General features: G+C 44.2%; 10 protein-coding genes and 1 pseudogene across 21 annotated transcripts in view; 7 read left to right on the top strand and 4 right to left on the bottom strand.

Moving 5' to 3' along the window:
• Positions 1 to 66,750: 66,750 nt before the first annotated feature.
• alx1 (ALX homeobox 1) lies at positions 66,751 to 71,911 on the bottom strand. The gene is made up of 4 exons (XM_071416057.1): positions 71,542 to 71,911; positions 70,517 to 70,818; positions 69,968 to 70,096; positions 66,751 to 68,203 (listed from the first exon to the last, which is right to left on the bottom strand). The coding sequence occupies exons 1-4, from the start codon at positions 71,759 to 71,761 to the stop codon at positions 67,874 to 67,876; spliced, it is 981 nt and encodes a 326-aa protein (XP_071272158.1). The 5' UTR covers positions 71,762 to 71,911; the 3' UTR covers positions 66,751 to 67,873.
• A 15,573-nt stretch (positions 71,912 to 87,484) lies between these two features.
• Positions 87,485 to 139,143, bottom strand: lrriq1 (leucine-rich repeats and IQ motif containing 1). The gene is made up of 28 exons (XM_071416469.1): positions 139,059 to 139,143; positions 138,779 to 138,965; positions 138,495 to 138,597; positions 138,227 to 138,339; positions 138,025 to 138,133; positions 137,655 to 137,875; positions 137,481 to 137,558; positions 136,250 to 137,323; positions 134,377 to 134,529; positions 129,331 to 129,481; positions 127,670 to 127,863; positions 123,999 to 124,126; positions 122,791 to 122,864; positions 121,960 to 122,053; positions 117,223 to 117,408; positions 116,715 to 116,906; positions 115,125 to 115,748; positions 114,574 to 114,757; positions 113,693 to 113,818; positions 112,905 to 113,012; positions 111,995 to 112,128; positions 111,695 to 111,808; positions 111,418 to 111,506; positions 110,524 to 110,625; positions 99,424 to 99,625; positions 98,733 to 98,793; positions 97,993 to 98,113; positions 87,485 to 92,020 (listed from the first exon to the last, which is right to left on the bottom strand). The coding sequence occupies exons 2-28, from the start codon at positions 138,905 to 138,907 to the stop codon at positions 91,887 to 91,889; spliced, it is 4,998 nt and encodes a 1,665-aa protein (XP_071272570.1). The 5' UTR covers positions 138,908 to 138,965; positions 139,059 to 139,143; the 3' UTR covers positions 87,485 to 91,886.
• A 14,001-nt stretch (positions 139,144 to 153,144) lies between these two features.
• Positions 153,145 to 177,740, top strand: slc6a15 (solute carrier family 6 member 15). Its single transcript, XM_071416055.1, has 12 exons — positions 153,145 to 153,305; positions 154,797 to 155,263; positions 160,467 to 160,624; positions 161,276 to 161,402; positions 161,702 to 161,883; positions 170,572 to 170,682; positions 171,934 to 172,175; positions 173,031 to 173,223; positions 173,907 to 174,099; positions 174,590 to 174,749; positions 175,046 to 175,208; positions 176,254 to 177,740. The coding sequence occupies exons 2-12, from the start codon at positions 154,942 to 154,944 to the stop codon at positions 176,611 to 176,613; spliced, it is 2,211 nt and encodes a 736-aa protein (XP_071272156.1). The 5' UTR covers positions 153,145 to 153,305; positions 154,797 to 154,941; the 3' UTR covers positions 176,614 to 177,740.
• A 231-nt stretch (positions 177,741 to 177,971) lies between these two features.
• Positions 177,972 to 286,169, bottom strand: lrrk2 (leucine-rich repeat kinase 2). 7 transcript variants are annotated; one of them, XM_071416047.1, is made up of 50 exons: positions 285,873 to 286,169; positions 285,085 to 285,170; positions 284,645 to 284,754; positions 282,616 to 282,704; positions 280,846 to 280,980; positions 279,447 to 279,581; positions 278,640 to 278,771; positions 278,337 to 278,456; positions 276,700 to 276,863; positions 276,410 to 276,492; positions 276,191 to 276,315; positions 275,822 to 275,951; positions 275,088 to 275,212; positions 274,693 to 274,826; positions 274,284 to 274,428; positions 273,347 to 273,486; positions 273,126 to 273,254; positions 272,796 to 272,975; positions 269,232 to 269,496; positions 268,816 to 269,004; positions 265,954 to 266,069; positions 265,675 to 265,765; positions 265,369 to 265,580; positions 264,942 to 265,192; positions 264,526 to 264,674; positions 264,150 to 264,243; positions 263,808 to 263,997; positions 262,729 to 262,910; positions 259,828 to 260,051; positions 254,538 to 254,665; positions 246,467 to 246,685; positions 246,025 to 246,226; positions 244,155 to 244,243; positions 243,608 to 243,795; positions 243,292 to 243,446; positions 242,545 to 242,691; positions 239,837 to 240,028; positions 238,786 to 238,932; positions 238,521 to 238,633; positions 236,419 to 236,609; positions 235,979 to 236,139; positions 186,281 to 186,552; positions 185,887 to 186,102; positions 183,901 to 184,094; positions 181,075 to 181,338; positions 180,815 to 180,967; positions 180,401 to 180,624; positions 179,848 to 179,916; positions 179,592 to 179,737; positions 177,972 to 178,769 (listed from the first exon to the last, which is right to left on the bottom strand). In XM_071416047.1, the coding sequence occupies exons 1-49, from the start codon at positions 286,009 to 286,011 to the stop codon at positions 179,616 to 179,618; spliced, it is 7,710 nt and encodes a 2,569-aa protein (XP_071272148.1). In that variant the 5' UTR covers positions 286,012 to 286,169; the 3' UTR covers positions 177,972 to 178,769; positions 179,592 to 179,615. The 7 variants fall into 7 exon arrangements, with proteins under 7 accessions (XP_071272148.1, XP_071272152.1, XP_071272151.1 ...); XM_071416051.1 differs by having other exon boundaries at positions 265,675 to 265,747; XM_071416050.1 differs by having other exon boundaries at positions 276,191 to 276,297.
• Positions 286,170 to 287,751: 1,582 nt separating this feature from the next.
• On the top strand, positions 287,752 to 300,332 carry LOC139584340 (proton myo-inositol cotransporter-like). Its single transcript, XM_071416056.1, has 10 exons — positions 287,752 to 288,425; positions 288,723 to 288,882; positions 292,042 to 292,247; positions 296,239 to 296,347; positions 296,683 to 296,846; positions 297,910 to 298,030; positions 298,140 to 298,265; positions 298,417 to 298,535; positions 298,775 to 298,927; positions 299,144 to 300,332. Exons 1-10 carry the CDS (start codon positions 287,900 to 287,902, stop codon positions 299,371 to 299,373), a joined length of 1,914 nt encoding a protein of 637 aa, XP_071272157.1. The 5' UTR covers positions 287,752 to 287,899; the 3' UTR covers positions 299,374 to 300,332.
• Positions 300,333 to 303,463: 3,131 nt separating this feature from the next.
• kif21a (kinesin family member 21A) lies at positions 303,464 to 366,636 on the top strand. 6 transcript variants are annotated; one of them, XM_071416040.1, is made up of 35 exons: positions 303,464 to 303,890; positions 326,092 to 326,314; positions 327,514 to 327,696; positions 328,560 to 328,709; positions 328,857 to 328,988; positions 331,017 to 331,205; positions 331,544 to 331,659; positions 331,911 to 332,106; positions 333,439 to 333,628; positions 333,800 to 333,863; positions 333,959 to 334,156; positions 334,415 to 334,474; positions 334,906 to 334,993; positions 335,103 to 335,217; positions 336,118 to 336,306; positions 339,079 to 339,278; positions 339,510 to 339,617; positions 341,382 to 341,450; positions 341,946 to 342,094; positions 342,292 to 342,436; positions 343,470 to 343,664; positions 343,933 to 344,034; positions 344,336 to 344,501; positions 345,731 to 345,751; positions 346,573 to 346,630; positions 346,723 to 346,777; positions 351,842 to 352,053; positions 352,855 to 352,977; positions 361,588 to 361,724; positions 361,827 to 362,001; positions 362,248 to 362,412; positions 362,707 to 362,824; positions 363,739 to 363,909; positions 364,328 to 364,527; positions 364,622 to 366,636. In XM_071416040.1, exons 1-35 carry the CDS (start codon positions 303,847 to 303,849, stop codon positions 364,713 to 364,715), a joined length of 4,800 nt encoding a protein of 1,599 aa, XP_071272141.1. In that variant the 5' UTR covers positions 303,464 to 303,846; the 3' UTR covers positions 364,716 to 366,636. The 6 variants fall into 6 exon arrangements, with proteins under 6 accessions (XP_071272141.1, XP_071272142.1, XP_071272143.1 ...); XM_071416041.1 differs by lacking the exon at positions 345,731 to 345,751; XM_071416042.1 differs by lacking the exon at positions 334,415 to 334,474 and having other exon boundaries at positions 303,465 to 303,890.
• A 1,963-nt stretch (positions 366,637 to 368,599) lies between these two features.
• On the top strand, positions 368,600 to 441,298 carry LOC139584337 (copine-8-like). Its single transcript, XM_071416046.1, has 20 exons — positions 368,600 to 368,836; positions 381,281 to 381,321; positions 403,813 to 403,859; positions 403,968 to 404,071; positions 409,643 to 409,682; positions 414,981 to 415,057; positions 417,491 to 417,554; positions 423,665 to 423,768; positions 424,704 to 424,808; positions 425,954 to 425,995; positions 426,738 to 426,813; positions 427,686 to 427,742; positions 428,893 to 428,954; positions 429,898 to 429,944; positions 430,224 to 430,405; positions 431,038 to 431,165; positions 435,541 to 435,643; positions 436,625 to 436,682; positions 439,317 to 439,390; positions 439,781 to 441,298. The coding sequence occupies exons 1-20, from the start codon at positions 368,742 to 368,744 to the stop codon at positions 439,985 to 439,987; spliced, it is 1,713 nt and encodes a 570-aa protein (XP_071272147.1). The 5' UTR covers positions 368,600 to 368,741; the 3' UTR covers positions 439,988 to 441,298.
• Positions 441,299 to 455,842: 14,544 nt separating this feature from the next.
• On the bottom strand, positions 455,843 to 464,144 carry LOC139584021 (carboxypeptidase A2-like). Its single transcript, XM_071415562.1, has 11 exons — positions 464,077 to 464,144; positions 463,665 to 463,746; positions 463,402 to 463,536; positions 460,928 to 461,026; positions 460,538 to 460,639; positions 460,174 to 460,275; positions 459,931 to 460,041; positions 456,937 to 457,027; positions 456,452 to 456,651; positions 456,255 to 456,339; positions 455,843 to 456,103 (listed from the first exon to the last, which is right to left on the bottom strand). The coding sequence occupies exons 1-11, from the start codon at positions 464,136 to 464,138 to the stop codon at positions 455,916 to 455,918; spliced, it is 1,257 nt and encodes a 418-aa protein (XP_071271663.1). The 5' UTR covers positions 464,139 to 464,144; the 3' UTR covers positions 455,843 to 455,915.
• A 744-nt stretch (positions 464,145 to 464,888) lies between these two features.
• smc1b (structural maintenance of chromosomes 1B) lies at positions 464,889 to 484,378 on the top strand. The gene is given in 25 exon segments (XM_071416039.1): positions 464,889 to 465,046; positions 465,252 to 465,440; positions 467,043 to 467,155; positions 467,298 to 467,501; positions 469,588 to 469,826; positions 469,914 to 470,172; positions 470,727 to 470,867; positions 471,033 to 471,115; positions 473,452 to 473,659; positions 473,965 to 474,150; positions 474,361 to 474,546; positions 474,746 to 474,892; positions 475,108 to 475,245; positions 475,517 to 475,633; positions 476,407 to 476,513; positions 478,102 to 478,243; positions 478,433 to 478,578; positions 478,787 to 478,940; positions 479,340 to 479,444; positions 479,611 to 479,764; positions 480,813 to 480,967; positions 483,162 to 483,313; positions 483,467 to 483,536; positions 483,626 to 483,736; positions 483,949 to 484,378. Coding segments are annotated over 25 exon segments (3,789 nt in total). The 5' UTR covers positions 464,889 to 464,937; the 3' UTR covers positions 484,123 to 484,378.
• Positions 484,379 to 502,528: 18,150 nt separating this feature from the next.
• On the top strand, positions 502,529 to 509,416 carry LOC139584489 (aldo-keto reductase family 1 member B1-like; annotated as a pseudogene).
• Positions 509,417 to 512,769: 3,353 nt separating this feature from the next.
• LOC139584333 (BLOC-1-related complex subunit 5-like) overlaps positions 512,770 to 517,466 on the top strand; it is a 7,903-nt gene continuing 3,206 nt past the window's right edge. Inside the window, exons 1-2 of the mRNA XM_071416038.1 lie at positions 512,770 to 512,965; positions 513,087 to 513,187. Coding sequence (XP_071272139.1) covers positions 513,130 to 513,187 — 58 coding nt within the window. The 5' untranslated portion in view covers positions 512,770 to 512,965; positions 513,087 to 513,129. The remainder of the gene's footprint in view (positions 512,966 to 513,086; positions 513,188 to 517,466) is intronic.

The following is a 517,466-nucleotide window of genomic DNA, read 5'->3' as shown; positions in this document are numbered from 1 at the left end:
AGATACTGAATGTGAGATCATGTGAGATACTGAATGTGAGATCATGTGAGATACTGAATGTGAGATCATGTGAGATACTGAATGTGAGATCATGTGAGATACTGAATGTGAGACAATGTGAGATACTGAATGTGAGATCATGTGAGATACTGAATGTGAGATCATGTGAGAAACTGAATGTGAGATCATGTGAGATACTGAATGTGAGATCATGTGAGATACTGAATGTGAGATCATGTGAGAAACTGAATGTGAGATGATGTGAGATACTGAATGTGAGATCATGTGAGATACTGAATGTGAGATCATGTGAGATACTGAATGTGAGATCATGTGAGATACTGAATGTGAGACAATGTGAGATACTGAATGTGAGATCATGTGAGATACTGAATGTGAGATCATGTGAGAAACTGAATGTGAGATCATGTGAGATACTGAATGTGAGATCATGTGAGAAACTGAATGTGAGATAATGTGAGATACTGAAGCCGTTAGCGTAGTAACACAACTGGCCTTTGTATGACATATGACATTTGTAAGACGGTATGCAAGGGATTGTAAAATCACCCTTAGGGTACAAACACACTAATCAGACGCCAAAAATATGTACACATTTTAAGTGTGTGAAAGTGACAAAATGGCACTTTACCAATGACTTGACAGGCTGTCTGACTAGAACTGTGTACACTACACCCTTAATCAACTAAGTTTGATGTGATCGTGAACACATACGTCCTGTCACGGAATTACCTTCCTCTTAAATCAAATCAAATTGTATGTGTCACATGCGCCGAATGCAACAGGTGTTGACCTTACCGTGAAATGCTTACTTTCAAGCCCTTAACCAACAATGCAGTTCAAGAAATAGAGTTAAGAAAATATTTACTAAATAAACTAAAGTAAAAAAGTTAATAAAAGTAACACAATTAAATAACAATAACGAGGCTTCATACAGGGGGTACCAGTACCGAGTCAATGTGCGGGGGTACAAGTCAGTCAAGGTCATTTGTACACGTAGGTAGGGGGTAAAGTGACTATGTATAGATAATAAACAGCGAGTAGCAGCAGCGTAAAAACAAAGCTGTTACGGATCCTTTTGGACCTAGACTTGGCGCTCCGGTACCACTTGCCGTGTGGTAGCAGAGAGAACAGTCTATGACTTGGGTGACTGGAGTCTTTGACAATTTTTGGGGCCTTCCTTTGACACCTCCTAGTATATAGGTCCTGGATGGCAGGAAGCTTGGCCCCAGTGATGTACTGGGCCGTACACACTACCCTCTGTAGATCCTTATGGTTGGATGGCGAGCAGTTGCCATACCAGGCGGTGATGCAACAGGTCAGGATGCTCTCGATGGTGCAGCTGTAGAACTTTTTGAGGATCTGAGGACCCATGCCAAATCTTTTCAGTCTCCTGAAGGGGAAAAGGCGTTGTCGTGCCCTCTTCATTACTTTCTTGGTGTGTTTGGACCATGATTGTTTGTTGGGGATGTGGACACTCTCTACCCACTCCACTACAGCCCTGTTGATGTAAATGGGGGTCTGTTCGGCCCTCCTTTTCCTGTAGTCCACAATCATCTCCTTTGTCTTGATCACATTGAGGGAGAGGTTGTTGTCCTGGCACAACACTGCCAGGTCTCTGACCTCCTTATAGGCTGTCTCATCAGTGTCGGTGATCAGGCCTACCACTGTTGTGTTGTCAGCAAACTTAATGATGGTGTTGGAGTCGTGTTTGGCCACGAAGACGTGGGTGAACAGGGAGTACAGGAGGGGACTAAGCACGCACCCCTGTGGGGCCCCAGTGTTGAAGATCAGCATGGCAGATGTGCTGTTACCTACCCTCACCGCCTGGGGGCGGCCCGTCAGGAAGTCCAAGATCCAGTTGCAGAGGGAGGTATTTAGTCCCAGGGTCTCTAGCTTAGAGATAAGCTTTGTGGGTACTATGGTGTTGAACACTGAGCTGTAGTCAATGAACAGCATTCTCAAATAGGTGTTCCTTTTATCCAGGTGGGAAAGGGCAGTGTGGAGTGCGATTGAGAAGCGTCATCTGATGCGTCATCTGTGGATCTGTTGGTACGGTATGAAAATTGGTGTGGGTCTAGGGATTCTGGGATGATGGTGTTGATGTGAGCCATGACCAGCCTGAGGTTATTTACTACTTTACACACATAATCCCACCCAAATGAACATGTAAGACTGACATCAATGCATCAAGAAGAGCAAGAAAACTGCCTTTCTTGCGTTTATTTCAATCAAAATGTAAATTGATGAAGTGTAAACAGAGGCACAAGAACAGAAATTACCATCGCATTATCTTAATAGCTGTGATATCACAAACCCCTCTACTAGTCCCTTATTGAGGCACTGCAGAGCTAGGTCACTCCAGTCATAGACTCTTTAGCAGTGGGCATGTCAGAACACAGCAGATCTATGTCCTGGATGTACACTGTACTAGCTGAATATAATTGCCTAAATAATCAAAGCAGAACCAAGGTGCCATCCACAACAATTATAAATCATATGATTTTCAGATCAAAGAGCCAACTAACAGCCATTGTAAATCAGGTAGGAGCAAGACATCCAGAGAAACTGATGAAGAGAAATGCAACTGATTTATCCAAGTAAATTGTGAATCTCTCGTAATAGAGGTACTGTACAGTATGTGCCTGTGTGTTGGTCTGGCTGCTTGGGGGGGGGGGGTATGCTGACTGGGTAAGGAGTTCTCAGAGGTATCCAGTGCAAGATATAGTGAATGATTAACTTTGGCAGTAGATCTAAATGTTCTGATTTATTTTAGTTTAGACTTCAGTTTCATTTGGGTTTTGAATTTTAGATCTCATGTTACTTAGTAAAAATGGTGTCCTGATCAAGTCCTTGGCATGTTGCCATGCTAACAGAGCCCGGACGAGCACGCACGCACACACACACACACACACACACACACACACACACACACACACACACACACACACACACACACACACACACACACACACACACACACACACACACACACACACACACACACACACACACACACACACACACACACACACACACACTTCAAATAGACTGTTTTATCTTTGCTGCCTCCTGCCTTTAATCACTCTGTAAATAAACAGGGCCACATTCTAGCTCAGACATTAATTATTTTCCTCCTTATTAGTGTTGCTGTTCAATCAGAGGCTGTTTGCTGAGCCACAGGTGTTTCTCTGATACTGCTCTCTCCTCCATCCATTACCCTTTCATTAAGGAAAAGAGGGAGAGAGACTGTGACTCCTTTCAGTAAGAAAGAGGAAAATATTGAAAAAAGAAAGAAAAAAGAGGGAGAAGAAAATAGAGGGTAAACTAGCATACTGCAGAGAGAGGAATGGAGGAAACGAGAGAGGCAGACAGAGGGATAAAAACATGGACGAAGAGGTGTAAAGGGAGAGAAACAGCAAGAGAAAGGGGGGAAGAGTACGGCAGTCATTTTTTAACTTCAAGCATGACCCAAGCATTAAAAACTGGAGTATTTTTCTTTGGTAGGCCTATGTCTGAGCATCTGGTGAATTCTACAAACATCATATAGAAATCATGTGATTCCTTTTCCAACCCCCCCCCCCACACACACACACACACACACGGCCTTACAACCCGCCTGACTATCACTATTAAAACCTACTAGTGCAGCAGAAGGATGACGGGTTTTTGTAGCTAGGTTTCACATTTATTCAAATGTTTCCTTTCATTTGAAAGTTTGTTTCTTAAGTCCTTTGTTGTTGCAATGAATTATTTTTTAATCATATTTTAAATAACTTGCAAAAAATACACTTTATGACACTGTCATGAAGCATAATGACCATCCTGTTTGACTTTACTTTTATTACTCTCATCTTATCTGCGAACATAGACAGGGCTCTAACTCCCCTAGCTCCACAATGAGATAGGGTGCAGGCCAGGCAGCAGGCTGTTAGCCAGCCTGCCAGCTTAATGGAGTCTGCCACTAGCAGAGTCAATGTAGTCAGCTCAGCTATCCCCATTGAGACTGTGGCTATGCCTCGATCTAGGTTGGGCAAAACTAAACATGGCGGTGTTCGCCTTAGCAATCTCACTGGAATAAAGACCTCCTCCATTCTTGCCATTATTGAAAGAGATTGTGATACTTCACATTTCAAAATAGGGCTACTTAATGTTAGATTCCTCACTTCCAAGGCAGTTATAGTCAATGAACTAATCACTGATCATAATCTTGATGTGATTGGCCTGACTGAAACATGGCTTAAGCCTGATGAATTGACTGTGTTAAATGAGGCCTCACCTCCTGGTTACACTAGTGACCATATCCCCCGTGCATCCCGCAAAGGCGGAGGTGTTGCTACCGTTTATGATAGCAAATTTCAATTTACAAAAAAAAAACGAAGTTTTGGTCTTTTGAGCCTCTAGTCATGAAGTCTATGCAGCCTACTCAATCACGTTTTATAGCTACTGTTTACAGGCCTCCTGGGCCGTATACAGCGTTCCTCACTGAGTTCCCTGAATTCCTATCGGACCTTGTAGTCATGGCAGATAATATTCACATTTTTGGTGACTTTAATATTCACATGGAAAAGTCCACAGACCCACTCCAAAAGGCTTTCGGAGCCATCATCGACTCATTGGGTTTTGTCCAACATGTCTCCGGACCTACTCACTGCCACAGTCATACTCTGGACCTAGTTTTGTCCCGTGGAATAAATGTTGTGGATCTTAATGTTTTTCAACATAATCCTGGACTATCGGACCACCATTTTATTACGTTTGCAATCGCAACAAATAATCTGCTTAGACCCCAACCAAAGATCATCAAAAGTCGTGCCATAAATTCTTGGACAACCCAAAGATTCCTAGATGCCCTTCCAGACTCCCTCCGCCTACCCAAGGACGTCAGAGTACAAAAATCAGTTAACCTGTCACGCCCTGACCGTAGAGAGCTTTTTATGTCTCTATTTTGGTTTGGTCAGGGTGTGATTTGGGTGGGCATTCTATGTTCATTTTCTATGTTTTGTATTTCCTTGTGTTTGGCCGGGTGTGGTTCTCAATCAGAGGCAGCTGTCTATCGTTGTCTCTGATTGAGAAACATACTTAGGTAGCTTTTTCCCACATGGTTTTTGTGGGTAGTTGTTTTCGGTTTTTGTGTCTTCAGCAGACAGAACTGTTTCATGTTGTTACATTTTGTTATTTTGTCTGTGTTCAGTTTATTTTAATTTTTTATCATGAACACTTCCCACGCTGCGCTTTGGTCCACACCTTCTTCATACGACGACCGTTACATAACCACCTAACTGAGGAACTCAATTTATCCTTGCGCAATACCCTAGATGCAGTCGCCCCCCTAAAAACAAAAAACATTTGTCATAAGAAACTAGCTCCCTGGCATACAGAAAATACCCGAGCTCTGAAGCAAGCTTCCAGAAAATTGGAACAGAAATGGCGCCACACCAAACTGGAAGTCTTCTAGCTAGCTTGGAAAGACAGTACTGTGCAGTATCGAAGAGCCCTCACTGCTGCTCGATCATCCTATTTTTCCAACTTAATTGAGGAAAATAAGAACAATCCAAAATGTATTTTTGATTCTGTCGCAAAGCTAACTAAAAAGCAGCCTTCCCCAAGAGAGGATGGCTTTCACTTCAGCAGTGATAAATTCATGAACTTCTTTGAGGAAAAGACCCTGATCATTAGAAAGCAAATTACGGACTCTTTAAATCTGCGTATTCCTCCAAAGCTCAGTTGTTTTGAGTCTGCACAACTCTGCCAGGACCCAGGATCAAGGGAGACACTCAAGTGTTTAAGTACTAAATCTCTTGACACAATGATGAAAATAATCATTGCCTCTAAACCTTCAAGCTGCATACTGGACCCTATTCCAACTAAACTACTGAAAGAGCTGCTTTCTGTGCATGGCCCTCCTATGTTGAACATAATAAACGGCTCTCTATCCACCGGATGTGTACCAAACTCACTAAAAGTGGCAGTAATAAAGCCTCTCTTGAAAAAGCCAAACCTTGACCCAGAAAATATAAAAAACTATCGGCCTATATCGAATCTCCCATTCCTCTCAAAAAATGTTGAAAAAGCTGTTGCGCAGCAACTCACTGCCTTCCTGAAGACAAACAATGTATACGAAATGCTTCAGTCTGGTTTTAGACCCCATCATAGCACTGAGACTGCACTTGTGAAGGTGGTAAATGACCTTTTAATGGTGTCAGACCGAGGCTCTGCATCTGTCCTCATGCTCCTAGACCTTAGTGCTGCTTTGATACCATCGATCACCACATTCTTTTGGAGAGATTGGAAACCCAAATTGGTCTACACGGACAAGTTCTGGCCTGGTTTAGATCTTATCTGTCGGAAAGATATCAGTTTTGTGGATGGTTTGTCCTCTGACAAATCAACTGTACATTTCGGTGTTCCTCAAGGTTCCGTTTTGGGACCACTATTGTTTTCACTATATATTTTACCTCTTGGTGATATCATTCAGAAACATAATGTTAACTTTCACTGCTATGCGGATGGCACACAGCTGTACATTTCGATGAAACATGATGAAGCCCCAAAATTGCCCTCACTTGAAGCCTGTGTTTCAGACATAAGGAAGTGGATGGCTGCAAATGTTCTACTTTTAAACTCGGACAAAACAGAGACGCTTGGTCTAGGTCCCAAGAAACAAAGAGATCTTCTGTTAATTCTGACAATTAATCTTGATGGTTATACAATCGTCTCAAATAAAACTGTGAAGGACCTCGGCGTTACTCTGGACCCTGATCTCTCGTTTGACGAACATATCGAGACTGTTTCAAGGACAGCTTTTTTCCATCTACGTAACATTGCAAAAATCAGAAACTTTCTGTCAAAAAATGATACAGAAAAATTAATCCATGCTTTTGTCACTTCTAGGTTAGACTACTGCAATGCTCTACTTTCCGGCTACCCGGATAAAGCACTAAATAAACTTCAGTTAGTGCAAAACACGGCTGCTAGAATCTTGACTAGAACCAAAACATTTGATCATATTACTCCAGTGCTAGCCTTTCTACACTGGCTTCCTGTTAAGGCAAGGGCTGATTTCAAGGTTTTACTGCTAACCTACAAAGCAAACATGGGCTTGCTCCTACCTATCTTTCCGTACATACCTACACGTACGCTACGGTCACAAGACGCAGGCCTCTTAATTGTCCCTAGAATTTCTAAGCAAACAGCTGGAGGCAGGGCTTTCTCCTATAGAGCTCCATTTTTATGGAATGGTCTGCCTACCCATGTGAGAGACGCAGACTCGGTCTCAACCTTTAAGTCTTTACTGAAGACTCATCTCTTCAGTAGGTCATATGATTGAGTGTAGTCTGGCCCAGGAGTGTGAAGGTGAATGGAAAGGCTCTGGAGCAACGAACCACCCTTGCTGTCTCTGCCTGGCCGGTTCCCCTCTCTCCACTGGGATTCTCTGCCTCTAACCCTATTACAGGGGCTGAGTCACTGGCTTACTGGTGCTCTTTCATGCCGTCCCTAGGAGGGGTGCGTCACTTGAGTGGGTTGAGTCACTGACGTGATCTTCCTGTCTGGGTTGGCGCCCCCCCCCCCTTGGGTTGTGCCGTGGCGGAGATTTTTGTGGGCTATACTCGGCCTTGCCTCAGGATGGTAAGTTGGTGGTTGAAGATATCCCTCTAGTGGTGTGGGGGCTGTGATTTGGCAAAGTGGGTGGGGTTATATCCTTCCTGTTTGGCCCTGTCCAAGTGTATCATCCTATGGGGCCACAGTGTCTCCTGACCCCTCCTGTCTCAGCCTCCAGTATTTATGTTGCAGTAGTTTATGTGTCGGGGGGCTAGGGTCAGTTTGTTATATCTGGAGTACTTCTCCTGTCTTATCCGGTGTCCTGTGTGAATTTAAGTATGCTCTCTCTAATTCTCTCTTTCTCTCTTTCTTTCTCTCTCTCGGAGGACCTGGGATTATTATTATTTGACCATGCTGGTCATTTATGAACATTTGAACATCTTGGCCATGTTCTGTTATAATCTCCACCCGGCACAGCCAGAAGAGGACTGGCCACCCCTCATAGCCTGGTTCCTCTCTAGGTTTCTTCTTAGGTGCTGGCCTTTCTAGGGAGTTTTTCCTAGCCACCGTGCTTCTACACCTGCATTGCTTGTTGTTTGGGGTTTTAGGCTGGGTTTCTGTACAGCACTTTGAGATATCAGCTGATGTAAGAAGGGCTTTATAAATACATTTGATTTGATTAAGAAAATACACTTTATAAACACTGTAAAGAAGCATTATGACCATCATAATCAGATATGCCAGATTGGCCTATCACGTACATGCTCTTATGTCAGTCATCAGCCCAAAAATTTGTGTTTTGTCCTGCTCATGAAATCTGCTCCTGCATTCATCCCAGTCATCATCAACAGAGCAATGGGGTAGGTGGGGGGCTCCCGAGTGGCGCGGCGGTCTAAGGCACTGCATCTCAGTGCTAAAGGCATCCCTACAGACCCTGGTTCGATTCCAGGCTGTATCACATCCGGCCGTGATTGGGAGTCCCATATGGTGGCACACATGTGGCCCAGCGTCGTCCGGGTTAGGGTTTGGCCAGGGTAGGCATTCATTGTAAATAAGATAGGGTGGCTGGAGTCTTTGACAATTTGTAGGGCCTTCCTCTGACAGTGCCTTTCTCTGACAGCACCTGATACATGTCACAACAGGTCTAAATATATGTGTCATGACAGTGTTATGACTATATTATGACAAGTTATGTCAGCTGTTATGACATATTAAGACATAGTTATGATTGTGTCATATGACTGTGTCATAATGTGTTATGACGCATACAAAAATATGCACATTTTCTCACCAAAGGTGTTTCCATTAAACTGACTTGTTGTGCAAACTGTGCTTGATGATGTAGTCCACATAAAAATCACTTATGTGGTGAGTTCCCATGTACTGAATAAAAAACTAAAGTGAAATGGGTTTCCATCGCATTTTCAACTCTAACGATGGTTTTGTCACAAAAACTGATGCGATAAATAGAAACTGCCCAATCTGGTTTGGCGTATGCTCTCTAGACAATCATTTGCTGATAAAGTGGACAGGGGATTATATGATGAGATGGATAAGATAATTTTATTTCATCATTGGCAGCCAAGCACCGATCATCATGTCCCCAGCCTACCCTCGATATTTAGCCTATTGGAAACGTGCATGACCACCATGTGAAATTAATCTTAATTTGTTTCATCTGCCTATGAACTGTTAATGCTTTTACACATGGTGGTGGTAGGCCTACAACAAAATATATCTTCGCGTGGCTTCAGGTTTACGTCCATATGATGGTTATTACATGTATATCAATATAAGGCATTTCCACTGCCATTTCTCGCATAATTCATTTTTCAGACACAAAAAGATCCCACCATGTCAAATTAACAAATTCTCTGTAGACATTTATGAAATTGTACCGACATTTCCTGTTTCCATCAGCCCTGTCCTGACCTTTTTTATGCATCAGATAATTTATCTGCATGAAATGGTTGGATGGAAACCTGGTTGGTCTGTCTCTAAGGAGGTAGAAGGCACCAGTTACGAGCTACTCCTCGCATATCCTCTGATCATCTGCTTCGACGTGTCGTCCTGATGAGCTACTTACGTAAACATGGAACTAGTAGCTTTGCCACCTTTCCACACATCATAGGGGCAAACAACCTCCACCCTTCTCCTCTCTTCAGGCAGATCTTCTGGGGATCCCTCCATCCCCGTTCTAATTTTATGGTAGACAGGTTCTGATTAGGTATGTTTTTACAGAAGCAGCTGTGTGTTTTTCTATTACAGCTAATCAGTGCCTGAGCCATGACCCCTATTATGTGAAAGGGTGGTTTGGGTGGTTTGTCATAAAGGGAAGGAAGTTACCACAAGAGTAGAGACTCTTCAGAATGGAAGATATATTACTAAAGTATGATGACACATGTGTGTTAGTGTCCTTCAATAGCGCGTTTTCTTGAATTTCAGTGACGGCCCCGTTTTTTAAAACTTAATTTTTCAATGACGTTAGCGTGTATAAGTGTGAGTTTGCCTCCATTTCAGTGACGCGCACAGCTGTGTCTTTCAGTGACATGTACTGTACCTTGAGACATTCTCAATCTTTCCTTATAAACAGTGATATATACAGTTGAAGTCGGAAGTTTACATACACTTAGGTTGGAATCATTAAAACTCGTTTTTCAACCACTCCACAAATTTCTTGTTAACAAACTATAGTTTTGGCAAGTCGGTTAGGACATCTACTTTGTGCATGACACAAGTCATTTTTTCAACAATTGTTTACAGACAGATTATTTCACATATAATTCACTGTATCACAATTCCAGTGGGTCAGAAGGTTACATACACTAAGTTGACTGTGCTTTTAAACAGCTTGGAAAATTCCAGAAAATGATGTCATGGCTTTAGAAGCTTCTGATAGGCTAATTGACATCACTTGAGTCAATTGGAGGTGTACCTGTGGATGTATTTTAAGGCCTACCTTCAAACTCAGTGCCTCTTTGCTTGACATCATGGGAAAATCAAAAGAAATCAGCCAAGACCTCCACATGTCTGGTTCAAGAATTGTAGACCTCCACATGTCTGGTTCATCCTTGGGAGCAATTTCCAAACGCATGAAGGTACCACGTTCATCTGTACAAACAATAGTACGCAAGTATAAACACCATGGGACCACGCAGCCGTCATACCGCTCAGGAAGGAGACGCGTTCTGTCTCCTAGAGATGAACGTACTTTGGTGCGAAAAGTGCAAAACAATCCCAGTACAACATCAAAGGACCTTGTGAAGATGCTGAAGTAAACAGGTCCAAAAGTATCTATATCCACAGTAAAACGAGTCCTATATCAACATTACCTGAAAGGCCACTCAGCAAATAAGAAGCCATTGCTCCAAAACCGCAAAAAAAAGCCAGACTACGGTTTGCAACTGCACATGGGGACAAAGATCGTACTTTTTGGAGAAATGTCCTCTGGTCTGATGACACAAAAATAGAACTGTTTGGCCATAATGACCATCATTGTGTTTGGAGGAAAAAGGGGGAGGCTTGCAAGCCGAAGAACACCATCCCAACCGTGAAGCACAGGGGTGGAAGCATCATGTTGTGGGGGTGCTTTGCTGCAGGAGGGACTAGTGCACTTCACAAATTAGATGGCATCATGAGGAGGAAAATTATGTGGATATATTGAAGCAACATCTCAAGACATCAGTCAGGAAGTTAAAGCTTGGTCGCAAATGGGTCATCCAAATGGACAATGGGCCCAAGCATACGTTCAAAGATGTTGCAAAATGGCTTAATGACAGCAAAGTCAAGGTATTGGAGTGGCCGTCACAAAGCCCTGACCTCAATCCTATAGAAAATTTGTGGGCAGAACTGAAAAAGCGTGTGCGTGCAAGGAGGCCTACATGTAGTCTAGTAGTTAGAGCATTGGACTAGTAACCGAAAGGTTGCAAGGTCGAATCCCTGAGCTGAAAAGGTAAAAACCTGTTGTTCTGCCCCTGAACAAGGCAGTTAACCCACTGTTCCTAGGCCATCATTGAAAATAAGAATTTGTTCTTATCTGCCTTGCCTAGGTAAAGGTAAAAAAAAAATGACTCAGTTACACCAGCTCTGTCAGGAGGAATGGGCCAAAATTCACCCAACTTATTGTGGGAAGCTTGTGGAAGGCTACCTGAAACGTTTGACCCAAGTTAAACAATTTATAGACAGTGCTACCAAATACTAATTGAGTGTATGTAAACTTCTGACCCACTGTGAATGTGATGAAAGAAATAAAAGCTGAAATAAATAATTCTCTCTACTATTATTCTGACATTTCACATTCTTAAAATAAACTGGTGATCCTAACTGACCTAAGACAGGAATTTTTGCTAGGAATTGTGAGAAACTGAGTTTAATTGTATTTGTTTAAGGTTTATGTAAACTTCCGACTTCAACTTTACATTTGAAAAGTGGAGAGAAGTTACAGAACTGACAGTAGCCTACAGACTGATTGAATGTCCCTGATTTAATTGAAGAAGTATATAAATATGTTCATTTGACAACAATCATCTAAAGGCAAACCCACTTGATGAAAAAAGAATCAGATGCAAAGTGCTCCACTATTGCCAGTTTTATTGTTTCCCAAGTCCCTTTGTGACAGTGTTCTCTGTCACTGTGCGGGGTGTGAAGTAAGAACTACTGAAGACCGGAGTTGTGACGGCCTTAGATCCTCTGCTGGCCTCCTTTGATCGGGAGCTAAAGCCAGTGGTGATGGATAGCTGTGCTGTGTGCTGTGATGAAGCTAGCTGAGCAACAGCAGAGCTAACCTTCATGCACTTCCTCAGATTGTAGAGCTGCACTTTGAAGACCCAAGTCTGATTGTGAGCTTAATATGATTTGGTGCTAATTTCCTGAGAGTCCCTCGCCATGCCGTCGTATCCCACCACCTCTGCCTGAGCCTCCAACCCACCCACAACCCCCTTGTCTTTGAGATTCATGTTGTCGTGGCAACTAGATTCGTGTTCATCTGGTGTTGGCAGTTGTTCTACAGCGCCAGGGTTTGAAAAAAACCTGAGAAATCCCTTCAGGGGAAGGCGGCAATCAGATCTTATCAACTCAACAGTCAGTAGTTGTCATCTGAAATGTCAAATGAAATTAAATCAAATTTTATTGGTCACATTGTGGCGAAATCCTGCACTTAAGTGCGCTGCCACTTTAAGAGCGCATGAGCAGTAGGAAGGAGGAGATAAAAGAGCTCGTTAAGCTCTATTGGAGAGGAGCTATTGATTGGCGCGACAGTTTTTGTTGTGTGCTATGCTGCAGAGGTTTTTTGATTGTCTTCAGCGTATGTGGTTGTACAGTGTTTGGATCAATCCTCGGTGTGATCGCTCGATGACGTGGTTGTTCTCATTTGGGACCACGATGGTTATGGATCAAATGGATTAGTAGCAACATTTGTTGCGAAGCGTTCAACTACAACCCAACATACCATCGGACAGTCAGACCGGATACCTGCAACCTCAAGACCACAGCTAAGCCCTCTCTTGTTCCCTTTCTCTCTTTCTCTTCCCGCTATGGTCCAGTGCTTTACACTGCAACCGACTCTATTTCCTAAGTACATTGAAGTTTCATTGGAGCTGGACTAGTGTGTATATGAACACCACACATTCATACCCTCTGCACTCCTTCCCAGGAAGAAAATACAAACTATTGCAAATCCTCTGTGTGATGACTGGGTTAATTTGTTATTGTATGAAGTTGCTGTTTATTTGCTCTGCCATTATTGTTATATGAGGTATGTTTGGTGGGGTTACCAAGAATTGTGGAAGGACTGTGCTGTGATGTGGGATCTATAGGGTGTGTATTCTCTTTTCTCTCCGCTGGCTATCTGGTCAACAGGCTACACTCTAGGCAGTCTCTTCTGCTGATGTGTGTGGGTCTGGTAGTGGTACTCTCGCTGTTCTATTATTTCCTTCTTTCGGCAGGGTTAATACCTGCCTGGCGCCCGAACAAAATCTTCTTTACCTTTCTCTAATTAATACCGCTACAACATATACATGGTTAGCAGATGTTATTGCGAATGTAGCAAAACGCTTGTGCTTCTAGTTCCGACAGTGCAGCAATATCTAACAAGTAATATCTAACAATTCCAGAGCAAAAACCTAATACACACACATCTAAGTAAATTAATGGAATAAGAATGTATAAATATATGGATGAGCAATGTCAGAGCGGCATAGGGTAAGGTGCAATAGATAGTATAGAATACAGTATATACATATGAGATGAGTAATGCAAGATATGTTAACATTGTTAAAGTGGCATTATTAAAGTGACGAGTGTTCCATTATTAAAGTGGCCAATGATTTCAAGTCTGTATATAGGCAGCAGCCTCTCTGTGCTAGTGACGGCTGTTTAACAGTCTGAGGCCTTGAGATAGAAGCTGTTTTTCAGTCTCTCGGTCCCAGCTTTGATGCACCTGTACTAACCTCGCTTTCTGGATGATAACAGGGTGAAGAGGCAGTAGCTCGGGTGGTTGTTGTCCTTGATGATCTTTTTGGCCTTCCTGTGACATTGGGTGCTGTAGGTGTCCTGGAGGGCAGGTAGTTTTCCCATGAGGATGCATTGTGCAGACCGCACCACCCTCTGGAGAGCCCTGCGGTTGTGGGCGGTGCAGTTGCCGTACCAGGCGGTGATACAGCCCGACAGGATGCTCTCAATTGTGCATCTGTAAAAGTTTGTGAGGGTTTTTGGTGACAAGCCCAATTTTTTCAGCCTGCTGAGGTTGAAGATGCGCTGTTGCGCCTTCTTCACCACACTGTCTGTGTGGGTGGACCATTTCAGTTTGTCAGTGATATGTACGCAGAGGAACTTTAAACTTTTTACCTTCTCCACTGCTGTTTCCTGAAGTCCACGATCATCTACTTTGTTTTGTTGATGTTGAGTGAGAGGCTATTTTTCTGACACCACACTCCGAGACCCTTCACCTCCTCCCTGTAGGCTATCTCTTCGTTGTTGGTAATCAAGCCTACTACTGTTGTGTCGTCTGCAAACTTGATGATTGAGTTGGAGGCGTGCATGGCCATGCAGTCATAGGTGAACAGGGAGTACAGGAGGGGGCTAAGTACACACCCTTGTGGGGCCCCAATGTTGAGGATTAGCGAAGTGGAGATGTTGTTTCCTACCTTCACCATCTGGGGGTGTCCCGTCAGGAAGTCCAGGACCCAGTTGCACAGGGCGGGGTTGAGACCCAGGGCCTCAAGATTAATGATGAGCTTGGAGGGTACTATGGTGTTGAATGCTGAACTATAGTCAATGAACAGCATTCTTACATAGGTATTCCTCTTGTCCAGATGGGATAGGGGAGTGTGCAGTGCGATGGCGATTGCATCGTCTGTGGACCTTTTGGGGAAGTAAGCAAATTGAAGTGGGTCTAGGGTGACAGGTAGGGTGGAGGTGATTTAATCCTTGACTAGTCTCTCAAAGCACTTCATGATGGCAGAAGTGAGTGCTACGGGGCGATGGTCATTTAGTTCAGTTACCTTTGCATTCTTGGGTACAGGAACAATGGTGGCCATCTTGAAGCATGTGGGGACAGCAGACTCGGATAGGGAGAGATTGAATATGTCCGTAAACACACCAGATGTCATACATAAACTTAAAAAGCTACAGTACACTCTTAGAAAAACAGGTGCTATGTAGAACGTAGGAGAACCCTTTGAAGAACCCTTTTGGGTTCCATGTAGAACCCTTTGTACGGAGGGTTCTACATGGAACCCAAACGTTCTACCTGGAACCAAAAAGGGGTCTCCTATGGGGACAGCCAAAGAACCCGTGTGGCTCAGTTGGTAGAGCATGTTACCTGCCACACCAGGGTTTTGGGTTTAATTCCCACGGTTGACCAGTATGAACAAATATAAAAATGTATGTAGTCACTCTGGATTAAAGCGTATGCTAAATGACAACAAAATAAACAATAAATAAATGGTAGTAGTCTAACAAGTGTTAGTGTAGACGTCAAATTGTCTTCAAACTTGAAGTGGCATTCAAATGCTGACTTGCTAGTGAAGACTTTATAATGGGGACAGCATTGACATTTTGATAGGATTTTTTATTTATTTTTTAACAACCCAAAAATGTTGGAAAAGACAACACTGGATTGGACTCTCTCTACTCTGCATGAACCGTGAACATTGGCAGGGCAGTAGATAGTGACGTTGCCATGTAGAGGTCAGTGCATTCCTTTTGTAGAGGTCGTGATAGTCCGTTGCTTCGCATGGTAGTTTAGGGTCTTTTTCCACTGTGCTCCACTTTGTGCTCCGAAGGGGAGTGGTTTCCTGTGCCGTCTACAGTTGATGTTTCCTGTCAGAACTTAGCAGTGAACTTCTGGTGCAGCAGTACGGTGGCCCTGAGGGACAAAGTAGGTTTAAGTTATAGTTGTATGGGAGAGATATGAACTTTACACTATGAATAAGTTCACAATGTAAATGTTAAATGTACTTAGAAAATACATCATTTAACTTCAGTGACCTTACATGGAGACTTACAAGAAACACAGGACATGAATATGAAGTGTTGAAAGCTGTGCACTTTGTTATTGCTGGGAACGAGAAAAACGAGTAGTACTTCTAGTCATTAAACATGATTCATTTAAATTCAAAAGACATTTACAACGCATTGCTTGGCGAGTTATGACCTGGGAACGTTGCCACTGAAACTCAATTAGCTTGACAATACATTTCAAGTTTATTACGTTTCTACTTGTGCCAACTGAGATCTTTGCTGAGTTACATGTTCGAAACATACAATAAATCAATCATGCTGTAAATGTCCCCGTTCCATGCCACCTTCCATGTTCCATGAATGCATATTTCATTGTTATGAAAGTGTTCTGTAGCCCTCAAGAAAGCCTGATTCTTATAGTTAACTTCTCCCAAGTTGTGCTTCCTGAGGTGCTGTCAGGGTTGGCTCTGGCTGAGGGCATGTCTGCGTTAGGGCTGTAGGAGAAACAGGAAGTGTAGGAAGTGCAGTTTTCTCACATGGAAAGTGCTCACTGCTCACAATGGTTTCTAGATGTATGTATCTGGGAGGAGAAGATTTCAATAATATACTTTATCTTTTCAAATAAGTAACCTTGTTAACTCCCACCCGCTCTCCTTACGTATCAGGGTGGACATGCTCTGTCTCACTATATAGAAGATTAATCAGACATATGGAAAATATACACGAGTTGCCCCTTCTGTCTCTGAGTCATTGGATCGTATTAGTTTCTGTCTCCTGTCACAGAACTCTCCAAGCCAAGGCATGTGATTTCACAGAGGTTTACAAAACATTAAGCACACCATCCTAAGGTTGAGTTGCACCCGCTCCTTTTGCAATCAGAACAGCCTTAATTCATTGGGGCATGGACTCTACAAGGTGTCAAAAGCATTCCACAGGATGCTGGCCCATGTTGACTCCGACACTTCCCACAGTTATGTCAAGTAGGCTCGATGTCCTTTGGGTGGTGGACCATTCTTGATACACACAGGAAACTATTGAGTGAGAAAAACCCAGTAGCATTCCAGTTCTTTACACAAACCAGTGCGCCTGCCTTGCACCTACTACCATACCTCGTTCAAAGGCACTTAAATCTTGTCTTGACCATTCAGCCTCTGAATGGCACACATACACAATCCATGTCTCAGTTGTCTCAAGGCTTAAAAATCCTGATTTAACCTGTCTTCTCCCCTTCATCTACACTGATTGAAGTGAATTTAACAAGTGACATCAATAAGGGATCATAGCTTTCACCTGGTCAGTCAATGTCATGGAAAGAGCGGGTGTCCTTAATGTTTTGTACATTCAGTGTATATCATGCATTCTTGTTTTGTGGCAGCTGAATCTATCAAAAATATTTTTAGAAAGCTGAAACAGAGTGAAATAAAAATGTGTGAAACCTCCTGGATCATGTCCACTAGCTCTCCATGGGCTCTGGTCGGGGCCCTCTCCACTGATTGCATATGAACACTTCATGACCTATGGAGAGAAAAAAAAAACAGTAAAACCGCAACATTTTGTCTCAGCCTCATTGCCAAATGTGTAGAATAGCATGGCATTAGCTATACAACTGAAAAAGTTTTTTTTCTGCCCCATGGTAATATGTGTAGAAGTGCAGGAAATTTGCTTTAAAACAGCAACATATTCTCTCAGCCTCATTGTAAAATGTGTAGAATAGTGTGAGATTAGCTATACAACTGCTATTTTTCTCTATGCCCCGTGGCAAAATGAGTTGGATTGTAGGAAGTTAGCTGTTTTCTCAGAAAATAAATCACCTTGTGGGGGGACCCAGCCAAACTGCGGTACACCACTGATCCTGTCATTTTCTCTTGATGTTTATGCTTTATCTAAGGTCTAGTATCCACTTAGCAGTGGCATTAACAATTTAATTTAGACTACTTTTAACAATTAACTGTTTTGTGTGAAAAAGTGTATTTTTAAAGCCAGTCCTCTGTGCACCTCAAGATATTCCCTTGTTCTGATCAGATTTAAACCAATCACATGCTGTAGTACCATGGCCTCCAACTCCCAAGACTGTTACCTATCACTCCTGTATTTCCTTTGACAACCAATCACTCTCAATAATCATCCCCTTCCTCTGTGTGTGGGAAGACTTGAAATGACGATCACAGGCTGAATCAGAAAGGTTTGACAGGAAGTCTTGGTGTCAGGAATGTGACCAACTGAGGTTTGTTGTAATGTACATCACAGTACATTTCCAAGAAGGTACGCAATAATGTTCTCGATGACAGTGGAGTATACAGTATATGGTTATTTTATGATTCAACATTTTGGCCCCCACACATAAAGATGTAGGATCTTAATTTGATCACTCTTTTGTTGCTGAGAATTATCCTGCATAGCAGGAAATGCAAACGTGTAGTGTATTTCAGTTTAAAAAAGGTTTCTAAAGTTTGTCATTTCAATGTATCTCCCCCTACAATAATGTCCATTAATTATAATCCACATAATAATTAGCATTTCCTGTTGCTGTAGGATTATTTTCCTTCTGTAGAAAACTGACTGAAATGAAGATCCTACATCTGTACTGATCTGTCTCTCATTCAAACTGTTTTAGAGACAGAGAACAAAATAATTTTGGAGTGAAGGAAATGTACGCCTTTGTGTTAAATCTCTCATTTTATGACCACCTATTTTAGTCAGGCATTTCCTGAGACAAAGGTTGAGAATTAGCTCAACCGAACACAATGAGAAAGTGCGAAAAAAGCCAGAGGCAAATAACTGGAAAATTCCCCTGAAAGATGTTCTGGACGCAGTGTAGATTATGTTAGGGCTGCATTAGACGTCACTAACGACATAATTAATGCAACTAAACCCCAGGTTCCCATTAGCCTGTCTGTCACATTTAGTCTCTCTATGGAGGGAGGGAAAGAAATATGCGGTAAACATCACCACACACATTTTAATGACCTCACTGTCTGTGTACCTCCTCCCTGTGACTTCATTTTAGAACTCCTGGTGCTAAATCCCTTTCACATTATTTTAAAGAACTCCTACGGACAGTAAACAAACCAATATGGGGTGTAGTTATGAACTGTGATTAAGATGAAGAACACTGGATTATTCACTGAATCCATAGTAAATAGTCATTACTTGACTGTCTTACGTTCTATTGACGTCCTGAGAGGGATGCGCCAAATTAGTCAAGATCTCAATGAAAGTTCACATCAGGTTAACTTTGCAGGTGTGGTAGAATTAGATGTGAGTGTTGTCTTAGAAGTGTTTAATCCTTTTGTACCATTCACTGGCAGGTAAAATCACAGCCATTAACAAGTCTAGTCACAAGTCTGTTGTCATGTGTATGACCTTGTAAAGTAGTATAGACAATTGCTGTTGAATAAACAGATCCGGAAGTCAGGAGAAACCCAACTACAATAGACGAAGCCCACTGTCCAGTAGACGAAGCCCACCCAGGACATAAGACATTAAACAGACTTCTGATGGGAAGACTCCTGACAGCTCTTTAATATCCCAGAGATGTTGCAAACTACAATATTCGAGCTGTCTCACATTATGAGAATTTGAGACAATAAAAGGGTTGACTGTGTAATTTTATAATCATATTTTTTTGTGAGTTTGATATTCAAATAGTTTCTAATAGGTAAATATCTAATGAATAGTTGAATGAGTTTTCAGAGCAGTGTATAAGAGCTTGCTAATAAATGTCCTCCTGGACATCACTATGCACTAATTATGTTTTTTACCTACTCTCTCTATTTTTTCTTATTTACAATCAACCGAGTCCAAATGGCCACTACATTGCACATAAAATAAAACATTTTTGTTGTTTTTTTGTTTCACGTTTCTTTCGTTGTAACATGTTCTTTTCACCCTAAACACATATCTATATTTACAAAAAAAAAAATGTAAATGCTGGTACTCAAGAGGCTATATATGATATACATGTACAGTATATAGTACAAAAAGGCACAAACCCACACATACACACCCTCCATAATCAGAGGAAGCTGGGTTGGATGGTGGCAGCTTTGATTTGAACAGGAAACTCCCTCTATTGTTCTTCCCCAGTAACCCACACCCTCTGTGGTTTCAGAAATGTACAGTGCTTTACCCAACATCAGGCCTCCTGGCATGTATTGCTCCTCTGCTATGGGCACATGTTGCTATGGGTTTCTCTTAAATCAAATCAAATTGTATTCGTCACATGCGCCGAATACAACCGGAGTGGACTTTACCGTGACATGCTTACTTACGAGTACTTACCAAACAATGCAGTGTTAAAAGACATTTTGCAAATACAAAGTAGTAAAACAATAAATTACAATAACAAGGCTATATACAAGGTGTACCGGTACCGAGTCAATGTGCGGGGGTATGAGGTAGTTGAGATAATATGTACATGTAAGTGTTTGTCCTCTAAGACAAAAAACTTGTCTGTATTCAGGTTGTGAAATGCCTGTCGTAGTTTATACATCTCTTTGAATTTGGAAATCAGACATGAGTGTTGTTTCTGCTACTGAATAACAGGGATTGCCGTTAATTAGCAGTTAGTTGCTTTCTGTCATGAAAACGGAGCAGGCTAACGCTAGAAGTGCTAGCCCACCGGTGTTCTTATCCATGGCTGGGCACAAATGCTTTAGGTGTGAGATGATTTCCACACAATCACAAGATGAAGATAAGGTGGAACTGAACAATGGACAGGGATTTGTCTGCCCTCAATGGACCACCATCAAGCACTTAGATCCTTTGTCTGCTGCCCTAAATGGACCACCATCAAGCAGCTTAGATCCTCCGGCTGCACGCTCGGCTGCGAGAAAAGGATAACCTGCTTTCGAAGTACACGACCTTGCTGTAACCCAGGCAAACCAAATCTCAGCTATAAATGCCTCCTATAGTAAAGCTGTCGATGAGTCGGGCGGCATTGATCTGTCCCAATCCAACAGACAGATGTTAAGCTCAACTCCGTGACCAATGGGAGACTGGACACTTACAAGGCGTAGGAAATCGGGAAGACAGACTGGCCACCCTTCATCTATACGAGAAGATCGGATCCAGCTATCAAACAGCTTTAGCCCGCTTGAGATGGACCTACCAGCCCCTGGAGTCAGCACAGATCCTGTGAGCATGCCATCAGACAGTGTTTCTTAATAATGAGCTCAGTATTACCCTGCTCTATGGGCAGCTGTCACGTCCTGACCTTAGAGATACTTTTTTATCTCTGTTTTGGTTGGTCAGGGCGTGAGTTTGGGTGGGCATTCTATGTCTGGTGTTCTATGTTGTCCTTGTGTTGTATTTCTATGTCTAGCCTGATATGGCTCTCAATCCGAGGCAGCTGTCATTCATTGTCTCTGATTGAGAATCATATTTAGGTAGCCTGTTCCCACCTGTGTTTGTGGGTGGTTGTTTCCGGTTGAGTGTTTGTTTTCACCTTTCCGGACTGTTCGTTTGTCATTTTTTTGTTTAGTGTTGCGTATTTATTTAAAGAATATGAACACTTACCACGCTGCACCTTGTTCCTATTCTTCTCCTCCAGACGACAAGCGTTACAGAAGCAAGGTAGTAAAAAATGCATAGTGATGATCAGATAAAGGAACATTAACAATATGTCAGACTGGGGTGAATGTTCACCATCCAACAAGACAACAACCCTAAGCACACAGCCAAGACAATGCATTAGTGGCTTCGGAACAAGTCTCTGATTGTCATTGAGTGGCTCAGCCAGAGTCCGTACTTGAACCCGATTGAACATCTCTGGAGAGACCTGAAAATAGCTGTGCAGCAACCCTCCCCATGCAACATAACAGAGCTTGAGAGGATCTGCAGAGAAGAATGGGAGAAACTCCCCAAATACAGGCATGCCAAGTTGTAGTGTCATACCCAAAAAGACTCTATGCTATAATCGCTGCCAAAGGTGCTTCAACAAAGTACTGAGTAAAGGGTCTGAATACTTATGTAAATGTACTATTTTGTTATTTTATTTGTCATAAATATGCAAGAATTTCTAAAAACCTATTTTTGCTTTGTCATTATGGGGTATTGTGTGTAGATTGATGAGGGAAAAAATCTATTTGTGACTTGTTTCAGGAAACTATGCGCATGTCGCGAGTAACCTTCACCTTACAGGAGATAGTGACCCGCAACATTTCTTTTTTAATCAAAATGCTTTTTCTTGCCGAAATGCCTTCTGGAACATGTGAACTTTTATGTGCCTTAATAAAAAACGTGTATGCCATCTGTAAATAGGAATTAAATTGTTAAATTACGAGTCCAGTTGGTTTAGCCACAGAGAAAAGCAGCAGCCTTCCCGCTATCCATGATCGGCTGAGATAATGAGTGGGCTGGACATGCCGAGAGATGAGTTCGGATTGGTCTGCCATATAGCACGCTTCTGTCTATTTGAGCTGATCAGTATGTGTATGTAATCCTGTCTAACATGGATTTTTTTTAACTGCATAAGTGTTGCTCTCCACTTTCTGGAGGAACGAGTTTTGAAATCAGTGGAATTACAGGGTGATAGCTAAGGAGATGTAGAAAACACCTATCTCCGGATTACATCTTCAAACTAAGGGCAACCATGCCATCTGTGACAGGGAGAAGCGTCCATCCATGATGTATACGGGCAAGATAGTCTAGCTAGCTACATTTTCAGATATTACTCATTTAAAATTTTAACAGAAGGTCGCTTTCATTTCAAGTTAAAGTGTACTGTTAGCTAGCTAGCTAAGCTTAACTGGCTGGCTCGCTAGCTGACGTTGCATGTATGATCTTATTATTCATATCTCAGATCCATTTGCTTTGCTAGTTATAGCCTAATGTTAGCTAATTGAACATTGAACCTGGTTGGTTAGCTACCTGCAGATTTATGCAGGGTAGTAATGTTATGAGTTGGGATTATGGTTCATTGTTTACCTAGCTAGCTAGCTACATGTATTAACAAATTACTCCACCACGCAAGTAACCATTTCAATAGAATGTCACTGCGACAACTGTTGATAGACGTAGCTGGTAAATTCACTCTGGCTATCTACTTCGATTTCACAGGACTCTCATCTGACTGTGCCAGAGCGCAGAATAACTGACACATTTACGAACACTCAACACCCGTTGAATATGGCCGGTGTCAGTAAACGTTGCAGAAAAAACGTACATTGTTGCCAGCAGCACAGTTACAGTCACCAACGCTCTGGATAACATAAAAACAGCCTAACCAGCTCTGCTAGGGCAAGTAAAATGGTCACTGAGCTGTTTTCTCATTTGTGTCTGGAAGTAGCTCGCAAGCTAGCCAACATTAGCCAGTTAGCTTGGGTGCCTGACTGCTGTTGTTAGGACAGAACGCTCGGATCAACCCTTAAAGAGATGGGTGTGGCTAAAGCTTAAGAGGGTGTGAACGATGCTGAATGGGTGTAAACAAAAGAAGAGCTCTCCAGTAGGTTCCAAAATATTCAAAGGCCATTTTCTCAAAAGCGAGGTTACAAGTTTATCAACTTTCAAAGCAGTATTACTTTCCCACTGTTCCTCAAATGCAGTGTATGACACCATTTTGTAGCCCTGTGTCTCTGCTTTTAACTAATGTAAAAATCACAATTTCAAATTTTGCTACATAAAACCAAATCAAGGTGATCTGTCACATTTAATACAATTTAGAATAAGGCTGTAACCTAACAAAATGTTGAAAAAGTCAAGGGGTCTGAATACTTTCCGAAGGCACTGTATGTCAAACAGCTCTCTGTCCTCTTCTATTTAAGTGTTGCATTTGACACTGTTGACCATGTTGTCCTTCTGGTCAAACTGGAGAAGTGGGTTGGCCTCTCCCATCCAGTTCTAAATTGATTTAGGAGTTTTTTGTCACCCTTGGTTGATATAACTCAGAGAAAATAGATGTCACATGTGGCGTTCCACAAGGTAAAATTTTGGTTCCGGTACTGTTCAGTTTATACATGTATATGTTACCCTTTGGCGGTGTTATCAGAAAGGACGGCATTGATTTTCACTGCTACTGCTACGCAGACGAAAAAACTCTAGACCACCTTCACTCCACACAACCTCCACTCCATACAATGCTATCTGACCAAAATTCTATCCTCCTGATTCTTGCTTACAAGCAAAAACTAAAGCAGGAAGTACCAGTGACTCGCAACAGGACCGTTTTGCTAGCACAGAGGAATATACCACCTCAGTCACCGGCTTCATCAATAAGTGCATTGACGACGTCGTCCCCACAATGACAGTACGTACATATCCAAACCAGAAGCCATGGATTACAGGCAACATCTGCACCGAGCTAAAGGTTAGAGCTGCCGCTTTCAAGGAGTGGGACACTAATCCGGATGCTGATAAGAAATCCCGCTATGCCCTCAGATGAACCATCAAACAGGCAAAGTGTCAATACAGGACTAAGATTGAATCCTACAACACTGTCTCTGACACTTGTCGGATGTGGCAGGGCTTGAAAAGTATTACGGACTACAAAGGGAAACCCAGCCGCGAGCTGCGAAGTGACACGAGCCTACCAGACGAGGTAAATGCTTTTTATGCTCGCTTTGAGGCAAGCAACACTGAAGCATGCATGAGAGCACCAGCTGTTCCGGATGACTGTGTGATCACGCTCTCCGTAGCCAATGTGAGCGTTCAACACCATAGTACCTACAAAGCTCATCACTGGGACCCTGGGACTAAACACCTGCCTCTGCAACTGGATCCTGGACTTCCCGACGGGCCACCGCCCAGGTGGAAAGGGTAGGCAACAACACATCTGCTAGGCTGATCCTCAACACAGGGGACCCACAGAGCTCCGTGCTTAGTCCCCTCCTCTACTCCCTGTTGACCCACGACTGCATGGCCAAGCACAACTCCAACACCATCATTAAGTTTGCTGACAATACAATAGTGGTAGGTCTGATCACCGACAACAATGAGACAGCCTATAGGGAGTAGGTCGGAGACCTGGCAGTGTGGTGCCAGGACAACAACTTCTCCCTCAATGTGAGCAAGACAAAGGAGCTGATCGTGGACTATTGGAAAAGGAGGGCCGAACAGACCTCCATTAACATCGACGGGGCTGAAGTTGAGTGGGTCGAGAGATTCAAGTTTCGTGGTGTCCACATCACCAACGAACTATCATGGTCCAAACACACCAGGACAGTTGTGAAGAGGGCACGACAACACCTTTTTCCCCTCAGGAGACTGAAAAGATTTGGCATGGGTCCCCAGATCCTCAAAAAGTTCTACAGCTGTACCATTAAAAGCATCCTGACCGGTTGCATCACTGCCTGGTATGACAACTGCTTGGCATCTGACCGTAAGGCGCTACAGAGGGTAGTGTGTACTGCCGATCACTGGGGCCAAGCTTCCTGACATCCAGGACCTAAATACTAGGCGGTGTCAGAGGAAGGTCCCAAAAAATGCCATAGACTGTTTTCTCTGCTACCGCACGGCAAGCGTTACCGGAGCGCCAAGTCTAGGACCAAAAGGCTCCTTCTACCCCCAAGCCATAAGACTGCTGAACAATTAATCAATGGCCACCCACACCATTTACATTTACCCCCCCCCCCGCTGTACTCGCTGTTTATTTTCTATGCATAGTCACTTTACATATTACCTTAACCAACCTGTACCCCCGCACACTGACTTCCAGTACCCCCTGTATATAGCCTCGTTATTGTTGTGTAATTTCCTTGTGCTACGTTTTGATTTAATTTTTTTACTTTGGTTTATTTAGTAAATACTTTCTTAACTATATTTCTTTAACTGCGTTGTTGGTTAAGGGCTTCTAGGTAAGCATTTCACCTGTTGTATTCGGCACGTGACAAATAAAATTTGATTTGATTTGATCTGACACCAGTTTTAAAGCGTCTGCGGTGGCTGCCTCTGAGTTTTAGAATATATTTTAAGATTCTTATATTGGTATTTAAATCAATCCATGATTGTGCACCCCAATACATGTCAGACATGCTTTTAAGTTATGTACCCAGTAGGTCCCTCAGGTCCTCTGGCACTGGCCTTTTAACTATCCCAAAGCCTAGGACCAAGAGGCATGGAGAGGCAGCCTTTAGTTACTAAGCCCCCAGCCTCTGGAATAGCCTGCCAGAGAACCTGAGGGGGGCCAATACAGTGGACACATTTAAAAGCAATCTTAAAACACACCTTTTTAGCTTTGCTTTTCCTTAGCGTGCTTTTTTAGTCTTTCAGTTTTTATTGTTATTCTTTCGTTTTTTAACCTCTTATGTTTGTAGTAAATATTCCTGTTTTTATTTTCATTGTTTTTTATTAGTTTTTTCCAGTGAAGCACATTGCATTGCATTCCTGTCTGAAATGTGCTATATAAATAAAGCTTGATTTGATTCTCTTCACATAGCTTGGCAGGGAAGATTCATTAGCAAGCACAACACATCCAATAGGTATCCAATAGATACAGAGCTATGCAAAATGGATTTGCGTGCCAACACAGACCTCTGGTTTGTTTACACCACTTTACCTTACTCTTTCCCTCAGCTGACTTCCATCAATTACATTACCAAACTCTTCCTCCCACTCTAACTAAATCTACACCCGGCCCAATCCCAACCCTATGCTTCATCCAAAGGTGGGATGCACTTTGGGAACAATATGACTCATCAATTGCAGAATGCAAGACATTATCTTCACCGGATACTGTTCAGGTTCCAATACAAGCAAAGGAAACACATCAATTTAAAAAGGCAAAAATAAACAAAACCAAACCCAATCCACCCGAGCCCCCCATACGGTGCACTCTGTAAACCCACTTTGATGATAGTTGTGTCTAGAGCACGCTCTGTTCCTAATCTCCTCTACTCTGAAGAGTCTCTGGTGTCTGGTTCAAGGCCGTGGAGCCTAGGGGTGAAATGGGAGGTCTTGTTTTGACACTGTGGGAAGGCTGACTTTGTTCTTACTTATCTCCCTTTTCATTAGAAGTCAACCCCCATACTGCTACAGCTATTACTGCTTCTGCTGCTACTACTGCTACTACTTCTACTGATTCTACTACTACTGCTGCTACTACTACTGTTGCTACTGCTATTACTAATGCTGCTACTACTACTACTGATACTACTAGTACTGCTAAAACTGCTAATTAAATTGTTGCTAGTGGTTGTACTAAAGTATCCTCTAAGTTAATCCTTCACAAGCTGATTTTGTTTCCATTGTGAACCTAGCTAGTCAGTATACAGTGGCTTGCGAAAGTATTCACCCCCCTTGGCATTTTTCATATTTTGTTGCCTTATAACCTGGAATTAAAATAGATTTTTGGGGGGATTGTATCATTTGATTTACACAACATGCCAACATGAAGATGCAAAATATTTTTTATTGTGAAACAAACAAGAAATAAAACAAAAAAACTGAACTTGAGCGTGCATAACTATTCACTGTCACGCCCTGACCTTAGAGATCCTTTTTATGTCTCTATTTTGGTTTGGTCAGGGCGTGAGTTGGGGTGGACATTCTATGTTTTGTGTTTCTATGATTTTCTATTTCTATGTTTTGGCCGGGTATGGTTCTCAATCAGGGACATCTGTCTATCGTTGTCTCTGATTGAGAACCATACTTAGGTAGCTCTTTTTTCCACCTGTGTTTGTGGGAAGTTGACTTTGTTTAGGGCACATAGCCTTTGAGCTTCACGGTTTGTTTTTTGTAGTGTTTATTGTTTTGTTCGGCGTCAATTTGATTTAATAAAGAAGATGTACGCTCACCACGCTGCACCTTGGTCCTCATCTTTCAACACCCGTGACATTCACCCCCCCAAGTCAATACTTTGTAGAGCCACCTTTTGCAGAAATTACAGCTGGGGTCTCTTGGGGTATGTCTCTATAAGCTTGGCACATCTAGCCACTGGGATTTTTGCCCATTCTTCAAGGCAAAACTAATCCAACTCCTTCAAATTGGATGGGTTCTGCTGGTGTACAGCAATCTTAAAGTCTTACTGCTACTGCTGCTGCTACTACTGCTGCTGCTGCTATTACTACTGCTGCTGCTACTGCTACTTCTGCTGCTAATACTACTGCTACCCTTATGAAAAAAGATTGCTGTCAGAGTACAGTATAACTGCAGTACACTTGTAGTATAACTGTAATTAGAATGCAGTATAACTGCAGGAGGCTGCAAATACTGCGTCCTAAATAACACATTATTTTACTGCATTCATTTTGCAGTTTAACTGCAGTTACAGTGTAGTATAACTGCCGTTCAACCCAAGTACACTGCAGTTATTCTGCAATCACTGCGTCCAAAATAACTGCAGCTACTGCACTTTTACTGCAGTTTCAAAATTGCTATCTTTTTTTTGTAACGATATTACAACTGCTACTGCTTCTACTTCTGCTTATGCTGCTACTGCTGACTACATTACAGTGTCTGTGTGAAACTGTTGCCGATTGAAAGACATATACATAAAGTCGCTGTCTTTTCCAAAATAAATATTTTCAAAGATTTGTATCCATTAGCATTTTAGAAGCCGTTGCTAAAATTGAATGTTAGCATACTAGGAGTCTTGGACGACAGAGTCCATTTAAATTGTGCTCTCGTGACAATTTGTAAAGTAATGATGAGCAGTAGTCTATTTAGCCTGCTTTATATCGCTTAACCTCATGCTTTACAATGGCCATCAAATCAAATCAAATTGTATTTGTCACATACACATGGTTAGCAGATGTTAATGCGAGTGTAGCGAAATGCTTATGCTTCTAGTTCCGACAATGCAGTAATAACCAACAAGTAATCTAACCTAACAATTCCACAACTACTACCTTATACACACAAGTGTAAAGGGATAAAGAATATGTACATAAAGATATATGAATGAGTGATGGTACAGAACGGCATAGGCAAGATGCAGTAGATGGTATAGTGTACAGTCTATACATATGAGATGAGTAATGTAGGGTATGTAAACATAAAGTGGCATAGTTTAAAGTGGCTAGTGATACATGTATTACATAAAGATGGCAAGATGCAGTGGATGATATACAGTACAGTATATACATATACATATGAGATAAGTGATGTAGGGTATGTAAACATTATATTAAGTGGCATTGTTTAAAGTGGCTAGTGATACATTTTGACATAATTTCCATCAATTCCCATTATTAAAGTGGCTGGAGTTGAGTCAGTATGTTGGCAGCGGCCACTAAATGTTAGTGATGACTGTTTAACAGTCTGATGGCCTTGAGATAGAAGCTGTTTTTCAGTCTCTCGGGCCCTGCTTTGATGCACCTGTACTGACCTCGCCTTCTGGATGATAGCGGGGTGAACAGGCAGTGGCTCGGGTGGTTGTTGTCCTTGATGATCTTTATGGCCTTCCTGTGACATCGGGTGGTGTAGGTGTCCTGGAGGGCAGGTAGTTTGCCCCCGGTGATGCGTTGTGCAGACCTCACTACCCTCTGGAGAGCCTTACGGTTGTGGGCGGAGCAGTTGCCGTACCAGGCGTGATACAGCCCAACAGGATGCTCTCGATTGTGCATCTGTAGAAGTTTGTCAGTGCTTTTGGTGACAAGCCGAATTTCTTCAGCCTCCTGAGGTTGAAGAGGCGCTGCTGCGCCTTCTTCACAACGCTGTCTATATGGGTGGACCAATTCAGTTTGTCCGTGATGTGTACACCGAGGAACTTAAAACTTTCCACCTTCTCCACTACTGTCGATGTGTCGATGTGGATAGGGGGGTGTTCCCTCTGCTGTTTCCTGAAGTCCACAATCATCTCCTTTGTTTTGTTGACGTTGAGTGTGAGGTTATTTTCCTGACACCACACTCCGAGGGCCCTCACCTCCTACCTGTAGGCCGTCTCGTCGTTGTTGGTAATCAAGCCTACCACTGTAGTGTCGTCCGCAAACTTGATGATTGAGTTGGAGGCGTGCATGGCCACGCAGTCGTGGGTGAACAGGGAGTACAGGAGAGGGCTCAGAACGCACCCTTGTGGGGCCCCAGTGTTGAGGATCAGCGGGGTGGAGATGTTGTTACCTACCCTCACCACCTGGGGGCGGCTCGTCAGGAAGTCCAGGACCCAGTTGCACAGGGCGGGGTCGAGACCCAGGGTCTCGAGCTTGATGACGAGTTTGGAGGGTACTATGGTGTTAAATGCTGAGCTGTAGTCGATGAACAGCTGGCTTGGATCGTGGCTTGGATCGTCTGTCTCATTGGTTTGTCTTCTTTTTTCCCCAGACGACTTTCAATACAGGAAGAGTAGCTGCTGCTTTCGCAACAACTAATGGGTATCCTAACATAATACCCCAAAAAACAAACAAATATATACACTGTGGCAAGATAAGAAACCCTGTTTTCCTGATCCCTCCTATACTGTATCTGAATCCAAGGCCATCCATGTGATTTGCTGTGCAAAGCCGAAGATTACATTTCAGCCCCAGGCTTTGGAGTGGCCAGCCACATGTCTTGGGAGAGTGAGAATTGACTTAGTGGGGAATGGTCTAACAAGTACCCCAGACCGGTTTTCATTGTAATCCTTTTGAATGGCGGTAAGAGGTCAGAAAGCGTAGAGCACATGAAAAGAGGGAAGTATCAGCTTAAGGCTACACGCAGCAGGCATGTGGATCCAACACAAACCTCTCACACACTGAATGTAACTAGAGTGAATATCCTATTGATTTTCAGTTGTTTCTAATGCACATTTGTTTCTAATGCTTTTTAAAACAAAAAAATTGACTTTTATTTGCCAGACATATTGAGCATTAAAACACTTACACGTTGCAACTAGCTCCTTTTTTCAGGGTTTTTGTGCTGTCCACTTCCTGTCAGAAGTAATAAAAACAGTACTTCACTACTCTGTGTGTGCTTTACCCCTCTCTGAATTCTTCAATCAAAGTCAATCAACAAGAGGGATCATCAGGTTCAGGATTAAACATCTGTACTGAATACCACTTAGAAAACCATCTTCCCACTAAAATGTCCTTTCATGCATGAACCAAACATTGCTTTGCACTTAATTAACATAGAACGTGATTTCCCACCCATATTAGATGACTGTGAGATCCCTTTTTAAATTGCTTATGCGCCCCAAGCAAAGTTTGTTTGTTGACAGCTACAACAGCTACCACTGTAATGTGAAAGCCTGATGCAATGGGTCTTTATAACGCACGACTGGCATGCTAAAGTGGTATCCAGGAGCTTATTACTTCCATCTTATTAGTGAACCCAGAAAGCGGATGTAGTTCCTTTAGACCGGGTAAATTCATCTCAAGCAGTGGGATTAGTTAGCCCAGTGTGTCGGGGGTGACAAAACTGTTTTGTTCACTTACTATATTTACCTCCTTCTTCCTCTCTTTTAGAATTGAGGAAGTCTAAGCCAAGAAGCGTAAAATAGAATTGAAATTGTTCTGTGGAACATGAGCTGAATGGCTTCACAGAATGCGCTGTACAATACAAGTATGTTGATGATATCAGTGGTACTTAACTCCAAACCAAACAGACACAGCTGGCATACATGTCTGGACGTATTTTAAGGTGTATTAATCAGCCTGTGGGGAGTTGAATGTAATGTCTCTCATTTAGAACTAATGACTGAGACCTTTAACTACACAAAGCATTGATTGAGTTACTGCTGTTGTCTGTTCTACCAAGAGTGCTGCAATCTGAATCAGTAGCGCAGCTTTACTATCTGTATGGCTGAAGTTCTGGAAGGAGTGCACATACCTGCACAACAACAAGTTATGGTTTTGATCCTCCTACACTCCCAGTAGGTTTCCTATTAAATGTTGGTTTGAAGGTTGTGTAAAACATCCTCACACGGGGCACCATTTGTGCTTCTTGATGCATCAAAAGTTGAAACACATTTTCTGAAAGACAGCAACATGCAGCCTTAGACCCTCCCTATGTTCCTACAATCCTATTTCTCTCATTGATAACCATTGATTTGCCTGCGTTGTTTTACAAATACATTTTTCCAGTTTGGAAGCACTCTGTTTGATCACCCCATTAGGTTTCCAGACCATTACACTCAAATCATACATCCACATCAAAGTTGCATTCATTCAGCTAAACGTAAAAGTGTATTATCCATACACAAGCCTAAACATCTCCAATGCCCACTTTCCTTGCTGCTCTTATAGGTTTAAACAAACGACAAAAATACTAAAAGGGGAAAATACACAGATATATATTATATATCAGTCAACAGATATATATTAACCTAGCTATCAGGCAGAATATTCGTCATATTTTGGTCTGATAAACAAAATTATAGTATAACAATAACTTAAATGTTTTATCTCACGGTAGTTAGCAGGTTCATTTTACAGTCAAAGTCACAGCAATGAGCAGCATCCTTATTGAACGGTATCTCTCTAGACACGTCCTTATATGAGTACATTTGTTTGGGGGACAGAGTTAGAGCAGATGGTGTCTCTATGATTTTATCAGTCGGCTTTGGATGCGATCCTCTCGATGCTCCCAGTTCCTTTTTGATTTAATGAGCACTAAATGTGAGTGACTACCAGCAATAGTACCCTACTACCAGCCAATCAATAAGCACTGTCACCTGTGAGAAATAACACTGATCAACATTCTGACTGGTAAACTTTTCTGACTGGAAACCATTTGTTTCGAGTTCAGTGACAGATAATGGCTATGCATGATTGCACATCTCTATGAATTAGAATGGAGGACATTTTAGGGGATGAATCACTTTTGTTGTGGGATGCGGTAAGCAGATGTAGGAAGTGAGCAGATAAAACGTGGAGATGTGGAGAGCAAGATGTGGAGAGCAAGACTGTTGTGGGTATAAAACAAATGGGTTAGATGAAAAACAAAGAACCGAATTAGATGTAGGATGTATGATCTTAATATGATCACACACAGCAGGAAATGCAAACTCGTAGTGCACAGGTGTCAAACTCATTCCACAGAAGGCCGAGTGGCTGTGGGTTTTCGCTCCTCCCTTGTACTTGATTGATTAACTAAGGTCACTAATTAGTTTTAAAAAACTGCAGACCCTAGGCCCTCCATGGAATTAGTTTTGCACCCGTTGTCGTGTTTTCATGGTTTAAAAAAGCTTTTGAAGTTTGTAATTTACAGAAAAGAATGTCAGTCTTGATTTGCCCTAACTAAAAATGTATCAAAAAAATGACTGAGACCCCTACAAAAATGCCTATTAATTAATTATACAGTATAATCCACACATGAATTCAAATTTCCTGTTGCTGCAGGATTATTTTCCTGCTGTAAGAAACTGGACAAATTAAGATCCTATGTCTGTAGCAGACAGAAGTTGTTGTATACACAAAATAGCTATCTAGAACCTAAAAGGGTTATTTGGCTGTCCCCATAGGAGAACCCTTTGAAGAACCCTTTTCACAGAGGGCTCTACGTGGAACCCAAAGGGTTTTACCTGGAACCAAAAAGGGTTCTCCTGTGGCAGGGGTGTCAAACTCATTCCATGGAGGGCAAAGTGTCTGTCTCCTTTCAATTAAAACCTAGACAACCAGGTGAGGGAAGTTCATAACTAATTACTGACCTTAATTTATCAATCAAGGACAAGTGAGGAGCGAAAACCTGCAGTCACTCTGCCCACCATGGAATGAGTTTGACACATGTCTTATGGGGACAAACGAAGAACCCTTTTTCAACCTTTTTCTCTAAAAGTGTATGATTACAATATTTTAGCTTATGTATGTAGACATTAGCCATTTGTATGCCATTTCTTTTACCCAATATAGCTTATGACAGGTTCTTAATTTCACTGAACATTCACAGTTTTCCCTCACGTGCCTTGATTTGTAATTGTGAGCCTTTTATATCACAACAGGTCATACTGTAGGGTTTGAGTCTTTAGGTAATGCTGTTATTGGGATAAGACATATAGAGAACAACTTGTATAAATGACTCTGTCTGTCTGTGACATGTAACATGATGACACAGTAAATCTGAGGATAGTGCGTCATGTCATCACCACCAGTAGTTGGCCCGCCTCTAACCCCCCTTGTAACCTCTCCACGGCAACAATGGTGTCCGTGACAACCTCTCACTGGGATTCAGGTGTATAATCATCCACTTGCAGAGGTCCTGAGGGCAACACAGCACAATCACTGGATACAGATGGATGACCTGGCTTTCACTGTGACGAGGGTGATGGACTCATGGATGACTTTTCACTATACAGTGGGTGGTTATATAGAATCACGCAAAGAAAGAACGGTTGCTGAGCTGAACCATCTGAAGGTATCAACAACCAGACAAAGAACCGTTAAAGTTAGAGATAGATAGAACCGTTAAAGTTAGAGATAGATAGAAACGTTAAAGTTAGAGATAGATAGAAACGTTAAAGTTAGAGATAGATAGAACCGTTAAAGTTAGAGATAGATAGAAACGTTAAAGTTAGAGATAGATAGAAACGTTAAAATTAGAGATAGATAGAAACGTTAAAGTTAGAGATAGATAGAAACGTTAAAGTTAGAGATAGATAGAAACGTTAAAATTAGAGATAGATAGAAACGTTAAAGTTAGAGATAGATAGAAACGTTAAAGTTAGAGATAGATAGAAACGTTAAAGTTAGAGATAGATAGAAACGTTAAAGTTAGAGATAGATAGAAACGTTAAAGTTAGAGATAGATAGAAACGTTACAGACAGAAGCTTCAATTTAGTTTAGTGTATTGGTAACTCAGCATTAAGACATATTGAATAAATCTGATATAAGACCTTGGAATAAACAACCACAGCCTCCTGGACATACTAACAACCACAGCCTCCTGGACATACTAACAACCACAGCCTCCTGGACATACTAACAACCACAGCCACGTGGACATACTAACAACCACAGCCTCCTGGACATACTAACAACCACAGCCTCCTGGACATACTAACAAACACAGCCTCCTGGACATACTAACAACCACAGCCTCCTGGACATACTAACAACCACAGCCACGTGGACATACTAACAACCACAGCCTCCTGGACATACTAACAACCACTGCCTCCTGGACATACTAACAACCACAGCCTCCTGGACATACTAACAACCACAGCCACGTGGACATACTAACAACCCCCTCGTAGACATATCAACAACCTCCTCATAGACATACTAACAACCCCCTCGTGGACATACTAACAATCCCCTCCCGGACATACAACAACCTCCTCACGGACATACTAACGACACCCCCCCCCCGGACATACAACAACCCCCCCGTGGACATATTAACAACCTCCTCATAGACATACTAACAACCCCCTCCCGGACATACAACAACCCCCCCCCGGACATACTAACAATCTCCTCCCAGACATACCAACAACCCCCCCCCCCCCCGTGGACATATGATGTTGAAAATGAAATGGAGGAAGAGAGATCATCTACTTTATTCTATTAATTAATCTACTCTATGCAGGATATTTTATTTTGAAAACAACAGGTCCTCACTATGACATGTGATTGAAGTCGTGGGACTAATAAAACCTGGGATTAAATTCTAGACCAACGGACCGGAAAATCTAACAGATACAGACAGTAGGTAATACATTAGGTTATAATGACAATCTATGTCTTATTTTGATCATCAAGTTGACTATATTGAATTTTCAGTCAACAGCTGCTCATGAGGGGAGGTCATTGGAAATGTATCTCAGTGAGACACTGTATCCTACTGTCACTGTTATTGATTATTATCTACACAAACCTAGTTAACCCAGCCTCTAATTAACCTAGTTAACCCAGCCTCTAATTAACCTAGTTAACCCAGCCTCTAATTAACCTAGTTAACTCAGCTTCTAATTAACCTAGTTAACCCAGCCTCTAATTAACCTAGTTAACCCAGACTCTAATTAACCTAGTTAACACAGCCTCTAATTAACCTAGTTAACCCAGGTCAACGCACCAGTTCTAAGCGCAATGGTTTCAAGAACCTCTGAAAGCAAACCCAAAGGTCTTGCAATAAAGAGGCTTCCTTCCGCACATATGGATGTACATTTCAGATTTATTGAGCTACGCTAAGACTTAAGTCCAAATAATACCAATACCCACATGTATTACAGTAGCTGCATTGTTTGTGATCCCAAAGAGTGTCCCAGTGCGCAAAACTGGTGGCAATTATGTTATTGTGACGACATTTATCACGTCAGGTTGTACAGTGCATTCGGAAAGTTTTCAGACCCCTTGACATTTTCCACATTTTGTTACTTTACAGCCTTATTCTAAAATTTATTAAATTATATTTTCTCCTCATCAATCTACACAAAATACCCCATAATGACAAAGTGAAAACAGAAATGCCTTATTTACATAAGTATTCAGACCCTTTGTTATGAGACTCGAAATTGAGCTCAGGTGCATCCTGTTTCCCTTAATCATCCTTGAGATGTTTCTACAACTTGACTGGAGTCCACCTGTGGTAAATTCAAATGATTGGACATGATTTGGAAAGGCACACACCTGTCTATATAAGGTCCCACAGTTGACAGTGCATGTCAGAGCAAAAACCAAGCCATAAGGTCAAAGTAATTGTCCGTAGAGCTCCGAGACAGGATTGTGTCAAGGCACAGATCTGGGGAAGGGTACCAAAAATGTCTGCATTATCGAAGGTCCCCAAGAACAGTGGCCTCCATCAATCGTAAATGAAATAAGTTTGGAAGCACCAAGACTCTTCCTAGAGTTGGACGCCCGGCCAAACTGAGCAATCAGGGAGAAGGACCTTGGTCAGGAAAGTAACCAAGAACCCGATGGTCACTCTGACAGTTCTCCAGAGTTCCTCTGTGGAGATGGGAGAACCTTCCAGAAGCACAACCATCTCTGCAGCACTCCACCAATCAGGCTTTTATGGTAGAGTTGCCAGACGGAAGCCACTCCTCAGTAAAAGACACATCACACCCCTCTTGGCGTTTGCCAAAAGGCACCTAAAGGACTCAGGCCATGTTAAAAACAAGATTCTCTGGTCTGATGAAACAAAGATTGAACTAATGGACTGAATGCCAAGCATCACATTTGGAGGAAACCTGGCACCATCCCTACAGTGAAGCATGGTGGTGGCAGCATCATGCTGTGGAGATATTTTTCAGCTGCAGGGACTGGGAGACTAGTCAAAATTGAGGCACAGATGAACAGTGCAAAATACAGAGAGATCATTGATGAAAACCTGCTCCAGAGCGCTCAGGACCCTCAGACTGGTGTGAAGGTTCACCTTCCAACAGGACAATGACCCCAAGCACACAACCAAGACAACTTAGGAGTGGCTTGTAGTTGATTTGAAGTTTAGAAAGGCTTCTGAATTCACAAATCTCCTGTTGCTGCAGGATTATTTTCCTGCTGTAGCAAACTGGCTCAAATTAAGAACCTACACCTTTACTTTGACAAAATCTGCACAAGGGGAGACAAGCTGCCTGGAAACAACAGAGGTTTGGCAAAGGCTCCCTAGTGTGGAAACAACAACAGCCATGTCTCTAGGCTTGAGGTTGAACTACTGGAAGAGGGAGGCCTGCCGCAATAATCAAATACTAATTTCCTACGTAGTTGGGTTGGTGCAATTCAACCTTTTCCAAGGTGTTTAGAGCACTAGGCCCTTAAAATGATCTATTTTGCTAGCGAGACACTGTCCATTTCTAGGGGAGAGCTGCAGCTAGGTTGCAATAATAATTAGGGCCCTGTGCAGCTAGAGATATTGGGTTAATCAAACGACACAGCTGTGTATTAGGCAGAACGTTTTCGCTAATTCCTATGATTATTTGCAGAGAACTAAATGCAGGGAAGGAAACACTTTGCATGATTAAGCCTTAATTTTCAGAGTGTGTGAAGACTAAACAGACATTAATACACACATCTGTCACTACCTCAGTTCTGCCTTTCCAAACCTGTCTGTGTGTGCATCCATGGAACCTGCCCTCCATGTCCTATACCATAAGATCTTTGTTCCTATGTTCTAATGTACATGATGTATGTTTGGCTGTCTTGACCAAAAAAAGTGTTGCGGGCACTAAAAAGCTGTAATACTTGTCTTTAATGCATGCGCAACACAGCACTCTAGCATCTAGCAATAGTTTGCCACAAAAAACTGTACTGGGTTTCAGGGTTTTTCAAAAACAAATGACTTTTTAGTGCCCGCTAATGTACCAATGTTTTGGCTTAGCAAATCATGCTTTCTCAGGTAGTGGCTGTCTCAGTGTCTCATGCAGACAGGGCATATTCATTGGCATTAGTTATTCTAATATAGAAACTCAGGTCTGGATAAATACATTTTAGTCATTTAGCAGACACTCTTATCCAGAGCGACTTACAGTAGTGAGTGCATGCGTTTCATTTGTACTGGTCCCCCCCGTGGGAATCGAACCCACAGCCCTGGCGTTGCAAGTGCCATGCTCTACCAACTTGGTTTCATTTATGATCCTCTGAGATGCATAAGACATGTGATGATAATATGAAGGTCAGCCAAAGTGTTAGTGAAAATAGGCTTCTACTTTTTCTATTTTCTTCCCTTTGACTTCGCATTTGGAAAATTACCCGAATGATTCAAAAGTGGCTCGTAAATTATCTCCATAAATCGTTCATCAGGTTGAGACGTAGGTAGGTAGCGCAACTAGGAGTACCTGCAATGACATTTGCCCTCCAGCAATTCTCAAACCTCCCTGCCATTATAGTGGCATGGAAAACATTCATCTGCACATTGCGCTTTAAAAGAGAGTGATGGCACATGCCATTATTGCACCTGTCAATCTTCTCACAGCCTCAAATGCATATACTGTATGTCCCTACACTGGTCTTCCCTTAACAATTCAATAATTACTTTGAAACCACAACCATTTCCAGGTAGAGGCACGCAACCACTGCTAGGTAGAGTAAAACATTTTTTGGAAGTATCTTGTCAATTCAGTGGCTCAGCCACCCTTATTGACATGTGTACAGTTTATGCTAATACAATTCATTCCGTTGGCTAGTCACAAGCAGCAACTTGTTCTGTGAAGAGGCTTCTTCAGGCGTGATTTGGGAAGGCTGAATGGTAACTGCAAAGCCATGCAGAATGAGAATTTACAAAGGAGGTACAGCCAGGTAATTGCTGGATACTTTGAGCGGTTTAACAAAAGGTTTTCTTCCACAAGGGCCCTTTTCTGCCTACGGGGCCTGTGTGGATTCTGCCTATTGGGACTGTGTGGATTTTGCATATTGGGCCTGTGTGGATTTTGCATATTGGGCCTGTGTGGATTCTGCATATTGGGCCAGTGTGGATTCTGCATATTGGGCCTGTGTGGATTTTGCATATTGGGCCTGTGTGGATTCTGCATATTGGGCCAGTGTGGATTCTGCATATTGGGCCTGTGTGGATTCTGCCTATTGGGCCTGTGTAGATTTTTTTTAACAATCTGCTTAAAACATATTATGTATTCATCCTGTGATTTAGCAGTTGGTTGTTGGCTATGTTAGTTGGTAAATGAGAAAGGGTGAACTTCAATTTAAGGACATCTAATCTTTGACTGCCCAGTTTCATTCTAGTTTTCTGTCACAACATCTCCACACTCCAGCCTGGAACTCCTGCATTCCAGACAATCCCAAAGGTTCGTCAGCCTGAAGTGTTTGCTTATGCCTAATTAAGGTGTTAAATATTACCCTGTTTCGGTTATCTGGACTGTTTGTTGTGTAGATCAGCAGTAGGGGCTTGGATATGCACTGGTTACACTGGGTGCCATGCACCTTTTTTGTAATGCACTTTGTTTTTACTATTGTATGTTTTATATTTGCTATTTTTACTCTGTATGTGTCCTTGGGTATCTTGAAAGGCGCAAATCAAATGTATTATTATTACTATGTCTACCAGGAGTAACAAGTGTTTTAAGATTGTTCCCTATATGTAATTCTGTACCCAATGCTTTTAGAGATTCTTACTTAACTATAACCACAACAAGAACATTTCAAGACTATTTTATTATTTTGTTTGTTGCATAGAAATCCTGAAATTGGACCAGAGCTGCACTCCTGCTGTATCTTTTGTTAACTGAAGGGTACAAGCTAATTGATTCGTTTAAAAAAAATAAAAATCAAACCTCCCCTCCCTTTCGTTCATTTTTTCGCTCAGAACATGAGAAAAGAGAAGGGGCTCCAGCTGCAATGGGAGTCCTTCAAGTGTTTCTACCCACACATACTCCGCGACGAGGGGTCTCCAGTTTCAAGAATAAATCTCTATTTGAAAAGATTGATCAAACGAAGACACAGGCAGAGTTCTGCATAGGCCCGGCTCAATCAGCCAGCCAGGGCTAGGCCTGCTATCTGAATAAATATCAGAGGAGACGTTGGATACGTTTGACCTTTAGCGAGGCGTGCAGTGGCTGAGGGAGGCCTACCTCCTGCTCTCTCCTAGGCATTAACCTTATCTTAGAGATGAATAATAGGCTATTGACTGGCTGCCTTTAGTCGTCCTGTAGGGCTGGGACTGAGGCTAGAGCTATGGCTGGGTCTGCATGGGGCTGGGAATGGGGTTGGAGATATGGCTGGGCCTGCATGGGGCTGGGATTGGGGTTGGAGATATGGCTGGGCCTGCATGGGGCTGGGATTGGGGTTGGAGATATGGCTGGGCCTGCATGGGGCTGGGATTGGGGTTGGAGATATGGCTGGGCCTGCATGGGGCTGGGATTGGGGTTGGAGATATGGCTGGGGCTGCGTGGGGTTGGGTCAGGGGAGTCCCCTGTGTTCACTGTCTGCTGAAGCACTATTTTTCGCAGGCCCATGTCTTCCATTCTCTGGAGTCAGACTCCATAGGTTTGACCCTTTATGGACTAACTCTTTTGACTCATTACATACGCTGCTGTTATGGTTTATTATCTATCCCGTTGCCTAGTCACTTTATCCCTACCTATATGTACAGTACATATCTACCTCAATTACCTCCTACACCTGCACATCAACTCAGTACTGGTACCTGTGTATATAGCCAAGTTATAGATACTCATTGTGTATTTATTTATTGTATTACAATTTCTCTTTGTTTCTCTCTGCATTGGTAGGAAGGGCCCGTAAGTAAGCATTTCACTGTTAGTATAACATTTTATTTTATTTTATTCTCTTTCTCTCATCCCATTGGATTACTGTCAGGTTTCCAAAGAATTGAGTGACCTGTCAGAGAGATATTTTTTTAAATTCAGACTTGACGAAGCTGCCAATCCCAATGCTATGGATGTGGCAATGTTAACTAACAAATGGTTGGATGAAAGGTAACAATTCACTGGGCAAAAACTGCTTGAATCAACGTTGTTTCCACTTCGTTTCAACCCAAAAAAATCTATGTGATGACATTGAATCAACATGGGAAACTGATTGGAGTTGCACAACTTCATTAACGCAAGAGCATTCAGTCTTTTTTTACCCAAGGTGAAATGTTTTGTTGATTTTACGTTGAATTCACATTTGTTGAGAACTCAATGGGAACTGAAAAAACCTGTATCGTGTTACTGGTGACAATGTTGCTAAAGCAACACCCTTTGTACTTTGGCTGTACATCAAACAAAGCAGATTATCTTTTAAGAGCTGTGATTAGCATCTCGTTTGGACCCAAAAAAATCCTGTTAATTCAGTTGGCATTATTATTGTACACTCCCTTTGGTGGTAAGTACCAGAAATTTAAAAATATATATTTTGAACAAGTACTTTTTTAAGTACTTGAAGTCAAAATGGCCATTCTAGATAGTTTAGTACTCAAACCAGTTACCAGTTACCTGGTTAAACAAACAGCTATAAATAGGGCTAGCACAATTATCGTATATGTCACGTTCCTGACCTGTTTTCTGTTGTTTTGTATGTGTTAGTCGGTCAGGGCGTGAGTGTGGGTGGGCATTTCTATGTTATGTGTTTCTATGTTGGTAAATGGGTGACCTGATATGGTTCTCAATTAGAGGCAGGTGGTTTTCATCTCCTCTGATTGAGAACCATATTAAGGTAGGTGGTTTCACATTGTTTGTTTGTGGGTGATTGTCTTCCGTGTCTGTGTCTGCGCACCACACGGGACTGTTTCGGTTGTTCGTTCGTTTGATGTAGTCTGTTCCTGTTCGTGTAGTTATGTAAGTTCCATGTTCAGGTCTGTCTACGTCGTTTTGTTATTTTGTAATTTTCCAAGTGTTTTTCTTGTTCGTCTTCGTCTTTAAATAAATATCATTTATGTCTACATACCTCGCTGCGTGTTGGTCCGACCCATGCTCCTCCTCGTCTGAGGAGGAGAACGAATATGACTGTCGTTACAGTATAATTGTGTTACCTGCAGTTATGTACAATAAACGTGAGGTTAAAAAAATGACCGTCATAATCATCTTAATAAATTAATTTTAGAAAAAGGGGGAATCTAACTTTATATTCAATTAGATATAGTTTACCCAATAGCCATTTCTCATTTTTAAAACCAAGTGGGGGATTGGAAGTGATGCAGACAATTACATTGATGGAAGCTACAATCTATCTGCAATATTAAAGCTGATCTACCCCCCAAAAAAATAAATAATAATAATAATAAAAATCTATACCCACTCATATTGCCAACTACTTTAAGTTTTTTTTTCATTGGCAAGATTAGCAAACTTAGGCATGACATGCCATTAACAAACTCTGAACCTACACATCTATGCATAAATGGCCAAATTATGAAAGACGAGCACTGTCAATTTGAATTCCATAAAGTGAGTGTCGAAGATGTGAAAAAATTATCAACAATGACACCTGGGACTGATCACCTGGGACTGACAATTTCGATAGAAAATTACTTAGAAAATCTAAGCCTACAGGAAAGTGTTTGCCCTTAGGCCTGGAAGGAAGCAAAAGTCATTCTGCTACCCAGGAATGGCAATCACCTGACCAATCAGCCTGCTACCAACCTTTAGTAAACATTTGGGGAAAAATGTGTTTGACCAGATACATTGCTATTTCACAGTAAACAAATTAACAACTGACTTTCAGCGGCCTTATTAGTAAGGGCACTCAATATGTACGACACTTATACAAATGACTGGTGATTGTCTGAAAGAAATTGATAATGAGATTGTGGGGGCTGTTTTGTTAGACTTCAGTACAGCTTTTGACATTATCGATCATAGCCTGCTGCTGAAATGTTTTTGTTACGTTATAGCCTTACTCAAAAATGTGTTAAATAAAATTAATCCTCAGCAATCTATACACAATACCCCATAATGATCAAGCGGAATTTTTTGCAAATTTATACAAAATAAAAAACAGAAATACCTTATTTACATAAGTATTGAGACCCTTTGCTATGAGACTCGAAATTGAGCTCAGGTGCATCCTGTTTCTATTGATCATCCTTGAGATGTTTCTACAACTTGATTGGAGTCCTGTGGTAAATTCAATTGATTGGACATGATTTGGAAAGGCACACACCTGTCTATATAAGGTCCTACAGTTGACAGTGCACGTCCGAGCAAAAACCAAGACATGATGTCGAAGGAATTGTCCGTAGAGCTCCGAGACAGGATTGTGTCGAGGCACAGATCTGGGGAAGGGTAACAAAAAATGTCTGCAGCATTGAAGGTCCCCAAGAACACAGTGGCCTCCATCATTCTTAAATGGAATAAGTTTAGAACCATCAAGACTCTTCCTAGATTTGGACGCCCGGCCAAACTGAGCAATCAGGGGAGAAGGACCTTGGTCAGGGAGGTGACCAAGAACCCGATGGTCACTCTGACAGACCTCTAGAGTTCCTTTGTGGAAATGGGAGAACCTTCCAGAAGGACAACCATCTCTGCAGCACTCCACCAATCAGGCCTTTATGGCAGAGCAGCCAGACGGAAGCAACTCCTCAAAAATGTCTAAAAACATTGTTTATTTTTTTAGCATTATGGGGTATTGTGTTTAGATTGATGAGGGGAAAAAAACTATTTAATACATTTTAGAAAAGGCTGTAACCTAACAAAATATGGGGTCTGAACACTTTACGAAGGCACTGTACATTAAAATTAACAGTAAACATGTCGTACCCCACGAATGACACAGCCACCCCTTGGGCCAATTGACATGTTGTGTGTGACTAACAGATTTCTATGAATTACTGTAGCTCCCACCTTAGGCCAATCAGTGTAATTATGTAAATGCCGGATCTCTATGGCAAGATGCATCATTCACCCATGTTCAGTCAAAATCGGCCCAGTGATGTCTGTGATATCGCGTGTGACTAGTGTATGAACAAGCGGACGGAAGGAGACAGATCCAGTCTCCTTTCCGATTGCATCATGGGGGACAATGAAATGAAAAGATGAATGGCTATATCACCATTCATTCATGTATTTGTCAGCTGCAAACAACAAGCAACTCTGCATTGCTAATGACCATTTATGTGTTGACGTTATTGGATGATATGCCAGGTCCAGAGATTATAGTGCTGTTGGCGAATCCTGATTAGTTGATTTCTGAAGCAATAGACCTACGTAAAAGGAATTCCCCAGAGACTGGGCTCTCCACCTGCCGCTCTGCAATATGGGTAGCATCCCAAATGCCACCCTATTCCCTAAGTAGTGCACTACTTTCGACCATAGCCATATGGGCCCTGGTCAAAAGTAGTGCACTATAGGGACTAGGGGGTCCTTTTGGACATAGACCGGTCTTTCTGTATTCCCCTACAATGGCAGAGACTTTAACCAAGAGAAGGAGAATAAGGTGGAACATAGAACATGTCAATAATGATCCCTTTCCGAAGATCCTGGTGGCGCTGAAGTGTGTGTGTGTGTGTGTGTGTGTGTGTGTGTGCATGCGGGGTACAAAAGGTCTGCAACGTATTGTGTTATCTACACTATAGCGGGGAAGTCTGGCTTATGGCTACTCCATCATTGTCAATTGAAAAGAAAAGCATCTTGTATGATATAGCAATAAAGAACTACAGTTGAAGTCAGAAGTTTACATACACTTAGGTTGGAGTCAGTGAAACTTGTTTTTCAACCACTCACAAATTTCTTGTTACAAACTATAGTTTTGACAATTCGATTAGGACATCCACTTTGTGCATGACACAAGTAATCTTTCCAACAATTGTTTACAGACAGATTAATTAACTTTTAACTGTCACGGCTGTTAACAGAAGACTGTTAACAGAAGACCAAGGTGCGTACATTTTCTTTTATTAGGGAAAAAGACGCCGAACAAAACAATAAACAATACCAAAACAAACCGTGAAGCTTAAGGCAATGTGCCATCAAACAAAGTTAACTTCCCACAAAGACAGGTAGAAAAAAGGGCTACCTAAGTATGGTTCTCAATCAGAGACAACGATAGACAGCTGCCTCTGATTGAGAACCCGGCCAAACACAAAGAAATAGAAAACATAGAAATAAAGAAACTAGAATGCCCACCCTAGTCACACCCTGGCATAACCAAAATAGAGAATTAAAGCCTCTCTATGGCCAGGGTGTGACATTAACTCACTGTATCACAATTCCAGTGGGTCAGAAGTTTACATACACTAAGTGGACTGAGCCTTTAAACAGCTTGGAAAATTCCAGAAAAGTATGTCATGGCTTTAGAAGTTTCTGATAGGGTAATTGACATCATTTGAGTCAATTGGAGGTGTACCTGTGGATGTATTTCAAGACTTACATACAAACGCAGTGCCTCTTTGCTTGACATCATGGGAAAATCAAAAGAAATCAGCCAAGACCTCAGAAAAACAATTGTTGACCTCCACAAGTTTGGTTCATCCTTGGGAGCAATTTCCAAATGCCTGAAGGTACCACGTTCATCTGTACAAACAATAGTACACAAGTATAAACACCATGGGACCACGCAGCCGTCACACCGCACAGGAAGGAGACTCGTTCTGTCTCCTAGAGATGAACGTACTTTGGTGCGAAAAGTGCAAATCAATCCCAGAACAACATCAAAGGACCTTGTGAAGATGCTGAAGGAAACAGGTACAAAACTATCCATATCCACAGTAAAATGAGTCCTATATCGACATAACCTGAAAGGCCGCTCAGCAAGGAAGAAGCCACTGCTCCAAAACCACCATAAAAAAGCCAGACTATGGTTTGCAACTGCAACTACACACGCACGCACGCACACACACACACGCACACACACACACACGCACACACACGCGCACGCACACACACACACACACATACACACACACACACACACACACACACACACACACACACACATACACACTTCAGTGCCACCATCTCTTCACAAAGATCGTACTTTTTGGAGAAATGTCCTCTGGTCTGATGAAACAAAAATAGAACTGTTTGACCATAATGACCATCGTATGTTTGGAGGAAAAAGGGGGAGGCTTGCAAGCCAAAGAACACCATCCCAACCGTGAAGCACGGGGGTGGCAGCATCATGTTGTGGGGGTGCTTTGCTGCAGGAGGGGCTGGTGCACTTCACAAAATAGATTGCATGATGAGGAAAGAAAATTTGGCGGATATATTGAAGCAACATCTCAAGACATCAGTCAGGAAGTTAAAGCTTGGTCCCAAATGGGTCTTCCAAATGGACAATGACCCCAAGCATATTTCCAAAGTTGTGGCAAAATGGCTTAAGGACAACTAAGTCAAGGTATTGGAATGGCCATCACAAAGCCCTGACCTCAATGCTATAGAAAATTTGTGGGCAGAACTGAAAAATCGTGTGCGAGCAAGGAGGCCTACAAACCCGACTCAGTTACACCAGCTCTGTCATGAGGAATGGGCCAAAATTCACCCAACTTATTGTGGGAAGCTTGTTGAAGGCTACCCAAAATAGAGTCCAGAGTCCAATGGCGGCGAACTTTAAACAATTTAAAGGCAATGCCACCAAATACTAATTTAGTGTATGTTAACTTCTGACTTACTGGGAATGTGATGAAAGAAATAAAAGCTGAAATAAATCATTCTCTCTACTATTATTCTGACGTTTCACATTCTTAAAATTAACTGGTGATCCTAACTGACCTAAGACAGGGAATTTTTACTTTGATTAAATGTCAGGAATTGTGACCAACTGAGTTTAAATGTATTTGGCTAAGGTGCATGTAAACTTCTGACTTCAACTGTGTATGGCCCTTCTAGTCAACTGTCATGACAGTCTTCCTCCCCCTTTGTCACACACTATGACAGTCCAAGAACACACAAGTGCTGGAGAGTAGGACCGTTCAGGTTGAAGTGTTTAGACTGCATCACAGCTGGAATAACATTAAATCGGAAGTAAAGATTCTCAAAGTGTCTCTGACTATAAAAGGCCAAAGACTCTGCAACTCTATCCGGTAACATACCACACTTGCTTAGCACACAACATAACATAGGCTTAAAATAGCAAATACTATATAAGCCTCCCTGAAAATGTGTCCAAACTTATGTGGTTGAAATGACTGTTGATTTGGTCCATTGTTTAGAATGGGCTAAATCCTTTATGTCCTGTTGCACTGACATTGTGTCTAATGCTGTTGCAGTAACTTTAGCACCCACCTCCAACTGTAACCTGTAACCACACAATGAGTAAGTTAAATCTTTATGTTATAAGTTACAATACTGATGTATTGTAGGAGGATTTCACAAAGAGGGAGTGTTAGAAAAATACTCTTGCTTTTAGTGTCGTCCACCACCCAAATGTTGCAAGTGTTATGTATAGTTTAATTGACTTGTACATACTTGCCTGTTTGTTCTGAGCTTATTTTAATAGTAGTTTTAGTACTATATGACTCGTATGCTACTTTATAAGAATTTAAAGAATAGTACCACAACCTTGTCTGTGAGATTTTTGCCTGTAAAACGTATGTTTTCTCTTCAGAGTTTTCTATGACACTGTCATCTGCTGGTGAAACACAGAACTTCATCTAGATGATCTTCTTAACCATTTATGTTAACTGTAAATGTACACTACATGGCCAAAAGTATGTGGACACCTGCTCGTCGAACATCTCATTCCAAAATCACGGGCGTTAATATGGAGTTGGTCCCCCCTTTGCTGCTATAACAGCCTCCACTCTTCTTGGAAGGCTTTCCACTAGATGCTGGAATATTGCTGCTGGGACTTCCTTCCATTCAGCCACAAGAGTATTAGTGAGATTGGGCACTGATGTTGGGTGATTAGGCCTGGCTCGAGTCGGCGTTCCAATTCATCCTAAAGGTGTTCAATGGGGTTGAGGTCATGGCTCTGTGCAGGCCAGTCAAGTTCTTCCACACCGATCTCGACAAACCATTTCTGTATGGGCCTCGCATTGTGCACGGTTGCATTGTCATGCTGAGACAAGAAAGGGCCTTCCTCAAAATGTTGCAATAAAGCTGGAAGCATAGAATCGTCTAGAATGTCATTATATGCTGTAGCATATATGCTGTAGCATATTCCCTTCACTGGAAATAAGGGGCCTAGTCGGAACCATGAAAAACAGCCCTAGACCATTATTCCTCCTCCATTAAACTTTACAGTTGGCAATATGCATTCAGGCAGGTAGTGTTGTCCTGGCATCCGCCAAAGCCAGATTCGTTCAACGGACTGCCAGATGGTGAAGTGTGATTCATCACTCCAGGGAACACGTTTCCACTGCTCCAGAGTCCAATGGCGGCGAGCTTTACACTCCAGCCGACGCTTGACATTGCGAATAGTGAACTTAGGCGTGTGTGCGGCTGCTCGGCCATGGAAACCCATTTCATGAAGCTCCCGACGAACAGTTATTGTGCTGACATTGCTTCCAGAGGCAGTTTGGAGTTCAGTAATGAGTGTTGCAACCGAGGACAGACGATTTTTACGTGCTACGTGCTTCAGCACTCGGCGGTCCCATTCTGTGAGCTTGTGCGGTCTATCACTTTGCAGCTGAGCCATTTTTGCTCCTAGACGTTTCCACTTCACAATAGCAGCACTTACAGTTGACCGGGCAGCTCTAGCAGGGCAGAAATTTGACGTACTGACTTGTTGGAAAGGTGGCATTCTATGACGGTGCGACGTTGAAAGCCACTGAGCTCTTCAGTAAGGCCATTCTACTGCCAATGTTTGGTTATTGAGATTGCATGGCTGTGTGCTCAATTTTATACACCTGTCAGCAACGGGTGTGGCTGCAATAGCCAAATCCACTCATTTGAAGGGGTGTCCACATACTTTTGCATATATAAACTCAGCAACAACAAAAAAACGTCCCTTTTTCAGGACCCTGTCTTTCAAAGATAATTTGTAAAAATCCAAATAACTTCCCAGATCTTCATTGTAAATGGTTTAAACACTGTTTCCCATGCTTGTTCAATGAACCATAAACAATTAATGAACATGCAAATGTGAAATGGCCGTTAAGACACTAACAGCTTACAGACGGCAGGCAATTAAGGTCACAATTATGAAAACTTAGGACACTAAAGAGGTCTTTCTACTGACTCTGAAAAACACCAAAAGAAAGATGCCCAGGGTTCCTGCTCATCTGCATGAACGTGCCTTAGGCATGCTGCAAGGAGGCATGAGGACTGCAGATGTGGCCAGGGCAATAAATTGCAATGTCCGTACTGTGAGACGCCTAAGACAGCGCTACAGGGAGACAGGACGGACAACTGATCGTCCTTGCAGTGGCAGACCACGTGTAACAGCACCTGCACAAGATCGGTACATTCGAACATCACACCTGCGGGACAGCTACAGGAATGCAACAACAACTACACCAGGAATGCACAATCCCTCCATCAGTGCTCAGACTGTCCGAGTAGGCTGAGAGAGGCTGGACTGAGGGCTTGTAGGCCTGATGTAAGGCAGGTCCTCACCAGACATGATTGGCAACAACTTCGCCTATGGTCACAAACCCACCTTCCCCATAGCTTGGGCCTTAAGTATTCTTGTACTTCACCAATATTAGGTGTCGGGGTCCTGTCTACAGGCCCCTTGGTTTATTGACTTCTTGCCCGCTATAATCATTTTGTCAATTTTTTGGCACAGCCCCATAGCTTGGACTTTAAAATATTTGTTTGTACTCCACCAAGGCAGGTCCTCACCAGACATGATTGGCAACAACTTCGCCTATGGTCACAAACCCACCTTCCCTGGACCAGACAGGACTGGCAAAAAGTGCTCTTCACTGACGAGTCGCTGTTTTGTCTCAACGGGTGATGGTCGGATTTGCGTTTATCGACGAAGGAATGAGCGTTACACGAGGCCTGTACTGTGGAGCGGGATCGATTTGGAGGTTGAGGGTCCATCATGGTCTGGGGCGGTGTGTCACAGCATCATTGGACAGAGCTTGTTGTCATTGCAGGCAATCTCAACGCTGTGCGTTACAGGGATGACATCCTCCTCCCTCATGTGGTACCCTCCCTGCAGGCTCATCCTGACATGACCCTCCAGCATGACAATGCCACCAGCCATACTGCTCGTTCTGTGCGTGATTTCCTGCAAGACAGGAATGTCAGTGTTTTGCCATGGCCAGCGAAGACCCCGGATCTCAATCCCATTGAGCACGTCTGGGACCTGTTGGATCAGAGGGTGAGGGTTAGGGCCATTCCCCCCAGAAATGTCCGGGAACTTGCAGGTACCTTGGTGGAAGAGTGGGGTAACATCTCACAGCAAGAACTGGCAAATCTGGTGCAGTCCATGAGGACTGCAGTACTTAATGCAGCTGGTGGCCACACCAGATACTGACTGTTACTTTTGATTTTGACCCTCCCCTTTGTTCAGGGACACCAGCTGCATTTCTGTTAGTCACATGTCTTATGTCTCAGTTGTTGAATCTTGTTATGTTCATACAAATATTTACACATGTTAAGTTTGCTGAAAATAGACGCAGTTGACAGTGAGAGTTTAGTGAGTTTGCTGAGTTTAGTGTATATATGTATTGCTATAGAAAATTAAACATTGATAAATAAAGGTGGTTAAATGAGTACTATGGGGGGAAATCATAAGAGAAGATTCATATTAATATTATTATTTATATTATAATAAACATGTAGATTATTTATATTATAATAAACATGTAGATGATTTATCTTACATGGCAGTGTACATTTTTAGATTGCTCCCATCAGATCATGTTGTATTACACGCTGTTAAAAGCTTTTACTATATGGTGCAAACAACAGCACTCAAATCTTATGATACTGTGTTCATTTACGCTGAATATAGGCCTACGTTCCTTGGATGATCACTGCTCATCCAAGGAAGAAAATTTGAATGGTGACTCATTGCCAGTAGATTTAGTGCATTTACAGTGTGCAATTACAGCCAGAAGTCTCAAACTAAAAGGAAAACCCACCCATGCCCAAAACAACAAAAACTCAGACAATGATTCATTTCAAATTTCGACTTAATATGTGGACACACACCAACGCAAGAAGATGCATCATCTTGATATAGGGTTAATATTTTACGTAGATATTTCATTCCATTCGATTTCCACCATTTCAATTCCATCATTCTAATTCCATCATTCTAATTCCATCATTCCAATTCCATCATTCTAATTCCATCATTCCAATTCCATCATTCTAATTCCATCATTCCAATTCCATCATTCTAATTCCATCATTCCAATTCCATCATTCTAATTCCATCATTCCAATTCCATCATTCTAATTCCATCATTCCAATTCCATCATTCCAATTCCATCATTCTAATTCCATCATTCTAATTCCATCATTCCAATTCCGTCATTCCAATTCCGTCATTCCAATTCCGTCATTCCAATTCCGTCATTCTAATTCCGTCATTCTAATTCCGTCATTCTAATTCCGTCATTCTAATTCCGTCATTCTAATTCCATCATTCTAGTTCCATCATTCCAATTCCATCATTCTAATTCCATCATTCTAGTTCCATCATTCCAATTCCATCATTCTAATTCCATCATTCCAATTCCATCATTCTAATTCCATCATTCCAATTCCGTCATTCCAATTCCGTCATTCCAATTCCGTCATTCTAATTCCGTCATTCTAATTCCATCATTCTAGTTCCATCATTCCAATTCCATCATTCTAATTCCATCATTCCAATTCCATCATTCTAATTCCGTCATTCTAATTCCATCATTCCAATTCCATCATTTGAAATCTACCATTCCAAACATATGACAATTTTTCTATGAGCTGTATTTTGTAAGTGGAGGGGTAAGGGACTGGAGGGTGGTAAAATCTCATCCAATGACTCCGTGATCACACCAATAATAACAGCAGAACCATTGTGTTGAAGTGCACGTTGAAGGATGGATTCAACTACTGCTGAGCAGGACCGGGATGGAAGGAGAGACTCAATCACAATCTCATCAAAGCCATAACAGGTGAGAGTTTCACACCTGTAACAAGCCAAGAGGGATATTGAAAAGCTCTACCGCTCATAATGAAAATGTGGTCACACGTACGCATGTGCACAGCCAAGTACGCTCAAAAGCATGCATGCACACACACACACACATACACACACAGAACACCCCCAGACGCGGGCACACGCGCACGAACACCACATACTGTATATACACACCCACTCACACTCACACGCACACGCACACGCACACGCACACGCACACGCACGCGCACACGCACATGCACACGCACACGCACACGCACACGCACACCACAGGGATGCACTGTTCTGCTGAGTGATTTTTTTAATGTCTTTTAAGGGCCAAAGAAAGAGAAAAGCCCTGCTGTCTCAGCTTCAATTCACACATCTCTATCAATTCCCATCTCTCCAGGGAGCTGTCCTGTACACACATCCTATTATGAATCTCCTATTCTCCTGGGCCTGGACACTATTAACTATGATCTACTACCACTACGACTCTATTTACTATCCCCTTAGATTGAATACCCATATCAGACGTCTTACACTATCGTCAAAGTGATAGTGGTGTTACCATGAGATCGCACTTCAACCAAAATACAGAACGATGCCTGTATCTATGTGCTTCTTCTGTATCCAGGCTTTTTGAAAACATCTGTATATCATTGGAGAGCTATACGCTTGAGAATTAAACTAGCTTTTCAAAGAGGTGACTTGCATATTCTCAATTGTACTACTGTGATTAGGAGCCTTGTGATCTGACTAATGACAGTGGACAGTGTTGAGTACCTGTTAACCGCTCGTATCATTTCATCTTCTGCCTTTTAGCTTCTGGATCGAGTAGAGTGAGTAGTCATCACGCCAACGGCCTTCGTCAGAGCTGACGCAGCCAGTGTGACCTGTGCATCAGTCCAGCTGGTGCTCTCGCACCCACTGGCTTTGTGAAAGAGAGAACACAGAGACAAATGCATAGTCCAACGCAGTGGCGACCCGTCATTCAGGGCCCCACATTGTTTGCAAAAAAAATCTAAAGAATAATAAAAACATGTATATATGTATATATATATATATAAATGTATTTTTTGGGGAGGGCTTGCCTGTTTTACATGTTATTTTGGCATTAATACGTGTCACATATCAGTTTGCAAACAATTTAAAAAATATATGTAATTGAGTTTTAATAAAGTTGCATATAAACAGGCAGCTCCAAAATGCAGGTGTTCCAGCCTAGCTCAGTGCTTTCTGTGGTGATGGGGCAGGCCAGCAGAAAATAGGAGCATTGCACCGTGATTGGCTCAGCATTGCACCGTGATCGGCTCAGTGTTCTGTCACTCATGGGGACACTACATCACCCGCCTTTAGTAAGGGAAGACACCAAGAATGTGAGCCCTTTGGGTGCTGCCATAGAGTTACATTAGAAGTGTCCTTCGAAGAAGGCTCAAGGTCATTGAAATTACGATGAAATTACGTCAAATCACGTTATATCTACAGTAGCTTTGGTTGGACTGATCATGTTAACATCATACTTTCAAAATCTTAGCAAGCAGTCATCATCATAAATCAAGTAGACAATCTACTGGCAAATACTTTTTAATCCTTGTCATATGAAGACAAATTAGGAAGAGAAATTATAGATAAAATGTATTGGTGCTCATCGGCCACTGGACATAATCATTACACAACAAGTTGGAAATCGCAAATTCAACAATGAGTTGTTTGGAAGGAATCGGTGACAGTGGCTAACCACAAGCATTGCAACTGGGAAGTCAGACTGGGAAAATAGGTTTTGAACGGTCATCCAACTCGGAATTGTAAACCTTTTTCTTTGACGGCAAAATTTGCCAAAGAAGGACCGCCTCACACAACAATGTGAGTCAAAAAATGTCTTATATGCTTCTGCATAAATGATGTAATATGCCAGGGAGATATGGTCAGCCATATCAGCAATGTATTTTAAAAAGGCAATAAATGAGGCTGAATGAATTGTTTGGCTGCCAGACAGGGCTCTGCTGATAGGCAGGTGTAGCAGTGGTAAGGATTCACTCCATGGTGCTGGAAGGAAAGCTCTGCTGTTGGGACAGCTTTAAGTAGGCCCTAACAGTTTGTGGGCACCGTTTGTCACCGTTATAGTGCAATTAATGTATTGTTTAGTGTTGTGGCTTTGATTTTGCCCCATCAAGATTTACATGCTAAAATCGCCACTGGTCCAATGCAACCTCCAAAGAAAATGGAGAGTTTGCCATTAGTGCAGGCAACAGAGATACAGGTGAAGGATCTTAATTTGATCACCCTGTTGCAGGATAACTTTCCTGCAATGCACATTTAAAATGTGTGGTGTATTTGAGTTTTAAAATCCTTCTAAAGTTTGCAATTTCAACTTTGACATTTCAGACTTGATTTGCCCTAGCAAAGAATCAACCTCTACAAACATGTCCATTAATTATAATCCACATGATAATTCACATTTCCTGTTTACATTTACATTTACATTTAAGTCATTTAGCAGACGCTCTTATCCAGAGCGACTTACAAATTGGAAAGTTCATACATATTCATCCTGGTCCCCCCGTGGGGAATGAACCCACAACCCTGGCGTTGCAAGCGCCATGCTCTACCAACTGAGCCACACGGGACCCGTGTTGCTGCAGGATTATTTTCCTGCTGTAGCAAACTGGCTCAAATTAAGATCCTATATCTATCTGTACAGCATATTGGGCTGCATAGTCAGATAGAGATGTCACTATCGTCACCATCTCAAATTGAACTGTCATCAGCTACGAGTGAGAAGCTATGTAATTTGATAGGGCTGGTGTATTCTTGTTGAGTAACGTGCAGGACTACTAATGAAATAGACCTTATTCCCAGTGATGTTTCCTAGCAGTAGCTTTCCCACCATAATCTGTAAATGTTTTCACCAGCAGATGGCATGATCTACAAGGTTTGATATTTATACAATGAGTTTACACTATAGAGAGCAGTAGTAATGGCGTCTCTTTGTAGGCACTAACGGAGGCTCCCTCCGCCGTGGCTTGTTGGCCGAAGCCTATGAGTAAATGAATAGGGGTTTTGGATAAATGCAGACAATAAGGTTTGTGGAAAACACAGGCTTAGGAGATCTTATACGTTTTGTTTTATGATATAATCTTTCTCAGCTAAAGTTACCTTTGGAAGCATTTATGTAATCAAAACAAGCACATAAAGCACATACAGGCTTCATCATTCATAAAGGTCATGTTAACGACTGATATTATCTCATAGAAGAAAACTTATAAGATCTCCTAAGCCTATGTTACCCTCAGACCTTATTTTCCCAAAACCCCATTTGTTCTCCATTCATTTTTTCCCATAGGAGTGGCTGAACAAAGTGGATGTTTTGGGACTACAAGCTGGCGAGTTCTACAGCATTCACATTCCACTGAGTACTTCCCAGTCTCTCTATTATTTTATAGCTTCTGTCTGTTGCTCAGTTTCAGCTCATTACAGGGTGTTAATATGTGTTTATAGTGTGGAGTATAGTACATTTGCGTGCCTGCCCACGTTTGTAGTAATATAAACATCCTGTAGCCTCCTCCAACCCTGACTGACTGACTGGTGTGAACTCTGACAGCAGAAGTCATAGGGTGCCATCTGGTGGATACAGAGGAAAATGTCTCATCTCAGATTAGTTTAACCAGCTCACAGAACCTTGAGCTAGTCCCATGTTCCTCATTCCTGGTCTTGGAGGACCAATGGTACCGTTTTCACACTTACGGAGCCAAGCCAAGCCATTTGTAGTTATAAATGGTATTTGGTCTTTAAACAGGAAACTCTTTGTACTGTAACACTTCATTCAAAAGACTCAATCATGGCCCACTCTTACTGACAGTTGTGGCTGCTTCGTGTGATGTATTGTTGTCTCAACCTTCTTGCCCTTTGTGCTGTTGTCTGTGCACAATAATGTAAGTGTCATGTTTTGTGCTGCTACCATGTTGTGCTGCTGCCATATTGTGTCACTACCATGTTGTGCTGCTGCCATATTGTGTCACTACCATGTTGTGCTGCTGCCATATTGTGTCACTACCATGTTGTGCTGCTGCCATATTGTGTCACTACCATGTTGTGCTGCTGCCATATTGTGTCACTACCATGTTGTGCTGCTGCCATGTTGTACTGCTACCATGCTATGTTGTTGTCTTAGGTCTCTCTTGTCGTGATGTGGGTTTTGTTCTATATATATTTATTTTTTTAAATCCCAGCCCCTGTCCCCGCAGGAAGCCTTTTGCCTTTTGGTAGGCCTTCATTGTAAATAAGAATTTGTTCTTAACTGAATAAATGAAGGTTAAATATAAATATACAAATATAAATATAAAATGGAGATACATTTCCATTTTTCTTGTTACTACAATGAGAGGTAAACTTTATAATGTAACACTTTATTTGGATAGTCCATCTGTAGATGCGCTACAGACTATGTACAGACTATAAGTAACATTTAAATTAACTAGCCCTAATCTTAACCCTTACCCTAACCCTAGCAGTTGTTTATCAACAGCTAATTTGTTGATAGTATGACTATCTGTACAGCATCTACAGATGGACTATCCAGACTATCCAAATAAAGTGTGATCCTTTATCATACTTTTCTTCCTTCCAGTCCCTATCTCTATCCCTGATGGCAAGCCCACTAGCATACATATGCTTCCATGAATATGTACTGCTATCTGAAATACCTGGAGGTGCAGAGCAAACAGTGTCAGATAGAAGGTCTACAGAGAAGCCCAGCTCCAGTTTGGCTTGGCACACATACTGACAGAGCCATGGAGCATAAACCATTCCCCCCTGTCTGCTTTCATGTGGTGGAGTCATCCATCTTGGAGACATCCCAGCTACACACCACAGTCACTTTTACATTTGAGTAATTTAGCAGATGCTCTTACCAAGAGCAATTAGGGTTAAGTGCCTTGCTCAAGGGCACATCGGCAGATTTTTCACCTAGTCGACTCAGGGATTTGAACCAGCAACCTTCCAGTTACTGGTTGAACGTTCTTAACCACTAGGCTACCTGCCGCCCACAGACACACTCTTGAAGACACATGCACACACATGCGCACACACACGCACATACATGCACACACAGATAGTCAAAAAGCGACTTTAACTTTTAAAAGAAGAGGTCCTATATGTGAACTGGAATATGGACATGAAGCTAGGGTTAAGGTTGAACTGGGATGTGGACATGAAGCTAGGGTTAAGGTTGAACTGGGATGTGGACATGAAGCTAGGGTTAGGGTTGAACTGGGATGTGGACATGAAGCTAGGGTTAGGGTTGAACTGGGATATGGACATGAAGCTAGGGTTAAGGTTGAACTGGGATGTGGACATGAAGCTAGGGTTAAGGTTGAACTGGGATGTGGACATGAAGCTAGGGTTAGGGTTGAACTGGGATATGGACATGAAGCTAGGGTTAGGGTTGAACTGGGATGTGGACATGAAGCTAGGGTTAGGGTTGAACTTTGTTGTCGGAGGCCGAGCAATTGCCGTACCAGGCAGTGATGCAACCAGTCAGGATGCTCTCGATGTTGCAGCTGTAGAACCTTTTGAGGATCTCAGGACCCATGCCAAATCTTTTTAGTTTCCTGAGGGGGAATAGGCTTTGTCGTGCCCTCTTCACGACCGTCTTGGTGTGTTTGGACCATTCTAGTTTGTTGGTGTTGTGGACACCAAGGAACATGAAGCTCTCCACCTGCTCCACTACAGCCCCGTCGATGAGAATGGGGGCGTGCTCGGTCCTCCTTTTCCTGTAGTCCACAATCATCTCCTTAGTCTTGGTTACGTTGAGGGATAGGTTGTTATTCTGGCACCACCCGGCCAGGTCTCTGACCTCCTCCCTATAGGCTGTCTCATCGTTGTCGGTGATCAGGCCTACCACTGTTGTGTCGTCTGCAAACTTAATGATGGTGTTGGAGTCGTGCCTGGCCATGCAGTCATGGGTGAACGGGGAGTACAGGAGGGGACTGAGCACGCACCCCTAAGGGGCTCCAGTGTTGAGGATCAGCGTGGCAGATGTGGTGTTACCTACCCTCACCACCTGGGGGTGGCCCGTCAGGAAGTCCAGGATCCAGTTGCAGAGGGAGGTGTGTAGTACCTGGATCCTTAGCTCAGTGATGAGCTTTGAGGGTACTATGGTGTTGAACGCTGAGCTGTAGTCAATGAATAGCATTCTCACATAAGTGTTCCTTTTGTCCAGGTGGGAAAGGGCAGTGTGGAGTGCAATAGAGATTGCATCATCTGTGGATCTGTTTGGGCGGTATGCAAATTGGAGTGGGTCTAGGGTTTCTGTGATGAACTGGGATGGGAGGTGGATATGAAGCTAGGGTTAGGGTTGAACTGGGATGGGATGGGATGTGGATATGAAGCAAGGGTTAGGAATGAACTGGGATGGGAGGTGGATATGAAGCTAGGGTTAGGGATGAACTGGGATGGGAGGTGGATATGAAGCTAGGGTTATGGTTGAACTGGGATGGGAGGTGGATATGAAGCTAGGGTTAGGGTTGAAGTGGGATGGAATGTGAACATGAAGCTAGGGTTAGGGATGAACCAGGGTGTGGACATAAAGCTATGGCTAGGGTTGAACCAGGATGTGGACATGAAGCTAGGTTTGAATCGTGGTGTGGACATGAAGCTACGGTTAGGGGTAGGTTGTGTTTGAAGCTAGGGTTAGGGTTGAACTGGGGTGTGGACATGAAGCTAAAGTTAGGGTTAGTGGCCATCCCAGTAGCTAACTGTGATAACAGTAGTAATTATTTCCCAGAGACTCATTAGCGAAGGATAAGAAGAGACACAGAACCTAATCTGCCCACCACTCAGCACACTCCACAGGGTTTCCCTCCAGGGGTGATGAAAAGGGCTGGGGAGACACTAAAAGACTGTCCCCTTGGTTGACTCACCAGACCCAATCAGAAGGGGGGCATTAAACCTTGCTCACCCCCTCCCTCCCCCCAAACATAATTAGTGAGCTACAGTGGAGGAGGAACAAGGATAGCCACAGAGCCCAACAGAGCTCCAATTTTCAGTCACTACACTCCAGGTTGAGATGGCTAATGGCCTCCACTCATTCTCCAAAATCCCTTAAACTAACATGCATCTACCCGAGAGGAGAGGCGAGACGTGGACCCCTGTCAATCAACAGCTGATTATCTCCTCCTCTTGCTCCCTTTCCTCCAGGGAATAATGACACTTTGAACAGTGATAGTCCCTGGTCGCTTTCTATTGGAGCATTGAGAAACAATTACACATTGGTAACCACTGGGGGAGAGAGAGAGAGAGAGAGAGAGAGAGAGAGAGAGAGAGAGAGAGAGAGAGAGAGAGAGAGAGAGAGAGAGAGAGAGAGAGAGAGAGAGAGAGAGAGAGAGAGAGAGAGAGAGAGAGAGAGAGAGAGAGAGAGAGAGAGAGAGAGAGAGAGAGAGAGAGAGAGAGAGAGAGAGAGAGATGCAGTGTCTTGAAAGTAACAGGGTTTGATCAGCAGGAACTTACTTACCCATTAAGAACAGTAAATTACACGTTGGTAACCGCTGTCCATCTTCCCAAGTCAATTTCTCATGCAAAGACGTCACAGTTGCGTGTGGCGAGTGTTCTCATTGGGAGTTTATTTCAGCATCTGCAACATTGCTAATCTCACCAGGGATATGTCTCATCTGACTATTCATGAGTCAATTGCTTTTTACCAATGCACGTCCATTGACAAATGACTCAACATGTTTTTCTAATTATAGCTTTACATGTCAGGCATAGGTCTCTCTGTTCATTGTGTCTGTGTGTCTGTGTGTCTGTCTCTAGGGGTCTAATTCAGTACGGGATGAACTTCATGAACATTGGATGGACTGTGTGTTTGCATGTGTGGCTACGTAGCTGTACTATGAGTGTGTGTCTACGCACGCAAACACACTTAACTATAATGGAAAACCTGAGACCATAACTTTAATTCAGTCGTTTCCCTCTGATACTGTGAGAACGTTTGCAACTCTCAACTGACAGCAACTCTAGCAGCACTGAATTTTAAACATAGATGAGTTTGACCCAAAACCTTACATATTAACAATTTCTTCAGAACTATGTGGATTGTTTGCAATTAAAGTTTCATAAACTGGCACAACCTTTCAAATAAAGCCTTTGATACTGATTTCCTACAATCAGGTTTTTGCTTAAAAAATAACTTTGTGTTTTACAGTAACTCATAAAAATACCCTATTCAGTGAGAACTTTTCAACGATTAGGCTTTAGAAATATGACATACGCAGTATTTGTTCACTTGCCTGATGCTTTGAAGAAAATAAAAAAGTAACAGCACACTTCATAAGTCACTCTTCACTGGAGAGACAGTTCAAGGAACTGGCCCATAAATCATAAAGCTGGGATAAAGCTAGGACACACACACACACACACACACACACACACACACACACACACACACACACACACACACACACACACAAGGCTCTATGGCTCTTCTACCGAACATCCATAACTGTCAGCAGCAGACTCCTGTGGCCTCTGACACCACAGGAGTTTGAAAACACCAGGGACCCCAGTGCAGGCTGGGAGTTAGCATGAACGATGGGACACGGCTGAAACGTCTGTCAGTGGAGTGTCGGCCTGATGAAGAGAAAACACACACTTAATGAGTGTGTGGAAGGGAGGTGTGTGTGTGCCCGCACGTTTGTGTGTGTGTGTGTGTGATGTTTAGCGAGAAGTCAGTGGGAATGGGTGTTAGTAATGTTATTGTAGGCCAAAGGCAAATGTTTGGAGTTACAGTGGTAGGAGTGTTAAGCGTTGATTATCAGTCATCTGAATGAAACAGAGGGTGTCTGCAAAGAAACAACGGCTAGTGTGAGAATCTCATGTAAAAGCTAGTTTTCCAGTCAGCATTTCTCTCAAGGCATGACGCTAAAGTACAGAATCCACAAAACAACAGACGGTCCTCAGGACCCTTGGGTGTGTGTGATGTCACACCCTCCCTGTGCACACCAGAGAGGTGATGTCAATGGAAGGGGATGCGGGTCCGGATCTTCCATTGGTCGCAGGGTATTGGACTACATGTAGCCCTGGTTACACACACACACACACACACACACACACACACACACACACACACACACACACACACACACACACACACACACACACACACACACACACACACACACACACACACACACACACACACACACACACACATACAGCGAGAGAGAGAGACACACACACAGAGACACATAGAGAGACACACAGACTCACACACACACACACATATACACACAAACACACACACAGACACACAGACTCAAACACACATACACACACACACACACATCCCGCCCCCCCCACACTCACAAAAACTATCATCCAATATGATGCCTTGCAGACAGTAATCGGACGCCTTTTCTTTCCTATGAGAGGAAAATGGCTACTCCTCCCCTCTTACAGACAGACAGGCCGCAGTAAGAGTCCTATCCTTCCATAATTAGATTTAACAGGCATCCCTCTGCAGTGTGCTGATGGCCTAATTTCAGCAGGCTTCGGCCCACTTTCGCTGGTCAACACTCTCTCCCTGCACTGACGATAGGGGACCTGCTGAAAGGCTTTTGGCCACTGACACAGGCTAACTGGCTGACTCCAGAGCCATTCGAAAGAAAAGCATCCTCTCGCTGAAGTCATGGGACGTTGACTGTTCTGTTATGACACATGATGACATGAACAGGAATTTCGATCAACATTGGCATGTTATTGTTTTTATTCCAACAGACTGTTGCTGGAGGTTAAGCATGGGAAAGTGAGCTTTAAATCTGGGTCACTAGGAAAAGTAGTCTGGAATTTCTGACAATTGTACCTGGCCCAGGATGTAGCACCAGAGTAGATTTATTAGGATCCCCATTAGCCGACGGCTAGTCTAGTCTGCCTAGTCCCCATTAGCCGACGGCTAGTCTAGTCTGCCTAGTCCCCATTAGCCGACGGCTAGTCTAGTCTGCCTAGTCCCCATTAGCCGACGGCTAGTCTAGTCTGCCTAGTCCCCATTAGCCGACGGCTAGTCTAGTCTGCCTAGTCCCCATTAGCCGACGGCTAGTCTAGTCTGCCTAGTCCCCATTAGCCGACGGCTAGTCTAGTCTGCCTAGTCCCCATTAGCCGACGGCTAGTCTAGTCTGCCTAGTCCCCATTAGCAGACGCCAATGGCAACAGCTAGTCTTACTGGAGTCCGACACATAGCGAAAAAGACATTACATACAAAGGACTTTACAATTTACATACATTTAAAAACATGAACATGTAGTGTGTGTGTGCATCAGTTCCACATACATGTCAGTACATAAACACAACAAGTAGGTCACATGGGGGAGAAGCGTTGTGTCGTGAGGTGTTGCTTTATTTATTTTTTGTAACCAGGTTTGATGTTCACTTGCGTATATATAAGATGGAAGGGAGTTCCATGCCCTCATGGCTGTGTATAATACTGTACATTTCCTTGAATTGGTTCTGGACCTGGGGACTGTGAAAAGACCACTGGTGGCATGTCTGGTGGGGTACGTGTGTGTGTCAGTGCTGTGTGTAAGTTGACTATGCAAACAATTTGGAATTTTCAACACATTGATGTTTCATACAAAAACAAGAAGTGACACAGTCAGTCTTTCCTCAACTCTTAGCCAAGAGAGACTGGCATGCATAGTATTAATATTAGCCCTCTGATTACAATGAAAAGCAAGACGTGCCGCTTAGTTCTGGGCCAGCTGCAGCTTAACTATGTATTTCTTTGCAGAACTGTACCATATAACTGGACAATAATCAAGCTAAGATAAAACTAGCGTTGTGGAGGGTGGTGTCAAAAAATCTGAGCATCTCTTTATTACAGAGAGACCTCTCCCCATCTTCACAACCATTGAATCTATTTGTTTTGACCATGACAGTTTACAATCTAAGGTAACACCAAGTTATTTAGTCTCCTCAACTTGTTCAACAGCGACACCATTCATTAGCAGATTCAGCTGAGGTCTAGAATTTAGGGAATGATTTGTACCAAATACAATGTTCTTAGTTTTAGAGATGTTCAGGACCAGTTTAATACTGGCCACCCATTATAAAACAGACTGCAACTCTTTGTTAAGGATTTCAGTGACTTCATTAGCTGTGGTTGCTGATGTGTATATGGTTTAATCATAAGCATACATGGACACACATGCTTTGTTTAATGCCGTGGCAGGTTATTGGTAAAAATAGAAAAGAGAAGGCCTAGAGAGCTGCGAATCCGCAATATAGCAGAGGTTGAAAGGCCATAACAGATACGTTTTCTCAACAACAGGTTACGGTCAATAATATCAAAGGCTGCACTGAAATCTAACAGTACAGCTACCACAATCTTTTTATTATCAATTTCTTTCAACCAATCATCAGTCATTTGTGTTGAGTGCCCTTCTCTATAATCATGCTGGAAGTCTGTTTTTCATTTGTTTACAGAGAATTTCTTTCGTTGTTTTTTTTTTTATGCACGAGTACGATGGCTCACTGTTCGTTGTTGCATTTTCTGCCTAAGTTTGCCCACTTTGCCAATGAAGTAATCATTAAAATATTCGGCAACATCAAATGGTTTTGTAATGAATAAGCCATCTGATTCGTCTAATTTGATATATTTGTCTTTCTACTCCAAAGTTTATATCATTGATCTTGGCTTCATAATACAGTTTCTTATTATTTTTGTCGAGCTTAGTCACATAATTTATCAATTTGCAGTAAACCAGCCAGTCAGCTGTGCAGCCAGACTTATTAGCCACTACTTTTGCCCCCGTCTCTTTCAACCATATAGCTTTTAAATTCCTTATCAATCCATGGAGCCTTAACAGTTCTAACAGTCAGTTTCTTAACAGGTGCATGTTTATCAATAATTGGAAGAAGCAATTTTCTAAATTCATCAAGTGCAGCATCTGGATGCTCCTCGATGGCAATTTGAATGCACAGAGATACCGTGACAAGATCCTGAGGCCCATTGTCGTGCCATTTATCTTCCGCCATCACCTCATGTTTCAGCATGATAATGCACGGCCCCATGTCGCAAGGATCTTCTGTACACAATACCTGGAAGCTGAAAATGTGCCAGTTATTCCATGGCCTGCATACTCACCAGACATGCGAGCGTGTTTGGGATGCTCTGGATCAATGTGTAAAACAGAGTGTTCCAGTTCCAGCCAATATCCAGCAACTTCGCACAGCCATTGAAGAGGAGTGGGACAACATGCCACAGGCCACAATCAACAGCCTGATCAACTCTATGTGAAGGAGATGTGTTGCGCTGCATGAGGCAAATGGTGGTCACACCAGATACTGACTGGTTTTCTGATCCATGCATCTACCTTTTTCTTAAGGTATCTGTGACCAACAGATGAATATCTGTATTCTCAGTCATGTGAAATCCATAGATTATGGCCTAATTTATTTATTTCAATTGACTGATATCTTGAACTGTAACTCAGTAAAACCTTTGAAATTGTTGTGTTTATATTTTTGTTCAATACATTTCAACCACTAGAGGGAGGTGATCTGTAGCTTGGAGTGAGAGAGAGGTACACTCTCCCTAACTGACCTGACTATTTTATCAATCAGGTGAAAATGCCCTCTTGAAAACATTTCATCCACTAAAGCATAAATGGTGCAGCTATAGGAAGCTACACACTTCAGATACCTTCTGTTCAAACTCTGTTTGATGTAGCTGTATGTCTTCCTTTCGACAGGTCAGCCAAGCTCCATCAGTCGCCCCCACTTTCCCCCTCAGTCCACTCCTCCCCCACCTCCCTTCTCAGTCCCCTCCTCCCCCACCTCCCCTCTCAGTGTTCCCCCACCTCCCCCCTCAGTCCTCTCCTCCCTCACCTCCCCCCTCAGACCTCTCCTCCCTCACTTCCCCCCTCCTCCCCTCTCAGACCTCCCCCACAGTCCTCTCCTCCCTCACTTCCCCCCTCAGTACTCTCCTCCCACACCTCCGCCCGTCCTCTCCTCCCTCACTTCCCCCATTAGTCATCACCTCCCTCACCTCCCCACTAGGTCCAATCCTCCCCAGCACGACGAAGATAGGGAGGGAGAGAGGTGCGGTCTTATTAATGGTTTAGGTTAACCTAGCGAGGTCAAACCCATTGGAGCTGGTGATGGATCTAGTCTGTAGGAGCAGGGAGCCTGCCCTGGGATGAGGCAGGGATGACTCCTCCACCCTCTTCCCACACATCTGTCTTTAGCCTGGCCGGCCTGTTTCTGTGATCACAAATACTGTAGGGGGGGGATAAAGCGCAGGAATCAGAGGAATTGGGACATACTGTAGGGGGGATAAACGGAAGAAGTTCATGGGGGAGTAACTGATGGCCATTCAGATACAGTAAAACACATTCTTTCACACATGCACATGTGCGCACACACGCACACTGTCTGTAAGGGGTAGTGGAGGGTGGCCCATTACTGAGAAAGCTTCTTGCCGTGAGCTTGTCTAATACGATATATGTTCTATTGGATGTCTACGGAACATGCTAGATGCATAGATGGATTTTTGTAAGATAAGAATCAGAGTTTAATTAAAAGTAGAGATAATCCGAAGCCAAGAAAATGACATCATTCGCATTATGATATGCGTTGAAATTGACCCAAGAATGAAGCTTCTCATCAAAGGACCCTTGTTTTGACACGTGTCTGTATTTCCTAGATAAAATACTCTGATGCATACTTTTTATTGGCAATAACCAGGAAGTGAAGTAGTGTCCCTAGGAAAACAAAGGCAGTGCAACATCAAAGCATCTGACACAAGTTACGCTTAAATCAAGCATACCGTTCATATGGACAGGTTTTGCACGATGAAAAGCTATCCGCTACAGAACAGACAGTGATCTCAGAGAGAGAGAGAAACACAAAGGGCTGACGTCAGCCCTCAGCAGAGGAGAAAGGCAGAGAACATGCTCCTGTTTCCATGTGGAGGGATAATAGTAATACGTGTGACTATAGGGGGGAGAGGGGGATTAAGTCGGATAATAATATCAACGATTTATATTGTATCTGAAGAGATGTAGTGCCTGAAGTTTTTTTAATGCTAATTCTAATTTCCATGTAGATTATACATATTATACTAGGTACGTCAATAGTTAAATTACAGTATATTACTGTAGTGTAACGCTATGGTTACATCCCTGTAAGGCAGATTATCCCTTGTCTACAATGAGTGACTCATAAACTGTGTGAATACAATAAAACATAATCTATCACAATTTAGGTTTTTATTATCTTTTCATTTGATAATTTTTATAGAAATTATAATTACAAAATGTCTAACTGCTTCCTGTGCTGGGGCTTTGTAGCACAACACAGACACAGCTAATGAGGTTACATAGCTTTACTGCAAGGCACATTGCAGACATGTTAGTACGTCAGTCCATTTCATTTCTGTTCTGCTCTGAAGATCCTGAGCGGCATACAGTAGAAGGTTGGGTTGTTTAGTGACAAAACCAATACGTGCACAACCCTTGGGGCAAAACAAACAAGATTGTTGACAACATAAATATTTAGTCTCCAAATGTTTATTAAAAACATAAATACATTTGCACAATGAGCAGTTGTCTCTCAGATACATTGTTACAGTTGTTGGTTAGCTAGCTAGTGAGTTTTTTGCCATGTTAGCATAGATGTGGCATGAGTCAAAACACCTCAGAACAAGACATGATATCAATAACAAGACAACGAGCTGAAACGAGCCACCTACGATTCCCCTCATAGCAGCTTTTTGTTATTGTTGCTAGCTATCTGACCATCCAGAATCATAACAACACGGCCTTCTACCTCTAAGATGTGCGTGCATCGTTTTAGTGACTGTAGGGCAATGGAATTATAAAGCACAGGGAATTACAATATTCACACTGTCCTCAACTTATAGGACATACTATAGTTGATCTTTAGATGGATTATTTCCTGGACACACAAAGCATGCTTTTTATTTATTTATTTTATTGTATCTTTATTTAACTAGGCAAGTCAGTTAAGAACAAATCATTATTTACAATGACGGCCTACCCCGGCCAAACCCTAACCTGGATGACGCTGGGCCAATTGTGCGCCGCCCTATGGGACTCCCAATCATGGCCGGTTGTGATACAGCCTGGAATCAAACCAGGGTCTGTAGTGACGCCTCTAACACTGAGATGCAGTGCCTTAGACCGCTGCGCCACTCTTAATGGAGTGCTCAAACCGGCTCAGAGTTTTCAAGTCACAGAGGGGTACATTTTCAGCAATGCATTGTTTAACATCGGGTGTTAACCTGAAAGTAAGTTTCATCTGTGTGTTGGTATGTTGTGAACTGAAATGCACTGCTCAACCTCGATGAGCAGACCTTTAAACCTTGAAGCAGTTAATCTCCTCTGACATTTGACTCTTTTGACCAACAGGTTCACAGTTTGTTGAGTCCATGGAGAGGCTTCATGTCTCTCCAGTCTCGGAGACAACCAGTCAGTTATCAGCATCTAGGCCTACATTATTTTGACTTTTGTAGGTCCTCTTCAATCAATCAGTGTCACAGTCAGATTACTGTCAGTCAACATTGGGGGTTATAAACGTGCGCAGTAGTAATGCTAAAGTTAGAGAGGCTGTGAGTCAGTCAGCTGGCTGGACATGCAGAAGAGACATTCACAATCACATGGCCCAGGATATGTTGGCCGCATGTTCCTTAGCCTTCATCCGCAGCACGGCAATGCTGGACGAGCGTCTCTCAAACTCGGGCTTGGTCTCAAATGGGTGTCCGTTGGGCGAGGGCGTGAGGAGGGAGTCGGCCGTGAAGAAGTTGTTGAGGGAGACGTGTCCAAACTGGTTCTGCTGGTTGGGGAAGCCCACATACCCGTGGTCGGCTGCGGAGCGGGGGGAGTGGGAATACGAGGTGACACATGGGGGAGATCCACGGGGGAGCATGCAGGAGGAGACCACAGAGCCACTGGGAGCAGGGCTGGGCCACAGGTTGTTGGAGATCTGTGGACGAAAATAAAACAGATCATTAATTATCTGGTTATTTATTATTCTACCAGAAAAGTTGATTGGTTTTGGCTTTGATTATGAAGTGCTACTGATGTTTAGTATTTTGCCACTGTGAGACCATAGGGAAATGTCAACATTGCGTTGAAGTTATTCTATTCTACAGTATATTGAGGGTATTTTCTTTTTATGAAGTGGTATCAGGCTACTTCAGATAGCCTATAGCCGAAGCTTACATTTCAGATTTCAGGGATGTGATAGAATATCAGGGGGAGAAGGCTTCCAGTCCAGATGTCACAAATTGTATTCCTGATCAACCAGGAAAAATCATATCTGTAAGATCTGAGCCCATCTGGTCACTATACTTACTATTCAGCATTTTCCCGACACGCTTAGACAAAAAAGGTGCTATCTAGAACCCAAAAGGGTTCTACCTGCAACCAAAAAGGGTTCTCCCTGGAACCATAAAGGGTTCTCCTATGGGGACAGCCAAAGAACCTTTTTCAAACCCTTTTTTCTAAGAGTGTACCACTGGGCTGGAACTACAGTAGGCTACTGCCACATGTTGGTTTACAGACAAATTTAGCAAATACTAGAAAGACAATTAATTGTGGTGCTGGTGAAGATTGTGGTCTGGTTTGGTGGTTATAAGTAATGAGGTTTGTTAGCGTTTATATTTTCAACTGGTTGCAAACAAAATGATTTCCCTAAACATAGAGAGCATATCAGATATGACCTCAACCATCTATAAATATAGCAACAATTTTACACAAACTTCACATTTTAAAACCAATCCAGATCATGCTCTTTCATAGAAATGTCCATGTCCAACCCACAAAAACAAATGTAATTCATGTTCCCCCTACAGTATGTACAAGGAAGAAATCATCAACTTTCAAATGGATTTAGTCATGGTCGTAAATCAAACAGTAAGATATTGGGCATGTTTCAATCCACCACTTGGCGTCAGTGCCCTCTATAGTAAGTCATATATCTGGATAAACTATATTAAAGGCGATGGGTTTATTCTAGTGTTTATATGAGAAACATATGAGAGGGAACAAATTCAGGCATTGATTTAGGACAGGACATTGAGAGCCTGGATGTACGCCTTTACATCTTCAAAGCTAATCCTCTTCAACGATGTTAGTCTGTAAGAGTAGTCTATTTACTTCAAACGCGACTAGCGCGTTCTACACCGACGGCGTGACCACACCCCACCTAAGGATTTTGATGGGTCAGACAAAGTTAAACATGTATCGTCATTTACGGGTATGAAGGCTTTATACATTTTATTTTTGAATAACGCGTTCTGGCAGCCCGTTATGGCTTTAACGTTTAATGTTGGCTTTAAAAGAATAGCCTACACAGTCTAGAGAAAAGTAAATATTTTCAGTGAAATCTGAGACGGAATCATTAATTCCAGTGGTTTGCCTAGATACTTTCTAATCAACTTTGGAAATCTTATCTGAAATATGGTGCATGATAAACCGAACCCGCCGTCACAGATGGTCAATCTATCAAGGGTTTGTGGCGGTCAACAGCACTCTCATCTTATTTGTAGTCTAACCTATTCCATTTTGACGCACGACATGCTCCACAAATTATATTAGGTATTTATTAACAATAATTAGGACTTAGTATAGCCTACCAAAACCATATGTTTAATTTCAGATTATATGATTTTACAGAAGATGGAGACAAAAAAAACGATTCAATAGTGACAAATAAATTGTTGTTCTGGTGAAAGAGCAAACTTGCCTGTGAGTAACTGTCTGTTCTTGGCAACACTGATATGTCGTATGTGGCTGCAAAGTGACTTTTTGCCTGTTGAATCTGTCCATAACGTTCTCTTTTTCTCCACTTGGCTCTTCTGTTTTGAAACCACACCTAAAACGGGAACGAGAGATACAAAATATTCCAACGTTGTCAATAAAGAAATTGGTCAACATGTACCTTCTTTTTCAGCGTTGTCTTAACCTATTGCTCTGTTAGATTACACCAAGCCGTCACACAAATATAGAGCCAATAAAGAAATCGAGGATCAATTCTTAATTGACAGTAGTAAATCTTAAAATATGCTAAAAAAATATGGTTAAAAAGCCTAAATGACCTGCATTGCACTACATTAAATAACCTTGGGCCTGCTTATTTTGTACATTCTAAATACATAACAAATTGTTTTAATAGACCTAAAATAAGACCAAAGTGATCTCAGTCAATAGTAGGCTACATGTGATGTTCCCGATTCTGTTCCTAAACAACGTGGCAATAGAACACTGAAGGACAGTGAGAGTAGGCCTACATTACCTGCACTCTGGCCTCGGTTAGTTCCGTCCTCATCGCCAGCTGTTCTCTCACATAAACATCTGGGTAATGAGTTTTCTGAAACACCTTCTCCAACTCCTCCAGCTGTGCGCTCGTGAATGTCGTCCTGTGTCGCCTCTTCTTACTGCTCGATACGTTACTGTCACACTTGTCACCCATTTCGTCCAAATCCGTTTTCTCCTGACACGCCGTTACCGGCGAGGCCCTCAGATTGCAACAGTTGTCGATCGACCTTCCAAGGTCCGCGTGCAAGGTATCTTCCGTTTTCTGGACACCATAATTCGCTATATGAAAGAAAAATAAAATGTATTATTTGTATTATAAATCAATGAATTACGCAGATGTTGCAAAAATATAGGCATATGCCATATTAAGTAATCTATGACAGGTGAGTGAGGCTATAAATAATAGGCCATTGACGAATATATTTACATTTAAGAGATGTTGCATGTTAAATATTTGTTATTTAACCTATATGAGGTGAATGTGAAATATTTTGCAGTACGGTTATATTTCAGTTTGGGGATGTAAAATAATATTCTCAAAACCACAACTTAATAATGTGAGCCTATAAACATACTTCCATTCCTCATATTAAACAGGCAGATTTTAAATATGATCACATCTGCCCATTGCTCTTTCAATGTGTTGCTAGCTTGGCAATATAAAAAATAACTAAATTGCCGCAATTCAATAGTTTATGGATTTAGAGCAATAAGAATCACATAACATTAAAAAAACATGTTTGAGATATGGCACATAAATGTGGAGTTGAGGAAATTACGCACAAGTAGCCTACCATGTTCATTTCTCAGGCACAATTTTGAGAACAAAAAACGTGGGTAACACTTTACTTGCAAGTATAGACTATAATGCATGTACATTTAGTTATAGGCCTAATGCATCGTAACACATCTCATAGCCTACCAATTTCAGCGACAGTTAATTAAAAAATATATTTGGTAGCGTTTAATGCATCGTGAGTGAAAAAGGTTCCAGTAACTAACCGTGTTGGTCTCCGCAAGGCGAGGACCGCTCCATTCGCGAGTGGTGCTCGCTGCTCTGTATCCCGAAGGCCTGCACACACTTGGGCGACGTCTTGCTGTAGTACTGCACACTGTCCAAACTCTCCATAACTTGGTCCAGCGCGCCGCCAGAGCCCATGTAGTAGTCGCTGCCCTTAATCGCTTGACTTTTCAATGCGAATTTATCGTTCATGTATTCCATGATCTCCTTCCCGAGATCTCGTCGCTCACAGAACCTTGTCAACTGACCATAAATAAGTTCTGTCGACGTTCAACAAAATTGAAGAGCTATATCGGCTACCCCGATAACACAATAATTCCCCAAAGCCGTTAATATGTCTTGGCTTGAAGGCACTTTGGTCTCTTTATAACGGGAGGGAGAGGGGGTTCCTTGAAGAAGCCTCCCTCCCCACTTTTGAAAATGGAGCAGTCGGAACTCCTCCCACCCGCACAGTCCAAACCAAACACACTTTAAGTGATTCTAGACCCTAGAATTGGGCTTAATGGAAACAATCAAAATGACTTAAATTTACAACATGTTGAGCCACCCCAAATAAAGTGGGGTAATGATTTATCTAGCCTACTGCAAGTTGAGACTGCACATACAATTTGTTAGAGCGCATGGGAACGGACGTTGGTCTTAGACACTCACTTGATGGTCATTCCAGTTATTGGTTGAAATTATTGCTAATAAACTGAATAACTTTATTATCATGGCAATATATTTAGGAAAATATACAACTTTTATGATATTTTTTAGCCTTCAAAACGATGCTTTTAAATGTCAAATGTTTTTGTTATTTAACTAGGCAAGTCAGTTAAGAACAAATTCTTATTTACAATGACGGCCTACCAAAAGGCAAAAGGCTTCCTGCGTCGACGGCGGCTGGGATTAAAAATAAGAAAAATAAAATAAATATATTAGGACAAAAACACACATCATGACAAAGAGAGACAACACTACACAAAGAGAGACCTAAGACAACAACATAGCAAGGCAGCAACACATGACAACACAGCATGGTAGCAACACAACATGACAAAAACATGGTAGCAACACAACATGGCAGCAGCACAACATGGTAACAGCACAAAACATGGGTACAAACATTAGTGGGCACAGACAACAGCACAAAGGGCAAGAAGGTAGAGACAACAATACATCAGGCAAAGCAGCCACAACTGTCAGTAAGTGTCCATGATTGAGTCTTTGAATGAAGAGATTGAGATTAAACTGTCCAGTTTGAGTGTTTGCTGCAGCTCGTTCCAGTCGCTAGCTGCAGCGAACTGAAAAGACGAGCTAAATGCTATACTTTCTCTACAAAATGGTGAATTATAGGCCGATGCAAATTGCTGGTGGGTCTTTCAGATACATTCTAGAAATTAAGACTGACTTATTTGTGTGTTTTGAAAGACAGTTGTACATGCGCCCAATGTTGTGGTAATTCCTAAGGCCTACTGTATAATAATAATAACAAAAATAATGTGTATTCGATTTGCATTTGTATTGTCACGTTTCATCACATTTGCTGCATTTACGCAGCAAACACATTATGTTTATGCGAGGCTTTTTAATCTATTGAAATGTATTGTTTGGTTAAACATTGGCCTATTGTACATATTACAATCAGATGTATTTTTAAATCTATAGCCTAACACATGAAGCATGCATGCATTATTTATTACACTGTAAGCGCAAGCAATCGTAGTGTAGTTTAAGATGTCACATCAGGCCTCTCTATATGTGCACATTTTTAAAACGGGATTTTAAAAAAGTCGATAATAACGGTGATCCTTATAGGATGATAAGGTGCTACCTGCTTAAAACTCAATGCATTTAGACAAATATAATGCATCATATTTAGTAATAGCTCAAGTTTGCGTGTGCCTCAATTGTGATTCCAGTATTTCAGAGCTAATAGTTATGCAGTTATGACGTGCACAATTATATCACAACAGGACACTTTGGAAAAAATATATTTAACTTCAGGGAAACGAATTCATATGTTTACTGGGATGGTATTTACATGTCAATGGAATCTGTGTGTCGTGTCTCAATGTTCAGCAATGTTAATCGGATTTAGTGAGAATCCATGGAACTTCGAATTGGAGCAATAATAGCCTACTCACTGCAATTCGCACGAAACCATGTGGACAGCATATTTTTGTACGGATCTTTAACAAGCAATGCAATGCCCTGTCCAATTTAGCAGACCAAACAAAGACAACGAAAGTTAGGATACATGTCAGTATGGACAGAGAATGAGATAATTTACCTATTTACTTGTTATAAGACTGCATTCGTGGTATGGTTTTGATAACAACCACATGAGTGAATGTATATGTCAGGAACTATTTTGTGGACAAATGTATAGCCAATACTACTGATTATCATTTTATCCGTATTGAGCAAAAGTGCGTAAAAGTGTGCATCAAAGTGTGCATATGTGTGTGTGTGCGCGCGGGCGTGTGTGATTAATTTTCCGTATATATTCTATAACGATTTGGGGTGATAGGGGCTCAATGCAAACTATTGAACAAAGTCATAAAATAAGGCTATGCATAACCTTGAATTAATTCAATATTGGCTATATTAAAGATACATATAATACATTGACGAGGAAAAGCCTGCAGGAAACCAAACAGTACATATGACCACCGTGCTTAAAAAAACAACAGGAAGACAAGTTCCTCTCCATATAATGACAATAATTATATTGCCAAGAACAGAAAGCATCTTCCCCCTCCGTCCATCTCGTGGGCCTACCACCTGCCATGCAGACCATATTTAGCTACGGTTCGCTATCGGGTCAGTGATAATACCTGGGGTTGGATGGTGCCACTCGAGAAAAAATATAAATAAATATGAGTGCTCTTAAGTAGCAGGGGGGAGTCTTATTGGGCTTCTAAGGTGACCTCGCCATGCGACCTCATGCTGAGGAGAAAATGCGAAAAGTTCGCGGCGGTTTGGTCCGTAGGTGGGCGGTGGACTGAGAACTCCTGCCACAAGCCGCAAGTTCTTGAAAGTGGACATGATGTTGTCATTGCTGCAGGCTTGCCATAACAAAGGGTCGCATCTATTAATGATATATTTTAAACGTGAATTCAAGAACTAGACCCAGGATAAATTATGGTTGCAATGTTGGTTTATCTGTTGCTCAAAATAAAACTACTTTCATGCACCATCATTTATTAATTCCTTCAGAAAATAATCTAAATATCATTATGGTCAAAATTACGAATCGAATCGAGTAAAAAGTCATTGATTAGAAGAACAATTAATCACAAAAACAGCCTTATTGAGCCTTGGTCTGAATAATAATAAACAATTGGAAAGTCATTTAAGACCGTAGCTAGCCAAAGCCACAGTGTGAACTCTAATTTACTGTCAGTGTTTTTGTCACTCATGTTAAAGTCTTAGATATACAGTATTACAGGCGACTCTCAAAATCAAAAAGCAACCAACGTTTATTTTTTGTTGCAGCTTGCCTATACGATTAGCCATTTATATAGAAACCCCTCTCTCCAAATGTTTACAAAATGTTAAAGCAATTGATTAATCCTCAGTGTTTGTTTTTATTGTGTTGGTTTGTCTTTTGTTTCGCATGCTCATGCAGACAGGCATGCCTAGAAACTCAGGCACTGAGTCAGTGTAGAATGTAATCTGGGTTCATGTACACAGGTCTCTACGGCCACTTGTCTAATTCAAATGATAATAAACCACTAGATGAGCTCGCTGAGCTGATCCCAGATGTAGGAGAGATAGCTACTACTAATCAAAATATAAATCTATACATTATTGGAACAAGTTCTCAAAAACGGAAAAATGTGGAAAAATAGAAGAAAATAAAACTATACATTTTTTAAATATTTATAATGTTGACCATTCGTGCTACAATTCAAGTTGACCACACAAGTCAAGGTTAGACTTTCATGCAACACAACAAGGGCATAACTTTGTGTTGAATATTGGGGGGGGGGCGTTCAGGGTCAATGGGTTCTGGTGTCAACATGTGAAAGCAATGCTCCCTCTAATTTGAGCTCGTGCACAGGCGCGCAGCTCCCCAGGGACTGCTGCACAGAAGAAATATCAGCCTGTGCAGAGTAGCACATATTTGAACTTTGCTGAACTTTCTAGTTTTCCCCTTTAGTTAACACTATCAACTTTACCTTCCACTGTGGGAATTAACAATATTAGCCACTTTCAATGCAACATACCGAAACAAAACGAACTATGCAATATTTTTTTTGTAGGCAGAACGTACCAGAGTAGGATTCTATTGCATTGACAGGCATGACTCAGCCCATACTCTACAGACCGGTGCAGCATAACCAATCAGAGCTGCAGTATCCCTATATGCAAATAAAACATTGACATATATGGATCTGTGCCATTCACTTTGAACTGGACTGTGTTTACAGCATGAGTGGTCATGAGTAGATGCACTTGTTTAAGATCAAAGCAAGAGCTGCATGTAGCCACTTGTGCACATTTGTCCATATTCTTTGCTAGTAAGCATTATTAGCCCATTTATAGCTAATTTCTAGTCAGCAATGAGGGAGTGGTTGCTTTCTACAAGAGCACAAAAAGTTTGCATTTCTTGCCATCTTTGAAAAGCAAGTCAGGTAAAGAGCATTTTTTTCTGTCTTAAAGGGGGAGTGTTGTATTTTGAGACAGGCTTGAATAGGCGAAGTAGCCAATAGGCAGAGGGTAGCATCATTTGTCTGTTTCTCTGTAATGATCAAATAGCCACAGTAGCCTACTTGGCCACTGTTATAACTGTAGTGTTCACAGAAAACGCCGCCAATAGTTGCACAGAATTTTCACAACTTCCAAGTTTTCGCTCAGCAGACCTGACATTTGCTCAGTGCCTATTTTTGGGGGAAACATTGGTGAAATGGTTGTTTCTGATTAATTTCGAAGGGAAAATACGTTTAAAAACATGTCCTGATAATTTGGTCAAAATACCCCAATCACAACTGAAACGCCAATATTTTTCTAATTACTTTAAACTGTGTTCTTACTCGTAACAGTTCAGAAAGTCACCACCACACCCCTTCTTTAACTACTTTTAAATTAAAAAACCCATTATTCTACTTGTGTACCCTTTACCACACTTGGCTAGTACATGGTCTTGAATAACTAATTTCTTATACCCAATTCACTTAAAAGGAGTCGAGTCCAGACACTTCTTACTTGGTTACACAATTTAATGTCAGTATTAATTCATAAAAAACTTAAGTGACAGTCAAAACATAACTGTTCAATATGGCTCAAGCAACGGACTTCAAAATAAACCAATCAGTATGGCGTCATGCTCAAGCAACGGACTTAAAACATATAAACAACATATTGTCATTCACCATCAAGAAAAAAGCATACACATTCAGTAACCGGTTGCAACCTTATACAAAGGTGGGCATAGTGGTACAGAAAGGGATCAGATCATCAGTCTGAATTCAGTAAAATGCACTAAATACCTGTTAACGGCTGTCACTGACAGAAACAACATTTGGGCATGTTGTTTGTTTTCCTATCTATGGTATCCATCTTCTCCTGGTGGACACGACAGACGCAAAATAGTTCAATCTGCTTTGGGTGCGTTCGTAAATTCGCTCTGGATATCTACTCCAATTTCAGAGCGCTCTCCTCCTGTGTGCTAGAGCGCAGAATAACTGATTCATTTACGAACTCTCAACACCCTTTGAATATGGCCGTTGTCAGTAAACCTCAACTAAAAGGCGTAATTAAATTGTTGCCAGGAGCACAGTTACAGTCACCAATGCTCTGGATAACATGAAAACAGCCTAACCAGCTCTGCTAGGGCGAGTAAAATAGTCAGAGTGAAGTGTTCTCTAGTTTGTGTGGGGCGGCAGGTTGCCTAGTGGTTAGAGCGTTAGGCCAGTAACCGAAAGTTGCTAGATCGAATCTCCGAGCTGACAAGGTAAAAATATATCGTTCTGCCCCTGAACAACGCAGTTAACTGTTCCTAGGCCGTCATTGTAAATAAACATTTGTTCTAAATCCACTTTAAAAAAGGTTATATTAAAAAAAGCGTAATTAAATTGTTGCCAGCAGCACAGTTACAGAGATTGGAGATATGGATAACAGAGCCTTGTCTGGAAGCCGAGTGCTTGACTGCGGTTGAGGTCAGAACTGTCAAAAATGTACGCTCTGAATTTATGAACAGACAATCTGACAAAGCTCTGAATTTACGAACGCCCAGTGCGTCCTCTGGCACTGCAGATTTAATGTTGTGCGCAGCCACTAAATGAAATCAGAATATAGGCAACAACATTTGTTATAGCTTGGTCTACAGTCAACAAAGCTGAGGAGTTGAACCGATATCTCTGTGCGATGTAAATTGCTGTCCAACGTCCTTTACCAGAATGCCATAACTCAAATTCTTAACTGATCACCTGTTCGTCCTCTCCCTGCCTCAACATGGGCGGTGCTCTCTCTCACTATTGCCTGTATTTGAACCCTGACATAATCATATTACAAACATGATTGGGTTAACTTATTAACATGATGTATACCATGGCATTGTTGAATACTCGTTTCTGATTGACTTGAAATAAATTCTAGAACATGCATTATTTAAGTGATAATGCCCGAGAAGCCGTTTTCGGAGGATATTTTGGCACAGGTGTTGTTCGTCGAGGGCCGGCAAACCGTGCCAATATATCGTCCAAACACCGACATTAGCACTCTTATACAACGGGTTACCAACATATTCAAATAATGATTGACATATTTTCATTAAAGAAGTTATTTTGATTTATTTATTTCATCCTTCCACAAGATATAGTCCCGACACAAATATAGTGTTGCTACCCAAGCCGACTGGTCATTCGTTCTATGGGTTTGGTTGCCGGAGACGCAACCAAACATAGAGTAGCAGCAGCGTAAAAACAAAGGGGGGTCCCGGTGGACATTTGATTAATTGTTCAGCAGTCTTATGGCTTGGGGGTAGAAGCTGTTAAGGAGCCTTTTGGACCTAGATTTGGTGCTCCGGTACCACTAGCCATGGTATGAAAGGGTTATAATCAACTCGTGGCTTTATTCGTTCTCTGGAAAGTAATGCAACTCCATTGAAAGTCAGTTCCACTCCGCTAGCGAGTCGTGGAAGACACCTTCCACATTGTTCATTATTTTCCATAGAATGCATAGCCTCTTGTTGATTATTCCTTACTTAGATTCTGATTTTATTAACTAAATTATTGATTTACTGTCTGGCAATAGGTATAGCTAGTTGGGCTGACGACATAGTACCAGTCTACAGGGCTGGCGTTATGGGCCGGCCCTAAGGGGTCTGGCCCACCCTACCGTCCCTCCTTGCCCGTCCAAATAAAATATTAAACTATAGATTATTTATTTGACCAAGACGCGTGCCGACAGAAAGACGCATCAATCTCAGATAAAGCATCCGAGTGAGCGAAACAGCGCCCCTCTGTCTCCGTATGTGTATACCATGTATCTTATGCTTTCTGGACAAAAGGAGTATGGCATGTCATACCTATCCTGGCCAGACAGCATCAGATCCATGAGCTACATACACTAAGATAGAGGGGTGCTGTTTTGCTCACTAGTTTCAGCAGAGAGGAAGAGGCGAAGCGAGAGGGCTCTCGCTTGCAAAAATCTGTCCTGAATAAGCCCAATGCATTTCTATGGGCATAATATGCAGACCTAACCTTGTCACCTACATTCCTGCCTAGGACAACGACTTGCTTTGTTTGGGAGACAGATGCCTGGTTTCAGCCACTTGCGAATTAGAAAGCAAAGTTGGCGGGTGCACTGTTCGGATGCTGGCTTCCCCTAAAGTAAATTGATGTCTTGCCAAAATTATACAATTACTCCTGTCTAAATAATTAGCTAACGATAGCTCAAGCCAAGACAGAAAGGGAGGCAGACAGGCAGAGTAGAGAGATAGTTTTATTTGTCAGTTTTAGGCCTATGCATTTCACTTAGTTGACGATGGAAGTTATAGGCACACTGCTGCATTGGCCTATAGGAGATCCCATAAAAAAACGGGCCCACCTATAGAAATAAAATGCCCATCCAACTGATTCGTTCTGGTGCCGGCCCTGCCAGTTTATTATTAATTGTAGAGTATAGTTAGATAACTAGCTATTCATTCATTCACTTATTCTTCTGGGGGGGCCCCCTAAATATCTTATGTTCTGCACTTTTCTCCCTTTTGGCATTGGCACCTCCATTAAGGGCACTAGTTACTTTTTCACTAGGGTGAACCCTGACTCATTGAGTGCTGATCTGAACCTGCAGTTGGAAAGGAAAAGATCCAGATACTGTGCTAGCTTAGCTAGCTAGCTAACGTAAGCCTAGCTAAAACAGCCAACCTAGCACTCGGTATAAAACTCCTTTGTTACGCACACCTCTGTGAAGAGGGAACGCAACACCCTGCTACAACTCAACTCCAAGAAGTGAAAGGGGTATGGGACTGTAGGTGCAAAGTAATGATGACAAAGGCATAGTGATACCGTTTACAAGGAATTTATTCCGTCACACGGTAATATGGGGAAAAGGGGCTGGACGGAACCAAAGCAAAGAAAGTAAATGTCAAAGCCCCCTCTCCTACCTTAACTGCCTACCCACCTAACTTAGCACCACCTGGTGCGCTAACCAAAATAAAGGGGTGGGGTGGGGGGTTCGCCCAGGTCTTTCCTGGTGTGCCTAGACAGTGAATATACTACAGGTATATGTATGCCCGTGGGCCTCCTAAGCACTCCCTAGGTGCCTACCCCTTCCCCCCCTGGGAACAAACAAAACAGAATTTGACAAACAATTTCACAATTATCAAAACACTGCGTCCTATTGACACAAAACAGACATAACCAATCAGCTCTCACTCAACCAATACAGGGCACACTAATCATTTCCCTCTGAGAACAACCAACACAGTATATCACCCTCAGCCATCAGCCTCCTCTCTCAGCAATCATCTCTCTCTGCATTATTTTTCTCCTGAACAGAACTGGCTTTTATATAGCTTCAGAAGGAGTCTAATGGGATACAGCTGTAACTTGACGAGGGGGCGGGGTCAGCTCCAATTAGCCATGGAGTCGACCAATCAGCTGCTTGGGGGATTTCAGGAAGCCATCCTGAAACACACACATAACAAACCACAAGACAGAAACTGGGGAACGTAACACGCCCACCACAAAAAATGCAAACATAGTTTGCAATAACAAAAACCATATCGCATCCCCAGTTACTAAACCTGTGATAGCGCGTCTGCAACCACATTCACCGAACCCTTCACATAGGCTATCTGTACATTGTATCCTTGTACAATCAGAGCCCACCGCATAAGGTGGCGGTTCTTATTGTACATTTGCTTTAAGAACACCAAAGGATTATGGTCCGTGAAGACCATTACAGGCAAGGCACTGGAGCCCACATATACCTCAAAGAACTGTAAGGCTAGCAATAAAGCCAGCGTCTCTTGTTCAATTGTGGAGTACCTTGACTGACTTGAGTTGAACTTACGAGAGAAGAAACTGACGGGCCGATCCACTCCATCTTCATCTTCCTGCAAGAGAACCGCACCCACTCACACTATACTAGCGTCTACCTCCAACTTAAAAGGTTTGTCAAAGTTGGGAGCGGCAAGCACTGGGGCACTACAAAGTAGCGCTTTAGCGGACTCAAAAGCATAGTTACAGTCCTTGGGCCACTTAAATGGTACTTTGGAACTAAGCAGATGAAAGGGGAGCTACTTTCGTCGATATATTCTTATAGAACGTACGATAGTACCCTACCATCGCCAGGAATCTGCGCAGCTGGCGGCGAGTCGTGGGAGAAGGAAAAGCAACAATTACTTCCACTTTGCCAGATACACTTGACCTCGTACCACTTGTTTCCCTAAGTCACAGTAGCCTTCCCAAACTCACTTGGCCAAATTGAGGGTTAAAGAAGCATTCTCCAACCGCTGAAACACACTTTTCAAAGTGGAGAGATGATCAGACCAAGTAGACGAATGTATCACCACATCGTCAAGGTAAGCAGTACAATTTGGCACATCTGCAAACACAATGTTAACTAGGCGCTGAAAGGTAGCAGGTGCATTACACATTCCAAAGGGCATCACAGTATATTATACAAAGTTATCAGGCGTAACGAAAGCCAAGATGTCCGAAGCGCGAGAGGTCAGAGGCACCTGCCAATAACCTTTTAGCAAATCTAACTTACTAACATAAGCAGCAGAGCCAATTCTATCAATTCCAGTCATCTAATCGAGGTTGAGGAAAAGAATCAGACTTTGTAACTGCATTTACACGACGATAGTCCGTACATAAGCGAGATGTACCGTCAAGCTTAGGAACAAGAATACATGGGGAACTCTAGGAGCTGTTACTGGGTTTTGCCATGTCATTCTGTAATAAATAAGCTACCTCCCTTTTCTTTGCATTAACCCGGTACGGATGCTGACGTATAGGAACAGCGTTGCCCACATCCACGTCATGTTCCAAGATGGACGTACGACTTGGAACGTCCTGAAACACATTGAGAAAATTGTTTATCAATAGGATAAGATCCTTAGTTTGATCGTTATCCAAATGTTCCATTTGAGAGGGTAACTTCTTCAGAATCTCTGAATTACATAAGCGTTCACACTGCTGTAACGTATGGCGTAACTCCAACCCGTCCTCCTTATCCTCCTCTAGGTCCCAGCCAGGCTTCAGCACCACCGCAGCCACACTGGAGACGGCGGGCTGGACCGGCTTACTTGAGGAGCTGTCTTGAGAGTCAAGTACATAATATGCTTTTAGCATGTTAACATGACACACACGGGAAGAACGCCTTCGATCTGGGGTCTTTATCACATAATTGGTGTCACTGAGTTTCTTTTCCACAAGATATGGTCCAGAAAAACATGCCGACAGAGAGGAGCCAGGGATTGGCAACAAAACTAGAACTTGATCCCCTGGTGCAAAAGAACAGCCAACAGCCTTTTTGTCATAATGCAACTTAATGCGTTTTTGCGAAGAGGAGAGAGACTTTTGGGCTAACGCACATGCGGCGTGCAGTCTCTCCTGCATCTTACTGACATAATCTTACACATTTTTAGGGGCGCTACTGGGTGTAGGAGATAAGATATGCTCCTTCAAAACTTTCAGTGGACCCCGTGGGGTGTGTCCAAACACAAGGTCAGCAGGGCTGAACCCTAAGGACTCTTGTATCGTTTCCCTAATAGCAAATAGGACAAAGGGTACCCCCTCATCACAATCGGTACTGGTATCCATGCAATACTTGCGTAGCATTGCCTTCAGCATTTGATGCCAGCGTTGGAGCCCCTTGACTCTCTGGATGATACGGACTGGAGACCTGATGGGAAATACAGTGTCTTGAACACATTAGAGAACAGCTTTGACATAAAGTTGGATCCCTGATCAGTTTGGATTACTTTAGGGAGTCCAAACGTTATAGTACGGAGAGGAATAGCCTCTGGGTATCGAGTAGCACTGCACATTGTTAATAAGAACTGGTTACCTGACCTGGTTTTCGGCAATGGACCTACACAATCAATTATCACTCTTTCAAACGGTTCTCCCACCACAGGAATCGGGCAGAGCGGCGCTTGAGGAACTGTTTGATTCGCTTTCCCAGTGAGTTGACATACATGACAGGTTTTACAAAAATTGGACCACGTCAGACTTCAAACCTGGCCAGAAAAAATTACGAAGGACTCGGTTATAAGTCTTTGTGATCCCCAAATGTCCGGACCACGCCTGGTCATGGGCGAGTGACAGCACCTGCTGTCGGAACGGTGTAGGAACAACCACTTGACACACTTCACTCCAGTCACTAACGGTGTCATGAGCTGCCCATTTACGCATCAACTCCTGCTTCCATAAAGTAGGCGGTCTCTCGGGTTTTAGCTTCCTCAATGGAAATTACCGAAGTAAAACACTTGCGAAGACTGGTGTCTCCTTTTTGACATTCAATCACCTTCTCGGGGGTGACAGACAAAAGAATGTAATGTAATTGGGGCGTGATTTCGCAGTCCCCTGCCTTCGTTTTTACAGGGGTAAAAACTGTCGGCCTTGCAGAAGGAATACTCGGTGTATTGTCTTCTACCTCAACATTCTCAAAAATAGAACTAGCCAAATCCACCACATCTCCAAGCTTGTGAGATTGTGCCCTCGTTAACACACAAGCAGGAAAAACTTGTGGAAATGCTTGAACCAATTTCTCATCTGCAATTCTGATTTCTGGGTTGTCAACTACCTCTAACACAGGAGTAACGTTACCACCAGCAATATCATTCCCTAGTAGCAATGTGACTCCTTTTACTGGCAGTGTAGACACTACACCAACACGGAAACATCCTGATACCAAGTCTGACACTAAGTGGACCCAGTGTAATGGTACAGGTACTGTTTTTGTCTCTATCCCCTGTAATATGACATGCGAGCCACAATACGTTTCAGGAGACCAGGGTAAAGCATCAGTAATGATTACTGACTGCGCCGCCCTGGTGTCTCGTAAGATTTGAATGGGCTTTTTATCAGTGTCTTCTCCAGTTAAGGAAACACAACCGGCAGAGATAAATAGAGCATAGACAGGATCCGGTTTCTCAAATGCTGAATCAATACCTCGGGCCAACGGACGAGACAAATTTGACTAAACCCAAACTTTTCATTTTTGGGGACGGTGATTGGGACTGTTTCGGTTTATTTTTCAAAACCGGGTAGTCTGCAATCACGTGACCCTTTTGGTGACAGTAAAAACATTAACGGATTTCATGGAAAGGGTTGTCAGAGGAAAAGCGACCTGAACGAGGCACTGATGACGTAATCAGTCTACCTTCAAAACGAGGCGCACCAAAGACAGTCGTGTGTGTCAAAGCGTTCTCATCTGCCAACACTGCTGCCTGGGCCAATGTCGCCACTTTCTGTTCATTTAAATAAACTACAATTCTATCAGGGAGGTTGCTTTTAAAATCCTCCAACAGCATCAACTCCCGAATATCAGCAAAGGTGTTAGCTTTGCTGGCTGAACACCAGTGATTAAACAGAGACTCCTTGTCCCTAGCAAACTCAACAGAAGTACGGTGAGAGGGTTTTTTGTGGTTCCTGAAGCGCTGCCTTTAAGCTTCAGGCACCAACTCATAAGCCCTCAACACGGTAGTTTTAACTGTATCGTAGTGTAAACTGTCTTCCAGGGAGAGAGCAGCTACTACTTCCTGGGCTTTCCCAGACAATTTACATTGTAACAGGAGCGGCCAAACCTCGAGTGGCCAATGCAGCGCAGCAGCCACATGCTCAAACGCTGAGAAATAGGCATCAACTTCCGACTCTCAGAATGGAGGGACTAAAGCGATATCTCTACTTACATCGAAGTGTTTGACACGCTGAACTCTGTCTGAGAAGTAGTTGGTGAACCAGGCGAGGCAGTCATTTGAGAAACCAAGGCTGTTGAGTCTGCCGATAAGAATACGGTGATTGACAGAGTCGAAAGCCTTGGCCAGGTCGATGAATACGGCTGCACAGTATTGTCTTTTATCGTTGGCAGTTATGATATCGTTTAGGACTTTAAGCATGGCTGAGGTGCACCCATGATCAGCTCGGAAACCAGATTGCATAGCGGAGAAGGTACGGTGGGATTCGAAATGGTCAGTGATCTGTTTGTTAACTTGGCAATCAAAGACCTTAGAAAGCCAGGGTAGGATAGATATAGGTCTGTAACAGTTTGGGTCTAGAGTGTCTCCCCCTTTGAAGAGGGGGATGACTGCAGAGGCTTTCCAATCTTTGGGGGTCTCAGACAATATGAAAGAGAGGTTGAACAGGCTAGTAATAGGGGTTGCAACAATTGTGACGGATCATTTTAGAAAGAGAGGGTCCAGATTGTCTAGCCCAGCTGATTTGTAGGGGTCCAGATTTTGCAGCTCTTTCAGAACATCAGCTATCTGGATTTGGGTGAAGGAGAAATGGGGGAGGTTTGGGCAAGTTGCTATGGGGGGTGCAGGGCTGTTGACCGGAGTAGGGATAGCCAGGTGGAAAGCATGACCATCCGTAGAAAAATGCTTATTGAAATTCTCAATTATCGTGGATTTATCGGTGGTGACAGTGTTTCCTAGCCTTAGTGCAGTGGGCAGCTGGGAGGAGGTGATCTTATTCTCCATGGACTTTACAGTGTCCTATAACCTTTTGGAGTTTGTGCTACAGGATGCAAATTTCTGTTTGAAAAAGCTAGCCTTTGCTTTCCTAACTGCCTGTGTATATTGGTTCCTAACTTCCCTGAAAAGTTGCATATCGCGGGGCTATTCGATGCTAATGCAGTACGCCACGGGTTGTTTTTGTGCTGGTCAAGGGCAGTCAGGTCTGGAGTGAACCAAGGGCTATATCTGTTCCTAGTTCTTCTTTTTTTGGGGGGCATGCTTATTTAAGATCGTGAGGAAAGCACTTTTAAAGAATAACCAGGCATCCTCTACTGACAGAATGAGGTCAATATCCTTCCAGGATACCCGGGCCAGGTCGATTAGAAAGGCCTGCTCGCTGAAGTAATTTAGGGAGCGTTTGACAGTGATGAGTGGTGGTCGTTTGACCGCAGACCCATTACGGACGCAGGCAATGAGGCAGTGATCGCTGAGATCCTGGTTGAAGACAGTAGAGGTGTATTTAGAGGGCAGGTTGATATCTATGAGGGTGCCCGTGTTTACAGATTTGGGGTTGTACCTGGTAGGTTAATTGATCATTTGTGTGAGATTGAGGGCATCTAACTTAGATTGTAGGATGGCCGGGGTGTTAAGCATGTCACCTAACAGTACGAGCTCTGAAGATAGATGGGGGGCAATCATATGTGTGTATGCATGTGTCTGTGCCTATGTTTGTGTTACTTCACAGTCCCCGCTGTTCCATAAGGTCTATTTTTACCTGCTTTTTAAATCTGATTCTACTGCTTGCATCAGTTACCTGATGTGGAATAGAGTTCCATGTAGTCATGGCACTATGTAGTACTGTATGCCTCCCCATAATCTGTTCTGTACTTGGGGCCTGTGAAGAGACCTCTGGTGGCATGTCTTGTGGGGTATGCATGGGTGTCTGAGCTGTGTGCTATTATTTGAAACAGACATCTCAGTACCTTCAGCTTGTCAACACCTCTTATGAAAACAAGTAATGATGATGTCAATCTCTTTTCCACTTTGAGCCATGAGATTGACATGCATATTATTCATGTCAGCTCTCCGTGTACTTTTAAGGGCCAGCCTTGCTGCCCTGTTCTGAGCCAACTGCAATTTTCCCAAGTCCCTCTTTGTGGCACCTGACCACACTACTGAACGGTAGTCCAGATGCGACAAAACCAGGGCCTGTTGGACCTGCCTTGTTGATAGTGTTGTTAAGAATGCAGAAAAACGCTTTATTATGGACAGACTTCTCCCCATTTTAGCTAGTTGTATCAATATGTTTTGACCATGACAGTTTACAATCCAGGATAACTCCAAGCAGTTTAGTCACCTCAACTTGCTCAATTTCCACATTATTCATTACAAGATGTAGTTGAGGTTTAGGGTTTAGTGAATGATTTGTCCCAAATACAAGGCTTTTAGTTTAGGAAATATTTAGGACTAACTTATTCCTTGCTACCCATTCTGAAATCAAATCAAATACTTAATCAGTTATCTTCCTCAAATCAAGGGGATGCTGATGCAATCTTTGCAAAAAGGAGAGAATGTGGAGTTAACCGTGACTTAGCATGCCCCGGAGCAGGATTCGTTTCCATAGAAATTTAACTGGCTAAAAGGTGGAGCCACTTTTGTATGACCTGTTATCCCAAGTTGAACTCAAGAGTTGACCAAACTTACCTCACTAACTCCTCAAACCTGCTTTTCATCATGTCCCAGAATCTGTTCCGAAGTACAATTTCAACTGTCCCAAACTGAAGATGAACCATCCCAAATTAAATACTTTGTTTATTTTTATGTTTTGATATGCCAACATGGGTCTACTCTAGGACAGGTCAATCACAATGATTTAAAAGGCTAATAGGAGTACAACTGAAACAGAACAATAGGGCTGTCAACTGAGCCAGAAATTCACATTCAAACATGTGCCCCTAAAAAGGCCAACATTGAAATAATATTCTAATCTATTTAGCATAAATGTACATGTAACTGAATAAAGGAAACACTTGAGTAAATTAGTGATATTAAGTATATTGAAAGGTGGTGCATCCACACAGGTGTGGTTCCTGAGTTAATTAAGCAATTAACATCCCATCATGCTTAGGGTCATGCATAAAAATGCCCAGTTGCCCATTATTTAGATTACCACGGCTAGAAGTGATTTAGATAGAGGGGTCTCAAAGGATCATAGGGTGTGTGTGTCTTAGTCACCAGATCTCAACTCAATTGAACACATATGGGAGACTCTGGAGTGGAGCCTGAGACAGCGGTTTCCACTACCATCAACAAAACATCTCATGGTGTTACATCCCTCCAATAGAGTTCCAGACACTTGTAGAATCTATGTGCATTGAAGCTGTTCTGGCTCGTGGTGCCCAACAACCTATTAAGACACTTTATGTTGGGGTTTCCTTTATTGTGTCAGTTACCTGTAATAAATAATTAGCCTACATCTCACAGTGTAGCCTAGGTGATATGTGTTTACAGCCTCTCATGTCCTAGTAGCCTAGCCAAAATCAGACCATAGACATGTTGAGGGAATTATTTTATAAACAATTCCTTATGCCATTGAAACCAGCATTCTCACATGTTCTAATAAGTGCGCATTGCTGCACTTATAATGTGAAGAAATAATAGTTTAATCAACATTTTAGGCTAAACGTTCTGATCTGTTGCATCAGCCTCATTGCTTTAGAATTTTGGGGGGGGATGTACAATGGTTGTATGAAATTTGTATCTATCGTCCCAGACTGTTTTGAACCGCCACTGTGGTGCAAAGCCACATAAAGCCAGAAGCTGCTTGGCGCTTTACAGTGTGGAATCTTTTTCCCCTCAATCAAATTCATCATAACCTTCATCCTCCCCGCAAGTTGCGCTACTGCAACACAACCCTGCCCAAGCAGAGGCCAGTTATTTGGCTTCTATCTACTCTGCCTAAACCAGAGGAGAACGACTGCCCCCTCTCATTGACACCACGGGAGTTCATGACCGAAGACAATCATTGTACCAGTGCGCTATTGAGTCTTCATATAGGAATTAATGGTGTCACGTGATCGATGGTTTTGTCCACTCATACAGTCATAGGCCTAGATAGACTAGAGAACAAGATAACAACAGTTTGTCATCTGTTATACAAGCGTTTTTCATCATGAATCTTGTTCTGGAGGCTGCCCTGCAGAGTGCTCACTAGCTGGCACAGCCACAAAGTCATAAAATCTGATTTTAAACCTAACCCTAACCTTAACCACACTGCTAACTCTATTGCCTAACCTAAACCTTAAATTAAGACCAAAAAGCACATTTTTGTTTTAATACATTTTTACAATATAGCCAATTTTGACTTTGCAGCTGGCCTAATTAAGGGGAAATCTCTCAGTTCTGCCTCCAGGATAAGACTCATAACAATAAACGTCAACCTACATATCTGGAACAGACAGACTCACATCATGATCTCTTCTCTCTCTCAACCCTCTAATGTTCTTGTCTAAATGACTAATATATGACACACTTATTTTACCACAAATGTGAGCTTGGGGTGATTACGTATAATGAAATCTATTAGGCAAACAAACGGATATAGGACCTGAAGACATTGTGTGCAGCATGGCGTTGAGGAGTGAATTCCTCCACTACTTTATAATGAAAGACAGCATACAGTCAGAATTGAACAACGTCCTGTGAAAGATAATAATGGGAGATAAACCAACTGGGACAGACACACCCAATCCTAGCAACACACGTAAGGGTATTTAGGTGAGTACATCCTGAGCATTATGAAAAGTCCTTCAAATGAGTGGCCTGAAAATGTATTGATATATTAGTCGATGTTCATGTTAATTTAAGCAAAACAACAACTAACATATGGGAAGAGAGTGTTTGGTGGACAGAGTAAACAATAGAACCCTCACCATTCCAAATATTGGCTGATAACACCATGCTATGGGCCAAAAGAGAAAATAATCACCAGGTAAAAGCCCCAGGCTTCTCCCGAGGGGGACAGGAGTTCAATCTCCCCCTGAAGGAGAACAGTGCTCTTGGGTTTCAAACCATAACAGTCCTAATGGGCCGGGCAGGACCACCACCAGCACAACTGGCACTAGTCATGATACAGCACGGGTCCTGTCTGTAGACTAAATTCCTGATGGGCTGAATACAGTCAAAACACAACCAGAGACCAGGGAGAGAAATATGAAAGTGAAGGGAGGATAAAATAAATAGAGGGACAAGCATTTCCTGCCAGGGAGCCACTCTCCTCTCCAGCTCCATCTATTTGTTTTCACATTCATTAACAGATCATTTACAACCAACAGACAAGCGATGAACCTTCAACCCCAGGGTTAGCCGCTTTGGTAAGGCGGTGTTTGTGGTTGGATGGAATCTGAAATCCAAATTCAAATACACAGAACAAGAACCCTTGTAGTGTGGGGATGCAGCTGGTATTAAAAAATAAAAAACACAATTGTAACACCAATGTTTGCGCTTTACTCAAAGCTGCGGCTGCTCTGACAGGCTGTCTGGCAACATCTCTGGATATCCGCAACTCCAGATTTAGTTCAAATCGGGAGACTCTACTGTGTGCTGTATTTACACTGAGTGTACGAAATATTAGGAACACCTTCCCCTTTGCCCTCAGAACAGCCTCAACTCGTCAGGGCATGGACTCTACAAGGTAAGGTGTCGAAAGCGTTCCACAGTGATGCTGGCACATTTTGACTCCAATGCTTCCCACAGTTGTGTCAAGTTGGCTGGATATCCTTTGGGTGGTGGACCATTCATGATACACGCGGGATACTGTTGAGTGTGAAAACCCCGCATCGTTGCAGTTCTTGACACACACCGGTGCGCCTGGCACCTACTACCATACCCCCCGTTCAAAGGCACTTCAATCTTTTGTCTTGCCCATTCAGCCTCTGAATGGCACACCCACAATCCATGTCTCAATTGTCTCAAGGCTTAAAGATCCTTCATTAACCTGACTCCTCCCTTTCATCTACACTGATTGAAGTGGATTTAACAAGTGACAAACCATAACAGTCCTAATGGGCCGGGCAGGACCACCACCAGCACAACTGGCACTAGTCATGATACAGCACTGGTCCTGTCTGTAGACTAAATTCCTGATGGGCTGAATACAGTCAAAACACAACCAGAGACCAGGGAGAGAAATATGAAAGTGAAGGGAGGATAAAAAAAATTCAATAAGGGATCAAAGCTTTCACCTGGATTCACCTATGTCAGGTGTTCCTAATGTTTTGAACACTCAGTGTCTATGATAGTAAAATCAAAAAAGAAACTTGAATTTAATCATTATTTTAGAATCTCAAATGTATTTACCTTGATTATTAACAGCTGAGTAAAAGTGCCACTTCATCAACTTAAGCAAGAAAAAAAAATAAGCAATTTTTTTCTTAGATATGCAACATCTAAGATAAAACACCTTCTGCACATACATTTTAGTAGCTGCTCTTATCCAGAGCGACTTACAGTAGTGAGTTCATAAATTTTCATACTTTTTTTTCATACTGGTCCTCCGTGGGAATCAAACCTACAACCCTGGTGTTGCAAGTGCCATGCTCTACCAACTCAGCCACACGGGACCCAATTCTAAGTTCTATATTTTTTTTAACCAAATACCACAGCAGCAGAGACCGGTCTGGAAAGCTTGTAAAATAAATCTAAATCAAATCAAAATACAAACATCCTAACAATTAGAATAGAAATGTTCTGTTTCTTATTTCCAACCATTGTCTGCATATTAAGCGTGTGATTTGTTGAGCGTTTTGGGACTTCGCTCCATGCGTTCCGGTGTTGGCTGAGGTCGCATTAAGGCAGTGATATCCATGCATAATGACCAGCATGAAAACGCCTGCAGATATTTGGGCTGGGCTTCTCCCATTGCTTTTAATTAATTTTCAGAAGACCCACAGAGGCCGAGCCCGATCTGAGAGCGAAAAGGCAGCTGCAAGGAATTTTAGCATAGGAGATTAATGACAATCAAAACTTTTGGGGGGAGGAAAGTAAAACGTTGCACATCAGAATGAAATGTCAACATAATGCATATACTGTATGGGACTGTCAAAAAGTCACTGTGAACAGAATAATGGTTGTAATGCTTACTGTTTTGGACATACAGTGAATAAAGCTAAACCAGTTTCTTGGTAATTAACACATGTCTTGTTACTTGTGCAGTTTGTCCCTTTTTTTGCCCCCTCCCCAGCCACCACTCATCTGGACAGGGTTATCCCGGAAAGACATGCGCTCCTTTTTAGATGAGGCAGAGGTCACTCTTTGGGGAGAAGGTGCTTCTTTGTCTGCAGAAAAAGAGAAAGACACAAAATAAAAAATCTAACAAAATTGCATGATATATTAGCATAGCACATATCAACATTTCTCAGGATAAAGTATTTATGGCCTGATGCTCTTTGCCTGAAGAAAAATATTGAAACATACCATTTACTGTAGTTTTATACAACGGGTGGGTCTAATCCTGAATGCTGATTGGTTAAAACTGCATTCCAGCTGGTGTCTATTCCACAAGTTACCACCGGCTAAATCTATGACGTTAAAATGCCTATGTACTCTGTTCCATCTGACTGCGTAATCCACTGTCTCATCAGCCCAGCCAGGTACTTTATAAACTTGATCTCCACTATAAAAAGCATCTTGACATTATCTCACATTTCTTTTAGACTAACATTTCGTTTTCAACAGCGGAAATTTGTATAAACCTTGCTGTCTGTCTGTCTCTCCGACATTTACAACATTGTTTCAATATTCAAATCCGATCTCCAAATGTCCAATAGTAATGAACGTGTCGGGAGTCGAATGAAACAGACAGACAGGCAGGCAGCTTTTCTCAGGCAATCGAAATCATTAATCAGCATAATTTTTATGGATATATACAAAGAACTATCAATAGAAAACAGGTGAAATTAAATGAAGTGCAGCTAGTTTGAAGTCTTTCCAGCTTCAGTTTGAAGTGTGTGTTAGCTGCATTGTTGACTAGCTCTCGAACAATGGTATCCTGACGAGAGAGCACATTTTCTATGCCAGGTGAAGTGGCTCACCGTTACCTTATTGTTATGGATGTAAAACAGCTTAAACAAATGCAAATGCGGCTACCTCATTGTTATTCTGGCTGCACTGTTTGACGTTTGACGGACTGTAAATTAGCCATAGTTGGCCAGCTAGCAAGCAAGGGATAATAATGTTGGCTGCCAGTATGGCAATGGAACATTTAGAACGAACGACTGGATACAGAACAAAAAGACTGAATGACTGGGTCACGTCTCTGGCAACGGAACCGATAGAACGAACTACCAGCCGGCTTGGGTAGCAACTCAAGATTTGTGTCGGGAATATATCTTGTGGAAAGATAACATAGTATGAAGAAATTAATAAAAATAACGTTTAATGAAAATAATGTCAATCATTATTTGAATATGTTGGTAACCTGTTGTATAAAAGTGATAATGCCCTCGAAGCCGGTGTTTGGAGGATATATTGGCATAGTTTGCCGGTCCTCGACGAAACAACACCTGTGCCAATATATCCTCCAAACACCAGCGTCTCGGGCATTATCACTTAAATATATTACACTACATGACCAAAAGTATTTGGACACCTGCTTGTTCCAAAATCATTGGCATTAATATGGAGTTGGTCCCCCCTTTGCTGCTATAACAACCTCCACTCTTCTGGGAAGGCTTTCCACTAGATGTTGGAACATTGCTGTGGGGACTCCCATTCATCCACAAGAGCATTATTGAGGTAGGGCACTGATGTTGGGCGATTAGGCCTGGTTCGCATTTGGCGTTCCAATTCATCCCAAAGGTGTTCGATGGAGTTGAGGTCAGGGCTCTGTGAAGGCCAGTCAAGTTCTTCCACACCAATCTCAACAAACATTTTATTAATTTTTTTACCCCCTTTTTCTCCCCAATTATAATCTTGTCTCATCGCTGCAACTCCCCAACGGGCCCGGGAGAGGCGAAGGTCGAATCATGCGTCCTCCAAACATGACCTGCCAAACCACACTTCTTAACACCCGCCCACTTAACCCCCGCCCGCTTAGCCGCACCAATGTGTTGGAGGAAACACCATTTAACTGAGGACCGAAGTCAGCCTGCAGGCACCCGGCCACAAGAAATTGCTAGAGTGCAATGAGCCAAGTAAAGCCCCCCGGCCAAACCCTCCCCTAACCCGGACAACTGTGCGCAGCCCTCTGGTACTCCCGGTCATGGCCCGATATGACACAGCCTGGGTTCGAACCCAGGTCTGTAGTGACGCCTCAAGCACTGTAGTGCCTGACACCTCTGCGCCATTTGGGAGGCCCACAACAAACCATTCCTGTATGGACCTCGCTTTGTGCACAGGGCATTGTCATGCTGAAACAGGAAAGGGCCTTCCCCAAACTATTGCCACAAAGTTGGAAGCACAGAATCGTCTAGAATGTCATTGTATGCTGTAGCGTTAAGACTTCCCTTCGGCTTCCCGAGTGGCGCAGCAGTCTACGGCTCACTACAGACCTGGGTTCGATCCCAGCCTGTGTAGCAGCCGGCCGCGACCGGGACTGACTTCGGGACTGCACACTGACTTCGGTCGCCAGTTGTACGGTGTTTCCTCTGACACATTGGTGCGGCTGGCTTCCGGGTTAAGCGAGCAGTGTGTCAAGAGGCAGTGCGGCTTAGCAGGGTTGTGTTTCGGGGGACGCATGGCTCTCGACCTTCGCCTCTCCCGAGTCCGTACGGGAGTTGCAGCGATGGGTCAAGACTGGAACTACCAATTGGATATCACGAAATTGGGGAGAAAAAGCGGTAGAAAGTACAAAAATAAAATATAATAATAATAATAATAATATTTCCCTTCAATGGAACTAAGAGACCTAGCCCGAACCATGAAACAGCCCCAGACCATTATTACTCCTCCACCAAACTTTACAGTTGGCACTATGCATTCGGGCAGGTAGCGTTCTCCTGGCATCTGTCTGATTCATCCGTCGGACTGCCAGATGGTGAGGCGTGATTCATCACTCCAGAGAATGCGTTTCCACTGCTCAGGAGTCCAATGATGGCGAGCTTTACACCACTCAAGCCGAGCTTGTGTGACCTAACACTTCACGGCTGAGCCGTTGTTGCTCCTAGACGTTTCCACTTCACAATAACATCAATTACAGTTGACCAGGGCAGCTCTAGCAGGGCAGAAATTTTACGAACAGACAGTGGCACCTTTATTGTTCCACAATAAAGTCACTGAGCTCTTCAGTAAGGCCATTCTACTGCCAATGTTTCGCTATGGAGATTGCATGGCTGTGTGCTGGATTTTATACACCTGTCAGCAACAGGTTTGGCTAAAATAGCCGAATCCACTGATTTGATGGAGTGTCCACATACCTTTGTATATATAGTGTACATATAGCGTACATTATAGCAACTACTTTGTATAGCCTAGGCTACCACACTGAAATGCATGGACAGCTCCTCATGCAAAGTGTATGTACTAAACTCTGTTAACAGTCGGCTGTAGGGGAGGCTGTTCCATTTCACCTGGGGATCAAAACTAAGCTCTCCAAACACAAGAACAAAGGGAGCGTGTCTGTGGGCATGATGTGTTCCACGTGTACCGGCCACAGTGAGCCAGACGAGCCCCACACAGGGAGCTCAGCAGTGGGGAGGATCACGAGGAGGTGGTGGGGGGCTGGAGCACAGCACACATTACAGGTACTGACCAGCTCCCAATATCTGCACGGCTGGTGTCCCATATAGTGTATCATAATCTGTATGTCTATTTTTTTATGATTCATTGTAGGGAAAATATAACTCCCTCACACACAATTTTATCTCTACACATTTATTGTCAGTCAAATACCTTTTTGAAGGTACCCTAGCGGATAAGAGCGTTGGAACAGTAACCAATATATCGCTGGTTCAAATCCCAGAGCCGACTAGGTGAAAAAAATCTGTCAATATGCCCTTGAGCAAGGCACTTAACCATAATTTCTCCAGTAAGTCACTTTGGTTAAGAGCTAAATTACTAAAATGTAAATGTAAATGTTTTAAGACTCCCTTTTTATCATTAAACCATACTAAATCTAATATTGAGTATCTGTGGCCACAGCTTATTTCCATCTGAATGGTTTGATCCTTCAACATTTTATTGAAAACACTCAGCCAGCCACGGGGGTCATTTTGTGCTCTTTTGGAGAAACTATTCAGAACTTATGTGTTGAAATGTTGGTTATAAAATATTTATTTATTTGTTTGTTCCGAATCAAAAACAGAGGACAAAACAAATCTTGTCTTTATTAACACACATGTTGGTAATTTAGTTGCTATTTTCAATGGTCATGCTATTAAAAAGTAGGTAAATAAATAAACGGTCGCACATTCCCTCGACCGCTGTGACCAAACAAATCGCTTTCAGTCGTTTTACTCCCATTAGCTTTGAATGGGAACAACATTGAGGCAGTAGATAGGTAAGTTAAGTGGTTTCCTCTGCACAAGTAATGAAAATATTTAGTGGGGCTGAAAACACACTTCATGGCTCCGCCCCAGCGAGCGGTGGGTATCACATTGCAATAGGTTATAGAGTTTTTACATACTCTTTACTGCCATGGCAAGCTAAGTGAACCCCTGACTTTAAAGCTGGACTTTGATATAGTCTCTATACTCCTTCAGAGGCCAATTAAATATTTACATTTTGTTTTCTGATAAATAAGATATTTTTGCTGCTTTAAACTGGCATGGATTCTCCCTGCTTATACACATTTTCAAAAGAGAGCTTCCAGTCTATGGCACTACTGCTTTTCTTTGGTGAGTTACCAGCTAAGAGCTGCACCATTTATCCATTAAATAACTTTTAGATTTTTTGCTAATTAAATGCAGTTTGCCAGTTTATGAAATATCAAATTGGCTTTTGAAAAGTTCAAGACACCAGTCTTACACATACATACATATTTCAATTTACTAAGTGTTGTTTGATCACAGAGCCACACAGAAAGTCTTTCTCTTCACCCCGCTCTAAGTCCTACAACAACGTGCCTTTATCACGCAGCGAGTCACTGCCCTCGTGGATATCATTTAGTAATCATCATCGGAATCTAATTTAGCTTCGTTAGGAAGGAACAGTATTTGTCTTCTTTTTTAGATTCCTGCAGCTTGTTTAATCTGGTCATCTGTTTGTTTCCTGGCTGTGTCTGTCAGAAGCATCTTTGTCACTCAAACTCCTGAGCGGAAGGCTGTCTGACAGAAGGGCCAGTCATTCTTCTCTGAAAATGACTTTTTGCCTGTTTCTTGTCGAGGAGCAGCGCTCTGTCCCCTTCCCGACCCCGACCCAAGCTCCCGATCGACCCGGGGCACTAAGCCGGACCCGTTATCCCTGCTTTGCCACACACACACACATATACACACACACACAACAGATGCATACACACACAACAGATGCATACACACACACAATGCACGCACATTGCACACACACAGACAGAAATAACACACACATGTCATATTATCATAACCTACTATTCATCAGAATTATTGACAGTAGTCTGTTTGCAACGTGTGCTGGCCAGGCAACTCACCCCACCTTAAAGCTACAGTGATTACATTTAGATCATTGAAAAAGTGCTTTTCATTATACAAGACTTGTGTCTTTCTAGATTGGTCCAATGCTCACATGTGCCTGATATCATACCGCCTCTCACAGAGACATATCTCGGCTAGTACTTGACCTCAGCGATTCAATTCTCTCAGGTTTTTCACTCTTACTTTTCAGTGACTTTAAGTGACAGAGAATGTTCTGTCTTTAGTGACATTTCAATGGAGGGCTGAAAAAATATTCCTGCTAACTTACACCTAAAAACCAAATCATGGAATAAGCATTGGAAAGGAACATTTTTGATTTGCTTGCAAAGGACAAATATTCCAATTATGAAATCTTCGGAATATATTAACAAATTGACACATTTAATTATGTATGAAATAGTGGTAAACACACACAAAACGTGTATGTTGAACTAAATGTTTAGTGGTGCGTATATCCAGCAAAAGGTAAAACAAGACAAAGCATTTGGGAAGGTAATAGGTGGGCTAAATAGTAGCTTGGTTGGGGTTAATAACATTTAAACTCATTCAATTCAGGAAATAAACAGAAATTCCAATTCCAAATATTGGTCATTAATATGCATTAAGGAAACTGTGAATTGAAAGTTCAGTTTACTTCCTGAATTGAAATGGAATTGACCCAACTCTGCTAGATAGTGAGTCTGAAGTAAAAACGTAAAACTCACTTAGTTGCTCCATAAAGTTTCTCCGAGCTTGATTGTGTTCTTTGTGAGGCGGGGAAGTTGACGTTCCGCTGGCCCGCGACATTGCGGCCTGGTCTGGACCTTCTCTGTACCCTGCTACAGTCTACAAACACAAACACAAACACAAACACACACACACACACACACACACACACACACACACACACACACACACACACACACACACACACACACACACACACACACACACACACACTGTTCAAATAAGGTCAAACATGACTTTTCTCACGCAACTGGCCCCAACATTTTGAAAACATTCAACAGCTAACTACGCGCTCATGTGCTGAAAGCAGAAAGGCAGTGTGTAGCTGAGGAAAGGGAAAGGGGGTGGTTAATTCAAACTGCACAGGGAGACCTGCGGTTTTCAACTTCAAAGAGCTGACGAGCATCAATATCATTCTCTGTTCTACATAAACCACACTGCACTGACACTGGTATTTCTACAAATCAAATAAAAAAATGGCCATGAGTTGATCAAATTGAAAGTGTCGTTACACTGGAAATAAGCCTTTTGAAAAAGAAACGTTTTAAACTCTACGAACTATGGAGTGAAACTTAAATATGAACTTGAAATGTAAACAATGCATTCTTCCATGGACTTTCTCCGCAACCAAGATACAGACAGAATGAGAGGCAATTACTCAGTGAAAGTGAATCAGTCGTAGGTGGAATGTAACAGCGAGTCAAAATAAATAGCTCACCACGAGCTGCACTCTGCCTCCTTTCAGTATGTCTGGGTCAATCTCTGGGAGGAAACCATCACTGGAGACAGACAGAAAGGTTTCAAAACTCTGCTATTAGTGGTCGCTCTCCAATAGCGTGGTGGTTTCACTCCAACACCTCAGATCTATCACAGCATAAACATCAGATCAGTGGCATTACTGGCTTCCATTTAACTGTTATCATAATCCCAATGTCTTATTTCATATGTTATAGCCCAACCCCCCCCCCCCCCACATCCATTGCATTTGTTGCCGCTTCTACCAGTTATTTTTTCCCCCTGAAAATGCTAGATATTAAAAATGAAATGAAAACGGTCTGTATTCTTGTTTTGTATTTAAATATATTTCCTAAATTATAATTTCTACATAAAGAAGTAATTTAATTGTTTTAAATGTTCTTGGGACATAATGTTCTAAAACAATTAGATTCTAGAACATTAGCCTTTATAATGGGCCAATTCTTTCTGCCACTTCTGTTCATTGTTTATGTAATAAACATGTAATATCCCTTTCATCCCCATCACCTGCATATATATATATATATATATGCATAATCTACAATAATGTAATCTAACCTACTGTCCGTCATTGTTATTCTTCTGTATGTTGAACATGAGTTGCAAACATACAATATCATGTACTGGTGCATATCAGGTCTAGAGAACATCACCTCTCAGGGCGTCTGCTGTCAGAGTGCACAGGCTGGGTGTGGAGCCACTGGTAAGTGCGTTCCTGGTTCACCAGTGTTTGGTCCACTCTCTCTGTTGCGTCCTGGTTCAACAGTATTTGGTCCACCCTCCCTGGTGCTTGCTGGTTTAACCGAGTTTGGTCCAATCTGCCTGTTCCCTCCAGGGCTAGTTCTGCCTGGTGAGCTGCACTTAACAGAAAATATATTTCGGTAAAACATCCCTGGTGACAACAGTTACAAGAAAATCACAGAGCTGCTTCCCTACACAGTCCTGCTGCTACAACGTCAACCAGGTGCAGAGACATCTTTACAAATGATGTGAGGCATAATTTATATAGGAGAGAGAGAGCGATCGTGTTAACACATGCACACCAACACCGTATTCCCTATATAGCGCACTACTTTTGACCAGAGCCCTACGGGCAATACACTACATAGGGAATAGGGTGCCATTTGGAACAGGGCCAAGGATAAATAAACAGAGGGAGCTTGGACTGTGACAAAGATTGACAAGTCGAGCGTTAGGCTAGGTTTTCCTCCCGAGCTGTAAGAGACAGATCAGTGCTTAGCTAAAGCTCACAGCGTTTATGTTGGGGCTTAAGGTAACCATTTGTTTGGAGGGCTCTGGGGGCATTACTATAATACACTCGGAGTTGCTGAATGACGCAACAGCCAGGGGAGGTTGGGGGTCCTTTCATGGTGTGTGTGTCTATGTGTGTATGTGTGTATGCGTGTGTGGTTGTTTGTTCTTGTAAAATTTTATTTGAGCAACGTATCAAATAGAGAAAGCATTCAATGATTTACGAACAACTCTGAAAATCCCATAATAAAGGCCGTAATTCAAAGTAAACATTTGCTCCCCGTTCACGGCCCGCCAACATACTGCCGACATTAATGCTGCCTAAGATGGCCGTGAATTGATAAGGAATTTTGACAGCCCGGTGCTGGAACTAATGATGCATTTATTTAACTCATTTTCATGCTTTCGCCCAGCAGTAAAAAAGGAGAAAAGGTTTCATAGCTGGCAGTCATCAAGGGTTAATTAAGAACCCACTAAAAACGTCAAGTGATGGAAGCTCCCCCGAGGCAGTAAGGCCAGGAGATGGTGTTTCACACTTCCTGGAGCAGAAAGTACAAGTGGCATGTTTTAGTAGAACATAAAAAATACAGTACTAGTGTATGTTTTACATAGTTTTTAATACTGTATTGTCCTACTGTAAACAGTGCCTTTGGAAAGTACCCCTTGACTTTTTCCATATTTTGTTACGTTACAGCCTTATTCTAAAATGTATTTAAAAAAAAAAATAATCCTCATCAATCTACACACAATACCCCATAATGACAAAGCAAAAACAGGTTGGAATTTTTGCAAATTTATAAAAGCAAATAAAAAAATGGAATATCACATTTACTTAAGTATTCAGATCCTTTACTCAGTACATTGTTGAAGCATCTTTGGCAGCGATTACAGCCTCGAGTATTCTTGGGTATGATGCTACAAGCTTGGCACACCCATTCTTCTCTGTAGATCCTCTCAAGCTCTGTCAGGTTGGATGGGGAGCGTTGCCACAAAGCTATTTACAGGTCTCTCCAGAGATGTTTGATCGGGTTCATGTCCGGACTCTGGTTGGGCCACTAAAGGACATTCAGAGACTTGTCCCGAAGCCACTCCTGCGTTGTCTTGGCTGTGTGCTTAGGTTCGTTGTCCTGTTGGAAGGTTTTCATGAAGGATCTCTGTGTCCTTTGCTCTGTTTATCTTTCCCTTGTTCCTGACTAGTCTACCAGTCCCTGCCGCTGAAAAACATCCCTACAGCATGATGCTGCCATCACTATGCTATCACTATATATAGGGATGGTACCAGGTTTCCTCCAGATGTGACACTTGGCATTCAGGCCAAAAAGTTAAATCTTGGATTCATCAGACCAGAGCATCTTGTTTCTCACAGGCTGATAGTCCTTTAGGTGCCATTTGGCAAACTCCAAGTAGACTGTCATGTGCCTTTTACTGAGGAGTGGCTTCCGTCTGGCCCCTCTACCATAAAGGCCTGATTGGTGGAGTGCTGCAGAGATGGTTGTCCTTCCAGAAAGTTCTCCCATCTCCACAGAGAAACTCTAGAGCTCTAGACCATCGGGTTCTTGGTCACCTCCCTAACCAAGGCCCTTCTCCCACGATTGTTCAGTTTGGCCGGGCGGCCAGCCAAACTTCTTCCATTTAAGAACGATGGTGGCCACTGTGTACTTGGGGACCTTCAATGCTGCAGAAATTATTTGGTACCCTTCCCCAGATCCGTGCCTCGACACAATCCTATCTCTACGGACAATTCCTTCGACCTCATGGCTTGGTTTTTGCTCTGACATGCACTGGGGGACCTTATATAGACTTTTATTTTATTTTATTTAACCTTTATTTAACTAGGCAAGACAGATGTGTGCCTTTCCAAATCATGTCTAATCAATTGAATTTACCACACGTGGACTCCAATCAAGTTGTAGAAACATATCAAGGATGATCAATGGAAACAGGATGCAGCTGAGCTCAATATCGAGTCTCATAACAAAGGGTCTGAATACTTATGCAAATAAGGTATTTCTGTTTTGAATTTTTATAAATTTACTCTGTAGATTGATGAGGGAAAAAAATAATATTATACATTTTAGAATAAGGCGTAACGTAACAAAATGTGGAAAAGTGAAGGGTTCTGAGTACTTTCTGAATGCACTGTACTAGTACTCCTTCCACCTTCCCCTCACCCCCAGGCCCAGGCCCATGTCAAAACATAGTGGTACTCCTTCCACCTTCCCCTCACCCCCAGGACCATTGTCAAAACATACTGGTACTCCTTCCACCTTCCCCTCACCCCCAGGCCCATGTCAAAACATACTGGTACTCCTTCCACCTTCCCCTCACCCCCAGGCCCATATCAAAACATAGTGGTACTCCTTCCACCTTCCCCTCACCCCCAGGCCCATGTCAAAACATAGTGGTACTCCTTCCACCTTCCCCTCACCCCCAGGCCCATGTCAAAACATACTGGTACTCCTTCCACCTTCCCCTCACCCCCAGGCCCATGTCAAAACATAGTGGTACTCCTTCCACCTTCCCCTCACCCCCAGGCCCATGTCAAAACATAGTGGTACTCCTTCCACCTTCCCCTCACCCCCAGGCCCATTTCAAAACATACTGGTACTCCTTCCACCTTCCCCTCACCCCCAGGCCCATGTCAAAACATACTGGTACTCCTTCCACCTTCCCCTCACCCCCAGGCCCATGTCAAAACATACTAGTACTCCTTCCACCTTCCCCTAACCCAAGGCCCATGTCAAAACATACTAGTACTCCTTCCACCTTCCCCTCACCCCCAGGCCCATGTCAAAACATACTAGTACTCCTTCCACCTTCCCCTAACCCAAGGCCCATGTCAAAACATACTAGTACTCCTTCCACCTTCCCCTAACCCAAGGCCCATGTCAAAACATACTAGTACTCCTTCCACCTTCCCCTCACCCCCAGGCCCATGTCAAAACATACTAGTACTCCTTCCACCTTCCCCTAACCCAAGGCCCATGTCAAAACATACTAGTACTCCTTCCACCTTCCCCTCACCCCCAGGCCCATGTCAAAACATACTAGTACTCCTTCCACCTTCCCCTCACCCCCAGGCCCATGTCAAAACATACTAGTACTCCGTCCACCTTCCCCCCACCCCCAGGCCCATGCAGTTCCCTGTCCTGATTCAGACATAACCCTCCTTCCACTATCCCCCTCAACCCACCCTCACACCCTGTCCTGTTCCCCTGCTCCAGGACAGGAGGAGTCACGCCTGTTAAGTGGGGCTTTTAAGCACATTATCCAATCTTTCTCTATCGAGGCGAGGGGGGCAAAAGGGAGGCAGGGGGAGCCATGTCTTAAATTATATCTAAGAGAGAATATGCTCATTCAAGGGGGTGCAAGGGGGGCCCGGAACAGTCTGGATGGGGAGGTGGGTGTGGTCAGGGTCACGTCCTGCAGCTACCAAGTCGTAAAGGAGAGGCACGTCGTAGGCACTTTAGAGTAATTCAGAACAAGTTGTGGACGCGGGTGGTGGATGACTGTAATCCCATGGCTCTGGATCCGAAGGTCATGTGTTCAAGCCCAGTTCAATCCTTTTTTTTTCTCACCTATCCCAAACCTTAACCCTTAACTTAAAAACATACCAAATTTGACATTTGGATAAATGGAACGATACTGATCAGAAGGAGCAACCCAGGGTGTCAAAAACCCTTCGAAATTTGACATTTGAAGCAACTTCGAAATTTGACGTTTGGAGAAACATGGCTAAACGTCAGAATCTTTAGTCTAATTGGTAAAACCATGAGATCTTGTTGGTTAAACTAGCCTCATGGGATCTTCATAGAGTTCACCAGAAGCCAATATGAGCTTCTCTCTCTCCCTCCCTTCCCCCTCCCTCTCTGTCCCCCTCCCTCTCTGTCTCCCTCCCTCTCTTTCTAGCGCTGCCTCCTGCCCTGCCCTGTCATGGAGATGACCCTATACGGATATGCCGTTGTGAGTTCCAGCGCCAGACTTAAAGCAGGAGTGGAGGAGAGAAGGAGGAGGTCAGCTTTTATCATAGGGCCTGTCTCCTACTTTCCTTTGCCCAGGGGTCAAGCCTTCACCTCAAGAGAGCAAACCTCACACGGTCACCCAGCGGTCAACAGGCAGGCGGTGCAGGCCACAGACACACGCACACACACACGCAGGCCACAGGCACTATGATAATAACAGTCTTTATTAAGGAAGGTGAGACGGCTGAGCTGGCTCCTGGCTTGCTCCAATTCACGCACTAGCTACATGCTTGCACTATTTCCAGTATAACTTTGCAAATGTAGTATTTTAGTCGTGACATTTTTTTCATGTTTTCCCAATATAATACTATTTTGGATTTAACATTTAAACCCAAATTTGCATTTCCAATTCCCATAAAGTGAAAATGTAGGATATTATATCCGGACATGTAATAACAGTATTTTTTCCCATCGTCCATGTTGTTAGTTCATAGCCGTTCAGAAGGATTCTGGGTAAGTCAAGCATGTAGGAGCCGTTCGCTTGTTTCATTTGTTCAATTGTGTTGTTTATATATTCAGAATGATATTATTGTGATTTGTGAAACTAAAACAACAATCCTTATCACTTACTAAGTCTGTGTTATTTATCCATATGCAACCGTATCAAATCTACAAAGAAAACAAAGAGAGATACAAGTTCAAACTAATAGGTTACTTCCATCTAATTGTTCATTATGAGAGCTTGATGTGAGGACTTCAATCACTGAGGTAACAGTGAGGTACACACCCAATAAACAAGTTACTAAACGATTAGACATGGTTGAAGTAACGTTAAATATGACATTGTTATCTCATAATTTCTGTATAGTTTGAAGTGCAGGTGAATTATTTCAGGATTCCTTCACCCAGATGCTAAATTCAGATGCTAAATTCCCTGTCAAGCGTGTCAGAACTTTGGATAAGCACCGAGCCAACAGGCAGCTATAACCCACACCTCCAGGCCGTCCAAACCCTGACTGCCTATTGCATTGCAACCATATTTCCACTATCGTTCCCAGTATCTTTCCTCCTCCCTGGTCCTGATCATTCATCAAACAGGCTGTACCTTGCAGAGCGCAACACATCAGCTGATAAAGTACAGGGTCAATGACTTGGGGTGCGTCCAAAATGGCACGCTATTCACTATACCAGTGTTTCCGCTGCAGTCATTTATATGTTGCGCTGTGCCACGGCAAAATAATTGCCGCGACAGCAAAAAAATATGGAACAGGAAATAGCGCCTCTGCCGAGGAGCACTGAAGATGCTAGAACAGTCCACATTTACGTTTCCTCTGCAAACAAAACTAGTAATGAATAGAAACATATGACTACCCCATAGTAGAATCGTTTATCTGTTTACCTAGTCGGCTTATTGTGTGTTCTAGCCTATGTGAGAGAAATATTCCCTACGGCACCACTCATGTTAGTAGTGCCATAGGGACGTGCATTCTGACAAGCAGTCAATGCACAACATTCATGTAATATATATTTTTTTAACCTTTATTTAACTAAGCAAGTCAGTTAAGAACAAATTTTTATTTACAATGACAGTGTTAATTTAGAATTTACAATGACAGAACAACAGATTTTTACCTTGTCAGCTCAGGGATTCGATGTAGCAACCTTCCAGTTATTAGTCCAACACTCTAACCACTAGGCTACCTGCCGCCTCATAGAGACATGCATTCTGACAAGCAGTCAATGCACAACATTCATGTTAGGAGTGTCATAGAGAAATGCATTCTGACAAGCAGTCAACGCACAACAATTCTTGTAGTTGCGGGAAAAACAACAGTTTTAATGGCCTTTGTTAAAAAGAGGAGGATTCCAGCTTACCATTCCTAATTTACTTTTTTCTCAACTCCTAAATATGTGTGAACTGCACCATTTTAATTCTTGAGAGTCTAAACTGAGTTGTCTAAGCTGACATATGGAATTGTTTTAAGATGGTCATACCATAAATCATTTAGCTATTTGATAAAAAATGTTAGCACCCATTTAGGTATAAAAAAGATATATACAATATTGAATTTGGCCTTTACTACTATAGCCCATAGAAACGCATTGAATAACACATTCATAAATGGCAAAATAAATAATAAGGAATAAGGTTTTGAAATATCTGTCCTATATCTAGGAGGTATAAGAATGCTCAGGAAATATATATATATTTTTTTACATATATTTAACCCCTTTTTTTGGGTAGGCACAAAACTACCACCATACTTCCATTCATTTTTTAAACCGGTGCCGGATGCCTTCAGACGAGTCCCGTGACACTTGTGGGGCAAAATGGTGAACACCATCATGTTCGTGAGAATCTCCCCTTTCCACAGTGGGGTCACATTAGTTTGTAGCCTAAACAGTTCGGAAGCTACAGACAGAAGTTGGCACATTGACAGTACCGACTTCAGACGAGTCCCGTGGTGCTTGTGGGGAGTCGTAGAGCACCATCGTATTAGTGAGAGTCTCATCATTCCATAGAGTGGTCATAGCTACAGACATTTTCATAAAAATTACATTTTTTGGGATGTCTCATGGTCTGACAAACACGGCTGTAGCTCAGCCACTTTCCACATCAGATGCGGGAAGCCGCCATTGGCGGTTGTAGTGGATTGAGACGCAGCCCATGCAAAAAAACAGATATCTCTAGTTTAAACCCAGATTTTTTTTGTAGGGGCATGGTTAACCACGTTGCTGCTCCGCAATTCACTGTGATTGCATAGGGGAGAGTGGTGCTAAATGTAACAAATCATTTTACCAATATGCTATTGGGCTCATTTATGGAGGTAAACTCAGCAAAAAAAGAAACGTCCCCTCACTGTCAACTGTGTTAACTTTCAGCAAACTTAACATGTGTAAATATTTGTATGAACATAACAAGATTCAACAACTGAGACATAAACTGAACAAGTTCCACAGACATATGAATAACAGAAATTGAATAATGTGTCCCTGAACAAAGGGGGGGTCAAAATCAAAAGTAACAGTCAGTATCTGGTGTGGCCACCAGCTGCATTAAGTACTGCAGTGCATCTCCTCCTCATGGACTGCACCAGATTTGCCACTCTTCCACCAAGGCACCTGCAAGTTCCCGGACATTTCTGGGGGGAATGGCCCTAGCCCTCACCCTCCGATCCAACAGGTCCCAGACGTGCTTAATGGGATTGAGATCCGGGCTCTTCGCTGGCCATGGCAGAACACTGACATTCCTGTCTTGCAGGAAATCACGCACAGAACGAGCAGTATGGCTGGTGGCATTGTCATGCTGGAGGGTCATGTCAGGATGAGCCTGCAGGAAGGGTACCACATGAGGGAGGAGGATGTCTTCCCTGTAACGCACAGCGTTGAGATTGCCTGCAATGACAACAAGCTCAGTCCGATGATGCTGTGACACACCGCCCCAGACCATGACGGACCCTCCACCTCCAAATCGATCGCACTCCAGAGTACAGGCCTTGGTGTAACGCTAATTTCTTCGACGATAAATGCGAATCTGACTATCACCCCTGGTGAGACAAAACCGCGACTCGTCAGTGAAGAGCACTTTTGCCAGTCCTGTCTGGTCCAGCGACGGTGGGTTTGTGTCCATAGGCGACGTTGTTGCCAGTCATGTCTGGTGAGGACCTGCCTTACAACAGGCCTACAAGCCCTCAGTCCAGCCTCTCTCAGCCTATTGTGCACAGTCTGAGAACTGATGGAGGGATTGTGAGTTCCTGGTGTAACTCGGGCAGTTGTTGTTGCCATCCTGTACCTGTCCCGCAGGTGTGATGTTCGGATGTACCGATCCTGTGCAGGTGTTGTTACACGTGGTCTGCCACTGCGAGTACGATCAGCTGTCCGTCCTGTCTCCCTGTAGCGTTGTCTTAGGCTTTTCACAGTATGGACATTGCAATTTATTGCCCTGGCCACATCTGCAGTCCTCATGCTTCCTTGCAGCTTGCCTAAGGCACGTTCACGCAGATAAGCAGGGACACTGGGCATCTTTCTTGTGGTGTTTTTCAGAGTCAGTAGAAAGGCCTCTTTAGTGTCCTAAGTTTTCGTAACTGTGACCTTAATTACCTACCGTATGTAAGCTGTTAGTGTCTTAACAACCTTTCAACAGGTGCATGTTCATTAAATGTTTATGGTTCATTGAACAAGCATGGGAAACAGTGTTTAAACCCTTTACAATGAAGATCTGTGAAGTTATTTGGATTTTTACGAATTATCTTTGAAGGACAGGGTCCTGAAGGACAGGGTTTAGACATTATATTTTAAATGTTGTCAGCATCATTTGATTTTCATACATTTGAGTGGAATGTCCTTTTAAAAACTCACCAGAACTGAGATTCTCAGGCCATCTACAGTATATAACAATTATCCGGGGGGGCAAGCTCACACTGCTACAACATTTTCCAGGGCCCTGGTCAAAAGTCAAAAGTAGTGCACTATATAGGAAATAAAGGGCCGTTTCAAACATAGCCTTGACTCCCCCGTTCCGACCTCCTACCCGTGCCCCTCCGCACCCCATCTCCCCCCTCCCCACCTCCTCATTGGGTTTCTGATCTGACTTAGGGGAACCCTGTAAAAAGCGTAACCCAAACCCACTGGGGTTCTGGACTGGAGCAGCTCCCGCTGCCTTTTTACAGGGGCCTGGGCTGGGCTGTTGGGCGGCTGGAGTAGAGGCGTGCTGGCCGGGGTCTGGCTCTAGGTCAGTGGGGTTTCTGGGTCTCTCTCCATCGGCTGGCTGGCCTGGGCTGGGTTGCCTCCCCTCTCCTCTGCCTCCCCTGATGCTGACCTGTGGAAAGCACCCCCTCAGATCCATCCCCATCCCCAGCTAGCGCCCCGGGCTCAGCCAGCCAGCCCAGCCGGAGCTCCCCGGCAGGGGCTAACGTTTCAGGCTTCGAGTCAAGCCCCTTCTGGAGGTGATTAGCCCCAAACCCATGACAGATTCTTTCCGAGATATCCGACGCGGCGTGTTTATTTTATCCAGGCTCTTTGTGTGGATGTGCTGGACATGAGTAACCCACTTGAAATGGGTATCGGCTTACATACCCGGAGAGAGGGGAGCAGGGCCGGGGAGCTGCCGCAAAGTGTTTCATGAAAGGAGGAGAAAATATTTCCCCTCTCTCTTTTTGGACCTATCTGTATTGTTAAAGTATATTGGCCTGGTCTGTGTGGGCAGATGGTGCATGGAGGGAGAGAGAAGTACATACAGAGTCTAGTCCACCCTGCCACCCCCCCTCCCATCCCCACTAACCACTTTTCTCCATACTTTTTACCAGCACCTTTTCTTCTCAACCCACTCACCACCAACCCACTAACCCCACCCCACCTCAACAAACCCACCCACCTAGCCTCCCTTCCCCAACAAACCAACTCACCCATCTAGCCTCCCTTCCCCAACAAACCAACTCACCCATCTAGCCTCCCTTCCCCAACAAACCAACTCACCCATCTAGCCTCCCTTCCCCAACAAACCAACTCACCCATCTAGCCTCCCTTCCCCAACAAACCAACTCACCCACCTAGCCTCGCTACCTTAACAAACCAACTCACCCACTTAGCCTCCCTTCCCAAACAAACCAACTCACCCACCTAGCCTCGCTACCTTAACAAACCAACTCACCCATCTAGCCTCCCTTCCCCAAAAGAAGGTCCCGTGTGGCTCAGTTGGTAGAGCATGGCGCTTGCAACGCCAGGGTTGTGGGTTCATTCCCCACGGGGGGACCAGGATGAATATGTATGAACTTTCCAATTTGTAAGTCGCTCTGGATAAGAGCGTCTGCTAAATGACTTAAATGTAAATGTAAAAAAGACCAACTCACCCACCTAGCCTTGCTACCATAACAAACCAACTCACCCACTTAGCCTCCCTTCCCCAAAAGACCAACTCACCCTCCTAGCCTCACTACCCCAACAAACCCACCAACCAACTCACCCAAACCAAGAGACTACTACTACCCCCCACAAAACTATTTATGTCTAAGACAAGAGGCCTTCAGTTTGTTCAGTCTGGAACCCCTCAGTGCCCTACCTCCCCAGTACTTAACTCAATTTCACACTTCAAGTCATCTACAAAGCCCTGCTGAAACACAATCATCTTGTTTATCATCCGTCATCCCAAACTACTTCATGTCCCACTATTTACCACCGTTCATGTGCCTTCAATTTGGTCACCGGTCCGTAATCTCTAAGCGTTTCTATTTAATACAGGAAGCAGTCGTACTTACTTCCTCCAGATAGTGAACGTCTCATATTGAAAGCACTAAAACACGCACATACATAAGCATGGCTCTATGAGCTGCAGTATACATTTGTGGGGGATTGAAGTATGCTGCATAAAGTACATTTTGATCCCAAAAAAATACATAAAAATTGTCACCATTTCATTTAAGGTTAATGAGGTAGCCTAAATGCATGGTAAAACACAGTACAGTTGGCTGGGCTAGGTTTGCCTCAGCTCAGTAATGTGATAAGACTATATTACTGTAGTGTCTAGTGTTGTCTGAGTCCTACCTTTAATGTAGTCTCTCCTCTCTGGAGAGGGCTTCTTTGGTGCTTCCATAGGGGCATGCTGGTTGCTATGGTTCCTGAAAAGGGCCAGGCGTACAGTTGGGTCTAGAAGAAAGAGAGAGACAGAGAGAGAGAATGAGAGAGAGAGACAGAATGAGAGAGAAAGAGAGAGAATGAGAGAAAGAGCGAGAGAGAGTCTAACATTAAACCCACAGCATCCAGACAAGAACCTTTGGGTTCTGGATAAACTCACAGCAGAGACCCTTCATGACATGCAGAGAGCCTAACACTATGCATTCACTACTTGGGCAGATCACAGTTGACACAAGCCTGTGTGGCAGACAGAGAGAAAGATAACTGGATCTAGTGCTCTGGTACTGTACAGTCATGCTCTAACAATCCTGATCAACGACCAACCTCACTCTGTCTGTCTACTCTACTTGGACGTGGCACTACTACCGACCCGACGACCGACCAGTGTTTGAGGTGTGGTCACATTTCGGTATAGCCGCGGTAACCCATGCAGAGTAATGAAAACCGTCTCCGGGACGATGGCACGGAGAGAGCATCTGGTTGGTTGGAACTAAGGGAAGGGAAAGTCACCAGTTGGTTTGGTTAATTTCCTGTAAGGGCTCTCTGACTAGGGCCAATAGGAGATGACAGGGCCAGACCTCTGTTACCTCTGCTGTCTGTTACAGCTGATTAACATACACAAGGAGGAAAGGCTCAATGCTGCTAGCGTGGCAATATAGTTAAAAAAATAGAGGAGAAAGGAGAGCCTAGACGAGGTAGGTTCTAGGGGGGTTTGGTTCAGTAGTAGTTGCTCAAGCCAGTTGAACATCAGTAAATAATAAATAGGTTCCAAATTTAAATAAACTTCAACTGATTTATGCAGACCCAATAGTTTTCTCTGCCTCTGCTTCTTAGACTTCATCTTCTGAGCTCTCTTCAGCATCATCAGAGCAGTGTGGCTGTCTCTGAACCCCCTGGGGAGACAATGACACACATGTCACACGCTGAATCTAAAACATCCTCACTACAACACTCACACACTGACAGTCACAAACAGCTTTTGTCCCATTAGGGTACAGCATACAGGACAGAGTTGGGGATTTTGTTCTAAATTTGGCAGAATAGGAACCAAAATATTCCCCCTCTTTGCAACTCTACTTACCACTCCTCCAGAATCTTCTCTGATCTCTCAGAAAGACCATCGAGCCCTGACACAGAAGCAGGAGATCTCTCAGAAAGACCACTGAGCCCTGACGCAGAGACAGGAGATTTAGTTCTGAAATAAATTGGGAGGAAAAAACACACTCTCAATCTTGATCCTATTTGGAAACAATAGTTAATGAAGGCACTTTCATTGGTGATTAGTAAGGAAGCAAGCCTTCACTTGTGGCATCCATGTTGGCTTTGTGAGAACTACCTAGATGAAAATGTGTCGGCCATGACGGCTCAATCAGTTTCCTACCTGCTGATGCTGTCAAGGGAAACTCTATGCTCAGCAGGCTCTGCTCTCTCCCCACCCATCCAGGCCTGCTTGGGCTTCCACAGAAGAACAGGTGGGCTGGTCTGCTGGTTGGCATCTGGAAGATTCAGAGGATGCTGAAATACACAGTCAGAAGAGAGAAGGTTGTTATTATGTACTGTAGCATTATATCAAAAAAGAAACGTGTTCAGGTGTTCTTAATGTTTTGTAATGGTAAAAGGAGTGATAGTCAGCTAATCATGAAGAACAGACTACTGTTGACCCTGGCACTATGGGTGCAAGCCCAGTGCTTCCCCTAATTAACAGGAAATGTGAGGGTCGAACACCTAAAACACAACCTTCCAGAAGTTTGCCGTTTTCTAAATAGTCTAAATGAGAAAAGGAATTACAGAGTGTACATTAAGATCCAGCATTTCCATTCCCAGAAGACCCTAAAGTCAAAGTCACAACTTAAGTAGTCTTAAAAACATTTTAAAAACTCCCTCCTCTCTGTCGAAGTGGTAAATTGTTTAAATAGTTTATCCACCCCTTTGGAGATCACGTTAGCTAGTGTTAAAACATTAAGGCCTGCCTGGCGTGGAGGCAGCTGCCCCCCTTCAGTGAGAGCCAAGCAGAGCGGCTAGGCGCCAAGCAGAGCGGCTAGCTAAGGTGATATAGAGTCCTGCCTGCAATGCTCATCCAAAGCAAAGAGCCAGGGAGAGATATCTAAGGAAAGAAAAAGGGCCCTGGCTCGTGTGAAAAATGACATCTGCTGATGCATAGGGTATTTCAGGCCTCCTAAAAGTAATTGTGTTTTTCAAGGTAATATATTTGAGGATTAATCAGTGAGAGTTGTGGTGGGTCCCGGAGGACTTTTTTCTTTTTTGGGGGTGGGGGTTCAGTGCTGTGTTACCTTTGGACCAAGCAGCTGGTCTGGGAATGGAGGAGAATGAAAGAGGGTTTTGGGAGGTGAATCGTCAGACAGCAGCGAAGTCATCATCCAGTCTCTCTCTAGTGCCATCTATTTACAAGCCAAAGGAGATGAGAATCACCTTTAGCGTGAAACAACAACATTAACAGACTACAGTACTGGACATCAATGTTTTTCTATTCCCTCCAAGGGTTTGGTGGTGAAGTGACTTCTTCAAAGTAAACAGCAGATCATCATGTGATAGAGGTTTTGTTTTGTTTAAATATTTGAGATGAGTGCTTCACGCATCCACGCACGCACGCACACACGCGAACGAACACACACACACACACACACACACACACACACACACACACACACACACACACACACACACACACACACACACACACACACACACACACACACACACACACACACACACACACACACACACACACACACACACACGACATAGACACATTCTCAAGTGGATGGCATTTGAAGAGGACAGAGGGCAAGTGAACTTGTGGATGATGAAAGAATAGCTAAAATGCCATTTATCATGTAGAATCTTCCAGTTTCCCCTGGCCTCAGTATAATGGGCAGTGTTCTTTAATAATCCTAATCCCCAGGGAATAGCCGAGTAGATGAGTGAGAGGAGTAGAGGAAAGGGGAAACGTGCCGGTCTCCATTTTTCTGGGGGGCAAGGTCAACTTGATAGGGGGTTTGAGGTTCAGACCAGTCAACCCAGACAGAGTCAGTCTGTGAAGTTTGTACCTACTGCCTACCTCATCAAAGACAAATTCATCCACGTTCACCTCCTCGAAGGCCTCGTGATCCCCGGGGTTGAAGCCCCGAGCCTGGGCCAGAGCAGCAGCCAGCCTCCTCCTCAGAGTGAAGCCTCTCCAAACCGCCTGGAGGAACGAAGGTACCAGAGGAAGAGCCATGAATCACAGACAAAGTTAAATATTGTGTGTTATCCCATTAGGAAGATAAAACATGTTAACCTCTGTTTAATTGCTGAGTGATCTGCTGTTTGAACTCTATGTGACTTGGGCGCTAGGAGACAAATGGAGCGCCAGCAAGGGTTCTAAATCCTCAGAATTCCCAAAGGGATGACTTCACAAAGTGAGCGGTGCTGGAATCTGGAATCCTCACCGCTCCCACTACTGCAAAAGTCTGGAATTTGATTAATCATTTTATCCCCCCACTGCCAAAGACTCCTCAAGGGCCCATCAAGTACAGAGAGAGAGAGAGGGGAGAGAGGGATGGGAGAGGAGGAGAAAAGGGGAGAGAGAGGAGAGGGGACATTTCAAGAGAAGTGTCAGGTAGAATGTTTGATCCATTGAATCATACGATAACCAAATTAAGCCTCAATATCATATAAGATCTGGACATATGATGTCTTTATTATTAATAAAAAATATATATTCTCAGAAACATGTTACTGGACCTCTATGACAAATGAGAAATTACATTTCTATAAAAACTGATCAACTCAAACTATCTATTTGTGGGATTGATCGAAGCAAGACAACGATTTCTGAGTAGACAGTCATGTATTTCCATAGAACCGGTTGAAAAACCTGTCAGCATGACCAGTCTAATAGTTATGATAAAGAGTTCCAGGAAGTCACTCGCAGCCCAGTTTCCTGTGACCCTGACTTACCTGGATGGCAGTTGCAGCGTAATCTGGTTCCAGACAGCTCTGCTCTGACCCAGTATGGCCGGGTCCTGTGTCTACTCTTCCCCTCTCTCTTCCTCCTTGCCCCTCACCTGGAGGTGGACGCAGCTGGATCCTCTGACGTCCTCTGTGTCCTCTCCAGTGGCGCTGGATCACTACAGCTGCCATGCTGCTCCGAAAAAAGACACAAAAAGAGATACATAATGATATCATACCCTCAATCTCTTTGACCATGGGTGCGTCTGAAATAGCACCCTATTCCCTATGGTACATAGGTTGCCATTTAGGACGCAGAACACACATTTATTTCTGTCCAAACATCTGGCTTGCAGAGACTCCAGAAGAGGAATCCAGCCTGTCTCGAACAAGCTTATATCAAAGATACAGCCCTCTTAATGATGACTGTGTGTCAGAGTGAATATGATGTTCAACATCGATCAACTGGAGGACACTCTAATGATGACAAATGCTCATTGGCAGAAACTAATAAAAGTAGAGAAACTATGAAAGAATTCATGAGTGAGAGAACACTTTACTTTTTGAGGTCCAGCTTGATGTGAGCTTTGGGGAAGGGTGAACTGCTGGGCTTGGCAGTGGCACGGGACGTTTTTTCCTCGGAGAAGGTAGAGCTGGAACTGGTGTAGTTAGCTGGCGTTGCTGGCTTCAACTCGGGCCTATTGGACACAGTCCCTAGACTGCTGAATGATCTGTATGCTGGGGGCTGAGGCTGCTTTTCACTGTTGTCATTGGCTGGGCTGATGAGGGGAACCACATGTGGCCAGGTGTTTGTGTTTCCACAGGACTTATTTTCAGGTTGCTTCCTGTTCATGACACTCGTAACACCACCATGTCTGTCCATACCCTCTACGTCAGACTTTTCGTCAGGGATCCTGCTAACCCTGGCGGTGTCACTCCTGTGACTGTCATCTTGTTTGTCGGTGATGCTGGTGTCTCCATATTCGTGAGCGTATCTGTGCTCCTCAGCCAGCTGTACAGCTTCATCATGGAGCTGGAGGGAGAGCCTCAGAGCATCCAGGGGAGGGAGAGCACCGCTGCGCACACACAAACACATGCACTCGTTCATATGAAGATCACATAAGTAGATTTTGGATGTCGTTCTAGGTTGTGTAACATACATTCCGTCCTCTCTCATACGAGGCCTACGAGATAAGCAATGGCTAACGTAGATACAAATGTCTGATGAATACCTACAAAAACAACAACACCTTTTTCATATTTGATCACCTAGTATCTGCATTGAAAAAATTGCTTACTTTTGGGCTGCAACAGGCTTGCCTTCACAGAGGGTCTATGGGTGTCAGTTCTGTAATCCCATATAATGTCTCTTTCATAGAGGGGATTAAGTTGGTACAAAGCCACCTCAATGGAAACTTAACGAGTCTATTAGCAACGCTTGGATCCGCTTCCCCCAATCTATCTAAGACCCTCAGGGCTACTCATGGCTACTGGGTACACAGTATACGACCATACACGGCCCACTAGCCCGAACAAGCCTTGCCTTCACAATGCCCCTGCTATTCAGCTAGAAGGGGGGTAAAGAGGGTGACAATATAGACAGTGACCTCGATTTCTCCTCCTCGTACCTGCCAGTTCACCACAGGGTCGAGGGGAAGGTGTATAACAGTAAAAGGAAACGGTGAATAGTCAGTAAGGGAGAAAATATACACGGTTTTGTATCTTAAAGTCCCATTTAAGGTTGGATAAATAATAATTTATGCTATTAAACAATGAAGTTGTGAGGGGAAGTCAAATACCTGCTGCCCTGGGGCTACTAGCTACAGCAGTTCAAGCACATGATGGAACTGGAATGATATATTTTAATGGAAACTAACTGGGATTCATTCAGAAAGGTACTTCGACCCCATTTACACTATGTGAAATGAGGACGTCAATGTAACACTGCAGAGATAGGCCTATTTTTGTGTTGAGTCAAATCTGTCAATAGACATAGAAACTTATAGAGAAAGTAAGGACATTTCAGATGAAATACCTTTAATTACTCTCGGCAGTGTTGTAAAACTTTACACAGCAGGGTAAACCCCAGGATGTCTACATAATTTTACCAGCTTTACTAGACAGTCCTGAGCCACAGCCAGACTCTTCACCTCTCTAGACCTTGTCTGGCCCTGGGTCGAGACTTGAGCCAGGGGTTAACTGGCTGCGGTGGTCCCTGCCCTGCCCCCAGAAAGGCCCATTGTCCAACGCCCAGAGGGGGTGCATGGAGCATGGACAGGGGTGGAGAGGAGCGCACTGTGGTCCCACCCGAGCCATGGGACTCCTTGGTCTCACCCATACCACTAGACACCACTGCGTTTCATCTTTTGTGAAACATAATTATGGTGAGGTCAGAAAGATAAGCTGAGGGTTGACCACTGGTCTATATGTTGGTGGTCTGGTCTGTCTAGGGGTGTCCGTTAAGACTAGTGTCCTCAAACTACTTACAAAAACAGCTAAACATTGCCTTTCAGCTTTGGACACCCTGTGTATTAGTTATGCTAATAATACTAATATGCAGGTTAGTTTGTCTGTATGATATTGCTATCCTACAGCATATGTGTAAGCTGAGCTGTCCAGCAGAAAAGCTGACGAGAGTCTGTAGTAAGCTGCATTAACCTGAGTTGTGCTGTGTGGCTGTGCTGCAGTGTGTGGAGCTGCTGGAGCTGTGCCTGACAGAAGGCTAGAAAGCTGTTCTGAGGCAGCAGGGCCGTGACTAGACCAGGACCAGGGAGCGCTGGAGAGGAGCCGACAGGCTGCCCGTCTATGGCCTGTAGACCCGGCACAGCCCTCTGCAGACTGGACCTGTGGAAGATAACATGGTGGGTTAATCAATAAAGATCATGGCTGGATGCTACAGAATACAACACTAGGGTTCATGCTACTTGGTAGCATTTCAAAAAGTAATGTCCTATACTCAAAAAAGTCTACAACTATTTAAGGTGACAATTGCAGTCAGTAAATTTATTTTAAAATACCGGCATGTAACTCCAATGTAAAATAAACACAAGTTTTAGGCCCTGTTATGTAAAGTGCTCTCCATATTCTAAAACACTAAATTGATACATGACCACCTAACACAATTACATATTCAACATTGTTAAAGTAGGAATTGTGAATGATCCTGGATTTGATTTTAACTCAACATGATTATAAAAAATGTAAAGGGTCAACCAATTTTCTGAACTGACAAAGTTCAAATTGAATTGCCCCCAACTCGGATGTCTAAAGTGTACTATGATGTGCCAGTGGATAGCCTCAGCTTGTTGTATCCAATAGTTTGGCAGAGAAGTCCTTAGGCAGAGTAGATACACCTCCTTGAGAGAGCGAACAGGGATAAAATCCTAAAACGAGTTTGACATTTCAGGCCCAGCAGAATCAAAGCCATTTTCCTCCATGCGAAACAAGAAGTTTGGTTAGAGTCTTGATTTTCTCAAAGCAGAAGAATGTGATGACATGTTGAGCTGCAGATGAAAGAGACTTTGAGACTAAAGACTGGGCTTCAGGCTCTGGTTTTCTTTGTTTTTGTTGTTATTTTCCTTTTTTTCTCAACCACTAAAAGAGTGAGTGACTTAAGTTGTATCCAATGTATCCCAAATGGCACCCTATTCCCTATGTAGTGCACTGGTCAAAAGTAGTGCACTACATAGGGAATAGGGTGCCATTTGGGACGCAGACCTTAAGCTGAAGCAGCTGATGGTGGCCTGGCTGTGCTGTGAGGGGGATGGCTGCTGAGCTGTGTGTCTATGGGAGAGAGAGGTAACACCGGCCTGAGGCTAAGGATGTGCAAGCTGAGGAATCCCAAAAAATTTGCCAGCAGAGAAAATGGTCTCCAAAGCAAACTGCATGGCCAAATGTGGTCGATCGATGCCAATGTGAAAATGTAGAAAGAAACACATTAGGAAACGCATACAGTATTACTGAGCCGTGACAATTTACAAATCGAGTAAATTTATACAGTATGAATGTTTTCTGTGATATGACAAATCTTTATCTGTAACTAATCTGTAATTATTAGTCTTTATGAAATGTTTAAATGTGAAAGTGTACTTATAAACAACAACTACTACTAACCTAAAGCAATTTATGTTCACAACAAATGTTTGGTTAGTATTTGCTTCTGGTCATTTTACCACAGGCGCTGTTGCTGTCAATATGAGCCTAAATCCAATACAAAATGTGCCAAAAGGATGGGAGCCTTTAGTTTAGTTTATCAACATCAGGCGTAAATCTGGCTTAAAATATCCTAAAGAATGATGGTGGGGCAAGAACCCGCTGAACTCCCTGTACTGTGCCACAAACATGACTCTAGGTCACTGGTTGTGCAGTCCACTGTCAGAGTAATGGGGTTTTGATGAGCCCCACCTCACCCCTCTCACACTCTCTCTCTCTCACTCACTCTCTCACTCTCTCACACTCACACACACAAACAAGGATTAGATTCCAGCCCTACAGGCTTGTCGTTTGGCCGACCGGACCCTCTTGTAACGAAGCATAACCCATAATAAAGCCTTGATCCTCACATGAGCTCATTGACGTGAGGTGGGCACACACAATGCCTTTCATGGTTAAATGTTTTTGGGTGGAAAAAAACATGCTTTGCAATTACGTGCCACTGGTTATTTGTGTTTAACGTACAAGGTTCAAATTAAAGAACTCAGGAAATTAGCTTAAAATATGTCAGAATGCTGAGCAATTTGACCTGCTTGGCTCATTTGAATAAATGTATTTATTAAGTGGAGTCCAGAGCCGTGGCCATGCAGCTCCTTCTCTCTCTAACAATACAATGTTCCCTCCTGGTCCTAGCTAGGCTCTCTAGCTGCGTCCTTCCCTGCATCATATCCGTCTTTGTCTCTCTCCGGTTTGAACCTAACCCAACCTGGATCTATATATTTCATTTAGTGAAGACTTCCTTGAAAACACAGGCTCTTAAAAGAGGTCTGATTAATCAGGCAGAGTGCTATCTTCTTCCCCTGGCTCAGGGCTGCTGGAAGTGTATTTCTTAGCAATCTCCATTTGGTGCTTTAGTTTAGTCGGTGTTATCGCTGGACTGGGATGAAAGGGCCAGGGGGAGAGTGGGGAAATACAGGGTGCTAATTCCACTGTTGGCATTGGAGGTTAGGTAAAGTTCATTGGGAATATTTATTCTCCATTGAGGCTAACGGTGTGGCACCCCAGGTAATAGAAACCCATATGTCTGGGTGGGTGCTGACTGCCAAAATGTATGAAGATAGAATGCATAATGTGGTGTACAGTACTACTACTGGTTGATTAGAATAAATATTCAGATATACTGTAGAGGTTGAGAAAAAAGAATTGTGTTAATCATGGTTCTTTTAAGTGTTTGCTCAGTGGCACGTTTTTTACATGACTTGGGCGAAGAAAGGGTAGTAGCTCTCCACGGTTCTCCACGGTTAGCCTGAGAAGTGGGCGCAGGTCTCCTACCTGCCCTTGGCCCACTACCTCTTAGCCCCCCCCAAGAAATTTTTGGGGTTTCTTCACGGGCTTCCGTGCTAGCCGCGTACCTTCATAACTCCGGTCTTGCGCTTGATTCTCCGGCTTCCAGCCACGTCTCCTTGCTGCCTCCTCATATCGCCGCCTCTCTGCTCTCGCTGCCTCCAGCTCAGCTTTGGGACGGCGATATTCTCCCGGCTGTGCCCATGGACCTTTTCCGTCCAATATTTCCTCCCAACTCCAATAATCCTGTGTAGCAGGCCACTGCTCGAATTCACGCTGCTTGGTTCTGGTTTGGTGGGTGGTTCTGTAACGGCGTTCCTCCTCCTCTTCATCCGAAGAGGAGGAGCAGGGATTGAACCAAAATGCAGCTTCGTGATATGACATGATTTATTTAAGAAAACACGAAAACACGAACTTCACTTGAAACTAAACAAAACAACAAACGGAGTAGACGAACCTGAACATAAGAACTTACATAACACGAAGAACTCACGAACAGGAAAACGACTACACAAAACGACGAACGAACGAAACAGTCCCGTATGGTGCAAACAAACACAGACACAGGAGAACAACCACCCACGACAAACAAAGTGAAAACACCTACCTTAATATGATTCTCAATCAGAGGAGATGAAAACCACCTGCCTCTAATTGAGAACCATATCAGGTACCCAAAACCAACATAGAAACAGAAAACATAGACTGCCCACCCAAACTCACGTCCTGACCAACTAACACATACAAAAACTAACAGAAAACAGGTCAGGAACGTGACACTACTGGTATTATTAAATCTGTCGTAACAGTTCTTGAGAGATCCAGGCATCATCTTTTAGGCTAATGCTATGACTAGACGGACCTTAAAATGTTTTAGAAAATATTAGTAATTTCACACTTCATAAAAGTTATGCATGGTTTGTCGGTCATAAACTGTTAAGACCACTAATGACCGTGTGTAATGCCGAAATGATGAAATCTAGCTAGACTACCGGTAATTGAAGTTAAGTGCTCTAGCTAGCACACATTTTTCATATCAACTAATTTGGACCCCCCACTCAAATGTACATGAGGAAAATGTTTTGGCGCTGTAAGTGAATGAGCAAATTGACATTGAAAACTTAATAGATTTTTCCATTGAATAAATATTTTGGGAACTACTGACACTCAGTGCTACAGAGGTTGTGCGGTGCGCGGTGCAGATATCGTTGGCACGTTGGCTAATCCAATAGCATTCTCAGATTGCTAGGCTAAACCTGGGATGTGGACAGGAAGCTCTTGTGTTCTGGTGGAATGTTTATTCTACCTTAGTCACCACAGCCAACATCCTCCTCCAGACTGGGCTTACGTTCTGCGACAGGAGGGATGATATGAAATGGCAGTGGCTTGGTATTCCCGTTGGTATGTAACCTAACTTCTCACATCTGCCCCAGCAGGGATATTCCAGAACAAAGCTAGAGAAGTTAATTGTGTCTGTCTGTCTCTCTACACAGCCATTTTAAAACCATTTTAATTACATTTTTCAACTAATCGTTGCAATGTTGATGACTGGGAATGTATTGTATATACCACAGGAGGTTGGTGGCGCGTTAATTGGGGAGAACGGCTCGTGGTAATGACTGGAGAGGAATTAGTGGAATGGTATCAAATACATCAAACACATGGTCTCCAGGTGTTTGATGCCATTCCATTTACTCCGTTACGGCCATTATTATGAGCCGTTCTCCCCTCAGCAGCCTCCACTGTTATGTGCCTGTTATGATGCAGCGTCCAAGTACAGTGTTACCGTATAAGGTGGTGTGTGTATGACAACATTGCTTTCTACCACGGGCATGCAACCCAGGGCTTGTCGCTCATACATATTCACATATTTTGTGTTTCTCATTGGGCTTTCCCTACCTCCACATGGTCTCTTGCTGAAGGGGATTCCCAGTGAGATGGACCTCTCGAAGGAGTGGACATCCCTGCAGACTCTCACACAAGTTCTGCAGCTCTACAACAGTCAGGCAGAGCAGCAAAGGCCTGAGCTTATGGTTTTACATCGCACAGAGGCAGAGCAGCAGAGGCCTGAGCTTATGGTTTTACATCGCACAGAGGCAGAGCAGCAAAGGCCTGAGCTTATGGTTTTACATCGCACAGAGGCAGAGCAGCAGAGGCCTGAGCTTATGGTTTTACATCGCACAGAAGCAGAGCAGCAGAGGCCTGAGCTTATGGTTTTACATCGCACAGAGGCAGAGCAGCAAAGGCCTGAGCTTATGGTTTTACATCGCACAGAGGCAGAGCAGCAGAGGCCCGAGCTTATGGTTTTACATCGCACAGAGGCAGAGCAGCAGAGGCCTGAGCTTATGGTTTTACATCGCACAGAGGCAGAGCAGCAGAGGCCTGAGCTTATGGTTTTCACTGTCTATATATCACTATCGCTGGTGCCTGATCTTGTTATGGAGACTGTATCTTTATCTACTGCTGGATCCCCTGACATTTACTGGATGGAGGTGCATCGCATTCCCCAGATGTGTGACATTATGCATATCATAGACATAGGTATTACCATAGATCCACACTTAAAATGCTCCCTCCCACTCACATAGAGAGGCACAGAGCAGAATAATATGGATGGAATAGCATGAAACTACAGTATGTAAATTACATAACAACATGACAACTGAAATATTTGGATCAAAAGTTTGTGGGACATCAAAAGTTACATTTAAAAAAATAATAAACCATTACCTGAGAGGCAGTTGTCTCTGATGTCCAGCTTCTCCAGTGACACAAAATGACACAGTGATGGCAGATGGGTTATACTGCAAAACACAAATTAAGAAAAGACATGTAATACACTGTAATGGAATACTGTAATTTATACAGTCATTTTAGGTATTATCAACAGTAAAAAAAGAACTTGTTACTTCAGCATACTGTATATTATAGTGCATTTTGGGAAAAGTGCTGTATTTCGAATGGTACTGTAATTCCACCCCACAGAAAACAGTATCTTTGGAGTGCCAAAAACCTTTTGACCATTAGTGGGTGAATGGTATTGCTGTTTCTGTCTCATTAACATATTTTGAGGCGTGCCTTGTAAGAGCCTATATTTGTTGCACCCATGAGTGAGAATGCTGTACCAATTTAACTCCTATGTGGTTATAGTGCCCCGTGACATTTAAAATGTATAGGGGACAGATTTGAGTGGCATCAAGACCTAAAACCTAAATGGTTGAGCATTTTGCCATGTCCTTCAGGTCTGTTTTGCTCTGTAGTCGCTGCCAGTTTGGAAGCCTTTGTTAAGGCCTTTAAGGCCTCTAGATGTGCAAATGATATAAAACACAAAATATTCATTAATGTACTATAATGTGTAAACACTTTACCTAGCCCAATTACAGTAAAATACTGTGAAATGCAAACCCCTCATCTCAATGAATTTCAATCATTCATCAATTTATTAATTCCGATTACGATAGCATTTACTTTTTTACAGTATAATACAGTCAATTTTACAGTATTGTACTGTGTATTATTACAGAGTACTTGCTTTGATACCGTATTTATATTATAGTGTGTGCACTGTAATTTGAAATACCGAAATTTACTCGCCACCGAGCTGCCTGCAAGATACTGTTAAAATCATGGCAACCCCTTCACAGTGTATTTACCAATCATTCAGCAACATTACATTGGTTTTCTTAAATCTTACAAATGTTATCACAAACACTGAATTACTTACATGTAGCTAGTACAATTTAAACTGGCCTAGTCATTGGCATTGGGTACACTGGATTTTAAAAAATCCTTTATTTAACCATAGAAGTCACATTGGGATTTACATATCCTTTTTTTTTTTTTAAGTGAGCCCAGGCCAAGAGAGCAGCATACATATAGTTACACAACACAACATAAAACATAACAATGGCATCAGATGGAATGCCATGTGATGTTACCTGTTTTGGGCCCCAGAGAGGAGCTGCATCAGGGGGAGCCAGCAGGCTGTCAGGCCCTCCAGTGAGGAGATGCTGTTGTCCTCCAGATGGAGCTCCACCAGGAGAACCTGGTTCCTCAGACTGGGTAGCTGGGGGAAAGAGAAAGGGGCAGGAGGGAGGTAGAGAGACCGACAGCGACAGCGAGAGAGATAAGGAGAGAGACACAGCGAGACATAGAGAAAGGTAAAGAAAGAAAGAAAGAAAGAGAGACAGAAAAAGAGAAAGAGAGAGTGATAGAGTGAGTTTACCTACAGTGGCAAGAAAAAGTATGTGAACCCTTTGGAATTACCTGGATTTCTGCATAAATTAGTCATAAAATTTGATCTGATCTTCATCTTAGTCACAACAATAGACAAACACAGTCTGCTTGAACTAATAACACACAAATTATTGTATTTTTCATGTCCATATTGAATACATAATTTAAACGTTCACAGTGTAGGTTGGAAAAAGTATGTGAACCCCTAGGCTAATGACTTTTCCAAAAGATAATTGGAGTCAGGAGTCAGCTAACCTGGAGTCCAATCAATGAGACGAGATTGGAGATGTTGGTTAGAGCTGCCCTGTCCTATAAAAAACACTCACAAAATTTGAGTTTGCTATTCACAAGAAGCATTGCCTGATGTGAACCATGCCTCTAACAAAAGAGATCTCAGAAGACCTAAGATTAAGAATTTATGATTTGCATAAAGCTGGAAAGGGTTACAAAAGTACCTCTAAAAGCCTTGATGTTCATCCGTCCACGGTAAGACAAATTGTCTATAAATGGAGAAAGTTCAGCACTGTTGCTACTTTCCCTAGGAGTGGCTGCCCTGCAAAGATGACTGCAAGAACACAGTGCAGAATGCTCAATGAGGTTAAGAAGAATCCTAGAGTGTCAGCTAAAGACTTACAGAAATCTCTGGAACATGGTAACATCTCTGTTGACGAGTCTACAGTACGTAAAACACTAAACAAGAATGGTGTTCATGGGAGGACACCACGGAAGAAGCCACTGCTGTCCAAAAAAAACATTGGCGCACGTCTGAACACCTGGATGTTCTACAGCTCTTCTGGCAAAATATTCTGTGGACAGATGAAACTACAGTTGAGTTGTTTGGAAGGAACACACAACACTATTGTGGAGAAACAAATGACACAGCACACCAACATCAAAACCTCATCCCAACTGTAAAGTATGGTGGAGGGAGCATCATGGTTTGGGGCTGCTTTGCTGCCTAAGGGCCTGGACAGCTTGCTATCATCAACGGAAAAATGAATTCCCAAGTTTATCAAGACATTTTGCAGGAGAATGTAAGGCTATCTGTCCGCCAATTGAAGCTCAACAGAAGTTGGGTGATGCAACAGGACAACGACCCAAAACACAGAGGTAAATCAACAACAGAATGGCTTCAATAGAAGAAAATACGCCTTCTGGAGTGGCCCAGTCAGAGACCTGACCTCAACCCGATTTAAAATGTGGTGGCATGACCTCGAGAGTGGTTCACACCAGACATCGTAAGAATATTGCTGAACTGAAACAGTTTTGTAAAGATGAATGGTCCAAAATTCCTCCTGACCGTTGTGCAGGTCTGATCCGCAACTACAGAAAACGTTTGGTTGAGGTTATTGCTGCCAAAGGAGGGTCAACCAGTTATTAAATCGAAGGGTTCACATACTTTTCCCACCTACACTGTGAATGTTTACATGGTGTGTTCAGTAAAGACATGAAAACGTATACTTGTTTGTCTGTTATTAGTTTAAGCAGACCGTGTTTGTCTATTGTTGTGACTTAGATGAAGATCAGATCAAATTTTATGACCAATTTATGCAGAAATCCAGATAATTCCAAAGGGTTCACATACTTTTTTTTGCAACAGTAGCTACTGGTGCTGTTGACAGGTACTACTGGTGCTGCTGACAGGTACTACTGGTGCTGCTGACAGGCACTACTGGTTCTGCTGACAGGCACTACTGGTGCTGCAGACAGGTACTATTGGTGCTGTTGACAGGTACTACTGGTGTTGCTGACAGGTACTATTGGTGTTGCTGACAGGTACTACTGGTGTTGCTGACAGGTACTACTGGTGTTGCTGACAGGTACTACTGGTGTTGCTGACAGGTACTACTGGTGTTGCTGACAGGTACTATTGGTGTTGCTGACAGGTACTACTGGTTCTGCTGACAGGTACTACTGGTGTTGCTGACAGGCACTACTGGTGCTGCTGACAGGTACTATTGGTGCTGCAGACAGGTACTATTGGTGCTGTTGACAGGTACTACTGGTTCTGCTGACAGGTACTACTGGTTCTGCTGACAGGTACTATTGGTGCTGTTGACAGGTACTACTGGTTCTGCTGACAGGCACTACTGGTGCTGCTGACAGGTACTATTGGTGCTGCAGACAGGTACTATTGGTGCTGTTGACAGGTACTACTGGTTCTGCTGACAGGTACTACTGGTGCTGCAGACAGGTACTATTGGTGCTGCTGACAGGCACTACTGGTTCTGCTGACAGGTACTATTGGTGTTGCTGACAGGTACTACTGGTGCTGTTGACAGGTACTATTGGTGCTGTTGACAGGTACTACTGGTTCTGCTGACAGGTACTACTGGTGTTGCTGACAGGTACTATTGGTGCTGCAGACAGGTACTATTGGTGCTGCTGACAAGCACTACTGGTGCTGCTGACAGGTACTACTGGTGCTGCTGACAGGTACTACTGGTGCTGCTGACAGGTACTATTGGTGCTGCTGACAAGCACTACTGGTGCTGCTGACAGGTACTACTGGTGCTGCTGACAGGTACTACTGGTGCTGCTGACAGGTACTATTGGTGCTGCTGACAGGCACTACTGGTGCTGCTGTCAGGTACTACTGGTGCTGCTGTCAGGCACTACTGGTGCTGCTGACAGGTACTACTGGTGCTGCTGATAGATATTATTGGTGCTGCTGACAGGTACTACTGGTGCTGCTGACAGGCACTACTGGTGCTGCTGATAGATTCTATTGGTGCTGCTGACAGGCACTACTGGTGCTGCTGATAGATTCTATTGGTGCTGCTGACAGGTACTACTGGTGCTGCTGACAGGTACTATTGGTGCTGCTGATAGATTCTATTGGTGCTGCTGATAGATACAATTGGTGCTGCTGATAGATACAATTGGTGCTGCTGATAGATACAATTGGTGCTGCTGATAGATTCTATTGGTGCTGCTGACAGGTACTACTGGTGCTGCTGATAGATTCTATTGGTGCTGCTGACAGGTACTACTGGTGCTGCTGACAGGTACTACTGGTGCTGCTGACAGATACTACTGGTGCTGATGATAGATACTACTGGTGCTGATGATAGATACTACTGGTGCTGATGATAGATACTACTGGTGCTGATGATAGATACTACTGGTGCTGATGATAGATACTACTGGTGCTGATGATAGATACTACTGGTGCTGATGATAGATACTACTGGTGCTGATGATAGATACTACTGGTGCTGATGATAGATACTACTGGTGCTGATGATAGATGCTGCCGATATTTTTCCTTATAATCCATCATGGAGGATTAATGTCGGTAGCACTTTAATTAGTTTAATCTATTACTTTCCTGGTAGTTAGGCCTACATGGTATACTGACTATTTATTTTACCTCAGTGAGATTGTTTCCTGTCAGGTCCAGTGTGTTGAGCAGAGCACAGTTGTCCAGGCCCTCTACACTGGACAGATGGTTGTGAGACAAGTCCAGGTGTAGCAGCGTGTACACCTCTTTCAGTCCTCTAGTACTGATCAGCTGGTTGTGGTCCAACAATAACTTTTGCAGCCTCTTCAATGGCTCCAGACCACCTTTATAGGAGAAGAAGAAAAATAAAGACAAAGAATTTTCCTTACATTAGTATGTTTCCGTATGTAAAGGAGTAGATAATGTTATGCTTCATTTGCATACCCAAAGAGTTATGGGGTAGAACAAAATCAGATTGTGGAACTGTGAGGGGTTGAAGTAGGATTCATATGAACCAAAGAAGATCTAATTTCAGTGTGTGGCCAAGGTTACCGTTTTAGTAACGTTCAAAGCTAAACTGCCAATAAAAAAGCATTCACGGTCTTCTCAGGCAGTTAATATCTATTCATGACTTGAGGCCTGGCTCCTGGTCTGTTATTCACAGTAACTAAGTCACATTTCAATATATACTGAGCAGGGGATCAAAAGAAGAGGTACACTGCTCCCTAGTGGATAGCAGTGGTTACAACTAGCCATGAAGTATACTGTAACTGTAGAGCAGGCAGGGGTGTGAGTCAAACCACACATCTGGAAGACTGCACAGTCTGTTGATTTCCATCCTTGCCTTTGAATCATTGTCTAATTTAGACCTGGAAAAGACCTGGGGTGCTGATAAAAAAGTTTTCCACACTCTGTATAGGCCATCTATGAGCTCAGTTTACTGATGCGATGGGGACCTGAGCTTAGCTTACCGATGCGATGGGGACCTGAGCTCAGCTTACCGATGCGATGGGGACCTGACCTCAGCTTACCGATGCGGTGGGGACCTGAGCTCAGCTTACTGATGCGGTGGGGACCTGACCTCAGCTTACCGATGCGATGGGGACCTGAGCTCAGCTTACTGATGCGATGGTGACCTGACCTCAGCTTACCGATGCGATGGGGACCTGAGCTCAGCTTACCGATGCGATGGGGACCTGACCTCAGCTTACCGATGCGGTGGGGACCTGACCTCAGCTTACCGATGCGATGGGGACCTGAGCTCAGCTTACCGATGCGATGGGGACCTGACCTCAGCTTACCGATGCGATGGGGACCTGACCTCAGCTTACCGATGCGGTGGGGACCTGACCTCAGCTTACTGATGCGATGGGGACCTGACCTCAGCTTACTGATGCGATGGGGACCTGACCTCAGCTTACTGATGCGGTGGGGACCTGAGCTCAGCTTACTGATGCGGTGGGGACCTGACCTCAGCTTACTGATGCGATGGGGACCTGAGCTCAGCTTACTGATGCGGTGGGGACCTGACCTCAGCTTACTGATGCGATGGGGACCTGACCTCAGCTTACCGATGCGATGGGGACCTGAGCTCAGCTTACCGATGCGATGGGGACCTGACCTCAGCTTACCGATGCGATGGGGACCTGAGCTCAGCTTACTGATGCGGTGGGGACCTGAGCTCAGCTTACTGATGCGGTGGGGACCTGACCTCAGCTTACTGATGCGGTGGGGACCTGACCTCAGCTTACCGATGCGATGGGGACCTGACCTCAGCTTACCGATGCGGTGGGGACCTGAGCTCAGCTTACCGATGCGGGTGATGGAGTTGTGCGAGAGCTCCAGAACGTCTAGATCCACAGCACCAGCCAGACCATGGATGGATGTCAGACGGTTCCGGCCAAGTCGAAGAACTCGGAGGTTAGCCAGATTCTCACAGTCCACAAACGTGATTGAGTTGTCCTATACAGACATGACAATCAAAATATGTCTGAGTTTTCAAATACCAAGGATTTTATACTTTTACATGCTGATTTGTCTCACTGTGAGAGACAGTATGCAGTGTTGTGTGTGTATATAATATAATACTATGTAGCTAAAATATACTATGTAACACATACGCTGAGTGTAGAAAACATTATGAACACCTGCTCTTTCAATGACCAGGTGAATCCAGGTAAAAGCAATGATCCCTTATTGATGTCACTTGTTAAATCCACTACAAATCAGTGTAGATGCAGGGGTGGACACAGGTTAAAGAAGGATTTTTAAGCCTTGAGTCAAATGAGACATAGATTGTGTATGTGTGCCATTCAGAGGGTGAATGGGCAAGACAAAATATTTAAGTGACTTTGAACAGGGTATGGTAGTAGGTGCCAGGTGCACCGGTTTGTGTAAAGAACTGCAATGCTGCTGGGATTTTCACGCTCAACAGTTTCCCGTGTGTATCAAGAATGGTCTGCCACCCAAAGGACATCCAGCCAACTTGTCAGACATATAGATATACAGTTAAAGTCGGAAGTTTACATACACCTTAGCCAAATACATTTAAACTCAGTTTTCACAATTCCTGACAATTAATCCTAGTAGAAAATCCCTGTTTTAGGTCAATTACGATCACCACTTTATTTTAAGAATGTGAAATGTCAGAATAATAGTAGAGAGACACTTGGCACTTGGCACTCAGGCCAAAAAGTTAAATCTTGGTTTCATCAGACCAGAGAATCTTGTTTCTCATGGTCTGAGAGTCCTTTAGGTGCCTTTTGGGAAACTCCAAGCGGGCTGTCATGTGCCTTTTACTGAGTAGTGGCTTCCATCTGGCCATTCTACCATAAAGGCCTGATTTGTGGAGTGCTGCAGAGATGGTTGTCCTTCTGAAAGGTTCTCCCATCTCCACAGAGAAACTCTGGAGCTCTGTCAGAGTGACCATCGGTTTCTTAGTCACCTCCCTGACCAAGGCCATTCTCCCCAGATTGCTCAGTTTGGCCAGGCGGCCAGCTCTAGGAAGAGTCCTGGCGGTTCCAAACTTCTTCCATTTGAGAATGATGGAGGCCACTGTGTTCTTGGGGACATTTTTTGGTACCCTTCCCCAGATCTGTGCCTCGACACAATACTGTCTCTGTGCTCTATGGACAATTCCTTCGACCTCATGGCTTGGTTTTTATATTGACATGCACTGTCAACTGTGGAACCTTATATAGACAGGTGTCTGCTTTTCAAAATCATGTCCAATCAATTGAATTTACCAATCAAGAATTAGAAACATCTCAAGGATGATCAATGGAAACAAGATGCACATGAGCTCAATTTTGAGTCTCATAGCAAAGGGTCTGAAAACGTATGTAAATAAGCTATTTCTGTTTTTTATTTGTAATAAACTTGCAAAAATGACAAAGAATATGTTCTCTCTTTGGCAGGGGGTGTGTAGATTAACGGGGAAGAAAATGTATTTAATACATTTTTAAATAAGTCTGTAACGTAACAAAATGTGGAAAAAGGGAAGCAGTCTGAATACTTTCCTAATGCACTGTATATATATATACAGTTGAAGTCAGAAGTTTACATACACCTTAGTCAAATACATTTAAACTCAGTTTTTCACAATTCCTGACATTTAATCCTAGTAAACATTCCCTGTCTTAGGTCAGTTAGGATCACCACTTTATTTTAAGAATGTGAAATGTCAGAATAATAGTACAGAGAATGATTTATTTCAGCTTTTATTTCTTTCATCACATTCCCAGTGGGTCAGAAGTTTACATACACTCAATTAGTATTTGGTAGCATTGCCTATAAATTGTTTAACTTGGGTCAAACGTTTTGGGTAGCCTTCCACAAGCTTCCCACAATAAGTTGGGTGAATTTTGGCCCATTCCTCCTGACAGCTGGTGTACCTGAATCAGGTTTGTAGGCCTCCTTGCTCGCACACTCTTTTTCAGTTCTGACAACAAATTTTCTATAGGATTGAGGTCTTTGTGATGGCCACTCCAAAACCTTGACTTTGTTGTCCTTAAGCCATTTTGCCACAACTTTGGAAGTATGCTTGGGGTCATTGTTCATTTGGAAGACCCATTTGCGACCAAGCTTCAACTTCCTGACTGATGTCTTGAGATGTTTCTTCAATATATCCACATAATTTTCCTGCCTCATGATGCCATCTAATTTGTGAAGTGCACCAGTCCCTCCTGCAGCAAAGCACCCCCACAACATGATGCTGCCACCCCCGTGCTTCACGGTTGGGATGGTGTTCTTCGGCTTGCAAGCCTCCCCCTTTTTCCTCCAAACATACGATGGTCATTATGGCCCAACAGTTCTATTTTTGTTTCATCAGACCAGAGGACATTTCTACAAAAAGTACGATCTTTGTCCCCATTAATCATTGTACCTAAACTGTATGTACAGTGGGGAGAACAAGTATTTGATACACTGCCGATTTTGCAGGTTTTCCTACTTACAAAGCATGTAGAGGTCTGTCATTTTTATCATAGGTACACTTCAACTGTGAGAGACGGAATCTAAAACAAAAGTCCAGAAAATCACATTGTATGATTTTTAAGTAATTCATTTGCATTTTATTGCATGACATAAGTATTTGATCACCTACCAACCAGTAAGAATTCCGGCTCTCACAGACCTGTTAGTTTTTCTTTAAGAAGCCCTCCTGTTCTCCACTCATTACCTGTATTAACTGCACCTGTTTGAACTCGTTACCTGTATAAAAGACACCTGTCCACACACTCAATCAAACAGACTCCAACCTCTCCACAATGGCCAAGACCAGAGAGCTGTGTAAGGACATCAGGGATAAATTGTAGACCTGTACAAGGCTGGGATGGGCTACAGGACAATAGGCAAGCAGCTTGGTGAGAAGGCAACAACTGTTGGCACAATTATTAGAAAATGGAAGAAGTTCAAGATGACGGTCAATCACCCTCGGTCTGGGGCTCCATGCAAGATCTCACCTCGTGGGGCATCAATGATCATGAGGAATGTGAGGGATCAGCCCAGAACTACACGGCAGGACCTGGTCAATGACCTGAAGAGAGCTGGGACCACAGTCTCAAAGAAAACCATTAGTAACACACTACGCCGTCATGGATTAAAATCCTGCAGCGCACGCAAGGTCCCCCTACTCAAGCCAGCGCATGTCCAGGCCCGTCTGAAGTTTGCCAATGACCATCTGGATGATCCAGAGGAGGAATGGGAGAAGGTCATGTGGTCTGATGAGACAAAAATAGAGCTTTTTGCTCTAAACTCCACTCGCCGTGTTTGGAGGAATAGAAGGATGAGTACAACCCCAAGAACACCATCCCAACCGTGAAGCATGGAGGTGGAAACATCATTCTTTGGGGATGCTTTTCTGCAAAGGGGACAGGACGACTGCACCGTATTGAGGGGAGGATGGATGGGGCCATGTATCGCGAGATCTACACCAACAACCTCCTTCCCTCAGTAAGAGCATTGAAGATGGGTCGTGGCTGGGTCTTCCAGCATGACAACGACCCGAAACACACAGCCAGGGCAACTAAGGAGTGGCTCCGTAAGAAGCATCTCAAGGTCCTGGAGTGGCCTAGCCAGTCTCCAGACCTGAACCCAATAGAAAATCTTTGGAGGGAGCCGAAAGTCCGTATTGCCCAGCGACAGCCCCGAAACCTGAAGGATCTGGAGAAGGTCTGTATGGAGGAGTGGGCCAAAATCCCTGCTGCAGTGTGTGCAAACCTGGTCAAGAACTACAGGAAACGTATGATCTCTGTAATTGCAAACTAAGGTTTCTGTACCAAATATTAAGTTCTGCTTTTCTGATGTATCAAATACTTATGTCATGCAATAAAATGCAAATTAATTACTTAAAAATCATACAATGTGATTTTCTGGATTTTTGTTTTAGATTCCGTCTCTCACAGTTGAAGTGTACCTATGATAAAAATTACAGACCTCTACATGCTTTGTAAGTAGGAAAACCTGCAAAATCATCAGTGTATCAAATACTTGTTCTCCCCACTGTATATGCAGGGCCCAGCTGTAAAAGAGACATTGGTCTCAGTCTGTGTTCCTTGTTGAAATAAAGGTATAATAATAATAATAATGTGCAGTAGTCTGGCTTTTTTATGGCGGTTTTGGAGCAGTGGCTTCTTCCTTGCTGAGCGGCCTTTCAGGTTATGTCGATATAGGACTCGTTTTACTGTGGATATAGTTACTTTTGGACCTGTTTCCTCCAGCATCTTCAGAAGGTCCTTTGCTGTTGTTCTGGGATTGATTTGCACTTTTCGAACCGAAGTACGTTCATCTCTAGGAGACAGAACGCGTCTCCTTCATGAGCGGTATGACGGCTGCGTGGTCTCATGGTGTTTATACTTGCGTACTATTGTTTGTACAGATGAACGTGGCACCTTCAGGCGTTTGGAAATTGCTCCCAAGGATGAACCAGACTTGTGGAGGTCTACAATTTCTTTCTGAGGTCTTGGCTGATTTCTTTTGATTTTCCCATGATGTCAAGCAAAAAGGCACTGAGTTTAAAGGTAGGCCTTGAAATACATCCACAGGTACACCTCCAATTGACTCAAATTCTGTAAATTTGCCTATCAGAAGCTTCTAAAGCCGTGACATCATTTTTGGCAATTTTCCAAGCTGTTTAAAGGCACAGTCAACTTAGTGTATGTAAACTTCTGACCCACTGGAATTGTAATACAGTGAATTATAAGTGAAATAATCTGCCTGTAAACAATTGTTGGGAAAAGTACCTGTTATGCACAAAGTAGATGTCCTATCCGACTTGTACAACATTCCATTGCACCAGATTTGGCTAGATAAACAATTTCTGTACAGCTTACCCCACATGTAAATGGTGGTGTATTTACCTGTACATCGATGTAGCGAAGCTCTGTGCATTGACTGAGGCCCTCCAGGGATTTAAGGCCACAGCGTCTCATGGTGAGGGTCTGCAGTCTGGGGCATTGGGACAAAGTAGAGAGGCTACAGCCAGGGAGATCCTCCAGAACAACTGTGGTCACCTGCATTGGAAGGTAATGCCCAGTCAGTGAAATATTGCTTTTGGTTTTGTTATGGTTGGTTTGTTGGTTATTTGAATGTGTCTGATTGACTGTTTTTCAGATATGGGTCAAATGCATCTAGGTCCAATACTTTCAAATATCCTACTTGTAGTCTAGTATAATACCTTTAGTGTTAAAAGCTAAATCAAGCGCAACTTATTTTTCTGGAAAAACCTTTATGAAATAAAGCAGGGGTAGGCAACTAGATTCAACAAAATTCATACCTTGATTACATTAAGACACAATCGCATATGTGACCAACCGGCTTGATTCTGTCTTATGTAGCAACATATTTTATGGTGTTTTTTACATTGGATAAAAGTGGAGACCCAGAGCTAGAAAATGGTATATCATACACTACAGTTGAGGAACAATGGGAAAGTAATTCTGCTTGGAAAATTGATAAACTTGTAACCTCACTTTTGAGAAAATGTCCGTTGAATATTTTGGTACTTCTTTGTCTACACCCATTCAGCATCGTTCCAAACCCTATTAAGCTTTAGCCCCACCCAGCTTTTTAAGGATTCCCATGTGAGGCCATGTATTAAACAACCAAAGATTTCAAGACTAAAGGCTGGTTTATACTACGGATATGTTCATAAATTCAATATGGAGTGCCAGAGTGTGCTCAGAGTGCGCTCTGGGCGTTCGTAAACTCAGAGCATTGTCAGATTGTCCATTTGTAAATCCAGAGTGTTTTTTGCTCTCGGAGCATTCAGAGTGCACCCTGGACGCTCTGGCCCAGGAGTAGGGTTGATCCGAGCGTTCTGACCTAACAACAGCAGTCAAGCACCAAAGCTAACTGGCTAACGTTGGCTAGCTTGCTAGCTACCTCCAGACACAAATGAGGGAACAGCTCACTCTGACCATTTTACTCGCCCTAGCAGAGCTGGTTAGGCTTTTTTTATGATATCCAGAGCGTTGGTAACTGCAACTGTACTGCTGGCAACAATTTAATTACGCTTTTTTGCCAACCTTTACTGACACCGGCCATATTCAACAGGTGTTGAGCGTTCGTAAATTTGTCCGTTATTCTGCTCTGGCACACTCAGACGAGAGTACTCTGAAACAGTTGTTGCAGTGATGTTCTATTGAAATGGATACTTGCTTACTGGAGTCTTTTGTTAAGTTTTAATACACGCTAAAAAAAATGAAAAGCCGTGTTAGACAGAATTACCCTACACATACTGACCAACTCAAATAGACAGAAGCGAGCTATATGGCAGACCAATCCAAACTCATCTCTCGGCATGTCCAGCCCACTCATTATCTCAGCCAATCATGGCTAACTAGGCTCGTAATTTAACAATTTCATTCATATTTACAAAAGGCATACAAGTTTGTTATTAAGGCACATGAAAGTTCACATGGTCGAGAAGGCATATCTGCATAAAAAAACATTTTGATTAAAATAAAAATTACGTTCAAATGGCTCTCATGTGAAGTAGTGACCCACGACATACGCCTAGTTTCCTGAAACGGGCCACATATATATATATTTTTGATTCCTGGGCATAGTTTGGAACATATTTCCTAACTTAAACAAATGTTTTTCTTAATTCCTAGTGATTTTAGTCAACAACAAAAAAATCACTCGCGAGACTGTTTTGGCCTGCAGGCTGCCTGTTACCGACCCCTGAAATAAAGAGTATCACATTGTAGATCGTATCATGCAGGTTACCTCCTGAGGGGAGTTCCAGGCACCAGACTGAAGGAGTGTTTCTGGGCAGAGGAGGGGTAAACCGCTCCCCTCAGTGGCCCTCCTCGCCCCCCTCCTCCTCTGGGTCCTGACCCCCTGCTGCTGCTTCCTCTTGTTCTGCAGGGAGAGTTTGGACCAGGAAGTGCAGTCCCTCATCCAGGCCAGTCTCCTCTGCTCCGTCTGCTCTGGTAGAGATACACTCATACGCTCAAAGGCAGACTGAGGGGCTGAGGCGCTGGGGTCAATGGGGGGAGAGCTGGCAGTGGGGGAACATTCAGTGGCGGCTGATTTCTCCTCTCTGGCTTTTTCCTCACTCAGGTTTTGACTTTCCTCCTTCACTATTCCTGTCTCCAGCTTTTGCAGGCTCTTTGGTTTCCTCTCATCTGATTCCATCCTAATCTCTTCCTCCTCCTTGCTTTTCCTTTCATTCTCCTTTTCCTCCTCCTCATCCTCCTGTCTTTTTCTCCGCTCCCTCTCCCTTTCTCGCTTATCTTTCTCCTCCCTAATCTGCTCCTCCTTCTCTCTCCTCTTCTTTCTCTTCTCCTCTTCTTTTCTTCTCTTCTCCTCTTCTTTCTTTCTCTTCTCCTCTTCTTCATGCTTCTTTCTCTTCTCCTCCATTTTTCTTCTCTCTCCCTCCTTTCTGTTCTCCTCCTCCTCCCTCTTTCTCCTGTCCTCCTCATCCTGTCTCTCTCTCTCCATACGGACTCGATCCTCTTCTTTGGCTCTCTCATACTCTAAGCTCCTCCTCTTCAGCTCTTGCTCCTCCAACTCTCTCCTTCTGTTTTCCTTTTCCTGCTTCAGCCGCTGCTCCTCCTGTTCCCTCCTCAACCTCTCCTCCCTCCTGCTCCTCTCCTCCTCACACCTCCTTTGTTCCTCTCTTTTGCGGTGGAGCTCGGCCCTGGTCCACCGGCGTGCCAGGACGCCTCTGAGGGCAGCCTGGATAGTGATGGCCGCCCTGCATCGAGACTGGTGGGTCTTCCTCCTCTTTTCCTCCTGCACCTTCTCAAAGGCCCTCCTCTCCTCCTCCATCTGTCTCTGGAGGCTGCTGATCAGCTCCTGGTTCGTGTGGGAGAGTGGAGGAGAGAAGTTAAACCAATAAAAACTGACAAGAAAGATGAGCCCCTTCTGAAAACACTTCCGACGTAGCCCCTCTCCATTGCCAGTGTTTCAGTGTTTGCACATCTAAAAAAAAATGTGATTGAATCTGGCCCACCTGCTGTTTGAGCAACTCTTGTTGAAGCTTCTCTTCTGCCTCTCTTTCTCTCATCTCCTCCATGCCTGTAGGGCGATGCTACAGACAGAAAATGACTTCTTCAATTGGTCACTCTTAGTTACGGAAAACATAGAAACGGGAAATGGGAGAAAGGGATGATATGAACTATCTCACCCTATTTCCCTCTTCTATCTGCCTCAGCTCCTCTTCAAAGTCTCTCTGTCTGCGTTTCCTCCACTCCTCCTTTTCTCTCTGCTCATTCTGCTCCTTCTTTCGCTCCACCTCGTATTCCACAATTCTCCTCTCATCCTCCTCTTTCAACTTACGCTCCAAAGTTTTCAGTTCCAAACTGAGTTGCTTTTCAGACCTTAAATATGCATCACATTCAATATCATCTGTGTCAAACAGAAAGACACAGGTCACAGCTCCATTAGTTTGATGAATATCACCTTTTTTCTTTTCTTTATAGGGCTGGACTAAATGAGGCAAGGGTGACATCTAGTGGGCATATATATCACACACGCACACAGAAATCTACACATACCCTCACTGTTGTGTGGCACTCTGTCTGTAATGTCACTGTCAGATACAGTGTGAGGGCAGGCCTTGTTAGGGATAGTGTTCAACTTCTCATCCTCCATCTCGAACATGACCTAAATCAATCAAACATATTTAGCCTACGTCCCAGCACAAATTACATAACACTAGTACTTTAGTGCACACAAGCCTTATTAAACTAGACTCACTTGTTCTTTTAACTTCACTGGGTCCTCGTGTAGGCCTAAGTCAGAGGCCAGTTCCATTAAAAGGTCTTCAGATCGACTTGAAATGATGGAATACACCTCAGCCGCTCCGGAATCTGAAAACAGACAATGTACAAAGACATTGAGTCACATATACACAACAATAGTATGGCATCATGTAGCCAGCAGCTAGCCTGAATGATGAATAAATGATTCATGCATTTTCTATATTTCTGTAGCCTATACATTATCCAGAGGTCCTCATTCCTACCATCATCTTCATTGTCCTCAAGGATGAGCTTTTCAAACTGACTTGCTCTGTTCTCGGAGGCTTCAAAATATTTGAGCATTGATTCTGGGATTTTATCTGAAACCTGGGGGTATTGAAAGGTGAAAAGTTAGGTTTACATGCATTTGCAACCAGTAGACATTAATTGACAAGTAGTATAAAAACATTGTGCTAACAGTAGGCTAACGTTAGACAATGGAGATTAGGCCTACACACTTAAGTACACAAACTCTCACTTCCAGTTGACTAATAATAAATCAACTCACATCATCTTCATCAGCATGATCTTCATCAGCAGATGAGTAAAAGTCTTCCTGATAAGAATTATCTAATTCAATATCATCAGAGGAGTTGTTGATGCTCAGTTTGCTCAGGTCTTCTTGACTGACATCCATGGTCTAGCTAGCAGCTTCAGGAAACAGAGGCAGACGGGCCGTGTTTCTGTTTCAAACACTGCATGAAAACACGGAGAAGAGATATAAGACATTAAACTTTTTACATTTTATTGTCACGAAATGTTTCTGTTTTAAATAAGAGGTAATTTACCTGTGTTTGTCTGTGTTTTGAATACTTTGCTAACCGGTTTTCTAACCAGGAACGTCAAATCATTCCATCCGCGTCTAAATGGAACTGTGGTCGCTATGGAAACTGAGGAGAACACTACGGAAAACCACTCTGGACAAACGTAACCCTGTAGGGTGTTGCCTTGCCATTTGGCAACATACCATTTCTCTACATTTTATTTACAGATAAAATGGGAAACATTAGTCACCAGTATCTTTGTTTTATTGTTAGGCTACGTCAAATCATAAATTTGTAACTGTACTCAAATGAAAAGAGTGCACACATAATTGCTTTATGCAGGAGGGGGGCCTTGGCGCTTCAGGTCATTTACATGACATGCAACTATTTTCTGTGACTCTCTTCTATGTGCACGGCATAATGTCCAAACATTCCCTTTATGTTTCTAAGAACTTTAGCCTACTACTACAGTAAATCATGTGGGGAAAGTACATTGCAATCATGCAAGATCACAGCAAATGTTATTCTTTGGAATTGAAAAGCCTTGCATGGGCCTCAAGTGCTGTCTTTTTCCACACTCTCTCTCTCTCTCTCTCTCTCTCTCTCTCTCTCTCGCTCTCCAGAGTTGAAGGTACTGTTGTGGCCAACAACACAGACTGTAACCTACTGTACAACAATGACATTTCTGATGACAAAGGAACGGAACCTTTCCCACATGGAAAGTGCAGCGCTTGTAGTCCGTCTCTCTGAGGAGATTCCAGAGCGGCCCTCGCAGGTTTTCCCACACCCATTCCCAGGGGCTCTCAGAACTTCAGAACTTTACAACTTCCGCCACCTTGTTCAGTGTTTCACTGGAGAACATTGTGTCCTCACCTTTTTGTGTTCGGACTCAGAAGTCATTGAGTCTTCTCTCATGACTTGCCAGAATTCAAGGACAACATCAATAGCTAAATGGCGCCTGATGCACCTTATCATGTTACCTCGAAAAACCAACATCAAATTCGATAGATTCTCTCCAAAAACACAATGTGGTCTATACATTGAGTCTACAAAACATTAAGAACACCTTCCTAATATTGAGCTGCACCCCCCCCCCCCCCCCCCTTTTTGCCCTCAGAATAGTCTCAATTCGTCAGGGCATGGACTCTACAAGGTATTGAAAGTGTTCCACAGAGATGTTGTCCCATGTTGACTCCAATGCTTCCCACAGTTGTGTCAAGTTGGCTGGATGTCCTTTGGGTAGTGGACCATTCTTGATACACACAGGAAACTGTTGAGCGTGAAAAAACCCAACAGCATTGCAGTTCTTGACACAAACAGTTGCGCCTGGCACCTACTACCATACCTCGTTCAAAGGCACTTAAATATTTTGTCTTGCCCATTCACCCTCTGAATGGGACACATACACAATCCATGTCTCAATTGTCTCAAGGCTTAGAAATCCTTCTTTAACCTGTCTCCTCACCTTCATCTACACTGATTGAAGTGGATTTAACAAGTGACATCAATAAGGGATCATTGCTTTCACCTGGATTCACCTGGTCAGTCTAGGTCATGGAAAGAGCAGTTGTTCTTATTGTTTTACATACTCAGTGTATGTATATGCAGTCTGAAAGGTCAACAAACAGTGACACTGCCAAACGTGTTTGTATGTTTGTGTGTATACGAGCATTACAAAGGTCATTATGGGTCACGGTACCACTTCAGTCCCAGCATTTGACAGGGAGAGTTTTCAGCGGAGCCCCTGTTGTTGAAGTCAAACTGCCTGCCCCTCTGTTCCATCAGGTCCCCCTAAGAAGCATTGACAAAGTTCAATTGCTCAAAAAGGCCCCATCAGCAAGCCTTGTCCACTCTGATTAGGCCCCGGCGGCGTGTGGCCCTTTGTCAGTAGGCAAGGTGTTCTGACGCTTTTGTCCGGGAGCACAGAACCCAGACAGCAACCAGACAGGCCCAAGCTGCAGATTTACACAACAGATTACAGCAGTCAATGGCGGCTCCGGCCCAAATGGAGTGCTGGTTTGGATAGTTTGGATAGCCACCGTGTGTTTACTCTGTCAAGTGTTTTCTGTTACTGGACTGTAGCTATTATCTGGGCCTCTGGGTCCTGGCCGGGTGCTTCAAGCCTATCGCTTCTGTCTGGGGCTGTGAGGAGAGGGGGCTGCTGAAAGAAATTAAAAACGTGACAACGAAGTTCCCATGTATCTCTGGTACTCCTCATACTGTAAATTAGATTAGACATAGTGTGCAACAAATAAAACATTTATTGGTATCTATCTATTGTATTTGTTGTATAATAGGTAGGTGGCTTAGAGGTTAGAGAGGTAGACCTGTATAGCCACTACGTATAGAGTGTTGCCAGTTTGAATTCCAGTCAAGGCACTGCAACAATAGGAGACAATGAGAGGCTTCTGAAAGTTACTTGGTTGTTTATAGATATTACACTCTTAGAAGAAAGTGTTTGTAAAGGGTTCAGATTTACACAACAGATCCAGAAAATCACATTGTATGATTTTTAAATAATTAATTAGCATTTTATTGCATGACATAAGTATTTGATCACCTACCAACCAGTAAGAATTCCGGCTCTCACAGACCTGTTAGTTTTTCTTTAAGAAGCCCTCCTGTTCTCCACTCATTACCTGTATTAACTGCACCTGTTTGAACTCGTTACCTGTATAAAAGACACCTGTCCACACACTCAATCAAACAGATTCCAACCTCTCCACAATGGCCAAGACCAGAGAGCTGTGTAAGGACATCAGGGATACAATTGTAGACCTGCACAAGGCTGGGATGGGCTACAGGACAATAGGCAAGCAGCTTGGTGAGAAGGAAACAACTGTTGGCGCAATTATTAGAAAATGGAAGAAGTTCAAGATGACGGTCAATCACCCTCGGTCTGGGGCTCCATGCAAGATTTCACCTCGTGGGGCATCAATGATCATGAGGAAGGTGAGGGATCAGCCCAGAACTACACGGCAGGACCTGGTCAATGACCTGAAGAGAGCTGGGACCACAGTCTCAAAGAAAACCATTAGTAACACACTACGCCGTCATGGATTAAAATCCTGCAGCGCACGCAAGGTCCCCCTGCTTAAGCCAGTGCATGTCCAGGCCTGTCTGAAGTTTGCCAATGACCATCTGGATGATCCAGAGGAGGAATGGGAGAAGGTCATGTGGTCTGATGAGACAAAAATAGAGCTTTTTGGTCTAACTCCACTCACCGTGTTTGGAGGAAGAAGAAGTATGAGTACAACCCCAAGAACACCATCCCAACCGTGAAGCATGGAGGTGGAAACATCATTCTTTGGGGATGCTTTTCTGCAAAGGGGACAGGACGACTGCACCGTATTGAGGGGAGGATGGATTTGGCCATGTATCGCGAGATCTTGGCCAACAACCTCCTTCCCTCAGTAAGAGCATTGAAGATGGGTCGTGGCTGGGTCTTCCAGCATGACAACGACACGAAGCACACAGCCATGGCAACTAAGGAGTGGCTCCGTAAGAAGCATCTCAAGGTCCTGGAGTGGCCTAGCCAGTCTCCAGACCTGAACCCAATAGAAAATCTTTGGAGGGAGCTGAACGTCCGTATTGCCCAGCGACAGCCCCGAAACCTGAAGGATCTGGAGAAGATCTGTAGGGAGGAGTGGGCCAAAATCCCTGCTGCAGTGTGTGCAAACCTAGTCAAGAACTACAGGAAACGTATGATCTCTGTAATTGCAAACAAAGGTTTCTGTACCAAATATTAAGTTCTGCTTTTCTGATGTATCAAATACTTATGTCATGCAATAAAATGCAAATTAATTACTTAAAAATCATACAATGTGATTTTCTGGATTTTTGTTTTAGATTCCGTCTCTCATAGTTGAAGTGTACCTATGATAAAAATTACAGACCTCTACATGCTTTGTAAGTAGGAAAACCTGCAAAATCGGCAGTGTATCAAATACTTGTTCTCCCCACTGTATATACTGTACTCTATATCATCTACTGCATCTTGCCATCTTTATGTAATACATGTATCACTAGCCACTTTAAACTATGCCACTTTATGTTTATATACCCTACATTACTCATCTCATATGTATATACTGTACTCTATACCATCTACTGCATCTTGCCTATGCCGTTCTGTACCATCACTCATTCATATATCTTTATGTACATATTCTTTATCCCTTTACACTTGTGTGTATAAGGTAGTAGTTGTGGAATTGTTAGGTTAGATTACTCGTTGGTTATTACTGCATTGTCGGAACTAGAAGCACAAGCATTTCGCTACACTCGCATTAACATCTGCTAACCATGTGTATGTGACAAATAAAATTTGATTTGATTTGTTGGAAGTCGATCAGAATTGGTTATAAAAGTTCAAATCAAAGTTTATTGCAGGTCTTCCCCAATGCCGAGTGCATGTCATGTCCTGGCCAAAAGGGGCTGTGACTAAACTCAATTCAGTACCATAGATCCAACTACACCACCAAAAGCATAGGGAGCTCTGAATAACTCATAACATGGGTTTGAGTGGAAATACACTACAGGAAAATCAGAAGCTGGTAACGGTTCACACGTTCATTTATTTATATCCCAATTTCAGCTTCCATGAACCAAGTTAGCTTTAGCTTAGCAAACAAAATGGAGGGAGGATATCACAAACAGACAATGAAATCAAACAAACAGGTTTCAGTGGAGGGAAATCACTACACAACTTTAGTCATCATTCCATCAAAGTAACACTTAGCGAAACCAACGCTTCCAAAAGCACCTGCACTTGGGCAGCCACACCGCAAACAAAATATAGAAGGGTTATAAAGAGAGGGAAGCCAATCACATGTTTCAATTAATCAATCAGCTAACAAACACTAAATTAGGAGCACCTGGCCCAAAGCATGCACAGTAATTAGGGTATTCGTCACACCTGTGACACATACTGTACACCCAGGAAACTCTTAAGCCTTATTCACTGAACTTCCTAAAAACAAGCCACTTGTCACGCCCTGACCGTAGATTGCTTTGTATGTTTCTATTTTTTGTTTGGTCATGAATGCCGTTACAGAACCACCCACCACCAAAGGACCAAGCAGCGTGGAGAAGAGGACTGGACATGGGAAGAGGCGGACAAGGAAGCCCGAGAGGCAGCCCCAGAAATGTTTTGGGGGGGTGGAACACGGGGAGTGTGGCACACGGGGAGTGTGGCAGAGTCAGGTTGGAGACCTGAGCTCACTCCCCGTGCTTACCGTGGCGTTCATGGGACTGGTCAGGCCCCGGGCTATGGGGTGAAATTGGAGGTGAGCAAAGGAAGCGAAGTCGAGACTGTGAAGGAGTTAATGGGGAGATTGGAGGAGAGAGCAATGAGAGAGCTGCTGTGTTGGTGCATGAGGTACGACATCCGCCCGACGGAGTGTGTCCGCGATTTGATGTCACCTGAGTCAGCTCTCCATATTCGTCCTGAGGTGCGTGCTAGCCGTCTGTAGAAGACTGTGCCAGTCCCACGCACCAGGCCTCCTGTGCGCCTCCCTAGCCCTGCACGTCCTGTGCCAGCTCGGCGCTACAGCTCTCCAATACGTGCTCTGAGCCCGGTGCGCTACATTCCAGCTCCCCGCATCTGCCGGGCTAGGGTGAAGATCCAGCCAGGACGGATGGTGCCAGCCCTGCTCTCCAGACCGCCAGTGCGTCTCCTCGGGCCAGGATATCCTGCGTCGGCTCTGCGCACTGTGTCTCCCGTGTGTCTGCACAGCCCAGTGCGTCCTGTGCCTGCGTCCCGTATGTGCCGGGCTAAAATCACCATCCAGCCAGGACGGGTTGAGCAGGCCCTTAGTTCGAGACCTCCAGTGTGCCTCCACGGCCCGGTCTATCCTGTGCCTCCTCCAGGCTGTCTCTCCGTCTCCTCCCTCCAGGTTCTCCCTCCTGTCCAGAGCTGCCAGAGCCGCCCTCCTGTCCGGAGTTGCCAGAGCCGCCCTCCTTTCCAGAGCCGCCTGTCAGTCCGGAGGCGCCAGAGCCGCCCGTCAGTCCGGAGGCGCCAGAGCAGCCCGTCAGTCCGGAGGCGCCAGAGCCGCCCGTCAGTCCGGAGGCGCCACTCACTCCAGACTCGACCATCAGTCCAGTGGCGTCCTCTAGTCCGGGGTCGGTGGTGAGGGTTCCCGCTCCAGAGGCATTATTAAAGTGGGCCGAGCCAGAAGTGGAGCGGGGTCCACGTCCCTCACCAGAACCGCCACCGCGGAGTAATGCCCACCCAGACCCTCCCCTATAGGTTCAGGTTTTGCGGCCGGAGTCCGCACCATTGGGGGGGGGGGTACTGTCACGCCCTGACCGTAGATTGCTTTGTATGTTTCTATTTTTTGTTTGGTCAGGGTGTGATGTGGGTGGGCATTCTATGTTTGTATGTCTAGGTTTTGTATTTCTATGTTTTGGCCTGGTATGGTTCCCAATCAGAGACAGCTGTCTATCGTTGTCTCTGATTGAGAACCATACTTAGGTAGCCTGTTTTCCCACTGTTAGTTGTGGGTGGTTATTTTCTGTTTAGTGTTTGTATCACCTGTCAGAACTGTTTTGGTTATTCCTTTTGTTATTTTGTATTCAGTGTTCAGTTTCGAATAAATAATATGAACACGTATCACGCTGCACCTTGGTCCTCACCTTCTTCTTCTGAATGCCATTACACCACTTTGATAAAGCTATGCCTTTTTGTAGCAGGTTGAGAGAATTAACATAGCAGGTTAGGAGAATTAGATTGTTAGGAAAAGGGTTAGGGATTGCGAAAATGCTCTCCTAACCTGCTGCAAAAAGTAACTTGTATCGAGATAGCGTGTTTTTAGGGAGTCCCCCTTGTTCACACTGTAGGCCTTAATTCTTGTTTGGTCATGTGACAAGTGTATGTAGACGGGAGAAATATTGTTTTCCAGCTGAGGTTAAACGCTGAAATTGTGGTGGTGAGCATGCGCCCAAATTCCTGAAGTGCCCTGTTAGGGTGAAGGAGACAGAGCTGACCAGAGTAAGGGCTGTCCAACATGTCTCCTATCTGCAATGAGAAGAGTGGAAGAAGGGAGTGACGCTGAAGAAACAAAGGTATTAGGATTGGAGACGTCAGTGAATGTTCCACACCAACAGAGGGATCCTGACATGTTGCATGTTAAGAAGGTGATCTTTGTATTGTTTATGACAGTGGTTATAAACTGCACAAACAGAGAGGAAATCTGAGAAAATAGCAATCGTGAGTGTGGCCGAGCATTTTTTTGGGGCTCAGGGAATCTATAGCAGAGGCATTCCAAGAAATTATTGCGATGAATGTGTGAGTCTATAGTATTTAGTACTTCTTTTCCATGTAAAAATCTAAAAATATATTTATTTGATGGGCGAACTATGATTTATTTATAGATATCACATGATTATTTTGGTACAGTAGTCCACACATTTTCCGCTCTTTGGGATCAATTCAACCAATCACTTAATGTAAGAAAATGTACAGAGAAGACACATGATCAGAAAAGCAATGCAACAGATGTCCCAATTATATGTCCTTCCTCCCAAAGAGTGCACTTCTTCACTTAACTTCGCTGATTTGAAAGACAATGGGTAGTGTAAGACATTATGGTGGAAACTCCCACTAGCCGATGCCTCCACCAATCCAATGCTTTTTTCATGGCCTACAAAGGACTCTATATCATCAGCTGAGGGTAGAAGTACCAAAGTCCTGGATGGACATTGTTATATCCAGCAAAAACACTGTGACGTAAGAAGCGAGACACAACATGATAATTGCAGACACACATAATATACTGTTTCGTACAGTGTTCCTCTGATTGCTGCCTCGACATTGCAGTCACTAAACTATTGTCAAGGTTGACCTGGCTAATGTCATTCTTGTCTAAATGTTAAGTGTGTTCCACTGTTTTATCACAACACGTTTGAACTGCATGTGCCATAGGGAGGCTTGCAACCTGATTGGGCATGCAGAGGGTTAGTGTTCACTAAAGTACAGTAGATACTGGCCAACTCATGAACCAACTATATTGCTCTGGTGACGAGGAGGGGAGGGAGAATGGCTTATGTGTAGGTCTTTTTCCATTCAGAATCCATGTCATATTCAGATTGTGACTTTCAATAAAGTCACACTGTAAAGAATCAAGATTGTGCTTGATGACAGACAGTGCAATGTCAGATAAAATTGTACTGTCTAAGAATAACCCATTCACATGACTCATTCATCCTTGTGAGTTTTTGTCTCAATGAGGTTACACCAGTCAACAAAAGAAGCATGTGGGTTACGACAATGCCATTGTGAAACCCAATGCCTCAACTTTCCAATGGCTTTCGGGTATTCACACTCTTGATGGCCTCACGGCATCAGGTTCCCAGAGTCGGGGTTATCCCATGAAGTATTCAACAGGTAGGCTCACAGCAAACCACCAACTGTGACCCATCCTGTGTTTACCATCACAAGATCTCAACAGATCCGTTCAGAGAAAGGTGGAATGGTGATGTTATAAAGGCATCAGATAAATTGGTAACATTTTACTTAAAGACAACAGGTATGATCCCTCATGATCTTTTATTATGCACTGTAAGACTTGTTAGACCCCTTTTTGATGCATCAACTCTACAAGGTCTCAGTTTGAACACCATGTATTGATACTGCTTATCTGCAGATTGCTACCTCACATCGTTTTAAAACAGGAAACAGAAGATCAAGCACTATTGAAATTGTTGAAAGAACTGGAAGAATTTAGGAAACAATGAATTGGATGAATGAAATAAAAATATGAATGAAATAAAGATGTTCGAAAAAGATAAAACTATAATTCCCCCAAAATGTCACACAAACTAAACAAAACAAAACAAAAATGCCATCAATTTGCTCTAATGGTGAAACATCCATCATTGTATACAGACAGTCACCCTCTCATCCCCTACCCTCAGATTACCCTATGTGACCATTTATGATGTCATCCTTACCTTACCCTTTTGTCATATTATTATTATAAAACGTTTTAACCTTTATTTATTCAGGCGAATCAACTAAGAACAAATTCTTATTTACAATGACGGCTTGGCCAGTGACGACTTGGAATTGCTGTGTAAAAAATTAAATAGCTAAAAAATACATTGAAATCACAGGACAAGACAGACATCACGACACAGAAGGACAGGGACATATGACAAACACAAAAGTCAATGCGGAACAGTTAGAGCACAAGGAGAACAGATATCACAACACAGTGGGGCAGAAATACATGGCAACAACACAACATTTATTAAAAACAGTCAGCATAGATAGTAAACAGTCAGCAATACATTTTGATAGAATTTCAGGCGGGCCTACAGTATCTATAAGAACAACGTAAAGCGTACATGGGAATGTTCATAATTTAATTTAATTTGTTAGAATAACACGTTAGTGTCCATGAATGACGTGATTCGGCAGAGTTACAAGTTAATATCAGTGAGGATGACCATGAATGACATTATTAGATAGGGTAACAAGTACAGGTGTCAGAGAACATTTCTGTGAGGGATTTCTTAAAGGCTCAAAGACCCATTTCTCAAGTTTGAACCTTTCTTGCAGCTTGTGCAGTCAATGGCTTCAGCAAACTGAAAAGGATAGGAGAGTTTGAAGAATATTTAACTGAATGTGACGGGCAGATCCGGTGTTGTAAGTAGAGGAGGAGCTATGTACCAGAAATTGAAGGCAGTTAACAAATGAGTATTTCATCGTTACCTTAGCTGTGCTCGAATGACCCTTTGGGCACTGTCGTCTTTTATACTACTAGTTGACATCACAGTGATTCTGGGATTGTCTCATGAGTGGAGTAACCATCCTGTTCCAAGAACATTATGGTCAGTCTATAACATCACAGTCTGTATGCCTGAAGCACACTCACATGCACGCACGTGCACACATACACAAACACATACACACACACATACACACACACATACACAAATCTTTAAATGTTTCTGACATAACTTGTGTCTGTTTGTGTCGATGTGTGGTTATCAAATTGCACTGTTATGAAAAGAATGACCCTCAGAATGGCATTCTTCTCAGACAGACAGACAGCTGACGTTGCTCTGACTCCAGACAGACAGACAGACAGACAGACAGACAGACAGACAGACAGACAGACAGACAGACAGACAGCTGACGTTGCACTGACTCCAGACAGACAGACAGACAGCCAGCCAGCTGACGTTGCACTGACTCTCATCCCCAGAGGTATATGGCCGTGTCCCAAATCCCAAATGGCACCCTAATTCCTTTATAGTGCACCACTTGTGTTTAAAAGTAGTGCACTAAATAGTGTAATTTGGGTTGCACACTATATCTCTAAAGTGCTAAACACTAACAAATAGTAGAGAAGATAGAGAGTAACAGGCTATGGGGTTGAGTTGGTCAATTGAGAAGATTAATTGAAATATAATTTATAAATATATCCTTAGCTTCCTGAATCGACAAAGTTCAAATTTAAGTCAGACCAGCAAGTCGAGCTGTGGCAGAGGGGGATAGAGGCTAAATGCACTGAGTATGAGTTAAACCCTGGACCACAAACTGAGACGGGAAGCAAGGAGTATATCAATAGAGACAGAATGTTGAAATGAAAAACACACGTTTGAGAAATAATCACACACACAAGCACAATCTAACTCGTTCTCTAGTTCACTGTAGTCCAGTTACACATACAGTGCTCACCCACTCATTCTCTCTAGCTCTCTCCCTAGCTCTCTCCCTAGCTCTCTCTTTCTCCCTAGCTCTCTCCCCAGCTCTCTCTCTCTCTCTAGCTCTCTCTTTCTCCCTAGCTCTCTCCCTAGCTCTCTTTCTCTCTCTAGCTCTCTCTCTCTCTCTCCATAGCTCTCTCTCTCTCCCTAGCTCTCTCTCTCTCTAGCTCTCTCTTTCTCCCTAGCTCTCTCCCTCTCTCTCTCTCTCTCTCTCTCTCTCTAGCTCTCTCTTTCTCCCTAGCTCTCTCCCTAGCTCACTCTCTCCCTAGCTCCCCTCTCTCCCTAGCTCTCTCTCTCCCTAGCTCTCTCTCTCCCTAGCTCTCTCTCTCTCCCTAGCTCTCTCTCTCCCTAGCTCTATCTCTCTCTAGCTCTCTCTTTCTCCCTAGCTCTCTCCATAGCTCTCTCCCTAGCTTTTTCTCTAGCTCTCTCTCTCTCTCTAGCTCTCTCTTTCTCACTACCTCTCTCCATAGCTCTCTCCCTACCTCTCTCCCTAGCTCTCTCTCTCCCTAGCTCTCTCCATAGCTCTCTCCCTAGCTCTCTCTCTCTCCCTAGCTCCCTCTCTCCCTAGCTCTCTCTCTCTCCCTAGCTCTCTCTCTCTTTCCCTAGCTCTCTCTCTTTACCCTTCTCACTCGCTCTACCCTTCTCTCTCTCTACCGCTCTACCCTTCTCACCCTCTCTCTTTCTCACACACATATAGACACACACACATATAGACAGACACACACACACACACACACACACACACACACACACACACACACACACACACACACACACACACACAGACACACACACACACACACACACACACACACACAGAGAGACAGCACCCTGTCTGTTTCAGAGGGCACATGATTGCCACTGTGAGAGAGAGAGAGAGAGAGAGAGAGAGAGAGAGAGAGAGAGAGAGAGAGAGAGAGAGAGAGAGAGAGAGAGAGAGAGAGCTAGAGAGAGAGCTAGAGAGAGAGAGAGAGAGAGAGAGAGAGAGAGAGAGAGAGAGAGAGAGAGAGAGAGAGAGAAGAGAGAGAGAGAGAGAGAGAGAGAGAGAGAGAGAGAGAGAGAGAGAGAGAGAGAGAGAGAGAGAGAGAGAGAGAGAGAGAGAGAGAGCTATTGTATGTCCTTGAGACACCTGACAGTGCATGGTCATCAGAACAGGTGCTGAGGCTACATGGGGACAGGGAGTGAGGCAGGGAGGGAGGTAGGGAGGGAGGGGGTGAGGCAGGGAGGGAGGGAGGGAGGGAGGGAGGGAGGGAGGGAGGGAGGGAGGGAGGGAGGGGAGGGCAGCCTTGGATCTTCCTACCAGGCTCCAACAGACTGATATGTCTAGGTCTACCTCTCAATGGTCGGGAGAGGTCACAGTGACTCAACTTTCGTTAAAAGGTTAGATAGGGGATTAGAGGGTTCAGAACATGTGAAATTAAACAAAAAGTGCAACCTATAATTCAGTGGAAAGACCAAATTAGTGTCAGACAGCAATGCTACAATAGGCCTACAGTAGGATGTCTGTATCACAAACGTAAATACAAATGTTAACGAGCTATAGCATATAGCCTATAATGCCTAGGCTACCTACTATCATGACTGTCATAGGCCTACAAAGCAATAATGACATCATTGAAACAGCTTGCCCAAGTCAAATAGCCTTCCATAATTAACTGGAACTTATTTAGGCAGACCATGTAGACCTACACTCGGGGGCCAGTTTATTAGGTACATCACCCCGTTCACTAAAATGGTTCGTTCCTACACACCCAATGAGTCATGTGGCCGTGGCTTGCTATATAAAGCAAGAAGACTGGCATCGAGCCATTCAGTCACTGTTTGATTGAACGTTAGAATGGGCAATACGAGTGACCTAAGCAAATTTGAGCTTAGTATGATCGTCGGTGCCAGGCGTGCTGGTTCCAGTTTCTCAGAAATGGCCAGCCTCCTGGGCTTTTCACACAAGACGGTGTCTAGGGTTTACCAAGAATGGTACAAAAAACAAAAAACATCCAGTCAGCTGCAGCCCTGTGAGAGTGAAAACAGCTTGTTGATGAGAGAGGTTGATGGAGAATGGCAAGAATCGTGCAAGATAACAGGTGGGCCAGAAACAGGCAAATAATGGTGCAGTACAACAGTGGTGTGAAGGAACGGCATCACAGAACGCACAACTCGTCAGTCCATGCGTCAGTCCATGTCACAGATGGGCTATTGCAGCAGACGACCACACCGATCAGCTAAAAACAAGAAGAAGCGGCTCCAGTGGGCACGCGATTACCAACACTGGACAATTGTGGAGTGGAAAAATATTGGCTGGTTCGACTTTGCGTCATGCTGATGGCAGAGTCAGGATTTGGTGTAAGCAGCATAAGTCCATGGCACCATCCTACCTGGTGTCAACGGTACAGGCTAGTGGTGGTGGTGTAATCGTGCAGGAATGTTTTCCTGGCACACGCTAGGTCCCTTGAAACCAATTGAGCAACGTTTGAATGCCACAGCGTATCTGTACATTGTCGTTGAGCAGGTGAATCCCATGGCTACTATGATTATCTGACCCTGCTGGTCATCTATGAACGTTTGAACATCTTGGCCAGCCAGAAGAGGACTGGCCACCCCTCAGAGCCTGGTTCCTCTCTAGGTTTCTTCCTAGGTTCTGGCCTTTCTAGGGAGTTTTTCCAAGCCACCGTGCTTCTACATCTGCATTGCTTGCTGTTTGGGGTTTAACTCTGGGTTTCTGAAAAGCACTTTGTGACATCGGCGGATGTAAAAAGGGCTTTAGAAATACATTTGATTGATTGATTGATACAGGGGGATCCGACCCGGTACTAGATGGGTGTACCTAATAAACTGGCCACTGAGTGTATTGTAGGCTATAACGGATGGAAATTATGTAACTGATTGATTGCATACCTGGCTACTGTAGTTACATGGTTGTATCTTTTGCAAGGCAAGCAGCACACGAGTTCAGATTGAATTTAGTGGTGATGACTCACAATGCCCTTCACCCTGTGTAGGCTACAATTATTGAATTAAAACATACCTAATTACAAGTTGTAGGTACAATAGGACAATCACAAGTCAGTCCTAATAGATAGGCTACAGTACAGGCACATTCTACCCACACATACCCCCCTTCTAGTGAAGGAGCTAATAAGGGGTTAGTCGTAGTAGAACATACCAAGTGCAAATAGGGGGGATCAGGAAAATTGTAAAACAATTATTTAGTTTATCCTGCGCATTCACGATGGTAATGAATATTATTATACCATCATAAATAATCCGTAGTATACAAAGAGATAAATTGAGCAAAAAGTAATGGGAATTTGGATCAAACATTTCTAAACAAAGCAACCAAGCACCCCTTTTACCGCGCTGGATGTATTTCTAAATCCTAGAAGAGGCGAAGCACTTGTGTCTGTTTCATACAACACCACAGCGGCGATACAGCACCATATACGCAGTAGCCTACAAGTGATGATGTCTGCCCCGTGTATGTGCTTCTGTCACAATTTCATTCCTTGATACGCATCATTCCGAAAAGGACCAACATCCCCATCTTACTGAAGACGACTAAAGGTACATTTCATTTAAAAGGAATAGATGTGTTGGTCTGAATAGGGTGGCAGTGCGCAGGATGTGGCCAGGGAGTGTATGATGAAATACCCCACATGGATGGCACGGAGAGGAGAGATGGGTTGGGCGGGGATTCATTGATGTTCATTCCTAGAACAAATTGTCTCTTGAATACACAATAGCTCACATGGCGCCAGGTTGGTCCATTGCTTTTTCGGCATTTATGCATTTAATCATGCTTTTTTTCTCACACACACATGTATAGCATATTTATTAATAGCTTAATTTAGCCTTTATAGTGGAATGTGCCATACAGTGGCGTATTCAATAAGAACATGGAACTATTTCCTATTCATAATACATGGAAATGCACATGCACATTAATACAGTAGTCAAATGTTATTATAAAGACAACATAAATACCGGTAGGTTTTATCTTTCTGTGTGCTATAGCGTTTATTTGCTGATGAAATATTTGCTGATGAAATTACGCCCATGCTTTTAAAACGAGGCTAATCTGGAAGTGGCCAAAGGAAATCTATTAATCACTTAAACCACTGGTCGGTGAAAGGCAATAGGCTGCTACAATCTGCACCATGGTAACGTTGTTTCATTGTGGTCTAATTTTACGCACAATGTGGAAAACTATGGCCGAATTGTAATCACATTACACCCATCATACTAATACATTTAGGGCTATGTTCTGGGTCGTTTTTATAATTTTTTTCGTTTGTAGGTTTTCTCTGCTCTCACGTTGAGCTGCGATTACAACGAGTGTTTGGGTTCGTATGCAAATTACCTCGTGCTCTGCGTCAATTATTTAGGCGCGCGGATACCTAATCGTCTCCATAGATAGCGAAGTCCTTTCCATGTTTTGGTCATGCGTCAAAGTAACCAATCAATAGACAATGGCATCAATAGAGTTTGGTCACATTTGTCATATGATTTCCTTGTGACAAAAAGTATGATTTGAAAAACTTTAAAAAAAATTAAAAACAGAAATACAAAGAATACTATTGAATCATTATATCGTTTATCCGATATATCACAAGTGTGATCATAGAGCATACAGTATAAAAACGTGGCCTTTTTGTGGCTTCATTGAAATAGAGAACGGAAACGTTTCTTTTTTTACACACAGACAGACACCCCCCTTACTTCCTCCCTCCCTCCCTTTCTCTCAGTAAATACAGAAACCAGCATTGTTTCTATGTGCATCAGAGAGTGGTGATATCACCAATACTCACTCTCGTTCTGCCTTTACTGGAATTATGGATATTATACCCTAGGATTTTGTTTGCTTTCCTTTTGGCGATCGCTGATAATGAAGAAAAGTTCAATATTGTAGCCTAATTTTCATAAAACGGGTCCTGTGTCAACATCTAATAATTATGACAACCTCACTCTGTTTGCCCTGAAATAATGAATATTGAATTTTGAATATGAATACAATATGAATACCCTAAATCATTTATTTTTCTTTCCTGCCCCAAGCTTTTGGTGATAATGAAAAAGTAAACAACTCCATCACACACCTCCAAGACAGTCCACCTTTAAGCCCTCAGAACTACCAGAACGGAACTGCCTCCCGCTACCAGCCCAAAGACATTCTGCCCCACGCCCTGGTCTGCTTTATCAAATGCCCAAAAACAGCAAGGCCGTCAAGAGAGAGCTTGACGACGATGTCACAGAGTCTGTCAGGGACCTGCTATCCAATGAGGACACGTGTGATGATTCCTTCAAGAAGAGCTCGCTGATTGTGGGTGGCGGCGGAGGTGATGGGGAAGGAAAGGACCTTAATGGAGACATGGACGTGGAGGATGGAGGCTCGGACGCAGAGGATGATGCAGCGAGACCAGCCTGGAACAGCAAGCTGCAATACATCCTAGCCCAGGTGGGCTTCTCTGTAGGCCTGGGCAATGTCTGGAGATTCCCCTACCTGTGTCAGAAGAATGGAGGGGGTGAGTGGCTGTTGTGCTTATTGGTTAAGGTATAGAAGTCACCTGCCATTAAGGTTAGGATTTGGGAAGGTTAGCCTGTCCCATTGTGTGTGTGTGTGTGTGTGTGTGTGTGTGTGTGTGTGTGTGTGTGTGTGTGTGTGTGTGTGTGTGTGTGTGTGTGTGTGTGTGTGTGTGTGTGTGTGTGTGTGTGTGTGTGTGTGTGTATGGATGTTAAGTGTGTGAACCTCCTGTTGTGTTGTGGTGCACGTCTGTCAAAACCAGACTGTGACCTTGGTGATCAGAGCTCTCAAGATCAACATCACAGTGGTCACATGACTGTCTGAGTCTGTCTCCATCTCTCCTCTTTCAATAACCTAGTAACAACCACCAAATAACACAATGATAACCATGCTGCAACAAGCAACAATAACAGCACACAATACTAGCAACCCCCCCTAAATAACCCTTATTTTAACCACACAGCAACAACCAATCACAAATCAAATCTGAAGTTTATTGGTTGTGTACACAGATTTGCAGATGTTATACCAGGTGCAGCGAGATGCTTGTGTTTCTAGCTCCACCAGGGCAGTAATACCTAGAAATAAATCAATAAATACACACATAATCCAGAAAAATAAAATAAATAAATCAAAACATATCAGAACGATAAAAAAAATTGTATTTTATTTGTCACACAACTGGTGAAGACTTTATCGCGAACCACTTTCTTACGAGCCCTTCCCAATGAGGCAGAGTTTAAAATAGTAACACAAGAAGAGGAATAAAATCAAATACACAATAATGAAGCTATATACAGGGAGTACCAGTACCAGATCAATGTGGAGCTATATACAGGGAGTACCAGTACCAGATCAATGTGGAGCTATATACAGGGAGTAACAGTACCAGATCAATGTGGAGCTATATACAGGGAGTAACAGTACCAGATCAATGTGGAGCTATATACAGGGAGTACCAGTACCAGATCAATGTGGAGCTATATAGAGGCAGTACCAGTACCAGATCAATGTGGAGCTATATACAGGGAGTACCAGTACCAGATCAATGTGGAGCTATATACAGGGAGTACCAGTACCAGATCAATGTGGAGCTATATACAGGGAGTACCAGGTATTTTATCTAACATTTTGGGCACAAATTTGTTTACATCCCTGTTGGTGAGGATTTATCCTTTGCCAAGATAATCCATCCACCTGACAGGTGTGTTATATAAAGAAGCTGATTAAACAGCATGATCATTACACAGGTGCACCTTGTGCTTTGGACAATAAAAGGCCACTCTAAAATGTGCAGTTTTGTCACACAACACAATGCCACAGATGTCTCAAGTTTTGAGGGAGCGTGCAATTGGCATGCTGACTGCAGGAATGTCGTGTCGTTGTGTGGATGAGCGGTTTGCTGATGTCAAGGTTTTGAACAGAGTGCCCAATGGTGGTGGTGGGTTAATGTTATGGGCAGGCATAAGCTATGGACAACGAACACAATTGCATTTTTTATCGATGTCAATTTGAATGCATAGTGATACCATGCCCATTATCATGCCATTCATCCGCCGCCATCACCACATGTTTCAGCATGATAATACACAGCCCCATGTCGCAAGGATCTGTACACAATTCCTGGAAGCAGAAAATGTTCCAGTTCATCCATGGCCTGAATACTCATCAGACCAGTTCACCCATTGAGCATGTTTGGGATGCTCTGGATCGACGTCTACGACAGCGTGTTCCAGTTCCTGCCAATATCCAGCAACTTCACACAGCCATTGAAGAAGAGTGGGAGAACATTCCACAGGCCACAATCAACAGCCTGATAAACTCTATGCAAAAGGAGATGGGTCGTGCTGCATGAGACAAATGGTGGTCACACCAGATACTGACTGGTTTTCCTTTTTTTAAGGTATCTGTGACCAGCAGATGCATATCTGCATACCCAGTCATGTGAAATCCATAGATTAGGGCCTAATGAATGTATTTCAGCTGACTGATTTCCTGATATGAACTGTAACTCAGTAAAACATTTGAAATGGATGCATGTTGCGTTTATATTGTTGTTCAGTGTATATTAAAATGTCAGGTCTCTATATCTATCATCTACCCTCCCCCCGGAAGAAAGTGATTGCAATACTTGTTTTCTGTTTGCCCAAAAGGCAAACCAGTCAAAAGCAAACATTGTTTTGAAACTGTAGCTTATTGAAAGATGTGATATCCTTATTTCTCATTCACCATCAGTGACTTTAGAGTTGCCAGAATATCAGAATATTTGTGAAAAGCAAAACAGTTAAAGGCTTTGAAGTTTTTATGTAAATAATGTACTGGCTATAGATTTGATTAATCTCTTTCAGTTACTTGGCTCTAGCAGTAAAAACGCAACCACCATGTCCTGTAAACAAAGGTTTTTGTAATCTCTCTCATGTGTCTACCAGTTGTAGTCTCTTTTCTTCTGAGGATGTTCTGATTTCCTGAGAGTATCGTAACAGACACAGACAGATCTTATTTTACAGACCTGTGCTATTATGGGCTGTGTCTTAGTCATTCTCCCTGAAGGTGTCTGTAAAGGACATACAGTTGAAGTCGGAAGTTTACATACACATTAGCCAAATACAATTAAACTCTGTTTTTTTACAATTCCTGACATTTAATCCTAGTAAATATTCCCTGTTTTAGGTCTGTTAGGATCACCACTCTATTTTAAGAATGTGAAAGGTCAGAATAATAGTAGAGAGAATTATTTATTTCAGCTTTTATTTCTTTCAACACATTCCCAGTGGGTCAGAAGTTTACATACACTCAATTAGTATTTGTTAGCATAGCCTTTAAATTGTTTAACTTGGGACAAAGGTTTCGGATAGCCTTCCACAAACTTCCCACAATAATTTGGGTGAATTTTGGCCCATTCTTCCTGACAGAGCTGGTGTAACTGAGTCAGGTTTATAGGCCTCCTTGCTTGCACATGCTTTTTCAGTTCTGCCCACAAATTCTCTATAGGATTGAGGTCAGGGCTTTGTGATGGCCACTCCAATACCTTGACTTTGTTGTCCTTAAGCCATTTTGCCACAACTTTGGAAGTATGCTTGGGATCATTGTCCATTTGGAAGACCCATTTGTGACCAAGCTTTAACTTCCTGACTGATGTCTTGAGATGTTGCTTCAATATATCCACATAATTTTCCTTCCTCATGCCATCTATTTTGTGAAGTGCACCAGTCCCTCCTGCAGCAAAGCACCCCCACAACATGATGCTGCCACCCCCGTGCTTCACGGTTGGGATGGTGTTCTTGGGCTTGCAAGCCTCCCCTTTTTACTCCAAACATAACGATGGTCATTATGGCCAAACAGTTCTATTTTTGTTTCATCAGACCAGAGGACATTTCTCCAAAAAGTACAATCTTTGTCCCCATTTGCAGTTGCAAACCGTAGTCTGGCTTTTTTATGGCGGTTTTGGAGCAGTGGCTTCATCCTTGCTGAGCGGCCTTTCAGGTTATGTCGATATAGGACTCGTTTTACTGTGGATATAGATACTTTTGTACCTGTTTCCTCCAGCATCGTCACAAGGTCCTTTGCTGTTGTTCTGGGATTGATTTGCACTTTTCGCACCAAAGTACGTTCATCTCTAGGAGACAGAACACGTCTCCTTCCTGAGCAGTATGACGGCTGCGTGGTCCCATGGTGTTTATACTTGCGTACTATTGTTTGTACAGATGAATGTGGTACCTTCAGGCTTTTGGAAATTGCTCCCATGGATGAACCAGACTTGTGGAGGTCCACAATGGTTTTTCTGGGGTCTTGGCTGATTTCTTTTGATTTTCCCATGATGTCAAGCAAAGAGGCACTGAGTTTGAAGGTAGGCCTTGAAATGCATCCACAGGTACACCTCCAATTGACTCGAATGATGTCAATTAGCCTATCAGAAGCTTCTAAAGCCGTGACATCATTTTCTGGAATTTTCCAAGCTGTTTAAAAGCACAGTCAACTTAGTGTATGTAACCTTCTGACCCACTGGAATTGTGATACAGTGAATTATAAGTGAAATAATCTGTCTGTAAACAATTGTTGGAATAATTACTTGTGTAATGCACAAAGTAGATGTCCTATCCGACTTGCCAAAACGATAGTTTGTTAACAAGAAATTTGTGGGGTGGTTGAAAAACGAGTTTTAATGACTCCAACCTAAGTGTATCTAAACTTCCGACTTCAACTGTAAAGAATGTCATCATTATGATTCTAGTAGCCACAGATCAATTTGCGTCATCTAAGACCTGAGTATCTTTCCAGATCAGTTTGGGTAATCTGAGACCTGAGTATCTTTCCAGATCAGTTTGGGTAATCTGAGACCTGAGTATCTTTCCAGATCAATTTGGGTAATCTGAGACCTGCGTATCTTTCCAGATCAATTTGGGTAATCTGAGACCTGAGTATCTTTCCAGGTCAGTTTGGGTAATCTGAGACCTGAGTATCTTTCCAGATCAGTTTGGGTAATCTGAGACCTGAGTATCTTTCCAGATCAGTTTGGGTAATCTGAGACCTGAGTATCTTTCCAGATCAGTTTGGGTAATCTGAGACCTGAGTATCTTTCCAGATCAGTTTGGGTAATCTGAGACCTGAGTATCTTTCCAGATCAGTTTGGGTAATCTGAGACCTGAGTATCTTTCCAGATCAGTTTGGGTAATCTGAGACCTGAGTATCTTTCCAGATCAGTTTGGGTAATCTGAGACCTGAGTATCTTTCCAGATCAGTTTGGGTAATCTGAGACCTGAGTATCTTTCCAGATCAGTTTGGGTAATCTGAGACCTGAGTATCTTTCCAGATCAGTTTGGGTAATCTGAAACCTGAGTATCTTTCCAGATCAGTTTGGGTAATCTGAGACCTGAGTATCTTTCCAGATCAGTTTGGGTAATCTGAAACCTGAGTATCTTTCCAGATCAGTTTGGGTAATCTGAGACCTGATTATCTTTCCAGATCAAAATACTTATGTGGCACAACACACTATGATGAGGGAAGTGACTTGATGGCAGGACACACAGAGGCAAAACTGGTGTGGTGGGAAGTCACTACATGGTGTGTGTGTTTGTTTGTGTGTGTAGCTGCGTGTGTGTGTGTGGCTGCGTGCATACGGAGTATGTGTTCGCAACATGCTCATGTTTGTGTATGTTTGTGTGTGACATAGTTCTGACCCTGTGTGTGTTGGTTCTTCTCCACAGGGGCGTACCTGGTTCCCTACCTCATTCTGCTGATTGTGATTGGCATCCCCCTGTTCTTCCTGGAGCTGTCAGTGGGGCAGCGGATCCGCAGGGGCAGCATCGGGGTGTGGAACTACATCAGTCCTCGCCTGGGGGGCATCGGTTTCGCCAGCTGTGTGGTGAGTGAAGTTAGCTTCACCGCTACTAAGACTGTGGGTGTAGCACATGGGCATGTGTGAAACTTACTCCTCAGCCTGTCCCCATTTGCGCCAGAGAATAGCTAGCTTTTCACGTGGTGCCGACTGGTAAGATGCTTCGGGAGGTTGTGTGCTAGCAAAGCAGAGGTCCTGGGTTCTAGTCGACTCAGGAGGAAGCAGTACTCGCTAAGCAAGCAGCGTGACGTCCTTTACATGGTCACCATACACATTTCCTTAGAATAAAGGGGAAAGCACACAGGACTGTTTCTTTCTGCTTCACAAGCGAACACACACACCTTTTCTTTAAACCCATCTACCCTTAGCATCCTTCTATGGTAATGAATTGAAAAATGACAAGACAAGTCTTCTCCATGTCATCTCAGCCAATATAAACCACTTCCATGAGTCATTGTGTCGTTTGGCAGGTGGTACCATGTTAAACTGATTTTGTTGAACTAGTGTGTTGCCTTCGCTTGCTCTGTTAGGGTTGCTAGAAAACTCATTAAGACAAAAGCATTTATAATAAGCACCATATCGATAACGTTTGATTGATTTGAGTGAGTGATGTGCGTTTATAAGGTACTGATGATTTAGATTGTGTGTTTTAAACACTAACCTGTTTCTGTACTGCAGGTGTGTTTCTTTGTGGCCCTCTACTACAACGTGATTATAGGGTGGAGTCTCTTCTACTTCTCCCAGTCCTTCCAGCAGCCTCTGCCATGGCACGAGTGTCCCCTGGTCAAGAACAAAACCACTACGTGTAGGACACACACACACCCTCATCACCCACCACATGCTCACACCTTCACGACACACAAGGCAATAACTACCCTAATGAGTGTCTCTTAACAACTAACATACAAATTCATATAAAGTGTGTAATAAAGCCATGGTGCTTATACCACCCAGTGACAGCAATACAGTAAGCCATTAGCCATACTGTACATTCACAGTAATCCATTATAAAGTGTGTTCTAATGAGTGAGGTGACCACAGAAACTCAACTCCAGGTGCTCTGCACCTGTTTCATCAGTAACATGTTGTCCCTCCTCCCTCCAGACGTAGTGCCTGAGTGTGAGAAGAGCTCGGCCACCACCTACTACTGGTACCGCGAGGCTCTGAACATCTCTGACTCCATCTCTGAGAGCGGAGGCCTCAACTGGAGGATGACCATCTGTCTGCTGGCCGCCTGGTCCATGGTCTGCCTCGCCATGATCAAGGGCATCCAGTCCTCTGGGAAGGTGAGTGAGTGAGTGAGTGAGTGAGTGAGTGAGTGAGTGAGTGAGAGAGAGAGAGAGAGAGAGAGAGAGAGAGAGAGAGAAGATGGGAAATTGACCTAAGTCTGCAAGTAAGACAGAGAGAGCAAGTGAAAGAAGAATAGCTTGCTAGATAGTTACTGTATACCAAGCAGTGGCGGCCGCCGATTAGCTTAATACCCAGGGAGGCAGGGGGTTGGGGAGATATAAAGTTATCTGTGCATTTGAACAACATCATAAATATACCTATTTCACTTTTGCATGTAAAAACAGAATCACCACTGCTGCCACTCTTTTGATTACCAAAAAGTATATTTTTTAGAACAAGCATCACGCAGCCAGCTCCCGAGTGCATTGATGACACAAGCACAAGAAAACACAACAAGCACAGATGCAGCAAGTGAAAACAAATGATCTAACTGGGATAGCTAACTAGCATAACGTCACAAGCGTCATGAGCTCGCCAGTAACTTTAGTTAGACTTGATTGGCATGCGAGCTAGCAAGCTACCGGTATGCTAGCTTGCTGGTAGCAAGTGTCAAAATTGGGCACAGAGACATGTTTTTTTTTGGCCTACCATGACCGCGAGAAGGTTCTAACTAGTGTATGCCTCTGTCCTTCGAACTGTTGATGGATGTGGATGTCTGGTTCAGGTCCCAGGCTCCCAATGACTGTCATGATTCATTTTATTTACAAGTTAATTGCAATTTGCTCTTTAGCACCTGATAGAGCAGACCCAGAAAACCTGGACCTTCATTTCAACACCCCAGAGAGGTCCATTTCCTTTGTGCTGTGAAAATCATGTGCTGGAATCCTGCAATCTCATTGCTGCAGTCTCCCCTAATAGCAAGCAATGTAATAGCTGGCAAAGCAACCCAAGCGCTGGGCGGCAGGCTGAACGCCCAGAGCTGTTGATGTCAGAACAGTAGGTAACTGAACAGTAGTGCTTATTTTGGGGGGTTTAAACATCTAATTGAACGACATCGGCTCAATTACTTGAATTCCATTTATTTATTTGTTTTCTTCTGTGAGCTCCATGTGCAGTTTCTCTAGAGATACATCAGATCAACCCTGAACTGTGCAATGTAGTAGGGAGTTGTAGTTTCCAACAGCCCAATATTCTACATAGTTTAGCGTAGAAAGTGTGGTAATGACCATAATCCATTGCGCACCCACTTAAACTTATCCGGTCTATGCAGAGCAGACACGGAGACTGAGAGAAGAGGGATGGCGCTATTGAGAGGGATAGAAAGCAGTTGCTTCGCAGGCCTGAAAATAAATGATCTAAGTAATTGATAGTTGGTATTCAGCAGTCATAAAAGTATGCCTTATTTACTTTGAAGAACTACTAAAATAGTGTTTTTGTCAGACAGTATAGGCAGCAGCTTTATAGAGATGAGATGATGACTTGGAATTAAATAATAAAGTTATTAATAAAACATTTTATTAAAGTAAAAAAAATTGAATAAATGATGGTTACTAAGTGATAAGCATCAATGGGCAGTCATCATGATGGTTACGTTCAGGTAAATATACTACACCGATATGGGAGATGATGATCAGCGCTGTCACCCTGAGGCTTTTTAAACCGGATGCTGCTTTAATTATTAGTATTATCATTGGACCTTTATTAATTGTTTTATTCAGTGTCGTTACAGCATTCAACCCACATAATGCATAGTGCATTTAATGTCTAAAAATGTTAATCGAAACCAAAATCGGAAACCGTGATTCTTCTTTAATAATCAAACTGAAACCGAACCCTCAAAAAGCACTAATCGCTCAGCACTGCTGAACAGCTAGTATTGAACAAAACATTTTTGAAACAGTAAAATTTACACAAACCTAACCATACTTTTATGGACATTTTAAACATAATCCTTGCATTATCTTTTTTTTGGGGGGGGGGAATCACAAGTGGGGTACCGCCCCTTACACCCTAATGGACAGGCTTTTGATACATGGCCTAGTCGGTTATCTTTGACGGCTCACAGTTCAATGGCTAACTTGTTAGATAGTTACTGTATACCTGATAGAGACCTGGACTAGTCGTTTAGCCATTGACCTGTGAGCTATACTTCTTGTTGAAAGACACAGCCGTTTGGCCTCAGTAATGTCAGTTGTCATAATTACATTGTTAAGGAAATGGCTGTTTAGCAATGATCAACAACCATCTTGACAGAGCTTGAAGATTTTTTTAAATAATTATGTGCAAATATTATACAATCCAGGTGTGCAAAGTAGAGGTCTGTGAGGGACTGATATATTCATCCCACTCCCACGCGCAGCTTTTCATACACACCCGCTGGCTTTCTGTCCGACTGCCACCCGCTGCCGCAAGAACTGGTCCAGAACCCAACTGCAGTCCTGCAATGTTATTTTAGGCGAATGTGACGCAGCTCACTTGCCAGCCATAGTCCCAGCAATTTTGTGCCCTATAGGCAATATCAAAATCCTCCAAAATAGGTTAAATTAACAGAGATTGTCATATGGCTTATTATATTAGGCTATCTGTATTACTGGGCTATATCAGCCAACAGGCTAGACGTAGTTTGAAGAGACTTGCACTTTCTCTTGAGCTACGTTTTATAGCCTACCTTTTCGGAGTGGGACGATTTTCATGCTGAGATAAATATGGGTGATCAATATTTATTTGTAGGCAGTGTAGTAAGATATAGCCTCATCATATTTAGGAAGTACATTTCCTTGAAAAGATAACTGCCCGTGCTTCTTCGTCCATGCATATGATATAGCCTACTCTATTTAATTGAGCCCACACACGCACCTGATCTCGCACATATGGCAACTGAACTTGAAGCAGTGAATGATGAGAGCGGACACTTGCACTTTCTCTTGAGCTACGTTTTGCATATAGGATATACACTACCAGTCAAAGGTTTTAGAACACCTACTCATTCAAGGGTTTTTCTTTATTTTTACTATTTTCAACATTGTAGAATAATAGTGAAGACATCAACACTATGAAATAACACATACAGAATCATGTAGTAACCAAAAAAGTGTTAAACAAATCAAAATATATTTTATATTAGAGATTCAAATAGCCCACTTTGCCTTGATGACAGCTTTGCACACTCTTGACATTCTCTCAACCAGCTTCATGAGGTAGTCACCTGGAATGCATTTCAATTAACAGGTGTCTTGTTAAAAGTTCATTTGTGGAATTTTTTTCCTTCTTAATGCGTTTGAGCCAATCAGTTGTGTTGTGACAAGGTAGGGGTGGTATACAGAAGAAAGACCTTTTTGGTAAAGACCAAGTCCATATTAAGGCAATAACAGGTCAAATAAGCAAAGAGAAATGACAGTCCATCATTACTTTAAGACATGAAGGTCAGTCAATACGGAACATTTCAAGAACTTTGAAAGTTTCTTCAAGTGCAGTCGCAAAAACCATCAAGTGCTATGATGAAACTAGCTCTCACGAGGACCGTCATAGGAAAGGAAGACCCAGAGATACCTCTGCTGCAGAGGATAAATTAATTAGAGTTACCAGCCTCAGAAATTGCACCGCACCCCACCGCAATGATCTCTGTTAGGTTCCGAAGGATTTTTAAAATTATGTTTTATTATGTTACGGGTGCGTCAATAGACTCTTAGGGATTAGAGACTTACCCAGAAATATTCACAGCTGTAATCGCTGCCAAAGGTGATTCTAACATGTACATTCAAACCCTGTACTGACTCAAGATAGTGTTTTACTTTTCATTTATTTTTTACAAATGTTAGAATTTTTCTTCCACTTTAACAGTATTTTGTGTAGATAGTTGACAAAAAAAGACAATTAAATCCATTTGAATCCCACTTTGTAATACAACAAAATATTGAAAAAGTCAAGTGGTGTGAATACTTCCTGAAGGCACTGTACATGAACATTGTCATTCTCTTTAGATTGCTACACAGTTTGGGGTGACTGCTGTTACCATACAAATGTTGTTGGCTGATTTGACTATGATCTGTAGTCTTTTGGGCGAATGTAGATTAGACCTATTACATATCGCTCCAAGGAATGTTTACCAGCAGCAACCTACTAATGTACATATACTGTAAAATACCAATTTTACATCTGTTCTGAATGTATAAGATTACATATAAAATGGCTACCGTGCAGTAGTTGCTCCAGAACATTTGTATCCTTTCAAATCCAATCGAATTTTATTAGTTACATGTGCCGAATACAATAGGTCAAAGACCCCAGCCACCCTAGTCATAGACTGTTCTCTCTGCTACCGCACGGCAAGCAGTACCGGAGCATCAAGTCTAAGTCCAAGAGGCTTCTAAACAGATTCTACCCCCAAGCCATAAGACTCCTGAACATCTAATCAAATGGCTTACAGTGAAATGCTTACTTACGAGCCCCTAACCAACAATGCAGTTTAAAAAAGATAAGAATAAGAAATAAAAGTAACAAGTAATTAAAGAGCAGCAGTAAAATAACAATAGTGAAACTAGATACAGGGGGGTACCGGTATAGAGTCAATGTGCAGGGGCACCGGTTAGTTGAGGTAATATGTACATGTAGGTAGAGTTATTAATGTGACTATGCATAGATGATAACAACATCAGCAATGCAAATAGTCTGGGTAGCCATTTGATTAGATGTTCAGGAGTCTTATGGCTTGGGGGTAGAAGCTGTTAGAAGCCTCTTGGACTTAGACTTGATGCTCCGGTACTGCTTGCCGTGCGGTAGCAGAGAGAACAGTCTATGACTAGGGTGGCTGGGGTCTTTGACAATTTTTAGGGCGTTCCTCTGACACCACCTGGTATAGAGGTCCTGGATGGCAGGAAGCTTGGCCCAAGTGATGTACTGGGCCGTTCGCACTACCCTCTATAGTGCCTTGCGGTCGGAGGCAGTGATGCAAGCAGTCAGGATGCTCTCGATGGTGCAGCTGTAGAACCTTTTGAGGATCTGAGTACCCATGCCAAATCTTTTCAGTCTCCTGAGAGGGAATAAGTTTTGTGCCCTCTTTAGCCAGTAGTTTTGAAAGCGGTGCTCACCAGCCAAAACAGGTCCTTGTTTTTTGTATACTACGTCACCCAATTGTGTATAATATGTTACATCCTGCAATTTAATATAGATTTACAATTTGTACAATATGTTACGAATTTGGTGTGCTTAAAGGAGAAGTAACTTTTAAAAAAAACTACATCTCAATTTTTTATGAAAATGTCATGTTATAGAATAGTCCATACACCTTTTCTATATATGAGTTGCGCAAAAGGGAATATATCATTGCGGATAAAGTTTGGAATGACACAATTTAATGTGTAGAACATCTAAAGACCTGCATCACAATGCTGAGATCTTTTCAGTTTCTAAAACAATGTATTTGGGTGTTTGTGGAGCCTTTGTTCATGTTTTTATGGAGCCCTGATACTACACAACGAGGATGAGGAAGTGATTTGCTGTTTGGGGTAAGTTTCTTAAAAACATGTGAAATCACAAAAAAGGTGTCTGGACCCTTCTTTAACATGCCATTGACGTCAAAAATAGAGATTTGTTTGTAAAAAATAAAATTCTCCTTTAAGATCCCGGACTGCCTCTAACAATGAACAAGTGTGAGGCCCTCTTTGGACCCCACAACAGTCTCGATGGCCTTTTAAGTTGGAGAGAGAGTGAAAATGACTATGAGCTTTCTTTTCCACTCCTAGTGAAGGGACCAGAGCAGGAGAACCTTTGAAGCTTTGCCACACAAAAGAATATTAATGTCCCTCTCGCCCCTCGTTTACAAAAGCCTATTCCTAGGAGTATCCCCACTGGAATCTACATTTTGTTTGAGCTTTCTGTGTGTGGGTATGAGGGTGCAAGAAAGACAGAGGGAGAGAGGGGAGCAGACCGGTTGCCATGGTTTTATGCTCTCTTTCACATGATTGTTAGGAGTGTACTCAAAAAAAAAGAAACTGAGGGAGAAAATAAATAACATTTTGCTGATTGTGTGGTGAAGAGGGAGTGTACTAAATGGCTTATTCATTTTCCACTCAAAATCTACTTTTTGCTCGCATTGTTGACATAAAATGATGTGGAGCTACAAAAGAACGCATCAAAGTAAACACACCGTTATGACAAGTTGGAGTTGCCGTAATGATAGATAGTGATGGAGGAAAAAATATCCATTCAGTTGCATATCGCAAATATTAATTTGGAGGATATTATATCGATACTTTCACTCCCAAGTATCGATTTGTAAAAACATTTATTTTTGTCAGGTAGCGTTAGCTAGCACTAGTCGGCTGTATCTGCGCCAAAACTCCTGTATTTTTCATCCTATAGCTTGTTCTCCAGCTAGTCAACATGTTTTCAGCGCTTTAATTTCCATGACTGATCAAACAAAACTATATTTAACCTTTATTTTGACAGGGAGTCAATGCTGAGACCAATGTCTCTTTTCCAGATGAGCCCTGTTGAGCAAAACAATACAAATCTAAATAAAATACACACATTAAAATACACATTATTAAACACAACAATACACAAAAAGCAAAACACAATCATGACAAACAAACACATTATTCAGTAAAAAGGTCCCCTAACAACCGTCTGCAGTTCCCTACAGGCACCAATTCCTCCCATTTTAAAGTGCATTGGAGACCAATCCACATGTAAAGTGCAAAAAAAACGTAAGGCATATCCAAGGGCTCAAAGGGCCCAGAAGAGTTAGCCATCCCTGAGATCAGGTCTGGTAGCTTGTACGTCTGCAGGTTAAACAATAAAGTAAGGTATGGTGGAAGTGTATGCAGTAGGGCTTTATAAACAAAAACATCTGCAATGCATCGATCTAGTAGACTTCAAAGAGGGCCAGCCTACTTTCTGATACAGAATGCAGTGATGTGTGCTGAACCTATCCCATGGCCCGAAGGGAAATGGAGCTTAAACAGTTACAGCATCAGGTGGTGTAATTTTAACACCTAGTCTAAGCGTAGGCATTCATGTGGTGTGATTTTAAAACCTAGTCTAAGCTTAGGCATTCAGGTGGTGTGATTTTAACACCTAGTCTAAGCGTAGGCATTCAGGTGGTGTAATTTTAACACCTAGTCTAAGCGTAGGCATTCAGGTGGTGTGATTTGAACATCTCGTCTAAGCTTAGGCATTCACAACTGTTTGACCAGCGCAGGATTAAGCTCTATCTGTCCCTCCAGTTGACCTGGTTTCCCCTTTAGAGGCCATCAGGCAGGCAGAGGCCCACCCCTGAACCCAACCCTGCTCATGACTGAACTCCAAACCATTTAAAATCTTAAACTACGCCTCAGAGCCTGTGGGGTGACTCAACCTACCCACCCCGCTCTTCAATCCACCATTCCCTTGTATCCTCCCAGATAATACAGTATATCACCAAGCACAAAGCAAGAAGGCCCCTCCCTCTGTCAGCTTAGTGGGACAGTGGTACAAAAGCTCTTGTGTAGGCCCTCGCCCAGAGGCCGGTCAGCATCCTTCGCCCCATAGCAGTTCAGTAGAGTAGACCTCCCCTGGGATAGGACCTCCTATTGCGTCACTCACTTCAATCACTTGCTTCTTCTTCTGTATTCTTCCACTCACTGTATAGTGGTCCGCAGGGCTGTGTATTTTTCTATGGATTACTGCCACCCCCACAGGTCAGGAGGGGACAACAGAGGCAGCCTCAGAGATCCCTTTAGATAAAGCCCAGAAGAGGTAGCTTCAGAGATTTGTATTTATTATGGATCCCCATTAGCTGTTGCCAAGGCAGCAGCTACTCTTCCTGGGGTCCAGACACATTAAGACACATCACAGAATAAACTAAATAAAACATATCACACCACTACATGTCCACAGCACAACATGTACAATACCACCATACAACAATATTAAAATGTACAATACCACCATACAACAATATTAAAATGTACAATACCACCATACAACAATATTAAAATGTACAATACCACCATACAACAATATTAAAATGTACAATACCACTATACAACAATATTAAAATGTACAATACTACCATACAACAATATTAAAATGTACGTGTGTGTAGAGTGTGTGTGCTGGCGTGTGTGTGAGTATGCGTGTGTGTGTGTGTCTCCACAGTCCGTGTTGTTCAATAAGGTGTAGTTTAAAAAAATGTTTTAATCAAATTTGACTGCTTGCATGAGTTACTTGATGTGGAATAGAGTTCCATGTAGTCATGGCTCTATGTAGTACTGTGCGCCTCCCATAGTCTGTTCTGGACTTGGGGTTTGTGAAGAGACCTCTGGTGTCATGTCTTGTGGGGTAAGCATGGGTGTCTGAGCTGTGTGCTAGTAGTTTAAACAGACATCTCAGTACTTCCAACATGTAAATACCTCTCACAAAGACAAGTAGTGATGGAGTCAATCATTCCTCTACTTTGAGCCAGGAGAGATTGACATCCATGTCATTGATGTTAGCTCTCTGTGTACATTTAAGTGCCAGCCTTGCCCAGAAGATCCCTTTAGATAAAGCCCAGAAGAAGAAGCCTCAGAGATCCCTTTAGATAAAGCCCAGAAGTCATCAGATCAGTGACTCTCTCATTATCTTTAGGTTTATATAGTTATTAACCCCAGAGAAACAGGGTCTGAGACAGATTTGTCAATAAGTAAAGTCTCAATTCAGCCATTCACTTTGTAATGTACGAGTTGCAAGAAGTTTGTTCTTCTGTTGTGGTTGTTTTACAGGTGATGTACTTCAGCTCGTTGTTCCCTTACGTGGTGCTGATCTGTTTCCTGGTTCGGGCTCTGCTCTTGAAAGGCTCTGTGGACGGCATCCGACACATGTTTACCCCCAAGGTACAGTACCCTAACCCCTAAGGTACAATAATGCTGCTTTATAGTTTCACCCAATGTAATGGTGCCTTGTTCACACCCAAATGCTACTGCATACAGCCAACATGCTGCACTACACCGCAGGCAAAGTCAAGACCCAGACTTCTTCAGAGAGTTAGCCTATGCACTTGTTTGATCCAATGCACTTAAAATATTTTTTTTCTCTCACCTTTATTTAACCAGGTAGGCCAGTTGAGAACAAGTTCTCATTTACAACTGCGACCTGGCCAAGATAAAGCAAAGCAGTGCGACAAAAACAACAACACAGAGTTACACATGGGATAAACAAACGTACAGTCAATAACACAATAGAAAAATCTATGTACACTTGTTTGATCCAATGCACTCGTTTGATCCAGTTGTGGATCAATGTTACATTGTTAACTTTACTGAAACAGGAAGGAAAATATATTGACTGAAAATGTGCCATAAATGTAAAAATAGATTTTTACCGGAGCTCAGCTATTCAACAGCAGTGGCCGACAACATTGTTCATTTTACTAAAGAGGAAGGCCATGTTAAATGAAAATGTGTCAGAAATATATATTTTTAAATACAGTAGTCTGTTATAGGTTGGCTACTCATCCGCCGTGGACCAATGGCAACTCAGGCAAAAGGAATAATTTAATTTGAGCTCTGCTGTGGTGGCAGACTTCTCACCATGGTAACAGGAGTCGCTCGGCGCTCCCTGCTTTATGTAACATCCACGACGGTGTGCTCCATTCATTTCACAACAGTCTCATGTGTCTGCTGCTTCTCACACGGCTCACATCTTCCTACTTCAAAGGCCTTCGCTGCGTCTTCTGTGTGCAGGGAAGGAGACATCAAAAGCAGGGTTCATTGTGTGCTGTATAGTGTGTGCCTTGTAACTGTGTTAAGCCTATCACCACACAAAGATGCTGTAGGATATTTCAGGGCAGTGGCATGATGGATATGCTCTCGGTGTGTTGTGTCCTTGTTTAATCTGCCAGTTTTGACAAATTTGACACTTTCAACCATGATTCACATGTCCACTGCTCTGCTCCACTGGTCCAAACAATGGTTTGTCCATTACTAGGAGAGCACAGATTCCTACAATAAATAACGTAGAGTTGTCCTAAAGAGCCAAATGTTGGTCAAATGAATCCACAGCAAGGAGAGATGAGTCCGCAACTCTAGTTGATCTTCCTTTTGTCAGCACCTCACCTAAAATGTCCATTCTTTATTTCCTTCCAGTTGGAGATCATGCTGGAGGCCAAGGTGTGGCGTGAGGCGGCCACACAGGTCTTCTTCGCCCTGGGCCTGGGCTTCGGAGGCGTCATAGCCTTCTCCAGCTACAACAAGCGGGACAACAACTGCCACTTTGACGCAGTGCTGGTCTCCTTCATCAACTTCTTCACCTCTGTGCTGGCCACCCTGGTGGTGTTTGCCGTGCTCGGCTTCAAGGCCAACATTATGAACGGCAAGTGTGTTGCGCTGTAAGTATGGATACGCAATTAAGCTGTCGTCAATTAATCAATTCAAATGTATTTATTATACTGAATATGTGAACACACTTTACAGAAAAGGGGGGAAGGGAAAACATTGTGCCTCAAAGGTAATCTGCCTTTTTGATGCTGACATGAAGTTTGGGAGGGCGGCTCCCCATTTGTAGACCAGCGGATCAATTTAGGAACTCAGTTGTGGTCTCAACTTGCTGTTGAGAGTTACAATAGTACAATATACAAGGTGCAATTTCAAAATGTGGTTGTGCATGAGCAATTTATCTCTTGTTATGTTAGTCACTGACAGTCACTCAATTAGCCCATGTAAGATAAAATGTTTTAGATTTGTTAGTTAGTCTAGCCAGCTATCTAAACTTGTAGTAATCGTGGCCGAATTACCGACAGGGGGCCCCCATTGATTTTGTTAGTCACTCTCACTCAGATATCATATTAAAAACAGCAAACATTTCTCTCCACCACAGGGCAAAATTAGTAGAATTGCTTGAAGTGAGTTCTAAAATTGCAAAAATGGGTCTCTGCTGTCAAGAGAGGGGACACAAAAATATTTTGCTCGCAAGGTGGGGGGGGCCCACCAACAAAATGTCACTTAGGGCCCTCAAAAGGCTAGGGTCAGCTCTGACTGCATGTGTGGGTATGGATTTGGGTATGCAGACCCGCGAGCCACTGCGGCCTCTCATGATAATTTCAGATTTATTGTAACCCCCACCCCAATCAAAGTTACCCATTCCTGGTCTTTAAGATATTAGCAATAAGGCCTAGAATACATTAGCAAAGTCTATGATAGAGTATCCATTTTGATCTGGTCTTATTTAATTTTCTATCTCTCAGGAACACTAAGAAGATAGTGGGTTTGCTGGGGAACGAGATCAGCCGTGATCTGATCCCCCACCACATCAACTTCAGCGCCACTGTGAGCGCTGAGGACTACCAACAGATGACTGACATCATCAGAGGGGTGACGGAAAAGGATTACCAGCTTCTGGGCCTGGGCTCCTGTAGCATCGAGGAAGAGCTCAACAAGGTGAGGGGCCATTGTCTTCCGACAGCTACAGTACATCATTCTATGTGTTGGTCAGTGCAGACGGCCGTCACAACATCCGATGTAAGACAGGGCTCATAGACTGTATAACGGTGATATCATTTCATTTTGTATCTTTTATGATCATAATCACTTAGGTAGCATTCTACTTGAAGAAAACACAAACAGTCATGAAAACTGGTGTCACACATGGTGTCATCACGACAACTGACTTTACACTGTCATGTCTCAAACCAGGATTAGCTACGCCTATCCAATGAACATTCTTCGTCATAACAGTAAAGTGTTACTGAATGCGGTTTCCTACAGACTGTGTTAGACCTATCTCTAGATCTTGTCTACACACTTTGAGACTTCCAGGAAACCGCTTGGTTTAAGTTGCTTCCCCTTCCATTCAACACCGTTTGGTAGACTGCTACTTTAGTGCATTTCTGTTCCCTTGCTGTTACTTGTGTGTTCCAACTCAGTGTGAATAATTGATACGGTATTGACTTAACAGGAAAGCACAGCGTCAGACACAGAGGCCCTGTAGATCTACAACATGGCTCAAGTTAACAATCATGTGACTCCTTGGGGACAAAAGTCTTACTAGAAGTGGATATTACTGACGTAAATCTCATCTTCCTCCTCCTGCTCCCAATCCTCCTGCTCCTCGTCCTCCTCAGGCAGTGCAGGGTACAGGCCTGGCCTTCATCGCCTTTACAGAGGCCATGACCCACTTCCCTGCGTCTCCCTTCTGGTCTGTCATGTTCTTCCTGATGCTGGTTAACCTGGGCCTGGGCAGCATGTTCGGAACCATCGAAGGCATCATCACACCCCTGGTGGACACCTTCAAAGTCCGCAAGGAGTTCCTCACAGGTCAGTCAGAGAGAGGGGATGAAGGAATAGATGGGTAATTATTTCTCATTTCAACTTTGGGTGATTCCTCGTATCTCCTCGTCTCCTTCTCAATCTTATTTGAGAAGGTCCAAGGTCCCTCTCTGACCTTTTTCTTCAGAGGAGAAAAGATTCAAAGAATTGAGGAAAAACAAAAGGGAAAGAGTCTATGTGTCAAAATGTATCCTCAGCTGAACTCTTGATGTGTGTTTGCCATAGTAACAGGTCAATAGTATTACCCAGGTGTATGTGTTATGTCTCTTTGCTCTAATGCTTCTGGCTTAATAATGATGTCATAATACTACCTCTAATGCAGAGCAGATGTCTGGCACCAAAGAGAATGTTTTAGAATTGATACACTTAGTGCAGCAACATGTTGACAAATATTGTGCATGAATTCTGTTAACAAGGATGGCATTTCTCCCCCTTGCACCGTTTCAATAACGTCCATGTTGTCTCCCTCCTGTAACAGTGGGCGTCTGTCTGCTGGCCTTCTTCATCGGCCTGCTGTTCGTCCAGCGCTCTGGGAACTACTGGGTGGCTATGTTCGATGACTATTCTGCCACACTGCCTCTGCTCATAGTGGTCATCCTGGAGAATGTGGCTGTTGCGTGGGTCTATGGGACTGACAAGTATGTACAGTACATATCAAATCATATACAGAATGGCAGTAATCTGTGTTTTTTTCCACTTTAATTTAAAATCCAAAGCTGTCCATCCAAATACAATGGAAAAAACAGTATTTGACTCAGTATTCAGAATGAGTTGAACATGAAAAGTAATTGTGAAATAATACCACTAAACTGTACTTTTATCTCCTATCACCTGTTGAACATAATTGCCAAAGTCAACACAGTCTAAACTGAGTACTATTATGTTTTTTCACCTCCTGTGGTGGTATCCCGTCTCCGTCTCTCCTCCTCCCCAGGTTCTTTGAGGATCTGAAGGACATGCTGGGCTTCACTCCGTTCCGGTTCTACTACTACATGTGGAAGTACGTGACCCCCCTGCTGCTCATCCTGCTGCTGGGCTCCAGTGTGATCCAGCTGGGAATGACTCCACCCAGCTACAGCGCCTGGATCAAGGACCTGGTGAGTTGCCTCTCGACTGGTCTCTCTTTGGTGCAACTGGATAAGGCCAAAACACAGTAGTTCAGTTTAATGGACTATTGTTTCAGTCGATGGGATGTGCAAGATTTTTCTCCACTCCTACCTGGCATATATCTTCTTGTCTCCTTTATCCACACCGATTGTAATATACCTGGAGCAGTCACTCGATATGCGCTTTGCCATGTTATCTTCACCAATAGGAACACTCGATATGTACATTGACATGTTAGCTTCACCAATAGGAACACTCGATATGCACTTTGCCATGTTAGCTTCACCAATAGGAACACTCGATATGCACTTTGCCATGTTATCTTCACCAATAGGAACACTCAATATGTACATTGACATGTTAGCTTCACCAATAGGAACACTCGATATGCACTTTGCCATGTTAGCTTCACCAATAGGAACACTCGATATGCACTTTGCCATGTTATCTTCACCAATAGGAACACTCAATATGTACATTGACATGTTATCTTCACCAATAGGAACACTTGATATGCGCTTTGCCATGTTAACTTCACCAATAGGAACACTCGATATGCACTTTGCCATGTTAGCGTCATAAATACTCCACTGTTGGATTATCAAGATCAGCACAGATGGAGGAGAGGACTATGGGCTGAAGCACGACAGAAATGTAAAGGCAATTTCCTATTGAGCCGACATATGCGGAAACAGTGCCTTTAAATTTCAATCACGCTGTAGGCTGAACTTAACACGATACGGATTGAATAGAGCCCTTAGACTTAATGACAAGACAAGAGGACTTCACACTATTATCACGAGCTCAACTTGCTGTCCCGTGGTTTTAGTGTCAGTATCAGTGTCAATGTTTACCTGTCTGGTATCCTTGGTGACCGGTTGTAACATTCCGGTCGTAGTTGTACTCCGTCTAGTCAGAACCTTGATAAACCTTCCTCCCCTCCAGGACAGTGAGAGGTCTATGAGCTACAATAGTCAACAGTAGTAGTAGTAGTAGTAGTAGTAACCTCTAACCTCCGTCGGTCTCCCCCTCCAGGCCAGTGAGAAATCCCTGAGCTACCCTCCGTGGGGCCTGGCGGTCTGCATCTCCCTGGTGGTAATGGCCATCATGCCCGTGCCCGTGGTGTTCTTCCTCCGCTACTTCAACATCATCGACGAGAACGCCGGCGTCGTCTCCACCATCTCATACAAGAAGGGCTGCATCATCCAGGAGATAGCCAGGCCCGAGGAGGAGGATGACGCCAGCCTCATCCATGCCAAGTCACCCTCGCCCATGCCCGGCAACAGCATCTACCGCAAGCAGAACGGAGGGGTTCCCGATTCCACCCCCAACGGCCGCTATGGTATTGGTTACTTGATGGCCGACATGCCGGACATGCCCGAGTCAGACTTATAGCGTGGTGTTTCTGGTACTCCGCCCTACTGGCTGGCCAACCAATCCCTCTTTTGCGTGCGTTTAGTCGTGGGAATCGTCATCTGCATATTTTTACTCTTATATTTTTACTGTATATTCTTTGCACCCCTTCATGTTGTCCTTTTCCCGTAAAAACTATTAAAAAGGTGTGCACAACGTATACTGTACATACTATCTCCTTTTGTCTTCCCCACCCAGTCTTTCCTTGGCTCAGTCCCAAATGGAACCCCTCAGCCCCGTCCTGAAGCTCTTAGTTGACAAGACAGTACAGTATTGGTGTAAGCAATAAGGTGGACACTCCACCAAGCCTGCTATAGTTGCTCAACAAGGGACTTAGGCTAGGGACAAGTGAAGATCAGGTTCGTGGTTAATTCCATATCAATTCAGTCAATTCAGAAAGTAAACTGTGAAATTAAAAATGTTCTCATAGAGGAAGCGATGTGAATTTTTCAGTTTACTTCCTGAATCACCAAATTGAAATGGAATTGACCCCACCCTGTGAGGGATAGATTTGGGACTGGGCGTGTTGTCTGTCTCTGGAAGATGCGAGTTGAGTGTTGTCCCCCCTGGTCCTGCTGTAGAATGGCTGTGTACATTGTGACCTCACCTCTGACCCAGAGTTCTGAGATTAATAGCAGCGCAGCCTCTTTGGGTGACATACGTGTTGGCAATGATGCAATACGGACCACATTTCTTTAGTGTAAGTACAATATAGTGCAAACAGCAAAAGGATGGCATTGAAACTGAACCCCCCCAACCAAACCCCCCCCAAAAATGTGCCTAAATAACTTATGATATTTGTTTATAGAATACATGGTGGACGTTGTATATTTAAGGTATTCTGTAAATATAAATATTATAAATATTATAAATATATTTAGCCTATCTGAATAGTTTGGATATCAGAACACCTTGTTTTTTGGTAAGAAGTGCTTAAAATCCTTAAAGCTGGTTCCATTTTTTGTTTACTGATGTGCTGTCAATCTATGTAAAGGTTTGACCCCTCTTGATAAACTTGTAAATATTTTTTTCCTCCATGAAATGGCTTCATAACGCAATGTATTTTTTTCCCCTGTTGAGATTAAAGATCAAACTTGGTCCATACCGTGCACCAATGTCTGTGTAGTTCTCACTGTTGGTCTGTCAGGGAAATGTAAACTATGTATTTTGTTTGATGTGATTCACTGAGACTCATGGTGAAGGATACATCAATATGTGGCCTATTTAACGGTGTTGCACTGCCCTCTAGTGTGCATGACAAACATCTTCATATTGTCAGATGACAATCTAAGGACGGGGAGGCAGGCAATATATCAAATATTTACAAAATACAAACATTGTTTAAAAGTCAAACAGAATTTACTGAGATGCAACATCATACATTACAAGTACAACAGTCATAACATGACTTAAAATCTCGCATCTTGACAAAAGACAAGGAATGGGGTCATTTGGTAAACAAACGCATGTATTGAATACATAATCAAATATGGCCCTTGAGAAGTGATAATTTATTTCCTTGGACTTTTTTTCCAGTTGTCTTCAGTTTCATAATGGTGATAACAGGTAAACAACACATTTATAATGAAAACAACACAAATGAAGCATCCCTTTTAGAGTTTTTGCAGTCATACAAACAATTTCTAATAACATTTGGCAGGAGCGTTTCAATTCAAAATACTAAACTGTCTAAAATTAAAATATTCTTTATTCAAAGGCATTTTACTTACTTTTAGGTATTGTAGTATACAGTCAACCCCTGGTCAGTGCTTGCAATAGTTTGGGATGATTATGAAAGTGTGCACTTAACTAGAGCATGCAGATATCCAGACAGCTTTTGAGTTTGGACTAGAGAAGGGAAACGTTAAAGTGCACTTAAACAATGTAACTTAAATTAAGTGCACTCGTGTGGTCTCTTCATGGTCTTTGACACGGTCCGAAGTGCCCTGAGAAGTATGGCTGTCAGACAATGTCAGTTATTGAGATAGTTTTATCTCTGATTTCAGTGAGGTAACGTCTCCCCCTGTACTGGTACTGTATGTGTGTACTGGTACTGTATGTGTGTACTGGTACTGTATGTGTGCAGAGGACACACTACTCCACTGAATCTTCAGAGAAATCCCTTTTCCATGTGTATTCTGTGAACAATGAAAAGTAAATATAGCAGTAATTGGTAACTACTGAAATTGTCTTTTTGCCATGGTTTTACTATTGACTTGATTATTGGTATGGGTAATATACATGGGCAGTGTAGTACAGGTGTTATGGTTTTTACTATTGATGTGTATGGGTAGTATTAATGGAGCGTGCAGTGTAGTACAGGTGTTATGGTTTTTACTATTGATGTGTATGGGTAGTATTAATGGAGCGTGCAGTGTAGTACAGGTGTTATGGTTTTTACTATTGATGTGTATGGGTAGTATTAATGGAGCGTGCAGTGTAGTACAGGTGTTATGGTTTTTACTATTGATGTGTATGGGTAGTATTAATGGAGCGTGCAGTGTAGTACAGGTGTTATGGTTTTTACTATTGATGTGTATGGGTAGTATTAATGGAGCGTGCAGTGTAGTACAGGTGTTATGGTTTTTACTATTGATGTGTATGGGTAGTATTAATGGAGCGTGCAGTGTAGTACAGGTGTTATGGTTTTTACTATTGATGTGTATGGGTAGTATTAATGGAGCGTGCAGTGTAGTACAGGTGTTATGGTTTTTACTATTGATGTGTATGGGTAGTATTAATGGAGCGTGCAGTGTAGTACAGGTGTTATGGTTTTTACTATTGATGTGTATGGGTAGTATTAATGGAGCGTGCAGTGTAGTACAGGTGTTATGGTTTTTACTATTGATGTGTATGGGTAGTATTAATGGAGCGTGCAGTGTAGTACAGGTGTTATGGTTTTTACTATTGATGTGTATGGGTAGTATTAATGAAGCGTGTAGTGTAGTATAGGTACGTACCAAGCTGTGGGCTCAGTCAGTAACTCAGTCGTTTTGCTGCTCTCTCATCTTGGCTGTGATCTCCTCTCTCATCTCACAGTGTTTGTTGAGGTCCTTGACCTCCAGAGGTAGAGAACTGTTCCACACCATCAGTACAGACTCCTCGTCTGGGAGCACAAACAAAACACAGACACACACAGATTGTACTCTCAATATCTCATTTAGGTTTTCTTCGTAGATTCTGTGTAGTTGTTAGGTCTTTGTCATTGTTTCTTACCATACTGATTCTTATCTTGGGACAGTCTTCTTCCCAAAACCAGGACCACATTCTTACGGTTTAGTGTTTCTATGATATGAAAATAATACACGAGTTCGTGAAACTTTCACCACTGTGCAAACAGGAAGCAGACCTAGGTTCAAATACTATTTCAAATATCTCAATTACTTTCACATACATTCGAAGTACATATTCAGATCATGTTTTATTTGAAACAAAGAGTAGTTGAACATTTTAATGTATTTAGAAATATACTCACATGCACTTTACCCAGGTATTTGAAAATACTCTTAAAATACAACTGCGTTGACTATTAGCTTTACAAATAACCATTAAAATACTTGTTTTGGGCTGTGTATTTGAACAGTGGCAGACTTACCATTTGGCAGAAAAGGCAATTGCCTCAGGCCTCACATCATCAAGGGGCCTCATGAGCTTGGCATATAAAAAAAATATCTTGGCATATTAAAAAATATCTATCTATATATATATCTGCTCGAGGCCCCCCAATGAGAAACATAAACAGCCATACAGATAGACAGACAGTCGTTACCTATAAAAACAGAGGCCATGCTGCGTATGGACTGGCAGTGGGGGCTGATGACCTGCAGCAGCTGGAGGTTAGCCAGCTCTACCAGGAGGAGGTGGCCTCCCCGGGTGCCGATCCACAGGGTGGTTTGCTGCACCAGGAGGGACTTGATGTTCGCCCAGGTTGGACTATCCGCTCCAAATTCAAACTCTGAATTAGCCTTTCTGGGTCGCCGGCTGGAGTTGTGTCTATGGGCCAAGAACACAGAGTGGGTTCAGGCGGTGGTTCCCAAACTGTGGGGCGTGTCAGGGGTAGGCGGGGTGAAACATTTTTGAGAACCACTGGTTTAAGGAACAGACTTTCTTTTTTCCCCTCTTTTTTTACAGCAGTTTACATAGGATTGTCCTCACGTGTGTGTGGTGTCAGAGCGGAGCTGACCTGAGTAGTTGGGAACAGTCAATGCTGTCAATCATCCGCTCACTCTTCTTATTCCACACCTCCACGCTCTGCCCTCCAGCCTTGCTGAGGTACACATGCTTCTCCACTACCATACGAGACACACACGGCTCACTGCTCACCGCATGATGCTGCCTGAGGAGAACACACACACAGAGCAACTCACTTCACACTTAGAAAACAAATCAACAGCCCTGCAGGCCGCCAAAATATAAGGTTATATCTCTGAAGGTGACACTCACTGGAAGAGGCTGTTGGGTTTAGTGTCAATGGTCTTACAGACGCCATAGTCGGCGGTGAAGGAAAGGATTCTGCTCCCACAGCCGGCCCACACCGTGGTCCTGTCCAGGGAGTGACCTGATTGGCCCAGACACATCACTGGGGTGTTGACGTTCCCGATGTGCAACGTCTTGACTGGCTGGCCATTCTCCACCTGGAGCGCAGAGTCCTCATAAACCGTCAGAATTCCATTTGCTGTCCCAACTAACAAGTAATTCTTTCTTTGACTGAAATTAAATCCCAAAAAATCAGTGTCAGTACTTTACTTGGTAACATACTGTTAACATCACTGTAAATACACATTAAATATTGTATATTCTACCTTTACCAGATGTACTTTTCGATGTACAGCTATTTGGAACTAGCATAGCATAGCAGTAGCATAATCATAGCATAGCATAACAGTAGCATAGTCATAGCCATAGCATAGCATAGGGTTCGATACCGCGACCAAAACAGACTCATTTGCGACCTTTTGACTTGGCAGTGCGACACAGATTTATTGGTCACAAGTTTGCCAGTGAAAATGTTTTACCTGGTCATGCTTTAAAAAAGAAAATATTATTTATATTTTATTATGATTTATTCAACAGTAATGTGCAATTGACCAAAATTAAAACAACTTTCAGAAGAGGCAACAACTGCACGGGAATGCCCCTGTCTGTGTGTGTCAGGGTTCGATATACAACTCCGGGCCAGTCGATTATCCCGTCAGTCGCCCTCTTGGGCCAGTGAAAAAAACATAGTAATAATGCTATCTTTAGTGTAGGCCATGTAATTGATATCAAAAACAGATGGATTCCCGAAGCGGTTTGTTCGTTATGGCGATTATTTATCACACGTGCATTGTACACATACAGTATAGCCTACAGATAATCTGACGGGCAGAGAGCGCATGCAGCTCTCAAACAACTGGTTGTTGCGTGGAGTGAAGACCCACAGCGGTAGAAAGGATGTTCCAAGTTATGGCATCTACCAGTAAATGCTAAGTCAAGAATGGGCAAATCAGGCAGCGGAGGCTGCTAAGGGGAGGACGTCTCATAATAATGGCTGGAATAGAGTCATTGGAATGGTATCAAACATATGGTTTCAATGACTACATTCCAGCCATTACTATGAGCCGTCCTCCCCTCAGCAGCCTTCACTGAAACCAGGTATTTAAAAAGATCAAAGTCTTGATTCAATATTTGCGATGCACAATTCAGTCAACATGGAATAGCCTACCTTGAAAATCTGACATTACCTCATTGATCCTTGAAAAGTAATTGAAGTTATGGTAGCCAATTTATAAATTCCACTGCGCCAATATAATAATTCTGTGATTTCAATTCTGATCAGTTTTTATGAGAGATGTAGGCTCTTTCGTTTGTTTCCTGCCGTTTCAATTGAAGGGTGTTGCGCTAGTCTGTTGCGATTGTTGCGCTTATTATGAGCAAGACTCCATACAAAGCGTTCCATTACAAAGGGAACCCGGTTAATGGTTGCCTTCTCGTTTTAAAACAGGATACAGTAACCCCTCAATAACTCAACATCTCAAAAGGCGAGACTGACTAGTTATGGACAGAATTCATTAGTGTGTTTGTGTCGGGAGCAATGCCCACATTATTTGGACATATTTTATAACGTAAAAATAATGTGAATATCAATGCCATTGGGTAGGCAGGCCTATTAAAATATGCACTATTCTTAGTGGTAATGCATACTTTTTTGCATAGATTTTGTGGGGTGTTTTTTTTCTATAGGCTATTACAACAATTTAATATTGTTTAGTAACTTATTTAGTAAGTTCTTGAAAATGATAATTGTTTGTCACTGGCAAACTTACCTGAATGCCGAGCCCTGCTCTGTGCGGTGTGCATAGGGTCTATATGTCTACAACTTTGTGTAGCTGTTAGCGATGCTAATGTTAGCCTAACCGTTTTCGGGAGGATGGAAAGGCATTTAAAAGCTAACTACAAAGTATCCTATGCCTACCTGGCAGAATCATGATTATTTGCATCTATCCAGTGGCCAATTGTTTTCAAAACTCCATCACATGTGCACAGCAGCGGGAAGTAGGGGTGCTGAGAGTGCTGTGGCACCCCTGAAAAGTCTCTAAATAAATAAATATTTCACAAAAGCAGTGCACTGGGCCTTTACTATTGCTGTTTTAGCGGACCAATACAGCCATCTATAGAAACACCTCTACAACTGGCTGACTTGGTGCACACCTGAATTAAAGGGTAAAAGAAATTACAAATCTAAATTTCTCAGATTTTTCCCAGACCTTAGAAATGGTCGTCCCGATGTGGTTTAAGCATTGTTATGGACTTAGAACATTCAATTTACTTGTTTTTCTATTAAAAAAAAGTGTGATCTTGAGAGCGAAAACCTGAAGAAATGTAAGGAAATCAGTCCATCTCCCCACTAACTTTATTGTTTGTTGCCTTGGCATAATTGTAAAAAGTTCTGCCCTCTAGAGGATTTCTCAAAAAACAACACATAGCCCTTTAATTAAAATCTGCAATAAAAACATTTAGCACTTTATTTGAACAGTCTCTTTCCTTTGCTGTTACAGTAAATATACCTAAATCAATGTAAGAACACAAGGGCATGCTAATGTAAAAGATGGCTAGTCATTATTAGCCTGGTTCTGTATGGAATGCAGGCACATTATGGGACACAGGTCAGGTCATTATCAATTATATACATATATTTTTTTTTTACAAACAAATTTGGTGTGACCAAATCATGTTAGTGCAGAACCCTGATATAGCCATAGCTTAGCATCTAGTCTGACACTCTCTTACCTGCGCTGAGAGTGTGTGTGGAAGAACAGTGATGTCACAGCGTCGGTGACACTCTGCAGGTTGTGCCAGTTGGACAGGTTCTGAGTGCTGATGACGACCAGTGCCCCTGATTGTGTACCAGCCACCAGCCAATCACAGGCTTCGTCTGGGACTTGGACGGTCACTAGGCATAAGACAGGACTCGTGTCAATCACCTGCAGGGAGAAGAAAGACATTAGCATTGAGGAATATGGGAATTTTAAACACAGATTAGTCTGTGTTTGTGTATTGTGAGGACTATGTCAAAGAGACCTGTATTATGAGGACTTACAGTACCAGTCAAAAGTTTGGACACACCTACTCATACAAGGGTTTTTCTTACATTTTTACTATTTTCTACATTGTAGAATAATAGTGAAGTCATCAAAACTATGAAATAATACATGTGGAATCAAAAAAGTGTTAAATGAAATAAAATATATATATATTTTAGATTCTTCAAAGTAGCCACCCTTTGCCTTGATGTTTGGCACACTCTTGGCATTCTTTCAACCAGCTTCACCTAGAATGATTTCCCAACAGTCTTGAAGGAGTTCCCACATATGCTGAGCACTTGTTGGCTGATTTTTCTTCATTCTGTGGTCCAACTCATCCCAAACCATCTCAATCTCACTCCATCACTCTCCTTCTTGGTCAAATAGCCCTTACACAGCCTGGAGGTGTGTTGAGTCATTGTCTTGTTGAAAAACAAATGATAGTCCCACTAAGCGCAAATCAGATGGAAAGGCATATCAGTGCAGAATGCTGTGGTAGCCTTGAATTCTAAATAAATCACAGACAGTGTCACCAACAAAGCACCCCCCCACCATCACACCTCCTCCTCCATGCTTCACAGTGGGAACCACACACGCGGTGATAATCCATTCACCTACTCTGCGTCTTACAATAACAAGGCGGTTGGAAGCAAAAATCTCAAATTTGGACTCATCAGAACAAAGGACAAATTTCCACCGGTCTAATGTCAATTGCTCATGTTTCTTGGCCCAAGAAACTATTTCCTTCTTATTGGTGTCCTTTAGTAGTGGTTTCTTTGTAGCAATTCGACCATGAAGGCCTGATTCACACAGTCTCCTCTGAACAGCTGATGTTGAGATGTGTCTGTTACTTGAACTCCGTGAAGCATTTATTTGGGCTGCAATTTCTGAGGCTGTTAATTCTAATGAGCTTAGGATCTTTCTTTCCTGTGGCGGGTCTTCCTTTCCTGTGGCGGGTCTTCCTTTCCTGTGGCGGTCCTCATTAGAGCCAGTTTCATCATAGCGCTTGATTGTTTTTGCGACTGCACATGAAGGAACTTTCAATGTTCTTGAAATTTTCCATATTGACTGACCTTCATGTCTTAAAGTAATGATGGATTGTCGTTCCTCTTTGCTTATTTGAGCTGTTCTTGCCATAATATGGACTTGGTATTTTACCAAATAGGGCTATCTTCTGTATACCACCCCTACCTTGTCACAACACAACTCATTGGCTCAAACGCATTCTGAAGGAAAGAAATTTCACAAATTAACTTTTAACAAGGCACACCTGTTAATTGAAATGCATTCCAGGTAACTACCTCATGAAACTGGTTGAGAGAATGCCAAGAGTGTGCAAAGTTGTCATCAAGGCAAAGGGTGGCTACTTTGAAGAATCTTAAATATAAAATAGATTTTGATCAGTTTAAGACTTTTTTGGTTACTACATGATTCCATATGGTATATCATAGTTTTGATGTCTTCACTATTATTCTACAATGTAGACAATAGTAAAACATTTGGAAAAACCCTTGAATGAGTAATGTCAAAGAGACCTGTATTGTGAGGACCTATGCTATTGTTTGAATACCTGAGCTTTAATTATCTAGCTGCAGTAATACATTTATTGTTAGAGCTGGTATTGTGTTGTAAACAAGTACTTTGCAAATCCCTACAATGTGAGTGCCTGCGTTGAGAGATCCTCTATGAATACCTGTGTTGTGACCTTCTCAGTCTCCAGGTCGACAGACGCGACACAGCCCAGTCTCTGTGTGCTGCTGCCCCCTCCCACCCAGGCCCTTGGGTTAGAACTGGGGCCGTTGCTGGCGCTGCTGCAGCCCGCCGTGAAACACTCAGCATTGGCAGCTCTGCTGACCACCAGCTCCCTCATCAGACACAGCATCTCCCCAGAGTTCAGCCTCTCAAACACCTACAGTACACACACAGGCAAATATAGTCACAGTTAGTCAAACACCTACACAAATGCAAGGAGTCAGTTTAATCACACCTTTACATAGTCAGTTCAAAACCTACAGACAGTCAGTGAAACATCTACACTTTACACACACCTAGGCGGAGACAGGTACTAGTAACAGTAGAACGGTTACCTGTGTGGAGGTGGGTCTGTCCTGGGGATTCTCCCTCATACAGTCCTTCATGAGGCCTTGGAAGCCTGGCCAGGGGGAGCAGCCGTGGTGCTTCACTGGGTCTGGCAGCTTTCCCTGCACAGCGATCTCGTCAAACTCGCTGGGGAACTTCATGCCATCTGAGATGCGCTCACCACAAGTCAGCAGGTCGTATAGCAGCAGGCCGAACGAGAACACGTCCGCCTGCTGGTTGTAGATCACATTGCCCCGGGCAACCTCTGGCGCCCGGAAACCTGGATGGGTGAAGAGAAAAATGGTGAGGGGAGAGGGAGGGAGAAAGAGAGAGCAGAGACATATAGTAAAATAGAGGAGTCAGGGGGCTAGAGGAGGACAGAGACATATAGTAAAATAGAGGAGTCAGGGGGCTAGAGGAGGACAGAGACAGATAGTAAAATAGAGGAGGAGTCAGGGGGCTAGAGGAGGACAGAGACAGATAGTAAAATAGAGGAGATATGGGGCTAGAGGAGGACAGAGACAGATAGTAAAATAGAGGAGATAGGGGGCTAAAGGAGGACAGAGACATATAGTAAAATAGAGGAGGAGTCAGGGGGCTAGAGGAGGACAGAGACAGATAGTAAAATAGAGGAGATAGGGGGCTAGAGGAGGACAGAGACAGATAGTAAAATAGAGGAGGAGTCAGGGGGCTAGAGGAGGACAGAGACAGATAGTAAAATAGAGGAGATATGGGGCTAGAGGAGGACAGAGACAGATAGTAAAATAGAGGAGATAGGGGGCTAAAGGAGGACAGAGACATATAGTAAAATAGAGGAGGAGTCAGGGGGCTAGAGGAGGACAGAGACAGATAGTAAAATAGAGGAGGAGTCAGGGGGCTAGAGGAGGACAGAGACAAATAGTAAAATAGAGGAGGAGTCAGGGGGCTAGAGGAGGACAGAGACAGATAGTAAAATAGAGGAGATATGGGGCTAGAGGAGGACAGAGACAGATAGTAAAATAGAGGAGATAGGGGGCTAAAGGAGGACAGAGACATATAGTAAAATAGAGGAGGAGTCAGGGGGCTAGAGGAGGACAGAGACAGATAGTTAAATAGAGGAGATAGGGGGCTAGAGGAGGACAGAGACAGATAGTAAAATAGAGGAGGAGTCAGGGGGCTAGAGGGGGACAGAGACAGAGAGGAAAATAGAGGAGATATGGGGCTAGAGGGGGACAGAGACAGATAGTAAAATAGAGGAGGAGTCAGGGGGCTAGAGGGGGACAGAGACAGATAGTACAATAGAGGAGGAGTCAGGGGGCTAGAGGCGGACAGAGACAGATAGTAAAATAGAGGAGATAGGGGGCTAGAGGAGGACAGAGACAGATAGTAAAATAGAGGAGGAGTCAGGGGGCTAGAGGCGGACAGAGACAGATAGTAAAATAGAGGAGATAGGGGGCTAGAGGAGGACAGAGACAGATAGTAAAATAGAGGAGGAGTCAGGGGGCTAGAGGAGGACAGAGACAGATAATAAAATAGAGGAGATAGGGGGCTAGAGGAGGACAGAGACAGATAGTAAAATAGAGGAGATAGGGGGCAAGAGGAGGACAGAGACAGATAGTAAAATAGAGGAGGAGTCAGGGGGCTAGAGGAGGACAGAGACAGATAGTAAAATAGAGGAGGAGTCAGGGGGCTAGAGGAGGACAGAGACAGATAGTAAAATAGAGAAGGAGTCAGGGGGCTAGAGGGGGACAGAGACAGATAGTAAAATAGAGGAGATATGGGGATAGAGGAGGACAGAGACAGATAGTAAAATAGAGGAGATAGGGGCCTAGAGGAGGACAGAGACAGATAGTAAAATAGAGGAGATAGGGGGCTAAAGGAGGACAGAGACATATAGTAAAATAGAGGAGGAGTCAGGGGGCTAGAGGAGGACAGAGACAGATAGTAAAATAGAGGAGATATGGGGCTAGAGGAGGACAGAGACAGATAGTAAAATAGAGGAGATAGGGGGCTAAAGGAGGACAGAGACAGATAGTAAAATAGAGGAGATAGGGGGCTAGAGGAGGACAGAGACAGATAGTAAAATAGAGGAGGAGTCAGGGGGCTAGAGGAGGACAGAGACAGATAGTAAAATAGAGGAGATAGGGGGCTAGAGGAGGACAGAGACAGATAGTAAAATAGAGGAGATAGGGGGCTAGAGGAGGACAGAGACAGATAGTAAAATAGAGGAGGAGTCAGGGGGCTAGAGGAGGACAGAGACAGATAGTAAAATAGAGGAGGAGTCAGGGGGCTAGAGGAGGACAGAGACAGATAGTAAAATAGAGGAGATAGGGGGCTAGAGGAGGACAGAGACAGATAGTAAAATAGAGGAGATAGGGGGCTAGAGGAGGACAGAGACAGATAGTAAAATAGAGGAGGAGTCAGGGGGCTAGAGGCGGACAGAGACAGATAGTAAAATAGAGGAGGAGTCAGGGGGCTAGAGGAGGACAGAGACAGATAGTAAAATAGAGGAGATAGGGGGCTAGAGGAGGACAGAGACAGATAGTAAAATAGAGGAGATAGGGGGCTAGAGGAGGACAGAGACAGATAGTAAAATAGAGGAGGAGTCAGGGGGCTAGAGGAGGACAGAGACAGATAGTAAAATAGAGGAGGAGTCAGGGGGCTAGAGGAGGACAGAGACAGATAGTAAAATAGAGAAGGAGTCAGGGGGCTAGAGGGGGACAGAGACAGATAGTAAAATAGAGGAGATATGGGGCTAGAGGAGGACAGAGACAGATAGTAAAATAGAGGAGATAGGGGGCTAGAGGAGGACAGAGACAGATAGTAAAATAGAGGAGATAGGGGGCTAAAGGAGGACAGAGACATATAGTAAAATAGAGGAGGAGTCAGGGGGCTAGAGGAGGACAGAGACAGATAGTAAAATAGAGGAGATATGGGGCTAGAGGAGGACAGAGACAGATAGTAAAATAGAGGAGATAGGGGGCTAAAGGAGGACAGAGACAGATAGTAAAATAGAGGAGATAGGGGGCTAGAGGAGGACAGAGACATATAGTAAAATAGAGGAGATAGGGGGCTAGAGGCGGACAGAGACAGATAGTAAAATAGAGGAGGAGTCAGGGGGCTAGAGGAGGACAGAGACAGATAGTAAAATAGAGGAGATAGGGGGCTAGAGGAGGACAGAGACAGATAGTACAATAGAGGAGGAGTCAGGGGGCTAGAGGCAGACAGAGACAGATAGTAAAATAGAGGAGATAGGGGGCTAGAGGAGGACAGAGACAGATAGTAAAATAGAGGAGGAGTCAGGGGGCTAGAGGCGGACAGAGACAGATAGTAAAATAGAGGAGATAGGGGGCTAGAGGAGGACAGAGACAGATAGTAAAATAGAGGAGGAGTCAGGGGGCTAGAGGAGGACAGAGACAGATAATAAAATAGAGGAGATAGGGGGCTAGAGGAGGACAGAGACAGATAGTAAAATAGAGGAGATAGGGGGCTAGAGGAGGACAGAGACAGATAGTAAAATAGAGGAGGAGTCAGGGGGCTAGAGGGGGACAGAGACAGATAGTAAAATAGAGGAGATAGGGGCTAGAGGAGGACAGAGACAGATAGTAAAATAGAGAAGGAGTCAGGGGGCTAGAGGAGGACAGAGACAGATAGTAAAATAGAGAAGGAATCAGGGGGCTAGAGGAGGACAGAGACAGATAGTAAAATAGAGAAGGAGTCAGGGGGCTAGAGGAGGACAGATAGTAAAATAGAGAAGGAGTCAGGGGGCTAGAGGAGGACAGAGACAGATAGTAAAATAGAGAAGGAGTCAGGGGGCTAGAGGCGGACAGAGACAGATAGTAAAATAGAGGAGGAGTCAGGGGGCTAGAGGAGGACAGAGACAGATAGTAAAATAGAGGAGGAGTCAGGGGGCTAGAGGGGGACAGAGACAGATAGTAAAATAGAGGAGGAGTCAGGGGGCTAGAGGAGGACAGAGACAGATAGTAAAATAGAGGAGGAATCAGGGGGCTAGAGGAGGACAGAGACAGATAGTAAAATAGAGGAGGAGTCAGGGGGCTAGAGGGGGACAGAGACAGATAGTAAAATAGAGGAGGAGTCAGGGGGCTAGAGGAGGACAGAGACAGATAGTAAAATAGAGGAGGAGTCAGGGGGCTAGAGGCGGACAGAGACAGATAGTAAAATAGAGGAGGAGTCAGGGGGCTAGAGGGGGACAGAGACAGATAGTACAATAGAGGAGGAGTCAGGGGGCTAGAGGCGGACAGAGACAGATAGTAAAATAGAGGAGATAGGGGGCTAGAGGGGGACAGAGACAGATAGTAAAATAGAGGAGGAGTCAGGGGGCTAGAGGAGGACAGAGACATATAGTAAAATAGAGGAGGAGTCAGGGGGCTAGAGGCGGACAGAGACAGATAGTAAAATAGAGGAGATAGGGGGCTAGAGGAGGACAGAGACAGATAGTAAAATAGAGGAGGAGTCAGGGGGCTAGAGGCGGACAGAGACAGATAGTAAAATAGAGGAGATAGGGGGCTAGAGGAGGACAGAGACAGATAGTAAAATAGAGGAGGAGTCAGGGGGCTAGAGGAGGACAGAGACAGATAATAAAATAGAGGAGATAGGGGGCTAGAGGAGGACAGAGACAGATAGTAAAATAGAGGAGATAGGGGGCTAGAGGAGGACAGAGACAGATAGTAAAATAGAGGAGGAGTCAGGGGGCTAGAGGAGGACAGAGACAGATAGTAAAATAGAGGAGGAGTCAGGGGGCTAGAGGAGGACAGAGACAGATAGTAAAATAGAGAAGGAGTCAGGGGGCTAGAGGGGGACAGAGACAGATAGTAAAATAGAGGAGATATGGGGCTAGAGGAGGACAGAGACAGATAGTAAAATAGAGGAGATAGGGGGCTAGAGGAGGACAGAGACAGATAGTAAAATAGAGGAGATAGGGGGCTAGAGGCGGACAGAGACAGATAGTAAAATAGAGGAGGAGTCAGGGGGCTAGAGGAGGACAGAGACAGATAGTAAAATAGAGGAGATAGGGGGCTAGAGGAGGACAGAGACAGATAGTACAATAGAGGAGGAGTCAGGGGGCTAGAGGCGGACAGAGACAGATAGTAAAATAGAGGAGATAGGGGGCTAGAGGAGGACAGAGACAGATAGTAAAATAGAGGAGGAGTCAGGGGGCTAGAGGCGGACAGAGACAGATAGTAAAATAGAGGAGATAGGGGGCTAGAGGAGGACAGAGACAGATAGTACAATAGAGGAGGAGTCAGGGGGCTAGAGGAGGACAGAGACAGATAATAAAATAGAGGAGATAGGGGGCTAGAGGAGGACAGAGACAGATAGTAAAATAGAGGAGATAGGGGGCTAGAGGAGGACAGAGACAGATAGTAAAATAGAGGAGGAGTCAGGGGGCTAGAGTTGGACAGAGACAGATAGTAAAATAGAGAAGGAGTCAGGGGGCTAGAGGCGGACAGAGACAGATAGTAAAATAGAGGAGGAGTCAGGGGGCTAGAGGAGGACAGAGACAGATAGTAAAATAGAGGAGATAGGGGGCTAGAGGGGAACAGAGACATATAGTAAAATAGAGGAGGAGTCAGGGGGCTAGAGGAGGACAGAGACAGATAGTAAAATAGAGAAGGAGTCAGGGGGCTAGAGGAGGACAGATAGTAAAATAGAGAAGGAGTCAGGGGGCTAGAGGAGGACAGAGACAGATAGTAAAATAGAGGAGGAGTCAGGGGGCTAGAGGGGGACAGAGACAGATAGTAAAATAGAGGAGGAGTCAGGGGGCTAGAGGAGGACAGAGACAGATAGTAAAATAGAGGAGATAGGGGGCTAGAGGAGGACAGAGACAGATAGTAAAATAGAGGAGGAGTCAGGGGGCTAGAGGGGGACAGAGACAGATAGTAAAATAGAGGAGGAGTCAGGGGGCTAGACGCGGACAAAGACAGATAGTAAAATAGAGGAGGAGTCAGGGGGCTAGAGGCGGACAAAGACAGATAGTAAAATAGAGGAGATGGGGGCTAGAGGAGGACAGAGACAGATAGTAAAATAGAGGAGGAGTCAGGCGGCTAGAGGAGGACAGAGACAGATAGTAAAATAGAGGAGTCAGGGGGCTAGAGGGGGACAGAGACAGAGAGTAAAATAGAGGAGATAGGGGGCTAGAGGAGGACAGAGACAGATAGTAAAATAGAGGAGGAGTCAGGGGGCTAGAGGAGGACAGAGACAGATAGTAAAATAGAGGAGGAGTCAGGGGGCTAGAGGAGGACAGAGACAGATAGTAAAATAGAGGAGATAGGGGGCTAGAGGAGGACAGAGACAGATAGTAAAATAGAGGAGGAGTCAGGGGGCTAGAGGCGGACAGAGACAGATAGTAAAATAGAGGAGGAGTCAGGGGGCTAGAGGGGGACAGAGACAGATAGTAAAATAGAGGAGGAGTCAGGGGGCTAGAGGGGGACAGAGACAGATAGTAAAATAGAGGAGGAGTCAGGGGGCTAGAGGGGGATAGAGACAGATAGTAAAATAGAGGAGGAGTCAGGGGGCTAGAGGGGGACAGAGACAGATAGTAAAATAGAGGAGGAGTCAGGGGGCTAGAGGGGGACAGAGACAGATAGTAAAATAGAGGAGGAGTCAGGGGGCTAGAGGAGGACAGAGACAGATAGTAAAATAGAGGAGGAGTCAGGGGGCTAGAGGAGGACAGAGACAGATAGTAAAATAGAGGAGATAGGGGGCTAGAGGAGGACAGATAGTAAAATAGAGGAGATAGGGGGCTAGAGGAGGACAGAGACAGATAGTAAAATAGAGGAGGAGTCAGGGGGCTAGAGGAGGACAGAGACAGATAGTAAAATAGAGGAGGAGTCAGGGGGCTAGAGGAGGACAGAGACAGATAGTAAAATAGAGGAGATAGGGGGCTAGAGGAGGACAGAGACAGATAGTAAAATAGAGGAGGAGTCAGGGGGCTAGAGGCGGACAGAGACAGATAGTAAAATAGAGGAGGAGTCAGGGGGCTAGAGGGGGACAGAGACAGATAGTAAAATAGAGGAGGAGTCAGGGGGCTAGAGGGGGACAGAGACAGATAGTAAAATAGAGGAGGAGTCAGAGGGCTAGAGGGGGATAGAGACAGATAGTAAAATAGAGGAGGAGTCAGGGGGCTAGAGGGGGACAGAGACAGATAGTAAAATAGAGGAGGAGTCAGGGGGCTAGAGGGGGACAGAGACAGATAGTAAAATAGAGGAGGAGTCAGGGGGCTAGAGGAGGACAGAGACAGATAGTAAAATAGAGGAGGAGTCAGGGGGCTAGAGGAGGACAGAGACAGATAGTAAAATAGAGGAGATAGGGGGCTAGAGGAGAGACAGATAGTAAAATAGAGGAGGAGTCAGGGGGCTAGAGGGGGACAGAGACAGATAGTAAAATAGAGGAGGAGTCAGGGGGCTAGAGGAGGACAGAGACAGATAGTAAAATAGAGGAGGAGTCAGGGGGCTAGAGGAGGACAGAGACAGATAGTAAAATAGAGGAGGAGTCAGGGGGCTAGAGGAGGACAGAGACAGATAGTAAAATAGAGGAGGAGTCAGGGGGCTAGAGGCGGACAGAGACAGATAGTAAAATAGAGGAGATAGGGGGCTAGAGGAGGACAGAGACAGATAGTAAAATAGAGGAGGAGTCAGGGGGCTAGAGGGGGACAGAGACAGATAGTAAAATAGAGGAGGAGTCAGGGGGCTAGAGGGGGACAGAGACAGATAGTAAAATAGAGGAGGAGTCAGGGGACTAGAGGGGGACAGAGACAGATAGTAAAATAGAGGAGGAGTCAGAGGGCTAGAGGGGGACAGAGACAGATAGTAAAATAGAGGAGGAGTCAGGGGGCTAGAGGGGGACAGAGACAGATAGTAAAATAGAGGAGGAGTCAGGGGGCTAGAGGGGGACAGAGACAGATAGTAAAATAGAGGAGGAGTCAGGGGGCTAGAGGAGGACAGAGACAGATAGTAAAATAGAGGAGGAGTCAGGGGGCTAGAGGGGGACAGGGAAAAATAGTAAAATAGAGGAGGAGTCAGGGGGCTAGAGGGGGACAGAGACAGATAGTAAAATAGAGGAGGAGTCAGGGGGCTAGAGGCGGACAGAGACAGATAGTAAAATAGAGGAGGAGTCAGGGGGCTAGAGGGGGACAGAGACAGATAGTAAAATAGAGGAGATGGGGGCTAGAGGAGGACAGAGACAGATAGTAAAATAGAGGAGGAGTCAGGCGGCTAGAGGAGGACAGAGACAGATAGTAAAATAGAGGAGTCAGGGGGCTAGAGGGGGACAGAGACAGAGAGTAAAATAGAGGAGATAGGGGGCTAGAGGAGGACAGAGACAGATAGTAAAATAGAGGAGGAGTCAGGGGGCTAGAGGAGGACAGAGACAGATAGTAAAATAGAGGAGGAGTCAGGGGGCTAGAGGAGGACAGAGACAGATAGTAAAATAGAGGAGGAGTCAGGGGGCTAGAGGAGGACAGAGACAGATAGTAAAATAGAGGAGGAGTCAGGGGGCTAGAGGGGGACAGAGACAGATAGTAAAATAGAGGAGGAGTCAGGGGGCTAGAGGGGGACAGAGACAGATAGTAAAATAGAGGAGGAGTCAGGGGGCTAGAGGCGGACAGAGACAGATAGTAAAATAGAGGAGGAGTCAGGGGGCTAGAGGGGGACAGAGACAGATAGTAAAATAGAGGAGATGGGGGCTAGAGGAGGACAGAGACAGATAGTAAAATAGAGGAGGAGTCAGGCGGCTAGAGGAGGACAGAGACAGATAGTAAAATAGAGGAGTCAGGGGGCTAGAGGGGGACAGAGACAGAGAGTAAAATAGAGGAGATAGGGGGCTAGAGGAGGACAGAGACAGATAGTAAAATAGAGGAGGAGTCAGGGGGCTAGAGGAGGACAGAGACAGATAGTAAAATAGAGGAGGAGTCAGGGGGCTAGAGGAGGACAGAGACAGATAGTAAAATAGAGGAGATAGGGGGCTAGAGGAGGACAGAGACAGATAGTAAAATAGAGGAGGAGTCAGGGGGCTAGAGGCGGACAGAGACAGATAGTAAAATAGAGGAGGAGTCAGGGGGCTAGAGGGGGACAGAGACAGATAGTAAAATAGAGGAGGAGTCAGGGGGCTAGAGGGGGACAGAGACAGATAGTAAAATAGAGGAGGAGTCAGAGGGCTAGAGGGGGACAGAGACAGATAGTAAAATAGAGGAGGAGTCAGGGGGCTAGAGGGGGACAGAGACAGATAGTAAAATAGAGGAGGAGTCAGGGGGCTAGAGGGGGACAGAGACAGATAGTAAAATAGAGGAGGAGTCAGGGGGCTAGAGGAGGACAGAGACAGATAGTAAAATAGAGGAGGAGTCAGGGGGCTAGAGGAGGACAGAGACAGATAGTAAAATAGAGGAGATAGGGGGCTAGAGGAGGACAGATAGTAAAATAGAGGAGGAGTCAGGGGGCTAGAGGGGGACAGAGACAGATAGTAAAATAGAGGAGGAGTCAGGGGGCTAGAGGAGGACAGAGACAGATAGTAAAATAGAGGAGGAGTCAGGGGGCTAGAGGAGGACAGAGACAGATAGTAAAATAGAGGAGGAGTCAGGGGGCTAGAGGAGGACAGAGACAGATAGTAAAATAGAGGAGGAGTCAGGGGGCTAGAGGCGGACAGAGACAGATAGTAAAATAGAGGAGATAGGGGGCTAGAGGAGGACAGAGACAGATAGTAAAATAGAGGAGGAGTCAGGGGGCTAGAGGGGGACAGAGACAGATAGTAAAATAGAGGAGGAGTCAGGGGGCTAGAGGGGGACAGAGACAGATAGTAAAATAGAGGAGGAGTCAGGGGACTAGAGGGGGACAGAGACAGATAGTAAAATAGAGGAGGAGTCAGAGGGCTAGAGGGGGACAGAGACAGATAGTAAAATAGAGGAGGAGTCAGGGGGCTAGAGGGGGACAGAGACAGATAGTAAAATAGAGGAGGAGTCAGGGGGCTAGAGGGGGACAGAGACAGATAGTAAAATAGAGGAGGAGTCAGGGGGCTAGAGGCGGACAGAGACAGATAGTAAAATAGAGGAGGAGTCAGGGGGCTAGAGTGGGACAGAGACAGATAGTAAAATAGAGGAGGAGTCAGGGGGCTAGAGGGGGACAGAGACAGATAGTAAAATAGAGGAGGAGTAAGAGGGCTAGAGGGGGACAGAGACAGATAGTAAAATAGAGGAGGAGTCAGGGGGCTAGAGGGGGACAGAGACAGATAGTAAAATAGAGGAGGAGTCAGGGGGCTAGAGGCGGACAGAGACAGATAGTAAAATAGAGGAGGAGTCAGGGGGCTAGAGGCGGACAGAGACAGATAGTAAAATAGAGGAGGAGTCAGGGGGCTAGAGGGGGACAGAGACAGATAGTAAAATAGAGGAGGAGTCAGGGGGCTAGAGGCGGACAGAGACAGATAGTAAAATAGAGGAGGAGTCAGGGGGCTAGAGGGGGACAGAGACAGATAGTAAAATAGAGGAGGAGTCAGGGGGCTAGAGGAGGACAGAGACAGATAGTAAAATAGAGGAGGAGTCAGGGGGCTAGAGGAGGACAGAGACAGATAGTAAAATAGAGGAGATAGGGGGCTAGAGGAGGACAGAGACAGATAGTAAAATAGAGGAGGAGTCAGGGGGCTAGAGGCGGACAGAGACAGAGAGTAAAATAGAGGAGGAGACAGGGGGCTAGAGGAGGACAGAGACAGATAGTAAAATAGAGGAGGAGTCAGGGGGCTAGAGGGGGACAGAGACAGATAGTAAAATAGAGGAGATAGGGGGCTAGAGGAGGACAGAGACAGATAGTAAAATAGAGGAGGAGTCAGGGGGCTAGAGGGGAACAGAGACAGATAGTAAAATAGAGGAGGAGTCAGGGGGCTAGAGGGGGACAGAGACAGAGAGTAAAATAGAGGAGGAGTCAGGGGGCTAGAGGGGGACAGAGACAGATAGTAAAATAGAGGAGGAGTCAGGGGGCTAGAGGAGGACAGAGACAGATAGTAAAATAGAGGAGGAGTCAGGGGGCTAGAGGCGGACAGAGACAGATAGTAAAATAGAGGAGATAGGGGGCTAGAGGAGGACAGAGACAGATAGTAAAATAGAGGAGGAGTCAGGGGGCTAGAGGAGGACAGAGACAGATAGTAAAATAGAGGAGGAGTCAGGGGGCTAGAGGAGGACAGAGACAGATAGTAAAATAGAGGAGGAGTCAGGGGGCTAGAGGCGGACAGAGACAGATAGTAAAATAGAGGAGATAGGGGGCTAGAGGAGGACAGAGACAGATAATAAAATAGAGGAGGAGTCAGGGGGCTAGAGGGGAACAGAGACAGATAGTAAAATAGAGGAGGAGTCAGGGGGCTAGAGGGGGACAGAGACAGATAGTAAAATAGAGGAGGAGTCAGGGGGCTAGAGGGGGACAGAGACAGATAGTAAAATAGAGGAGGAGTCAGGGGGCTAGAGGCGGACAGAGACAGATAGTAAAATAGAGGAGATAGGGGGCTAGAGGAGGACAGAGACAGATAGTAAAATAGAGGAGATAGGGGGCTAGAGGAGGACAGAGACAGATAGTAAAATAGAGGAGATAGGGGGCTAGAGGAGGACAGAGACAGATAGTAAAATAGAGGAGATAGGGGGCTAGAGGAGGACAGAGACAGATACTAAAATAGAGGAGGAGTCAGGGGGCTAGAGGGGAACAGAGACAGAGAGTAAAATAGAGGAGGAGTCAGGGGGCTAGAGGGGGACAGAGACAGAGAGTAAAATAGAGGAGGAGTCAGGGGGCTAGAGGGGGACAGAGACAGATAGTAAAATAGAGGAGGAGTCAGGGGGCTAGAGGGGAACAGAGACAGATAGTAAAATAGAGGAGGAGTCAGGGGGCTAGAGGAGGACAGAGACAGATAGTAAAATAGAGGAGATAGGGGGCTAGAGGAGGACAGAGACAGATAGTAAAATAGAGGAGGAGTCAGGGGGCTAGAGGCGGACAGAGACAGATAGTAAAATAGAGGAGGAGTCAGGGGGCTAGAGGGGGACAGAGACAGATAGTAAAATAGAGGAGGAGTCAGGGGGCTAGAGGGGGACAGAGACAGATAGTAAAATAGAGGAGGAGTCAGAGGGCTAGAGGGGGACAGAGACAGATAGTAAAATAGAGGAGGAGTCAGGGGGCTAGAGGGGGACAGAGACAGATAGTAAAATAGAGGAGGAGTCAGGGGGCTAGAGGAGGACAGAGACAGATAGTAAAATAGAGGAGGAGTCAGGGGGCTAGAGGAGGACAGAGACAGATAGTAAAATAGAGGAGGAGTCAGGGGGCTAGAGGCGGACAGAGACAGATAGTAAAATAGAGGAGATAGGGGGCTAGAGGAGGACAGAGACAGATAGTAAAATAGAGGAGGAGTCAGGGGGCTAGAGGGGGACAGAGACAGATAGTAAAATAGAGGAGGAGTCAGGGGGCTAGAGGGGGACAGAGACAGATAGTAAAATAGAGGAGGAGTCAGGGGACTAGAGGGGGACAGAGACAGATAGTAAAATAGAGGAGGAGTCAGAGGGCTAGAGGGGGACAGAGACAGATAGTAAAATAGAGGAGGAGTCAGGGGGCTAGAGGGGGACAGAGACAGATAGTAAAATAGAGGAGGAGTCAGGGGGCTAGAGGGGGACAGAGACAGATAGTAAAATAGAGGAGGAGTCAGGGGGCTAGAGGAGGACAGAGACAGATAGTAAAATAGAGGAGGAGTCAGGGGGCTAGAGGGGGACAGGGAAAAATAGTAAAATAGAGGAGGAGTCAGGGGGCTAGAGGGGGACAGAGACAGATAGTAAAATAGAGGAGGAGTCAGGGGGCTAGAGGTGGACAGAGACAGATAGTAAAATAGAGGAGGAGTCAGGGGGCTAGAGTGGGACAGAGACAGATAGTAAAATAGAGGAGGAGTCAGGGGGCTAGAGGGGGACAGAGACAGATAGTAAAATAGAGGAGGAGTAAGAGGGCTAGAGGGGGACAGAGACAGATAGTAAAATAGAGGAGGAGTCAGGGGGCTAGAGGGGGACAGAGACAGATAGTAAAATAGAGGAGGAGTCAGGGGGCTAGAGGCGGACAGAGACAGATAGTAAAATAGAGGAGGAGTCAGGGGGCTAGAGGCGGACAGAGACAGATAGTAAAATAGAGGAGGAGTCAGGGGGCTAGAGGGGGACAGAGACAGATAGTAAAATAGAGGAGGAGTCAGGGGGCTAGAGGGGGACAGAGACAGATAGTAAAATAGAGGAGGAGTCAGGGGGCTAGAGTGGGACAGAGACAGATAGTAAAATAGAGGAGGAGTCAGGGGGCTAGAGGGGGACAGAGACAGATAGTAAAATAGAGGAGGAGTAAGAGGGCTAGAGGGGGACAGCGACAGATAGTAAAATAGAGGAGGAGTCAGGGGGCTAGAGGGGGACAGAGACAGATAGTAAAATAGAGGAGGAGTCAGGGGGCTAGAGGCGGACAGAGACAGATAGTAAAATAGAGGAGGAGTCAGGGGGCTAGAGGCGGACAGAGACAGATAGTAAAATAGAGGAGGAGTCAGGGGGCTAGAGGGGGACAGAGACAGATAGTAAAATAGAGGAGGAGTCAGGGGGCTAGAGGCGGACAGAGACAGATAGTAAAATAGAGGAGGAGTCAGGGGGCTAGAGGGGGACAGAGACAGATAGTAAAATAGAGGAGGAGTCAGGGGGCTAGAGGAGGACAGAGACAGATAGTAAAATAGAGGAGGAGTCAGGGGGCTAGAGGAGGACAGAGACAGATAGTAAAATAGAGGAGATAGGGGGCTAGAGGAGGACAGAGACAGATAGTAAAATAGAGGAGGAGTCAGGGGGCTAGAGGCGGACAGAGACAGAGAGTAAAATAGAGGAGGAGACAGGGGGCTAGAGGAGGACAGAGACAGATAGTAAAATAGAGGAGGAGTCAGGGGGCTAGAGGGGGACAGAGACAGATAGTAAAATAGAGGAGGAGTCAGGGGGCTAGAGGAGGACAGAGACAGATAGTAAAATAGAGGAGGAGTCAGGGGGCTAGAGGGGAACAGAGACAGATAGTAAAATAGAGGAGGAGTCAGGGGGCTAGAGGGGGACAGAGACAGAGAGTAAAATAGAGGAGGAGTCAGGGGGCTAGAGGGGGACAGAGACAGATAGTAAAATAGAGGAGGAGTCAGGGGGCTAGAGGAGGACAGAGACAGATAGTAAAATAGAGGAGGAGTCAGGGGGCTAGAGGCGGACAGAGACAGATAGTAAAATAGAGGAGATAGGGGGCTAGAGGAGGACAGAGACAGATAGTAAAATAGAGGAGGAGTCAGGGGGCTAGAGGAGGACAGAGACAGATAGTAAAATAGAGGAGATATGGGGCTAGAGGAGGACAGAGACAGATAGTAAAATAGAGGAGGAGTCAGGGGGCTAGAGGGGAACAGAGACAGATAGTAAAATAGAGGAGGAGTCAGGGGGCTAGAGGAGGACAGAGACAGATAGTAAAATAGAGGAGGAGTCAGGGGGCTAGAGGAGGACAGAGACAGATAGTAAAATAGAGGAGGAGTCAGGGGGCTAGAGGCGGACAGAGACAGATAGTAAAATAGAGGAGATAGGGGGCTAGAGGAGGACAGAGACAGATAATAAAATAGAGGAGGAGTCAGGGGGCTAGAGGGGAACAGAGACAGATAGTAAAATAGAGGAGGAGTCAGGGGGCTAGAGGGGGACAGAGACAGATAGTAAAATAGAGTAGGAGTCAGGGGGCTAGAGGGGGACAGAGACAGATAGTAAAATAGAGGAGGAGTCAGGGGGCTAGAGGCGGACAGAGACAGATAGTAAAATAGAGGAGATAGGGGGCTAGAGGAGGACAGAGACAGATAGTAAAATAGAGGAGATAGGGGGCTAGAGGAGGACAGAGACAGATAGTAAAATAGAGGAGATAGGGGGCTAGAGGAGGACAGAGACAGATAGTAAAATAGAGGAGATAGGGGGCTAGAGGAGGACAGAGACAGATACTAAAATAGAGGAGGAGTCAGGGGGCTAGAGGGGAACAGAGACAGAGAGTAAAATAGAGGAGGAGTCAGGGGGCTAGAGGGGGACAGAGACAGAGAGTAAAATAGAGGAGGAGTCAGGGGGCTAGAGGGGGACAGAGACAGATAGTAAAATAGAGGAGGAGTCAGGGGGCTAGAGGGGAACAGAGACAGATAGTAAAATAGAGGAGGAGTCAGGGGGCTAGAGGAGGACAGAGACAGATAGTAAAATAGAGGAGATAGGGGGCTAGAGGAGGACAGAGACAGATAGTAAAATAGAGGAGGAGTCAGGGGGCTAGAGGCGGACAGAGACAGATAGTAAAATAGAGGAGGAGTCAGGGGGCTAGAGGGGGACAGAGACAGATAGTAAAATAGAGGAGGAGTCAGGGGGCTAGAGGGGGACAGAGACAGATAGTAAAATAGAGGAGGAGTCAGAGGGCTAGAGGGGGACAGAGACAGATAGTAAAATAGAGGAGGAGTCAGGGGGCTAGAGGGGGACAGAGACAGATAGTAAAATAGAGGAGGAGTCAGGGGGCTAGAGGGGGACAGAGACAGATAGTAAAATAGAGGAGGAGTCAGGGGGCTAGAGGAGGACAGAGACAGATAGTAAAATAGAGGAGGAGTCAGGGGGCTAGAGGAGGACAGAGACAGATAGTAAAATAGAGGAGATAGGGGGCTAGAGGAGGACAGATAGTAAAATAGAGGAGGAGTCAGGGGGCTAGAGGGGGACAGAGACAGATAGTAAAATAGAGGAGGAGTCAGGGGGCTAGAGGAGGACAGAGACAGATAGTAAAATAGAGGAGGAGTCAGGGGGCTAGAGGAGGACAGAGACAGATAGTAAAATAGAGGAGGAGTCAGGGGGCTAGAGGAGGACAGAGACAGATAGTAAAATAGAGGAGGAGTCAGGGGGCTAGAGGCGGACAGAGACAGATAGTAAAATAGAGGAGATAGGGGGCTAGAGGAGGACAGAGACAGATAGTAAAATAGAGGAGGAGTCAGGGGGCTAGAGGGGGACAGAGACAGATAGTAAAATAGAGGAGGAGTCAGGGGGCTAGAGGGGGACAGAGACAGATAGTAAAATAGAGGAGGAGTCAGGGGACTAGAGGGGGACAGAGACAGATAGTAAAATAGAGGAGGAGTCAGGGGGCTAGAGGGGGACAGAGACAGATAGTAAAATAGAGGAGGAGTCAGGGGGCTAGAGGAGGACAGAGACAGATAGTAAAATAGAGGAGGAGTCAGGGGGCTAGAGGGGGACAGGGAAAAATAGTAAAATAGAGGAGGAGTCAGGGGGCTAGAGGAGGACAGAGACAGATAGTAAAATAGAGGAGGAGTCAGGGGGCTAGAGGGGGACAGGGAAAAATAGTAAAATAGAGGAGGAGTCAGGGGGCTAGAGGGGGACAGAGACAGATAGTAAAATAGAGGAGGAGTCAGGGGGCTAGAGTGGGACAGAGACAGATAGTAAAATAGAGGAGGAGTCAGGGGGCTAGAGGGGGACAGAGACAGATAGTAAAATAGAGGAGGAGTAAGAGGGCTAGAGGGGGACAGAGACAGATAGTAAAATAGAGGAGGAGTCAGGGGGCTAGAGGGGGACAGAGACAGATAGTAAAATAGAGGAGGAGTCAGGGGGCTAGAGGGGGACAGAGACAGATAGTAAAATAGAGGAGGAGTCAGGGGGCTAGAGGCGGACAGAGACAGATAGTAAAATAGAGGAGGAGTCAGGGGGCTAGAGGCGGACAGAGACAGATAGTAAAATAGAGGAGGAGTCAGGGGGCTAGAGGGGGACAGAGACAGATAGTAAAATAGAGGAGGAGTCAGGGGGCTAGAGGCGGACAGAGACAGATAGTAAAATAGAGGAGGAGTCAGGGGGCTAGAGGGGGACAGAGACAGATAGTAAAATAGAGGAGGAGTCAGGGGGCTAGAGGAGGACAGAGACAGATAGTAAAATAGAGGAGGAGTCAGGGGGCTAGAGGAGGACAGAGACAGATAGTAAAATAGAGGAGATAGGGGGCTAGAGGAGGACAGAGACAGATAGTAAAATAGAGGAGGAGTCAGGGGGCTAGAGGCGGACAGAGACAGAGAGTAAAATAGAGGAGGAGACAGGGGGCTAGAGGAGGACAGAGACAGATAGTAAAATAGAGGAGGAGTCAGGGGGCTAGAGGGGGACAGAGACAGATAGTAAAATAGAGGAGATAGGGGGCTAGAGGAGGACAGAGACAGATAGTAAAATAGAGGAGGAGTCAGGGGGCTAGAGGGGAACAGAGACAGATAGTAAAATAGAGGAGGAGTCAGGGGGCTAGAGGGGGACAGAGACAGAGAGTAAAATAGAGGAGGAGTCAGGGGGCTAGAGGGGGACAGAGACAGATAGTAAAATAGAGGAGGAGTCAGGGGGCTAGAGGAGGACAGAGACAGATAGTAAAATAGAGGAGGAGTCAGGGGGCTAGAGGCGGACAGAGACAGATAGTAAAATAGAGGAGATAGGGGGCTAGAGGAGGACAGAGACAGATAGTAAAATAGAGGAGATAGGGGGCTAGAGGAGGACAGAGACAGATAGTAAAATAGAGGAGGAGTCAGGGGGCTAGAGGCGGACAGAGACAGATAGTAAAATAGAGGAGATAGGGGGCTAGAGGAGGACAGAGACAGATAGTAAAATAGAGGAGGAGTCAGGGGGCTAGAGGAGGACAGAGACAGATAGTAAAATAGAGGAGGAGTCAGGGGGCTAGAGGAGGACAGAGACAGATAGTAAAATAGAGGAGGAGTCAGGGGGCTAGAGGCGGACAGAGACAGATAGTAAAATAGAGGAGATAGGGGGCTAGAGGAGGACAGAGACAGATAATAAAATAGAGGAGGAGTCAGGGGGCTAGAGGGGAACAGAGACAGATAGTAAAATAGAGGAGGAGTCAGGGGGCTAGAGGGGGACAGAGACAGATAGTAAAATAGAGGAGGAGTCAGGGGGCTAGAGGGGGACAGAGACAGATAGTAAAATAGAGGAGGAGTCAGGGGGCTAGAGGCGGACAGAGACAGATAGTAAAATAGAGGAGATAGGGGGCTAGAGGAGGACAGAGACAGATAGTAAAATAGAGGAGATAGGGGGCTAGAGGAGGACAGAGACAGATAGTAAAATAGAGGAGATAGGGGGCTAGAGGAGGACAGAGACAGATAGTAAAATAGAGGAGATAGGGGGCTAGAGGAGGACAGAGACAGATAGTAAAATAGAGGAGATAGGGGGCTAGAGGAGGACAGAGACAGATACTAAAATAGAGGAGGAGTCAGGGGGCTAGAGGGGAACAGAGACAGAGAGTAAAATAGAGGAGGAGTCAGGGGGCTAGAGGGGGACAGAGACAGAGAGTAAAATAGAGGAGATAGGGGCCTAGAGGAGGACAGAGACAGATAGTAAAATAGAGGAGGAGTCAGGGGGCTAGAGGGGAACAGAGACAGATAGTAAAATAGAGGAGGAGTCAGGGGGCTAGAGGGGGACAGAGACAGAGAGTAAAATAGAGGAGGAGTCAGGGGGCTAGAGGGGGACAGAGACAGATAGTAAAATAGAGGAGGAGTCAGGGGGCTAGAGGAGGACAGAGACAGATAGTAAAATAGAGGAGGAGTCAGGGGGCTAGAGGCGGACAGAGACAGATAGTAAAATAGAGGAGATAGGGGGCTAGAGGAGGACAGAGACAGATAGTAAAATAGAGGAGATAGGGGGCTAGAGGAGGACAGAGACAGATAGTAAAATAGAGGAGGAGTCAGGGGGCTAGAGGCGGACAGAGACAGATAGTAAAATAGAGGAGATAGGGGGCTAGAGGAGGACAGAGACAGATAGTAAAATAGAGGAGGAGTCAGGGGGCTAGAGGAGGACAGAGACAGATAGTAAAATAGAGGAGGAGTCAGGGGGCTAGAGGAGGACAGAGACAGATAGTAAAATAGAGGAGGAGTCAGGGGGCTAGAGGCGGACAGAGACAGATAGTAAAATAGAGGAGATAGGGGGCTAGAGGAGGACAGAGACAGATAATAAAATAGAGGAGGAGTCAGGGGGCTAGAGGGGAACAGAGACAGATAGTAAAATAGAGGAGGAGTCAGGGGGCTAGAGGGGGACAGAGACAGATAGTAAAATAGAGGAGGAGTCAGGGGGCTAGAGGGGGACAGAGACAGATAGTAAAATAGAGGAGGAGTCAGGGGGCTAGAGGCGGACAGAGACAGATAGTAAAATAGAGGAGATAGGGGGCTAGAGGAGGACAGAGACAGATAGTAAAATAGAGGAGATAGGGGGCTAGAGGAGGACAGAGACAGATAGTAAAATAGAGGAGATAGGGGGCTAGAGGAGGACAGAGACAGATACTAAAATAGAGGAGGAGTCAGGGGGCTAGAGGGGAACAGAGACAGAGAGTAAAATAGAGGAGGAGTCAGGGGGCTAGAGGGGGACAGAGACAGAGAGTAAAATAGAGGAGGAGTCAGGGGGCTAGAGGGGGACAGAGACAGATAGTAAAATAGAGGAGGAGTCAGGGGGCTAGAGGGGAACAGAGACAGATAGTAAAATAGAGGAGGAGTCAGGGGGCTAGAGGGGGACAGAGACAGATAGTAAAATAGAGGAGGAGTCAGGGGGCTAGAGGGGGACAGAGACAGATAGTAAAATAGAGGAGGAGTCAGGGGGCTAGAGGGGAACAGAGACAGAGAGTAAAATAGAGGAGGAGTCAGGGGGCTAGAGGAGGACAGAGACAGATAGTAAAATAGAGGAGATAGGGGGCTAGAGGAGGACAGAGACAGATAGTAAAATAGAGGAGGAGTCAGGGGGCTAGAGGAGGACAGAGACAGATAGTAAAATAGAGGAGGAGTCAGGGGGCTAGAGGAGGACAGAGACAGATAGTAAAATAGAGGAGGAGTCAGGGGGCTAGAGGCGGACAGAGACAGATAGTAAAATAGAGGAGATAGGGGGCTAGAGGAGGACAGAGACAGATAGTGAAATAGACGAGGAGTCAGGGGGCTAGAGGAGGACAGAGACAGATAATAAAATAGAGGAGGAGTCAGGGGGCTAGAGGGGAACAGAGACAGATAGTAAAATAGAGGAGGAGTCAGGGGGCTAGAGGGGGACAGAGACAGAGAGTAAAATAGAGAAGGAGTCAGGGGGCTAGAGAAGGACAGAGACAGATAGTAAAATAGAGGAGATAGGGGTTAGATGAGGACAGAGAAAAATAGTAAAATAGAGGAGGAGTCAGGGGGCTAGAGGCGGACAGAGACAGATAGTAAAATAGAGGAGATAGGGGGCTAGAGGAGGACAGAGACAGATAGTAAAATAGAGGAGATAGGGGGCTAGAGGAGGACAGAGACAGATAGTAAAATAGAGGAGATAGGGGGCTAGAGGAGGACAGAGACAGATAGTAAAATAGAGGAGGAGTCAGGGGGCTAGAGGGAGACAGAGACAGATAGTCAAATAGAGGAGATAGGGGGCTAGAGGAGGACAGAGACAGATAGTAAAATAGAGGAGATAGGGGGCTAGAGGGGAACAGAGACAGATAGTAAAATAGAGGAGGAGTCAGGGGGCTAGAGGCGGACAGAGACAGATAGTAAAATAGAGGAGGAGTCAGGGGGCTAGAGGAGGACAGAGACAGATAGTAAAATAGAGGAGGAGTCAGGGGGCTAGAGGAGGACAGAGACAGATAGTAAAATAGAGGAGGAGTCAGGGGGCTAGAGGCGGACAGAGACAGATAGTAAAATAGAGAAGGAGTCAGGGGGCTAGAGGAGGACAGAGACAGATAGTAAAATAGAGGAGATAGGGGGCTAGAGGAGGACAGAGACAGATAGTAAAATAGAGGAGGAGTCAGGGGGCTAGAGGGGAACAGAGACAGATAGTAAAATAGAGGAGGAGTCAGGGGGCTAGAGGGGGACAGAGACAGAGAGTAAAATAGAGAAGGAGTCAGGGGGCTAGAGGAGGACAGAGACAGAGAGTAAAATAGAGAAGGAGTCAGGGGGCTAGAGGAGGACAGAGACAGATAAGAAAATAGAGGAGATAGGGGGCTAGAGGAGGACAGAGACAGATAGTAAAATAGAGGAGGAGTCAGGGGGCTAGAGGGAGACAGAGACAGATAGTAAAATAGAGGAGATAGGGGGCTAGAGGAGGACAGAGACAGATAGTAAAATAGAGGAGGAGTCAGGGGGCTAGAGGGGGACAGAGACAGATAGTACAATAGAGGAGGAGTCAGGGGGCTAGAGGCGGACAGAGACAGATAGTAAAATAGAGGAGATAGGGGGCTAGAGGAGGACAGAGACAGATAGTAAAATAGAGGAGATAGGGGGCTAGAGGAGGACAGAGACAGATAGTAAAATAGAGGAGATAGGGGGCTAGAGGGGAACAGAGACAGATAGTAAAATAGAGGAGGAGTCAGGGGGCTAGAGGAGGACAGAGACAGATAGTAAAATAGAGGAGATAGGGAGCTAGAGGAAGACAGAGACAGATAGTAAAATAGAGGAGGAGTCAGGGGGCTAGAGGCGGACAGAGACAGATAGTAAAATAGAGGAGATAGGGGGCTAGAGGAGGACAGAGACAGATAGTAAAATAGAGGAGGAGTCAGGGGGCTAGAGGAGGACAGAGACAGATAATAAAATAGAGGAGATAGGGGGCTAGAGGAGGACAGAGACAGATAGTAAAATAGAGGAGATAGGGGGCTAGAGGAGGACAGAGACAGATAGTAAAATAGAGGAGGAGTCAGGGGGCTAGAGGGGGACAGAGACAGATAGTAAAATAGAGGAGATAGGGGCTAGAGGAGGACAGAGACAGATAGTAAAATAGAGAAGGAGTCAGGGGGCTAGAGGAGGACAGAGACAGATAGTAAAATAGAGAAGGAGTCAGGGGGCTAGAGGAGGACAGATAGTAAAATAGAGAAGGAGTCAGGGGGCTAGAGGAGGACAGAGACAGATAGTAAAATAGAGAAGGAGTCAGGGGGCTAGAGGCGGACAGAGACAGATAGTAAAATAGAGGAGGAGTCAGGGGGCTAGAGGAGGACAGAGACAGATAGTAAAATAGAGGAGGAGTCAGGGGGCTAGAGGGGGACAGAGACAGATAGTAAAATAGAGGAGGAGTCAGGGGGCTAGAGGAGGACAGAGACAGATAGTAAAATAGAGGAGGAATCAGGGGGCTAGAGGAGGACAGAGACAGATAGTAAAATAGAGGAGGAGTCAGGGGGCTAGAGGGGGACAGAGACAGATAGTAAAATAGAGGAGGAGTCAGGGGGCTAGAGGAGGACAGAGACAGATAGTAAAATAGAGGAGGAGTCAGGGGGCTAGAGGCGGACAGAGACAGATAGTAAAATAGAGGAGGAGTCAGGGGGCTGGAGGGGGACAGAGACAGATAGTACAATAGAGGAGGAGTCAGGGGGCTAGAGGCGGACAGAGACAGATAGTAAAATAGAGGAGATAGGGGGCTAGAGGGGGACAGAGACAGATAGTAAAATAGAGGAGGAGTCAGGGGGCTAGAGGAGGACAGAGACATATAGTAAAATAGAGGAGGAGTCAGGGGGCTAGAGGAGGACAGAGACAGATAGTAAAATAGAGGAGATAGGGGGCTAGAGGAGGACAGAGACAGATAGTAAAATAGAGGAGGAGTCAGGGGGCTAGAGGGGGACAGAGACAGAGAGTAAAATAGAGGAGATATGGGGCTAGAGGGGGACAGAGACAGATAGTAAAATAGAGGAGGAGTCAGGGGGCTAGAGGGGGACAGAGACAGATAGTACAATAGAGGAGGAGTCAGGGGGCTAGAGGCGGACAGAGACAGATAGTAAAATAGAGGAGATAGGGGGCTAGAGGAGGACAGAGACAGATAGTAAAATAGAGGAGGAGTCAGGGGGCTAGAGGCGGACAGAGACAGATAGTAAAATAGAGGAGATAGGGGGCTAGAGGAGGACAGAGACAGATAGTAAAATAGAGGAGGAGTCAGGGGGCTAGAGGAGGACAGAGACAGATAATAAAATAGAGGAGATAGGGGGCTAGAGGAGGACAGAGACAGATAGTAAAATAGAGGAGATAGGGGGCTAGAGGAGGACAGAGACAGATAGTAAAATAGAGGAGGAGTCAGGGGGCTAGAGGAGGACAGAGACAGATAGTAAAATAGAGGAGGAGTCAGGGGGCTAGAGGAGGACAGAGACAGATAGTAAAATAGAGAAGGAGTCAGGGGGCTAGAGGGGGACAGAGACAGATAGTAAAATAGAGGAGATAGGGGGCTAGAGGAGGACAGAGACAGATAGTAAAATAGAGGAGATAGGGGGCTAGAGGAGGACAGAGACAGATAGTAAAATAGAGGAGATAGGGGGCTAGAGGCGGACAGAGACAGATAGTAAAATAGAGGAGGAGTCAGGGGGCTAGAGGAGGACAGAGACAGATAGTAAAATAGAGGAGATAGGGGGCTAGAGGAGGACAGAGACAGATAGTACAATAGAGGAGGAGTCAGGGGGCTAGAGGCGGACAGAGACAGATAGTAAAATAGAGGAGATAGGGGGCTAGAGGAGGACAGAGACAGATAGTAAAATAGAGGAGGAGTCAGGGGGCTAGAGGCGGACAGAGACAGATAGTAAAATAGAGGAGATAGGGGGCTAGAGGAGGACAGAGACAGATAGTAAAATAGAGGAGGAGTCAGGGGGCTAGAGGAGGACAGAGACAGATAATAAAATAGAGGAGATAGGGGGCTAGAGGAGGACAGAGACAGATAGTAAAATAGAGGAGATAGGGGGCTAGAGGAGGACAGAGACAGATAGTAAAATAGAGGAGGAGTCAGGGGGCTAGAGGCGGACAGAGACAGATAGTAAAATAGAGAAGGAGTCAGGGGGCTAGAGGAGGACAGAGACAGATAGTAAAATAGAGGAGGAGTCAGGGGGCTAGAGGCGGACAGAGACAGATAGTAAAATAGAGGAGGAGTCAGGGGGCTAGAGGCGGACAGAGACAGATAGTAAAATAGAGGAGGAGTCAGGGGGCTAGAGGGGGACAGAGACAGATAGTAAAATAGAGGAGATAGGGGCTAGAGGAGGACAGAGACAGATAGTAAAATAGAGGAGATAGGGGGCTAGAGGGGAACAGAGACATATAGTAAAATAGAGGAGGAGTCAGGGGGCTAGAGGAGGACAGAGACAGATAGTAAAATAGAGAAGGAGTCAGGGGGCTAGAGGAGGACAGAGACAGATAGTAAAATAGAGAAGGAGTCAGGGGGCTAGAGGAGGACAGATAGTAAAATAGAGAAGGAGTCAGGGGGCTAGAGGAGGACAGAGACAGATAGTAAAATAGAGGAGGAGTCAGGGGGCTAGAGGAGGACAGAGACAGATAGTAAAATAGAGGAGGAGTCAGGGGGCTAGAGGAGGACAGAGACAGATAGTAAAATAGAGGAGATAGGGGGCTAGAGGAGGACAGAGACAGATAGTAAAATAGAGGAGGAGTCAGGGGGCTAGAGGGGGACAGAGACAGATAGTAAAATAGAGGAGGAGTCAGGGGGCTAGACGCGGACAAAGACAGATAGTAAAATAGAGGAGGAGTCAGGGGGCTAGAGGCGGACAAAGACAGATAGTAAAATAGAGGAGATGGGGGCTAGAGGAGGACAGAGACAGATAGTAAAATAGAGGAGGAGTCAGGCGGCTAGAGGAGGACAGAGACAGATAGTAAAATAGAGGAGTCAGGGGGCTAGAGGGGGACAGAGACAGAGAGTAAAATAGAGGAGATAGGGGGCTAGAGGAGGACAGAGACAGATAGTAAAATAGAGGAGGAGTCAGGGGGCTAGAGGAGGACAGAGACAGATAGTAAAATAGAGGAGGAGTCAGGGGGCTAGAGGAGGACAGAGACAGATAGTAAAATAGAGGAGATAGGGGGCTAGAGGAGGACAGAGACAGATAGTAAAATAGAGGAGGAGTCAGGGGGCTAGAGGCGGACAGAGACAGATAGTAAAATAGAGGAGGAGTCAGGGGGCTAGAGGGGGACAGAGACAGATAGTAAAATAGAGGAGGAGTCAGGGGGCTAGAGGGGGACAGAGACAGATAGTAAAATAGAGGAGGAGTCAGAGGGCTAGAGGGGGACAGAGACAGATAGTAAAATAGAGGAGGAGTCAGGGGGCTAGAGGGGGACAGAGACAGATAGTAAAATAGAGGAGGAGTCAGGGGGCTAGAGGTGGACAGAGACAGATAGTAAAATAGAGGAGGAGTCAGGGGGCTAGAGGAGGACAGAGACAGATAGTAAAATAGAGGAGGAGTCAGGGGGCTAGAGGAGGACAGAGACAGATAGTAAAATAGAGGAGATAGGGGGCTAGAGGAGGACAGATAGTAAAATAGAGGAGGAGTCAGGGGGCTAGAGGGGGACAGAGACAGATAGTAAAATAGAGGAGGAGTCAGGGGGCTAGAGGAGGACAGAGACAGATAGTAAAATAGAGGAGGAGTCAGGGGGCTAGAGGAGGACAGAGACAGATAGTAAAATAGAGGAGGAGTCAGGGGGCTAGAGGAGGACAGAGACAGATAGTAAAATAGAGGAGGAGTCAGGGGGCTAGAGGCGGACAGAGACAGATAGTAAAATAGAGGAGATGGGGGGCTAGAGGAGGACAGAGACAGATAGTAAAATAGAGGAGGAGTCAGGGGGCTAGAGGGGGACAGAGACAGATAGTAAAATAGAGGAGGAGTCAGGGGGCTAGAGGGGGACAGAGACAGATAGTAAAATAGAGGAGGAGTCAGGGGACTAGAGGGGGACAGAGACAGATAGTAAAATAGAGGAGGAGTCAGAGGGCTAGAGGGGGACAGAGACAGATAGTAAAATAGAGGAGGAGTCAGGGGGCTAGAGGGGGACAGAGACAGATAGTAAAATAGAGGAGGAGTCAGGGGGCTAGAGGGGGACAGAGACAGATAGTAAAATAGAGGAGGAGTCAGGGGGCTAGAGGAGGACAGAGACAGATAGTAAAATAGAGGAGGAGTCAGGGGGCTAGAGGGGGACAGAGAAAAATAGTAAAATAGAGGAGGAGTCAGGGGGCTAGAGGGGGACAGAGACAGATAGTAAAATAGAGGAGGAGTCAGGGGGCTAGAGGCGGACAGAGACAGATAGTAAAATAGAGGAGGAGTCAGGGGGCTAGAGTGGGACAGAGACAGATAGTAAAATAGAGGAGGAGTCAGGGGGCTAGAGGGGGACAGAGACAGATAGTAAAATAGAGGAGGAGTCAGGGGGCTAGAGGGGGACAGAGACAGATAGTAAAATAGAGGAGGAGTCAGGGGGCTAGAGGCGGACAGAGACAGATAGTAAAATAGAGGAGGAGTCAGGGGGCTAGAGTGGGACAGAGACAGATAGTAAAATAGAGGAGGAGTCAGGGGGCTAGAGGGGGACAGAGACAGATAGTAAAATAGAGGAGGAGTCAGGGGGCTAGAGGGGGACAGAGACAGATAGTAAAATAGAGGAGGAGTCAGGGGGCTAGAGGGGGACAGAGACAGATAGTAAAATAGAGGAGGAGTCAGGGGGCTAGAGGAGGACAGAGACAGATAGTAAAATAGAGGAGGAGTCAGGGGGCTAGAGGCGGACAGAGACAGATAGTAAAATAGAGGAGGAGTCAGGGGGCTAGAGGGGGACAGAGACAGATAGTAAAATAGAGGAGGAGTCAGGGGGCTAGAGGCGGACAGAGACAGATAGTAAAATAGAGGAGGAGTCAGGGGGCTAGAGGGGGACAGAGACAGATAGTAAAATAGAGGAGGAGTCAGGGGGCTAGAGGAGGACAGAGACAGATAGTAAAATAGAGGAGTCAGGGGGCTAGAGGAGGACAGAGACAGATAGTAAAATAGAGGAGATAGGGGGCTAGAGGAGGACAGATAGTAAAATAGAGGAGGAGTCAGGGGGCTAGAGGGGGACAGAGACAGATAGTAAAATAGAGGAGGAGTCAGGGGGCTAGAGGAGGACAGAGACAGATAGTAAAATAGAGGAGGAGTCAGGGGGCTAGAGGAGGACAGAGACAGATAGTAAAATAGAGGAGGAGTCAGGGGGCTAGAGGAGGACAGAGACAGATAGTAAAATAGAGGAGGAGTCAGGGGGCTAGAGGCGGACAGAGACAGATAGTAAAATAGAGGAGATAGGGGGCTAGAGGAGGACAGAGACAGATAGTAAAATAGAGGAGGAGTCAGGGGGCTAGAGGGGGACAGAGACAGATAGTAAAATAGAGGAGGAGTCAGGGGGCTAGAGGGGGACAGAGACAGATAGTAAAATAGAGGAGGAGTCAGGGGACTAGAGGGGGACAGAGACAGATAGTAAAATAGAGGAGGAGTCAGAGGGCTAGAGGGGGACAGAGACAGATAGTAAAATAGAGGAGGAGTCAGGGGGCTAGAGGGGGACAGAGACAGATAGTAAAATAGAGGAGGAGTCAGGGGGCTAGAGGAGGACAGAGACAGATAGTAAAATAGAGGAGTCAGGGGGCTAGAGGAGGACAGAGACAGATAGTAAAATAGAGGAGATAGGGGGCTAGAGGAGGACAGATAGTAAAATAGAGGAGGAGTCAGGGGGCTAGAGGGGGACAGAGACAGATAGTAAAATAGAGGAGGAGTCAGGGGGCTAGAGGAGGACAGAGACAGATAGTAAAATAGAGGAGGAGTCAGGGGGCTAGAGGAGGACAGAGACAGATAGTAAAATAGAGGAGGAGTCAGGGGGCTAGAGGAGGACAGAGACAGATAGTAAAATAGAGGAGGAGTCAGGGGGCTAGAGGCGGACAGAGACAGATAGTAAAATAGAGGAGATAGGGGGCTAGAGGAGGACAGAGACAGATAGTAAAATAGAGGAGGAGTCAGGGGGCTAGAGGGGGACAGAGACAGATAGTAAAATAGAGGAGGAGTCAGGGGGCTAGAGGGGGACAGAGACAGATAGTAAAATAGAGGAGGAGTCAGGGGACTAGAGGGGGACAGAGACAGATAGTAAAATAGAGGAGGAGTCAGAGGGCTAGAGGGGGACAGAGACAGATAGTAAAATAGAGGAGGAGTCAGGGGGCTAGAGGGGGACAGAGACAGATAGTAAAATAGAGGAGGAGTCAGGGGGCTAGAGGGGGACAGAGACAGATAGTAAAATAGAGGAGGAGTCAGGGGGCTAGAGGAGGACAGAGACAGATAGTAAAATAGAGGAGGAGTCAGGGGGCTAGAGGGGGACAGAGAAAAATAGTAAAATAGAGGAGGAGTCAGGGGGCTAGAGGGGGACAGAGACAGATAGTAAAATAGAGGAGGAGTCAGGGGGCTAGAGGCGGACAGAGACAGATAGTAAAATAGAGGAGGAGTCAGGGGGCTAGAGTGGGACAGAGACAGATAGTAAAATAGAGGAGGAGTCAGGGGGCTAGAGGGGGACAGAGACAGATAGTAAAATAGAGGAGGAGTAAGAGGGCTAGAGGGGGACAGAGACAGATAGTAAAATAGAGGAGGAGTCAGGGGGCTAGAGGGGGACAGAGACAGATAGTAAAATAGAGGAGGAGTCAGGGGGCTAGAGGGGGACAGAGACAGATAGTAAAATAGAGGAGGAGTCAGGGGGCTAGAGGGGGACAGAGACAGATAGTAAAATAGAGGAGGAGTCAGGGGGCTAGAGGAGGACAGAGACAGATAGTAAAATAGAGGAGGAGTCAGGGGGCTAGAGGCGGACAGAGACAGATAGTAAAATAGAGGAGGAGTCAGGGGGCTAGAGGGGGACAGAGACAGATAGTAAAATAGAGGAGGAGTCAGGGGGCTAGAGGCGGACAGAGACAGATAGTAAAATAGAGGAGGAGTCAGGGGGCTAGAGGGGGACAGAGACAGATAGTAAAATAGAGGAGGAGTCAGGGGGCTAGAGGAGGACAGAGACAGATAGTAAAATAGAGGAGGAGTCAGGGGGCTAGAGGAGGACAGAGACAGATAGTAAAATAGAGGAGATAGGGGGCTAGAGGAGGACAGAGACAGATAGTAAAATAGAGGAGGAGTCAGGGGGCTAGAGGCGGACAGAGACAGAGAGTAAAATAGAGGAGGAGACAGGGGGCTAGAGGAGGACAGAGACAGATAGTAAAATAGAGGAGGAGTCAGGGGGCTAGAGGGGGACAGAGACAGATAGTAAAATAGAGGAGATAGGGGGCTAGAGGAGGACAGAGACAGATAGTAAAATAGAGGAGGAGTCAGGGGGCTAGAGGGGGACAGAGACAGAGAGTAAAATAGAGGAGGAGTCAGGGGGCTAGAGGGGGACAGAGACAGATAGTAAAATAGAGGAGGAGTCAGGGGGCTAGAGGGGAACAGAGACAGATAGTAAAATAGAGGAGGAGTCAGGGGGCTAGAGGAGGACAGAGACAGATAGTAAAATAGAGGAGGAGTCAGGGGGCTAGAGGCGGACAGAGACAGATAGTAAAATAGAGGAGATAGGGGGCTAGAGGAGGACAGAGACAGATAGTAAAATAGAGGAGGAGTCAGGGGGCTAGAGGAGGACAGAGACAGATAGTAAAATAGAGGAGGAGTCAGGGGGCTAGAGGAGGACAGAGACAGATAGTAAAATAGAGGAGGAGTCAGGGGGCTAGAGGCGGACAGAGACAGATAGTAAAATAGAGGAGATAGGGGGCTAGAGGAGGACAGAGACAGATAATAAAATAGAGGAGGAGTCAGGGGGCTAGAGGGGAACAGAGACAGATAGTAAAATAGAGGAGGAGTCAGGGGGCTAGAGGGGGACAGAGACAGAGAGTAAAATAGAGAAGGAGTCAGGGGGCTAGAGGAGGACAGAGACAGATAGTAAAATAGAGGAGATAGGGGCTAGAGGAGGACAGAGAAAAATAGTAAAATAGAGGAGGAGTCAGGGGGCTAGAGGCGGACAGAGACAGATAGTAAAATAGAGGAGATAGGGGGCTAGAGGAGGACAGAGACAGATAGTAAAATAGAGGAGATAGGGGGCTAGAGGAGGACAGAGACAGATAGTAAAATAGAGGAGATAGGGGGCTAGAGGAGGACAGAGACAGATAGTAAAATAGAGGAGGAGTCAGGGGGCTAGAGGGGAACAGAGACAGATAGTAAAATAGAGGAGGAGTCAGGGGGCTAGAGGGGGACAGAGACAGAGAGTAAAATAGAGGAGGAGTCAGGGGGCTAGAGGGGGACAGAGACAGATAGTAAAATAGAGGAGGAGTCAGGGGGCTAGAGGGGAACAGAGACAGATAGTAAAATAGAGGAGGAGTCAGGGGGCTAGAGGGGGACAGAGACAGATAGTAAAATAGAGGAGGAGTCAGGGGGCTAGAGGAGGACAGAGACAGATAGTAAAATAGAGGAGGAGTCAGGGGGCTAGAGGCGGACAGAGACAGATAGTAAAATAGAGGAGATAGGGGGCTAGAGGAGGACAGAGACAGATAGTAAAATAGAGGAGGAGTCAGGGGGCTAGAGGAGGACAGAGACAGATAGTAAAATAGAGGAGGAGTCAGGGGGCTAGAGGAGGACAGAGACAGATAGTAAAATAGAGGAGGAGTCAGGGGGCTAGAGGCGGACAGAGACAGATAGTAAAATAGAGGAGATAGGGGGCTAGAGGAGGACAGAGACAGATAATAAAATAGAGGAGGAGTCAGGGGGCTAGAGGGGAACAGAGACAGATAGTAAAATAGAGGAGGAGTCAGGGGGCTAGAGGGGGACAGAGACAGAGAGTAAAATAGAGAAGGAGTCAGGGGGCTAGAGGAGGACAGAGACAGATAGTAAAATAGAGGAGATAGGGGTTAGAGGAGGACAGAGAAAAATAGTAAAATAGAGGAGGAGTCAGGGGGCTAGAGGCGGACAGAGACAGATAGTAAAATAGAGGAGATAGGGGGCTAGAGGAAGACAGAGACAGATAGTAAAATAGAGGAGATAGGGGGCTAGAGGAGGACAGAGACAGATAGTAAAATAGAGGAGGAGTCAGGGGGCTAGAGGGAGACAGAGACAGATAGTAAAATAGAGGAGATAGGGGGCTAGAGGAGGACAGAGACAGATAGTAAAATAGAGGAGATAGGGGGCTAGAGGCGGACAGAGACAGATAGTAAAATAGAGGAGTCAGGGGGCTAGAGGCGGACAGAGACAGATAGTAAAATAGAGGAGATAGGGGGCTAGAGGAGGACAGAGACAGATAGTAAAATAGAGGAGATAGGGGGCTAGAGGGGAACAGAGACAGATAGTAAAATAGAGGAGATAGGGGGCTAGAGGGGACAGAGACAGATAGTAAAATAGAGGAGGAGTCAGGGGGCTAGAGGCGGACAGAGACAGATAGTAAAATAGAGGAGATAGGGGGCTAGAGGAGGACAGAGACAGATAGTAAAATAGAGGAGATAGGGGGCTAGAGGGGAACAGAGACAGATAGTAAAATAGAGGAGGAGTCAGGGGGCTAGAGGCGGACAGAGACAGATAGTAAAATAGAGGAGGAGTCAGGGGGCTAGAGGAGGACAGAGACAGATAGTAAAATAGAGGAGGAGTCAGGGGGCTAGAGGAGGACAGAGACAGATAGTAAAATAGAGGAGGAGTCAGGGGGCTAGAGGAGGACAGAGACAGATAGTAAAATAGAGGAGGAGTCAGGGGGCTAGAGGCGGACAGAGACAGATAGTAAAATAGAGAAGGAGTCAGGGGGCTAGAGGAGGACAGAGACAGATAGTAAAATAGAGGAGATAGGGGGCTAGAGGAGGACAGAGACAGATAGTAAAATAGAGGAGGAGTCAGGGGGCTAGAGGAGGACAGAGACAGATAGTAAAATAGAGGAGGAGTCAGGGGGCTAGAGGAGGACAGAGACAGATAGTAAAATAGAGGAGATAGGGGGCTAGAGGAGGACAGAGACAGATAGTAAAATAGAGGAGGAGTCAGGGGGCTAGAGGCGGACAGAGACAGATAGTAAAATAGAGGAGGAGTCAGGGGGCTAGAGGGGGACAGAGACAGATAGTAAAATAGAGGAGGAGTCAGGGGGCTAGAGGGGGACAGAGACAGATAGTAAAATAGAGGAGGAGTCAGAGGGCTAGAGGGGGACAGAAACAGATAGTAAAATAGAGGAGGAGTCAGGGGGCTAGAGGGGGACAGAGACAGATAGTAAAATAGAGGAGGAGTCAGGGGGCTAGAGGGGGACAGAGACAGATAGTAAAATAGAGGAGGAGTCAGGGGGCTAGAGGAGGACAGAGACAGATAGTAAAATAGAGGAGGAGTCAGGGGGCTAGAGGAGGACAGAGACAGATAGTAAAATAGAGGAGATAGGGGGCTAGAGGAGGACAGATAGTAAAATAGAGGAGGAGTCAGGGGGCTAGAGGGGGACAGAGACAGATAGTAAAATAGAGGAGGAGTCAGGGGGCTAGAGGAGGACAGAGACAGATAGTAAAATAGAGGAGGAGTCAGGGGGCTAGAGGAGGACAGAGACAGATAGTAAAATAGAGGAGGAGTCAGGGGGCTAGAGGGGGACAGAGACAGATAGTAAAATAGAGGAGGAGTCAGGGGGCTAGAGGAGGACAGAGACAGATAGTAAAATAGAGGAGGAGTCAGGGGGCTAGAGGGGGACAGAGACAGATAGTAAAATAGAGGAGGAGTCAGGGGGCTAGAGGGGGACAGAGACAGATAGTAAAATAGAGGAGGAGTCAGGGGACTAGAGGGGGACAGAGACAGATAGTAAAATAGAGGAGGAGTCAGAGGGCTAGAGGGGGACAGAGACAGATAGTAAAATAGAGGAGGAGTCAGGGGGCTAGAGGGGGACAGAGACAGATAGTAAAATAGAGGAGGAGTCAGGGGGCTAGAGGGGGACAGAGACAGATAGTAAAATAGAGGAGGAGTCAGGGGGCTAGAGGGGGACAAGGAAAATAGTAAAATAGAGGAGGAGTCAGGGGGCTAGAGGGGGACAGAGACAGATAGTAAAATAGAGGAGGAGTCAGGGGGCTAGAGTGGGACAGAGACAGATAGTAAAATAGAGGAGGAGTCAGGGGGCTAGAGGGGGACAGAGACAGATAGTAAAATAGAGGAGGAGTAAGAGGGCTAGAGGGGGACAGAGACAGATAGTAAAATAGAGGAGGAGTCAGGGGGCTAGAGGGGGACAGAGACAGATAGTAAAATAGAGGAGGAGTCAGGGGGCTAGAGGGGGACAGAGACAGATAGTAAAATAGAGGAGGAGTCAGGGGGCTAGAGGAGGACAGAGACAGATAGTAAAATAGAGGAGGAGTCAGGGGGCTAGAGGCGGACAGAGACAGATAGTAAAATAGAGGAGGAGTCAGGGGGCTAGAGGGGGACAGAGACAGATAGTAAAATAGAGGAGGAGTCAGGGGGCTAGAGGCGGACAGAGACAGATAGTAAAATAGAGGAGGAGTCAGGGGGCTAGAGGGGGACAGAGACAGATAGTAAAATAGAGGAGGAGTCAGGGGGCTAGAGGAGGACAGAGACAGATAGTAAAATAGAGGAGGAGTCAGGGGGCTAGAGGAGGACAGAGACAGATAGTAAAATAGAGGAGATAGGGGGCTAGAGGAGGACAGAGACAGATAGTAAAATAGAGGAGGAGTCAGGGGGCTAGAGGCGGACAGAGACAGAGAGTAAAATAGAGGAGGAGACAGGGGGCTAGAGGAGGACAGAGACAGATAGTAAAATAGAGGAGGAGTCAGGGGGCTAGAGGGGGACAGAGACAGATAGTAAAATAGAGGAGATAGGGGGCTAGAGGAGGACAGAGACAGATAGTAAAATAGAGGAGGAGTCAGGGGGCTAGAGGGGAACAGAGACAGATAGTAAAATAGAGGAGGAGTCAGGGGGCTAGAGGGGGACAGAGACAGAGAGTAAAATAGAGGAGGAGTCAGGGGGCTAGAGGGGGACAGAGACAGATAGTAAAATAGAGGAGGAGTCAGGGGGCTAGAGGGGAACAGAGACAGATAGTAAAATAGAGGAGGAGTCAGGGGGCTAGAGGAGGACAGAGACAGATAGTAAAATAGAGGAGGAGTCAGGGGGCTAGAGGCGGACAGAGACAGATAGTAAAATAGAGGAGATAGGGGGCTAGAGGGGGACAGAGACAGATAGTAAAATAGAGGAGGAGTCAGGGGGCTAGAGGGGAACAGAGACAGATAGTAAAATAGAGGAGGAGTCAGGGGGCTAGAGGAGGACAGAGACAGATAGTAAAATAGAGGAGGAGTCAGGGGGCTAGAGGCGGACAGAGACAGATAGTAAAATAGAGGAGGAGTCAGGGGGCTAGAGGGGGACAGAGACAGATAGTAAAATAGAGGAGGAGTCAGGGGGCTAGAGGCGGACAGAGACAGATAGTAAAATAGAGGAGGAGTCAGGGGGCTAGAGGGGGACAGAGACAGATAGTAAAATAGAGGAGGAGTCAGGGGGCTAGAGGAGGACAGAGACAGATAGTAAAATAGAGGAGGAGTCAGGGGGCTAGAGGAGGACAGAGACAGATAGTAAAATAGAGGAGATAGGGGGCTAGAGGAGGACAGAGACAGATAGTAAAATAGAGGAGGAGTCAGGGGGCTAGAGGCGGACAGAGACAGAGAGTAAAATAGAGGAGGAGACAGGGGGCTAGAGGAGGACAGAGACAGATAGTAAAATAGAGGAGGAGTCAGGGGGCTAGAGGGGGACAGAGACAGATAGTAAAATAGAGGAGATAGGGGGCTAGAGGAGGACAGAGACAGATAGTAAAATAGAGGAGGAGTCAGGGGGCTAGAGGAGGACAGAGACAGATAGTAAAATAGAGGAGGAGTCAGGGGGCTAGAGGCGGACAGAGACAGATAGTAAAATAGAGGAGATAGGGGGCTAGAGGAGGACAGAGACAGATAGTAAAATAGAGGAGGAGTCAGGGGGCTAGAGGAGGACAGAGACAGATAGTAAAATAGAGGAGGAGTCAGGGGGCTAGAGGAGGACAGAGACAGATAGTAAAATAGAGGAGGAGTCAGGGGGCTAGAGGAGGACAGAGACAGATAGTAAAATAGAGGAGGAGTCAGGGGGCTAGAGGCGGACAGAGACAGATAGTAAAATAGAGGAGATAGGGGGCTAGAGGAGGACAGAGACAGATAATAAAATAGAGGAGGAGTCAGGGGGCTAGAGGGGAACAGAGACAGATAGTAAAATAGAGGAGGAGTCAGGGGGCTAGAGGGGGACAGAGACAGAGAGTAAAATAGAGAAGGAGTCAGGGGGCTAGAGGAGGACAGAGACAGATAGTAAAATAGAGGAGATAGGGGCTAGAGGAGGACAGAGAAAAATAGTAAAATAGAGGAGGAGTCAGGGGGCTAGAGGCGGACAGAGACAGATAGTAAAATAGAGGAGATAGGGGGCTAGAGGAGGACAGAGACAGATAGTAAAATAGAGGAGATAGGGGGCTAGAGGAGGACAGAGACAGATAGTAAAATAGAGGAGATAGGGGGCTAGAGGAGGACAGAGACAGATAGTAAAATAGAGGAGGAGTCAGGGGGCTAGAGGGGAACAGAGACAGATAGTAAAATAGAGGAGGAGTCAGGGGGCTAGAGGGGGACAGAGACAGAGAGTAAAATAGAGGAGGAGTCAGGGGGCTAGAGGGGGACAGAGACAGATAGTAAAATAGAGGAGGAGTCAGGGGGCTAGAGGGGAACAGAGACAGATAGTAAAATAGAGGAGGAGTCAGGGGGCTAGAGGGGGACAGAGACAGATAGTAAAATAGAGGAGGAGTCAGGGGGCTAGAGGGGGACAGAGACAGATAGTAAAATAGAGGAGGAGTCAGGGGGCTAGAGGGGAACAGAGACAGAGAGTAAAATAGAGGAGGAGTCAGGGGGCTAGAGGAGGACAGAGACAGATAGTAAAATAGAGGAGGAGTCAGGGGGCTAGAGGCGGACAGAGACAGATAGTAAAATAGAGGAGATAGGGGGCTAGAGGAGGACAGAGACAGATAGTAAAATAGAGGAGGAGTCAGGGGGCTAGAGGAGGACAGAGACAGATAGTAAAATAGAGGAGGAGTCAGGGGGCTAGAGGAGGACAGAGACAGATAGTAAAATAGAGGAGGAGGGCTAGAGGCGGACAGAGACAGATAGTAAAATAGAGGAGATAGGGGGCTAGAGGAGGACAGAGACAGATAGTGAAATAGACGAGGAGTCAGGGGGCTAGAGGAGGACAGAGACAGATAATAAAATAGAGGAGGAGTCAGGGGGCTAGAGGGGAACAGAGACAGATAGTAAAATAGAGGAGGAGTCAGGGGGCTAGAGGGGGACAGAGACAGAGAGTAAAATAGAGAAGGAGTCAGGGGGCTAGAGGAGGACAGAGACAGATAGTAAAATAGAGGAGATAGGGGTTAGAGGAGGACAGAGAAAAATAGTAAAATAGAGGAGGAGTCAGGGGGCTAGAGGCGGACAGAGACAGATAGTAAAATAGAGGAGATAGGGGGCTAGAGGAGGACAGAGACAGATAGTAAAATAGAGGAGATAGGGGCCTAGAGGAGGACAGAGACAGATAGTAAAATAGAGGAGATAGGGGGCTAGAGGAGGACAGAGACAGATAGTAAAATAGAGGAGGAGTCAGGGGGCTAGAGGGAGACAGAGACAGATAGTAAAATAGAGGAGATAGGGGGCTAGAGGAGGACAGAGACAGATAGTAAAATAGAGGAGATAGGGGGCTAGAGGAGGACAGAGACAGATAGTAAAATAGAGGAGTCAGGGGGCTAGAGGCGGACAGAGACAGATAGTAAAATAGAGGAGATAGGGGGCTAGAGGAGGACAGAGACAGATAGTAAAATAGAGGAGATAGGGGGCTAGAGGGGAACAGAGACAGATAGTAAAATAGAGGAGATAGGGGGCTAGAGGGGACAGAGACAGATAGTAAAATAGAGGAGGAGTCAGGGGGCTAGAGGCGGACAGAGACAGATAGTAAAATAGAGGAGATAGGGGGCTAGAGGAGGACAGAGACAGATAGTAAAATAGAGGAGATAGGGGGCTAGAGGGGAACAGAGACAGATAGTAAAATAGAGGAGGAGTCAGGGGGCTAGAGGCGGACAGAGACAGATAGTAAAATAGAGGAGGAGTCAGGGGGCTAGAGGAGGACAGAGACAGATAGTAAAATAGAGGAGGAGTCAGGGGGCTAGAGGAGGACAGAGACAGATAGTAAAATAGAGGAGGAGTCAGGGGGCTAGAGGCGGACAGAGACAGATAGTAAAATAGAGAAGGAGTCAGGGGGCTAGAGGAGGACAGAGACAGATAGTAAAATAGAGGAGATAGGGGGCTAGAGGAGGACAGAGACAGATAGTAAAATAGAGGAGATAGGGGCCTAGAGGAGGACAGAGACAGATAGTAAAATAGAGGAGATAGGGGGCTAGAGGAGGACAGAGACAGATAGTAAAATAGAGGAGGAGTCAGGGGGCTAGAGGGAGACAGAGACAGATAGTAAAATAGAGGAGATAGGGGGCTAGAGGAGGACAGAGACAGATAGTAAAATAGAGGAGATAGGGGGCTAGAGGAGGACAGAGACAGATAGTAAAATAGAGGAGTCAGGGGGCTAGAGGCGGACAGAGACAGATAGTAAAATAGAGGAGATAGGGGGCTAGAGGAGGACAGAGACAGATAGTAAAATAGAGGAGGAGTCAGGGGGCTAGAGGCGGACAGAGACAGATAGTAAAATAGAGGAGATAGGGGGCTAGAGGAGGACAGAGACAGATAGTAAAATAGAGGAGATAGGGGGCTAGAGGGGAACAGAGACAGATAGTAAAATAGAGGAGGAGTCAGGGGGCTAGAGGAGGACAGAGACAGATAGTAAAATAGAGGAGGAGTCAGGGGGCTAGAGGCGGACAGAGACAGATAGTAAAATAGAGGAGATAGGGGGCTAGAGGAGGACAGAGACAGATAGTGAAATAGACGAGGAGTCAGGGGGCTAGAGGGAGGACAGAGACAGATAATAAAATAGAGGAGGAGTCAGGGGGCTAGAGGGGAACAGAGACAGATAGTAAAATAGAGGAGGAGTCAGGGGGCTAGAGGGGGACAGAGACAGAGAGTAAAATAGAGAAGGAGTCAGGGGGCTAGAGGAGGACAGAGACAGATAGTAAAATAGAGGAGATAGGGGGCTAGAGGAGGACAGAGACAGATAGTAAAATAGAGGAGGAGTCAGGGGCTAGAGGCGGACAGAGACAGATAGTAAAAGAGAGGAGATAGGGGGCTAGAGGAGGACAGAGACAGATAGTAAAATAGAGGAGATAGGGGGCTAGAGGAGGACAGAGACAGATAGTAAAATAGAGGAGTCAGGGGGCTAGAGGCGGACAGAGACAGATAGTAAAATAGAGGAGATAGGGGGCTAGAGGAGGACAGAGACAGATAGTAAAATAGAGGAGATAGGGGGCTAGAGGAGGAACAGAGACAGATAGTAAAATAGAGGAGATAGGGGGCTAGAGGGGACAGAGACAGATAGTAAAATAGAGGAGGAGTCAGGGGGCTAGAGGCGGACAGAGACAGATAGTAAAATAGAGGAGGAGTCAGGGGGCTAGAGGCGGACAGAGACAGATAGTAAAATAGAGGAGATAGGGGGCTAGAGGAGGACAGAGACAGATAGTAAAATAGAGGAGATAGGGGGCTAGAGGAGGACAGAGACAGATAGTAAAATAGAGGAGGAGTCAGGGGGCTAGAGGAGGACAGAGACAGATAGTAAAATAGAGGAGGAGTCAGGGGGCTAGAGGAGGACAGAGACAGATAGTAAAATAGAGGAGATAGGGGGCTAGAGGAGGACAGAGACAGATAGTAAAATAGAGGAGGAGTCAGGGGCCTAGAGGCGGACAGAGACAGATAGTAAAATAGAGGAGGAGTCAGGGGGCTAGAGGAGGACAGAGACAGATAGTAAAATAGAGGAGGAGTCAGGGGGCTAGAGGGAGGACAGAGACAGATAGTAAAATAGAGGAGATAGGGGGCTAGAGGAGGACAGAGACAGATAGTAAAATAGAGGAGGAGTCAGGGGGCTAGAGGAGGAACAGAGACAGATAGTAAAATAGAGAGGAGTCAGGGGGCTAGAGGAGGACAGAGACAGATAGTAAAATAGAGGAGATAGGGGGCTAGAGGGGGACAGAGACAGATAGTAAAATAGAGGAGGAGTCAGGGGGCTAGAGGGGAACAGAGACAGATAGTAAAATAGAGGAGGAGTCAGGGGGCTAGAGGGGGACAGAGACAGAGAGTAAAATAGAGAAGGAGTCAGGGGGCTAGAGGAGGACAGAGACAGAGAGTAAAATAGAGAAGGAGTCAGGGGGCTAGAGGCGGACAGAGACAGATAGTAAAATAGAGGAGGAGTCAGGGGGCTAGAGGAGGACAGAGACAGATAGTAAAATAGAGGAGGAGTCAGGGGGCTAGAGGCGGACAGAGACAGATAGTAAAATAGAGGAGATAGGGGGCTAGAGGAGGACAGAGACAGATAGTAAAATAGAGGAGGAGTCAGGGGGCTAGAGGAGGACAGAGACAGATAGTAAAATAGAGGAGGAGTCAGGGGGCTAGAGGAGGACAGAGACAGATAGTAAAATAGAGGAGGAGTCAGGGGGCTAGAGGCGGACAGAGACAGATAGTAAAATAGAGGAGATAGGGGGCTAGAGGAGGACAGAGACAGATAGTGAAATAGACGAGGAGTCAGGGGGCTAGAGGAGGACAGAGACAGATAATAAAATAGAGGAGGAGTCAGGGGGCTAGAGGGGAACAGAGACAGATAGTAAAATAGAGGAGGAGTCAGGGGGCTAGAGGGGGACAGAGACAGAGAGTAAAATAGAGAAGGAGTCAGGGGGCTAGAGGAGGTCAGGGGGCTAGAGGAGGACAGAGACAGATAGTAAAATAGAGGAGATAGGGGGCTAGAGGAGGACAGAGACAGATAGTAAAATAGAGGAGATAGGGGCCTAGAGGAGGACAGAGACAGATAGTAAAATAGAGGAGATAGGGGGCTAGAGGAGGACAGAGACAGATAGTAAAATAGAGGAGGAGTCAGGGGGCTAGAGGGAGACAGAGACAGATAGTAAAATAGAGGAGATAGGGGGCTAGAGGAGGACAGAGACAGATAGTAAAATAGAGGAGATAGGGGGCTAGAGGAGGACAGAGACAGATAGTAAAATAGAGGAGTCAGGGGGCTAGAGGCGGACAGAGACAGATAGTAAAATAGAGGAGATAGGGGGCTAGAGGAGGACAGAGACAGATAGTAAAATAGAGGAGATAGGGGGCTAGAGGGGAACAGAGACAGATAGTAAAATAGAGGAGGAGATAGGGGGCTAGAGGAGGACAGAGACAGATAGTGAAATAGACGAGGAGTCAGGGGGCTAGAGGAGGACAGAGACAGATAATAAAATAGAGGAGGAGTCAGGGGGCTAGAGGGGAACAGAGACAGATAGTAAAATAGAGGAGGAGTCAGGGGGCTAGAGGGGGACAGAGACAGAGAGTAAAATAGAGAAGGAGTCAGGGGGCTAGAGGAGGACAGAGACAGATAGTAAAATAGAGGAGATAGGGGTTAGAGGAGGACAGAGAAAAATAGTAAAATAGAGGAGGAGTCAGGGGGCTAGAGGCGGACAGAGACAGATAGTAAAATAGAGGAGATAGGGGGCTAGAGGAGGACAGAGACAGATAGTAAAATAGAGGAGATAGGGGCCTAGAGGAGGACAGAGACAGATAGTAAAATAGAGGAGATAGGGGGCTAGAGGAGGACAGAGACAGATAGTAAAATAGAGGAGGAGTCAGGGGGCTAGAGGAGGACAGAGACAGATAGTAAAATAGAGGAGATAGGGGTTAGAGGAGGACAGAGAAAAATAGTAAAATAGAGGAGGAGTCAGGGGGCTAGAGGCGGACAGAGACAGATAGTAAAATAGAGGAGATAGGGGGCTAGAGGAGGACAGAGACAGATAGTAAAATAGAGGAGATAGGGGCCTAGAGGAGGACAGAGACAGATAGTAAAATAGAGGAGATAGGGGGCTAGAGGAGGACAGAGACAGATAGTAAAATAGAGGAGGAGTCAGGGGGCTAGAGGGAGACAGAGACAGATAGTAAAATAGAGGAGATAGGGGGCTAGAGGAGGACAGAGACAGATAGTAAAATAGAGGAGATAGGGGGCTAGAGGAGGACAGAGACAGATAGTAAAATAGAGGAGTCAGGGGGCTAGAGGCGGACAGAGACAGATAGTAAAATAGAGGAGATAGGGGGCTAGAGGAGGACAGAGACAGATAGTAAAATAGAGGAGATAGGGGGCTAGAGGGGAACAGAGACAGATAGTAAAATAGAGGAGATAGGGGGCTAGAGGGGACAGAGACAGATAGTAAAATAGAGGAGGAGTCAGGGGGCTAGAGGCGGACAGAGACAGATAGTAAAATAGAGGAGATAGGGGGCTAGAGGAGGACAGAGACAGATAGTAAAATAGAGGAGATAGGGGGCTAGAGGGGAACAGAGACAGATAGTAAAATAGAGGAGGAGTCAGGGGGCTAGAGGCGGACAGAGACAGATAGTAAAATAGAGGAGGAGTCAGGGGGCTAGAGGAGGACAGAGACAGATAGTAAAATAGAGGAGGAGTCAGGGGGCTAGAGGAGGACAGAGACAGATAGTAAAATAGAGGAGGAGTCAGGGGGCTAGAGGCGGACAGAGACAGATAGTAAAATAGAGAAGGAGTCAGGGGGCTAGAGGAGGACAGAGACAGATAGTAAAATAGAGGAGATAGGGGGCTAGAGGAGGACAGAGACAGATAGTAAAATAGAGGAGATAGGGGCCTAGAGGAGGACAGAGACAGATAGTAAAATAGAGGAGATAGGGGGCTAGAGGAGGACAGAGACAGATAGTAAAATAGAGGAGGAGTCAGGGGGCTAGAGGGAGACAGAGACAGATAGTAAAATAGAGGAGATAGGGGGCTAGAGGAGGACAGAGACAGATAGTAAAATAGAGGAGATAGGGGGCTAGAGGAGGACAGAGACAGATAGTAAAATAGAGGAGGAGTCAGGGGGCTAGAGGCGGACAGAGACAGATAGTAAAATAGAGGAGATAGGGGGCTAGAGGAGGACAGAGACAGATAGTAAAATAGAGGAGATAGGGGGCTAGAGGGGACAGAGACAGATAGTAAAATAGAGGAGGAGTCAGGGGGCTAGAGGAGGACAGAGACAGATAGTAAAATAGAGGAGGAGTCAGGGGGCTAGAGGCGGACAGAGACAGATAGTAAAATAGAGGAGATAGGGGGCTGAGGAGGACAGAGACAGATAGTGAAATAGACGAGGAGTCAGGGGGCTAGAGGAGGACAGAGACAGATAATAAAATAGAGGAGGAGTCAGGGGGCTAGAGGGGACAGAGACAGAGAGTAAAATAGAGGAGGAGTCAGGGGGCTAGAGGAGGACAGAGACAGATAAGAAAATAGAGGAGATAGGGGGCTAGAGGAGGACAGAGACAGATAGTAAAATAGAGGAGATAGGGGGCTAGAGGGGAACAGAGACAGATAGTAAAATAGAGGAGGAGTCAGGGGGCTAGAGGAGGACAGAGACAGATAGTAAAATAGAGGAGGAGTCAGGGGGCTAGAGGAGGACAGAGACAGATAGTAAAATAGAGGAGATAGGGGGCTAGAGGGGAACAGAGACAGATAGTAAAATAGAGGAGGAGTCAGGGGGCTAGAGGCGGACAGAGACAGATAGTACAATAGAGGAGGAGTCAGGGGGCTAGAGGAGGACAGAGACAGATAGTAAAATAGAGGAGGAGTCAGGGGGCTAGAGGAGGACAGAGACAGATAGTAAAATAGAGGAGATAGGGGGCTAGAGGAGGACAGAGACAGATAGTAAAATAGAGGAGGAGTCAGGGGGCTAGAGGGGAACAGAGACAGATAGTAAAATAGAGAAGGAGTCAGGGGGCTAGAGGAGGACAGAGACAGATAGTAAAATAGAGGAGATATGGGGCTAGAGGGGGACAGAGACAGATAGTAAAATAGAGGAGGAGTCAGGGGGCTAGAGGGGAACAGAGACAGATAGTAAAATAGAGGAGGAGTCAGGGGGCTAGAGGGGGACAGAGACAGAGAGTAAAATAGAGAAGGAGTCAGGGGGCTAGAGGAGGACAGAGACAGAGAGTAAAATAGAGAAGGAGTCAGGGGGCTAGAGGAGGACAGAGACAGATAAGAAAATAGAGGAGATAGGGGGCTAGAGGAGGACAGAGACAGATAGTAAAATAGAGGAGGAGTCAGGGGGCTAGAGGGAGACAGAGACAGATAGTAAAATAGAGGAGATAGGGGGCTAGAGGAGGACAGAGACAGATAGTAAAATAGAGGAGGAGTCAGGGGGCTAGAGGAGGACAGAGACAGAGAGTAAAATAGAGGAGATAGGGGCTAGAGGCGGACAGAGACAGATAGTAAAATAGAGGAGGAGTCAGGGGGCTAGAGGGGGACAGAGACAGATAGTACAATAGAGGAGGAGTCAGGGGGCTAGAGGCGGACAGAGACAGATAGTAAAATAGAGGAGATAGGGGGCTAGAGGAGGACAGAGACAGATAGTAAAATAGAGGAGATAGGGGGCTAGAGGAGGACAGAGACAGATAGTAAAATAGAGGAGATAGGGGGCTAGAGGAGGACAGAGACAGATAGTAAAATAGAGGAGGAGTCAGGGGGCTAGAGGGAGACAGAGACAGATAGTAAAATAGAGGAGATAGGGGGCTAGAGGAGGACAGAGACAGATAGTAAAATAGAGGAGAAGTCAGGGGGCTAGAGGGGAACAGAGACAGATAGTAAAATAGAGGAGGAGTCAGGGGGCTAGAGGGGGACAGAGACAGAGAGTAAAATAGAGAAGGAGTCAGGGGGCTAGAGGAGGACAGAGACAGAGAGTAAAATAGAGAAGGAGTCAGGGGGCTAGAGGAGGACAGAGACAGATAAGAAAATAGAGGAGATAGGGGGCTAGAGGAGGACAGAGACAGATAGTAAAATAGAGGAGGAGTCAGGGGGCTAGAGGGAGACAGAGACAGATAGTAAAATAGAGGAGATAGGGGGCTAGAGGAGGACAGAGACAGATAGTAAAATAGAGGAGGAGTCAGGGGGCTAGAGGAGGACAGAGACAGAGAGTAAAATAGAGGAGATAGGGGCTAGAGGCGGACAGAGACAGATAGTAAAATAGAGGAGGAGTCAGGGGGCTAGAGGGGGACAGAGACAGATAGTACAATAGAGGAGGAGTCAGGGGGCTAGAGGCGGACAGAGACAGATAGTAAAATAGAGGAGATAGGGGGCTAGAGGAGGACAGAGACAGATAGTAAAATAGAGGAGATAGGGGGCTAGAGGAGGACAGAGACAGATAGTAAAATAGAGGAGATAGGGGGCTAGAGGGGAACAGAGACAGATAGTAAAATAGAGGAGGAGTCAGGGGGCTAGAGGAGGACAGAGACAGATAGTAAAATAGAGGAGGAGTCAGGGGGCTAGAGGAGGACAGAGACAGATAGTAAAATAGAGGAGATAGGGGGCTAGAGGGGAACAGAGACAGATAGTAAAATAGAGGAGATAGGGGGCTAGAGGGGAACAGAGACAGATAGTAAAATAGAGGAGGAGTCAGGGGGCTAGAGGAGGACAGAGACAGATAGTAAAATAGAGGAGGAGTCAGGGGGCGAGAGGAGGACAGAGACAGATAGTAAAATAGAGGAGATAGGGGGCTAGAGGGGAACAGAGACAGATAGTAAAATAGAGGAGGAGTCAGGGGGCTAGAGGCGGACAGAGACAGATAGTACAATAGAGGAGGAGTCAGGGGGCTAGAGGAGGACAGAGACAGATAGTAAAATAGAGGAGGAGTCAGGGGGCTAGAGGAGGACAGAGACAGATAGTAAAATAGAGGAGATAGGGGGCTAGAGGAGGACAGAGACAGATAGTAAAATAGAGGAGGAGTCAGGGGGCTAGAGGGGAACAGAGACAGATAGTAAAATAGAGAAGGAGTCAGGGGGCTAGAGGAGGACAGAGACAGATAGTAAAATAGAGGAGATATGGGGCTAGAGGGGGACAGAGACAGATAGTAAAATAGAGGAGGAGTCAGGGGGCTAGAGGGGAACAGAGACAGATAGTAAAATAGAGGAGGAGTCAGGGGGCTAGAGGGGGACAGAGACAGAGAGTAAAATAGAGAAGGAGTCAGGGGGCTAGAGGAGGACAGAGACAGAGAGTAAAATAGAGAAGGAGTCAGGGGGCTAGAGGAGGACAGAGACAGATAAGAAAATAGAGGAGATAGGGGGCTAGAGGAGGACAGAGACAGATAGTAAAATAGAGGAGGAGTCAGGGGGCTAGAGGGAGACAGAGACAGATAGTAAAATAGAGGAGATAGGGGGCTAGAGGAGGACAGAGACAGATAGTAAAATAGAGGAGGAGTCAGGGGGCTAGAGGAGGACAGAGACAGAGAGTAAAATAGAGGAGATAGGGGCTAGAGGCGGACAGAGACAGATAGTAAAATAGAGGAGGAGTCAGGGGGCTAGAGGGGGACAGAGACAGATAGTACAATAGAGGAGGAGTCAGGGGGCTAGAGGCGGACAGAGACAGATAGTAAAATAGAGGAGATAGGGGGCTAGAGGAGGACAGAGACAGATAGTAAAATAGAGGAGATAGGGGGCTAGAGGAGGACAGAGACAGATAGTAAAATAGAGGAGATAGGGGGCTAGAGGGGAACAGAGACAGATAGTAAAATAGAGGAGGAGTCAGGGGGCTAGAGGAGGACAGAGACAGATAGTAAAATAGAGGAGGAGTCAGGGGGCTAGAGGAGGACAGAGACAGATAGTAAAATAGAGGAGATAGGGGGCTAGAGGGGAACAGAGACAGATAGTAAAATAGAGGAGGAGTCAGGGGGCTAGAGGCGGACAGAGACAGATAGTACAATAGAGGAGGAGTCAGGGGGCTAGAGGAGGACAGAGACAGATAGTAAAATAGAGGAGGAGTCAGGGGGCTAGAGGAGGACAGAGACAGATAGTAAAATAGAGGAGATAGGGGGCTAGAGGAGGACAGAGACAGATAGTAAAATAGAGGAGGAGTCAGGGGGCTAGAGGGGAACAGAGACAGATAGTAAAATAGAGAAGGAGTCAGGGGGCTAGAGGAGGACAGAGACAGATAGTAAAATAGAGGAGATATGGGGCTAGAGGGGGACAGAGACAGATAGTAAAATAGAGGAGGAGTCAGGGGGCTAGAGGGGAACAGAGACAGATAGTAAAATAGAGGAGATAGGGGGCTAGAGGAGGACAGAGACAGATAGTAAAATAGAGGAGATATGGGGCTAGAGGGGGACAGAGACAGATAGTACAATAGAGGAGGAGTCAGGGGGCTAGAAGGGGTCAGAGACAGATAGTAAAATAGAGGAGATAGGGGGCTAGAGGAGGACAGAGACAGATAGTAAAATAGAGGAGGAGTCAGGGGGCTAGAGGCGGACAGAGACAGATAGTAAAATAGAGAAGGAGTCAGGGGGCTAGAGGAGGACAGAGACAGATAGTAAAATAGAGAAGGAGTCAGGGGGCTAGAGGAGGACAGAGACAGATAGTAAAATAGAGGAGATAGGGGGCTAGAGGGGAACAGAGACAGATAGTAAAATAGAGGAGGAGTCAGGGGGCTAGAGGGGGACAGAGACAGATAATAAAATAGAGGAGGAGTCAGGGGGCTAGAGGGGGACAGATAGTAAAATAGAGGAGGAGTCAGGGGGCTAGAGGAGGACAGAGACAGATAGTACAATAGAGGAGTCGTCAGGGGGCTAGAGGGGGACAGAGACAGATAGTAAAATAGAGGAGGAGTCAGGGGGCTAGAGGAGGACAGAGACAGATAGTAAAATAGAGGAGGAGTCAGGGGGCTAGAGGGGGACAGAGACAGATAGTAAAATAGAGGAGGAGTCAGGGGGCTAGAGGAGGACAGAGACAGATAGTAAAATAGAGGAGATAGGGGGCTAGAGGAGGACAGAGACAGATAGTAAAATAGAGGAGGAGTCAGGGGGCTAGAGGAGGACAGAGACAGATAGTAAAATAGAGAAGGAGTCAAGGGGCTAGAGGCGGACAGAGACAGATAGTAAAATAGAGAAGGAGTCAGGGGGCTAGAGGAGAACAGAGACAGATAGTAAAATAGAGGAGGAGATAGGGGGCTAGAGGAGGACAGAGACAGATAGTAAAATAGAGGAGGAGTCAGGGGGCTAGAGGGGAACAGAGACAGATAGTAAAATAGAGGAGGAGTCAGGGGGCTAGAGGCGGACAGAGACAGATAGTAAAATAGAGGAGGAGTCAGGGGGCTAGAGGAGGACAGAGACAGATAGTAAAATAGAGGAGGAGTCAGGGGGCTAGAGGGGGACAGAGACAGATAGTAAAATAGAGGAGGAGTCAGGGGGCTAGAGGGGGACAGAGACAGATAGTAAAATAGAGGAGGAGTCAGGGGGCTAGAGGAGAACAGAGACAGATAGTAAAATAGAGGAGGAGTCAGGGGGCTAGAGGAGAACAGAGACAGATAGTAAAATAGAGAAGGAGTCAGGGGGCTAGAGGGGGACAGAGACAGATAGTAAAATAGAGGAGGAGTCAGGGGGCTAGAGGAGAACAGAGACAGATAGTAAAATAGAGGAGGAGTCAGAGGGCTAGAGGGGGAGACAGATAGTAAAATAGAGGAGGAGTCAGGGGGCTAGAGGGGGACAGAGACAGATAGTAAAATAGAGGAGGAGTCAGGGGGCTAGAGGGTGACAGAGACAGATAGTAAAATAGAGGAGGAGTCAGGGGGCTAGAGGGGGACAGAGACAGATAGTAAAATAGAGGAGGAGTCAGGGGGCTAGAGGGTGACAGAGACAGATAGTAAAATAGAGGAGGAGTCAGGGGGCTAGAGGGGGACAGAGACAGATAGTAAAATAGAGGAGGAGATAGGGGGCTAGAGGAGGACAGAGACAGATAGTAAAATAGAGGAGGAGTCAGGGGGCTAGAGGGGAACAGAGACAGATAGTAAAATAGAGGAGGAGTCAGGGGGCTAGAGGCGGACAGAGACAGATAGTAAAATAGAGGAGGAGTCAGGGGGCTAGAGGAGGACAGAGACAGATAGTAAAATAGAGGAGGAGTCAGGGGGCTAGAGGGGGACAGAGACAGATAGTAAAATAGAGGAGGAGTCAGGGGGCTAGAGGAGGACAGAGACAGATAGTAAAATAGAGGAGGAGTCAGGGGGCTAGAGGGGGACAGAGACAGATAGTAAAATAGAGGAGGAGTCAGGGGGCTAGAGGGGGACAGAGACAGATAGTAAAATAGAGGAGGAGTCAGGGGGCTAGAGGAGAACAGAGACAGATAGTAAAATAGAGGAGGAGTCAGGGGGCTAGAGGAGAACAGAGACAGATAGTAAAATAGAGAAGGAGTCAGGGGGCTAGAGGGGGACAGAGACAGATAGTAAAATAGAGGAGGAGTCAGGGGGCTAGAGGAGAACAGAGACAGATAGTAAAATAGAGGAGGAGTCAGAGGGCTAGAGGGGGACAGATAGTAAAATAGAGGAGGAGTCAGGGGGCTAGAGGGGGACAGAGACAGATAGTAAAATAGAGGAGGAGTCAGGGGGCTAGAGGGTGACAGAGACAGATAGTAAAATAGAGGAGGAGTCAGGGGGCTAGAGGGGGACAGAGACAGATAGTAAAATAGAGGAGGAGTCAGGGGGCTAGAGGGTGACAGAGACAGATAGTAAAATAGAGGAGGAGTCAGGGGGCTAGAGGGTGACAGAGACAGATAGTAAAATAGAGGAGGAGTCAGGGGGCTAGAGGGGGACAGAGACAGATAGTAAAATAGAGGAGGAGTCAGGGGGCTAGAGGGTGACAGAGACAGATAGTAAAATAGAGGAGGAGTCAGGGGGCTAGAGGGGGACAGAGACAGATAGTAAAATAGAGGAGGAGTCAGGGGGCTAGAGGAGGACAGAGACAGATAGTAAAATAGAGGAGGAGTCAGGGGGCTAGAGGAGAACAGAGACAGATAGTAAAATAGAGGAGGAGTCAGGGGGCTAGAGGAGGACAGAGACAGATAGTAAAATAGAGGAGGAGTCAGGGGGCTAGAGGAGGACAGAGACAGATAGTAAAATAGAGGAGGAGTCAGGGGGCTAGAGGAGGACAGAGACAGATAGTAAAATAGAGGAGCAGTCAGGGGGCTAGAGGAGGACAGAGACAGATAGTAAAATAGAGGAGGAGTCAGGGGGCTAGAGGGGGACAGAGACAGATAGTAAAATAGAGGAGGAGTCAGGGGGCTAGAGGAGGACAGAGACAGATAGTAAAATAGAGGAGGAGTCAGGGGGCTAGAGGAGAACAGAGACAGATAGTAAAATAGAGGAGGAGTCAGGGGGCTAGAGGAGAACAGAGACAGATAGTAAAATAGAGGAGGAGTCAGGGGGCTAGAGGAGGACAGATAGTAAAATAGAGGAGGAGTCAGGGGGCTAGAGGAGGACAGAGACAGATAGTAAAATAGAGGAGGAGTCAGGGGGCTAGAGGAGAACAGAGACAGATAGTAAAATAGAGGAGGAGTCAGGGGGCTAGAGGAGGACAGAGACAGATAGTAAAATAGAGAAGGAGTCAGGGGGCTAGAGGGGGACAGAGACAGATAGTAAAATAGAGGAGGAGTCAGGGGGCTAGAGGAGGACAGAGACAGATAGTAAAATAGAGGAGTCAGGGGGCTAGAGGAGGACAGAGACAGATAGTAAAATAGAGGAGGTGTCAGGGGGCTAGAGGAGGACAGAGACAGATAGTAAAATAGAGGAGGAGTCAGGGGGCTAGAGGGTGACAGAGACAGATAGTAAAATAGAGGAGGAGTCAGGGGGCTAGAGGAGGACAGAGACAGATAGTAAAATAGAGGAGGAGTCAGGGGGCTAGAGGGGGACAGAGACAGATAGAAAGGGATGAAGGAAAGGAATTTGAAACATGCTGAGATTTTCCCTAAATGTCTACACTGAAGGGTTAGTTCCTACCTGGGGTGCCCTCAGAGCTCCTGACCCCCATGCTGCAGCAGCACTGAGCGATGCCGTAGTCTGTGATCTTAGCGATGGTCTCTGAGTCAGTTTTCAGGTTGAATAGCAGCACGTTGTGAGGCTTCAGGTCCCGGTAGATGATCATGGACGAGTGGAGATACCTGGCAATATGGAAGGGAGGTAAAGTGAGGTTGAATAGGGGGGGGGGGGGGGGCAGCAGCACACAGAGACAGTGATGTACAATGCGTCTAAATTGAGAGTTCCCAATATAGATCATGAATTCAAATTTGTTTTTTTGGGGTTTACTATAGACATACTTGGAAATAATTGAATATCATTGAACACTGTGTCTGACGCGTGTGCACGTTCTTGTGGGCATACACCTGTATGTAATGTGTGTATATACATGTATGCATGTGTCTATTGAGCGATAAACCTACCTGAGCCCGTCGGCCACCTGCAGAGCAATCCTGTGCTGGAGCTTGCGGTTGAGGCTGCTGTTCTCGTGTTCGAACAGAGAGTCCAGGGACCCTCTGGGGGCTAACTCCATCACCAGGAGATGAGGGGCCGCCCCGGCTGCCAGCAGCCCCACCAGGCTGGGGTGGTGGAGACGACCCAACACCACCAACTCCTGGAAAGAGACGGAAGGAAAAGAGAAACCAACTTAGAGTACTGCTTGTCTAGCCTGAAGACAGTGTCACGCACACACACACACACACACACACACACACACACACACACACACACACCTGGCCTGACATCTCACATTAAATTATTCCGCTGCTCTGTCGTTAGTTACATACTTTAGTCTGAGACTGCCATCATTGAAGTGGTTTGTGGTGACGTCAAAATGAGGGGTGTTGTACTAAAAGTAATCAGCGATAGGATTATCTCTAACTGGAGCAAAGAGTCTGGATAGCCAGCAAATGCTTATCGGGTCCATTTCCAATCAGTCAATTCAGGAAGTAACCTGAAATTCCTATTTCCCAAATTGACCCCAACCTCATAGCTGATGTACCTTCTCCAAGACCATATACAGGGCATTCGGAAAGTATTCAGACCCCTTGACTTTTTCCACATTTTGTTACGTTACAGCCTTATTCTAAAACGTCTTAAATATTTTTTTCCCCTTATCTACACACAATACTCAGTATTCAGACCCTTTACTATATACCTTGTTGAAGCACCTTTGGCAGCGATTACAGCCTTGAGTCTTCTTGGGGATAATGCTACAAGCTTGGCACACCTGTATTTGGGGAGTTTCTCCCATTCTTCTCTGCAGATCCTCTCAAGCTCTGTCAGGTTGGATGGGGAGCGTCGCTGAACAACTATTTTCAGATCTCTCCAGAGATGTTCGATCAGGTTCAAGTCCGGCCTCTGGCTGGCCATCTCAAGGACATTCAGAGACTTGTCCCAAAGCCACTCCTTTGTTGTCTTGGCTGTGTGCTTAGGGTGGTTGTCCTGTTTGAAGGTGAACCTTCGCCCCAGTCTGAGGTCCTGAGTGCTCTGGAGCGTCCCCACAGCATGATGCTGCCACCACCATGTTTCACCATAGGGATGGTGCCAGGTTTCCTCCAGATGTGACGCTTGGCATTCAGGCCAAAGAGTTCTATCTTGCTTTCATCAGACCAGAGAATCTTGTTTCTCATGGTCTGAGAGTCCTTTAGGTGCCTTTTGGCAAACTCCAAGTGGGCTGTCATGTGCCTTTTACTGAGTAGTGGCTTCCATCTAGCCATTCTACCATAAAGGCCTGATTGGTGGAGTGCTGCAGAGACGGTTGTCCTTCTGGAAGGTTCTCCCATCTCCACAAAGGAACTCTAAAGCTTTGTCAAAGTGACCATCGGGTTCTTGGTCACCTCCCTGAACAAGGCCGTTTTCCCCCAATTGCTCAGTTTGGCCGTATGGCCAACTCTAGGAAGATTCTTGGTGGTTCCAAACATCTTCCATTTAAGAATGATGGAGGCCACTGTGTTCTTGGGGACCTTCAATGCTGCAGACATTTTTTGGTACCCTTCCCCCCCAGATCTGTGCCCTGACACAATCCTGTTTTGGAGCTATACGTAAGGACAATTCCTTCAACCTCATGGCTTGGTTTTTGCTCTGACATGCACTGTCAACTGTGGGACTTTATATACACAGGTGTGTGCCTTTCCAAATCATGTCCAATCAATTGAATTTACCACAGATGGACTGCAATCAAATTGTTGAAACATCTCAAGGATGATCAATGGAAACAGGATGCAGCTGAGCTCAATTTCGAGTCTCATAGGATCATAGGGTCATAGCCCCTGTTTTCGCTTTGTCATAATGGGGTATTGTGTGTAGATTGCTGAGGAATATGTTTTATTTAATCAATTTTAGAATAAGGCTGTAATGGGAAAAAATTGGAAAAGGTCAAGGGGTCTGAATACTTTCCAAAGCCTGTTTTTTCCTCTATATGTCTCCGGGGCCAGCAATGATCACTAAAACTTCCTGGTCCTGGAGCTATTCTCCAGCTATTCCTGCCCGACACTAAAACACCTGACGCAGATTATTAGATTACCTGTCGGAGTAGTCGGTGTATATAGAGATCAGAGGCATGCTTGTTGAAAATCTTCACTGCCACCTCTTCATTTTTGTAGATGCCTCGATAGACAGACCCAAAACCACCATCCCCTACATTCAGAAAATAAACACATTTGTGTCATTGACACTGCAGCTGTTGAAAGAGACTACAGTCCCACTGATCTTTCTGAGCTTTCCAAGAGCTTTGTGATTTGCCTGTAAATGAAAAACACGATACAAATCAAATTATTATTGTAACTGACCCAGCAGGTTCTCCTTGGTAAGGTCCATCTCAAGCTCCTCGCTGTCAAGGATGATTCCAGCAGGCTGGTCACTGAGGATCAGGTCTGGAGCAATCTGAGAGATGGGCACTGTGCAGCGAGGGTCCTCCGGGTTTACCAAAAGACAGTCTACAGGAGGGAGGGAGAGTGGAAAGGAGAGAGATCAGGCATAAGTTAAAGGTCCAGTGGGATCAAAAACGTGATTTTCATGTGTTGAATATATATAGTCATACTATGATGTTGATATAATACTGTGAAATTTAGAACATTTGAATAATGCCCTTTTAGGGCTCCTGAGTGGCGCAGCAGTCTGAGGCACTGCATCTCAGTGCTAGAGGTGTCACTACAGAGCCTGGTTCGATTCCAGGCTGTATCACAATCAGGCCGTGATTGGGAGTCCCATTGGGCGGCGCACAATTGGCCCAGCATCTTCCAGGTTAGGGTTTGGCCCAGGTAGGCCATCATTGTAAATAAGAATTTGTTCTTAACTAACTTGCCTAGTTAAATAAAGGTTAAATAAAAAAAATTGTGTAAGAACTGTTTGAAAAGACCGCCTGAAATTTCAGCCTGTTTTGGTGGGATGGAATTTTGGCCTGCCTGGTGACATCACCCGACAGTAAATTAGTTAATAGTTAGTTAATAGACCAATAAGAAAGAACCAAACCTCTCTGCCAATAACAGCTAATTTTCTGTTTTTCATCCCCACTCAGACCACTCCCAGACAGTCCTAGCAAAATTATTGCTTGAGAAATCTTTCTTTGCTAAGATGCTATGTTTGTTATTTTTTTACCATTTTAATTGCAAACAATCACAGTAAGGTGATTTGATATTGAGATAAAAATGGCTACATTAGACTTTTAAAAGGTATTGTTACATTAAAGTAGCTCTTCGTGTATCGCTCCCATGAATTTAAGAACATCCACAATTGCTTGTAGTGTTACCAAATTGTTGTGATTTCTTTCAATTATGATATTACAGAAACATGACTAATACAGGTATCGATTGTGTCAAATCCAAGCGTTAAAAGACATACCTTTATCTATGTGAGTGAACAGGTCCTCCAGCAGTATCTTGCTCCACTCCTGTCCATCCTTGAAGCTGTACAGAGCCCATTTCTTCAGCAGGGTCTCTCCGTTGCCATGGATATCAGTGGTGAGGAGACCAGGGAACCACTCCTCCAAGAGAGAGTCAACATGGTCCACTACCTGACCCAGTAACACACGACCTGAGGAGTAACACAACCATCATCACCACCACCACCACCACCACCACCACCACCACCACCACCACCACCACCACCACGTCACCCAGTAACACACAACCTCTGTACTGAGCTAAAGAGCTGCCGCTTTCAAGGAACAGGATGCCAATCCGGACGCTTATAAGAAATCCTGCTACGACCTCCGACAAGCCATCAAACAGGCAAAGCGTCAACGCAGCAGTAAGATCGAATCCTACTATGCCGGCTCTGATTCTCGAAGGACGTGGCAGCGCTTACAAACTATCACTCATCACAATGGGAAACCCAGCCGCGAGCTGCCCAGTGACGTGAGCCTACCAGATGAACTAAAAGGCCTTCTTTGCTCGCTTCAATGCAAGCAACACTGAACCATGCATGAGAGCACCCACTGTTCCAGACGACTGTGTGAGCTCACTCTCCATAGCCGATGTAAGACCTTTAAACAGGTTAACATTCACAAGGCTGGGGGACAGAATACCAGGACGTGTACTCAGAGCATGTGCTGACCAGGTGGCAGGTGTCTTCACTGACATTTTCAACCTATCCCTGAACCGATCTATAATACAAACTTGTTTCAAGCAGACCACCATAGTCTCTGTGCCCAATAACGCCAAGGCAAGCTGCCTAAATGGCTATCGCCCCGTGGCACTCACATCTATAGCCATGAAATGCTTTGAAAGGCTGGTCATGGCTCACAACACCATCATCCCAGACACCCTGGACCCACTCCAATTCGGATACTGCCCTAACAGATTCATAGATGACACAATCTCTATTGCACTCTACACTGTCCTCACCCACCTGGACAAAAGGAATACCTATGTAAGAATGCTGTTCATTTACTACAGCACAGCACTCAACACCATTGTCCCCTCCAAGCTCTTCACCAAGCTCCCAGACCCTGGGACTGAACATCTCCCGCTGCAACTGAATCCTGGACTTCCTGACAGACCTCGCCCAGGCGGTGAGGGAAGGCAACAACACATCCGCCATGTTGACCATCAACACGGGGGTCCCTCAAAGGTGTGTGCTTAGTCCCCTCCTGTATTCCCTGTTCAACCCCGACTGCGTGGCCGCTCACGACTCAAACACCATCCTCAGGTTTGCTGAGGACACAACAACGATGAGGCAGCCTATAGGGAGGAGGTCAGAGACCTGGCAGTGTGTTGCCAGGACAACAACCTCTCCCTCAACATCAGCAAGACAAAAGAGCTGATCGTAGACTACATGAAACAGAGCGACGAGCACACCCCCATCCACATCGATGGGGTTGTAGTGTAGCGCGTCAAGAGCTTCAAGTTCCTCTGTGTCCACATCACTAAGGAATTAATATTGTCCACACACACCCACCCACACAGTTGTCAAGAGGGCATGACAGCGCCTCTTCCCCCCTCAGGAGGCTGAAAAGATTTGGAATGGGTCCTCAGATCCTCAAAAAGTTATACAATTGCTCAATTAATAGCATCTTGTCTGGCTGCATCACCGCTTGATACAGCAACTGCAAGGCAACCGGCCGCAAGGCACTACAGAGGGTAGTGACCTCTTTACCAGGGAGTGTCAGCGGAAGGCCCCCCAAAAATTCTAATATTCCAGCCACCCAAGCCATAGAATGTTCTCTCTGCAAACGCATGGCAAGCGGTACCAGTGCATCTTGAACCAACAGGACCCTGAACAGCTTCTACTCCCAAGCCATCAGACTGCTAAACAAAACTGCTAAATAGCTAATCAAATGGGTACTCGGACTACCTGCATTGACCCTTGCACGGACTATGCACACACACTGGACTCTAAACACACACACACACACACACACACACACACACACACACACACACACACACACACACACACACACACACACACACACACACACACACACACACACACACACACACACACACACACACGCTGCTGCTACTTTATATTATCTATCCAGTTGCCTAGTCACTTCACCCCTACCTATATGTACATAGCTACCTCAATTACCACATACCCCTGCACATCGACTCAGTACTGGTACTCCCTGTATATAGCCATGCTATTTTCTACTCGTTATTGTTATTCACTGTGTACTTATTCCTGTGTCACTATTTCAATCTATTTTAACTCTGCATTGTTGGAAAAGGATCCATAAGTAAGCATTTCACTGTTAGTCTACACCTGTTGTTTACGGAGCATGAGACAAACACAATTTGATTTGATAAATGCAACTTCGTAAGATAAAATGTTCCATATCTTATCATATCTTATCGTAATCATATTATTTAATTTGACAACCATCATCATCATCATCACCACCTGCAACTGATGATCTATTTCACTCTTTATTGCAATATATTATATTATACGCAGTTTATCAAACCGGGGGTTCTTAATCGTTTTTCAGCTCACAACCCAAATGATTAAATAAATGTATTTTTATTTTCCTTAAACTAGTGTGGACAGCTTTTACATTTCAGTATGGATACCTTATTCTCTAGGCTGTGGTGCAGTTCCAGTACCTTTGCGTGAGCAGGGCACAGTGATCTTGACGAAGCTGGCAGGGTTGTCCTCTACGTTTGCAGCCTCAACCAGACAGTAGGCCTCAGGAGACCAGCTCAGGTAGATGCCTCTCCTCCAGTAGATACGGTTGGGACGCAGCTCTCTCTCTAGACCAACACAACAACAATGGTGCTACTCAGAGCCATATACACTGAGTGTACAAAAAAGTTATTTCCATGACATAAACTGACCAGGTGAATCCAGGTGAAAGCCATGATCCCTTATTAATGTCACCTGTTAAATCCACTTCAATCAGTGTAGGGGAGGAGACATGGATTGTGCATGTGTGCCCTTCAGAGGGTGAATGGGCAAGACACAAGATGGAAGTGTTTTTCACACCCAACAGTTTCCTGTGTGTATCAAGAATGGTCCACCACCCAAAGGACATGCAGCAAACTTGACATAACTGTGGGAAGCATTGGAGTCAACATGGGCCAGCATCCCTGTGGAAGGCTTTCGACAACTTGTAGAGTCCAAGCCCAGACGAATTGAGGCAAAAGGGGGTGCAACTCAATATTAGGAAGCTGTTCCTAATGTTTTGTACACTCAGTGTATATAGTACTGATAGATCGGTTTCCAGTAGCTTTGCTGCATGTTCTAAAAATACTATACAGGAGATTCTGGACGTGGCTAAATTTCCAGCTAATGAACTTTGGATGAAACGACAACAACCTAAGTAATTATCCCTTTAACGTCAGCATTAGTACCTCTGCCACAGAGCATGTAGGAGGAGACCTCAAGTAGGCGGTTGATCTGTCTCGACCAGTAGCCCATGGGGAAGTAGGGCATCTCATAGAGACGAACAATGACCTCAGAATTTTCACAGTGGGGCATCTCAATTACTGGCCGATGTTTGGAGAGACTGTGAGGGAAGGACAAGACAATCAGCATGTTTTAGGCTTGGCAAAGAAATTTTGAGCCAATATGGCCAACAGTTTCCATTCAGTAGATACAGAATTCAGGAAACTGGTAGGCCATTTTGGCTCAACAATACTAGAATCAACAAAATGGTATGCCTCTTACCTGCTCGGCACTAGGAGCTGGTCCTCTCCGAAAGGTAGGGCGATCTGGAACTTCTCCAGCAGTTTAAAGTACTGGGTCAGGTGGCGCTTGGGGAAACACTTACTCTCAAATATGAACCGCTCCACCATAGAGCGCTGGACTACGCCTTTGGGATTCTCCCAGAACCCAGAGCTTTTCAGAGACAGTTTCTACACAGAGAAAGAGAGAGGGGAGGAAGTGATTGAATGAGGTCATTGTGTGTGTGTGTGTGTGTGTGTGTGTGTGTGTGTGTGTGTGTGTGTGTGTGTGTGTGTGTGTGTGTGTGTGTGTGTGTGTGTGTGTGTGTGTGTGTGTGTGTGTGTGTCACAGGCGACTGGTGGCACCTTAATTGGGGAGGACCTGCTCATTGTAATGGTTGGAACAGAATAAACGGAATCACACACATCAAACATGTGGTTTCCATGTGGATGATAACCTTCCATTCACTTCATTCCAGCCATTATTGTGTTCCACCCTCCCCTCATCAGCCTCCTGTAGTGTGTGTGTGTGTGTGTGTGTGTGTGTCTACCTGTGAGATGATGTTGCAAAGCCACTGTGGGTCGATAAAGTAGAGTTCTCTGAGTTGGAGGGCCGGGTCGTCAAAGTGCAGAAGGACTCCTATAAACAGACATTGCCACTTAAGTACATCAAACAAATAATACCTGGCTGTGCTATGAACAGAAGACATACATATTGTGGCAGACGGCAGGGAGAGGTGAGGGGAGTGGTTATTGAAGGGAGATATCTTGCAGTCCACTGGCTCCACCCCCGAGCCTTATATGGACTTCCTGCCCCAACAAGGGAAGCCTGTGGGTCATTAAGCCAGGTAGTACTTGGGGATAAAAGAAGAAGCGGCCTGCACAAAGGTGCAGAGAATGGAGAGGGAAGCGTGTGTTATGAAGAGTGTGAGAAGAACCGTGATGATCACGCCTATCGAGAAAGTGGTCATAGATTATTTTCTATACTCTCTCCCGTTCAAAGCTAAAACGTTAGCAAGCCAAGCTAACCCACAGCGCGCAGATCAGCTGGTGGAAGGACAACAGGGGGTTTTGGAGGTCCTGCGCAGGGGACAACCACGGAAGGCGGAACCCTCTACTCGCCCGAAGGAGCGAAAAAGGGCAGAGGACCATGCCGGGACCCCGGCCAAGGATGGGGAGGACACCAACAGCCAGCTCCCCGAGACGACGCCCCTTCCTGAACCTGGACAGCAAGAAATGCTACTAGTGTGGCGAGCCGGGACACATTGCCTGGAACTGTCCAAACCGCGATGTCCCGATGCCTTTGGCCTCAGCCAGTGAGGTAGCCACCGGGCGGCCCTGTGGCTTGCTGATGGCATGCTGGGCTAAGAGCCAACGGAAAGGACACCACGGCACTTGTGGACTCTGGGAGTATGGTGGCCCTGATCCGACCTGACGTCACACTATGCCCGAACCTGGCTGACACCGTGGCTATCACGTGCATACACGGTGAGACCAAGGACTACCCTACCACACTCCTCCACCTACAGACCACAAAGGGACAACACACAGGGCTAGTGGGAGTTGTCCCGAATCTGCCTGTTCCGGTCCTTATCGGGAGGGATTCCCTGATGTTCTGCCAACTGTGGACCAGTATGTCCGGAGATGTGGGGAACCAAGGGAACCAGAAGGGAGGAGGAAGCCGGAGAGGTGGGAGGGACGCCAGAAGGAGGGATGTCCAGATGTGTGGATTCCAGGAAGTGGACCCCCAGGCGTCAACAGAACCCCTCTCGGAGGGTGACTCGGGTGAAGCCAGACTGGAGGGAGAGGTGGCGAGTCTGGAAGACGTGTTCCCAATGGACCATGAGGTGGCGCCAGAGCCCGCCTCTCTAGCGGGCCGGTTCGGCACGGCCCAACTTGGCCAGCGCTCTCCAGCAGGTGACCGTGGTGGACGGAAAGCCCATGGAGGGGGTAAGTCAAATCACCTATCCCCATTTTTCTATGAATAAGAAGTTGCTGTATCAGGTCATGAAGAAGAATGACGAACGTATGCAGTTGTTTGGCGCTCTGCATTTTCACTGGATGTGAAAACGCTAGCGTCCCACATATCCCAGAGAGGTTAAACCCTTTACAATGAAGATTTGTGAAGTTATTTGGATTTTTACAAATTATTTGAAAGACAGGGTCCTGAAAAAGGGCCGTTTCTTTTTTTGCTGAGTTTATTTCCTATGTTCTCCTACGTTGTGAGGACCATAGCACCAGCACAATAACGACCAGTGATTCCAACACATTAATGAAGAAACTAATTACACACACACACACACACACACACACACACACACACACACACACACACACACACACACACACACACACACACACACACACACACACACACACACACACACACACACACACACACACACACACACACACACACACCGGCCTCGCTGAGGAAGTGAACAGCGTGGGGTAGCTCAGCCTCCTCCAGCTGTATCTGGCTCTCCTGGATGAGCTGTAGCAGGTATTGGTGTCTGAGCACGGGGAACTCCCCCGGCACCCTGGTCCTCTCCAGCAGCACCCTTCTCTCCAGCTCCAAATAGCTTTCTGGGACCAGCTGCCCCATCACCAGCTGCCCTTGGATCTGTGGAGAGTGGGAGTGAAAGGGGTGTGGAGGGTCACTAAAGGTATAGTGGCTTTGCACACACAGTGCTGTGTATGGAACTTACGTGGACCAGTGAAATAAGTCAAAGGTACTAACAAAGCTGTCAAGGATTGTCCTTTTAGGCAAGCTAGAGCTTGGGATGATGGAATATGTGGAACATCAGTGGAAATTCTGGCTAGTCTAAATGACGTAAACATTAGGGCTAACAACATTAGCTACCTTGAAGCTGGCGACCTCCCTGGCGATGGCCTTGCGGAGTCTGCCGATGGTGTCCGAGTCCTCGCACACCGCCACCATGTGATAGTCCCGGATGGCAGGGAAGCCCTGGTGGTTGAGGAGCTCCTGGCGGATCTTATCCAGGCAAGCCTGCAGCTGGAGGTCCTCGCTCACGTCTGTGTGTGTCCCCACCAGGATGACTGGTGACAGGGGGGCCACCGCCTACACAGACAGATGGACAAACATGGTAAGATATAGCATTATGGTGGAATAGTAAATGAAAGCATTCGAGATTACATTTTTGATTTATTAGGATCCCCATTTGCTGACGCCAATGGCGACAGCTAGTCTTACTGGGGTCGAACATATAACGAAAAAATACGTTACAGACAAAATACTTTACAATTTACATACGTTTAAAAACATTAACATATAGTGTGGGTGTGTGTGCCTCTATCAGTTACACATACATGTCAGTACATACACACAACAAGTAGGTCACGTGGGAGAGAGGTGTTGTGCAATGAGGTGTTGCATTGTGTCTTTTGAAACCAGGTTTGCTCTTCACTTGCGCTATATAAGATGGGTGTTAAATGCAATCACGGCTCTGTATAATACTGTACGTTTCCTTGAATTTGTTTTGGACCTGGGGACTGTGAAAATATCCCTGGTGGCATGTCTGGTGGGATAAGTGTGTGTGTCAGTGCTGTGTGTAAGTTGACAATGCAAATTATTTGGAATTTCTAACACAATGTTTCTTATAAAAACATGAAGTGACGCAGTCAGTCTTTTCTGAACTCTTAGCCGAGAGACTGGCAAGCGTAGTATTAATACTAGCCCTGTGATGACAAGACTTGCCGCTCTGTTCTGGGCCAGCTGCAGCTTAACTATGTCTTTCTTTGCACCACTTGACCATATGACTGGACAATAATCAAGATAAGATAAAACTAAAGCCTGCAGGACGTGCTTTGTGGAGTGTGGTGTCAAGAAAGCGGAGCATCTCTTTATTACGGACAGAACGCTCCCTATCTTCACAACCATTGAATCTATATGTTTTTACCATGACTGTTCAGAATCTAAAGGTAACACCCAAGTAATTTAGTCTCTTCAACTTGTTCAACAGCCACACCATTCATTAGGAGATGCAGCTGAGGTCTAGAACTTAGGAAATGATTTGTACCAAATACAATGTTCTTAGTTTTAGAGATGTCCAGGACCAGTTTATTACTGGCCACCCATTCCAAAACAGACTGCAACTGTATGTTAAGGGTTTCAGTGACTTCATTAGCTGTGGTTGCTGATGCGTAAATGGTTGAATCATCAGCAAACATGGACACACATGCTTTGTTAAATGCCAGTGGCAGGTCATTGGTAAAAATAGAAAAGAGAGGAGGGCCTAGAGAGGTGTCTTGCGGTACACCACACTTGTTTGACAGAGAAGCTCCCATTAAAGAAAACCCTCTGAGTGCTATTAGATAGAGAGCTCTGAATCCACGATATGGCAGAGGTTGAAAAGACATACGTTTTCTCAACAACAGGTTATGGTCAATAGTATCAAAGGCTGCACTGAAATCTAACAGTACAGCTCCCAATATCTATTTATTATCCATTTATTTCAACGAATCATCAGTAATTTGTGTCAGTGCATTACATGAGTGCTTATCTCTATAAGCATTCTGAAAGTCTTGTTAATTTGTTTACAGAGTAGTAGCATTGTATTTGGTCAAACACCTTTTTTTACAACAGTTTGCTAAGAGTTGGCAGCAAGCTGATAGGTCTGCTGTTAGAACCATTAAATGCTGCTTTACCACTCTTGGGTAGCGGAATGACTGACTGTCCTCTAGGCTCAGATTAAAGATATGACAGATAGGAGTGGCTATAGAGTCAGCTACCATCCTCCGTAGCTTTCCATCTAAGTTGTCAATGCCAGGTTTGTCATTATTGATTGTTAACAATTTTTCCACCACTCCCATACTAACTTTACACAATTCTAACTTGCAATGCTTTTCTTTCATTATTAAACTTTTCTTTATACATGAGTACGATGGCTCACTGTTTGTTGTTGGCATTTACTGCTTAAGTTTGCCAATGAAGTAATCATTAAAATAATTGTCAACAAAGGTTTTTGATGAATATGCCCCCTGAGTCGATGAAAGATGGAGTTGAATTAGTCTAATTTCATTTAAAGTACTCAAGTTTAATGTCTCCATCATTCTTTATTTAATTGATCTTGGCTTCATAATACAGTTTCTTGATCTTTTTGTTGAGTTTAGTCACATAATTTCTCAGTTTGCAGTAAGCCAGATGTGCACGGACATATTAGCCACTACTTTTGCCCCCTTCTCTTTCAACCATACAGCTTTTCAATTCCTCATCAATCCATGGAGCTTTAACAGTTCTAAAAGTCAGTTTCTTAACAGGTGCATGTTTATCAATAATTGGAAGAAGCAATTTCATAAATTAATAAATGTGCAGCGTCTGGATGCTCCTTATTAATCACATCAGACCAACAAATATTTTTTAACATCATCCACATAAGAGACGCAGCAAAATATTTTTAATTATCTCTTATATTTTAGGACCAGCTTTGGAATGTTGGCTTCCTGGATATAGCCACTATACTGTGATCACTGCATGGGTACGGATACAGCTTTAGAACACAGTTCTACAGTACTAGTAAACATTTGATCAATACATGTGGATGATCTTGTTCCAGTGGTGTTTGTAAACACCCTAGTAGGTTGATTAATAACCTGAACCAGATTACTGGCACTGGTTACAGTGAGAAGCTTCCTCTTGAGCAGACAGCTTGATGAAAACCATTCAGGTCCCCCAAAAAGTAGACCTCTCTGTTTACATCTCATACACTATCAAGCATTTCACACATTATTTAGATACTGACAGTTAGCACTTGGTGGCCTATAGCAAGAAAAGGCTTTCGATGTGCCAGATGAACCTGCAACCACAACACTTCAATAGCCCTTGACTTAAGGTCTTCTCTAAGCATTACAGCCATATGGCTCTGAATATATACAGCAACACCTCCCCCATAAGCATTCCTGTCTCTTCTATAGATGTTACATCCTTGTTCTGTATCTCAGAAAACACTAATATATGAATACAATCTGATGTTAGCAAGTTACTGATTTCAACCTTATTTCTAAGGCTACATATATTAATATGGGCTATTTTCAGCCCTTTCCTACGTAGCTTATCTGAGATAGACATAATATGAAAAAGAGCACACAAAGCAAGATAAAACAAATATACATTCAACAGTCCATTAATTAATTGGTGTGTTTGTGTGTGCTGCAGGGTTGAAGCTATGAACCCAAAGGCTTGGCTCTCTCATCCCTTCCAGGCTTTTGGGAGGGAGGGTGGACAATGAGCTTGTCATAGCAGACATAAGCAATGTCCCCACGTGCTCTTGCAGCTTTCATGGCTGGGAAAATTAATTTCCTCTTCTGGCACACAGCTTCAGGATAGTCCTCGTTGAGGAAGATATACATTCCTCTCAAGTTGTTGGCTCTTTGCAGAACAGCTATCAGGTCCTTGAACTAGAGGTCGACCGATTACGATTTTTCAACGCCGATAACGATTATTGGAGGACCAAAAAAAGCCGATACCAATTAATCGGCCAATTAAAAAAAAAAATGAATTAGTAACAATGACAATTACAACAATACTGAATGAACACTTATTTTAACTTAATATAATACATCAATCAAATCAATTTAGCCTCAAATAAATAATGAAACATGTTCAATTTGGTTTAAATAATACAAAAAAAAGTGTTGGAGAAAAAGTAAAAGTGCAATATGTGCCATGTAAAAAAGCTAACGTTTAAGTTCCTTGCTCAGAACATGAGAACATATGAAAGCTGGTGGTTCCTTTTAACATTGAGTCTTCAATATTCCCAGGTAAGAAGTTTTTGGTTGTAGTTATTATAGTAATTATAGGACTATTTCTCTCTATACCATTTGTATTTCATATACCTTTGACTATTGGATGTTCTTATAGGCAGAGCAAGGGGAACAACTACTCCAAGTCTCAGAGCGAGTGACGTCACCGATTGAAACGCTATTAGCGCGCACCCCGCTAACTAGCTAGCCATTTCACATCGGTTACACCAGCCTAATCTCGGGAGTTGATAGGCTTGAAGTCATAAACAGCTCAATGCTTGAAGCATTGCGAAGAGCTGCTGGCAAAACGCACAAAAGTGCTGTTTGAATGAATGCTTACGAGCCTGCTGCTGCCTACCATCGCTCAGTCAGACTGCTCTATCAAATATCAAATCATAGACTTAATTATAACATAATAACTCACAGAAATACGAGCCTTTGGTCATTAATATTGTCGAATCCGGAAACTATCATTTTGAAAACAAAACATTTATTATTTCAGTGAAATACGGAACCGTTACGTATTTTATCTAACGGGTGGCATCCCTAAGTTTCAACAGTGGGGCAAAAAAGTATTTAGTCAGCCACCAATTGTGCAAGTTCTCCCACTTAAAAAGATGAGAGAGGCCTGTAATTTTCATCATAGGTACACTTCAACTATGACAGACAAAATGAGAAAAAAAATCCAGAAAATCACATTGTAGGATTTTTAATGAATTTATTTGCAAATTATGGTGGAAAATAAGTATTTGGTCACCTACAAACAAGCAAGATTTCTCCTCTGCTCCTCTGTCCTCCACTCGTTACCTGTATTAATGGCACCTGTTTGAACTTGTTATCCGTATAAAAGACACCTGTCCACAACCTCAAACAGTCACACTCCAAACTCCACTATGGCCAAGACCAAAGAGCTGTCAAAGGACACCAGAAACAAAATTGTAGACCTGCACCAGGCTGGGAAGACTGAATCTGCAATAGGTAAGCAGCTTGGTTTGAAGAAATCAACTGTGGGAGCAATTATTAGGAAATGGAAGACATACAAGACCACTGATAATCTCCCTCGATCTGGGGCTCCACGCAAGATCTCACCCCGTGGGGTCAAAATGATCACAAGAACGGTGAGCAAAAATCCCAGAACCACACGGGGGGACCTAGTGAATGACCTGCAGAGAGCTGGGACCAAAGTAACAAAGCCTACCATCAGTAACACACTACGCCGCCAGGGACTCAAATCCTGCAGTGCCAGACGTGTCCCCCTGCTTAAGCCAGTACATGTCCAGGCCCGTCTGAAGTTTGCTAGAGAGCATTTGGATGATCCAGAAGAAGATTGGGAGAATGTCATATGGTCAGATGAAACCAAAATATAACTTTTTGGTAAAAACTCAACTCGTCGTGTTTGGAGGACAAAGAATGCTGAGTTGCATCCAAAGAACACCATACCTACTGTGAAGCATGGGGGTGGAAACATCATGCTTTGGGGCTGTTTTTCTGCAAAGGGACCAGGACGACTGATCCGTGTAAAGGAAAGAATGACTGGGGCCATGTATCGTGAGATTTTGAGTGAAAACCTCCTTCCATCAGCAAGGGCATTGAAGATGAAACGTGGCTGGGTCTTTCAGCATGACAATGATCCCAAACACACCGCCCGGGCAACGAAGGAGTGGCTTCGTAAGAAGCATTTCAAGGTCCTGGAGTGGCCTAGCCAGTCTCCAGATCTCAACCCCATAGAAAATCTTTGGAGGGAGTTGAAAGTCCGTGTTGCCCAGCAACAGCCCCAAAACATCACTGCTCTAGAGGAGATCTGCATGGAGGAATGGGCCAAAATACCAGCAACAGTGTGTGAAAACCTTGTGAAGACTTACAGAAAACATTTGACCTCTGTCATTGCCAACAAAGGGTATATAACAAAGTATTGAGATAAACTTTTGTTATTGACCAAATACTTATTTTCCACCATAATTTGCTAATAAATTCATAAAAAATCCTACAATGTGATTTTCTGGATTTTTTTCTCTCATTTTGTCTGTCATAGTTGAAGTGTACCTATGATGAAAATTACAGGCCTCTCTCATCTTTTTAAGTGGGAGAACTTGCACAATTGGTGGCTGACTAAATACTTTTTTGCCCCACTGTATACTGTGTATTGATATATAAAATATATACTGTGTATTGATTTTAAAGAAAGGCATTGATGTTTATGGTTAGGTACATTGGTGCAACGACAGTGCTTTTTTCGCAAATGCGCTTGTTAAATCATCACCCGTTTGTCGAAGTAGGCTGTGATTCAATGAGAAATTAACAGGCACCGCATCGATTATATGCAACGCAGGACATGCTAGATAAACTAGTAATATCATCAACCATGTGTAGTTAACTAGTGATTATGTTAAGATTGATTGTTTTTTATAAGATAAGTTTAATGCTAGCTAGCAACTTACCTTGGCTCCTCGTGGAGTGCAATGTAAGGCAGGTGGTTTGAGCGTTGGACTAGTAACCGGAAGGTTGCAAAAACGAATCCCCGAGCTGACAAGGTAAAAATCTGTCGTTCTGCCACTGAACAAGGCAGTTAACCCACCGTTCCTAGGCCGTCATTGAAAATAAGAATGTGTTATTAACTGACTTGCCTAGTTAAATAAAGGTGTAAAAATAAAAAATAAAAAAATATAATAATAATAAATCGGCCAAATCGGTGTCCAAAAATACCGATTTCCGATTTTTATGAAAACTTGAAATCGGCCCTAATTAATCGGCCATTCCGATTAATCGGTCGACCTCTACCTTGAACCTCAGGAACTTTACAACTATCGGCCTGGGCCTGTCACCTGGGATGGTGGTGGGTCTTCCAGTCCTGTTGGTGCACTCCACCTCATTCTTCCTATGGTCCATCTTCAGTTTCTCTGAGATCATTTCACTCACTTTGTTCTCAGACTCCGTACAGGTCTCGTGGAGATTCTGCAATTCCGTCCACAACCACATTGTTCCGCCTTGACTGTCCCTCTATATAATCAGCTTTTTTCCCCCATTGTTATTATGCATTCACACACAGAACTGATGTCCTCTCTCAATGACTTACAGATTGCTGTCATCTTGCCGTTCTCCTGTCTAAACTCATCGAGCTGACCGTGGGAGAAATGCAAACTGTTCTTCAGGTCCTGGACCTCTCGTCCATTCTTTTATTAGTCCACAGCGGTACTGGAGCGCCAAGTCTAGGTCCAAGAGGCTTCTAAACTGCTTATACCCCCAAGCCTTAAGACTCCTGAACATCTAATCAAATGGCTACCCAGACTATTTGCATGCCCCCCCCCCCAACAGACCAGCATTTCACTGTTGGTCTACACCTGTTGTATTCGGCACATCTGACAATTTGATTTGATTTTGTATTTGCACAAAACACTTCAAGCTATTTTCTTGTTGTTGTAACAACTGCTTGTAGAACACTTTTTGTTCATTTAAAAGATCCTTCACCTGTGATAAGAGACACCACTGTCCTCAACAGTACTCCTACCGGCTTTGGTCTAGGTTACGCTGTTATTCCTAGTTCCAGACAGGGCAGGTCACAGAGAAGATTGAAAACAACAACAGCAAGCAGCAGGGGTCTAGACAGCCACAAGCCCGGGACAATCCGCAGTCCCAGCCACAATTGCTAACCGCGTCGTGGGCTGCGTTCAAGCCCTCAAGAAAACCCTGCTAGCATGATACGCCAAAACAGCTCCCCAGACCCGAACTTGGTCAGCAGGATCACTGGACAGATAGTAGCCGTCCCAGAAACTGATGCCAATCATGTTGCGGGATCCAAACGCAAAAGGTAGCTAGCTAGTCACCAAACTTTTAAAAGACTTTCAAAACTTTCAAAAACAACAAAGTTTCCAAAACAACAAACCAAGCTATCACTCGTTCAACAGGAAGTGACGACATGAGACATTCATTATGGAATTGTATTCTTTAAAATACATTGAACATTTGATTGAGCCTATCTGGAGTGACATATGGGCGGGTTTGCTTTGCACTTTAGGGTTTATTCCACTGGTTTGATTGCTCCAGGCAAGTTCAATCGAGAACACAGTATTTGCAAGGTAAAAAATACTACTTCCAGTTGTGTGTACAAAAATGTATGCACTCGCAACAGTGACAAAAAACAACAAAACATTTACAAAGGTATGGGTGTGACTCACCTTGATGTTGAAGAGCCAGGGTTTGAGCGCGTCCACCTGGGCAGCCCCCTTACTGAGGTCGTACACCACCAGGTAGAGGGCCCGGGGGGTAAGGAAGTGGGGGTGAGAACCACTGAACTCCTCCCCACCTGAACAAAGAGCAGAGAGGGTCAAGACCACCAGAACAAAACCTTCACGACTCAATGACTTAAAGTCCAAGATCCAGACCTTGAAACCCAAACTTACAGTGCATTCGGAAAGTATTCAGAGCCCTTGACCTTTTCCACATTGTTATGTTACAACCTTATTCAAAAAAAAAAAATCTACACACAATACCCCATAATGACAAAGCAAAAATAGGTTTTTAGAATTTTTGTACTAATTAAAAAAACTGAAATCAACATTAACTTAAGTATTCAGACCCATTACTCAGTACTTTGTTGAAGCACCTTAGGCAGCGATTACAGCCTTGAGTCTTCTTGGGTAGGACGCTACAAGCTTGGCACACCTGTATTTGGGGCATTTCTCCCATTCTTCTCTGCAGATCCTCTCAAGCTCTGTCAGGTTGGATGGGGAGCGTCGCTGAACAACTATTTTCAGGTCTCTCCAGAGATGTTCGATCGGGTTCAAGTCCGGGCTCTGGCTGGCCATCTCAAGGACATTCAGAGACTTGTAATGAAGCTACTCCTGCGTTGTCTTGGCTGTGTGCTTAGGGTCATTGTACTGTTGGAAGGTGAACCTTTGCCCCAGTCCGAGGTCCTGAGCAGGTTTTCATCAAGGATCTGTGTACTTTGCTCCGTTCATTTCCCCCTCAATCTTAACTAGTCTCCCAGTCCCTGACGCTGAAAAACATCCCCACAGCATGATGCTGCCACCACAATGATTCACCATTGGGATGGTGCCAGGTTTCCTCCAGACGTGACGCTTGGCATTCAGGCCAAAGAGTTCAATCTTGGTTTCATCAGACCAGAGAATCTTGTTTCTCATGGTCTGAGAGTCCTTTAAGTGTCTTTTGGCAAACGCTAAGCGGGATGTCATGTGCCTTTTACTGAAGAGTTTCTTCTGTCTGGCCACTCTACCATAAAGGCCTGATTGTTGGAGTAGTGCAGAGATGGTTGTCCTTCTGGAAGGTTCTCCCATCGCCACAGAGGAACTCCGGAGCTCTGTTAGTGACCATCGGGTTCTTGGTCACCTACCTTAGGCCCTTATCCCTCAAATGCACAGTTTGGCAGGGCGGCCAGCTCTAGGAAGAGTCTCGGTGGTTCCAAACTTCTTCCATTTAAGAATAATGGAGGCCACTGTGTTCTTGGGAACCTTCATGCTGCAGACATTTTTTGGTACCCTTCCCCAGATCTGTGCCTTGACACAATCCTGTCTCGGAGCTCTATGGACAATTCCTTCGACCTCATGTTTTGGTAAATTCAATTGATTGGACATGATTTGGAAAGGCACACACCTGTCTATATAAGGTCCCACAGTTGACAGTGCATGTCAGAGCAAAAACCAAGCCATGAGGTTGAAGGAATTGTCCGTAGAGCTCCGAGACAGGACTGTGTCGACATGGAGACTAGTCCAGATCGAGGCAAAGACGAATAGAGCAAAGTACAGAGAGATCCTTGATGAAAACCTGCTCCAGAGCGCTCAGGACCTCAGACTGACCTCAGACTGGGGCGAAGGTTCACCTTCCAACAGGACTATGACCCAAAGCACACAGCCAAGATAACACAGGAGTGGCTTCGCGACAAGTCTCTGAATGTCCTTAAGTGGCTCAGCCAGAGCCCTGACTTGAACCCGATCGAACATCTCTGGAGACCTAAAAATAGCTGTGCAGCGACGCTCCCCATCCAACCTGACAGAGCTTGAGAGGATCTGCAGAGAAGAATGGGAGAAACTCCTCAAATACAAGCTTGTAGCATCATACCAAAGAAGACTTGAGGCTGTAATCGCTGCAAAAGGTTCTTCAAAGTACTGAGTAAAGGGTCTGAATACTTATGTAAATGTTATATTTCAGTATTTCGTTTGTAATAAATTAGCAAACATTTCTAAAAACCTGTTTTTGCTTTGACTTTATGGGTATTGTGTTTATTGATGAGAAGGAAAAAAACATTTAATCCATTTCAGAATAAGGCTGTAACCCAACAAAATGTGGGAAAAGTAAAGTAATCTGAATACTTTACGAAGGCACTGCCTTCATAAAGTATTCAATCCCTTTGACATTTTTTCCACATTTTATTGTGTTACAGCCTGAATTTTAAAAATATTAAATGGAGATTGTGTCACTGGCCGACACCCCCAATACCCCAAAGTGTAATTATGTTTTTAGAATTTTTTACAAATGAATTAAAAATGTAAAGATGAAATATCTTGAGTCAAGTATTCAACCCCTTTTACGGCAAGCCTAAATAAGTTCAGTAGTAAAAATGTGCTTAACAAGTCACATAAGAAGTTGCATGGACACACACTGTGTTCAATATAGTGTTTAACATGGTTTTTGAATGACTACCTCATCACTGTACCCCACACATACAATTATATGTAAGGTCCCTCAGTTGATAAGTAATTTTCAAACACAGATTCAACCAAAGACGACACCTATTGGTAGATGGGTGAAAAAGCAAACATTGAATATCCCTTTGAGCATGGTGAAGTTATTAATTACACTGGATGATGTATCAATACACCCAGTCACTACAAAGATACAGGTGCCCTTCCTAACTCAGTTGCTGGAGAGGAAGGAAAAGCGCTCAGGGATTGTATGAGGCCAATGGTGACGTTAACAGTTAGAGTTTAATCGTTGTGATAGGAGAACTGAGGATGGATCAACAACATTGTAGTTACTCCACAATACTAACCTAAATGACAAGTGAAAAGGAAGCCTGTACAGAATAAAAATATTCCAAAACAGTGCATTGTTGCAAACAGGATGCATAAAGTAATACTGCAAGAAATGTAGCAAAGAAATGGACTTTATGTCCTGAATACAGAGCGTTATGTTTGGGGCAAATCCAACACATCACTGACTACAACTCTTCATATTTTGAAGCATGGTGGAGTCTGCATCAAGTTATGGGTATGCTTGTCATTTTTAGGATGCAATGAAATGGAATAGAGCAAAGCACAGGCAAAATCCTAGAGAAAAACTAAATAACAAATATACACTGGAGTTGCTTACCAAGACGACATTGAATGTTCCTGAGTGGCCAAGTTACAGTTTTGACTTAAATCTGCTTGTGAATCTATGGCAAGACTTAAATGGTTGTGATCAACCAATGATCAACAACCAACTTGACAGAGCTTGAAGAATTAAAAAAAGAATAATGTGCAAATATTATACAATCCAGTTGTTCAAAGCTCTTAGCGACTTACCCAGAAAGACTCACAGCTGTAACTCCTGACAAAGGTGATTCTAACATGTATTGACTCAGGGGTGTGAATAATTATGTAAATGAGATATTTCTGTATTTAATTTTCAATTTAAATGTGCAAAAACTTTAAAAAACATATTTTCACTGTCATTATGGTGTATTGTGTGTAGATAGGTGAGAAAAAATGTGATTTAATCCATTTTGATTTCAGGTTGTAACACAACACAATTTGGCATAAGTCAAGGAGTATGTATACTTTGAAGGCATTATATTGTGATTCGTTATAGCGATTTGATGTTCCAAACAGTATTATTGCTGCAGAGAGACCAGAGAGTATGAGAAAATGAGTTTCAGTCATGTAAATAAAAGTGCTGAAAACATGGCTCACTATTTAAAAAGAAGACGGAGAACAAGCTATAGGATGAAAAATACCAGAGATTGAGCCGTTTTAGCCGACTAGGGCTAGCTAATGCTACGAGGCAAAAGCAATACTTGGAGTCAAGTTTCATGTCTGTAGCCATGAAATGCTTTGAAAGGCTGGTCATAGCTCACATCAACACCATTATCCCAGAAACCCTAGACCCACTCCAATTTGCATATCGCACCAACAGATCCACAGATGATGGAATCTCTATCACACTCCACACTGCCCTTTCCCACCTGGACAAAAGGAACACCTATGTGAGAATGCTATTAATTGACTACAGCTCAGCGTTCAACACCATAGTTCCCATCAAAACTCATCACTAATCTAAAGACCCTGGGACTAAACAGCTCCCTCTACCATTGGATCCTAGACTTCCTGACGGGCTGCCGCCAGGTGGTCAGGGGAGGTAACAACACATCCGCCACACTGATCCTCAACATGGGGGCCCCTCAGGGGTGCGTGCTCAGTCCCCTCCTGTACTCCCTGTTCACTCATGACTGCATGGCCAGGCACAACTCCAACACCATCATTAAGTTTGCTGATGACACACCAGTGGTAAGCCTGATCACTGACAACGATGAGACAGCCTATAGGGAGGTCAGAGACCTGACCATGTGGTGCAAGGACAACAACCTCTCCCTCAACGTGATCAAGACAAAGGAGATGATTGTGGACCACAGGAAAAAGAGGACCGAGCACGCCTCCATTCTCATCGACGGGGCTATAGTGCAGCAGGTTGAGAGCTTCAAGTTCCTTGGCATCCACATCAACAACAAACTAACATGGTTCAAGCACACCAAGACAGTCCTGAAGAGGGCACGACAAAACCTATTCCCCCTCAGGAGACTGAAAAGATTTGGCATGGGTCCTCAGATCCTTAAAAGATTTTACAGCTGCACCATCCTGACGGGTTGCATCACTGCCTGGTATGGCAACTGCTCGGCCTCCGACCGCAAGGCACTACAGAGGGTAGTGCGTACGGCCCAGTACATCACCAGGGCCAAGCTCCCTGCCATCCAGGACCTCTATACCAGGCAGTGTCAGAGGAAGGCCCTAAAACTGTTAAAGACTCCAGCCCAGCCACCCTAGTCATAGACTGTTCTCTCTGCCACTTTAAACAACCCTACCTGCATGTGCATAATTATCTCAAGTACCTCGACACCGGTGCCCCCGCACATTGACACAGTACCGGTACCCCCTGTATATCGCCCCGCTATTGTTATTCACTGCTGCTCTTTAATTTTTTTCTTTTTCTTATCTCTTACTTTTTTTTAATATTATTTTTTAGGTATTTTCTTAAAACTGCATCGTTGGTTAGGGGCTTTTAAGTAAGCATTTCACTGTAAGGTCTACACCTGTTGTATTCGGTGCATGTGACAAATACAATTTGATTTGATGTATCAATATAATATCATCCAAAATAATATTGTGATTTGCAACTCAATTTTTTTTCTCCCACAACACTAGTAAGTATCCAGACCAGATGTCACAGTTGACAGTTGACGGTTGACCCACCCACCTGAGAAGTCCCAGACATTTAGCACCATGTTCTTCTTATCCCGGTCCCGGATGGTCCAATCTCTGACGTCGATCCCAACGGTGGGCTGCTCCATCTGCCATTGAGAACGCTTGAGCTTCATCAGCTGTCGGATCAGAGCAGTCTTACCACTGTCGGCGTTCCCAACCACAATCAGCTTCATCCGGTAGTACGGAACGGCTTTCTTCAGACGCTGCTGGAGGAACCTGAGTTACAGGATACAGGAGAGAGTGATTTATTTGGGAGAGTTTTGTGAATGGGATTAGGCTTTTGTTTGAAAGAGGAAATCTGGAGCAAATTCAAACCTATCAAAAGCCACCACCTGTTAATTCAGAATTCCCTCTGACAGATAGCATTGCTTTTTGGGTTTAATGTCAATACTTGTTTTGTTTTTTTAAATATCGCCAACATGTATCCTGCCCAAAGAGGATCCAGCATGCTTGACCATGTATACACAAACATCTGTGAAGGGTACAAAGCCAATACTGTAGGATTGTTTTAAAAATGTTGATTGGAATATGTTCAAAGATTCATCCAAACAGGACTCAACATCAACATTGAGGAATGCAGTGCATTCAGAAAGTATTCAGACCCCTTGACTTTTTCCACATTTTGTTATTTTACAGCCTTACTCTAAAATTGAAGAGTATTGGTGGTTCTAAACTTCTTCAATTTAAGAATGATGGAGGCCAATGTGTTCTTGGGGACCTTCAATGCTGCAGAATATTTTTGGTACCCTTCCCCAAAGCTCTACCTTGATGATGTTGTACCCACCATAACAATCCGGACATACCCCAACCAAAACCCTGGATGAGCGAAGATATCCATACAATGCTGAGAGCCGGTACTGTAGCATTCAATGTCATCAGGTACAAGCTCCACGAATCCATTGGGGACGCAAAAAGACAATACAGACTCAAACATGTATTGACGTTTGACAACTCAGACTCGCGTCGTATGTTGCAAAGACTATAGACTATCACAGACTACAAAGGCAAACCCAGATGTGCGGTGCCCACTGAAGCCTCTCTCCCAGATGAGGTTAACACATTCTATGTTCGCTTCGAGGCAGACAATACGGAGCCATCCAGGAAGACTCTCACTGCTCCAGACGACCAGGTGCTTTCGCTCTCCGACGCTGACGTGCGGAAAACTCTCAAAAGAGTGAATACTCACAAAGCCGCCTGCCCAGGTGGCATCCCTGGCCGTGTCCTCAGAGTGTGTGGTGACCAGCTGGTGGGCTTGTTCGCTGTCACTTCAACCTTTCCCTGTCTCAGGCTGTAGTCCACACATGGAGACCACCATCGTCCCAGTGCCCAAAAACAAGGTGACATGCCCAAATGACTACCGGCCCATTGCTCTCACCTCGGTCAACATGAAGTGCTTTGAGAGGCTGGTCATGGCTCACATCAAGGCCAGCATGCTGGACCCACTCCAATTTGCCTACCCAACAGATTCACAGAAGATGCCATTTCCATCGCTATTCACACAGCCGTAACACATCTGGACAAGAAGAACACCTATGTGAGAATGATTGCTGGATCGAATCCCCGAGCTGACAAGTCAAAAAAAAAAAATGTTGTTCTGCCCCTGAACAATGCAGTTAACCCACTGTTCCCTGGTAGGCTGTCATTGTAAATAAGAATTTGTTCTTAACTGACTTGCCTAGTGAAATAAATCAAATTAAAACATGGACTACAGTTCAGCATTCAACACTATTGTTCCCATCAAGCTCGACACCAAGTTCCCACTAAGCTTGACACTGCAACTGGATCCTGGACTTCCTGACAAGTAGACCACAGGCTGTGAGGATTGGCAACAACACTGACTCTTAACACAGTGTCCCCCAGGGGTCTGTCCTCAGTCCTGTATTGTTCTCCGTCTTCACCCACGATTGCATGGCTTTGCACGACACCATGGTTGTAGGCCTGATAACCAACAACGATAAGTCAGCCTATAGGGAGGAGGTAAGCGAACTGGCATTGTGGTGTAATGACAACAACTTCTTCCTCAACGTCTTGTTGATTTCTTGAAGCAGAGGAGGGAACATACCCCGATCCACATCAACGGGATTGCAGTATAGAGTAAGCAGTTTTAAGTTCCTCGGCGTCCACATCACCTAGGATGTGTCATGGAACAACACCACCACTATTGTCAAGAGGACGCAAAAGCACCTCTACCAGCTGAGGAAGGGAGAAAGGCTCATAATAATGGCCGGAATGGAGCAAATAGAATGGCATCAAACACCTGGAAACCATGTGCACCATCGAGAGCATCCTGACCGGTTGTATCACGGCCTGGTATGGGAATTACTCCATCCACGACCACAAGGCCCTCCAGGGGGTGGTGAAGACGGCCCAGTACATCACTTGGACCGTGCTCCCAACCATTTAGGACATCTCCTCAGAACGGTGCCTGAGGAAGACCCACAGCATCATCAAGGACCCCACACAGTCCAGTCACAAGCTGTTCTCTCCCTTACCGTCGTTTAGACGGTATCGGAGCATGAGGTCTGATAGAAACAGTCTCTGAGCCTGTTGGTATCTACAAGACATCAGACGGCTGAACACTTAAACTGGCCTGACCACCTGCTCTGATTCTCCACACCTTAACACACACACATTCATGCTACACACACACACATCACAACTGCTGCTACCATTATACTGCTCAGTTTATACACTGCCTCCCATCCCCCACTTCCCCAAAACACAAGTAAATATTGGACTATAAATGGTGCCTTCCTGTATTATACTCATGCTAAAATATTTATTATTTTGAGCCATTTACTTTATGTTCGTATTCTGATATTTTCTTCTTTCTTATTGTTGTTTCATTGTCGAGAAGGTACCTGCAAGTAAGCATTTCTTTGCAGACATTCACCTGACTAAGTCTTTGGTCTTGTTGCCAATGTGCTTGAGATCCAGGCTGAGGCGCAGGCCATCCAGTGGCAAGTCCCACAGCCTGCTCAGCTTGCCCATCTCGTCAGGGAAGGAGCGCAGACCGCCATTACGGCTCAAGTCGAGAGAGGTCAGCTCCTCCAGCAGGCCGATCTGAGGAGGGACCTGAAACAGACAGGGGTGAAAAGGTCAATAATACTACTGATTGGAAAAATGTACTTTAAAATTTTAAAATATATTTTATGTAACCTTTTTATTCTCCTTGAGATAACATATATTTTTTTACAAGAGAGACCTTTTCTAGAGAGAACATGTGGTTTATGATGGAGGTGTGAGAAGCATTGAGTACTGTATTGTCCCTGTTCACCATATACAACCGTTTTAATGGCAGTTAGTTAGTGCCTGGTGCTAGTGTAACGGATGTGAAATGGCTAGCTAGTTAGCGGGTACGCGCTACTAGCGTTTCAATCAGTTACGTCACTTGCTCTGAAACCTAGAAGTAGTGTTGCACCTTGCTCTGCAAGGGCCACGGCCTTTGTGGAGCGATGGGTAACGATGCTTCGTGGGCGACCGTTGTTGATGTGTACAGAGGGTCCCTGGTTCGCGCCCGTGTCGGGGCGAGGGGACGTACTAAAGTTATACTGTTACATTGATGCTGTTGACCCGGATCACTGGTTGCTGCGGAAAAGGATTAGGTTGAAAGGGGGGTGAGTGTAACGGATGTGAAATGGCTAGCTAGTTAGCGGGTACGCGCTACTAGCGTTTCAATCAGTTACGTCACTTGCTCTGAAACCTAGAAGTAGTGTTGCACCTTGCTCTGCAAGGGCCGCGGCCTTTGTGGAGCGATGGGTAACGATGCTTCGTGGGCGACCGTTGTTGATGTGTGCAGAAGGTCCCTGGTTCGCTCCCGGGTATGGGCGAGGGGACGGTCTAAAGTTATACTGTTACACTAACAAATGCCACATACTTATTGTGACACGTGTGATCACTGTCAGTCACTTTGGCGTCTACTAAATGACCATGTTAATGACATATTAATAAGATGAATAAATAAATGCTGACCTCTGTGAGCTTATTGTCACTCAGGTGTAGTTTCTCCAGTCTGGCCCACTTGTAAACTTCTGGTCCACTCAGGTCCAGCACTCCGATGCGGTTCTGACCGAACATGAGCTCCCGCAGGTTGACCGATGCCCAGGCGCACGGCCCCGGTAAAACTGTAATGTCATTGGTCCTCATATCCACGGACCGTAAACTGAAAGCAAAGAAAAAGCAAGGATGAGTCCTATTGAATCTCAAGCCAGATACATTTTTGCACACTAATAAGCAGTTTTTACTCAAATAATAGTTAACTAATAAACGCCTTCTACAACAATGTAGTTGCCTCCACTAAAACATCAAACTTACTTTGGAAGATCCAGAACAGCTTGAGGAATGGTAGTGAAACTGTTATGTGATAACTTCAGAGTTGTTATCTTTGAGGGAAGATGTGACAGCGAACCTATTACAGCAGAAACACAAAACACAATGTCATACAATGAATATGTTCTTATGTCGCTACATACACAAATTAACTGTTTATCTAGAATTAACCACATGTATTAATTTGTCTGGCAACACTTTTTCTAGAAATCGGTTGGACTTTAATGACTTTCACAGATATGCCTAATAATAGTACCAAATAATAATCCATTGTAAGACAGCATTGGAGAACTAGTACAGGCCCCATGTTCTGTCAGCATTAAAAAGGATTAAGTAAGTAACTGCGTTACCATGTACTTACTGAGTTGGTTGGTACAAGCACTGAAGTTCTCTAGTTTGGGGCAGCCAGACAGGAAGTCATGTGAGATGCTCTCCACACTGTTCTTACTGATGTCTAGGAGCTTCATCTCCGGAAGACACAGAGGAGACCACAGCTCACCCATTCTGTTCCTACAGCAGAGGAAAAGGTGTAGAGACAAAGTTATATTTATGATATTTTATGTCACATACTTGGGTTCAAATCAGAGTAGTTTTCTTTCAAATATTTTTTGGATTTAATTGAACCTGTCTAGTGCCAGATGGGTAAAATGTACATGTTTGACAAAAACTAAACACCAATTCCTGCTTTGTAATTATTTATAATATAATTTTGTGCCTATTATACAGCTAAAGTAAAACATTCAGCAGTGATCCAAAGAACTCCATTTCCCATCATACCCCTCGAGGGACAGCTCCTCCAGTCGCTCCATGGCCCTGCCCAGCTGGTGGGGGAAGGTGGTGATGTGGTTGTAGGACAGGTTGAGTTGCCGTAGCGATGGGCAGGTGACGGCGGGGTCAAGGGTCAGAAGCGGGCCGACACAGTTACGTGACACGTTGAGCATGCTCAGTGAGGGCAGGGCCAGAAGCTCCGCTGGCAACGACTGCAACTGGTTGCCTTGGAGATCCAGACGTGTCAGACTCTTCAAGCTCTAAGAAGTATAATTATTATTATTTTGAAGTATTAAATAAATCATCGCAACTATAAATTATTATTATTTTAAGATACTGACAAGATTCTGTAGATTAACCGAACATTGAACTCCCCACCATTTTTTAATTTTGCATCATCTATTCAACATTGAAGCATTCTGAACAGACCCCACACCTCACACAGCCCAGAGGGGAACTCTGATAGGCTGTTCTGGCTCAAGTCTAGTCGATACAGGTGCTCCAGCTGCTGTCGGACAGAACCCTCGTCCAACAAACACGACACAGAGTCCAGCTCATTCCCTGATAGGTCCAGCAGGCGGATCCACTCTCTGTCCCCGACCAGAGGGGAGGAGTTATACCCAGAGCTCAAGACTGGGGAGTGAATACCTGCAGTAGAAACAATAGAAATAATGGATTACCATTGACATAATACCATTGATATTTTGAACAAGGGCAAGTAAAACTAATGTTATATAAGTACCTTTCTGGTTAGGGGTTGTCCTGCCATACCTCCTCTGAAGTGGCTCGTTGAGCTCAACCTCACCCTGGACTCCCTGTGGATGGATACAGGACTGTTTGATTGGTTAGTAAATTAATTGGTTAATTGGTAAATTGATTGGCACATATCTTAATTAATTTATTTATTGAAAGAGAGAGAGAGAGCAAGAAAGAGAGAGGGGGACAGTTTAGTTTTTTCTCTGAAATATAGTAAGTTAAAAAATAAACAATATTTATATTGGTTGTAAAGAAGATAGCCCACCTCGGAGCTAAAGTGCCTGCGACGCCCGTTCTTCCTCTTCTGTGACCCCGCCTTCCACTCCTCTGACAAATCATTGGTGGACATGGGGGACAGTGCCAGCAAAAGCGAATCACTTCCTGTGAAAATAAGGAGACATCCAGTAAGCAAGACATTCCCAAAATAAGGCAACTGTGGCCAATAATTAACAGTCACCAAATTAGCTATTATAAACTCAGCAAAAAAAGAAATGTCCCTTTTTCAGGACCCTGTCTTTCAAAGATAATTCGTAAAAATCCAAATAACTTCACAGATCTTCATTGTAAAGGGTTTAAACACTGTCCAATTCAACAATTAATAAACATGCACCTGTGGAACGGTTGTTAAGACACTAACAGCTTACAGACGGTAGGCAATTAAGGTCACAGTTATGAAAACTTAGGACACCAAAAAGGCCTTTCTACTGACTCTGAAAAACACCAAAAGAAAGATGCCCAGGGTCCCTGCTAATCTGCGTGAATGTGCCTTTTGCATGCTGGAAGGAGGCATGAGGACTGCAGCTGTGGCCAGGGCAATAAATTGCAATGTCCATACTGTGAGACGCCTAAGACAGCACTACAGGGAGACAGGACGGACAGCTGATCGCCCTCGCAGTGGCAGACCGCGTGTAACAACACCGGAACAGGATCGGTACATCCGAACATCACACCTGCAGGACAGGTACAGGATGGCAACAACAACTGCCCGAGTTACACCAGGAACGCACAATCCCTCCATCAGTGCTCAGACTGTCTGCAATAGGCTGAGAGAGGCTGGACTGAGGGCTTGTAGGCCTGTTGTAAGGCAGGTCCTCACCAGACAACGTCGCCTATGGGCACAAACCCACCGTCGCTGGACCAGACAGGACTGGCGAAAAGTGCTCTTCACTGATGAGTCACGGTTGTGTCTCACCAGGGGTGATGGTCGGATTTGCGTTTATCGTCAAAGGAATGAGCGTTACAACGAGGCCTGTACTCTTGAGCGGGATCGATTTGGAAGTGGAGGGTCCGTCATGGTCTGTGGAGGTGTGTCACATCATCATCGGACTGAGCTTGTTGTCACTGCAGGCAATCTCAACGCTGTGCGTTACAGGGAAGACATCCTCCTCCCTCATGTGGTACCCTTCCTGCAGGCTCATCCTGACATGACCCTCCAGCATGACAATGCCACCGGCCATACTGCTCGTTCTGTGCGTGATTTCCTGCAAGACAGGAACGTCAGTGTTCTGCCATGTCCAGCGAAGAGCCCGGATCTCAATCCCATTGAGCACGTCTGAGACCTGTTGGCTCGGAGGGTGAGAGCTAGGGCCATTCCCCCAAGAAATGTCCGGGAACTTGCAGGTGCCTTGGTGGAAGAGTGGGCTAACATCTCACAGCAAGAACTGGCAAATCTGGTGCAAATGAGGAGGAGATGCACTGCAGTACTTAACTTCTCTAGGGTAGGGGGCAGCATTCGGAATTTTGGATGAAATGCATGCCCAAATTAAACTGCCTGCTTCTCGGGCCCAGAAGATATGATATGCCTATAACTGGTAGATTTGGATAGAAAACACTCTAAAGTTTCCAAAACTGTTAAAATAGTGTCTGTGAGTATAACAGAACTGATTTGGCAGGCGGAAACCTGAGAAAAATCCATTCCGGAAGTAGTTTTTTTGTTGGTTTTGTAGTTTTCTATTCAATGCCATTACAGTATCCATTGACTTAGGACTCAAATTGCAGTTTCTATGCCTTCCACTAGATGTCAACAGTCTTTAGAAATTGTTTCAGGCTTGTATTCTGAAAAATTAGGAAGTAAGAGCAGTCTGAATGAGTGGATCCTAAAGTGTCACAGAGCTTTTTCATGCGTGAGACCGAGAGAGTGCCTTTCTTGTTTACCTTTTAAATTGACGACGTTATTTTCCGGTTGAAATATTATCGATTATTTAGGCTAAAAACAACCCGAGGATTGTATATAAACATTGTTTGACATGTTTCTATGAACTTTACTGATACAATTTGTATTTTTTTGTCTGCCTGTTTTGACTGCGTTTGAGCCTGTGGATTACTGAAGAAAACGCGTGAACAAAACGGAGGTTTTTGGATATAAAGAGACTTTATCGAACAAAAGGAACATTTATTGAGTAAATTAATGTCTGCTAAGTGCAACCATATGAAGATCATCAAAGGTAAGGGATTAATTTTATCTCTATTTCTGACTTGTGTAACTCTTCTACTTGGCTGGTTACTGTTTGTAATGATTTGTCTAGTGGGCTATGTTCTCAAATAATCGTAAGGTATGCTTTCGCCGTAAAGCATTTTTTAAATCTGACACCGTGGTTGGATTCACAAGAAGTTAATCTTTAAACCTATGTAAAATATGTTTTGTTTTCTGAATTTTTCTAATGAGTATTTCTGTATTTGAATTTGGCGCCCAGCAGTTTCACTGGCTGTTGAAGAGGTGGGATGCTAACGTCTCACGTACCCAAGAGAGGTTAATGCAGCTGGTGGCCACACCAGATACTGACTGTTACTTTTGATTTTGACCACCCCTTTGTTCAGGGACACATTATTCAATTTCTGTTAGTCACATGTCTGTGGAACTTGTTCAGTTTATGTCTCAGTTGTTGAATCTTGTTATGTTCATACAAATATTTACACATGTTAAGTTTGCTGAAAATAAATGCAGTTGAAAGTGAGAGGATGTTTCTTTTTTGCTGAGTTTATTAGATACCAAATAACCTTGTTTAACTTGTGGTTATTTTTTACCAAGTGATTCCATTGTGATTATCAAGAGTGAGTAAAAAGTTTGAAATAAACATGATTTGAAAGTTGACAAGGAGCGCTGTTCTGTGTGTCTCATTGTCCTCACCGTCACTCTCCATATCGTCGTTGAAGACCAGACTGTCCTCTAAAGACAGGAAGCTGGAGTCATCACTCTCGTCTGACATGTACCCAGAGGTAAGGCAGGGGTCAGCTAGAGACCTGGGGGTCGAGGGGGTAGGAGTCGTCTTACCCCTCTGGAAGGATAACACGTACCGAGCTAAACATGCACCCTTACCTGAAAACACAACACAGAGAACACACATCGTTTATCCCAGGTTTTTGACCCAAATACATATGCACACGTACAGTACATAACAAATAAAAAATGATATTCATTCTAGATTGGAAATGTGTAAGCAATATGATAGTTACAGCTTTCCTTCAAATAAGATATAGAGATCTACAGGATAATCTAAGAAGGAGAGTCTATAACTGGAAATCAGCATCAGTGACTATACTCACTTGTGCTGGAGCGCAGACTGCTGGCGCGACCTCGTTCAGAGAGCAGGGGGCTGAGCCAGGCAGCATCCACCCGACCCAGCCTGAACCCCCCCAGACAGAGGGCATTGTTGTTCAGGTCCAGCCCCAGACGCCCCAGTAGCTGGATGACTGCAGGGCCGTCCCCACGACGCACGCTGGCCCCCAGGGCCCCACGCAGGTGCTGCTCATGGACCCCACGGCTGAGAAGCAGCACCACAAGCTGCAGAGGCCCGCCCTGCTCACACACCTGGGAGGGGATGCAGTGGGGAAGTAGTTGAGCGGGGGGAAGGTTGAAGGGCAATGCCTAGGAACTGAGCTCCCAAAATGAAACTAACTTACAAAATGTTTTGGGCCTGAAAGACCCAGAGTTACCTCTGCTGCAAAGGATAAGTTCATGTGTTATTTCATAGTTTTCATGTCTTCACTATTATTCCACAATGTAGGAAATAGTAAATATAAAGAAAAACCTTTGAATGAGTAGGTGTGTCCAAACTCTTGACTGGTACTGTACATACAGTTGAAGTCGGAGGTTTACATACACTTAGGTTGGCGTCATTCTTAAATATTTTCCGTCGGGATTTTAATGATTTGTATTGTACTCCCTCTTACCAGACTTTCCTGAAGCAATCAGGATGGAGAGCACCACAGATCTCCTCAGAGGGAGCTTCAATAGATTTATTTTTTCTTTCCCCTAATTGTCATCTGACCCTTTTTGTTGAACTGTTAAGAATAACAGTTACATGTAGTGGAGTTACTTTTAGTCATTTCCATATTTATTCAACATTTACCAATTATTTTTCGGGCAACATCCATATATGTCATTTTCATTTGTGATAATATATTAACATTAAGATTCATATGTAAACATAGAGATTTTCAAAAAAGAATAACAGTTACATGTAGTGGAGTTACTTTTAGTCAAAACTCGTTTTTCAACCACTCCACACATTTCTTGTTAACAAACTATAGTTTTGGCAAGTCGGTTAGGACATCTACTTTGTGCATGACACAAGTAATTTTTTCCAACAATCCAACAATTTTTCCAACAATCCAGGTTGGCGCCCCCCTTGGGTTGTGCCGTGGCGGAGATCTTTGTGGGCTATACTCGGCCTTGTCTCAGGATGGTAAGTTGGTGGTTGAAGATATTCATCTATTGGTGTGGGGGCTGTGCTTTGGCAAAGTGGGTGTAGTTATATCCTGCCTGTTTGGCCCTGTCTGGGAGTATCGTCGGACGGGGCCACAGTGTCTCCCGACGCCTCCAGTCTCAGCCTCCAGTATTTATGCTGCAGTAGTTTATGTGTCGGGGGGCTAGGGTCAGTCTGTTATATCTGGAGTATTTCTACTGTCTTATCCGATGTCCTGTGTAAATTTAAGTATGCTCTCTCTAATTCTCTTTCTTTCTTTCTCTCAGAGGACCTGAGCTTTAGGACCATGCCTCAGGACTACCTGGCCTGATGCCTCCTTGCTGTCCCCAGTCCACCTGGCCATGCTGCTGCTCCAGTTTCAACTGTTCTGCCTGCGGCTATGGAACCCTGACCTGTTCACCGGACGTGCTACCTGTCCCAGACCTGCTGTTTTCAACGCTCTAGAGACAGCAGGAGCGGTAGAGATACTCTGAATGATCGGCTATGAAAAGCCAACTGACATTTACTCCTGAGGTGCTGACCTGTTGCACCCTCGACAACCACTGTGATTATTATTATTTGACCCTGCTGGTCATCTATGAACATTTGAACATCTTGGCCATGTTCTGTTATAATCTCCCCCCGGCACAGCCAGAAGAGGACTGGCCACCCCTCATAGCCTGGTTCCTCTCTAGGTTTCTTCCTAGGTTCTGGCCTTTCTAGGGAGTTTTTCCTAGCCACCGTGCTTCTACACCTGCATTGCTTGCTGTTTGGGCTTTTATGCTGAGATTCTGTACAGCACTTTGTGACATCAGCTGATGTAAGAAGGGCTTTATAAATACATTTGATTGATTGGAATTGTTTATAGACCAATTATTTCACTTATAATTCACTGTATCACACGTCCAGTTGGTCAGAAGGTTACATACACTAAGTTGACTGTGCCTTTAAACAGCTTGGAAAATTGCCAAAAATGATGTCACGGCTTTAGAAGCTTCTGATAGGCTAATTGACATAATTTGAGTCAATTGAAGGTGTACCTGTGGATGTATTTCAAGGCCTACCTTCAAACTCAGTGCCTCTTTGCTTGACATCATGGGAAAATCAAAAGAAATCAGCCAAAACCTCAGAAAATAAATTGTAGACCTCCACAGGTCTGGTTCATCCTTGGGAGCAATTTCCAAACGCCTGAAGGTACCACGTTCATCTGTACAAACAACAGTACGCAAGTATAAACACCATGGGACCACGCAGCCGTCACACCGCTCAGGAAGGAGACGTGTTCTGTCTCCTAGAGATGAACGTACTTTGCTGCGAAAAGTGCAAATCAATCCCAGAACAACAGCAAAGGACATTGTGAAGATGCTGGAGGAAACAGGTACAAAAGTATCTATATCCACAGTAAAACGAGTCCTATATCGACATAACCTGAAAGGCCGCTCAGCAAGGAAGAAGCCGCTGCTCCAAAATGGCCATAAAAAAGCCATACTACAGTTTGCAACTGCACATGGGGACGAAGATCATACTTTTTGAAGAAATGTCCTCTGGTCTGATGAAACAAAAATAGAACTGTTTGGCCATAATGACAATCGTTATGTTTGGAGGAAAAAGGGGGTGGCTTGCAAGCCGAAGAACACCATCCCAACCGTGAAGCACGGGGGTGGCAGCATCATGTTATGGGGGTGCTTTGCTGCAGGAGGGACTGGTGCACTTCACAAAATAGATGGCATCATGAGGCAGGAAAATTATGTGGATATATTGAAGCAACATCTCAAGACATCAGTCAGGAAGTTAAAGCTTGGTCGCAAATGGGTCTTCCAAATGGACAATGACCCCAAGTATACTTCCAAAGTTGTGGTAAAATGGCTTAAGTACAACAAAGTCAAGGTATTAGAGTGGCCATCACAAAGCCCTGACCTCAATCCCATAGAAAATGTGTGGGCAGAACTGAAAAAGCGTGTGCAAGCAAGGAGGCCTACAAACCTGACTCAGTTACACCAGCTCTGTCAGGAGGAATGGGCCAAAATTCACCAAACTTATTGTGGGAAGCTTGTGGAAGGCTACCTGAAACGTTTGACCCAAGTTAAACAATTTAAAGGCAATGCTACCAAATACTAATTGAGTGTATGTAAACTTCTGACCCATTGGGAATGTGATGAAAGAAAAGCCGAAATAAATCATTCTCTCTACTATTATTCTGACATTTCACATTCTTAAAATAAACTGGTGATCCTAACTGACCTAAGACAGGGAATGTTTACTCGGATTAAATGTCAGGAATTGTGAAAAACTGAGTTTAAATGTATTTGGCTAAGGTGTATGTAAACTTCCAACTTCAACTGTACATACACACATACACATACAGACGTACACACACACACAGATCATATTTCATCAGATCCCCATAGAGATCATTGCTGACCTGGTATATGAGCGACTCGGTCTTGGTCTTCTTGTTGATGTCGGCTCCTAGCTGGATGAGACACTCAGCCATGAGCACATCCCCGTCCTTACAGGCCTTCTCCAGCATACTGTACTTCAGCTCTGCATCGCCACACATCTTGGACAGGGCCAGGCATGCAGCCTTACGCAGCTGGGAGAGCTAGAGGAAGAGAGAGAGAGAGAGACAAAGATGAGAGAGAGAGGTGGGGGATAATGGGGGGAGAAGGGGAAGTTATGAGATGGGTAAGGAAGGAAGAAGACAAAGGATTACAGAGTATGAGAACAGACACACAGAAACACACACGCTTACCGGGTAGCTGCACCGGTCAGGTGGTCCTTCTTTGAGCTGGAGGAAGATCTCTCTGTCAAAGCCTTCCCTCTGCAGCTCCCCTGCTGCCCCTGAGCAGGCGTCCAGCATTCGGAGGGCCACCTGGAACCCCTATTTAGTAAAAAAAAATGTGTGTCATTAATTGAAATAACTGGAAATCTTCTAGACTAATATGGCTTTGAGGACCATAGAGGATTACTCACCTTTAACAGCATCTCTGTGTCCTCTCTGTACTGCAGGAGACTGGTAACGAGAACAGACGCCAGGACGGGAACTATCATTCTGGACAGCTTCTTCTTAGACACAAGGCAGTAGAGGAGGTTTAGACCCCAGTAGTGTATTTCTATTGAAGAGGCAGGAAGGGAGTCAGTGTAGTTCTATTGAAGAGGCAGGAAGGGAGTCAGTGTAGTTCTATTGAAGAGGCAGGAAGGGAGTCAGCGTATTTCTATTGAAGAGGCAGGAAGGGAGTCAGCGTATTTCTATTGAAGAGGCAGGAAGGGAGTCAGTGTATTTCTATTGAAGAGGCAGGAAGGGAGTCGGTGTAGTTCTATTGAAGGGGCAGGAAGGGAGTCAGTGTAGTTCTATTGAAGGGGCAGGAAGGGAGTCAGTGTATTTCTATTGAAGAGGCAGGGAGGGAGTCAGTGTAGTTCTATTGAAGAGGCAGGAAGGGAGTCAGTGTATTTCTATTGAAGAGGCAGGGAGGGAGTCAGTGTAGTTCTATTGAAGAGGCAGGAAGGGAGTCAGTGTATTTCTATTGAAGAGGCAGGGAGGGAGTCAGTGTAGTTCTATTGAAGAGGCAGGAAGGGAGTCGGTGTATTTCTATTGAAGAGGCAGGAAGGGAACCAGAGTATTTCTATTGAAGAGGCAGGAAGGGAGTCAGTGTATTTCTATTGAAGAGGCAGGAAGGGAGTCAGTGTAGTTCTATTGAAGAGGCAGGGAGGGAGTCAGTGTAGTTCTATTGAAGAGGCAGGAAGGGAGTCAGTGTAGTTCTATTGAAGAGGCAGGGAGGGAGTCAGGGACAGAGCATTTATGTCTCTGCTATACTTGTCTTTATTCACGTTACTTGACAGGGACAATGCACATTGATCCCCATTTCTGTAAACGTGCCAGATTTAGCAAGCAGTGTAACTACTCTCTCACCTCGTTCCCGAGGGAACATCTGTAGTGTGTGCAGCACAGTGTCTATCGCCCCCTGTTGACAGAGCAGGTCTACAGCACCAGAGCAGTCAGCCAGGGCAGACAGAACACGCAGGCCACACTCCTGGATGGCTGCACTGCTAATAAACTACCTCAGAAACAACAAAAAGGTATATATTTTAAGGTAAGTCTATTATTAACAAGGATAACTGTGAATTCTAGGGACATGGGATTGTATTCCTAAATTGTCTCAGATTAGGAGTGCTGATCTAGTAACAGTTTTAGGATGTGCCTTTTAGATCACAATTGATAAGATTACAGGGACAGGGTGGACCTGATCCTTGATCAATACTCCTACTGAGATGCTTTGTGATTTGAGCAGGGAATGAATTGCATGGGGTGATATGATTACCCTGTTGAGTGTCTCTAGGTAGACTGTGTGGGCCCCCTCCACCACACTCTGGTTCTTCTGCACCCTCAGAGACACGTCCACTGTGTCTGAATCAGCCACAGACACACCGTGATCAGACACCCGCAAACTTCTATCTGCTCAAACACACAAAAGATGACCGAAAATACATTCAGATTTCATTAGCTAAATACAGCGGACTAAGACAAAAGTACTCTCTAGCAGTCTTGCTTTGAGCACTATGGCTGGAGCTTGATACACGTATGTACACGTATGCACACTCGAAAATGCTTCAACACTTGTGAACACGTACACATACCTAAATACTTTTAAAAACACATGTAAATACTTGAACACTTGTACACCATAAGTGTTGACTGTCTATGTGCGTCTCCTACCAGGACAGAGGAAGGCCAGGCTGGCCCTCAGAGCTTCCAGCTGGACCTCAGGTATGAAGTTATGGACCTTCATGGTCCTAAGGATCTGGCCCATGGCCATGTTCAGTTCATCCAGACTGGCCGTCCTACAGAGAGAGGCAAGGGACATCAGTGGTACCCTAGACCAGTGGTTCCCAAACTGTGTGGACCACTGGTCCTCCCCCCAAATAAAAACAATACTAATTTTTAAGGAACTCAGTCAAGCTTACTCTTGAAAGCTGTAATAGTAGAATGCACAGGGTGCAATTTCGAAATTGGGCAGTGCATCATCAGTTCCTCTTTTTATGTTCCTCATTACATACCTTCGAACTAGAGCAGTGATTGTCAACCCGGAGTACTGATACCCCAAACTAACAAGTTTGGAACATACTGTTAACCTGTATTTATACTGAATATTCTCATTGCGATCAAATCTGTTTTGTAAGACAGACCTGTTCCACAAGAGAAACCTGCTCTGCAAGTAGGAACCTCTTCAGAAGTTGACTGATGTAGTTAGACTAAGCCCTCAACTGGAATGCGTTAATGTCAGTTGAAATCATGTCAGTTGATGTCAGTTGAAATCGTGTCAGTTGATGTCAGTTGAAATCATGTCAGTTGATGTCAGTTGAAATCATGTCAGTTGATGTCAGTTGAAATCGTGTCAGTTGATGTCAGTTGAAATCATGTCAGTTGATGTCAGTTGAAATGATTCCTACCTTCCCTTGAAGAGCAGGTGGAGCAGTTTACATCCACCTGCGGAGACCTCTGGAGAGGACAGATGTCTCTTCATCATCTCCACCACGTTCACATGGAGGCCGTTGGACAACAACAGAGATCGCATTTTACCTGCAAACACACACACACACACACACACACACACACACACACACACACACACACACACACACACACACACACACACACACACACACACACACACACACACACACACACACACACACACACACACACACAAACAAGCTGTTAAATCTTCTGCAGTAATAAGCAGAGGCTAAAGCCTGACCTGACTGGATGTCACCTCAGACAGTTGATGGGTAGTAACAGGAGCTAGGAGTCTGACTCACTATTGTGGGTGATGAGCGTTCCCATGGCGCTGGCAGCAGCCTGGAACACCCCAGGGGAGGAGGAGTGGAGCAGCATGGCAGCCATGATCTGTCTGTGGACTGGTGTCCTGGGGAGCACACCATCACTGTCAATCACAATACCAGCAAGATTGTAAACGCTTAAGCTAAAGCAAATGGTCAATGACAATACCATGAGGAAAGCTCATGCTAACGGACTACCTTCCGTCTTGCTCTTCTGTGGAATGGTGCCATGACTCGCTGCCATGCAATAGCAGGCTGTGTATGGCCCAGCATGCAGCTTCCTAGGGGGGAGATGGTTAGAAACAGAAAGAGAGAGATGAGGACAGACAGAAAGAGAGAGATGAGGACAGACAGAAAGAGAGAGATGAGGACAGACAGAAAGAGAGAGATGAGGACAGACAGAAAGAGGGAAGAGTAGGACAGTGACTAAAATGTCAATATAAGACTAGCTAATAGATGATGTGTGATATAAAGTGCTGAGGACTTACCTGCACTGTGGAATCGGCAGCATGGACCTCCAGAGCTCTGCAGCAGGCCTCCATCCAGCACAACCCCACATCATCCACCGCCTCCTCCTTCCCTCTGTTCTCCTCCGCCTCTCCCTCCTCCATCCCTTCATTCACCACAGCTTTGCTCTGCACTATGGTTTGAGCTGAGTGGATGAGAAACAGGAAACAACAGTGGTGAGCCAGGTGTGAAGAAATGTGTGTGTGTTTCAAGTTTCATTAGCCGTATCTACGTGTGGTATACACCGTCCAACGAAATGCTTACAACAATAAGAGGTAATAATATATAAGAATATGGCCTCCCGAGTGGAGCAGCGGTCTAAGACACTGCAGTGCTTGAGCCGTCACTACAGATCTGGGTTCGATCCCGGGCTGAGGCCCAGCGTTGTCTGGGTTAGGGGAGGGTTTGGCCGGCCGGGATGTCCGTGTCCCATCGCGCTCTAGCGACTCCTGTGGTGGGCAAGCCGCAATGCACGCTGACATGGTTGCCAGTGGGAAGGTGTTTCCTCCGACACATTGGTGCGGCTGGCTTCCCGGGTTAAACGAGCAGTGTGTCAAGAAGCAGTGCGGCTTGGCAGGGTCGTGTTTCAGAGGACGCATGGTTCTCGACCTTCGCCTCTCCCGAGTCCGTACGGGAGTTGTAGCGATGGGACAAGACTGTAACTACCAATTGGATACCACGAAATTGGGGAGAAAAAGTAAAATAAAAAATAAGAAGAATATGAACATAAAGTAAATGGCTCAGTAGAATATATTAAATATTTTAAGTTTAATACAATGCACAATTTATAGTCCAATATTTACTTGTGCTTTGAGGAATGGGGGGGGGTGTGGGCTAGTGTATAAACTGAGCAGTATAATAAGAGTCTGGTAGCAACAGTTGTGATGTGTGTGTAGCATGAATGTATATATATGTGTGTCTGTGTGTGTCTGTGTGTGTGTGTGTTAAGTTATGGAGAATCAGAGCAGGTGGTCAGGCTAGTTTAAGTGTTCAGCCGTCTGATGGCTTGTAGATAGAAACTGTCTCTGAGCCTGTTGGTATCAGACCTCATGCTCCGATACCGTCTGAACGATGGTAAGGGAGAGAACAGCTTGTGACTGGGCTGTGTGGGGTCCTTGATGATGCTGTGTGCCTTCCTCAGGCATCGTTCTGAGGAGATGTCCTAAATGGGTGGGAGCACGGTCCAAGTGATGTACTGGGCCGTCTTCACCACCCCCTGGAGGGCCTTGTGGTCGTGGATGGAGCAATTCCCATACCAGGCCGTGGTACAACCGGCAGGATGCTCTCGATGGTGCAGCGGTAGTATTTGGAGAGGATCCGGGACGGCATGCTGAATTTCTTCAGGTGCCTTAGGAAATAGATGTTGCTACCTCTTGACAACTTAGAACTTGTGTCTCTTTTTACTACTGTCCCGTTAATGTGGATCGGGGCATATTCCCTCCTATGCTTCCTGAAGTCAACAATTAACTCCTTTGTTTTGCTGACATTGAGGGACAGTTTGTTGTCATGACACCACAATGCCAGTTCACTTACCTCCTCCCTTTAGGCTGACTTGTTGTCCCTGTAGGCCTAAAACCGTGGTGTAGTCAACAAACTGTGTGTGTGTGTGTGTACTCACTGAGGGCAGCCAGACAGGAGAGCGCAGCAGCTTGTAGAGTGGCGTTCTCAGGGTAAGTCAAACAGGCTCTTACAGTGACCCTATGCACCCCATTCAGCACCAGAATACTACAATATCTTTCTGAAAGAGAAAAATTGAACTATTGGTGAGGGGTGTGTTTGTGGTGTCCGGGGTGTTTCCCCAGGCTCATCGCTCAACTTTACAGCAAGTTGCAGGGCTGTCGTGTGGCTGAAAAACAAATAAAGTATTTTGGCTTTAAATCATCCTGCTCATGACCTCTGACCCTTTGACCCTGGAACTGACCTGATGTAAACTTCCTGAACAGACAGCAGCCGACCTCCTGCAGTGCCTCAACCTCTGGGAACGACTCCATGGCTCCAGCCACCACACTGTAACACCTCTCTCCCCCCGACATCAGGATCTCCACGTTACTGGCTGCGATTGATTGAATGATAGATAGATTAATACTTCATTGATCCCCAAAGGGAAACTCAATGTCAGCAGCAAATGAAACAGACAAGTAGGATTGCCAAATTCTGGTAACTTTCTCAAAAGTCCCAGATTTTCCAGAAATCCAGGTTGGAGCCTGGAGGATTCCCGGATTGCTTACTTATTACCTCCTGATTCCATCTTCCAACTAGGATGTCTGGCAAACCTTTGCATTTTGAGAAAGTTGCCAGAATTGTGCAACCATACAGAAAAGAAAACACAAAAAGAATACAATCTGGAAAAGAAGTGGCATGATACACGAGGTACACAGACGTCAGAGAACAACAACAACATGGTGACTCCCCATACCACACAGAAAACAGGCTTGACATTGGATCAACTCAAATGAAGATAATCATTGTGAGGAGTGAGACAAGCCCATAACTATATATTTACTGAGAAAATATACCAATCTTTGAGAAAAGGCTCAAATCTAATTAATTGTTTTCAGTGGGCCTAGCAGCCAGAATATAAATTACAAATAATTAATTTGGCCCCTGAAGATACTGTCCTAGAAAGGAATGTGAGAAAAACAAGATAGGAAAGAGAAAAAGCAGCAGAGAGGGGTGGGGGGGGGGGGTAAACAGACAGGTTTTGTATTCTTATTCATTGGGGACTTACCAGGACCTGCTAGGGGAAGGAGTACCTTCATGGCCTGCAGAAACAGGTCTTCACTGTCGTGAAAACGGTGCAGAGCACCTAGAACCACACTGTGGTCCTGGTTCTCCAGAAACTCTACCAGGTCATCATCAGACACTGCCAACACAGAGATGCACACAACATCAGTCAGAGTATGAAAGAATATGCCTGAAAAATCCCACGACACATAAAAAAATCCCCAAAGTACTTCTTTGCAGATTTTGATAGCAAGGCAAAATCCCCAATTTGCAGTGGAGCCTAGGTATCTCCACTGGTGACTAGGTATCTCCACTGGTGACTAGGTATCTCCACTGGTGACTAGGTATCTCCACTGGTGACTAGGTATCTCCACTGGTGACTAGGTATCTCCACTGGTGACTAGTTATCTCCACTGGTGACTAGGTATCTCCACTGGTGACTAGGTATCTCCACTGGTGACTAGGTATCTCCACTGGTGACTAGGTATCTCCACTGGTGACTAGGTATCTCCACTGGTGACTAGTTATCTCCACTGGTGACTAGGTATCTCCACTGGTGACTAGGTATCTCCACTGGTGACTGGGTATCTCCACTGGTGACTAGGTATCTCCACTGGTGACTAGGTATCTCCACTGGTGACTAGGTATCTCCACTGGTGACTAGGTATCTCCACTGGTGACTAGGTATCTCTACTGGTGACTAGGTATCTCCACTGGTGACGAAGTATCTCCACTGGTGACGAAGTATCTCCACTGGTGACAAGGTATCTACACTGGTGACTAGGTATCTACACTGGTGACTAGGTATCTACACTGGTGACTAGGTATCTACACTGGTGACGACTAGGTATCTACACTGAGTGAACAATACATTAAGAACACCTGCTCTTTCCATGACATAGACTGACCAGGTGAATCCAGGTGAAAACTATGATCCCTTATTGATGTCACTTGTTAAATCCACTTTAATTAGTGTAGATGAAGAGGAGAAGACAGGTTAAACAAGGATTGTTAAGCCTCAAGACAATTGAGACATGGATTGTGTGTGTGTGCACTTCAGAGGGTGAATGGGCAAGACAAAATATTGAAGTGCCTTTGAACGGGGTATGGTAGTAGGTACCAGGCACACCGGTTTGTTTCAAGAACTACAACGCTTCTGGGTTTTCACAACAGTTTCCTGTGTCTATCAAGAATGGTTCACCACCCAAAGGACATGCAGCCAACTTGACACAAATGCGGGAAGCATTGGAGTCAACATGGGCCAGCATCCCTGTGGAACGCTTTTGACACCTTGTAGAGTCCATGCCCTGACAAATTGAGGCTGTTCTGAGGGCAAAAGAGGGGGTGCAACTCAATTTTGGGAAGGTGTTCCTAATGTTTTGTAGACTCAGTGTATATCTCACCTCTGTCCAGTAGCAGCTGGAGACCACGGCAGCCCTGAATCTGAACCTCCTCACTGGAGGGGAAAGTCTTCATCCCCTCAACGATCAAACTAAACACATCCTCTTCCTCATCCCGAATCAACAACACGATCACATCTAGACACAGAGAGAAAAACATCTCGTGACCCTTTATTTGAATCTCACCCCACAGTTCTAATGTTTTATCACTTGTTATAAGCATGTATGAGCCTTATTAATGTGTTGTCAAAAGGCTTCTATAATGTTGTGTATCAAAATATAGATTTATTGACACAGGATCATAGCCTTTTCGATGCATTGCTTCGATGGTTAAGGACACGTTGACCTTTTGCCCATAGAGGAACAGAAAGCACCTAGGTTTACTTCCTACCTTGTAAATACCTCCCCCTCAAGGACAGTCCTGGAAACCCCTGTGCTGTGTGTGCACATTTCTGTCTCGCTTAACCTTCACTTAATACTGATACTGTACTGTTCCTTTGACTAAAGAGAGGGTTGGAGTGGTGGGGAGGGGGGACCACGTGACCTAATTCAATTTGCTGCATTCTAAGGGATCCTTGGCAACCATGGGTATGATGTCATATCTATTACATGATCTGTCAATAACTGAAAGGAATTGACTGAGGGCGGAAATCGACAGACAGAGCGACTTTGAGATGAGATACGCCGAGTTAGACAATATGATGAATTGAGTATCTTGATGACAGATAAATAGAGAGGACACTATTGGCCTGAGGGCTGGTAGTGGAGTACAGGTACAAGACATGGACAATTTAAACATTGTCTGATAGTATAATATACCACTTGTTTTTGCAGTTTGTGCCTGTAATGGGCAGGGGGGGGGGGGCTGCCATTCCTAGCACGATCGGAACGTCCCCTCCTTACAGACACAAAGTGCAAAAACAAGTGATACACTGTCATGTTTGTCTGTTTACTGTACTCCACTACAAGCAACAAGTGATATGACTTGGTATGATATGGCGGTCATGTGTATATGCCATGTTTACAGTCCTTGAATTCCTAACAATAATGCCTTAAAGAGATTCTCTGGTAGTTTTGTATAATTTTTAGCCAGCAGTTCTGAAAGAAGCGCTCACTAGCCAAAAGTAGTCTCTGAAAATGTAGTACTGTCACATATTGTATGTGCAGATATTGTATGAAGGTACACTCGTCGCAGTGTCTGTAGTTTTGCTGTAGGGCTATGTTTACACAGATACACTACATGGTCAAAAGTAGGTGGACAACCCCTTCAAATTAGTAGATTTGGCTAATTCAGCCACACCCATTGCTGACAGATGTATAAAATCGAGCACACAGCCATGCAATCTCCATAGTCAAACAATTGAATGCCTCGTACTTTAACTTAGTATACTGCAAAGAGCTACTGTATGTACCTGCCGACGGCTCATTCTGAGGTTAACCTGGCACTGCATGCTGGTATCTTAATGTTATTTTTGTTAGTAATCATTCGTGTGTACTAGACTGATCTAGTGACTTTCTAACAACTACCATAACATATTTCTAGTTGAGTGACTCTGCTCCCAGAAGTCTATGGCACGTTGTTATCTTGAGTCATGGGAGGTGGGTGAAACTGTTGTAGAATGACCTCCAGATAGGAGAAAGATATATTACATATTTATATAATAGCATATAAAAAGAGTTGACTAAGACCCAGTGGTCAAATAAATAATTGCTGCATTAAACCTGCAAGAGGTAGTTCTTCTCCTGTCCTTTTCAAAATATGCTTTATTGTACCTGATCTGAGGAGCAGAGCCAGTGCCCTGAGCCCAACCATCATCACTCTGCAGTCTCCACTGTGCTGGGACAACACCTTAAGGATCTGCCTGGAAATCATACACAGGGTAAAACATAGTGGGGTGAGCACATATAAAATCACACATGTGCACACAAACACACAAATAGTATGCACGTGCACACACACAATTTTCTATTCAGTTTTTGCACCAACAGCACTGAACAGTGTCTTAACAATAGGTTTATTTTGCATTTGTGCCCTTTCAATTCCCTGTGTGGCTTTGGACTTCCTTCCTTGTGGTTCCTGTACAGACAGAACGTAACAACAAAACAAGGACAACTCCTCCCACCCACAAATACCCTCAATATCCTGAGTTAGCTGGATGAACACATACTGCAAGGACATACAGTGCATTCTGAAAGTATTCACACCCCTTGACTTTTTCCACATTTTGTTACGTTACAGCTTTATTCTAAAATTGATTAAATTATTTTTTCCCTCTCATCAATCTACACACAATACCCCATAATGACAATGCACATTTGTTTTTTTTATTTTTTTATTTTTGCAAATGTATTAAAGACAAAAAATGGAAATATCACATTTACATAAGTATTCAGACCCTTTACTATATACCTTGTTGAAGCATCCTTGGCAGCGATTACAGCCTTGAGTCTTCTTGGGTAGGAAGCTACAAACTTGGCACACCTGTATTTGAGGAGCTTCTCCCATTCTTCTCTGCAGATCCACTCAAGCTCTATCAGGTTGGAATGGGTGAGCGTTGCTGTACAGCTATTTTCAGTTCTCTCCGGAGATGTTCAATCAGGTTCAAGTCCGGACTCTAGCTGGGCCACTCAAGGACCTTCAGAGACTTGTCCCGAAGCCACTCCTGCGTTGTCTTGGCTGTGTGCTTAGGGTCATTGTCCTGTTGGAAGGTGAACATTCGCCCCTGTCTGAGGTCCTGAGCGCTCTGGAGCAGGTTTGGAGTCCACCTGTGGTAAGGGATCTCTATGAAGGATCTCTATGAACTTTGCTCCGTTCTTTCCCTTGATTCTGACTAGTCTCCCAGTCCCTGCCGCTGAAAAACATCACCACAGCATAATGCTGCCACCACTATGCTTCACAGTAGGGATGGTGCCAGGTTTCCTCCAGACGTGACGCTTGGCATTCAGGCCAGTTCAATCTTGGTTTCATCAAACCAGAAAATCTTGTTTCTCATGGTCTGAGAGTCTTTAGGTGCCTTTTGGCAAACTCCAAGCGGGCTGTCATGTGCCTTTTACTGAGTAGTGGCTTCCGTCTGGCCACTCTGCCATAAAGGCCTGATTGGTGGAATGCTGCAGAGATGGTTGTCCTTCTGGAAGGTTCTCCCATCTCCACAGAGGAACTCTGGAGCTCTGTCAGAGTGACCATTGGGTTCTTGGTCACCTCCCTAACCAACGCCCTTCTCCCCCGATTGCTCAGTTTGGCCGGGCGGCCAGCACTAGGAAGAGTCTTGGTGGTTCTAAACTTCTTCCATTTAAGAATGATGGAGACATTTTTTGGTACCCTTCCCCAGATCTTTGCCTCAACACAATCCTGTCTCGGAGCTGTACAGACTTCCTTCGACCTCAAGGCTTGGTCTTTGCTCTGACATTCACTGTCAACTGTGGGACCTTATATAGACAGGTGTGTGCCTTTCTAAATTATGTCATTGAATTTACCACAGGTGGACTCCAATCAAGTTGTAGACACATCTCAAGGATGATCAATGGAAACAGGATGCACCTGAGCTCAATTTTGAATCTCATAGCAAAGGGTCTGAATACTTATGTAAATAAGGTATTTCTGTTTTTTATTTTTAATACATTTGCTAAAATTTCTAAAAAAACATTTTTTCTTTGTCATTATGGGGTATTGTGTGTAGATGGATGGGGAAAATGTTTTATTTAATACATTTTAGAATAAGGCTGGAACGTAACAAAATTTGTAAAAAGTCAATGGGTCTGAATACTTTCCGAAAGCACTGTAAGGGGGTCTTCCACTACTTACTGATGCACTCCAAGTACCTCCCAGTCTATCCCTGCTCCCAGGGGCCTGACCAGTGAGTCCAAGGTGGAAGGACATATCTCCATCAGCCGACACAGCAACGACCATCCCACCTGCAGGGAAAATAGATATTTTATAAATAAACTGTATACTGTATAAATAAAATGACTGGTAACACTTTACAAGACAGTGTACATATTCCTGTAAGTCTAGTCAAGTACAGTTTAAGTACAGCGTAACAACAAGTCGTTAGAATATCACACACTAGAGCTTGAATGTAAAGTGTGACCCTGACAGATGAGGTCATGTGACCCAAGCAGGTGTTTAGTCACACTCCTATCCAGGCCTTCTGTTTGATTAGTACTACAGTACAACTGTATTATGTGTGTAAAGACAATAGCGCTCAGCTGGCTGATGATCAGTGAGTTGTGATAATGGGTTACCTGTTGCACCCCTCTGCTGTTGCTGTAAGTCGACAACACCAACATAAGAGGCCCATGAACATCTTTATCCTCAAATAATTCTGCTGCTGACAAGAAAGATTAGAGGAGAGACAGAGGAGAGGGGATTGACAGGGGAGAGGAGAGACAAGGGAGAGGAGAGAGAAAGGAGAGACAGGGGAGGAGAGACAGAGGAGAGGAGAGACATGAGAGGGGAGACAGAGGAGAGGAGAGACACGGGAGAGGAGAGATAAGAGTGATAGGGGAGAGACAGGGGAGAGATAAGAGAGGCAGGGGAGAGATAAGAGAGACGGGGAGAGATAAGAGAGACGGGGGAGAGATAAGAGAGACAGGGGAGAGATAAGAGAGACAGGGGAGAGGAGAGAAAGTGTAGGAGAGACAGAGGACAGGAGGAAAGGGACAGGAGAGACAGAAGAGAGGGACAGGAGAGACAGAGGAGAGGGACAGGAAAGACAGAGAGGAGAAACAGAGGAGAGGGAGAGGGGAGAGCGAGGAGAGAGCAGAAGAGGTAATGACATGTTCTTTCAGTTCAATAATGAGCTCATTTATATTTTTAACTGGGTGCAACTTCAACAATTGCCTGGTTTAGATGAGAATAACAGAAGTTTGAAATTGACACTTTGTACATATAAACATCTGTCCTACAGTAAGTACACTGGATAGAGAGATTAAACACAAATGCACAATCAGTAGGAAATTATAAATTGGTATACATGATGGAAAATAGTATGAAATATTCAAGTAAATAACTATAATGTATGGTTTATTACCACAGTCATCAGTGTGCGCCAGGAAAAGAAGGTCTTGGATGATCTGAACCAGGGTACTCAACTGCTTCCCCTCCTGTAGGTTTTTCAGTCTCACTAATAGTTTTTTCAATCTTTCTTCCAGTTCCTCCTTGTTAACCATGGTATTGGATATGTTGTTCGATAAATGAAGACTTTAAATGCATGTATCTATAGTTACAATCCTCCAAAAGTGACAGTGGACTGCATGAAAAGCAACAACTTTGCACTGATACGTCACTTGCAGCCATTGAAGACACACTAACAATGTAACTGAACGCATAGCATAATACGGCAGCTGACCCAAACTTAGAAGTTGTCGTACTAGTATTTCTCAAATTCCATTCGACAAGATCCTCTTTTTTAATGTAGGCTGTGGAGGTTGTTTTGACTTAGGAATTCAATGACGTCCCCCATGTAGGCTAGAGCCAGGCGTGACTCCTTCCCTCGCCAATCGTCAGATGAATCATGTGACTTCAGTAAAACTACCCGTTTGGTAGCATAGCCTTGAGCAGACAGCAGCAGAGTCAGCTGTTTGGCCACAGTCCAGAAAACTTGCTTCAAAGATTATCGTCCGTAAAGGTAATATTTTCTTATAAACTGGTCGTTGTGTTATTCTGAAAGCGCAGCTGTAGCCTACTTCCTTCTGGGAAAAACTCCAGAAGGCGTGTGATGAGTTTCAAACTTTCAACTGAGCATTTACAGTTCTTTGCATATTCACTGATAGATAAGCGACTAGGATAGGACTGGAAGCGGAGCTAGGCCAGTCTGTGCGGTCGTCACTAGTTACCACAGCCACAAAGTCGGCTATTTCTACAGTTTATCGTCTTACAATGTGATGTTAAACCTAACCACACTACTAACGTTATGCCTAACATTAAATTAAGAGCAAAATGCAACAACAATAGCAATTCCAGGATTTTTACGTTATAGACAATTTTGACTTTGTGACTGTGGTAACTGGTGGAAATCACTGTCTGGGCGTTCCAATTGTTCTATGAGTCAATGCGTAATGCGCCATTCAACGAATCACTTTACGGCACACGACCAGACACAAGGGTCGTAACTAGTTCCTCGATCTCGTAACTAGTCACCACAGCCATAAAGTCATAAACACCGCCTATTTCTACAATGTATATTCGTAAAAGACCAAAAATCGAATGTTTTGTTGTCATGGATTTTTACGATTTAGCCCATTTTGACTTTGTGAGAATTTGCTCTAACAAAAATTCTGTTCTCGCGCTTTGTCAAAGGGCTTCCCTGTCCAGAGGTGCACACACATAGATATCCCTGCGCACTATTATTGATCAATGAGACGTCATTGGGGTAGATGGATTGCCATGTATATAAAAAGCAGTCTGCTTTAAGTTCTGTGGGTCTATTGGACATCATGCTACTGGCTGTGCCGCGTAGGCATATGTTTAGCTGTTTAACTAGGCCTATCTTGAAAAGTTGATTCAGCTAATACTTGTTTGTGAGTTAATTTCCATTTTGGGATTTGTACATATAGTTTTATTTTGTATATTCGTCATCCATTTAGTATAATATACATCCTGCACTCAGTCTCCCATCCGTTCACCTCCCTTACCCGTAAGGGTCCGCTATTCTATATTTCATGTTTTGGGGAAATAAGAAAACAGTAGCCTACAGACCTATTTCTTATTTCCCTATATAAGATTTTGTGGTTGGGGAAAATGCTCAAGTTGTTAGGCCTACATAGCAATACATTCCGGGTTAGAAATGGGGAATATGGATTGGAATATTATAACGCTATTATAAACATGTTTGACTTTTCATGTGCGTAATCAGAGCTGATTTTATTCTAGCGTCATACATATCCTTCACTCAGTGACCAACCAAAATGTCCTGCTGTAGGCTATCCCCTCCCCTCCATTTCACGCGTAAATGACTTGAGTGAATGGTAATCGAAACGGCGTTACCTGTATAGCCAGCCTGCTCAGGTATCTATTTTTCTCTGCCCAGGTTGAACGTTTGTGAAGCTGTTTCTCTTTATGACCCTCGACAGAAACGACAATGAATACAATCTGCGTGGTATGAGCAACCCTATGGGCGTCATGAGGAAGAAAGTGACAGACGACAGAGAGCGGCGGAGTCTCATCAGAGCGCCGTCTGAATCGAGCACCAATAACCCTGGCGTTACCGTCACCTCTGCCGCCGGCGAACCGGAGCTGGCCACCGACCAGGATGTCACACCGGTATTCGTGTACGTCTTGGCGTTTTTTTCTGCCCTGGGTGGCTTCCTTTTTGGCTATGACACCGGGGTGGTCTCTGGGGCTATGCTTCTCCTGAAAAAAGAAATGCATTTGACCACTCTATGGCAGGAGTTGTTGGTCTCCAGTACTGTGGGTGCAGCGGCGCTCTCTGCCCTGGCTGGCGGGACTCTGAATGGGCTCTACGGGCGCAGGATCTGCATACTAATGGCCAGCTTCATTTTTACTGCTGGAGGAGTTGTGTTAGGTGCTGCTCCAAACAAGGAGGTTCTTCTTGTCGGAAGGATTACAGTTGGCTTGGGAATAGGTAAGGTTTGTTTATTTAGTTCAAACATTTACTGGACAAGTAGCCTAACAATAACCAAATTGAGAGCCATGACTGACTGACCAGTTTTACATGTATGTGGTTATTTTCCCAAGCCAGGCATATAGGATTTGTTTGGAAGTCTTTACAAACACCTTTGTCTTTGTAAAGTTTACTAAGGGCAGGTAGTGCAGATACACTTTAAGTAAACTCATCCAAAAAGTGAAATGAATTGTGAATAATTTCCTTGCCATAAACACAGACTAAAAACACATATAAAGACCCCCCCCCCCCTTTTAGGGATTGCCTCCATGACGGTTCCTGTTTACCTTGCGGAGGTCTCCCCACCACACCTGAGGGGTCAGCTGGTCACCATTTACACCCTCTTCATCACAGCCGGACAGTTTATTGCCAGTGTTGTGGACGGGGCCTTTACTTACCTGCACCACAACGGCTGGAGGTAAGTCTTATCAGTGATAGGCCCTATTCTATTCTATATTGCCATGGCTACTCAGTAGCTGGTAATCCTAGAACGGGACGCTTCAGTTACAATAGCCTACAGTTCTCGGTTCAGTTATATTTTTGGTTTAGTTAGCTTTGGAAGCTGCTTTGAGGTATCTCTGCTACATGCCTGAAGAAAAAAACACTGCATAATCTTTTGTTTTGCATCCATATTATATAGCAACCACAATATGGACATAACAATCCACTACTATCTATCTACAGTGAATGGAATAGAAACAGGCCATAATGTAATTTCTTAGGCACGGCAACTACTCCGCTTTCAGCCCAAGGAGCGATGAGTATTTTAACACCCCAGTCACTCCAGGGACTTCAGCTTCCGTTTCGACACTTCTCCTTGCATGTGTGGAAGAACGGAAGATGGTTCTAATATCAAAATTCACATTTTATTGGTCACATGCACATATTTAGCAAATGTTATTGCGGGTGTTGCGAAATGCTTGTGTTCCTAGCTCCAACAGTGCAGTAATATCTAACAATTAACATCAATACACACAAATCTAAATGTAAAAGAATGGAATTAAGAAATATATAATTATTAGGATGAGCAATGTTGGTGTGGCATAAACTAAAATACAGTAGGATAGAATACAGTATATACATATTAAATGAGTATGTAAAACATTATTAAAGTGGCCAGTGATTCCATGTCTACGTATATAGGGCAGCAGCCCTAAGGTGCAGGGTTGAGTAAACGGGTGATAGCTGGCTACTGATGGCTATTTAACAGTCTGATGGGCTTGAGATAGAAGCTGTTTTTCAGTCTCTCGCTCCCAGCTTTTATGCACCTGTCCTGACCTCGCCTTCTGGATGATAGTGGTGTGAACAGGCCGTGGCTTGGGTGGTTGATGTCCTTGATGATCTTTTTGTTCTTCCTGTGACATCGGGTGCTGTAGGTGTCCTGGAGGTCAGGCTATGTGCCCCAGTGATGCATTGGGCAGACCGCACCACCCTCTGGAGAGCCCTGCGGTTGCGGGTGGTGCAGTTGCCATACCAGGCGGTGATACAGCCCGACAGGATGCTCTCAATTGTGCATCTGTAAAAGTTTGTGAGGGTCTTAGGGGCCAAGCGGAATTTCTTCAGTCTGAGGTTGAAGAGGTGCTGTTGCGCCTTCTTCACCACACTGTCTGTGTGGGTGGACCATTTCAGATTGTCAGTGATGTGTACGCCGAGGAACTTGAAGCTTTTCACCTTCTCCACTGCGGTCCCGTCGATGTGGATAGGGGCGTGCTCCCTCTGCTCTTTCCTGAAGTCCACGATCAGCTCCTTTGTTTTGTTGACGTTGAGGGAGAGGTTATTTTCCTGGCACCACTCCACCAGGGCCTCCCTGTAGGCTGTCTCATCATTGTTGGTAATAAGGCTTACTACTATTGTGTCATCTGCAAACTTGATGATTGAGTTGCAGGCGTGCGTGGCCACGCAGTCATGGGTGAGCAGGGAGTACAGAAGGGGGCTGAGTACGCACCCTTGTGGGGCCCCTATGTTGAGGATCAGCAAAGCGGAGATGTTGTTTCCTACCTTCACCACCTGGGGGCGGCCCGTCAGAAAGTCCAGGACCCAGTTGCACAGGGCGGGGTTCAGACCCAGCGCCCCGAGCTTAATGATGAGCTTGGACGGTACTAAGGTGTTGAAGGCTAAGCTATAGTCAATGAACAGCATTCTTACATAAGTATTCCTATCCCATCTGGTATGTCCAGATGGGATAGGGCATTGTGCAGTGCGATGGCATTGTCTGTGTATCTAGTGGGGCGTTAAGAAAATTGAAGAGGGTCTAGGCTAGGGTGTCAGGTAAGGTAGAGGTGATATGATCCTTAACTAGCCTCTCAAAGCACTTCATGATGACAGAAGTCATTTAGTTCAGTCATTTAGTCATTTAGTTCAGTTACCTTTGCTATTTTGGGTACAGGAACAATGGTGTACATATTGAAGCAAGTGGGGACAGAAGACTGGGATAGGAAGAGGTTGAATATGTCCGTAAAGACTCCAACCAGCTGGTCTGCGCATGCTCTGAGGACGTGGCTAGGGATGCTGTCTGATATCACCAGATTTGTGTATAAACATGATGCAACTTCCATTGTGTTTTCTGACCTTTACTGGAGACTCTGTAATGGATACATCAGCTCTTAATATTTTGAGTGTAATGATGAAAATATACATTGTTGAGAAATGTAAAAGTCCAGCCAAAATACACACCAAGATGTTCAAACAAAACCATCAGGTTAAACATACCTGCAGTCAACTTGTGCAATACGTTAGGAGATAAAGCAGATCGCGTTCTTCATTTCACCTGTCACATTATTTTTCATTATGAAGCTTATTGGTAGTCCCCAGTCACATGTTGTTTGTTTACAAGCACACAACGATGAGAGACAGGAGCCTCAAATAAATGTTATTCGTCATATTCTTCATAAACAACAGGTTAACAGTGAAATGCTTACTTACAGGCCCTTCTCAACAATGCAGAGAGAAAGTACTAATAGATACATAAGTAATAATAGATACATAATGACTAACAAAAACTTGGCTATATACAAGTTTAGGCTGTTCCATCATGTTTTTGGTTGAACATCTTGGTGTGTATTTTGGCTGGGTTTTCATTTGTCCATTTCTCAAATGTGCCATAATTAGAAACTGGAGGAAGAATTTGGCAGTGGGTAGAGAGAAGAGGCAGTGGGTAGAGAGAAGAGGCAGTGGGTAGAGAGAAGAGGCAGTGGGTAGAGAGAAGCGGCAGTGGGTAGAGAGAAGCGGCAGTGGGTAGAGAGAAGAGGCAGTGGGTAGAGAGAAGAAGAAAATTGGTGTGGATTTTAAATGTGTAAGAAACAACTTGACCTCATCCAGAATTCCTGTTATGTCTTTGACTGTCCTTGTCAACTAAACTATTTTTGAATGTGAATCAGTCTGGGATAAAATACTGGTGTAAGTTTAGGTGCTAGGCTATGATTGGAGCCTGTTCTTGTGTGAAATTAAAATGTTAATTTCCAAAAGTAAACCATCAGAAATTTAAAACAGCTCTGTGGAACTGAATTTGATAATCACCCCCCCCCCGTGTGTGCGTCTCTCTCACTCCCTATCTGTCTCTCTGTTTGTCTGTCTGTAGGTACATGTTGGGTCTGTCCATTGTCCCTGCGGTGCTCCAGTTCTCTGGTTTCCTTTTTCTGCCAGAGAGTCCCCGTTGGCTCCTTCAGAAGGGCCTTACCCAGCAGGCCAGGCAGGTGCTCAGCAGGATCCGTGGGGGTCAGAACATTGAAAAGGAGTATGACAGCATGAGGACCAACATCGAGGATGAGGAGAAGGATGCAGGAGGTGACACATAGAAGTGCACACACACACACATACGTTTACGCATGAATTTCAGACACAGACACACACACTAGCCGTGGCACATCCAGATGATCTGAAACAGCGACCATGACCACCCCTAGACACACAGTACCAGTCAAATGTTTGGACACACCTACTCATTCAAGGGTTTTTCTTTATTTTTACAATTTCCTACATTGTAGAATAATAGTGAAGACATCCAAACTATGAAATAACACATATGAAATCATGTAGTAACCACAAAAGTGTTAATCAAATCAAAATATATTTTCTTTTTGAGATTCTTCCATGTAGTCAACCTTTGCCTTGATGACAGCTTTGCACACTCTTTGCATTCTCTCAACCAGCTTTATCTGGAATGCTTTTCCAAATGTCTTGAAGGAGTTCCCACATATGCTGAGCTCTTGTTAGCTGCTTTTCCTTCACTCTTCAATCCAACTCATCCCAAACCATCTCAATTGGGTTGAGGTCGGGTGATTGTGGAGGCCAGGTCATCTGATGCAGCACTCCATCACTCTCCTTCTTGGTCAAATAGCCATTACATAGACCGGAGGTGTGTTTTAGGTCATTTTCCTGTTGAAAAACAAATGATAGTCCCACTAAGAGAGAACCAGATGGGTTGGCACATCGCTTCAGAATGCTGTGGTAGCCATGCTGGTTAAGTGTGCCTTGAATTCTAAATTGCTCGTGTTTCTTGGCCCAAGTAAGTCTCTTCTTATTATTGGTGTTCTTTAGTAATGGTTTCTTTGCAGCAATTCGACCATGAAGGCCTGATTCATGCAGTCTCCTTTGAACAATTGATGTTGAGATGTGTCTGTTACTTGAACTCTGAAGCATTTATTTGGGCTGTAATCTGATGTGCAGTTAATTGCCATTTCTTGAGTCTGGTAACTCTAATGAACTTATCCTATGCAGCAGAGGTACCTCTCGGTCTTCCTTTCCTGTGCTTTCCTGTGGCGGTCCTCATGAGATCAAGTTTCATCATAGCGCTTGATGGTTTTTGCGACTGCACTTGAAGAAACTTTCAAAGTACTTGAAATTGACTGACCTCCGGATTGACTGACCTTCGTGTTTTAAAGTAATGATGGACTGTCATTTTTCTTTACTTATTTGAGCTGTTCTTGCCATAATATGGACTTGGTCTTTTACCAAATAGGGCTATTTTCTGTATACCACCCCTACCATGTCACAACACAACTGATTGGCTCAAACGCATTAAGAAGAAAATAAATTCCACAAATTAACTTTTAGCAAGGCAAACCTGTTCATTGAAATGGATTCCAGGTGACTACCTCATGAAGCTGGTTGAGAGAATACCAAGAGTGCAAAGCTGTCATCAAGGCAAAGGGTGGCTACTTTAAAGAGTCTCAAATATAAAATATATTTTGATTTATTTAACACTTCTTTGGTTACTACATGACTCCATACGTGTTATTTAATAGTTTTGATGTCTTCACTATTATTCTACAAGGTAGAAAATAGTAAAAATAAAGAAAAACCTTGTAATGTGTCCAAACTTTTGACTGGTACTGTATGTGTGTATATACACTGCTTTAAAAAATAAAGGGAACACTTAAACAACACAATGTAACTCCAAGTCAATCACACTTCTGTGAAATCAAACTGTCCACTTAGGAAGCAACACTGATTGACAATAAATTTCACATGCTGTTGTGCAAATGGAATAGACAAAAGGTGGAAATTATAGGCAATTAGCAAGACACCCCCAATAAAGGAATGGTTCTGCAGGTGGTGACCACAGACCACTTCTCAGTTCCTATGCTTCCTGGCTGATGTTTTGGTCACTTTTGAATGCTGGCGGTGCTTTCACTCTAGTGGTAGCATGAGACGGAGTCTACAACCCACACAAGTGGCTCAGGTAGTGCAGTTCATCCAGGATGGCACATCAATGCGAGCTGTGGCAAAAAGGTTTGCTGTGTCTGTCAGCGTAGTGTCCAGAGCATGGAGGCGCTACCAGGAGACAGGCCAGTACATCAGGAGACGTGGAGGAGGCCGTAGGAGGGCAACAACCCAGCAGCAGGACCGCTACCTCCGCCTTTGTGCAAGGAGGAGCACTACCAGAGCCCTGCAAAATGACCTCCAGCAGGCCACAAATGTGCATGTGTCTGCTCAAACGGTCAGAAACAGACTACATGAGGGTGGTATGAGGGCCCGACGTCCACAGGTGGGGGTTGTGCTTACAGCCCAACACCGTGCAGGACGTTTGGCATTTGCCAGAGAACACCAAGATTGGCAAATTCGCCACTGGCGCCCTGTGCTCTTCACAGATGAAAGCAGGTTCACACTGAGCACATGAGCACATGTGACAGACGTGACAGAGTCTGGAGACGCCGTGGAGAACGTTCTGCTGCCTGCAACATCCTCCAGCATGACCGGTTTGGCGGTGGGTCAGTCATGGTGTGGGGTGGCATTTCTTTGTGGGGCCGCACAGCCCTCCATGTGCTCGCCAGAGGTAGCCTGACTGCCATTAGGTACCGAGATGAGATCCTCAGACCCCTTGTGAGACCATATGCTGACACATGCACATTTGTGGCCTGCTGGAGGTCATTTTGCAGGGCTCTGGTAGTGCTCCTCCTTGCACAAAGGCGGAGGTAGCGGTCCTGCTGCTGGGTTGTTGCCCTCCTACGGCCTCCTCCACGTCTCCTGATGTACTGGCCTGTCTCCTGGTAGCGCCTCCATGCTCTGGACACTACGCTGACAGACACAGCAAACCTTTTTGCCACAGCTCGCATTGATGTGCCATCCTGGATGAACTGCACTACCTGAGCCACTTGTGTGGGTTGTAGACTCCGTCTCATGCTACCACTAGAGTGAAAGCACCGCCAGCATTCAAAAGTGACCAAAACATCAGCCAGGAAGCATAGGAACTGAGAAGTGGTCTGTGGTCACCACCTGCAGAACCATTCCTTTATTGGGGGTGTCTTGCTAATTGCCTATAATTTCCACCTTTTGTCTATTCCATTTGCACAACAGCATGTGAAATTTATTGTCAATCAGTGTTGCTTCCTAAGTGGACAGTTTGATTTCACAGAAGTGTGATTGACTTGGAGTTACATTGTGTTGTTTAAGTGTTCCCTTTATTTTTTTGAGCAGTGTATATATATAAGGAAGAGAAGTTTGAGGAGTGAGGGTGTTCACTTTATTTTACAGTACAAGGGGAGGGTCATGTGAAAAATGTTTGAACTTTGGGGAGGGGGGTGCAGTTTTCATAATGACACCTTGAGTTGGACCAGACCCTCCCCCCAGTAAATGTTGATTTGTTCCTAAGGTTGCATTTACACAGGCAGCCCAGTTGTAAATCTTTTTTCCGCAATTTATTCTTTTGACCAATCACATCAGATCTTTTTCAGTGCTGATCTGATTGGTCAAAAGAGTGAGAGCCTAAGCCTCTCAATCTGTGTTCTAGGTTCAGAGGCAACTCTTTGTTTTTCTTTGGCTGCCTTTACACATGCAGCCCGATTCTGATCTTTGTTTCACTGATTGGTATTTCAGATCAGCTCTGAAAAATATCTGATGTGAAAAGATCTAATTTGATTAGTGGAAAAAATATCAGAATTTGGCTGCCTGTGTAAACGTAGCCTTTGTTGTTTCAGTTAATTTGATTCTTGAAGCATTTCACATCAGTTTTATGCACATAACTTAGGCTGCATTTACACAGGCAGCCCAATTATGGTCTTTTTTCCACTAATTGGTCTTTTGACCAATCACATCAGGTCAAAAGACCAATTAGTGGATAAAGATCAGAATTTAGCTGCCTGTGTAAATGCAGCCATAGAACACACAGATTTCTCAAATAGGTCTCACCAATTGGGCCTTTCTCCAATTTAGCAGGTTAATTAATCATATAATGCATTCTGTTGGAAACTAAAACATTTGGTGCTAAAATGTATAATGCATGCAACTTTTTTTAAATGTTCATAAAAGTGTTACCAAATTTCCCTCTGTCCACCAGGTGGCCTAGTATTGTGGCGTATGCTGACTCGCCCTCCCACACGCAGAGCCCTGACCGTAGGCTGCGGCCTGCAGATGTTCCAACAGCTCTCTGGGATCAACACTGTCATGTAGGTGTTTTCCTTCATCAGAAATCATTGTGTTTATCTATGGCCGCATCTCATTAGTCTAAAGTGGTCTCATCGTCCTGTCTACCTGCCAGTCAGTCTCTTCCCTACTGTATGCTTCACAGGAGGTTGGTGACACCTTAATTGGGGAGGATGGGCTCGTGGTAATGGCTGAAGTAGAATGGTATCAAATACATCAAACACGTGGTTTCCAGGTGTTTGATGCCATTCCATTTGCTCCGTTCCGACCATTATTATGAGCCGTCCTCCCCTCAGCAGCCTCCTATGGTCTGCTTATCCTCCGTGTTCATGCCTTCTCCTTCTGTTGTCCCTATCAGGTACTACAGCGCCACCATCCTACAGATGGCGGGGGTGAGGGACGACAAGCAGGCCATCTGGTTGGCTTCCGCCACCGCCGCCACCAACTTCCTGTTCACCCTGGTGGGGGTGTGGCTTGTGGAAAGAGTCGGACGCAGGAAGCTTACGCTGGGAAGCTTAATAGGTGTGTGTATGTGTGTGTGGATATTCACATTTTATCCCAAGAGGCAGTTAGATATGGTTCTTAATAAGCTTGGGCTCCTGAGTGGCGCAGTGATCTAAGGCACTGCATCTCAGTGCTAGAGGCGTCACTACAGACCCTGGTTCAATTCTAGGCTGTATCACAACAGGCTGTGATTGGGAGTTCCTAAGGGGGTGCACAATTGGCCCAGCGTCGTTAGGGTTTGGCCGGCGTAGGCCGTCATTGTAAATAAGAATTTGTTCTTATCTGACTTGCCGAGTTAAATATAGGTTAAATAAATACAAATGTAAATATTCAGATTGTCATACCTTGATTTTGCAAGAAGCTAACCACTTAGCTAGCTAGATAACTAGCTATTAAGTTAGCAAACCAAATGCACAACTGCAGAGCATTTAGCATATTTTAAACAGTTAACTTAACAGTTATAAGATATCTAGCTGGCAAACATTTAGTTGTGAAATCCATACTGTAACTAGATCACCTGGCACATGCTGCAGTGACTGACTTACAAAAATTCCTAGTTATATGTACATATCTACGTCAATTACCTCATACCCTGCACATCGAGTTATCATTACTCATTGTGTATCTATTATTATTTTTATTACGTGTTTTACTTTTCTATTATTTCTTTATCTCTGCATTGTTGGGAAGGGCCTGTAAGTAAGCATTTCACTGTTAGTCCACACCTGTTGTTTACGAAACGTGACAAATAAAATTGAATCGTTGTGTGCTTGTAAATGTGAGTGGGGACTACCGGTAAGCTTCATAATGACAGGTGAAATGAAGAACGCAATTTGCTTTATCGCCTAACGTATTGCACAAGTTGACTGCTGGTATTTACTTAAAAAGTAGCTACAAATATTCAAATGTATTAAAAAAAACTTAAAAGAAATAGTTTCAACTGTATTGACGGTATTGAAAAACCATCCCGTGGAAATGTCCGAATACCCCGGCGTACGGTATACCGCCTAGTTTTTTACCTAAAATGAAGAAATGTGCTTTGCATTAAGTCAGAAGACTTCTTCATTTCTCTGTCTTCTAGGTACTGCTTTGAGTCTGACGGTCTTGGCTATAGGGTTCCTGTTATCAGCCCAGCACTCCCCTGCAGTCACTCTCCACCCCACTGACACCTCTCTCAACTCCACCTCCTGCACACTATATGGGTGAGACTGGGTATGACTTGTATTACCTAATACTGTATAAGGATTGAGATTTTTTTTCCTGTCCCCACCACAATAGAGTGAAGGGTGTCACACTGTTAACTGTCCCCAGGTCCTGTGAGCCCTGCATGTTGGATCCTGGCTGTGGGTTCTGTTACCGTGAGAACGGTTCCACTGTATACGACTCTTCCTGCATACCTGTCAACCAAACATCGACCGATGAAGCCGCCTGGGGCAGGTTAGGGATTTGTGTGTGTGTTTGTGTGTGTGTGTGGGGGACTCTGTTACTTCTTGCCTGTCTGTCAGTCTGTCTGTCTCTGAAGCCGGAGATGGCTTTATTTCTGCTGTATCTGAGTTCTGTTTAGCCACATGTGTTTGTCTCTGTACAGGTGTTCCAATCTGAGCCAGGTCAGTGATGGGTCTCTCTGGGCCTATAACTACTGCCCCACTTCCTACTCCTGGATAGTGCTGCTTGGGCTCATCCTCTACCTGGCTTTCTTTGCTCCAGGTGAGAACAACACCCTTTCTCCCTCCCTCCCTCCCTCCCTGACACACACACACAAACACAAACAAAGGTCAAAAAGTTGTATATTTTCCCACCTGGAGTGTTTCATACCAGTTTGAAGTGTTCTTCATAGTACAGTATATATTGCTTACAGTTTTTTAAATATATATCTCATGGTCTATAACTCTTTTTTGTCTGTGTCCTCATCTCTATCCGTGCCTGTCTGTGTGTCTGTGCTGTAGGTATGGGGCCCATGCCGTGGACAGTGAACAGTGAGATTTACCCTCTGTGGGCCAGGAGCACTGGGAACGCCTGTTCAGCCGGAGTCAACTGGATCTGTAACGTCCTGGTGTCACTCACCTTCCTCCACGTCGCTGAGTACCTCACCTACTATGGTGCTGCTCATCTACATAGATACTGTCTAATTGTGATGGGTGTTAAAAAGCTATAACTAAGAACCTACTGTCTGCCTGAATGATAAACTGACTGATGATTTGAATGACTGCCTGACTGAACTGGATTAGGGGTTGGACATGCATAGTTCACTACACAAAATGTTTCAACCTCTTCTCTTCTCCTTCAAGCTAACTGGTGTCTCCATCTCCCTCCAGGTGCGTTCTTCCTCTACTCAGGCCTTACTGTGCTGGGGCTGCTGTTTGTGCTGGGCTGTCTGCCAGAGACCCAGGGCCGCAGGCTGGAGGAGATGGAGGCCCTGTTCTCCGGAAACCTCTGCTCCTGCAGTGCGTCTGACGGGGATGGGGACAGATCCAGAAACATCCTGTACAACAGGGTAAAAGGGAGCGACATCCTCTCAGACAATGATGCCTCGGACATGGAGTAGACGTGGCAGGTCAAGGAACCTCTCTCTCTCACACCTTCATGTCCTTTGGTTGGTGGACTTACAGGCAGTGGTGTTAAACTCACTTGATGACTGGGCCTTTAGCATATAGCAGCTCTCCTAACTGGCTGGTGGACGAGACTTCAACTTTCCTGACTGGCTGGTGGACGAGACTTCAACTCTCATAACTGGCTGGTGGACGAGACTTCAACTCTCATAACTGGCTGGTGGACGAGACTTCAACTCTCCTAACTGGCTGGTGGACGAGACTTCAACTCTCATAACTGGCTGGTGGACGAGACTTCAACTCTCCTAACTGGCTGGTGGACGAGACTTCAACTCTCCTAACTGGCTGGTGGACGAGACTTCAACTCTCCTAACTGGCTGGTGGACGAGACTTCAACTCTCCTAACTGGCTGGTGGATGAGACTTCAACTATCCTAACAACATAGCATTTGATTTACTGTAGCTGTGGATGTCTATGGTGGAGTTGAAATACTTAATTTCGTGTATTGTTAACTAAAATTTATGTTTTGTAATTTTCTATCCCCATAGAGAGTTCAGCCAAGTGCACTATGGAGTTAAAGCGTAGTAATATATATATATATATATATATATATATATATGTATATCAAAGCAGTAAACACCACTGGAATATAATATTACTATTATAATAGTATAGTAGTGTATTCATTTCCAATGCTTATAAAGTCCCACAAATGTGTAGTAATATTGCATTTGTTTCTGTCCTTGGATTTTGTCATTTCTTTAGCTCCAGTAGTAGTAAGGTGGTGCTATCTGGAGCTGTGTGGCTTCTCAGCCAGGACCAATGTTTTTAAATTTTTTATTGGCACACTAGCCTTAATTTGTTTGAATATTTTGATGACATTACAATATTTATTAATCCTTTGCTACAGATTGCACATTGATAAACCTAATGAAATTAACCTTTCCTTTCAGAAGTTTTGGGCTTCTTTTTTTGCCTTGCATTCAAATCAATCAAAAGCGCACATGATTAAATGCAGTCCTGTGGTGTTCCACGTGCTTGTTTTGGTGGATTATCATGTCTGCTTGTCTTGGTGGATTATTATGTCTGCTTGTCTTGGTGGATTATTATGTCTGCTTGTTTTGGTGGATTATTATGTCTGCTTGTCTTGGTGGATTATTATGTCTGCTTGTCTTGGTGGATTATTATGTCTGCTTGTCTTGGTGGATTATAATGTCTGCTTGTCTTGGTGGATTATTATGTCTTGGTGGATTATTATGTCTGCTTGTCTTGGTGGATTATTATGTCTGCTTGTCTTGGTGGATTATAATGTCTGCTTGTCTTGGTGGATTATTATGTCTGCTTGTCTTGGTGGATTATTATGTCTGCTTGTCTTGGTGGATTATTATGTCTGCTTGTCTTGGTGGATTATTATGTCTGCTTGTTTTGGTGGATTATTATGTCTGCTTGTTTTGGTGGATTATTATGTCTGCTTGTTTTGGTGGATTATTATGTCTGCTTGTTTTGGTGGATTATTATGTCTGCTTGTCTTGGTGGATTATAATGTCTGCTTGTCTTGGTGGATTATTATGTCTGCTTGTCTTGGTGGATTATTATGTCTGCTTGTCTTGGTGGATTATTATGTCTGCTTGTCTTGGTGGATTATTATGTCTGCTTGTTTTGGTGGATTATTATGTCTGCTTGTTTTGGTGGATTATTATGTCTGCTTGTTTTGGTGGATTATTATGTCTGCTTGTTTTGGTGGATTATTATGTCTGCTTGTTTTGGTGGATTATTATGTCTGCTTGTTTTGGTGGATTATTATGTCTGCTTGTTTTGGTGGATTATTATGTCTGCTTGTCTTGGTGGATTATTATGTCTCGGTGGATTATTATGTCTGCTTGTCTTGGTGGATTATTATGTCTGCTTGTCTTGGTGGATTATTATGTCTGCTTGTCTTGGTGGATTATTATATCTGCTTGTCTTGGTGGATTATTATGTCTTGGTGGATTCATACCTACTGTACTTATACAAATGAAAGCCTCATGCATTTTTTGTAGGTTGGCATGGCAAGTGTTTCCCAGTCAAATTGAATAGTTACTGTTGACAATTTTACAAGTACGCTACTGACTCAAGAGGACCATGTTTTTGAGAAAGTGAAATATTCTGTAGTTAATGCACTTTCATTTAAAGGGAGATCATTTTTTTTAACTGGGCAAGTCAGTTAACAACAAATTCTTATTTTCACTGACGGCCTAGGAACAGTGGGTTAACTGCCTTGTTCAGGGGTAGATGGACAGATGTTTACCTTGTCAGCTCAGGGATTTGATCTAGCAACCTTTTGGTTACTAGTCCAATGCTCTAACCACTAGGCTACCTGCTTTGTGAATAAAGCAAATTAGAAGCATTGCTGTATATAATTCATTTACGCTGTGAAATTGTTGATAGATACGGTTTGTTGGTCGAAAAAAAACTTTTTTTTCCCCTACCTTCAGCATTTTTCCCAGCACCATGTTCGTTCAGTAGTTTACAGTATTTCCACATACTTGACATTGTGTGCTCTGTTCAAGCTCTACAGTGGGTTGTGTTGACTGATAGGTGCATCCTTGGTGATAGTCAGACCAGCTCCTGAGTGGTGCAGCTGTCTAAGGCACTGCATCTCACTGCAAGAGGTGTCACTATAGTACCTGGTTCGAATCCAGGCTGTATCACATCTGGCTGTGATTGGAGTCCCATAGGGCGGCGCACAATTGGCCGGAGTAGGTCGTCATTGTAAATAAGAATTTGTTATTAACTGATTTGCCTAGTTAAATAAAAGGTACATTAAAAAAACTATATATATAATTGTTGTGAGAGGACTGTAACCAGACACTACTAGGCTGTCATTGTAAATAAGAATTTGTTCTTAACTGACTTGCCTAGTTAAATAAAAGGTTAATTAAAAATATATATAATAAATTGTTGTGAGAGGACTGTAACCAGACACTGCTGCTTCTGGCCTGGGGACTGGAGGAAAGGGGGTGAGGTTCATAGGGTGTGGAGATTAAGGCTGGTAGACCTCAACAATAAAAGGACTTACCAGGGTGGGGTTAATTGGTATTGATTTCAAATGTATTTAACACAACATCCTAAGTACTCTAATATCTAACAGTAACAACTGTTGTTCTCCCCCCAAGGAGATAAATATATTGTTAGGGTTAGGGCACATGAAGTGCCTTAGGCGTAGGCACTGCATCTCAGCGTCACTACAGACCCTGGTTCGATCCTGGGCTGTATTACAACTGGCCGTGATTGGGAGTCCCATATGGCGGCGCACAATTGGCCCAGCGTCGTCCGGGTTTGTAAAAAATAATTAGTTCATAACTGACTTGCCTAATTAAATCAAGGTTAAATAAAAATAAATAAAAGAGCACTAGATGATTCACAGGTCATATAGGCAAAATAGCCTACTTAAAAAGGTTATTAAATGGGTATTTACATCTGGTAGTAATACCAGATGATTGCATGGGGGCGCTGTTTAACCTGAGTGACATTGTTACAAAAATATCATGTATCATGTAGTAACAGCAAAATATCATGTAGTAATTCAGAGTGTATGACACTGAAAAGTCATGGTCACATTGAATCCTCAGCTACAACAAGAAAGCCACAAGCATCTCACGGGCTAGAGGAAAATTAAAGGGCACTGATTTGATGACAACAAAGAGTTCCGTATAGATGGAGCCTACCAACTGCTGTGTCTCAACTGTGTGTGTAAGTGTGTTGGGGAAAAACGAATTATTTTCAAACCAAATGGTAAAATAAATGTGTATTAAATTGTTTTACTCTATGATGTAGTAGGCTAGTAGTCTTATTAGTTGTTCATGATCTTTCAGTTAGATTTTGATGATCTGACTGATAACAAGCAGTATCATGGTCCTCATTGAAAGCATACTATTATTTTGACAGGATGGTATTCAAAGAGTACACGTGGCATGACGTCACTCACTCACTACATTTCTTCTAAAAGTCTAAATTGGAGTTGACCTCCATGCGCATTGTGATGTCAACACTCAACCTTCACAGACAGCGCACCGAGAAGAAGGCGTGGCTTGGTGACGCATTGCGGCTCGAGCAGGCTAGGTGTGTGCATTGTGCGGGAGGCGTGTGTCCCTCTCCCAACCAAAGAGCAAGGAGCGAAAGCGACTGGACCACGCAACAGCCTCGCCGCTCCAAACAGAATGTCGTCAAGGAATGTATTCTAGCTGGAAATGCAAAGGAGCACCGACCAGTCGCAGTATTTTATTTAAAATCTCTAGACCCATAATAATCTGAAATATGGCTGAAGTGAAGTCGAGGTGAGTTGCGCTGTTGCTCAGACAACTTGCTGTTGGGTGGTGCGCACTCCACTCTCCGCCTCTCGCCAGCCAGCCTGTCGGATGAAAAGAAAACGGATAGATCCCGTTCTTTTTTGTTCTTCTATCAATCGATAGTCATTGGACTGTGGAATCATGTCGATGGGACAGGACGAAAACTCAGTCCGGGTGGCTTTGAGGTAAGTCTTCAAGGCGTACATTTAATTGCTTTACTTTGCATAACTGTCGGCACAATTACATATTTGGGAGGTAGCCTACCTGTCACCGCCAGCCCAGCAGAATGCATGACCCGATAAAGGAGATGTAGGAGCTTCATTTTAGGCCTTGCATCATCTGTTGACACAGTGCCACTCTAGGCGCTTTATGATTTCATAGTAGGCTAACATCAAAGACTAGATCAGAAACTCTGTGCATACAGAGTAGCCAACAGTTACATCTTTTTCTGTAAAATGTGTTTCCGTATGATGGTCTTTGAGGACGCACAATATGAATTTAGGAATTTGCAGTTGATAGTTTACATAAAGCACCATATAGGGCTAGGCTATTGTGTCGCGTGTCACAGAAGTGCTAAAGAAATGTGATCGCCTACATTGTCTCCATGCATGACGCAGCATTATCACACGCCCAAAGAAAAAAACTGAAAGGTGCACATATGGCAGGTGTCTTCGCATGCCACTTGTCTCTCCCACCGGCCTAGGAATGGATGGTACAGTATCAGGCTTGTTTTGTAACGATTGAACGGTTGGCAAGACAGATCTGGCCTTTATAGCTCATTGGCCGTGTGCCGGAGTCTCGGGCATCCTTTCAAAGAAGACATTTGAGCCACAGTTGATCGATGAAAGGAGCGCTTTACTGACAGGCTTCAAGGAAGACAGCCAACAGTTTAATACCCAAAAAGCTCTAACCGTTTCTGGTTAATTGAGTCTTTGTTTACAGTTAAGAATACATTGCAATGGCCTTCTTTAGCTCAGAAGCCTACAGAAAGAGTGAACAGTAGCCATTATTTTGTTCATACTTTACAATTGGCTCATTCATCCCCCTCCTCTCCCCTGTAACTATTCCCCAGGTCGTTGCTGCAAATGAGAACGTGTTCTCAGTCAACTTACCTGGTAAAATAACGGTAAAATAAAATAAAAAATAAATAAAAATACTTAAGGCTATAAAATGTGTTAATCATAGGACCCTAAAATATTTAGTTAATTCCTTAGACAGGCTTATGTATTTTCCACATGAAGACAGTTGAATGAATGTCATCCACAGTCTAATGTTATTTGCAGAATAAGGCTGCTCCTTGCTAGGAGGAGACATGCTGAGGTCAGGTGGCACACTGACAGATGTCTCTAATGGCACAATGGGACAGTTGGCAGTTGGCACACATGCAGTACTAGCCTGCCTTTCACTTTGTGTGTCTGTCTCTCTCTGTCTCCATCTCTCCCTCTCCGTCAGTCTCACACACAGACACACACCGACACCCAGTAGACCGTCTAACTAATTCAGTGTGAATATTGTGATGTTCTCTGTTAGATTAGTGTTGTATAATAATGTCTGACACAAGCAGCTGACTGTTATGTCAGCTCTATGGTACTTCATGTCCACGGTCCCCATAGTAACAATCCTTCTGGAATAACTGAGACTCTTGACCCAGTCTCCAATCTCTGAGTTCTCATCGTGTGTGTGTGTGTGTGTGCGTGCTTGTGAGAGAGAGGGAGAGTGACCATATTCTTGGCCCAGTCTCCTATTATTGTTTATATCTGTATTTTCAGATATGTTTTTGATTGAACAGATAATGGAAGAGGGATTGAATGGAAAGCTAGGAGGGAAGGTTGTCAAAGGGCAGAGGGACGGAGTTCAACCCATTCCAATACGGCCATGCAATGCATGTGTGCTTCGGAGTGGTGGCACTAAACGCTAGGCCACGTAAGCCACATCAGTCTCCTATTTTGCAAGACTTTGCCCTCCCATGGTGCCGGCCAGAGGGTCCATAGCTAATACTGAAAAGTAGTCTTCTCATTAGCAAATGGCCCATACTGAGGGGGTTGTCTCCAGTCCAAACTAGTCTAACTTTCTAGTTGGCTTCCCCAAGGCTGTTGACATGCGGCTAACATACTCCCCTTGACCTGGGGTCAACACGTGTGTTCCCAATCCAGTGGCAAGCCTATACATTGTATAAGCCAACCGTGTGTGTGTGTGTGTGTGTGTGTGCATAGAGGGGAGAGTGATACAGGACACATTTCTGACTGTTTTCTCAGTGGTTTGTACAGTAAAGGCTGTATTAGTACAATACTCTACAGAACAGCACTTCCTGACAGTTATTAATGTTTGTAATGAGAGGAGGAGTTGAGGTAAAGAGGTACTTGTTGAACCAGACAGATAAGGTTATTATTTCAATGCAAGCTACTTAAACTACACATAATGGGAGAGGCCCTTCAGTCAAGTCAAGGTGGTATGAGATGTTTGTCTACAGTACTGACTTTTTAATGTGTGTGTGTGTGCTCAAGCATGTGTGTGTAAGCGTGTGTACGCGCTTGTTTCACTCACAGGGTTTGCACAAGGTGCTTGAGGTGCTTAAAGTACTTGAATTTGGCACTCTGAAATTGAAGTACTGGAGTACCTTGAAAATCAGACATTTTCTCAAGTTGGTACTTGAAAATTACTTGAATTCAAATGAGAGGAGAACAGACAATTCTCAAATATGTTAATATGAAAAATATTAGAAAAATGTATTGGTCTTGCAAATTAATTTCCAGGCAGACTACCGAGTTTTATTTCCTCACATGTTTGGCGCTCTGGTTGCCAGACGAGCTCACTCATTCCACCCACACTGCCATTCAGCCAGGCAGGTACAGAACTGACTGATTAGGCGACGCCAAACGTCACATTGATAGCTAAAATGCCGGGAAAATGTAGATACAATCCTGCCTGGCAGGATATTGATGTTTATGAATGTGTTTTGCCAGACCCAAACAGGGATGTAGTGGAGGGTAAAATCTGTTTACGCACCGTTTTAATTTAGTTAATTATCATTTGCACACTTATTATTGCGTTCCCAGCGTTGATCAATGCTCAGAAGGCTTCTTGATCTGAGTTCTAATAGCGTCTACTTCTGAATGAGTGGAATCATGAATGATTCATGTATGCTCCTTATGTTCGCTTGCTCCCTCATATTTGCCTTGTTAGCAGCAATTTAATTCACCACCACGACATAGGCCGAGAGGTGAAACAAACTACCTCAGCCCAGACCTATAGTGGCAAGGTCAGAGAGACTAAGGCTGACAGTGCGATTTTCATTTTTTTATAAATTTTTATCCCTCAACTCCTGCCATTTCAACAGACATCACACAAACAAACAAAAAACTGACTGTCAGAGAATGAGTGTACAACTGGTAAATAGTTGCTGATATTTCAGTTAGATGTCTAGCTAGATAGGTAGCTCGAGCTCTGGCTGTTAGCCAGGTAGCCAGCTATAACTAGCTAGCTGGCTAGAAGGATGAAGTTAGAAGCTAATGTTGAACAGAGCCTGATCTCAGCAAGAGCAGTTGACTGAAATTAAGCTAGCTAGAATCAAAAGATGGGCTACTATAAGTTCTCATAACAAAATAGCTTTTCTTTACAGAGAATAGTGAGACCGACAGGGAGAGAGATTAGTGGTTCCCAAAATGTAAATAGGGTCCCTTGAGCTAATCTGTAATCTTATCAAACACATTCATAACTTCTTTCTCTTAAAATGCTTTTAGAAAACAGCTATTTAGATTCAACAAAGGGCCTTTTACACTGTTAGAATTAACTTTCATGTTATTATGTTTTGGGAAATCCCGTGGGACCTAAAATTTTGTGAAATATAAAGGCAATTGAAATGTAAAGAAATGTAATATTATTAGCATGTACACTTAAACACAAATATAAACGCAACATGCAACAATTTCAAAGATCTTGTGGCGAATAGGGACTATTACAAATTGATGGGCCTTAAATGAGTATTAGTGAGTATTAGTGCTGGAATAAGTACTTGAAAGTCCTTGAGTCTGTACAAACCCTGCACTCATCTGTAGGACTGGTTTTGACTACCAGAATAACTGGCTTTCCATTGTTAGTCCTTATAATCATGTAATTACAACTATAGGTGGATGAACATGACTTGTGCTAATATCCACATCAAGACAGTAATGTTCTGTGGGATCTGGTACACAAAGTGTCTTAAGGGACAATGTTTAGCCTTACCAAGACCAGCAGAACAATAATATGTTCATATTTTGGCTATTCAGGCCAGAAGGTAAGGACAACTCACTTCTCTCCAGCATGTTTGCCCCGAGCAGGCCGTGGTCGGGGAAGAAGGGTAGGACGAGAGATTGAGGAACATTCAGATCTGTATTTGTCACCCATGGCAGCGTTGGCCAAACACAAAGGGCCCTAAGCCTCCCAGACTCTCTGCTTTGTCCTGGTCCACTGAGCCAAGCTACGGTGTCACACTCAGCCCGCCACTGGCCCGGCCCACAGACTGGCCGTGTGTGTGTGTGTGCATGCGTGTTAATATGTGACCGGGTATATCGTGAAACCCCCGCCTTTAAGAAAACCTCTAGGATGTATTCTGCTTCGTACCTCTGGTACTGAGACACCCTTGTGTTAGCAGCATGCAACATAGCAGTGTGCTTTGATTGTGGTGCCTATAATGTAGGCTAGTTAAGTCCTGTCATTTCCAAATGTAATGTATCCTAATTATAGTCCCCGCAGTAGTTCAAATTTCCTTTTCAAAGTGAATCTCTGTTAAGACTTGCCTCTTTAGCATAGCCTATGTGGGTGACCTTCTTTCAGAACTGTTGGCGATTCCTTTCCGAGGCAGGCAGCACTAAGCATAGCCTACACTTAAACTCAACTTGCCCAGAAATAGACCACTGCATTGCTGGAAGACCTCGGTTATCTATAACATGACGTCTGAGGGGTCAGCGCATTCTGCCAGTCCCAGACACATCCACATAATGGGAAAACCACTGCGACTGCGGAGCCTCCCGGGCCCCATGTGGACATGCTTTATGGCACAGAATGGAGACCCCTCCAACTCTTGTTGATTTTTGCACTTGCAAAACAAATTTAAGGTAGTTATACAGTACATTGGTTGGCATCGGTACACCACACCCATGCAAATGTTGCTCACTTTCTCCCTATTTTTCCTTTATCTTTCTTTGTCTTTTTCACGCCCTCTATCTCTTCTGTGTCATTGTCTTTCTCTCTCCGTCCCTCACTCCCCTTTCAAGTAAAGTGGCCATAAGTAGCTCTGCGTATGTAGCACAAATAATATAATACTCGCTATTAGCCTCTCTACTTATAGCAAGGTAGCAACATATTATGTTGTCAGACTGGCAGCCTAACCGGTGATAAACATAAATAGGTTTCTGTCCTTTAAATAGCGCTCTATGCTTGTTTTAGCAAGCTGTCTGTCACACTGTCACCTCTTTAGTTACAGTATGCATATCTCTTATTTTTCCTTAGTCATCAACAATAGCCTAGTTCAGGGATGAGCGACTTTGATGGGGGTAAGGGCTACAAAAACTCAGAACTCATCATGAGGGGCCGCAGTGGCTCGCGGGTCCTACCCATATCCATACCCACACATGCAGTCATAGCCAGTCCTAGCTGTAACGCTCGTCGTTAGGTGGAAGAGAGGAGGACCAAAGCGCAGCGTGGTATGTTTCCATATTTATTGGAAACACTTAACAACACGAACAAAACAATAAACAGAAAATGAAACTAACGACGCTACAGACCTGAACATGTGAACATACAGACAACGAAGAACGCAATGAACAGGAACAATCACCCACAAACAAACAGTGAGAACAGCCTACCTAAATATGGTTCCCAATCAGAGACAACGTAAAACACCTGCCCCTGATTGAGAACCATATCAGGCTAGTTGACAACCCTAAACCAAACATAGAAACACATAACATAGAATGCCCACCCAGCTCACGTACTGACCAACTAAACAAGACTAATTAAAGGAAATAAGGTCAGGAACGTGACACTAGCCATATCCATACCAACTAGAGGTCGACCGATTATGATTTTTCAACGCCGATACCAATTATTGGAGGACCAAAAAAAGCCGATACCGATTAATCTGACTAAAAAATATATATATATTTATTTGTAATAATGACAATTACAACAATACTGAATGAACACTTTTATTTTAACTTAATATAATACATCAATCAAATCAATTTAGCCTCAAATAAATAATGAAACATTTTTCAATTTGGTTTAAATAATGCAAAAACAAAGTGTTGGAGAAGAAAGTAAAAGTACAATATGTGCCATGTAAAAAAGCTAACGTTTAAGTTCCTTGCTCAGAACATGTGTAACGGTTGTCGAAGTCGTTCTCCTCCTCAGACGAGGAGGAGCATGGATCGGACCAAGACGCAGAGTGGAAAGTGGTCATTATTTAATGAAAACGAAAACACGATACGATACAAAACAACAAACGTGACAAAACCGAAAACAGTCCCGTGTGGCACGAACACTGACACGAGATACAAACATCCACAAAACACACGTGAAACCCCGGCTGCCTTAGTATGATTCTCAATCAGGGACAACGATTGACAGCTGCCTCTGATTGAGAATCATACCAGGCCGAACACAAAACCCCAACATAGAAAATCACACATAGACAGCCCACCCCAACTCACGCCCTGACCAACTAAATAAATACAAGAAAAAGGAAAAACAGGTCAGGAACGTGACATAACCCCCCCCCTTAAGGTGCGAACTCCGGGCGCACCAGCATAAAGTCTAGGGGAGGGTCTGGGTGGGCGTCTGTCCACGGTGGCGGCTCTGGCGCTGGTCGTGGTCCCCACCCCACCATAGTCAAACCCCGCTTCCGTGGCCTCCTCCCAATGGCCACCCTCCATGTCAATCCCACTATACCAAAGGGCAGCACCGGACTGAGGGCCCGCTCCGGACTGAGGGCCCGCTCCGGACTGAGGGACAGCACCGGACTGAGGGGTGGATCCTGGCTGGCTGGCTCTGGCGGATCCTGGCTGGCTGGCTCTGGCGGATCCTGGCTGGCTGGCTCTGGCGGATCCTGGCTGGCTGGCTCTGGCGGATCCTGGCTGGCTGGCTCTGGCGGATCCTGGCTGGCTGGCTCTGGCGGATCCTGGCTGGCTGGCGCTGGCTGGTTCTGGCTGGACGGCTCTGGCGGATCCTGTCTGGCGGAAGGCTCTGGCTGATCCTGTCTGGCGGAAGGCTCTGGCTGATCCTGGCTGGACGTCTCTGGCGGATCCTGGCTGGACGGCTCTGGCGGATCCTGGCTGGCGGAAGGCTCGGGACAGACAGACAGTGCTGGGCAGGCAGGCGGCTCAGACAGCGCTGGGCAGGCAGGCGGCTCAGACAGTGCTGGGCAGGCAGGCGGCTCAGACAGTGCTGGGCAGGCAGGCGGCTCAGACAGTGCTGGGCAGGCAGGCAGCTCAGACAGTGCTGGGCAGGCAGGCAGCTCAGACAGTGCTGGGCAGGCAGGCAGCTCAGACAGCGCTGGGCAGGCAGACAGTTCAGACAGCGCTGGGCAGGCAGACAGTTCAGACACTGGCTGTGCTGGAGAGGAGGAAGGCTCTGACAGCGCTGGACAGGTGGAAGCAGCTGGAGAGAGAACCCGGAGAGACAGCCTGGTGCGGGGGGCTGCCACCGGAGGACTGGTACGTGGAGGTGGCACCGGGTATACCGGACCGTGAAGGAGGACACGCGCTCTTGAGCACCGAGCCTCCCCAACCTTACCAGGTTGAATGGTCCCCGTAGCCCTGCCAGTGCGGCGAGGTCGAATAGCCCGCCCTGGGCTATGCTGGCGAACCAGGGACACCATCTGTAAGGCTGGTGCCATGTACGCCGGCCCGAGGAGACGTACTGGAGGCCAGATATGTTGGGCCGGCTTCATGGCACCCGGCTCGATGCCCAACCTAGCCCTACCAGTTTCGGCGAGGTGGAATAGCCCGCACTGGGCTAAGCACGCGTACTGGGGACACCGTGCGCTTTACCGCATAACACGGTGTCTGACCAGTACGACGCCCTCTCACTCCACGGTAAGCACGGGGAGTCGGCTCAGGTATCCTACCCGGCTTTGCCACACTCCGCGTGTCCCCCCCCCCAAGAAATTTTGGGGTCTGACTCTCGGGCTCCTAACCGCGTCGCCGCGCTGCCTCCTCCATACCAGCGCCTCTCTGCCTTCGCTGCCTCCAACTCCGCCTTGGGACGGCGATATTCCCCTAGCTGAGCCCAGGGTCCTTTGCCGGCCAGGATCTCCTCCCAAGTCCACGAGTCCTGTGTCCTCGGTCTCTGCTGCTGTCTGTTCCCACTCTGCTTGATCCTTTTTTGGTGGGTGTTTCTGTAACGGTTGTCGAAGTCGTTCTCCTCCTCAGACGAGGAGGAGCATGGATCGGACCAAGACGCAGAGTGGAAAGTGGTCATTATTTAATGAAAACGAAAACACGATACGATACAAAACAACAAACGTGACAAAACCGAAAACAGTCCCGTGTGGCACGAACACTGACACGAGATACATACACCCACAAAACACACGTGAAACCCCGGCTGCCTTAGTATGATTCTCAATCAGGGACAACGATTGACAGCTGCCTCTGATTGAGAATCATACCAGGCCGAACACAAAACCCCAACATAGAAAATCACACATAGACAGCCCACCCCAACTCACGCCCTGACCAACTAAATAAATACAAGAAAAAGGAAAAACAGGTCAGGAACGTGACAACATGAGAACATATGAAAGCTGGTGGTTCCTTTTAACATGAGTCTTCAATATTCCCAGGTAAGAAGTTTTTGGTTGTAGTTATAGGACTATTTCTCTCTATACCTTATAGGCACTTTAGTATTGCCAGTGTAACAGTATAGCTTCCGTCCCTCTCCTCGTCCCTACCTGGGTTTGAACCAGGAGCACATCGACAACAGCCACCCTCGAAGCAGCGTTACCCATTCAGAGCAAGGGGAACAACCACTCCAAGTCTCAGAGCGAGTGACGTTTGAAACGCTATTAGCGCGCACCCCGCTAACTAGCTAGCCATTTCACATTGGTTACACCAGCCAAATCTCGGGAGTTGATAGGCTTGAAGTCATAAACAGCACAATGCTTGAAGCATTGCGAAGAGCTGCTTGCAAACGCACGAATGTGCTGTTTGAATGAATGCTTACGAGCCTGCTGCTGCCTACCACTGCTCAGTCAGACTGCTCTATCAAGGATCAAATCATAGACTTAATTATAACATAACGCACAGAAATACGAGCCTTAGTTTCCGGATTTTACCATATTAATGACCTATCATTTCGAAAATAAAGCGTTTATTCTTTCAGTGAAATACGGAACCGTTCCGTATTTTATCTAACGGGTGGCATCCATAAGTCTAAATATTCCTCTTACATTGCACAACCTTCAATGTTATGTCATAATTATGTAAAATTCTGGCAAATTAGTTCGCAACGAGCCAGGTGGCCCAAACTGTTGCATATACCCTGACTCTGCGTGCAATGAACGCAAGAGAAGTGACACAATTTCCCCAGTTTAATATTGTCTGCTAACATGAATTTCTTTTAACTAAATATGCAGGTTTAAAAATATATACTTCTGTATATTGATTTTTAAGAAAGGCATTGATGTTTATGGTTAAGTACATTCGTGCAACGATTATGCTTTTTTCGCAAATGCGCTTTTGTTAAATCATCCCCCGTTTGGCGAAGTTGGCTGTCTTTGTTAGGAAGAAGTAGTCTTCACAGTTCGCAACGAGCCAGGCGGCCCAAACTGCTGCATATACCCTGACTCTGTTGCACAGAACGCAAGAGAATTGACACAATTTCCCTAGTTAAAAGAAATTCATGTTAGCAGGCAATATTAACTAAATGTGCAGGTTTAAAAATATATACTTGTGTATTGATTTTAAGAAAGGCCTTGATGTTTGTGGTTAGGTACACATTGGTGCAATGACAGCGCTTTTTTTTTCGCGAATGCGCGAAATCACCCTTTTGGCGAAGTAGGCTGTGATTCAATGATAAATGAACAGGCACCGCATTGATTATATGCAACGCAGGACAAGCTAGATAAACTAGTAATATCATTAACCATGTGTAGTTAACTAGTGATTATGTTAAGATACGTTTAATGCTAGCTAGCACCTTACCTTGGCTCCTTGCTGCACTCGTATAACAGGTAGTCAGCCTGCCACGCAGTCTCCTCGTGGAGTGCAATGTAATCGGCCATGATCGGTGTGTCCAAAATTACCGATTACAGATTGTTATGAAAACTTGAAATCAGCACAATTTTTTTTTTTCACCTTTATTTAACCAGGTAGGCAAGTTGAGAACAAGTTCTCATTTACAATTGCGACCTGGCCAAGATAAAGCAAAGCAGTTTGACACATACAACAGCACAGAGTTACACATGGACTAAAACAAACATACAGTCAATAATACAGTAGAAAAATAAGTCTATATACAATGTGAGCAAATGAAGTGAGATAAGGGAGGTAAAGGCAAAAAAAGGCCATGGTGGCGAAGTAAATACAATATAGCAAGTAAAACACTGGAATGGTAGATTTGCAGTGGAAGAATGTGCAAAGTAGAAATAGAAATAATGGGGTGCAAAGGAGCAAAATAAATAAATAAATACAGTAGGGGAAGAGGTAGTTGTTTGGGCTAAATTCTAGATGGGCTATGTACAGGTGCCGTAAGCTGTGAGCTGCTCTGACAGCTGGTGCTTAAAGCTAGTGAGGGAGATAAGTGTTTCCAGTTTCAGAGATTTTTGTAGTTCGTTCCAGCCATTGGCAGCAGAGAACTGGAAGGAGATTAATTAATTAATTAATCGGCCATTCCGATTAATCGGTCGACCTCTAATACCAACACATGTAGTCATAGCCAGTCCTACCCATATCCATACCCACACATGTAGGCATAGCCAGTTCTACCCATATCCAACTTAAACGTTTTAGAGTTAATTTCTAACCATTTTGCCATGGGCCGTAGAGAAAAAAAGAACAACTTTACAGCTCATTTCTTGCAACTCTACAGATTTTGCCAAAGGGTGGAGAGATATTTTGCAGTTTTTAATATAATAACTGAATGAGTGATGGGGGCCCCTTGGCCAGAAATTTGACCATGCTTACTACAAGTTTAGATAGCTGTCCTGCTAGACTCATTTACTCATCTAAAATGTTTAGCTGACATGGGCTAATTGAGTGACTATCAGTGCAAGAGAAAAACATAGCAAGAGAAAAATTGCTGATGCACAACCAAATGTAGAAAATTCGCCTTGTGTGTTTGAACTATTTTAACTCGCAACAGTAAATTGAGACCCCGACTGAGTTTGTGTTATTGATCTGTGGGCCAGCAGTTGCCCGTTCCTGGCCTAGTTGAATATCATATGATTACTATACCATAACCGTAAGCACTCAGTTTCACCCCTCCACACATCTGTACTCATATTGTCATATATTGTCACACCCCCACACACAGTCTGCCACTCGCCTTACCATGTCATACAAATACAGTCTCTTTTGCCGTGCTGGAGGCAGGCCATAGAAATGAGTCCTGTCCACCTATCCTGCTGCTTACACTGGTAGCTACACACACAAGCTACACACACACACACTGTTGGAATCTGCATATGCATGATGTGTGGGTGGATGTGGTACATTTCCATCAGGTGAAACAGCTTTCTTGCCAGGATGAATCACCATGTCATGTTAAATTACCATTTGTGTGTGTGCTATGCATTGTAAAGAAAAGTATATTGTTTCGTAACATGAAGCAAGTGTTCTTTAATCTATGTTCACTTCCCGACTATTTCCAGTGTACTTCCACTTCAATGTTTAGGCTGTCTCGTTGCCTGAAAGCAGCTTCACATGGTGGTCTTTTTCACCTCTCCCTGTCTGCATTTTTTGGGCCTAGCTTTTGTGTCAAGCCCTCACTGGTTGGCCCACTGTTGACACAAAGATGGGAGTCCTCTGTCAACACAGCACGGTTGACTGCAGGTGGATCCCAAGCTTGATGTCCTGGAGGGCCTTGGGGTGGAGGGAGGCAGGGGCGTTTTTCTAAGGAAAAGCAGCGCTATTCCCTGAAAGCATTGGGCTTTGTTCTTCCTTCGTCTCGCCATGTCATTTTAATCAAATTGTGACAATCATTGTGTGAGTTGCAGCTGATTGACATCCCTGAGTTTGTTTTCGATTATTAAACTGTTATTATGTTGTTGCACATTATACAACTTGCAATGTCTGTTTTTTTTATATCTTTGTTATTGATAATGACAACCTGGTGATCATGTCTTGTTGTCATGTCATGAGAAACTTTGCTTGTTGTTCCAGGATCCAGCACTGTCATGTGCTGTAAGTTGCTTAGGCTGCCATAACTCTGTGATTAGTTAAGGCTAGTGACAACTTCTGCAGGTTTTACCACCAGTGTTAGGGTGGAGGGGGAAACTTTCTCCCTCTGTTTTCCCCTCGTGTGTGTGTGTGCGCGTGCTTGTATTTTCCATTTGTTGACAGCTAGAAAACAACCCCTCTGCTCTGACTGTTCCCTCTCCAGCCAGAGTGCAGCACCAGGCCAGACAGGCGTCTCTCTGAGGCACACTGAATACTGCTTCCTGTAGGTCAGAGGTCACAAAACAGTCCACCCTGGCCTGTGATTATTAGGGGTGCCCATCGGAGGGGAGGGTTAGGCGGAGTTAATCATCTCATCTGTTGTCAACCAGGGGAAAAGAGAGGGAGAAATACCGTTGAAGTTGTCCATAGTCACCAAGGATATCTTATCCTCCCCGAATCCTGATCTTTAAGTGAGAGCTCACTTGAAGCCACAATGCTGAGTTTGTTTTTCAGTCTAACTTTATTGTAACGTTGTAGTCCAGTACTCACACTGTCTGGTTCCGGTGTGGGTTCGATTTCCACTGGGGGACCAGTATGAACAAATATGAAAATGTATGCTCTAGATAAGAGCGTCTGCAAAATAACTCAAATGTAAAAATGGTGTAGTCCAGGACTCACACTGTCTGTCTCGAATTAACCGTTTCATTTCATAACTTGAAGGGAAACCAATTAACTGACCTGAGGTCATTATCCGACCCTGCCTTGCGTGCTAATCCACAAACAGACTGGAAGTGCCCGTCAGCGCTGGTCTGGGTTCAGTTAGTTTGCTCTACTCTGTAATTAAGGGGTGAATCCTAACTTCCACTTAAGTAAAAATGTTGCTTTTTAAGTGGAAGTTAGGATTCACCCCTAAGCAAGCGTAAAGGGTGAGGATTGGCCATCTGATCCTGAACCTGTAGTTAAAGGGATGTTCCACCTGGGATGCGTGCTTCACTGCACTAAACCTCCATGTGTGGGTTCCGTATTTCCTTGGCAACCTTTTTTTCTATGGCAACAGGATAAACACCATCCTCTCAGGGAGCTCTGGAGGGATATATTCTGTAGAAAGATGTGGTTTGGAGACATTTTAATATCAGAGAACATATCTCTTGCTATTTCTCAAATGTTCTTCACTGCTAGTGTAAATTGCAATGTCATTATTGAGGCCTGTAATGACAGTTATTCTTTGTCTCTCTGATTTGACTAGTGGCACGTTCTGTGTTGAAACAGGCAGCTTTCTGTCCTCCTCTCTGCATTCTTCCTCTCCTTTCCAGGACCGCTTTTAGGGAAAACAGAAAGAGAGTTTGGTTTCCTGCTGTCCTCTCTCACTCAGAGAGAGAGAGAGGTGTGTATTTACCTGTGTGGGATTATAGATTGAGCAAGGCAGTTATGTTTGGGATGTGTTGCCAAAACAATGTCAGTGTACTAGAGGTGGTGAAGGCAGGATTAACAGGAATTGGTCTATACATTGTTGTTGTGACGGGTGATACGACCTATACGTTGTTGTTGTGCCATAGGCCTATACGTTGTTGTTATGTCATAGGGGGGATACGGCCTATACGTTGTTGTTATGTCATAGGGGGATACGACCTATACGTTGTTGTTATGTCATAGGGGGGATATGGCCTATACGTTGTTGTTATGACATAGGGGGGATACGACCTATACGTTGTTGTTATGTCATAGGGGGGATATGGCCTATACGTTGTTGTTATGACAGGGGGGATACGGCCTATACGTTGTGTCATAGGGGGGATACGGCCTATACGTTGTTATGTCATAGGGGGGATACGGCCTATACGTTGTTATGTCATAGGGGGGATACGGCCTATACGTTGTTATGTCATAGGGGGGATACGGCCTATACGTTGTGTCATAGGGGGGATACGGCCTATACGTTGTTGTTGTGTCATAGGGGGGATACGGCATATACGTTGTTGTTATGACATAGGGGGGATCCGGCCTACACGTTGTTGTTATGACATAGGGGGGATACGGCCTATACGTTGTGTCATAGGGGGGATACGGCCTATACGTTGTTATGTCATAGGGGGGATACGGCCTATACGTTGTTATGTCATAGGGGGGATACGGCCTATACGTTGTGTCATAGGGGGGATACGGCCTATACGTTGTTGTTATGTCATAGGGGGGATACGGCCTATACGTTGTGTCATAGGGGGTGATACGGCCTATACGTTGTTGTTATGTCATAGGGGGGATACGGCCTATACGTTGTGTCATAGGGGGTGATACGGCCTATACGTTGTTGTTATGACATAGGGGGGATACGACCTATACGTTGTTGTTATGTCATAGGGGGGATACGGCCTATACGTTCTTATGTCATAGGGGGGATACGGCCTATACGTTGTTGTTATGTCATAGGGGGGATACGGCCTATACGTTGTGTCATAGGGGGGATACGGCCTATACAGCGGCCTATACAGCATATACGTTGTTGTTATGTCATAGGGGGGATACGGCCTATACGTTGTTGTTATGTCATAGGGGGGATACGGCCTATACGTTGTTGTTATGTCATAGAGGGGATACGGCCTATACGTTGTTGTTATGTCATAGGGGGGATATGGCCTATACGTTGTTGTTATGTCATACGACCTATACTTTGTTGTGACGGGGGGATACGGTCTATATTAACATTTTTCCCTTTTGTATGTATATCATAGGCAGGCCATTCGGACCTTTCACTAACTGAAATCTGCCACAAACAAAGCAAACAGACAGACAGACTTTGATCTGCACCACTATTTTGTCCCCTTGTTGTTGCTTCCAAATGTCACTCACCAAGACATACTAACTCAAGTATTCTCATAATTAAGTAGATTAGATTAGAGACACGCTACAGATGCCTCTAAAGGATGATGCCGAGGATGTCTGTCTCCTGTCTACCTCAAGGCTAAGTGACGCCAACCAATGGACCCTCGTCAAATGTAGTGCACTATATAGGGAATAGGGTGTCATTTGAGTCCCGTCACTTAGACTGGTTTAGTGGCATCATGATATCCTGCTGGGATGGGATTATTCTATTAATGTCCACTTCCATTACCAGTCACCATGGCAACCTCTTCCCTTCTTTGAAGTCGCCCACCGCAACACAAAGAACAGTGCAGTAGGCCTACACTGCAGACTGTGAGACAGCAGCCACTGCCCTTCACAAACACAAATGAAGTCTTTATTAAACTAAACGTTTAAACTGTGAAGGTGTAAATTGAGCACTGTTATTGGTAAACACTAGTTAGGGTTGAACAGAGCTCACTTTCAGGAACCCCAGTTTCCCTCCATAGTGGATAAAATGACATGGCTGCAGGTCTTTATCCAGCATCAAAACTTGGACTAAAGCTTGGCTCTGGTGATACTACACATACTGGCACAGTCTCATACATATGTGTGTGGGCATGCAAGCACGTGTTTGTGTGAGAAACGTACAGTAGAGCTCCTCAGAGCCCCCATCAGAAAGTATCTGAAGGTGTCCGTCGTACTAACCGTAATCTGGGTGACAGCTCATGTAATGAACACACTAGCCTAGGCCTCTTGACTGGCCTCCTTGCATACGCTATTGCTTTTCTCTCTTCTCTAACGGCCTAACATTTTGTTCCTGGACTGCCCTGATGCGGCGTCGATGCCGAGTGTTGCGTGTGTGTTAAGGTTTCTTCTGCCTTCTTTTCCCCCTCTGAACAGCATCCAGCTCGCTCTGCAGAAAATGAGGCGGAAGAAACCTCTCACCCCCACGTCTCCTCCCGCTATCTTCTCCCTCGATGCAAACAGCCTTTAATGATTTATTGAAAGAGTGCTGTGGATCTGGAGTAGTGGCAGGAGGGTGGTGGTGGGTGGGTGGGGGGACAGACAGCAGGTTGGGGCGTGTTCAGTACTTCAACCAGACTTGTAAATGTTTTGGGTTGAGAAAATGACCTCACTTTGGCTGCAAAGCTGAATGTTAAATAGCTGGTTTCTGAGCTGGTTTAAATCGCTGATGAGCTTAATCGCTCCGATTAAAAAGCAGTTGGGGGTCCGGGGAGAATTTCCCCACAGTTTTTTAATGAAAGAATGTAACTTAAAAGCTATCTTAAAAGCTCACTGAGGGGTAGTGATGGGGAGAAAAAACGCTAATTACTAATCGCAATATTTTTTGGGACGATATTTTATATATACTTTGACTCCAGGTATTTCTGCTAGGTACCGTTAGCTGACAATAGTCGGCTGTACCTCCGCCAATACTCAGGTATTTTTCATCCTATGGCTCGTTCTCCATCTTCTTTTTAAATGGTGAGCCAACATGTTTTCAGCACTTATTTCCATGACTGATCAAACTCATTTTATAAGGCTCTCTCGTCTATCTGCATCAGGCATATGGTGAGCAATATGTTTGGAACATCAAATCGCAAAAAAAATGCAGTATTGAATTGCAATACACACAGAATTGTGAGAATCCCAATACATATCGTATCGGCACCTAAGTATTGTGATAATATCGTATTGAGGTTCCCCTGTCAGTTTTTTTTTTTTTCTGTTCGGGCACACGCTATGAAGGCTCCAGAACAATGACGTTGTACACAATTGTGCACAATTTTCTGGGCCCGTTTTGGCTCATGAGCGTTACTTTCAAAACTACTGGCTGAAATTAGACAAAACCTTTAATAGAGGCTCAATCACTTTAATTTAATGTTTTTAAAATAGATTTTGTATGCCTTTTTTTATAATTTTTTTATTTTATTTGACTAGGCATGTCAGTTAAGAACAAATTCTTATTTACAATAAAGGCCTACCCCAGCCAAACCCGGACGACACTGGGGCAATTGTGCACCGCCCTATGTGACTCCCAATCACGGCCGGATGTGATATAGCCTGGATTCGAACCAGGGACTGTAGTGAAGCCTCTTGTGCTGAGATGCAGTGCCTTAGACCGCTGCGCCACTCGGGAGCATTTACAGTATTAAAGTATATCAGTATTTAATTCTGTGTTGAAACCTTGAAGAATTCATAAAAAAGACATTGGCATAGGTGTTCAAAAGTCAACTTTTCTCTATCTTGCCCCCCCCAACCCAAACTGAGAAGGCTCACTAAACGTGGGAGGGGATAGGGGATCACTACATATTTGGGAGAGACCAGGTGCCCTGGGGAGAGAGGGGTGGAGAACAAAGTTTTGAAACAGTAGGATTACATGGCAAATTAGTATGTTAAACTGCCTGAAACAAAGACATCCCTTGTGGTAATGGAATAGGATTAGCTCTCTAGAGTGTGCAGGAAATCTTCAATTGGTAGAAAGGAGTTGTTCTGAGACTGGCATGTCAGCAAATGGATTTCATTCTGGGCTTGACATCTGTGTGCTTAATACATTATGACAGCCTTAGATGACAAGGAGGAACGAATTTGAGGATAAAACATTTGATAACTTGTTGGCTCCTTTTTCTCTCTTCTACAACCAAAACAAAAGATAATTAAATCTAAAAGCTTATTTTAAATTGTTTAAATTGTTAGAATTTGTGTATTTGTATTATATCATGTCACGCAAACAGATTTTGAGTGAATTTAAAGCTAGGCCTATGTTACTGTTGCTATTGTTTTATACAGTTACACTATCGTAATATTATTTTTGAATGATATATAGATATTTGTCTCCAAGTATCGATTTGTAAATAAAATAAGTATTTATTTTCTACTGTTGGTAGCGTTAGCTAGCTCTAGTCGGCTATACTGTACCTGTGCTAAAACTCCAGTATTGTTTCATCTAATAGCTTGTTCTCCATTTTAAATAGTGAGCCAACCTGTTTTCTGCACTTTTATTTCCATGACTGATCAGAACTTGTTATGTCATGCTCTCTCGTCTCTCTGCAGCAGACATACACTTAGTATACAACACATTAAGAACACCTGCTCTTTCCATGACAGGCTGACCAGGTGAAAACTATGATCCCTTATTGATATCACCTGTTAAATCCACGTCAATCAGTGTAGATGAAGGGGAGGAGTCAGGTTAAAGAAGGAGTTTTAAGCCTTGAGACAACTGAGACATGAATTATTTATCTGTGCCATTCAGAGGATGAATGGACAAGACAAAAGATTGAAGTGCTTTTGAACGGGACATGGGTAGTAGATGCTAGGCACACCGGTTTGTGTCAAGAACTACAATGCTGCTGGGTTTTTCACAGTCAACAGTTTCCCGTGTGTGTCAAGAATGGTGGTGGGGGGCACATAAGTATTGTGATAATATCTTATCGTGAGGACCCTGACAATTCCCAGCCCTAACTGTTGCCCCCGCTCACTGTCTTCTCCGCCATGTTGTCAAATATGGATGCTTCTACAGAATCCTGATACTTCTTTAAAATAGAGCTTGCTCTGTTCATGTTTTATTTCACAGTAGAACCAGCTCCTAGAATCATAACCATTTCATTAATCTGGCCTACTGATTGATGTTCTGCTGACCTTGTTTACCCCACAGTCTATTTTATGCAGGCTTATAAAACAGGAGTGTTTGGCATTGGTCTTCCACCCCTGCCTTGTACCATGTCATAACCCTGTATTACTATGATCTAGCGGACACCCCATGACCTTCAGGCAGGGCTTATCTCTTCTCCCGTCCCTACGTCTCTCCATTCCTCCCTCTGTCCAGCAGGCTGTGTAATCCTGTAGCAGGTTTGGTCGTTGGTGGTAATGGTGGGATCCAGTGTCACACAGACACAGTGAGTGCACTGTGCACCGACCACAACATTGTTTTCTGTGCCCACAGGGGACAATACAGTCCTTATATTCACGCAGGAACTTTCTTAGCCGTTAGTTTGACCGTAACAGTGGAGTCCTTTTACCAGAGGAGTTGTGTACACTAAGAATAAACGTCTCCCATTTGTGTAAAATGGCTGGCAGAAGATACAATATATTAGAAGCTGTTCCAATATATTGTAAACACTGTTAGACCTGGTTGGGAATGCAGTGGTATGGTACAGGCAGCACATGTAAACACAGAGCTGTATGTATTTACCTTCTATATCTTTAGCTCTCTTTGTCTGCCAATCAAAAATTGTTTCTCTTGCCCTCTAGCACGGTCTCTCTTTCTCTCTGCATTTCACATCAGGTTTAATAATCCAGGGACAGTTGGCCAGCTATCAGGAGGGCATTATAGACATTCAGCATTGGGGCTTAGTGCATCTCTAGCTCACACTCGTACTCCACACACTCACACACACTCAGTCTCACACACGGACATACAAACACAAATGCAGACAGTGCCATCAGTAAGTATTCATACATATTTGACTTATTCCACATTTTGTTGTTACAGCCTGAATTTAAAATTGATTTACACAAAATATTCCATAATGACAAAGTGAAAACATGTTTTTAGACATTTTTGCCAATGTATTGAAAAGTATCTAATTTACATAAGTATTCACACCCCTTTGCTATGACACTCCAAAATTAAGCTCCGGTGCATCCAATTCCCCTAAATCATCGTTGAGATGTCACTACAACTTGACTGGAGTCCACCTGTGGCCAAGTTGATTGTTTGGACATGATTTAGAAAGATACACACCTGCCTAAATAAGGGTTAGAGCCAGAAGATTCTGTTGTCAGATGAGACAAAAATGTTACTCTTTGGCCTGAATGCGAAGCGCTATGTCTGTAGAAAACCAGGCACAGCTCATCACCAGTTTAACACGGGGCGGCAGGTAGCCTAGTGGTTAGAGCATTGGACTAGTAACCAAAAGGTTGCAAGATCGAACCCCTGAGCTGACAAGGTAAAAATCTGTTGTTCTGCCCCAGAACAAGGCAGTTAACCCACTGTTTCTAGACCATCATTGAAAATAAGAATTTGTTCTTAACTGACTTACCTAGTTAAATAAAGATTTTTAAAAAACACCATCCCTACTGTGAAGCATGGTGGTGGCAGCATCATGCTATGGGGATGCTTTTCAGCAGCAGAGACTAGAGGAACAATGAATGGAGCCAAATAACGGCACATTTTTGATGAGAACCTGCTTCAACTGCAAACGACCTTAGACTGGGGCAAAGATTTACGTTCCAGCAGGACAAGGACCCCAAGCATACAGCCAAAGCAACACTGAAATGGCTTCAGAACAAGAATGTGAAAGTCCTTGAGTGGCCCAGCCAAAGCCCAGACTTGAATCCCATTGAAAATCTACGCAATAACTTAATAACAGAGCTTGAGATAATCTGCAAGGAAGAATGGGAGAAAATCCCCAAATCCAGATGACTCAAAGCTGATACAGACATACCCAAGACGACTCAAAACTGAAATCATCGCCAAAGGCGCTTCTACAAAGTATTGAGTCAGGGGTGTGAATACTTATGTAAATGAGATATTTCTGTATTTCATTTTCAATAAATGTGCAAAATGTTCTAAAAACAACATGTTTTCACTTTGTCATGGGGTGTTGCGTGTAGATGTGTGAGAATGAGTTTTATTGAATCCATGTTGAATTCAGGCTGTAACAACCAACTGTGGAATAAGTCGAGGGATAGGAATACTTTCTGGGGGCGCTGTGTTAAGCCAGCAGGCATGTTTTATGGGTATTGGGTCATAGATTCAGGGTAGCGTTACGACGTGACGTATGAGCTAATGCTTTAGACCAGGAATGGGCAACTGGCGGCCCACGGACCCATTTATTTTTTGTGGGGGGGAACTCAGTCGGGGTCTAAACTTAGAATAATAGAATACACAAGGTGCAATTTCAAAATTTGTTCGTGCATCAGCAGTCACTCAATTAGCCCATGTCAGCAAAACATTTTAAATTGCTAAGTTAGTCTAGCGGACATCTATCTAAACTTGTAGTAAGCATGGTCGAATTACCAATCGGGGTGGGGCCCATTGATAATCAGTTATCATACTTAAAACTGCAAACATTTGCCACCATCCTGTGGCAAAATGTGTAGAAATGCAGCAAACTTGCTTTAAAAAAAGGCAAAATGTTCAGAATTGCAGGAAAGGAACTAAAGAATGTACTTTTAAAAAATCTTCGCTGTCACGAGGAGGGCCGCTAAAATGTTTTACTCGCAAGGTGGTGGTGGGGGAGGGGGGATGCGGGTACGGAGACCCACTGTAGCCCCTCATGATGTGTTATGATTTGTATGGCCCCCACCCCCATCAAAGTTGCCCAAACCCTGCTTTAGCCCTACCGGTTACTGTATACGTCCTGTTGCTAGACTGGCCTTTTCGTAGCCTTGTAAGTGAAGGTAATATGCCATTGTTAACTCCTTGTTTGAAGTGTACATTTTAATAGTACAACAACTCAAATCAACAGGGGTGCATGTTGCTGTACGTATTGAACACTGACTAAAAACAGCCTTACGTTTACATACAGTGCATTCGGAAACTATTCAGACCCCATTACTTTTTCCCACATTTTGTTATGTTACAGCCTTATTCTAAAATGGATTAAATCGTTTGTTTACCTCAACAATGTACACAATACCACATAATAATAAAAAACAGGGATATCACATTTACATAAGAATGCCAAGAATGTGCAAAGCTGTCATCAAGGCAAATGGTGGCTAGATTGGAGAATCTCAAATATAACATATATTTTGATCTGTTTTAACACTTTTTTTGGTTACTACATGATTCCATACGTGTTATTTCATAGTTTTGATGTCTTCACTATTATTCTACAATGTAGATAATAGTAAAAATGAAAACCCTTGAATGAGTAGTCCAAACTTTTGACGGGTACTGTATATAAATTAGCAAACATTTGTAAAAACCTGTTTTTGCTTTGTCATTATAGGGTATTGTGTGTAGATTGATGAGAGAAAACAATATTGAATCCAGTTTAGAATAAGGCTGTAATGTAACAATGTGGAAAAGGTTAAGGGGTCTGAATACTTTCCAAATGTACTGTAGGTTTTAGGCCAATTACAGTATGTTTGTCTCTTGTTGACTGAATGACATTGAATGACATTGTTTCTCTCTATCTACCCCTCCCTCCCTTCCCCTCTCTATCTCCCCCAGGATTCGTCCTCAACTGGCCCGGGAGAAGATCGAGGGATGTCACATCTGTACGTTTGTGACCCCAGGGGAGCCCCAGGTGATGCTGGGTAAAGACAAGGCCTTTACTTACGACTATGTGTTCGACATGGACTCCTGTCAGGACAGCATCTACGCTAGCTGCACTGAGAAGCTGATCGAGGGCTGCTTCGAAGGATACAACGCCACCATTTTTGCCTATGGCCAGGCAAGTCTCTACACAGTCCTGTCTCAACTGACACCTGGGGCTCCGGGGTCACAAAGTGTTGATATTTGGGTTGAAGGACAGAACTCTTGTGTATAGCCCAGGGTTTTTCTTGGTCAGGTCAAATGACCTGGGAAAACTCTGGGGCCCATCTACAGAATGCAGTAGGCTAAAGCAGTTGTGCCATATTCCACTAGTTTGCACTGTGCCTGACATTGTAAGGCTGGTATTTGTGTAATGTAAAACTTCTGTTTGATCACGAGTCAAAGACTGAACTGGTATGATAATCCTGTGTGAGGTCCTGAAAATACATTGACCCTTCCAATATTCTTTATATGTATATATTCTGTATTTTTGTTGAATGCTTTTTAGCTCTTGGAGTGCGTATATATTTTTTATAAAAGGTTTCGGAGAGTATTGGAGGTGCTTCTGTCATTGTAAGCCCTCACAAAGCTCTCTGAATCTATAGTAGCACCACTAAAGCACACACTCTCTCCCTCTCTTTTCCTATTCAACAGTTCTTACTCCTCAAGCAGTTTGGCAGCTGAGCCTCTCTCTCATAGGGGCTTCCTAGAACTAAAGTCTGTTTGATGGGAGGGGATTTTAATGCTGGTGGGTCTTAAGGGATGCAGTTAAGTAGGCCTACACAACTCTTAAGATATTCATATTTTTTTTTATGTGAACTCCTCTTCCCCCCCATCTGTTCCACACCACCGCTGCTGCAGTGACTGGTGACCTACTTCTTGTCTGTCTCTCTACCATACTGTACAGTAGCTACAGTGGTTGGCCCTGGCTCTCGGTAGCCTGGTTCGGCCCGGCTCAGCTCAGTTTTACCCTGTGTTTTTACTCAGACTAGAGGCCATTTGGTAGGATATGTGTCTGTCTAGTCTGTGCTGGACTTATTCATCTTTAACACAGTCCCAACAGTTTGACCCAGTCAGCAGAATCCTGGGATTCTTCCCACTTGGTTACAAGCACAGCAGATTTAAATGAAACCAATTAATTAATTAAGTTGAATAAATGAATCTCGTTATCTCTCTCCTTGCTCATCCCCTCCCCCATTCCCCCTTCTTTCCTCGTCTGTATCTTTGCTCCCTCCTCCCCCTCTCCCCCTTCCTCCTCTCTCTTGTCTGCCACCTCATCTTATCCTCCTTTTTTCTTCTCCTTTTCCATTCTTCATCTTCCTCTTCCTCCTCCTATAGACTGGATCAGGTAAGACCTACACCATGGGTACAGGGTTTGATGTTAACATCGGGGAAGAGGAGTTGGGCATCATACCCCGGGCGGTCAGCCACCTCTTCAGGGGCATTGATGAGCGCCAGCAGGCTGCTAAAGAGCAGGGACGACCCGTGCCTGAGTTCAAGATCAACGCACAGTTCCTGGAGGTATGGACTACGGAGACACAGAGGAGACACAGGGGAAGGGAACATGGGTAACATTCTACTTGTAAATATGTTATAGAGTGAGATAGGGACATAACCACTCTCAGACACAGAGGATTACTTCAAATAATACATCAACCGTAGGCTGGCACTACGTAAGCCTGACATGGCTGTTTGTGTATTATTTTAGGTAATCCTCTGTGTCTGAGAGTGGTTATGTCCCTATCTCTTAAAACCTCACTCTAACATATTTACAAGTAGAATGGCGTTCTTGTAACCAAGAACCCCAGGATTACGTAGCACCGGTGCCAGTCTATGTGTTGACACGTCACAATTTAACTAGCTCCCATCTCTAGTCTCCTACATAAGTTTCTCAGACTGTTGACTGTGGACAGCTGTCAGCGGGTGGGAGCAGGTTTGTTAGGGTCACGGTTTGGGGTGGCAAGGGTTAACACGGGATGACTGCACAGTTGTGTTTGCTTGTCATACTGACAGAAGCCTCATGGGGACAGACTGAGTCTACTCCTTTTTATGACAGAGTAATATACTGTATCTGTCATAGAAATAGCGTTAGTAGAAAGGATATGGCTGGAAAATCAACAGGATTTTCAATATTGTAAGCAATGATCACTCCAGCCGCCTCAGAACAGTGAATGGGAATGTCCATTCTACCAATACTAATACTACTCTGTCTCTCTCTATTACATCATCAGATGTGATATTGCATAGTTGTGATATCAGAACTCTGGCATAGGATACAAACATACTGTTAGAAGGTGTGATATTTCCATAGAATTTCACAGTGCTGAATTCAGAACGGTATCAAATAAGACTGTAACATTGTATTTCTGTATGTCCTGGTTAAGCTTTACAATGAGGAGGTGCTGGATCTGTTTGACTCTACACGGGACCTGGAAGCTCGGACGCAGAAATCCCACATAAAAATCCACGAGGACGCTAATGGAGGAATCTACACAGTAGGGGTGACCACACGGACGGTAGCCTCCGAGGCAGAGGTGTGTGCGTCGGGATGTATAGTCTGGGAGTCCAGAAGAAATGTATGGCTGTGTACATACAATGTAGGACTGTAAAAACAGGAATAACACTGTAAATGATCTTTTATGCGGTGACATGTCCAATCTCCTCTCTGTCTCCTCACCCAGATGATGCAGTGTCTGAAGCTGGGTGCTCTGTGTCGAACCACCGCCAGCACCCAGATGAACGTCCAGAGCTCCCGCTCTCACGCCATCTTCACCATTCACCTGTGCCAAGTCAGAGTCTGTGCATCCGACAATGTACGTACAAGAGCAGATTATTCATTAGCCCGACGGCCCGTCCCTTTGTGCTGGCTTTCCAACTCCTATCTTATTCCGTATCTACTCTTTTGTTGCTATGAGGCGACTCTTGACACGTGTTACGACACTGTTACGACATGCTATGACAGTGACTGGAGTTACTTCTAACCTTGACATTTTACAGAAATCATATAGCCACTCAGCCGCTCCTACGCTATCATGTTACATTATGCTAGTTTAATGTGAATGACATCTATAGAAAGTAAAGGTCGACCGATTCATCGGCATGGCAGATTAATTAGTGCCGATTTCAAGTTTCCATAACAATCGGTAATCAGCCTTTTTTTATGGACGATTACATTGCAATCCTGCGTGGCAGGCTGACCACCTGTTACGTGAGTTGCAATCCGTGAGGGAACTGCGTGGCAGGCTGACCACCTGTTACGTGAGTTGCAATCCGTGAGGGAACTGCGTGGCAGGCTGACCACCTGTTACGTGAGTTGCAATCCGTGAGGGAACTGCGTGGCAGGCTGACCACCTGTTACGTGAGTTGCAATCCGTGAGGGAACTGCGTGGCAGGCTGACCACCTGTTACGTGAGTTGCAATCCGTGAGGGAACTGCGTGGCAGGCTGACCACCTGTTACGTGAGTTGCAAGCTAGCATTAAACTTATCTTATAAAAAAACAATCTTCACATATATCACTAGTTAACTACACACGGTTGATGATATTACTAGGTTAACTAGCTTGTCCTGCGTTGCATATAATCAATGCGGTGCCTGTTAATTTATCATCGAATCACAGCCTACTTCAACTTTGCAAAACTGGTGATGATTTAACAAAAGCGCATTTGCGAAAAAGCACATTCGTTGCACAAATTGACCTAATCATAAACATCAATGCCTTTCTTAAAATCAATACACAGAAGTATATATTTTTAAACCTACATACTTAGTTAAAATAAATGCATGTTAGCAGGCAATATTAACTAGGGAAATTGTGTCACTTCTCTTGCATTCAGTGCCAGCAGAGTCCGGTTATATGCAACAGTTTGGGCCGCCTGGCTCGTTGCGAACTGTGTTTCATCCTAACAAAGACCATAATTAATTTGCCAGAATTTAACATAATTATGACATAACATTGAAGGTTGTGCAATGTAGCAGCAATATTTAGACTTTAAGAACATCCAATAGTCAAAGGTATATGAAATCCAAATGGTATAGAGAGAAATAGTCGACGCGTCATAATTCCTATAATAACTACAAACTAAAACTTCTTAACTGGGAATATTGAAGAACTGGGATATTGAACCACCAGTTTTCATATGTTCTGAGCAAGGAACTTAAACGCTAGTTTTTTTACATGGCACATATTGCACTTTTACTTTCTTCTCCAACACTTTGTTTTAGCATTATTTAAACCAAAATTGAACATGTCTCATTATTTATTTGAGACTAAATAGATTTTATTTATGTATTATATTAAGTTAAAATAAAAGGGTTAATTGTTAATTCACTATTGTTGTAATTGTCATTATTACAAATTATATATAAAAATCGTCCGATTTAATCGGTATTGGCTTTTTTTGGTCCTCCAATAATCGGTATTGCCGTTGAAAAATCATAATCGGTCGACCTCTAACAAAGTGCTCTTATTACTGACATTCTATGTTTATGCTACTGGCATTCTATGTTTATGGTACTGGCATTCTATGTTTATGGTACTGGCATTCTATGTTTATGGTACTGGCATTCTAAGTTATATTACACTAATGGCATGGACAGTGCTTTTGACTTATGGTACTGAAACAAAGGCATCCATCTTGGTGTTATTTACATGTACACTTTGATAATTTAGCCAATGCTCTTACCAAGAGCGACTTACATAAGCAATTACGGTTAAGTGCCTTGCTGAAGGGCACATTGAATGATTCTTCACCTAGTCGTCTCTGGGATTCGAACCAGAAAACTTTTGGTTACTGGCCCAATGTACTTAACCTCTAAGCTACCTGTTATTTATACCTCACAGAAAGACAACAACGAGACAGACAACAACGAGACTGACAACAGGATTGCTAACGGCAACTCAGAGATGGAAGAGTATGAGACACTGACGGCCAAGTTTCACTTTGTGGACCTGGCCGGTTCTGAAAGGCTGAAGAGAACCGGTGCTACAGGAGACCGAGCTAAGGAGGGAATCTCCATCAACTGTGGACTGGTGAGAGTTTGGCTGTGTCTCAAATGGACCCTATTCCCTATAGTAGTATACAGCTTTTGACCCACCCTTTTCCCTAACACACTATAGGGATCTGGTCAAAATACAATATAGGAATATTATATCAAGTCAGATGAGTCCTTTAAAAATAGGCATCATTTTATTTCTTAACCGTAAAGAGCCATCTAGTGGTTAAAAGCAGTACCTTGCAAATACTGTGTGAAGTCGTGACAGCCCAGTATGAACACAAGTAGACTCCTCGAATGAGAATCTTTCTGAAAATACCTTTCAATGTCTGTTTTTCTGAGTTGTGTTTTTTGGTCATCTCCTCCAAACTGCAGCTTGCTCTGGGGAATGTAATTAGTGCTTTGGGAGACAGGAGCAAGCGATCCACGCACGTGCCCTACAGAGACTCCAAACTCACCCGGCTCCTACAGGACTCTCTAGGTGGAAACAGGTCTGTTTGCCATTGGTCTGGCCTTTCTCCCTCTCTCTATAAGCATTGTTGTCATAGTAATCTGGTATGATGTGCATGTCAAACTAAATGCATTTTGTCAATCGATACAAATTGTACATATTAAGAGTCAGCTTTGAGGTGTCAGTCTGTTTCTTGTTCAGCCCACTTGTCGTTGGCTTGTCAAGGCAAAGCTGTTATGTTGTTGAATGCATAAAGTGAGGAGCCCATGTTAATTCTCCCATTACCCTCAGCCAAACGATGATGATAGCCTGCATCAGTCCGTCTGACCGGGACTTCATGGAGACCCTGAACGCGTTGAAGTACGCTAACAGAGCCAGGAACATTAAGAACAAGGTGATGGTGAACCAGGACAAGGCCTCCCAGCAGATCTCTGCTCTCAGGACAGAAATCGCCAGGCTACAGATGGAACTGATAGAGTACAGGACCGTAAGAGAGAGGGAGGGAGAGGGATGGGAGAGGGTGGGATGGAGGGGTGGGAGAGGGTGGGATGGAGGGATGGAGAGAGAGATGTGGAGAGAGAGAGATGTGGGGAGGGAGAGGGAGAGAGATGTGGGGAGGGAGAGGGAGAGAGATGTGGGGAGAGGGAGAGAGATGTGGGGAGGGAGAGGGAGAGAGATGTGGGGAGGGAGCGAGAGATGTGGGGAGGGAGCGAGAGAGATGTGGGGAGGGAGTGAGATGGGGGAGAGGGAGGGAGAGAGAGAGGGGGATGGAGGGATGAGAGAGGGGTAATGGAGAGAGAGATGAGGGAGGGAGAGAGATGGGGGGGTGGGAAGGGATATGGAGGTGGAGGGGGATGGATAGGGGAAGAGGGTGATGGAGAGAGAGAGATGTGGGGAGGGAGAGGGGGAGGGAGAGAGAGGGAGAGAGAGAGAGATGGGGGGGAGGGAGAGAGAGGTGGAGGTGGATGGATAGGGGAAGAGGTGGATGGATAGGGGAAGAGGGGGATGGATAGGGGAAGAGGTGGATGGATAGGGGAAGAGGGGGATGGATAGGGGAAGAGGGGGATGGATAGGGGAAGAGGGGGATGGAGGGATGGGGAGAGGGGTGATGGAGAGAGAGAGATGTGGGGAGGGATAGGGGGATGGATAGGGGAAGAGGGGGATGGGGAGAGATGTGGGGATGTTGAGAGATGTGGGGAGGGAGAGAGAGAGATGGGGAGTGGGGGAGGGAGAGAGGTGGGGGAGAGAGAGATGGGATGGATAGGGGAAGAGGGGAATGGAGAGGGAGGGAGGGATAGGGGAAGAGGGGGATGGGGAGAGGGGTAATGGAGAGGGAGAGATGTGGGGAGGGAGAGAGAGAGATGTGGGGAGTGAGGGGGAGAGAGAGATGGGGAAGAGGGGAATGGAGAGGGAGGGAGGGATAGGGGAAGAGGGGGATGGGGAGAGGGGTAATGGAGAGGGAGAGATGTGGGGAGGGAGAGAGAGAGATGTGGGGAGTGAGGGGGAGAGAGAGATGGGGAGTGGGGGAGGGAGAGAGAGAGAGCAAAATGATGTGGTGCACTTACACTACATGACCAAAAGTGCGTGTTGTGTTGGGCATAGTTAAGAGTTGAGGAAAGGGTCAAATATTGTGACACGGAGGGAGAGAGGCTGAGAGGGGGGGGGGGGTATGGATAGAGAGGAGTGAGAAAGTCAATTAGATGAGAAAAAATGGATAAAAAAAGAAAACGGGAAGTATATGAAAAAGAGTTATGACCGTCGGAAAATAATTTCCCCTTAGTGAATTATAATTATATCTAAACCCATTTGCCTCTGGTAGGGTAAGCGTATGGTGGGAGAGGATGGTATGGAGAGCATCAACGACATGGTCCATGAAAACACCATGCTGCAGACTGAGAACAGCAACCTGAGGATCAGGGTCAAAGCCATGCAGGAGACCATTGACGCCCAGAGGGCCAGACTCACACAGTACCTCAGTGACCAGGCCAACCAGGTCCTTGCCAGGGCAGGTGAGTGGGGTGTGTGCATGTCTCCTGGGAGATATGAGGGAATGTGAGGTGTGGGTTTTCGTATGTGTCGATATGTCTGTGCCAATCCCCTCACATCTTAAACAGTTCATAAGTGTGTGTGTGTGTGTAAGTAAGTGTGTTTCCTAAGGTTTTCGTGTGTTGTTTATTCAGGTGAAGGCAGTGAAGAGATTGGGAACATGATCCAGAGCTATATCAAAGAGATAGAGGACCTCAGGTAAGTAAATGTCTCCCCTATATTAAGATTAATACCTTTCATTTGTCATTTCAATTTGTTAAATTTGTCAATAAGCTTTACTGTTATCCCCCTAGGGCCAAACTCCTGGAAAGTGAGTCTGTGAATGAGAACCTGCGTAAGAACCTGTCCCGTGCCTCCTCACGCCAGTCCTTCTACCCCGGAACCTTCTCCCCTGCCCTCCTGGCCCCCGAGAAGGAGGCCTCTGACATCATCGAGATGGCCAAGAAAGATCTGGAGAAACTCAAGAAGAAGGAGAGGAAGAAGAAGAAGAGGTAATAAGAGATGGTGGTTATGGAACCAAATTATTGTTTTCTTGTTTTGGAAAAAACAAACTCCACTACACTGGCAATTATTGTACAGGATATCCTCAATGTGTTGCCATGGTGAGTAACAGTTTGTGATCCCCATGTTTCTCCCTATTACTTCTCTTCCTTCCAATTCTCTGTACTCCCTGATTTCTTTCCTTCCTTCGTTCCTTCCTTCCTTGTCACCTCTCCCCTGTGACCTTCAACCCTTACCTTTCCCTGAAGGCTCCAGCAGCTGCTGGAAGAGAGAGAGAGGGAGGAACTTGTAGAGGAGGAGGATGGCAGGTTTGTCACAGGTTCCCCCTTCCCTTTACCACATTGCCACTCCCATCCCTCGCTTCTTCTAAACCGCCATTTTGTTTTGTTTAGCAGGCAGTTGACACACCAGAAGGAAAACTTCAGTTCTTTCTATGCTCACTTGTTTGTTCACCCCGACTTGCTAATATGATGGAAACAATGCTATTGGTTCTGTTTTCATGCACCACCAATGGCCTTATCTCTAGCTTTTTTAACACCCTTTATTTTGGAAGATACTAAAAAAACAGATTCCTTTACAGATAATTACTGTACTTACTTTTTTTTGTGCTGCTGCATATTCTGTCATGCTATTATGCTTTCGGTTGTCTTTTTTCCCCTCTAGAAAATAAATACTATTGAACTTTTGGTCTGCTCAGTTCAATGTTGTCTCACCCTGCCTCTCTGTTCTCCCCGACTAGTGTCGTCAAGGAAGAAGTCCCCAACAATGACCAAGGCCAAGGGACAGAAAAAGAGCTGACTGAGCGGTCCAATGACGAGCCTGAGATGGTACATTTGACAACCTATTAGTCCAATGATATCTCAGGATTAAGAGAAGTGTTTTTGCCCACCCCATTTTGCTGATCATTTTCTATTCTATTTTTGTTTGTGACCTCAGGAGGGGAGTGACCATGAGGATGGAGAGGAGGAGGAGGAAGAGGAGGAGGAGGAAGAGGAGGAGATGGATGTGGAGGAGAGCTCTGATGATTCAGACTCTGAGTCAGATGAGAAAGGTAAAATAGCCAAATCGTAGAAATAGCATGTATAGAAGGGACATGTCTCTCCATGTTTGAGTCAGTGAGTAGGGTTACATGGACAGTCAGATTAATATAATAGTTTGTTTAAAACGTGTACATGCTTTGCAAAACGGATTTCCCTAGTGTCCATGGAAACATGTCTATATCTGAAATCAGGCTACCTGATGGGACTTAAATAAATTCAGAAAATCACCAATCAAAATCAACGTTCTACCACGGACATATAACATTTGTATGTAAACTATTTCTAAGATGTATACTTTTAAGTTTTTCGGAACTCACTTTACTTGAGCTTAAGAGGGAGGCTGGTGCTACCCGGTGCTGTCACATACTCAGATCAAATACTCTGCTGGAATGCCGATTTAAGCTTTTACATGTATTAATAGTTTGAAAGGTTGCTCAGGAAACCAGGTGTTTTAATCGGCGTATGCTTACTTTGATTATGACCTTACGCCAATTAAGATGAGCAGAGTAAGGTGTTTACATGACTAATGCCATACTCAGCCTACTGCCATAATCAGTTTAATATCGATTTATTAGTGTGCATGTAAATGTACTCATTGATTTGTTGTAAGACAAAAATATTGGAGTGCTATCTATTTTAGAGACTCCCTGTAGCATCAAGTAACTAACATTATTGCAAAATGAGACATTGTTTTTTGATAGAGAAATTTGTTTCATTAACTTACCTGGTTGAATAAAGTCAATACGTTTTATTTGAAAGAGTGTGTAACAGCTACTGTAAAGTATATGCCACCATGTTTACTTTACTTCAGCCAGAGAACTTCCAGGCGGACCTGGCCAATATCACTGTGTTGAGAGCTACTAAATATGTCTGTCTGTGTGAAACCCATGTGAATCTACTTCACCCACCAGAGAACTTCCAGGCGGACCTGGCCAACATCACGTGTGAGATCGCCATCAAGCAGAAGCTGATAGATGAACTGGAGAACAGCCAGCGCCGTCTGCACACGCTCAAGCAGCAGTATGAACAGAAACTGATGATGCTGCAGAGCAAGATTAGAGACACACAGCTGGAGAGAGACCGGGTGCTGCACAACATGGGTAAGCGTTATCACGGTAGGAAGTGAAAGGTGGGACTGCTGCAGAGCTACGGGGTACGGCTAAGGCCGTCACTGGCTTCAGTTGACACTGTGAAGAGTTTGGAGTGTTGATTTTGCTGTGGTTCTTTAGAACCTGTGACCTGAAAGCAATTGAACAGATGATTCCATCTGTTGATTTTAAAGCAGGGGGGGCAACCTTACACTGGAGAGCTGGATTTTACTTTACCCCCTACTCTAACATACCTGATTCAGCTTATCACTTGAGGTCCTGGGGCTCAATTATCAACCATGCGTGCATTTCTTAAAATATTCTGCCGTACGTGGAGATTCTAGGATTTGCGTGTGAAAGTTGGATAAATCCCAATAATTTGTGGCGCACGCAAATACTAGAATCTCCACTTACGCCAGAATTTAGTAAAAAAACATATACGCAACATACAGTGCATTCAGAAAGTATTCAGACCCCTTCACTTTTTCCACATTTTGTTACATTACAGCCTTATTCTAAAATTGATTTTATTTTTATAATCCTCATTTAATCGACACACAATACCCCAGAATGACAAAGCAAAAAACGTTTTTTATACATTTTTGCAAATTTATTAAAAATAAAAAATAAAATAAAACGTATTTACATAAGTATTCGGACCATTTGCTATGAGACTTGAAATTGAGCTCCGTTGCATCCTGTTTCTATTGATCATCCTTGAGCTGTTTCTACAACTTGGAGTCCACCTGTGGTAAATTCAATTGATTAGACATGATTGGGAAAGGCACACAGCTGTCTATATAAGGTCCTACAGATGTCAGAGCAAAAACCAAGCTATGAGGTTGAAGGAATTGTCCGTAGAGCTCCGAGACAGGATTGTGTCGAGGCACAGATCTGGGGAAGGGTAACAAAAAATGTCTGCATCATTGAAGGTCCCCAAGAACACAGTGGACCCACCAAGACTCTTCCTAGAGCTGAGCAATCGGGGGAGAAGGGCCTCGGTCAGGGAGATGACCAAGAACACGATGGTCACTCTGACAGAGCTCTAGAGTTCCTTTGTGTAGATGGGAGAACCTTCCAGAAGAACAACCATCTCTGCAGCACTCCACCAATCAGGCCTTTATGGTAGAGTGGCCATTTGGAAGCCACTCCTCAGTAAAAGGCACATGACAGCCCGCTTGGAGTTTGCCAAAAGGCACCTAAAGACTCTCAGACCATGAGAAAGTGTCACGTCTGGAGAAAACCTGGCACCATCCCTACGGTGAAGCATGGTGGTGGCAGCATCATGCTGTGTGGATGTTTTTCAGCGGCAGGGACTGGGAGACTAGTCAGGATCGAGGGAAAGATGAACGGAGCAAAGTACAGAGAGATCCTTGAATGAAACCTGCTCCAGAGCGCTCAGGTCCTCAGACTGGGGCAACGGTTCACCTTCCAACAGGACAACCACCCTAAGCACACAGCCAAGACAATGCAGGAGTGGCTTCGGGACAAGTCTCAATGTCCTTGAGTGGCCCAGCCAGTCCCCGGACTTGAACCTGATTGAACATCTCTGGCGAGACCTGAAAATAGCTGTGCAGCAACGCTCTCCATGCAACCTGACAGAGCTTGAGAGGGTCTGCAGAGAAGAATGGGAGAAGCTCCTCAAATACAGGTGTGCCAATCTTATAGCATCATGCCCAAGAAGACTCAAGGATGTAATCGCTACCAAAGGTGATTCAACAAAGTACTGAGTGAAGGGTCTGACTACTTATGTAAATGTGATATTTCCGTATGGGGGAAAAATAAATAAAAAATTCTTAAAACCTGTTTTTGTTTTGTCATTATGGGGTATTGTATATAGATTGATGAGGGGGGAAACGATTTAATCAATTTTTAAAATAAGGCTGTAACATAACAAAATGTGGAAAAGGGGAAGAGGTTGGAATATTTTCCCAAATGCGCTGTATTTTCATTGATAAATCAGAGGCATATTATATTTGTGCGGTAGTGAACGGTCCCGCCTGGATAACACCCCTCCATTCACCTTTTATAGCAATGAAAACACCCTCATTTGCTGTATGATTTGGAGATGTTGAAACTGGGCCATGATAGTGCCTAAAAGGAAGCGCAACGTCAAATTTGATCCCAGCTGTGTAGAGGTGTGGGCAGAATGTTACAGTGACTTCTCCAAACTAAACATCCGTGCCGCCTAGCAAGTGACAAACACTGGTTGCGTATTCTACAAGATTGATTGTCCTTTTGAATAATTTAAAAATAAATGTTAGAACCCACACTTCTTTGCAAAAGACAACTTTTTGTTCATTATATTGTTCATCAATACATGATGGTGTTTCTATCTCCTGCCTTGGTATAGGCTCTGAAATTAAATGGGCTATGATGTCATGCACCTAACCCTATCACACAGCAAATATAGCCGTAATGTCTCATACGGTCAAGGCTTTCCTGTATGCTTGGCTATTGAATGGGAGATTTTGATAAATGGTAGACTACTATTTGTTGTGTAGCAGGAATCATTTAAACCAGTTATGTCAGAAAACGAGAGACGTCCTGTGATATGCGTGGAGATACACACACTAATCTGCCAGGTTCAAAATGTATAACTACCAACATTTGCAGGATAACTGGTGCAGGCCAAGGTTTGGAGTATATTTGCAAGCACCTTGGGTTGATAAGACCCCTGGTGAGCAGCTGACTAATAGAACCAGGTGTGAAGGGTTACAGCAGGGCAGGAGCATTCCTTGGGTCTAAAAATTACCCTTTTGTCTTTGGTCCCCCCCCCCTTAGGCTCAGTGGAGACGTGCAGCGACGATAAGGCTAAGAAGATCAAACAGGAGTACGAGAAGAAGCTGAGCATCATGAACAAGGAACTACAGAAGCTACAGTCAGCCCAGAAGGAACACGCACGCCTGCTCAAGAACCAATCCAAGTACGAGACACAGCTGAAGAAGCTCCAACTGGACGTCACAGAGATGAAGAAGACAAAGGTAGCAAGAAGACGTACTTGAACCACGAACGATACGACACTGTTAACCACTGTGAGGTGTTTGTTGGTACTGCGTTGATACTGTACTGATATTGATGGGAGGAATCGACGGCAATGAAGTCGAACAAACTGCCCAGAACAGGGTCCGCTGCTGAGTTCCATCGCTCCACTAGGAATGTTAAGTCATTCAAGACTGATATTGAGTTAAATGTGAATGTGCTGTATTGTGCAGGTTCGTCTGATGAAGCAGATGAAGGAGCAGCAGGAGAAGAACAGGATGACAGAGTCCAGGAGGAACCGAGAGATCGCCACCCTCAAGAAGGACCAGCGCAAACAGGAGGTGAACCATAGGATCCGTAGCTTAGTTTGTCAGGCTTGAAGCTGAGCGGGCCTTTTCATCATGCTGACCCAAACTGTTTTCTTATAGCTCGTTATCCAGTGACTATAAAGTTGTAGCAGTTTCACCATTTAAGCGTTCCAGTTTTAAGCACCTGTCAATGCAACTTACTGGTGTTACTGAATGCCATGCTAATGCAACTTACTGGTGTTACTGAATGCCATGCTAATGCAACTTACTGGTGTTACTGAATGCCATGCTAATGCAACTTACTGCTACTGGTGTTACTGAATGCCATGCTAATGCAACTTACTGCTACTGGTGTTACTGAATGCCATGCTAATGCAACTTACTGTTACTGAATGCCATGCTAATGCAACTTACTGCTACTGGTGTTACTGAATGCCATGCTAATGCAACTTACTGCTACTGGTGTTACTGAATGCCATGCTAATGCAACTTACTGCTACTGGTGTTACTGAATGCCATGCTAATGCAACTTACTGCTACTGGTGTTACTGAATGCCATGCTAATGCAACTTACTGCTACTGGTGTTACTGAATGCCATGCTAATGCAACTTACTGCTACTGGTGTTACTGAATGCCATGCTAATGCAACTTACTGCTACTGGTGTTACTGAATGCCATGTTAATGCAACTTACTGCTACTGGTGTTACTGAATGCCATGCTAATGCAACTTACTGCTACTGGTGTTACTGAATGCCATGCTAATGCAACTTACTGCTACTGGTGTTACTGAATGCCATGCTAATGCAACTTACTGTTACTGAATGCCATGCTAATGCAACTTACTGCTACTGGTGTTACTGAATGCCATGCTAATGCAACTTACTGCTACTGGTGTTACTGAATGCCATGCTAATGCAACTTACTGCTACTGGTGTTACTGAATGCCATGCTAATGCAACTTACTGCTACTGGTGTTACTGAATGCCATGCTAATGCAACTTACTGCTACTGGTGTTACTGAATGCCATGCTAATGCAACTTACTGCTACTGGTGTTACTGAATGCCATGCTAATGCAACTTACTGCTACTGGTGTTACTGAATGCCATGTTAATGCAACTTACTGCTACTGGTGTTACTGAATGCCATGCTAATGCAACTTACTGCTACTGGTGTTACTGAATGCCATGCTAATGCAACTTACTGCTACTGGTGTTACTGAATGCCATGCTAATGCAACTTACTGCTACTGGTGTTACTGAATGCCATGCTAATGCAACTTACTGCTACTGGTGTTACTGAATGCCATGCTAATGCAACTTACTGCTACTGGTGTTACTGAATGCCATGCTAATGCAACTTACTGCTACTGGTGTTACTGAATGCCATGCTAATGCAACTTACTGCTACTGGTGTTACTGAATGCCATGCTAATGCAACTTACTGCTACTGGTGTTACTGAATGCCATGCTAATGCAACTTACTGCTACTGGTGTTACTGAATGCCATGCTAATGCAACTTACTGCTACTGGTGTTACTGAATGCCATGCTAATGCAACTTACTGCTACTGGTGTTACTGAATGCCATGCTAATGCAACTTACTGGTGTTACTGAATGCCATGCTAATGCAACTTACTGCTACTGGTGTTACTGAATGCCATGCTAATGCAACTTACTGCTACTGGTGTCACTGAATGCCATGCTAATGCAACTTACTGCTACTGGTGTTACTGAATGCCATGCTAATGCAACTTACTGGTGTTACTGAATGTCATTTAAATGTGTGTTTCACAGCACCAGCTGAAGCTACTAGAAGCCCAGAAGAGACAACAGGAGCTCATTTTGCGCAGGAAGACTGAGGAGGTGAGCAACACGTAGTAGTAAAAGGATGTGGTATACAGCAGTGCTATAAACTATACAGTTACACAATACTAGAAAGCAGTTACACACATCCTGCAACAAATCACTAACTCTCAACTTGAAATGATCTAGTTGGATCTAATCATCTAAGTTCAAGGAATTTTTAAGTTTATTCTAGGACCAGAAACTAAAAGCTTTTTTCCCCCAAATTCTATTGTAACCATTGGTACCTGGAATAGAATATTCGCCTGGGAACGGAGGTTGTAGGAACCATTGGTCAGAGAGCAGAGGTACAGCGAGAGTAGACTGTCAATGACAGCTTTGGTTCATAAGAGTTCAACACGTCCTGAAAATCACTGATAACAAGAAACATGGCAGTTGTGTAAATAAAATATAAAGCTCGTACTATTCTATTAAGTTGAGCAAACTTCAGCATCAGGCGGTGGTGATTCTGGTGTTCGATGACTGTCGACTTACGTGTGTGTGTCTCTGTGTCAGGTGTCTGCTCTGCGGAGACAGGCCAGGCCTATGTCTGGTAAGGTGACCAACAGGAAGGTGAGTCTCCCAGAGCACCTCCAGGACTCCTCCCACCGACCCCCCTCAGGACGCCTGCAGTCCTCTGGCTCCACCGCCACCAATGGAACCAGGTGGGGACTGGACAACAGGTCACTGCAGTGCTGTTTTGTATGTGTTTAAGTGTCTGTATTACACTGCATGGTGTGTATGTAGAGCAATCAGTATGGCTTTTACAGCTTCTAGTGAGAGAACATGAGACTTGCATGCAACTACAGTGTACATGCCTCAAAAGTGTGTCTGTGTGTGTCTGTGTGTGTGTGTGTGTCAGATCCTACTACAGGCGGTCAACAGGCATATATTCCACCAGAGTGGCCAGGGTGAAGTGGCAGTCTCTGGAGCGTCGTATCTCTGATGTCATCATGCAGAGGATGACCATATCCAACATGGAGTCTGAAATGAACCGCCTGCTCAAGGTAAACATGAACTGCTGGTAAACATGAACTGCTGGTAAACATGAACATCTGGTAAACATGAACTGCTGGTAAACATGAACATCTGGTAAACATGAACATCTGGTAAACATGAACATCTGGTAAACATGAACTGCTGGTAAACATGAACTGCTGGTAAACATGAACATCTGGTAAACATGAACTGCTGGTAAACATGAACTGCTGGTAAACATGAACATCTGGTAAACATGAACTGCTGGTAAACATGAACATCTGGTAAACATGAACTGCTGGTAAACATGAACTGCTGGTAAACATGAACATCTGGTAAACATGAACTGCTGGTAAACATGAACTACCTGGTAAACATGAACTGCTGGTAAACATGAACATCTGGTAAACATGAACTGCTGGTAAACATGAACATCTGGTAAACATGAACTGCTGGTAAACATGAACTGCTGGTAAACATGAACATCTGGTAAACATGAACTGCTGGTAAACATGAACTACCTGGTAAACATGAACTGCTGGTAAACATGAACATCTGGTAAACATGAACTGCTGGTAAACATGAACATCTGGTAAACATGAACTGCTGGTAAACATGAACTACCTGGTAAACATGAACTGCTGGTAAACATGAACATCTGGTAAACATGAACTGCTGGTAAACATGAACTGCTGGTAAACATGAACTGCTGGTAAACATGAACTACCTGGTAAACATGAACTGCTGGTAAACATGAACATCTGGTAAACATGAACTGCTGGTAAACATGAACTGCTGGTAAACATGAACTGCTGGTAAACATGAACTACCTGGTAAACATGAACTGCTTGTTAACATGAACTACCTGGTAAACATGAACTGCTGGTAAACATAACATGCTGGTGAATATTGTTTACATATGGTATGATACTTACTATGTTACGCTAAATTAGCCGTGTTAGCATTAACATTAATATTGAAAACGTTGGCAAACTCCTCCCCCCTCCATCGTTCCTCTCCCCTCCACTCTTCCCCCCTCCATCGTTCCTCCCTCCTCCACAGCAACGTGAGGAGCTGACCAAGCGGAGGGAGAAGGTGACCAGAAAGAGGGACAGGCTGGCAGGGGAGGGGCCTGAGGCTGAAAAGGCGGTGCTTCCCCTCAATGAGGAAGTGGACGCCGTGGTTGCCAACATCGACTACATCAACGACAGCATCGCTGACTGCCAGGCCAACATTATGCAGATGGAGGAAGCCAAGGTGACACACGCGCACAGACACACAGACAGGCGCACAGACAGACAGGCGCAGGTGTCTCTAAACATTGAGGAGTGGAGCAGAGGAAGAAGCGACAGGAGAGTTTTGAGATCCACCCATGGCCAATCGGAGCTCTCAAGCAGCACAGATCTGGCAAACCAGAGAGCTATTCCATGATTTTGGGTAACATGTACCCTAAAAGCAGGAAGGTGATTGGGCTGATATTAGGCAGTTTTTATAGACTGTGTGACCATAATATCTGCATTTACAGGAGGAGGTTGACACGGTGGATGTTTCCGCGGTCATCAGCTCCTGTACCCTAACAGAAGCCCGCTTCCTGCTGGACCACTTCATGTCTATGGCCATCAACAGAGTAAATAACTTACTGCCGTTTACCTGTCCCTCCCTAGTTCCTACCCCGTCTATCACACCATTGGTTTCTCCTAGAATTGACTTAGTTTAACCCCAGGTTCCATCTGTACCCAATTAAAGTCTGTTTCTACGATTGTTAATGTGTTTAGTTCTGTGTGTATATGCACAAGCACCCTCATTGTGTATTCATCTTTTGTGTGTGTACTGTGAAGTATTACACACAAGCATAGCTCTGATTGCTGACTTTTAGTGACCCTTCTTATAGCTGACCGTTGACCTTTTGACCCTCTAACCAATCCCAGGGTCTGCAGGCGGCTCAGAGGGAGTCCCAGGTGAAGGTGATGGAGGGCAGGCTGAAGCAGACTGAGATCACCAGCGCCACTCAGAACCAGCTGCTGTTCCACATGCTGAAGGAGAAGGCTGAGTTTAACCCCGAACTGGACGCCCTGCTGGGGAACGCTCTGCAAGGTAACAGCACTAGCCACAACCTGCCAGCCACACACTGCAAGACATATACAGATGTAGGATCAACAGGACATTTAAAGCTTGTAGTGTATTCAAGATTTGAAAAGGCTTCTAAAGTTTGTAGTTTCCACTTTAAAATGTCAGACTTGATTTGCCCTAATGAAACATTAATCATTTGGGGATTATTTTCCTGCTGTTGCGAACTGGCTCAAATTACGGTCCTACATCCTGTAGTTCAGTCCAAGGCCTTGACCCTGACCTACTCAGCCTTTGCCACTGGCAGTCCGTGAGGTCAAGCCCACAGTGCTAACAGGTCTGGCTCACCCGATTTAATTATGTAGGATTGAAGCAATAACTCAACCAAAGTATCTAAGCAAAGGAATTGAAATGTACCTACGTGTTTGTGTTCACCTTGTCAGCACACTGATTGGTTGGGATGGTCTCCAGAACCAGGGATGGGTGGCTATGGTTTACTGCATGATGATTTGGGCCTGTTTGAGTTGATGTTGCTCATTGCTGAATAGATGCTGCTTTTAAAAGTTACCCCAACAAATTGTTGCAATCACACAAATGTCAGTTGGACTAAGCAAGCCTCTCTGACGCTGTCGTTTTTGTGTTCCATTATTTATCAAGTATGAAAACACATCTGTTTTTCACCTTTTTGTTCCATAGTTTGTATGGTTTTAGAGAGATGTTTTTTGTTACGGGGTTGACATTTTGTTCTGGTTCCATTGAACCAGTATCTGTTGAGGAGGATGCCCTGACTGTTGAACAGTAGACCGAGCACTCATATGCTCTCTTTTGTTTTTGATTATGGGGGAATGAATGAATGTGTTTTTGATTATGGGGGAATGAATGAATGTGTTTTTGATTATGGGGGAATGAATGAATGTGTTTTTGATTATGGGGGAATGAATGAATGTGTTTTTGATTTATGGGGGAATGAATGAATGTGTTTTTGATTTATGGGGGAATGAATGAATGTGTTTTTGATTTATGGGGGGATGAATGAATGTGTTTTTGATTATGGGGGGATGAATGCATGTGTTTTTGATTTATGGGGGGATGAATGAATGTGTTTTTGATTTATGGGGGGATGAATGAATGTGTTTTTGATTTATGGGGGGATGAATGAATGTGTTTTTGATTTATGGGGGAATGAATGAATGTGTTTTTGATTTATGTGTTGCCTTTTTTCTGTTCCCCTGCCCATGGTGCCTTAATGTATACAGAGCTAGGTAACATGCCAGTGGGTAAGTAACAGACACCAGACTCTCTCGCTCTATATATATGTTTATATGAATGCATGGGTCCCCTCCTGGAAACTAACTCAGCAACATAACATGAGCAGGTGCATGAGGTGTAATGTCTTCAGGCCTCCCTCCATCTGTCAGCTGACCCTCCTCTTCCTGTCAATGTGAAAGAACCCCTCTCCCAGTGTGTTACAGCCACCATGCCAAATAGTGTAGCACCTGCTAATATAACTACTGTACCTGTATCTTCAGAGGACCCCGCCCTTCACAGGTAGAACCAGGAAGTTTGTCTCAGTTGGACCCTGTAGGCAAACCATACTGACAGTCGGACTAATGATTCCAACCTTGGTGATCTCTCATAGCCCCTCACACCTGACCTCTCTTTACCCTCTCACCCTTTCAACCCCTGAGTCCTGTCAACGCTTCCATCTCAGTGACTGGACAAGGACCAGTTCTTTTCAGGTCTTTTCAAGCAACTTGTATAAAACGGCATGGCGCTGCACTGACATCATCTGCTTCTTCTCCTTGTCCATTATCATCACATCTACCTTGTTCAATAATCTAAACCACATATTGTTAACATCTGTTTGTAGCCAACACAGTACTAGCATAACCTTTTGTTCAATAAAAGGTTTTACCCTTGTTCCGTGTTTGGTTGGACAATGGGCAGGTATTTGGACTACTAGACAGAACTTCAAAAGTAAACCAACTTAAGTTTGTTGTTATTTAGTCATAACACACAAAGAATAATTCTTGCCTATGGATGTTGTTTGGTTCTGACATACAGTACAACTGATGTTTTTGGTCCTTTAATTTCACAGAGAACGGGGATGACAGCAGCAGTGACGAATCTGCCCAGAGTCCTGCAACAGACGGACAGTCAGTATCACTCAAATGACCAAAAAATGTAATTAGTTTACATTTGACTTATAGTTTTCTGGTAACTCATGTGTTCCACTTCCTCGTTCCAGCTCCCTGGCATCAGATCTAATGAAACTCTGTGGAGAGACCAAAACAAGGAGCAAGGTACTATTATCAGCCTGTTAGTGTGTTTTACTGTCCTCGTGGTGGTGTGTGTGTGTGTGTGTGTGTGTGTGTGTGTGTGTGTGTGTGTGTGTGTGTGTGTGTGTGTGTGTGTGTGTGTGTGTGTGTGTGTGTGTGTGTGTGTGTGTGTGTGTGTGTGTGTGTGTGTGTGTGTGTGTGGTCTTGTTTTACTATCCTTGTAGGCAGGGATGGACTGGGAATGAAAAATGGCCCTGGACTTTTTGACTCAGACCGGCCCACCAAAACCCCCCCAGCGATACACCACAACCCACGTCACACTTCATCTCAACAATATTACTGAACAATATTTATAACAATAACTTTAGTAAAATAGAACAAGGGGAATGTGTTGCTCCTAGGAGGAGGCTGGCTAGAAGGAGCACATATTGGCATAATGGCACTGGCAGCAAGGTGGCAAGAATCTCTGGAACCATCTGACCAGTAAAATAAATAATACAGGGAGAAATGTGTTGGTTAAAAGACTGGAGTAGGCAAGTCATAGAATAAAATGTAAATAAACATATTTCCTACCTCCTTAAATTATCAATTTCTGCAGCAGCTCACTTCTCTCAGCAATGCCATCTATAACCAGGTCACTGTCCAGGGCCATTCAAACATCTCGCTCAGTAGCCAGGAGCATAAAAGCCTCCAGGTGCTGTTGATAGCGTGCTCCTGAGCCTACTCTTAATGCATTTCAGAGTAGAGAAGCTCCGCTCGCAAGCTACCTGGGTTACTTTCAGGATAAGTAGGAACTTGTAAGCAAGGCCCAAGAAATGATATGCGTCGGTCAATAGGTTGTACTGACTAAGAATACGGTAGCGACACACTAGACAGCCCTTGCTAGATGAACAGCTCTTGTTCACCATCTCCACTTCATCTTCATTTCCTTCAGGTCCATGATCCTCCATAGTCCTGGTTGTGTATTCTTCAAATCCCGATTGTTTTAACCTAGTCCACTGTTCTGCCAGACTCAAGAGCTCACTCTGTAAATTGGCCACCGTTGCTCTGCTGTCAAATTTGATCAAACATTTTCTTAGTTCTTGAAGGGCTGTCTGTGGAAGGCCACTGGCACTGGATGTTAGCTGACTAAAGTGTTTAGGGTCCAGAAGAGTCATGTCGGCATACAAAGTGCCATTACTCAGAAATTGCCGATGGATGCTATCTATAACTGTATCCAGAATTTGATTATGGACACCAATCCTGTATGCACTCTCTGCCCCAGTAAAAGTCTCATCTTGTGCCATCTCTCCAGGCATGGTTTTCTTCTTTCCAGCCCTTTTCATTGGCAGAGTGGTTTAGAACTCCAGCTCTGTTTCCTCATCCCGTTCCTGCAACTTCCTGTTGGCCCACTGAACAAATGTGTCTGCAGCTGCCTTGACTTTTTCAAAATGTCTTGCCATTCCTTTCAGCTGCTCCTCTGTAGACACAACCATACGATGCGCAGACAGAATGTCCATTCCACTTGTTTGAAGATATTTTGAGACTGGTGAGGCGACCTAAAATATTCTGAGGAGTATCTGAGCTGTAAGTATTGTTTCATACTTCAGCAACCCCTCAATGTATCCTTGTGCTTTGACCCGTGCAGTAGTGTTGTTTTTCTGATCTTGTATGGTTGAAAGTGTGAGAAGGACATCAACATACAGACCCTCATCTGGATTTCCAAAAGCTCCAAAGACCTTCTTTAAGGCACTGTCTTTAGCCCACCAGCGTGTCTCTCCAATTGGAGCAAGACGTCTGTGTCTTGGGTCCTTGCTCTCCTTCTCCCAAATGTTCATCCTCTGGTATGATTCACGGAAGAACACAGCTATGTTGTTAATGAGTGACCCACTTGCCAAGACACTCTCTTTTGTCTGCCAAAACAAGGTTAATAATGTGTGCATAGCACCGCACTTGATTAGTGGACTTTCCAGAGAGCAGGGCAGAGAAGCCTTTATACTGGCCTTGCATACTGGAGGCTCCGTCAGTGGAATTGACAATGCACTTGCTGATGTCAAACTTCATGTTTTCCAGTACTTCACTCAGTACCTGGACAAAGTATTGTCCAGTGGATGCCTCTCATGGATGATGTTTGTCACATATCTGACTATGACAGAGCATTGACCTTGTGTTGTAATGTCCTGCATAGTGTCAGTCTGGACTGAAAACATACCCGCTTCCTGGATTTCACTTGCTATGGTGGCCTGCATTGTGTGTTGCATGGTGGTAATGACGTTATCGATGGTAGTCTTTGATGATAGAGTGATTACAGAGCCTCTGCCCCCTCTTGACCCAGACTCATGCAGTTTTTGCTTTTTCTTTATGCAGGCAGTGAGATGCTCTTTCATACACAGGTCGTACTTTCCCAGCAGAATGATCATCTCTAAAAAGTTGCCATGGTCAATGCTGCTGTCATCTAATGTATAAGCTGCTTCAGACTGCATGCCTCTGTAGCTCAGACTCCTCTTGTTTATAACTTTAACAACATCTATAATGCGCTCTAGCACTTGCCTTCCTCTGCACACTTGCTCTCTATGAGCAGACATCTGACTGCCGATGAACAGGCTCTCAATGTTCACTTTAGGGGACCTTAATAAGAAAGTAGGCCTCAGCATAACCTCTATGCATAATGCTGTTCTCATTCTCTTCCACTCTGATGGATATGCTTCCAGTCTGCTATTCTCTGTTGGCTTTGCAAATGCCATACAAATTAATCAGAATAAAGCATGGTTCTCTTCACTGTATGACAGCCACTTCCTGTTGGTCCCATCTTTACAAAAGAAAACCTTCTGCACCACAGACTTTTCACACTTTTGTTGGAGGTGGAAACTAAAAAACATATCTAGGTCCCCTGACTTCAGCCTCCTAAAATATTACAACATTGGAGTGGCAGTGGTATCCTGGCTCTGGCTCATTCTACATATGTCCACTGCAGATGCACTATCCTCAACCTGGATGAGAAATTAGTATAAATGTGTATAATATTATAACATTAAATACAAAGTAAAATGTTAATATAATAAACTCAGTAAAAAAAGAAAGTCCTCTCACTGTCAACTGCGTTTATTTTCAGCAAACAAAACATTTGTAAATATATGTATGAACATAACAAGATTCAACAACTGAGACATAAACTGAACAAGTTCCACAGACATGTGACTAACAGAAATTGAATAATGTGTCCCTGAGATCCGGGCTCTTCGTTGGCCATGGCAGAACACTGACATTCCTGTCTTGCAGGAAATCACGCACAGAACGAGCAGTATGGCTGGTGGCATTGTCATGCTGGAGGGTCATGTCAGGATGAGCCTGCAGGAAGGGTACCACATGAGGGAGGAGGCTGTCTTCCCTGTAACGCACAGCGTTGAGATTGCCTGCAATGACAACAAGCTCAGTCCGATGATGCTGTGACACACCGCCCCAGACCATGACCGACCCTCCACCTCTAAATCGATCCCGCTCCAGAGTACAGGCCTCGGTGTAGCTCATTCCTTCGACGATAAACGCGAATCCGACCATCACCCCATGTGAGACAAAACCTCGACTTGTCAGTGAAGAGCACTTTTTGCCAGTCCTGTCTGGTCCAGTGATGGTGGGTTTGTGCCCATAGGCGACGTTGCCGATGATGTCTGGTGAGGACATGTCTTACAACAGGCCTACAAGCCCTCAGTCCAGCCTCCCTCAGCCTATTGCGGACAGTCTGAGCACTGATGGAGGGATTGTGCATTCGTGGTGTAACTCGGGCAGTTGTTGTTGCCATCCTGTACCTGTCCCGCAGGTGTGATGTTCGGATGTACCGATCCTGTGCAGGTGTTGTTACACGTGGTCTGCCACTGCGAGGACGGTCAGCTGTCCGTCCTGTCTCCTTGTAGTGCTGTCTTAGGCCTCTCACAGTACAGACATTGCAATTTATTGTCCTGGCCACATCTGCAGTCCTCATGCCTCCTTGCAGCATGCCTAAGGCATGTTTACGCAGATGAACAGGGACCCTGGGCATCTTTATTTTTGGTGTTTTTCAGACTCAGTAGAAAGGCGTCTTTTTTCGTAACTGTGACCTTAATTGCATACCGTCTGTAAGCTGTTAGTGTGTGTGTGAGGTCTTGTTTTACTGTCCTCATGGTGACATGTGAGGTCTTGTTTTACTGTCCTCATGGGGACGTGTGTGTGTGTGTGTGTGTGTGTGTGTGTGTGGTCTTGTTTTACTGTCCTCGTGGGGATGTGTGTGAGGTCTTGTTTTACTGTCCTCGTGGGGATGTGTGTGTGTGTGAGGTCTTGTTTTACTGTCCTCGTGGGGATGTGTGAGGTCTTGTTTTACTGTCCTCATGGGGACGTGTGTGTGTGTGTGTGTGTGAGGTCTTGTTTTACTGTCCTCATGGGGATGTGTGTGTGTGTGTGTGAGGTCTTGTTTTACTGTCCTCATGGGGACGTGTGTGTGTGTGAGGTCTTGTTTTACTGTCCTCATGGGGATGTGTGTGTGTGTGAGGTCTTGTTTTACTGTCCTCATGGGGATGTGTGTGTGTGTGTGTGAGGTCTTGTTTTACTGTCCTCATGGGGACGTGTGTGTGTGTGAGGTCTTGTTTTACTGTCCTCATGGGGACGTGTGTGAGGTCTTGTTTTACTGTCCTCATGGGGACGTGTGTGAGGTCTTGTTTTACTGTCCTCATGGGGACGTGTGTGTGTGTGTGAGGTCTTGTTTTACTGTCCTCATGGGGACGTGTGTGTGAGGTCTTGTTTTACTGTCCTCATGGGGACGTGTGTGTGAGGTCTTGTTTTACTGTCCTCATGGGGACGTGTGTGTGAGGTCTTGTTTTACTGTCCTCATGGGGACGTGTGTGTGAGGTCTTGTTTTACTGTCCTCATGGGGACGTGTGTGTGAGGTCTTGTTTTACTGTCCTCATGGGGACGTGTGTGTGAGGTCTTGTTTTACTGTCCTCATGGGGACGTGTGTGTGAGGTCTTGTTTTACTGTCCTCATGGGGACGTGTGTGTGAGGTCTTGTGTGTTTAGTCTTCCTCTTCCAAGCTTGTTGTTTTCTTGAATGTAAATGTGTTTCCCCCCCCCCCCCCCGCAGGCTCGTAGAAGAACCACCACTCAGATGGAGTTGCTCTACGCTAATAGTGACGCCGCCCCTGACATGCCCAGCGGAGATTTCTCCTCCCCCTGTCTCCCATTGGCTGAAACACCAGAAGAGGGCAGAGATCCTGAGACACCCATTGGCTCATCAGTCAGGGACAGAGACTTTATGGCTCATTCTCCTGGCTTGACCTCTAAGATGGGCAGCATGTAAGTCTGGGGCAGCTCGTGCTGACTGCTAACCAGCTGCTTCCTGCATGTTGATAGAACTGCTGCTTAATCTGTTTTCATTTTGCCTGACTTTGCCTGACATGGTCTTTAAACCTGCCCTATTGGATTGTAAATCTCCTTCCCAGGCCAGTAGAAACCAAAACGTATCCCTTTAGAAATAACACTAATGCTACAGACAGACAAATGCATGCACACACAGAGACAGACACACGCACATGATTATGAGGCTTGTACAGTATGATCATGATTATGAGGCTTGTACAGTATGATCATGATTATGAGGCTTGTACAGTATGATCATGCAGGTCTCATGTTCTCTCACTAGATGTTATGCTCCAACTGCAATAGCCCGATGTTAACTTTCCACAATAATAACAGCTTCATCTTTTAACATTTAACGCGAAGAGTTAATAATGCTAGCCAGTTAGTGCACAGTAGTTCTCTATGGCGTGAGCAGCAATACTTTTTCTCTGAGTTGCTGGAGTGTTGGCTGAGAACCAATTCTAGCGGGACTTGAATTAGTAAGATGTGGAGCTGGGGACTGAGTTGAGTGTGATAGAGTATAGCCATAATGCTACACCATAGTGTCCTGATGAACCACGAGCTTGGTGAAGGAGGACGTCTTTATTGGGACTGAATGTCAGGTAACAGTGTGCTATGTGTGTACTGCATGCTCACCGCCTCCATATTGTTTTATTTCTTATTTTGTTTACATCCTTGTTGTCCTTTTTGTTCCTTATGTTTTATGTCGTTGCTAATAACAACCAAACTAAATGTTAGTTCCGGCTCCAGAGCTGCCTCCTCCTCGGGGGCGGAAAAGAGAGTTCCAGAGCCCTCGCCGCTCTCTCGCAGGAAGACCTATGACAGGGCACAAGCGGCGGCTAAGGTCAAGGAGATCAAACAGTAAGAGACTAGCGACGCTCTGGTGGCTGGAGGCCAAAAGCACATCTTTTCCCAACAAACCATGATATCCACCTTTCCCTTTTCTTAATTTCCTATCTCAGGGAGCATGTGGTATCTTAATCAACAAGTATCTGCCTGGTGTGATTATAAACTTACCTTGCCAAGTTCTGCACTGAATGTCAAGTAATGAGCTTACTCTTGGGAAATATAGCTAAATATGTTCCTATATCCCTCTTGAATGAGATTAAATGATTAACTTCTGTTTCTCAAAGCGATTCTTTAGTATTCCATTTTAATTCAGTGTTCAACTTGGCCCTCTCAACCTCTTCAAACCCTCTAATGCAAATTTGGCAAATACGATATATAAATCCTATATATTGTCATTGCAGCGAAAGCCAGCTGTTCCTCTCAAACACTTTGAAGTGGATGTAATCTAAAAAGCTAAAGGTCGGGGTGAGGGGAACCATGTTGAAAGCTGTTTCCATTTTGATTCAAACCCTGAGTGAACAAACGGTCTTTCCCGATCAGTTCTCAGGACCCCAGGTGATGAGCGTGCACAACTCAATGTTCTTCGACCAAACGTGAAAAGACTTGTGCTGAGTCTGAGAAATGAGCGCAGAGCCTCCTGTGTTTTAAAAGCGTTCTAAAAGGAAGTGAATAAGAAGGGTTCCAGAGAAGACATAAGGGGATAGCTTCCAACAATGAAAGATGTTTATTTATTTTAGCCTGTACTGTCTGAGGTACACTACTGGTCAAAAGTTTTAGAACACCTACTTATTCAAGGGTTTTTCTTTATTTTTTACACATTGTAGAATAATAGTGAAGACATCAAAACTATGAAATAACACATATGGAATCATGTAGTAACCAAAAAAGTGTTATGCTATATTATATATATATATATATATATATATATATATATACTGCTCAAAAAAATAAAGGGAACACTAAAATAACACATCCTAGATCTGAATGAATGAACTATTCTTATTAAATACTTTTTTCTTTACATAGTTGAATGTGCTGACAACAAAATCACACAAAAATTATCGATGGAAATCTAATTTATCAACCCATGGAGGTCTGGATTTGGAGTCACACTCAAAATTAAAGTGGAAAACCACACTACAGGCTGATCCAACTTTGATGTAATGTCCTTAAAACAAGTCAAAATGAGGCTCAGTAGTGTGTGTGGCCTCCACGTGTCTGTATGACCTCCCTACAACGCCTGGGCATGCTCCTGATGAGGTTGCGGATGGTCTCCTGAGGGATCTCCTCCCAGACCTGGACTAAAGCATCCGCCAACTCCTGGAAAGTCTGTGGTGCAACGTGGCGTGGATGGTGGATGGAGCGAGACATGATGTCCCAGATGTGCTCAATTGGATTCAGGTCTGGGGAACGGGCGGGCCAGTCCATAGCATCAATGCCTTCCTCTTGCAGGAACTGCTGACACACTCCAGCCACATGAGGTCTAGCATTTTCTTGCATTAGGAGGAACCCAGGGCCAACCGCACCAGCATATGGTCTCACAAGGGGTCTGAGGATCTCATCTCGGTACCTAATGGCAGTCAGGCTACCTCTGGCGAGCCCATGGAGGGCTGTGCGGCCCCCCAAAGAAATGCCACCCCACACCATGACTGACCCACCGCCAAACCGGTCATGTTGGAGGATGTTGCAGGCAGCAGAACGTTCTCCACGGCGTCTCCAGACTGTCACGTCTGTCACGTGCTCAGTGTGAACCTGCTTTCATCTGTGAAGAGCACAGGGCGCCAGTGGCGAATTTGCCAATCTTGGTGTTCTCTGGCAAATGCCAAACGTCCTGCACGGTGTTGGGCTGTAAGCACAACCCCCACCTGTGGACGTCGGGCCCTCATACCACCCTCATGGAGTCTGTTTCTGACCGTTTGAGCAGACACATGCACATTTGTGGCCTGCTGGAGGTCATTTTGCAGGGCTCTAGCAGTGCTCCTCCTGCTCCTTCTTGCACAAAGGCGGAGGTAGCGGTCCTGCTGCTGGGTTGTTGCCCTCCTACGGCCTCCTCCACGTCTCCTGATGTACTGGCCTGTCTCTTGGTAGCGACTCCATGCTCTGGACACTACGCTGACAGACACAGCAAACCTTCTTGCCACAGCTCGCATTGATGTGCCATCCTGGATGAGCTGCACTACCTGAGCCACTTGTGTGGGTTGTAGACTCCGTCTCATGCTACCACTAGAGTGAAAGCACCGCCAGCATTCAAAAGTGACCAAAACATCAGCCAGGAAGCATAGGAACTGAGAAGTGGTCTGTGGTCACCACCTGCAGAACCACTCCTTTATTGGGGGTGTCTTGCTAATTGCCTATAATTTCCACCTGTTGTCTATTCCATTTGCACAACAGCATGTGAAATTTATTGTCAATCAGTGTTGCTTCCTAAGTGGACAGTTTGATTTCACAGAAGTGTGATTGACTTGGAGTTACATTGTGTTGTTTAAGTGTTCCCTTTATTTTTTTGAGCAGTGTATATATATATATATATGCTATATTTGAGATTCTTCAAATAGCCACCCTTTGCCTTGATGACAGCTTTACACACTCTTGGCATTCTCTCAACCAGCTTCACCTGGAATGCTTTTCCAACAGTTGTAAGGAGTTCCCACAAATGCTTGTTGGCTGGTTTTCCTTAAGTCTGTGTGCCGACTTACTCCAAACAATCTCAATTTGGTTGAGGTCGGGGGATTGTGGAGGCCAGGTCATCTGATGCAGCACTCCATCACTCTCCTTCTTGGTAAAATACCCCTTACACAGCCTGGAGATGTGTTGCGTCATTGTCCTGTTGAAAAAAACAAATGATAGTCCCACTAAGTACAAACCAGATGGGATGGTGTACCACTGCAGAATGCTGTGAATTCTAAATAAATCACAGACAGTGTCACCAGCAAAGCACCCCCACACCATAACACCATAACACCCACACCATAACACAAAAATCTCCAATTTGTTCTCCAGAACCAAAGCACAAATTTCCACCGGTCTAATGTCCATTGCTCGTGTTTCTTGGCCCAAGCAAGTCTCTTCTTATTATTGGTGTCCTTTAGTAGTGGTTATTTTGCAGCAATTTGACCATGAAGGCCTGATTCACACAGTCTTCTCTGAACAGTCAATATTGAGATGTGTCTGTTACTGTGAAGCATTTATTTGGGCTGCAATTTCTGAGGCTGGTAACTCTAATGAACTTATCTTCTGCAGCAGGGGCAACTCTGGGTTTTCCATTCCTGTGGCAGTCCTCCCAGTTTCATCATGGCACTTGATGGTTTTTGCAACTGCACTTGAAGAAACTTTCAAAGTTCTTGAAATGTTCTGTATTGACTGACCTTCATGTCTTAAAGTAATGATGGACTGCTGTTTCTCTTTTCTTATTTGAGCTGTTCTTGCCATAATATGTACTTGGTCTTTTACCAAATAGGGCTATCTTCTGTATACCTTGTCACATCACAACTGAATGGCTCAAACACATTAAGAAGGAAATAATTTCCACAAATTACCTTTTAAGAAGGCACACCTGTTAATTGCAATGCATTCCAAGTGACTACCTCATGAAGCTGGTTGAGAGAATGCCAAGAGTGTGCAAAGCTGTCATCAAGGCAAAGGGTGGCTATTTGAAGAATCTCAAATATAAAATATATTTTGATTTGTTTAACACTTTTTTTGGTTACTACATGATTTTGTATGTGTTATTTCATAGTTTTGATGTCTTCACTATTATTCTGCAATGAAGAAAATAGTCATAAAAAAAATAACTTTGGACCGGTAGTGTATGTGTGTGCGTCCATGAATGCGCATTTCCACTGGGGTGTGTGTGTGTGTGTGTGTGTGTGTGAGAGAGATCTTGTACACTGTACACACTCAGTTCAAAGGCAACTGACTTGTCCTCTGCTTATGTATGTAAACTGAGCCTCAGCCTCCTTGTCCATTGTACCAGCTGTGAGACGAGGAACTCGGACGCCAGCACCCCGTCTCCCCCATCCTCCCCTTCCACCCGCCCTCGTAGCCAAGGCAACGTATTTGTACGTCTGACAGGGTGTCTGGAGAGAGCAGACAGACCGCAGGATAAGTAAGAGGAAGACATACAGTGCTGTGAAAAAGTATTTGCCCCCTTCCTGATGTCTTATGTTTTTGCACATTTGTCACACTTAAATGTTTCAGATCATCAAACTAATTTTAATATTACACAAAGATAACCCAAGTAAACACAAAATGCAGTTAAGTGATAGCCTTTTTCCCTTAATAAATAAAATGATCCGAACCTTCATGGCCCTATGTGACAAAGTAATTCCTCCCCCTTGTTAAATCATGAATTTACTGGTTAATCAAATTTTTGGGAAAGCTGAGTTCAATTTCACTAGCCACACCCGGACCTGATTACTGCCAGACCTGTGAATCAAGAAATCACTTAAATAGAACCTGTCTGACAAAGTGAAGTAGGCCAAAAGATCTCAAAATGCAAGACATCATGCCACGATCCAAAGAAATTCAGGAACAAACAAACAAAGTAATTGACATCTATCAGTCTGGAAAGGGTTACAAAGCTATTTCTAAAGTTTTGGGACTCCAGCGAACCACGGTGAGAGCCATTATTCACAAATGGGAAAAATTTGGAACAGTGGTGAACCTTCCCAGGAGTGGCCGGTCTACCAAAATTACCCCAAGAGCGCAGCGACGACTCATCCAAGAGGTCACAAAAGAACCCACAACAACATCTTAAGAACGGCAGCCCTCACTTGCCTCAGTTAAGGTCAGTGTTCATGACTCAACCATAAGAAAGAGACTGGGCAAAAATGGTACCCATGGCAGAGTTCCAAGGCGAAAACCGCTGCTGACCAAAAATAACAAAGGCTCGTCTCACTTCTGGCAAAAAAACATCTTGATGATCCCCAAGACTTTTGGGAAAATATTCTGTGGACTGACGAGACAAAAGTTGAACTTTTTGGAAGGTGTGCGTCCAGTTACATCTGGCGTAAAAGTAACACAGCATTTCAGATAAAGAACATCATACCAACAGTCAAATATGGTGGTAGTAGTGTGATGGTCTGGGGCTGCTTTGCTGCTTCAGGACCTGGACGACTTGCTGTGATTGATGGAACCATGAATTCTGCTCTCTACCAAAAGATCCTGAAGGAGAATGTTCGGCCATCAGTTCGTGACCTCAAGCTGAAGTGCACTTGGGTTCTGCAGCAGGACAATGATCCAAAACACACCAGCAAGTCCACCTCTGAATGGCATAAAAAAATAAAGGTTTTGGAGTGGCCTAGTCAAAGTCCGGACTTGAATCTGATTGAGATGCTGTGGCGTGACCTTAAAAAGGCGGTTCATGCTCAAAAACACTCCAATGTGTCTGAATTGAAACAATTCTGCAAAGAAGAGTGGGCCAAAATTCCTCCACAGCGATGTGAAAGACTCCTTGCCAGTTATCGCAAACATTTGATTGCAGTTGTTGCTGCTGAGGGTGGCACAACCAGTTATTAGGTTTAGGGGACAATTACTTTATCACATAGGGCCATGAAGGTTTGGATAGCTTTTTCCCCTTAATAAATAAAATCATCACTTAACTGCATTTTGTGTTATCTTTGTGTAATATTAAAATTTGTTTGATGATCTGAAACATTGTGACAAATGTGCAAAAAAATAAGAAATCAGGAACGGGGCAAATACTTTTTCACAGCACTGTAAGTTATAAGTAATAAGCATACATTTATAGTTAAGTTATACGCATTGTATAAGTAATAACCATTACTTTTAGTTCAAAAAGTTAGTTATAGTCTATACAACAAATGTTATGAGCAAGGAGGCCTTGGCAGTCAAATGACCAATCACATCTATTGTTTACAGGTATGCTGCATACATTAGGTAGGCTATGATATTGGGATTGATGAGCTCTCTCTCTCTCAACTGCACATTAGGAGCTACATCTAAACCACTCATGACACTGTGTCACCTCTCCTCTAGCAAGATTTAGATTTGAGAAAACTTTATTGTCCACAGAATTCCCCTGTCCTGTTCTAGATCACCTTCCATTTCCCACACCCACAAGGGATAATTGAACATTTCAATCAAATCAAAATGTATTTGTCTCATACACAGATTAGCAGATGTTAAAGCAGGTGCAACAAAATGCTATGTGGTGTGTGTGTGTGTATGGACAATATATAAGTAGGGAAAATACAGTATGTACAGCAGTAGTTATATAGGATGGGCTATGTCCAGAATACTGTATGTACAGCAGTAGTTATATAGGATGTACAGCAGTAGTTATATGGGATGAGCTATGTGGAGAATACTGTATGTACAGCAGTAGTTATATAGGATGAGCTATGTGGAGAATACATTATGTACAGCAGTAATTATATAGGATGAGCTATGTCCAGAATGCAGTATGTACAGCAGTAGTTATATAGGATGAGCTATGTCCAGAATACATTATGTACAGCAGTAGTTATATAGGGTGAGCTATGTCCAGAATGCAGTATGTACAGCAGTAGTTATATAGGAGGAGCTATGTCCAGAATACTGTATGTACAGCAGTAGTTATATAGGATGAGCTATGTGGAGAATACAGTATGTACAGCAGTAGTTATATAGGATGAGCTATGTCCAGAATACAGTATGTACAGCAGTAGTTATATAGGATGAGCTATGTCCAGAATACTGTATGTACAGCAGTAGTTATATAGGATGAGCTATGTCCAGAATACAGTATGTACAGCAGTAGTTATATAGGATGAGCTATGTCCAGAATACTGTATGTACAGCAGTAGTTATATAGGATGAGCTATGTCCAGAATACAGTATGTACAGCAGTAGTTATATAGGATGAGCTATGTCCAGAATACTGTATGTACAGCAGTAGTTATATAGGATGAGCTATGTCCAGAATACAGTATGTACAGCAGTAGTTATATAGGATGAGCTATGTGGAGAATCCAGTATGTACAGCAGTAGTTATATGGGATGAGCTATGTCCAGAATACAGTATGTACAGCAGTAGTTATTTCGGATGAGCTATGTCCAGAATACTGTATGTACAGCAGTAGTTATATAGGATGAGCTATGTCCATAATACTGTATGTACAGCAGTAGTTATATAGGATGAGCTATGTGGAGAATACAGTATGTACAGCAGTAGTTATATAGGATGAGCTATGTGGAGAATACAGTATGTACAGCAGTAGTTATTTCGGATGAGCTATGTCCAGAATACAGTATGTACAGCAGTAGTTATATAGGGTGAGCTATGTGGAGAATACAGTATGTACAGCAGTAGTTATATAGGGTGAGCTATGTGGAGAATACAGTATGTACAGCAGTAGTTATATGGGATGAGCTATGTCCAGAATACAGTATGTACATATAAAGTGAGTAATCGATTAGCTTAATTTCTCAGATCAAATTACATTTCAACAAAATGATGTTGCAGGATGTGGATGGAGGTGTGCTCAACTCCTTCGTTTTGTTGACGTTGAGGGAGAGATTCTTTTCCTGGCACCACTCAGCCAGGGCCCTCACCTCCTCCCTGTAGGCTGTGTCGTCATTGTTAGTAATCAGGCCTACCGCTGTTGTCATCAACAAACTTGATGATTGAGTTGGATGAACAGGGTGTACAGGAGGGGGCTGAGCACGCACCCCTGTGGGGTCCTTGTGTTGAGGATCTGCGTGTGTTGAGGATCAGCGTGGCTGAGGTGTTGTTGCCTACCTTCACCACCTGGGGTCGCCTCGTCAGGAAGTCCAGGACCCAGTTGTGCAGAGAGGGGTTCAGACAAAGGGTCCTGAACTTAGTGATGATCTTGGACGGCACTATTGTGTTGAAGGCTGAGCTGTAGCATAGATTCTGATTGGTCAGACCAGCTTTGAACAGTCCTTACCATGGGTGCTTCCTGTTTAAGTTTCTGGAAGAGCAGAATGGAGGCGTGTTCTGATTTGCCGAAGGGGAGGCGGGGGAGGGCCTTATAGCCGTCCCGGAAGGGAGAGTAACAATGATCAAGTGTCTTCTATCCACGTGTAGCACAGGACATGTGTTGGTAGAATTTATTAATCATTTTCCTCAGATTTCCTTTCCAATTATCTATTTTCCTTCTGTTCACATACTGTGGATGAAGTCTCCACCTATGTCATTTTCTTACACAGTCACACGGTGCGCTTTATCTGGTGTGTCCCTATCTGCACAATGACTTGTTTTTGTTGTCACCCAACAACTTTTATTCAAGAACAAGAATTAAAGTTTCAAGTGAAAGTACTGTCATTGTAGAAGGATTGTGTTTATATGGAGAACAAAATGTTACTTTGAGCTCTATTGAAAATCTCTGCCAGTTACGCCACCAATATCTACTTGTCTGCCCCGTGTCTTAGGCAGTGTGTTGATGTACTTTGTATGGTTCCGTTCAGCTCTTGTTAGCCTGACCGTTCTTGTCACTTTGGGTACTTAGTTTTTTACTTTGATTTGCAGCATGTTGCTAACTGGCATGTAAATGTGTGCCTGCAGTGGTAGGCGGAAACCGGTTACCATTTTCTCTGACCCTGCTATTGACATCTCAATACCTGTGTGTGTGTGTGTGTGTGTGGTTTCTTCCTCTCTAGAGGGGTAATCAACCCAGTGCCCTCTTCAAAGGGCAGTCGGTCAGCAACACTACAGTGTGTCCACGTGGCTGAGGGTCACACTAAAGCGGTGTTGTGTGTTGACTCTACTGATGACCTCCTCTTCACCGGCTCCAAAGGTCAGACTCTGTCCACTTCTCTTCCTCACTCACCTTCATCAGCGGATCACTATAATTGATCACAGATCAATAATGTCTCATGTCTTGTTGTTATCCTTCCAGACCGTACGTGTAAGGTGTGGAACCTGGTGACGGGTCAGGAGATCATGTCCCTGGCGGGTCACCACAACAATGTAGTGTCAGTCCGATACAGCTCCAGCCTGGTCTTCACCGTCTCCACCTCCTACATCAAGGTCTGGGACATCCGAGACTCAGCCAAGTGCATCCGCACCCTCACGTGAGTGTCAAGAAACAGAAACCGTGTCAACACCATAACAATTTTTGGGGGGACAGGCTACACAATATGACATCTGTAGCACCAGTATATGATTAACTTGACTCAATCATAACACCAGTGCAAGTGTTACACCTGTTGTTAATAAATACAGACAATCTGGGATTAATTAACTTGAAGATCTACCTGGATTTGTAGGTCTTTTGCCGGATAGAATGAAGTGTTTAACAGAATCATCATATTCTACAGGTCTTCTGGTCAGGTGACTCCTGGCGATGCCTGTGCGTCCAGCACCAACCGGACTGTCACCATCCCGGCAGGAGAGAACCAGATCAACCAGATTGCCCTCAACCCCAGCGGCTCTGTCCTGTACGCCGCCGCCGGCAACTCTGTCAGAGTCTGGGACGTAGGAAGGTACGCTATGGCACAGCATGGCAGTCATTTTGTCAGAGCGAAGTCCAGAAAAGGGCTCTGTCTTCAGAACAATTCTCTCTTTCTCACTACTATAATGTGCAGATCTATGATAGATCTAGAGGCTACTGCTTGTATTGAATGTCGATTCCCTTGCTGATCTGTGGTAGAGCTTGTACCTGTTCTCTCAGTGAGTGTTGTCATTCCAAGTTGTCTTTCTTGCAGTAACGCAATGCATCTCAGAAGATTTGCTATCATATTAAATCCCAATATTTTCTCTCTCTCTCTCTTGATCAGATTTGTATCTACAGGGAAGCTGACTGGTCACCTGGGTCCAGTCATGTGTCTGACTGTGGACCAGAGCGGGAATGGTCAGGATCTGGTCATCAGCGGCTCCAAGGACCATTACATCAAGGTGTGTGAGGCTGGGTTATGGTGTGTGTGAGGCTGGGTTATGGTGTGTGTGAGGCTGGGTTATGGTGTGTGTGAGGCTGGGTTATGGTGTGTGTGAGGCTGGGTTATGGTGTGTGTGTGAGGCTGGGTTATGGTGTGTGTGTGAGGCTGGGTTATGGTGTGTGTGAGGCTGGGTTATGGTGTGTGTGAGGCTGGGTTATGGTGTGTGTGAGGCTGGGTTATGGTGTGTGTGAGGCTGGGTTATGGTGTGTGTGAGGCTGGGTTATGGTGTATGGGTTACCATGTGTGTGAGGGTGGATTACTGTGTGTGGGTTACGGTGTGTGTGAGGGTGGGTTACGGTGTGTGAGGGTGGGTTCTATATTCATTGTAGAAAAGAAGTTAACACACACGATATTACATCTCTGAATTATTTATTTGTTGATGTTTCAGTCAGAGACCTTTTTCTGCATGTTGTTTCATGTTTGCATATGGATCATGTTGGATTTTGTATTTGTTTTCTATGTAATACGAATTAGCCTAGGTGATTCTCTGCTGTGACTTGAGTAGTGTTGTTTATGGGCTGTCTGTTTCAGGTGTTTGAGTAGTGCTGTTTATGGGCTGTCTGTTTCAGGTGTTTGACTAGTTCTGTTTATGGGCTGTCTGTTTCAGGTGTTTGAGTAGTGCTGTTTATGGGCTGTCTGTTTCAGGTGTTTGAGTAGTTCTGTTTATGGGCTGTCTGTTTCAGGTGTTTGACTAGTTCTGTTTATGGGCTATCTGTTTCAGGTGTTTGACTAGTTCTGTTTATGGGCTGTCTGTTTCAGGTGTTTGAGTAGTGCTGTTTATGGGCTGTCTATTTCAGATGTTTGACTAGTGTTGTTTATGGGCTGTCAGTTTCAGGTGTTTGACTAGTGCTGTTTATGGGCTGTCTGTTTCAGATGTTTGACGTGGCAGAGGGGGCCCTGGGTGCTATTGGCCCCACACACAACTTTGAGCCTCCCCACTACGATGGTATCGAGTCCCTGGTGGTGCAGGGGGACGTCCTCTTCAGTGGCTCCAGGGACAACGGCATTAAGAAGTGGGACCTAGCCCGCAAAGACCTACTGCAGGTAAGAGATACAGATTGACGTTTATTGGCATGAATCTTGCCCTGGAGCCAGAACTGAGAGATTTCTTCTAGATGGGCCAGCTGCAAAGTCAGAATTGGCTATGTATTAAAAAATGTATGCAAACTAAAATTAGTTTTCTTCATTTAGGGTTAGGTTTAAAATGAGAGATTATGACTTTGTGGCTTTGCCAGTCAGTGACTTCCAGGGAAAGATTAATAACAATAAATGCTAATCTGTGTAACAGAGGGAGAAGTGTCCCTGACTATTTTGGTGAATCATGCTTTTGGGGAGGTGGTGCTTGAAGTGAGGGGCAGGTATTTTAAATGGAAAGTGTTTTCTTTGATAAACACTGCTACCTGAAAACTAGTTGAATGGGAAACGGAGTCTGTATGTACTAAGTTGTCTGTATGTCTAACAGCTAGTGCCCAATGCCCACCGTGACTGGGTGTGTGCCCTGGGTGTGGTGCCTGGCTCTCCGGCCCTGCTGAGTGGCTGTAGAGGAGGGGTGCTCAAGCTTTGGCACACAGACACACTGGGGGCCCTGGGGGAACTCAAGGGCCACGAGAGCCCCATCAACGGCATCTCCACCAACAGCAGCCACCTCTTCACAGCATCTGAGTGAGTCACAGAACCACAAACACACACGCACGCACACAAGCGCCTGGATGCAGCCAATGCAGTGACACTGTTTTTCTGCTCTGTAATTTGATAGTGATCGAACAGTGAAGATCTGGCGTGCCCGGGGCGGACTCGACAGTACCTTAGAGACAACGGCGGACACCACTGACGAGGTGGCCAATAACTGAACATGGCCGTGACCTCCCGCCGTGACCCTTAACCTTGGACGCTGCTGACTAGCACTTTTACCTCTGACCTTTCACCTTGGAAACCATGGAAACCACCCCCCCCCCCCCAGCTCCCACATATTGTAACCATGACAACTGCGCAAGCCCGCAGGAATGGAATCTTATCTCAGCAAAAGTAGCTGTAGTCTTTCTCCAGAGTGAGATATATGTATCCTTAGGGAAATATATCTAGTCTAACCTGCCTGGCAGTTGCACTGACTTGTGCAGAATAAATACTCTGTTTGCTTGGTAGACATCTTTCCCTCTCAGCTCATATTAAGTATTTAGTAAGCCCACAAGGGTCATATTTAGACACACATACACACATACATACATACATATAGAGGCAGATCTTGAGGGTCTTTCTGGGCTGGGGGAGTTAATGAAGGAGAGTGGTGCGGAGAGGAGATAAAGAGGATGGGTGGGCCACTGGGCTCTGTAGCTGGCCACTGGGCTCTGTAGCTGGCCTACAAGACCCGGACCAGGTTCTCCAGTGGCACAGCAAAGGAACAGAAGCACTGTAGGCAGAACCACTGTCTCTCCTTATCTGATATCAATGTGGCTTTATGTCAACTGACAAATCACCGCACCCCCTTAAATCACCGCTTGGTTTAAATGTTATTTTGCTTCGAATTCAGCTCCCACTTATTGTAGCTGATCAAATTGTAAAACTTGTCTTGTACTTTACCTGTCAACTGGATACACTAACTAACAATACTCTTGTAACCACTTGGAAAACGCCTTCAGTCAGTCACCTTCTGTCTGCTATCTTAGTCTTTACACGTAATCCTTACTGACTCTATGTGCAAATACAATGTCTCTTTGAGGATACACTGACTGTCTTCACTCACTCATAATTTATATCTATGTAGTAATGTACGATTCTCCTCTTAATGCTGTTACCACACCCTCCCTCTAAAAGTTGTGAACTAACCTAATGCCTGTGCTGCTAAGTTGTTTGCTCACCTTTGACCCATAGAGGTCTTCTGTTCTAGACCCCAGGTGAGGTCCACCTGGTAACCGTAGTTACGTACTGTATATAATAATGTAAAGTGTGAGGAGGAGAGGAGCCGTTTACCTGTGCCTGTACTGTAAGCCTCTCCTATCCTGGTCCTGGAAGTCCCCAGTGTATGGTGGTTGTATCCTGTGTGCCAGTTTTACTGCACATTACAACTGCCATATTTGTGATTGCTGTGAGCCAGGGCTGGGGTCAATACCATTTCAATTCCAGTCAATTCAGAAAGTAACACAAATTAGAGATGGCATTTTTGTGTACTTCCTAAATTGACTAGATTTTAAATGGAATTGACCCCAACTATGGTGTAAGATGAACTAACTGTCAAATGATTAATTGTATCTGCTGTCTGCTGGAACTATTGAATGTTATTAAAGGACTAGTAGCAGCAGCCAGCAACACATGATCTATATGTTAACAGTATTGTATGATGAAGTCAACTGAAGGTCAGCATTGTAGATCACCAGAACTCGCTCTACAAGGGAAACTGAGGACCATAATTCAGAGACGGTGTTCTAACAGCACTCTTAATGCTTTTGAACAGAACCTCTCTCCCTGACCCTGTGTCAGCCTGTTATGTTTCTTGGTCTGAGTCTGAAATGGCACCCTATTGCCTATATAGTGCACTACTTTTGTACATAGTACTATGAACCCTGGTCAAAAGCTAGTGCACTATATAGGGAATAGGTTGCAATTTCAGATGCAGCCCTGATTCTCTTGTTCTGTTAAACTGTATGTATTAAAACCAATCCTGGGTTCCCTTCTGGAGTTTAACTGTAGACGGCCCTCCCCAAAATGGCTGACTCTGTACTGTAGCAGTTCTGATGTCAGATGCCTGGTGAAATAAATGTCATCCTTCAAAAACCACCCTATGTGTGTACATCTGGGTCTGTTTATTTTGAGGGAGGTTGAGGATTGAGGGGGAGAGCACTGATGAAGAAGTGCACTACAAGGATTGGAGCTGTAGTACTCACTGATCTACGAACCTGATTGGATAAGTGAAAGTAAGGCATTCACCTACATTAAAAAGCTATGCTTACTGGAAGGGAGCAGGGTTTCAAAATAGCATTTTATTTTCTAAATACTAACCAGATGTATCCTCTAGATGGCAGTAGTGTCACTTGTAATTAATCAACAAGCAAGGCACAGAATGGCTAGCTGTACATTGTAATGACCTCATTGCTTACAATATAATTTTGGAGCACAAACATCCAAGTGAAAACTGTTATTTACTTGTAACTCATCCGGAAAACCAGAACCAAATCTCAGACTATTTTCAAAATGACTATTATCCTAAAATATTCTGTACTGAACTAGATCAATGATTGCTGCACGTAAGGGCTAGTTCCTCAGAGACAGATAAGGCAAGTCCTGAACTCAATGAAAAAACGTCCCTAAATGTTTAAGGCATGTTTAACTGTGATGATATGAAATTCAATTTCAGGGTGTAGGTGAATATTTTAGAACTACAGAGTAAAGCAAAGGTCTCCGAATTGCCAGTTCCGTGTCTCTCAGTTTGTAGTGTGCCCTTTGCAATAGAAAATACATGAAATTGTACTGTAAATGATTTAACAGCTGTGGTTTTGCTCATGATGATTTTATCGCAGAGAATGTTTAATTTTCAGAATAGAACACATTGGTAGCCTACGTGTGTGTTGACAATTGAACTTCTGGTAAAACCAAAATAAGTTATTAAATTAGTTATAGACTTAGGAAATAATACATGTTAGAACCAATAGTTACAAGACAAAGTGTATAATGTTTTCAATGGAATGATCTGTATAGTGGCCTTTTTTTTGTTGAAACGATAGCTTTCTTACCCTACAGTATTTACAGAGCATGTTGACTTAAGTGCAGAATGCCCTTCAGAACTGTGGGCAGAGGCGATAGCGGAGTTCCCAAATTCAGCACCGCAGAACAGCGACTAGCTGCAGCCCCGTCCCTTGTGGCAGGAATGACCGTGGCCTAAAACACAAACTCCACAATATGTCTTTAAAGTAATAAACCCATTGAACGTGTTTTAATGTAAATGGCAGATTGGATCAAGCAATTCTGTCTCAGGATATAATAGATCAAGACCCTGCACCCTAGGCTTCAGTAACTGCGCCTGAAGATATGACGTTGTGGCAATTAATCAGCTTTTGGGCACACTGATTAAAACGCTCATTTAAGACTAAACTATAATCTAATTTGACGCAGGTGTTCCTATTTCAGCTCACTGGGCTGCTGCGTCTGGTAGAGAAATCAGTCACTTGTTAATTGAGCGATTTGCTCAGGTGGTCTCTTCTCATCGGGCTTTGGTGCGCCTGTCTTCATCACTTTCATCGCTGTCAAAACCCAAGCAAGCGGATAACTGTGTGTGCTGGCGTGCAATATGATTTAATCAACCTGCTATACTATTTTGAGATGAAACCAGGTGGACACTCAATGTCTTGACAGCAAATTGTTTTATTTGGAAATGTCCAGACAGTGGCAGTGAAAACCAGGTGGCCCATGATGCCCTTGTAGTGTCAAAGAAATGTCTTCCTCGAGGATTTCATTATTTATTTGTAATGTATTATCATTCAATAGATATATTCAAAGCATTATCGTGCTACAAATCCTTATGTTAATTTATGCAATAAAGCATTTGCAATGGCTGCCTAAAAACATTAGCACAGTAGCCTTTAGGCCTCCTATAATATGTTATCTTGTTTATTTTTCCAATGTTATTTCTGCAAGTGTTTAGGCTGACCTTGTGAGCTTCCCACCCTCCGCACTATCACCCATATAATAGGCTACTACCTCGTTCTCAGCTCTGCGTCCTAGAATGAGATGAATCTTTCAACGGTCACACATGACGCTGGTCTGTTGTGGGCAACACTCCTCTCGCAGCCTCATGCAACGGCGACCCTAATCAGCGCACCGTTTTTAACGGTTGCTTCCTTATTTTATACGACCGAAAAAGGACGGTTTAACGGGAGATTTCGACGATGAGTAGCTTTATGAATATGGCGTGTATTGGAGACTTTGACCCGTTCACCGCTGCCATTCCCGCCACCAAAGTTGAGCTCACGGTGTCGTGTAGGTGAGTAGGCTAGAGGGGCTGTTCAGCATTCCTTCACATTGCTATTAAGTGGAATCGGAATGCTTGCAGTTTAAGATTATGGAGAACGGTGCTTATGATGATTGGTGTACTGCAAGTTTTCAATACATTTCCATCAAGCATTCTAGCACTAACAATTCATTTTATTTTATGTGGCCAGAAAACAAACGTATGTTAATCATAACCATATGATAAATGTCAATATATCTTGTCAGTTTAACTATTATCATTATTGCTTTATAGGTTTATCAATCAAGGTGACATTTGAGGAATGTTTAAATCAAGTTTATGACCCTAGAAGAACGTGGTTTTTAGTGTTTCTTAACGTGAAAGCTCTCGCGCTTCCCTTTGGGCTCCAATTAACTAAACAAACCGCCGTCCAGAAAATGGATGATGCAACTGAGATAATTTATGGATGCTTTAACTGCATCTCCCCGGAGAGATGTGACTTCCAGTCAGATACAAGTACAACTGGAGCCGCATCTGGCTGGCTCGGGCTCCATGTTGCGTAAGAGCCACGCGCCTCCTTCAGCCGGGGTCCTCGCGGAGTTCCTTCTACCAGAATGAGGTGATGCTCCCGCGGCTGGTTGGTCACACGGTCAGTCACAAGACTCACTGTGGACATCATTTAACACACACACATACACACACACACACACGGGGATTCTCTGAGTGGGAGTGGCTGCACGGTGCACATGAGACGGTCTCTGTCCACTCATGTGGTGCTGAACTTCCGAATTCTGATTCACATTCTGTCGCTTTCTGCTTCAATGGTGCTGAATATCAGATCGCCATTACAGCTTGTTTCTTTAAGCCAAACTGACATTTTATTCTGCCTATGTTTATTCTTGTGGCGGTGTATAGAATGGATAAATAGCCTACGTAGTTGTGAGGTTGTTTTTTGGATGTATTTTTAAAGGGAATGCAGTTGCTATGCTCTTTGTGGTGACTTAATTGAGAGGGGTTGTAAATTGTGATACTGTCTATTTTCTATGTATGTTGAAGTGCATACTGTTTGACATTGTTTACAGTCATATAAGATGGTTTATAGGCTTTAAAGCTGGGTCTTGATGATGATGATAGTTATTTCAGGACTCCTAGGACCACCCCTTAAAGTTTTGACATAGAATGGTAATGGGTTAAGTCCTTCAAGGGGACCTTTCAGTCAATTAACCCAGAAACATCAGCATGCCATGCAGTGTAGTAAAGCAGAACAGAGAACGGATACATTGATTAGTTCAGACCCAATTACTGTAAGATGTCAATGTACTGACATGTATGTGTAACTGATAGATGCACACACACACACACATGCACACTACATGTTAATGTTTTTAAATGTATGTAAATTGTAAAGTATTTGGTCTTAATGCCTTTTTGGTTATGTGTAGGACCCCAGTGATAATAGCAGTCGCCATTGGGGATCCTAATCAAATACAAATCAGAAACATATCTCCAATCTGCTGCCACAGCAGCAGTGACAATCAGGAGTTTGGCTGCATTCCACATGGCACCCTATTTCCTATATACCGTTTACCAGGGCCCATAGCGTGCCATTTGGGACACAGACTTATAGTTGATGAGGCACTATCACCATCTCCCAGTACTATAGTCTGCGTCGTGTGTCTAGATATGTGCTCAAGAGGCTTGCGGCTTCAGGGCCTTAAGGATCAAAAGAGCTTTGATTCTTTATTATGAAACGTTTAATAAGAAGTGGCACATGCCCCCTCTGATGTATCCACTTGTACACTGAAAATACAATTTAAAAATACAAAGATATAGCCTAGTTTCCTTTATGCATAATTCATTCAAATATGTCAGTCATTGTCCTTTCAAAAAAAGGAGGTGCATGATGCCTCTAAGAGAGATTTCTGTTTTGAAAGTGTCCACTTGAGAAAGTGTTAGCCTAGATTGGGATGATGCTGTCATCTGGATGGTCTGAGCTACAGGAGGGAGACAGTCTTATTATGGGAGACCTTTGGGCAGACAAGAGGCAGAAAGGGTATGAAAGGGTATCCTATTGAAGAATTGAGGTGTTGTGATGTGGCTGTATTGAGCAGGGATCCCAACCTCCAGGGACTTTAGATCCTCGTGGAGCTGCTGGGTCAATATGTCACCATGGGTAGGAATGAATGAATGGAGACACTCACTGTCTCCTAATCTATGCATACTGTGAATTTATCTCTGTACAGAATACACCTACAATTTAGAAGCAGCACTGTTCTACAGTGGTCATTTTGATAGTTGGTGCAGATTTAGAAAGGAGCAGTTTTTCTATGGCTCATCAAATCAGGTTGCCTCAGAGTAGGCTCTGACAGCGAGAGTCTTAGGAATAGGCCTACTAAGGTTTAACTGTTCAGTGTGTGGTTCACTCTTTACATGTGAGCATTATTGGAATCATACATTGACTCTTGGGAGTGACGTATGTCTCTTGGGGGTAAGATATCAATATTGACGTCAGTATCTGACAATTGTGGGAGGGCCCACATTGCTATTTCAATTCTTATAGACAGGCATATCAGGAATCAAGCTAAGACCAAAGTGCTGACTGTGTGAAGTAACAATGTTTATTGTAACAGGGGCAGGCAAATGGCAGGTCAAGGCAGGCAGGGATCGATAATCCAGAGTAGAGGCCAAGGTACAAGACGGCAGGCAGGCTCAGGTCAGGCAGAGGTCGAGGCCAAGGTCAAAAATCAGGAGGCCGAGAAAAAGAGAGACTGGGGAAAAACAGGTGCAGAGACAAAAAGCTGGTTGACTTGAACAAACAAGACACTGGAGCCAAGAGAATCCCAATACCACGGGAACCTGCAGAGACCTAACCAGCAGGAATTGGATCGTCTCGTTGTGGTTCCCCGACACTCGTAGGTTGACGGGGGTGGTCTGGTGCGTGACCCGGCCTATAGAGCGCACGTCCAGCGCTCTAACTCCCATGGGAATGGAGAGGGGTTGAGTGGGGTTGCCTACCTCGGACGCCAGTGTAACGTCCATGAGACTCATATCGGCCTCCGAGTCGATGAGTACCTGGAGAGACTTGAACTGGTCGCCCCACAGCAGGGTGGCATGGAGAGCGGGGCGAGTAAGGGGAGACGAACAATTATCTTGAAGACCCACCAGTGTACTCACTTCAACAAATGAGCTATGTCTCTTGAAGGGGTGACAGCGCTGCTACCAGCCGGGTTACAGAGGGGCTGGGAGGTTACCGTCGTGGTAGGCTGTCTAGTAGGCAACCCACGGAATTTCTCCCGCAATGCGTCCAATGCTAGGTCGTGACGTTCTGCCACGGCCTGGAACCCTTCCATCAGACCGCGAAGCAACTCCTCATGCCTACCAATGGTGGATCCTTGGGAGGAGATGGCGTTGCGGAGGTGGTCCAAGTCTGCTTGGTCAGTCATGGCCAGTTTGTACTATCAGGAATCAAGGTAAGACCCAAGTGTAGACTGTGTGAAGTAACAATGTGTATTGTAACAACAGGGGCAGGCAAATGACAGGTTAAGGCAGGCAGGGGTCGATAATCCAGAGTAGGGCCAAGGTACAGGACGGCAGACAGGCAGAGGTCGATGCCAAGGTCAAGGTCAAAAACCAGGAGGACGAGAAAAGGAGAGACTGGGGGGAAACCAGGAGCAGAGACAAAACGCTGGTTGACTTGAACAAACAAGACAAACTGGCACAGACAGACAGAAAACACAGGTATAAATACCCAGAGGATAAGCGGGGAAGATGGGCGACACCTGGAGGGGGTGGAGACAAGCACAAGGACAGGTGAAACAGATTAGGGTGTGACAAGGCCCTGATTTGTCATGGAGGTGCCCAGGTCCCCTAGTCTTGTTGCAATTTGCCAGCGAGCTAATAGACCTGTAGCAAAACATTAACAACACTGCAGGATGTAATGTAAAGGCCACAAACGGTTAAATGGTACAAGACCCAGAGCATAGAGGCTCCAGGGGCCTAAATCGCACAAGAGCTGGATCATATATAGGTGTAGGATCTTAATTTGATCACCCTGTTGTTGCAGGAAATGTCCTGCAATTTTTGGGATTTTGTGTTGTAGATATGTGGTAGTTGAGTAGGGGCCTGAGGGCACACAGTTAGTGTGTTGGGAAATCTGTTATGAATGTATTGTAATGTTTTGGGGATCCATAATAAACCCCAGGAAGAGTAGATGCTGCCTTGGCAGGGACTAATGGGGATCCATAATAAACCCCAGGAAGAGTAGCGGCTGCCTTGACAAGAACTAATGGGGATCCATAATAAACCCCAGGAAGAGTAGCGGCTGCCTTGACAAGAACTAATGGGGATCCATAATAAATACAAATACTCACACCACTCCCAGATAGTCCTCACAAAATTTGCAAAGAAGGTATTTTGTTTCTTTTTGACCATTTTAATTGAAAACGATCACAGTAAGGTACTTAATTGTTACCCAGAAATGATTTGATATTGAGATAAAAATGGCTGCATTGGACCTTTAATTTAATGTATGTTATAGTTCATACAATAGTTCACATTTCCTGTTGCTGCAGGATTACTTTCTTGTTGTGAGACAATTATCAAATTAAGATCCCTCATCTGTAGGACAGATGCAGAGAAAGGTGACGGTGGTTTCCAGGGTAACAGTGAAGTCGCAGGACTATAAAGTTGGGTGAGTGGCACGGGGCCAGAACCCCTGCCCCAAGAGGTTCACACTTAGTGACTACGTTAATGAGCTTTTCAAAAGGGCCATTTGGTCTCATTAAGGCCCCACCTTAATGATTATAACTATTTACTTGAGAGAGAGGACAGCGGGCACCTCCATCACTTTCACATATTGGTTGGCGGTTATTTCTCTCTCTCTGTTTCTGTCTGTCTTCTTCAACTTGCTCCACAAATTGCATTGCGCAAGTTTTACAAAAATAATTTCCAGAAAACTCCTTGAGCAGTGTGCTATACAGTGCCGTCAGAAAGTATTCACATGTCTTGACTTTGTCCACATTTTGTTGTGTTACAGCCTGAATTTAAAATGTATTCAATTGAGATTGGTTGTCACTGGCCTCCACACAATACCCCATAATGTTTTTCTAAATGTTTACAAATGAATGAAAAATTAGTTTGAGTCAATAAGTATTTAACCCTGTTGTTATGGCAAGCCAAAATAAGTTCAGTAGAAAAATGGACTCACTATGTGTGCAATAATAGTGTTTAACATAATTTTTGAATGACTAACTCATCGCTGTACCCCACACATACACTTGTCTGTAAGGTCCCTCAGTCGAGCAGTGCATTTCAAACACAGATTTAGCTACAAAACCATAGAGATTTTACCCATCTACCAATAGGGGCATCTATTGGTAGAAGGGTAAAAAAGAATAAAGCAGACATTGAATATCCCTTTGAGCAGGGTGAAGTTATTAATTACACTTTGGATGGTGTATCAATACACCCAGTCACTACAAAGAGACAGGCGTCCTTCCTAACTCAGTTGCCGGAGAAGAAGGAAACCACTCAGGGATTTCACCATGAGGCCAATGGTGACTTTAAAACAGTTACTGAGTTTAATGGCTGTGATAGGAGAAAACTGAGGATGGATCAACAACATTGTAGTGACTCCACAATACTTACCTAATTGACAGCGTGAAAAGAATGAAGCCTGTCCAGAATAAAACATATTACAAAACATCTATCCTGTTTGCAACAAGGCACTAATCCCATCTAACATTTGGCAAAGCAATTCACTTTTTGTTTTGAATACAAAGTGTTATGTTTGAGGCAAATCCAATACAACACATTACTGAGTACCACGCTCCACATTTTCAGCCACAGTGGTGGCTGCATTATGTTATGGGTATGCTCTTAATCGTTATTAAGAACAGGGGGTTAAGCACAGGCAAAATCCTACAGGAAAGCCTTGTTCAGTCTGCTTTCCACCAGACACTGGGAAATCAATTCAATAACCTAAAACACAAGCCCATATCTACACTGGTGTTGCTTACCAAGAAAACAGTGAATGTTCCTGAGTGGCCAAGTTACAGTTTTGCCTTTAAATCTATACTGATCAAAAATATAAACTCAACATGCAACAATTTTACTGAGTTACAGTTCATATAAGGAAATCAGTATATTGAAATAAATTCATTAGGCCCTAATCTATGTATTTCACATAACTGGGCAGGGGCGCAGCCATGGGTGGGCCTGGGAGGTCATAGGCCCACCCACTGGGAGCCAAGCCCAGCCAATCAGAATGAGTTTTTCCCCACAAAGGGCTTTATTACAGACAAAATGCTCCTCCGTTTCATCAGTTGGGTGGCTGGTCTCAGATGATCCCGCAGGTGAAGAAGCCGAAGGTGGAGGTCCTGGGCTGGCGTGGTTACACGTGGCATGTGGTTGTGAGGCCTGTTGGACGTACCATCAAATTCTCTAAAACGACATTGGAGGTGGCTTTTGGTAGAGAAATTAACATTAAATTCTCTGGCAATAGCTTTGGGGGACATTCCTGCAGTCAACATGCCAATTGCATGCTGTTCTAGTTCCAGTGCTCTAGTTCTTGTGTTCTAGTGTTCTAGTTCTAGTGTTCTTGTTCTAGTGTTCTTGTTCTAGTGCTCTAGATCTAGTGTTCTTATACTAGTTCCCTAGTTCTACTGCTCTAGTTCTTGTGTTCTAGTTCTAGTGCTCTAGTTGTAGTGCTCTAGTTGTTGTAGTGTTCCAGATCTAGTGTTCGGGTTCTAGTGACTTAGTTCTAGTGCTCCAGTTCTTGTGTTCTATTGCTAGTGCTCTAGTTCTTGTGTTCTAGTTCTAGTGTTCTAGTTGTAGTGCTCTAGTTGTTGTAGTGTTCCAGATCTAGTGTTCGGGTTCTAGTGACTTAGTTCTAGTGCTCCAGTTCTTGTGTTCTATTGCTAGTGCTCTAGTTCTTGTGTTCTAGTTCTAGTGTTCTAGTTGTAGTGCTCTAGTTGTTGTAGTGTTCCAGATCTAGTGTTCGGGTTCTAGTGACTTAGTTCTAGTGCTCCAGTTCTTGTGTTCTATTGCTAGTGCTCTAGTTCTTGTGTTCTAGTTCTAGTGTTCTAGTTTTTTTGTTCTAGTTCTAATTCCCTATTTCTTGTGTTTTAGTTCTAGTGCACTAGTTTTAGTGTTGTCGTAATAGTAGTCTAGTTCCAGCGTTCTAGTTCTAGTGCTCTGGTTCTTTTGTTCTCGTTCTAGTGTTCTATTTCTAGTGTTCTATTTCTAGTGCGCTAGTTCTAGTGTTCTAGTACTAGTGCCCTGGTTTTACTCCTCTAGTTCTAGTGTTCTACTTCTAGTGTTCTAGTTCTAGTGCTCTAGTTATTGTGTTCTAGTTCTAGTGCCCTAGATCTAGTTTTCTAGTACTAGCTCCCTTGTCCTACTGCTCTAGTTCTAGTGTTATGTTCTGGTGCAATAGTTCTAGTTTTCTAGTTCTGGTGTTCTAGTGTTCTAGTTTTCTAATTCTGGTGTTCTAGTGCTAGTGTTCTAGTTTTGGTGCTCCAGCTTTTGTGTTCTAGTTCTATTGTTCTAGTTTTCTAGTGCAAGTGCTTTAGTTCTAGTGCTCTATTTCTAGTGTTCTAGATCTAGTGTTATAGTGTTCTAGTTCTTGTGCTCTAGTTCTAATGTTCTAGTTCTATTTCTTTAATTCTAGTGTTCTTGCTCTAGAACTTGTTTTCCAGTTATAGAGTTCTAGTGTTCTAGTTATAGTTCTCTAGTTCTTGTGTTGTTGTTCTATTGGATTAGTGCTGGTGTTCTATTGTTCTAGTTCTAGTGCTCTAGTTCTTGTGTTCTAGTTCTAGTGCCCTAGTTCTAGTGTTCTAGTTTTAGTGCTCCAGTTCTTGTGTTCTAGTTCTAGTGTTCTAGTTCTTGCGTTCTAGTTCTAGTGCTCTGGTTCTGGGATTCTAGTTCTAGTGCTCTAGTTCTAGTCTTCTAGTTCTAGTGCTCTAGTTCTAGTCTTCTATTTCTAGTCTTCTAGTTCTAGTGCTCTAGTTCTAGTCTTCTAGTTCTAGTGCTCTAGTTCTAGTGCTCTAGTTCTAGTCTTCTATTTCTAGTCTTCTAGTTCTAGTGTTCTATTTCTAGTCTTCTAGTTCTAGTGCTCTAGTTCTAGTCTTCTATTTCTAGTCTTCTAGTTCTAGTGTTCTATTTCTAGTCTTCTAGTTCTAGTTCTAGTGCTCTAGTTCTAGTCTTCTATTTCTAGTCTTCTAGTTCTAGTGCTCTAGTTCTAGTGTTCTAGAACATTCTTGCGCTTGCTTTCCCTTTTTGTTTTCTTCTCAACCTCTAAAGGTAATAATATTTTATGCTCCCCTTTTTTGGGAATACTGTGTGTTCATGCTAGTCTGATCTCCAGTGTCATCTCAGGTGGAAGTTGTCACCCTCAACTCACACAGTTTTAGTCCGACTTTGGGAATGGCTTGTAGAATTGAATAGGCCTTGTGATGTTAGGTGACTGCTGCATGATGTAAGTGGTGGAATTTCAAATGTAATTCTGATGTTGTGCAATGACTGTGCTCGTAAATGTTTGATGAACGGCGAGGAGTCACTCTGTGCGGCCCACCTGAAATTCCTGGACTGCCCGTGGTGGGTGGGGGGGAAGGAAGGGCTTTTAAAAATATTTCCCCTGAATGAACAGTCAGAGAGAGGCCGCTGGCCTTGGGTACACGTGAAGCAGCTGGAACAGAGGAGCTCACACACACACTCTCCCTCTCTCTCCCTCTCTCCCTCTCTCTTTCCCTCTCTCCCTCTCTCCCCATCTCCCCCTCCCTCTCTCAATCCCTCTCCCTCTCTCTATCCCTCTCTCTATCCCTCCCCCTTTCTCTCTCTCTCCCCCTTTCTCCCACTCTCTCCCATCACACACCTCTACCATCACGCACCTCTCCCATCACACACTCCTCCCATCACAGACCTCTACCGTCACACATCTCTACCATCACACACCTCTCCAATCACACACCATTCCAATCACACTCCTCTCCAATCACACTCCTCTCCAATCACACACCCCTCCCATCACAGACCTCTACCATCACACACCATCCTTCCTCCCAGAACCAGAGTTGTCTCCACTCTCCAGTCGTCTCCACTCTCCAGTCGTCTCCACACTTCAGCCAACTCTCTCTGTCTCTCTCCCTCCCTTTCTCTCTCTCTCTCTCCCTCCCATACCTCTACCATTACACACCTCTCCCATCACAAACCACTCCCATCACACACCTCTCCCATCACACACCTTTCCCATCACACACCTTTCCCATCACACACCCCTCTCATCACACACCTCTCCAATCACACACCTCTACCATTACACACCTCTCCCATCACACACCTCTCCCATCACACACCTCTCCCATCACACACCCCTCTCATCACACACCTCTCCAATCACACACCTCTCCTACACACCACTCCCATCACACACGTCTCCCATCACACACGTCTCCCATCACACACGTCTCCCATCACACACGTCTCCCATCACACACCTCTCCCATCACACACCTCTCCCATCACACCCCTCTCCCATCATACACCTCTACCATCACATACCCCTCCCAGACCCAGAGTCGTCTCCGCTCTCCAGTCGTCTCCACTCGTCTCCACTCTCCAGTCGTCTCCACTCGTCTCCACTCTCCAGTCGTCTCCACTCGTCTCCACTTTCCAGTCGTCTCCACTCGTCTCCACTCTCCTGTCGTCTCCACTCTCCTGTCGTCTCCACTCTCCTGTCGTCTCCACTCTCCTGTCGTCTCCACTCTCCTGTCGTCTCCACTCTCCAGTCGTCTCCAGTCGTCTCCACTCTCTAGTCGTCTCCAGTCGTCTCCACTCTCCAGTCGTCTCCACTCGTCTCCACTCTCCAGTCGTCTCCACTCTCCTGTCGTCTCCACTCTCCTGTCGTCTCCACTCTCCAGTCGTCTCCACTCTCCAGTCGTCTCCACTCTCCAGTCGTCTCCACTCTCCAGTCGTCTCCACTCTCCAGTCGTCTCCAGTCGTCTCCACTCTCCAGTCGTCTCCACTCTCCTGTCGTCTCCACTCTCCTGTCGTCTCCACTCTCCTGTCGTCTCCACTCGTCTCCATTCTCCAGTCGTCTCCAGTCGTTTCCACTCTCCAGTCATTACACACATTTGATGTGAACAGCCGAATTCTATCTCTTATTATCACTTCTATATGGTTTCAGCCAACTAATGGGCTAGTGGAGCTCTGCTCTGACAGAGGCATGTAGCGGTCAGCCAGACCGACATAGTGTGATACCATCTGGGCCAGGCTGGAATCAGCACAACATGGGTGGCTGATCTAGATACATCACTAACGATCAACGCCCAAAGACACTTGCTGCACTTGGCTGCCTTGTCACAGAATGAATGCTGTGCGGTGCCGCCCTGGCTAGCATGATAACGAAAACCAAACCCTCTCTCTCCCTATTTCTCACCCTCTCTCTCTCTCTCTGTCTCTCTGCGTGTCTAGTGGTCTGTAGATGCCTGCCTGATGGACAACTATTTTTCTTCTAGTCTCTTAAATAAGTCAGAGTTTCACAGCTCAGAGCTTCAACAAAACAGAGCATGAAAGGTTGATGGAGATTAATGTATTATCTGGCAGGAATTCAAGTTGTGAGCGGTTTGGGGTTTTCTTAGGCTCTTTTCTGTGTTTGACCTGGACTCACCACCCGGTGCAGCACAGTGTGACATACAGTGCTGTTAGAAACTAAACAGAGTAACAGACCCACTATTCTGCTGCTGCTAACGTATCACACACACAAACACTGCTAACGAGGCATGCTGGGAGACCTCTTCCACTGTACATCTGATGTTGTGTGTCGGAGCGGCACATAACATGGTGTTGTGGTGGTGTTGTTGTGATGTGTTGTGGTGGTGCGGTGTTGTGATGTTGTGGTGGTGTGGTGGTGTTGTGGTGTTGTGGTGCAGTGTTGTGGTGCAGTGTTGTGGTGTTGTGGTGCAGTGTTGTGGTGTTGCGGTGTGGTGTTGCAGTGTTGGGGTGTTGCGATGTGTTGTGGTGGTGTTGTGATGTTGTTGTGGTGTGGTGGTGTTGTGGTGTTGTGGCGGTGGTGCGGTGTTGTGATGGTGTGTTGTGGTGGTGCGGTTTTGTGGTGGGTGGTGGTGGGTTGTTGTGGTGTTGTTGTGGTGTGGTGTGGTGGTGTTGTGGTGGTGGTGCAGTGTTGTGGTGGTGTTGTGGTGGTGGTGTTGTGGTGGTGGTGCAGTGTTGTGGTGGTGTTGTGGTGGTTGTGGTGGTGGTGCAATGTTCTGTTGTGGTGGTGGTGGTGTTGTGGTGGTGTTGTGGTGTGGTGGTGGTGTTGTGGTGTGGTGTGGTGGTGTTGTGGTGGTGGTGCAGTGTTGTGGTGGTGGTGGTATTGTGGTGGTGTTGTGGTGGTGGTGCAGTGTTGTGGTGGTGTTGTGGTGGTGGTGCAGTGTTGTGGTGGTGGTGTTGTGGTGGTGTTGCGGTGTTGTTGTGGTGGTGTGGTGTTGTTGTGGTGTTGTGGTGCAGTGTTGTTGTGGTGGTGTTGCGGTGTTGTTGTGGTGGTGTGGTGTTGTGGTGGTGTTGCGGTGTTGTTGTGGTGGTGTGGTGTTGTGGTGGTGTTGCGGTGTTGTGGTGGTGTGGTGTTGTGGTGTTGTGGTGGTGGTGTTGTGGTGTTGTTGTGGTGTTGTTGTGGTGGTGTGGTGTTGTGGTGGTGGTGTTGTGGTGTTGTTGTGGTGGTGTGGTGTTGTGGTGGTGGTGTTGTGGTGGTGTTGTGGTGTTGTTGTGGTGGTGGTGGTGTTGTGGTGTTGTGGTGTGGTGGTGTTGTAGTGTTGTGGTGGTGGTGTTGTGGTGTGTGTGTGGCGGTGTGGTGTTGTGGTGTGGTGTGGTGGTGTTGTGGCGGTGTGCAAATGTAATCTGGCCCCCTGCTTGTTAACGGTGGGGTACCTCACTGGCTTGGAGCATCTGGTAGGAAATGGGACTTGTCTCTTCAGTGCATTCTTGTAGTCAAATTTCATCCTACATCTTTAGTCTCTACCAACGGAGTGTCAAAAAAACACATTTTTTTATAGTTTTTTCCCTGTTTGAAAAACAAATCGCGAAATGGCTCTAGGCTGTACTGGATGAATGGAGAAATCACTTGGTAAAATGGTAGTTAGGGTACCAAATAATGACTATATAACTACCTAATAACATATTTAAAATAACTAATTTAAATATGGAATCCTTCATTGGTGAAACTGCCACGTCCATTTGGGATATTGGGATATTGCAACAGCAAAGTTTATTTCCCATCTGACATCAGTACACGTGCAATAGAACAGCAGAATATATAGTGAATGTATTTTTACCAAGCCTGCCGGAGGCTCCTCCCCTCCGTTTCTCCTCTAACAACAAAACAATAACAAAGGTGCTGGGGTGAACAGTGGCGCTGTTTCCCCTAATACAGATAACATCTTTCACAACCAGTAACGGCTGTTTCTTTGCTCTCTTGTTTTACAGAAATCTCCTGGACAGAGACACATTCTCCAAATCAGACCCAAGTAAGATTGTCTTTTATACACGCATTTACACACACACACACACACACACACACACACACACACACACACACACACACACACACACACACACACACACACACACACACACACACACACACACACACACACACACACACACACACACACAGGTTAGAGGATTCCTCTGCTGCTTATTCCCTGCTGATTCTTGGATTCTTGGATTCCCTCGAATCCAAGATGGCGTAGCAGTCGGACGTGTCTTTGTCCTTGTCCTGTCCCGTGTAAATAGTCTTCGTATTTTTCTTATACATTTCGTATATATTTTAATTTCACTTTCCATCTAGGAACTGAATATACATTCCTACATTCCGCCTCACCCAATGTGGTACGGACCTGCTATTTTTTTTATACTTTAGAACCGTAACCCCAATCAGAAGCTAGCCAGATAACTAGCTACTAGCTAGTAGTCAGTTAGCCACTGCTGCGGTCTTCACCCTCAACTCGGACACAGCCAGCTTCAATACCGGGCCAATACCTGCCAGTCTGCAAGCGCGATATCAACCCAGAGCATATAGGACTGCTTTTTCTCTACCACATCACCGGATTCCTGACGCAAGCTCTGGACAATTACACCGTATCATCACAGCTAGCTAGCTGCAACCGAGTGGCTACTACTGGCTAACACCTCTGTCCCGAAGCAAGCACCAGTTAGCCTTGAGCTAGCCTCGAGCCTTGAGCTAGCCCCGGCTAGCTGAAGAGGTCTACCAGCGAATTCTTGTGCTACAATACCAGCTACAAGCTAATTTAGCCATTTTTTTGCCGCTGCTAGTAGCTTTTACCTTCTGCACAGACACCAGCCCTGTTATTAGCCTGGATATTACTCACCAATTTACCAGCATCGGACTGTCTCTCGACAACAACGCCGGATTCCTGCCGTAATCCCTGAGCCACTACTTCCGATCCTCACAGCTAGCTTGCCGCTAGCGCAGCTAGCGCCACTGCCACGAAGCTAGCACCAGTTAGCAAACACAATTCTACAATTCACAACCTCTCTTTCGCCATCGCCATCTGGCTTGGATTCTCTGTCGACACGACCACGTCTGAGCAGACCCCCTCCGTCTGAGCAGACCACCCCCCGGGCTACTAACTTTAAACTCCGCATGCTAGCTTAGTGGAGGCCTCCCTGCTCCATCTACGGCTGCCCCCTGGACACTATGATCACTTGGCTACATAGCTGATGCATGCTTGACTGTCCATTAATTCACGGTACTCCATTCTGTTTATTTGTGTTTTATCTGTCGGCTCTGTGCTTTAACTCAGGATCTGTGTGTAGTTAATCCGACCCTCTCTGCCTAGTCGTCGCCATTTTTACCTGTTGTTGCTGTGTTAGACTAGCACCCTGTTATTGCTGCTGTTATCTTACCTGTTGTTTTAGCTAGCTCTCCCAATCAAGACCTGCAATCACTTTATGCCTTATTGTATGTCTCTCTCAAATATCAATATGCCTTGCATACTGTTGTTCAGGCTAGTTATCATAATCATTGTTTTGGTTTGCAATGGACCCTGTAGTTCCACTCTCCGTACCTCTGATACCTCCTTGGTCCCACCCCCCACACATGCGGTGACCTCACCCATTGAGACCAGCATGTCCAGAGATACAACCTCTCTTATCATCACCCAGTGCCTGGGCTTGCCTCCGCTGTACCCACGCCCCACCATACCCCTGTCTGCACATTATGCCCAGAATCTATTCTACCACGCCCATAAATCTGCTCCTTTTATTCTTTGTCCCCAACGCTCTAGGCGACCAGTTTTGATAGCCTTTAGCCGCACCCTCATCCTACTACTCCTCTGTTCCTCGGGTGATGTGGAGGTAAACCCAGGCCCTGCATGTCCCCAGTCACCCTCATTTGTTGACTTCTGTGATCGAAAAAGCCTTGGCCTCATGCATGTCAACATCAGAAGCCTCCTCCCTAAGTTTGCCTTACTCACCGCTTTAGCACACTCTGCCAACCCTGATGTCCTTGCCGTGTCCGAATCCTGGCTTAGGAAGGCCACCAAAAATTCTGAGATTTCCATACCCAACTATAACACTTTCCGTCAAGATAGAACTGCCAAAGGGGGAGGAGTTGCAATCTACTGCAGAGATAGCCTGCAAAGTTCTGTCATACTTTCCAGGTCTATGCCCAAACAGTTCGAACTTCTAATTTTAAAAATTAATCTCTCCAGAAATAAGTCTCTCACTGTTGCCGCCTGCTACCGACCCCCTGGTCATTCTTTAAATGTTACTTCCTCACCATATTAGACAAGCATGCTCCGTTCAAAAAATGCAGAACCAAGAACAGATATAGCCCTTGGTTCACTCCAGACCTGACTGCCCTCGACCAGCACAAAAACATCCTGTGGCGAACTGCAATAGCATCGAAGAGCCCCCGCGATATGCAACTGTTCAGGGAAGTCAGGAACCAATACACGCAGTCAGTCAGGAAAGCAAAGGCCAGCTTTTTCAAGCAGAAATTTGCATCCTGTAGCTCTAACTCCAAAAAGTTCTGGGATACTGTAAAGTCCATGGAGAACAAGAGCACCTCCTCCCAGCTGCCCACTGCACTGAGGCTAGGTAACACGGTCACCACCGATAAATCCGTGATAATCGAAGACTTCAACAAGCATTTCTCAATGGCTGGCCATGCCTTCCTCCTGGCGACTCCAACCTTGGCCAACAGCCCCGCCCCCCCCGCTGCTACTCGCCCAAGCCTCCCCAGCTTCTCCTTTACCCAAATCCAGATAGCAGATGTTCTGAAAGAGCTGGAAAACCTGGACCCATACAAATCAGCTGGGCTTGACAATCTGGACCCCCTATTTCTGAAACTGTCCGCCGCCATTGTCGCACCCCCTATCACCAGCCTGTTCAACCTCTCCTTCGTATCATCTGAGATCCCCAAGGATTGGAAAGCTGCCGCGGTCATCCCCCTCTTCAAAGGGGGAGACACCCTGGACCCAAACTGTTACAGACCTATATCCATCCTGCCCTGCCTATCTAAGGTCTTCGAAAGCCAAGTCAACAAACAGATCACTGACCATCTCGAATCCCACCGTACCTTCTCCGCTGTGCAATCCGGTTTCCGAGCCGGTCATGGGTGCACCTCAGCCACGCTCAAGGTACTAAACGATATCATAACCGCCATCGATAAAAGACATTACTTTTACACACGGTCCCGTGTGGCTCAGTTGGTAGAGCATGGCGCTTGCAACGCCAGGGTTGTGGGTTCATTCCCCACGGGGGGACCAGGATGAATATGTATGAACTTTCCAATTTGTAAGTCGCTCTGGATAAGAGCGTCTGCTAAATGACTTAAATGTAAATGTAATTACTGTGCAGCCGTCTTCATCGACCTGGCCAAGGCTTTCGACTCTGTCAATCACCATATTCTTATCGGCATACTCAGTAGCCTCGGTTTTTCTAATGACTGCCTTGCCTGGTTCACCAACTACTTTGCAGACAGAGTTCAGTGTGTCAAATCGGAGGGCATGTTGTCCGGTCCTCTGGCAGTCTCTATGGGGGTACCACAGGGTTCAATTCTCGGGCCGACTCTTTTCTCTGTATACATCAATGATGTTGCTCTTGCTGCGGGCGATTCCCTGATCCACCTCTACGCAGACGACACCATTCTATATACTTCCGGCCCTTCCTTGGACACTGTGCTATCTAACCTCCAAACGAGCTTCAATGCCATACAACACTCCTTTCGTGGCCTCCAACTGCTCTTAAACGCTAGTAAAACCAAATGCATGCTTTTCAACCGTTCGCTGCCTGCACCCGCACGCCCGACTAGCATCACCACCCTGGACGGTTCCGACCTAGAATATGTGGACATCTATAAGTACCTAGGTGTCTGGCTAGACTGCAAACTCTCCTTCCAGACTCATATCAAACATCTCCAATCCAAAATCAAAGCAAGAATCGGCTTTCTATTCCGCAACAAAGCCTCCTTCACTCACGCCGCCAAACTTACCCTAGTAAAACTGACTATCCTACCGATCCTCGACTTCGGCGATGTCATCTACAAAATAGCTTCCAATACTCTACTCAGCAAACTGGATGCAGTTTATCACAGTGCCATTCGTTTTGTTACTAAAGCACCTTATACGACCCACCACTGCGACCTGTATGCCCTAGTCGGCTGGCCCTCGCTACATGTTCGTCGTCAGACCCACTGGCTCCAGGTCATCTACAAGGCTATGCTAGGTAAAGTGCCACCTTATCTCAGTTCACTGGTCACGATGGCTACACCCACCCGCAACACTCGCTCCAGCAGGTGTATCTCACTGATCATCCCTAAAGCCAAAACCTCATTTGGACGCCTTTCCTTCCGGTTCTCTGCTGCCTGCGACTGGAACGAATTGCAAAAATCTCTGAAGTTGGAGACTTTTATCTCCCTCAACAACTTTAAAAATCTGCTATCCGAGCAGCTAACCGATCGCTGCAGCTGTACATAGTCCATCTGTAAACTACCCACCCAATTTACCTACCTCACCCCCCATACTGCTTTTATTTATTTACTTTTCTGCTCTTTTGCACACCAGTATCTCTTCTTGCACATGATCATCTGATGATTTATCACTCCAGTGTTAATCTGCTAAATTGTAATTATTCGATTTATTGCCTACCTCATGCCTTTTGCACACATTGTATATAGATTCTCTTTTTTCTACCATGTTATTGACTTGTTTATTGTTTACTCCATGTGTAACTCTGTGTTGTCTGTTCACACTGCTATGCTTTATCTTGGCCAGGTCGCAGTTGCAAATGAGAACTTGTTCTCAACTAGCCTACCTGGTTAAATAAAGGTGAAATAATTTTTTTTAAAAAAAATCTAGAAATCTTCAAAATCATGACATTTTAGTCATGTTTCTGGATTTTTGCCTAACCTTAACCAGCCATATCTGTCATAGAGATAATGGGATGTCTGTGGTCTGTAGTGTGTAGATAAGTACATCCTTAAAATTAGGACTATTGGCCCTCTGAAGGAGATGTGGTCAGACTCAGCACTAGCAAGGAGGGAGGACTCTGATCCGAGAGGCCTACTGGCTGGCTGGCTGGCTGGTTGGCTTGCTAGAGGCTGGCTGGGTAGCTGGCTGGCTGGAGGCTGGTTGGCTGGAGGCTGGGTGGGTGGCTGGCTGGCTGGCTGGCTGGCTGGCTGGCTGGCTGGGTGGCTGGCTGGATGGCTGACTGACTGACTGACTGGCTGGAGCCTGGCTGGCTGGCTGGCTGGCTGGCTGGAGGCTGGCTGGAGGCTGGCTGACTGGCTGGCTGGCTGGAGGCTGTAGCATCTTTATCCAAGGCGGTACTTGTGCTGTGTCCATATCTCTGATGTGCAGACGGTACTGACCCCAGTCACACAGCATTATACCTCCTCAGCACTGCACTGCAAGCCAGGGGGCCCAAGACGCACACACACACACACACACACAGTCACAAACACAAACACAAACACATGCACACCGGGTTGGGTAGGTTACTTACTAAATGTAATCTGTTACAGTTACTAGTTACTTGTCCAAAATTGTCACGAGTAACCGAACTTTTGGATTATCCAAAACTCAGTAACGTAATCTAATTACTTTCAGTTACTTTCAGACTACTTTCTCTTAGGAGGCATACAAAGAAGACAAAAATGTATATTACCAATTGAACGACATCTATTTAAGCAATAAGGCACGAGTGGTTGTGGTATATGGCCAATATATGCACTTATGCACCACGCAACGCGGAGTGCCTGAATACAGCCCTTAACCATGGTATATTGGCCATATACCACAAACCCCCGAGGTGCCTTATTGCTATTATAAACTGCTTACCAACGTAATTAGAGCATTCAAATTAATGTTTTGTCATAACCATGGTATACAGTCTGATATATCACGGCCTTCAGCCAATCAGCATTCAGGGCTCGAACCACCCAGTTTATAATACCATATAAATCAATGTTAGAATTTACATAGCTGCCCATAAATGGATGTTGCATTTTACTTTATGGGTTGGTTATGTAGGCTTGAGTGAGAAAGTTACAGACCCACCAATATCATACCCCCAAGACATGCTAACCTCTCACCATTACAATATCAGGGGAGGTTAGCATGATATTTATGCCTCTGTAACTTTCTCACTCATCATTATTGTCACGTTCCTGACCTGTTTTCTGTTATTTTTTATGTGTTAGTCGGTCAGGACGTGAGTTTGGGTGGGCAGTCTATGTTATGTGTTTCTATGTTGGTTTATGGGTGACCTGATATGGTTCTCAATTAGAGGCAGGTGGTTTACGTTTCCTCTGATTGAGAGCCATATTAAGGTAGGTGGTTTCACATTGTTTGTTGTGGGTGGTTGTCTCCTGTGTCTGTGTATGTTGCGCCACACGGGACTGTTTCGGTTTGTTTGTTTGTTCGTTCGTTCGTTTGTGTAGTCATTTTTCCTGTTCGTGCGTTCTTCGTTGTATTGTAAGTTCTTACGTCCAGGTCTGTCTACATCGTTTTGTTATTTTGTTTATTATCAAGTATAGTTCGTTTTTCGTCTTGTTTAAATAAATATCATGTCATTTCACAACGCTGCGTTTTGGTCAAATCCCTGCTCCTCCTCTTCGGATGAAGAGGAGGAGGAAAATCGTTACAGAACCACCCACCAAACCCGGACCAAGCAGCGGGACCACGAACAGTGGTCCACGAAACAGGAATCCTGGACATGGGATGAAGTATTGGAGGGAAAAGGACACTGGGCTCACATTGGGGAATATCGCCGCGCTCGTGAGAGATGGAGGCAGCGAGAGCCCAAGAGCGGTGGTATGAGGAGGCAGCAAGGAGACGTGGTTGGAAGCCCGTGGAGAAGGGCTAAGAGGTAGTGGGCCGAGGGCAGGTAGGAGACCTGCGCCCACTTCCCAGGCTAACCGTGGAGAGCGGGAGTACGGGCAGACACCGTGTTACGCAGTAGAGCACACGGTGTCTCCTGTACGTGTTCATAGCCCGGTGCGGGTTATTCCACCTCCCCGCACTGGTAGGGCTAGATTGGGCATTGAGCCAGGTGCCATGAAGCCGGCTCAACGCGTCTGGTCTCCAGTGCGTCTCCTCGGGCCGGCATACATGGCACCAGCCTTACGCATGGTGTCCCCGGTTCGCCTACATAGCCCGGTGCGGGTTATTCCACCTCCCCGCACTGGTCGGGCGACAGGGAGCATTCAACCAGGTAAGGTTGGGCAGGCTCAATGCTCAAGGGAGCCAGTACGCCTGCACGGTCCGGTATTTCCGGCGCTACCTCCCCGCCCCAGCCCAGTACCACCAGTGCCTACACCACGCACCAGGCTTCCAGTGCGTTTCCAGAGCCCTGTTCCTCCTCCACGCACTCTCCCTATGGTGCGTGTCTCCAGCCCAGTGCCTCCAGTTCCGGCACCACGCACTAAGCCTCCTGTGCGTCTCCAGAGCCCTGTACGCACTGTTCCTTCTCCCCGTACTCGCCCTGATGTGTGTGCCCTCAACCCGGTACCACCAGTGCCGGTACCACGCACCAGGCCTATAGTACGCCTTGAGAGTCCAGTGTGCCCTGTTGTTGTTCCCCGCACTAGCCTGAAGGTGCGTGTCCTTAGCCCGGTGCCTCCAGTTCCGGCACCACGCACCAGGCCTACAGTGCGCCTCATCCGGCCAGAGCTGCCCGTCTGCCCAGTGCCACCTGAGCCATCCGTCTGCCCAGTGCCACCTGAGCCATCCGTCTGCCCAGTGCCACCTGAGCCATCCGTCTGCCCAGTGCCACCTGAGCCATCCGTCTGCCCAGTGCCACCTGAGCCATCCGTCTGCCCAGTGCCACCTGAGCCATCCGTCTGCCCAGCGCCACCTGAGCCATCCGTCTGCCCAGCGCCACCTGAGCCATCCGTCTGCCCAGTGCCACCTGAGCCATCCGTCTGCCCAGTGCCACCTGAGCCATCCGTCTGCCCAGCGCCACCTGAGCCATCCGTCTGCCCAGCGCCACCTGAGCCATCCGTCTGCCCAGCGCCACCTGAGCCATCCGTCTGCCCAGTGCCACCTGAGCCATCCGTCTGCCCAGTGCCACCTGAGCCATCCGTCTGCCCAGTGCCACCTGAGCCATCCGTCTGCCCAGTGCCACCTGAGCCATCCGTCTACCCAGCGCCACCTGAGCCATCCGTCTACCCAGCGCCATCTGAGCCATCCGTCTACCCAGCGCCATCTGAGCCATCCGTCTACCCAGCGCCATCTGAGCCATCCGTCTGTCCCGAGCCATTAGAGCCGCCCGTCTGTCCCGAGCCGTCAGAGCCGTTCGTCAGTCAGGAGCCGCTAGAGCCATTCGTCAGTCAGGATCTGCCAGATCTGCCAACCAGACAGGATCTGCCAGAGCCACCAACCAGACAGGATCTGCCAGAGCCGCCAACCAGACAGGATCTGCCAGAGCCGCCAACCAGACAGGATCTACCAGAGCCGCCAACCAGACAGGATCTACCAGAGCCGCCAACCAGACAGGATCTACCAGAGCCGCCAACCAGATAGGATCTGCCAGAGCCGCCAACCAGACAGGATCTGCCAGAGCCGCCAGTGAGCCAGGATCTGCCAGAGCCGCCAGCGAGCCATGATCTGCCAGAGCCGCCAGCGAGCCATGAGCGTCCAGAGCCGTCAGCCAGCCATGAGCGTCCAGAGCCGTCAGCCAGCCATGAGCGTCCAGAGCCGTCTGCCAGCCATGAGCGTCCAGAGCCGTCAGCCAGCCATGAGCGTCCAGAGCCGTCAGCCAGCCATGAGCGTCCAGAGCCGTCAGCCAGTCCTGAGCCGTCAGCCAGTCATGAGCGTCCAGAGCCGTCAGCCAGCCATGAGCGTCCAGAGCCGTCAGCCAGCCATGAGCGTCCAGAGCCGTCAGCCAGCCATGAGCGTCCAGAGCCGTCAGCCAGCCATGAGCATCCAGAGCCGTCAGCCAGCCATGAGCGTCCAGAGCCGTCAGCCAGCCATGAGCGTCCAGAGCCGTCAGCCAGCCATGAGCGTCCAGAGCCGTCAGCCAGCCATGAGCGTCCAGAGCCGTCAGCCAGCCATGAGCAGCCCCTCAGCCCGGAGCTACCATTAATCCAGAACTGCCCCTCAGTCCAGAGCTGTCTCTCTGTCCGGAGCTGCCCTTCAGTCCGGAGCTGCCCCTCTATCCTGAGCTACCTCTCTATCCTGAGCTACCTCTCTATCCTGACCTACCTCTCTGTCCTGAGCTACCTTATCCCGGTGCTGCCCCTTATCTCGATGTTACCCTTTAAATGAAGTGGGTGTAATAGGAGGGTGGTCATTCGGAGGGGGAGACGTAAGCTGGGATTGACTATGGTGGGGTGGGGACCTCGCCCAGAGCCTGAGCCACCACCGTGGTCAGATGCCCACCCAGACCCTCCCCTAGACTTTTGGTGGTGCGTTCGGAGTACGCACCTTGAGGGGGGGGTTATGTCACGTTCCTGACCTGTTTTCTGTTATTTTTTATGTGTTAGTCGGTCAGGACGTGAGTTTGGGTGGGCAGTCTATGTTATGTGTTTCTATGTTGGTTTATGGGTGACCTGATATGGTTCTCAATTAGAGGCAGGTGGTTTACGTTTCCTCTGATTGAGAGCCGTATTAAGGTAGGTGGTTTCACATTGTTTGTTGTGGGTGGTTGTCTCCTGTGTCTGTGTATGTTGCGCCACACGGGACTGTTTCGGTTTGTTTGTTTGTTCGTTCGTTTGTGTAGTCAATTTTCCTGTTCGTGCGTTCTTCGTTGTATTGTAAGTTCTTACGTCCAGGTCTGTCTACATCGTTTTGTTATTTTGTTTATTATCAAGTATAGTTCGTTTTTCGTCTTGTTTAAATAAATATGTCATTTCACAACGCTGCGTTTTGGTCAAATCCCTGCTCCTTCTCTTCGGATGAAGAGGAGGAGGAAAATCGTTACAATTATTCACAATTCATTCAGGATTACCCCGTAATCCCGGTAGTGTAACATTTGATAAAATACTTTGTGAATTTCACCAGGTTCATATATTAATATAACATGCTGATTTTTTATTATGCATGCCTGCATCCTGGGAATAGGGGAGTGTGTACTTGCGTTTTTCCCTGTCTGCTCATCCTCAAACCATTCTGATGCACTATGAGAGGTAGGAACGCTTTTTCTGTCGTCTTCAGAAAAGTTAGATTCCTTTAATCACAAAGTCATGACACACAGTGTTTTGTTCATGAAAATGTTGGGATATTTAGAGTTTACTCATAAGTGGATGATATTGTCAAGATGTAATTGTACTTTTTTGGGATGATGTTAACATTCTGAATTCAACATGTGGTTACTAGCTAGCTAAGGTATTGTATGTGCGAACGATGGTTAGCTCCTTGACTGATCCCAGTCCTTTGTATTGTGCGTGTGTTGTAGAAAGAGGCGATGATTCAGAACATATTTGTGCTCTACAAATGTTTGGTATTTTCTTTTGGTTGCAGGTATGTGGTTTTAACTACAGAGCATTAGGAAAGTATTCAGACCTCTTTACTTTTTACACATTTTGTTACGTTGTAGCGGTATTTATTAGAGAGGTAAAGATAAAGATTTTGTTCGGCCGCCAGGCAGGTATTAACCATGCCGAAAGGAAAAGAGTAGAATAGAGAGAGTACCACTACTAGACCCACACACACATCAGCAGAAGAGACTACCTAGAGTGTAGCCTGTTTACCAGATAGCCAGTGGAGAGAAAAGAGAATACACACCCTATAAAACCCACATCACAGCACAGGGGTAACCCCACCAAGAATACCTCATACAATAATAATAATAATAATAATAATGGCAGAGCAATTTAACAGCAACTTCATACAAGAAAGAACCCAGTCGTCAACAGAGGATTTGCAATAATCTGTATTATCTTCCAGTGGATGAGTGCAGAGGGTATGAATGTGGGGGGTGTTCATAGACACAACAAAGGCCTTAAAAATGTCCACAATCTTCTCAGCCACATGTCATTAGTACACCCCACCTCAATAGAGTTCAAATAACAATACCCAACTTGCAAGCAACCTCCCTTTTAACTAAAATGTCCACCCAAATAATTCTGGCAGGGCAATAATAGTCCAGCTCTAATGAACTTCAATGGGAAGTGCATTTGAAAAATAGAGAGTCTGTTGCAGGGTAAAGCACTGTAACGATAGAGGGAAGAGAAAGAGAGAAAGAGAACAAGAGAGATCTTAGCTGTGGTCTTCAGGCGTGCCGGTGTACTGTCTGACTGTCGATGGTTTGTATGTTTAAACTTCGCAATAATGTTGCTACTAATCCATGCGATCCATAACCGGCGCGGTCCCAAACGAAAACAACCACGACGTAGCTCGATCACACCGATGATTGAGTTAAATACTTTATCAACTACATACGCTGAAAACAAACACCACTTCTGCAGCATAGCACACACAATCAAACTGTTGCGCCACCCAAGAGCTCCTCCCCAAAGAGCTGAACGAGCTGTCTTTATGTCCTCATTCCTTACTGCTCATGCGCTCTTAAAGTGTCAGCGCACAGTGAAGGCTCCGTGCTGGATTTCGCCACACTCCTCCCCCCATGAAAAAACAAAGCCTGTAGAAACAGAGAGGATGGAGGCTTTGACAAGTTCATGTTCCTGCTACACAAAACCAGGGAAGTTCTCATCATCAGAGTCCTCCACGAAGAGGTCCTGCAGGTGTTGCTTTTGCCTGCGATCCAGCTCTTCTGCCGTAGGGTAGCAGGCCTTTAGGTCAACAACATGCACCGTCCTGACATCTTCCCCAGTGTCTTCCAAACAGACCAAGTAGTTCACTGGTCCCAACTGCTGCACTACACGGTATGGGCCTTTCCATCTCGAAGCTAGCTTGGCAGTGAACTTCTTAGACGCCTTTGACAGATGATGTGAACGTACCCAGACACGAGACTGAGGTGGGAAACACACGTCTCGTCTATGTTTGTCATAGTTTCTCAGCTGTCGTTGTTTGGCTTTGGTTTTGCTGGCCTCCACTCTGGCTAGCAAGGTGTGGTGGTGTTGGACGGCATCAAACGCTGGGCAGTCAGGTGAAACATTGGAACTATGCAAGACTCTGTCCATCGGACCTTTCAGTGGTCTTCCCAGGTGGAGTTCGGCGGGAGTGACCCCAGAAGTCTCCTGCACGGCAGAGTTCAGTGCAAAGTGAAATTCAGGAAGATGCTGATCCCACCTTGTGTGCTGATCCCCCACGAATGAAGCAATCATCCCCTTCAGGGTTCGGTTTACCCTCTCGGTCAGGTTGTTCTGAGGATGGTAGGCTGTGGTCAGCTTGGCAATTAAACCCCAGTAGGTACAGAGCTCTTTGTATATTCCTGATATGAACTGCGGACCTCGGTCAGAGAGGATTTGGTCTGGAATTCCGAATCTGGTAAAAGACCTCCCGTCGCAGAATGAGAGCAATGGCTGATGCAGTGGCTTTGCGGAGTGGAAACAACTCCACCCAGTGTGTGTAGTAGTCCACTACCACCAATAAAAATTCATTCCGGGTTCCCCGGCTGGGAGGAAAAGGTCCCATGAGGTCAATTCCCAACATTTCATTTGGATGGTTTACCACGGTCTGCTTCATTTTCCCAGCAGGTCTGCCAATGTCTGGTTTGTATTTCTGGCAGACTTCACACTGCTGTACAAACTTCCGGGTATCAACCCACATGCCTGGCCAGTAAACCACCTCTTGTAGTTTTCGATACGTCTTAAAAACTCCAAGACGGCCACTCATGGGATTAGCATGATAAACTTGGATTATCTGGTCACTCAATGTAGAGGGAATGAAGACGCGATAATGGGTGCTGTGTATTCCATCTCTTCTTGGAGTTTTTCCGATACACTTTATCCTGAATTATGCTATACTTATCATTGAAGCGACTCTTCGAGTCTTCTTCAGACAGACTCTTGTGGATCGCCATGATGGCAGCATCCTTCTGCTGTGCTCTCCATACACTCTCATCATCCAGAGGAAAGGAATCATCCAGACACTTAGCGGTAGTGCAAGTGCTGCACAAGGGAGGACAAACATTGGCAGTCTCTGTAATCCGAGAAAGGGCATCTGGTACAACGTTCAGTTTTCCTTTGCGATATTCAATGATGAAGTCAAACTTCTGCAGTCTGATAGACCAGCGAATAAGACGGCTGTTGGTCTTGCCTGATACCAGAACCCACTGCAGAGCAGCGTGGTCTGTGACAACGGTGAAGATCTTCGCCTCCAAGTAGTAGCTCCATTTCTCCAAAGCCCAGACCACAGCGAGGCACTCCCTTTCAGTTGTTGAATAATTCCTCTCGGCTGAATTAATGGTGCGACTTGCATAGGCAAGAACTTATTCTGTCCTGTTTGACTTGCATCCGTGTACACAATGAAATGAGCATTCAGGTTAGGATGTCCAAGCACTGGAGGAGTAATTAGACTGTTTTTGAGTGCTTCAAATGCAATTTGGCATGCAGAGGTCCATTGGAATTTCACACCATTCTTCTTAAGGTGGTTGAGGGGTTCGGCGACCTTTGAAAAGTCAGGCACAAACCTGTGGTACCATCCAGCCATACCCAGAAAACACTGAACAGCCTTGAGGGATGTGGGAATTGGGAATTCCTGCACGGCTGCAACTTTGGCAGGATCTGCATGGATACCTTCAGCATTAACCACATGACCAAGGAACTTGAGTTCTGGCAAACAGAAATGACACTTCTTCAAGTTCAAGGTCAAACCTGCAGCCTTTAGTCTGTCGAAGACGGATTGTATGATGATCCGCGACAGAGGAGGAGTAGATTATGATGTCATCCAGATACACAAGACAATTTCTACCCCTCAGATCTCCCAGGACAGTCTCCATCAACCTTTGGAAGGTTGCTGGAGCATTCTTCAAACCAAAAGGCATGACTTTGAAGAAGTACAAACCAGCAGGGGTGACAAAGGCAGTCTTGTCCTGACTAGCGGGATCCATTGCCACCTGCCAATAGCCACTGTTCAGATCCAGATGACTAAAGATAGATGCTCCTGCCAGAGGTTCCAGTATGTCATTTATGTTTGGTAGAGGGTAGGCATCGCTTTCTGTTATGGCATTCGGCTTCCTGTAGTCCACACAGAATCGATATCCACCATCTTTCTTAGGAATCAGGACAACCGGAGAAGCCCATCCGGAAAAAGAAGGTTCCACAATTCCATTTTCCAACATGCTTTTGAGCAGTTCATTGAGAATTGCCAGTTTGGCGGGGGACAACCTGTAGGGACGCTGCTTAATGGGGACATCATGCCGGGTATAGATTTTGTGTTTGAAGATGGTTGTACGGCCGAGTGTAAGAGTACAGACCTCACCGTTCATCTCCAACATCTGGGAGAGCTGCCACCTCTCATCATCCGACCAACATGCCTGTTCCACTGCTTGTTTGATGTAGAAATCAGCATCAGGTTTGCTTTTGCTCTCGGATAGAAGGGGAGGTACGGCGGTAATCAGGGTGACAGTTGGGTTCTCTGACTTCACTGGTGGAACATGTTTTTGTCTTTGTCTCTTTATATTTTCTCGGTCTCTGACTTTACCTTGTCCGGACTCTGCATAATGTAGCAGGCTCCAGCCTGAAATCAGTGCATTACCAGGTTGAAATGGATGAGGCTGGGAATAGTCAGAGTGAAGCCGATAGGAGGGTTCAGACATCGAGATGGTCAGTCCACTGAAGAACAGGAAGTCTAGGCCAAGGACTACAGCAAATGCAAGGCTTGAATCTGCAAGAATAGCCACAGGAAGTTTAATAGTCTCATCATGCAGTTTTATTATTATACCAATCCAGCCCAAGGGGGTGGTAGGTTCTCCATTGGCCAAGTACAATGGTCCCTCCTCCCATGTTCGTAGCTCCTCATGAGGTAATGCCATGTTCTGCCACAGGGCCTCTTGCATCAGGGTGTAAGTTACTCCTGTGTCGATTATGACCTTCCCTCTCCAGTTCCTAACAGTCAGAGGCACCAATAGTTGTTGCGGAATAGGAATAAGACCGCTAGTTGTGATGTCTAAAGGCTTCATGGGCATTAAGGCTGACCCAATTGTATGCAAGCCACCACGTCTGTCTAGACTTTCGCTCTTGTGTCCTTTCCCTGAATCCTGACGCTGGACATAGAGCGGGCAAGAACCTGGAGGATGTTGGACTATACACCTCCAACACATCACTGGGCTTTTTACCTGGATCTTGGGTACAAATATCTGAGATGGTTTAGCCCCAGGAGAGCTATGGGTATACTGGGATGAAGGAACAGGGTTTTTAGTTTGAAGGTGGTGCTTCCAGTCCTTCTCAAACTGAGTCCCCAGACGCACCAGATCATCCACATTCTGCACACGTTCTCGAAGTTGACTAGCAAGGCGGGGAACCATGTTCTTAAGAATGAGTTTGACGATCTCCTGCTCAGTAATGTCAGCCTTCCATCTCCTACATAGAACTCGATAGGAGAAGGCAAAGTCCCGTATTGGCTCTGCTTCACCCTGGACTCTGTTACGCACACGTTCCGCCAGTTCATCCCCATAGTCCTCTGAGAGGAAGGCTGAGAGGAATATATTTTGAAACTCCTCCCAGGTTGACACATGTTCACGGGCTATCTCCCACCAGTCTCTTGCTGTACCATGGAGAACACTGCGGAGGGTGGCAAGAACCTCCAAGTCAGTAAGGGGCCGGATAGAAAGAAAATCATTACACTTAGATAAGAAAAACAGTGGATCAACATCATCTTCTGGGCTGCCAAAAGTGGGGAAAAGTAGTTTGATAGGGAGGGAGCACTCTAGAGGAGGCATGACAGTGGCAGCGGGGGTTCTGTGGTTTAACAGTATCTTCAGAGGGGATTTTGTAGTGCTACCTGTTCCTATTCCGTTACTGACCAAGCCAGTGGCAGAGGTAAAACCTGAGGGAGGTACAGAAGATTTGTCCAGAAGGGAAAAGCCTTTCATTTCCTCCTGGTGCAGCTCTTCCATTTGAAGGTCTGTGGCCTTCTGTTCTTTTTCCATCTCATTAACGGTGTCCTTTTGAGTCTGTTCAATCAACAATCGTAGTTCCCCTGTGAGAGAGTTCTTCATGTCCTCCATAACTTCCTTCAGATAAGAACACACTCCCTTCACAACAGAGGCTGACTCCTCTGCTCTCTGTTTTTCTTCCTCCTCAAGATAGATTATGACTTGCTGATGGTTAGTTTCCATTTGTGTTTTGAACCGGTGCAGTTTTCCTTGAATATCCTGCTTCAGAGAATCTTGTAAATATTTATGTCTCTGAACAATTTGTTGTTGGTTTTCCTCCATTTGACAGGGAAGGTAATCCAACCTCAGCTGCACATCTGTCTGATGAGCCTCCACACATTCACTGAGTTTGCGAATGGCATTCTCCTGCATTGTCAAACTATGATTGGTGTGTGTCCATTGATGTTCCAGTTGTCCAGTGATCACAGAGACACCTCTCCCAGTCTCTCTGGACAGGGTAACAGGAAGGGTTTGAGGGGAGGGTAATGGCGGAGATGTTATAGGCGAGCCCGAAACCTGGGGATTAGAGTCAGTGCTATCCAACTCCATTAGTTCATTGAGTCCTTCCACAATGAAAGAATCTTGAACATGATTACCATTAGGTGTGTCCACATTGACACAGTATGGGGTTCCAACAAAAGACATGATTCAACCTTGTGTGGATGGTGTCATGGGTGTTTCTCTTCAGGTCCCTGTTTGGGTGCCAATTCTACCGTCCTGACATCTTCCCCAACGTTACAGACTTATTGTAAAATGTATTAAATTAAAAAAAAATCCTCATCAATCTATACCCAATACCCCATAATGACAATGCCAAAACAGGTTTTTAGATTTAAAAAAAAAATGTATTAAAAATAAAAAGATAGGTATTCAGACCCTTTGCTGTGAGACTCTAAATTTAGCTCAGGTGTATCCTGTTTCCATTGATCATCCTTGAGATGTTTCTACAACTTTATTGGAGTCCACCCGTGGTAAATTCAATTGATTGGACATGATTTGGAAAGGCACACACCTGTCTATATAAGGTCCTACAGATGACAGTTGTAACGGTTTTGACTTGAGGTTATTTATAGGGGTGCCAGGTAGGTTGTGCCTACCAGAGAAAACATTGGTTTCTCCTTTTGGTTTGGGAGGGAATGAGTCCCATCTGGTCCGTCAAGTCACACCAATCCTAAGGACTTATGTAAAAGTCAGGATGGAAAGATACTTTTCATAAACCCCTTAAAACATTGGAAAGAACTTCAAACAAGTGTATTCTTTTGCGTGGTTGTATTAACAACATAAATGATCACACACACAACAATATAACAAATAATGCGCTTATGTTCATTTAGAAATTTCCTGTACCTCGGGCATAAAAAGAGGTAAATAAGTTCAGGGACTCAAGTGACCTTAGTCACGCAACGTTTGTCCGTAGCGTAAACCCAGTATTATTCATACACTCAAAATAACACTTATTTTGCAACACAACTATAAAGCGTATCAAAGACTAATCAAAGACTAATACGTCCTCACAACTACATAAATCACAGTATACATCACCCCAAAACAAATGAAATACCGTGTACAAAAAGTTGTAGTCAGTCAGTCAGTCAGTCATACAATCCAATCCGCCAACATATCTCCAGCGGAGAAAAGGCCACTTTGAACAACGGAGAGGTGTAGTCCACAGACGCACAGAGTGGATCCAATCCTGGGTAAACTCGCTTTAAGGCAACAAAACAACCGGAATAGCGAAGCTTCATGAACTGAGGATTGCACACATCCTCATTCATGTCTCAATCACAACTTCACCTTTGCGCAGCTGATGCTGGCTATTTAATGGGGAATTAAAGGGGAAGCGCCCTATTAGAAGGAGAAGCACTGAGACGGCCGTCACACAGTGCATGTCAGAGCAAAAACCAAGCCATGAGTCGAAGGAATTGTCTGTAGAGTAGAGACAAGATTGTGTCAAAAAAACAGATCTGGACAAGGTTACTAAAAAATGTCTGCAGCAATGAAAGTCCCTAAAAACATAATGGCCTCCATCATTCTTAAATGTAAGAAGTTTGGAACCACCAAGACTCTTCCTAGAGCTGGCCGCCTGGCCAAACTGAGCAATCAGGGGAGAATGATCACTGACAGAGCTCCAGAGTTCTACTGTGGAGATGAGAGAGCCTTCCAGAATGACAAACATCTCTGCAGCACTCGACCAATCAGGCCTTTATGGTAGAGTGGCCAGACGGAAGCCACTTCTCAGTAAAAGGTGCATGACAGCCCTCTTAGAGTTTGCCAAAGATCCCCTAAGACCACAAGATTCTCTGGTCTGATGAAACCAAGATTGAACTCTTTGGCCTGAATGCCAAGTGTCACATCTGGAGGAAACCTGGCACCATCCCTATTGTGAAGCATGGTGGTGGCAGCATCATGCTGTGGGGATGTTTTTTAGCGGCAGGGATTGGGAGACTAGTCAGGATCGGGGGAAAGATAAACGCAGCAAAGAACAGAGAGATCCTTGATGAAATCCTTCTCCAGATTGCTCATGATCTCAGACTGGGGCGAAGTTTCACCTTCCAACAGGACAATGACCCTAAGCACACAGCCAAGACAATGGAGGAGTGGCTTCGGGACAAGTCTCTGAATATCCTGGAGTGGCCCAGCCAGAGCCTGGACTTGAACCCGATCGAACATCTCTGGAGAGACCTGAAAATAGCTGTGCAGCGACACTCCCCATCCAACCTGACAGCGCTTGAGAGGATCTGCAGAGAAAAATGTGAGAAACTCCCCAAATACAGGTGTGCCAAGCTTGTAGCGTCATACCCAAGAAGACTAGAGGCTGTAATCGCTGCCAAAGGTGCTTCAACAAAGTACTGAGTAAAGGATCTTATGTAAATGGTATATTTTATAAAAACCTGTTTTTGCTTTGTCATTATGGGGTATTGTGTGTAGCTTGATGAGGATTTGTTTTGTTTTTATCCATTTTAAAACAAGGCTGTAACGTATCAAAATGTGGAAAAAGTCAAGGGGCCACTGTCCTGATATTTTTGGAGCTCACTGTATTAGCCTGCTCTGTTGATGATTTGGTTGTCATGGACGACTGATTGGGCTCATTGCTTCCAGTTGAAAAATAAATGCTGCTCTCATGGAATGAAATACTTTGAGCACTACCGAAAAGTGCTATTTTTAATTTGAAAAATGTATGCCGTAACCTGCATTTGCTATAGGACTATTGTTTAAGTTTTTGTTGGTGAAACTTTGATACCTCCATAATTTGCAGCTGTTTAAGTATATCAAAAGTGCGCAAGTTTGAGCATGTGATGTGCGTTTTTTTAATCAGCAGGAATTAGATTGAGCAATAAAAGCCTCTCTCGTGTTCTTCTTAAATTTAACTTGTTGTTGACAGTATGAAGCACACTACCATGGACATTAGAAGGGAGGAACTCCCTCAAACTTTTATTCCATAGACTGGGCTCCGCACTATGCAGCTGTTGCAAGAGCGCATTTTGTCGCTGGCTGTCCACTGGATGCAAAAACAATGATTGATAGGCAGCTTAAACTAACACATTATGTAAGGCACAAATAGCTAAATGAGAGAGCAGCAGTGTGATTCACATCAATGCGCTATGTAGATAACAATAATATGTGACTAGGCTACACCACTGCTGTTGTCCTTACCTCCAAGCGTTTAGTGAAAAGGGATCATCTTCAGATGTAGACAGCATTCACACCATTGGAAGACATACACTATATGGCAAAAGTATTCAGAGACCCCATCAAATTAGTGGATTTGACTATTTCAGCCACATTCAGACAGCTGAACTCAACTGCATTACATGACGTTACATGACAGTACATTACAGTATATTACACTACATTACACTACATACCGAAATAATAACCACAACAGCCAGCTGGAACCCTATTTAACCACGAAAAGATGCATGCCCTGGCCACTGAGGTACAGTAACTACTAGAGAATGGGCATTTCTCCAGAGCTCTTTTCGCTAGCATACATACAGAGCTAGCGAGGGCAGGCAGAGTAGAATCACTCTTGTTGATTCTATGGACAGAGGCCATTGAAGCCCTCTCAGGGGTAGTGATCACGGTCAGTCAGGTGGAATGGGGGCTCTGACCCCTCTGATTCTGATGAGGTGTATTTTGATTTTAACATTTTAACACCCCTCCCCGTAGAAGGAATTGGCTCAGATTACAGTAGCTCAGATTACAGCGCCAGACTGTATTAAAACAGATGGTTTTGGGACACTAAATCTGTGCGTGTGTGTATTTTTAAACAAAATACGTTCATAGCTGTTTATTTTGGTCCATATATTTGGGTGTATAAGTCCTCAACCATATGATAGGTCCAACAGTCAATTTCATGCTCTTCTAAAGGTTCGGGGTGGGGTTCAGACCCAGGGCCTCGAGCTTAATGATGAGCTTGGAAGGTACTCAGGTGTTGAATGCTGAGCTATAGTCAATGAACAGCATTCTGACATAGGTATTCCTCTTTGTCCAGATGGGACAGGGTAGTGTGCAGTGCGATGGCGATTGCATCGTCTGTGGGTCTATTGGGGTCGGTAAGCAAATTGAAGTGGGTCTAGGGTGTCAGGTAAGGTAGAGGTGATGTGATCCTTAACTAGCTTCTCAAAGAACTTCATGATGACAGAAGTGAGTGCTACGGTGCGATAGTCATTTAGTTCAGTTACCTTTGCTTTCTTGGGTACAGGAACAATGGTGGACATCTTGAAGCATGTGTGACAGCAGAATGGGCGAAGAAGGTGTTTAGCTTGTCCGGAAGCAAGACGTCCGTGTTTTTTTAAACCTTTATTTAACTAGGCAAGTCAGTTAAGAACAAATTCTTATTTTCAATGACGGCCTAGGAACAGTGTGTGTTGTGAACTGCCTGTTCAGGGGCAGAACGACATATTTGTACCTTGTCAGCTTAGGGATTCGAATTTGCAACCTTTCGGTTACTAGTCCAATGCTCTAACCACTAGGCTACGCTGCCGCCCCATGACGTGACTGGTTTTCCATTTGTAGTCCGTGATTGTCTGTAGACCCTGCAACATACGTCTCGTGTCTGAGGCGTTGAATTGCGACTCCACTTTGTCTCTCTACTGACGTTTTGCCTGCTTGATTACCTTGCGGAGGGAATAACTACACTGTTTACATTCTGCCATATTCCCAGTCACTTTGCCGTGGTTAAATGCGGTGGTTCGCGCTTTCAGTTTTGCGTGAATGCTGCCATTTATCCATGGTTTCTGGTTAGGGTAGGTTTTAATAGTCACAGTGGGTACATCATACACTTCCTGATAAACTCAGTCACAGTATCAGTATAGTCGTCAATGTTATTATCGGAGGCTACCCGGAACATATCCCAGTCTTCGAGATCAGAACAATCTTGAAGCGTGGATTCCGATTGGTCAGACCAGCGTTGAATAGTCCTTAGCACAGTGTTTCCCAAAGGCGTACACATTTCAGTTTTTGCCCTAGCACTTACACAACTGATTCTCATCAAAGTCTTGATTATGAGTCTGCTACTTTGTTAGTGCTCGGGAAATATTTAACATGTGCACCCCTTGGGTCACCAGGAACAGGATTCAGAAACACTGCCTTAGCATTTTAGCACTTTCAACTCTGTTCCTTTTTTTTGTCCTTTCTCTTCGAAAAATCTTCATTGCTGCCTGGGAGGCAGAGTTACACTGACATTTACATTAATTAGGAACAGAGCTTTCCTCTCATGATGTCATAGCCTAGGAGATAGAATGTTATCTTCCAGGTTTTCTTATGTCGTGTTTCCTCTGTGTTTTAACTGCTGTTTTAACTGCTGTTTCCTCTGTGTTTTAACTGCTGTTTCCTCTGTGTTTTTACTGCTGTTTTAACTGCTGTTTCCTCTGTGTTTTTACTGCTGTTTTAACTGCTGTTTCCTCTGTGTTTTAACTGCTGTTTCCTCTGTGTTTTAACTGCTGTTTCCTCTGTGTTTTAACTGCTGTTTCCTCTGAGTTTTTACTGCTGTTTCCTCTGTGTTTTAACTGCTGTTTTAACTGCTGTTTCCTCTGTGTTTTAACTGCTGTTTCCTCTGTGTTTTTACTGCTGTTTTAACTGCTGTTTCCTCTGTGTTTTTACTGCTGTTTTAACTGCTGTTTCCTCTGTGTTTTAAGTGCTGTTTTAACTGCTGTTTCCTCTGTGTTTTAACAGCAGTTTCCTCTGTGTTTTAAGTGCTGTTTCCTCTGTGTTTTAACTGCTGTTTTAATTGCTGTTTCCTCTGTGTTTTAACTGCTGTTTCCTCTGTGTTTTAACTGCTGTTTCCTCTGTGTTTTAACTGCTGTTTCCTCTGTGTTTTAACTGCTGTTTCCTCTGTGTTTTAACCTCTGTTTCCTCTGTGTTTTAACTGCTGTTTCCTCTGTGTTTTAACTGCTGTTTCCTCTGTGTTTTAACAGCTGTTTCCTCTGTGTTTTAACTGCTGTTTTACACAGGCTTTTCCTTTTGTTTTCTTCTTCTCCTCTTGACAGTTTGTGTGCTGTACACTCAAGGAATCTCCAACAGGGAATGGAGAGAGGTGAGTTGAGGTGAGGGGGGAGAGGGTCCAAGGCTCTGTGAGTATTGCCTCATTCATTTTAAATCAATACAAACCAGTGGCTGTTCCTCCTTCTCTCTTTCATTGTAGTTTAGTCGGACAGAGGTGATAGACAACACACTGAATCCAGACTTTGTCCGTAAATTCCTCCTGGACTATTTCTTTGAGGAGAGGCAGAATCTCCGCTTTGACCTGTGAGTATGCACATGTGTGTGTGTTTTGTTTAGAGAGGGTGAGTTAGTGAGGTGAGTTAGTGTGTGTGCATGAGCATGTGTGGTTGAGAGAGAGTGGTGCTGTGTGTGAGTCTGTAAGCACAAGTTGAGTTACGAATAAAATATTTATAAAGTGAGAGAAGGGAGATGTAAGTGTTCACCTTTTAAATAAATAAAAATTCATAAGAATTTTGATAACATTTCTTTATGAATTCCTCTTGTTAATAAGATGTTTTGTAACGTAATACGGTCATGGGGCAAAAGTTAAAAAGGTCGATATTGAAATACACATGATGTTCATCATTTTTTTGAATTCATAAATGAATGTCAGTTAAATTGTGGTCTTATCTCAGAGCACATCATATGGTTTAAAATGACACCATTGGTCCTTTAAATATGCTATAGTTGTGTATGCTATAGCTGTGTATGCTATAGCTGTGTATGCTATAGCTTGGAAAAGAAACATGTGGGTGACAAGCTTCTTGTCTCCAACATTAGGACTGTTTTCCACAGGAAATGTAGTCTGCTTCATGTTTTGTTTCCTTGCTGCAATACAGCTGAGTGCCTGCCTTGGTGTTTAGTTGAAGAGAGTATGAGTAAGTGTGTGTTAAGTTTGAGAGACAGAGTGTGAGGGTGTGTGTGTGTGTTTGGGTTAGGAAGGGAGAGTTAGTGAGATGGAGTGTGTGTTGGTTGCTTAGCAGACTCTATTGTCAGTGGGTGAGCATCAGGCTGTATGACAATCTACACTGATGGCCCTCTAATGGCTCTCAGCAAAGAGTGGTTGCCGAGGCTTCTCACACACTCCCGACACGCATGCACGCACGCACACACACACATACACACACGTACACACTCACACATGCAGACACACACACACAGCTTCCCCCTACATACAGAAGCCGCCCGAGGGCATCCTCTCTGACAAATATATATGTGTACTTTTTCCCTTGTCATTATATGAATAATTTATGAAGATTTGTGAGTGACCGAGGCAAAGACGAATAGTACATTAGGTACACCTGTGCATTCTGCCATCGGCGGGCCCGGTTGCGTAACAATGTTCCCTAGTCTTATGGAATTACATTTGTACCAACATAGTACTGTATCATCTCTCTCAGCTGTGACATGGCACCTTGTCTGTAGAGACAATTATACACACCATCACACATGCACACACGTGCGGAGGCGCACGTACAGGCACACACACACACATGCGTGCACTCATGCACAGAAACAGGCACGCATACACACACGCAAAGTAAAAACACCTGAGCAATGGATTAAGGAAGGGATATACTGTACTAGAATAAAATGGGTTTCTTTTTGAAAAGCAGGTGGATACATTTCAGCACACAAGTTGTTTTTATAGTTTTATGGAGAAGCTACATTCTTTTCAACGTCTGAGGTTTATAACCTTTGACACTGACGGCCAAGCCTTTTTGTAAAATGGTACTATGATTTTCCCCAATCAGTGGTACATTTACATTTTAGTCATTTAGCAGACACTCTCATCCAGAGCCACTTACATTTAGTTCAGATAGCTGGGTGGGACAAACACATATCACAGTCATACACTCTTAGAAAAAATGGTTCAAAAAGGTTTTTTTGGGGAGGTATTGAATTCTACCAAGAACTGTTTTGATCTGAAGAACCCTTTTTGGAAAACAAAGGTTATTTGTAAGGCAAAGGGTTCAACCTAGAATCTTTAACATCATAAGAACGTTTTTGGAAGTACGGGTTCTTTGATGATTCTTTGGAAGACAAGAAGGGTTCTACTAAATATCATGATTCCCAGCATGCTCTATTGCAGGGTGATTTTAAGAATAGTTTGTTATAATGTCTGTGTTTTTACATGTACATTGATTGATTGATACATTTTATGCTACACAAAGAAATATAGCATACAATTTTCTAAACTAATCCAATCTGTTAGTAGTTGGACTTATTGCATCCGTTACTGAGATGGTTGTTCCAGTTTAGATGATTGAGGTAGTCTCAGTATTCAGTCTTCCCTGCCCTGGCAGTCATTCTGAATGCAGATTGCGGGTGATAAAACATTCCACTTGTTGGATATCGTAACTCTGGCTGGATTCCAATAAGAATTAAACATCACTTGGCAAGCCAGATTAGTGAAGGGAAAGGGGTTACCTAGTCAGTTGTACAACTGAATGCATTCAACTGAAATGTGTCTTCCACATTTAACCCAACCCCTTTGAATAAGAGAGGTGCGGAGAGCTGCCTTAATCGACATCCACGGCGCCCGGGGAACAGTGAGTTAACTGCCTTGCTCAGGGGCAGAACGACAGATTTTGACCTTGTCAGCTCGGGGATTCGATCCAGCAACCTTTCGGTTACTGGCCCAACGCTCCTAACCGCCAGTCTACCTGCCTCAAATGTGATTTGCAGGCCTGATGTGGCCCGTAAACCAGGAGTTTCCTAACATCACTGTGTTAGGGTATAAGATGCCCTCAAAGAAAGGCCTTATGATATATGTACAGTTCCTTGCAAAATTATTCACCCCCTTGGCATTTTTCCTATTTTGTTGCATTACAACCTGTAATTTAAATAGATTTTTATTTGGATTTCATGTAATGGACATACAAATAGTCCAAATTGGTGAAGTTAATAATTTTGTTTTTTATTGTTTCAAATTTTTTTTTAAAGAAAAGTGGTGCATGCATATGTATTCACCCGTTTTGCTATGAAGCCCCTAAGTGAGATCTGGTGCAACCAATTACCTTCAGAAGTCACAGAATTAGTTAAATAAAGTCCAACTGTGTGCAATCTAAGTATCACATGATTTGTCACATGATCTCAGTATATATACACTTGTTCTAAAAGGCCCCAGAGTCTGCAACACCACTAAGGGGCACCACCAAGCAAGCGACACCACGAAGATCAAGGAGTTCTCCAAACAGGTCAGGGACAAAGTTGTGGAGAAGTACAGATCAGGGTTGAGTTATAAAAAAAAATCTGAAACTTTGAACATGCCACAGAGCACCATTAAATCCCATTATGAAAAATGGAAAGAATATGGCACCACAACAAACCTGCCAAGAGAGGGCCACCCACCAATACTCACAGACCAGGCAAGGAGGGCATTAATCAGAGAGGCAACAAAGAGACCAAAGATAACCCTGAAGGAGCTGCAAAGCTCCACAGCGGAGATTGGAGTATCTGTCCATAGGACCACTTTAAGCCGTACACTCCACAGAGCTGGACTTTATGGAAGAGTGGCCAGAAAAAAAGCCATTGCTTAAAGAAAAAAATAAGCAAACATGTTTGATGTTTGCCAAAAGGCATGTGGGAGACTCCCCAAACAAATGGAAGAAGGTACTCTGGTTAGATGAGACTAAAATTGAGTTTTTTGGCCATCAAGGAAAATGCTATGTCTGGCGCAAACCCAACACTCTCATCACCCCGAGAACACCATCCCCACAGTGACGCATGTTGGTGGCAGCATCATGCTGTGGGGATGTCTTTCATCGGCAGGAACTGGGAAACTGGTCAGAATTGAAGAAATTATGGATGGCGCTAAATACAGGGAAATTCTTGAGGGAAACCTGTTTCAGTCTTCAAGAGATTTGAGACTGGGAGGGAGGTTTACCTTCCAGCAGGACAATGACCCTAAGCATACTGATAAAGCAACACTCGGGTGGTTTAAGGGGAATGTCACGAGAATTTTCAATCCCAATGATAATAACTGACAATCAATAGCTCTGACCAATCCCCGAGATCTGTAAGACCATGGGTTTAATAATAATTAGGCAAAGACTCAGCTTATGCAAAAAGATAGTACAGTTTATTTAGAGAACGTTCTAAAGTCCATTATACAAAGACATCCATTTTATAGCTGCACACATACTTCCACACAAACAGTAGGTGAGTTTTATCTCTATAGTTCTCCACACTGTGTATCACTGCCCAGCCGACAGTTCCATTCCCCCGAGATTAGGGAAACCTTGAGAAGTACTCCCTGTCCTCATAAGTTTTCTCAGAGTTCCTGCCAGGTTGGTTCAAACAGTTGAATTGTTCTTCGGTATTTTCTTAGGCACACACACATTTCTCTATCTCCCAGTCCAACCTAATTGGACTTATGTTTAATACTTTAATTATTCCTTATACATGCTACATAAACTATACTCCCTAATGGTTACGTTTCAGGGTAGAATTATTTAATCATTATCTTTAAACATATCAATTGTTTTATCAGGGAAACATTTAAATGTCTTAGAATGGCCTAGTCAAAGCCCAGACCTTCATCCAATTGAGAATCTGTGGTATGACTTAAAGATTGCTGTACACCAGCGGAACCCATCCAACTTGAAGGAGCTGGAGCAGTTTTGCTTTGAAGAATGGGCAACAATCCCAGTGGCTAGATGTGCCAACCTTATATAGACATACCCCAAGAGACTTGCAGCTGTAATTGCGGCTCTACAAAGTATTGACTTTGGGGGTGAATAGTTATGCACACTCAAGTTTTCTGTTTTTTTGTCTTATTTCTTGTTTGTTTCACAATCAAAAAATATTTAGCATCATCAAAGTGGTAGGCATGTTGTGTAAATCAAATGATCCAAACCCTCAAAAAAATCTATTTTAATTCCAGGTTATAAGACAACAAAATAGGAAAAATGCCAAGAGGGGTGAATACTTTCGCAAGTCACTGTAATTATCATTAATAATTGATTTTGAAAGGCTGGTGGAACCGTTCATAAAGGGTTCTAGGAAGAACCTTTAGAGGATGAACCTTTAGAGGATGAAAGGGTTCTTGGTATAATCCTTCATAGAGGGTTTTAAGAATAACCCTTCATAGAGAGTTCTAGATAGAACCATTCACAGGGGGTGTCACGGCCGTCAAAGGGAGGAGACCAAGGAGCAGCGTGGGATCTGTACATTCCTCTTTATTTCAAAGAACGAACACTAAACAAAATAACAAAATAACAAACGAACCGTGAAGCTATACAAAAATGAGTACTGACAGGCAACTACACATAGACAACTACCCACAAATACAGGTGGGAAAAAGAGCTACCTAAGTATGGTTCTCAATCAGAGACAACGATAGACAGCTGTCTCTGATTGAGAACCACACCCGGCCAAACACACAGAAATACAAATCATAGAAAAAGGAACATAGAATGCCCACCCAAATCACACCCTGACCAAACCAAAATAGAGATATAAACAGCTCTCTACGGTCAGGGCGTGACAGGGGGTTCTATGAAGATCCCTACATAAAGAGTTGTAGATAGAACCCTCCACAGAGGGTTCTACCTACCACCAAAAAGGGTTCTACCTAAAACTCTCTATGAAGGTTACAAACTGAAGAACCCTACATGGTTCAACTTACCACCTTTTTTTCTCTAAGAGTGTTGTAAGAACATTTTTCCTCAAAGTAGCTGTCAGCAAAGTCAGAGCTAGTAATGGGGGGAAAAAGTCAAGTGTGAGTGTTAGTTCACGAAAGGTAATTCTAATAAAAAAAGATATATATTCTTTACTAGTTTTTTTTTATTCGATTTTTTAAAATTATGTGTGGTTTCTTTTTCTCTCCAGGTATGACCTCGACTCGAAAAGCGACAACCTGTCTAAACATGTGAGTTGCCTTTTTCCTCTCCTGTTTAACCACCCTGTTTGTTCAGTAATGCTCTCATAGGACAAATACAGATAGTCTCTAGAACTCCTTCCAGTCCCAAATCATATCACAGACACGATGCCAGGTGATGCTAAGACCAAACTGCTAGTCTCTAGCTAGGCTACCGCTGTAGTTCTATGGTGGCCGTGACTTTATCAAGAGCTCCTCTCTCCATCCGTCCACACATCCAGCAGAGTAGCCCCAGCTCCCCTCGAAGCCCCCAGGCTAACACTGAAAGCACTGAGCACACAGAGTCACTCTCAGTATGATGACTGAGGACGCTTGGATGCGCCCTGTCGCCACTGCAGATGTGGGGGATTGGAGATATGGCACGCAGCATTAGCCTGGCTTCCATTGTCTATCCACGTTTCCACGTTCTCTCCATACTAGCTGCCTGCCCGCCCCACCCACGGCGCTAAAAATAAATGCGAACTGAAAACGTGTAAAAGTACAATATCTCTCTTGGCAGCATCCACCGATGCGAAGACGGGGACGGTAGGGACACCCATCACAGCAGATGTTTTTCTCTGGCCATATTGTTTCCATACCCCGAGCTGATTGGACTGGGGAACGCTGACGAAGTTTCACGGATAGAGAACAATAATGCACAATTTACTAGTCTTTATGTTGTTTTCTAATACGTCGTGTAACTCCCTGACCATACATTTCAGATCAGATTTCCTATTGGTTGAACCATTTTGTCATCTGATGGTTTTTAGGGCTTTGGTAGCCTAGCAAAGACTTGGCCTATTCTCCAGAGGTTTGCTGGTCTGTTGTGTTCAGTACAAACCTGCCCCTCTCTGCCTCTAGTGGAAAGCTTACCCCACCGCTAGCCCATCCTGCATATCATATTAGTGACACCACAGACCCCCAGGAGTTCTAAAATCTGCACTGAAGGAGGAATGGCTTTTTTCCTCTCTCTCTCTCTCTCTCTCTCTCTCTCTCTCTCTCTCTCTCTCTCTCTCTCTCTCTCTCTCTCTCTCTCTCTCTCTCTCTCTCTCTCTCTCTCTCTCTCTCTCTCTACACGCTCTCTCTCTCTCTCTCTCTCTCTCTCTCTCTCTCTCTTACACACTCTCTCTCTCTCTCTCTCTTACACTCTCTCTCTCTCTCTCTCTCTCTCTCTCTCTCTCTCTCTCTCTCTCTCTCACACACACACACTCTCTCTCTCTCACACTCCCTCTCTCTCTCTCTCTCTCACACACCCACACCCTCTCTCTCTCTCTCTCTCTCTCTCTCTTTCTCTTTCTCTTTCGCTCTCTCTCTCTCTCTCTCTCTCTCTCTCTCTCTCTCTCTCTCTCTCTCTCTCTCTCTCTCTCTTACACACTCTCTCTCTCTCTCTCTCTCTCTCTCTCTCTCTCTCTCTCTCTCTCTCCCTCTCTCTCACTCTCTCTCTCTCTCTCTCTCTTACACTCTCTCTCTTACACTCTCTCTCTCTCTCTCTCTCTCTCTCTCTCTCTCTCTCTCTCTCTCTCTCTCTCTCTCTCTCTCTCTCTCTCTCTCTCTCTCTCTCTCTCTCTCTCACTCTCTCTCTCTCTCTCTCTCTCTCACACACACACACTCTCTCTCTCTCTCTCACACTCACTCTCTCTCTCTCTCTCACACACCCACCCTCTCTCTCTCTCTTTCTCTTTCTCTTTCGCTCTCGCTCTCTCTCTCTCTCTCTCTCTCTCTCTCTCTCTCTCTCTCTCTCTCTCTCTCTCTCTCTCTCTCTCGCAAGAGGCCCTGACTGCACGGTGGGACGGGGAGGGGAGGAGCGATCATCACCGACCGACAGAATAGATCCTAGGAGCAGCTTTCTGCCCGCTGGACCAAACACAGCTCATCTGTCAAGTGCATTTATTATACACAAAGCAGAGCAGAGCCAGCCAGGCCCAGTAGCACTGCATGTTACAAGTCCTCACTCCTCAGTCTCATACACACAGCTACTTTCATTTCATGGCCCCAACCCAAAGGCCCTGTGCAAACAACACCATGCACACAAAACACTACTACCATCTCTACTTGTGTTGCCAAGCAACCATGGCATCATTGGCAGAGAGTGCCAGAAAGTCCAATGCACTGTGTATTAGTGTCAAATGGTCAAAGCCATGTAGAGTTACTTTTAGGCACCATGGCCCAGTTGGTTAGGGCATGGTTGAGGCGCTTACAAGACCAAGTTTTAGGGTTGATTCTCCCTGTATGCTACCTGTATGTGTTACCTGTATGTTACCTGTATGTTACCTGTATGTGTTACCTGTATGTGTTACCTGTATGATACCTATATGTTACCTGTATGTTACAATACCTGTATGTGTTACATGTATGTTGCCTATATGTTACGTGTATATGTTACCTTCATCTGTACAAACAATAGTACGCAAGTATAAACACCATTGGACCACGCAGCCGTCATACCGCTCAGGAAGGAGACGCTACGGAAGGAGACATGTCTCCTAGAGATGAATGATCTTTGGTGCGAAAAGTGCAAATCAATCCCAGAACAACAGAAAAGGACCTTGTGAAGATGCTGGAGGAAACAGGTACAGAAGTATCTATATCCACAGTAAAACGATATCGACATAACCTGAAAGGCCGCTCAGTAAGGAAGAAGCCACTGCTCCAAAACCACCATAAAAAAGCCAGACTACGGTTTGCAACTGCACATGGGGACAAAGATCATACTTTTGGGAGAAATGTCCTCTGGTCTGATGAAACAAAAATTGAACTGTTTGGCCATAATGACCATCGTTATGTTTGGAGGAAAAAGGGGGTGGCTTGCAAGCCGAAGAACACCATCCCAACCGTGAAACACGGGGGTGGCAGCATCATGTTGTGGGTGTGCTTTGCTGCAGGAGGGACTGGTGCACTTCACAAAATAGATGGAATCATAAGGTAGGAAAATCATGTGGATATATTGAAGCAACATCTCAAGACATCAGTCAGGAAGTTAAAGCTTGGTCGCAAATGGGTCTTCCAAATGAACAATGACCCCAAGCATACTTCCAAAGTTGTAGCAAAATGGCTGAAGGACAACAAAGTCAAGGTATTGGAGTGGCCATCACAAAACCCTGACCTCAATCCCATAGAAAATTTGTGGGCAGAACTGAAAAAGCGTGTGCGAGCAAGGAGGCCTACAAACCTGACTCAGTTACACCAGCTCTGTCAGGAGGAATGGCCCAAAAGAATGGCCCAACTTATTGTGGGAAGCTTGTGGAAGGCTACCCGAAACATTTTACCCAAGTTAAACAATTTAAAGGCAATGCTACCAAATACTAATTGAGTGTATATAAACGTCTGACCCACTGGGAATGTGATGAAAGAAATAAAAGCTGAAATAAATAATTCTCTGTACTATTATTCTGACATTTCACATTCTTAAAATAAAGTGGTGATCCTAACTGACCTAAGACGGGGAATTTTTACTAGGATTAATTGTCAGGAATTGTGAAAACTGAGTTGAAATGTATTTGGCTAAGGTGTATGTAAACTTCTGACTTCAACTGTATATGTTACCTGTATGTTACCTGTATGTGTTATCTATATGTTACCTGTATGTTAAAATACCTGTATGTGTTATCTATATGTTACCTGTATGTGTTATCTATATGGTACCTGTATGTTAAAATACCTGTATGTGTTATCTATATGTTACCTGTATGTGTTACTTATATGTTAAAATACCTGTATGTGTTATCTATATGTTACCTGTATGTTAAAATACCTGTATGTGTTATCTATATGTTACCTGTATGTGTTACTTATATGTTAAAATACCTGTATGTGTTATCTATATGTTACCTGTATGTTAAAATACCTGTATGTGTTATCTATATGTTACCTGTATGTGTTACTTATATGTTAAAATACCTGTATGTGTTATCTATATGGTACCTGTATGTTAAAATACCTGTATGTGTTATCTATATGTTACCTGTATGTGTTACTTATATGTTAAAATACCTGTATGTGTTATCTATATGTTTCCTGTATGTTACAATACCTGTATGTGTTATCTATATGTTACCTGTATGTGTTGCCTATATGTTACCTATATATTACCTGTATGTGTTACCTATATGTTACTTGTATGTTACAATACCTGTATGTGTTATCTATATCTTACCTGTATGTGTTACCTATATGTTAAAATACCTGTATGTGTTACCTATATGTTATCTATATGTTACCTATATGTGTTACATATATGTTAAAATACCTGTATGTGTTATCTATATGTTACCTGTATGTGTTACCTATATGTTACCTGTATGTTACAATACCTGTATGTGTTACCTATATGTTACCTATATGTTACCTATATGTTACCTATATGTTACCCATCTCCCGGGTGGCGCAGTGGTCTAGGGCTAGAGTGCTAGAGGCGCCACCAGAGTCTCTGGGTTCACGCCCAGGCTGGGCTGGGTTCGCGCCCAGGCTCTGTCGCAGCCGGCCGCAACCGGGAGATCCGTGGGGCGATGCACAATTGGCATAGCGTCGTCCGGGTTAGGGAGGGTTTGGCCGGTAGGGAGGGTTTGGCCGGTAGGGATATCCTTGTCTCAGTATGTAAAAAAAATGTAATAAAATGTATGCACTCTACTGTAAGTCGCTCTGGATAAGAGCGTCTGCTCTTGGCCGGTAGGGATATCCTTGTCTCAGTATGAAAAAATTTAATAAAATGTATGCACTCTACTGTAAGTCGCTCTGGATAAGAGCGTCTGCTAAATGACTAAAAAAAATATATATATATTTTTTTTAAATACCTATATGTGTTACCTATATGTTACCTATATGTTACCTATATGTTACCTGTATGTGTTACCTATATGTTACCTGTATGTTACAATACCTGTATGTGTTACCTCTATTTATCATTATGTTCATCATGCCTTGTAGTCTGATCTCAAGGTCCTCATCATGTATGGATGTCATTATTCATCATATATAGTATGTATGGGAAGCTTGACAAAAACATTGGTCCAAACATGAATATCCTGTTGTTGTCATGGTAGTGGCTAAGCCAGGCTCTTGAGTGTTTAGGGGTTAGATGGAGGAAAAGACGGATTGAAAAGCATAGCTATAATCAGTGTCACTTTTCCATATAATCGCCCTGGTCTGCTTGCTTGGCTTTGGTGCTCTCACATTCATGCCGAACATCCTACAGAAAATACTGTACAGCAAATTACAGTTTTTCCCCATCCATCTTTTGAGGCATGTCTCTCTCTCTCTCTCTCTCTATCTCTCTCTCTCTCTATCTCTCTCTCTCTCTCACTCTGTGTGTAGGACTTCCTGGGCCAGGCGTTCTGTACCCTGGGGGAGGTGGTGGGCTCCATGGGAAGCCGCATGGAGAAACCTCTCATGTAAGTAATGTACCGTTCTCTCTCACACACACACACAAACACACACATCCCTGTTCCCTATCGTCGCTATTTCAGTCCTATTTTGTCCTCATTATTTTAAAAGCCAGGCCCAAGAGGCAACATAAAGTAGATGGTTTAAAGGGCTGTATTTTTTTTGCAATTTTGCATAGTTGGTATTCCATTTATGTATATTCTACGGTGGGGCCAATCTCAGTCAATTTAGGGAAAATATTGAAATTCAGTGCATTAATCCTCCTACATTACCACCTTCAGAACTCTTGGCTGTTGGCTAAGCAAGGTTACCGCAAATTATTGTTGAGCAATACAAGAATCTTGTTCATGCCTATTTAATGAAACTCAGCTCATGTTTGTATTGAGCACAAAACCAGGCATACCCACTGAGTTTAGAACATAAGAAATCAGTTAGCGGATGACAACTACACTTTATCATGCAGAAACTTTTTTTAATCCACTGTATGAGATTCCAGCAGTGTTGTTACTACCAGCTGCTGCTTTCTCACAACAGGATTAGGGGGGGGGGGGGGGGGTACCTAGCCATGTTCTCCATGTGTGAACCGTGAGTGGGGTGACCCTCACCCCACTGTGTGTGTGTGTGGGAGATTATGTACGTATGAAAATGTGTTGTTGCAACTGAATGGGTCAGCAGATGAATGACACACAAGATGATGATGATGTAGGAATGAGCTGCTGTCATCGAGTTACATAATGATCACAGGATGCACTTTTTCTGTGTGTGTGTGTGTGCGTGTGAGTGTGTGTGTGTACGTATGTGTTTGAGTGCAGTCAGCCCACTGTATCTAAAAGAGGCCCCTTTATTTACATGGAAATTGCTGAGTCAAAAGTGTGGTCACTAGATTGGATAGATAATATAGTAGTAGATATAAGATAGTACATATAGAGGCCATACGTACTAAACACTGTTGCCTTTAGACAGATGATATCAGGAGGTGCATGAAAGACAGACGTCTTTCATGAACTTATTCTACCGTTACACATGACCGGTATACCTCTTTTACACTATCCTGTGATACCCACCAGAACCGTACTGTGATGGTCCAGATTTTCTTTTCACTTTGTCGGTTCTAGTGCCGACAAAACCGTTTTAATGGTAGATAGGTGAGACAGAAGAGTATAGATCAGGTCATGGTGCTGGTATCAAAGTCCGATGGTCATGTCGTCCCTTTTCTAGACTATAGATAATATTATTGTTTATGTTGTATTGTCACATACACCAGATATGTACTAAAATGTGTTGTTTTATAGGGTAAGCCATAGCAATACAGCACCATGGAGCAAATGTGTGTTAATCCCTTCCATCTATTTCATATTCTCCCTCTGTCTTTCTCCTCTCTCGCTCTCTCTCTCTCTCTCTCTCTCTCTCTCTCTCTCTCTCTCTCTCTCTCTCTCTCTCTCTCTCTCTCTCTCTCTCTCTCTCTCTCTCTCTCTTTCGTTCACTATCCCTCTCTCTCTTGTTCTTTCTCTCTCTCTTGTTCTTTCTCTCTCACACTATCTCTCTCTTGTTCGCTCTCACTCCCTTTCTCTCTCATTCACTATCTCTCTCGCGCTCTCGCTACCAATCTCGCTCTCTCTCTCGTTCTCTCTCTCTCTTTCTCTCTCGTTCACTATCTCGCTCTCTCTCTTGTTCTCTTTCTCTCTCCTTCACTTTCTCTCTCTCTCTTGTTATCTTGCGCGCTTTTGCTCTCTCTCTCTCTCTCTCTTGTTCTCTTGCTCTCTTGCTCTCTCTCTCTCGTTCTCTTGCTCTCTCTCTCTCTCTTCCTCCCTCTCGCGCTCTCTCTCTCTCTCGTTCTCTTGCTCTCTCTCTCTCTTCCTCCCTCTCATTCTGTTTCGTGTCTCTCTATCACGCTCAGTCTCTCGTTCACTATTTCCCTGACTTTCTCTCCGCCTCTCACACTGTCTCTCTACATCTCCCTTTCTCTTGCTCTGTTGTTGCCAAGGTTTTGTGCTCACTGCTCACCCAGTCAGTTCATTTCAGAAAGTGCCTCTCACTCCCTGTGCCTCTGAGAGCCCCTCAAGTCTCAGACACCAGACGGATTTCAAAGACTCACTTAAATTTTACATCGATTTTCCTCCATGCATGTTATTGCATAATCCCCGCAACATTACCTAGCTCTCCTTAGCCAAATTAAAAACAACATTGCTCTCTCTCTCTCCAGTCTGAACCAAGCCTTTGGCTTCTAACAGTCATTTAATTTGTCTGTTTTCTGACTTGGTGAAGTTTGTTCTGTATGTTGGCATTCTGTACAAAACCCTAAGCCTAGGCCTAATGGGAGCTATTGACGATTCACGCATGACATGGATGTGGACGGACGGCGAGCCATGAATAAATAATCAAATGTACAGTAATGTAGACAGAAGAATGATTCCAGTCCATTTTTTTGTGTGTTGTAACAGTGGGATTCCAGGGAAGAAGTGTGGAACTATCATAGTGAGAGCAGAGGAGCTGAGCAATTGCAGGGTGAGTTATTTTTGTGTGTTTAAAAAAAACACACTTGCAGTATGAAGCTGTTGTTTAGCCCCTTGAATGAACAGGCATCATCAAAATGGACAACTTTAGCCTTTTAAACAGTGGATGTTTAGTCATACATATCCACATACTCCAACAAACAAACACACGCACACACTCACGTACGCGAACACACATGCACAATCATTATTTTAAGTGTAAGCACAGAAATCACACGTTGCCTGTTTCCCAACGAGTAGCTCCCTATGTACTGCAGCGACCTTAAACCCAACACCTACAGTTCCTTTGGAAAGTATTCACACCCCTTGACCTTTTCCACTACGTTTTCCATAATGACAAAATGAAAACAGAACGTACATTATTTACATAAGTATTCAGACCCTTTGCTATAAGACTGGAAATTGAGCTCAGATGCATCCTGTTTCCATTGATCATCATTGAGATGTTTCTACAACTTGATTGGAGGCCACCTGTGGTAAATTCAATTGATTGGACATAATTTGGAAAGGCACACACCTGTCTATATAAGGTCCCACACTTGACAGTTGTGGTAGAAATTCTATAGGAAGAGAGATTGCAGATTCTTTCAAACAACACTTTATTATATGATTTGCAAAAATGGAGAATCAACCATCCACTCAACACCGCATAGTTGAAAGCTCAATAAATGGTGTCAGTTCTAGGCTTTTATAGAGAAGCACATCCGTTTTGTATACATGGCAGTCAACAGATAGTGTGTAAAAGGCAATTAGTTGTCTGTGCAGATTTAAGATAGCACGAGGTTGATAGCCCGATGGCTCAACCGTCTAGCTGCATTCACAACAGCAAACACTATAATATCCATGTGACTTTCTGTAGACAGTAAATCCACGGGATGTTGTTTGGGTGCTGCGGTCACACCCAAATGGACCTTAGCTATACGCCCAATCTTGTCTGATATGCCCAATCTTGTCTGATATGCCCAATCTTGTCTGATATGCCCAATCTTGCCTGATACAAAGGCAAGTTTGTATCAGGTTAGAAAAGACACAAGCATATAACGAGATATTTCTTTAAACAGTAAAACACAGGATAGCATGACTAATGATGTCATTTTCCACAACATTCCCTCCCTTTTGAGACTAAGTCTCAACCTAATAGAAAATGACACAAGTATTTTCATTAAACAAGCATTAACATGAGGGAAAGATGGAAAAGGAAAGACTTTCTTACACATAGTATATTACAATTGTAAATGACCTTCCGTTGTCGTTGAGTTTCAATCCTTCACATAGTGCAATTCATTCTCAGAAGGGAGAAAGGAACATATGAATTTAACATCAATACATACTTTATCACCACACAAAAGGCAATTGCTTCGTTGAGACTGTCCATATTGCCTCAGGGTCACCATGACGGTAGGCCCTTAACTCTACCGTGGGAGCATTATTCACATAACCCTCGCTGTGAGCATGGCCTATGGACATGTTGCACCATTAACTAAAGGTTTTTTACCTTGGTGTTATGGATTATCATCATCTTCATCAGACATGTAATCAGACATAGGAAATAAATCAGATAAATAGGTTTCTGAGGCGTCTCCTTCAGGGGTCAGTAATGGCATGGCAAGAATAGTCTCAACGGCTTTGCTGCACAATTTCTTAACACAAGTTTTAATAATATAAAAAATAACTAAGCCATAAATCAACCAATGAAATATTGTAGCTCCAATAACACCAAATAATGACTGAACCCATCCAAACGGATTCCAATCGTTGTCTGGTTGGTGTTCTTTTGCGAAATCACTGCTACGCTTTTCAGATGTTCCACTACAATAGTAAAGTTACCCTCACCCTGGGGTATGAATGTACAGCAATGGTCATCTATCATTTGACACACTCTTATGCAAACATGTACTTAACCTCTGGCTACAAATATATTTTGCACAATGAATCATTCTATCTAACCCATAACACATTAGTCACTACTGCTAGTCCACTTACACAGTTATAAACATACTAAAACATGCTCAAGTCAATTGTACTGTATCATCCAGAAATTCATATGTATTGATGTGCTTTAACATTGGAATTCTGATAACTTCTTTAAAACAACATCCCTACTATCAATGTTATTCAACCCAAATTTAGAATGACAGTCTTCAATGGTCCACATTGAGTTTATCACTCAAATTCAAGACCCTCAACTTAGCACACACCAACACAGGTAGAATGTATATTTACAAACAGGGAACCATATATAGACATTTTGTACTAGTAATTACCAGTATTAACTTTTGTCATTATGGCCCCTGTTTATCCCTGTCTTACACTGTCGTGAGTGGCATGTTAATGACAGATCGGTATCTCTATGCAGTCTAAATTACTATACATTTTTGCAGTGTGCAGACCTCCACAATCAACCTGAAACCCCCAAACAAACTATTACGGGCAAGGTTGACCCCCCCCCCCTCCTGGCACTCATCCTTCTGGTGTGTCTTCATGTTCTTCTTCAGATAGTGTTTCAGTTTGTCCTTCAAATGGCACATGTTCAAAGTGGATGGCCCTTTATAATGCCTCTCACCTGAGCCGCCATTTTCCTTTACGGTCTCCCAACAGCATGAAAGAAGTTGACAGGATCTCTCTCCATGCTCACTCCACGTGGACTCATGTCACACTCCTGAGAGAAAAGGCAGTTGATAGCTTCGACTGAATGCTGTGTACAGGTTGCTTATACTCCCTTATCATACTGACAACCTCCCCGCAGAGTTATCCCTTAGGGAGGAATCCCAACCGTATAGCAGACCCAACCTGGTGAGATTTGTATCAAAACAAGACAAAAACAAACAATCAACACAACAACAGCAATACACTTCTTCACATTAAAGTAGAGGTGGGAAAAAGGTTTCCTTCTTTCATAGGCAGACGTGAAGAAACACATTTGCATATTTACCAAAAGCCCCAAGGGACTAGTAACTAAAAACAACAACACTGCCTGTTAAATAAAAAAATAACAAATTAGAATAACAAATCAAATTAGAATTACAACTCTTGATAACTCATAAGGTAATGGCAAAATAGACTATAGACAGGTGTCCCTCATTCAGGGCAGCACTCTCTCTTATTCTCGTGTTCTGAATCACACATAGGACTATTGCTAAATTATAAACTTCTTCCTAATCATTAGTGTTTAGATATTACATTTAAATCTCACCCAATGTCTTCAGTCTTTCTAGTGAGGGTGATCAGGCCTTACCAGGAAGTCTGCTACTCTTTGTTTATTATCTATGCATAGTCACTTTAACTCTACCTAAATGTGCCTCCACACATTGACTCTGTACTGGTACCCCCTGTATATAGCATCCACATTGACTCTGTACTGGTACCCCCTGTATATAGCCTCCACATTGACTCTGTACTGGTACCCCCTGTATATAGCCTCCACATTGACTCTGTACTGGTACCTCCTGTATATAGCCTCCACATTGACTCTGTACTGGTACCCCCTGTATATAGCCTCCACGTTGACTCTGTACTGGTACCCCCTGTATATAGCCTCCACATTGACTCTGTACTGGTACCCCCTGTATATAGCCTCACTATTGTTATTTTACTGTTGCTGTTTAATTATTTGTTACTTAAATGTTTTATTTTACATTTTTACTTATCTATTTTTTACTTGACACATATTTTTCTTTAAACTTCTTAAAGCATTGTTGGTTAAGGGCTTGTAGGTAAGTATTTCACTAAGGTCTACACCTGCGGTCTCACCCAAACGGACCTTAGCTATACGCCCAGTCTTATGACTAAGTCCCAGAAACGCAAGTTTGTATCAAGTTAGAAAAAAACTCTAGCATATAACAATAGATAATTCTTTAAACAGTAAAACACGGGATAGCATGACTAATTATGTAATTTTCCGCGACACTGCATGTCAGAGCAAAAACCAAGCCATGAGGTCGAAGAGCTCCGAGACAGGATTTTGTTGAGGCACAGATCTGGGGAAGCGTACCAAAAGATTTCTGCAGCATTGAAGATCCCCAAACACAGTGGCCTCCATCATTCTTTAATGGAAGAAGTTTGGATGGTCACTCTGACAGAGCTCTAGAGTTCCTCCGTGGAGATGAGAAATAGTTGGGAAGAGATTTTCGATGTACCCATTCCATGGCACATGGTTTATGAATTGACACGCAAAACAATGCCGGATTCAAAACTTCGAATTTTTCAATTTCAATTACTATACAAAATTCTTGCAACCAATATAACGTTATATATATGGGGGATACAGTCTTCCCAGCTCTGCAGATTTTGCTGCGAGGAGGCAGAGTCATTAGATCATTTATTTTGGTACTGTCCATATGTAGCTCATCTTTGGTCACAGGTCCAGGAATGGCTGAAGAATTGCAACATTTACCTAGAACTAACGCTGCAGATAGCAATACTGGGTTATTTGAAAAGCCATAGTCAATCAATCAATAATATAATAATGATTTTATCAAAAAAAAATTATATCTTTAATTTACAATCTGTAGAAGCTATGAGAATAGTACTTTTTCAGTACTTTTGTGAAGCATCACAGCACAGTTGAAAAATATATGGCAATTAGAAATCCAAAATGGATGGTGTTAAGAGATAGATGGGAGGTGTTGAATGGAGCTGAAGGGTGGGACTAATAACAAGATAACCAATGTAAAACATACAGGGTCTGTAAAATGTATATAGGTTCAGATATTTTGTGAAATAGCACAGTTACAAATAGAAATCAAACTGGATGGACATCAGAAATAGAGGAAGGACTAAAAACAAACAAAATAGAACTATTGTAAAATAGATTGTGTCTGTAAAATGTGTATAATATGTATAAACAGAAGGTAGAAGCCTAAATGTTATTGTTAATTAGTTTACTCCAATTGGGGGAGGGGTGGTAGGGTTTGCAGGGAATAATAAAGGTATATTCTAAAAAGAAACATATGTATGTCTATATAGGTATGTGCATGTATGTATTTATGTATATATATGTGTATATGTATGAATGTTTATGTGTTCATATGTTATATGTATGGGTATGTATGTGTATGTATATGGGTATATATATTTACTAAAAAAGATATGGGGGACTGGAAATGATGCAGACAATTACATTGATGGAAGCAACAATCTTTCTGCAATATTAAGCTGATCCACCTCTTATAAAAAAAAAAGATTGAACTCTTTGGCCTGAATACCAAGCGTCACATCTGGAGGAAACCTGGCACCATCCCTACAGTGATGCATGGTGGTTGGGGAGACTAGTTAGGATCGAGGTAAAGATGAGCAGAGCAAAGTACAGAGATCCTTGATAAAAACCTGCTCCAGAGCGCTCAGGACTTCAGACTGGGGCGGAGGTTCACTTTTCAACAGGACAACAACCTTTCCAACAGGACACAGCTAAGACAACGCAGGAGTGGCTTCGGGTCAAGTCTCTGACTATTCTCGAGTGGGCTAGCCAGAGCCCGGACTTGAACCCAATCGAACATCTCTGGAGAGACCTGAAAATAGCTGTGCAGCAACGCTCCCCATCCAGCCTGACAGATCTTGAGAGGATCTGCAGAGAAGAATGGGAGAAACTCCCCAAATACAGGTGTGCCAAGCTTGTAGCGTCATACCCAAGAAGACTCGATGATGTTGTCATTGCCGAAGGTTCTTCTTCAAAGTACTGAGTAAAGGGTCTGAATACTTATGTAAATGTGATATTTCAGATTTTTATTTGTAATAAATTAGCAAAATGTCTAAACCTGTTTTTGCTTTGTCATTATGAGGTATTGTGTGTAGATTGATGAAGAACTTAAATAATTTAATACATTTTTGAATTAAGGATGTAAGGTAACAAAATGTGGAAAAAGTCAAGGGGTCTGAATACTTTCTGAAGGCACTGTACATCGACCTCGTCATCAAGAAGTTCGGATCTCTTGAAATAAGGGCTAAGGTGTTAGGGTGACAGTCACTGGACCCAGATTCGAGTCCCGGTCAGGGCTAACCCCTGAATTCCCTACAATACTGAGGCCCCCAGTCAATCAAAACTGGTTCCTGACTGTGGTGTTGACTGTCTGGCTGTTCCATTTATCTGTAACCTGGTCTCTCTAGGAGTCAGTGATGCTGCAGTTCTGTGGGAACAAGTTGGACAAGAAAGACTTCTTTGGGAAGTCTGATCCTTTTCTGGTCTTCTACCGCAGTAATGAGGACGGATCGTAAGTTGTCAATTGTTGATCCAGTTTTCCATTTTGTACAAAACATCTTACAAAATCTAATCAAAAATGGATTAATTTGCATCCACTAACGTTTGTAAAGTGTAATTCAAAATATGTTAGTTTTTTTACTCTAAGTCGTACAAAACACACCCAGATACTGTACTATATTTGGTGTTTGCCCATACACAGTGGGAAAAAGGCCTGTAGACAATGAACAAATACTGTACACTCTCCAAATAGCAATATTATATGGTCACATGTATGGTAAATAATAACGTCCATGTCCTATACATCCCAGCTGAGACAGACACAGAGCGTATAGGTGTTGAGGGATGAGTGGACGTGAAAGAGAGGATGAGAGGAGATAAAGAGAATGAAAGGAGAGGAAAAGAAAAAGAAGGGGTCGTTGAGACTGAGTTGAGCACACGTTGTATGAGATGTTCTTGTCCAGCAGATGTTTTTATGAAAGCGGACTCCCTTTGTTTTGCGCTTAACGCATACGGCTTTTGTGCAGCTGGGTATTAACTGAAGCAGTTTAAATGGCCAGCTCCAGGGCAGCAGTATGCTGCCTGTCTCCTGCCTGCCCGTCCTGACCACCTGGTCACTGCGTGCTGTTTAAGAGCAGTTGTTGTTGTTGTTGTTTTGTTTCGATTTTTAAAGACAGAAAAAATGACAAACTTAATACTAATTAAGAAAACAAATGTAAACAGACATAGCAAAGTTTGAGTTGGAAAACTGAGTCTATGATGTCTCGAAAGGGTTCCAATGCTGTAACTAGTGTGTGTGTGTGTGTGTGTGTGTGTGTGTGTGTGTGTGTGTGTGTGTGTGTGTGTGTGTGTGTGTGTGTGTGTGTGTGTGTGTGTGTGTGTGTGTGTGTGTGTGTGTGTGTGTGTGTGTGTGTGTGTGTGTGTGTGTGTGTGTGTGTGTGTTTCTAGGTTTACTATCTGCCATAAGACAGAGGTTGTAAAGAACACTCTGGACCCAGTGTGGCAGGCCTTCAAGATCCCTGTCAAGGCCCTGTGCAACGGAGATTATGATAGGTAACTGATACCAGAGATACAGGTAACTGATACCAGAGATGCAGGTAACTGATACCAGAGATGCAGGTAACTGATACCAGAGATACAGGTACTGTAAATGACAGATGCATAGATTCAGCACTTTGAAATAAAATGGAGAATGGCGGAGATTTGTTCTAGATGGAATGACTTCCTCCCTCTACTCTACATTAAAATGTATACACTCCAGTTATAAAATATTTATATAAATCAAATGTATTACTATAATAAATGCAATCCACTTTATAGGAATGACCAGAGCTAGCTAGGCCTCTTGGGTGTGATGTCTGCCTATATCACTAAGCAACAGAAACTAACCACAACCCACAAATAACTAGGTATCAGTATTCCTCTGTACTTTATAGTTGACCACAGACCATTTCTAGAACCACATTAGGATTCAGGTACAAAGCAGTGGCTGCTGCTACAATCATTATTTTTTGCGACCCGTGACTCCTGCAATCTTTAGCATATTGAATCCCAATAGCAGACATAACTTCCTGAGAGCAGTCCTCTTAGAGCCGGACCATCTTCTTACACAGATGAGCGCTTCACTTTTAAACAGAGATTCTCAATCAGCACACTAATTGTTTTTTCTAATGGAATTTCTCTGTCTCTCTCTCTCTGTCTCTCTCTCTCTGTCTCTCTCTCTCTCTGTCTCTCTCTCTCTCTCTGTCTCTCTCTCTCTCTCTCTCTCTCTCTCTCTCTCTGTCTCTCTCTCTCTCTCTCTCTCTCTCTCTCTCTCTCTCTGTCTCTCTCTCTCTCTCTCTCTCTGTCTCTCTATCTCTGTCTCTCTCTCTCTCTCTCTCTCTCTCTCTCTCTCTCTCTCTCTCTCTCTCTCTCTCTGTCTCTCTCTCTCTCTCTGTCTCTCTCTCTGTCTGTCTGTCTGTCTGTCTGTCTGTCTGTCTGTCTGTCTCTCTCTCTCTCTCTCTCTCTCTCTCTCTCTCTCTCTCTCTCTCTCTCTCTCTCTCTCTCTCTCTCTCTCTCTCTCTCTCTCTCTCTCTCTCTCTCTCTCTCTCTCTCTCTGTCCCTGTCCCTGTCCCTGTCCCTGTCCCTGTCCCTGTCCCTGTGTCCCTGTCCCTGTCTCTGTCTCTGTCTCTCTGTCTCTCTGTCTCTCTGTCTCTCAGAAGCATAAAGGTGGAGGTGTATGATTGGGACAGAGATGGAGGGTAGGTACTGTCTCAGACACACATACACACACACACACACACACACACACACACACACACACACACACACACACACACACACACACACACACACACACACACACACACACACACACACACACACACACACACACACACACACACACACACACACACACACTTACATGCAGGCAGGTACACATACGCCACTTTTTATCACATGATAATTTATGAGACAACACACTATATGGGCATCCACAGACATTGATGATATGGCATTGAATTAAATAGACAAAATATATTGTATCTCTATGAGAAACAATAACTCTCCACTGTGATGGATGAGGAGGTTGGGAGGATGAGGTCACAGCTGGTAGGTACCAAACCTGTTCAGGGGTGTCTGACACTGAGTACTGTTGCATGCACACAATAATACGATTATTGTGGATAGTCAGATGAATATAATAGTTTGTTTAAAACGTTTGCATGCTTTACAAGAAGAACAGTGCTGCCACATGCGCAGATCAAATACAACACTTGAACGCCCATTTAGCTGTTTACATGTAATTCGAAAGATTGCTCAGAAAACCAGGTGTTTTAATCGGCATATGCTGTTTTCGATTATGACCTTACGCCAATTAAGATAAGCAGAGTAAGGTGTTTACATGACTAATGCCATACTCAGCCTACTGCCATAATCAGTTTAATATCGATTTATTAGTGTGTATGTAAATGTTCTCAATGTGTGTGTTTGCTCATCCAGGCATGACTTCATTGGGGAGTTCAGCACCAGATACAGGGAGATGTCAAGAGGCCAGTCACAGTTCCACACCTATGAGGTAAAACACACACACACACACACACACACACACACACACACACACACACACACACACACACACACACACACACACACACACACACACACACACACACACACACACACACACACACACACACACACACAGTCTTGTACAGCTAACCTTGTGGGGACATACAATTCAGTCCCATTCAAAATCCTATTTTTCCTAACCCCTAACCCTAAACCTAACCCTAATCCTAACCCGTACTCTTACCCTAACCCTAACCTTAACCCTAACCCTAACCCTAACCCTAACCCAAAAACCTAAACTTTATCCTAACCCTAGCTCCTAACCCTAACCCTACAACTAACCCTAGCTCCTAACCTTAATATTTAACTTAATTCTAACCCTAACACTAATTCTAACCTTAACCCTAAACCCCCTAGAAATAGCATTTGACCTTGTGGGGACTAACAAAATGTCCCCAGCTGGTCAACTTTTTGTTCGTTTACTATTCTTGCAGGGACTTCTGGTCCCCACAAGAATAGTTAAACACGTCCACACACACACACACACACACACACACACACACACACACACACACACACACACACACACACACACACACACACACACACACACACACACACACACACACACACACACACACACACACACACACACACACACACACACACAACCTTGTCTCAGCTGTTTACCCAAACAATGAACCTTCCAGGGTATTGCACTAATTGTCTAAGCAATAACCTTTGCTCTCCCGCATCCATCTGCTTTCATGGCCTAGTCAGCCTATTAGATTGAGGAACAGAATTCAGTTAGACAGGGTTTATTTTCAACTTAAGATCAACGAGACGAATTGAACCAAGCCCTGTTCTCCTTCTCTGCAGGTGGTAAATCAGAAGAAGAGAGACAAGAAGAAGAAGAGATACCTCAACTCAGGAACAGTGAGTTAATACCCTCTTCTACTCCACCTACCTTTCAACCCTAGCACTCCCTTAATGGGATTCTATCAATGTGATTCTGCACTTATCTGTGCCTGTTCATAGCCCAAAGGAGTCACTGTTGAAAGACGAGTCTAGTCCTGCACTCTGTGTGCTGTTGCCAACTTTTCTATGGTTGTTGTGCCATGTTGAAATAGGTGTACTCTATTGTGTACTCTATGGTGTACTCTATGGTGTACTCTATGTATTGTTGAAATAGGTGTACTCTATGGTGTACTCTATGGTGTACTCTATGTACTGTTGAAATAGGTGTACTCTATGGTGTACTCTATGGTGTACTCTATGTACTGTTGAAATAGGTGTACTCTATGGTGTACTCTATGGTGTACTCTATGTACTGTTGAAATAGGTGTACTCTATGGTGTACTCTATGGTGTACTCTATGTACTGTTGAAATAGGTGTACTCTATGGTGTACTCTATGTACTGTTGAAATAGGTGTACTCTATGGTGTACTCTATGGTGTACTCTATGGTGTACTCTATGGTGTACTCTATGGTGTACTCTATGTACTGTTGAAATAGGTGTACTCTATGGTGTACTCTATGGTGTACTCTATGTACTGTTGAAATAGGTGTACTCTATGGTGTACTCTATGTACTGTTGAAATAGGTGTACTCTATGGTGTACTCTATGGTGTACTCTATGTACTGTTGAAATAGGTGTACTCTATGGTGTACTCTATGGTGTACTCTATTGTGTACTCTATGGTGTACTCTATGGTGTACTCTATGTATTGTTGAAATAGGTGTACTCTATGGTGTACTCTATGGTGTACTCTATGTACTGTTGAAATAGGTGTACTCTATGGTGTACTCTATGGTGTACTCTATGTACTGTTGAATAAATAGGTGTACTCTATGGTGTACTCTATGTACTGTTGAAATAGGTGTACTCTATGGTGTACTCTATGGTGTACTCTAAGGTGTACTCTATGTACTGTTGAAATAGGTGTGGTAATACTGTAGTTCCACTGAAATCCCAATGTGTTTTAAAGGGATAGTTCACTTTTATAAAGTTTTAGGCTTATTATAAAGTCGGAAATAAGCTAAAACTTCAAAAAGTATCCCTTTAACCTCCGAACATGTTGCCAGGTAACCCTGCTGTCCTGCCTGGTGGACATGGAGCTCACCTTCCTGGACTACATCAAAGGGGGGTACGTTACAAAGTTTTGTTTTTAATTCAAGTCTCATTTGAATAGGACCACATTGAATTAAAGTTACATTTGAAAAGGGATACATTGAATTAAAGTTGTATTTGATTAGGGACACATTGAATTAAAGTTACATTTGAATAGGGACACATTGAATTAAAGTCTCATTTGAATAGGGACACATTGAATTAAAGTCTCATTTGAATAGGGACGCATTAAATAAAAGTTGAATTTGAATAGGGACACATTGAATAAAAGTTGAATTTGAATAGGGACACATTGAATTAAAGTTGAATTTGAATAGGGACACATTGAATAAAAGTTGAATTTGAATAGGGACACATTGAATTAAAGTTGAATTTGAATAGGGACACATTGAATTAAAGTTGAATTTGAATAGGGACACATTGAATTAAAGTTGAATTTGAATAGGGACACATTGAATAAAAGTTGAATTTGAATAGGGACACATTGAATACACAACAGTCAGATGCATTGCACCATCACTCTTTAGCTTACACCTAATTTCCATTGCTTGTCCCTAGATCTGTGTTAAAACGTTTAGTACTAGCTTTCCATGTTGTATTGTTCATTTTGACTGTGTACCCCATCCCATTTTATTTCCAAGCAGCTACTGTAAAGTACATAATGTATTACTGCAATAGGTTATACTAATTTAACTGAAACTATTTCCATGGTAACCTCTTTATCTACCTTAAGCTCATTTACATCCCTAGTGGTAATTGAAGGTAGGAACAAACTCCTAGCTGAGTGGATTACTAATCAGCTCGTAGGCCTATGTTCATTTTGCAGGGGACAGCAGTTACTGATAACTCATAACCCCTTGTCAATTAATTGAGTTAGTCGGATCGCTTTGAATCGTGATGTAATTGAATGTAGTATGACTGATGCTTCAATATCTTCACTGTTTGCTTTTGTCTTGTAGGACTCAGATTAATTTCACGGTGGCAATTGATTTCACAGCATCAAATGGTGAGTGTGTCTGAATCTGCTTTTAGTTCTTGTCACACCCTGTGCCTGTGTGGCAGTAAGGTAATGTCCATGTGTTTGAATGTTGGTGTCAGAAAACCCAAGACAAAGGGTAAGAAGGAACAATTTGTACCGCCAGCGTTACAGCTACAAGGCTTTTTTTCAAGACAATTCTCAATGGTAGAAAGCTGCTTAATCTTTTGCAATGTATGGACAGCATCCCCTCTTTCCAACTACACAATAGTGTGGACCTCAGTTCTAGTGTGTTGGGTTTGTGTCCAGGCAACCCGTCTCAGCCCACCTCCCTCCACTACATGAGTCCGTACCAGTTGAATGCCTATGCCATGGCTCTCAGGGCCGTGGGGGAGATCATCCAGGACTACGACAGTGACAAGATGTTCCCTGCTCTGGGCTTCGGAGCCAAGCTGCCCCCGGACGGACGCGTCTCACACGAGTTCGCTCTGGTGAGGAGACAGGAGACACCTCCATCCATCCTTACATCCATCTATCCCTCCTCCTCCTTACCTGCCACTCTCTCGTCGGTCCTGGTTCTGGACCAGTGGAGGCTGGTGGAGAGAGAACTGATAAATGACCCCTTAGGCTCTGGTCATAAGTAGTTCACTAGTAGTTCCTGTCCTAACTCTTCCTATCCAGATGTAGCGCCCATGCCGCCCTGGGGGCTGGCAGTCATTCCAGCTGCTCAGTTGGGGAACACTCTCCCCAGAGGGGCCCAGCCTGAGACCATGACAGGCCCCATATGCATTCATCTAGGCATTAAGGATTTACCGAGTCAGCCTTTTAACAATGGAATGCATGGAGAGAGAGAGAGAGAGAGAGAGAGAGAGAGAGAGAGAGAGAGAGAGAGAGAGAGAGAGAGAGAGAGAGAGAGAAAGAGAGAGAGAGAGAGAGAGAGAGAGAGAGAGAGAGAGAGAGAGAGAGAGAGAGAGAGAGAGAGAGAGAGAGAGAGAGAGAGGGAGGGAGGGAGGGAGGGAGGGAGGGAGGGAGGGAGGGAGGGAGGGAGGGAGGGAGAGAGAGAGAGAGAGATTTCTAAGTTGTCTCGCTCATGTTCCTGTTTGTTCTGTGTGTTCCTGTACAGAACGGGAACCCTCAGAACCCATACTGCAGTGGGATTGAGGGAGTGATGGAGGCTTACTACCAGAGCCTCAAGTCTGTCCGCCTCTACGGACCCACACACTTCTCCCCTGTTATCAACCACGTGGCCAGGTACTGTAGGTCATACACACACACACCAGAACTAACCACCATGTACAAAGAGCATTCCCAGTGCGATTCCATTGAACTCCTACTGTGGTCCTTCAGTGTGGTACAATAACCTGCTATGATCAATAGATAGCCCCCGTGTGTTCCACAGTGACCTGTGACTCCCCAGGGAAAGACCAGATTAAAATAAATGCTGTAATAGCTCAGCCGTCCCACTGAAATCAATACTAACTGTGGTGGCATGAACACACCCGGACACACGCACACCTACGCACGGACAAACACCCACGCACGCAGGCATGCACACATGCACGAACACACGTCTTGTCTTCTCAGTTTGAGAAAATCGTTTGTGCTTTGTGTGCAACCGCTGAGCATACCGTGGAGATCAAAGGTCAACATAGGTCTGCCTGTCAGACGGGGATCAGAAAGGAACACTCTTTTCACACCCACTCACAGAACAGTAAGTAACCACACATGAAAGCAGTAGCTTAAGCTATGATTGGTGAAATATGGCTGAGTCGCAAAGAAAGTTCAAGGAGAGGGGCTACAAAAATGATCAGATTAATATTGCCATTGAGAAAATTCAAAACAAAACGAGACATGACCTTTTTCAAGGGCAGTCTCGCAAAAAGACGCATTCTTGCATTCTAACGACCCGCTATTCAAAGCGCTCTGAACAAATTAAGGGAATCGTTCACAAACATTGGCACATTCTAAAATCCGATGATAGTCTCGGTAATGTGTTTTCGGACCTCCCCCTGGTCGTATTTTCGCGGGGCAGAAATCTCAGAGATCAGTTGGTTCACTCTGATTTACCACCCCAAGATATTCCTGAACAACGTCTATTTGCGCCCCTACTGGATGGAAATTATAAGTGTAATGGCTGTGCTCAATGCAATGGCACTTATAAATGTAGATCCTTCAAACACCCACAAACAGGGAAATCGATCCCAATCAAAGGCGTTATCACGAGCTCCACTAAGGCAGTTATTTATCTTATAACTTGTCCTTGTGGTAAAAATTATGTGGGTAAAACAAAGCGTGCATTAAAAGTACGTATCTCAGAGCATCGTAGCACCATTAGGTGCCAAAACTTGACCTACCCAGTTGCGGCCCACTTTTTGGAGGCAGGCCACTCGATTTCATCTCTGCGTTATATTGGCATCGAACATGTCACCCTCCCTAGGAGAGGGGGTGACCTTGATAATTTATTGTTAAAACGAGAGGCTGCTTGGATCTTTAACTTAAAGACCCTTGCTCCCTTCGGTCTTAACGTGGACTTTGATCTGAAGCCATTCTTGTGATTGTTGTGACTTTGCCATTGTGGTTGTTTGTAGGCTTGTGTGGTCTTAAGTGAGTCTATGATCGTATGCTATCCATTTGTATTTATTGTATGCTGCTCTTTCTATGCCATTTTAATATTTGAGAAATTAACCAATGATATTAGGCCACTCTTGGCCATGATTATAGACACCTGTGTGTCTTGACACTATATATAAAGGAGTCATCCCGCAGTGTCTGTGATTGTACCCTGATGAAGACAGCTTGCCTGTCGAAACGTTGGTAAATTAAATATTTTTGCATCTGAGCTCCTAGAGTGTGCGGCTCTCCTTTATTTTCAAGTTTTCTACTCCGCTAGCCAGCACCTCGCCTAAATAGGTGTACGTTTCTTTTTCTTCTAAATGATTGGTGAAACTGCCACGTCCGTTTATGATATCACAACAAAGAAGTTACTGTTTTACTTTACTTTTTTTTTGTCGGACATAATTGCATGCTCCTCTCCTCCATTTCATCAACACAACGAAACAATAACAAGGGCCCTGGGGGGGGGGGGGGGGGGGGGGGCGAACAGTGGCGCTGTTTCTCCCTTTATTGGATTTCAGCTTTAAGTGTGCGTCCCAATTGGTCCCATAGGATCTGGTCCAAATGAATGCACTATATATAGTGAATATGGTGCAGTTTAGGACGCACCCTTAATGTCACATCTCCTCACCATCACACAAATAGATGCGAGAACCTAGTTCAGATTAGATTACAACATCACACCGGTGCCTTTATATGAAGAAGAAAAAAAAATTATGACAAAAGGGACACACACAATACGAGGATAATACATGGCCTTCCAGCTTCCAACTTACTTATTACAGCAATAAAATAAACTGCAAGCGGTCAGAGGTCTTCTCCTCCTCTGCATCCAAAGTTATTCAATGTTGTCCTTCAAAAGTATTCATTCAACGTTGCATGCAGAGAGAATGGTTGGTGGTTGTTGAAAACAAATAAGGCTTTGCACGATTGACCAGTAGACAGACACTATGGGAGACATTGTGATTAATGGTCATTTTATCCGAGCAGAAGAGAATTGGACTCGGTGCCTCGCTGTCTCCCCGTAGTGTGCAGTGTCCCCGTGCCATACATGCTCTACTTGATATTCACTATTGGGAAATCTTACCCAATCATCTATTAACACACACAAGATTGACTGTAACAAGCTATCCCTCCCATCCCTCTTCGCTCCTCAACTCCCATCTATTTCCCGGTGTGGTCAGACCGCCCACGTGGCCTAAGAATAGCCTTGCCGTTCATAGCTCATTTATTCTCAGTGTTACCAAAACACACTGAGGAAAAAACATTTTCACCCAAAGAAGTGTCTCCAGTGTCCAACGAGATGGTCATACTCCCAATACGTGTGGCTGTATTTATTTACCACTCAGATGGTATGCACCCCCCAGGGTTACAGTCCAGGTATGGGCCAGATTTGGGTCTCAACCATCAGCCAAACCACTGACCAAACCATCACTAACATTGAGTGGCTGCTGCCAACATACTGACTCAAATCTCTAGCCACTTTAATAATAAAAAATCGGATGTAATAAATGTATCACTAGTCACTTTAAACAATGCCAATTTATATCATGTTTACATACCCTACATTACTCATCTCATATGTATATACTGTACTCTATACCATCTACTGCATCTTGCCTATGCCGTTTGGCCATCGCTCATCCATATATTTATATGTACATATTCTTATTCATTCCTTTACACTTGTGTGTGTGTATAAGGTAGTTGTTGTGAAATTGTTAGATTACTTGTTAGATATTACTGCACGGTCGGAACTAGAAGCACAAGCATTTCGCTACACTCGCATTAACATCTGCTAACCATGTGTATGTGACCAATAACATTTGATTTGATTTGACTAGCGGTCCATGCATGAGAGTAGATAGATTAGTGAAAGAGTGGTCATAGGCTAACACAAAATATGCTTCATAGCAGGGGTTGGAACCTACATTGTTTTCCAATCATTCCGTTCTGAACAGAACCAGTATTTTTGCTTAATGTTGGACAAAAGCTAGCTAGCTAACGAGCTTGTGTGTGCAGAGCGGCACCACAATTAAAAACACGCCTTTTTTTTGTGGTTAATAAATCCAATGTGAATAATGATAACTATAGTGTCCTTAACTAGCATTGGAAAAACTGAATCCATTCTTCTGTAATAAAAAATATCTCTCTAATTTCTGAATCACGCTTGTAACGTCAGTAGGCTACAGTAGTCCATGCTTCAGAGGGGGAGGGACATGAGGGGGGGGCGGGGCAGATTGCCTACACACACACACACACACACGCACACACACACACACACACACACACAGCGCGCACACACACACACACACACACACACAGCGCGCACACACACACACACACACACACACACACACACACACACACACACACACACACACACACACACACACACACACACACACACACACACACACACACACACACACATATACACATACACATACACATACACATACACATACGCTTTGCATAGGCGCTTGTTGCATTTTTTGTGGGACTGAAACAAATGCCGGACCGTAAAATAACGTTATTGCCCATGCTTTTAAAATAATGTTTCTATTCTAGAACAGTATATTTTTTTTCGGTTTTCGGTTCTGTTCCCTGAATCGGGTCCAACCCCTGCTTCATAGATACATTTAGTTAATTGATTTATGACATTTGACATTGTAGTAATTTAGGGCACGCTCCTATCCAGAGCGACTTACAGTATTATTGATTACAGTATTATTGATTACACGCTGCAACTCATATTGCTCTCCTCCCTGCTCTCCTCCCACCAACCTCGCTGTTTCTCCTCTCTTCTCCCCTCCCCTCCCCTCCCCTCCCCTCTTCTCATTCCCTCTCCTCTCCTCTCCTCTCCTCTCCTCTCCTCTCCTCTCCTCTCCTCTCCTCTCCTCTCCTCTCCTCTCCTCTCCTCTCCTCTCCTCTCCTCTCCTCTCCTCTCCCCTCTCTCTCTCGCTCCCCCCTCCCCTCCCCTCTTCTCCTCTCTCTCGCTCCCCCCCTCCAGGTATGCACAATCAGTGAAAGACGGCTCCCAGTACTTCATCCTCCTTATCATCTCAGACGGCGTCATCACCGACATGGCTCAGACCAAAGAGTCTATCGTAAATGTAAGACATCTCAAACTTACTATTAATTAAAGGCCCACTCTTACAATCTTTTTTCCGACATTTTTATACATGTAAAATTGATGCTATAGCCTACACATCTTCATGAGTTAGAGTGGTTACATTTATCCAGCCCCATCCCCCAGCTACATTTATAGCAAACCAAGTGGCGGGTCTGGATTTTGTTGTTTTTCAAATTAAGAAGTAGACCTTCAACGTTCAACTCCACCGCCACTTACGGTACCACTTACCCAGTCATTCTTGGTGGGTGAACCAACGTTGATAGTGTTTAATGTCTGTCTGTCTACGTTGATGTAATGCTGTTTGGAATGCCCTGACTCAAAAATTGTGTTACATAGAAATAGAAATCGCTGCTTTTCGTTAAACAATTTCCCCTACGTACTGTAATGTGATTGTGGGGTACGATATGAGAACTATGAGTTTCAAGCAACCCCAGAAATAGATGTTCCTCATATCTCTGCCAATTTAATGTTCACCTAAATGGCAATACAAAGTTATGAAACATAGTGATGTGTTAATCTATCATTCTTTCTCACCAGCCTTTGGCAAATGGCTATCCACTCAAAATTGCAATGCAATAGGTGTCCGCTATGGGAGGAGATGGAAATAGGGTTCATTTATAAGCTGTCAGGCCGGCTGGGGTTTAAACACAAGTTGTACATGCATGAAATGAGAGAGGTGACAATCCTACAAAGGCTTGGCAAAATGTGGGCGCCAAACCACATAAAGGAGCAGAATTGGAAAACATTGACCACTTTATGACAGGCAGTTTCTACCATTTTTCTCTGAGAAGGAGAACTTGTACAGTAGTGTCAATAATTGGAGGTATTTCTCCTGTGGCGTTTTAGATAACGATGGTTATTGACGTTGACATTGAAAGGAACTTGTTTTCTCAAGCTCTCTTTTTCGTTGACACCTCTCTTTCTCTTTATTTTTTTTCTCTCTCTCCCCCCACCTCCAAAGGCGGCTACTCTGCCCATGTCAATTATAATTGTCGGGGTTGGACCGGCGGAATTTAATGGTAAGAAAGGAATAATGGAATGTGTGTGTGTGCACCCTTGTGTGTTTGTGTGTGTGTGTGTGCACCCGTTTGTGTGTGTGTGTGCACCCGTGGGCGTGTGTGTGTGCACCCGTGTGCGTGTGTGTGTGCACCCTTGTGTGTGCGTGTGTTTGTGTGTGTGTGCACCCGTTTGTGTGTGTGTGTGCACCCGTGTGCGTGTGTGTGTGCACCCGTGTGTGTGTGTGTGTGCACCCGTTTGTGTGCACCCGTGTGCGTGTGTGTGTGCACCCGTTTGTGTGCACCCGTGTGCGTGTGTGTGTGCACCCGTTTGTGTGCACCCGTGTGCGTGTGTGTGTGCACCCGTGTGTGTGTGTGTGCACCCGTGTGTGTATATGCACACATTTGTGTTTCTAATCTCTTCCCTGCGTTAAATCCATTATTGCGCCCCTCACCCGGTTCTCCCTCTCTTCTGCTTCTCACCTTTCCTTTTTCTATCCTTCTTTCTTACCCCTCCCTCTCCTTATCGCTCCCCTCACCCGGCTATCCCTCTCTTTTCATTTCCCTTTCTATCTCACTCTTTCATATCTCTCTCTCATTTGCTTCCCATCCCCCACATTGTTTATTTTTCTAAATGTCAATGCTCATTTGACACAACGTTCTACAGAAATGTGTCATCATCTCCCTTCACCTTTTTGTAGTAACAGACCAAGTCCTCGCCTTTCATCTCTTATCATAGGAAAGACATGTTTACAATTCATAAAACACTCCAGCTCCATGATAAACACATTCATTCTTTATGAGCAATTAGCCTTTTAAAGTCAACAGTCCTTTAAGATTATCACGCTTACAAAGTCAATGTGCACAGTAGCATGATGTCCCTCCCTGTTCTACTACACATGGTTGCTCTCCCTTATATAGATGTAGGATCTTAATTTGATCACCCTGTTGCAAGAGAACTTTCCTGCAATGAAGGACATTTAAAACTTGTAGTGTATTTGAGGTTTAAAAAGGCTTCTGAAGTTTTGTATTTTCAAAATCAAACTTGATTTTCCCTTACAAAAAATATATCAATGCCTACAACAACAACAAAAAATATATCAATGCCTACAACAACAACAACAAATCTTGATGCTGCAGGATTATTTTCCTGCTTTAGCAAACAGGCTCAAATTAAGATCCTGGATCTGTACATCAGTGGAGGCGGCTGAGGGGAGAACGGCTCATAATAATGGCTGAAACGGAGCAAATGGAATGGCATCAAACACCTGGAGACCATGTGTTTGATGTATTTGATACCATTCCACCTATTCCGCTCCAGTCATTACCACGAGCCCGTTCTCCCCAATTAAGGTGCCACCAACCTGCTGTGCTGTACATATCCCACCACATATTTCACCACACCCGGCTGTGCTGCAACCTGGTCTCAAAGCAAAATGTATGATATTTTACTCAAATCCATGCCACCCCATTTAGTTTGATATGTTACTTTACGCTAGGTTACATTAGATTGGCCTACCAATGTAATAGTGGTCGTACAATATAATACAAATTGTAGGATGTATAGTATCCTACGTCTTGATCGCATTTTACCCGTTTAGTATGATATATTACATTCGACTTTCAGGTGTCTGTTTCTCAAACTAGACACTCTAATGTACTTGTCCTCTTGCTCAGTTGTGCACCGGGGCCTCCCAATCATCTTTCTATACTGGTTAGAGCCAGCTTGCGCTGTTCTGTGAAGGGAGTAGTACACCGCATTGTACGAGATCTTCAGTTTCTTGGCAATTTCTTGGAATGGAATAGCCTTAATTTCTCAGAACAAGAATAGACTGATGAGTTTCAGAAGAAAGTTCTTTGTTTCTGGCCATTTTGAGCCTGTAATCGAACCCACAAATGCTGATACTCCAGATACCCAACTAGTCTAAAGAAGGCCAGTTTTATTGCTTATTTAATTAGCACAACAGTTTTCAGCTGTGCTAACATAATTGCAAAAAGGTTTTCTAATGATCAATTAGCCTTTTAAAATTATCAACTTGTATTAGCTAACAGAACATGCCATTGGAACACAGAAGTGATGGTTGCCTATAATGGGCCTCTGTATGCCTATGTAGATATTCCATTAAAAAAATAGCCGTTTCCAGCTCCAATAGTCATTTACAACATTAACAATGTCTACACTGCATTTCTGATCAATGTGATGTTATTTTAATGGACAAAAAAATTGACATTTCTAAGTGACCCCAAACTTTTGAACGGTAGTGTAGGTTTACTATGTTACGTCTTGTCAAAGTAATGTAACCTAATGTAAAGTAACATATCTTACTAAATGGTTTTGCTCTAAGACCAGGCTGGTTCATCACTCACCCAGTACTGTGCAGTAACTCACAACCAAGGATTTCACGGCTCTACACACACATTTTCTGTACTCAAACAACATTGCATGGCAGGCAATGAAACAGTGTCATCTCGTGTAGCATGCTCACTGGCTCTCTGTGGTAATGTAGTGTGTGTAGTTCATGCACACGTACGATAGTGCAGCATGTGTAGTCAACGATGTGTCATGCTCTGTGGCACTGATGATGTTGACATATTGATGTGGGCTTTGTCCTGACATGGTATGGCTGACTGATGTGCTTCTCTCTCTCTCCTTCTCAGAAATGATTGAGCTTGATGGAGACGAAGAGAGGATCTCATCTCAAGGGAGGTTCGCAGAGAGAGATATTGTTCAGGTATTATGGATTATCTTCACATGTATTCTGTCTTTCTCCCCATATCTTCACATGTATTCTGTCTTTCTCCCCATATCTTCACATGTATTCTGTCTTTCTCCCCATATCTTCACATGTATTCTGTCTTTCTCCCCGTATCTTCACATGTAGTCTGTCTTTCTCCCTGTATCTTCACATATATTCTGTCTTTCTCCCTGTATCTTCACATATATTCTGTCTTTCTCCTCCTCTACACCACTTCTCTACCATATTATTTTCTAATGGAACCACTGTACTCTTTCTCTTACTGTCTCCCCCACTCCTTCTCTTCCTCCCCTCTTCTCCGTTCCTTCTCTCTTCCTCCCCTCTTCTCCGTTCCATCTCTCTTCCTCCCCCCTTCTCTCCATCCAGTTTGTTCCGTTCCGTGACTACATCGACCGCAGGGGGAACCACATTCTCAGTATGGCCCGTTTGGCCAAAGAGGTCCTGGCTGAGATCCCTGACCAGTTCCTCTCCTACATGAGGACCAGGGGCATCAAACCAGGCCCCTGTCCCCCTGCCTACACCCCCACCCCCGCCTTGCACCCCCTCCTCACCCGACGCGTCAGCCGAATCTGAAGGGTAAGACGCCCCCCCTCGACCTCTTCCTCTTTTGCTTCTTCTTCTTCCTCACTGGAGTCATTTCCACGCTCATGTTGCACCTTTGTGGACTCTGGGATTCCATCATCCGTGGCATTGGTCAGCCCTTTCTGTGGAGAGGACAGACCGCCATCGTCCCTCAGGAAGGACTTCCACTGAGAGGTCAGAAGTTAGAGGTCAGAGGACGCAGTTTACTGGTCTGACCCAGGAGGTGGGTGAGTGACTGTAATTGACGAGCCAGGAGCAGCATCCAATCTGTGGAGAACCTTTCAGAAGCGCATTTCTGATCTGTTATTTCTATGTCCTGCTCTTCCTCTCAACTTCACTTCTCTTTCACCAACAGTCTCTTTCTAAATGTTTACAAAAGTTGAGGATGACGAGGAGGATTCATACTCGTGGACGCATTTTTATTTCTCTCTGATTTGTACTCCAGATGCTCTCTGGCTCTCCTTTTTTTAGCCACAGAGACTGGTGGTAGCGATGATGAAGAGGACGAAGATGATGATGATGACAAGCCCAGGAGCCCCATCCCATGTGCGGTGTTTATTTCTTTTTTACGGAGCATGTTGTAGTCCTAGTAGAGAAGCATGCAGTTAAAGTCCTGCACTCAGGGCCTCCTAGCTGATCATTTATTTTACAACTACCACCTTTTAAGACAGTACCTTCACCACCTATAATCTTCCCACTATATTACGCTCTGTTGTCCGCCTACCTTGACTCAAAGGGGACTTCCTTCCCTTCAGAGTCTGGTCCTATCAAATACAGCAGGGCCTAAACCAGCCTTACTCTCTCTGCATCCCAAATGGCACCCTACATAGTGCACTACTTTTGAGAGCCCCGGTCAAGCGTAGTGCACTATATAGAGAGTAGGGTGCCTCTTGGGATGCAGAATCTATCCGTTGGATACATTCACAGTCGCCATGCTCACAAGGATTCTGGAATAGTGGAATCTCCATCCATGCATGGGAGTCAAAAACATACTTACCAGTTAATTACACCACCACTTCCATGTGTGTCCTCTGACTCTGGAGCTCAGTGGGAAAATGTTGTTTTGTATTTTCAGGAGCATTCTCTCTTTAGTTTCTACCTCTTGCTTCACATCATGTCACTAAACCCTGTGGATGGATGTATTTGTGTTTTGGAAAGGCAGGATGTTAAGCAGTAATATTTCAGTCTATCTTTTGGTTCACAACGTCGCCTTTGTCTCTCACTGAGTGAAAACGTTTTACATTTACGTTCAACATTTTACTAGCCTACACTACCGGTCAAAGGTTTTAGAACACCCACTCATTCAAGGGTTTTTCTTAATTTTTTCTATTTTCTACATTGTAGAAAAGTAGTGAAGACATCAAAACTATGAAATAACACATTTGGAATCATGTAGTAACCAAAGAAAGTGTTAAACAAATCAAAATATATTTTATATTTAAGACTCTTCAAATAGCTACCCTTTGTCTTGATGACAGCTTTGCACACTCTTGGCATTCTCTCAACCAGCTTCAACTGGAATGCTTTTCCAACAGTCTTGAAGGAGTTCGCACATATTCTTTTCCTTCACTCTGCGGTCCAACTCATCCCAAACCATCTCAGTTTGGTTGAGGTTGGGGGATTGTTGAGGCCAGGTCATCTGATGCAGTACTCCATCACTCTCCTTCTTAGTAAAATAGCCCTTACACAGCCTGGAGGTGTGTTGGGTCATTGTCCTCTTGAAAAGCAAATGACAGTCTCACTGAGCCCAAACCATATGGGATGGCGTCTGCAGAACGCTGTGGTAGCCATGCTGGTTAAGTGTGCCTTGAATTCTAAATAAATCACAGACAGTGTCACCAGCAAAGCACAACCAAACCATCACACCTCCTCCATGCTTTACGGTGGGAACCATACATGTGGAGATCCTCCGTTCACCCACACCGTATCTCACAAAGACATGGCAGTTGGAGACAAAAATCTGAAATTTGGACCAAAGGACATATTTCCACCGGTCGAATGTCCATTGATCGTGTTTCTTGACCCAAACAAGTCTCTTCTTATTATTGTTGTCCTTTCGTAGTGGTTTATTTGCAGCAATTCGACCATGAAGGCCTGATTCACACGGTATCCTCTGATCAGTTGATGTTGTGATGTGTCTGTTACTTGAACTCTGTGAAGCATTTATTTGGGCTGCAATTTCTGAGGCTGGTAATTCTAATGAACTTATCCTCTGCAGCAGAGGCAACTCTGGGCCTTCCATTCCTGTGGCGGTCCTCATGACAGCCAGTTTCATCATAGCACTTGATGGTTTTTGCGACTGCACTTGAAGAAACTTTCAAAGTCCTTGAAATGTTCTGTATTGACTGACCTTCATGTCTTAAAGTAATGATGGACTCTTTGCTTATTCGAACTGTTCTTGCCATATGGACTTGGTCTTTTACCTTGGTCTGTTTACTACATGATTCCATATGTGTTATTTCATAGTTTTGATGTCTTCAGTATTATTCTACAATGTAGAAAATAGTCAAAATAAAGAAAAACCCTTGAATGAGTAGGTGTTCTAAAACTTTTGACCAGTAGTGTATATCAGAACATAATTACAGCACTTATATAGTTGCAGTCAGTTTGTAGATTCATTCCAGTTTCCACTCTCAATTTTCTCAGAAAACCTGGCAGTTGACCAAGAAATGAGATCCTCTGGTTATTTCCTTCTATTTCAACATTATTTAATATCGCCCTTCCTCATAGCAACAACGCTTGGTTCAGTGGCTTCAGTTCAGATTAACCTAGTGTATGGCAAAGTGGGGTGGGGGTGATTTCAAAGCCCCTCCCCCCTCCAAGGAAGTTGAAGCTCTTTTAGGACTAATGCATTTCTACACAATTTAAAAACTCTAAAATGGTAATTGGAGAACAGCAAAAACAAACAAAAATGGCCCCAGCCATTAATTATCATGGCAATATTAGGTTTAAAGGTCTGTGGAAGGGTGTGTACAGACTGCTCAACCTCATCATAAATTGACTAATTTACTAGTGGAAAACCGCATACAGTGCAGCATGAAAAGATGCATAATACACACTATAAAGTCACAACAAGGCCGACTTCAAACACCAACATCAGTGTGAAATTAACCGGACTATAAAACAGTTGACCATGAATGCAAACTATGCCAGAGAAATCCTACACAGGCATTGAAATAAAAGGCATACAATCAAAGGACTTAGACTTACTTAGACCTACAATCGACAGGGATGCATGAAGACAAACAAAGTCGACCACAGAATGACGAAAATCACGAAATACAAAAGGAAAATCTACACATGCCTTTTTAAATGGAGCTAAGGCCCCACCTGCGATTCAGCACTGCCACATGGACAGCGCCTCGGTACAGGTAGGCATAGTGGAGCTCCGTGGCGTGGTGCTGAATGGACAGCGCCTATGTCTAGTAGCCAGCTATAGTGGTGTGGTGTAAAGCTCGCCGCCATTGGACTCTGGAGCAGTGGGATCACGTTCTCTGGAGTGATGAATAACTCTTCACCATCAGGCAGTCCGACAGACGAATCTGGGTTTGGCAGATGCCAGGAGAACACTACCTGCACCAATGCATAGTGTCAACTGTGAAGTTTGGTGGAGGAGGGATAATGGTCTTAAAGTTACAGCATACAATGACATTGTAGATGATTCTGTGCTTCCAACTTTGTGGCAACAGTTTGGGGAAGGCCCTTTCCTGTTTCAGCATGACAATGGCCCTGTGCACAAAGTGTGGTACATACAGAAATGGTTTGTGGAGATCTGTGTGGAATAACTATTGTAAATTGGCACTCCACGTGTAAAAGGTTGCCGTCCCAATGCTATAGGCTATATGAAGTCACCCTTGTAGAACGGTGCATACAGTGTACTGAGACAGTATCTCCTGCGATTCTCACCAACATTGTCTTGTGCTCTTCCTGCTCATTTCTTAATTTGCCTGTCTGCATTACTCGCCAGGGATGAGAAAATGTCGACGAGGTGACTCTGAGAATATTGAAACATATCAACGAACGAGGCAGTTTAGAGAATATTGAAATACTTTGTATAAACAAGGTGGTTCCGAGAATATTGATTGTAACAGAGTAGCCAACGAGGGGGCAGCTCGCACACATTTTTCGACAGGCCAGCTTGTCTCTGTCTGATGTAATTGCGTTGCTTAAGCAGTAGTTGCACTATCTCGGTGCTCATTATATAAAATAAACATCCAGGCATCCACACTATAGCTAAATAACTTAGCAATAATTCATGATATTTTCCCAGCCAGATTGATCATTAAGAACATCTAATTTTAATTGAGGAAGATGGACAAGCAAGACTGATAAAGTGGGAGGTGGAAATTCATTACACCAGAGGCAGGTAGGCTACAGGTAGGGATGCAGGCAGAGGACGACGAGGAAGTAGCCATACAGCAAGTTTAAAAAAAGTTAATAATAATAATCATTAATAATTAGCATTATCTCAATTAGGCCTATCATTTTGTCACTGCATGACAATGCACATTTGTTATAGCCTACAACTGTTATTGTTTTGAAGCCTAAAACAGGACATGTAATATGTGGAAATGCTCTAAATAACAAGTTGTTCAGTTGTGTTTATTTTCATACGAAAACTTGAAACCAAAATTGCTCTAGCCTACTGGGCAAATTGATGAAAATATCAATTAGCCATTACACCTATCACAACCTATTTTTTAATAGCAATAAAATAGCTTTTGGTTATGAATGGTCACCGGAAAGGAGGGCTCTCCCCCACCTCCCAATTCCCAATTCAATTATCCCCTGGCTATCATATTACAGCAAGGTTTACAAGGCCGAGTTCAAATGCCCACATCAAATTAAAAGCAATCGCGCACTGCCTAAATGGCTGACTGGCAAAGCAAACTGGCACTGGGCTTGTTTGAGTGGTAAGGCTGAAGTAACCGATTTCAGACAAAAGTTGGGAAGTAAAGTCAGCTGAGGTGCATCTCCTACAGCCGAAATTCGGACAATGTGACTTTCTAACAACAAGGCTCAGTGCAACATGGCAGTGTTGCCATTGTTTATAAAAGTGTTTCTTTGTCGAAATTAACATGTCTCCAACCGCCATATCATACACAGATGTAAAGATGTGTGTACATTGTACTATCAATTGGGGAGAGAAAAACACAAATATCACATTCATTTGTACATCTCCACTGTACACATATGAATTGCGGCAAAGTTGCTTCCTGTTTCAGTCACGTCTTTGGTCCCGTTCATGTGGGTCAAACAAAAACACTAATGATTGACTGACAAATAGTGCCTCCCACAATGCAGGCAATGGCTGAAAGTTGCAGCTGGTGAGGAGCAACTGCAGAAAATGTAAGTCGACTGCAATCGAAACTTCATGACCTTTGATCACATGGTTGTTGTAATGTTCATGCAGTCGACATGTAGTCTGAGAATTTTTATCCCCATAATGCAACACACTTTGAAAGGGACTTGACAAAAGTGATCCGATTGAACACGGCCACTATCTCTGCTCTCTGCTTTTCTAAAAGTGAGACAAAAGGCACACAGACTGGCAGCTGCTCTCTGAGCGATACTCTGCATGGTCCTAAAGCTAGCCATCCAGTACACTAAACAGCGGTTTCATTTTAGTCGGGATTGGAATGGGATTAGTCTCCTTTCTTTGCCTACTTTACGTGTTTGAGTGACCACCATACCCAACTGACCCCCCTGCCTTAGTTACACCTTAGTGAATACATTTTTTGTTTGTTATTTGCGTTCATATTTCTCTCTCGTTGGGTTGAATTACTCAAACTCAATCAGGTAAATGCTCTGTCACTTTTCACCCAGCTCTATATGACAGTGTAGTGGTAAGAAGTCAAAGCACCAAAACATTGTCTGCATCTCAAATGGCACCCTATTCCCTATATGGTGCACTACTTTAGACCCGGTCCCAAACTGGACTGTAACCATATAATTATAATTATATTGCTATGGAACTGGACCAAACCAGCCTAGACTAGATACAGTATGACCAGACAAGAACAGCACCTTCCATTTTAAAGCTTCACACTGGAGAGTTGAACAGCATCTGCCTAGGACTGGGACTCTGGCTCTCTCTTGCTCCCAAACAGAAGGCTAGGGCATTTTATTATTTATCACGACAAGATGTCAACTTCATCTCACACACTCACGTATACATACAGTACATACTGTATATGTATTTCTGTATGAAACATGTATTAAAAACGTGCATAACGTCTAGAGAAGAGGGTACACTAACAGCAAACATGTCTTATATTCTCACACAATGAAACATTCTATGGAACATTCTATAGACCAGTCTATGGAACATTCTACAGAAAATGTTATGGAACATTCTATAGACCAGTCTATGGAACATTCTATAGACCAGTCTATGGAACATTCTACAGACCAGTCTATGGAACATTCTACAGACCAGTCTATGGAACATTCTACAGACCAGTCTATGGAACATTCTATAGACCAGTCTATGGAACATTCTATAGACCAGTCTATGGAACATTCTATAGACCAATCTATGGAACATTCTACAGACCAGTCTATGGAACATTCTATAGACCAGTCTATGGAACATTCTACAGAAAATGTTATGGAACATTCGAAGATAAACAACACTATCAGCCAGTTCTCTGCTTTATATTGAAATATCACTTCACTCCCACTTGGTTTACCATCCATTTCAGTCAACTATAGATCTATATTCATGATGCAGCTATTAAATTAGGGAAATAAACTCATTTCAGGCTCATTTTCATCTGTTTTATAGGTGGCGAACACTAACGTTAGCCAGCACTAAGGTTAAGGTTAAGAGTTATGCTAAAGTATTAGGTTTAGGGGAAGGGTTAGCTAAAAGGGTTCAGTAACCTTCTATCTTATGTAGCCATACCAAACGTAACATATCATATTAATTTGAGTGCCCCACGTTTAATATGTTATGTCTAGTCTGTGAGACCAGTCTGGTTTGTCACATGCACTTGCACACTGCTATATGTGTGAAACCAAACAGACGGTCTCTTCGAGTCTATGAAAATGTAGGAGTATAAAACATAATATGATTTATTGGAACAGAACCCTGAAAGTGTTCATATGGCAAACAAGCAAGCCCCACACTTCTTGTTGATAAAAACAGCTTTAATGAATAATACATGTCATTGCCTCTTCCCACAGACAATGATGTGATGTGTGTCTGTGTCACTTTGCCAAGATGATAACGTGAGCTTGATGGGGCCGATCCAGTGACTGCACAGCTAAAACAGAACGTAAACGTTCACCTTTGATTATTCAATTTTTTGTGAGCTGACTGACAGTATCTGAATGCCTCAGAAAGCCGATGTATTCTTCTACACGTGACATGATCATTGTTTACCTGTGATAATCAAGTGATTTATTATTGAATGCCTGTTATAACACTAATACCCTAGTGTTTTTACATAATAGCATGCATCATGTTTTGCATGGATCATTTTCTATAATGGAGATGCACCGGTATATTGTATATTATTATGACATTATTATGTGTTTTCAGAAATACTATGTAAACTTTGCCTTAAAATGTCACTGAACTCTTGGAATTGTGCAATGCCTTCAGATAACGTATAGAACGACAGATTCTCAATATGTGTCAGTGCTCAGTTGTTTTTATATATTCATGCACAGCCCCTCCTATGTCAGTCTTCTATTGTTCTTTCAGAAGCAGTGGTTGGAATCATAGAACTAGAATGACATTATAGTTCTAAGGTTGGAATGATCTTAATAAGAGGGGTTATGAGCTGAACAGTCAAATCTGTGAATACGTCCCGAATGGCACCCTATTCCCTATGTAGTGCAGTACTTTTGAACAAAAGTAGTGCACTATGTAGGGAATAGGATGTCATTTGGGATGCTCTGTTGTCTAGCTCCCAGTTAAGGGGAATTATAGCAATCAACCAACCGGCATAAGTGTTATCCAGCAGCCCAGAACGTTTAAAGTCAATCTTATATCAATTAATTCAATCTGATTGTTGTGTCAATGTTGCTGAATCTTTACATTAGGAAAATTGAGTGGCCCCAGGCCTGCAATTTCTTCCATGTTGCAATACTAATTATCCAATACCTGTCAAAATCCATCTTATAAATGCTTGTATTGATAATGACTCGCTTCAAGGCGTCCATAAGATATAGTAGAAATGTAATCCATATTTGAAACCATTTCAGTTGGTCTGAAAAATGCATTATCATCTATGTTCAGGATGAAGCCCTGAGGATAGCAGGCATCTTACAGCTTTGACTGTTCGGAGTAGAGAAGAATAATACTGGAAATAATACAAATGACTATTTCTGTATGAATTTTCAATATTTAATAAATATTCATATCAAACAGTTTTCATTTTTGAACAATCATTCAGCTCTGAACATTGGCCTTTTTAGTGGGTTTCAGAATCAGATCACTGTTGTTTATGCTTACAGTGCAAGGTATAGAGCTGACGCAGAGTCGTTTAGATATTCAGCCTACATCCTGGAAGTGCACTCGTTTGAGGCCCAAGTTTAATGGTGACATATGAGCAATCACACACGCACACACACAAATCAAATCAAATTGTATTTGTTAGATTCACCGAATACAACAAGTGTAGACTTTATAGTGAAATGCTTACTTACAAGCTCTTTAAAAAGTTAAGCAGTTAAAAAGCAGTTAAAACAAGCAGTTAAAAAGTAAGAACATTTACAGAAAAAGAAAATAGTAACACAATAAAATAACAATAACGAGGCTATATATAGGCTATATACAAGGAGTACCGGTACCCGAATCAGTGTGAAAAGCAGAAAGTCTGGGTAGCCATTTAATTAACTCTTCAGCAGTGTTATGACTTTGGATACAAGAGAAAACAGACTCTGACTTGGGTGGCTGGAGTATTTGAAAATGTTTAGGGCTTCCTCTGACACCGCCTGGTATAGATGTCCCGGATGGCAGGAAGCTTGGTCCCAGTCATGTACTGGGCCGTACGAACTACGCTCTGTAGCGCCTTGCGGTCGGATGCCGAGCAGTTGCCATACTAAGTGGTGATGCAGCCAGTCAAGATGCTCTCAATGGTGCAGCTGTAGAACTTTTTGAGGATCTGAGGGCTCCTGCCAAATCTTTTCAGCCTGCTGAGGGGGAATAGGCGTTGTCATGCCCTCTTCACGACTGTGGTGTTGTGTTTGGACCATGATAGCTCCTTAGTGATATGGACATTGAGGAACTTGAGGCTCTTGACCGTCTCTACTACAGCCCCGTCAATGTGAATCGGAGTGTGCTCGGCCCTCCGTTTCCTGTAGTCCACGATCAGCTCCTTTGTCTTTATGATATTTAGGGCGAGGTTGTTATCCTGACACCACACTGCCAGGTCTCTGACCTCCTCCCTGTAGACTGTCTCATCATCGTCGGTGATCAGGCCTACCACTGTTGTGTTGTCAGCAAACTTAATGATGGTGTTGGAGTCTTGTGCAGTCACACAGTCGTGGGTGAACAGGGAGTACAGGAGGGGACTAAGCACGCACCCCTGACGGCCCCCCATGTTGAAAGTCAGCGAGGCGGAGGTGTTGTTACCTACACACACACACACACATGTTTGTTTTACTATCCTTGTGGCGACCAATCAATTCATCCTCATTCAAAATCTAATTTTCCCTAAACCTTAAACCTTAAACCTAACACTTAACCCTAACCTTAACCCCAAACCCCTAACCCTAACCTTAATTCCTAACCCTAAACCTAACCATTAAACCTAATTGTAACCCTAACCCTAATTGTAACCCTAAACCTAGACCTAAATTGTGAGGACTTCTGTTCCCCACAAAGTTGGCAAAACCAAACACACACGCACGCACGCACGCACGCACGCACGCACGCACGCACGCACACACACACACACACACACACACACACACACACACACACACACACACATATGTACAGTATATACAGTATTATGTACTGTATATAGGCATTCCCAGACTCACCCTGTTCTTATTCATTTTACCCCAACTTGCTGAGTGTCTGTTTGTAGGGGGAACAAATAAGCTAGAAATTCAATAAGGAAGGTCTCAAAATAGCTCATATCTTAGTTAAGTAGGGAATGCTCTGAAGAATAGAGATTCAAAAGCAATAATGATGGTTTAAACAACCTCAGCTGGATCCCAATATAACAGTAACAGCCAACTTGAGCATCTTGTAAGCTTTGTTATTTTACAGTATGTCCATGTTATTTCCCCACACGAACATTAACGCTGTTATTAACAAGCAAATTAAAGACGAAGCCCATGCTGAGATATGTGGTGATGAATAAAACAAGGCACAGCCTGTGGTCCTGTTCCAACACATTAAGAATGAGTCCTTCCTTCGTTCCTTCCTTGAAGAAACCCAGGCTCTAAATTGGTTGTAATGGTGAAAGTAACGGGGTGGTAACCTTGCTTACACCTATCCAGTTACTTATAGATCTGTGTATATCTCAAGGAAACAATGTATGTATTTTGTAAAGTATTTGAACAGGGCCTTAATGTAACCCCATCCCTATGTGTGTTATGTATGTAATTATAAACTGGGTGGTTCGAGCCCTGAATGCTGATTGGCTGGCAGCCGTGGTAAATCAGACCGTATACCACGGGTATGACAAACCAGTTATTTTTACTGCTCCAATTACATTGGTAAACAGTTTATAATTGCAATAAGGCACCGAAGGGATTTGTGATATATGGCCAATATACCAACAGTAAGTCCCTGTATGCCCGTCGCTGTCCCCGTTACTCAGAACAGTCAGGAGAAGCATATTGACATTCAGCAAAGCACAGTGGCCATCTATGATTGAGAATGAAACATTTCTGTTGCTATTCTTAGAAAGGGAACAGTGTGATGGTGCTAAATTTAGCATGGTATCTCTAGCCCCGTTTATACCTGGTTCTAACTTGCGTCCTTTGTCCTGATCTTGTCCACATTCTGATTGTGGACACATTTTTAGACAGTTGTAGACAATCAAAAGACACATTGTGATCCGATCGTGATCAGATCATCCTGCCCAACTCCAGATGTAGTCAGACACACATTGTGTCTAGATATCTTGCACGTGTAAACAGATCTGGATAGAGAAACCATTTAAATCGTTATTATTCCGCCCTCTAAAATCACTAACAGGTGGCACCTTGAACTGATTACATCAATAAGCATCTTACAATAAATAAATATTATTTTGAAAGAATAGCTGTGAAATAATTTGCATAAAGGAAGGGACCAGGATATCTGGTCACAATGCAGACACAGTGGATGGATAATAGACACATGGGCTCCCGAGTGGGGCAGCGGTCTAAGGCACTGCATGAGGCATCACCACCCTGGTTCGATTCCAGGCTGTATCACATCCGGCAGTGATTGGGAGTCCAATAGGGTGGAGCACAATTTGCCCAGCGTCATCCGGGTTTGGCCGGGGTAGGCTGTCTTTGCAAATACGATTTTTTCCTTAACTGACTTGCCTAGTAAAATCAAAATAAAATCTTAATACCATGTGTAGACACATTTCTGGAAATGTGAGCACAGTCAGAATGTAGATACGTTTCAGGAATCAAGGTAAGACCCAAGTGCAGACTCTGTGAAGTAACAATGTTTATTGTAACCACCGGGGCAGGCAAACGACAGGTTAAGGCAGGCAGGGGTTGATAATCCGGAGTGGGAGCAAAGGTACAGGACGATAGGCAGAGTTCAGTAATCCAGAGGTGGAGCAAAGGTACAGGGCGGCAGGCAGGCTCAGAGACGGGCAGAGTGGTCAAGTGGGCAAGTACAGGGTTAGGACAGGCAAGGGTCACAAACCAGGAGGGCGAGGAAAAGAGAGGCTGGGAAAAGACAGGCGCTGACAGGCACAAACGCTGGTAAACTTGACTAACAAGACGAACTGGCAACAGACAGACAGAAAACACAGGTATAAATACACAGGGGATAATGGGGAAGATGGGCGACATCTGGAGGGGGTGGAGACAAGCACAAGGACAGGTGAAACAGATCAGGGTGTGACAATAAGATCAGGACAAAGGAACCATGTTAGCACCAGCTATAAACAGGGCTTTTGTGCTCGCTTTGTCTTTTTCTATTTTTAGATCCAGGCTGTACAATTCTGGCATGTAGATGTATTTTCTTAAACTGTGTTACATAAACAAATCATCTTATCAGAGTTGCATCATAGAGCGTGGGTTTTCTTACTGTTGAATACAAAAAGCTCCTTTTTGGTCAAGAAAGAATGTTTTATATGTCAACCCTGGGAAAATGCTGCAAACACGTGTATTACATGTTTGGATGGATCTAAGATGTTTGGTTTTTGTGAGTTAGGTCTTTCTCACTTCAACTGTGCTAGCTACATGTGTAGGTTATGATGGCCCAACTCACTTATGTTCCAAGTGAGTGCCAGTGGAGGCCTTATTCTTTACAATGTACTGTTAACGTATAGCCTATCTGCTTACAATCCATAGCTAAGAACAAAAAGCTATAGTATATCAAATCAACATGCTGCCATACATTTCTCAAGCATGGCTGACTGTTTGATAAGCTTGGCTAGCTATTTGATAAATGTGTATGTATATTTCTGTATTGTTGAAGTAAAGTGTCCATGAGGTTGTTCCTGAAAGCAGGATCAATGAGTTAGCCAGCTGTCCTAAATATTCTGAAATAATTTAGACTCGGCATGGTATAGCCTAATTCACTGGACAATCAGCAACATATGTTCAAGTTTAGGGGCTCTATTCAATCCATATCGCAGAAATTCAGGTTTACAGCGTGATTGAAATGTAAAGGCAATGTTCATGCTTTAGTGGAGACTGCATTACATGCAGGTCTTGCAAAACCTTTCATCAGAAGAACATATGAGGTACAACTAGACTTTGTTAACGCCCAGAATAGTTGTTAAGAATAGTTATCTGATCATACTAATACCTGACTGAAGTGTAACCCCATAGGAATATACAGCACATGAGACACTCATACCAACTGCAACTCTAACATCCCCCCCCCCCCTCTTCTGGTTTTAAGAATTCATAATAAAGGGTTTTACTGTAAGCTTCAGATGTCAGTTATTCTTCTTGCTCTCCAAAACAATTCCGTCAGACAAAGCATTATTTTAAAACAGTGGTGGGCGTTTTCATGTCAAGCATGGGGCTTTTCACTTTTCAATGCGGAAATTATTTATTGCAGTCCTACTGCATTCTCTAAAAGTTTAATGTCACCCCTCAAAGTGGCTTTACATGCAAATGTGGGTTTGGTGCTTCTTCCTCTTTTTCTTCTTCTTCTCCCCTGTCATTTTCCTCTAAAAGCTATACAAACTAGGCGCCCTGGAGTAGCTTGTTCCACATGGCTTAACTCTGCCCTGCTAGCCTATAAATAGATCAATTTACATTGCATTTCATGGCTGAGCTCTCGCTCAATATTTCAGGGACCCACTAGTAAATTGACTATTAATCATTTATAAACTTGACTTGTTCATTTCGTTTTGCACAAGGATACAGAGCATACTGACGGGACTCCATATATGGAATCAATGTTTTTCTCTTCGATCTTTAAAGTCAGACAAATTATTCATACGGTATGCTTCACCTTGTGTACCGGTAGATCAGATGGGACAGGTTTCGTTATATGGAAAACCTTATACAAATGATTGGACTTCAGTGAGGTATGTGATAAAGGCGTTCATTGGCACCAACTGGAAGGAAACTAACTGAAACAGGACTTGTCCAATGTGAAATGTTGTCTTTGCAAAAATGTTTGCCCTAATAAACACGAGCGTACCTGTGCTTTGGTTCCAAATGTCACCCTTTTCCCTATATAGTGCACTACTTTTGATCAGATCCCAATGGGCCCTAGTCAAAAGTGGTGCACTACATAGGGAATAGGGTACCATTTGGGACATATATCCTGTGTGTTGCTAACAGAGTCTCACATGTGGGTCACCCGAGTGAGTGTGTGTTTGAACGTTTCGCTCCAGTGCTCCTAACCTCTGTCCACTCTGTTGGTCAGATGAACACCTGAAGGGAGATGATAGATCCGCCATCTGCCTCTTTTCCTGGAAGGTTTTTGAGAAATAATCCAGCAATCTACTGTGCCCTACGGCTTGGATATGTTCCAATTCCCTGTTCTATGGATGTTAATATTCTATTGAGCACACAAAAAAGCATTACAAGACTAGTCCTAACTTCTCATATTTCCTTTCTCGGGTCTCTACCCAAGACCTAGGGCTCTGTTCAATCAGATCCACTTTAGCCGACAGCCTCATGGCGGCTGTTTTGGTGGTGTAGGAGATAAAACTGCTTTAGAGCTGTAAAATCCACAAGTGGCTCCTGGCATTATACCTAAAGCGGACATTACCATTGGCTGCACCGAGTCGCATTAAGAGAAATCTAACTGGAATGCGAGACGTAATCTACACTTCGATTAGGCTTCAATATTTTGATTAATGATTTACAATTTGAGTGTAATTATTTCTATACAGTCTACACATGACAATGATCACAAGAGCAACTGCTCACCGATTTGAGAGCTCCATCACAGCTCCATCCGTTAACGCTTGATCCGATTGAATCTTGGCCGTAACCATGTTTTGAGGCGATACGGTGTTTGTTTATATTCACGTTGTTTACGAAGATTGGCGTAAAAAAAAGCTTGTATTATGGGTTTTGATTGGGTACAACTGTTGAACTAAGATCATGTGGCATTTATAAGTTATATTCTTCAAGAATCAATGGGTATATATCATTAATTTATAAGTCCAAAAGTGGATGTAGTAATCAAGGCGTAAAGATTTAATATGGAGAGTATGGAGGTACATCATGTATTTGCCATATTGTATTACAGTGCCATCTAGTGTTGCCTATTGATCCACTGCCTTGTACAGCTCCTACTGCTCCTCTGTACTGACCAGCGCCATGGACGGGGCCCAGCGCCAAGGACGCCACCCAGCGCCATGGACGGGGCCGAGCGCCATGGACGGGGCCCAGCGCCATTGACGCCACCCAGCTCCATGAACGAGGCCCAGCGCTATGGACAGGGCCCAGCGCCAAGGACGGGGCCCAGCGCCATGCACGCCACCCAGCGCTATGGACAGGGCCGAGCGCCAAGGACGGGGCCCAGCGCCATGGACGCCACCCAGCGCCATGGACGGGGCCCAGCGCCATTGACGCCACCCAGCTCCATGAACGAGGCCCAGCGCCATGGACGCCACCCAGAAAATCAGCTTTTTTTTCTTCACGATGATTAAGCTACTTGTCTATTCTATCAGTAGTCTATACTATCAATAGTCTATATTATATCAATAATCTATATTCTATCAAGAGGCTATTCTATCAATAGTCTATTATATCAATAGTCTATTCTATCAGTAGTCTATCCTATCAATAATCTATATTCTATCAATAGTCTAGTCTATCAGTAGTCTATTTTCTATCAGTAGTCTATTCTATCAATAGGCTAGTCTATCAGTAGTCTATTCTATCAGTAGTCTATTCTATCAATAGTCTATATTCTATCAGTAGTCTATTCTATCAGTAGTCTATTCTATCAAGTCTATATTATATCAGTAGTCTATTCTATCAATAGGCTAGTCTATCAGTAGTCTATTCTATCAGTAGTCTATTCTATCAATAGGCTAGTCTATCAGTAGTCTATTCTATCAGTAGTCTATTCTATCAGTAGTCTATTCTATCAAGTCTATATTATATCAATAGTCTGTTCTATCAGTAGTCTATTCTATCAATAGTCTATATTCTATCAATAGTCTATATTCTATCAATAGTCTATTATATCAATTTAACAAAAAGTTCAATGAACACAGACACTTTTTCCAGACCTAGAATTCTTTATTTAACTGAGTTCAGGCCTTGGAAGGAAAGGTTGTGTGTTGGGTGGGTTTGAGACTTAATAGGAGTGGTCATGGACATACTCCATGATGTCCTTCAGGGCCAGCCAGGTCTCCGAGGCAGTGGGGATGATCTGATTGGCTGGCAGGATGAAACCATAGCGACCGGTGTCCCTCAGCTCAAAGGCAAAGGAGTACTTGATGCCCAGGTTGTAGGACCAATCGATGCTGCCTCCGCTGGCTTGGTCTGGAGGGGGGAGAAATCACATATTAATGAAAGTATTGGATTGAACTACCACGCTGTGCTTTCCAGTTCTGGCTGGTGGGTCGCATCTAATGACAAACCAACTTCATTGAAACACTTGGAGCCACTTATAGTATAAGTATTGAATACTTACAGATGATCTTGCAGATGCTGCCAACCTTAAATGTGGTTCCATGGAGAGAGCTGAGCTTCTGGACTGCAGACCTGCCCACAGAGTCCTACCAGAAAGCAGCAGAGACAGGAGAGTCAGTGGATTAGTGTGTGTGTACATGTGTTTGCATGAGTGTGTGTGCGTATGTATGTGTGAGTGTGTGTGGTGTGTTATGTTACCAGTTCAGCCGCGTGGAGCGCATCTTTGCAGGTGTATCCGTAGGGGTACATGAGCAGCTGGGAGTAGGCGTGGATGGAGATGAAGGACTTGAAGTTGCCGTGGTTCTTTACCAGGTTCACAATGTTCTTCACCTCTATCTCAGAGTGGGGAGACGGGCCGTGGTACGAGTCAGAGCAGGGGTTGGTACTAGCACCGGGGCCTGGAGAAACACACACAAGCATGCACACGCACACACACAAAGACACATGGATGGACACAGGTTATTCTGCATACAACAAAAAGGTATGGGAAGGAAAGCTTTGTTTTCACACCATAAAGTGCTTCTCATAACATTGTACTTTTCACTAACTTCATCTCTGGGAAAGGAAACTATCAGCGGTGGGAATGTATGCCATAGTCAACCTGTGACACCCACCACCAAAGCTGGTCCGGGAATGTAACATTACATGATTTACAGGTTTTCAAAATGAGGCGTGATACCCACCTCCAAAACCAGCATCCCAGTTCCTGTTGGGGTCGACACCACGGCACATGGAGCCAGGGTTCTTGGAGCGAGTCTTGCGCCACATACGGTCCTGTGAACCATGAGGACGCAATACTCTAACTCAGTAAACACTATACTGGTATACCATGAGGACACAATACAATAACTCAGTAAACACTATACTGGTATACCATGAGGACACAATACTCTAACTCAGTAAACACTATACTGGTATACCATGAGGACACAACACTCTAACTCAGTAAACACTATACTGGTATTCCAATGAGGTCACAATACTCTAACGCAGTAAACACTACACTGGTATACCATGAGGACACAACACTCTAACTCAGTAAACACTATACTGGTATTCCAATGAGGTCACAATACTCTAACTCAGTAAACACTATACTGGTATACCATGAGGACACAATACTCTAACTCAGTAAACACTATACTGGTATTCCAATGAGGTCACAATACTCTAACTCAGTAAACACTATACTGGTATACCATGAGGACACAATACTCTAACTCAGTAAACACTATACTGGTATTCCAATGAGGTCACAATACTCTAACTCAGTAAACACTATACTGGTATACCATGAGGACACAATACTCTAACTCAGTAAACACTATACTGGTATTCCAATGAGGTCACAATACTCTAACTCAGTAAACACTATACTGGTATACCATGAGGACACAATACTCTAACTCAGTAAACACTATACTGGTATATCATGAGGACACAACACTCTAACTCAGTAAACACTATACTGGTATACCATGAGGACACAATACTCTAACTCAGTAAACACTATACTGGTATTCCAATGAGGACGCAATACTCTAACTCAGTAAACACTATACTGGTATACCATGAGGACACAATACAATAACTCAGTAAACACTATACTGGTATACCATGAGGACACAATACTCTAACTCAGTAAACACTATACTGGTATACCATGAGGACACAATACTCTAACTCAGTAAACACTATACTGGTATACCATGAGGACACAATACTCTAACTCAGTAAACACTATACTGGTATTCCAATGAGGTCACAATACTCTAACTCAGTAAACACTATACTGGTATACCATGAGGACACAATACTCTAACTCAGTAAACACTATACTGGTATTCCAATGAGGTCACAATACTCTAACGCAGTAAACACTACACTGGTATATCATGAGGACACAATACTCTAACTCAGTAAACACTATACTGGTATACCATGAGGACACAATACAATAACTCAGTAAACACTATACTGGTATACCATGAGGACACAATACTCTAACTCAGTAAACACTATACTGGTATATCATGAGGACACAACACTCTAACTCAGTAAACACTATACTGGTATACCATGAGGACACAATACTCTAACTCAGTAAACACTATACTGGTATACCATGAGGACACAATACTCTAACTCAGTAAACACTATACTGGTATTCCAATGAGGTCACAATACTCTAACTCAGTAAACACTATACTGGTATACCATGAGGACACAATACTCTAACTCAGTAAACACTATACTGGTATACCATGAGGTCACAATACTCTAACTCAGTAAACACTATACTGGTATACCATGAGGACACAATACTCTAACTCAGTAAACACTATACTGGTATTCCAATGAGGTCACAATACTCTAACGCAGTAAACACTATACTGGTATATCATGAGGACACAACACTCTAACTCAGTAAACACTATACTGGTATACCATGAGGACACAATACTCTAACTCAGTAAACACTATACTGGTATATCATGAGGACACAACACTCTAACTCAGTAAACACTATACTGGTATATCATGAGGACACAATACTCTAACTCAGTAAACACTATACTGGTATACCATGAGGACACAATACTCTAACTCAGTAAACACTATACTGGTATATCATGAGGACACAACACTCTAACTCAGTAAACACTATACTGGTATATCATGAGGTCACAATACTCTATACTGGTATACCATGAGGACACAATACTCTAACTCAGTAAACACTATACTGGTATTCCAATGAGGTCACAATACTCTAACGCAGTAAACACTACACTGGTATATCATGAGGACACAACACTCTAACTCAGTAAACACTATACTGGTATACCATGAGGACACAATACTCTAACTCAGTAAACACTATACTGGTATTCCAATGAGGTCACAATACTCTAACTCAGTAAACACTATACTGGTATACCATGAGGACACAATACTCTAACTCAGTAAACACTATACTGGTATTCCAATGAGGTCACAATACTCTAACTCAGTAAACACTATACTGGTATACCATGAGGACACAATACTCTAACTCAGTAAACACTATACTGGTATATCATGAGGACACAACACTCTAACTCAGTAAACACTATACTGGTATTCCAATGAGGTCACAATACTCTAACTCAGTAAACACTATACTGGTATACCATGAGGACACAATACTCTAACGCAGTAAACACTACACTGGTATACCATGAGGACACAATACTTTAACTCAGTAAACACTATACTGGTATACCATGAGGACGCAATACTCTAACTCAGTAAACACTATACTGGTATACCGTGAGGACACAATACTCTAACTCAGTAAACAATATACTGGTATACAATGAGGACACAATACTCTAACTCAGTAAACATATACTGGTATACCGTGAGGACACAATACTCTAACTCGGTAAACACTATACTGGTATACCATGTAGCACAACCAGGATTGTCCTCATATTACTCTACATTGAGCCAAACTGAGCTGAACAGATGAAAGGTCACACTTTACACTTAGCTGTATAGCTGTAATGTAGTATAGCATTTAGGTGTGTATAGGCCTATCTGTTACATCTATAGGAGGTACCTACACTAGTGTGGGACTTGACGTAGCCCACAGTATAGATGCATTATAGCACTGCATATGGTATGACACCTACACTGGTGTGGCTGTGGACGTATCCATCAGGGTTGGCTAGAATCAGCAGGTAGATGTCCATGGTTTTCAGGAGGGAGGTCAGGGAAGCATCAGTACCATAGTCACTGGCAATCTGAAGAACAATAACATGTATTTGTGAGACACACACACAGTGTTGGAATGTTGTTTTTCTGTATAATGTGTTAATTCTGAATACAATAGCAGTCTGGTTTTTCTCTTGGAATGAGAGCAGGTGTTCTCTCACCTTGTTGGCGGTCCACACTCCAGTGGCCTGAGACACCCACTCTCTGGAGTGGATACCAGAGTCAACCCAGATGGCAGGACGCTTGTCGCCACCCGTGCTGAACTACAACAGAGGACAGATGTGTTATGGTCTTGTTTCATTCAGCTCTTAGGGAGCACTGACGCGTGATGGCACACACACACACACACACACACATGCATGGACACATACACGCATTCGCACACACACACACACACACACACACACACACACACACACGCACACACACACGCACACAAGTACATAACGTTACAGCTCTCTCTCTTAAAAAAAAAAGACTGTATTTCCATTAACTGTACACAAACAGGAGTAACCCTTTACATACCTTCAGGACATACATGGGCCTGCCTTCATAGGAGGTTCCGATCTGTTCCTTGGTGACTAGGTTAGGGTGAGCAGCCACCAGGCCATCCATCCAGCTGTAGATCTGGAAAGAGAAAAGCACATCAGGATAGTGTCAACATAATGTATGTTATATGATGTTTATAGTATAGATTACATATTACGCAACACATTATTACTGTATTTGATATCCTAAGTACAATATCTACTCTGCAATGAGAATAATGCATATGTCAAATTGATGAGGGTGCAATTTGAAATCCATGCGAGTTTGAAGCTACAATATGTGAGTGAGAGGGTGTTCACGTTTGCATGTTCACATGGGTGAGTGTTTGTGTGTGTACATGCATGTGTGTTTGTGTGTGTAACACACCGTCTCCAGAGGGTGATAGGCTCCAAAGTTGAAGCTCTTGGAGCTGCGCTCCCTCATATTGTTCTCCTCCATCTCTGCCTTTTCCTCATCCAGGAGTTCCTGAAACAATGACAATACCAATCAAGTTATTACTAACAGTTATTACTGTCAGTTATTGTAACCAACCAGTGTTGGGGAAGCTATTCTGAAAGTATAGTTTACCAAGCTACCAATTACTTCACACTGGAAGAAGTTAAGCAACCCTTAAGAAAAATATAGTTTACTTAACTAAATTTACTTTGAAAAGTAGTTCACTACATCCAAACTACTTTGTGAAAAATTATCAAATCTAAATCTGAAATATCATAGACTACAAATTGCAAGAAAAGATCCCTCTGGAGTTAGATGTTAACAATATGTAATTTAGCCTATTAAACACCAAAAACTATGTTTCAAGAGAGAATTAGGCAGGTCTGATGCCGAAAAAGACAGGAAATTCTTGTCTAATTCACACATTTTATTTTTGCAAAAAAAAGTAGTGTGTAGTTCCAGTAGTTAGCTACACCGCTACATGGCAAAAAAGTAATTAACTACTAAAAACACTACCAATATTTGAATTTAGTTCAACTATCACCAAGCTACTGCCAAATGTAGTTAAATTACTAGTTGAACTACATTTAGTTCAGTACTCCCCAACACTGTAACCAACTGAGTTATGTATTACTTGTGGTGCCCAAACGGTGTCACTCACTATATAAAAGTGCATTTTACATTCACTGCTACATTCTAAAACCTGGTTTTCATCATTATTAGCTACACACTTAGAAAGAAGGGTTCCAAAAGGGTTCTTCAGCTGTTACCCATCAGGTAACCCTTTTTGGTTCCAGGTAGAACCCTTCTTGGTTCCAGGTCTGTGGAATAGGTTCTACATGGAACCCAAAAGGGTTCCTTAAAGGGTTCTTCAGCTGTCCCCCATCAGGTAACCCTTTTTGGTTCCAGGTAGAACCCTTCTTGGTTCCAGGTCTGTGGAATAGGTTCTACATGGAACCCAAAAGGGTTCCTTAAAGGGTTCTCCTATGGGGACAGGCAGTGAATCATTTTAGGTTCTAGATAGCACCTTTTTTTCTAAGAGTGTACATCTTCAAATCTGTTAATCAGCATGTTATTTATCTTAAAACAAGAGAACCAGAATAAAACTCTCTCAAACAGTGGATGAGTCCGTTATTATCTCTAAATGTCGTTTGAATGAGTCTTTGTACTGACAAAGACCAGTCAATGGCGGTAGACCAGCAACTGTAGACAATCAAATAAGCAACAGGTGTAGACTGACAGTGAAATGCTTACTTACGAACCCTTCCCAACAACAGGTGTAGACTGACAGTGAAATGCTTACTTACGAGCCCTTCCCAACAATGCAGAGAAAAAGAAAAAAATTGAGAAATAATAGAAAAGTGAAACATGTTATAATAAAACTTACAATAAATACACAATGAGTAACAATATCTTAGCTATATACATGGGGTACCAGTACAGAGTCGATGTGCAGGGGTACAAGGTAATTGAGGTAGATATGTACATATAACTAGGAATAAAGTGACAGATAATAAACAGTAACAGCAACGAATGTGATGAGTCAAAAAATGTTTGTGCAAAAAGGGTCAATGCAGATAGTCTGGGTAGCTATTTGGTTAACTATTTAACTAACTATTTAGCAGTCTTATGGCTTTGGGGTAGAAGCTGTTCAGGGTCCTATTGGTTTCAGACTTGGTGCATCCGTACCGCTTTCTGTGTGGTAACAGAGAGAACAGTCTATGCCTTGGGTGGCTGGAGTCTTTAACAGTTTTAGGACCTTCCTCTGACACTGCCTGATATAGAGGTCCTGGATGGCAGGGAGCTTGGCCCCAGTGATGTACTGGGCCGTACGCACTACCCTCTGTAGTGTCCATGTGGTCGGATGCCAAGCAGTTGCCATACCAAGAAGTGATGCAGCCAGTCAAGATGCTCTCAATGGCGCAGTTGTAGAACTTATTGAGGATCTGAGGGTCCATAACACATCTTTTCAGCCACCTGAGGGAAAAGAGGCGTTGTTGTGTCCTCTTCATGACTATGTTGGTGTTTGTGGGCCATGATAGATCCTTATTGAGGTTTACACCGAGGAACTTGAATATTACAATATTACCTTATTCAAATAAAATGTAATTTCTCAGAACTACCAGTAGATGGCGGAAGTGAGCTGAGCAGTGACTAGTCTCACTTGCCAGACTCATGGCCACCAATGGCTGTGGAAAGAGACTTTGCAGCACAGGAGATATAGGTGGCACCTTAATTGGGTTGAACGGGCTTGTGGTAATGACTGGAGAGGAATTAGTGGAATGGTATCAAATACATCAAACACATGGTTTCCAGATGTTTGATGCCATTCCATTTGCTCCATTCCGGCCATTATTATGAGCCGTTCTCCCCTCAGCAGCCTCCTGTGCTTTCCAGTGACTGACCTGCAGGTTGCTGATCATGACAGAGAACTGGATGTTATGGGCACGGAGGTAGTCCTTGACAGCGTACAGGCTGGAGTAGGGCACGCGGATGTCCACAGGGACCTCAGTGTTCACAGGGTGGAGCCAAAAGTCCAGCTGGAAGAGGAGAAGGGAGTGTTAAATCATGTAGTGAATAGGGAGGGACACCATGGTTAGAAGCAGGAAACATGACTGTGAATGGGTCTAAACCAAGTATATTATACTCTTGTTTTTATTATACTTACATCCCAGTATGTGTCCTGCTCCAGAGCACGCAGAAGCAGAATCTGCTCCTCAGACTCCACATTGACCCTGATGACCTGGTCTCTGTGTAGGAAGGAAGGCATGACAAAATTATATTAATCTTTCAGTTCATCAGGGAAACAATATATTTGAAGTCACATGGTGGTTATGGTGAATTGCTAGTAAACACTCAAGTTTCTCAGAGGTTAGAGGCTAGTGACTAAATAATTCCATGTCATTGTAAATCATCATTTTTTGCGATCCTGATACAAAAATGTGATGGCCCATTGATGCATTGTGTTCTGTAGTGTACAACTAACTGTAGAATCTCTCGGATTTAATGTACTAATCTGCAAAGGGAAACATAATTTACGTAGGTAAATTTATTTACAAAGTTTAAACAGATGAATTTACCCAATGAAGACCTTCTCACAATTGGCGGCTGCAAGCAGCGCAAAGAGTACCAGAACCTTCATCCTTCCTGTGTCCTGTCCAGTACTGCCAGCTCTCAAAGCACCTGCCTTTATACTCAGCAACAGGTGCATTGTTCCCATGACAGTATTGCTTCACAATCTACTTTTGCTTCACAATCTATGGGGTACTGCCTTTTTCCAATGAATGTGGTGCAATTCAATAGGTCTAGGCCCAAGAGTTATTTTGGGGAATGGACATGATGTCTTAGCTCTATTTGTTTTTCCATAGCATGGTTGGTGGTGCCATTGCCCCCCTCCCTCAGTATCAGCTGTAGATAGTAACAGTCCTTCTCCCAGACATGCCAGTGCAGGATAAGTGGGTCTACACAGCTCAATTGAAAGGCCTCCAGAATATAGGCCTTATGGTCAAGAGGAAAGTAATACAACAGAATAGAATGGAATAGAATAAAAAATACAAATGTTCAAAGCAGGGAAGGGAAATCTGCAACTCAACCTGGCCATTTCAAATTACCACGTGGACAATGGCCATTGTCTTGCAACCAAGATTTTCTGATTTGCCTTAGTCACTGCTTGCAACAGTGTTGCCCCAACACTGAAAGCAACAGTTACAGCATAGCCAATAAATAATGAAAGTCAATAAAATGTAGAACATTTAAATTAATATAATGTAAAACATTTTTTTAAATATATTATAACCTAGATATATTCTAATGAAGATTTAGCAACCTTTACCAATGTTCTTATTTTAGTGTTTCCCGCCAAAGGAGAAGGCTTCGACTCAGCGGCGCTCTTCTGAGGAAAAACTTTACAAAAACTGTTTTTGACTACCTAGCTACCCAAAATGGGTTTTCTAAAGCAGTTGGATGTGGATAATTTTAAGTCATGGCGAGGGAAGCAAGTAATTGGACCTTTTAAAAGGTTTAACTGTATTATTGGCACAAATGGATCCGGTAAGTTTTCTTGAACTTTTGTTTTATCTTGATCAACTTGCTTGCTAGCTAACGTTAGCTTGCAATGAACCAATATGGCTTGCTAAACTGTCTGCGTTTTAGCATGGCGTGTACTCGCTGGCAATACCAGACAGTTAATGATAGTTCTGATAATACGTTTCATATATACCTAGCTGGCATTTCACTTTGCAACATCTTTCCATAGGTAAGTCGAACGTGATGGATGCCCTGAGCTTCGTGATGGGGGAACGGGCAGCGACTCTTCGCGTGAAGCACACCAGGGACCTCATCCACGGAGCCCACATTGGCAGGCCGGTGTCCACCACAGCCAGCGTCACCATGCGCTACTGCGACGACAACGGAGAGGAGCTCAACTTCTGTAGGAGCATATCGGGTGAGTTGGATTGCATCGAAGGGCTAGCAACTATAGACTTATTTCATATGAGAAAACAATGTTATCTAGTGGACTCATGCCACGGCCGGCCCGCTCATTAGGCAGGATTTATGAGGGATTCATTAGACAGGGTTGATGACCCATCTCCCAAAAACAACACATAACACCTAACCAAATTTTGCCCAAAAACAATGACAATTTCTCTCAACCAGTGGCATATGGGTTTTAATGTGATCGCTGATGCCGCGCTTTGCTGCAGCACTCCACCAACATTCCGTCAAAAAATGTATCTAACATAAATCATATAGCAGAAGTAGGATATAACATAAATAGTATTTGGACTTTTCTGTAGCCTACAGGCTGGAGATCAAATGTATGACAGTGTAATGAGATGGACACTTTCTACATCATACCGGTTTCCCCCGATCAAATAGCTTAACCTAAATGGCACCCAATCAAATAAAACAGCTGTCATGTTAACAAACAACATATCCTAAAAACTCAACAGGTCAAAGTAAAATGGACAATATGGAATGGACAATCACAAATGTTGTCCAAGAGTTTCACCCCATTGTCATGATCAGTGGTTTCAAGTTTGTATCTGTCAATTTTTGACAAGCTGATCATAGCGTAAAATAAAATACTTCTGCATTTCCTGTTGTGTAAACACATTGCAAATAAGCTCACAATAACTCCTGATAAAGTTGGGTAGTTGATATTCAGAGCTTAAATAGCCAAATTGATTAGTCACAGGAATAAGGACTAATAAAGCCAATGTAACAGCCTGTCTTAAAAACTGTGGGCCTACTACATGGATAGGCATTCATAAAATTCCATTGCAGGCTGGCAGGTAGGCTACACCCCAGTAAGCACAAGCTCTTTCGGAAGTCTTTATTTGTTCTGGACCGGACTTCGTTTTTTGATGTTTTACAAATGGTAGGCTTACCACATAGATGGGCATTCTTAAAATTCGATTTCAGCCATCTCAGTAAGCATGGATCGACGACGACCTTTTGGAAGTCTTTTTTTGGTGCAGTCCGGACCCGCCTTGATTTCCACATCCACGGACATTGGTCTTTGGTCTGGTCCAAACCAAATCTGAACCAATCATAGAAATCTATGTTTGGTTCAGATTTTGGGCGGTCCAGACGGGCCTTGACTTCAACGTTTACGGACATTGATTTTGACCAGCCTTGATTTGGCCCAAACATAGACGTCTATAAATTACATATTTTCAACTTTCATTCACAACCAAAAATGAGCCTGATTTCAATGTCCGGAAAAGATGCCTTTGCAACTTCCTATAAAATATGTATTTTAAACATCCGGAAAATACATATTTTCACCTTTAATTTAGAACCTAAATAGAACCTAACTTCAACGTCTGGAATGTCTTTTCAACGTTGTTTTTCATTCTGACCTGGTCTGTCTTATTCAGCAAATATTCTGTCCTGGTCTGTCTTATTCAGCAAATATTCTGTCCTGGTCTGTCTTATTCAGCAAATATTTAGCAAAAATTTGGTCCAGTAGTGTATGCAAATACTAGCTCAACTAATGATTGTAGCTACTGTACTGTATGCATTAATGTTGTGTATCTTCCAGGGGACTCCTCTGAGTATCGCATCAATGGCAGACAAATCACCCTTGCCAAGTACACAGAGGAACTGGAGAAGATAGGCATTGTGACTAAAGCTAGAAACTGTCTGGTATTCCAGGTAAGCAAACACACCTACACACACAACTGCCAGTATTTTATCATAATTCATAATGTAGCTAATTACAGTGCCATTCATTAAAGTAAATTCTGAGACAGTTTAATAGTGACCTCTGTTTTATATTTCCTGTGACTCCATACAGGGGGCGGTGGAGTCCATCGCCATGAAGAACCCCAAGGAGCGGACCAAGATGTTTGAGCGCATCAGCCAGTCTCTGGAGCTGTCTGATGACTATGACAGGAAGAAGGAGGCTCTGCAGAAGGCTAAAGAAGACACGCAGTTCCACTTCAACAAGAAGAGGACAGCCACCGCAGAGAAGAAGCAGGTCTCCTCAGAGAAAGTGGAGGTAGGATAAGAACACAGAGAGGGGATATTCTCCAATTATCTGTCATAAGACTTAACATAACACTGTCGTAACAGTTAGTAAATGACAACTTGCTTTTTACCCAGTCACATTAAATCATCACGACAATCTGGAAATATGGTTAAAAGTCATGGAAAAGTTTAGGAATTTCAATTCACAATGTTTATTGTTCAATTCATGTACAGTGGGGAGAACAAGTATTTGATACACTGCCGATTTTGCAGGTTTTCCTACTTACAAAGCATGTAGAGGTCTGTCATTTTTATCATAGGTACACTTCAACTGTGAGAGACGGAATCTAAAACAAAAATCCAGAAAATCACATTGTATGATTTTTAAATAATTAATTTGCATTTTATTGCATGACATAAGTATTTGATCACCTACCAACCAGTAAGAATTCCGGCTCTCACAGACCTGTTAGTTTTTCTTTAAGAAGCCCTCCTGTTCTCCACTCATTACCTGTATTAACTGCACCTGTTTGAACTCGTTACCTGTATAAAAGACACCTGTCCACACACTCAATCAAACAGATTCCAACCTCTCCACAATGGCCAAGACCAGAGAGCTGTGTAAGGACATCAGGGATAAAATTGTAGACCTGCACAAGGCTGGGATGGGCTACAGGACAATAGGCAAGCAGCTTGGTGAGAAGGAAACAACTGTTGGCGCAATTATTAGAAAATGGAAGAAGTTCAAGATGACGGTCAATCACCCTCGGTCTGGGGCTCCATGCAAGATTTCACCTCGTGGGGCATCAATGATCATGAGGAAGGTGAGGGATCAGCCCAGAACTACACGGCAGGACCTGGTCAATGACCTGAAGAGAGCTGGGACCACAGTCTCAAAGAAAACCATTAGTAACACACTACGCCGTCATGGATTAAAATCCTGCAGCGCACGCAAGGTCCCCCTGCTTAAGCCAGTGCATGTCCAGGCCTGTCTGAAGTTTGCCAATGACCATCTGGATGATCCAGAGGAGGAATGGGAGAAGGTCATGTGGTCTGATGAGACAAAAATAGAGCTTTTTGGTCTAACTCCACTCGCCGTGTTTGGAGGAAGAAGAAGTATGAGTACAACCCCAAGAACACCATCCCAACCGTGAAGCATGGAGGTGGAAACATCATTCTTTGGGGATGCTTTTCTGCAAAGGGGACAGGACGACTGCACCGTATTGAGGGGAGGATGGATGGGGCCATGTATCGCGAGATCTTGGCCAACAACCTCCTTCCCTCAGTAAGAGCATTGAAGATGGGTCATGGCTGGGTCTTCCAGCATGACAACGACACGAAGCACACAGCCATGGCAACTAAGGAGTGGCTCCGTAAGAAGCATCTCAAGGTCCTGGAGTGGCCTAGCCAGTCTCCAGACCTGAACCCAATAGAAAATCTTTGGAGGGAGCTGAAAGTCCGTATTGCCCAGCGACAGCCCCGAAACCTGAAGGATCTGGAGAAGATCTGTAGGGAGGAGTGGGCCAAAATCCCTGCTGCAGTGTGTGCAAACCTAGTCAAGAACTACAGGAAACGTATGATCTCTGTAATTGCAAACAAAGGTTTCTGTACCAAATATTAAGTTCTGCTTTTCTGATGTATCAAATACTTATGTCATGCAATAAAATGCAAATTAATTACTTAAAAATCATACAATGTGATTTTCTGGATTTTTGTTTTAGATTCCGTCTCTCATAGTTGAAGTGTACCTATGATAAAAATTACAGACCTCTACATGCTTTGTAAGTAGGAAAACCTGCAAAATCGGCAGTGTATCAAATACTTGTTCTCCCCACTGTATATGCTCTTAGGCTCCCGAGTGGCGCAGCGGTCTAAGGCACTGCATCTCAGTGCTAGAGGTGTCACTACAAACACTCTAGTTCAAGTCCAGGCTGTATCACAACCGGCTGTGATTGGGAATCCCGTAAGGCGGCGCACAATTGGCCCAGCGTCGTCCGGGTTTGGCCGGTGTAGGCCGCTATTCTAAATAAGAATTTGTTCTTAACTGACTTGCCTAGTTAAATACAGGTTAAAAATAAAATAAAAGAACTGTCCCTCTCTTCGTCCTCATCCCCCAGGCCCAGAAGTACCAGGAGTTGGTGGATGACCTGAACCAGGGGAGGCTGCAGCTTAACCTGTTCCAGCTGTACCACAACCAGCAGGGCCTGAGTGCCCTGTCAAAGACCCTGAGGAAGAGACAGGAGGCTGTGGCCGGTAAGAAGACAGGACTTGATGGGTGGGAGCAGAGCGTCAAGGCCCAGAAGAAAGAACATGGACGCTTTACCAGAGAGCTGCAGCAGATTGAGAAGGAGATCCGGTGGGTAGGAGTCAGGAGGGAGAAGTGTGTGTAGAGAGAGGTGTGTGTGTTTATTACTAACTAAACTAACCTCTCCCTTTCCCCCAGTGGGCAGGAGCAGACACTGTCCCTGCGTCGGTCCCAGTACATCAAGGCCAAGGTGAATACGGCCCACCACCTAAAGAAGGTAGATGATACCCGTGGAGCCCTGGAGAAGGGCCAGAGGATGGGGGCCAAGAAAGAGGAGGAGCTGGCTGAGTTCCATCAGGAGCTCCAGGAGCTGGAGAGGGCCTGGAGGGACTATGAGAGACATGCCCAGGAGAAGTTCACCGACCGGGGGGCTGACATACAGCTGGAGGAGGAACAGGTAATAAGAGAGACAACACAACATAAAGAGAGACCTAAGATAACAACATAACATGGCAGCAACACATGGCAGCAACACATGACAACACAGCATGGTAGCAACACAACATGACAACAACATGGTAGCAACAAAACATGGTACAAACATTATTGGGCACAGACAACAGCGCAAAGGCAAGAAGGTAGAGACAACAATACATCACGCGAAGCATCCACAACTGTCAGTAAGAGTGTCAATGATTGAGTCTTTGAATGAAGAGACAGTTTCCAGTTTGTCCCGTTTGAGTGTTTTTGCAGCTCGTTCCAGTCGCTAGCTGCAGCGAACTGAAAAGAGGAGCGACCCAGGGATTTCAGCTTATGAAATATGGAACCAACACTTTAGATGTTGCGTTTATATTTTTGTTCGGTGTAGTTTAGGTCCATGTGCTATGTGTGTGTTTGTGTGTGTGTGTGTGTGTGTGTGTGTGTGTGTGTGTGTGTGTGTGTGTGTGTGTGTGTGTGTGTGTGTGTGTGTGTGTGTGTGTGTGTGTGTGTGTGTGTATTCTGTGTGTCTAGTTGGAGCGCTATAAGGAGCTGAAGGAGCTGGCCAGGAAGCAGGGGGCCCTCCTGTCCCAGCAGGCTGAGAAGATGCACTGGGAGGTCAAGGCTGACCACCAGAAAATCGAGTTTGACCAGCGGAGGAAGAAAGAAGTGGAGGTAGGTACTAGAGTGTGTGTGTGTGTGTGTGTGTGTGTGTGTGTGTGTGTGTGTGTGTGTGTGTGTGTGTGTGTGTGTGTGTGTGTGTGTGTGTGTGTGTGTGTGTGTGTGTGTGTGTGTGTGTGTGAAAACAGGAATTGGTGTTGACTTTCTCTGTGTATATAGGTAAGCATTAAGCACAACCAGACTCAGCTGGGGGACTTCACCAGGAGAGCAGATAAACTGGAGGAGTACACCAACACATGCAAGTAAGTCATGTGTTGTGTATGTTACTGGTTACTGATGAGTGAAAAAATAGATACAGTTGAAGTCGGAAGTTTACATACACCTTAGCCAAATACATTTAAACTCAGTTTTTCACAATTCCTGATAAATAATCCTCGTAAAAATTCCCCGTCTTAGGTCGGTTAGGATCACCAGTTTATTTTAAGAATGTGAAATGTCAGAATAATAGTAGAGAGAATGATTTATTTCAGCTTTTTTTTCTTTCATCACATTCCCAGTGGGTCAGAAGTTTACATACACTCAATTAGTATTTGGTAGCATTGCCTTTAAGTTGTTTAACTTGGGTCAAACGTCAAATGTTTTGGGTAGCCTTCCACAAGCTTCCCACAATAAGTTGGGTGAATCCTGACAGAGCTGGTGTAACTGAGTCAGGTTTATAGGCCTCCTTGCTTGCACATGCTTTTTCAGTTCTGCCCACAAATTTTCTATGCGATTGAGGTCAGGGTTTTGTGATGGCCACTCCAATACCTTGACTTTGTTGTCATTCAGCCATTTTGCTACAACTTTGGAAGGTTGCTTGGTGTAATTGTCCATTTGGAAGACCTATTTGGGACCAAGCTTTAACTTCCTGACTGATGTCTTGAGATGTTGCTTCAATATATCCACATGATTTTCCTCCCTCATGATGCCATCTATTTTGTGAAGTGCACCAGTCCCTCCTGCAGCGAAGCACCCCCACAACATGATGCTGCCACCCCCATGTTTCACAGTTGGGATGGTGTTCTTGGGCTTGCAAGCCACCCCCGTTTTCCTCCAAACATAACAATGGTCATTATGGCCAAACAGTTCTATTTTTGTTTCATCAGACCAGAGGACATTTCTCCAAAAAGTACGATCTGTGTCCCCATGTGCAGTTGCAAACCATAGTCTGGCTTTTTTATGGCGGTTTTGGAGCAGTGGCTTCTTCCTTGCTGAGCGGCCTTTCAGGTTATGTCGATATAGGACTCGTTTTACTGTGGATATAAATACTTTTTTACCCGTTTCATCCAGCATCTTCACAAGGTCCTTTGCTGTTGTTCTGGGATTGATTTGCACTTTTCGCACCGAAGTACTGTCATCTCTAGGAGACAGAACGCGTCTCCTTCCTGAGCGGCATGGTCCCATGGTGTTTATACTTGCGTACTATTCTTCGCACAGATGAACGTTGTACCTTCAGGCGTTTGGAAATTGCTCCCAAGGATGAACCAGACTTGTGGAGGTCTACAATAAAAAAAAATCTGAGGTCTTGGCTGATTTCTTTTGATTTTCCCATGATGTCAAGCAAAGAGGCACTGAGTTTGAAGGTAGGCCTTGAAATACATCCACAGGTACACCTCCGATTGACTCAAATTATGTCAATTAGCCTATCAGAAGCTTCTAAAATCATGACATAATTTTCTGGAATTTTCCAAGCTGTTTAAAGGCCCAGTCAATTTAGTGTATGTAAACTTCTGACCCACTGGAATTGTGATACAGTGAATTATAAGTGAAATATTCTGTCTGTAAACAATTGTTGGAAAAATTACTTGTGTCATGCATTAAAGTAGATGTCCTAACCGACTTGCCAAAACTATTGTTTTCTTAATAAGATATTTGGTTGAAAACGAGTTTTAATGACTCCAACCTAAGTGTATGTAAACTTCCGACTTCAACTGTAGTTACAAATCACAATATTATTTTGGACAATAAATAGATACTTTGACTTCAAAGTATTTTGGACAATTTCTTTGTAGATTTTTGCTAGGTAGCACTAGTCGGCTGTACCTGTGCCAAAACGCAGCTATTTTTTATCCTATAGTGTGTTCTCCATCTTCTTTTTAAATATTGAATCAACATGTTTTCAGCACTTATTTCCATGACTGATCAAACTCATTTTATAAGGCTCTCTCTCGTCTATCTGCAGCAGACATATAGTGAGCAATATGTTTGGAACATCAAATTGCAATTAAACCTTAGTAACGAATCGCAATACATAGAATCATGAGAACCACGATACATATCGTATCGGCATCTAAGTATCGTGATAATATCGTTTTGTGAGGACCCTGGCAATTCCCACCCCTATTGTATATGTGTGTTGCTGTTATTTTTTGAAGGAGAACACTACTTAAATACTTTTGTCAGTGTTAAGCACCCAATTCTTTATAAAGCTTCTCTTGGCTGTGCTGACATACTAAACTTCTGAGAGAAAGAGCGAGAAGGAGAAAGAGAGAGAGGAGAGAGAGTGAAGGAGAGAGAGAAAAGGAGAGAGTGAAGGAGAAAGGGAGAGAGGGAGAAAGAAGGGAAAAAGAGTGACAAACTGTGTTTTTCTTCTGTTCAGGAGTTCTCTGGAGGAGTTTCGTCAGCAGGAGGAGGTGCTGTCTGCGGAACTGCAGAGAGGGAGGGTGAGGGGGGAGGAGGTGAACCAGGAGTTAGGGGAGGTACTGGGAGAGCTGCAGAACGCCAGGCTGGACAGCCAGGAGAGTAAGAGGCAGCAGCAACGCAACGAGGTCCTGGAAAACCTCCGCAGACTCTACCCTGACACACTGGTGAGACATCCCTAGACATCCCTGTCTCACTGCCACCAACACCTCATTAGATCAAACTGGGTATATATCATCTTCCATAGTGCACCCACCCCTCATCTCTTATTGGAGTCATTTGAATGTGAGCTTGTAGGGATTGCCTTGGCAGCAATCTTGTTTAGGATCTCATAGAATCTTGAGATATTTTAAGATCCTGTTACTAGTATCCAGTAAGATCTATCTGAAGGTCTTGTAGGATCTTCCAAGATCTTTTGTCAGCATCCAGAGGAAGATTTCTGCCAGGGTGTGTTTGTTCCTCTATTTCCCAGTTTGGTCGTCTGGTGGACCTGTGCAGCCCCATCCATAAGAAGTACCAGCTGGCCGTCACCAAGGTGTTTGGACGCTACATGAACGCCATAGTAGTGTCTTCAGAGAAGGTGGCTCGGGACTGCATCCGCTTTGTCAAAGAGGAGAGGGCCGAACCAGAAACCTTCTTACCCATAGATTACCTGGACGTGAGTCAGTGGACACAGAAAGAGAGATTGTTTGTAGGCCTACTCCTTCATTTAAAAAAACAACAACAAAACGGCAGCTCCACTACGTTTGCTATAAAGCTGAGGGATGGGGGATGGAGAAACAACCAGAACTACCTAAAACTAACAACAAAGGCTTTGATTAACACACAAACCTCACTGAGTCTGTCCCACCTCCCTGTCCCTTCCCAGGTGAGCCCTCTGAATGAGCGGCTGCGTGGGGTGCGTGGAGCTAAGATGATGGTGGACGTGGTGCAGTGTTCCCCTACCGCTCCTCAGCTGAAGAAAGTCATCCAGTTTGTGTGTGGCAACGCTCTGGTCTGTGAGACACTCAAAGAGGCCAGAGCCATCGCCTTCGACGGGCCTGAGCGACTCAAGGTGAGTTAGTCAGTCATTCAGCTTGTTTGAGGGCTATGGGATTCAAGGTGATATATAGATCAGTAATTCTGCGCAGTCCGACTGCAATGTACAGTAGACAGTCTCAAACATGCACAATTAGTCAGTCAACCAGCAAGACAGTCAGAGTTCCCCCCATCCACTTTACTGTGGTAGCACCCACCTCGATATTTTCCCCCAGACGGTGGCTCTGGACGGTACCATGTTCTCCAAGTCAGGGGTGATCTCTGGGGGCTCCAGCCACCTGCGGAGCAAGGCCCGGCGCTGGGACGAGAAGGACATGACCAAGCTGAAGGAGCTCAAAGAACAGCTGACTGCAGAGCTACGTGTGAGTCTGGGTCTTTGCACACGTTCAGAATCTAGATTTTGAAAGTCTGGGAATCTAATACATTTTTTATTATTGTAAGTCTTGATTCTATAATATGCACTGCTAAACCACAAACTTATTCTCTCTGGCTCAGGGAGTGTAGTTTTTCTGTCCAACTTGAAGGGGAAGATTATATGAGATAGTCCTTTATTTCCACTTCCTGTGTCATGTGACAGGGTCTGGTGAAGCTGAAGCGTAAGGAGCCTGAGCTGAAACAGATCCAGTCTCAGGCTCACGGGGTTCAGACCCGTCTGAAGTACTCCCACACTGAACTGGACACCCTCCGCAAGAAGAGCATTCCCAACTGCCACGCGGTAAACTACACTAACACTGTTACTGTGACTACACCATCTGCAAACCACCACTTCTACTTGAATTCAACATGTGTCTACTTATTTTTACTCCAACAAGAGCATAGTAAGCCATCAACAGTTTTTCAGCTTATCAAGTCTTGGGTGATGTTTTTGAGTTTTGAAAATGTATGCACTCTACTGTAAGTCTCTCAATACTGTCAGAGTTTTCTCCATCTGTGGCCCATGTCGCGCACATCTCATGTCTTGACAACTTGCATGTCTCTCCCTTCAGGAGATGTCTCGCCTGGAGGCTGAGCTGGCCAACGTGGAGTCTCAGCTGGAGATGCAGAAAGAGAACATGGAGGTCAAGGAGCTGGAGATGAAGAAGCTCCAAGACAGGATCAACCAGGTCAGGACGCACTGCTACCAAGACTATTTAGAATAATGCCTAAATTGGCAGGTAGTCTAGCGGTTAAAAGCATTGGGCTGGTAACCAAAAGGTTGCTGGTTTAAATCCCTGAGACGGCTAAGGGGGGGGAAACTGTCGATACGCCCTTGAGCAAGGAACTTAACGCTAATTTCTATTGTAAGTCGCTTTGGATAAGAGCATCCGCTAAATAGCAGACACCTGTTATTAGTGGCGTGTCATAGCTAACACAAACAACACCAAGGTTTTACATCAATTAGCAGACGCTCTTAACCAGAGAGACTTACAGTAGTGAGTGCATACATTTTCAAAACTCGAAAACATCGCCCAAGACATGATAAGCTGAAAAACTGTTGATGGCTTACTATGCTCTTGTTGGAAAAGAAGAAAGTAGACACATGTTGAATTCAAGTGGGAATTGAACCCACAACTCCAGAGTGGGAAGTGCCATGCTCTACCAACTGAGCCACACAGGACTATACTTTTACATAATTTAGCAGACACTCTTATCCAGAGAGATTTACAGGAACAACGTGCCCTGGATCAAGATCACATTAACAGATTTTTCATGTTGTCAGCTTGGGGATTCAAACCAGTGACCTTTTGATTCCTGGCCAAACGCTCTAACCGCTAGGCTACCTGCCGCACTAACAAATATTTGTAGTATGTCACTGCCATAGAGTAGGAACGTTCTGCCTACTATGTCTAGGGGGACCAGGTTAGTGGTAATGTTGTTGTTATTGTTCTGTGTTCAGATGGAGGACGTGGTGTTCTCAGACTTCTGTACTGAGATAGGAGTGGCCAACATCAGGGAGTATGAACAGGAGCATCTCAAACAGCAGCAGGATATAGACAGGAAACGGTACTGGACTGGACCTCCCCACATTACATACAGTATATATGGTCTATGGAACGATGATGCTAACAAGTTTATATGGACTGATTGTACAGTATGCTTGTTCTTATACGGTGTACAGTGCATTCGGAAAGTGTTCAGACCCCTTGACTTTTTCCCCATTTTGTTACATTACAACCTTATTCTAAAATGTATTAAAGTGTTTTTTTCCCCCTCATCAATCTACACACAATACCTCATCATGACAAAACAAAAACAGGTCTTTAGAAATTTTAGCAAATGTATTAAAGATACAATACGGAAAAATCACATCTACATAAGTATACAGACCCTTTACACAGTACTTTGTTAAAGCTTCTTTGGCAGCGATTACAGCCTCAAGTCTTCTTGAGTATGACACTACAAGCTTGGCACACCTGTATTTGGAGAGTTTCTCCCATTCTCCTCTGCAGATCCTCTCAAGCTCTGTCAGGTTGCATGGGGAGCGTCGCTGCACAGCTATTTTCAGGTCTCTCCAGAGATGTTTGATCGAATTGAAGTCCTGGCTGTGGCTGGGCCACTCAAGGACATTCAGAGAAATGTCCCGAAGCCACTCCTGTGTTGTCTTAGCTGTGTGCTTAGGGTCATTGTCCTGTTGGAAGGTGAACCTTCAACCCAGTTTGAGGTCCTAGATGCTCTGGAGCAGGTTTTCATCAAGGATATCTCTGTACTTTACCCTGTTCATCTTTCCCTCGGTCTTGACTAGTCGCCCAGTCCCTGTCGCTGAAAAACAGCCCCAGCGCATGATAGTACCACCACCATGCTTCACCGTATGGATGGAGCCAGGTTTCCTCCATACGTGACACTTGGCATTCAGGCCAAAGAGTTCAATCTTGGTTTTATTAGATCAGAGAATCTTGTTTCTCATGGTCTGAGAGTCCTTTAGATGCCTTTTGGCAAACGCTAAGCGGGATGTCATGTGCCTTTTACTGAGGAGTGACTTATGTCTGGCCATTCAACCATAACGGCCTGATTGGTGGAATGCTGCAGAGATGGTTGTTCTTCTGGAAAATTCTTCCATCGCCACAAAGGAACTCTGGAGCTCTGTCAGAGTGACCATCGGGTTCTTGGTCACCTCCCTGACCAAGGCCCTTCTGTCCCAATTGCTCAGTTTGGCCAGGTGGCCAAGCTCTAGGAAGAGTCTTGGTGGTTCCAAACTTCTTCCATTTAAGAATGATGGAGGCCACTGTGTTCTTGGGGACACAGTTCTCCAATCAAGTTGTAGAAACATCTCAAGGATGATCAATGGAAGCAGGATGAAAATTAGCTCAATTTCGAGTCATAGCAAAGGGTCTGAATACTTATGTAAAAAAGGTATTTCTGTTTTTTGTATGTAGATTGATGAGGATAAAAGTAATTTAATCAATTTTAGAATAAGGCGTAACAAAACGTAACAAAATGTGGCAAAAGTCAAGGGGTCTGAATACTTTCTGAATGCACTGTATATTGTTCGCAATATTATTATATTTTTTCTGGCATCTCCTCTCCCACATCTCTTTTCTGTCACTGCCTGAGTGTAATCAACCCCCCCTCTCTTTTCACTGCCCTCTCCCAGGTTGGAGTTTGAGTCTCAGCGGACCTGTCTGAAGGCCCAGTTGGAGTATGAACAGGGTCAGCTGGAGCAGCAGAGGAAGAAGATGAAGAAACTAGAGGAGACCATCGCCAAGGAGCAGAGCAGAGTGGAAGAACAGAAGCAGGCAAAACATACCTCCTCTCCTCCTCCATTCTCTCCTTTTCTCAACTTCCATCTCATGTTATCTCATTTCATCCTCCTTTCTTGTCCCTTCATACCTCCCTTCCCTTTTCCCATCAGCTTCTCAAGTCCTCCTCTAAAATCACACAGAATGTAATCCCAGTGTTGTGTTGTTCTCTTGTGTCTCCGCTAGGAGGAGGAGAAGCTGCTGGTGGTGATGGAAGAGAGTCAATCTAAAGTGTTGGATCTGAAGAATCATCTGCTGGGGAAGAAGACCCAGGCTACTGACTCTAAGGCCCAGGTGGACCAAACGATGAAGAGCCTTCAGGAGTGCTCCAGGTACTACTGACTGTGGCTGTTTTGCTGTCAGTTATTTTTGTCCAGTGTATCAAATTGATTGCAGGTCACTTCACTGGTCTCATCGCCCTCTCTAAAAGCTGATCTTCTCCTCTCTCCGCCCTATCCCTCTTCATTCTCTGTATCTCCCTCCCCCTTCTCTTCTTCCTTTCTCTGTCCCCTCTCCGTGTCTAACCCTTCTCCCCACCAGAGAGCAGGTGAAGCTGCAGAGGGAGGTTATCTCAGCTGAGACAGCCCTGGAGCAGTTGAGGATCTGGAAACACAACCTGCTGCTAGGTTGTAAGATCCAGGGCCTGCCCATCACGCTGCTGTCTGGCAGCTTGGACGAGATCAGTGAGGTGCAGGTAGGACAGACTAGAGACCACAGGAGGGTGGTAGCACGTTAATTGGGGAATATGGGCTCGTCGTAATGGCTGGAGCGAAATAAATGTTTTTTATGTGTTTGATGCAGTTCCATTTGCTCCGTTCCAGCCATTATTATGAGCTTTCCTCCCCTCAGTAGCCTCCACTATCAGAGACAGAGTGAGGGGGGGGCATAGACCAGGGTAGTGTGCAGTAGGGCTGTAAAATCCAGGACCTGTCCAGATGACGGGCTGTGTTCACGTTCTCCTTTCTTGTACTGAATGTGTATTGTGTACATGGATGTACAGTTGTTTACCTCATATGTGTAATTCAAATTCACTATCGGGGGAGAATAAAGTTCTATTCCTCTTATGTCTGATTGACTGTTCTGGCCTTGTCAGCTGGACTCAGAGTCACTCACAGAGAGCACCTGCACCACTATGGACATCTACGAGAGAGAGGCTCTGATGGTCATCGACTACTCTGGCCTGGGAACTGAGCTGAAGGTAGACCTCATTAATCAATCATCAATCTACAGTATCCCTTCTCAGTCTCTTAGCTTTAAGAACTGATCACTATCATACAGTTAATGTACTGTATTCATCCCAGAGGACAGTTATGTATCTAACGTTATGCTGTCCAAACGTGTGTGTGTGTCTTTATGTCCAACAGGATCTTGCAGGGGAGGAGGTGGACCCCCAGGTAGAGCGTCTTAAGGAGACAGTGTCCTCTCTAGAGGGGGTCCTACAGCGCTCCACAGCCCCCAACCTTAAAGCCCTGGAGAAAATGAGGGAGGTCAAGGACAAATTCCAGGGGGTGGTGGACGGTACAAAGTGCAAAAACACACCTCAATACACCAACTGTATAGTGCAGACACACACCTCATTACACAAACGCTATCGCTTAACTTGTCTTGGTGAGTGTATTGTAGGAACCCATTGAGGGCCCTAAAAAGTTAAAACCCAGAGGAAACAGGTTTTAGTGACAAACTTTTAAGATGCTAGAGTGGCATATTTCAAATGCATTGCAGCATTTGTTCTCCCAATACCATGGCGGGACCTAACTTTTTAGTGCCTACAGATCTTTGATTGACTTATACATTTTAAATAGCCAGTTAAAAAAAAGAATTCCATATTCAGTGAGGTTCCATACATTTAAAAAAAAAAAACATGACAGGGATAACACAATAAAATTAATAACTTTTTTCTGTTGTGGTCCCTTAAAGTTCATGGTGCAATACATACAGTGGGGAGAACAAGTATTTGATACACTGCCGATTTTGCAAGTTTTCCTACTTACAAAGCATGTAGAGGTCTGTAATTTTTATCATAGGTACACTTCAACTGTGGGAGACGGAATCTAAAACAAAAATCCAGAAAATCACATTGTATGATTTTTAAGTAATTAATTTGCATTTTATTGCATGACATAAGTATTTGATCACCTACCGACCAGTAAGAATTCCGACTCTCACAGACCTGTTAGTTTTTCTTTAAGAAGCCCTCCTGTTCTCCACTCATTACCTGTATTAACTGCACCTGTTTGAGCTCGTTACCTGTATAAAAGACACCTGTCCATACACTCAATCAAATAGACTCCAACCTCTCCACAATGGCCAAGACCAGAGAGATGTGTAAGGACATCAGGGGTAAATTGTAGACCTGCACAAGGCTGGGATGGGCTACAGGACAATAGGCAAGCAGCTTGTTGAAGTGTACCTATGATAAAAATTACAGACCTCTACATGCTTTGTAAGTAGGAAAACCTGCAAAATCGTCAGTGTATCAAATACTTGTTCTCCCCACTGTATCTGTGTGTGTGTATGGCTGAATGATGTTCATCTGATTGCCTCTGTCTTCCTCTGTGTGCTCCAGCGTTTGATGCCAGCACCAAGGCAGCCAGAAGGAGTAACCAGGAGTTTGAGCAGGTTAAAGCCAAACGCTTCAGACTCTTCAGTCAGTGCTTTGAACACGTCTCTGTCGTCATCGACCAGATCTACAAACAACTGTGCAGGAACACCAGCGCTCAGGTGTGAAGGCTTTACTCATACAGAAACACTTGTACACACACACACACACACACACACACACACACACACACACACACACACCTGAAAGCAATCTTCATACTACTGTGTAATAGACACACTTATCAGGTTTGTGTTGTGTAGTATGTGTAGTGTTTGTAATATGTGTGTGTGTGTGTAACAGGGTTTGCAAAAGGTGCTTGAGGTGCTTAAAGTACTTCCATTTGGTACTCTGAAATTCAAGTACTAGAGTACCTTGAAAATCTGACATTTTCTCAAGTAGGTACTTCAAAAGTACTTAAATTCAAATGAGAGGAGAACATGATCAAATACATTTCTAAAAAATATCAGAAAAATGTATTGGTCTTGCAAATTAATTTCCAGGTAGACTACCAAGTTTTATTTCTTCACGTGTTTCGCGCTGTGGTTGCCACTCATTCCACCCACACTGCCACTGAGCCAGGCAGTTACAGAACTGACTGATTAGGCACCGCCAAACGTCACATTGATAGCGAAAATGTCGGGCAAATGTAGATACAATCCTGCCTTTTGTGCTTATGGAACATTTCTGGGATCTTTTATTTATCACACCAACAATAAGAAGAGACTTGCTTTGGCCAAGAAACACAAGCAATGGACATTAGACCAGTGGAAATCTGTCCTTTGGTCTGATGAGTCCAAATTTGACATTTTTGCTTCCAACCGCGGGGTCTTTGTAAGACGCAGAGTAGGTGAACGGATGATCTCTGCATGTATGGTTCCCACCGTGAAGCATGGAGGAGGAGGTGTAAGGGTGCTTTGCTGGTGACACTGTCAGTGATTTATTTAGAATTCAAGGGACACTTAACCAGCATGGCTACCACAGCGTTCTGCAGCGATACGCCATCCCATCTGGTTTGCGCTGAGTGGGACTATCATTTGTTTTTCAAGAGGACAATGACCCAACACACCTCCAGGCTGTGTAAGGGCTATTTGACCAAGAAGGAGAGTGATGGAGTACTGCATCAGATGACCTGGCCTCCACAATCACCCGACCTCAACCCAACTGAGATGGTTTGGGATGAGTTGGACCGCAGAGTGAAGGAAAAGCAGCCAACAAGTACTCAGCATATGTGGGAACTCCTTCAAGACTGTTGAAAAAGCATTCCAGGTGAAGCTGGTTGAGAGACTGCGAACCGTGTGCAAAGCTGTCATCAAGCCAAAGGGTGGCTACTTTGAAGAATTTTAAATATATTTGTATATATTTAAAACCAACACTTTTTTGGTTACTACATGATTCCATATGTGTTATTTCATAGTTTTGACGTCTTCACTATTATTCTACAATGTAGAAAATAATAAAAATACAGAAAAACCTTTGAATGAGTAAGTGTGTCCAAAATGTTGACTGGTACCGTAGTTTACCCACCTTTATTTACCACTACATCACTGAAACCAACCAATCCACACCGTGTAATGTGCATAAAAATTTGTCCAAGTTTGACGTTGTGAGCATGGGTGAATCGGCCCTGAAGCGCCACATGAAGGGGGAAAGACAAACACTGCTTCCTGCGCTGGCGCCACTTCTACATTATGGAGTTTTTTTGGCAATTGCCTCATTCACAGGGTGCCTGCGATATTCAAGCGGCAGCCGTGCTCCTGCCATTCTGGTGGCTGATCACATGCCGTTTTCCTCACTGGCAACTCGCCCTTCTCCCGACCGGTGACACTAAAGCTGCCAGTCGGAAGCCAGATGCTTTTTTGTAGCTATTAAGTAGTAGATTCCATAAATGGCCAATAAATACAGTCATTAAGTTGGAATTGTGTAGTAATGTGAATAGGACATGTGTTTACCAGTAGGCATGTCCCAAAACTCTGCTCATCACTACTCAAATTACAACACCATCATTACTGACTTACCACTCCTGTATGTAATAAATAAGTAGTGAAACACATATTATTGAGTGGAACTTCTAAGGTAGTGATGACTAGTAAGTTAGTTAGTTTTTTTCATGAGGTTGTGGCGATATACTGCCATCTGGTGGTGACTAGAAACAATTGCGTAATAGGAAGTATTACAAATTGATGGTCCTTGAAAATAAATGTTAGTGCTTGAAAAAGTCCTTCAAAGTCCTTGAATTTGACTTGCCACTGTCTGTACGAACCCTGGTGTAATGTACGGGTGTGTATATGCCTGAATGTGTGCTGCTCCCTCCAGGCCATTCTGAGTGCTGAGAACCCAGATGAGCCCTACCTGGATGGCATCAATTACAACTGTATTGCTCCTGGGAAACGCTTCATGGCCATGGACAACCTGTCTGGAGGAGAGAAGGCCATCGCTGCCCTGGCTCTGGTGTTCGCAATACACAGGTGAGAGAGAAAGAAGTTCATGGCTGTGGACAACCTGTCTGGAGGAGAGAAGGCCATCGCTGCTCTCGTGTTGGCTTTACACAGCAGACATGAGATTTGCCCATCAGTATACAGCACTGAACCACTGTCTGATGTTTGTGTTTTCTCAATCAGCTTCCGTCCAGCTCCGTTCTTTGTCCTGGATGAGGTTGATGCAGCCCTGGACAACACCAATATTGGCAAAGCAAGTTGACATTTTAATTGTGATTAAATATGGGCTGTAGCTACGAATATGGCAATATGGCTGACCTGTCTGTCTCTCTGTGGATGCAGGTGACCAGCTTTATCAGGGAGCAGTCGAGAGAGAGCCTCCAGGTCATCGTCATCTCTCTAAAGGAGGAGTTCTACTCTAGAGCTGACGCTCTGCTGGGGGTCTACCCTGAGGTACAGTACCAAAACACCTTTATTCTAGACCAACTTTCTCTCGCGGCCTGGTTCTGCTGCCTCTTTCTCAGTGCGTCTTTCCTCGTATCGTCTCTCCTTGCCTTCTTCCCAAAACACCAAAGAAGAACCTAGGTTGCTTTCCTCCAATGTGTCTTGAGAAGGAGGCAAGGATATCAGTCCCTGTGACTTAACTGTCTTTCTTTTTCTCTCAGTTTAACGAGTGCATGTTCAGCCGCATGCTGACGCTGGACCTAAGTCCCTATCCTCTGAACGAAGAGAATGGAACAGAGAGAGAGAAGGAGATGTAAAGTAGGAAAGAAAGAAAGAAAGAAAGAACAATCAAAGATATACTGTATTGGCCTGATGTGATAGACCCTGACAGCTGATTTCCTGTTTCTCTTGGGATAGTACTTAACCAATCTTCAATTGATTGCCAAAAGCATTCACCTAAAATGTTTGTTTATTAAAGTTAATATATTGCTTATTGTTACGTAGATTTTTATTCTAGAGGTTTGAGCATATTGTACTCACTCTCAATACTTTTCTATCATTGTTTAGCTTGAAGCATTTTAACATACCAGGGTTTCACTGTTTACTGTTTACTGTTTTACTTAATATTTAATATAAATCGTTTCCTCTTTATATTGTCTTTGTGTTCTTTTGGACTGAATTATCTATTCATCATTACAACCCAAAATCCCTGTAATCACACAGATCAAATGGCATTGTGCAATGTGAATAGTGGATAACAGGTGGCAGCAGTGTGGCAGCTTATGAGCTGTAACAAGGATTTTCAAATATACCATATTATTACAGGTCAATGAAGACATTTGATTACAACCATTTTTTTTTAATGTAAAAACCAGCCTACTTTAAATATGCATTAGTGGTTTGGCTGAACCTTCACATGCCCCGACTGACTGCTGTTTTCAGCTGCATTTGGGTTTCCACTATATACCACATCCACAGTCAAAACTGGCTAAATGGTAATAATTCATGAAAACAAAAATGTGCTTTTTGGTCTTAATTTAGGTTTAGGCATAAGGTTAGCAGTGTGGTTAAGGTTAGGTTTAAAACAATTATGTATACACACCCTGGATTGCTGATGCAATGTATAGGCCACTGAGATTCTTTGAAGCCAATGTTCACCCATACTGGCAATCCCCAGTAGAAGCAGTCCTCCATAGGAATGTTCAAAGGACATAATTACTTGTATTTAAATGTTTTTGTTGTTGTTGTAGTGGGGAAAGTAACATTAGTACTCTTTTTAAAAAATACTTGAAGGCGAATATATTGATATATTTTTTATTTGTATGTTTAGCTCACATAATAATTTAAAAAGTAGGCATTAAGGTGTCTGTAATAAATCAAATGTGTCAAAAAATAATCTAGACATGAATGAATACATTTCTATACCTTCCAAAATATTTTTACAATGGAGGAGTAAGGTTGCTAACTTCCCTGGGCTCATAATTTGGACCGACGACAGATGGCCGCAGGGATTCCCCAAGGGCATAAGGCGAGGGTAAATGGAGGAGGGTGTGTCTTTTATGAGTTTAAAACGTGTTTGGAATGCAGTCTCCCTTAAAAATGTGATTTTAAACCAGTGATGTGTATAAACCCAGGATGACTAACTGTAATTAAGCCACCGCGCAGCCATCTTGCTAACAAGCCCCTCAGTGAGTGTACAATTATGTTCAATCCGTGGCATGAAATGCCCCATAATTCATTTTGCGATGATTGTACATCCGCTAAGAAAAGTCAGACAAAGCTTAAAACCAACATTAATATGGAGAAGTCAACATACAAGTGTAAGTAAAAACAAATGTAAATAAGTTAGAAATTGAGTTACGAATGCACATGACGGCTCAAACACTTATCATAAAAGTAATTATGTTTTTGTTTGGTAAGCTTTTGGAAATGTTATCTTGCACATATAACTTTCCCTGACATCACACTTATTGTCTTTTAGCCAAGATATGAAATGTATTCATAATTGACTAGCGCATATAAACACACACAACAGCTACCGGTGGTTCCACGATGACTGAAAACACAACCGTGGGATGAATGAGTGATACATTTCCGGGGCAAAAGCGGTCCATTTAAAATGTATTTATTCTTCCCTTGCCCCTTGCTCTGCAAGTGCCAACTTGTCAGACACCATGATACATCATCAGAAGTGTCCACTTAATTTGAGGGGAGAGGGTGTGACTTTTAAGTGTTTGCAATGCAGCCTTTATTGGCATGGGAAACATATGTTTACATTGCCAAAGCAAGTGAAATAGATAATAAACAAAAGTGAAATGTTAACAAAATGTACAGTAAATATTCAACTCCAAAAGAAGTTCCATAATAATAAAGACATTTCAAATGCCATATTATGTCTATATACAGTGTTGTAATGATGTGCAAATTAAATTAAAGTACAAAAGGGAAAATAACTAAACATAATAGGTTGTATTTAAAATGGTGTTTGCTCTTCACTGGTTGCCCTTTTCTTGTGGCAACAGGTCACAAATCTTGCTGCTGTGGTATTTCACCCAATAGATATGGGAGTTTATCAAAATTTCATTTGTTTTCGAATTCTTTGTGGGTGTGTAATCTGAGGGAAATGTGTGTCTCTAAGGGTTGCAAAGGGTCGGAAACCTTCCAGTAAATTTCCAAAAAATGTCAGAAAATTTTCCATGGGAAGTTAAGCCTGGGAATTTTGCTGAAATTCATCCAAAAAGTTAGCTTATAGGTCTTGTGGCCTATTTTGATTTAACTAATCCCCAATACAATGGAATTGCAACCCTCTGCATGCACAGTGCATTCTTCCATCACATGTACAGCTGTGATGTACAACACTGTCTGAGCCAAGGACTACCTGCTTTCTGGTAAGTTTTGATTACAATACTGGGTGGGGTGAATATATGTTATATGCCGTACATGATTTTGTGTTAGCAAGGAAATAGTAGCTTACAGCCAAGTGTGTTTAAATCAGTTATAACTTCTTAACAATTACTGCTAATTAGTTTTTGCTACCATGTGGGTTTTAACTTGCTTGAGCCTGCTAACTGAAGAGTGTTAATTCACCTGTTTCCATACATGTTTCATTTTAAAACATTTATTTTACAAAGGAGTTGTTTAATCTAACTGCTTAACTATTTATCTGTACATGGAATTGTATTTGTTTTTTTTAAACTATTTTTTCTGATGTGAACTTTTTCTATCTGATGTGTGGAGACATTTCACTGCAGCTAAAATAGAAGGAAAAGCTGTGTATATTTGCAAATACTGGGCGAAATCATATGTGAAGAATGCAACAAAGATGCAGAATCATCTGGCCAAGTGCATAAAGTTCCCTCAGCGCTCACAACAAGCAACCTCTGATAAAAGTCCCTCTACTTCTGTTCAATGTGAAAATTATGAATCAGGCACCTTATCGATAGCAACAGCTCATGGTCCTCCTGGAATCGGAAGTTTTTTTGACTCAATGGAGGAACGTAGTCAGAGAAATGCTGATGAATGTCTTGCTCGAGCTGTGTATCCAACTGGTTCACCTCTGATGCTCACAGGCAATGTGTATTGGAAGAAATTTCTGAATGTTCTTTGCCCAGCATACACCCCTCCAACCAGACATGCTTTATCTACTCATTTGCTGGATGCAGAGTTCAACAGAGTTCAAGGGAAGGTCAAGCAAATCATAGAGAATGCTGACTGTATTGCAATCGTCTCTGATGAGTGGTCGAATATTCGTGGGCAAGGAATAATTAACTACATCATCTCCACCCCTCAACCACTATTCTACAAGAGCATAGACACAAGGGACAACAGACACAGCGGTCTCTACATTGCAGATGAGCTGAAGGCCTTGATGACCTTGGAACACAGACCTTGGAACACAGAAGGTATTTGCACTGGTGACAGACAATGCTGCGAACATGAAGGCTGCTTGGTCTAAAGTATAGGAGTCCTACCATCACATCACACCTTTGGCTGTGCTGCTCATGCATTGAATCATTTGCACCTCAAGGACATCATGGCACTGAAAACAATAGATACACTCTACAAGATAGTCAAATAAATGGTTAGGTATGTGAAGGGTCATCAAGTTATTGCAGCAAACTACCTCACCAAGCAAAGTGAGAAGAATAAGAGCACCACATTGAAGCTGCCCAGCAACACCCATTGGGGTGGTGTCATCATGTTTGACAGTCTCCTGGAGGGGAAGGAGTCCCTCCAAGAAATGGCCATATCACAGTCTGCTGATATGGACAGCCCCATCAAGAGGATCCTCCTGGATGATGTATTTTGGGAGAGAATGGTAAGCAGCCTGAAACTCCTGAAATCTATAGCAGTAGCCATTGCACGGATTGAGGGAGACAATGCCAAATAGCATTGTAGTTTGCTCAGTTTTTTTGTATATTGTAACTTTTCTTATGATTTGGTTGGGTCTAATTGTGTTGCTGTCCTGGGGCTCTGTGGGGTCTGTTTGTGTTTGTGAACAGAGCCCCAGGACCAGCTTGCTTAGGGGGCTCTTCTCCAGGGTCATTTCTCTGAAGGTAAGGATTTTGTTATGGAAGGTTTGAGAATCACTTCCTGTTAGGTGATTGTAGAATTTAACGTCTCTTTTCTGGATTTTGATAATTAGAGAGCATTTTGACTGGTTGCATCACTGCCGGCAACTACTCGGCCTCCGACCGCAAGGCACTACAGAGGGTAGTGCGTACGGCCCACTACATCACTGGGGCTAAGCTGCCTGCCATCCAGGACCTCTACACCAGGCAGTGTCAGAGAAAGGCCCTAAAATTGTCAAAGACCCCAGCCACCCCAGTCATAGGCTGTTCTCTCTGCTACCGCATGGCAAGCGGTACCAGAGCGCCAAGTCTAGGACCAAAACGCTTCTCAACAGCTTTTACCCCGAAGCCATAAGACTCCTGAACAGGTAATCAAATGGCTACCAGGACTATTTGCATTGTGTCCCGCTCTTTTACACTGCTGCTGCTCTCTGTTTATCATCTATGCATAGTCACTTTAACTTTACATTCATGTACATATTACCTCAATTAGCCCGACTAACTGGTGCCCCCGCACATTGGCTACCCGGACTATTTGCATTGTGTCCCACCACCCGACAACCCCCTCTTTTACGCTGCTGCGACTCTCTGTTTATCATTTATGCATAGTCACTTCAACTATACATTCATGTACATATTACCTCAATTAGCCAGACTAACCGGTGCCCCCGCACATTGACTCTATACTGGTACCACCTGTATATAGCCTCGCTACTGTTATTTTCCCAGTTTTTTTTTTTTTCTTTACTTATCTATTGTTTACCTAATACCTATTTTTTACTTAAAAATGTCACTGTTGGTTAGGGCTTGTAAGTAAGCATTTCACTGTTGTATTCGGCTCACGTGACAAATATACTTTGATTTGATTTGAGTTCTCTCAGACAGCCGTCCATCTCCAGCTTCTGCCCCCCGGGTCTTGTTGTGCTTCTAGATCCAACAGTGCAGCAGTATCTAACAGGTAATGTCTAACAATTCCACAACAAAACCTAATATCTGAAAAATTCCACAACAAAACCTAATACACACAATCTAGTAAAGGAATGGGATGAGAATATATAGGTATAAAATATATGGATGAGCAGTGACAGAGCAGCTAAGACGCAATAGATAGTAAAGAATAGATAGTGACGGATACAGTATATACATATGAGATGAGTAATGCGAGATATGTAAACATTCTTAATATTAAAGTGGCATTATTAAAGTGACTAGTGTTCCATTTATTAAAGTGGCCAATGATAGCAAGTCTGTAGGTAGGCAGCCGCCTCCTTGTGCTAGTGGTGGCTGTTTAACAATCTGATGGCCTTGAGATAGAAGCTGTTTTTCAATCTCTCTGTCCCAGCTTTGATGCACCTGTACTGACCTCGCCTTCTGGATGGAAGCGGGGTGAACAGGTAGTGGCTCGGGTGGTTATTGTCCTTGATGATCTTTTTTGCCTTCCTGTGACATCGGGTGTTGTAGGTGTCCTGGAGGGCAGGTAGCTTGCCCACGGTGATACGTTGTGCAGACCGCACCACCCTCTGGAGAGCCCTGCAGTTGTGGGCGGTGCAGTTGCCGTACCAGGCAGTGATACAGCCCGACAGGATGCTCTCAATTGTGCACCTGTAAAAGTTAGTGAGTGTTTTCGGTGACAAGCCAAATTTGTTCAGCCTCCTGAGGTTGAAGAGGCACTGTTGCACCTTCTTCACCACACTGTCTGTGCATGGACAATTTCAGTTTGTCGGTGAAATGTACACAGAGGAACTTAAAACTTTTCACCTTCTCCACTGCTGTCCCGTCGATGTGGATAGGGGGTGCTCCCTTTGCTGTTTCCTGAAGTCCACTATCATCTCTTTTGTTTTGCTGACATTGAGTGAGAAGTTATTTTCCTGACACCACACTCCGAGGGCCCTCACCTCCTCCCTGTAGGCTGTCTCGTCCTTGTTGGTAATCAAGCCTACCACTTTAGTGTCGTCTGCAAACTTGATGATTGAGTTGGAGGCGTGCATGGCCACGCACTCATGGGTGAACAGGGAGTACAGGAGAGGGCTGAGAACGCACCCTTGTGTGGCGATTGCATCATCTGTTGACCTATTGGGGCAGTAAGCAAATTGAAGTGGGTCTAGGGTGACAGGTAGGGTAGAGGTGATATGATCCTTGACTAGTCTCTCAAAGCACTTCATGATGACAGAAGCTAGTCATTCAGTTCAGTTACCTTAGCTTTCTTGGGAACAGGAACAATGGTGGCCATCTTGACACACCAGCCAGCTGCTCTGAGCATGCTCTGAGGATGCGGCTAGGGATGCCGTCTGGGCCAGCAGCCCTGCGAGGGTTAACACATTTAAACGTTTTACTCAATTCGGCCACAGAGAAAAAGAGCACACAGTCTTTGGTAGCGGGCCGTGTTGGTGGCACTGTAGTGTCCTCAAAGCACGCAAAGAAGTTTAATTTGTCTGGGAGCAAGACGTCGATGTCCGCGACGGGGCTGATTTTCCTTTTGTAATCTGTGATTGTCTGTAGACCCTGTCACATATGTCTCGTGTTTGAGCCGTTGAATTGCGACTCCACTTCGCGACTCCACCACGCCGGAGGCCCTGGACTGCGGATCATCGCCGGAGTCCCTGGACCGCGGATCATCGCCGGAGGCCCCGGACCGTAGACCCTCGCTGGAGACCCCGGGCCGGGGATCGTCGCTGGAGACACCGGACTGGGGATCGTCGCTGGAGGCCCCCGGACTGGGGATCGTCGCTGGAGGCCCCGGACTGGGGATCGTCGTTTAGGTTCCGGAACTGTGGCCCGTCGTTGGAGGTTCCGGACTGTGAAACGTCGTTGGAGGTTCCGGACTGTGAAACGTCGCCGGAAGCGCTGGACTGGGTACTGTTGCCGGAAGCTCTGGACTGGGTACTGTCGCCGGAAGCTCTGAACTGGGTACTGTCGCCGGAAGCTCTGGTCTATGGAAGCGCACTGGAGGCCTGGTGCGTGGTGCCGGAACTGGTTGTACCGGGCTGAGGACACGCACCTCAGGGCGAGTGCAGGGAAGAGGCACAGGCCGTACTGGATTGTGGAAGCGTACTGGAGGCCTGATGCATGGTGCCGGAACTGGTGGTACCGGGCTGAGGACACACACCTCAAGGCGAGTGCGAGAAGCAGGACCAGGACGTACTGGACTCTGGAGGCGCACTGGAGTCCTGGTGCGTGGTGCCGGCACTGGTGGTACCGGGCTGGGGACACGCACCTCAGGGCGAGTGCTGGGAAGAGGCACAGGATACACTGGGCCGTGGAGACGCATTGGAGATCTGGAACGTAGAGCTGGCTCAATGCGTCCTGGCTAGATGCCCATTCTAGCCCGGCAAATGCGAGGAGCTGGAATAGAGCGCACCGGGCTATGAATGGGAACTGGAGACACCGCGCGCATTTCTGCAAAATACGGTGCCTGACCAGTCACACGCTCCCCATTGTAAGCACGAGGAGTTGGCTCATGTCTCCAACCTGACTCAGCCAATCTCCTCGTGTGCCCGCCCCAAAAAAAATATTGGGGCTGCCTCTCCGGCTTCCGTGCTAAACGTGTCCCCTCATATCGTCGCCTTTCATCCCGTGCTATCTCCACCTGCCTCCATGGTAGGCGATCCTCTCCTGACAATATTTCCTCCCACGTCCAGGATCCTTTACCGTACAAAATCTCGTCCCATGTCCATGCTGTCTGCTCCTCCTGAACACGCTGCTTGGTCCTTTTATGGTGGGTTCTTCTGTCACGGCCGTCAAAAGGAGGAGACCAAGGCGCAGCGTGGTATGTGCTGTGTGTCACGGCCGTCAAAAGGAGGAGACCAAGGCGCAGCGTGGTATGCGTACATTCTTCTTTATTAAAAGAAAGAACACTGAACAAAACAAACAAAATAACAAAACGAACCGTGAAGCTATACAAAATGAGTGCTGACAGGCAACTACACATAGACGAGAACCCACAAATACCCAAGGGAAAATGGCTACCTAAATATGGTCCCCAATCAGAGACAACGATAAACAGCGGCCTCTGATTCGGAACCATATCAGGCCACCATAGACATATATATATATATACCTAGACCTACAAAACCCCTTGATATACAAAAAACCTAGACAGGACAAAACTAGCATACCCACCCTAGTCAACCCTAGTTCAATGATGTTTCTAGAGACAATATCTCTCTCATCATCACTCAATACCTAGGTTTACCTCCACTGTATTCACATCCTACCATACCTTTGTCTGTACATTATTCCTTTAAACTATTTTATCGCCCCCAGAAACCTCCTTTTACTCTCTGCTCTAGTAGCTCTAGGCGACCAATTCTCATAGCTTTTAGCCGTACCCTTATCCTACTCCTCCTCTGTTCCTCTGGTGATGTAGAGGTGAATCCAGGCCCTGCAGTACCTGGCTCCACTCCTATTCCCCAGGCGCTCTCTTTTGATGACTTCTGTAACCGTAATAGCCTTGGCTTCATGCATGTTAACATTAGAAGCCTCCTCCCTAAGTTTGTTTTGTTCACTGCTTTAGCACACTCTGCCAACCCGGATGTTTTAGCCGTGTCTGAATCCTGGCTTAGAAAGACCACCAAAAATTCAGACATTTTCATCCCCAATTACAAGATTTTCAGACAAGATAGAATGGCCAAAGGGGGCGGTGTTGCAATCTACTGCAAAGACTGCCTGCAGAGTTCTGTTATACTATCCAGGTCTGTTCCCAAACAATTTGAACTTCTACTTTTAAAAATCCACCTCTCTAAAAACAAGTCTCTCACCGTTGCCGCCTGCTATAGACCACCCTCTGCCCCCAGCTGTGCTCTGGACACTATATGTGAACTGATTGCCCCCCATCTATCTTCAGAGCTCGTGCTGCTAGGCGACCTAAATTTGAACATGCTCAACACCCCAGCCACCCTACAATCTAAGCTTGATGCCCTCAATCTCACACAAATTATCAATGAACCTACCAGGTACCACCCCAATTCCGTAAACACGGGTACCCTCATAGATATCATCCTAACAAACTTGCCCTCCAAATACACCTCTGCTGTTTTCAACCAAGATCTCAGCGATCACTGCCTCATTGCCTGCATCCGTAATGGGTCAGCGGTCAAACGACCTCCACTCATCACTGTCAAACGCTCCCTGAAACACTTCAGCGAGCAGGCCTTTCTAATCGACCTGGCCGGGGTATCCTGGAAGGATATTGATCTCATCCCGTCAGTAGAGGATGCCTGGTCATTTTTTAAAAATGCCTTCCTCACCATCTTGAATAAGCATGCCCCATTCAAGAAATTTAGAACCAGGAACAGATATAGCCCTTGGTTCTCTCCTGACCTGACTGCCCTTAACCAACAGAAAAACATCCTATGGCGTTCTGCATTAGCATCGAACAGCCCCCGTGATATGCAACTTTTCAGGGAAGCCAGAAACCAATATACACAGGCAGTTAGAACAGCCAAGGCTAGCTATTTCAAGCAGAAATTTGCTTCCTGCAACACAAATTCAAAAAAGTTCTGGGACACCGTAAAGTCCATGGAGAATAAGAACACCTCCTCCCAGCTTCCAACCGCTCTGAAGATAGGAAACACTGTCACCACCGACAAATCCACTATAATTGAGAATTTCAATAAGCATTTTTCTACGGCTGGCCATGCTTTCCACCTGGCTACCCCTACCCCGGACAACAGCACTGCCCTCCCCTCTGCTACTCGCCCAAGCCTTCCCCATTTCTCTTTCTCCCAAATACAGTCAGCTGATGTTCTAAATGAGCTGCAAAATCTGGACCCTTACAAATCAGCCGGGCTAGATAATCTGGACCCTTTCTTTCTAAAACTATCTGCTGAAATTGTTGCCACCCCTATTACTAGCCTCTTCAACCTCTCTTTCGTGTCGTCTGAGATCCCCAAAGATTGGAAAGCAGCTGCGGTTATCCCCCTCTTCAAAGGGGGGGACACCCTTGACCCTAACTGCTACAGACCTATATCTATCCTACCCTGCCTTTCTAAGGTCTTCGAAAGCCAAGTCAACAAACAGATTACCGACCATTTCGAATCCCACCACACCTTCTCCGCAATGCAATCTGGTTTCAGAGCTGGTCATGGCTGCACCTCAGCCACGCTCAAGGTCATAAACGATATCGTAACCGCCATCGATAGGAAACAATACTGTGCAGCCGTATTCATTGACCTGGCCAAGGCCTTTGACTCTGTCAATCACCACATCCTCATTGGCAGACTCGACAGCCTTGGTTTCTCTAATGATTGCCTCGCCTGGTTCACCAACTACTTCTCTGATCGAGTTCAGTGTGTCAAATCGGAGGGTCTGTTGTCCGGGCCTCTGGCAGTCTCTATGGGGGTGCCACAGGGTTCAATTCTTGGACCGACTCTCTTCTCTGTTTACATCAATGATGTCGCTCTTGCTGCTGGTGATTCTCTGATCCACCTCTACGCAGACGACACTATTCTGTATACTTCTGGCCCTTCTTTTGACACTGTGTTAACAACCCTCCAGGCGAGCTTCAATGCCATACAACTCTCCTTCCGTGGCCTCCAACTGCTCTTAAATACAAGTAAAACCAAATGCATGCTCTTCAACCGATCGCTGCCTGCTCCTGCCCGCCTGTCCAACATCACTACTTTGGACGGCTCTGACTTAGAATATGTGGACACCTACAAATACCTAGGTGTCTGGTTAGACTGTAAACTCTCCTTCCAGACTCACATCAAACATCTCCAATCCAAAGTCAAATCTAGAATTGGCTTCCTATTCCGCAACAAAGCATCCTTTACTCATGCTGCCAAACATACCCTTGTAAAACTGACCATCCTACCAATCCTCGACTTCGGTGATGTCATTTACAAAATAGCCTCCAAAACCCTACTCAATAAATTGGATGCAGTCTATCACAGTGCCATCCGTTTTGTCACCAAAGCCCCATATACTACCCACCACTGCGACCTGTACACTCTCGTTGGCTGGCCCTCGCTTCATACTCGTCGCCAAACCCACTGGTTCCAGGTCATCTACAAGACCCTGCTAGGTAAAGTCCCCCCTTATCTCAGCTCGCTGGTCACCATAGCAGCACCTACCTGTAGCACGCGCTCCAGCAGGTATATCTCTCTAGTCACCCCCAAAACCAATTCTTCCTTTGGACGCCTCTCCTTCCAGTTCTCTGCTGCCAATGACTGGAACGAACTACAAAAATCTCTGAAACTGGAAACACCTATCTCCCTCACTAGCTTTAAGCACCAGCTGTCAGAGCAGCTCATAGATTACTGCACCTGTACATAACCCATCTACAATTTAGCCCAAACAACTACCTCTTTACCTACTGTATTTATTTATTTATTTATTTTGCTCCTTTGCACCCCATTATTTCTGTCTCTACTTTGCACTTTCTTCCACTGCAAACCAACCATTCCATTGTTTTTTTATTTTTTTATTTTACTTGCTGTGTTGTACTCACTTCGCCTCCATGGCCTTTTATATTTTTATTTATTTATACATATATTTGTTTGCCTTCACCTCCCTTATCTCACCTCACTTGCTCACATTGTATATAGACTTATTTTTTTTTTCACTGTATTATTGACTATATGTTTGTTTTACTCCATGTGTAACTATGTGTTGTTGTATGTGTCGAACTGCTTTGCTTTATCTTGGCCAGGTCGCAATTGTAAATGAGAACGTGTTCTCAATTTGCCTACCTGGTTAAATAAAGGTTAAATAAATAAATAAAATAAAAAGTCAATAAATAAATAAATAAAACATAGATAACTAAGGGCGTGACACTTGTATGCATCGCGGAAATTAGAGTAGCAGGGGTCGAGTGTGTTACTCGCTCGTGTACTGCAATCAATATACTGATAGAATTTAGGTAGCCTTGTTCTCAGATTAGCTTTGTTAAAATCCCCAGCCACAATAAATGCAGCCTCAGGATATATGGTTTTCAGTTTGCAGTGAAGTTCCTTGATGGCCGTCTTGGTATCCGCTTGCGGGGGGATATACATGGCCGTGACAATAACCGAGGAGAGTTCTCTTGGGAGATAACACGGTCGGCATTTGATTGTGTGGAATTCTAGGTCAGGTGAACAAAAGGACTTGAGTTCTTGTATGTTGTTACAATTACACCATGAGTCGTTATGAAACATACACCCCCGCCCTTCTTCTTACTAGAGAGATGTTTGTTACTGTCGGCGCGATGCACTGAAAATCCCGTTGGCCGTACGGACTCCAACAGCATGTCCCCAGCGGCAGTCGGTCCTGCCGCCTGACAGGAAGCCAATCAGAGAATGATGGCTCGAACGCATCCCAGCTTTGGCTGGGAGGGGGGAGTTAAGTCCTGGGAGATGGCTGATGAAAGTGTACTACAGAGCGGCTGTGGTGAAACGTTTAAAGACGCGTCCCCTGTATACTTAGCTAACTAAACCGCAAATGTTTGAATCGAACGCTGGCTTCGACTGGACCCGCTAACAGTGGAGCACTAAATGGAGATGGAATATGCTTAGCGGTTATGGACACTGCCAGGTCTCAGGTCTGCCTGGTTGCGGGACTCTACCCATTCTATGTGGGAGCTCTCCTCCACGCTCCTTGGAGCATGTAGTGGAGATGGCATGTGCCTTACCATTAGCTGACACTACCAGGCCTCAGGCTTGCCTGAGTGCAGGACATCACACATTGTAGGTGGGGAGGTCTCCTCTACGCTTACTAGACTCGAGGCGGAGACTAAACCCATATTGATAGGGCATTGCATGGATCTGGATCATGTCCTACGAAGTGGGGAGAGGTATCTAGCCAGCTAGCCAACGTCTACCGTCTACCGAATAGCAGCACTGTAGAAACTATTACATTACAACGGAACGACTTGATTAGTGTAGTGTTAGCTAGCTACATAGTTGTCTTTGCTGTCTTTGTATCCAAGATAATTGTGTAGTTTAGAGTAATTGTCAAGGTTACCTAGCCAGTTATCGAGGCTACCTAGCCTGCTACACTTTCAAACTAAGTCAACAACGCAGCCACTGCTAGCTAGCCTACTTCACCAGCCAGCAGCACTGTATCATTTTAGTCAATAAGATTTTTTGCAACGTAAGCTTAACTCTCTGAACATTCGAGACGTGTAGTCCACTTGTCATTCAAATCTCCTTTGCATTAGCGTAGCCTCTTCTGTAGCCTGTCAACTATGTGTCTGTCTATCCCTCTTCTCTCCTCTCTGCACAGACCATACAAACGCTTCACACCGCGTGGCCGCTGCCACTCTAACCTGGTGGTCCCAGCGCGCACGACCCACGTGGAGTTCCAGGTCTCCGGCAGCCTCTGGAACTGCCGATCTGCGGCCAACAAGGCAGAGTTCATCTCAGCCTATGCTTCCCTCCAGTCCCTCGACTTCTTGGCACTGACGGAAACATGGATTACCACAGATAACACTGCTACTCCTACTGCTCTCTCCTCATCTGCCCACGTGTTCTAGCACACCCCGAGAGCTTCTGGTCAGCGGGGTGGTGGCACTGGGATCCTCATCTCTCCCAAGTGGACATTCTCTCTTTCTCCCCTGACCCATCTGTCTATCGCCTCCTTTGAATTCCATGCTGTCACAGTTACCAGCCCTTTCAAGCTTAACATCCTTATCATTTATCGCCCCCCAGGTTCCCTTGGAGAGTTCATCAATGAGCTTGACGCCTTGATAAGTTCCTTTCCTGAGGATGGCTCACCTCTCACAGTTCTGGGTGACTTTAACCTCCCCACGTCTACCTTTGACTCATTCCTCTCTGCCTCCTTCTTTCCACTCCTCTCCTCTTTTGACCTCACCCTCTCACCTTCCCCCCCTACTCACAAGGCAGGCAATACGCTTGACCTCATCTTTACTAGATGCTGTTCTTCCACTAATCTCATTGCAACTCCCCTCCAAGTCTCCGACCACTACCTTGTATCCTTTTCCCTCTCGCTCTCATCCAACACTTCCCACACTGCCCCTACTCGGATGGTATCGCGCCGTCCCAACCTTCGCTCTCTCTCCCCCGCTACTCTCTCCTCTTCCATCCTATCATCTCTTCCCTCTGCTCAAACCTTCTCCAACCTATCTCCTGATTCTGCCTCCTCAACCCTCCTCTCCTCCCTTTCTGCATCCTTTAACTCTCTATGTCCCCTATCCTCCAGGCCGGCTCGGTCCTCCCCTCCTGCTCCGTGGCTCGACGACTCATTGCGAGCTCACAGAACAGGGCTCCGGGCAGCCGAGCGGAAATGGAGGAAAACTCGCCTCCCTGCGGACCTGGCATCCTTTCACTCCCTCCTCTCTACATTCTCCTCTTCTGTCTCTGCTGCTAAAGCCACTTTCTACCACTCTAAATTCCAAGCATCTGCCTCTAACCCTAGCTCTTTGCCACCTTCTCCTCCCTCCTGAATCCTCCTCCCCCTCCCCCCCCTCTTCCCTCTCTGCGGATGACTTCGTCAACCATTTTGAAAAGAAGGTCGACGACATCCGATCCTCGTTTGCTAAGTCAAACAACACCGCTGGTTCTGCTCACACTGCCCTACCCTGTGCTTTGACCTCTTTCTCCCCTCTCTCTCCAGATGAAATCTCGCGTCTTGTGACGGCCGGCCGCCCAGCAACCTGCCCGCTTGACCCTATCCCCTCCTCTCTTCTCCAGACCATTTCCGGAGACCTTCTCCCTTACCTCACCTCGCTCATCAACTCATCCTTGACCGCTGGCTACGTCCCTTCCGCCTTCAAGAGAGCGAGAGTTGCACCCCTTCTGAAAAAACCTACACTCGATCCCTCCGATGTCAACAACTACAGACCAGTATCCCTTCTTTCTTTTCTCTCCAAAACTCTTGAACGTGCCGTCCTTGGCCAGCTCTCCTGCTATCTCTCTCAGAATGACCTTCGTGATCCAAATCAGTCAGGTTTCAAGACTAGTCATTCAACTGAGACTGCTCTTCTCTGTGTCACGGAGGCGCTCCGCACTGCTAAAGCTAACTCTCTCTCCTCTGCTCTCATCCTTCTAGACCAGGGGTGTCAAACATACGGCCCGCGGGCCGGAACCGGCCCCCAAGGAGGTTCGATCAGGCCCGCAGGATAATTTGAAAGTGGAAAAAATGCATAAAAGACATGGAATTAATATTTTTAATTCGCTGCAATTCATGGATTATCCGCTAAGGGGCGCACTCTTTCCATCAGAGTAGAAGACAAGCCGCATCACTGAGACAGACTGAAAACAGCAGACGGTATCAATGCGCCATCTGCTGCTTGTTACGACGTTGTTAATACCTTGGTCTCTACCTCTCCGCTACACCCTCATTAGCCAAAATGTCGTTATCCAAACGGAGAAAAGTAGATAAGGAGTGTAGAATTTTCAAAGAAAAATGGACCACGTCCTATTTATTTACAGAGATGCACGGAAAACCTTCGTGCTTGGTGTGTTTGCAACAAGTTTCGGTATTGAAGGAATATAATATTCGACGCCACTACGAGACTCATCACAGCGAAAAATATGACGGCTTGCATAAAATCACTCTCCTTAGTTTGTAAGGTGTACGCAGGGATTACATTTAGATTTTATATGCGTATGTGTAAGTGGTTTAAAAATTCCTTTCTTTAAAAGTCTCATTTAATCTTAAAGTGCATTACTATATTTTTCAGTACCAATTAAAGTTTTGTGCCTTTGTACAATCAGTGGGATCAGTTGCAATGCATATTTGTGAATGATAAAAGTAAATTGCACATTTGTCTAAGGAAATATGAGGTGTTTCATGAAATGTTTTGTAAAAGGATAGTTCATTAAATTTCAATATTTTCCTAATGTTCTTGTGCTTCTTTACACCAAAACAAAGGAAAGACATGATATTTTGGTTATTTATAGCAGAGTATGGTATAATTTTAATGGTCCGGCCCACTTGACATCTCCCTAGGCCGTATGTGGCCCACGATGCGAAATGAGTTTGACACCCCTGTTCTAGACCTATCGGCTGCCTTTGATACTGTGAACCATCAGATCCTCCTCTCCACCCTCTCCGAGTTGGGCATCTCCGGCGCGGCCCACGCTTGGATTGCGTCTTACCTGACAGGTCGCTCCTACCAGGTGGCGTGGCGAGAATCTGTCTCCGCACCACGTGCTCTCACCACTGGTGTCCCCCAGGGCTCTGTTCTAGGCCCTCTCCTATTCTCACTATACACCAAGTCACTTGGCTCTGTCATATCCTCACATGGTCTCTCCTATCATTGCTATGCAGACGACACACAATTAATCTTCTCCTTTCCCCCTTCTGATAACCAGGTGGCGAATCTCATCTCTGCATGTCTGGCAGACATATCAGTGTGGATGACGGATCACCACCTCAAGCTGAACCTCGGCAAGACGGAGCTGCTCTTCCTCCCGGGGAAGGACTGCCCGTTCCATGATCTCGCCATCACGGTTGACAACTCCATTGTGTCCTCCTCCCAGAGTGCTAAGAACCTTGGCGTGATCCTGGACAACACCCTGTCGTTCTCAACTAACATCAAGGCGGTGACCCGTTCCTGTAGGTTCATGCTCTACAACATTCGCAGAGTACGACCCTGCCTCACACAGGAAGCGGCGCAGGTCCTAATCCAGGCACTTGTCATCTCCCGTCTGGATTACTGCAACTCGCTGTTGGCTGGGCTCCCTGCCTGTGCCATTAAACCCCTACAACTCATCCAGAACGCCGCAGCCCGTCTGGTGTTCAACCTTCCCAAGTTCTCTCACGTCACCCCGCTCTTCCGCTCTCTCCACTGGCTTCCAGTTGAAGCTCGCATCCGCTACAAGACCATGGTGCTTGCCTACGGAGCTGTGAGGGGAACGGCACCTCCGTACCTTCAGGCTCTGATCAGGCCCTACACCCAAACAAGGGCACTGCGTTCATCCACCTCTGGCCTGCTCGCCTCCCTACCTCTGAGGAAGTACAGCTCCCGCTCAGCCCAGTCAAAACTGTTCGCTGCTCTGGCACCCCAATGGTGGAACAAACTCCCCCACGACGCCAGGTCAGCGGAGTCAATCACCACCTTCCGGAAACACCTGAAACCCCACCTCTTTAAGGAATACCTAGGATAGGATAAAGTAATCCTTCTAACCCCCCCCCCCCCCCCCCTTAAAAGAGTTAGATGCACTATTGTAAAGTGGTTGTTCCACTGGATATCATAAGGTGAATGCACCAACTTGTAAGTCGCTCTGGATAAGAGCGTCTGCTAAATGACTTAAATGTAAATGTAAAAATCTCCAGCTTGTCTGGGGAGGGAGGCCTACATCTGATGTGGGTAGTACTATCCATGCCCATTGATTTGCTGCGGACCCATAAAACGGACGGAAGAGGCCTAGGTTCTGGGCACGGATCACTGAATATCAACTTGATGAAATTCAAAGGAGCGTACCCACCTGTCGTGGTCGCACTCAAATCACCCAAGCACATTTGGTGTATGTGCATGGCTGAGGAGCCAATGGTGCGAAGCTACCATCTGTGGGATTATGACTGAACGCCTCTCAGTCAGAATCCCCCTAAACGTAACGATACCGTAGCACCACGGATCTTCGGTTGGCCCGAGATAGCCTGCCTCTTTTGGCAGATGAGTAGAGCCGTTCGTGACGGGGTTGGGGTGCACCTGGATGAGTTGCCGCCCCTCTCCTGATGCGCACTGTATTTTGTGGGGAACCTGGTGCTAAATCACTCGTAGACGACCAGATTCTGGGTCAGGGTTTCGTACGTAGCAGAGCAGCTCACTCGTTGCAATCTATTGAAAGTCAGCCCTCGATCCAAGCTTTTGTTGGGGACGGAAGGCGTCTTCCTCTTCCTCCACCAGGTAGGGGGCTAGTTGGTGGTCGCCCATCCGCCGGGTATCGTCCTCTGGTGGGACTGTGAGTCAGGTTGGGATTCGCTGTGGAAGTCAAAGGGTCACCAGGTACAAGAGGAGGCCTCTATCAAGGTGGGGGAAACTCAGAGTCCGAGCAGGGGGTCCGAACACGGGGGCCATGGAGGTTGGAGTGGGGACTTAGTCTCTGAGTGGAAAAAAGCGGGCGGGTCACCAGGTGCACAGAGCCTGTTTCGGGTTACCAGGTGCACCGAGCCTGTTTCGGGTTACCAGGTGCACAGAGCCTGTTTTGAGTTACCAGATGCACGTGGTTCCTGACAGCGGGAATATAGACGTCTTAGTGTTCGGGGAGGGTTGCTTAAGTGTGGGTACCCCAGGTTCGCCTGGTGGGCAAGGTTATGGAGATGGCTGAGCTCCTGCCGAGACGCAATGATGCCCAGTGAGAGGGGTGTTGACCGGGTAGGGAGAGTAGGTGTGGAGGCCTGGAGGTCTGTAGTTCCAGGGAGTAAACTATACACTCTCAAGCCCAGGGAGAGGGCGGGCAGGGAGTGTAGGCATGGAGGCCTGGAGTCAGAGGTCTCCAGGTCAATGGGGGGCTGTCTAGAGGTCAGGAAGGCCCCAGGGAGAAGGCCCAAGTGAATAGGTGTGTGAGTGACACTGTCCTTCAGGGGAGCAGAGCAGGCAATTAATGTAAAATCGTGTGAGATGAAAATGGACAAACAAAAGGGTGTGCCATGTATAAGGCTCGTCAATGGATATTCTGAAAGTAGTTTGAGGGTTGTAGGTCACATGACCAGGGAACTATTGAAATTAAAACCGCGTGAGATGAAGATGGACAAACTAAAGGGTGTGCAATATAGAAGGGTACTCGGTGGACATTCTGAACCTTTTCAGAGGTCATTAGGTCACATGGCCAAGGAACTATTGAAATTAGAAAGTTAGAAAAATTAATGTAAAAATGTGTGAGATGAAAATTGACAAACTTAAAGTGTGTGCAATGTGTAGGCCCACTGAGTGTACATTCTGAACCTTGTTTGAGTCAAGTAGGTCACATGTCCAAGGAGCTATTGAAATTAGAAAGTTTACAAAATTCATCTAAAAACGTGTGAGATGAAATGGACAAACCAAGGGTTGTGCAATATAGAAGGGTAGCCAGTGGACATTCTGAACCTTGTTTGAGTCCAGTAGGTCACATGACCAAGGAGCTATTGGAATTAGAAACATTGAAAATTTATGTAAAATCGTGTGAGATTAAAATGGCCAAACAAAAGGTTGTGCTACATATAAGGCTAAGTGGATATTCTGACAGCAGTTTGAGGGTTGTAGGTCGTAAGACTAAGGAGCTATTGAAATTTGAATCTTTTAAAAATTATCGTAAAATCTCATGAGATGCAAATGGACAAACAAAAGGGTGTGCAATGTGTAGGCCCACTGAGTGTACATTATTGAACATTTTTGAGGTGTGTGGGTCACATGACCAAGGTGCTATTGAATTTCAGAAATTAAAACAAATAATTTAAAATAGTGTGTGCAAAGTGTGTCTATGCCATCGGGTTAGCTAGAACCAGTTTTGAAAGTTTTAGGAGTAATGGTTAAAGAGCTATTGAATGGTGAAAAATTTGATTGTCACTATGTTGACGGTCCCTAACTGCTGTTGGTGGATGTAAGGAAAACTACAGGTGAATATCCGTCGAATATCCAACCTGAATCTGTCTTTACCTCGGTAATGTCAATGACAATGTGCCTTGATATGTACAGGAAGTTGGTTTGCAAGTATGTAAATACTTGATACAATGTTTTAAACGCTCTAAAAAGCCTTGTGCGCTTCCTTGCACACTCACCTTTCCACATGTGAAATGCAATGACCTGCTGAACCTCTCAACAACATTGGGATATTATTAATTTACTTTAATACAATGAAAATTATGTATGTATACCATGTAATTATATATCATGAAACATTGTGCTTGAATACATTCATTTTTCAGTGTAAACCCCCTTGGACTTACATGCTTACATATTTACTGCCAGGTTAAATAGGGGTCAAATTCCATCAGTAAACTCAAAGTCATCATAGGAAATAATGGATGATAATCTCCTTAATTATGCATTGAATCAAAAATGTACTTCACCCAAACTAAGCTTTTTACCGGTCCTTCTGTGTCTTAGTCTCCTCCAGCTAAAGTAGGAGAGGCAGTAAAGGCTGCCATCTGCTGGCTACAGACTCATTGACGGGGCTTTCCTCTACCAGAATGAGGCTGAGGTGGGAAAGGGCATCCAGGCTATGATCCAGGAGGGTACTGTAAAGAGAGAGGAGCTGTTCGTCATCAGCAAGGTGCTGCCTCAAATGTCACACTCATTCATAGCATACCGTGTGTGTGAGAATTGATGGAAGTGATTGTCAAATTGTGAATACTGTTATTCCATAGAATCTTTCAGGTGATGTGTAGTAGCCTACTTGAGAGTGTTTCCCAGGCTATGTCACCGAATGGCAACCTATTCCCTATAACCCATAGTGCACTACTGTCTGATCTGGCCAGAAGAAGTGGCTTATATAGGGGGCCTGGGCCATTGTGGATGCAGCCCCAATCAATCCAGATTGCCATTCCTGTGCTTCTCTCTCCACCAGCTGTGGTGTACCTTCCAAAAGAAGTCTCTGGTGAGAGCAGCCTGTCAGAATACCCTGAGTAACCTTAAGCTGGACTATCTAGACCTCTCCCTCACCCACGAAAACCAATGGGAATGAAGGTAAACTCTCCCTATTGTCTTGACATGCATACTGTTTCAACATGTATTTGAAATATCCTCACCACTTGTCTCTTGTAAAATTTGGTAATATACACTTGAACTGAATAAATTATTATTATTATTTTTGTTCTGATGAAATGCTTGTATTTAAAGCTTATAGTGCATGGCTTGCCTTTACAAATGCATTTTGCTCACACTTATTTCATTTTTATTTAATTTCTTCAGCCCTTTTTGTCATGCATAATTTAGAAAAACATTTTCACACTTTGATGAAATGTTGGGGGCGTGATATGCACTGATCATCACTCAATCATTACTTGTTTTGTTGTAGATTAGGGATGAGCTCGTGGACAGCGAGGGATTCACTGTTGCCGTGGAAACCAGATTCCTGCATACCTGGGAGGTGAGAATGACAGGAAGTTAAATTAAGACGATTTCTGGGTAATTTTTTGCATCATCACTCACACCCTTTTCCATTTGGGTGTTCTGTCTGTTCAGCGCCTCTCATGGCATGGAAGAGCTTGTGGATGCAGGGTTGGTAAAAGCCATTGGAATCTCCAATTTCAACAGGCATCAAACCGAATCCATTCTGAACAAGCCCGGCCTCAAGAACAAGAGGGCTCTTTGCCCTCTCTCCCAGCCTAAAATGGCACTTTGCATTTGTGATCTTTAGAGCATAACAGGTATTCAGAGTTAATCACAGTGTCATTGAGTACGTTTACATGCACAGCAATAATTCAATATTAAACTGATTATGGCAGTATGCAGATTATGCAAAAGTAATGTAAACACTGCCGCTTATCTTAATTGGCAGAAAGGTCAAAATCGAAGTAAGCATACGCCGATTAAAACACCTGGTTTTCTGAGCAACCTTTAGAGTTACTAGGACATGTAAACACCTTCATCAGCGTTCCAGCTGTGTATTTGATATATGCGTGTGCTAGCACCAACCCCGAGCGAGCCTCCCTCTTTAGCACGAGTGAAGTGAGGGTTCGGAACAACTGAATGTATGCACCTTAGAATTAGTTTTCACATACAAACTTAGAATCCAATATTCTTCCCAAAAATAACAGGGTTGCTGTGGTAGAACAATTTATTTTGATTGGCGATTTTCTGCATTTATCAGAGTAGCCTAATTTTCAGATGTTTCAGGATTATTAGGGAAATATGTCTTCTTGCAAAGAATGTAAACTTTTCAATCCATCTATTATATTAATCTGATTATCCACAATAATCGCATTAGTGTGTGCATGTAACCATACTATAACTTACGTAGTAGGCTGCCTCCTGAGTGGTGCAGCGTCACTACAGACCCGGGTTCGATCCCTGGCTGTGTCGCCTGGAATCGAGAGACCCATGAGGCAGCTCACAATTGGCACAGCATCGTCCAGGTTAGGGGAGGGTTTGGCCGGCCGGGATGTCCTTGTCCCATCGTGCTCTAGCGACTCCTTGTGGCGGGCGCATGCACGCTGACTTAGGTGGCCAGCTGTACAGTGTTTCCTCTGACACATTGGTGCAGCTGGGTTCCGGCTTAAGCGAGCAGTGTGTCGTGAAGCAGTGCGGCTTGGCAGGGTCGTGTTTCGGAGGACGCATGGCTCTCGACCTTCGCCTCTCCCGAGTCAATATGGGAGTTACAGCAATGGGACAAGACTGTAACTACCAATTGGATATCATCAAATTGGAGAGAAAAAGGGATAAAAGGTCAAAATAAAATAAAACAAATATACATATGTACTGTAGTAGGCTATACGGGTGACATTTTCCACTCGCAAACACACCTGTGCTGTGAACAAACCACGGTAACATTTCTAATAGATGGGTGAAATTATCATATTTATATTATTTAACTCTGTGGTTGAGTGTTTCTTATGACATCATTGGGTGTCCCTGTGTCACGTGTCCTCCCTCTACGGCTTCTAGGTCACCAGGCTGATCATTATGGCGCACACCTGCCACCATCGTTACGCGCATCAGCACATTATGACACTCAACTGGACTCCATCACCTCCTTGATTACCTGCCCTATATATTTCACTCACTTTGGTTCCTTCCTGAGGAACCTTCCTGCGTCATTGTTTCTGTTTCAGTTTCATGTCTGTGCGTTGTTGTTTCGTTTTTTGATTAAATCACTCACTCCCTGAACTTGCTTCCCGACTCTCAGCACACATCGTTACAGAATGACGCCCAGCCAAAGGGATGCATCAGGGAGTGTTTGTTGTTTTTGTTTTGGAGGTGATGTCGGGTCCAGGTATCAGAATCGGAGCTACCTGGTGTGTCGGATTCCCCTGCCTTGGCAGGATCGACGGGTTCCCCTGCCTCAGCTGGCTCGACGCGTTTCCATACCTCAGTGGGATCGGTAGGCTCCCATGCGTCAGCTGGCTCGACAGGCTGCCATGCCTCAGCAGGTTCGATAGGCTCCCATCCCTCAGCTGGCTCGATAGGCTCCCATGCCTCAGCTGGGTGAACAGGTTCCCGGTTAGAGGCAACCGGGAGGTCTCAGCTGGCTCATCAGGCTCTTAGGCTTCAGCCGGCTCATCAGGTTTCTGCACCTCAGCGGAGGCGACCAGTACGCTCCTGTACCGTGGGATCGTCCCTGTTGTTGGCGTCCAGCGGCTGGAGTCGAACGCGCCGGGGAGGGGGTACTATCGCGTATGCTCTCTCTCCAGCGCTCTAGGTCGTCATGCTCCCGCGCCTCAGCCGGATCGACAGGTTCCCGTGCCTTAGCAGAGGTGACCGGTCCGCTCCTGATCCCCGGGATCGTCATCTTGGTCGGCATCCTGCGGCCGGAGCCGCGCATCAGGGAGGGGGTACTGTCACGTGTGCTCCCTCTCCGGCATCTAGGTCACCAGGCTGCTCGTTATGGTGCACACCTGTCACCAGCGTTACGCGCATCAGCGCATTATGACACTCACCTGGACTCCATCACCTCCTTGATTACCTGCCCTATATATGTCACTCCCTTTGATTCCTTCCTGAGGCGTCATTGTTTGAGTTTCATGTCTGCATTGTTTGTGTTTTGTATTATGTTTCATTTTTTGATTACATCACTCACTCCCTGAACTTGCTTCCCGACTCTCAGTGCACATCGTTACACCCTGTCTGCTCTGACCAGATTGAGTGCCACCCATATCTGTCCCAGCAGAAGCTAATCAACTATTGTCACTCCCAAGGCATCACTGTCACAGCATACAGCCCCCTGGGGTTACCTACCAGGCCATGGTAAACAACACACTGATAGACACAGTACAGACACATGGAGGGAAATGTCGCACACACACACACACACACACATTATTTGTAAGTTTCTACGGTAACTGTCTGATCTGATGTTCTTGTATTAGGATCAAACCAGACAAACCCTGTTTATTTCAACACCCAAACATCAAGGACATAGCTGAGAAGCACCAGAGGACTATATCTCAGGTACAGTGAGAGCCACAGTAACAGATTCTAACTGTTAGCTACATAGAGAAAATGGGTAAAGGGTCTATGGACCTTGCTCTGTGTTATCCCTTAATCTCATCATGGGCCCATCCTATTAGGTGCTGCTTCGTTTTCTGCTCCAAAGGGAAGTGTGTGTAATTCCAAAATCAACCACGCCCCAACACATGTACCTGGACAACCTCCAGGTACATTAGAATGATTGGGCGAGTTCGTTTTGCATTGCCTGGTGCCCGGTTGGGTGGAGTTTGCGCATTTAAGACCATTCCATTGGTCCTGAAGTGGTTTTCATTCCAGGTGTTTGACTTTGAACTGAGCAAAGAGGACATAAAGACCATTTTATCACTGAACAGGAACTACAGACTTTCCTCTGCTCTCATACGTAATTATAGTGCCAATCACCCCTGTCAAACGTGATCATACATCCGTTTTTAAAGCCTCAACTGATCCTTGGTCCCTGTGTGTGACTGTCCTCCGCTGTTTGTTTCCCATAGGGGGCTGAAGCACAAAGACTACCCCTTCAGTGCTGAATTTGAAGAGGCAGGTATACCCGCCATTGAAGTCTCCAGCTTCACTCCATTACAGATCACATTCTACCTCATCTTAATATGGATGGAGGGCCCTCCCCTGTGCTGTCAATCATATTGAATTATTTATATTCATTATAATCACAAGAACAATATCTAGTACATAAATTGTATGCATAACATGTTGCAGAAAACATTTATATAGCCTGGCCTATAATTTAAGATTCTCAAAGATTGTTGTTATTGTCACTGTTGTTCTCATTTCATTGTCTCATAGCAAATTTAACACTAAATATTTAATGAACATAGATTAGTATTTGTGAGAATCAAACAGAAACATTCTCACTCAGTAAATCTACTGAGTTGCTTATTGTGGTCGGTCTTCCATCTGAAACCGTTGCTGAGCCATAAGATGGACCGCAAAATGATCACGCTGAACACGTTCCAGTGTTCCAATGTACCAATATAGCGTATCTTCCCCTTCAGGAGGCTGAAAAGATTTGGCATGGGCCCTCGGATCTTCAAAAAGTTCTACAGCTGCACCATCGAGTATCTTGACTGGCTGCAACACAGCTTGGTATGGAAAATGCATCGCCCTTGACCACCCTTGCGGACAGCTCAGTACATCACTGGGGCCAATCTCCCTGCCATCCAGGACCTCTATATCAGGCGGTGTCAGAGGAAGGGCTGAAAAATTGCCAGACTCCAGCCACCCAAGCCATAGACTGTTCACTCTGCTACTGTCCGGCAAACGGTACCGGAGCATCAGCTCTCGGACCACCAGGATCCGAGTCAGCTCTCACCCCCAAGCCATTACACTGCTAAATAGTAAATTAATGGTACCCAAACTATCTTGCACTGACCCTACGCACACTCACTAGACGGCGGCTGGTGGCACTTCATTTGGGAGGACGGGCTCATAGTAATGGCACTCCATTCCAGACATTATTATTAGCTGTCCACCCCTCAGCGGCCTCCTGTGATATATACACTCACACTACATTGACACTCCCACTAAAAACCCACATACATTTACATACACAACATGCAGTGCATTCGGCAAGTATTTAGACCCCTTGATTTTTTTCCACATTTTGTTACGTTACAGCCTTGATTAAATAATTTTTTTCCCGTCTTCAATTTTTTTTAAATGTATTAAAAACTGAAATATCACATTTACATAAGTATTCAGACCCTTTACTCAGTACTTTGTTGAAGCACCTTTGGTAGCAATTACAGTCTTGAGTCTTCTTGGGTATGACACTACAAGCTTGGCACACCTGTATTTGGGAAGTTTCTCCCATTCTTCTCTGCAGATCCTCTCAAGTTCTGTCAGGTTGGATGGGGAGCGTCGCTGCACAGCTATTTTCAGGTCTCTCCAGAGATGTTCGATCGGGTTCATTCAAGTCAAAATGTATAATCTTGGTAAAATCGTGTTTGATCGGGTTCATTCAGGCCAAAGAGTTCAATCTTGGTTTTATCAGACCAGAGAATATTGTTTCTCATGGTCTGAGAGTCCTTTAGGTGCCTTTTGGCAAACTCCAAGAGGGTTGTCATTTGGCTTCCGTCTGGCCACTCTACCATAAAGGTCTGATTGGTGGATTGCTGCAGAGATGGTTGTCCTTCTGGAAAGTTCTCCCATCTCCACAGAGGAACTCTGTCAGAGTGAACATTGGGTTCTTGGTCACCTCCCTGACCAAGGCCGTCCTCCCCCGGTTGCTCAGTTTGGCCGGGCAGCCAGCTCTAGGAAGAGTCTTAATGGTTCCAAGCTTATTTCATTTAAGAATCATGGAGGCCACTGTGTTCTTGGGGACCTTCAATACTGCAGACATTTGTTGGTACCCTTCCCCAGATCTGTGCCTCGACACAATCCTGTCTCAGAGCTCTACGGACAATTCCATCAACTTCATGGCTTGGTTTTTATTCTGACATGCACTGTCAACTGTGGGACCTTTATATAGATAGGTGTGTGCCTTTCCAAATCATGTCCAATCAATTGAATTTACCACAGGTGGAATCCAATCAAGTTGTAGAAACATCTCAAGAGTGATCAATGGAAACCGGGTGCACCTGAGCTCAATTTAGATTCTCATAGCAAGGGGTCTGAATACTTATGTAAATAAGGTATTTCTGTTTTTTATATATATATATATATATTTTCCAACATTTCTAAAAACCTGTTTTCGCTTTGTCATTATGGGGTATTGTGTGTAGATTGATAAAACTAACTGCAGCTCTTTGTTAAGTGTTGCAATAATTTCAGTCAGATATACTTGTATGTGTAGTGTCAGCATTTGTTGCTAATCTTGCCAATGAAAAAATCATTAAAGTAGTTGGCAATATCAGTGGGTTTTGTGATGAATGAGCCATCGTATTCAATGAATGATGGAGCTGAGTTTGCTCCCCCCCCCCCCAACATTTCATTGAAGGTGCTCCAAAGCTTTTTATTATCATTCTTCGTCATTTATCTAGGTTTCATAGTGTAGTTTCTTCTTCTTTTTATTCAGTTAGTCACAGGATTTCTCCATTTGCAGTACGTTTGCCAATTGGTTGTGCAACCAGACTTATTTGCCATTCCTTTTGCCTCATCCCTCTCAACCATACAATTTTAAAATTCCTCATCAATCCACAGGGATTTAACAGTTTTTACAGTCATTTTCTTAATGGCTTATTAGCAACTTGAATTAGCAATTTTATAAATGTGTCACGGGCAACATCTGTTTGCTCCTCATTACACATCACGGACCAACAAATATTCTTTACATCAACAACATAGGAATCACTACAAAACTTATTGTGTGACCTCTTATACACTATATTAGGCCCATCCTTTGGAACTTTGGTTTTCCTAGATATGGCTACTATATTGTGATCACTATATTCGATGGATCTGGATACTGCTTTCAAGCACATTTCTGCAGCATTAGTAAAGATGTGATTAATACATGTTGATGATTTCATTAATGTGCTGTTTATAACTACCCTGGTAGGTTGACTGATAAGCTGAACCAGGTTGCAGGCACTGGTTAAAATGTGAAGCTTTTTCTTGAGTGGGCAGCTTGATGAAAGCCAGTTAATATTTAAATCACCCAAAACAAATACCTCTGTTTATATCACATATCACATCACATCAAGCATTTCACACATGTTATCCAGATACTGACTGTTAGCACTTGGTAGTCTATAGCAGCTTCCCACAAGAATGTACCTGTTCAATGTAAAGGAAGGAAAAGATGTGCCAATTGTGGAGGGGAACATGATTATGGTGAATGTGGGAGCAATGAGAAGGGTAAGTGTTGTAATTGTTGGGGGGGGGGGGGGGGGGCATAGTGCAGAATTTGGTGGGTGCCAGGTGCAGAGAGAGGCTAGAGAGGCTCAAAGGTATAGAATTAGTAATGATGTATCGTATGCAGAGGCGGTAAAACAGATTGGTGGGATTACAGTGTGGAATGATGGAGCTTCCATGGCTGCTCCTGTACTAAGTGGACCTAATGTCAGCGCTTGTGTTTCTGCTGGTCCTGGCATGGTTTGGAGGCCTGTTCAGAAATCTTGTGCTCATGAATAGGTGGTGTCAAAGGACACTTTGATAATGAATAAAGTTGACTTAATAGCTTTTATGAGGTTATCAATACGACTTGGGTTGTGGAAAGCAGAAACGGCAGGTTGAAGGTTATTGTGGAGACGGCAAAAGTGATATTAGTGGTCAGTTACTGTTGAAATGGTTGTTGACATGCTGAACAATCCTAAGGGTGGAGTGTTTCAGCATGATATAGATCAAGTTTAATGGGGTTGGGGAGGGGGGTTGGGGGAGGGGAGGGTGTGGTATAAGTTAGTGGGGATTTATTTGTTATTTTATTTTCATGGTAGTACAGAATTGGGCAGATCATGATTGATCGTACATTCCAGCACAGTAGATGGCAGCATGCACTTAAACGATTGTTTGCTGACCGCCATGATAGCATAGAAGAAGAAGAGGAAGAGAGGTGGTTGTGTGTTTACGGAAGTAGCTAGCGTTCGATATCTTTCAGCTTGTTAACATATTTACTTAAATTAAATATAGTTTGCTACATCATGAAACAATCATGATGGTAAAAATATAATATAAATCAAAACATACGTGGTCTAACAGAACAAGATAAATACAACGAAGGTAAGAGATGTGCTAAGCTAGCTAACAGCAACTTAGCTAACGTGGCTTGTTTATCAGTCGAATGGCTGCGTGGTACAGCTAACGTTCGCTTGAAAACTAACTTATCTATGTTTGGATGTAGGTCTCCTGAGGTGGTGAATTGAAGCCATAACATAACTGACACCATGGGGGCCGAGCATAGTGGTGATTCTGAGCACAAACACTCCGACTACAGTTCCTCGGGTAAGAAGGGAGGACCGGTAGGTTGTCTGCAGTGGTGGGAAAAGTACCCAATTGTCATACTTGAGTAAAAGTAAATATAGCTTAATAGAAACTGAAGTCACCCAGTAAAATACTACCTGAGTAAAAGTTTTTAAATATTTGACTTTAAATATACTGTAACGACCCTGCCCAGGGTCGTTACAATACTTAAGAATCAAAAGTAAATGTAATTGCTAAAAAAAACGACTTAAGTAGTAACGTTACTTTAAGTATTTTTACTTGAGTACTTTACACCACTGGTTGTCTGTGTGTGCGTCCCAGTAATGTTATTTCTCCTGAAGTGTACACGTTCCCTACTTTCCACAACTCAAAACCATATTCCTTATACCAGTAATTTCCTTTCAAGTCAGTGAAAGGAGGTGAACAAGTGCATACTTTGGGAGGAAGGAGACGTAGCCGTTGACGCACAAAGTTCTAATGCTATATTATTCCCTGAACTCTTGCACATAGAATACTCAAATGTGTACTTGTCATTTTTTCCCTCTAAGATGAGTGCATGCAGAAATATCAGCCCACTGAGAGAAGCACAAGATTGAACTTCACTCAACTTTCTAGAGTTTTCCCTGTTAACACTATCAATGTTTCCTTTTATTTTGGGAATTGTGATCGAATCAACCCAATATTAGCCACTTTCAATGCAACATACTGAAACAAAACGAACTATGCAAGATATTTTGTTGTAGGCAGAACACATCAGAGAAGGATTCTATTGTGCCCACAACTCAGCCTGTACTCTACACAGACCGGTGTGGCATAACCAATCAGAGCTGCACTAGGCCTATATGCAAATAGACCATTACAATATATGGATCTGTGCCATTCACTTTGAACTGGATTGTGTTTACAGCTGTGGTTGTGAGTAGGGCTGTGGTGGTCACAATTTCATCAGCTGGTGATTGTCAAGCAAATAACTGTCATTCTCACGGTAATTGACCGTTAATTTACATAAACACATTTAGCCTCTACTGGCTTCCACACACAGCATACAAGCCATTTTAAAAAGTCGAATAAATCTATTGTAATATAGTCTATACCGTCACAATAAATCCATTATTTATTTTAGACAGGTCTAAAGAAGCACGGAAGAAAAGAATAGCATATTCTGAGTTGTCCTTATGTTAGGTCCTGATGCCCAAGTGGATGTGGGCAACACTAGTTCATTTAGCAGAAAATATTTGCTTATAATTCTGTGGCATTATTTTATAGTATGAATAATACAATTGAACAATGCTGGATAAAATATAAATATTTTCTCCAACCGATTTTAGTGTGCACATGCGGCTATTCTGTGTTAAGCGGTTAACAAAGAAATAGCTTCTTCTATATGCTTAATTTAGAGTTATTAATTTCACTTTAGTTTTTCTACAAATGTTGGGCTATATGTTTTGATTTAATACATTGCAAGGTTGCATGATGCGATTAATGATGAGCATGAGCTCTGCTTTGTTTTTCTGCGCAAGATGTACACACTTCAATAGTCTCTCATTCACAATTTGACAAGTACTTGATAATGGCTCGAATTTCACAGCGGCATCCCCTTTGTGGCTGTAATGCACCCTAAAAAATCCATGCTTTTTGTGGCCCTGAGTGCTACGTTGTGCCCGAAGCTTCTCTCACTCACATGACTCTCCGTCACCTGATCAGGTCTTTCTTACAGGCTACAAGTGAAGACCGACACATCAGGGACGCAACTGCGCTCATCCTTATCCAATTCCGAGGCGCATATTGAAGCCCGCCTGTCCAACATCACTACTCTGGACGGCTCTGACTTAGAATACGTGGACAACTACAAATACCTAGATGTCTGGTTAGACTGTAAACTCTCCTTCCAGACTCACATCAAACATCTCCAATCCAAAGTTAAATCTAGAATTGGCTTCCTATTCCGCAACAAAGCATCCTTCACTCATGCTGCCAAACATACCCTTGTAAAACTGACCATCCTACCAATCCTCGACTTCTGTGATGTCATTTACAAAATAGCCTCCAATACCCTACTCAATAAATTGGATGCAGTCTATCACAGTGCCATCCGTTTTGTCACCAAAGCCCCATATACTACCCACCACTGCGACCTGTACACTCTTGTTGGCTGGCCCTCGCTTCATACTCGTCGCCAAACCCACTGGCTCCAGGTCATCTACAAGACCCTGCTAGGTAAAGTCCCCCCTTATCTCAGCTCGCTGGTCACCATAGCAGCACCCACCTGTAGCACGCGCTCCAGCAGGTATATCTCTCTGGTCACCCCCAAAACCAATTCTTCCTTTGGCCCCCTCTCCTTCCAGTTCTCTGCTGCCAATGACTGGAACAAACTACAAAAATCTCTGAAACTGGAAACACTTATCTCCCTCACTAGCTTTAAGCACCAGCTGTCAGAGCAGGTCATAGATTACTGCACTTGTACATAGCCCATCTGTAATTTAGCCCTAACAACGACCTCTTTCCCTACTGTATTTATTTATTTATTTATTTATTTATTTTACTCCTTTGCACCCCATTATTTCTATCTCTACTTTGCACTTTCTTCCACTGCAAATCAACCATTCCAATGTTTTACTTGCTATATTGTATTTACCTTGCCACCATGGCCTTTTTTTTGCCTTTCACCTCCCTTATCTCACCTCACTTGCTCACATTGTATATAGACTTATTTTTCTACTGTATTATTGACTGTATGTTTTTTTTGTTTTTTTTACTCCATGTGTAACTCTGTGTTGTTGTATGTGTCGAACTGCTTTGCTTTATCTTGGCCAGGTCGCAATTGTAAATGAGAACGTGTTCTCAACTTGCCTACCTGGTTAAATAAAGGTGAAATAAAACAAATAAAAAATATTGGAAGAACGGTCCATATTTACTTTTCGTCAGCCAACAAGATGAGTAATCCTAACGAACAGCAAAAGTACTAGCCTATGTCAATCTACTATCCCCATAGTACAAAAGTTCACCTATTCTGTGCGAGAAATAAATATTCCAAACATAGTCTGGGACAGTTGTGGGATGCGATAGATCCCAAATTAATACAACCACTAGCATCAATAAAACATGTTTTATGCAATGTGGCTGACACAACAGATCAGAACGTTTAACTTAAAATGTTGATAATCTATTAAGCTATTTATTCACATTATAAGCGCAGCATTGCACACATGGTAGTAGGCTGTAAGTGCGAATGTTCCATTAGTGGAAAACACCATTATCAAAAGTGACCGCAAATGCAATTGTGCACGTAATGCTTTTATTATAAAGGGGCATTTTTAGGGTGAAAATGATCTTCCCCAAACTTGAAACTCACGTGCTCCTTATATGCCAGTTAGGCTCTACACCCCTTGTAAAGCGGATTAATGTGCTTAATTTTAAGAAGTTATTTGGCCACTTTAGTTGTGATACAAACTTTATTAACAAATATAGGCCTATGGGCTAGGCCACATGAGGTGTGTGACTACGATTCGAAAAAGTTGCAAACAAAAAGGCATTGTTTCTTATGCTGGGCATCATTCACAAGTGATAATAAATCATCTTTTTATGTCAGAGTGATTTAAAGGGACAATAAGAGTGGGAAAGGGGGATACCTAGTCAGTTGCATAGGGAAAGGGGGATACCTAGTCAGTTGTATAGGGAAAGGGGGATACCTAGTCAGTTGTACAACTGAATGCATTCAACTGAAATGTGTCTTCCACATTTAACCCAACCCTCTCTGAATCAGAGAGGTGCGGAGGGCTGCCTTAATCGACATCCACGTCATCGGCGCCCGGGAAACAGTGGGTTAACTGCCTTTCTCAGGGGCAGGCAACAGATTTTTACCTTGTCAACTCGGGGACTTGATCCAGCAACCTTTCGGTTACTGGCCCAATGCTTTAACCCCTAGGCTACTGAGTGCTAGTGCTGAGTACCAGGCAGTTAGCAAGTTTAGTAGGCTACTAATGATCAGCAGCATCAGAGCTTGGAGAAGCTAGTTACCGTTACTAAACGGTCATGTGGAATTTGACTGCCTTCATGTCTCGTGACCGCCGGTGTGGCGGTAATACGGGCACCACAAGAGCCCTAGTTGTGAGTAGATGCCCTTGTTTTGAGATCAAAGCTAGAGCTACATGTTTTTGTCTTAAAGGGGCCGTGTTGTATTTTGAGCCCGGCTATAATATGCTATAAGTAGCAGATAGGCAGAGGGTAGCATAATTTGTCAGATTCTCATTAATAAAGGTATCGGAATAATAATGTGGAAAAGTGGATAAACAGGTTAATG

This window comes from Salvelinus alpinus, chromosome 9 (assembly GCF_045679555.1).
Source record: "Salvelinus alpinus chromosome 9, SLU_Salpinus.1, whole genome shotgun sequence".
In the NCBI taxonomy this organism is placed as follows: domain Eukaryota; kingdom Metazoa; phylum Chordata; class Actinopteri; order Salmoniformes; family Salmonidae; genus Salvelinus; species Salvelinus alpinus.
This window is presented reverse-complemented; position numbering and strand designations above follow the sequence as displayed.

Bases quoted from the DNA above. Each gene is read 5' to 3' on its own strand.
- lrrk2 (XM_071416047.1), bottom strand. From the start codon at position 286,011: ATGGTTAACAAGGAGGAACTGGAAGAAAGATTGAAAAAACTATTAGTG. The intron at 275,952-276,190 runs GTGAGTCAGACT...GTGTGTTTGCAG, and splicing joins AACGCTCATCACCCACAATA to GTAAAATGCGATCTCTGTTG. The intron at 272,976-273,125 runs GTAAGCGTGTGT...CTCTTCCTCTAG, and splicing joins CTGACCGGTGCAGCTACCCG to CTCTCCCAGCTGCGTAAGGC.
- LOC139584021 (XM_071415562.1), bottom strand. From the start codon at position 464,138: ATGAAGGTTCTGGTACTCTTTGCGCTGCTTGCAGCCGCCAATTGTGAG. The intron at 461,027-463,401 runs GTCAGTCACTGG...TCATTGTTTCAG, and splicing joins TCATGATCAGCAACCTGCAG to GAACTCCTGGATGAGGAAAA. The intron at 457,028-459,930 runs GTAGGTGTCATA...CATGGTTCACAG, and splicing joins ACGTCCACAGCCACACCAGT to GACCGTATGTGGCGCAAGAC.
- LOC139584340 (XM_071416056.1), top strand. From the start codon at position 287,900: ATGACCCTCGACAGAAACGACAATGAATACAATCTGCGTGGTATGAGC. The intron at 288,426-288,722 runs GTAAGGTTTGTT...CCCCCCTTTTAG, and splicing joins TACAGTTGGCTTGGGAATAG to GGATTGCCTCCATGACGGTT. The intron at 296,847-297,909 runs GTGTGTGTATGT...TCTGTCTTCTAG, and splicing joins TACGCTGGGAAGCTTAATAG to GTACTGCTTTGAGTCTGACG.
- slc6a15 (XM_071416055.1), top strand. From the start codon at position 154,942: ATGCCCAAAAACAGCAAGGCCGTCAAGAGAGAGCTTGACGACGATGTC. The intron at 161,884-170,571 runs GTGAGTGAGTGA...GTTGTTTTACAG, and splicing joins GCATCCAGTCCTCTGGGAAG to GTGATGTACTTCAGCTCGTT. The intron at 172,176-173,030 runs GTAAGTATGGAT...TCTATCTCTCAG, and splicing joins AACGGCAAGTGTGTTGCGCT to GAACACTAAGAAGATAGTGG.
- kif21a (XM_071416040.1), top strand. From the start codon at position 303,847: ATGTCGATGGGACAGGACGAAAACTCAGTCCGGGTGGCTTTGAG. The intron at 332,107-333,438 runs GTAAGAGAGAGG...TGCCTCTGGTAG, and splicing joins AACTGATAGAGTACAGGACC to GGTAAGCGTATGGTGGGAGA. The intron at 334,994-335,102 runs GTACATTTGACA...TTGTGACCTCAG, and splicing joins CCAATGACGAGCCTGAGATG to GAGGGGAGTGACCATGAGGA.
- alx1 (XM_071416057.1), bottom strand. From the start codon at position 71,761: ATGGAATACATGAACGATAAATTCGCATTGAAAAGTCAAGCGATTAAG. The intron at 70,819-71,541 runs GTTAGTTACTGG...TCTTTCATATAG, and splicing joins GCCTTGCGGAGACCAACACG to CGAATTATGGTGTCCAGAAA. The intron at 68,204-69,967 runs GCAAGTTTGCTC...TTTCGTCCACAG, and splicing joins GAACAGACAGTTACTCACAG to ATCTCCAACAACCTGTGGCC.
- lrriq1 (XM_071416469.1), bottom strand. From the start codon at position 138,907: ATGGATGTCAGTCAAGAAGACCTGAGCAAACTGAGCATCAACAACTCC. The intron at 137,876-138,024 runs GTATGTGTAGAT...TGTTTGACACAG, and splicing joins AGTGCCACACAACAGTGAGG to ATGATATTGAATGTGATGCA. The intron at 116,907-117,222 runs GTTAATGCAGCT...AGTGGTGTCTAG, and splicing joins AGCCACACAGCACAACTCAG to TGGTATGGGTGAGACCAAGG.
- LOC139584337 (XM_071416046.1), top strand. From the start codon at position 368,742: ATGAGTAGCTTTATGAATATGGCGTGTATTGGAGACTTTGACCCGTTC. The intron at 368,837-381,280 runs GTGAGTAGGCTA...CTTGTTTTACAG, and splicing joins GAGCTCACGGTGTCGTGTAG to AAATCTCCTGGACAGAGACA. The intron at 431,166-435,540 runs GTACTGTAGGTC...CCCCCCCTCCAG, and splicing joins GTTATCAACCACGTGGCCAG to GTATGCACAATCAGTGAAAG.